The sequence below is a fragment of the Trichosurus vulpecula genome, chromosome 1 (genome assembly GCF_011100635.1).
Source record: "Trichosurus vulpecula isolate mTriVul1 chromosome 1, mTriVul1.pri, whole genome shotgun sequence".
Taxonomy (NCBI): domain Eukaryota; kingdom Metazoa; phylum Chordata; class Mammalia; order Diprotodontia; family Phalangeridae; genus Trichosurus; species Trichosurus vulpecula.
Genome location: NC_050573.1, coordinates 308,540,817 through 309,012,406, shown reverse-complemented (window position 1 = coordinate 309,012,406; position 471,590 = coordinate 308,540,817). Strand labels below are relative to the sequence as shown.

The 471,590-nt window shown below is 39.4% G+C and overlaps 1 protein-coding gene across 1 annotated transcript; it reads left to right on the top strand.

Moving 5' to 3' along the window:
- The first annotated feature begins 160,519 nt into the window (after positions 1-160,519).
- On the top strand, positions 160,520-451,656 carry PHLPP1 (PH domain and leucine rich repeat protein phosphatase 1). The gene is given in 19 exon segments (XM_036761120.1): positions 160,520-162,416; positions 304,501-304,697; positions 308,477-308,602; positions 346,864-347,030; positions 376,726-376,872; positions 377,515-377,745; positions 382,179-382,381; positions 385,496-385,556; positions 387,336-387,431; positions 393,905-394,060; positions 407,925-408,125; positions 412,192-412,354; positions 426,004-426,046; positions 426,049-426,084; positions 426,087-426,132; positions 437,824-437,928; positions 440,574-440,768; positions 443,755-443,983; positions 449,452-451,656. Coding segments are annotated over 19 exon segments (5,256 nt in total). The 5' UTR covers positions 160,520-160,708; the 3' UTR covers positions 450,598-451,656.
- Positions 451,657-471,590: the final 19,934 nt, after the last annotated feature.

Here is a 471,590-nt window from a genome sequence, read left to right as displayed (position 1 = left end):
AAGACTCCTAAGGCCGAAAAGTAAACCTTGCAGAGAAGGTTCCAACATGCTTTGGTAGAGAGAATTTTCTCACCTGCAAGTACCCTATTCCAAAGAAATGACAGGTTCAGGTCCAGGTCCAGTCTCTTATCTACCTCACAAAGTTATGATGATCAAATGAAATAATGTATATGAATTTTAGTGTAGTGCTATTTAAATATTAATTAAAAGAACCAAAAAGAAATCCAAAATGTTTTTCTGAATTTCTAAGGAAAATGTAATTTGCTAATATCTTTTTCAAAATCTAAACCCTCTAGGGGGACGGAAAGGAAATAAGCATTTATATGGCACCTACTTTGTGCCAGACACTGCTTGGTACTTCCCCCCACCCCCCCACCCCCCGCCCCTACCAGCAAATATCTAATTTGATCCTCACAGCAATCCTGTGAGGTGTGATGATTATCCCCATTTTAAGGTTTAGGAAATTGAGGCAAACATTCAAGTGATTTGCCTGGGGTCATCCAAATAGTAAGTATCTAGGCCAGATTTGAACTTAGGTCTTCCTGGCTTCAGGGCCAGCATTCTAGTCACAGTGCCACCGCCTTCTTCTAGAGTATAGCATAGGTAAATTTTGTCTGAATTTTCAAAAATTATTTTCATTCTTCTGTAAAGGTGTGGTACAATAGAAAGAGCAGAAGCTTGAATCAGAAGAGTTGGGTCCAAATCCTACTTCTAACAATACTTGTGTGACCTTTGGCAAGTGACTTAATTTCCCTGGGGCTCAGCTTTTTTGATTATAAAAATGAAAGGGTTGGACTAACTGCCCTCTGGAATCTCTTCCATCTCGAATTCTGTGATAGTATGAAATGTATGTGTTTTAAGAGTTCTCCCTATTCTGCACTTTTGAAAATAGGGGGGAAAAACCAGCTTGCTCTGGAAAGTAGGGAGGGTCACATCCAATTCTATTTATCAATGTTCTTTGATAAAGTAATTCCTCCATCTGCTATTGTTTTTTTGTAATCCCTAAAAACTGTCTAATATAGTCTTAGCTTACTCAAGGGTTTTTGTTTTGTTTTGTTTTGTTTGAGGGGAGAGGGGGTTAACTTCTAAGTGGCTATATGAATGTGAGCTATTATAGCTTCATAAGCTAATCTCACTATCCTGAATCCTTACTTTGTCTACCCAGGCCCTTTTCCTCAGACTCTGTCCATCTTTCCCCTTTCTGATTATGGGTTAGAATGCAGTGATGCCCTCTGGGAAGCAGGGACAGTGGGTGAGCAGTCACAGAAGCTCTTTATTTCTTTTCCAGTTCAGTCAGAGAAAATAAAAGACAATAGAAAATAGCTATAGAAAAAAAAAAAAGAAAGAAAGAAAGAAAGCATGTGTCCCAAGCCTTTAGGAAAGCAAAAAAACAATCTAAAGGAAATTTTTAACATTCTGCCTTTCCTTGTTCTCTGTTGGCATCTGTGTTTGTACAGAAACACGATACATCATTGCAGCCAGCACAGAGGATTATTTTTTGGAAACCATTTGCAAAATGATGTAGATCTGTATTTAGGTAATATGTGTTTTATAGGTCACATAATTTAGACCTGAAATGACCTTGGAAATTGTTTAGTCCAACCCCTTCATTTTATAAGTGAGAAATTTAGATCCCCAGATGGGCAGTGATGCCACGGTAACCCAGGCCTTTTGTAGCCATCCGAACTCGGCTTGAAGCTTCTGACTCCCAGTCCAGCCCTCTTCCCAGTATAGGCTACAGCCCCTTCTTCATTTTTGAGGAAGCTTCTGTCATCTAGCTCAATTTCCTGATTTTATAGATGAGGAAATCTAAGCTCAGATCTCTGAGGAGTGATTTGACTAAAGTAAATCCAAATTTTCTAACTACAAATTAAGTACTATACCATACTACTTCACAGTCACTCGATTGTGGAAATTCCTAAGACAGTTACCTCAGTTTTGTCTACCTTTTTGTTTCCTTCCTTGAATTCTGAGTATTTTTTGTCCATTTCTGTGCTAAAAGGCTATTTCAAAAAAGGGAGCTAAGGAAGAGGAAAGCACAAACTAGAAAGCTCATGAATTTTAGAACTAAGATCTAAGCAAGCTCTTGGCAAATGAATATAGCATCCGTCTCTCTGTGTTTCATCATTCTTTCCTGCAATTAAGATTTTTAACATACATCTACACAGTGGGTACTTTGCAGATCTTATTACTTGTTAGAATTTGTAAATCACACTTAGTCTTTTAATTTTTAGATTTTTTTAAAATTAGTAGAGACCAGAGTTTTATTCTCCTATATTGCTACTTCCCAGTTCCAATTATATGAGTCTAGGATTCCTGCAAGAGGCAGTTAGGTGGCTCAGGGGATAGAGCACTGGGCCTGGAGTCAGGAAGACCTGAGTTCAAATTTGACCTCAGAAACTTACTTTCTTTGTGACCCTGGGCAAGTCACCCTCTGTTTGCCTTAATCCACTAGAGAAGGAAATGGCAAATCTTTCTAGTGTCTTTGCCAAGAAAACCTCATAGCCAGTGTGGTCCACAGAGTCATGAAGAGTTGAACTTGACTGAACAATAACAAAGAGTGCCTACATTGGCCTGAAGGGGAAATTCTCTAAAAAATATTCCAAATCAAACTTTTTATATATATATTTATATATATGTAGACACTTATATATGCATATACTTGTGTGTGCATGTAAACACAATATACATACACACACACACACACACACACACACGATAATAGCTAACATTTATTTAGCACTTAGTATATGCCAGGCACCATGCTAAGCGCTTTAGCATTATTAAGTCATTTGCTCCTCACCATGGCCTTCAGAGGTAGATGTTATGATCATCCTCATTTTACAGTTGAGGAGCCCCAGGCAAACAACTAGTAAGTCTTTAGGGGAGAGGGGTTGTGGAAGAAAAGAACCTTGACATAATGAAGTAAAATGACTCAACTCCCTCTGGCATCTCTTCAAGGTAAGAGTCTCAACTAAGTCTAAGCTGTCATAAGAGGTCAACCTTTGAATTAATTGAGAGTGAAAGAAAAAGGTCTCTCCTTATCCAAAGGGAAGGGCTTCAACTGAGACTAATCACAGAAGAGAACTTTGGGGTCTGTGGTTAAAGGAAAGATCTGGATTAAATCCTAACTCATGGAAAGACAAACACACTTCCCTCCAGGGCTAAGGAAAGATCCTCAACTTGATGTGATCCTCAGAATAGGGAAGACCTAGAATTCAATTCCTGAGGCTTCAAGAACAAAAACATACAGACGAACAACAAAGGAATTTCTTAATGCTGAGGATAACCGAGACAAACCCAGAAGAGGAGGAAAAACTCAAACACCTCAAAAAGTGAAAACCTCAAAGGAAAAATCAGGTTACCCAAAAGAAAAATTAGAATTCTTCGAAGAAATGATGCAAGAGTTTGAAAAAGATGTTATGAAAGAAATGAGAACTGTGGAAGAGAGGCTTGGAAAAAAAGATCAACATTTAACAGAACAGGTATAAAATTTTACTCTAGTGACAAACTCTATAAAAATCAGAATGGACCAAATGGAATTTTTTTAAAAACAAGTTTTTATTATTGATGTCTTCTCATTATAATATCATCAGTCATCCCAAACATCCTTCTCCCTCCCAGAGAGCTATCCCATATAGTAGTATTTTTAGAGAGGAAAAGGAAATGAGCACAACTAGTTGATATATTGGAAAAATATATAGCATGTATAACATGCAACATATAACACGATTGGGCCTCCTGTCTCCATGAAGGGGTAGCTGGGGGGTGTCCTCTCATTATTTCTTTTTCCAGAGAGAAATGAACTTCAAGAGGCATTAAGAATTCTTAAAATAGGGTCAAAAGAAAGAGAAAATAGAAGAACATGCAAGATATCTCATATCAAAAACAAAAAACCGACTCACCTGTGTCAGGAGGCTTGCCTGGGTGTGCCCAGAGAGCCCAAAATAGAGGCACTCTTTCTCCATTATCACCTTTTAAATAGCCTCATGGCCAGAAAAGGATGCATCTTTAAAATTGGTGATACTGAATAGTTGGTCTTTTCCAGCTTCCACTCTTTTCTGAATGCTCCTTCCTGATAGGTCCAGAAGGTGAAGGTCACAGTTCAGTCACAGTGTGGGCACCATGAATTGAACCTATAAGTGGAGGAGAAATTCCTTCCACTGCTCTCCCAAGCTTCCCAGCCATCTCTGGTTCTGAGAAAGGGGCCTGAAGGTTTTTGTTTCTGTTCTGTTCTGTTTGTTCTGAGTTTCAGGGGCCAGATCATCCCCATCAGACAAGGAGTTTGAGCCACGGTGACCTTGAAGTGAGGATTCCACCCAGAGAAATCAAGATATCTGGGATTCAAACCCTAAGGACTCTTTGGACTTGAAACTGGGACTGTGCTCTGTAGGAACTGATTTCAGTTCTGAACCTAATCCATTTCCTTTTCCTTTCTCAACTGGTTTCTGGGGTGAAAGCAAAAAAGAAAAAAAGCAATAAGCAATTTAAATTATATTGTAATTGGATAATAGCCTATTTATAGTAACATACATTCTCCCAGGGAATTCTGCCTTTTAAATTGCCTGGCCAATGCCAGGAGGTTGCCCTTGGGCCATTCTCTCAAGTGAGGATCAAGGTGCTTATAACTCTCCCCTGCCCCAAATTCTAAATACGAATGTTAACTCAGATTCTATAGAGGAGAGCAAATCTACTCTCAATGCCTAACAGTTTTAAGGACAGAAAGGTCTTAATTATTAACATGGCTATGTATGAATGGGTACATTTCCTAGAAGGACCGAACTTGCAATTATAAAACTTAAGCAAAGATATCCTTATATACATCATTAGAAAGGTCATAGGAACCACAAACTAGACACAAAGAAATGAATCCGGGCAGTCATAGTTTAAGGTACGCTGTCCCCAAAAGAGCATAGGAAAATAGTACCAAGATACTTATAATGGCTATTGTCATCACTGCCCCAAATAGTATTGTACCTATGTCACTGCCCATAACAAATATATAATGTGTGTTTAGAATATCCCATTCACCTAGGAATTAAAATGTAAAGCACTTGATGGAAACGAAAGGTACACTGGGTCTGTATTTAAGAAATGTACTGGCTGGACTTTGGCAGCACTCCAGTTAGAGGTTAGCAGAGGAAGGACAAAAGTTATGTCATCAATTTTATTTAACCATAAATTAGAGATACTTTTGATGAAACACCAAGAACCTGAGACAGAACTTGGAACCAAAGCTTGGAATCCGAGTATCCTCTTCAGCAATAATGTTGGCTTCTGTACGTGAATGCAGAGAACACTCAGAAAAACCAAAGAAGGGGTCTCCTCTTGCTCACCCACAGACGGGGTTTTGCAATTCACAGGTGATCTTAAAATGTCTGGTTCCAAAAAAAAAAAAAAAAAAATGTCTGGTTCCATTACTGCTCAGGTCTGTGACCACAGCCCATTTGTTGTCAGGCTGAACTTCAGAATTCTACTTAAGCCTTTGCAAATGTTTCTAGCCATTGAGTTAGGATTCAAAGACTTATCCCACTCTGGATGTGGCTAAAAGTGACACCTAGGAGGCAAGAATCACGTTTCACTAGTACATTAAGCTACTACTGTGGTAGTTGGTATATATGGGTTGTTAAAGAGGACTAGCACCTCTGGTATGAGGGCTTGCCCAGACTTTTTCAGGGCTTCTCATTCACCTTTTGTTTCCATCTTTCACCAACTCTTGCCTGTGGCTCCAAGAAGCCACACCCTGGTAAACCATCTCAGCAGACAGGCTATACATCAGGTTGAGGGTAACCAAGTTAGGGAGGTGCCTACCCCAAGCACACGAAGACTTCTCCAGGCAGAATGGGGGGAGAACAATTTGTTCCAATGGCCATGAAGATGGCTGAAGCAGGTGCTGTGGAGCACTTAGAGCTTGGTCAGACGTGGAAGATACCAAGGTCATCTGCTGCATCCTAGGCCGTAATCACCAGTCATCCTAACTTGTCTTGCCACTGGACTTTGATGACTCTGGAAGAGAGTGAGACCGAGGACTTTGTGCAACTTTGCCTCACTTAAATCCAATTCATTTGTAAGTCAAGACATCACCTGTCCTCTTCAAAAACGAAGGACAAACAACTTTTAAGAGAAGGGTATTGCTAGCCAGTGGTTACAAATGTTGAATAAATACAAGTTTAGCTATTTTCCCACTCACATACTCTTAGTATCTGTCCTTAGTTTTAACCTCCAAAGTACCACATTGAACAATTTCAGGTAGATATAAACATAAATTTCCTAGACATTGGCACTGTCAAAGTAGAATGGGCTGCCTCATTAAGTAGTTATGTCTTCCATCATTAATGGTCTTCACATGGAGCATAGATGACCTGTTAAGGATGGTATAGAGAGAATTCTTGTTTAATTTGGACTATGGGATTGCTGAGGTTTCCTCCAAATCTGAGATTCTACTATTTATACCTACTTTAGAAAAATGTAGTAAGAGAAAAATAATCAGTTCAAACTTTTCTGGGTAGCCTCTTAAAAACTATATAGTCAATCTATATCATTCTTCCCTGCCTTCCTGCCTCTAAATTCTAAGAAGAATTAAATTGCTAATAACACATTTGCATAACTTTTAAAGTTTGCAAAACACTTTACATGTATGATCTCATTTGATAGGCAGTGTGGCATGGGGGATGGGGAGCCAACTTCAGAGTCAGGGCAATCTGGGGTTCAGATCACACATTTGACACATGCTGGCTTCATGACCTTGAGCGAGTCACTCAAGTTCATACTGTTCCAGGCAACTCTGTAAGACTTACAGTTACCCAAGACATGCAGATCTACTTTAACAGGAAATATTCTTAATAGGGGTTGCTTATGGTGACAAGAGCACAGATCTAGGACCCTCCCCAATTTCACTGGAGCTTCATGACGATTCTGTGAAGATAATTATCCTCATTTCACAGATGGAGAAACTGAGGTTCCAAGAGTTTAAGTAATTTACCCACAGTCACAGAGAAAGTGGAAGTCAAAGGCAGAGTTTGAAATTACTCTAATTCCAGCATGATCAGCTAAACTGTATTACCTTTCATGTTAGTGTATTGGACTTAGGAATGGCAAGTTCATTAGGTAGAGTTGATATGTGCATGTGTTTCTAAGCTATATATTCATAAATACTTTCATTGTAGCTTCTCATATCAGCCAAACATGTTTTACGTGTCTGCTATGTGGCAGGCCACTATGCTAGAGACTGGGGCTATAGACCAAAATGAAATTTGTCCCTGCCCTCAAGGAGTTTGCATTCAATTGGTGGAAGTGTCTTGTATGTATATGAGATATGAACATATGGTCTAGATATATTTTAAAAAATCTAAGGCAAAGGAGGAAGCAGGACATGATAGGATGTGGGAGGATCAGGAAAGGTCTCATGGAGATGGAACCACTTCAACTGAACCTTGAAGGAAACTAAGGATTCTAAGAAATAGTGAAGTGTGGAGAAAATGATCCTAGGCATGAGGGACAGCCTGAGCAAAGGCATGGAGATGGGAGATCCTCTGTCCTCTGTGAAAAATAACAAAAAGTTCAGTTTTGCCTGGAACAAAGTGCAGGTAGAGTAGGAATGAAAAATGAGGCTGGAAAGGTCAGTTGCAGTTGGGTTGTAAAGGGCTTTAAATGCCAAAATGAGGAGTTTATATTTGATACTGGACATTATAGACAGCCACTGGAGCTTATTGAGTAGGAGAGTAACATGATGAGACCTGTGCTTTAGGAATATCAGTCTAGTAGGTGAAATTTCTTTATTTAAATATAAGCTCCTTGAGAGCAGAGACTATTTTTGCCTTTCTTTGTATCCACAGCCTTTAAGGCACAGGGCTTAATAATTGTTTGTTGATTATTAAAAAACTGATACAGATATTAGCAAGTAGGCTACAACAGCATATTAGAAAGGTTATACTAGACTGAGTTTATACCAGGAATGCAACAACATAAGACTATAAATATAATAATACAAGCTAGTAGCATAAATAATTTTTTAAAATCTATGATGTCAATAGATGCTGAAAATGCTTTTGACAAAGTCCAATACTCATCTCTATTAAAAATCCCAGAAATTGCAGGAATCAAAGGACCTTTCCTTAATTAGTTCATAATATTTATCTAAATCTAAGAGTAAACATAAGTAATGGAGAAAAATTAGAGGCTTTTCCAATAAGATCAGGGGTAAAGCAAAGATGCCCATTCTCACCACTATTTAATATAGTGCTTTTAAAAGTCCCAGTTATAGCAATAGCTAAATAGTGTCAGTTATAGCAATAAAATAAGAAAAAAATTGAGGCAATAAGCATAGTCGAAGAAGAAATAAAATTACTGCTTTCATATATGATAGGATGATGGGCGTAGAATATTTTGGAGAGTCAACTAAAAACTAGCTTGAATAATTAACAACTTCAACAAAGTTGCAGCCTATATAATAAATCCACATAAATCATTATCGTTTCTATATAAAAACAACAAAACTCAGCAGGAAGAACTAGAAAGAGAAATCCTAATCAAAATAGCTATAGAAACTATAAAATACTTGTGAGAGTATCCACCAAGACTCACTCAGCAACTTTATCATTCTATCTATAAAAATATTTGCCAAAATAAAGACCTAAACAATTAGAGACACATTAATTGCTCATAGAAGGCTCAGGCCAATATCATAAAAATGACAATACTGCCTAAATTAATTTACTTATTTAGTGCTATGTCAATCAGCTACCAAAAATATTTTATAGTCATAAAAACAATGACAAAATTCATAAGGAAGAATTGTAGGTCAAGAATCTCAAAGGCAATAATGAAAAAAGTAGGAAAGAAGGGAATCTATATGCATCAGATCTCAAACTATGCTACAAAGCAGTGATCATTAAAATCATTTGGTATTGGTTTAAAAAGACAGGCTGGTCAATATAACTATTTAAGTTTTGTATTAACATACAGAATAAAAAAAGTAGCATAGTGTTTAATAAACCCAAAGACTCACTGTTTGACAAAAATTGCTAAGAAAACTGGACAGCAGTCTGACAAACATTAAGTTTAGACCAATATTCCATATCATATATCAAGATAAATTCCAGATGGATGTGACCTAGATATAAAAAGTCACATCATCAGCAAATTAGAGCAGCAAAGAAGCAATTACTTTTTGGATCAATGGACAGGAGAGGACTTTATAACTAAAAAAGAAATGATAGGATAAGACAAGTTCTGATATGTAAAATTTTGCAAGTATAATGCAGTAAAAATAGTAGAGAAACAGTTAATTGGGGGAAAAATCTTTACAATAAGTTTCTTTGGTAAAGGTCTCATATTCAAGAAATATAAGGAACTAATTCAACGTCCTCTGTGAAAAATAGTAAAAAAAAAAAAATCCAGTTTGGCTGAACCAAAGTGCAGGAAGGGTAGGAATGTATAATGAAGCTAGACTATAGGACTAAGAGCCATTTCTTAGTAGAGAAATGGTCAAAGGACATGAACAGACATTTTTCAAAGGAAGAAGTCCAAGCTATCAACAACCATAATAAGAGATACTCCAGATCACTAATAATTACAGAACTATAAATTAAAGCAACTTTGAGGTTCCACCTCACACCCATCAGACTGGCAAAGATGCCAAAAAAGGAAAATGTCAAATGTGGGCAGGCTGTGGGAAAACAAGTTACACTGGTGGACTGTTGGTGGAGTTGTGAATTGGTTCAGCCATTCTGGAAAACAATTTGGAACTATGCCCAGGAAGTTACTGAATGGTGTGTACCCTTTGACCCAGTTATACCAACGCTAGCCTTATAGCCCAAAGAAATCAAAGAAAAAGGAAAAGGGTTTATATATGTACAAAAATATTTATAGCAGCTCTTTTTCTGATAGCCAGAAATTGGCAGCTAAGGGGATGTGTTTGGAGAGTTGGAGAATGGCTAAACAAATGGTGGTATATGCATGGAATGGAATTTTTTTGTGCCAAAAGAAATGATTAAATTGACAATTTCAGAGAAGACTGGGCAGAATTTTTTGAACTAATGCAGAGCAAAGTGGGCAGAACTAGGAGTGCAATCTATGCAATGAAGACAACACTATAAAGAAGCAACTTCAAAAGACTTTAGAGCTCTGATAAATGTAATGATAAGCCATAAGTCCAAAAGAATAAAGATAAAACATGCACTCACTTGATAGAGAGGGGATGACCTTAAAATGCAGAAAGAGAAATACATGTTCAGACATGGATAATGTAGAAATTTGTTTTGTCAGATGATACAGGTAGGTATTGCATTAATTTTTCAGGGTTGTTTTTTTTTAATTGTTCAAATGTGGCAAGGTAGTAGGAGGGACAGATTAATTTTTAAAAACTTTTGCCAACTGAAACATAAAATTAAAAAATAAAGTAACAAAAGAATTTATAATGGAGTGGCAACCAATGAATTTGTCCCTTTTTGGAAAGAAATGAAAATTGGAGCAACTTAGTATAACCCAATATAGGAAGAAAAAATAAGGAAATTGTCTAGGGATGAGCAGGTAAGAAGCATGGATACCATATTTCTAAAACCTGTAAGTTTGAATACCCAATAGGGCACTACTACCTTCCACCAAACATTTGAGGTCTATTTTACAGATGAGGAAATTGAGATTCAGAGAAGTTAAGTCCTTTGCCTTCATGTCTGTTGGAACAAACTGTTCTCATCTGCTCATTCCACCAGGGGAAGTCTTCACATGCTTGGGGTAGACACTCCCCTAACTCACCAATGGGTTTGACCCTCAACCTGGTTTAGCCCATCTGCTGAAATGCATTACTAGAGTGTGGCTGCTGCGCATGATACAGCTTCTTGGAGCCACAGGTGAGAGTTATGTGGTTCAGGTGGACCCTAAAGGTGGAAAGCAGCCCTAAAAAGGGCTCGGCAATCCTCACACCAGAGGTACTAGTCTTCCATGAAACTACACACCCAAAATGAGAGATACACATAGAATAAAAATAAAGGACTAGAGTAGAATATATTATGATTGAGCTGAAGTTAAAAAAAAATAGGAGGGGTAGCAATCATGACCTCAGACAATGTCAAAACTAAAATAGATTTAGTTAAAAAAAATAAACAGTAAAACTAATTATAATAAAAGGTACCATAGATAATGAATATGTGCACCAAATGCTATAGCATCCAATTTTTAAAGGAAAAGCTAAATAAATCACAGGTGGGAACAGCAAAACTATAACAGTGGGGAATTTCAATCTTCCTCTCTCAGATTAGGTAAATCTAACCAAAAATATAAATAAGATGACAAAGAGATGAATAGCATTCTTAGATATGATAGATATCTGGAGAGAATTGAATGGGAAGAGAAAGGAATACACCTTTTTTCTCAGTGGCACCTTTAAAAAAATTGACTATATATTAGAGCATAAAGCTTTATAGTTAAGCGCAGAAAAGCAAAAATATCAAACACATCCTTTTAATGTCATAATGCAATAAAAATTATATTTAATAAGAGAGAGCAGAAACAGATTAAAAACTAATTGGAGACTAAACTAATCTTAAAGAATGAATGGGTCAAAGAACAAGTCATAGAGACAATAAATAATTTTATTAAAGGAGAATGACAATAATGAGACAGCATACCAAAATCTATGGGATGCAACAAAAGCAATAATCAAAGAAAAATTGGGACTGGGGCTCCCAACATCTCTTACCCAAGCATAACAGTTTCTGCTTTTCTTCCTAGCTCATTTAATGTGTGTGTGTATGTGTGTGTGTGTGTGTTTCATGAAGTCTGAGGAATGTTGTGCCTACAGAATATTCTGCTGAATACTACTTTGTATCTCCTATCAGACTTATAGATAGGAGAACTTATGAACAAACAAGAAATAAGGAGCATTGTGAGATGTAAAATAGATAATTTTGATTACATTAAGTTAAAAGGAGTTTGTACAAATAAAACCAATGTAGCCAAGATTAGAAAGAAAGCAGAAAATTGGGGGGAAATTTTTATAGATAGTTTCTCAGATAAAGGTCTCAAATTTTTGAAATATGACTCGTTCCCCAATTGATAGATAAATGGTCAAAGAATATGAGCAGGCAGTTTTTTTGATGAAGAAATCAAAGTTGTATACAGTGAGATGAAATGCTCTAAATCATTATTGATTAGAGACATGCAAATTAATTGAGATTTCCTCTTACACTTATTAGACTTGCTGAAATGATAGAAGGGGAAAATGACAAATGTTGGAGGGGATGTGGAAAAATTGGGACATTAACACACTGTTGGCAGAACTGATCCAACCATTTTGGAGAGCAATCCAAAATTATGCCCAGAGAGTTATAAAAGTACGTATACCCTTTGACCCAGCAATATCACTGTTAGGTCTATTTCCCAAGGGGATCAGGGCAAAAAGAAAAGAACCCATATGTCCTAGAATATTTATAACAGTTTTCTTTGTGGTGGTAAAGAACTGGAAATGGAGGAGATGCCTGTCATTTGGGGAATGGCTAAACAAGTCGTGGTACATGATTGGGGTGGAATACCACTATGCCAGAAGAAATGCTGAGTAGATGGATTTTAGAAAAATATGGAAAGACTTACACGAAATAACGAAGAGCGAAATGAGCAGAACCAAGAGAATCTTGGCAAGTCTTCTTAAACTTTTTCCACTCATGACCCCCTTTCACACTGTGGCAGTGTTTCTTGGTGTTGCGTGGCTTGAGGGCACGCACGGTACAAAGTGAACATGCTGTGTGTTCACAACTAAGGCTGCAGTGAAGTTGCATGGTGCAACATGGGCAAGTGCTGCCAGAAACACCTAGGATTCGTTACATGTTTAATTTTTAATTAATTTTTGGTTGTTGAATGTTCAGAAATGTTTTATTGTTAACAAATTTTTCACAACACAACCCACAGTTTAAGAAGCATTGGATACAGTAACAGCAATATTGTTCTAAGAATAACTGTGAATGACTAAGTTATTCTGAGCATTACACTCAGATCAGCTATAAAGGATCTATGAAGGAAGATGCTATCCACCTCCAGAGAAAGAACGGATAAACAGAAGTATGCGTAATACAGTTTTACATATATGTGTGTATTGGTATAGATACATATACAAGTAACAAAGTAGCAACAATGTAACTGGTAACAAAACCATAACAAATGTAACCAAAAAATGTAACAAAATGTAATTGTAACAAAAATGGTATATTTATAATGTTAAATATAACAAAATATTGTATAACAATGTAACAAAAGATTACCATGTAACAAAAATATATACAAATATATGTAATGTAACAAAATGTATATACTTAATTTTTAAAAATTGAACTGAAAAGGATGACCTCAATAAAAGAAGCATGAAATTGAGCTACACATTAGGGGTGAGGGATCCTGAGGTAAAAAAATGTGAATCACAAGAAAGAGGCAGAAGACAACGACTAGATTCTGTGGTGGGACTGGGGCTCAAACTCCAATTTTTATTATTACTTTTTTCCTCATCCCATCAATGTCCTCTCCTTGTTAGGAGAGAACTTAACTCTGAGAGAGAGTCAATACTCGAGAGGAATCAAGGCTTAGGATTCTATTGGGGGCCAGCCGAAGAGAGAGCAAGTCCAAGACTAGAGGGACTTGAGGGGAAAACCAGAATTGAAAATCAAAATCTCCCATTTCGGCTTTATTTTCCACTGATTTGTGATTGCCAGACAACCTGTGTGTCCCCTTGGTATCCTTGAGTTGTCAAGGGAACTCCAAGAACTTCAGGAAGAAAATTATTGTTGTTTGTCCTTCATCCTCAAAGAGGACCATGACATCAGGGAGGTGATGCCATGCCATGCAAGTGAATTGGATTTAAGTGAGAGAAGGCTGTGCCCAAGGATGAGCAGGTATGGATGGACTGTGACCTGCATCAAAAGAAAGGGAATGCCCAAATCTAGAATAAAGATCCATTAGAGAATTTGAGGGGTTTGGTCTCTAGATGGCAGTATACACTTAGTGCTATGTTTCACAGTATCTTACCCAAGCATAACAGTTTCTGCCTTTCTTCCTAGCTCATTTAATATGTGATGTGATGTGATGTGATGTGATGTGTGTGTGTGTGTGTGTGTGTGTGTGTGTTTTATGAAGTCTGAGGAATGTTGTGCCTACAGAATATTCTGCTGAATACTACTTTGTATCTCTCTTAGCACTGAGTCCTCTGCCGTGCACATAGTAGGTGCTTGAGAAATGATTATTCAATCAAACTGCTGAAGGAAATGCAATTCTAGATTAATGAAAGAATAGAGGCAGCCTGATGCAGAAGAGAGTGAGCTGACCTTAGAGTCAGGATGGCCTGGGTTCAGATCCTGGATTTCTAACTCTGGGTAAGTCACTTAAACTCTTCATTGCTTTTAAGCAGCTCTCTGAGACTATAAGATAGTTGCTGGTTCCTTTTTGTTAAGGAAATTCCCTTTACTAACAAAATCATAGACAAAAGGGAGAAAAAAGATGCCAGTGTAATGATAGAGGACTGGCCCTGGAAGGGTTAGGAATACTTGGGTTCAGGTCCTGACTCTGACACATACTGACTGTGACCAAGGGTGAGTCACTTAACCTCTTGGTGCCCACTGACAACTCTCTAAGACTTAAGTTATAGATTATATATTTTCTATGTATCAATGGGTTTCCTCCAATGAAATCACAAATCTAGATTTAAAAAAAAAGAGGGAGGGAGTCTCTAGGATAGAGAATAACATTGTATAAACAACGTCACCTTATAGAAAAAGCTCAATCTAGTCACCAGATGACCATTCCTCATAACGCTCATGGCTGCTAGGTGGGAAAATGGAGATACAGGAGTAAAATGACTCATCTGTCATTGCTGAATCCAGAATAAAGTTCATTCATCTTGTTACTTCAGCTTCCACCCTCCTGCTCCACAACATCTGTTCCCCTTGCCTATCATTGCTAATATAGATTGGATTTAAGGATTTAGTTATTGGATTTATCTGTTTATTGATCTTTATGCTTTGAAGTATTCACCTAAAAAATTTATGAAACTTATTATCAAACAATCAAACAAACAATGTTGATGAAGTGCCTGTGCTAGGCACTAAGGATACAAATATAAAGAATGAAACAATCTCTCCTTGCAAGGAGTTACATTCTAATGAAGACAACAGACATATAGACAGGTGACACATATAGGTCTATACCGAATAAAGAGAATGAATACAAAGTAGTCTAATACCGATTCATTGAGATGCAGAATTCCTATAGAAGGTGGTGCTTGAGCTGAGTCTGAACAGATGCCAACAGGTAGAGGTTAGGAAGGAGTGCATTCCTGGCGTGGAAAGAGACAGTCGGTGCAAAAACATGGAGATCCAGGTAGAGTCTAGTATAGGGAGAACAAAGAGAAGGCTAGTTTGGCTAGATAGCAGAATACCAAAGAGGGAATGATGTCCTTCCTAGTAGAGTGGCTAGAGGACCAGCTAAGAATTTAAGAGACCAAGGCTCAGGGGAATCTAGGTGGCACGGTGAATAGAGAGCTGGGTCTGGAGTCAGGAAGACTCCTGAGTTCAAATCTGACCTCAGACACTTACTAGCTGCGTGACCCTGGGCATATCACTTAATCCTGTTTGCCTCAGTTTCCTCATCCATAAAATGAACTGGAGAAGGAAATGGCAAATTGCTCCAGTATCTTTGCCAAGAAAACCCTAAATGGGGTCACAAAGAGTTGGACATGACTGAATAACAAACAAGACCTAGGCTCAAATCTTGATTCCTGCCCCTACTAACTGTATGACAAGGTTCCTGCCACTAAAGCTCTCAGTGTTCCCCTGGGAATTCTCTAAGATGATAAATTACAGAGTTGCTAATCTGCTTTGATGGAAGGAGTCTACTACATGGATGAAATCACAGGTCTAAACTAAAAATAAAAAATACGCAAAGCCTTGTTCTAGAGGCTGGGGATTTAAAAATAAATAGTCCTGTAGTGGTCCCTGCACTGTGGGAATTTTCAATCTCAATGAGGAGCAATTTTCTTTTTGAAGTGGCCTTTGTCTAATCCAAGCATCTGAAATTTGCCCTCCAAGCATCTTGGTTCGAATTGAAGGTCAGCTACCACCAAACTGTTTGATCTTGGTATGTCCCAATGTCTTTGGGCTCCAATTTTTTTTTCCTATATCCAACAAGAGAGTTGGACAAAATGAACTTGAATGTCTCTTTGAGCTCTAAGCCCAAGATTATTTCCCTTCAGAGTTAATTGTACATGTGTATATGCCATAACCCCCTTCTAGAGCATCTACTTCATGAGTCCATAACTTTGCATCTCTCCCAGAGCCCAGCAGCTAAAGAACACATAATAAATGCATATTAAATGAATGAAGTAAGCCACAACTCTTCTTTCTGTGCCCATCCCCTTCTTTGTGTCATCTAATCCTCCCATTTCTGACACTCGGTGCTCAGATGAACCATCCTTATCTTTTCCTTAGGAGGAAAATAGCTCTTGGAAAATAACATCATATGCCTCATTTATGCTACAGTATTAATTTTTAAATCAATGTACTACATTAATCTGAGGTACTTATATTTTGAGCTTTATCTCTAATTATAAAATAAAAGGCCTTGTTTTCCTCAAAGGAATTTCAAGCACCATCAGAAGTGAGAGAATATCCTTCTGGGAAGGGGAACCTTAGCCCTGTCCCTAAACTATGAATTTACTTGTATTTCAAATAAGTATAGATTAAGCCATTCACAGCCCTACCAATTCTGTTCAAGTGAAGCTGTTTGAAAAATAGTATGTCTACAGTAACAGCAATATCATTTTAAGAACAACTTTGAGTGACTAAGTCATTTTAACTACTATAAATACCCAAACTAACTACAAAGGACCTATGAAGGAAGACACTATCTATATCTAGAGAAAGAAATGACTAATAGAAGTATTTATAGAATGATTTTACATATATACATATATATATATATATATATATATATATATATACATGTCTGTGTGTATATTTGTCTAATAGTAGCTATCTCTAGGAAGGAGGGAAGAAAAAAAGAAAAAAGTTACATCATAACTTTATTATATATTTAAAAGGAACAGCAAGTTGTGTGTAATAAATTTTCAGTTTCATGTGCAATCATCTTTTTTTATTCTATTATGTTATGGAAATGCTTGTTTTATTTCATAAATTAAAAATAAAATTAATTTAATTTAAAAAAAAAGAAAAATAGTGTGTCTATACAGACATTCCTCATTCATCTGTGAAGTGAGTTAAAACAGCTTAAAGTTGTACAGAAAAATTCAATAATTTAGACATTACTTGTTTGGAATTTGAGATTATTTGGACAAGGAAATGCCTGAAATTTGTCTTTGCCTTATTTATGGGGACCATAACTAAAGATTTGCTACATGCATTGATGGCATAAATTAGATTTTAGGGGGATGTTTAAACTACTGCACAAAAAATTGTTTTAAAATACTTTTGAAGAATCCATTTAGATATAAATAAGTAATATTACCAATTATTCATAGAGTGAATTACTCTTCTTGTAACACTCAGAATCCTATAATTTTAGGAGCTGGAGGGGACTGTAAAGACCACCCAGTCCAATTATTTCTTTTTAGGGCAGGGGCTCTTAAACTTTTGGGATCATGGACACCATTGGCAGTCTGGTGAACCCTCTGGATCCCTCCTTAGAATCCCTTCTTCTAAAACTCACAAAAGAAAGATTACAAAAGAAACTGATTACTTTGAAACACAGTTATGAAGCTATTTTAAAAATAAGTTCGGGGCAGCTAGGTGGTGCAGTGAGTAGAGCACCGGCCCTGGAGTCAGGAGGACCTGAGTTCAAATGTGGCCTCAGACACTTGACACATGTACTAGCTGTGTGACCTTGGGCAAGTCACTTAACCCCAATTGCCCTGCCAAAAAAAAAAAAGAAAAAAAAATAAGTTCATAGATCCCCAGTTAAGAACCTCTGATTTAGATGCTAGGCAGTGGGGAAAGCACTGTATTTTAAGTAAAAAGGACCTAGGTTTATTTCCTTGTTCTTCCATTTCATATACATACATACATACATATATATGTGTGTGTGTGTGTGTGTGTATGTATATGTATATGTATATGACTTTGGGCAAGTCACTTCACCTCTGTGGGTCTCAGTTTCTCATCTCTTAAAATGAGATAGAACAGATGACCTCAGCCATCCCTTCCAGCTGTAAAGCTATTTTCCTGTAGTCCTAAATCAGGTTCAGAGCCAGGTGACATGACCTGTCAAATCATATGATCTTGTATTTTAGAGTTGGAACAAAAAATCAAGGCCCAGAGAGATTTACCCAAGGTAACACAGCTAGCCAGTATGAGAGCCAGGACTGAAACTAAAACCCTCTCACTTCCATTCTTCAACTATTTTTGCTTAAGCATGTATTTGAGAACACTAAAATTGCATTCAAAAAATATCCTATAATTCATACTTTTCACTAATCTAGTCCTTTCTCTCTTCTCCTTTTCCAGTTACTATGGATTAGACATTTACCACATTTTAGCAGAGTTGAATCACTTCTCTGGAGCTGATTATAAAATTAGTGATCCAGTAGTGCTGAACAGAGTGCTGAGGAGGCAGGGACAATGCTTGGCTTCTGTGAACATTTATTTCCAGAGGAGGAGAGGTTCTGAACCTTTAAGTTTTCCTCTAAAGTATGTTTTTTTTCCCTTTAATAGAACCTGGCAGTTAAATTTACCCTGGCAAAAGATGGTAGAGACTGCTGATTGCAATGCTTTTAGAAAAGGTATATATTTCATCTTGGCTATCCAATTGCTCTAAAATTCACAAGTTTAGGAAAGTGCCCCAGAATTAACAATGGCTTTGAAGAGAATACAAATGTAAAGCTTTTCAGAAAGCAGTGGATGTCCTCTCCTGTCAGTTTTTTTTTTCATTTATTTAATTTAATTTTATTTTTCTTTAAATGTAACGACAAATAAGTAACAAGCCTGGTGTGGTGGTCTTTAAAATAAGACTATTTCTTCCACTGAAGTCCTTCTACCTCCATTTACTTTCTTCCACTAAAATCCTACTCCAATGCTTCACTGGAAAAAGGAGATGATACTTGTTTTTTGAAAGTCATGCCAGCAGGGTTGTGGCACACACATGTAGTACCTGCTGCTGGAGAGACTGAGGCTGGCAGATTGCCTGAGCTTGGGAGTTCTGAGCTGCAGTAAAGATAAAGCTGATCAGGTGTCTGAATGAAGTCTGGCACCAATATGGTGTATGAACTCCAGGAAGTGTAGGGCAACCAGGATTGTCCACAATGGAAAATGTAGCAGGTTAAAATTTATGTGCCAACAGGCGGTAGGATTGGACCCTGAATAGCTGTTCTACTTCAAGCCTGGGCAATACAGGAAGAACCAGTCAAAAAAAAAAAGTAACTACATCCTATTATGTAGTTGCCATGGTAGTGAGAGAGACTGCAGAAGTGGAGCCAAGATGGTGTAAAGCACTCAGTTGAGCCCTCCTAACATTCCCCTTCAAACAACTTTAAAATGACTCTTCAAATTGAATGGCAGCTAGGTGGTACAGTGGGTAGAGTTACTGGGCCTGGATCAGGAAAACTTATCTTCTTGAGTTCAAATCACTTACTAGCTGTGTGATCCTGGGCAAGTCACTTAACCCTGTTGCCTCAGTTTCTTCATCTGTAAACTGAGCTGGAGAAGGAAATGGCAAACCACTCCAGTATCTTTGCCAAGAAAACATCAAATGGGGCCACGAAGAGTAGGACACAACTGAAACAACTAAACAACTCATATCAAATTCTGGAGCAGCAGAGTCAGCAAGAGGTCATTCTTCCAGCCCAAGACAACTTTAAGAGGTCAAAGATAGAGATCCGTGAAATGGGGGTGGAGACTGGCTGGAGCACATTTGGATGAAACAGCAATGGTGGGACTAGGTGTGGCAGCAACACAAGCAGAAGCAGCTTCAGGAGCTCTCAAAACAAAGAAGGCAAGAGGACCTGGCAACTGGTCAGAAAGAGACTACAGGGGATCCCTGTGCTAGCACTGGATGGAGGACCAGATGTTTGGTAACTCCATTGCCTAATGCCACTTCTGGGTCAGAGTTCAAGGGCAGAGAACTTCACTTGGGGTCTAGCAGAACTGGAAGCCCTGAAGAGGTAGTATTGTTTCCAGTTCCAAAGAATCAGGGTCCTAGGGAGAGGTATCACTAGCAATCCCAAGGGATCAGGGGCCCATCCTGGGTAAAGACCAGAGCACAGAGGAGAACAGTGACCACACCTCTCCCCAGGCCACACCACCTTGGAAGCACTGAAAACTTCCAGACTCCCAGAACTAGCTCAGAAAACAGCTGTCTGACAGAGACTCACTACCTGCTTTGCTTACTTTGCTGTTGAATTTTGAAGGTAATAAAGTACTGAAAGAAGATTTAGATTCAGATACTGGGAGAAACAGCCAAGTTAATCTCTTATGAAAGCCTTTTGTAAGAGAGCCCAAATGGTTACATTTCTAGAGCCTAGAAAATAACAAGGACCTTTTTCTTGCGAGACTTCCAAAAAGTCTTCCCTCCCTGAGGTGAATGTCGACCTTCTAAACACCACAGGATCTCCAGTTCCAGGGTTGAAGACAGTTCCAATAAAGCCAAAGGTGCTGTACTGTTGTACATAAGCAAGTTTTCTCTGGCTGCAAGCAAACCTCCCTCCACCTTTGCATGCTCCTGCCTGCTTCTGCAGTAGAGCAATTTATTACTATGATAAATGGCATGTGGCAAGTGCTAATTCTGCTATCAGGACATGGAGGTACTGAGGGACAGCCACTGACCAGCTGCTGCTCCCCATGTTGAAGGGAGAGAGGAAGGGGGAGTGCGTGGTCAGGAGCTACTCCAAAGGTCAGCCCATCCCCCCTGCAGAAAACAGGCTGAATGCAGACTAAATGGCTTAGAAGATGGTGGGGATGGGATAGAAACCAAGAGAAGGAGGAAAGAAAGAAGAGAAAGCAGAGAAAAAGAGAGAAGAGAAACAGGAGAAAGAGGAGGGAAGTGAGGCAGAAGAGACGAGAGGGGGACAAGGGAACAGAAGGAGGCAGAAGAGGGAAACTGAGGAAAGGAAATAAGGGGAAAGAGAAGGCTAAAAAAGAGAAAAGGGAGGGGAAATGGAAAGGAAATGAGAGGGAGATAGAGAAGGAGGAGGGAAAGGGAGAAACAGAGGAAGTGGGGCACACACGGAGAGCCAGAAAAGGAGGCAGAGGGAGCTCACTAATCCTGATGAATAGTAGTTTGCAAATGTGGCTCTTCTCTCCAGGCCATCTAGGCGAAGAATGAACAAGGGACTTGGATGCTCAGGAAATCAGGCCTCTGCTTTGTGTGAACTGAGGGATGAAACTTGAGGTTCAGAAACTGTAGCTAAATGAATTCTTGGAGGATTTCAGACTCCCCTCAATTCAAGTAGGATTATTTCTTTCTCTTTGGGCTGTGGGCACTTAAAAAAAAAATCCTGCCTTCCCACGGTCTTAAAGGGCTGGTCCAATTAAAACCAAATGTCATTAGACACTTTAGGTTTTCGAATGGCTTTCTAGTTCTTCCAAGAAGCTCTGACCCCCTGGAAAGGGGCAAAAAGGACTGAGGGTACAGAAGATAAACTTCACCCCCTCCACACTCTTGCCCAGGGCAGGCCTTCACTCCAACATTCATTAAACTGGGTTGCTTGGTATGTGTCTGTCTACCGATGCCCAGCAAGGCTTCCGAAATAAAAGCCAAGAGAATTTCATTTCTGACATTAGCGCAGGGGGTGGGTGTAGGGGGTGGCTTCATGGAGCTATTTCCACCTGCTCCCCCCTCAGCCCCGACTCCTGAGGCTTCCAAAGCTTCCCAGTGCCCAGCCTGGCAGCGCTCCTTTTGGCTGCTGCTGTCACACCGGTGGAGATATGTTGGCTCTTTTCCCATCCGGTCCTGGTCTGGGCCTTCGAGGGCGGGAAATAATTACCACAGGTGGAAACCAGGGGCAGCCAGAGCTCTTCCTTTGTTTCCCCTCTGCTCCCCAGGAAGGGACTGGGGGGAGGGAGAGACAGAAAATGAGTGGCAACAAGAATCCTTTGAATAATACTGAGTTGGGGGAAGGAGGAGAGGGAGGAGAAGAGGAGAGGGAAGAGAAGAGGGAGGGGCACAGGAGGAGGGGAAGGGGAAGGAGGGAGAAGTAAAGGAGAAAAGGGGAGAGAGGAGGGAGATAGAGGAGAGGGGAGGAGGAAGGGGGAGGAGACAGGGAGGGGACAAGGTTCGGCAGCTGCTTCACTGTGCACAACCCTGGATGAAAAAGAAGGCTCTTTTTAAAAAACATGTGTTATTTATCTTTCTTTTTTTTTTTAATGCATACTGTCAACTGACCTAAGTCCTTATTACAAGTCGTCTCTTTCCCTCCCATCCATCCCCATTTTTTTCCTGTGCAATTTGCAACAGCAACATTGGGTTGGGTTTTTTTAATTGCGAAATGACTGTCATCAAAATGAACTGGAATTATTCTAATGAATTGCTTCCATTTATAGAGCTGGATAAGGAGGCGAGGTTGGACTAAGCTCATAAGCTTGTTGATTGGTTGACAGAATTTGGTCAGTCTGAGCCAGGGATGGGTGGTATGTAGTGTGTAGCTTATTGTCGATTCCAGCAAACCTAGGTGGAAGTGAATTAGAAGGGAATAGAAACAGCTTTACTCTTAATTGCAGACAATGTTTGTGGAACCTATCACTGAATGGAATCATAGGATCGTAGATCTAGACCTGGAATCAAGCAAGCAAGTATTTATTAAGTGCCTGCTGTGGCCAAGCACTGTGTTAGGAGCTGGGGATAGATGGACCACCACCACCATCATCATCATCAAACATCATCAAACTGTTCCTGCCCTCAAGGAGCAGGAGAGAGAGAGAGAGAGAGAGAGAGAGAGAGAGAGAGAGAGAGAGAGAGAGAGAGGGAGAGAGAGAGAGAGAGACAGAGAGAGACAGAGACGGAGAGAGACAGAGACACAGAGACAGAGACACAGAGACAGACAGAGACAGAGAGACACAGAGACAGAGACCCAGAGAGAGAGAAAACACCAGGGAGACTGAACTGTTTGCCCAAGATCACACAGTTAAGTAAGCATCAGAAGCAGGATTTGAACACAGGCTCTCAGAGGCTGAAGCCTCTGCTTTACTGTGCTGTCTCTCATCTATTTTACTTTCCCAGGAAACTTCTCATTTAGTCCTTCTCCAATTTGTAAGAATTAGAATGAGAACATAGGGAGGGGATTTTTTTTTTTTGAAAGAGAGGAATGCCAAGGAGGGGATAGTAGAGGTGAAAGATGATGTCTTTTTCACGGGTAGAATTAAGTGACTGTCTCTACAGTATGCTTTTACCTGACAGTGGAAGAAATGGGAAGGCTTTCCACCCAATATATCACTTACCCTTCCCTTAAAATGTTTAAAACTCTACTTTTAGAGATTATTTCCTTTGGGTCTATAGAGGCTTTTCAGCTGCCAGAGGTCTTTATTAAAATGAAAATAACCATGAGTGGGATAAGGTCCTTCTCAGTCAGCACCTCAGTGATTTAGTTCTGTGGTCCCTAAGGTGGAGCTGCTTCCATGCCAGTGAGTGGTCCATGCCATCTATTGGGGTACAGGGAGAAAGTATTAGAACTTTGTTTCTAAATCAAAAATTAAACCTTATTCATATATTTAATACACAGATTGACCCTTAGTCTATATATCAGACTGACACTGTGTGGTTCATCCTTGGTTCTCAAAGAGAACCATGACATCAGGGAGATGATGACATGACTTGCATTGAATTGGATTTGAGTGAGGGAGGGCTGTGCAAAATTACCAGCCTTACTTTCTCCTCCAGAGCCATCTGGGTCCAATAACCAAATGTAGATCAGGACAAATAGAGATGGTCCAGGATGCAATGGGCGACCTTGGCCTTTTTAAGCTAATGTCTTTCTGGGTTCTCACTTTGAGTGAGGCAACACCCACTCAGTGAATAGGCCTGTTGAAGTGAGTCAAGGGATGGCCCCTTTAAAAAGAAAATCAAACTGGAAGGGGAAGACCCTCAGCTTTGCTGGCCAAAAGAGAAGTCATTACTATTTACATATCTACATTCACTCTCTGTGCCAAGAGAGCCCAAAAAGTAACCATTATGTGGTGCTTGGGTAGGGACCTATTGTCCAGTCAATGAGATCCAGAATGAATTGGGTTTAAGGCATGGTTTTTGAGAAAGAAATCTAACTCCAAGACAACTAGGTAGGTTTCAGCGATCAAAATTTACCTTCCTTTGGGCAGAACACCCTCAGGTAAGGGTATGATATCCCGTTTAGGAAGAGGAAAGGAGAGGGGAGGAGGAGGTGAGTTGCCCAACTAGAACTGGCCAGCTGGGTCCCCATTCATGCAGCTTGGACTACTCATAGGTTGTCATTTGTTCTTGAAGAGGACCTATATCTGGTCACTGGACCCAGATGGCTCTGGAGAAGAAAGTGAGGCTGGTGACTTTGCACAGCCCTCCCTCATTCAAATCCAATTTAATGCAAGTCATAGTGCGACATCTCCCTGATGTCATGGTCATACTGGCATAAGTACACAAGGAATCCTGAGGAAAGGACGGGAGCTCTGCTCTACAGCAAGGTTGACATTGGCATTTTCATTTGATAGTTGGTTTTCAGCATAGGCATTGTACTTTATGTGTCCATATGGAATGGATTTTTGGATTCTGTCATCTAGTTTTAACTTAACTTTCACAAAATACGAAAGTGGCTCAAAAAATTCCTGCAAAGAAACCACTGGATGAAAGTAATACTAAAAGATGAGAACACAAAGGGAAGAAAGTGACAAAGCAGGTACTTCTTTTATTATGATCTCTTTTTCTGTCACATTACAAGGTAAAAACATTGTCAATTTAATCATATCTGACAAGGTTAACCAATAAAATTTGAAGTTACCCAGAAAATTATTTTAAATATGGATTTTTATTAACTATCATTAGTAACAACTCTTGACTTAAATGGATATTGTTGGGATATTAGGTTATGTTAGTGTGAAGCCATCGCAATTTATAAGACATTTAAAAACCCTGTTTTTGTTCCCAAAGATAACATATGTCACTTATAAAACCTTACATACCTGCATACTTTTAAAACTTGGAAATAGAATTGTCTAACCTATTGGAAAATCTTTCAAATTAAGAGTTTGCCTAGGTTTTGGACTCATTTATTACAAATATAAAAATTATTTTAAAAACCCAACATCAGGTAAAAGAGAAATTTGCTAACTGAATTTCGACAAAACCTTCGTGTAACGCTGGATAAGATTCAAAAAAGTTAATATCGTGTTCTAGTAAACATAACCAATCTTTTCCAGCTATAATACCCATTTTAAAAAACCCAACAAGAATCAAAATAAACTGAACTTAAAACAAAACCTTCTAATTGATATATCATCCTATAAAACCAAGATGTCTATCTTGTATGTGTTTTGTTTTGTTTTGTTTGCATTTTATCAGGATCTTTTATTTAGCTAGAAATAGTAGAATTTCAGGGAGTGGCCAGTGAGATAGGACTGGGGGCTCCTGAAATCACTGAGTGTGGGAGGTTGCCAGCAGTACTTTATTTTTTTTCTGTTTAAATAGTATTTTATTTTTCTCCCAATTACATATCAAGAAAAATTTTCAGCATTCATTTTTACAAGATTTTGAGTTCCAAATTTTTCTCCCTCCCTTCCCTCCCCTCTTCTGAAAATGATAGGCAGTTTGATATAGTTTATACATGTGCTGTCATGTAAAACATATTTCCATATTCGTCACGGTTGTAGAAGAAGAAATAGATCGAAAGGAAATAAAACCATGAGAAAGAATAAAGTAAGTGAAAAAAATATACTTCCATCTGCATTCTGATTCCATCAGTTCTTTATCTGGATATGGATAGCACTTTCCTTCGCAAGTCCTTTGTACTTGATTTGGTTCATTGTGTTGCTAAGAAGAGCTAAGTCATTCATGGTTGATCATCACATGATGTTGCTGATACAGTAATGCACAATGTTTTTCTGGTTCTGCTCATTTCACTTTGCATCAATTTGTACAAATCTTTCCAGGTTTTTCTGAAATCTGTCTGTTCTTATATGTGTTTTAGAGTGTATGTAGTTGTTCAGTCACATTCGACTCTTTGTGACCTGGTGAACAATACTATCCATGGAGTTTTCTTGGCAAGGATACTGGAGTGATTTGCTATTTCTTTGTACAGTGGAAGAAAGCAAACAGAAGTTAAATGACTTACCCAGGATCATACAACTAGTAAGTGTGTGAGGCTAGATGTGAACTCAGGTCTTCCTGACTTCAGGCCTATCACTCTATCCACTGAGCATCTAGCTGCCTCATTTTTTGCCTCACTTATACATTTAAATGTATACCATGTATTATATATGCACATAAAATACAATATACATATAGTAGTACATTTATGCTATGTATACATTAACATGCATAAATTAGTGGAGTGCCTGCTCTAAAAATTTTTACTGATGGGATGGATAGCTAAAAGAAATTTGGAGGCTATTACTTTAGCTGAAAGATTTTAGGCTAGTTGAAGGCAAGGCCCTTCAGGATTCAAGAATAGGATCTAGGTTTTGGCTTGGGATGAGGAAAGGAAATACCAGGAGAGGGGATCCGAGACAAATGGGTATTTCTCATTTTAGTTTTGGGCAGCCTTCCCTTCAAGCATAAGATGAAATTTTTTTCCAGACCTCTAGGGAAAAAACAATTCATAACCCTCAATAAGATCTACGTTGAGAGAGTTTATCGGGAAACCTAACTTGCTGGAAAAGAAAGCTACAGATTGACTCCATATTGAGGGATTTATTACAATAAACCCAAGTTCTATTAAATCTCTGAAACTATACTGCTTAGGGGTAAGAAGGAAGGTCAAGGGAAAATGGTTTCCAGAAACAAATTCAGCCTCTTGTCTTTAGGAGCAGGTCCTGATAAATGCTCCAGTGTGGCATTCAAATTATCCCACTTCCTCCCATCTATGACTAGAAAAGATGAGGAACACACTCTTCTTAATCCCATGGGTAGGACTTCACCAGAGAGAATATATGTTCCAACCAGGTTCAGATACTTACTGTGTGATCTCAGGGGACACAAATCCTCTGGGAATCAGTTTCCTTCTCTTTAAAAATAAGAAAAGTATTAAGTGATCTCCAAGGTCCTTTCTAGTTAATCAGTCAGCAGCATTTATTAAGCCAAGAAGACATGGATTCAAGACATTGGCCTCCTGGCTGTTCTGCTAACCAGACACTCCATCCTTCCACTCCAGGCATTTTCTCTGGCTGTCCCTCACTCCTGGAATGCTCTCCCTCTTCATCTTCACCTACTGGCTTCCCTGGCTTCCTTCAAGCCCCAGCAAAAATCTTACCTTCTAGGTGAAGCCTTTCCCAATCCTTCTTTATTCTAGCACCTTTTCTCTAATGATTATCTCCAGTTTACCCTGTGTACAGCTTGTTTGTACATAGTTGTTTACACATGGTCTCTCCCATTAGATTTCAAGCTTCTCAAGGGCAAGGACTGTCTTGCTTCTCTTTGTATCCCTAGCACTTAGCACAGTGCCTGGCACATAGTAGGCACTTGATAAACACTTTTTTGACTAATGTACCAACTGTGTGACCAAGCACATTTATTCTCTCAGTGCTTTAGGCAACTCTCTAAAACGATAAATTATATGGAAGGTGCTGACCATTGGTGTGGAAGGTTTCATTGCTAGAGAATTCCTTAATAATAAAATAACAGGGCCAGTCCCTCTCCCTATCTACTATGCACTGGGGATACAGAAACAGTCACTACCTTAAACAAGCTTACATTTCATCAGGAAAGACAATATGTACATATTTTGTCATATGCAACATAGATCCAAGGGGATTTTGTGGGGAAGAGCACTAGGAATCAGAAGGAATCAGGACAGGCTTCATATGGAAGGTGGTGCTTGAGTTGAGTCTTGATTGGAGTTTCTAAGAGCCAGAGGTGAAGGAGATTTTATCCCAGGCATTGAGGTAGAGGGTAGGGAAAACAATGCAAAGGCATGATGATGGGAAATAAGAGCGCTATGTATGGGGGATAGTATGAAAACCAGATTGATTGTACCAGAGAGCATGTGAAAGGAAGTTGTATAGCAAGGCTGGAAAGGTAGCTTGGGGCCAGACTGTGAAGGGCTTTCAACACCAGAGAATTTTATGTTTGATCCAAGAATAAGGGTGGGGAACCTGCGGCCTCACGGCCACATTTGACCTCTAGGTCCTCAAGTGCAGCCCTTTGACTGACTCCAAACAAAGAGCCACACTTGAGACCTGGAGGGCTACATATAGCCTCGAGGCTGCAGGTTCCCCAACCCTGTTCTAGAGGTACTGGGGGGTCACTAAAGTTTACTGAGTAAATAAAATGACATGGTTAAACTTGCACTTAAGGAAAATGAGTTTGGCAGCTGGTAAAGAATTATGGATTAGAATTGGGAAGTGAGGCTGGGAGACCACTTAGAAGCTATCAGTCAATCAATGATAAATTACACTGCTGTTTAAGGTGCTAAGCACCGGAGGTACAATGACAAAAAAGAAAAAATACCTGATCTCAAGCAGGAGATACATATGCATTATGTACACATATAAGTATATATAGAATATATCATAAGATTTTACTAAGCACTTACTATGTGCCAGGCACTGTGCTAAGTGCTAGGGATACAAAAGCAAGCAAAAAATAGTCCTTATCCTCAAGGAGCTTACAATCTAATGGTAAAATTAACAGAAGGTAATTTAGGGAGAGAAGGCACTAGCAAATGGTTAATTCAGGAAAGGCTTCCCATATGTGTCACTTAAGCTCATTTGTGAAGGAAACCAGGGATTCCAAGAAACAGAGACAGAAAGGAAGAGCATGGGGGACAACCAACCAAAGCAGAAGTGTATGGGAACCTGAACAAGAGTGGTGGATGTATGAATGAAGACAAGGAGCTATATCTATCAAGGAGCTTTGTAGAATATAGAAACCATAAGATCTGGCAACCAACCACATGTGTGGAAAGAGTGAAATGGTAAGGATGTTACCAAGGTTTTAAACCTAGGTGACTTAAAGAATGGTCCTGTCCTCAATGCTAATAGGGAAATTTGGAAGAGGGTTAGGTTGGGGGCAAAAGATAATGAGTTTAGCTTTAGACATGTTGAATTTGAGGTGTCCACAGTTTTGAAATATTCAATTAGTAGCTAGTGATGCAGGACTATAGTACAGGAGGGAAGCTAAGGCTGATTTGGGAATCATCAACATAATGATACTGATTAAATTCATGGGAACTGAAGAAGTCAGCAAGTAGGTATATCATAGGTGCTTAATAAATACTAGTTGACTGACAATAAGGGAAAGTTTAAATAAATCATGCTACATTAATAATAAGGTATTTAAGACTGACAAGTAAAAGAAATTCAAAGAGGTCTGGAAAGATCTTTATGAAATCAGTAAGTCAATAAACATTTATTAAGCACCTACTGTGTTCCAGGCACTGATGGGGATACAAAGAAAGACAAAAGACAGTCCAGGAGCACACAGTCTAAAGGGGAGACAGCATGTGAACAAACAAATACACATGCTGTATACCGGATAAGTTGGAAATAATCAACACAGGGAAAGTACTAGAATGCTGTACACCCCAAGGACAACCTAATAAGAGGAAAATCAAATGAAAATGAGAGGACAAAGTGTCCTCAGAAACTCTTAGATGCAGGGACTGAAAAGTTGTTATAGGCCATACAGTAGATAGCACACTGGACCCGGAGTCAAGAAAACCCAAGTTCAAATAAGCTCTCAGATACTTACTAGCTGTTTGACTTTGCACAAATGGCTTAACTGATATCTGGCTCAGTTTCCTCATCTGTGAAATGGAGATAATAATAGCACTTATCTCCAGGTTGTTGTGAAGATAAAATGATTTTATATTTGTAAATCATTTTGCAAGCCTTGAAGTCCTACATGAATGCTTGTTGATTGAATAATGCATTATCACACTTTTTTTTTGGTGGTGTAGTTATTTGCAAATTGGTAATTTCCTCCACTAGATTGTAAACTCCATGAGGAAGGAGACTATTCTTCATCTTTGTATCTGCCGTAATGTCTAACATAATTCTTTACACATAGTAGGAACACAATGAACTCTGTTGAATTCAGTTGCATTTTGCTCCCTCTCTGTACTCGAACGCTGAAATACAAGCTCAGCATTTGTTTCTTTTGTGCTTATCAAAGGATATGAGGACCCTTTGCTAAAACCTGTGTTGGGAGGCCTCAGACTTCTAGCTGATCCGAAGATGGAGACTGTCCTTTCGAGTTGCTTTGTATGCCTCCAGAATACAGATGAAGTAGAGGAGTTTTCTGGTCAGGGTTGGATATGGCTGAATAGCCGAATTGATGACATGTATTCAAGCCACTCTCTAGTAGTTCAGGTGACCTACTTAGCTCGAAGGAAAAAGCCAGGAGCTGAAGCAACAGGATGTACCTTTATGAACAAACCTTGAATAAGGCTTGGGAGGACATGGAAATGTCACTGCATTGGCAGCAAATGCAGGTGTCCGGTGTCCAGTTTCTGCACATTTCCATTTTAATGGATTGTCTTTGTCTGAGTGCTTGAGTACCAGGGCAGCAGGCAAGGGGAGAATGCTGACTAACTGGTGAGGACAAGCTGAAGTTCACTCATTGAGTCTTGTCGAATTGAGTCTCATCTATAAATCAGCCATAACATGGAGTCAGTGCATCTTTTCCCCTTTTCAGTTCACCTCATCTCTACCTCCAGTCCCTGGCTGTGGAGGGTGGCTCCAGGGAGGGAAAATTCATGCACTCAAAAAAAAAAATCTAACCCCAGGGGAGATGGGATACTTTAAAGCCATATGACTTAAAGGGAAGAAAAACCACCACAAAGATTAGAATAATTGGGATCTTTTGGACTGGTAACTAGATAAAGACTTATCAAAACATGCTGAACTCCTAGTCTTATTAACACCATTCCCCATCACCTCATTTTAAGAAAAAAAAAATCTTATTAAAAAGTTTTACAGATGCCCTTATTTTTTAAAAATATTAATGGTCTATTAAAAGCTATTTTCAAATGCCAATACAATGAATTAAACTTGCATAGTAACTGCCTTTATGTAGCAGCCTCTTGGGGATACATGATGGAAGGGCATGTCCACATACACTCTCTCCCCCCAACAATCCTCTCAGAGGGTTGTCTTTATATATTGAGATTAGCAGGAAGGAAAGGGATGAGGGACAGAGACTTCTCTTTACCTTTATCTGTGGAGATATGGCTCAGCAGTGAATTAAGTGTCCTCACCGCAACTGGGAAGCAGACAAAGGATATTTTGACTGCTCTGAAGCAGGAGGGGAAGTCAGAGGTAGAAACCCCTCCATCATGCATCCCGGAGGGTGCTACGTTTATCTGGTCTCTTCCACCAACTAGATGGCTTCTTCATTTGTAAAAGACTCAGTTAAACTGAGTCTTGTGAGCAAGTGAAATGTTTTATGGCCCTTTGGAGACCTCTGATAAACCTTAGCAAGTATCCCTTGTAGAATTAGTAGAACTTAGAATCAACTCTCTGGTAGGTTAAGGAACTACTGATGTAGCTTATTGCTAGGATTTTTAACCATTTAAAAATCTGTTAAACTGAATTGGACTTGTGATAGAAAACTGTAAAGCATTTCATACCTTTGCTTTTACTATTTCTGAAAAAGGCACAGGATCTATTTTCTCCCCTTCTCATTAGACAAGTTATAGAAACTCCCCCAAGTAAGAGTAATAATATTTAGTCCCTAATATTCTCAATAAGGGATAATAGGAATACAGGAACATCAAATTAAAACTAGTTATCATAATATATCATGCTGGAGTTGGTTCACACATATTTCCTAAGCATCCTTTGGAAATTCATTTGCCAAATATTCGAAAAGCATTTGTTAAGTGCCAAATATATGCCAGGCACAGAGCTTGTCAATTGGGACACAAACACAAAAATAAACAGTCCTTGCCTTTAAGAAATTTACGCTCTGACAGAAAAGGAAAATGATAAATACTGAAGGGGATGTGGAAAAATAGGAACACTGAAGCATTGTTGGTGGAGTTGTGAACTAATCCAACCAATGTAGAGAACAATGGCCAGAGGATTATAAAACTATGCAAACCCTTTGACCCAGCAATACCAGTACTAGGTCTGTATCCCAGAAAGAGGGATGTTTGGGGTGTTCAGGGAGGACTAGCACCTCTGGTAGGAGGGCTTTTCAGGGCTGCTCATACACCTTTGGTATCTACCTCTCACTCAGCTCTCACCTGTGGCTCCAAGAAGTTGTAGCCTGTGCAGCAGCCACACCCTGGTAAACCATTTTGGCAGATGGGCTAAAACAGGGGTGGTGAACCTGCAGCCTCAAGGCCATCTGCTTTCTAGGTCTGTGGGTATGGCCTTTGGACTGAGTCCAAGTTTTACAGAACAAATCCATTTTAAGGGGATTTTTTTTTCTGTTAAGTTTGGATTCAGTCGAAGGGCCTCACTTGAGGATCTAGAGGGCCACATGTGGCCTCAAGACCAAATGTTCACCATCCCCAAGCTAAACTATATTGAGGGTAATGGACAGGCCTCAAATCTGATGGTGAGTTAGAGGGATGTCTACCCCAAGCATATGAAGACTTTCCCCAGCGAAAAAGATGAATGAGGACAATTTGTTCCAATGGCCATGAAAGTCAGACCAGAGCTTGGTCAGACATCAAAGATACCAAGGTCATCCACTGCAGCCCGTAGTCAAGTCAAGATATCACCCCATGATATCATTGGCCCTGTTTAACACAAAGATGAACAACAACAGCAACATTCCCAAAGAGATCAAAGGAAAAGGACCCATATGTACAAAAATATTTATAGCAGCTCTTTATGTGACAGCAAAGAACTGGAAATTGGGGAGATACCCACAACTTAGGAAACAGTTGATGGAATATAATTGTGATGGAATACTATTATGCTGTAAGAAATAAGAGGGGATGGGTTCAGAGAAACCTGGGAAGACATATATGAATGGATGCAAAGTGAAGTGAGCAGAACCAGGAGATCATTATACATAGTAACAATGATATTATGATTATCAGCTGTTAAATATTTAGCTACTCTGATCAATACAGTGACCTATGACAATTCCAAAGAACTCATGATGAAAAACCTATTCCAGAGAGAGAACTGATGAACTTTAAGTGCAGGTTGAAGCACATTTTTTCTCTTTATTTTTCTTGTTTCTTTTTTTGACATGACTAATATAAAAATATGTTTTGCATGACTTCACATATATAATGGATAATGAGTATTACTTGCTTTCTCAGTGGGCAAGGGAGGGCCTAGAGAGAGGCAGAGAATTTGGAATGGAAAATAAACAAATGAAAGTTTAAAAAAGAAGAAATTTACACTCTATGGGGGAAACAACAGGTACACATTTAAGTGTATTTGGTATTCGTAAAACTGGTCCTGCTTCTATTAACCTCATGTGCTAATTAAGTAATTGGATGTTTTGGGAATGACAAAGCAATTCCCTTACTGTTCACTGAGCAGGAAGAACTGATGACTGAGTGCATCTTTAGAAGGGAGTGCCCTCAGTTTTCTCTTCTTTCTCTTCTTGGCTGCAGATTATATTTGGTATATTCCATTCTATCCCTGGAGGAGTTGGAGTCTTCCTCCTTCTTCCCCACCAAGAAATGGCAAAATGACAATTGTTCCCACATGGCTACTACAGCAGGCACTTAGTTAAGCAAGCCAAGCCTAGAGCTTGTACCTTGGCTGCCATTTTAACTTTGTATTTCCTTTTCTAAGTGTAGATGACTGATCAGCAATCTTGAGACAGACACATTAATCTTGGAGATAACCTGAGTATCTTGGGTAGAGCTGACTGATGGCAGGGGAGTTAGTGTACTAGAGAGGGTATCACTGACAAAGGAAAGAGCCCAAGCCCTGGCCCGACTCACCTGAATACATGGAGATTAAAGGAGATAGTACAAAACCCAAACAAAATGTAAACATGCCTATTCAGCGGTCCAGCAAGCTATTTCATGTTCTGATGTTTAAGCTTCAATTTCTCTGAAGAGTATAATATTATTTTTCATTTGCTGTTTAAGTTTCTGTCTATGTATATTTGTGAGAGCCTTTTGTGTGAAATAAACACATATATGTTCCAGTGTAAATGTAAATCCAATGATTTACATTGTATGTATATGTGCTTTTCTATTCCTCCATTTTAGAGACACTGGAGATATGACATAAAACCTGAGCTTTTTGCTTTAAGAAATATTTTCCCCAGGACCCACATGTACAAAAATATTTATAGCAGCTCTTTCTGTGGTGGCCAAGAATTGGAAATTGAGAGGATGCCCATCAATGGGGGAATGGCTAAATTAGTTGTGATATATGAATGTAATGGAATACTATTGTGCTATAAGAAATGATGAGCAGGGGGACTTCAGAAAAACCTGTAAAGACATATGAACTGATGCTGAATGAAGTGAGCAGAACCAGAAGAACATTGTGCACAGTAACAGCTACATTATGCAATGACTAACTTTCATAGACTTAGCTCTTCTCAGCAATGCAATGACCTAAGACAACTCCAAAAGACTCATGGTGAAAAATGCTGTCCACATCCAGAGAAAGAACTTTGGAGCCTGAATGCAGATCGAAGCATACTATTTGCTCTCTCTCTTTCTTGTTGTTTTGTTTTGTTTCTTTTTTCTCATAGTTCCTCCCATTGATTCTAATTCTTCTTTACAACTTGACTAATATGAAAATGTGTTTAGTATGAATGTATATATAGAGCCTGTATCAGATTGCATGCTCATGTGCATGCATACTCAAAACTCAAAATCTTACGGAAGTGAATGTTGAAAAATAAAAATAAATTAATTTAAAAAAAAAAGTTTTTTCTCCTGAAGAGCTAGAGTGGGAATGAAATGAACCAAAAAATATGAGAAAAGTATGACCCTCATTTTTAGAGGTTAGGCTTCCCTGACTAGATCTAGAACAGAGGGGCACCTCTGTGGAGAGCAGGAGTCCCCCTGGGCCCAGCAGCAGGCTTAATTGTTAGATAATACAAAATATATACAAAGTAAGTGCAAAGTAGTTTCAGGAGTGAGGGTAGCCCTGGGGTACTAGCAGCTAAGGGGATTATAAATGGCCTCAATCTTTGAAAGAAGCTAGGGATTCAAAGAGGCAGAGGTGAAGATAAGAGGGCATTCCAGGTATGGGTGACAGCCTGGGCAAAGGGATCAAAGATGGAAATGAAACTAAGAATTTATTATATTTATTTTGGTAACAGCTAGATATTTCCTGAACACTTGCTTCTTCACTGGATGACTATCCTATTATTAATAATGTTCAAGAATTCTGAAATCTTCTTATTTGAATACTCCTTGAAATACTCCTTACTTCCAGGTTTTCTCTCTACACAGATCACTCAGTAACCTCTCTTCCTTTAAGTTTCATGCTATTCACCTCAACCACTCAATCAAAATCCTGGAAGCTGTTGAGTACAGACTTCCAGGTTACTCACCTTCCTTCCTCAATGAATTCTCTACTTGGCTTACCATTTTTCTCTCCCACCCAACTCCTGTCCTCATAATCAGGGACTTCAACACACATATTGACCCTCCTCCAACCTCCCTAAAAACTCAGTTTCTTAACCTATTCCCTTCCTATGACCTACTCCTTCAGCCCACTCAGTTACACATAAGGATGGTTATACCCTTGATCTTGCCATCACCCATAAATGCACTAACTCCAAATTGAAGAATTCTGAAATCTGCTTATCTGACCATCATCTATTGACTTTCCACCTCTCCCTCTGTCTCTCCTTACAAAACTCTACTCTTCATCCATACCATGACCTACAATCTTTTGGCCATTCAATTCTCTCCGAGGCCATCTCTCCTTCAATGGCCAATCTCTCCGCTTTTTCCCATCTTGACACATTGATGAACCAATTCAACTCTACACTTTCCTCTTCTTTTGAGTCTCTAGCCCCCTTAACATTTCATTAATTGTGCACTACTAAGCCTCAGCCTTGTATCACACCTACACACTCCTACCTTCCCCCCTTTACATGGCTGCTGAACAAAGGTGGAGAAAATCATAGCAACTGTCCTCAGCCTCAACTGAGCCCTCAATGCTTCTAGGCAATCAATCCTACTATACCTGCCTCATCAACTCATAGCCCACGCTCCAGAGCCTCTTCCAAACCTTTTTATCCTTCAAATCTCCCATGACTCCCTTTCTCCCACCCTATCAGCTAACAACCTAGCCTCATATTTTTTTTATTTTTATTTTTTTAAAATTTATTTAATATTTTTAGTTTTCAGCATTGATTTTCACAAGAGTTTGAATTACAAATTTTCTCCCCACTTCTACCCTCCCCCCCCCAACTCCAAGATGGCATATATTCTGATTGCCTCATTCCCCAGTCAGCCCTCCCTTCTGTCACCCCACTCCCCCCATCCCCTTTTCCCTTACTTTCTTGTAGGGTAAGATAGATTTCTATGCCCCATTGCCTGTATATCTTATTTCCTAGTTGCATGCAAAAAGTTTTTTTTTGAACATCTACTTTTAAAACTTTGAGTTCCAAATTCTCTCCCCTCTTCTCTCCTCACCCACCCTCCCTAAGAAGGCAAGCAATTCAACATAGGACACATACGTATCATTATGTAAAGCCCTTCCACAATACTCATGTTGTGAAAGACTAACTATATTTTCTCCTTCCTATCCTATCCCCCTTTGTTCAATTTTCTCTCTTGACCCTGTCTCTTTTTGAAAGTGTTTGCTTTCGATTACCTTCTCCTCCTATCTGCCCTCCCTTCTATCATTCCCCCTTTTTTATCTCCTTCCTCCTTTTTTCCTGTGGGGTAAGATACCCAATTGAGTGTGTATGTTATTCCCTACTCAGGTGAAATCTGATGAGAGCAAGATTCACTCATTCCCCCTCACCTGCCCCATCTTCCCTTCCAACAAACTGCTTTTTCTTGCCACTTTTATGTGAGATAATTTACCCCATTCTATCACTCCCTTTCTCCCTCTCTCAATATATTCCTCTCTCATCCCTTAATTTGATTTTATTTTTTTAGATATCATCCCTTCATATTCAACTCACCCTGTGCCCTCTGTCTACATATATATATATATAATATATATGAATATATATTATATATATAATATATATATGAATATATAATATATATATACATTCCCTTCAGTTACCCTAATACTGAGGTCTCATGAATTATACACATCATCTTTCTATGTAGGAATGTAAACAAAACAGTTCAACTTTAGTAAGTCCCTTATGATTTCTCTTTCTTGTTTACCTTTTCATGCTTCTCTTGATTCTTGTGTTTGAAAGTCAAATTTTCTATTCAGCTCTGGTCTTTTCACTGAGAAAGCTTGAAAGTCCTCTATTTTATTGAAAATCCATATTTTGCCTTGGAGCATGATACTCAGTTTTGCTGGGTAGGTGATTCTTGGTTTTAATCCTAGCTCCATTGACCTCCAGAATATCATATTCCAAGCCCTTTGATCCCTTAATGTAGAAGGTGCTAGATCATGTGTTATCCTGATTGTGTTTCCACAATACTCAAATTGTTTCTTTCTGTCTGCTTGCGGTATTTTCTCCTTGATCTGGGGACTCTGGAATTTGGCAACAATGTTCCTAGGAGTCTTCTTTTTGGGATCTATTTGAGGAGACTATCGATGGATTCTTTCAATTTCTATTTTGCCCTGTGGCTCTAGAATATCATGGCAGTTCTCCTTGATGATTTCTTGAAAGATGATATCTAGGCTCCTTTTTTGATCATGGCTTTCAAGTAGTCCAATAATTTTTAAATTATCTCTCCTGGATCTATTTTCCAGGTCAGTGGTTTTTCCAATGAGATATTTCACATTGTCTTCCATTTTTTCATTCCTTTGGTTCTGTTTTATAATATCTTGATTTCTCATAAAGTCACTAGCTTTCACTTGCTCCAATCTAATTTTTAAAGTAGTATTTTCTTCAGTGGTCTTTTGGACCTCCTTTTCCATTTGGCTAATTCTGCCTTTCAAGGAATTCTTCTCCTCATTGGTTTTTTGGAGCTCTTTTGCCATTTGAGTTAGTCTATTTTTTAAGGTGTTATTTTCTTCAGTATTTTTTTGGGTCTCCTTTAGCAAGTCATTGACTCATTTTTCATGTTTTTCCTGCATCATTCCCATTTCTCTTCCCAATTTTTCCTCTACTTCTCTAATTTGCTTTTCCAAATCCTTTTTAAGCTCTTCCATGGCCTGAGACCAGTTCATGTTTTTCTTGGAGGCTTTTGTTGTAGCCTCTTTGACTTTGTTGACTTCTTCTGGTTGTATGTTTTGGTCTTCTTTGTCACCAGAGAAAGATTCCAAAGTCTGAGTCTGAATCTGAGAGTGTTTTTGCTGCCTGTTCATTTTCCCAGCCAACTACTTGACCCTTGAGTTTTTCATCGGGGTATGACTGCTTGTAGAGTAGAGAGTACTTTGTTCCAAGCTTGAGGGGATGTGCTGTTGTTTTCAGAACTATTTCTATACAGCCAGCTCTGCCACACCAACACTCTTCCTCCCCCATGAACCGCCAACCCAGACTGGACTCAGATCTTCAGCAGGCTCTTCACTCCTGCTCTGATCCACCACTTAATTCCTCCCACCAGGTGGGCCTGGGGCCAGAAGCAACTGCAGCTGTAGTTCTGCAGCTGTACCACCTCCGCTGCCCCCGGGGTGGTGGCCAACCGTGAACTCCTTTCACTCTGTCCCAGCAGTTTTTTCCCCACTAACCTTCTCTGTTGTCTTTGGCATTTGTGGGTTAAGAAGTCTGGTCCAGGCGCAGCCCGTGCTGGACTCTGCTCCATTCCTCTCCCAGCTCTGTGTGATAGACCTTACCCAGCGACCATCCAGGCTGTCCTGGGCTGGAGCCCTGCTTCCCTCTGCTGTTTTGTGGGTTCTGCAGTTCTAGAATTTGTTCAGAGCCATTTTTACAGGTGTTCAGAGGGTCCTGGGGGAGAGCTTTAGGCACATCCCTGCTTTCTAGCCACCATCTTGGTTCTGCCCCACCCTGCCTCATATATTACAGAAAAAATTGAGGCTATTTGCCATGAGCTTCCTCTTCTCTCCACCTCTTAATCTCATATTACTTACATGTCTTCTGTTGCTATCTCCTTCTTCATCCCTGTCTCACATGATGAGGTGGCCATATTCCTTGGCAAGGTTAATCTCTCTACCAGCTAAATTGATCCCATTCCATCCCATCTTCTCCAACAGACTTCCCTGTCACTCCCACTTATTTTCAGTCTCCCCCTCTCTACTGGTTCATTTCCTACTGCCTACAACATGCTCATGTCTCCTCCGTCCTGAAAAAAACCCCTTCATTTGATCCTTAGATCCCCGCAATGAGCGTCAGCCTATATCTCTTCTGTCCTTTGTAGCTCAACTCCTCAAAAAATCCATCTACAATAGCTACCTCTCTCTCTCTCCTGTCCCTCATTTCTTAATGCATTACAAGCTGGCCTTCCACCTCATCATTCCACCAAAGCTGCTCTCTCCAAAACTGCCAGTGATCTCTTAATTGTCAAATCCAGTGGCCTTTTCTAAATCCTCATTCTCCTCCACCTGTCTGTAACCTTTGACACTGTTGATCATATTCTCCTTCTTGCTACTTTCTTGTCCCTAGGTTTTCAGAATACTACTCTCTCCTGGTTCTCCTCCTACTTACATTGCTTCCTTTGCAGGATCCTCATCCAGATTACTCCTTCTAACCATAATGTTACCTGTCCTGGGTCCTCTTCTTTTCTACTTCTATGTTACTTTACTTGGTGATCGCATCAGCACCTAAGGTTTTAATAGCCAATGTTTACAATTCTCAAATCTACATATCCTGCCCTAACCTCTCTGCTGACCTCCAGTCTCACATCTCCAACTGCCTTTTAGACATTTTGAACTGGATGTCCAGTAGATATCTTAAACCCAACATGTCCAAAATGGACCTCATCATCTTTCCCCTAACCCTTACACCCCTCCTACCTTCTCTATTACTGTAGAAGGCACAAGTCCCTCAGGCTCGAAACCTAGGAGTCATCCTGGACTCCTCCATCTCTCTCTCTACCCATATCCAAACTGTTGTCAAGGCCTATTGAATTCACCTTTGTAGCATCTTTCAGATATGCCTCCCTTTCTCCTCTGATACTGCTGGTGCAGGCTTTCATCCCTTCATACCTGGCCTGCTTGCGGATCCGCCTGCCTCAAGTTTCTTCCCATTCCAATTCATCCTCTATTTAGCCACCAAAGCAATTTTCCTAAAGTAAGTCTGACCATGTCACTCCCTACTTAATAAGCTCTAATATTCCCTATCACCCCCAGGATTCAATACAAAATGCTTCATTTGTCATTCAAAGCTCTTCATAACCCTGACCCCTCTTACCTTTCTAGTCTTCTTATACTTTACTACCTGACCAGGCATTTTTTTTCTAGTTGTCCCCTATGCCTAGAATGCTCTCCCTCCCCTTCTGTAGGGTCTACTACCTTCCCTGGCTTCCTTTAAGTCCCAACTAAAATCCCGCCTTTTGTATTACCCTTTTAACACTGGTGCATCCCCTCCATCAATTATTTCCTATTTATCCTGCATAGGGCTTGTTTCTATGTATTTGTTTGCTTGTTGTTTCCCTTGTTAGATAGCAAGCTCCTTGAGGGCAGGGACTGTCTTTTGTCTTTTTTTTGTGCCCCTAAGACTTAGCACTCGACTGACAAGTGTCAGGTGTTTAATAAATGTTTATTGACAAATTTAATAGATTATAATTTTAATGCACTGGGCTAATATTGGATTTATGCTAGAATAATATGAGTTTTTAAAATACTGCTGCACTCACTTTAAATTCAGTGCATCTGGGCTCTGACCCTTAGTAACTGTATGTCCATGGATAGTCACTTATCTGGTCTAAGCCTCTGTTTCCTCAGTTACCATTTGGACATAAGATTAGTACTATTTACCTCACAAGGTAGTGGGAAGAGTGCTTATAAGTCGTTAAGTACAAATAAGAATAATGATATTTCTAGAGAGCTTTAACTTTTGTAAAAATACTTTACAAATATCTCATTTTAACCTCACAACAACCCTGAGAAGTCGTGTTGTTGTTTGTCCTTCGTTTTTGAAGAGAACCAATGACACCACGGGGGGGATGTTTTGACTCCCAGGTGAATTAGATTTAAGTGAGGCAGAGTTGCACAAAATTGTCAGCTTTGTGCTCTCTTCCAGAGTCATCAAAATCCAGTGATGAGACAAAAGTCAAGATGACTGGCAATGGCCCAGGATACATTAGATCGTTTTGGCCTCTTCAATGCCTGACCAAGCTCTAAGTGCTCCACAGTGCCTGCTTCTGCCACCTTCATGGCCGTTGGAATAAATGGTTCTCATCTACCCCTTCTGCCAGGAGAAGTCTTCATCTGCTTGGGGCAGACACTCCCCTAATTCGCTGAGAGGTTTGAAGCCTATCAGTGACCTTCAGCCTGCCAAGACAGTTTTACTGGGGTGTGGCCACCCAGCAGATGAAGGCTGGGTGATTGGCTGAACGCCAAAGGTGGATGAGCAGCCCTGAAAAGGAGCTCAGCAAACCCTCCTACCAGAGGTGCTAGTCCTCCCTTAACACCTCATACACCCCCCCACCTCCCCACCTCCACCCTGAAAAATGGGTGCTATTATCACTCCCATTTCACAGTTAAGAGACTTGAGGCTGAAAGCAGTTAAATGATTTATCTAAGGTCATACAGCTAGTAAGCATTTGAGTCAGGATTTGTTCTCAATCCTTCCTGATTTCAAGCCAGCACTCTGCCCACTGTGTCACCTACTTCCTAGAGAAAATGCGAGTCGTCATGGCCATCATCATCATCAATTATTGTTATGCCGGTTTTTACTTTGCAAAACATTATCCTTAAGACAACCCTATGAGGTGGATCTGCTATTGGTACCCTCTAATTAGTATCCCCACTTTGTAGATGGAGAAACTGAGCTCTTGAGCGATTTGGCAGAGATCACAAGCCAGTTAGTAACAGATTCAGGACAAAAACTCAGTTCTCCAGAAGTCAAATCCAGTTCTAATCTTTAACTTTAAGTTAACTACTCTTTGCAGTTTTGGTAGGGTGTTTGTGTGTGTGTGTGTGTGTGTGTGTGTGTGTGTGTGTGTGTATGTTTATGTGTTTCTGTTTTAGATTTGGAAGTTTCGGGATTGAGGGGGCTTGGAGAGTTTAGGGAGAGGAAATCAGGCTTTGTAATAGCCTTAGAAGGTCAGCACAGTTGGCCCTTCTGTTTCCATCGCTATTTCTTCATTATCTTTGTTTAAAAATGAATCTTCCTCTCTCTGGTGCTCATTAAGCATCTTTATTTTAGAGGGACAGAAGGGGTAACTGTTTCTGCAGGCTTTTCTGTCCTTTGTTTCAAGCGCTTTGTCTCTCTCCTGTTCTCTTCCTCTAATCAAACTCTTATCCCTGCTTTCTTCTTCTTTGATAGAACTTTGTGACTAGAAGAGGGAACTTGTCTGTTGCTATTCTAAAGGCTTAGAAGTCACTTCATTCTTTTCCACTTCATGAAAAATGGATTTTCCTCTCTTGGTAATATAGTGTCTTCCTTTTATATTATGTGCATGACATAATGCTGTTTTGTTTGTTTAGGTGTTTGCATCATCTGTTTTGGAGAATAACTGCCCTATATATGAAAATATGAAACCATATTTTGACAGCTGGCAGCGTCTTTGATATTGGGAGATGTCATTTTGAAAGGAGAGGAAAATGGCAGCAGGATGGGAAAGGGGGGCAGCTGTTCTCCAGCACAGTAATTCCTGAACACAGCTGCGGTCTACTTAGGGCTGGATTTGGGGCTGGGAGAGTTTTTGTTTGTTTCTGCTTGGGCTTTTATAGAGTTCTCTGGGTTGGCTATGGTTAGTCTACTAGACTAACTGCTCTGGAATCAGAATAGGGTGTGAGATGAGGGAGGGAAGAGGGGAGAGAAAAAGAAAAGAAAGTGGATCCAAAGGAGGTGATAAATAAAAGGAATCAGAAGAGGAGGGGCTAAGAGGAAGAACACAAAAGGAAAACAATAGAAGGAGGGAGAGAAAAGGAGAGTATCAGAGGAGAAAGAGGAACAGAGTAGGATAGTGAAACTCAGGATAGGAACGAGGCAGGCAATGGGAGATAGAAAAAAAGAGTCTTTATCTGGAAGATGACAGGGTTGGACTAGATGAGGTTCCTTCCAGTTCTAAAGCTATGATCCCACTGTTAAACTGGCTGGCCTTGGGGAGGTTGCCCCTTTTCCTACCAAAGAGTCCCAGCTCTGGGATAATGTGCACTGGGACCAATCTTAGCGTAGCCTAACCCCCAAATGAGGGAAACAGGCTCTTTTTGTACCCTTTGGTTTATTTCGTCCCCACCCCAGAGTTCTCTAGGGAAAATCGCTAAAAATAAAACTTAGTTTTGGCTCATGTCTTTTCGTTGTTGTTGTTCAGTCATTTCAGTCGTGTCCTACTCTTTGTGACTCCATATGGGGTTTTCTTGGCAAAGATACAGGAGTGGTTTGTAATTTCCTTCTTCAGTTCATTTTACAGATGAGGAAACTCAGGCAAACAAGGGTAAGTGACTTACCCAGGGTCACAGAGCTAATAAGTATCTGAGGCCAGATTTGAACTTAGGTCTCCTTGATTCCAGCCCTAGCACTTGATCCACTGCACCATCTAAGCTGCCCTCTAGCTCACATCTAGGGTCTCCCTATTAGAGAGTAAATGTGTCCTTTTAAGAAAAGTACTCAATGTACAAAATACATCAGGTGTGAGACATTTATTTCTTCCACCACAAAATAAATGTTTGAAACACAAAAAACTCATAATTGTGTACTAAAAAATAATTAAAGTATAATACTATAACCCCCCACTCCTATTCCATTCTCCAAGGAGTTTGGTGCTTAAACCATTAAAATATGAAAGGTCTGATGGAACTGAACAAGTACATCACTTTCTTCTAGGATCTATAACTGTCAAATCAGTTCGCTCAAGGATCAGATACAACTGGCTCGTCCTTCTCTTGGTGGTCATCCTTCCCTCTGAGGAAGGAAAGAGATACATGGAGCATGTCTGGCTGCCAATCAGCACCCCAGAACTTCTTGAACTCACTGGGCAGCCATCAAGGCTGGAGCCCTAGATCTCAGTCACCTGTGCCCAAAAAAACAAAACTTGGAAGGAAGAGGAAACTAGGGATCCAAGATCTATACATATGCAAGCAAATATATACATTTACTGCTCCTGTGTGTTCAGCATTGCAACTTTGACTGGGGTGGGGGGGACGTCTTCTCCCCCATCCAAGTCATAAGGAGAAAGATGGGGAAGAAAGATGGCTAGGAGCAATTGTTTCATGCTTTTAGTGGTCAATCCTTCCTGCTCAATGATGAAACCTCTTTTGGAACAGCTTTCCCCACTCCCCAACCCCCACCACAGGGCCCAAGGGACCAACCAAGAGATTGCTTGGTCATCCCAAAGTGCAAGTCCTCAGGTGCTAAGTAGCACAGCTATCTCTGGAAAGGGCTTCAGCATTACTAAGGGACTTGAGGGTGGCTTACCCAAAGGAGCCACATGCATGCTTAGGCTCCTCCCTTCTAAGATCCTCTGATTCTTGAACCAGGGGAAGGGCCATGGAGTTTCATATTTGCTTGATACTTATTTTCTGAGGTCTGGGGAGTTTGGTTACTTCCCTCCCCACCGCCATAACCACGCCCCCCCACCTCAAACTTTCATGGACTCCTGTGCTGTGGAGCAATGGGGGGGGTGGGGGTGGAGAGGGGGAAGGGAAGGAGAGGGAACAGAGGGATGAGGGTTATAATTCCTGGTAATCTGCTCCATTGCTCGCTGTCTCTGTTCTGATCTGGGCTCACCTACAAAGCCATTAGGACTTCCTCTCTCAGCTGTTCAGTGGTGCTATCTCTGTAGTGTTTATATGGGGGTAGGTGGATGTCCTGTCAGAAAGAAGTAAGAAAAGAAGCTGAGAAGCTTGTAGGCGGTGGGGGTGGGAATGGTTTGCATGATTCTTCCTTTTTATCTGTGTCCTTTGGAAACTTCGGAAAGTAAGAGAATTAATATGACCATGGCAGTATGACAGAGTGGCATTGCTTCTCCCAAGAGGCCCTCTGGGATCTTTGACTGCTTTGGCTGGCAGCCCAGCCAGCTCTGAGACTTCACTCCATTCAAGCCTCGTGTTCCTCACCCCTGCTCTTCAGTTGGCACTTTCCAGCTCTGGTGGTCTTCATTTGTCCCGCAGACCTTCTGAATCCTCAAATTTTAGAATTGAAAGGGGGGACCCAGGAAAGTATCACTGATGAATGATTGTTGAATGAATGAATGAATCTAGTCCAACTCTCCTTACTTTACAGATGAAGAAATTAAAACCTAGAAAAGTTACATGACTTGCCCAAGATCACAACATTTTCAATTAATCAAAAGCATTTGTTAAGCACCTACTATGTGCCAGGTACTGTGCTAAGCACTGGGGATACAAAAAGAGGCAAAAGCCAGTCCCTGCCCTCAAGCAGCTTGTAATTTATTCATCTTATTAGAAGAGCCAGGATCAGAATCTCCATGTACTGTCTACAATCTTGGGCTCTTTCCACATTGACCATATCGATGACTACAGGAAATAGCATGCTTTACTAAAACTTAGATTGGCTGCCTTTTCTTTTTAAATACAGCAAGTTTTATCTTCATGTAAACTTATTAGGTGATAATACTTGGATTTTTCAGTGAACAAAAAAAAACAAAGCAAAGGCAAATATAAATATAAACAAAGGTAAAATTTATATCTCTACGCACTTACTTTGTACCTTTAGTGACAAATGCAGAAGAGAAATGGGGGCTAATGAGTTGTAATTCATTAAGTACCTTTCATCAAACATTGATTATCAAAATACCTGGCCTTGGCCACTGTGGACCATGGCCAATTGTTTTGACTCAACATGTCTATGAAAAGGAGTTTTGTTTTTCCTCCTTTCTCATTTTGGGAATGGAGGAAGAAAATGCTGATCTAAAAATAGGATAAAATTTAATTACAAAAACCACCTAAAAAACATTATTTTGGCTTATAAAAAATATTTTTAAGCTTGCAGAATAGTGCTAATGGGATAGTAAGAGATGTTAATTTTTTTCCTACAGAAAATAGATGTTTCACATTTCTTATTAAACTTATCCACCCAAAAACAGAGAACACATCCTGTCCATTGAAGCAGAATGTTGGACATTACATTCTCTGTGATTATTGTAGGCAACTAGATGGTGCAGTGGATAGAGGGCTGGGCCTGGAGTTAGGGAAGATCTGAGTTCAAATCTGCCTTCAGATATCTGCTAGCTCTATGACAAGTCACTTAACCTATGTCTGCCTCAGTTTCCTCAACTGTAAAATAGTACTGGCCTCCCAGAGTTGTTATAAGGATCAAATGAAACAACATTTGTAAAGTACTTAGCCCAATGGCTGGCACATAATAGATATTCTCTTTTTTCCCTTCAGAGCAGCATCAAAACAAGTCTCAAAATCAAGAGTCTAGGCCAGCAGCCATCCATCCTTACTGCTGTCAGCTTCTTGGATCTCCAAAGCTCACACCCATTATAGGCGCCAGAAAGGAAAAAAAAACTAACAACAGTAATATTTTTATATCTCTAGAGTCTAGGGAGACACTGTAAGTTCCCTAACCAGACAATAAGTCAAGGAAAAAGAGCAACCAAAGAGACAATGCTTCTTTCGTGAGGCTATCCCCAAATGCCTCCAAATGCTCCTCTCTTTTTTGAGCTTCATAACAACCCTGGGAGGTCGAGGTTATTATTATTATCCCCATTTTGCAGATGAGGAAACTGAGGCAAACAGAGGCTAAGTGACTTGCCCAGGGTCACACAGCCAGAAAATTTCTGAAGCTGGATTTAAACTCAAATCTTTCTGATTCCAGGCCCAGTATTCTACCCACTGTGCTACCTGGTCACTTAAACCGCTCAGAGCCTCCTCTTCCTTGTCTGTGAAGTGGTGATAACAATATTTGTCCTACCCACTCACAATGTCATTGTGAGGAAAGCGTTTTATAATATTTTGATCTGATTTGTTATTTTAGGTGATTAATCAATGTTTGGTAAATAGAGTCAAATGAAAAATCACATTTATATAGCATTTCTCTGTTTACAAAGTGCTTTCCTTATGTAAGGCGAAGGCACCACAAATCAGTTGATGCAGTCTTAGCATGAAGTTTAAATGTGTCAACAAGGTGTAACACCTAGTGATCCCTTTATAATGTGCGAATACTTTTTTTCTGATGGAATGAAAGGGTGCAATCTCATTGTACAAACTGAAAATTAGGCTTGCTTTTGCAGGCATTTAAATAGCTAAGTCCTAGGGACAGGCAGTCAATCCAAGGGAGTTCCAAGCCAAGAGTCAGAGAAGCCACAGGAGAAACTGGTGGAAAGAAGGTGTTTTTCTCTCCCCACCCCTGACACCCATCAGCCATGGCTATTTGAAGAAGAGCTATTCAACCAATAGAAGCTATGTCCCTGGAGGAATATAAAGATACACTCCAGATAAAGACAAGTAGAGAGAAGCAGTAACTTCAAAGAGGAAGCAGCTTCAAGGAATGGGACCTGTAGCAGTGGACAAGACAGCTGGCTATGTAGAGAGGAGCAGATTCCTGGAACCCAGATGGTCTATCAGCCCAGCAGTGTCGAGCTTCACAAGGACCCAAGGAAGAAAGAAAATACTTCCAGGACTTGGATTAGCAGGACTAGAAAGTTGCTTTTGCCACGTGTGTATATCCTACAACATGGTCCATACCACTATCATACTCTAAGTTTGAGCCCACTCTTCCCTTGGAGGTGATGTGTATTTGCAAGAGGGTATGCCTCAGGTTTATGGGAAGAATGCTTTGTAACTACTGCTTGTACTAGGCCATGTTAATAAACTGCCTTTGCTAAGAGGTAATTAAATCTATTGGCTGAATGTTAATGGTAAGTACATTGATGGGAGCCTCATGAGCTTTTGTGTGAGGAGTATTACTGCTCTGGGCAATTAGTGGGGATTCTTCAGAGGGTGCTACATACAATCTAGCTACAACTCAGTGCAAAATAAGCAATATAAACATGATTGTTTTCGTTTTACATATGAGGAAACTGAAGCCCAGAGCAGTTAAATGACTCTCCCGAGTTGTATAGAATCAAGAGGCAGAGCTGGGGCAGGGACTAGTACTCTTTCCATGAGGTTTCTCATGTGGAACTTCTTCAGCCTTTCCGTCTGGAAGCCTTTACTCTCAGAAACCTACCTGTCTCCTGCCCCTTCCATGCCCTCCAGCTCCCTTTAAATTGTCTCTGGTCTTTGCTACTTATCTTCGCTACTGTCATTGAAGAACCCTTTTCTTTGTCTTTTAGTCTGGTTTTTCCTTCAGCCCAAATGGAAACAGTGTATGGGGTACAGTCATCTGTGTGATGAATTAAAAATATAAATAGTAATTTTCAATATTGCTCTCATATGCAGCAATCTAGGAGCTGTAATTACTAAACATCTCCCTTAAACGCTGCCTAGCAATTAAATCCCCCTGAATACCTCATTGTCCTGCTGACAGCTAAAGACTAATGTTGGAATGTTAGCACCTCCCTGAATCTCACTACTGTCCTTTATTATACAGATGAGAGTAAAGTTAGCCCAGACCAGAGGAGATGAGCTGGCTTTGGCTGCTGTTCAGATGTCGTGCTTAAAACATTCATGTGGTGCTGTGTACCCAGAGGGGTCTCAATAAATATTGAGGACGAGTATAATGATGAATCACTTTCTCAATAATTAGGAAATAGTCACAGTGCACCAGTATTTGGCAAACCCCCAAAGGCAAGCATGCGAGTCTTTTGACAAATGTTCCCAGGCTGAGTTCTCTGTGCTCCATTGAGCTTATCACAGACTCCTTCCTTGAAGAGCCTCCTTCTCTTGGGGTCCTTCTGCTTGGACTCTCCAGGGGGTAGCTTTGTGGCAGAGGGAGTGAGGAGAGGGATCGCAGGACCTATCATCTGGAATACTGTAGACAAGATTGCAGAAGATTGTTACGCCATAGCTGAATTCATCTACTTAGGAGAATTTGGGTCATTCCTTCTTTTGGGGTGGGGAAGGTTGATGAAGAGATGTATGGATTGTGTGACCTACACAAAATCGCTTTCACTTTGAACAGGCACAAATGAAATTTTGCTAACTAATCATTTTCTACATCCAATGACATGAGTCGCCAATTCAAAGGAGGTGAAGATGTTTCTTTTCTTGCGAAATAAGCAACATCTGTCCCATTTATAGTATAACAAGACTGTCATAAAAGCGACCAATTTCAGTAGAGGACAAGGCGTGTCATCTCCCATATCTCCCTGACTCTGGTGCACACCTCACTGAGCTCTCCAAAGCCCAAGGCCATCTACACCTAGGAGTGTTAGACTCCTTTCTTCCTTTTATGTTCCTGATGCAGGTGACAGAAGGACTGCTGTGACTCCTTTTCATTCAATAAGCTTCCTGAATTTCTTGAATCATTTGCAAGGTAGGTGGATGAACCAATGAATCAATCACTAAACAAGTATTTCTGAAAAATCACAAACCTCAGAGGGACCTCAGAAGTCCTCTGGTCCAGCCTCTATTTGGATGAGAATCTTCTCTACAATTCTCTGGCAGGTGGCTTTGACAAGCTTCCTCTTGAAGACCTCCAATGATGGGGAGCTCATCACTCCCACAGGTGGTGCATTCTACTTTCCAATATCTCTAATTGTTCTTTTTTCTTTTCTTTACATGGAGCTACAATCTGCTTCTCTTCAATTTGCTTCTAACTCTGCTTTCTAGGGCTAATAATGACACGTCTCATTGCTTTTTCCTATTTCTCTATTTCTTCCCAATTTCACCACCATCTTCTAGTCACCCAGGTTTGCAATACCAGTGTCATCCTGAATTCTTCATTCTCTCTAACCCCATATATTCATTCAGTTGTCAAATCTTGTCATTTTTTTACCTCCATAACCTATCTCACATCCTTCTCTTTCTCTCTACTCACATAACCACCACTCTGCTTTAGGCCCTTATCACTTCTCACCTACACCATTTCAATAGCTTCTTAGTTCATCTTACTGCTTCGTAACAACCCTGGGAGGTAGGTGCTCCCCATTTTATTATCCCCATTTTATGGTTGAGGAAACCGAGGCAAACAGAGGCTAAGTGACTTGCCCAGGGTCACACAGCTAGGACATGTCTGTAGCTAGATTTGAACTCAGGTCTTCCTGACTCCAGGCCCAGTACTGTAACCCCTGAGCCAACTCGCTGTCCCATTACAACGGGGAATAATGTGTAATAAGACTAGAAAGATACACTGGGGCCAAGCGTGAAGAGCTTTGAATATCAAACATTAGAGCTTATATTTGATCCTAGAAGAAGTAGGGAGCTGTTGGAGTTTATTGAGTAAGTGAGTGACACAGTCAGATCTGCATTTTAGAAAAATTATTCTGGCATCTGTATAGAGGATGGATTAGAGTGGGAAGATACCATTAGAATCCCCAATTTCCTTTAAGACTCAATTCAAGTGAGCAGAACCAGGAAAACCATTGTACACAGTAACAACAGCATTGTGCAATGACTAACTTTTGTAGACTTAACTTTTCTCATCAATGCAAGGATCTAAGACAACTCCAAAAGACTAATGATGGAAAATGCTATCCAGCAGAGAAAGAACTACGGAGTCTGAATACAGATCGAAGCATACTTTTTTCTCTTTTTGCTGTGGTTGTTTTTTCTTTCTTTTAGTTTTTCCCTTTTGTTCTGATTCTTCTTTCACAACATGACTAATGTGGAAATATGCTTAATGTCATTGTACATGTGTAGCCTATATCAGATTGCATGCTGCCTTAGGGAGGGGAGAAGGGAGGGAGGAAGGAAAAAAAATTTGGAACTCAAAATCTTATAAAAGTGAATGTTGAGAACTGTTTTTACATGTAATTGGGAAAAATAAAATACCATTAAATGGGGGAAAAAAAGACTCAATTCAAGCACTACCTTCCACATGGCCCTTTCCTAATCCCTGCCCCCATGCTGCTAGTAACCCTCCCCCCATCCCATCAGCAATTGCCTCATATCAACTTTGTGTGTCTCTACATATGTCTGTGTGTCATGGTAATTAGGGTGGGACTTTTTTGTTTTCTCTTTTAGAATGCTAAGGTAATCAAGAACCTTTGATGAGTCTTGCCTTTCCAATGTAATGGCAAGCAAAGTGGACTTTTTGTTGTCTTTTGTTTCTTTGATCGAATCAAGAGTCTTTGACCTGCTTAAGAAAGAAGAAAGCCTAGTTCGCATAGGTTTCAATTGCGTGGTTGTGATGCCCTCTGACCCTGAGAAGGGTATATAAGATCTGAGGTTGGTGTTTTGTTTTGGGGCTCTCATTCACTGGAAGAGTGTCATGTGATTTGACCAGATGAGACTCTGGGTAGCCGTTGTTAAGAGCCCCCCGCCTTTGAAAACCCAGATATTGGTGCTTCTCTTTGTGGTAACTATGTGTATGATATCTTGATCAGACAAAGCCTGTCTGTTGATCTGTTTGTAGTTTCTGTTTGTATTTGCTCTGAAGTTCAGGTGCTGGCTTTCCCCCCTGAACTAAGTGAATGATATACTAAGATTGTTAACCCCTTAAAGTTTTTTTCCTTAGAAAAGCAGATCAAAGAACCTATGCTAGCAGCCCTCCTATGTGCTCTTGTTGTTGGTCTTATTATTGGTCTTTCATCTCCACAGCAGCTGTTAACAACATTGTTGTTACACCATGTTGGTCTCCTCCCACCCCTGCACCCAAATGTCAGCTCCCTGAGCATAGGGATTATTTTGCTTTTATCTTTGTGCCCCCAGCATCTAGCACAGTGCCTGGCATGTAGTATGTGCTTAATAAATACCTACTGATTGAGTCCCCATGATGGCCCTCCAAATACTTGAAGATAGTGTTACAGCACTCTTTCTGCTCTCACCCCAAGTCTTCCAAACACTCGTAGTTCTTTCAACTGATGTTTGGATAGCACTGCTCCAAGTTTCTCACCATGGTTACCCTTGCCAAGACCTGCCCCACTTTGTCAGCATCCTTGCTAAAATGTAGAGCTCAAAACTTCATTCAATACTTGAAATGATGAGAGCAGGATTCAGCTAAAGTATCATTTATTTCCCTCATCCTGACATTATGGTTCTATTAATATAACCTAAGATTAAATTGACTTTCTTGAACTCCATGTCATGGAGGCTGTTGGCTCATATTGAGGCTACAGGGCAATGAAACTCCCAGGTCTTTTTCACAAGAACTGTTCTCAAGTCAATATGCATTTATTAAGTACCTGTTGTGTGCTAAGCACTGGGGATACAAAGAAAGGTGAGTCATACCTCCTCCATATGGTAATTGTGCAGTTCATTTTATTTCAACCCAAGGGACTTTACATTTATTTCTATTTGATTTCATCTAAATAGATCTACTTCTCCATAATTCTACCCTGTTGAGGTATTTTTGAATTCCAAGTCATGTCCAGTATATTAGCTGTATCTCCTGGCTCTATGTCATCTGAAAGTTTGAAAAGAATGCCATCGGTGTCATTTATAAAAATGTTCTCAGAATTATAGACATACCTAGAGTTGGAAGAGACCACAGAAGCTATCTCATGCTACTCCTCCTCATTTTATACATGATGAAACTAAGGTCCAAAGAGGTGATGTCAAATCAAGTCAGTCAGTTGACTAGCATTTATTAAGGACCTACTATGTGCCTAAACACTAGGGACATAAAGAAAGGCAAAAAAAGAACTAACAACAGTCTCTGCTCTCAAGTAACTCGTAGTCTAATGGGGAAGATGACATGAAAACAACTACGTATAAATAAGATATATACAAGATAAATTGGAGATAATCCCAGAGGGAAAGCACTAAGATTAAGGAGGACTTAAAAAGGCTTCTTGCAGAAGGTAGGACTTCAGCTAAGACTTGAAGGAAGCCAGGAGATAGGGCTGAGGAGGGAGAAAGATCTAGACATGGAACACAGCCAGGGGAAATGCTCAGAGTCAGAAGATGGAGTATCCTGTACCTGCAAAGGTAGGATCTGGCCAGATTGTGAATGACTTTAAAAGCTAAATAGAGGATTTTATGTTTGATCTTGGAAGTAATTAGAGAGTCCACTGGAACTTATCAAATGGGGGTACAGGGCGCAGAATGACATAGTCAGGCCTGAGTTTTAGGAAGATCAATTGGACAGCTGAGTAGAGAGGATGGAATGGTGTGGAAAGGGCTTCAAGGCAGGAAGACTAACCAGCAGGACGTTACCATAGCCCTGGTGTGAGGCGATGCCTGCACCAAGGCGGTGCCAGTGTCAGAGGTGAGAAGGAGGAATGCATGAGAGATGTTGTGAAGAAAGAAACAACAAGACTTGGTAACTGACTGGGGAGGAGAGAGTGAGAATCAAGGATGGTATTTAAGTTAGGAGCTTGGTAACTGGAAATGGAATAGGTAAATTGGGAAGAGGGGACGGTGTGGAGGGAAAAATAATGAATTCGGCTTGGAATATGTTAAGTCTAAGATGCCTCCAAGATGTGCAGTTTGAGACATTCAATGCTTTTTCATTTGGAGATGCAAGACTGGAGGTCAGGAGAGAAATTAGAACTGGACAGATAGAACTAAGAATCATCTGTATAGAGGTGGTGATTGACTCTACAGAAACTGATGAGATCACCAAGTAAGGGTATAAAGGGAAAAGGTGGGGGGGAGCAGTGGGGGAGGCCCAAAACATCACCTTGGGGAGGACACTCATGGTCAGTGAGAATGAATCCAGCAAAGGAGACTGAGAAAGAGCAGTCAGACTGGCAAGAGGAGAACCAGGATGAGTGACAAATGTCCCAAAAACCTAGAGAAAAAAAAGCACATTAGAGAAAGTGATCAACAGGGTCAAAAAGCTTCAGAGGTCAGGAAGAGTGAGGATTAAGAGAAAAGCCAAGGTGATTATCAAAGGTGGGATGAGAACCTAGTTGTACTGACAGGAGAGCCAGTGATCTTTCCACTACACCATGTTGTCTTTTATACGGAGCTATTAAGTGATCCAGAGGTCATTTCATCAGAGGCCTCTCTACAGATTGGCATTGATCCATTAGGGATTACTATTTGGCCCCAGTATTTGCTTTGTACCTACTCTGAGATAGGTTCTATGAAGCATCAGTACCTCGAAACCTGACCAAGGACCAAAAAATTGAGCCAGTTTCAGTGTGACCCAGATTTTCTCCTTGCCAAGCTGCAAAAACAACACTCCTGTTGCCCAGCACATGGCTTCACTCCATGTGACCATGGGGAGATCAGACTGACTGATGGGGCTCATTGTTGGCCCAGAAACTTGATTTGTAAAAAGTCGTAGGAAGAAAAGAGGAATCTTAGCTAGGCAATAAAGCACTAAGAGCTGGGAAATAAGATCTATGAAAAAAATGTTAGACACTGAAGTTATTTATCTTATAGATGAGAAAGCTTCATTACAAAGGGTTCTATGGGGATGATGATGACCTCCTCTCCGCTGAGGACAGAACAAGAAGAAATGTGCTTAAACTATATCATAATGAATTTAGATAAAAGAAGGAAGAATTTCCTGGCATTAAGGTTGTTAAACATTGGATTGGGTTACTGGGCTAGGCTACGGAATCTCCTTCTCTAGAGGGCTTGCTTTATTATTTTTTAATAGGATAAATTGGTTGAGATAGAACTGTGGCTAGAGATGAGGGAAATGATCTCAATGTCCCTTTTAGCTCTGACTATAAACAATACATTTTTCCTTTATCCCTACAGCAAAATTGTGAGTGAATTTTCACTAGGTTATTAGCCTCAGGTTTATAATTAAAAAACAGAATTAGAGTAGCATTGTAGAGACATTAACAAGACCTTCCTCTAAAAAAGGAGAAAATCAAAGTCCTTGTTTGTTATACATGAAATCTCCCTCTGAGGATGAGAGTTTTTGTCTGAACATTCATCCCAGGGGGACAAGTGTCCAAAATAGAAAAAAAAATAGATCTATCTGATGACATCCTTTTGTCATTCTGACTTGTGTGGTTTGGTTGGAGGCAGACATCAAGGCAAAATCTTGCTGAAAAAGGAAGATCTTGAAGAGAAAGGGTAGTTCAGGAAGGAAGCATCTGAACAAATATAGATATGAATAGCAGTCAGAGAGAACAGGGCTCCACCCTTTATATAAATTGAATGAGGAGAGATCAAGCCAGGGCAGAGGAATCACACACAGAAGGAAGCCTGGCTCTGAGGCTGGGTCAGAGGAGACACAGCTGTTGGGAGGTGGAGACTGTGAGAACTCTCTAACATTTATCCCCATCTTGGAAGCTGTTGATGAGCTTCCTCCACAGTTGGAAAACAGGCCCTGGATTGAAATGTCTGATCTTTTAACTTCTATAAAGAAATTCCAAGGAAGCCCTTGATATTTTTTCTTGGTCCAGTGAACTTAACTAACATTGACAGAGAGTTCAAGGCAACCCCAGCAAGATTTGCAGAGAATACAAAAACCTCTCTTCTTTCATGGGAGAAATTTGTGGTTTCCCTGCAGAAAGGCTTGTCTAAGTTTTTAGTCTCTAGAGTGAGCAAAGGAAGAGTAGGGAGGGCCAGGGCCATCAAGTCACACTGGTACTGGAAGTTCTTATTATGTGAGAGGCTTAGAACCAAGCGGGTTTGACTTCTGTTCCTAATAAGTAGACTGTTTCTGTTTCTAAACATAAAATCCACCCTCTCTAGAACACTCATCACTCACAATTTCAGTCCTACTGACTTCAGTCTCTTCTCATCTACATCTCTAGCTTCCTTCTCTCCTTTGGTTTTTCCTTCAGTTCTTTTTTAGGACCTTTTCCTTTGGTCTTATGCTGGCCTCTACCCATTTTATTTCTTCTCCCCATTCGCACGTGTTTCATTTCTGTTCCCAATTTTTTCTTCTCACATTCTTTTTTCTCTTGCCAGAGGTGTTGCATCCACATCTGCTCCTACTCATCCAGGGCAAGGTGATTGTGGGAAAGGACTCCCCCACGATCCAGTGTGGCTTCAGTTATTTCAGCCTTGCCCTTTCTAAACAGAAGCCTGTTCCAGTTACAGTACAATGAATACATTGTGATCCTTCTGCATCAGGAAACTCAACATGTCATTAATTGCAATGTTTACTTTTTTTTCACTGTAAGATGGATGTGGAATAATTGATTACATCCCTGTGAACAGAAGGGACACATGCAGGAGAGAGTATTTAGGGGAGAAAAACAAACCATACAAGCACAAATTGGGGGATTTCTGGCAAAGTGCAAGTCTAGCAGAATGTTATCTAGGCCTCATTGAGTACAAGTTAGTGTGAATTCATAATGCAGCATGAGGCAATCTCCCCATTACAGGTCTGCCCTAGGCAGACCTTTATTAGAGTTTCAGGTCTGGCTCCATACTTAAAGAGTAATCAAAAGAACCTGACTTAGTTTCAGGGGCACAGATAAATTAAAGTTTTAAAGAGTAAAAACCAATGAGCAGAAATGAGAGACCTTGGAATTATTCAATCCAGAGAAGAAAAGGCTGAGTGATGATTTAGTTAAGAGCCTCTAAGTACTTGGATGAATGGTAATTCTTCCATCGCTCATTCATTCATTCAACAAGCATTTATTACGGACATAATCTGTGCCAAACATGGGACTATGCACCAGGAATATAAAGACAAAAATGAAAAGTCCCTAGCTTCAAGGAGACTACATTCCATGGGTGGGGAAATGGCATGAACAAAGATAAATAAATGCAAAATATATTCAAAGTGGTTTATTGGAGTAGAGGGTATGGGATCATAAAAGCCCTCATGTCAGAGGTGGCACATGAGCGGAGCCCTACAAGAAGCTAGGGATTCTGCAAAGCAGAGGTGAGTAGGGAGCGTATTTCAGGAATGGGAGATTGCCATGGCAAAGGCTTGCAAATGATCAGCGGAATGTCATGTGTGAGGGACAACAAAGAGGTTCAAATTAGCTAGAATGCTGTATATGTAACAGAAAGTAAACATGCAATTAAGCCTGGAAAAGCAGGCTGTGGTCAGATTAGGAAAGGCTTCACGTTTTAAAGAGAGGCATTTCTAATTGTTCTAAGCAAAGGGGAGCTACTGGGATTTTTAAAGCAATACACTGACACAATCAGACATACTGTAGAAATATCAATTGGGTAGCCATGTGGAGGATGGATTGGAAAGAGGAGTAACTAGAGATGGGGAGATTCATTAGGAGGCTATTGCTGTAGTCAAAGTGAGAGGTGATAAGGGCCTGAACCAGGGTGGCAGCTGTGTGAGTAGACTGAACTGGACAGATGCCAGAGTTGCTGTGGTGATAGAATCAATAAAGATTTAAAACTAATTGGGTAGAGTGCAGTCTGAAGTCAGTGGGGGCTTGACCCTGAGGGATCACCACAATCTGATTCTTCCTCATCTAGAAATGAGAAGGGACGACCCACCTAGCCAAGTGGTACAGGCAGTTTGATGATGATGAGAAGCAAAAGCCAATCGAAGAGGTCTAGCCTGTTGTTACAGTCTGGGATGCCAAGCACACCAACTTTGTGGAGTTCTGCAACTTCAAATTCATTTATTGACCTCCTTCTGGCCTCTATATCTGCATCTCTGTAGCTGTCAGTAACAATTTGGTCTACCCAGAGACCGTCTGCAACATCTTGGAGGTCTTAAATGAATATTTCCACAATATCTGTGAATTAAACCTCATCTTTAACTTCTGCAAGGTTTACACAGTGGTGGATGAGATGTTCCTGGCTGGGAAGAGCCAAGAGACAAGCCAGACGAAGGTGCTGAAACAGCTTTTGATGCTGTTGTCTCTAGAGTGAGTGGTCCTAGGCTGTGTCCAGCCCCAGACATCCTCTGTCAACCCCTTCCTCTCCTTCCTCGTCTCCCTCCAGTTCCCCAGAACACAGTCTGAGTTTGCCGTCTGAAATGGTGGGACCACATTCTGGCTGAGATCAGGAAGAGGGGAGTCCCTTGTGAGTGGCGCCGTACACCCTGGTAACCCTGCTGTCCTGGCAGTGATACTCTGAGCATGTGAGCTAGTCTGCCTATGTGTACATGCGGGTGAGTGGGTGCATGTACATATGCATATAGCTGGAGCTTCCAACAAAGTTGTGGGCCTAGTCTGGTAAAAACAAAAAACAAAACAAAACAAACTGTGGGATATGGGTGGTGAGGGAGAGAGAAGATTCGAAGATAACTCTAAAGTTGTGAACCTGAATGTCTGTTCTTTCATTATTTATTTTTAATGTTCATTTTTAGAAATTTCGAGTTCCAAATGTCCCCCTCCCTCCTATCTCTCCCCCATCCATTGAGAAGGCAAGCAATATGATATCAACTATACACGTTATCGTTGCTGTTTAGTTGTTTCAGTCATGTCTGACTCTTCGGCACCCCATTTGGGGCTTTCCTGGAAAAGATATTGGAGTGGTTTGCCATTTCCTTCTCTAGATTATTTTACAGATGAGGGCTTAAATGACTTGCTCAGGAGCACACAGCTAGTGTCTAAGGCTAGATTTGAACTCAGGAAGATGAGTTTTTCTGATTCTAGACCCCCCCATCTGGCTGCCCTAAATATACATATAAAGTCATGCAAAAGATATTTCTATGTTAGCAATGTTGCAAAAAAAAAAGTCAAGAAAAATAGAGGATGAAAACCTTCACTCAAGATTTCATTAAAAAAAAAGTTCATTAGTTCTCTCTCTGGAGGTGGATAGCATTTTTCATCATGGGTCCTTTCGAATTGTCTTGCTCAGAGTAGCTAAGTATTCCTCAGTTGATCATCATTGAAATATCACTGTGTGGTTACTGTGGGCAATGTTCTCCTGGTTCTGCTCACTTCACTTTACATCAGTTCATATAAGTTTTCTCAGGTTTTTCCGAAACCATCCTGCCCATCATTTCTTATAGCACAATGGTATTCCATCACAATTATATACCACAACTCCTTTAGCCATTCCCTAATTGATGGGCACCACCTCAATTTCCAAATTTTTGCTACCACAAAAAGAACTGCTATAAATATTTTTGTACAAATAGATACTTTGATTTGATACAAGGATTTCTTTGACCTCTTTGGGATACGAACCTAGTAGTGGTATTGCTGAGTCAAAGGGTATGCATAATTTGATAGCCCTTTGGGCAGAGTTCCAGATTGTTCTCCAGAATGGTTAGACAAGTGAACTTGAATCTCTGGGAGAATTATAAGTAATCTCAGCAGAAATATGGAAGTTAGGAAAAGGGAAAGTTTGGGGGGAAGATAATGATTTCTGTATTGAACATGCTAAGTTTGAAATGCTAAGGAGACATTTAGTTAGAAATGCCCAATAGGCAGTTGGTGATGCAAAAAAGAGACTGGGAATGGAGGTATATATAGATCTGGGAACCATCTGCATAGAGGTGATCACCGAACCCATGGAAGCTGATGGGACCTTTAAAAGACTTATAAAGCAGATCAACCACAATGAAGTATTTTGCCCACCTTTTGACCAAGAGGTAATAGACTCAAGGTGTCAAAAGAGGCATACATTTTTGGACATTAAGGAAGAAAAGAGTATTGGTAATATTGGAGAGAGTAGTTTCAGTGGCTGAAAAGGTCAGCTAACCGAATGCAAAGGGTGAGAAGTAGAAGAGAAGGGGAAGGCAACAAGATTTTTCTAGGGGTTTGGTTAATAGAGAGAGGACAATAGTTTGAATGGATTGTAGGATCAACTGAAGGCTTTTCAAGGTGGGAGAAAATGGGCATTTTTAGAGGTAGCCGGAAAGGAACCAGTGGAACTAGTTGTTCCACATGTCCCCTGAGTACAGAACAAGAGGAAATGGATCCGAGGTTATTCATAAAGAAGAATTTCCTGGCAATGAGTATTGTTAGACGGTGGAACAGCTACTGAGGGAGATTACACACTATCCCAAGAAGGCATTTACCATGTAGTGGGGAAGAGTGCTGGATTTGGGATCAAGGACTCTGGCTTCCAATCCTGACCTGCAATTTATTACCTGTATAACCTTAGGCAAGTCCTTTGAACTCTGGGCCTCACGTTTCTAATCTGTAAAATGAAGGGATTAGATTAGGTAATGTCTAACACTGTCCCTTAAAATTAATCCTACCACCTTAAAAAACTAAACAAAACAACTTTTATAATTTAGGTGAACCACTGTCTACAGGTAGGGGGATGGATTTGACGACTTCTCAAGGTATCAAGGTTCCTTCCTACTTGTAAGGATACACTGTGTTTTCAAGATTTTTTTTAGGAAAAAATGCATTCTGATATTTATTGATGATTTATAACTTTGTAAGTTTGCAACCTCAGCACTTGAAAAGCTAGTTATTTTCTCCTCCCTACGCATCACACCCTCTACTGCAAATGGTACCTGTCACCACCAGATAAGCAGTGATGCTTCAGTTATGGTCTTGTTATCAGAGTTATTTTACAGATGAAGAAACTGAATTTGGTCACTAGTTGAGTGTCTCTGGCTTCTGCTCTGCTATGATCTACATGCTGCAAACAACACAAGGCAGGTTTCTGCAGTGATGGCCCAGGGTGTCCTCTTGCTTGGAGGGATGCCGTTGTGGGGAGAGAGGGTCACAGAAATTTACACAGACCACAGGGACTATGCTGGCATGTTTATGAAGAGCCACTTTCTGCTTCTTTCACATATAATCATGTTCAGCTGATCCCAGCTGCTCTGAAATGCTACAGGTCAGGCTGGATCTGTAGGGCTTATCACTGATGATATCTTTTCTCAAGTTGTCTCTGGCTAATTATCCACCCTCAGGACATGAACAACACCTGATGTTTTACAGAAACTGCTCCTACATATAGCTCACTGCCTGATGCTTGTGGTACCAGAGATTGAGTGCTGCCTCTGTCTGTAATGGACGCTTGGACTCTGAGTAAGGCTTTCCCTGAATATGCTTAACTAAGAGGAAGATCATAAAACTTTCCTACTTAAACAATTTTTTTAAAAATAATTAACTTTTATTTAAAAGCATGTTAAGCATAAAAGATAGTTAAACTTATAAGGAAAATAAATTTACGAAGTAAACTTTGAAAAAAATAAACATCTGTGTATAATCGGGTACCTTTCTCTCTAACCTTAACTGTTATCAATGATTGCTTATTTAATTTGAATTTTGTCCAGGTATAACTGCAACACTTCCTTATCACACCTCCTGAACTTTTTATCTTGGCATCAGGACTCTGCGAGAGTGATTCTGAAACATAAGGCCAGGTTGGCATCAAACACTCCATAGGAGTGTATTCTTTACTTTAGCATGACACACAGTTTTCTTTCCTCTCTTTCTTTCCTTCCTTCCTTCCTTCTTTTCTCCCTCCCTCTTTTCCTCTGTCCTTTCTTCCTCTTTCTTTCTCTTTTTCCTGTCCCTTCTCTCCCTCTCTTCCTCCCTCCCTCCCTTCCTTCCTTCCTTCTTTTCCTTTCCTTCTTTTCCTTCTTTCTTTCTTTCCTTCTTTCTTTCTTTCTTTCTTTCTTTCTTTCTTTCTTTCTTTCTTTCTTTCTTTCTTTCTTTCTTTCTTTCTTTCTTTCTTTCTTTCTTTCTTCCTTCTTTCCTTCCTTCCTTCCTACCTTCCTCTCTCTCTCTCTCTCTCTCTCTCTCTTTCTTTCTCATCAACAGTAAGTCAGTCCCCTCCCAGGCAAACAGATGCAAATCAGTAAAATTCAGACCATAATTTTCTACTTAATGTTAAATGGCCATTGCCTAATAAAGACTTGGAAATCCTTGTTATTTACGCTTATTATTTATCATATGAAATTTGTGTTCTAGAACCAAGAGGCTGTGTTTATAAATTGAATCATGTGGAGAGAATTTATCTGTCTGAAATAATGAAAATGACCAAAACACCTCTTATGTACAAAGCAGTCATAAAATGTTAACTACATGTGGCTTTGTATATACTACCAGTATCTCTTAAAGGCTTTTAATTTTTGTATTAGAAATACATTAAAGTATATATGCACCTATATGTATAACTAGATTCTACTCTACTCTTATGGCTCTATTGGCTATTGGTGATTATAAATGTGGTTCCAGAGTCAAGTAACCATAAAAGATCAAAATAAAGGAGTGGTGTGACCTTACCCCCTGGCTTTCCTGCTCCTTGTTATTTTTGTCTGTCCACACAGGTGGTAAATTGTAGAGCCTGGGTTCGAACTTAGGTCCTCTGACTCCAAACCCAGCTGGTTTTTGATTAATTGAAACATCTTGACTATATTCACTCATTAATCATTTTTCTATAGCTCCAGGCCACACATTTGGTTTATATATAACTGCTTTCTGAAATAGACCACATTCTGAATAAAATAAAATAGAATTTAACAAGAATTTAGAACGGAGATATAAGTACTTCTACCACATTTTATGACTGCTTTGTACATAAGAGTGTTTTAGTTATTTTCATTATTTCAGACAGATAAATTCTCTCCACATGATTCAATTTATAAACATAGCCTCTTGGTTCTAGACCACAAATTTCTTATGATAAACAATAAGCGTAAATAACAAGGATTTCCAAGTCTTTATTAGGCAATGGCCATTTTACATTAAGTAGAAAATATTGGAGAGTGCACTGGACTGATTCTTAGAAGACTTGGATTCCAGTCCCTCCTTTGCTCCTAACTAGCTTATAGCAGATCAAGTAAACACACCTCTCTAAGCCTCAGTTCCCTCATCTGTAAAATGAGGGGATTCTACTAGATGACCTCAAGTTCACTTCCAACTCTAAAATTTTATGATTGCCATGATGAATATGCTGGATAATCGGTGGAGTCCCTTCTGCCTCTGAAATATTATGAGCCAGTTTTTTAAGCATACATAAATAAAATTTAAATTTTTGTTGTTATTCTGTTGTTTTCAGTTATATCCAACTCTTTATGACCCCATTTTTAGGTTTTCTCAGCAAAGATAATGGTGTAGTTTGCCATTTCCTTCTCCAGCTCATTTTACAGATGAGGAAATTGAGGCAAACTGGGTTAAATGACTTGCCTAGGGTCACACAGGTAGTAAGTGTCTGCCACCAGATTTGAACTCAGGAAGATAAGTCTTCCTGGCTCCAGGCCTGGCACTCTATCCATTGTACCATCTAGCTGCTATTTACATATCTATATACGTAGATATACACATACATACATATATATATATACATATATAACACATACACACATACGTATATGTGTATGTGTGTATACACACATATGTGTAAGTATACACACAGAGGCTTTTACAATGGAAGAATTCAGACAATCACTCCAGAGCTTTACTTTTTTTTTGGACTTCCAATAGTTTCATTTCTTTCTCTCTTTCTTGGATTCACCGTACTACCAAAGTTTATATTTTTTTTCTTATACCTAGAATAAAACTGGGACTGCATACTTCTGTGATTCATAAGTTCACAACTTCCATTGGGTTATTGGTTGACATAGAGGCTTTTCTGGCCTCTGCAGTGCTATGTCAATGGGCCTCTTTTTGATATCATTTTGGATTATATTTTACTCACTGGCAGTGAATTAATGTCTCATCCACATCTAATTTCACATTAACCTTTGATCTCAGCAATCTTCTCATCATCTGCTTCTCATTGTGGCCACTGGGTCTTTTCACACGCATCAAATAAAAAACAGTTCTGGATGACAGGTCCTTATCTTTTTCTTGTTTTTTCAATCAGCTTAATTTCTCTTCGTGGGACACATATCACATTTTAGGAGCCAATCTGATCCATCTGGAGGATCCGTATGGTCCAAGCTGACAGTGCTTCAGCATTATTGGGTATGTTTTTAGTATTTCATTGTTGTTTTTGTTTTTCATACAAATAGTTCCATTTGTTGGAAATTGAGTACCACCTACACCAAATCTGAACATATCTCTCCGCTACTGCTCAGATGCTATAATTATTATTTCTGAACCCAGTTCTTTGTCTCAAAGATCAGAGGAGTATAGAGAGGCATTGTTCACAGGAGCTGCTGGGGCAGGAGCTCACCTTGTGCATAGTTGGTCAACTCCTCACCTACCCCCAACCCCAAACCTACAGACTCATGCAAGTTTTGAGATTTACCTCTACAATTCCATAAATCAAACCATTATTGGGAGAGAAAGGACATTCTGTAAACAGTCACCTAAAGCAATAAAGTCTGGCATCTAAATAATTCACATTTATTGCTGTTGTTCAGTCATGTCCAACTCTTCATGACTCCATTTGGGGTTTTCTTGGCAAAGATACTGGAGTGGTTTGCCATTTCCTTCTCCAGCTCATTTTACAGATGAGGAAACTGAAACAAACAGGGTTAAGTGGCTTGCCCAGGGTCACACAGTAAATGTCTGAGGCTGGATTTGAACTCAGGAAGATGAGTCTTCCTAACTCTAGGCCAGGCACTCTAACCACTGTGCTACCTAGCTGCCACAAAAAATTCACCTTTGTATAGAACTGTAATTCAGCAGATCCACATGTTTTCATTAGGCACCTACCTCATGCAAGGTAATGTGTTAAATACTTAGGTAAGAGAATCATTATTGGAGCCAAGATGGCAGCTGGAAAGCAGGAACTTGCTTAAGCTCCCCCCCCAGGTCCCTCCAAACATCTATAAAAATGGCTCTGAACAAATTCTAGAGCTGCAGAACCCATGAAATAGCAAAGGGAAGCAGGGCTCCAGTCCAGGACAGCATAGATGATGGCTGGGAGGGGTCTATTGCACGGAGCTAGGAGCGGAGCAGAGCAGAGCCCAGCGTAGGCTGCGTCCAGACCAACCAGACCCGGAGCCGGCCAGAACAGGCCCTAGCGTGCTGAATCACTGAGTTGTGACGGTTACCAGACTTCTCAACCCACAAACGCCAAAGACAACAGAGAAGGTTAGTGGGAAAAGCTGCGCAAGTGGAAGGAGTTCACAGTTTGGCCACCACCCCAGGGGGGGGGGGGCCTGCAGAGGTGGTGCAGCTCTGAGGCTGCTTCCAGAGCTACAGCTGCAGTTGCTTCCAGCCCCAGGCCCACCTGGTGAGAGGAATTAAGCAGCAGATTAGAGCGGGAGTGCAGAGACTGCTTTGCCCTGCCTGGATCTGGGCCACAATCCTAGTTGGCAGTTCTTGGGTGAGAAGGAACACCAGTGTGGCAGAGCTTGCTGTGTCGAAGTAGCTCTGAAAATAGCAGCACAGCCCCTCAAGCCTGGGACAAAGTACTCTGTACTCTACAAGCAGTCATACCCCACTGAAAAATTCAAGGGTCAAGTAGTTGGCTGGGAACATGCACAGGCAGAGAAAATGCTCTCAGATTCAGACTCAGACTTTGGAATCTTTCTCTGGTGACAAAGAAGACTAAAACGTACAGCCAGAAGAAGTCAACAAAGTCAAAGAGCCTACATCACAAACCTCCAAGAAAAATATGAATTGGTCCCAGGCCATGGAAGAGCTCAAAAAAGGATTTGGAAAAGCAAGTAAGAGAAATAGAGGAAAAATTAGGAAGAGAAATGAGAGTGATGTGAGAAAACCATGAAAAACAAGTCAATGACTTGCTAAAGGAGACCCAAAAAGATACTGAAGAAAATAACCCCTTAAAAAATAGACTAACTCAAATGGCAAAAGAGCTCCAAAAAGCCAATGAGGAGAAGAATGCCTTGAAAGGCAGAATTAGCCAAATGGAAAAGGAGGTCGAAAAGACCACTGAAGAAAATACTACCTTAAAAATTAGATTGGAGGCCAAGATGGTGGCTGGAAAGCAGGGACTAGTGTGAGCTCCGTACGAGTCCCTCCAAAAACCTATAAAAAATGGCTCTGAACCAATTCTAGAATGGCAGAACCCACAAAACAGCAGAGGGAAGCAGAGCTCCAGCCCAGGACAGCCTGGATGGTCTCTGGGTGAGGTCTATCCCACATGGAGCTCAGAGCTGGGAGCTGGGAGCTGGGAGCTGGGAACGGAGTGGAGCAGAGCCCAGCCTGAACGGCGTGGACCATCCAGACCAGCAACCGGGCAGAGCATGCCCTAGCGCCCTAATTCAGTGAGCTGTGGCAGCTACGAGACTTCTCAACCCACAAACACCAAAGACTGCGGAGAAGGTTAGTGGGAAAAGCTGCGGGAGTGGAAGGAGTTGGCGGTTCGGCTTCCAGCCCCGGGGGCAGCGGAGGTGGGGCAGCTACAGCTGCTGCTGCTTCTGGCCCCAGGCCCACCTGGTGGGAGGAATTAAGTGGCGGATCAGAGCAGGGGTGCACAGCCTGCCGAAGATCTAAGCCCAGCCCGGGCTGGGGGTTCTTGGGGAAGGAGTAGTGCTGGTGTGACAGAGCTGGCACCTCCCCCCCAAACGGGGAACATAGAACTCGTTAGTCTACAAGCAGTCATACCCCACTGAAAAACTCAAGGGTCAAGTTAGTTGGTTGGGAATATGGCCAGGCAGCGAAAGCACACCCAGATTCAGTCTCAGACTTTGGATTCTTTCTTTGGTGACAAAGAAGACCAAAACATACAGCCTAAAGAAGACAACAAAGTCATAGAGCCTACAACAAAAGCCTCCAAGAAAAACATGAACTGGTCCCAGCCCATGGAAGAGCTCAAAAAGGATTTGGAAAAGCAAGTTAGAGAAGTAGAGGAAAAATTGGGAAGAGAAATGAGAAGGATGCGAGAAAACCATGAAAAACAAGTCAATGACTTGCTAAAGGAGACCCAAAAAAATACTGAAAAATACACTGAAAAAAACAACACCTTAAAAAATAGATTAACCCAAATGGCAAAAGAGCTCCAAAAAGCCAATGAGGAGAAGAATGCCTTGAAAGGCAGAATTAGCCAAATGGAAAAGGAGGTCCAAAAGACCACTGAAGAAAACACTACTTTAAAAATGAGATTGGAGCAAGTGGAAGCTAGTGACTTTATGAGAAATCAGGATATTATAAAACAGAACCAAAGGAATGAAAAAATGGAAGACAATGTGAAATATCTCCTTGGAAAAACCACTGACCTGGAAAATAGATCCAGGAGAGATAATTTAAAAATTATTGGACTACCTGAAAGCCATGATCAAAAAAAGAGCCTAGATACTATCTTTCAAGAAATTATCAAGGAGAACTGCCCTGATATTCTAGAGCCACAGGGCAAAATAGAAATTGAAAGAATCCATCGATCACCTCCTCAAATAGATCCCAAAAAGAAATCTCCTAGGAATATTGTCACCAAATTCCAGAGCTCCCAGATCAAGGAGAAAATACTTCAAGCAGCCAGAAAGAAACAATTTGAGTATTGTGGAAACCCAATCAGAATAACCCAAGATCTGGCAGCTTCTACATTAAGAGATCGAACGGCTTGGAATACAATATTCCGGAGGTCAATGGAGCTAGGGTTAAAACCTAGAATCACCTACCCAGCAAAACTGAGTATCATGCTCCAAGGCAAAATATGGATTTTCAATAAAATAGAGGACTTTCAAGCTTTCTCAGTGAAAAGACCAGAACTGAATAGAAAATTTGACTTTCAAACACAAGAATCAAGAGAAGCATGAAAAGGTAATCAAGAAACAGAAATTGCAAGGAACTTACTAAAGTTGAACTGTTTTGTTTACATTCCTACATGGAAAGATGACATGTATGATTCATGAGACCTCAGTATTAGGGTAGCTGAAGGGAATATGCGTATATATATGTTTATGTATATATATAAGTGAATGTGTATGTATGTATATATCTATGTGTATATGCATGTATGTGTATGTATATATATATGTGTGTATATATATATATTTATATATGTAAAAGAGAGAGAGCAGACACAGGGTGAGTTGAAGATGAAGGGAAGATATCTAAAAGAAATAAAAGGAAATTAAGGGATGAGAGAGCAACATACTGAGAGAGGGAGATAGGGAGAGATATAATGGGGTGGATTATCTCGAATAAAGGTGGCAAGAGGAAGCAGTTCTGTGGGAGGAGGGGAGAGGGCAGGTGAGGGGGGGATGAATGAACCTTGCTCTCATCAGATTTGGCCTGAGGAGAGAATACCATACATACTCAGTTGGGTATCTTACCCCACAGGAAAGAAGAGGGAGGAAGATAAAAAAAAAATAGAAGGGGGGGATGATGGAGGGGAGGGCAGATGGGGGTGGAGGTAATCAAAACAAACACTTTGGAAAGGGCACAGTGTCAAGGGAGAAAATTCAACAAAGCGGGATGGGTTGGGAAGGAGCAAAATGTAGTTAGTCTTACACAACATGAGTATTGTGGAAGGGTTATACATAATGATACACACGTGGTCTAGGTTGAATTGCTCGACTTCTTAGGGAGGGTGGGTGGTAAGGGAAGAGCGGAGAGAATTTGGAACTCAAAAACAGATGTTCAAAAACAAAACAAAAAAAAGTTCTTGCATGCAACCAAAAAATAAGATACACAGGCAATGGGGCCTAGAAATTTATCTTGCCCTACAAGAAAGGAAGGGAAAAGGGGATGAGAGGGGAGGGGGGTGATAGAGGGGAGGGCTGACTGGGGAACAGGGCAACCAGAATATATGCCATCTTGGAGTGGGGGGGAGGGTAGAAATGGGGAAAAAATTTGTAATTCAAACTGTTGTGAAAATCAATGCTGAAAACTAAATATGTTAAATAAATAAATTTAAAATTAAATTTTAAAAAAAATTAGATTGGAGCAAGTGGAAGCTAGTGACTTTATGAGAAAGCAAGATATTATAAAACAGAACCAAAGGAATGAAAAAATAGAAGACAATGTGAAATCATAAGGGACTTTAAAGTTGAACTGTTTTGTTTACATCCCTACATGGAAAGATGATATGTGTAATTCATGAGACATATATATTATATATAGACAGAGGGCACAGGGTGAGTTGAATATGAAGGGATGATATCTAAAAAAATGAAATCAAATTAAGGCATGAGAGAGGAAAATATTGAGAGAGGGAGAAAGGGAGAGATAGAATGGGGCAAATTATCTCACATAAAAGTAGCAAGAAAAAGCAGTTCATTGGAAGGGAAGAGGGGGCAGGTGAGGGGGAATGGGTGATTCTTGCTCTCATCAGATTTTACCTGAGGAGGGAATAATATACACACTCAATTGGGTATCTTACCCCACAGGAAAGAAGGAGGAAGGGGATAAAAAGGGGGGGGTGATGATAGAAGGGAGGGCAGATGGGGGAGGAGGTAATCAAAAGCAAATACTTTCAAAAAGGGACAGGGTCAAGGGAGAAAATTGAATAAAGGGGGACTGGATAGGAGGGAGCAAAATATAGTTAGTCTTTCACAACATGTGTATTGTGGAAGGGTTATACATAATGATACACATGTGGCCTATGTTGAATTGCTTGACTTCTTAAGGTGGGTGGGGAGGGAAGAGGGGAGAGAATTTGGAACTCAAAGTTTTAAAAGCAGATGTTCAAAAAAAAATTGTTTTTGCATGCAACTGGGAAATAAGATATACAGGCAATGGGGCATAGAAATCCATCTTGCCCTACAAGAAAGTAAGGGAAAGGGGATGGGAGGGGAGTGGGGTGACAGAAGGGAGGGCTGACTGGGGAACAGGGCAATCAGAATTTATGCTATCTTGGAGTGGGGGGAAGGGTAGAAATGGGGAGAAAATTTGTAATTCAAAATCTTGTGGAAACCAATGCTAAACACTTAGGTAAGGAGAGATAATTCATGTTGCTGTAGCTCTTCTCTTTACAGTAAACCTGTGAGCTAGGTACTCTACTAATTGTGTCTTGCAGGGGTCTGTCTTTGGACCTCTTATGTTCTCCCTCTATGCTGACTCACTTGGTGACTTCATCAGCTTCCATTGATTCAATTATCATCCCTATACTTAGAGAGATCTTCTTAGATCTCTTCAGCCCTAACCTCTCTCCTGACCTCCAGTCTTGTATCACCCATTGCCTCTTAGATGTCTTGAACTCATGTCTATAGACATCTCAAACACAATGTGTCCACAACAGAACTCATTATTCTTCCCCCCCACCCCGCCCCACCCCTTCCCCGCCAACCCTCTCCTCCTATTGTCATAGGTACCACCATGGTCCCAGTAAGTCACCCCCGCTCCAAACCTCAGTGCCATCCCTGATAAGGCCCCTAGTGGTAGGCCCTTATCACCTCACAGCTAGAGTATTACAATAGGAAGGAAGGAAACAGGAAACAAGCATTTATTAGGCACCCACTATATGCCAGGCACCGTTCTAACTGCTTTACACATATTCTCATCTGATTCTCACAACAACTCTACGAGGTAGGTGTTATTGTTATTTTTTTAAATTCTTATTCATTTTAAACTTAAATATGTACAGTTATTATCACCATTTTACTACTGAGGAAAGTGAGGCAGAGGTTAAACAACTTGCCTAGGGTCACACGGTAAGTATCTGAGGCTGAATTTGAATTCAGGTCTTCTGGACTCCAGGCTCCATCCACTGAGCCACCTCTCTACCCATAGGCAGTTCCAGGTAATGATAGCTTGCTGATTGGTCCCCTTACCTCAAGTCTCTCCCCACTCCATTCCATCCCCCACTCAGCTGTCAAAATGATTTTCCTACATCACAGTTCTGACTATGTTATCCCCATTCAATAAACTCGGTGGCTCTTTATGACCTCCAGGATCTTATATAAAATCTTCCATGTGACTTCTAAAGCTCTTTATAATCTTGCTCCTTCCTACCTTTCCAGTCTTCTCCCACTTTAGTCTCTTCCACATACTCTACATACTGATTCCTCACGTGTGATATTTCATCTCCAGACTCTGGACATTTTCATTGGCAGTGCTCCTTGCCTGGAACTCTCTCCCTCCTGGTCTCTGCCTCTGGGCTTCTCTGGCTCTTTCAGATCTCAGCTTAAATCCCATCTTCTTTAAGAAGCCTATACTGCTAGTGTCTTCCCTCTGAGATTTCCTCCCATTATACGCTATAGCTATAGAATGTTTTCTCCCCATAGTCTGCGGGCTCTTTGAGGCAGGAAATTCTTTTTTGTCTGTCTTTGTATCCCCAGAACTCGGGCACAGTGTCTGGCACAAAGTATGTATTTGGAAAGTGCTTGATGATCGTGAAGGATAACAACGTAGTATGTGTATCATTATCATTCCCATTTTGCAACTGAGGCTAGGAGAGGGCTACTAACTTGCCCATGATTGCAAAGGACAGAAACCGAAGGTGTTCTGCTGCCAGGTCATTCTGTCCAGAATACCACACTGACCTTTAAGGTTTCCAAAGCGCTTTCTTCTGAATGGACCATTGGTTTCCCCAAACCAGGACTTATGGTTCTAACAGGGTGATTTATACACACACACACACACACACACACACACACACACACACACATATAACTCTGAAATGGTTTGGGTTTTCACAGATTGTGAAGACTAAATGAAATGATATATTCAAAGGAAGTACTATATTGTTAAAAACAAATGGCTGAGCCTATTTACTGATGATTCTATAAAACAGAATGTGTTGTGTCAAGTTGGTATAGGACTATGAGTAAAATACTCAAATAATTTTTATGTGGATTTTTTTTAGACTATTGATATCATAAACAGCTGGGAAATTCACTTTTCTGTAGATAGTCCTTCTCTCCCATTCCCCAAGAACATCATATTATTTAAAGGGCTTAGACAGAAATCACTCTGCAAATCGTTTTGTTTTGTTTTTTAAACAGAAAAGAGGTTTCTTAGTTTCCCAAAATGGAACTCCCATAACAAATGCTCTGTCACTAAAGTCATGGAATTGAGGAATAAAACAAATGTGAAACACTGCTTTCTTGACAACTCTCGAATGTGGATTATACCTATGTTTAATCAGGTTTCTGTCCCTGGGTGCACCAGACTTCAAAAGTTTGGGTGTTTGCCTAATGGAGCTGTTGATTTGTTAAAGCAGAGCTCTGAACCTCAGGCCAAGAAGCTTTGTTATAAGGGAAACCCTGGTGGGTTCTCATTTTTTGAGGAGCCATCATTCATCCTGCAAAGCCCACCAAAGGATTAGTTATAAAAATGAAAATCAGCCTGTTGAAGTAGGCACTCAAAAGATTTTAATGGGTTTTCTCTCCTTCTAATGTAAGAGGTCAGTGCTGGGTAAAGCACAGAAAGGAATGAGGTCATGAACCCCTCTGCTCTAAATTCTCATTTATTCTAATGGTACCCATGTTGGAGAAAGAATTAATTGTCAAACTGTCAGAAGCAGACCTCAGGAAAGTTCCTGAAACCAGACAGATGGGAGGAGGCTTTGAGGCACATGTGGTCCTCCACCCTAGCAACAAAAAAATTGGAGGAAGAAAAAGCTTACATGGCTATTGGAGACACAGTGCCTATAATTTTCCTTTGTACTGAAACCCAGAAACTCAGCCTGTATCCATGATACCAGGAGCTAGGCATTAATACTCGCTCAGAGAAGGTTATAACTGCATGTCATTTAGACGAGGAAAGACCTAGAATGGTTCCTTTGAGAAACATATTGAGGCAGCTTAAAAATTGTCAGAGTGTTACAGGTGCATTAGTGTGTTTGGAGGGACTGATAGCAGGAGAAAGGATTAATTTTTTAATGTATCTTTTATGAAGATCTGTGGATTGTCATGGACCCTCTGAGTCAGGAAGGTCTGAGTTCAAATCCAGCCTCAGGCACTAGTTGTATGACCCTATGCAAGCCATTTAACCTCTGTCTGCCTCTGTTTCCTGAAGTGTAAAATGGGGATGATAAGAGCACCTGCCTCTTGTGCTGGTTGGGAGGATCAGATGAAATAATATTTGTAAAGCACCTAGCATAGTGCCTGGCACATAGTAGGTGTTTGATATATGTTTCTTCCCTTCCCTCTTTCTCTGTGGCAAACTTCTGAAAGGAGATGGACACGAGTCACCACCGTCTGGGGAAACATGGATGGGCTGTGATCTACGTTGTTGGAGGGAACATAGAAATTAAGGAGATCCATTTAGGTATCGGAGAGTTGTGATTGCAGCCATTTGGCAAGTCTCCCTACTCCCTGCCCTCACTCTCTTCTGACCTTCTCATTCTATACTATTCTTGTTTTCCCATAAATCCTCCTTAAAGGATATACCCTAAAAGCTGAAGGTCTTCCCATATGTATTTATTTAAAATGTCTATTTAACTAGGGGGGTTTCTGATCAGTCATGGGATAAGGGAAAAGATTGTTACATATATTGCCAGTGCTGGTCACTCTTTCTGCTATTTTTACTCAACTGTTCAACTGTTTTTCCTTTGTTACAAGGGAGGATTCAATCTTGATGAAGTTGCATAAAGAGAGAGGGGAGAGAAGTATTTCCAGAAATGTCTGTGATGCAAATCAATCAATAAGCATTTATTAAGTTCCTACTACATGCCAGGCATAGTGCTAAATAAAAGCCAAAGAAATCAGTAACGCTTACTTTAAAATTTTAAAAAATGTCTGAAACCTTTAGAGCTTCATAGAAAAATAGCACAGGTTTGGACCTCCAGTCACCAGATATCATCTTGAATATGTGGCATATAGAGGTGGGGAAATTCCCACATAGCAGAACCAGGTAAAAATTCAAAAGGTAACCTATCTTTTCTGTAATCTGTTAGAATGAGGGAATCCCATAATTCCATGGGCAGATTTTCTGGCTTAGTAAAGCTTTCCAAAGTCCATTTCCCTTCCTTTGGCAACTTTCAAAATGCCATGAGAAACTGGAATGAACAAAAGCTTGCGTTTTGGTTTGTCAATATGATAAAGTCCTCCCAGATAAAGGCAGCCATCTGCCTTTCATTTAGATTGAGAAGTGCTTTAAAAAAAAAGGCTCTGGAACATCTGAAGATGTGATCAGTCTGGAGGCATGAGCTCAGCCTGACCTAAAGATGCCCAAGATGCCCTTTTGAGATACGGCATGGAAGTAGCAGCAGTAACAGCAGCAGCAGCCTGGTCTGCATTTAACTTTGGCAATGACAGCTTAAAGTATAGCCAAAAAAAGAAAAGAAAAGAAGAAGAAAAAGGAGGTAGCAATTAGCATAATGTCCCTATATAGGGTTTGATTAATTCATTAATCAACAAATATTTATAGCTTTTAAGCTGAGTAAGGTTTTGTACTGGATGCTGTGAAATATACAAAGAGCAACCATAATAATAATTCATATTGATTTTCTACTTTCCAGCTTATAAAGTGCTTTTTCATTAGTTCAGGATTTCAAGTGTAGCTCAAACATGGTGTAGACCCTACTCTCACTTTGTAACCTAGCTCATCCATCCAAACTACACTCATGCTGGCAGGTCTGAGGTTCCTAGAGAAGAATTACTACCACTCTGTTACCACTGACTTCTCTCTTGGGATTTTAAGGGTAATCTTGTTGTGGGGGCATACAATACTACTACTCATAACTGTAGCTCCTGAGCCCCCACTGGGTGTGCCTTCCATTTATACAAAATTAGGCATTAACTCAAATATAAAATATTTACTAACAATAAAACAAAAATAGTACTCAAAATATTTACTTAATAAGAAGCAAAATAAGGAATAATCATAATATAATAGGCCACCCATAAACCTAGGTCACACACTCCTACCAATAACACAGTCTTTGGGAGAAAGTGGGCACATATAGAAATCGAGAAAGGAGGCACATGAGGAGGAAACCCATGTTCTTGGGGCGACTTACAACCCTGGACAGTGAACCTTGAAGTCTTCGTTCCCCTCAGGAACAATCTTCACCACATAAGGCTGTTTCTTTCCTAGCTTCTCTACTTCTGGTCCTTACTTGCTAGGAAAAATTGTTCCTTAGCTGATATCATGAAGTCATGACAAGTTCTTTTAGCTCACCAACATCCTTGACAGAGTGCTTAGAAAATGTTATACTAGTTTATATGTATATATGTATGTATACACACACACATATAGACTTTTCCTGCTTTGGGGATGGAGGAAGGCAGATGGCAGTGAGGTATAGAACTACTAGCAATGAGGAGAAGTTTGCAGAGAGACCAATTTAGGCTTGATGAGAGGAAAAACTTCCTAATGATCAAAACTATAGCAAAGTGGCATGGGGTACTTTGGGAGGGAAGGGATTTCCCCTTGCTGGCAGTTGTGAAGCATAAGCTTTATGAGCCCTTCTTGGTTATGTTATGGAAAGGTTCTTGTTCGGAATGGACTAGATAAACATACATACTCAACTGGGTATAGAAATCTATCTTACCCTACAGGAAAGTAGGTGGGGGAAGGGGATAAAAGAAGGGGAGGTGATAGAAGAGAGGGCAGGTTGGAGGAGCGGGTAGTCAGAAGCAAATCACTTTTGAAGCGGGGCAGGGTGAAAGGAGAGAGAAAATAAAATAAATGGGGGTTGGGAATAGGATGAAGGGAAATATAGTTAGTCTTTCAGAATAGACCAGATAGATACTGTTGTCCCTTCTAATTCTGATATTCTGTTATTTTGAGTTTTTAAAAGGGTAATACAGTAAGAATTATGTCTATAATAAAATAAGATGAAGCACTTAAAAAGTGCTTGAGGACAATATACAACGCTTTTAAGACACTGTCCTGGGAAAAAATTTCTAAAAAAGAAAGATCAAAGAGAGCACAAGACCACTGATGGGGCAGATGGGATAGAATATATAATTCTTACTTTGCTTCTGTTTTTGTTTTGTTTTGTTTTGTTTTTACCATGGAAAATTATCTTTGGACTGGAAAAAACATTACGAAAATAGTTTAAGAGGAAGCTGAAACCAAAGATAGTAAGATAGCATCTAGCTGCCATTTATGAGTTTAAGTCACCACACCTAGACAATCTACATCCTGAGATAGTGACAGAATTGGAAGGTAGGCTTGGTGAATCCCTGTTGGTGATCTTTGAATTGTAGAGGATGGAATCAGCATTGCAGAGCTGGGGGTGAGGGGTGGGGGGAAGGCAAATGTAGTCCCAATTTTCACAAAAGGGAAGAGAATGGAGATAACAAACTACAGGCCAAGGACCTTGATTTCAAGTTTTGGACAAATTCTAGAATATATTATTAAAAAGTAGTGTGGTATGTTTGATAGAGTGCTGGGCTTGGAGTCAGAGAATGGGATCAGACCCCACCTCTAAAATTTATTATCTGAGTTATTATTATATTATTGCCTATTATCTAGGCAAGTCACTTAATTTCATTATATCTTAATCTCTTTTGAATTTATGTATGAAATCATAGACAGTTGCATCTACGTTCCTGGAAGGAATGCCCTACAAATTATATTGACAAAATCACATACCTTTCAGGCATTCATATTATTAAAGGGATGATTTACAAATATTAGAAAGTGAAGCAACTATTATTAAGAGCTGGTGTGACTTTATCACAAAAAAGGCATGCTAAACTAACTTGATTTCCTTTTTATTTTTTAATTTAACAGGTTTACTAGACTGGATGATCATGGGAAATGCTGCAGACATAGTTTACCTAAGTTACCGCCAAGTGATGGCCCAGGACGCAGTGGATGACCTTGGCATCTCTGATGTCTGACCAAGTCTTGGCCATTGGAACAAATGTTTCTGATTCACCCATGTTTGGAGTAACCAAGATAGCCCCCTAACTCACCAATGGCTTTGAGGCCTGTTGTATACCCTCAACCTAGTTCAGCCTGTCTATAAAGACAGAAGCTGCTATAGATATGAGTTGGATTACATACCTATCTGGAAAATAGTCTATATAGAGACTATGAATGAGACCTACTAGTGAGGCTAGTGAAAAATAAGAGACCTGTGTTTTATGAGTGGAAAGAATAAGGACATTTTTACAGAGTAGGGACATGTACATTTATATGGTTTGGCTCCTGTCAGGGGAGGTAGGTTATGTAGCCCCGTACCCTTGAAGCTGACTGTAGGTAAAGCCTGCCTCTGCCCCTCTAATCATTAAAGAAAAGCTCATAGTACTAGCTAAAGAAGAACCCTAGCCAGAAGTTGGGAATTGGGTGGGAGTTGAGGACTGGGTAGAATGTTTTGTAGTAGAAAAAGTGCTAGATCTGGGGTCAAAGGACTTGGATTGGAGTCCTAGTTTTGTATCTTAGCCTCTCTGGGCCTCAGTTTCCTCATCATATAAAATGAGAGGGTTAGACTAGACGATCTTAAGGACCCCTTCGAGCTCTAAATCCCAGGATTATAATCCTTCAAGTAGCAGACAGACTCTCTTGATTCCTTTCACAGGGGAAAGGGGATGGTTTGGGTTGCAAAAGTCACCAGAGAAAGTTATAGAAACTGGATAGTTGCAAACTTTGTTCTCTAATTTGGGTGTTTTGATAATGGTGTAGGAAAACACAAAAAATGATATCCAAACAAACCCTCTAGATCTTGGGTAAGTTGCCTCATATTAATATCCTCATCAATTAAATAGTTATCAATCCTCAAGTCTGTGCTAGGCTCAGCACGGATGCTAAGATGTCTAAAATATGTCCCTGCTCTCCAGAAACTTCCATCCATGGGGAGATAAGACCTGTTATCTTTCCCCTCACTTTGTTTACAATTAGTTCTGCTGCCAAATTTCTTCAGAGTGTCTCTGCCTACCTAGGGAGCTGGTTTCGAACGCTGGGATGTTTTCATTTTTCTCCCCCGGGTCTGATGTAATTGTGTCTGGGGCTACCTCATCCAGTGAAAACTATATTTTCTCTTAGGTTCTACACAATAGTGTTGGTGTCCAATGGTTATTAATAATAATAAGATGCTAATGATGGGATGGTCAGGAATGATTGTTTTTCAAGACCTGATACTGGGGTTAGGGAAATGACAGTTGAACTGATACATCCTCCATGGCTCTCAGTACTATCCCCAACTACTAACCTAGACATAAATAATTCAAAGAAGCTAAATCCTAGAGATGATGAAATCATCTGAGAGTAAAATCCGAAGCAAGGTTAAAGGAACAGAGATTCCTTATTTGGCTGGGAGAAGGCCAAGAGGCAAGTTAACAGCCATTAATTACAAGAAGGGTCATTATATATTTATTTATTTGTATTTATTATCTTTATTTTTCATACGTTTATAGTGACAATGTACATAAGTACTTGTCTCTCCAGATAGAACTCAAACTCTTTGAGAACAAGGATTATTTCATATTTGGAGTTGTTTTCCTGGGTCCTAGCAAAGCTCCTGGTAATAGTAGGTCCTTAATAAATGCTTGTCCATTGATTGCAGGGTGACTAGAAGTTCTCCATCTTCTGTGAGAATGGGAGAAATCCAAAGCTAATGCCTAAGGACAAGCTAAATGTTGGAATGGGCTGCTTGGGAGTCTGAGGAATGGCATACTGATAACAGGTTTTTATTTGCCTCGGATCGATTGGATTGCGCTTTCATATAGTTTCTTCCCAAATCTACAAATATTCCATCAACTTCCACCCTCACCCAAATTTTATATTTTATGCCTAGGGCACCCAGAACTTATATGAACACTGCCTATCCCTTAGCATTCATTCAAGAACAAATTTCTTAAACTCTAATTATCAGCTACTAATATACCTACTGTGGTACTATATACCCTTTTGGTAAGGGTTTACTTTTTCTGCTTTTTTTGGTGGAAAGAGTGCTATATGGCATTTTCCCCCAATTAAACTGAATTTAAAACAATTTTATTTTGAGAGTTAGAATTGTAAAAATAAGATTAGGGAGCCCCAGGTCACTTTTGCAGGTGCTAAAAAAATATTTATTCAAAACAGAATAGAATAATATCAACAAAGAGAATCACACAGAGGTAAACGGACATTAGTTTGACTCTCCAACCCTCAGGTTGGAGGTTACCTTGGGATTGATTGCTCAGGGATAGAACTCTTTCCTCCCATAGCTCTCCCTCCTACCCGCCCTCCCCCTCCCCTTTCTTTTTCTCCTACTTCCTCACCAGGAGCATCTGAGGAAGAGATTTCTCACTCCCCACCCCTCCTTCCTGGCTCTAGAGGACACATCGTCCATCGCATCCTTTACACACAGAAGGGAAGAATCTGACTAGGCATTCCATTAGCTCACTGCTTAAATATTTGCTAGCCTAGGCCAAGTTTTCACAGACGCCTTACATTGTTAGTTTAGGCATAGTTCTCCCCGAAGGCAGGAAGATGTTAGTGCAATTAGGTGCTTAATAAGTTATTTAGGTGCTCTGGATGGCTCTGTAATCTCCATGGTGCCAAACACGGCCCCAGTGAGCCTTTACCAACCTCCTGATTCTATCCATTTCTCTCCCATGAGTTCTCCTTTCAGGATCCACCCAACATATTGGAGGCCTTTCTCAAGTTGTTTTTTTTTTTTTATCTTTAAAATTTTTAATATCTTGAGATTGAAAGAGCTTACTTTAGAGGAGTTTGAAGATTAAGTAATTCTCAGTTCTAATGATGCCTGAAAATAGCCACAAAAAGACAAAAAGACATTATACATATAATGTATAAACCTACAATGCATGTATTGTTGCCATTGGTGTCCATTCAGAGTCCTGATCTGCTGGTGACTTCTCTGTTAATCACTGCCACTTCTAGGGTACTCTAGGTTCTCTTGTTTTGTTGGACTTAGTGTCTTCTCTGTCTTTACTGACTTCCCAATAGGCTGAACTTCCTGTTCCTTCTTACCTGCTTTGTTCAATACCTCTTGATGGATAGCTCTAATAAAGTACTAACTGAATAAAGGGGTAATCTACCCTCATTAGAGCTCAAAGCTTCCTCCTCCTAAGAATCCTCTCATATCTATCTCACCTCTAAGGACATCTCATGCTCCATCAGGTCCAGAAAGCCTTTCCAAATTATCCCCTGAGACTCTTTCAGGGGGAGTCTGTGAGGTTAAGACTATATTCATAATATTAAGATGTTATTTGCCTATTAAAATATTCCCCTTTCCAACTACATACCTCTGTGAGGCTGGATTTTCTTCATACATTTCAATCAAAACAACATAGTACAAAAAATTGAATGCAGAAGCAAATAGGAGAATCCAGCTGTCTTCTAGCCTGACATTAAAAAGACTTGAAAAATCTCCTTTAAACTCTCTTCTAACATTTTTTTTTGTTTTGGAAAATAGTTGTTTTTCATGAAAGTAAGTTATTTATCTTAACTTGTAGTGGGTTTGTGATACTTAAATGAAATTTAAAATGTATTTTTAAAAATTTATCCATTTTAATTTCAAATACAGTAAATTTTGGTAGATATAAGCCACATAAATAAAAGCTCTTTGGGATTCTCAATCATTTTCAAGATTGTAAAGGGGTTCTAAGACCAAAAAGTTTGAGAACCACTGGTCTAATAAATGAGGATCTCACCCTTTCCTGACTGCCTATTAACCCCCATTGCCTATATTAGTAATTAATGGAATACAGGCTTTCTGAGAATGGGGATTTTTTCATTCTTTGTATTCACTTCACTAGTACCTGGCACATGGTAATAGCTTAATAAATGTTTGTTGATTGATTCCCAAACTTTTGATGTAAAAGAGAGACAGCTAGGTGGCACAGTGGAAAGAGAGCTGGGCCTAGAACAAGGTAGACCTGACTTCAAATGCAGCCTCAGACGCTTACTAGCTTTGTGACCCTGGGCAAGTCACCTAACTTCTGCTTGCCTCAGTTTCCTCATCTGCAAAATGGGATTAATAATAGAACTTATCTCCCTGAGTTGTTGTGAGGGTCAAATGAAATGATAATTGTAAAGCGCTTAGCACAGTACCTAGCACATAATAAAAGCTATAAAAATATTATCTAAAAAAAAGGTCATGGACCTCCATGTGATAGTACTTGACCTACTACTTAATGGCTGTTGATTGAGACTGTTTATGACGGCAAAAGGTTATGAATTCAGTGACCCATTTAAATGCATACTACCGTCCATGTACTATATGACATTAATTATTTAAAGAACCAGCAGGAGGTGTCTGGTTCATCGGTTCCTCTCTGAAGAACTGATGGAAGACAAGGACAAAAGTCCCACATGTGAGAAGGTGTAGATGTGATTTGCACAGGTGGAGGTCACCAAATCCACTGAAGAATTGAAGCTATCAGAAGTATCCAACCTGGGGCTCACTGGAATGTTTGACAAAATAAATAAAAGTTAAATTTAGCATAGATGATATTAATTTGTGGCTTTCTAAGTCAATACACAGCCTACAGGAATCCATTTCTATTTGAGTTTGATACCCCTGGATTAGATGACCTCCAAGGCAGGTAGGTGGCAACATAGTGCAAAGAGTGCTGAGCCTGGAGTCAGGAAGACTCACCTTCCTGAGCTCAAATCTGACCTCAGACACTTATTAGCTCTGTGACCCTGGGCAAATCACTTAACCCTGTTCACCTCAATTGCCTCATCTATAAAATGAGCTGGAGAAGGAAATGGCAAACCATTCCAGTATCTTTCCCAAGAAAACCCCAAATGAAGTCATGAAGAGTCAGACACCACTGAATATCAACAAGGTTCTGTACTTTTTATGAATCTATAATTTAGGCTAAGAAAAATTGAATAATAGAAATGGAAGAAGGAAAAGTTTTCCTCGAATCAACTCCATTTCCTTTCTGCTCAACAGAAATCAATAGATGGTATTCGCTTCCACTTTGTCTTTCTGCAGTGGGCAAGCAAAAAGTGTTATCTAATACAACATGAACTTCATTTTTAAAGGAGACTTTCCTGGATTGTTTTTTTTTTTTTTTTTTACTTAAAAAGCAGCACCAGCTTCCTTGATCCCTTGTGAGCAGTTAGCAAACTGGAAGAGGTGATCTTAGGAGGTGAATAAGGAATGGATTGACAGAGGCGACTAAATTGGTAGCCTTTCCCCAGCCTTTTTCTCCATTCATTTTGATGATTGATGTTTTTAGGAGTTGTCCTTCTCTCCACTGGAATCCCACACTAATACTCAGATTTATTATGTGGCCTAGACCAGTGTGTGACTTTTTATCTTCCCCTGAGAGAATAAATGATGATTGTAAGAGAACTACTCAACAGGGCATTGGTTTCTGTTGCAACACAAAAGACCATTGTATTTGATTTTATGTGCAACTTTGTGAGGGTCAGTTTAGTGTAGATACTTTCTTCCCCCTTCACCAAATATTAGCACCTGTGAGAGGAGGATGCCATCCCAGTCTCTAATACTTGCGCAATTCTTCTCCAGGCAGTCTTAGATGATTCCCAGCCTAGCCAAGTTGGTGAGCTGGTATTTGTGTGGCTGCAGCAGTAGGTATATTGAATCATTTTATACGGTGGAAATAAAAGATAGGCAAATTGAATAAATTACTAAATACAAGTAATTGGCATGGATTGGCTATTAGCTAGGAAGTGGACATTTAGAAGGCTATCCAGTCTTAAGCAGTTAACAACCCATTTGCCATAGGTGTTGATAAGGTAGGGTTTGCCCTCTTCATTTCTACTCTCCTTCCAAATAGTTGTATCCAAGAAGCTGTTCTCTCCACTTCCCTTCTTGCTCCCTCTGTTAGACCAGGTACAAGGATTGATTTGCATCCAGCACCTGAAGACATGTAAAATTTGTACAAAGATATCTTCTATGAAAATGATTTGTAATCTGTAGACTTACTACCTGGGAGATGTCTTATGATGTAAAATCCCCATCCTTTGGGCTGTGGGATTTGGTGGTGTTTTTTTTTCTGGGTTTTTTGTTTTGTTTTCTTCAAATAAACCTAATCTTTAAAGTTCCAAAAAAAAAAAAAAGCTTTAGAATCCTAAGGAAGATCTCTCGGGCTACTGTAGAAGAGGGGCTTGGCAAACACCAAAAGAATTGGTGTTTCAAAGATGACAGGGATCAATTCTTTCCTAGAGGAAAAGAAGGATCCTCCTTTTCTTTTCTTGCCCAAATGCTCATTTTATCTTATTTTTTTCTCCACCTAAGATAAGCTTTACACTTTGGAACTGTAATTAAACGATCCAGAATCTACATAGAAACTAAGTTTCGATTTTCAAATAAATGCTATGTTAATAGAAAATTCCATTCACAAAATGAAAGTAATTACTGTAGCGTAGCAAGTACAGTCTTTAATGCAACACTTCATTCCTATCAGTTCAACTCAACAAACACTTGGGAGGGATCTGCTAAGAGCTAGGCACTGCGCTAGACAGCGGAGTTCAAAGACAAAACTGAAACAATCTCCAGCCTCAAAGAGCTTACATTCTGCTGGTAGGATCTGGCTTGTATCCAAGAAGCAAATATACAGTAAATTCAAAGTCATTTCTAGGGGGAAAGGGTGCTAAGGAGGGGTAGGTGGGAAATGAGGGGAGGGAATCAAGAAAGACTTCCTGTAAGAGGCAGCACCTGTGTGCAGGTGAGGAAGATGTGTATTCTAAGCATAGTAGACCAATTGTGCACTTGTGCAAAGTCAGATTCCTGTATTGGAACCACTAGCAGACTAGCTTTTTGTAAGGTTAATGGGGAATAAGATCTTCCCTGCCCATCGATAGGCCTCATGTGGAGCCCTTTAAGGGAAGCCTGCTTGCCTGTAGGAAGGTTTACACACCTTTTGTTAATTTCTAATTAGGCACTGAGCCTAAAGACTATATATTCTGAGAGGTGAGCTTTTGCTTTGGGGGCTCTCTTATGAGAAAGATATTATGATTCCCTGGTCGAGACTCTGAGCGGCCATATGTTCAGACCTCCCCAGCTCCTCAGAGGTAAACGCTCTCTCTCGATTCAGTGGTGGGTGTAAAGCTTTGATTCAGGCAGTAGAGCCCTATCTGTTGGTCTTTATTTCTCTTTGTGTTTTTTATGTAATTAAAGAAGATCATTGACCTCTTTTAAGTTGCGTTCTTTAGTAAAGCAGATCTAAGAACCTGCACTAGCAGCCATCCTGGATATGCCAGTATGGTTGCTGTTACTTTTTTTGTTTACTTTTAAAATTAAATTTTATCTTATTTTCACAAAGATCCACCTTTTCTCTCTCCCTATCACTCCTCCCCATTGAAAAAGCAAGAAAAACAAGACCCCTGTTAAAGACATGTAGAATCAAGCAAAACAAATTCCTGAAAGGGTCACGTCCAAAAAAATACACCAGAATCTGCCCTCTGGTTCTTCAGCGGGAGGTAGGTAGCATTTTTCATCATGAGTCCTCTGGAACTGTGGTGGATTATTGAATTGGTCAGACCTCTTAAGTCTTCCAAAGTTGTTTGTCTTTACAATATTGTTATTATTATGTAAATTGTTTTCCTAGTTCTAGCAGGCCAAGATGACTGAAAGATAGAATGAATAAAAGGAAATAATATGAAATAGAACAAAGTTCGGTGGGATCTAAATTGAGAAGGGCTTTAAATGCCAGAAGAATGTGTATTTATCCAAGAGATGATAGGGAACTACTGAAGATTTTTGACAAGGAAGGTAACACGGTCTGCTCTGCATTTTAGGAATATCAGTTTGGCAGCTGTGTGGAGCATGGATTGAAGAAGAGAGACTAGAGTTAGGGAGACCAATTTAGGAAGCTATTATAATCGTCTAGGCGAGGGGTGCTATAGGAGAGAATAGGAGACTTGAATAAGAGATGTGGCTAATGACGATCACAGATAGAGACAGAAAAAGTCCCCTGAAGATGGGTTATGACCACTTGTGAGAGAGAGAAATGGTAGTGATGCACTCAAAGAAAAGCACCAATCCTTGGAGTCCAGGAGATTTGGCAACTGAATGGGTAAGGGCATTGTGAGTGAGGAGTTGGAGCTTAGGATGACTTCAAGGTTGTAAGCCTTGGATTTCGAACCTGAGTAACTGAAAGGATGGGTAGTGCCCTAACGTAAGTCAGAAAGTTTGAAGGATGACTGCATTTTGGGGGAAATGGAATGAGTTCTGGACAGATTGAGTCTGAGATGTAGATGGCAAATCCAGTGAAGCTGTCCAGCAGGCAGTGACTAATACAGCAACTGAGTTTAGGAGAGATTAGGGTTAGACTTAGAGATGTGGGAGTCACCAGCCTCATTATTATGGTTGAACAGATGGGAACTGGAGAGATCACTAGGGAAGAAAACCTGGGACAGAGTCTTGGAGGACCCTATCCTAAGAGGAGGATGATTCAGATCTGTCAATGGAGGCCAAGAGGTATCGGACAGGTAGAAGCAATTCACGAGAGATTACTGTGATAGTTAAAAGTGATTTAGATTCTTTCCTTGTGCATTAGCTGTTTTTAATGATTAGCAATCTTTCCAATTTGACAAAGCCTTCCTCCAGCCTGTCTCATTAGACCTAAGGCTAAGAAATCTGCTTAGTTTATTTTTCTCTCCAAAACTGCCTCCCCCTTTCATTTTATTCTCCTTCTTTCCTGGGACAAGTTCCACCCTCTCTGCTCCCTCTCCCTCTTCATTCAAGGTTCAAAAAGTGGACCCTGTATTTGGGTCTTTCCAAAAATTTTGCAGTATTTTCTCAAGTAATGCTGCCAAATTTCATTTTCGTGGACAGTCTGTTTTTATGGACTTTGATATGACCTAACTTTTAGAAAAATGGATCTTGATGCATAAAGTCAGTCCTAGCCAAAATTTTGCAGTAGCTGGGAGTGTGTACTCGAAGCCAGCCAGAGTCCCAGCTTCCTCTCTTTCTTCAAGTTCGCACTTCAACATCCACTGAAATGGCACTGAGTGTCACAAACTTCCCGATAACATGGATAATGTGGGTTCTTAACACGTAGTCTGTGAACTTGTTTTTTAAAAAATATTTTGATAATTGTAGTTCCGTATAATTGATTTCTTTGTAATCCTATTTATTTTGTGAATTTAAAAATATGATTCTGAAAAGGAGTCCATAGGCTTCACCAGACTGCTAAAGAGGAATATGACACAGAAAATGTTAAGAGCCCTAAAGGATAAGGTCAGGATCTAAAATTTGGTCATACTGAAGTACAAATAATGTTAACAGCTTAAAATGTCATATCTACCACGGAGATTTTAATTGAATGGAGATCAAAGCAGTCTTCAAATATTTGAAGAGCTGTCAAGTGGAAGAGGGATTAGGCCTGGTCTGTTTGGCCCCAGAGGGCAGAATCAAGAGCTCTGGGTGGAAGTTTCAGAGACAGAGACTGTCTAGAACCAGGAGAGAAGCTCAAACATGGAACAGGAGGCCTCAGGAGAGAAGGAGCCACCCTTCAAGTGAGGGATCTTGTATAAGGATTTTTTGGTCAGACACAGTTCGGACTATGTGTCCTCTGATGCTCCTTCCAGCTCTGCGATTCTGTGAAAGATTTAAACTATACTAAAATAAGCTAAAGTCCCTTTGCTAGAACTTCAGTCAATAGCCAGCAGAAGGGGATGATGGCTGTGGACAGAGAAGGGGGGAAGGCTATGAGGAAGGACCTCCCAGGACTCCTGAAGTCTTTTCACCTAAGCCAATGGTATTTATGGTGTTCCCCGCAAACCTAAATCTAAGACTTCAGTAACGACAAATGGAAACTTCATTTTCACTGTGATTACTGATAGGGTATCAGGACAAATGACAGGTTCTAGCATCTGGTTACCCTTATTTTTCAACAAAATCAGGAATAGTTGAGACAAAGCATCACCTAGCAGGGCCTTCCAAAGTTAATTCAACGGGGAAAAGCCATTATTTAGCAAGAAGAAGGCACTGATTACCTGCCATACCAGTGCCCCCTCTACCTCCCCAAAGTTCAGCTGGCTCCCACTGAGCTGAGACCCCTTAGTTTTCCCTAGATTGTAATTGGTAGCACAGTTTCTTGTGTACAGTCTTTTCTCCATGACTGTGGTGTAAGTGAACACTGCCTTTCTTAGTGGTTTTTAATCTTAAAACAATGCCTTGAATTTAAGCTCGCCAAGACAGGCTCCACAATTAATGTGTTACCTTTAAAATACCATCTGAAATTACATATTGTTGGATTTAGAAGTTTTTAAATGCCCTCTTTTAAATCTTTAAGACTGAAGGGATTCACCAGGTTTCTTCAGAATTTGGAAGCTTTCTTCAGCAAACTATAATGGGGAAATGTACAATTATGGTTCCTCATCAGGGCTCAGCACTTTTAGATGGACAATGTTCTAACTTGATGAGTTAATGGTCAATCAATGGTCTATGTGCAATTCTATCCTCCCCCCAACCCTTATTGGTGGCCTTATATCTGTTCCCTATGCAACATGTTCAAAACAAAATATTTTTTTCCCTAACCCACCCCTCTGCTGAACTTCCCTATTTCTGTCGAGGCTACAGCCATCCTTCTCACCCAGGTTCACAACCTCAGTGTCAGCCTTGACTCCTCACTACATTCACTCTGTATTTCCAAATACTTGCTTCATCTTGTTTCTATCGTTCTCACATCTGGTTCCTTTTCTGTACTCACATAGACAGTATTGTAGCAGCAGGCTCATCACTTTTGCCTGGACAGCCAAATATCCTTCTCACTGGTCTCCCTGCCTCCTCTCTTTCTGCTCTAATCTGTTCTTTACACAGATGCCAAACTGATGTTTCCAAAACTCAGGTCTGACCATGTTATTTTTCTACTAAATAAATTTCGGTGGCTCCCTATTACTTTCAGGATCAAATATAACATTCTCTCTTTGGCAGTTAAAGTCCTTTACAACCCGATTCTTCCATATGCGGACCTTTTCGTTGGCTATCTCCCAAGCCAAGAATTCACCCTCTCTTCACCTCTGCCACTTTTCCTTCAAGAGGCAATTGAAATTTTACATTCTGCGTGAAGCTTGTCCTGATTTCTCTCCTCCCGCCAACTGCTCATGCTTTCCTGTGCATATATGTGTACATGTTATACACACATATAAATGGTATCCCAAAAGTCTTAGTGCAATTTTAAGCTTAAATATATAGGGAGTCTGCTCTGCTTCATTCTCCCAGAGCTAGGCTGTTACATCTATCTCTCAGAGTTCTAGGGTACCCTGAGCAGTTTAAGGGGTTTCTGTTTGTCCGTAGTCAATAGTTCAAGTCACAGGCTGTGTTTCTCCAATCTCCCATTGTTAGGCTCCAGCAACAAATGCCCTAGTCCATTGAGCCAGCTAACATCAATTGACTTTTACAAAGGGATATTTATTTCAAAAATGGAGCAAAAACAAAGTGCAAACATTTCCCCTAATACTTCAGGAACATACCATCCCTTACACCACCTCAGTTTCTGGGGGAACACGTTAAAAACTTAAGTGAGTTCAGACATAGCATCAGTCCCACCAAGTCATGTCCAGATGCCTCAAGACTTCCAGATGAGTCCTAGTCTCAGCTTCAACTGGCCTTGGTTCAGAAGGTCACTGCTAAAGGTTGCTCCTTGCTCTTCAAGGCATCGATGCTGGGCTGGCTGCAAAATCCGGATTGGAATCTGACTCCCACATTCCTATGGCTTGCTCTCCTGAGTTTTCAAAACTCACAAGGTTGGAGGCTCCACTCCCTTCTTCTAGAGTGGAAAAGAGCAAACGCAGAGGCCAAAGACCAAGGCTCATTCCTCATGGCCACATGGTCTTAGTGGGGAGAAGGCTCCAAGACCCTATAGCATGGTTCCTCACCAGAGGTCTTTGGTGAAAGAGTCAAGCCACCAGAAGCAGAGCAGCTGGAAAGACTGAAGCAAAAAGACCTGGAGTAATTTGCTAATGCCTTTTGAGTTAAAGAGCCTCCCTTTCACCTCAAGTTTAGCCAGCTAGAACTGATTACAGAATATCATGCTGCACGATTTCTCCAAGGGACCTTTCTTACCATCGTCCTGAGTCTCCAGGAGGCAGACTGTCAGCCTCCACTTTGAGAGAGTCACCTAAGGCACTCTGAGCCTCACTAACCTCCCACTGCCTATAGGAATATTATCTCCCTTGGGGTAGTTGTAAGTTTCTTGAGGAGACAAACTGTTTTCCTTTTTGTTTTTCTATCTGTCACCACAGTTTCTGGCAAATGGTAGGCTCAAAATAAATGCTTTTTGATTGTTTGATTGACTGGTTGTTTCTCAATCTTGAAGTTTCTCCTCCAAAATCTCAGGTTCTTCATCTGAAAAATGAGAGAGTGGCACTAGATCAGAGGTTTCCAAACTTACTTGGTCTACCACCGTCTTTAAAAAAAAAATGCACTCAGTGCCCCCCAGAAAATCTACTTTAACCCTTTAACTTTTTTTATTTGCATCATTTTTTAAAAAATAAATTTTTTTAAATGACGCATCTTAAATTCAATAGTTTATTGTGAATTTGTGGGGTTTTTTCCTGCATTAAGTTTTGATGATGCAACATTGTATCATGTAACCATATAGTATTGTAAACAAGTCATTACACACACATATTCTTGCCTACGCATGCTGGACTTCCTGACGACATGGGACAGATTTGCCTGCCAACACTTGCTTGTTAAGACCCGTTGGCAGACTTAACCATCGATTGGTTATTGCTTGCATTTTGTGTGTTTATTTGGAAAATAATATAATCACTATGACTTTAAGTCTATTATACAACAGATGAAACATGCATGAAGGGTTTTTCAAAATTTTCTTCTCTTCTTTCCTTATGCTTCCACTACCCCCTTATTTTTATTCAATGCCCCCCCACTAATTGCACTGAGGCTACTACCACCCCCCCAGGATCATGCCAGTGCCTCCAAGGTAGGGGTATCACCCACTTTGGGAACCTCTGCTGACTAGATGATCTCTAAGATCTCTTCTAGCTCTAAACCTATGGTTCTATAACCTTATCACACTGCTCTGGTGCCTCATCATCAGGTATCGTAGTATTTAATGCAGGAATCATCTCATCTAACCCTCTCATTTTACAAGAAGGAAACTGAAGCACAGCAGAGTTGTAGCAGAGCTGGGGTTTGAACTTAATTCTTCTGACTCCAAATCTAGCTCTTGACATCTAGGCCAGTAGAACACAAGTTTTGGGAATGTCATAAGAAAGTAGAAAGACTTTGAGAACAGGCCCAGCAATGTCCTGAGGTTCTGTTGTAAGAGAACCAGCCTAGCTAATTTTATAGAGGTTCCTCAAAGAGATTGACTACCAGATTATGATGTTCTCTCTCTCTGTCTTTCTGTCTCTTTGTCTCTCTCTCTCTCTCTGTCTCTTTCTCTCTCTCCTTCCTTCCTTCCCCCCCACCAAGCTCCAACCCCCCAGCCATGATCTGTCTACCAGAACAAAGAGGACCCTTACACAGAGGAATAACACTGGTGATAAGAGCCCTTCACAAATGTAAGTCCTATGATTATTGATGGTCAAGGTTTTGTGACCTACTAATAAAGGCATACTCAAGAGACTAGAGAAAGACTTAAAAGATGTTATTAAAAATATATATCATAGCCAGTGTCTCTGATAAAGGGCTCACTTCTAAAATATATAGACAACTGAGTCAAATTTATAAGAATACCAGTCATTCCCCAATTGACAAATGGTCAAAGGATATGAATGGGAAGTTTTCAGAGGAAGAAATTAAATCTATCTATAGTCACATGAAAAAATGCTCTAAATCACTATTGATTAGAGAAATGCAAATGCAAACAACTCTGAGGTACCACAACACACCTATAAGATTGGTTAATGTGATAAAACAGGAAAATGATAAATGTTGGAGAAGATGTGGGAAAATTGGAACACTAACGCATTGTTGGTAGAGTTGTGAACTGATCCAACCATTCTTCAGAGCAATTTGGAACTATGCCCAAAGGGCTATAAAAATGTGCATACCCTTTGATCCAGCAATATCACCATTAGGTCCTGACCCTAAAGAGATCATAAAAAAGGGAAAAGGATTTACATGTACAAAAATATTTATAGCAGCTCTTTTCGTGGTGCCAAAGAATTGGAAACTGAAGAGATGCCCATCAATTGGGAAATGGATGAACAAGTTGTAGCATATGAATGTAATGGAATACTATTATTCCATAAGAAATGGTGAGCAGGCAGACTTCAAGAAAAACCTGGGAAGACTTATATGAACTGATACTGAGTGAAGTGAGCAGAACCAAAAGGACATTGTGTACAGTAACAGCAACATCATGGGATGACCAGCTTAGTTAGACTTACCTCTTCTGAGCAATGCAAGGATCTAAGACAATTCCAAAAGACTCATGATTGAAAATGCTATCCACATCCAGAGAAAGAACTATGGAGTCTGAATGCAGATCAAAGCATACTATTTTCTCTCTTTTTTTTTTCTTTCTCGTTCTGATTCTTCTTCATAACATGACTAATGTGGAAATATTTTTAATATGATTGTACATGTATCGCCTAAATCAGATGGCATGCTGTCTTGGGGAGGGGGAAGAGGAGAGAAAAGGGAAAAATTTAGAACACAAAATCTTATAAAAGTGAATGTTGAAAACTAAGTAAATAAGTTTTTTAAATGTATCTGTCACTGACTTTGTGACATAGTCTTCACTGTCCAGTCCTCTGCTGTATATTCTAAGACCTCAAACAGCTTATATATAGAAAACTCTCCCTAGAGAACCATGCAACACAAGGAAACACAAACATAGACATTGAGGGAAAGCTGCCTAGGTAACCAGACTCCCTAGAGCTACATGTATTACTGCTCCACAGAGGACCTGCCTGGCAGCCTTGCTTTCACAGCCCAATTACCCATTATAACAATCCAGGCAGAGGAAGGTTCGGGTTCTATCTGCTTGTATCTAATACTTCCAGTTCTCATTAGAGTGGGAGAGAGGTTGTTGCCTTCTCATACCATAGATCATTTGCCTGATGAAATCACAGCTCCCTAAAACATCGATCTATCATAGAATATTAGAGTTGGAAGACATATTTGAATTAATCTGATTCACCAAGTTCTGGAGATCTACTGTTTATTGAAAGAAATAATAATTTAAAAAACCTAGTAATACTTTAAATCCTTTTTGCCTGTTTTTTAATACCAGGCCTCCCTATCTTGCCAAGACTGGAAGTGTTAACAGCCACTCAGATCTCACTGCTGACTGTCAGGGAAACTCTGACCTCTATTTCTGACTTGGGCCAGTTTGCCCTTCCTTAGGTAGCCATGTGGTCCCCGTGTGTGGCCTCGCCACATTGGTGCTAGACTTAGCATGGACACCCAATGGGCTTAGCCCTTCTGCGGCTCAGAACTCCTAAATTCAACAAATCCATCCACCTCGGCCTCCCTGGTACTAGGGATCACAGGCCTGAGTCACCGTGCCTGGCCATAGAACCTTGAATCTTTTTTTTTTTTTTTTTTGGAAAGGGGAGGGTGGGGCAATTGGGGTTAAATGACTTGCACACAGCTAATAAGTGTATCAAGTGTCTGAGGCTGGATTTGAACTCAGGTCCTCCTGACTCCAGGGCCGGTGCTCTGCTCACTGTGCCACCTAGCTGCCCCCTCCTTGAATCTTAATAACATCTCTCTTACAGAGTTCCCAATGTGTCTGTGTAAGTTATAACTGCCCTTCTACACAGGGCCTCCCAATGGGATAGGTATAAAAGGCTTAGAACTGCAACGAACCTTAAAGGCCATCTAGCACAACCCTCTCATTTTACAAATGAATTTATCCTGTCTATATCTTGTTTTTACATAATCATTTGCATGTGGTTTCCCCAACTAGGCTATGAACTCCTTGAAAGCAGGTACTGTTTTTATCTTTCTTTGTATGCCTGGTGCTTAGCACAGAGCTCGGCACACAGTAGGTGCTTAATAAATGCACTTGGCTTAACACAGCTAATTGTCAGAAGTAGTATCTGAATCCAGGTCTTCCTCACACTAAGGCCAGCATTATATCAACTACACCAGAGACATACAAAGTACACATACTCATACAAAGTTAAATAACTGCTGCAAAGAAGGTAGGAGCAAAGTCTTCAGTTGACAAACATGTATTAAGTGCCTACTATATGCCGGGCATTATGCTAAATGCTGGGGATACAGAAAGACAAAAGACCCTACCCTCAAGGAGCTTACAATCTAACATGGGAGACAACATTCAAACAGATATATACAAAGCAAGCTTTATTCAAAATAAATGGGAAATATTTCACAGAGGAAGGCACTAGAATCAAGAGATGTTAGGAAAAACTTCAGGGAAAAGGTGGTATTTTAAATTGGGATTTAAAGAAAGCCAGGGAGGTCAGTAGTCTAAGTGAAAGAGGGAAAGCATTCTACACACAGGGAACAGCCAGAGAAAATGCCCAGAGCTGAGAGATGGAGTGTTTTGCTCATGGAACAGCCAGGAGGCCTGTGTCATTGGATTGAAGAGTATTTGTCAGGGAGTAAGATTTAAGAAGACTGGAAGGGTAGGAGAAGGCTAGGTTATGAAGAACTTTGAAAGGCAAACAGGATTTTGTGTAAGAGCCTGGAGGCAATAGGGAGCCACCGGAGATTATTGAATAGGGGAATGACAGGGCCAGACCTGTACTTTAAGAAGACCACTTTGGTGACTGAATGGAGGATAGATAGGAGTGGGGAGAGACCTGAGGCAGGCGGATCCACCAGCAGGCTACTGCAATAATCCAGGCTTGAGATGATGAGGGCTTGCACTAGAGTGGTGGCAGTGTCAGAAGAGAGAAGGCGGCATATTTGAGAGTTGTTACAAAGGTAAAATCGACGATCCTTGGGAACAGCTTGGTTATTGGGGCCAAGAGGTAGTGTGGAATCCAGGATAACTGCTGGGTTGTGATCCTGATGGACTGGGAGGATGGCATTGCTCTCTACAGTAAAAGGAAAGGTAGGAGGGGGAGAGGATTTAGGGAGAAAGATGATGAGCTTGGCTTTGGACACGTTTACTTTCAGATGTCTACTGGACAGCCAGTTCCAGATGTCTGAAAGGCAGCTGGAGAAGAGAAACTGAAGGTAAGCTGAGAGATTGGGGCAGCTTTGAAAGGTAGATTTGAGAATCATTAGCACAGAGATGCTAACTAAATCCACAGGAGCTGATGAGATCACCAAGTGAAGTAGCTTAGAGGAAGAAGAGAAAAGGGCCCAGGACAGAATCCTGAGGGACCCCTGAGGTTGGAAGGCTGGATAATCAATATACTGTTGTTCTTCTCCCCAACCCCACCACCCCTGAACTGCATTAAGTACCCAAATTGCAAATTAAAGTTAGAGATACATATTAAAGTACAGAGAAGGGAAATCCTATTACGTTGAGTGTTAAACTTCCCTGGCTCTCGACAGAAATTCCTAAAATCCGGTGGCCTTGACATTAGGGACTTTGATAGATGTGTTAATGCACTGTTCCCCAGACAGTGGCCTGCGTACTCTTAGTAGTGGCCAGATGAATATTTCTGTTGGCTTTATTGATCCAGTATTTTTTTTCCTTGGATGTCTCTTTCCTGACCCCTGTTGTACTTGGGCCAATTACAGGGGAAATATGGAGAGAAGAGTATCTAGAAAAAACAGCCTTCAGGATGGACAAAAAGCATATCATGGCTGGAAAATTGCCCAAGAATAGACTGCGTACTTTTTTGTAGGGACAAACAAATTGTGCATATGGCTCACATGATAAATGAGCAGATATGGATGTGACCATCTTCCCTATATCAGATGTCTGGATATGGCCTCCAGGAAAATCTTATGGAAGAACATTCATTTGATGACACATTTTACTTGTTTGCATCCAGCCCCCAGGCAGCATGTCATAAAAATTCAACGTAGAAGAAGAGAATGAGAAAAACAAGTAGTGAAGAGATGTCTGGCCTTCTGGATTTCCAGGTGTGTCAATTTTATGACATGACTCTAACGCTGCTTAAATGCATCTTGTCACGTTGCATTTCTCTGAATTGTGGCACTTGAAGGGGGTAGAGGTCAGACTGCATTTTTTGGTTTGTGGTGTCCTTGCCAAGCCTTACATGGGCTATCAGGAAGAGAAAACACCGCATTTTTGTTCTTCCAAAGCACATGTTAATGACCTTCGTGATGGTCTCATGGTTGAACAGTTAGCATTTGTCCCTCAGGTGTCCTATTGGATGTGGTTACTCTACCACCTATTTAGTCCCTTGTTTTAGTCTTTTGACCCAAAGAAGTGGGATTTAAGAAATAATATTAACTAGTATAATGCTGTCCCGCCTCACTTCTGCTTTATGGAATCCCTCTCTTCAAGTCTTGGGTCACCTTTTCAGATACTCTCAATTCTTAGTGTCCTCCTCCCCAAATTATCTTGTACTTAACTACTTGGTATTTATTTGAATTTATTCTCTTCATAGTTATTCTTTATATACTTCTATATGTCCTTACTTAGAGTACAAGCTCCTTGTGAGAAGGGATTTGTTCATTCTTTTTACTCATATCCCCAGAACTTAACATAATACCTGGCACATGGTGGATGATTAATAAATGCTTGTTGACAATTTCCATACTCACCCAAAAATGTATATCACTATACTGTGATAGCAAAGAACCAGAAACAAAGTAGGCACCCATCCATTTGGGCAATGGCTAAACAAAAGGTATTAATTTTTTTTAATGTATTAAAAATAAAAATAAATGTTTGTTGATTGATTGATTGATTGCAGAATTAGGGTCACCCAGAGCCCAAATAAATAAAAGTACTCATCATAAGTGTGCCAGCCCATGTGCTATGCATGCCTATGATAATAGATGTAATAACAATAACATCTGGCTCTTAACTGGTATTTTAAGATTTGCTGCACATATGTGACCCTCATGATTTTTTGAGGTTGGTACTAAATGCCATCTTTTGTGAGGAGACAGAAAACTCCAAAGTAAATATTAAAGTGCTAGCGTTGATGGAGGTATGGGGGAGAATGGACTATATTTTCTTCTAGCAATAGAGAAGGAGGGGGACAGAGATAGGTAGCCACCATCCCATAGTATTTACCAATGGTTCTCAAACAGACTTCTTATAAGCCTCTTAGTACAAGCTGATCCTCTTCCAGTCACTGTAAGTTTGTCCTCCTGTATTACCTTACAAAAAGACCAAAATGATGCCAAACATTTACACGAGTAAATATAAACAGATGCCTAAGTCCATGCAAATTAACTCAGACAACCTGGTTTCTTTCGGAACTGACTTCTGTTTGAGTAGCTTTGATGAGGCTGAGCCCCATGATCTTCTGTTCTAGCAGGAGAGGCCCATGACAGGTGGCTTTATGAGGGCCTTGTAGGGGTGTGTGTGTGTGTGTCTGTGTGTCTCTGTGTGTCTGTGTGTCTGTGTGTGTGTGTATGTCCAGAGCCAAGGCAAACAATTGAGTGTCAATGGAATTTTTATGAATCTTTCTATGACAGCGGTCCCAACTTACAAACTGGAGCCACTAGCTTTGTATGAGACGTGCCTACCTGCTAGAGAATGCCATCTTCTTGGTCTGTGGGATAAAAGCCATAGGGCCTGTATTTGTTTCCCGGAGAAACTCTGGTTCTCTTCTCTGTGTCTTCAAATGGAAAACTAGTGAAGTTCAGTTCTTTTATACCTGGCAAAATGTGTAACTCAAGCATGAGGCAAAACTAAAGTTAGTGTCTGGTTTTTTGTTTTCCAGTTTGTTTTTTAGTCACGTACAACTCTTTGTGATCCCATTGGGGGTTTTCTTGGCAAAGACACTGAAGAGGTTTGCCATTTCCTTCTCCCGCTCATTTTACAGATGAGGAAACTGAGACAAACAGGGTTAAGTGACTTGCCTAGGATCACACAGCTATTAAATGTCTGAGGCCAGATTTTAACTCAGGAAGATGAGTCTTCCTGACTCCAGGCCCAGCACTCTATTAATTGCACCACTTAGATGCCTAAATGTCTTGTTTTAGCACCATACAAATTGAAGTGTGGCATACTCATTTTGCTTCACATGGCAGAGATACATACATACATACATATGTATGTATGTATGTATATGTGTGTGTATGTGTGTGTGTGTGTAGATGTGTGTATTTGCCATTAAAATTATTTTATAAACCAAAATGGACACCTTAAAACTACTCTTTAGCCTATATATTAAATACAAAGCTAGCCCTATGTGGGAACAGAATAGATGAGAAATTGAGATGTATTTTGGTATAGGATAATAAGGTCATTGAGCTGGAGCTGAAAAAGACCTTAGAGATGATCTCCTGTCCAAAGTCCTCTTTAACGGATGAGGAAGCTGAGACCGGGAGAATTGAAGTGACTTCCCCAAGGTCATCCAGGTAATAAAGGCCAGAGCCAAGATTTTAACTCTGGCCCTGTGACTTCAAGTTGCCCCATCACCTGTTTAGTAGAGAGATTGCTATACTTCGAGTCAGAAAGCAGATGGATTAAAATTTGGTGCTCATATTTATTTGACCTTGGGAAAGTTGCTTGACCTCCCTCCTGGGCGTTGGTTTCTTCATCTAATGATGGAGATAATGAAATTCATACTAGCTACCTCCTAGGGTTGTTTTGAGGAAAGTGTTCTGTAAACCCTAACGTGCTCCTCAACAAGCTTACATTCTAATGAAGGAAATTGTGTACAAAAATATATATGAAATAAATACAAAGTCAGTGGGGGTGAGGCAGGCTAGAGAGGGCCACTAGAATAGCAGTCTGGGGCTGCAGCTGGAGTCAAAGTACCTACTACCTGTGTGACCTTGGACAAATCACTAACCTTCTCTGAGCCTCGGTTTCCATAACTGTAAAAAAGGACGTTTGAACTAGATGGTCTCTAAGGTTCCTTCCCTAAATTGACAAACTTATGAAACTAACAACTGAGGGAATCTAGTGAAGACCACTTTTAAGAAGTGAACACTTGAGCTTAAAGATAAATGGGGATCCTCAGGGGTGGAAAAACTTTTTTCTTTATACATGGGGGAGACCACTTGAGTAAAAAGCAATAGAGGCAGAGAAGGCAGAGGAAAATACAGCAGATCTCATGGATGAAAGCAGGAAAGAGATAAGAAATTTGGGAACAGGGTCACAAGACCAACATGGAGTTGATATCTAACAAAGGTTATCCAGACTTTAGCTATCCAGTCACCTGCCAGACCTATTTCTCTGCCAAAAGCTAAGCAGCTAATACTCTCTTGGCTTGCATTAATCAAAATATTATTCTTCGGAAGGTGGAAGAAACAACCAGAGGACCTGCTATTCTGGATCTGACTCTCACGCACAAAGACAAAGTGTTTGTTAAAGTAGAAATGATAGGAACCTTCAGAGCAAGTGACCACTCCTTCTTAGAATCTGTGATGAGGAAATGAAAGTTGGACATAGTCTGATTCATACCAGTATAATGGGAGACTGGCCAATTAAGGCTGGTGATCTACCTGGATGTTTGATGAAGCTGCTTTCAGGAGTGAAGGATAACATGGAATGGAAGGGTCCAGCTCTCCACTTTCAGAGCATGCTCAGTCTGCTCTTTTTAGTGGCAACCCATGTGGATGCTTGAAGGTCCTGCTTCCAGAAAAGCAGAATAGAGACCCTTGACCTTCACTTCAGTGGCACAAGCATAATTATTTTTTAACTGTTCCTTGTAAACTTGCTGTGCAATCATGAAAAGCCTTCTGATTGGCCCTTGAGCCAGAATTAAGTGGGCACACAAAAGGCCAAACCTATCACCCAAATAAAGCCATTTGCTCCCCAGCAGGGAACATGACCTACTGGTGAGAGAAGGGCCTTGGATGCTCCCCTGCAAAGTTTCAGGTACATGGCTGGCGGACTCATTATCTGCTGTTGCTTCTATCCCTATTGTATCTATTCTGTCCTGTTCATTAGTACAGGAGGATTGATGATGGGACAACCCTGTGAGCTTCAAAAAGTCAGAAGAGCCAGTGGTTTCGAGCAGCAAATGATCCGCAGGTTCCAGCCCAGTGATGAATTGATCCAAGAAGTTGAGTCCTGTAAGTCAGTCAACAAACATTTATTAAATGCTTACTATGTGCCATGCACTGTGCTAAGTGCTGGGGATACGAAGAAAGGCAAAAAAAACTAGTCCCTATCCTCAAGGATCTAATGGAGGTGACCACAGGCAAACAACTTTGTATATGTAAAAGACATGCAGGGAAGGCTCTGACAGGGGAGGGAAATCTCTGTCCATCGGTTAAGTCACATTTGGAAGTTAACTCGGTAGGGTGAATACTTTGTAGCAACAATAAGTTTGACTTTCCTAGCTCTGGGGAACACCAAACTGGTAGAAGAGAGCGGGTGCACAAGTCGGGGGCAAGTTTTTGTACTTCTGTTCCAGCTTTTCAATAAATATCTCTTTGGAAAAGTTAATTGATGTTACTTGGTTAATAGAAATTGGAGATCTAATCACTGGATGGATCAGTGATATAAGGGAAATATTAACTGGCACTGGCAACTGATACTGGAGGAAAACACGCCAGAATGGAAGGCTCAGGCTATTGGTAGAATTGCTGCTTTGTTGCTCAGTTATTTCAGTTGTGTCCAACTCTTCATAACCCCAAGTGGGGTTCTCTTGGCAAAGATACTGGAGTGGTTTGCTATTTCCTTCTCCAGCTCATTTTCTAGATGAGGCAAACAAGGTTAAGTGACTTGCTTAGGGTCACACAACTATTAAGTGTCTGAGGGCAGATTTGAACTCACGTCTTCTTGACTGCAGACTTGCTCTATTCGTGGAGCCACCTAGCTGCCCTATTGATAGTACTACATTGGATTGAAAATGTATATTCTAAAGGATTCTGAGTGGGAGGGGAACTGTAAAGTTGAGAGGGTAACAGCAATGGCGGTCCCCAGAGAAATAAGGAACTATGAAAAATTAACCTTCTAAATTACTAATGATCTCTTAGTTGCCTTTTTTCAATCCTCATTCTCCTTGATCTCCCCGTAGCCTTTGACATCATCGATCACCCTCTTCTCCTTGACAGTCTCTTCTCTCTAGGTTTTCAGGGATACCACTCTCTCCAGGTTCTCCTACCTATCAGATCACTCCCCTTCAGTGTCCTTAGCTGGATCCTCATCCGGGTCACTCCCTCTAACCATAGGTGTCCCACAGGGCTCTGTCCTGGGCCCTCTTCTCTTCTCCCTCTCTACTACTTCACTTGGTGATCTCAACAGCCCCCATGGATCTAATTACCATTTCTATGCCGACAACTCTTGACTCTACATATTCTGCCCTAACTTCTTTGTTGACTTCTAAACACATCTCCAACTGTCTTTCAGACATTTTGGACTGGATGTCTAGTAGACATGTTAAATTCATCATGTCCAAAAATCCCTCATTACATTTCCCCCTAAACCCTCCCCGCCTCCAACTTCCTTATCTCTGTTGAGTGCATCGCCATCCTTCCAGTCCCTCAGGATGACTGGACTCCTCACACTGTCACTGCCCCACCCCCATATTCAATCTGTGAATAAGACCTGTGGATTTCATCATTGCAATCTCTCTCAAATATGCCCCCTTCCTTCCTCTGATACTGCCACAATCCAGATATAGGCCTCCATCAACTCAGGCTTGGATTTTTGCAATAGCCTGGTGGTAGGTCTGCCGGCCTCAAGTCTCTCCCCACTTTGTTACATCCATTATTTAGCTGGCAAAGTGATGTTCTTAAGGTGCAGGTCCAACCACGGTTACCCCAATTAACTCCAGTGGCTCCTTACTGCCTCCAGGATCAGATAAAGAAAATCCTCTGTTTAGAATCCAAAGCTCTTCATAAACTAGTGCCTTCTCCTGCTCCCTTTGGTCTTCTTAAACTTTACTCCCTACCATGTGTACTCTTGGATTCAGTGACACTGACCTCCTTCCTGTTCCATGAATGAGACACTCTATCTCTCAGCTCCAGGCTTTGTCTCTGGCTGTTCCCCAAGCCTGGAATCCTCTCCCTTCTGATCTTTGCCCACTGGCTTCTCTGGCTTCCTTTAAATCCTAACTAAAATCCTACCTTCTACAGTTAGCATTTCCCAACCCCTCTCAATTGTAGGGCCTTTCATTTTTTTTATTTCCTATTTGTCCTATAATATCTTGCTTGTACATATTTGTATGCTTGTTGTCTTCCTCATTAGATTGTGAGCTCCTTGAAAGAAAGGATTGTCTTTTGCCTCTTTTTATATCGCTACCTCTTAGCCCCTGGGATCTTAATGAATATTTATTAACTGATTGACTCTTGTTATTCTTGGTGGAGCTGGGAATTGGTTTAGCCATTCTGGAAAGCAATTTGGAACCATATCCAAAAAGCTACTAGACTGTGCCTGCCCTTTGACTCAGCAAGACCATTATTAGGCCTATATACCCAAATGGTTCAGAGAAAGAAGAAAAGGACCCATACGTACAAAAATATTTACAAGCTTTCTTTTGGTGGTGGCAAAGAACTGGAAACTACAGGGATACTCATCAATTGAGGAAATGGCAAAAAAAAAAATTATGGCATAGGATAATGGAATACTAACGTGCCATAAAAATTATGAAATGGATATTTCAGAGAAACTTACATAGACTTATAACTGATGCAGAGTCAAGTGAGAAGAACCAGGAAAGTAATTTATTCAATGACAACAGCACTACAAAAGTGAACAACTTTGGAAGACTTAAGATATCTGATTAATACAATAACCAACCATGATGTCAGAAGACCATGATGAAGTGTGCCACTCACATCATGCAGAAGGGTGATGGACTTGAGGTGCAAACTGAGATATATTTTTGGATACAGCCAATGTGAGAATTTGTTTTGACTTGTCCATTCACATTTTACAAGGGTTTTGTTTTTCTTTTTTTTTCTTTTTTCCAATGGGGGAGGTAGAGGAGGGGAGGGAAAAAATAAACTTCTTGTTCACTGAAAAATTTTTAATAAAAAAAAAAAAGGTGAAGAATAGGCCTCGTTTCATAGCAAATGAACACAGATTGAATCCCTTGGGTGAGGAAAGAAGGTAAAACTATAATCTTGTCAGAGGAAAGTCATAGTTTTGACACAAGTAGTTCTAATGCAGGATGTGATAAAGGCCCAATGAGGGTAAATAGGGACATGAGAGCTCAGAGGAGGGAGACATAGGAGGATGGCAGCTGCAGTGAGGAAGGGAGGCCCTGGAAACAGAGGCTCTGAGGTCTTGGGGGCAGAGGTGTACTCTTTTAGGTGGCCCCAAGGCCTAAGTACCAAGGACAAGATTCCATGCTGGCCATGGCAGCAGGGGAGACTTCAGAGGTGGTGAGTACTAGCTCGTAATAAAGAATGGTTAACAACAGGGAGAGGTCTCCTGTCATACAATATACAAGCTATAAAGTGGAATGGTTGTAACTATGCCTGTACATACAAATTATCACTATGTTCAAGTTTATGACACTATTACCTTCTCCCTCCCACACACAATCAAATAAATGCCCCATCAAAAACATGGGAGTTTTAAGTTTATTGGCTCATCAATATAGACTTTTAAAAATGGAATATTTTGTAAGGGCAACACAAAGTCCCTCTATTAGGGAACTAAGAAGCTAATATTACTATTTCTGTCTATAAATGGAAAAAATAAAGAGAAGGAAGTAAGCTAGCTTATCAAAGACCTTTTTTTGCATAAGGGCAAAGGGGAAATTAGGCCCTAAGAGGAATGACTCCCAACAGACAATTTTGTCCTAGGTTTTTGCCCTTTTCTTGTGCTGTTAATATTCTGCATAATTATTGGATATTTGAAGACATTTTTGTTAGCAAAAAGAGCTTATATTTTGCACTAATGAAAGATGGCATTATAATGGCTTTTTTACTTTTTTAAAATTTATTTTTTCCAATTAACAAGCATTTATTTTCACTCCCTCCTACCTCACCCTTAACTAAATAACAGTAATGACAAAAGAAAATCAAATCTTCCTCACAAATATGTATAGTCAATCAAAGTAAATTCTGTTATTGGCCATGTCCAAAAATACATGTTGCCTTCTGCATTTTGAATCTATCATATCTCTGTCAGGAATTGTGTTTCATTATTGCATCGATCACAGTTCTAAGCAAATCTTTCAAAGTTGATTTTCTTTGCAATGTTGTTATCATTACATAAATTAATCTACTGGTTCTGCTCACTTCACTCTGCATCAGTTTACAGAGATCTTCCCAGTTTCTTTAGAAATTGTCATCATTTCTTATAGCATAATAATAGTCCAAGATGTTGCTTTTAAAACAGCCTTTCCAAAAGATTTTCAACTCAATATGGCACCATCTCCTCGATCCCATCTATATGAATTGAGAGTGTTTTTCTTTCTGTGAGCCACCCCCCTCCTTGTTGGATTCCCACAAATTGACTCAGACATAACTTTCTAGCTTTGTCTCATACTACTTCCTCTCACACACTTTACCCTCCCATCAAGCTTGATTGCTTGTGATCCTCTGAATGTGCCCCATGCTCTCCCACTTCCTGCTTTTGCTCATGCTGTTCCCTGAGCCTGGAATACACATGTTACCCCACATCTGGCCATCTACCTATATGCATTTCATTTATCTGTGTACATATATGTATCTCCTCCTACTCTAACAGAAACTTCTTGTGGGCAATTATTCTATTAGGAGGCAGCTAAGTAGGACAGTGGATCCAATACTGAACTTAGAGTCAGGAAGACCTGAATTCAAATCCAGCCTCAGATAGTTAATAGCTGTATAACTGAGGGCATCCCTTAAGCTCCATCAGCCTCAGCTGGGGATAATTAACAGCAGCTAACTTCCAGTGTTGTGGGAATAAAACAAGATAATACTTTTAAAGTGTTCTGGAAAACTTAACGTGCTATATAAATGCCAGCTATTATTATCTTATTTATTTTTGTAGCTCACCCCAGCTCTAGCGAGGTATATTACACATAGCAGGTACTTAATATACTTTTCTTGAATGAATGAATGAACGAATGAATGAATTAATGAATTTCTTATGTCCCTATGTGGAGAAGAAGAATAACATGAGACACTGCCCCTTTCACATTTGGACATTTTTATTTGTGGAAAAGGGCAGAGACACAGATAATTATGAGAGAATCTTTGAGAAAGCAGCCTTTAGAGAAAAAAGTACATGCTGTAGGCCCAGAGTAGGGCCCACTCACTGCCACATCCATGCTATAGTTAAAATCATTATGTGATATTTTCCATTGCTGGGGCTCTCCATGTTAAAAATGACAGTGCCCAAAGCATTATTTTTCAGGGTGTAAAAGAGAACAACACCCCCCCAGGTTTTTTTAAGCTATGGTTTAGTTAAACCAGCCTGTCTCAGAGCAACAAGCATCAAAGCTAGGTATGTTATTATTACCAGTTTGAGAGAGATAGACAGACAGACAGAGATAGAGAGACACGGAGAGACAAAGATAGGGACAAATCCATAGAGAGGCAGAAGTAGTAACAGTCAGAGACAGACATATACATATACATGCATACATATTTTATTCATATATATATATATATATATGTATGGAGAGAGAGAAGGGCGGAGGGAAGGAGGTAGAGGAGAGAAGAGAAAAGAGAAGAGAGAGGGAGGAAGGGAGGGAAGGAGAGGGGAGACAGGAGAAAGGAGAGAAGAGAGAGGGAGAGGGAGAAAGAGAGAGAGAGAGAGCGCATGTGGTAATCATGACTAGAGAAGGCAGGTACTTTACATTCTAGAAACTTCTTGGTGACTTAAGCAGGAGGAAAGTTGATGTAGACAGCACAATTTTTGAAAGTAAAGCATAATTTGGTCTGGGGATTACTTTGAAGTCTTGAAAGAGTCTCAGAGATTTACTTGAGCTCAAGAAGAACATCCAGGAGAATAATAGGAATCATCCAGCAACAAATGTTTCATTGATCCATCTGCTGCTGACAGCTGCCTTGGATTACTGAATAGGGGGCTTACTCATAGATCATAGTCAAGCTGGACCCCACCCCCTCACCCCCTGCTGCTGGCTCCAGATCCAGAGCTCCTTCCCCCAAGGTAAAACTCCACATAGAGTGAGGCAAGGAACTAGTCCACACTCTTGCGGTAATTGTAAGTCAGATCTCTAGTTGTCTACCTCATTTTCATTGCACTATCATTTATGTTAACAGTGACAGTTCAATTTGACTAATATTTATTAAGTGCAAAGCACCGTGAGAGATACTGAGGATAGAGAGACAAAACATGGAAACAGCTTCTGTCCTCAAAGAGCTTCCATTCTACTGAGGGTTGATGGGATGCCACTACTCTATGGGCAGGAAGATTCTGGAGGTGTGTTCAGAGCCCATAAAACTCCTACTTAGGACTAGGGTAGGAAGAGGAATGAAGACATGAGATAAAGTCTGTAAAGTGTTTCTCGAACCTAAAGCTCTAAATGAATGGTATTGTTATCACTACTACTGCTCTTATTTTAACATGAAAGATTTTTGCCTTCTATCAGGTACCAGGGGTGTCCAGTCCAGGGGAGGAGAGGGAGATAAGCCACCTTCACAGGCTCAGAACCTAGTCACAGGGAGAATGCTGCTGCTTTCTGACCTAGTCCTTTTCTCTCTATCATTAATTAGAGAATCCTCTCCCCCATCCCCAGTGATTTTAAAATAGGATTCTGAGGGGCAGGATCCCTTTCTTTTCCCTAGTTCATTTTTTGTCAGCTGCCATGGCACAGTGACTCAGTGAGACCTTTATGGTTCAGGGGATATAACCTTGACAATTTGAATGGAGGCTGATGAGCTCCAGAATTAATTTGCCAGTGAGGGGGAAATTATTTTAAAATCCTTTTAATTCTAGCCTTCTGCAGCCCAAATAAAAAGCAACATGTAGGATGAACAGGAGAGATGGAGGATTTAAAAGCGATTGGTGAAGACCCAACCCATTTACAAAGTTCCTTCTTTCTGTGCTTCTGATGGAGAAATGGTCATGTTTATAAGCCAAGGAGGCCACATCTGTAACACTGAGACTATGAATGCCTGATTAATTGAGACACTGGCAACAGGGAATGTTCTCTGGGAGAGCATAGTTGTTACTAGGCAGGACATTCACCTCAAAAGATTACCAATATACCTCAGCCATTCTACAGAATAAAAATTTATTCGACCACCAAATATTTATTAATATTTGCTAATAATATTAATATATTAACATTTAGGCAATACATTAACTCTGGGGACATAAAATAAAAAAAGAAACAGAATTTACTCTCAAGGAGCTAATATCTTTCAGTGTAGACAACAGGTACATATATAAGAACATGCAAATTATATATAATATAGATATGATACAAAAAAACATGCATAAGTACAAGATCATTGGGAGGGGGGAATGGCAATTACTAGGAAACACTTGCTATACATATACAAGGCACTGTGCTATGCCCCAGAGACACAAAGATAAAATTGAAATGGACCCCAGAACTGAAAGACTATGGACTGAACTTCTTCAGGTTAGAGTCCCAGGAAATTTGAATTTGAATTAGCAATAGAGAAATCTGGTGTAGTAGAAAGATGTCACAAGAAGGAAACACTGTCTTGTATTGGCTAGGGAGTTAGCCTGGGGTCAGGAGGCCCTGGATTCAAGCCCCACCTCCGATCTATTGGCTGGATGACTGGCTAAGTCACAGCCTCTCATTGCCCAGGGTAACTAAATCTATCAATTCCAAGAAAAGTATTGATCTGCATTGAAAGAGTCATTAGGATTCTCAACACCAAGGAAATCACATAAAGAAAGGATGGTAGGAAAGAAGGAGGGGAAGAAGGAAGGATGGGAAGAAGGAAAGAAAAAAGAGAGAAAGGGAGGAAGGGAATGGAGGGAGGAGAGAAAGTTGGAAGGAATTGAGGGAGGGAGGAAGGAAGGAAAGAAGGGAGGAAAGAAAGAGAAAGAAAGGAGGAAGGGAAGAAAAAAGGAAAGAAGAGAGGAAGGAAGGAAGAAAGGAAGGAAGGAAGGGAGGGAGGAAGGAAGGAAGGAAGGAAGGGACTGGATTATGAGTCAAGAGACTTGGATTCTAGTACCAGTTCTGCCAGTAATTAGTTCTGCAACCTTGGGTAAGCCATTTCCCCTCACTTCATCTATAAAATGAGGGAATCAAGGGTTCTTAGATTTCAGAGGATCTGTGAACTTGGATGGGAAAAAACAAAAATATTCATATATCTTTGCTTGAAAATGATTGGTTTCCTTTGTTATCCATGACACAAAAAAGGCAAAGAACCCCCAGACCAGGTGATCTCCAAGATATTTTCCAGCTCTAGCTTCTATGATGTTATGATTCTAAATCCTCTTTTGCTTTTAGAGTTCATCTGTTAAGGCCTATTGCACAGGATCATAGCTCTAGAGTTGGAGTGGACCACAGAGGCAATGAATGAATGAATGAATGAATGAATTGGATGGATGGATAGATGGATGGATGGATGGCTAGAGGGATGAAACATTTATTAAGCACTTTTTATGTGCTAAGCATTGTGCTAAATTCTGGGGATACAAATACAAAAAGCAAGACAGTCCCTGCTCTTGAGAACTTACATTTAATGGGGAAAAGACCACACATTGGGGAGTGGTAGCAAAGGAGGGACACTTTGGTCTGAATAGTCATAGTGATGGTGAGTGGGGCTGTGAAATATCCCATCCAAGAATAATGGTGGGGTTGACAAGTCCCCTCATTTTACAGATGGGGAAACTGAGGTCCAAGGAGATTAAATGAATTGTGCCTGAGGTCACATGCTTTTTTCAGCAAGAGAAAACAAGGCCAGATTCTTTCCTGATGTTTAGCAGTAGAAATGAGAATTGCCGGGGGGCGGAGCCAAGATGGTGGCTGGTAAGCAGGGAATAATGTGAGCTCCATACCGAGTCCCTCCAAAAACTTATAAAAAATGGCTCTGAACCAATTCTAGAACGGCAGAACCCACAAAACAGCAGAGGGAAGCAGGGCTCCAGCCCAGGACAGCCAGGATGGTCTCTGGGTGAGGTCTATCCCACACGGAGCTGGGAGCTGGGAGCTGGGAATGGAGTGGAGCGGAGCAGAGCCCAGCCTGAGCGGCGTGGACCAACAAGACCAGCAACCGGGCAGAGCATGCCCTAGCGCCCTAATTCAGTGAGCTGTGGCAGCTACGAGACTTCTCAACCCACAAACACCAAAGACTGCGGAGAAGGTTAGTGGGAAAAGCTGCGGGAGTGGAAGGAGATGGCGTTTCGGCTTCCAGCCCCGGGGGCAGCGGAGGTGGGGCAGCTATGGCTGTTGCTGCTTCTGGCCCCAGGCCCACCTGGTGGGAGGAATTAAGTGGCGGATCAGAGCAGGGGTGCACAGCCTGCCGAAGATCTAAGCCCAGTTCGGGTTGGGGGTTCTTGGGGAAGGAGCAGTGCTGGTGTGGCAGAGCTGGCACCTCCCCCCCAAACGTGGAACATAGAACTCTGTAGTCTACAAGCAGTCATACCCCACTGAAAAACTCAAAGGTCAAGTTAGTTGGCTGGGAATATGGCCAGGCAGCGAAAACGCACCGAGATTCAGTCTCAGACTTTGCATTCTTTCTTTGCTGACAAAGAAGACCAAAACATACAGACAGAAGAAATTAATAAAGTCAAAGAGCCTACAACAGAAACCTCCAAGAAAAACATGAACTGGTCCCAGGCCATGGAAGAGCTCAAAAAAGAGTTGGAAAAGCAAGTTAGAGAAATAGAGGAAAAATTGGGAAGAGAAATGAGAAAGATGCGAGAAAACCATGAAAAACAAGTCAATGACTTGCTAAAGGAGACCCAAAAAAATATTGAAAAATACACTGAAGAAAAGAACACCTTAAAAAACAGACTAACCCAAATGGCAAAAGAGCTCCAAAAAGCCAATGAGGAGAAGAATGCCTTGAAAGGCAGAATTACCCAAATGGAAAAGGAGGTCCAAAAGACCACTGAAGAAAATACTACTTTAAAAATTAGATTGGAGCAAGTGGAAGCTAGTGACTTTATGAGAAATCAAGATATTATAAAACAGAACCAAAGGAATGAAAAAATGGAAGACAATGTGAAATATCTCATTGGAAAAACCACTGACCTGGAAAATAGATCCAGGAGAGATAATTTAAACATTATTGGACTACCTGAAAGCCATGATCAAAAAAAGAGCCTAGATATCATCTTTCAAGAAATCATCAAGGAGAACTGCCCTGATATTCTAGAGCCACAGGGCAAAATAGAAATTGAAAGAATCCATCAATCGCCTCCTCAAATAGATCCCAAAAAGAAATCTCCCAGGAATATTGTCGCCAAATTCCAGAGCTCCCAGATCAAGGAGAAAATACTGCAAGCAGCCAGAAAGAAACAATTTGAGTATTGTGGAAACCCAATCAGAATAACCCAAGATCTGGCAGCCTCTACATTAAGAGATCGAACGGCTTGGAATACGATATTCCAGAGGTCAATGGAGCTAGGATTAAAACCAAGAATCACCTACCCAGCAAAACTGAGTATCATGCTCCAAGGCAAAATATGGATTTTCAATAAAATAGAGGACTTTCAAGCTTTCTCAGTGAAAAGACCAGAACTGAATAGAAAATTTGACTTTCAAACACAAGAATCAAGAGAAGCATGAAAAGGTAATCAAGAAAAAGAACAAGAAAAAGAAATTGCAAGGGACTTACTAAAGGTGAACTGTTTTGTTGAAAAAAAAAAAAAGAAACGAGAATTGCCAATACAACAGATATAGTTTCTTCTTTAGAAGAAGAATAAGAAAGATACTGTAAGAAACAAGGACTGAAAATGGATAACAGGAATGTTATAAACAGGAAATGTTAATAACTTGATTGTGGGTGGGCTTAAACAATATTCACTGTATTCAAATTATTTTTGGTTATAGCTTTTGAAAAAGCAATATGTGAATTCAACAGGAATCTTGATCTGGAAGAGTCTTACAGAGGTCATTCATCCTAACCTCTTGCTTCCAAGTAGGGTTAGGTCATCCTCAAGCAGATGGTCATTAAAAAAAATGCCCTAAATTCTTTTCATTTGATTTAAACCATCCCTAGACAATGGGCCCTGCAGTAGACAGCCCTGCTGAGACTAAAACAGCTAAACCAAAATGCTAAAATAAGCTCAAAGAAAAGGGCTGAAAGGGTTTTATTTGTGCAAAAGAGGCAGCGTTGCCTAGTAACCTTCATGCTGAACCACGTGGAGGCCCTTGAGTTTTGCCACGGTCTTGCTGGGTGGCCTTCAACAAGTCAGTCAACCTCTCTGAATTCTGATTGCCTTATCTGAGAGATGGGCTAATGTTTACTTGCTGAGCTCAGCCAAGCTGCTGGAAAGATTAGTTAATATTTATAAAGGGCTTTGAAGAGGTGGAAAGCTGATAAATGTGAAATGTTGATTCCTAGCTGACTTTATTCATTAAAGTTCATCTCAGCATTGAGGGTGTGTTTGCTAGATATGGTGAAGAGTTGGGCTTGAAGCACTTGGGGGATTAGGTGGAGCATAGAATTAATTTCTTGACATAAAAAAGCAAGGGAGGAGGAAACAAATAGACTAACTTTTACTTTTTTTCTGGTTAAAAAAAAAGTAAAGAAAATGGTGTCTGATCTTCCAAGGAGAGACTGAAAAAGAGGAACAAGGAAACGGCAGCAGGCAGAAGGAAATGCTGAATGCATCTCCATTTTTACAGGAACTGACAACAAAATCCCTTATTGACACAAAAAATCATCTTTAAGGTAATGATCTCAAAGCACAATGCTCAAAAGGTCTTCTCCACATTAAGATAGATGGGGTGAGTAAAGGAAAGAAATTCTGGAAAGGAAGACATTGGATTTGGAGGGAGGGGGAATGGGGCAGGGATTGAGTTGAACAGTCTAAAATGTAACGGTATGAATAGAAAAACATTAACAATGTCAAGAACTATGAGGAAACTTTGTGGAACTGGTAAAGGAACTATAGGAGAAATTTTGAACTGAGGAGGTCTTTTCTTTATTCTGATTTGCAGAAAACTTGACAGCAAAGTCAAAAAATGATCCCATTTCCCCCCATCCTATTGTTTAAGATATTAGAAAAAAGATTTGTAAAAAAAAAAATATATATATATATATATATATATATATATATATATATATATATATATATATATACATAAAACCTTGGATTTCCACAGAATCCTACTCTGATGCCTCATGGATTTGGAGTCAAGAAGACTTGAGTTAGAATCCTGACTCAGACATCTCCTAGCTGTGTGACCCTAGACAAGTCACTTTGCCATTCTCATGCTCAGTGTCCTCATTTGCGAAATGACCATTATAATAGCACCTTCATTGTAGGGTTATTGTGAGGCTCAAATAAGGCAATATATGTTTTTTATAACAAATGTTATCTGTCATCATCTGAAGGTGGAGGTGATGCTGGGTCCTTGAAGGTGGTGCCACTGGAATGTTAGGACCTTCAGTTTCTACCATGTTAGACGGCCTTAGAGTATGGTCCTGACAACAGACTGTGTCTGATCTCCAAGGACCAGCCTAACTTAAGTACTTGAGAGGTACATTAACATTAGGCTGGCCACTGTTGATTTTCCAGCACCTAGCACATAGTAGGTGCTTAATGAGACTAAGGATCACATAATTTTTAGACTGTCTATAAAAATTAGTTTACGCACAGTGAGTCCTCCATCTGGGCGCCTTTATAAACACTGGTCAGAATTTATACAATAACTAAACATCGTAAATCCAAACAACTTTGAAAGACTTAAGAACTCTGAACAATGAGCCTACCAATCACAATTCAGAGGATGATGAAACATGCTTCCCATCCCTTGACAGAGACGTGATGCACTCAGGGAACAGAAGAAGACATTTTTTGTATGTGACCCATGCAGGAGTTTGTCTTGTTTGACCATGCTTATTGGTTACAAAGGTTTTGTTTCTTTTTTTATTTGGGGGTGGGGAGGAGGTAGGAGAGAGGGAAATGGCTTTTAATCATTGGAAAAAGAACTAACAAAATGACACAAACAAAAAAAAAGTACTAATTAGTCAGCCTGACTCATTTTAGTCTGTCTTTGAGGAAAGTACTTATAAGTGGAAGGTGAAGGCAGATCTTCAGCTGTTTGGAAGGATTGCAATTAAAAGCAAAGAAGGACTTGAAGAGGTGAGGAATCAGTTCTCTTGGGGGTCTTCTGGTGGCAGGCAAGTTTTTATTTGGCTTTAGGACTGGGTCCTTTGATGGTAGAACTTTGGGATATATATTAATGAGTACTAACCAGTAAGATGGTCACTGTGAGGTGCTAAAAAGAAGGACAAGGGAACAAGCATTATTATATGTACATATCATATGTATATATGTATATAGTACATTATTATGTGCTGTAGACACTGTGCCAAGTGCTTTAAAAATATTATCTATCTCAGTGGTAGCTAGGTGGTAGTGGCATAGTGAGTAGAGGACCAGCCCTACAGTCAGGAGGACCTGAGTTCAAATCCGACCTCAGATACTGGACACATTTACTAGCTGTGTGACCTTGGGCAAGTCACTTAACTTACATTGCCTTGCCTTCCCCTTTCCAAAAATATAAGATAAGAATATTATCTCCTTTAATCCTCATAACAATTCTGGGAGATAGGTGCCATTATTATCCTCATTTTATAGATAAAGAAACTGAAGCAGACAAAATTAAGTAACTTGCCCAGGTCACATAGACGACAGAATACAAGTCTGAGGCTGGATCTGAACTCAGGTTTGCCTGATTCCAGGCCCACAGCACTATACACTGCATTACCTAGCTGCCTTGAAGAAGGTGACATACCTCCAATTTTGAACTGGGGCTTGCTTTGGCACCCCCATGTGCCATGACCTGTGGCCTGGATTGATGTAAAATCTTTTTTTTTTTTAAGATTTTTTTATTTTTAGTTTACAACACTCAGTTCCACAGGTTTTTGAGTTCCAAATTTTCTTCCCCTCCCTCCCCTCCTCCCTCCCCCCAAGGCAGCAAGGAATCAGATATATGTTCTACATATACCTTTGCATTAAACATATTTACACAATAGTCAAGTCGTAAAGAAGAACCATGATCAACGGAGTGAATCATGAGAAAGAAGAAACAAAGCCAAAAAAAAAAGATATACAAAAAAAAAAAAAGAGCAGATAGTTTCCTTCAATCTGCATTCAGACTCCACAGTTCTTTCTCTGGATGTAGATAGCTTTTTCCATCATGAGACCTTTGGGGCTGTCTTTGAACCTTGTATTGCTGAGAAGAGCCAAGTCTATCAAAGTTAGTCATCACAGAGTCAATATGTCTGTGGTTGTGTACAATGTTCTCCTGGTTCTGCTCCCCTCACTCACCATCATATCATGTAGGTCTTTCCAGGTTATTATGAAGTCTGTATCTTCCCCATTTCTTATAGCACAATAGTATTCCATTACATTCATATAGATATAAAATCTTTAAGAAGAAAACATGAACAATAAGTACCAAAATAATTGAGAAAATGGAAGTTAAGCTTTAAGGTTAGGAAAAAAACACATTGTAAAATCAGAAAAAGATGATTTTTCAAAAGCTCTGACATGAAGGAGTGTGGTTTCTGGCACTGGGATGATGGGATATAGGAATAATTAATAATGGGATATATTAATACTGGACCAAAAGTGGAGAAACAGTCTCAGTTTCTAGTGTGGTGTTCGTAAATAAAAACACAACAAAGCCCAAGCATTTTCAATCTTGTCCTTTTCTTCCCTTGTAATTACTGCAGGCTAAATGTAAGATGACTTTAAATAATAACAACCTACTTTTATCTGAATGACCTATGTGTTGTAATTAGACTTTGGGCCCTGGTATTTTCCCAGAACTGGTGGGAGACGATGTAGAACGGACTTGACCATAAATGAAGCAGTCCTCCTCTTCAGTTACTAGGGAAGTAACTGAGCTGGTCTCTACATAACAGTGACAGGGTTATTACTTCCCAGTTTGTTACTTAGAAGATGTGATATATTTAGTGCTGCAGGCAAAAATGGATTTGTTTGAATAACACTGGGTTTTACTTTAGCAGCATGAAATTGAGAAATCGCTACTAAACCTCATAATTTAAAGGCGAAGTTTCTTGGCTGGTTCATATTCCCTCATTCTTTAAATATGTGAAGAACAATATTCATGGAGAGGGTCTATACTATATCTGTGGGCTTTGGTTTAGAGTTCTTTCATGCTTATTCCCATGCTGGCAAAAAAGTTGCATTTGTTTTCTTCCATATTATACATCAATAGATCCTTGTTATTACCAATATGCATACTCCTTTCAAAAGCATAGAGATAATCTCAGCCATCATCTTCATATCCTGTGTGATTTTTTACTATCTTCATCTATAAATCATCTACATTGCATTTACCTTCAAGACTGAAAGACTTTCACCATGTCTCTCCTCTATCAGCAAAAAAAAAAAAAATTGAGTACCTGTGTATTTAATTATGAATAAATTACATGCATGTATTACTATACTAATAATTGTGTACATTCTAAATAGACATTTAAAAGGAGGAAAGACAAAATCATATTTTACTCTAGATGCAACAGTGATTCACAAGAGCCTATTAAGTATGAGCTCAATGTATACAGGTGACGGACCTTATTAGAGGAAAGCTTTTAAGATAGTTTTGCCTTTTAAAGTCAATTCTTTTTTTTCTTTTATAATTAACAACCAATAAGCACAGTGACTTTAAGTCAATTGTATATATACAAAGATGTGGTCTGTAGTAAAATACTGTTTATGGAAGTTGCTTTGTTTCATTCTCACATTTTAATCAAGGATACCTTTAATATTTGTGCAGATTATTCTTATGGTGATTTTATAGAATGAGAAAACAGGTACATGGGTTAATCATCTTTTTTTGGTAATTATATTATATTTTTAAAAATAATCAGTAAGTACTTTGACCTCTTTCAGATATTTTGAAAATAGATCTCTCAATGCATTTAAAAATTCTTACTTTTTAGTTTTTATTTTCCTTAACTAAGTTTTGGTTTTGCTAGTTTGGGAAGATATGCTCCTTCAAAGAGAATTTAGAAGTAAAATAGGATTAAGGTCGTTCTGTTCTTTCTATTATCCGTTAGTAGCATGCCATACAACCTAAGCAATGAATCTAGGCAGTGGTGATGCTGTGTATAGTCAGTCACCTGTTGAATAATTCCGATTCACGCTTACCCTATATTGCCTATGTGGAGTTCCAAGTGTAAGAAGGGGGAGAGGAGTTTCAGAGTTGAACTTATTCCTCTTCCTCCTCTCCCCCCCCCCCCGCCCCACCCCAGCTTTAGACGCATGCTTAAAGGAGCCGTTAGAGGAGGGCATGACGTAGACAGTCAGAGGTTTGCATCTGGCCAATGAAAAGCCTGGAGGCAGATTTGAGGTGAGGGTCAATAAAAGGACTGATGTTCATCTGAGTCCTTTGTACTTTCTCCTGTCCTCGGTTCAGTGGATGTACCCATTTATTCAGGAGGAATAAATGTAAACTATAATTAAAACGTTCCTGGCTTCCCAGTGAGTATTGTTTATTCTTAGACAATGTAAGTATGTTTCTAACACCAGTATAAACATTTTCTCTGCTCTGGGAAGTTATGACAAAATAATCCATTATTCTTCATTTTTTTTTAACGCTTTGAGCCCCCAGTCACAGACCACTAGTAAAACACTAGTTTTAACTCCCAAGCTCATGCTCTGTCTCTCTTTCTGTCTCTGTGTGTGTCTGTCTCTTTTTCTACCCAATCTCTCTCTCTCTCTCTCTCTCTCTCTCTCTCTCTCTCTCTCTCTCTCTCTCTCTCTCTCTCTCTCTCTCCCCCCTCTCTCTGCCTCCTCCCCCCCAACTCTTGGGATGTTCTACCTCTTCCTCTCAACTATATTCTCAGTTGGTATATACCCAGACTAGCAAATGCCTGTGGTTAATGCTTATTTTTTTTAAACAAAAGGTAAATATTTAAAACAAAAGATTAACTTTTAACTTTTGAGAATCAGACTTTTTCCATGCCTGTAGAAAAAGGCTTCAGCATCCCATGAGGGAGTCTATGGGGAAAAGGGAAACATAGAATCACTGCCTTGGAGTCTATAGTCTGGGGGGGTTTCAGTGACAGAACCACCTGTCCCAAAACAACTTATGTCTAATTGGTGCACTCAGCATGCAGCCGGGTGCTCAGACACCAGCTCACTACGATGGCTGTCTCTCCTGAAGCTTCTATTCTCTCAACTCCAGGCCACTTATTAGGGCCTCCCCTTAGTCCTGGTTGGCACTTTTTTGAAGTGACTCAAACTGACTGTTCCACTGTCTTTTAAGGGCCACTTGGACATGTGACCAATCATTTCTTGGTCAGTGGACAGAGTCCCTTTCTAATTCGGTCAAGGAACTTATTTGCATTTCAACAGGGATCATTATAACCAAATTTTCTGTGATTTTTAGATGGTAGGATGGGGGGATGGGTGGGAGAGGGGTGTGTGTGTGTGTGTGTGTTTGTGTGTGTGTGTGTTTGTGTGTGTGTGTGTGTTTGTGTGTGTGTGTGTTTGTGTGTGTGTGTGTGTGTGTGTGTGTGTGTGTGTGTGTGTGGTGAAAGTGGTCTGAAATCCTCTCCCTTTCAATTTCTTTGTTATGTTGCTCCAAACCGAGCTTTAATCCTTAGCATATTTCACAAGACTCCTTGCTTCCTGGGCTTTCTTTAGCCCTCCTGAGGCTATTATGACACTCTCTTGTACTCATACTTGGTTATGCCCTCCATTGTGAGATATTTCTCAATGTCATGTTTCTCCACATATGGCATTTAAAAAAAAATCCCACAAACCAAAAGACCTCTGAAAATAGCATTAGAGTTAAACCTACAGAAAGAAAGTAAACCACTCGAAACTTACAAAGGTGGATATAATCTTCTAAGGACAATCTGTGACTGGTATTCTGTTATCAATAAGGAACTTCCCTCCTGAATCTTAAATGTTTGCTCCCGTGTGAGCTCCTTGAGGGCAGAGACTCTCACTCTTGTCTCCGTACCATCACCCACGATTCTCCCAGGGTCTGATGTGTAATAAGCACTTAATACATGTTCTGTGATTGGTTGAGAATATGGTCAAGCCCAGCATTATTGCATTTTATCTTGCCCATCTTGTAGGAGCATTAGAAGAAATATCCTCTATTATGCAAATCTTACTAAAATGCCTTAAAGTTCCAAGGAAAAGGCAATAGATAAATGCAAACCAATAGTCATAATAATGATGATGGTGATCATGTGTGTGGTGTGGGTGGGAGGTGGGGAGACCATGTTGATATATTCATATAATATTTTGGATTCCTACTGTGCCACAATTAAAGAGTACAACAATCATATATTATACTAATTTGTTTTTCTCTTCAATGGTATTAGCACTTTCAACTTAGCAGACTGCTGTGTACTAATTTATCCTTACCATTTGTTTGCTTGTTGGCTGTTAACCCATTCCTCCCCCCACCTTCCACTATGTTGCTATTTTAATGATGTGCTGAAAGCTGATGGTACCAAGGTACACTTTTTCTTCTAAATATTAATACGTAATAAAATGTGATGATATCATAGCTCCTCAGAACCATATGACATTTCTTTTTTGTAAGGAATCCAAAATAAATTTAGTAGGTTTTTTTTAATGGGAGAGCCTTTCTTAAGATCATGAAGATACTTTATCATTAATTAATGATTTCTCACAATTTCTACAGAAAAGCGTGGTCTATCTCATTATATATGTAGTTAGAGTTGGCATTTCTGGTGCTCAACGATGAGTCATTTGCTATATGTATTACCAGCTCTCAAATGAGTGCTATTATAATTGCTTTTATCCCTACCTGGTGGCCTGAGAAAACCTCGTAACGTAAGCCATCACATTTGGAGAAAATAATCTCCAATGCCCACCTTCTCATAAAACATTCAGTCATGAAAGGGCACAGCTGGTACACATAAAAGGGACACTGCCAGAGTGTGTCAAATTGTCAATTAGTTGTTATTCTGTTAGTCAAAGAAGCAGAGAGTAGTAAGGTACCTGTCAACTTAGGTTTTTGCTCTTGGCTGTCATAGGAGGCATAGAATGTTAGAATGGGAAGGAACTTTGGAGTCCCATCTGGCACAGACTCCTCATTTTACAGATAAAGAGACTGAGGCTCAGAGAAATTAAATCACACAGCAAGTCTATGATAGAGCAAAGACTATTGTTTCTTTGTGCTTGCCTTGACCTGAACGCCACCACCTATGGATATCTTCTGTCGGAAATGTTGGCTTGCTGATTTTTTTGACCCTGTCTTCCAACTATGACACTGCCTTTTCTAACTCTTCTCCTGAACCTTCAACCATATTAAGTTCTTTTCTCTCAAAACCCACTCCAACCTGGTTTGTTCCTCCTCAAGTCTATTTCACTCTTGTTCCTCAAGAAAGCCCCCTTCTTCACACACATATACTCTATTCTCAACAAACTTCTTTAAATCTTAAAATTTTTGTTTCCCACATAACTTCCACCAGGCTTTAAGTGAAACCTGGCTTCCCTCCGAGAACAACAAACTATGTCTATGGGTGACCACTCTTCTAATTCTGCGCCCCATCCTGATGAGGTTTGGGGTTGAAGGGTGCTCGAGACCCCAAAATGCCAACATGCCGGGTCCTGCCTAATGAATTTGACTCAAGCCTTCTTAGCCAAGGAAAAACAAAGTTTATTAAAGATTCATCATATTGGGTAGACTCTTAAAGAGCCTGAGCATTTGTGACACTAATGCTGTTGAGGGTTGAGGAAGCTCAGGTCCAGGAACTCCAAGACTGGAGTTCCCAGACGGGGTCATTGAGAGGGAGTACCCCTCAAAGACCCAAGTACTGGAGAAGGTCAGGGCTGACTGGAATGAATTCATGATCTCAAACATTCTTTGAGTCAAGGTGGCAAAGATTTATTACACTTTACAGCGGGCAAGAGTTCTTAGGGAACCTGCAACCTTACAGGGATACAGGGAAAGTTTAAATACAAGATTGGGGGGTGAAATCTGTCAATTAGGTGTTTTGGGGTGGGATTGGGGAGTGGTTAAGGGGTGGTTAAAGGAATGTGCACTTTTTGTATCTACTGTGTAGGTATCTTACCCAGAGTTCACTGGGAAATAGCCCAAAGCAAGGCTACCTGGGGGTGTGGTTTTGCCTGTGAAACATCACTAAGTCAACCAAAAGTCAGGATTGGCTGGAGATATCCAGATTGCTTCCATCAAATGTCTTGTTAGACAAGATGAATGTAAGGGAGTATATGTCTAGGATACATATCAGGAAAGTCAGTAAGTAGTAAATATTGTTATGTCCCAGTGCACAGCCAATTAGCAATACATAGGGAGTTCAAAGTAATAAATTCCTCATGTGGAGCTGGCCACAGTATCAGGAAGAGAGATTGTGTTTTACTAAGGAATGCTGCCCTTGAGCTGGAGAGAATCTGCTAGGGCCAATGCTTTGAAGCTAGGGAGAGACGTGATTTTAGAACTGGGGTCCAGGCACAGGCACACAAACAGAGGCTAAGGAGAAATGTGATGTTAGAATCAGGGTCCAAGCATAAGCACCCCATCAATGCCAGCGGGCCAGATTAATCTGAGCTGAGCTAGATTGAATCTGAGCTCCTTCATGGAGGCAAGATGAGACTTATATTCAGAAAGATTGTGGGAGGGATCGAGGGGTGGTCAAGTAGTCTGGGGTGACTAGAGGTCAAGATTCTAGGAGTGAGATTAAGGGTAGGAATTAGCTGAAGGCTACATGGAGATGACAGACAATAGAAGGCTAGGGTAACAGATCAAGGATATAGATATTTTGATCTGGATCAAGGGTGGGAAACAGCCAGAAGTCAATCCAGAGGTAACGAGGCAATGGAAGGCTAGGCTAGGCTATTTGGGCATGAAAAGCCTGATCAAGTGGGAAGACCCAGGGTGGGGTTCAAGGGGGTTCCCACAGGGTCAGAGGTGGAACTGGCATTAATTTCAATCCCCAGACCACAGGTTCATTAATTCACATGTTAGGTATTTATGTTGCCCATGTAGGTATATCAGTAATTAAGGTGGGACTTTTTGCTGTTGTTCTCTTAAGTGCCTTTAATGATTCTGGCCTTTGTTTAAATGGGGCAGATAAAGTGGGATCTAGTCTTGGAATGTTTCTCAGCACTAAGAAAATCAGGAGTCATTGACTTGTATATGGTGGTACTAGGGGTTAACTTTCCCATACCCTGAATGGGATTTTTCACTGTTCTTTGAGTGCTTCTCAGCACTGAATATAATCAAGTGCCCCAGGGCCCGAGACAGGTACATAAGAACCAAGGTTGGTGTTTGACTTTTGGGGCTCTCACTCACTGGAAGAGTAGTGTGGGACTCTGGGCAAGCCATTGTGACTGCCCCCCAGCTTTGCTAACCCAGCTTTGCTAACTTTTTGGCTCTTCTCTGGTAACTGTGAATTGTGATTCGAGTCAGACAAGGTCTGTCTGTTGATGTTTTTCTCCCTGAACTAAATGAATGCTATATGCATGTTTAGTTAAACTGAGATTGTTAACCCCTTAAAATTACTTTCCTTAGTAGAGCAGATCAAAAGAACCTGTGTTAGTGGCCTTCTGTGTGCTGGTTGTTGTTGGTTTTACACAGCCACAGTAGCTGCTAGCCACATTGTTGCTACAGTAGGTTAGATGTTTGTCCACACAGTTCTGCCTAAGTTTGGTTCACAAGGAGCTATGACCAGAGGGAACAAGGGAGGTATTAGTTCCTGCCTGGAGGTGAATAGAAGATTGGGGCTGTGAGGCTGGCTCTCTCTTCTCTCCTCAGAGAAGGGATAACAGACTAAAATTACATCTCTCTGCTTCCCTAAATATTGCTAATCTAGGGGAAATTGCTTTTAGTTTCATGCTGCTTTTTCTGGTCACTATCCTTTAAATAGTGTAAGAAACAAGGGCAGGGAGAACAGTTTTGTTTCCACAGAGTTGAAGGTGTTCCTCTCGCCCTCCCTGCCCCAGCTTTAGCAGAATGTAAGTCAGGTGACTGATTGGAACTACTTCTAATCAGAGTGCTGATCTAGCAGAAACCAGGCCTCGAGTGGGTCAGGTGAAAAGTCAGAGGCTTGTACGCATCCTTAAACAAGCCATTTGAGGAGGGCAAGACTTCGGCAGTCAGGCGGTTGTATCTGGCCAATGGAGAGCCTGGTGGGAGATTCGAAGGGTGGGTCTTTAAAAGGATTCGAGTCCACCTGAGTCCTTTGTACTCTCCTGTACTCTGTTCAGGGGAGGTACCCATTTATTCAGACGAATAAATGTAAAATATAATTAAAGCACCCCCAACCTCTACCATTTGGGTGGCGTCCTTTCTCGTGAGAAAGAATAATAAATGCCTTTTGTGATTTCAAGTTTGGACTCCAGACTCTTTATTGTGCCATTGCACACACTAGGATAAAGTGTCCCCAAGCTATAGCTGAAGGATTGACTCCTTCCCACCAAATCCTAGTTGTGTAAGGACCATAACAACTATTGCATAGCTAATAAACATATTTATCCAAGCCTATAGCAAACAAAAATCAAAGAAGGGATGCCGATGAGACTATGGTTGGTTGGTTGTTGCTTTTGTTCTCAAGGAGGACCAAAATGACATCATTATGCTAGAGTCAAGTTTCAGTGTGGCTGATCAGACCAATAAGAGCTTGGAACGCTCTACCACAGGTTGGGCACAAATAGTCCATGTGAACATTTGGGGTGGATACTCTAAATTTGCACATCTTGTGTTTCCTTTGAGCTGTTTCAATTCTGCTCCACTCATAGAGCACAGCACCTTCTATGATGAGGGCATGCCATGCTGAATGGTCCTGTGCCAATGTTTTCCATGTCACACGATCAATTCCAAAGTTCTTGAGAGAGACCTTGAGAGTGTACCATACCATACAACATACAGAGTGAATGACTTCTCCTTTTGAGAATGAGATATCTCACCTCAACTGAGAAAGTGCCCAATCACAGCCAAAGGGGAAATTCCCCAAAGTCTCAAATGAGGCAGACTGGAATTAGGGGTCTGCCTGAGGTACTGACCTCTACATGTTAGGCTTCTTCCCGGAATCTTTATCTCCCTCCAGGTACCTTTTCCCAAACAGAGCCTGGAATCTCATGTGTCTTCTCTTTAAGACAAAAGCCAGGGGAGGAAAATCTCTCCCAACTTTAGACTACCTGGGCCCTCATGAAGGGATAGGGCACCGAGTAGGAAGTCTCTCCACCAATGAGGAGAACATTATGTAAATGCCAAGAATTATACACAGAATCTAGAAATTGTAAGGGACCTCAGAGGCCATCTAGTCCAACCCAGTTGGGATCAAGAATTCTCTCTCTAGAAAATACCCAAGAAGCAGTCAAGTCTTTGCTTGAATGACTTTATTAAAGAGGTCATACTGATTGACCTAGAGGGGATTTAAAGATCATGTAAGCTCCTTGAACATAGTGGGAATTTCAGTCTTTGAATTTTTACCCAGAATGCCTAGCATAAATCCTGTCAAAGAGTAAGCATTTAATAAACACTTGTTGATTAATTGATCCTGTAATTCAATTCCCTTGTTTTACATATGAGAAAAGTTAAAGTGTCTAGCCCAAAATCACAGAGCTAATTAGTAGTAGATCCAGACAGGACTTGCTTCCATACCATTATCCTTCAATAAACAATTCTTTTCTCTTTTGAAGCCCATGCAATCTATTCATACCACACTCTCCCCTTACTGACTCCTACAATTTACTTCCTTTAGCACCTGGCCCATGGTCTTCTTCTCCACTCCACTGCCCAATATCAACCTTCAATATTTTAATATTTATATTGATGACCTCACAAATGCACTGACCTCAGTTTCCTCAACTCCAATAACCTACCTTCTCTAACCCACTTCAACATATAGTGACATGTTATTTCCTTAAGCCTGATCATCTCATGGAACTGTACCACCTTCAAGATCCTGAACTTTGAAATTCTACCCTCTGGTCACAGTTTCTTGTCTTTCTCTCCCACTTCTTTACTCACTCTAAAATTACTCTTTAATCTCATGGTAACTTCTGGTCCCCTGGCCCCTCTACTTTTAAAAGAAATTCCATCTCCAATCAGTATTTATTATCTCCTATGTGTCATCACTATGCTAGGGCCTACTGGAAAAACAAAGGCAAAAAAAAAATCCCAGTCTCTGCCCTCAAGGACCTTACATGCTATTTGGGGAGAAAACTATTACATACATACATGTATGCATACATACATACATACACATGTATATAATGTATATGTAATATAATGCATATATGAACATACATATAAAAATAATTCATGCGATATACATAAATATGAGATGATTATAGGAGTAAACAATGTGTTATTTATTTAGTTTGACTGTACTTATTTCTCACAACAGAAGTCATTTTTTTTGCCATAAGAGAGTTGTGGGGGGAGTGGGGAGGTAGTGATAGAGATACAATAGAAGAATGAAAAAAGAGCATCAATGAAATAGTTTAAAAATACGCAGATGAAAGCAGAAGGAAATTCAGTAGGGGAGACAAACAAGCAGGGCCATTTAGGTATTTATGTCAAATTTAATATATGCTTTTTAAAAAAAAATCCAAGCTGTACATAATAGAAATTTACTATTTCATGTACCAAAAAAAGATGATTTTAATGGAATAGCATTAGCAGCTGGGGTGATCAGGAAAGGCTTCATATAGAAGGTGATCTGTGAAGAAAACCAACAATTCTAGGAGATCAAGGTGAGCAGAGACCGCATTCCAGGCTTGGGAGACAGACCATGCAAAGGTGGAGTGTTTTGTATGAGGAAGAGCAAGAAAGCCATTTTATGGGTACATGGTTTAGCTATAAAGACTGATACTAAAAGCAAACTAGGAGAGCAAGGAATAGTTTACCTGTCAGATCTGTGGAGAAGGGAAGAATTTATGACCAAACAAGAGATAGAGAACATTATGAAATGCAAAATGGATGATTTTGTTTACATATAACTTAAAACGTTTTTGCACAAAGCCAATGCAACCAAGATTAGAAGGGAAGCACAAAGCTGGGAAACAATTTTTTACAGCTGGTGTCTCTGATAAAGGCCTCATTTCTAAAATATATAGAAAATATATAGAGTTGAATTTATAAGAATACAAGTCATTCCCCAATTGATAAATGGTCAAAGCATATGAACAGGTAGTTTTCAGATGAAGAAATTAAAGTTATCTATAGTCATCTGAAAAAATGCTCTAAATTACTATTGATTAGAGAAACATAAATCAGAACCACTCTGAGGTACCATATCACATATATCAGATTGGCTAACATGACAAAACAGGAAAATGATAAATATTGGAGAAGATGTGGGAAAATTGGAACACTAGTGCATTGTTGGTAGAGTTATGAATTGATCCAACCATTCTGGAGAACAGTTGGGAACTATGCCCAAAGGGCTATAAAACTGTGCCTACCCTTTGACCCTGCAATAACACTTCTAGGTTTATATCCCAAAGAGATCATAAAAATGGGAAAAAAGATCTATATGTACAAAAATATTTATAGCAGCTCTTTATGTGGTGGCAAAGAATTGGAAATTGAAGGGATGTCCATCAATTGGGGAATGGCTGAACAATTTGTGGTATATGAATATGATGGGGTTTAGACTGTGGGAACCCCCTTGGACCCCAAAAGAATTTGGGTCCTGTTTGTTTGAGGGGGGGAATGATGAGGGTACAGTCTCTGGGAACCCCCTTGAACCTGATGGGATACAGTCTCCGGGAGCCCCCTTGGACTCTCCTTGAATCTTCTCACTAGGTCCGGCCCTCCCCTAAGCCCATAAGCCCTACATTATGATTAGGCCCAGATGTCTGCCTAGCCATGCCCTTTATTGTCCAGCTATTTCCCACCCTTGATTCTATCAATATCCATGCCTTCAGCTACTTCCCACCCTTAATCCCATTCTCTTGGTTCCTGGAGTCTGACCTCATCCCAGTCCCATCAAGCTCCTTCTTAGACCCCTCCTCAAGACCCTCCCTAAACCCCTCCTACCATTACCCCAGGACCACCCTAGATCCCTCCTACAATCTTTGTGTATATAAGTTTCATCTTGCCTCCATGAAGGTGCTCAAAGCACAAATTCAATCTAGCTCAGATTGAATCTGGCCTGCTTGTGAAAACAAGCCTCACAAATGGTGGGATTTCTTAAAACAACCCATTATGGTGAAAATTTAATAAACTTTGTCTTTTTCCTTGGCTGAGAAGGCTTGGGTTGAATTCTTTCGGCAGGACCCGGCGAGTTGGTATTTTGGGGTCTTGAGCACCCCTAGAAACCTATGGTTCCCTACCGTCATCATTTTTCTTTAACCTTATCAAATATAATGGAATACTATTGTGCTATAAGAAATGATGAGCAGGCAGACTTCAGAAAAACCTGGAAAGACTTTTGAGAACTGATGCTGAGTAAAATGAGCAGAACCAGGAGAAAACATTGTACACAGTACAGCCACATTGTGTGAATACTGACTTCAGTAGACTTAGCTCTTCTCAGTAATGCAAGGATCTAAGACAACTCCAAAAGACTCATGATGGAGAATGCTATCCATATCCAGAGAAAGTACTTTGAACTCTGAATACAGATGGATGCATACCATTTGCTCTCTTCTTTTGTTCTTTTTTTTGTTTCTTCTTTCTTGCGGTTCCTCCCACTAGTTCTAATTCTTCTTTACATCATGACTAATGTGAAAATATGTTTAATATGAATGTATAAATACAGCCTCTATCAGATTGCACACTGTCTTGGGGAGGGGGGGAGGTAAAGGAGGGAGAGAAAATTTAAAACTCAAAATCTTATGGAAGTGAATGTTGAAAACTAAAAATAAAGAAATTATTTTTAAAAACACATGGCAAAAAAAGAGTCCTATATGAATATAAAGTAAAATAAAAGTAAAATGAATTGAGTTTAGCTAAGAAAAAAAAATCCCTTTTGGCTCAACAGCCAAATGAAGGGGAGTAATGTATAAATGGCTAGAAAGGCCGGTTGGACCCAGGTGATGAAGGGCTTTACACGGAAGTATTAGGTAGCCACTGGAGTTTACTGAGCAATGTGGAATGTCATGGTCAAACCTATGCTTTAGGTGAATTATTTTGGCAGCTGCATGGAGGAGCCTGGAGACAAGAGAGCCTTGAAGCAAGGAGGCAATTGTAATAGTTTCCTATTCTAGCTTTAATGGCCTGCATATCTAGGCTTAATTCCATGGTCTGCCACTTTAGTATTTCACTGACCGCTGCCCTAGAATTCCTTGCTTGCCCTTTGGACTTCCCACTATTCCTGCTGATTCTCAATCTCAGATAACCCTAACCACCTGATTCCTCGTGTCCTGCTCCCAGGCTGCAAAGCATCGCTGTATCCTGTTGATGTTGTTTACCTTTTATGGTACATTCCCTTATAATTGAGAGAAATGTTTATTAATAACCAATGATTTGGGGAGATCCAGACTTGCCTCTTTTTCTATTTTCAAGACTTTAGTCTCTGAAGGTTCATTTAACCTTCTCCTCTTTCTGACCCCACCCAACTTTACAAGGAATCTCTGGTCCAGGGTGAATTCCATTCAGTCAAACTTGGGTGGAGACAGACCTTTTGTCTAAATTGCCCAAGGCTGGGGTATAGAGATAGTCTCTCTGTCTAAGAGTGACAGGGGTTGATTCCCACTCCAGGGAACACCTACTCTTCTAAGGGTATATAAACTGTGAGCCTGCTGCCATGATTGTTTTTTGGTCTGAGATAGATGGACAAATGACAATCCTTACAAATGACTGGCCTTATTAACAAAATGATTAAATTCCCCAGAAATCATGTTATCACACAAGTTATGGTACATTCCCTCAGCTGTGCTTTAGCAATGTTTCTACTTTACCCTTACTGATTCCGGCATGATTGTTCCCAACATTTGTCTTTCTTCTGAAACCCCCAACCACATCACCACCTCCTACTTAGGGCAACTGACTTAGCTTCCTCCTTTGCAGAGAAGATTGAGGGAACCTTACAGGGAATTCTTTCAACTCTGCTTACCCATTTCTCAAAACTTTTCAGTATCCATCACTTTTTCTCTACTCTCCTGTCTCAGGGGAAGAGGTGTTTATTCCCTGTCTCTTCTCTCTTTATCCCATTGATCCCCTTCTTACAAGGATTTGAACCAGCAGTCATCTTATCCAGGGGTGGGGAACCTGCAGCCTCGAGTCCACATGTGGCCTTCTAGGTCCTCAAGTGAGGCCCAAACTTAAGGATTTAGTCAAAGGGCCACACTTGATCTTATCTATTTCCTGCATTTCCAATCTCTCCCTTTTCAGTGGCTTGTTTTCATCTGCCTACAAACACACTGAGAGTACAACAATGTGTTTTCGTTTGTTTTGTTTTTTTTAAAGAGAGCTTTACCTGTGCTGCATCAGCTCTAGGACTCACTTTTCCAACTCACACTGGGCTAGGAGATTGGGTCCCCAGTTCAGGGTTCACTACTTCTCCTCTGAGGGTTCTAGGAGTAACCCTGACATCCAGGGTTGTTTTCTAGTATTATTGCTTTGGAGCTCCTATCCAGTGTGTTCCCTCTGATATAATTTACCCAGTTAACATCTCCCTGATATCAATTAACCAATTAACATTAATTAGCTTTTACAAAGGGATATTTGATTTTGCAGGGATAGCAATGGCTAAAGTGCAAATATCCTCCCAAACTGGGGTGAGGAGGAAAGGCTTCTGCATACGCACTTGGTCCCAGGGTAGAGTTTGCTACAAAGCTTTCTTTCTATCAAGTTCACTTCTGGTTGTGACATTGATGATGGGAAAGTCACTCCCTTGCTGGAATTACATGAATAGTGTCTCAGCTGCTATGTTCCTTCACTGCTAGTCTGAGTTGGCTCCTCATGGGACTCAGCTGCTGCTGCCACCAGTTCTATTTGCTGACAAAACCCCCATGATGGCTCCTTTTAATCTCACAAGGTCATAGCTTGGCATGTTCTTTCTCCAATACTCATTCACATAAAATCAAGAAAGAATAAACACAAGGAGTCAAAAAAAAATGAAAAGAGGTGCCATGTGTTCATGGCCATATTGAGGCTGAGTGGGGAGATAAGGCAGTGGAGGCAGCCCACTGTTACTACCTCTATCTTCACCTGGAGGTTCTCAGTATTTTTTGCCTCCTTGACACCACAGGGTGGAGGTAGGGGTGGGGTGGGAGGCAGAGCAGAAGAACCTTCCTTGGAATATTTTGCATGCGCACTCAGTTCCAGCTAAACAGCCAATTAAAAGGTTTTACCACCCAAGTTTTACCATCCAAAATGAAACAGTTGGGGATACCTGGGATCTGAAGTAGGGAAGGAAAGGGTCCCTCCATTACACATTTCTGGCAGCAGGCTCACCAAGCAGCTGGAATATATTGTACATACCTACATACCCTAAGAACTAGGTCCTCACCCTCCATTACATCCAGGCTCTTACCCTTATAATGTATTATTTTGTATAATAGTTATTTGTATATGTACCTTCCTAGCAGACTGTGAGCTCCAAGATGGAAGGGACCTAGCCAGCCAAACTTTCTATCTCCCCTAGTGCCCAGCACAGTACTTAATGAGTTGAATTAAAATTTTCTTCATTCAGGCTTTTCTTTCCCTATTTCCTGTACAATAAGCAATGGACCTGGTTAACTCTTGCCTGTCTGACTTTAATGGAGGTAGAAGCAAGGAGAGGGACGTATAATACAAAAACAGGCATACACCAAGTATTATTCATAGGTGCATTGTCATAGATGCTATAATATGTATTTCTTTGATGTGCTTTTTGTTGCTCTGGTAAAGCCTCCCTTTAATCTGTTGTTGTTGTTTTTTTTAACATAAAATATTATTCAAACTAACTCATCCAAATGCAAGAAAGTGCAACATAGGAAAGCATTAATTAAAGAAAAAGTCTCCTGTCTGTTTAAAGCAAATTTGTCTCCAAAGCAAGCTGCATAAATATTGATTTTTTTTCCCCCACGATATGCCCCAGGTACATTGACCCATACTTCAAAGGATCTGTGATTTCATCAGAATGGCTCTCTTGTGAGCTGGCTATGCAGACAGAGCTGGTTCCCCATTGTAAATGCTAGCAGTCGCCAGGAGCTGTCCATAGCTAAAGCTTCTTCAGAGCAAGGAGGACAGAGTTGGCAGCATATACTGGGGTTCAAAAGGAAATAGGTACACTCACTGCATTAATCAGTCAAATTGCATATGAACTCTGGACAAGTCCAAGCAGTTGGAACATCCCAAACTCTTTCCTGACTTCAGAGCATGTGTATCTGTTTGCCTCCTGAATCCCTACTGCTGCTCTATTGCCCACTTGGACTTTTGGACTCTGTATGATGTGCCATGCTTGCTAGCTACTCTAATAATCCTTTTCACTAAAACATGTGTCCCTCCTCACCGCCCACTCTATGGCTCTTCCTAAAGCAAGAAATTAACAATGAGAACTACCCTGTTCAAATTAGGCTGCCACTGAAGTCCCGCCATGGACAATCTTTATCCAGAGTTGGCCAGCCTGGCTAGGCCTATCCCTAGACCTACCAGAGAGTCAGGTCAGAGGACACAACAAAGCCATTGATACAATTTCAATTCCTTCATGTCTAAGTTGATAGACTTATGAATTACTGGGGACAAAATAGTTCAGGTGTCAGGAGTATATTCAGACTTTTTGAGCTTGGTAGGACTTGTCAGAGCTTATACTCCACTGGTATGGACTTTGAGAATCTAGAATCACCTCCATGCTTCCTTGAGGCCTCAAAGTAGGTGATTAGTAGAGGATATTTATATAAACATTGTATGTTTACTTAACAAATGTACAGTCATGAAATAAGCAGAAAGAATTTAGTATCATAGGCAGAACTGGAAAGCACTTCAAAAGTCATTTAGTTCAATTCCTCCATTGTGCAGATGAGGAAACTGAGGCCCAGAGAGGTTGATTCACATAAGGTCATCCAGGCAGAGTTAGAAAATTAATCTGTCTTCTGATTGCAAATACATACACTCTTTCCATTGAAGTATAGTGCCTTCCAATTCTTAAGCCTGATACTTTATTATACAGAACACAGAGAAATAGAAAGTATAAAATAAATGTTTAAAATGAATTGCACAATTCCTATTTAAATGTCTTTGAAATTACATTATAATGAGCCTTTCCTCAGACTAAGTTGATATATTGTAATGGTAATGTCTGCCACAGGGATATCTACATAGCCCCACTATTTATCATAGGATTGTGGCTGAACATTTGGATGAATTAGAACTACCTGGTGTACAGCTTATCCACTACATAGATGATATTATGATACAGGGAAAAAAATGTAAAAGAAGTGGAGAAGAACTTGACGCTTTTATTTGAACATATGAAAAGCAAAAGGTGGGAAACTAACCCTGCAAAGATTCAAGGGCCAATGTTGGGGTATACAATGGAATAAGGGGGCTGCAAAAGATTCTCCCACAAGTCCCACAAAAGATTCAGGATTTTCCTATCCCTACAAATAAGAAGGAGGCCCAAAAGTTTATAGTATTATTTGAATATTGGAGGCACCACATTCAGCATCTAGGACAGATTTTGAAACCCTTATATAAAGTTACCAGGAAAAAATATGAAATTGATTTGGGACTTGAGCAGAGTAAAGCTTTTGAAGAAGCCAAGTCTGCTATACAATTGGCCCTAGATTTATGGCCTATGCAAAATGGACCAGTGGAATTATAAGTGACTGTACAAGATGAATATGCAAACTGGAGTTTATGGCAAAAACAACAAAGCCAAAATGTACCCTTAGGATTTTAGTCTAGAAAACTCCCTTCATATGGAGTCCAATCTACTCCTTTGGAAAAGCAGTTGTTAGGTGCATATCAGGCTTTGGTAGAGACTGAACAACTAACTCTGGGATTAAGGTCTAGAATCCCAATTATGACCTGGGTAATGACTACCCCAGCTTCTCACAGAATTGGACATGCACAAGAGGCTAGCATAATTAAACGGAAATGGTATATTCAAAATAGATTGAAAACAGGCAAAAGTGGAGTTTCTGCTCTACATGAATTCATAGCTGTAACAACTATGTTGCCAGCAGCTATTGTGGGGGTGAAAGACCAACAGCAAGAGCACACAGGAGGGCTGCTAGCAAAGGTTCTTTGATCTGCTTTTCTAAGGAAAGCAGCTTTAAGGAGTTAACAATCTCACTTTAATTAAATATACATATGTGATTCACTTAGTTCAGGGGAAAAAGTCAGCACCCTGAACTTCAGAGAGTATACAAATAGAAATTACAAGCATACATTATATGAACAGAGCAAACACAAATAGAGATCAACAGACAGGCCTCTAGCTATCTGACCAGGGAATTACATAGTTACCAGAGAGAGAGAGGCACCAACATCTGGGTTTTCAAAGCCAAGGGGCTCCAATAGCTACTCAGAGTCTCATCTGGCCAAATCATCAACACTCTTCCAGTGAGTGTGCCCCCAAAACAAAATGCCAACCTCAAATCTTATATACATGTCTCAGGGACCTGGGGCACTTGATTACCTCAGTGCTAAGAAGCACTCAAACAAAAAAGAGCAAAAAATCCCATTTTGGTTGCCATTACATTTGAAAAGCAACACTCATCAAAGCTACCTGATTACCTCAGTGAGGAGAAGCACTCCAAAACAAAAGACAAAAGGGTCCCTCTTTACCTACCCAATTCAAACAAAGGTGAGGGTCATTAAAGGCACTTGGGTTGCCTTAGCATTCCAAAAGAGAAGACAGCAAAAAAAAAAAAAAGTCCTACCCTAATTACCATAACAATAGCAAACATACATACTGAGGGAAATGATACCCCCCCCACACCCCAACCTAAGCAACAGTTGGTACAGTCCTTGGTAAAATGGAATGAGTGAAATGATGGTTTAAGAGAACAAAAGAAACATGCATGGTTTACTGATGGGACAGCAAAATATTTGGGCCACAAATGACATTGGAAAGCGGTAGCCTATAACCCATGAACTAGGTAGACTTTGGAAAGTACTGGAACAGGTAGAAGTAGGCAATATGCTGAACTTATGGCAGTACCTCAAGCTATCAAAACAGAATAAGGAGGACAGTGTCATATATTCACTGATTTGTGTGCAGTAGCTAATGGGTTAGCTGCCTGGATGCCCATGTGGAAAAATCAAAATTGGGAAATTCATAGTAAACAGTCTGGGGCAAAGAATTATGGGAAGATATATGGGACATGTCTTTGGTTACTAATTTGTCAGTTTTTCATATAGATGCTCATGTGGCCCTCACCATGCCAGAATGTGAGTAGAATGCACATGCTGATTGACTAGCAAAGGTTGCTTCTCAACATATTGTCCCTACTCTGACACCAGCTGATGATCTGGTACTAGTAAAATGGGTCCATCAAACGGCCGGCCATTTAGGGGTCCAGGCCACACACCAGTGGGCACAAGATTGAGGTATTAGTATCTCTCATTCATTGTTAAAACAAGTAGCAGAGGAATGTTATATATGTCAAATGGAAAAGGAACTCTGTGCTGGGACAGAGTGAAAGGAGTTTGAGGTTCGGCCACGACCACAGGAACAGTGGAGGTAGTGCAGCTACAGAACTACAGCTGCAGTTGCTTCCAGCCCCAGGCCCACCTGGTGGGAGGAATTAAGTGGCAGATCAGAGCAAGAGTGCAGAGCCTGCTTAGATCTGAGTCTGGTCCAGGTCGGCAGTTCTTGGGGGAGGAGTAGTGCTGGTGTGGCAGAGCTTGCTGTGCAGCTCTGAAAACAACAGCACAGTCCCTCAAGCTTGGGACAAAGTACTCTATACTCTACAAGCAGTCACACCCCGACGAAAAACTCAAGGGTCAAGTAAGTTGGCTGGGAACATGGCCAGACAGCGAAAACAGACTTGGATTCAGACTCAGACTTTGGAATATTTCTTTGGTGACAAAGAAGACCAAAACATACAACCAGAAGAAGTCAACAAAGTCAAAGAGCCTACATCACAAGCTTCCAAGAAAAACATGAACTGGTCTCAGGCCATGGATGAGCTCCAAAAGAATTTGGAAAAGCAAGTTAGAGAAGTAGAGGAAAAATTGGGAAGAGAAATGAGAGTGATGCAGGAAAAACATGAAAAACAAGTTAATGACTGGCTAAAGGAGACCCAAAAAAATACTGAAGAAAATGACACCTTAAAAAATAGACTAATTCAAATGGCAAAAGAGCTCCAAAAAGCCGATGAGGAGAAGAATGCCTTGAAAGGCAGAATTAGCCAAATGGAAAAGGAGGTCCAAAAGACCACTGAAGAAAATACTACCTTAAAAATTAGATTGTAGCAAGTGGAAACTAGCAACTTTAGGAGAAATCAAGATAGTATAAAACAGAACCAAAGGAATGAAAAAATGGAAGACAATGTCAAATATCTCATTGGAAAAACCACTGACCTGGAAAATAGATCCAGGAGAGATAATTTAAAAATTATTGGACTACCTGAAAGCCATGATCAAAAAAGGAGCCTAGATATCATCTTTCAAGAAATTATCAAGGAGAACTGCCCTGATATTCTAGAGCCACAGGGCAAAATAGAAATTGAAAGAATCCACTGAATGTTTCCTGACAAAGATCCCCAAAAGAAAACTCCTAGGAATATTGTTGCCAAATTCCAGAGCCCTCAGATCAAGGAGAAAATATTGCAAGCAGCCAGAAAAAAACAACTTGAGTATTGTGGAAACACAATCAGGACAATACAAGATCTAGCACCTTCTACATTAAGGGATCAAAGGGCTTGGAATATGATATTCTGGAGGTCAATGGAGCTAGGATTAAAACCAAGAATCACCTACCCAGTAAAACTGAGTATCATGCTCCAAGGCAAAATATGGATTTTCAATAAAATAGAGGACTTTCAAGCTTTCTCAGTGAAAAGACCAGAGCTGAATAGAAAATTTGACTTTCAAACACAAGAATCAAGAGAAACATGAAAAGGTAAACAAGGAAGAGAAATCATAAGGGACTTACTAAAGTTGAACTGTTTTGTTTACATTCCTACATGGAAAGATGATGTGTATAATTCATGAGACATCAGTATTAGAATAGCTGAAGGCAATATACATATATAGAGAGACAGAGGACACAGGGCAAGTTGAATATGAAGGGATATCTAAAAAAATAAATTAAGGGATGAGAGAGGAATATATCGAGAGAGGGAGAAAGGGAGAGATAGAATGGGGTGAATTATCTCACATAAAACTGGCAAGAAAAAGCAGTTCTGTAGGAAGGGAAGAGGGGGCAGGTGAGGTGGAATGAGTGAATCTTGCTCTCATTGGAATTGACCTGAGGAGGGAATAACATACACACTCAATTGGGTATCTTACCCCACAGGAAAGAAGGGGAAAGGGGATAATAAAGGGGGGGGGTGATAGAAGGGAGGGCAGATAGGGGGAGGAGGTAATCAAAAGCACTTTTGAAAAGGGACAGGGTCAAGGGAGAAAATTGAATAAAGGCAGATAGGATAGGAAGGAGCAAATATAGCTAGTCTTTCACAACATGAGTATTGTGGAAGTGTTTTACATAATGATACGCATGTGGCCTATGTGGAATTGTTTGCCTTCTTAGGGAGGGTGGGTGAGGAGGGAAGAGGGGAGAGCATTTGGAACTCAGAGTTTTAAAAACAGATGTTTAAAAAAAAGTTTTTGCATGCAACTAGGAAATAAGATATATAGGCAGTGGGGCATAGAAATCTATCTTGCCCTACAAGAAAATAAGGGAGAAAGGGATGGGGTGAGTAGGGTGACAGATGGGAGGGCTGACTGGGGAATGGGGCAACCAAAATATGTGCCATCTGGGAGTGGGTGGGGAGGGTAGAAATGGGGAGAAAATTTGTAATTCAAACTCTTGTGAAAATCAATGCTGAAAACTAAAAATATTAAATAAAAAAATAAATAAATAAATAATCCAAAAAAGAATACAAAATACTTTATATCTTTCTGGAGACCTTTTTGTATAAATTTGCTTCATTATAGGTTACTTTGCTTCCTAGGAACTGTATTCCCCCTAGTATTTCTCTCTTTCTGAGGTGAAATTCAGTTTGACATACCAGGTGAATGGCCTTTGTCTTTTCACCTTTAGATTTCTTTCTGGGAATGATTTATTGCCTAGCTTACCATAAGTAAATTAATGCTACAATTCACAAAATGACACCCTGGAGGTTAAAGTTTTATTGCACCTCTGAAGGCATTTCACTCTGAGCCCTGGACACCTCCCAGTCTGGTCATCACTCTTATAGTTTAGAATTTACTGCTGGCCCTAGGCAAAACCACCTCCTCTTTTCTTTTATTCTCTTTCCTCCTTCCTCACAGACCTCTAGGGCCTTCAGACTGAGAATGTCACCTGTCACTCAAATTTGATAAAACAGTCCACAGTAAAATTTGAATAAAACATGATAGAAATATAACAGATTAATGTACTGGGTCTCTCAAGAGTATTTCTATTTTAAAGAGTGCAGTATGGAAAGTGTTTAAACACACTGAATGACTTTCAAATCATAGTAGACTCTCGGGCAATGTGTGGCAGGTTTTGAGGAAAGTTTTTTTGATGGTGCTTCTCAGAGGTCTTTATAAACAGCCAGAGTTCATGCCAAAGCCTGGACTTAAATATGTTAACACCTTTAATAAGACTTCCTCAGGTCTAATTTTTGGAGCTTTGAGATCCTATTATCGACCTTTCCTTATTGTGATTTCATCATTTGGTTAATTTTAAACATTTTACTTTATTTTATATTTGGATTTTAAACTGAGATGGAAGAGGTCAAGGAGGATAGGACATAGAGAAAACTCTTTAAATGGATATTATTTGACGATAAATATAGAATCATTTTTGTAAGGCAACATCACGCTAATGACTAATGACTACGAATGAATTAAAAGGCATTTATGAAACACTTGTCATGTTCCAGGGACTATGCTAAATGTTCAGGATACAAATACGAAACGCATGAAGGTCTCTCATTTTAAAGAAGTTACATCCTAATAGGGGGAGTGGTGGCCAGGGAAGGTTTCCAGGAAGTCATAGGGAGGGACAAATGGAATCACAGAGCAAGCAGTCAATTGACCTATCCTTTCCAGGAATGGTGGGGTTGATTTGATCCTTGTTCCTGGAGCTAGATGTGGAAAGCAGAAAGTGGTAGAAAGACCACATTGATGTCGTATGAAAACACCTAGGGAATATCAGTGTGTTGGGTCTGGCTGAGGGTTCAGGCCAGAAATGGTAAAGCCCCACCAATCAGAAGGCCAGGGTCTTGAGCTCCCCTCTCCCCCACCTTTCACCTTTCTGTGGAGGTAGAGGTTGAAGGAAGACAGCATCCTACTGCCTTCCAGAAATTCCTATGCCCAAGAGAACAAAAAGGAAAACCTAAGAGGGCCTACTGTGGCTCCCTGCTAGAAACAGAGTACAATAGAATTCTTAAATTGAGGAACAGAAAATCTTTGAAGAAAAAGAGACTGGGAAACCAAAGGCTATGGGTGTCACTTTATTCTTTTGCTAAAGGAACATCTCCCTTCTTTTTCATCTTGGTCTCTATTAAAGACCTAGGCAGGGATGGGAAATCTGAGGCCTTGAGGCCATATGTGGCTCTCTAGGTTCTCAAGTGTGGCCCTTTGACTGAATCCAAACTTCACAGAACAAATCTCCTTAATAAAAGGCAGTTTGGATTCAGTCAAAAGGCCATACTTGAGGACCTAGAGGGCCACATGTGCCCTCGAGGCCTCAGGTTCCCTACCTCTGATCCTAGCGTATCAGTCCCCTTACTGAAGAACTAGTGGAATTGTCACATAGGACTACAGATTTATAGGTAAAGGGGACAGCAGAAGTTATGGAGTTCAACCTTCCAATTTTAGAGATGAAGAAACAAACCCAGAGAGGTTGTGATTTGCCTAAATCATTTGGGTAGTAAGTGATAATTTGAACCAATGATCATCTAATTCCAACTCCTGGGCCTTCTCACCTTCTGTAAAGTAAAAGTTATATTTAAGAATTATGGTGTCTGCTCTATTTTTCCCTAGTGAAATCTGAAATCCTGCCATGTGCTTCAATTTGGGAAAGACATACTTAGCCTATGAATAATAATTAATCAAGGCATTAATAAATATTAATGTTTTAATACTTTGAATGAATGAATGTCAAATGAGTTTGTTGCTATAAAATCAAATACAGTAACATTTAAAAACCAAAAATGAACAAGGTTTTTTGGTTTAAAGAAATTAAATTTTCTTCTCTATATTTGAGGTTTACAGAGCTAAATGTTCTAAAAATAGGGCTTTCCTCTTCTCATCAAAGTATTTGGTTGAATTCACTGTTGTACAATTTGCTATGGCTTGGTCTAAGATGGAATTCTGTTGGCTTATAGAAAGATGAATATTGAGCTAACTAAAGAGAAGAGAATATTATGATTTAATTTCTCTTAAGAAATATCTATGGCTAAATTGAGAAATATTAATGTACAGAGAAAACTTCTATGTGTATTGTTTTATGTCCTCAAACATGATAATTGCAATGACATTTACACTAGACTTCATGACACAATATATAAATATAGACTAGAATTAAATGGGTTGGTGGAATGGGGGTGAGATAGGATAATAAGAAAGTTTTAATTAACCCTAAAACAAAACTATTTTACCTTAAAGAAAACCCTATCACAGCACCTAGCATGATATACTATTTAGAATCCTGAAGTATGAGTGAGCTATAATAAGTAGGCAATAATAATCTAAAGAATAAGTCTGAGCAGGTTGCTTCTCCTTTCTAGAAGCTTCTGTGGCTCCCTATTGCCCCAAGGGAAACTCTTCAGCTTGGTTTTTAAAGCCCTTGCCAATCTTACTCTAGCCTACCTTTCTAAGATCATTCCACATTGCTTTTTGTTATACACTCTATATTCTAGACAAATTGGCCTACTAGCTATTCCTCAAACTTGGTATTCTATCTTCTGCCTCTATATCTTTTCACAAGCTCTCCGTGCCTAACTCTCTCTTCACTTTTATCTCTTAGGATCAAGCTTTCTCTGCTTGTAAAAAAAAAGTTTTTTGATGTCTTTTATATTTATATCAATCATTTCTGGGTATGGGTATATGGGGGCATACCTTTTTCTGCTCCCCCTAAAATTACTCAGTGACAAAAATAACTAAACAAAAACACCCAATGAAGTGAAAACATCTGATAATGTATGCAAAATTCTGTCCTACCTTTTTGATCTGAAGAGGGAAGTAGATTTCATTCTCTGTTCTCCCGGTCCTTCACTGGTTTTTCAGTTATTCAGAATTTATTGTAATTATTGTATATATTGTTCTTTTGGTTCTGTTTACTTTGCTCTATATTTGTTCATATGAGTCTTCCAAGTTTCTCTGAATTCCTTACATTTTTCATTCAATTCTTACTGAACAAAAAATTCCACTAAATCAATATACCCCAAAATTTCAGCCATTCTCCAATTGATAGACACCCAGAGTCCCTAGCTTTCTTTAAGACTCAACTTATATGACCCCCAACAAGATCCCTTTTCTGATCCATTTAATCCTCTCTCCCTCCTTAAATTATCATGTATATACAGATCTTTTTACCTGTGGCTCCCCAACAGTAGATTGGAAGCTCCTTGAGGATTTCTGGTTTTTTTGGTTGTATTCTCACCATTTAGCACGACGAGTTGCATAGGGTAGGAGTATAATTAATGTTTATTGGATTGAATTGAATGTTCCTTCTATCATTCTTAAAATATGGATTTGTAATGGGATAACATTTAGCTGTTCACCTGCTAGGTTTCTACTTGACAGTCATTACCAAGCTTTCTTTCAGAACCCTGATTCTCAGAAGTATTGCAGTGCATTGCATTTCAACAAAAATAACCTTGGCAACGGTTTCAGCCATCAGAAACTACTAGTTTGGTTGACTTTAGAGAAAAACACTTACGTACTCTAGAAGGAGGAGTGCAACTAATCAGGCTGTCAGGGTGTGTTCTACTTTATTTCCAAATCAAGACTAAATTCATGGCTGAGAATTTTCTAAATTTCAGCTGAATTCTCAGATCTTTTAAAGTAATAATGAATCTTTGCCTCTGTGGCTTCTGGGAAGTAAAAGTAAAAAAAAGAGAGAGAAAGAAGTTCATGATATGTTTACAAAAGAACCTAGACTTTCTGGAATGGTTGCATCTGTTTAGAGGCTATGGAAGTATATAGAGCAATCTATGAGAGAAGGAAAGAAAAAGAGACAGAAGTTTGTGAGGCGATTAAGGAACATTTGCTTCCAATTATGCTTTCACCACTGAAACCAGGCCCTGAATTTGACTCAGCACAAATGAAAAAATGAAATCTTTCATAAGAGTTGCTTTCATCTTAAGATGTGATTTAATATAACATTTGGTATTTTGAATGTAGCCTTTAACATACCAGCAAGGAGAAGCAGCTTAATTTTGTTTGTTTTCATTTGCTTCCATTTTGTTTGGGGTATCAATAATACCACAGCCCATGACAGGCAGCTGATCTCTAAGAGAGACTGCAGCCAAATAGAAAATTCAAGCCAAGCTGTGAACTTTAGTCCTCAGATTTATAAATCGCTCATCTCTGACACAGACAATGCCATCCCTTGTGTTGACATCTTAAGGAAAAAAACTGGGACAAATTTTTATGTGGGGATGGTAATGACAATACACTCTAAGATTCACTTTCTTATTAATGAAGGATTTGTGCTATTGCACCATGAAAGACAACTGTGTGTTTACTGAAAACAGTGCCATATTCATTGTGTGGTGCCCTGGAAAAGTACAAGACCATTCCAAAACCCCAATTATGGGGGAGGGGGGTCTGGATTGGAGGCTATTTGGAGAGTATGAACTCTTCTGCCTACTAGTATTCCCTGTCTGCAGTGATTTCATTGCCAAATTCAGTTGCTTTCTTAGTCCTGGTCCTTTTGACCTTTTTGCAGCTATGACACTGTTGGCCACCCCCCTCTTCAAACCTGCTCCTCCCTTAGCTTCTAGGATAATGTATTATCCTCTAATGCTATGAACCCAATTTTCCTGTGTCCTTTTTGGTGGCTCTTCCTCCTCCTGCCCATTAAATCTGGGATGTTACCTAAGGCTGTATCCTCAGCCCTCTGTGCTTTGCCCTTTATGCTCTGTTCCTCATATCTTCCATGGCTTAATGTGAACGAATCTCAGGTCTGGTCTTAGCCTCTTTCCAGAGTTATACTTCTACATTCCCAACTACCTGTTGGTTATTTCCACTTAGATGTCCTGCTGGCACCTTGGATCTAACATGTCTTAAATTGAATTTGTCATCTGTTTCATGAAGCAGCTTCTTTATCTCACTCCCCTATTTCTATTCTTATTTAAAAGTAAAATAGTATTGTTATATTTTATTTTTATATTATCTATGTTTTCCAGTGGATTTCCTCCCCTCCCTTCACCTCAGGAGCAATCCTTTCTAACAAAGAAAAAAACAGTTTAGTAAAACTAACCAACATATTGAAAAAGTCTGATATTATATGTAGTATTCCAGATCTATCGTACCCCATCTCTGCAAAGAAGCAAAGGAAGAGGCCTAGCTTGGTCATAATTTCACAGAATTTAGTTTCAATATTTTTAATTGTCTTTTCCATCTATGTTGCAGTAGCACAGTACCTGGAACATAGTAAATACTTAATAAATGCTTTATCTGTTCATCCATCAGTAATGATTGTATATATTATCTTCCTAGTTCTTCTTACTTTATATGGAAAAAATGTGTGTCTTCCCATGTATTTCTGTATTCATCATATTCATGTTTTCCTATAGCACAGTAATATTCCATTATACTTATGTATCCTACATGTTGTTTAGCCATTCCTCAACTAACCATCTGCTTTGTTTCTAGTTTTTAATTCTTTGCTACCACAAAAGGTGCAGTAATAAATATTATAAGGAACATGGGGGCTTTCTTTTCGTCACTGAGTTCCTTGGGGTGTATGCCTAGCAGTAGTATCTCTGGATCAAAGAATATGAACATTTTAGTCACTTTCTTAGCATAATTCCATATTACTTCCCAGAATGATTGGACCAAGTCACAACTCCATTAATAAGGTATTAGTTGCTGTCTTTCCATAATCCTTCCAACATTTACTATTCCCATCTTTTGTCAACTTAGTTTGCTGGATTTGAGTTGAAATCTCAGTTGTTTTAATTTTTATTTGCATTATTACTGATTTGGAAAACATTTTCATACATTTCTTAATAGTTTGCAGTTCTTTTGAGAACCATTTGTTCATATCCTTTGACTACTTACTTATCTAGTGGGGCATAGCTTTTGTTCTTATGTATATTTCTACCACTTTTCCAGTCACTGAGGTCTAAAGCTAGGCAGACATTTTGCACTGCTTTCTATCCCATAATCCTAACAAATTATCAGTTGCTAAGTCTTGTCAATTCTCCATTAACAGTTTCTCTCAGGTCCATTCCTTCTTTTCATTTTTGCGGTCACCATCTTGGTCTGGACCCTTTTGCTTGTGTACTTGTCCCCGGTATGTTCTTTCTCTATCTGTTCTGCAAATCCCATCACCAGATTCATCGTCTTGAATGAGCTTGGCCCTCTCCCGCTCAGAACTCCACAAAAATCACTACTACTTCATCTTTGACTCTCTGCTGGGCATCTCCATCTCAAACTCAACATGCCAAAGGTAAACTCATCATTTCCCCCTCCCCCTATGAACCCAAATCACCTGCTGTTCCTCATGTCTCTTTTTCTCCCCCTATTCTTTTATACCTTCCTTTCCTACCACCCTCCCAAACACTCAAGTTCAAAATCTTTGACTCTTCTCACTCCTTCACCAGTCCATATCTAATTGGTTGCTGAGCTCCATGGATTCAACCTGGCCCAAATCTCCCCATTTGTCCCTTACTTTTCACTGTCAATGCCACTATGCAATTCAGTCCCTTATTTCTCTTTCCTGGAGTATTGTAATAGACTCTCAATGAATCCCTTTGCCTCTAGGCCTTTCTTTTTCAACCTCTTCCTTCTCTCACAATGCTGACAAAGAAATCTTCCTAATGCATTGGTCTGATCATATTGTCAAGTTACGGTATTGGCATTCAAGGCCCTCAACAATCTGGCTACAACTTACCTTTCCAACTTTATTTCATTCTTTTTCCCTTTTCATAATCTATGTTCCAGCCAAACTGGGTTACTTACTGTCCCCTGATCTCATCCAACTATCAAATACTTCTGCTCAGGCTATCCCATATATCTGCAATAGGCATGTGGTGTTCCACCTACTGAAATTCTTTTCTTCCTTCAAGACTCAGTCCAAGTGTCAAGCTTCTTAGTAGAAAGTAAGCAACATGAAGGTAGAGACCATTTTTCTCTTTTGACTTTGTATTATTCCCAGTGCTTAGTACTTAATATATACTTGCATCAATCCCTCCAGATAGAAGTGATCCCTTCTTCTCTCTGACCTCTCCTAGATAATTATCACATTCTAACTACCTTATCCTTCAATTAGACTGTAAGCTAATTGAAGGTAGAGACTATGTTTTTGTTCATTTTTGTATTTCTAATGTCAAGCGCAGGGTCTTGCATATAGTAGGTACCTAATAAATATTTAGTGAATTGAATGAATTCATTCATGAAAGCATTTATTTCGCACTTACTATATGTCAGAGACTGAATTAAGCGCTGGAGATAGAGATACAAAAAGTGAGATAGTCCCTGACACCAAGGAGCTTACATTCTACTTGGGGAATAATGGCCAGGGAAGGAAGTTTTTTGGTTTGGTGGGTTACAAAGATGATAAGTTGATCTACAGAATAGTCCGTTTTCATGACCTTTCCAGAAACAATGGCAGAACCAGGGCTGGATCCTAGGTTTCCAGATTTCTTTACTGGCATTCAATAAATATTTACTAAATGAACAAATGAATGAACGAATTTAATAGAAGGAAATAATTGATGAAAAGCATATTGACTTGAAAGTCAGATAATTTCAGTCTTAGGTAACCAGCTGGCCCAGTAGCTAGAGCGCAGGAGCTGGGATCAGGAAGACCTGAATTCAAATCCAGCTCCAGACACTTATTAGCTGCATAATCCTGGGCTGTTGACAACCTCTATCTGCCTCAGTTTCCTCATCTTTAAGAAAGAGATAAGGATAGAACCTATCTCCCAGGGTCGGGGCATTGTGAGGATAAAATGAAATAAGATTTGTAAAGCACTTTGCAAACTTTCAGCACCATATACATGCTGGCTATTCTTATTATTATTTTCTTAATTGTACCATTGGCTAACTGTGTGCCTTTGTACTCGTGCCTGGAATGTTGCATAGCATAGGTTGTCTATGTTTCTTTGATCATCTATAAATTGAGATGACGATACCTACCTCTATGTATGTCACTGGATGTTAGAAGATTAAGTCAAATAGCTTTGGATTTTTTGAAAGAAAGGCACCATAAAAATACGAGGAATTATTATTAGTGAGTCTAATTCTCTGATTTATGGTAGAGATCTGGCTTGTATAAATAAGTAAAACTCTGAGGTTTTCCTCAGAAGTTGACATACATTGTGAGGTTTGCTTTGGATCTAAGAGAAGAAGGTGGGACAGGGCTGAAGAAGAGCAGGAAGATAATTCCACTTCCTCTGCCTCCCTGAGCCACATATATAACGCTGCAAAGGTAGATGTGTTCAGTCCTAGGGCATAGGCTGGAATAGGTGGAATACAAAATTGAGGCCAGCATATCCTGGTAGTCTCTCTTGCTGCTTTCCTATCTTCTCTTCAGTGGCTTTTCTACATTGTCCACATTGCTAACAGCTGAAAATTATCCTTTAAATCAGAAATGATCAAAGATTTTGGAAAGAGGATAGAGAGAGACTTTGGTCTCCTCTACTGGATATCCTGTTTCTACAGAATATTTCTGTATTCTGTTGGAGGTGGAGAAAGGAAATCAGGCAGATCATTATGAATGTTCTCTTGCGATCCAGTAGGCTTTTCCTATATCCGATTGGAGTAAACTCACTCAGCCATTCGATTTCCTTGCCTGGTTTGTCTTTTGGCCTTTTGAGTGCCAAAGATGAGTAAGACGATTATAGATAATGGTACAAGATGTTAATGATAGGGAACCAGAGGCAGTGTGGTGAAGCTGAAATGCACTGGATTTGGAGTCAAAAGTATATGGATTCAGATCTTTGATTTGCTCCTTCCATTGGCTAGTCACCCCTCCACCTCTTACCCTTATACTGGGCAAATCATTATGAATACTCTGTGCAATAAGGGACAAGTCAGCTGTCAATGGTTTCTTCATTTATAAAATGAGAGAGATGAACTACCATATTTCCCCATGTATAAGATGCACCCTTTTGCAAAAAATTTGGGGTCTAAAACTGGGTGCGTCTTTTAAGATGGTTGTAGTTCTTTTACTCGCATTTCCCGCTTTTTCGCTCTTGTTTTTGCACTCATCGTTGTAGATTTTTTTTACTTGCATTTCCTGCTTTTTCGCACTTGTTGTCTTTGTGCTCATTGTTTCACATTTGTTACCAGTATATCAGGTTATGTTTCGCCACATTCTGCCCAGAAATGGTTCAGAAAAGATTTTCGTACAGTGCTGAATTCAAGTTAAAAGTGATCCAGTTTGCAAAAGTGAACGGAAATCGTGCTGCTGAATGTAAGTTTGGTCCTCATCCAACTGAGAAAACAATCCGAGATGGGCTATGGGAAGAAGAAACCCTACTTATGGCAAAAGAAGGCCATGAGATTCAAGTCAGCCAAATGGCCTGAATTAGAGAGGGAATTGAAGATATGGATTGAAGAGCAAAGGGCAATTGGAATTCCTGTGTCCACAAAGATGGTTCATCATGAGGCAAGAAGAATTGCTGAGGAAAAAGAATTACTGATTTCAAAGGAGGACACAATTGGTACTTCAGGTTCATGAAAAGGAATGGACTAAGCATGGGTACACTCACTCAAGATGCCTGTAAGCTATGAGCAGATGAATTAAAGTTCAATAACTTTATGTGATACGTTTTTTTTTCAAATTTCAGGCCCCAAAATTAGGAAGTGTCTTATACATGGGGAAATATGTTATGTAATCTCTCAAGTGAACCTGTGTGGATGATGATTCTACTACTTACTGTTTGTGTGAATGTGAACAAGTCGTGTTGTGGTTGTGGCTTGTCCTTTGTTCTCTAAGAGGACCATGACATTAGGAGGATGTTGACTTGCAACTGAATTGGATTTTAGTGAGGGAGGACTGTGCAAAGTCACCAGCCTCACTTTCTGCTCCAAAGCCATCTGGATCCAGTGGTCAGATATAGATCAGAACTGGAGATGGCCCTGGATGAAGTGGGAGACCTTGGCTTTTTTAAGAGAAGGACTTTCAGAGTTTTCACTTTGATTGAGCGAACCCCCATTCAGTGATTAGGCCTGTTTAAGAAGTGAGTCAAGGGATGGCTCTTTCAATTAAAAAAAAAATCAAACTGGGAGGGGAAGACCTTCAGGGTTGCTGGTTGAAAGAAAAAACAATTCCTATTGGCATTTGCTATGAGCCATCTGGGCACCCAAAATAACCATTAAGTGGTGCTTTGGCAGGGACCATATTGTTGGCCAACCAATGAGAGCCAGAGTGAATGGTCTGTAAAAAAGAAATCTAGCCAGTAAACACCAAGATAACTTGGGTCTGTTTCCTCATCTGTAAAATGAAGTGTGGGGACTGATGACATTCCAGTTCTAAATCCTATGAACTCCATGTTGACTTAAAGACAATTAACAATTTATTTTACAGAGTGTGGGATAGTGCAAAAGTGAGTCGATTTTTAGACATTGCTATGTGTATAAACACTAAGTAGTAAGGTGTATAACTTATTCATATGAAAAGAACATGACTTAGAGGAAAGGTAAATGAAATTTCTTTCCTTATTTCATTACTTACTCATTTGGAGTTTATAAGGCCTGTCCACCTTCCTCTTCTTTGATTCTTTACATTTGAATAATGGGTACATTCAAATTCAAATAAAACAAGCATTCACTAGGCACTTACTATGTTCAATAAGGAACTTTAGTATGAATGAATGAAAAAAACATTAAGTAAGGCACTGTTTTTGATGTGTACCCAATGAAAACTGTGAGATCAAAAAGTAAGTTAAAAATGAGCTAGCCACCGCCCTCAAGAAACTTACATTCTAATCAGGGAAGAAAACACACGTAAGGGAGTGGTAGTTGGAGTGTTTTAGTCAGTGGAATCACAAGGATGGTAAGCAGAACTATAGGGCAATTAGTCAATTAACACTCATTTTCCTTTCTAGAAGCAATGTTCCTATTTATTTGGTTACTACGTCCAGAGAAAGAGGTAGAAGAGAGGAGTGAGTTTTTGTGGGTCAGCAAAGCAGATGGTAAAATGACTAGGTATAGGACTGGATGGATATGATATCAAGAATAGTATAGGGGCAGCTAGGTGGCACAGTGAGTAGAGTACCAGCCCTGGAGTCAGGAGGACCTGAGTTCAAATCTGCCCTCAGACACTTGACACACTTGTTAGCTGTGTGATCTTGGGCAAGTCACTTAACCCCAATTGTCCTGCCCTTCCCCCCCAAAAAAAACCAAAAATATAAAAATGATTCATTTGTGGCTAACCCATACATCTCTATCTTTTTCCTAAGAATAACATGAGACGCTGTCAAATTCTTTGCTAAAGTTCTAGCTAAAGCACAGCATTCATTTGAACGATTTATTGTTCAGTTGTGTTCTACTCTTCATGACCCCATTTGGGCCACACACTTGACACACTTACTAGCTGTGTGACCTTGGGCAAGTCACTTAACCCCAATTGCCCTGCCTTTGCCCCTGCTAAAAAAAAAAGAAAGGGGGGCAGAGAAGGATGTTTAGAGGGTAGGGATCCTTGGAGGGGGGTAGGCAAGCAATAGGAGGGCAGGGTAGTCAGTCAAGTAAAGTAGAGGAATCAAGAGGCATAGGAAACAAGAGATATGCACAAATATAAAAACAAAGATTAGGAGTAGAGTATGTTTGGGAAAGTATATGTCTATATGTGTATGTATATATTTATAGCTATAGAGAAACATATCTAAACTTCATTATAGCCTTCAGGGGTGGGGTGGGGGGAGCAGGGAAAAAAAGAACAAAGTGAAAAAGTGCACAGCAAAGAACAAAAGAAAACTCACAAGGAAGCAAAGAAAAGATGGGCAATTCTCAAAACAACATGTATTATTTATTATATAGGCTTTCTTGAAATGAAAATCTATTGTTATATATTTTGAATCCTCTCTTACGTTCTGCTATGCACATGAAATTCTTTTTTTTCTTTCTTTGTATTTAAGTTTCAATATGTAAGTTTATGATATGTTTTGTTTCTTTTTTCTATTCTGTATTTGTGTTCTGGCCCTTGAGTCTAAAATTAAATTAAATTAAAAAAAAAGAACTGTTTAGGGGCTCCCTAGATTTAAATAGTTCAGGAAGTTTTTAGTTAGTCCTCAATCAAAACAATTTGTTCCAAAGTTGAGTTGACTAACTTTCCCAGGGACTAAAGCATGAATTTTGGAGTCCCTATGATGCAGATGGTGTTAGACCAAGTAGGAGGAAGTGGGAATGGTAGCAAGAAAAATAGTTATATGACCCAGGGAGATGACTGCATATTTGGATGATCTGGGGGTCTATCCAGTAAATAAGGGATAAGTAAGCTTGCACACTGTCAGTCCTCAAGCAAGACAGTTAGACAAGGCAGGTAAGTGCTAGATATGACATGGCCCATACAGAATTTTTCAAAGAATGAGATGGTTTGAAAATATGTCACAATCCTTAGGGAAATTAAAGTTTTACGCAAGTACAAAATATAGTGATTGTGTCTATTAAATGTTGTCTTAATATGATCTGTTTCTTATTCATTGTTGAAAATGATTATTATCTATTATTTGATCACTTGGGTGTCACAGGTCAATTAGGAGAATCCCATGATTATGCTAGTCCAAGATAGATTATTTTAGCCAAAGTTTAAACATATTTTAGTATAGTAATTCAAAATACATTGCACAATAAAGGGATCCTGGTAAAGCATATTTTAAGAGAATTCAAAGGTGTGTTACAAGTGATCTTTATTTTCCCTTTGTTTGTTTTTCTTGGCCATATAATGCCTACTAACACTATGGTTGTTATTTTACCTGATTAGCTAATCTGGTTAGCTAAGTATTGTCCAGAATACAGAATTATGCACATTTGCTATGTTTATTAAGTGATTAATCATATTTCACTTTGTTCATGGTAGAGAGTCCAACCTGGTAGAAATAGAATGGATTAGAAAATGATCTCTTTTCAAGCACAACATTTTATGATTTAATTTGTAATTTGGATATAAAATTATTATGATGTAGCTCAGGAGTGTCAAACTCAAATAGAAATAGACCCTTGCAGGGAGCATACTGACTTAGAAACCCACAAATTAACATTATTTACCTTGTATTGTACTTTTGGCTGTTAAACATTTCCCAACTACATTTTAATCTGGCTCTGGCTGCACTTGGGAAGTTCTGAAGCCACTGAAGGGTGTACTTGACACCTGTGATGTAGCTTACTATTCATGGAAAAGCTCTATAGATTCATTCAATTTTCTTCACTTTTATTTCTTCTCTTCACTGGGTATAATGTGTCAGTTGTAAATACTTTGTTTTTTTAGTGTGTTAATACATAAAACAAGCCTGTTGATCTTTTCTCCTATTAAAACAAAAATCTGTTCATTGACAATAGATTATTTTTTTAAAACGGAACTTAACAAGATTCCAGATACCTTTAAAAGTGCCACAAATATTAAAAACTAATCTCTAACCTGAATGCAATTCTTTCCCATCCAGTGATTCTGCATGTGTGTGTGTGTCTTTCTTTACAAGTTAACTGGGATTTTTTTCTCCCAGTACTTTGGTTTCATTGTTAACCATAAATCAACATCTACTAATAGTATTTAGACTTACATGGAGCAGGGAAACTATAAATATGAACTTTCCCACACTACCATCCATCAGTGTTCTTTGTCTACCTCTGGTCCATCATGAATTGATTCAACAGCGAGGTTTTTATACTTCCAAGCATCAGAGACAGAGTTGATCTTGATTCCAGTGAGGCCATGTTAATTTTTAAATGCCAACCTTCAGAACAGAGGAAAGGTATAATTAGATAATAATTGCATATTCTGTGCAATGTTTGGGGCAATAAACATCTCCTAGTGCCAGGTTAGGAGATTATCCAACTGATTTCACAACAAAGGCCACATAATGTGTTCTATTCCACCCTAGTGGAAAAGTTTATTTTTTTTCTATAAAAAGGATTATGTGATTCCCGAAAGGCCGAATTGAATTTCAAACCTGGAGTTTGATTTTAATTAAAGAATTGTACATCCATGTTTTATAGATCCAACAGGAACAGTGTAGCTTGGTTGGCAGGTAGGTATTACCTAAGTAATTGGGTCAACACAATCTGGAGTGAAATATAATAATGCTGTACCTGTGGAGCCTGTATGTAGCTCAATTTATATCATGATCCACCCTCCTAGGTGCCACTCAAGTAAAGTGGATATTGTCTCTGGTGTCAGGAATGAAACCTTTTCCACTCATTGACACCTATTGAGAATATATTTTATAGATTACTAAACCCATCAGTAAAAAAAAAAAAGAAAGAAAGAAAGGACCTCATATTCTGCCCAGTTTAAAATCTGGCTTGCCTATGCTTAGTTTGGGGTTGCAAGATGAAAAATGAAGAACAAGAAGGGGTGGCAGAACCATCTAGAATCTTAAAACAATGATGTTATTTGGTAACAAGTACCAAAAAGACTTGCTCTATTGAAAATTCACTTGAAGACCTCTAGTAAAGGGGAGCCTAGGACTTCTCAAAGTAGTTCATTCTATTTATTAATAGTAATTCATGATGTTTATAAAGGACTTTGAGGATTACAAAGCACCTTTACATGCATTATCTCATTTAAATCTTGCAACAAATCTGTAAGGTAGGTGCTACCAGTATTATTAGTCTCGTTTCACAATCAAGGAATCTGAAGCTTAAATGACTTGAAAAGCTGGTATCAAAAAAAAAAATGGTATCAAGGGGCCGGCTTCAAATCCAGATCTTTCTGACCTGATCTTTCTACAGCATTCTATGCACACTATCTAATGCCTTGTTAAGAAGTTGCCTGTACTTTTTGTATTTGTGTATGGACTTCCAAGACTACGAGTATTATTTTCTGGATCTTTCTTGTATTTTTGCCTCCTGTGAATAACTGCTATTCTTCCTATGTTGTAGCTCCAACTTCCCGGAGTGTCTAGCTTGATAGAGTCATACAGGAAATTTTCTCCTTCCTATCATTTTAGCTTCAACCTCTCTTGTTCAGATTTTTTTGAAAGATGTCAAATAACTATATTTTTTAAAATTGGTTCTTGTTAAGTATATTCAATCCCTGGCCAAGAGTCTATCATTCTTATATTTTTAACTATGGTCCAAAGATCCAAATTCCATTCTCAGACATGATCTTTACCAGCTGTTTATTTCCAAAATCTACCTTTCCCTTCTGAAGCCCTCGTCTTTAGATGGCACCTATGACATGAGCACAATCTCTGCCCCTAAGACTTTGGGTCTCTTGCCCCCAAATTTATAATTCCTAGGAATACTTTCTAAGGATGTTTTGGCAGCACCATTAATTCCCATGTGAATCCCTAGAAATGCTTGGTGGTCTTCAGATTTGACAAGATTTGGGAGAATCTGTGTCATGCAGGAGACATGACCCCAGAAAGACAGCAGATCTTGATGTCGGGTTAACAAATAGGTGGCTTGGGATAAGGGAACCACTGACCCCCATGACTCAGCTCTTGTCATTTTCACCTTTATTGGGTATCTTCCCTTCTGAGGTTGCCTGCAGGTCCACATTCTCATGCTTTGAAGCGCAAGAAACTGCTTTCTCCTCAGAAGTTTCAGCTCGCCTTGTCTGTGGGAGAGTCTTATGCTTATTACTTAGTCTCAAGTATTCAGAGGTGCTTTTTTCCTTTCTTTGTGTTACATTCTTCAATTCTATGACTCCCTGATGCATGCAGGTTCTTTTTCTCTTTCTTTTCTTTCCCCTTTCCCCTCCAACTACTTCCTCCATCCTTTCAAGGAGCACTTCATTCTCTATGTTCAACTGGAGAATAGAGAGCCTTTGTTCAGTAAAATTTCACTTACTTAGCAATAGCTAAAGAGCAAGCATCCTGAAGTCTTCGTAGGTCCAAGCAGAATTACTATAACAGCATTCATCTCTTTTGGAGAGCAGGCCTGGAGCTGGGTCCCTTCCAATGCCCCATATGCCCTGGGTCACTTCTGGTGCCACATGTGCTGTCCCTGGAGCTGGGTTCCTTCCAGGGACACATTTGCCCTGGTTTGAGCTGTCCCTGGAGGGTACACAGGGCACATGTGGCACCAGAAGGGGCCTAGCTCCATAATACCCTATAGAAGGGATAATCCTTGTTACATTCCTCATGTTCTTCATAGTTGCTAGAAGTGAGAACTTCAACTCTTAGGCCTCTGTTATTCCTACTGGTAGCTACCACGGTTAACTCTTGTAACTATTGTTCATTCTTGTTCCTCTCACTGAGAGATTAGGGAGGATTTCTGTTTCCCTTCCAAACCGGAAAGTCTGCCAACTTTCAGAGTTATGTGTATTTTGCTTTTGGCCAGATTCTTGTCTATGCTTAAGTCCTGCATGTCTTCGACATAGGGTAACCTTTAAATCTCTGTTGCAGAAAAGATCTGTGGAGCATGTAGGGGAATTTGAATACCACTATTCCTTTTCTATTATCAAATAGCATCATCAAAACACTCAAACATGGGTGGTCTTCTACACTAGATTTTTACTAACACCACATTCCCATTATAGAAACTTGGTAAGATCACAGATTAAACAATTAAGTTATCTTCCTTCTGTTCAGTAATAGCTTTATTATTAGATTTATATCCATATGGTAAGAGACGGTTTAAAATCCTTAAATTCAAGAGAGGCAAAGATCAGTATTTTCAATCAGCAGCTTACAAAAAAAATGAAGTGGGAGAGAACCAGGCTCAGTCAATTTTTGGACTGAAGGTCAGCTCCTGGTCAAGGGCTACCTTTACTTAGATAAAATTTCAGGATTCAGAACCACTGGGAGAATGTTCAGGACACAGATTCCAGGGATTGTTGTTACCCCCTGTGATGGATTTCTAGGGATGTGACACATGAAGTTGCCAGCTGGCTATGGCTGCCTGCCTGGCTTCATTAAATCAAAGGTAGCCTTTTAGTCTGTGAAATACTTATGGGGAAGAGAGTTATTTTTTCAGTCTCTGTTTAGGATAGAAATGGCTGAAGATGAAGGTGGAAGGGCTCTGGCTAGATATGAATTTTGGCTAAAAGAAGTATTTGGGCACCAGAACAGGTTATGGGTGTGTCCTTTGCTCAAGAGATGCATTTCTAAAAAGTTTTATGTAAACCCAATGTTTTTTAAAAAGTTAAATCATATTCTGAATGGTATTGTGCTAGACATTATCTAACGAATCCTATGATGAATCCTTTTGTTTAAGAACATAATAATACTTTGATTTGTTTTGCAAATCTATATTTTTATTTATTTTTGAATAAAGCAAGGAAAATCTTACTGAGGAAAGTATTGTGATGATTTTTACAGATTTTATAAATCAGACTGATTTTCCTACTTTTGAGAGAACTTAGACTTTCCTACTTCAAGGCAGAGACTTCATGATTTTTTAACACTGACTTTTATGATATTTGAGCATTTCTTGCCTACAAATTCTTCTGCTCTATTTAATCCATGTGAATCAGGATGTGGGGAATAATAAGAAGATCCAGAATTAAGAAAAAACCAACTTATTCACTAAAAAATCTGAAGAGTCAAGTAAAATCTAAAATAGCACATTAAAAAGTGGTTTAAAAATTATACTTATTAGGAATCTATCCTGTTGACCTGCATAAATTATGTTTTATTGGTGTGTGGGAATAGGGGAGAGGAAGCAAAATCTTTAAAGAGGAAGGTAGGCCTAGTCCTGTCTGCGAGGTGCGCATTTTTAAATTTTTTCATCATTCAGAGCTCAGTGAATTAGAGCAGCAATTTGTTAAATGGGCCTCATAGCCAAAATTACTGAATAATAGTAATTAATTTAGGTTGCTACCCATTAGTAACTCTAGCCATGTGTTTTAATAATCCGACTAGCAACTCCTGTGGGGGTGTAAGATCCCCCCACAGCCAGCACCCAGGAGGCTGCTGGCACGCCGGGAAAGCGCAGGTTCTTTCTATCTGCTTAAACAAGGAAAGCACGGTGAAGGGGTTGACCAGCTTACTTTAATCCAGCATTCAGTTAGCATACAGACAACATTCATTTAGTTCAGGGGAAAAACGCCAGCATTCAGTTAGCATTCAGTTAGTTCAGGGGAGCATACAGACAAGCATCAAGAGACACACCAAATACAGATTCATTCACTTACTTCAGGGGAAAAAGCCAGCACCTTGAGGTTCAGAACATTCATTTAGTTCAGGGGAAATGAACCAGCACCCCAAACTTCAAAACAAAATACAAACAAATTACAAATATCAACAGACAGACCCAATACAATTCATAGTTACCAACATCTGGGCTCAGCCCGGGAGCTCAGAACAAGGGCTGGCCCAGAGTCACGCTTGCCACTGCTCCCGCGCCAACTAGAAAAGGAAAGAGAAATCTTCAAGCCATCTTCTCCCCTCTTATGGAGTTTTTGACATCATCAAGCGCCGCCTGATTGGTTCTTGAGCTGGCCCCTTCCCCTAGGTTAACACTCAATAGGGCGTGGCTCTGGAGTCAACACCTCCCCTCAGCCAGCCCCATGACTCATCATACAGGAAGTTCTCTGCTCACAGGCATGGGTCTCTGGGCTTCCTGCCCCAGAAGAGGAGCACCGGGCCCAGCACCCAATGAGATAAACTGAGCCACCCAAAGAAAACAAAAACCATTCTGGTCACACCATGTAAACATTTTCAAATATAATTAAATCCTCAGGTGATAAAAGTACTAACTAAATGGCCAGGATGATCCTCAGATAATCAACAAATAATCTGATACCAACTAAGCAGTCCAAAATTTTCTGGCTCATAACGACCTAGAAGAGTTTATGCTCTATCAGCATAGCCTCTCACAGCCCAGGATCTTCTCTGTGCCATGACAAGGAAATGGAACAGCACTTTAGTTGAGGATCAATTCATATCTCCATTATAATTCAAGTGGCCTAATTGAGGGGGGAAAAATTCCAAAGATAGTTGCTTTAATCTTAAGTCTAAGGATATAAGCATGATAATTCCAATGTACAATACCTGAAGTCACTGATAAATCTTGCCAATTTAAGTAAATTGTGATGACAAACTGTGAAAAACTATGCAATTTCTATTCACAGATTTTGCTAATAGTGTGAAATGTTTTAACAAGTTGGCTTAAGGGTTTGCAATTGTTATAGGTGACACATTTTTTTTTAAGGATTACTTCGTCTGTTCCTTCACACTTGACCTTTCACAAAGTGTCTAGTCAGAAATTTTGCTTTCGGTTGTAAGACCATGACATTTCTAATGTAGCATATGTGACTTCACTTGCTCTTTTACAAACAACATTGGAGTTTTGTCCCAATCTTTCTGTTAAGGAGAAAAGTTTATGCATATCCCACGAGTAGCTGAAAAATATTTGGCAAAATTAAAAAAAAAACCCAGAATGTTTCAATAGATCATTACCCTTGTAATTTATATTTTTAAAAAAGAAGTATGGCACACATTAAACTTTGATTATCTTCCTTGGAATTTAATATTTCACTTGACAAGCTTCTATATTGTTTTGAAAAGAATTTCAAAGGGAAATTTTCAAGGTGAATTGATGTCCTTTTTTCTTTCAAATTTGATTCCTTTTATTCTTTAAAGTGGTTTGTTGATGCCTTTTGTTTTTTTATACAACAAAGTCACAGAATTACTGAGAAAGCAACTGAGTTTGACAGTGTATGCAAAACTTCATAACTTCAACATTTCTCCTCTAAGAGAAGGGAGGTGGGTCTCAGCTTTGGTTTCTGGAGCCAAGACTGGTCATTACATTAAATTTAAATTCTGACATTTTTTAGTGTTGTTTTCATTTACTTTATTGTAATTACTGTGCAAGAGAGGCAGCTTGGCATAGCAGACAGCTATATGAGCTAGACAGAATACTGGTCTTGGAGTCAGGAAGACCTAAATTCAAGTCTGATGCATATTACCTGGTGACCATGGGTAAATAATATGTCAGTTGTCCAGTAAACTCTTCAAGTATATGAGTTATAGAGGAAAGATTGCTTTGCCTTGTTGGAGGGATCGTCTTCACTGTGAAAGAAGTGCCTGCACAGATTGGATGGACACGTGCAAATTTGGACCTAAACGTTAATGAAACAACAAAAAAAAATTTGCATACTGTTCTTCTATCTTTGCTTTCTCCTCTTGGCCTAAGTTCACACAAGTCTTCCTACATTTCTCTGAATTCAGCCTATTTATAATTTCATTCAATCCATATGTTTCATTATAGTATATTGTTCAGCTATTCCCCAGTGGCTAGGCATCACTTTGTTTCTATTTTTTTGCTTCTGTGAAAAATTTTGTTATATATTCTTTTTATACATAGACCTTCTTGCATTATATATTTAATAGTGGGAATCATTAGGTCAAAGAATATGAATAGTTTGGTAACTTTCTGTTCTTTGCATTTAATTCACTAATACAGTCAAACATTTTTATTGTGAATCCCTACTTTGTGAAAGATGCTTTATTTATCCAGGGCATGATATGGTATAGACCTAATGTCATTCTAAAACCTAATTATTTGTTGCTCTATTTAACTAGCCTTTTCTTTCTAAGAATGCTTCAAATGCCTCTTTTTTAATTGAACATCCGTCTTTTTTCATTATCAGGTTCAGATTTGCAGGAGTTTTCACCTTGAATTACATCTTAAGTTCCTTTGCTCTTTGGAATATATTATTTCATTACTTTCTGCAGTTTCTGATGGATGTAAAATAGTCTTGAAAATTTGAATTTTCTTTTCTTTATAATTGAAAATCTTTTTTCCTGCTGCCTTACAGAATTTTTTGTTTCAATAGAACTGTTAAACTTAACCACTATGTGTCTTGAAATTTGCAACATAAGGTTTGTTTTCTGGAAGTGGCCTATGTATTACTTTGATTGGCTCTTAGTTTTCTGCGTTCAAAAGTTCTGGACCATTTCCTTGTATTATTTCTTGCATTATGAAACTCAGTTTTGTTTGACTTGGGTTTTTCTGAGATAACTTGTCTCTATGCAACCTATTGCTTGTATGGGGACCATATTTTCTTTTAGTATTATTGCTTTTTGCTTTTCTCCTTCCAGGTTATCCTTTACTTCTGTGTATTTTCATTCCTAATGAAAAATCCTTTTTTTTTTTTTTTTGCTGAGAATTGCCACTATGGATTCAAGTTTTTCTACTCTGCCAATTATTTCTATTTTAGAGGCCATAAATTCTGCTTTTAGAATTCTTATTTCTCTTTTAAACAATTCAGGAATAATCTCCTGTAATTTTGTGTTCTCTTGGGAATCCACAGAGTCTTCTGCCTCATCAAGTATTTTTCTTTTCATCATTTTCCTTTTTCTTGTAATATTGATTGAGAGATGTATGGACTGATTAAGCTGGTCTGGAGGCCATATTCCTTCTGTTATTAATAGATTCCCTGTTTATTTGCTTATGCCATTTTTTCTCCTTGTCTTTTTTTCTTGTGATTTTTATGGTTTTCCCTCCCCCCCCCTTTTGATCACTTTCTGACTCCTTCACTTTCGATGGCAGTTTGATGGGGGGGGGGGGGGGGGGCGGGGCTGGAGCTCAAAACCATTTTAGCTTCCTCTCACACTAGGTAATTCACATTTCACCAGCCTCAGTTTCTGCCTCATGTGATTTTCAGGGGCACAGAACCTGCTCCAGCTGGATGCTAGGTCTGTTTACTCTGGTTTAGTAGAATACTACACATATACCCCATTCCCTCTTTTCTTCAGTTCTCTTACCGAGTACAGCTGCCACACAGAATGTTGCCATGATTCTGTCCCAGCCAGAGTACGCTTCTGCCTTTTGGTTGTGCAAGGCACCGGAAGGGGGAAAAGAGAGAGCAAGTAATGCTTAGTTCTACATGCCCATAGGTTGGCTTATGCAGACTTGTCAGAGCATGGTGGGTAATAGGAGAAGAAATGGTGAGGATGAATAGGTTAGGAATTAGAAAGAGAATTAGTCCGGTGTACTGTTAGTTCATCTGATTTTTGTATCATTAGAATTCTTCGTATTGTAGACCTTGGAGACAAGTAAAGTTGCTTTATCTCTTGTGTCTAATTCCTATTTTGGGGAAGTTTGAGAGGTTGTAAGGATCAGAGAAACGTGTAACCTTCTAATTTGTTTAACTATGACTATTAACAATATTCCAGTTGATCAATGGTTAAGTCCATTCGGAAATAAGTTGAGACTGTTTTGGAACTTTTAAACAGTATTGCTAAATATTAGCAATATTAAATATTAGCTCACCTTCTAGCATTTCAAGTGAATTTGTTATTGAAATTTCTATATTTTCTTTCCTTTTATCCTCCACCGAGAACAAAAGCAGTTCCCATATACAAGGACTAAGATTTTCCCTTGTTTGCCCACAAATAGTATTATCTAAGCTCACAACAGTGAACAAAGAAAAACTCCACAGGCATTAGGAACCCCGTGAGCAATGGAGCAATGTGATCTTTCCTTGAAAGAAATGTTTTGAGTATAAGTACCTTCAGAAGATAAAAGACTTGAGAGGATAAAATTAAAAACAAAAACAAAAACAAACTTCTGACAGGAATGCATAAAGATAGGAACTAGAGGCAGAGTAAATACAGTTCTATAATTTTGTATAGTGATCTCAAATAAATTGTTGAGTATTCTAGAAGCCAGTAGTGATACAAAGCTGTAGTTTATGATTAAAAATAAAGTTCCAAACTAGCAGGTTGATCCTTAAATGGAACTCTAGACATCAGAAATATAAGGTTTATATGAGAAATTTCTTGCCTTCGTGCAAATCAAGGAAGATTGTGAAGTGTGCTGAGTGACTAATATAAAGAGGAAAGGTCATGACTGAAATTTAACATGGATCATAGAGCCTTTTCTAAAGTATTCCAGTAGATCTGGGATTTTATCAGAATGAGCATTGCCTCCAGCCATGCAGATTGTAACCCATGCATGCCTGCTTATCCTGTGTGATTCTTTTCTATCTCCTCCATTAAGTTCTGGAGGCACCCACTTGGGGTGCTGGAGGTCTTCCTCAATTTCTCTTCACCCTATTGCTAGTATTCTAGAGGAGCATATGGTTGGCTCCCTGTTATGCCGAGGTCTCACCACATGACTGATTCATCTTTATTAATTAAAAATTTCCTCGATAACATCCTTGACTTCTTTGAAGTTCCTTTCTTTGTTATGTTTGTCACCTGCTTATGTGTATGCTCTCCATTGCCTTCTGTGTGATGCTCATTTTTAATTCTTTGGAGACAATGGTAGTTCCATGACTTGCAACCATAGAACAATATTGGTAGAGCACTGGAGAAATTTAAAACACCGTATTAAAGTATCTAAGCAGTTTGTTTCTGGTTGGTTGCAGTTCTTCCTTTATGGCTCTTAGGTAAGATTTCTCTTCAGCACTCCTGCCCCTTTCATAAGAATCCTTCAGGGCCAAGTTTTTCCTTTCTGAGCCTCAATGTTTTCATCCGTTAAAAAAAGGCAGTAGGTCTAAGTCATCAGTTCTCAAACTTTTTGGTCTCAGAACCCCTTTAGAGTTTTATTAAAAATTATTGGTGTCATTTGTTCAATTGTGTCTGACTCTTCAGGACTCCATTTGGGGTTTCCTTGGCAAAGATACTGAAATGGTTTCCCATTTCTTTCTCCAACTCATTTTATAGGTGAGCAACCGAGGCAAGGGTGAGGTGACTTGCCCAGGGTCACACAGCTAGTAAGTGTTTGAGGCCAGATTTTAATTCAGGAAGATGAGTCTTCCTGACTTCAGGCCAGGCACTCTACCCATTACACTGGGGAGCTGCCCGCCAAATGATTGAGGACCCCTCCCAAAAAAGCTTTTATGTGGTTTTGTCAGTATCTATTGATGTTTACTGTATTAGAAATGAAAATATTATTATTATGTTATTGTTATTATGTTATTATTATGAAAATATTATTATGGAAAGTTTTGGCCCTTGTGGACCCCCTGAAAGGGTCCCTGGGACTCCCAGAGTTCTCCAGGCTATACTTTGAGAACTTCTGGTCTAGGTGTAGTCTACGTGATCTTTAATATATCCTCCAGTTCTAAATAATATTATTCTAGCCCAGAGAAAGGCATTTGATAATCAACACTCTCACTTTAAACAGGGTTTCTTGGGCAGTCAGACACTTCCTCTGGTCATAGAAAAGCAAATCACAGACTGAGAGCTAGAAGGGATCTTCTAAATTATCTACGTGGGTTCGTCAGCTCCTCCTATCCTGTGGTTGGGGGCTGTTGAATTTATTGTCTGCATTCCTAGGATCTTGCACAGGGCCTGGGACAGAGTAGGTGCTTAATAATAACTCTGATTGATTTAATATATCTAGCCCAACTCCTTCATTTTTTGTTGTTTGGTTTCTCTGTATTTGTGACCGGATGGACTCCACTGTACATGGCGTTTTTCTTGGCAAGGATACTGGAGTGGTTTGCCCTTTCCTCTTCCGGTGGATTAAGGCAGACAGAGATTAAATGACTTGCCCAGGGTCACCCAGCTGGTCAGTGTCTGAAGCTGGATTTGAACTCAGGGCTTCCTGACTCCAGGCCCAGCGCTTTATCTACTGAACCTCCTTTCCTTGTACAGATAAGGAAACTGAGGGATACTTGCTGAACCTCCACAGAGGTGACCCGCCCAAGGTCACGGGTATTACAGCCAATTCAAACCCAGGTCAGCCTCCAGCGCACAAAGATGCCGATTCTCTGCAGAAAGTGCACGTACCCCATCCAAAGGTGAAGGACACACATGCCCCAAGGAGGATGGGTCTGTTGCAATTAAGTGGTTGTGGGGAAGGAGAAGAGTGAGAAGGGCCCACACACCCAAGGAGGCATTCTGGAAAGATCTCTTAGACTAAGTGTCCTCGATGGTCATTAGGCAGCGGGAAGGAACCACAGGGGCAGTTAACTAACAGACCCAACAAATGCCCCTCCCAGCCCCCTGGCCAACAGTAGAGGGCACAATTCCCATTCCACACAGCCCAGCTCCAGGGAGGACTGGTGCGAAAGGACCGCCGGGATTCGTAGTCTTTCGTTTCCACTTGCGCTTGGCTTTCTATTCACTTAGAACTACATTTCCCAAGATGCTGCGCGTAGCTTCGGGTTCTCAATTTCCTACCCTCCATCCTCCTCCTCCTTTTCCCACCTGGCGGCCTCCTCAGTAGCTGCGGCGGAGAGAAACCTCCCAGGAAACAGCCCCTGTACGCACGCGTCACGTTTGTTTACTCTGAAGCCCCACCTCCCTCCATGGTCTCTCTCGGACCCTCCCCGTGCTCCGCCCCATCTCGCCGTGGAATGCCGTCATGCCAACGATGCATATTCATGACCCGGCACGGAGCTCCCCTCCCCTCGCTCCCTCCTGCCTTCCACCCAGCCCTGACCACAGCTTGATTAATATTCAATGAGCACTTCTTCTGGACTGCTGGTTCGCCCGGGGAGGTGGGGGGAGGGGGCGTGGCTAGCGGCCTGGGTGCCCGAGTCCGGGGCGGGGAGGAGGAGGAGGAGGAGAAGAAGGAGGAGGAGGAGGAGGAGGCGGAGGCGGTGGCGGTGGCGGTAAGGCGGGTGCGCGGGATGGAACCCCGAGACACCGACGGAATGCTCCGAATTGCCACATAATCCCCTGGAACGGCAGCCCCGAACGCCATTGGCTTTTCCTTCCCGGTTCCTCCTCCTCCTCCTCTGCCGCCGCCGCCCTCTCCCACCTTCGCTTCACCTCCTCCCGCTCCCTTCTCCTCGCTCCGGAGCTGGGGGGGGAGACGCACAGCTCCACTGCAATGGAGCCCGCCGCCGCGGCCACGGTGCAGCGACTCCCAGAGACCAGCGGGGAGGACCGGGCTCCGGCTCCGGCGGCCGCGGCAGCTTTGGCGGCGGCTGCGGCGGGGGGCGGCGGCCGGAGCCCAGAGAGCCCCCTGCCCTCGGGGACCCCCAACATGCAGTACCTCCCGGGCGGCGGGGCCGGGGAGGAGGCCCCCGCCGGGCCGCTGCCGGGCAAAGCCGGGGGCACCGTGCGGAGGAGGAGGAGAGGGGCGCCCCTGCTCGCGGCCAACGGGGCTCCCCCGGCCCCCGGGGCGGGCAGCGGCGCTAACTCCCTGCTGCTCCGGAGGGGGAGGCTGAAGAGGAATCTGTCGGCCGCCGCCACCTCCTCCTCTTCCTCGTCCTCCTCTTCTTCCTCGGCCGCCGCCTCCCACTCCTCCAGCGCTGCCAGCCTGGCCGCCTCTTGCTCGGCCTCGGCGTCGCTGTGCACCCGGAGCCTGGACAGGAAGACACTGCTGCTGAAGCATCGACAGATGATGCAGCTGCAGCCGTCCGACCGGGACTGGGTGAGGCACCAGCTGCAGCGGGGCTGCGTGCACGTCTTCGACCGCCACATGGCCTCGACTTACCTGCGCCCGGTGCTCTGCACGCTGGACACCACGGCGGGCGAGGTGGCGGCCCGCCTGCTGCAGCTGGGGCACAAAGGCGGCGGAGGCGGCGTGGTGATGAAGGTTCTGGGCAGGGGGCCCCCGCAGCCGGCCCAGCCCCAGCCCCACTGGGTGGGACCTGCTGCGGACGCCCCGACGGCCCGCCACGGGGGCGTCCCCTCCGGCACTGGCGGGGGACAGGTGGCCCGGGGCCGCGGGCTCGGATTGACAGGTCCGGACGATGAGCCCGGGGAGCAGCAGCTGAGGAAGAACGGGCTGGGGGAGCCCGCCGAACCCGCCGTCGTGGGGAAGCCGCGCACGCCCCCGGGGGATCTGCCGCTTCGGAGCGACGGGGCCGGGAGATTTGTGGGGTGCCTGACCCACGGCAGCCCAGCGCCTTCGGACTTCAGCCCCGGGGATCTGTATGCGGGGGTCCCGGGCTCCCTACTGGGTGACCTGCGGCCGGTGGACGGCGTGGTGGGAGGCCCGGCCTCGGACACTGAGAGTTTCAGCCTGAGCCCCAGCGCCGAGAGCGTGTCCGACCGGCTGGATCCCTACAGCAGCGGCGGCGGCTCCTCCTCTTCGGAGGAGCTGGAGACCGATTCCACCCCTGCTCCTGCCCCTTCCCCGGCGCCGACCGAGGGGTCAGGCCTCGCCCATCACCCTGGCGGCTCAGCCCCGTCTCGCGCGGGCGGGCCGGTGGCAGAGAAGCCCGGAGATTTCCCGCCACTCCATCCTTCTTCACTTGCTGCCCCAGCACAGTCACCACCGAAAACCCCAAAGGGGGTGGACAGCCGGGGTGGGGTCGCCCAGGACGGGCCTCTGGAGAAGGCGCCCGCAGGAGGAGTTGGTGTCCCCACTCCATTGCCACCTGGGCACGGAGGAACCGCGGACAAGACCGCCCCGATGCCAACCCTGTACGTGCAGTTTCATGGAGAGACGACCCGTCGGCTGGAGGCACACGAGAAGCCACTGCAGATTCAAAATGACTACCTCTTCCAACTGGGATTTAGGGAGCTATGGAGGGTGCAGGAGGAGGGCATGGATTCGGAGATCGGGTGCCTCATCCGCTTCTATGCAGGTAAGAAAAGGACTCTGCTCCATGAAGTCAACTACCCCAGGACGCCATCCTCATGGTATTAGATGTGAACCTGTTTTTCTGGAGAAAAAAATGTTTTCACCCCCCTATTAAGTGTATCATCTTATCTAGGTTGTAAATGTAGCACCTCCTGTATGTTTTCATCCATTGCTTCTTCAAAACTGTTTAATCTTAAAATGAACAGTTTCTTAATCTTTAAGGTTTTAGTCAAGGTACTGAGGGGTGGTGGTGGGGGGGTGGTGGTGGTGGGGGGGGGTGGTGGTGGTGGCTGCGGCGGCAGCTTAATCACAGAAGTAAGGTGTGCTACCTTGGATAACCATACAAGATGCAACAGTATATTTAAGGTTTAGGTTGCTCACCCTAGACACCCCTTCCTTCCTACTTTGTGGAAATGAGACAGTTTTTGATTTCAAGAAAGTCTGTCATGCATGATTTTCATTTTATAGAAAATAATAACCAAAACATATGGGAGCTCACTTTTGCTCTACTCATCCATGCCCATGACAACCCTAAGAAACCTCAGTACACTTATTCTGCTCCTGACATTTGATTTGGTTTTCCTGATCACCTTTTGTTGACACATTCTTCCATGTTTTTGCTCACTTTCTTCCTTGTACTATAGTTTCAGGTTTGATCCTGCTGTTAGTCCAGCTGTCTCTTCCTGTTTCTTGTTTTGTTGCTTCCTTAGTGGTTTTAGTCCTGAGAACTGACCACTGAAATTCACCACTGTGACTTAGCATTGATGCTGGTCATTCTTAGTAGCCAGGTCATATTTGAATCACAAGAACGTATGGATAGCATGCTCACCTGGTTCTCTTTTCAGATTTGATCTGAAGCCCCTTCTCTCTTCTGCAGTCCCAAGTGGACTGGTGTTGCTTTTTCAGCTAAGAGAGCTTGGGGAGATGCTGACTTTTGGAACGGATGAACACAGCATTCTAGTGGACATTTTTGTGGCTTATATATAAACCATCTGCATCCTTACTTTTCTTTAGTCTGTGGGATTTTTTTTTTTAATGAGAAGTTATATTATAGCATGTCCTAGCTAAAGCATAAGAGATTTCCTACTAACTTTCCAGTACTTTGCCAGGAACAGAATAACAAATGTATATGCTTAGCCCAAATGTATGACGTGTAGTTCCACAAATCCCAGCTAGCCTCTTATTCTTATATTGTTAAATATTAAAAATTGCAAGAATTTTTATGTCCTCAGTTGTTTTTTGTTGGCACTTAGTTCTGATCAGTTGACAAAAAGTTTATTCCTATACATGGAGATGAAACTGGCCAAACTATAGAGATGTTCCTCCACTGAGTTTCATTCAAGTTTTTCTAAAATTGTTCATTATTTCTCTTAGATTAGAAAAATACAGCTAATGTCTTAATTGAATGAAATCCCTTTCAAAAGTTTAATAAATGTAATAAAGTAAAATGTTCAGCTTTTGAAATTCTTTACAGGTGAGGAACTGGGTGATTTTTTTTCTTGACCCAGGTAACAGTTCCATATCATTTTCCTGTCTTTCACAGAATTTGTAAAATATTATTACTTTATCAAAGCATTAAACATTACTATTGGAGCAAAAACATGTCTAATATTCCTCTAGAGTGTAGGTCAGTCTCATGATCAAAATAAATGTAATGAGCAAATGTCTCTAAATTGAAAGGGATATTTTGTATTTGTAATTTTACCAGTGTCCCATTTAGCACCACAAAGCACTGCTTTGTCAAAATATTGTAAAGGTTTCACATTGCTTTTTCCTCATTGAAAATATGAATACTAATTAATACTGTTAAACACTGATATCACTGCCCTACATCAAAGCATAAATTTGGAGCCAGTTGTTAAGGGTCAGATAAAGAAGTTGTCAGATTTTTCATAAATCTTTTGTTCCATGTTCCATTTTCCCCTCTTAAGTCAGAATTACTTTGGACCAAAAAATTTATTAAGTGAATACGCTAGGAGTGCTATATAACACTTGTTACTGATAACAATTTAATGAGATTGGTCTAAGGTGCTGAAAAATAAAAAGATTTTGCCAAAATGTGATCTCACAGTGACCCTCAGCCCCATGTATTGGAAAGTCTTAAAGTGGTCTAACATAGCACATAGTAGGGCAGTCACTGTTCTATATTACAATCATTCTTTCCTGCAAAGATATAAATAGGCCAATTTCAGTGTTTGTTCTGAATGACTTCCTTTGCAAAGAGAATGAGAGAATTCAGCTGTTGTTGCTAAAATATTCTCCATAGTTTCATTTTATACTTCATTCTTAAATAACAGTGTTATCTTTCTGTTTATATAGTTGGTATTAAAGAAAGACTCAAGAACCCGCAACCAGTAAGAAAAAATTCTATATTTAAATGCAGCTTAATTTTAAAAAAAATTTAATTTTTAATATTTATTACCTGAGAATTTTCTTTTTCTTGGGATAACCTAATTAAGTTATTTTTCTATGTTACTTTACATAAACTAGAGTATTCTTCAAAATCAGGGATAGGTGATTTTAGGATCTCAACTTAAATATTTATTGGGGGGATAAAATTAATTTCTTAAGTAGATTTGAAGCTCATGTATCTAATTATGGTACTGTTCATGAAAACTTATTTTGAAAAAAGTTCTACCTGTTTAAGCTGCTATTCTCTAAGCTGATTTAAAAGATAGCAGTCTTTTAATGTGACACTTTCTTCATCTGAAGTTGCTGCATGTAAAAAGCTCTTGAGGTATTATCTGGTCATTGTAGAAGATGCTTTAAAATTTGGTTACATTTTAAAATCATGTTAAAATTTGGCTGAAAGAGAATTGTCATATGTAATATAAAATTCCATGGATGTGAATTGATTGGCATAACTTATGGAATCATAAATATCAGTGATTAGAAAGCTGTAGCAAATAGAACCAAGAGCCTCTTGAAGAAATAGTGGAGCAGTGTTAAGCCATATGTTTTCTTTTTCGGAATAGAGCTCCTTTCCACTGCATTTTCAAAGCCAAATTCTAGCTATTTCAGTTCAAGTTTTAACAAGGAGAAAAGGTGTTGACAACCCATCCATTGTGTGTAATGAATATTCGAAGCAGGCATTTTGATGTGTGACTCATTGGGATTGCTCTGAAGCGAACATCTTTACCTCTCCTGTTTCCTCTCTTCACCTTTCTGGAAATTATAAAATCTTGCACCAGATATATGAAAACCTAGAAGGTGTTTTTCATCATTAAGCTGTAATATTGACTGTCAGGTTCTTATTACTGTAATTACAGTACTATTGGATAACACAGCATGAACATGTGATACCAGTGTGTGGTTGAGAACAGTCTTTTAATTTTAAGAACAAAGGGTTTGAATCCATCTTTGCTAAAGTGCATTCTGTTTTTTCCTTTACCACCATGGTTTCATATCTGTAAAAATGATGGCATCGGAGTTTGTTGTCTTTACATGAGAAGTCCTAGAGATATGTTCACATGTGTTACCTCATTTATTCTTACAAAAACCCTGTGAAGTGGGGAGGAACAGGTATCATCCTTTTTTAGAAATGGAGAAACTCATGCTTAGAGAGATTTGACTGTCTTGCCTGAGGTTATGTGTCCATAGCCGGGCTCAGAATAGAACACAGGTGTTCCAACTTACAGTCAAATCTTCTGTTTTACTAAACTATGACCAATTTTATGCTTTTCTAACATTTAAATTATTCACTTAAGTTAAAAATGTTCAGAAAATCTGCTATTTTTGCTTGTAACATAGTGAAATTATCTTAGTCACAAATGGTATTTCTCTTGCACATGTGTTCATCTTTACAATGCAACTTTTTAACGTGTAAAAATAATTATTCAAGGAAACAAATAAATAGACATTACAGATGCTGAATGAACATTTAGTTATAGTCACCCCGACATTTTAGGTAGTGTGAAAAATTTTAGCTTTTCCATCTCTCGTTAAAGTAGACCTGCATTTTGTAAACTTTCTTGTTTAACTCTGCCAAGCTAAAGCCTTCCTGTACTTGACCCTCCCATGGTAGTGACCTTGGGTTCTCAAAGGCAATGCTAGTACAAGCTCTAGGAGGTCCTGCAAAGTTGGAAAAGGTTTCAGTGTGGGCTTAGTGACAGCCTTCATTGTCTCCCAGCCAGCTAAGCTAAGCCCAGAGAGGTTCATCACCATGTTGACCTGAGGGTGATGAATTTTGGGGCCACCACAGCTCATGAAAATCTTGTACTAAAGTTGCAGTGGGGTTTTGATCTGCTTCAGTGGAGAGAATATTCACACTGATCATATTCTTGAGGTATTAAAGCTTGTGTTGATAAGAATTAACATACTTCTTTTTAGGCAATGTTTGTGTGGATCTGAGTGAAGATTCAGCCATTAGCATTAGATAGTGGCAGCTATTCAACTGCAGTTAGAGACAGAGAGCTTATTTATGATAAGGTACTAAATATCTACAATGAAAACCCAGTGTTATGTAAAAATTATGGGAGGGGGAAAGGCTTATCCAGATAGGGTATTTAGATGTCTCTACTAACTAGAAGTTGTCAGCCTTGTAGTCCTTCTTTGTCAATGTGGTGAAATGATGGAATGTTAGAGCTAAAGGGAACTTCAAGATCGTCTAATTCAGTTCTCCTAGTTTTATAGATGAGGAGAATGAGATCCAGAAAGAGATGATGGGATTTGTCCAAGGTCAGAGTTATTGGCTGAGCTGGGTCCTGAATCTTGTTCTAATTCCTAGTCTAGGGCTGTTCCCACAAAACCACCCAGTTGTTAGAAATCTGTTAAGCTACTGAATGATGATTTCTGTGTGATTCTTCCCCTACAGTGTTTGTGTCACTGAGGCAGTGATGTTTTTTTAAACAGGCATTTCCCCAGTGACAGGAGATTCTGAGATGCCACCTGCCATTAGTATCTTTGTTTCACATGATCATTAGTTTTTCCTGGGTGAGAGAAACTAGATGGATTTTTTGAGTGAGTACCCTTCTTAAGAGGGTGGGCAAAACTTTCTTAGAATAGGTGATTTTTTCTTTCAGAGGCATCTCTTGCTCTAGCTTTGAAATGAATTAATAGGACATCTATCAAATGAAGCATCTTAAATGAATGATTTTGCCATGTTCCAGGGTTGGACATTCTAGCAAGAGAGGAGAAAGAGCTTAATTGTCCTGTGAAATCCGAGGGATCCTGAAGTCACTCAATAGAAAAACACCTTATTTAAAGAGGCCTGGCATTTCAAGAGGGAGAAAGAGATGACATCAAAATATCAAAAGCAGCCTGAGAATCCTCGGGAAGAGAAGGTTTTTTTTTCAAAGGGAATTCCCCCCCCCCCTTACTACTAATATCCCCTGTAATGAAGGGTTTTTAATCTGAAGTATCTGGATTAACATTGTAGAGCATCTTTGGCTTCATACTCGGTTTTTGTGCTTTAGAAAACCAAAAGTGAGCCTAGTCTGAAGGAGCAAGTAATAGAGCTTCTGGTCTGTAAAAGTTTAAAGGGGTATACTCTTCCTCAGTTTTTGCATTTTTTGCAGTCTAAAGATGTTTTTGCTGTTTGTGTTTGTATCTAGTTTTCGTGGTCCAGCTACAGTAAAATCAGGTATTTAAAACAATTCAAGGAACTGGTAAGACCAGCCTTGATTTGACCTGTCTCAGCATTGTTGTTTGGAAAGCATTTTCTAAACTATACTTGCAGATTTTAGAACTGGAAGGGACCTCAGAGGTCATTTGTCTAATCCCCTTTATTTGATAGATGAGGGACCAAGTGCAGAGAATTTGTGCATATTAGCTAAACTAAAGTCACTTAGGGCATTGGCAGGTAACAGGGCCAGAAATCAAACCTATGCTGTCTCCAAACCCAGAACCCTTTTCCACTGTTTCATAAGGGATTTGAAGTGTATAATTTTAGATGTGAAATAGGAAGACATGTTTTGGGATATAAATTGATATTGATTGATCTGTGTCTGTTTGCATTAATTAAAATGATTGTAGATTATTTATTGCATACAGAAATGATAAAGTTCTCCATTTTATTTTTAATTCAATTCTAAAGATAATAGTCATTGAACAAACACTTATTAAGCCTTTACTGTATACTGTATCATGCTGAAGATGGGTAGAAAAAGTTTAAATCAGACATGCACAACTTCTGAACTTCTTTGGGCCACAGATAGGTTAGACTAGAGACAGAGTGATGATATTTGGTTGCCTTGGGTCACATGACAAACAGGAGAGAGTGTTCAGTGGCAACTCTACATTTTTCACGGCCACCCGAAGTCTGGCCTGGTTTAAATAATAGGATGTCTGCTCTTGTGGAATATAAGACATATATCTCATGCTGCCATTTGTGGAAAGGCTTGTACCACAGTGGTAAGGCTGATACTTGACTTGAACCCATAGTTAATCTTGCCTTGTAATGATGAGTTAAGTTAGGTGCAAAGGAAAATGCTATGTGGTATGTAGGAACAGCTAGGTAGCACACTGGATAAAGCACTGGGTCTTCAGTCTAGAAGATTCCTTGAGTTCAAATCTGGCCTCAGATACTTCCTAGCTGTGTGACCTTGGGCAAGTCACTTAACCCTGTTTGCCTCAGTTTCCTTATCTGTAAAATGAGCTGGAGAAGAAATTGGCAAACCATTCCAGTATCTCTGCCAAGATAACTCCAGTTGAGGTCATAAAGAGTCCAATGGGTCTGAAAAATGACTCAACAAAAAATGTGATATATAGGGGAGGGATAAGTAGAAAGTCTTTGCAGATGAAAGAGAGTGGGGAAGATTTCATGGAAGAGTGGTATTTCAGTTTGGTTTTAAAAGATAGGTTGGAATTCAGTAACTGAAGGTGGAGTGGAGGTAATATATTCTGGGAATGTGGGAAGTATGTAGGTAGGAGAAAGTCAGGTGTATTCCTCAGGGACAGAGAGTAGTCCAGTTTGTCCAGAAAGGTAGAGTGTGGTGCCAGATTGTAGAGAGCCTTGAATGCCAGGCCTCTGATTCTCATATAGCAGGGATTAAGGGATCCTCCTCCTTCTCCTCCCCACTTGTAACAGGATTACATAGGCCAATTAACTTTACTTGTAAATCACCCTTAGGCTACCACTTGACTTGGTCTCATATTTAATCTTTTCCTGATATCTAGAGTAATCTAGGGGTATGTTTGCATAGGTTTTCATTAATTAATAAGATATTGACATTTCTCAATCAGCTAAACTCAGAGTGTCCCCATCAGATCATCAGATCTTATTTGTTTGATGAACTAAACTGCCTTTCCTAATAGTAGTTAACTCATATCTAGGTATATTAATTTCCTTAATATTATTGAATATGTAATTTGTTAACAATAAAGTCAACAATACAACAAAGATATGAATAATTATTTACAATTGTTAAATTGTGAGAAAGATCACAGCTAGAGAGAGAGCCATGTCGTACTACACTGTAACTGGAGATGACTTATTTCTGAAAATATAGTCTCACCATTTAGTTCACTCTAGATATCAAAGTCTCTTCATAGTAATTCTCTTCACCCTTTTTCAAGATAAAGGTTAAAAGAGGTCCCATCAAAAAGGAGCCTTTTCTTTCCTCTTCCTTTCTTCAGTTTCTCTCTGGCCATGGCAGAAAAATAAGCAATGTCTTCAGTCTCTGTTAAGTTTTTACTCTGGACAGTTTCCAGACTCCTCATAAAATTCTCTTTGTAATGTTTCTTCATTAAATAAATTAAAACAGTTCTAACAATGCAGATGCTCTTCTTCACCCTCTTTCTTTCTTTCTTCATAGTTTCTCTCAAAGCATCTCTACTCACTCTCCTCAGTTTTCTAAAAAATTGCCAGCACCAGCTGCCAAATCTTAAACATTCCATTTGGCTGTTAAAGCTGCAGTAATAGTGAAAACATCCTCTGTAAAAGTGACTTTTGAAACATATTACACTCAGAGCTGCCTCTGTGATAGTGCAAGTATGACATTTTGTAGGTTAAAAAAATGAGGCTTGTGGTCTTTAAGGGATAGGCACCAGAAACCAGTTATTTAAAATGGAAGAGCTGAGATTTGAGTTCAGTCTTTTGACTCTGACTGCTGCTCTTTTCCCATTAAACAAAGGTGTCTCATAATAGATCTTTGGAACCCAGAGATTCCAAACAGGAAAATAATAAAAGATGCTTTATTTTTAGCTTACATAAGAATTTATATTTGTGAATACTGTGGCTTTTTAAAAAATCCTAAGAATTTTTGACATGTTCTTTGGAAACTGAATTTGTTCATAACAAAATGGGCTCATTTCCTATTGGGCAAGTCACTTCTCTTCCCTGGGCCTCAGTTTACCCATCCATAAGATGTGAGGGTTAGACAGTGCTTTTTGAAGTCCCTTCCATTTCACGATTCATGATCCTGTGATCCCATTCAGCCTGTTGAAAAGGCAAAATTGCTTGTGGGAAAGTTTGTATTGCAGTGTCCTAGTAGTTCTTGAGATACCTAGTTATCATAGGCGTATGGACTTAGAGCTGGAATGTGCCTTAGGGATCATCTCTCTTAACCTCCTCTTTTTACAGAGGAGGAAACTGAGGCCCAGAGAGATTAAGTGAATTGTTCAGGGTTACACAAGTGGCAGAGCCAGGTTTCAAATCCGCCTCCAAATCCTGTATTTGTTCACAGCATCATGCTAAATTCTTTCAAAAAATCATTAAAAACACCTGTCACAAAGTACTTTTTAAAAAATGTGTCAGTGCTAGTGAAATAGACCATAGTCTTAGATTTAGAGTAGAATGTCAGATTTTCTTTTAACTCATACCTTCTTTCTATATTTTCTTATACCTCATACCTTTTTACAAAAAATTGAATAGCCAATTATTTTAATGATATATAAGTGTAAAATCTACTCAAGTCCTTGTGAATTGATGATTGTAATCCTTGGAACACAAGATCTGGCAAGTTCTATCAAACTGGAGTCTGTCCCTGGTCAATGAATGTTTTTTTGAGGACCAACCCAGATAAATTCAGAGAGATCCATTGCCAGGGTGATGAATTTAATTAGAAATATCAAATTTGGGTGAGGTAATTAAAATACTGTCTTTTTTATTGTGAATTCAATGATTATCACCAATCACAAATATCTCAAGACACAAAGAAAAGAGAATCATATAAGAAATTGTGAACTTTTACCGTGCACAATGTTTTATTTTTATTTTTAAAAGCATACATATGTATAAACACACACATCCATACTTAACCAGGTAGTGACAAATGACTCAATTTTTGTGGGTGAGATAATTGGGAATTGGTAAATTTCATTCAAAATCTCCTTCACTGAATCACCTAAGCTTTTCCCTCTTGTAGGAAGAGATTTGTTCTGTTCTTGCTGCTTCTATCTTTAGTGAATCTTGTTCCTGATTCAGCTGCATCCAGTGGAGATTGACTTTAATTCATATGTCTACTTCGATTCCTAACATGTTAGAACATTGGGGTTATATTCCCAAGTTCCTGATATTTTCTGAAGACCCAAATAGAGTAAAGTATGAATTGTACTCGTTAAGAACTTTCACTGTAATATACCAATGTCTGCTCCTTCTTTAATTTACAGTTTAGGACACTGGAATCCAGAGAGGGGAAGTGGCTTACCATACTGAGGTCATATAGTGCTAGTCAAGTAGCTATGCTGGTTCTTGTTAAGAAGTTCTGTATATAGAAATTTGTTTTTCTCATTCAAGTATATGATTGGAGATGTATTTCTAGAGACATTTCTTTTGAAACTGCGTTTCTATTTCTATTGAGAGTTTTTCTTTTGAGGTGTGGTGTATTTGTCTGATCCAGTTCTGACTCCTTTTTGGTATTTCATAAGGGGAGGAAAGTGTGTTTTCTACTGTATTCGGCTATGTAGTTATACGCTTGTACTTGTTGTTTAGAATGCTTAGAGACAGACCAGTTTCTTGGAGGGAAGGAGCAATTTGATGACCCAACTTAGAGATATGATTTCTCGCCATCATTTGTACACTCGTCTCTCTCCACATGGCTAAAGCAAGAAAATTGAAATGCTTAGGAAGAGAGACTGCTGATACCATGTTACAAGTCTAGACCCTGTGGCTAAAAGAGCCAAATCACCTGAGTTGTCCTTCAGGCGAGTGGGACAAGACATGGACATTCTCCCATACTCCTTAGGCATCATAGGACTGCTGACAAAGTAGGTGGTATCTAGACTGGATTAGATTGGATTTCCAATCTGGTACTCATTCCAATAAATCATGCCTCTGTGTATTGGCTTAGAATTCTTGCTGTTTTCACTATGTTAAATTAAAGGATTGTAAACAAATTGATGAACCTACTTAAAATGTTGGGTCTGTTCCTTTCAGATCAAATGTTGGGTGTTTCTCTGTTCCTTTCAGATCAAGACAGTTCAGTTTCTTCTGCATTGCATCCCTTTGACAGATTGTATGAGGCTTATAAGGTTCTAATGGAACAGATGGACATTTTAACTGCACAGAGGGAAATTAGATTTCATTAATGATACTCTCACCCAATGGGGGATTTGAATTTTAGCAGTGAGAGGAGGGGCAATGTTAGAAAATCAGAATGGTGTATAGTTGGTGTTTTGAAATGTAAATTATATTTGATTAGAAAGAAAATGAGATAGCTTACAGTAGTGTTACTATTTTTTTAGGTAAGAAACCTAAGATGAAAAAGTTTACTTTTAGCTATCTAAGTTTTAAAGCAAATTCAGTATGTGTGTATACACATACATACACGCACACATTTACATATATACATACATAAGTATTACATATATATTTGAGCTTGCATTAAGACAACAGGAGTATTCTCAAAGCAGCACATTTTATAACATTTAAGTCATTCAGTTGGATTTACACAGTTGTACCTTTTATAGTGATTAATAAAAATTAAAACAACTCAGCATGTTTTTGTTAGTGCTTCCTTTCTGTACCAAATTTCAGAACTCTTCTCCATGAAAACTGCCAGCACCTCAAATTCCTTTTCTCTGAACAGAAAGAAGAAAGAGGAAAAAAAGAACCCTATTGCTTTTTACTACAGATAGTCATGTATGAGTATAAATAGATATGTTGGGAGTGAGACATTTCCTTTTACCTTGGGTTGAATTTCAAATTAATCTTTTACCTTAAGCTGGATAGTATTTGTAGTGTAGAAGTAACTTATCTAATCAATTAATTCCCCAGAGCTTACCATTCCTTTTCCATAGGATAAAAGAAACTTTAAGAACACAAAAATGGAAAGGGAATAAAATCTCATTGCATATGGTATATAGACTAAGAACTACAGATGCAGAAACACAGAGGAAAACTATTCCTTCATGGGAGTGTCGTTTTAGTGATATGACTGTGATGCAGCTGACATTCAGGCTTATGTAAAAATTAGGTCTCCTGGAGGAAAAGAAATAGTTCTATGTTCAATGGATTGGGTCCCTGTCACTCCTTCCTTCTTGCCACCTTTCTCTTCCTTCCTTTTCTTGAAAGGTTGAGAGTAGTGGTTATATTTGTGAGGCATGGGGACAATTTAATTTCTTTAAAAAGAGCCCAATTATAAACTTATGTTGTAAATCTCCCTTGAGACTTATTAGGGGCAAAATTTCTGACTTTTAATGACCAAATCCTAATTAATCTCCTATGATATGACTAAGGGAAGGGAGGGAGAGGGAGTTCTCTGTCAAATGTGCCATACCCAAGGACCCCTCCCTGTCCTGCACCTCTCTCCACTCCACCTTTATAAGATGCTTGATTTGACTGCCAAACATACAGTCTTTGTGATGGACAAAGCTACTTAGAGTACATGGTGCTGGAGAAGGAACTACTCCTAACCCTATTGGAATCCCTTCTGCTTTAGGAAGCTGGCAGTGCTAGTGGGAGCTACTTGAGCCCATGGTGTCGTGGAGAGGAAGGAAGCAGGATGCTAAGTCAGCTCTATACCTTCCCTAATAGAAGGTGGTATATTAAGGGACCTGGGGCTATTTAATTGGTGACACATGGCCTCTTGATCCCTGTGTTGCTTCTCAAGTTCCCTGGTCATCTCCTTGCCACTACTGCTGTCTGGGGAGCAGCAGATGGCAATTATTTTGTGTGTGTGTGCTTTTAGGAATGTCATTTTCTCAGGAACTGTATACCACCTCTCAGATGTCATAAGCTTGCTTGGGTTCTATTATCTCTACAGATGACTCTTAAATCAACACCTGAAGCCATTATTTCTATCTTGAACTCCAGACTTATATCTCTACCTCTACAAAGGTGCTCTATAGATAATCATCTCATGTTCAAAACAGAACTTATATCCCCCTGTAAACTTACTGTTGCTGGTACCACCATCCCTCCAGGCATATAGGTTTGCAATTTTGATATTATGCCTCACTCTCACTTTACTTACATGTGCATTAATTGCCAGTCTCATCTGCTCTATCTCTACAATATTTCTGATGTCTTTCTCCTTCCCTAAACTTTCAAGACACTACCCTAGTACAAACGCACATCACCTTTTGCCTGGTCTGTAGCAGTTGCTTCCCAATTGGTCTCCCTGTTTGTAGTCTCTTTCCTCTCCAATGCATCCGTCCACAGAGCTTCCAAAATGGTCTTCCTAAACTGCAGGTCTGACCATGGTACTCCACTATTCAAGCATCTCTAGTGGCTCCCTATTATCTTTATTATAAAATAGAAACTCTTCTTTTTGGCACTTAGTGCCTTTCATAGTGTGGTTTCATCCTTTCTTTCCAGACTCACTTCATATTGTTTCACTTTGCACATGCATTATTCTAGAAGAATGGAAAAAAAGGGCCACTTACAATTCCTTGTATGTGATATTCCGTATTCCACTTTTCTTCTTTATATAATCTGACATCTTTCTGCCCCTCTCCTTCCCTGCCTCAAGTTATTAGTGCTCCCCCTACACCATATATGCTTTGTATGTACCTGTTTGTACATATGTTGAATCACTCCCTTAGAATCTAAGCTCCTCGAGCTCTGGGATGATTTAATTTTTGTCTTTTTATCTTGAGAGCTCTTAGTGCAGTGCTTTGTACATAGTGGGTATTTAATAAATGCTTTTTGAAGTGACCATTATTAATTCCCTTCTCTGACCACAACCTCCTTTATCCCTCCTACTCTTTCACTAGGAACGAAACTGCTCTTTGGCCTCATCTAGACTCGTCTCTGTTCATTAGTCTCCTTCTTGCTTCTCTTGGGTCTCTACCCAGCATGGAACTACCCGTGTTCAGCTTGCATTCTCGACCTTGTGCTTTCCCATGCCGTGACAGTGGGGTGCTGGAATGTGGTTGGGGAAGGTCATAAAACTTTGATGACTCTATCTCTAAAAATTCACACTTTCCAATTTGAAAATTGGGCTGTTTCTTGCAGCTTAGCAATCCTTTCCTTCATCTCTTACTTATTTGCTTTTTCTTTTCCATTGTGTCTGTTCCAAACATTTTATATACATAATCCCCCAACCCTCCTTCTTCCCTCTTCACCCTTAAGAAATGACCTTGTCACCTTTAATTATGAGTTTGCACATGAATTCCCTCAAATATTTTTTTTTTCTGCGCTAATGGTTTTTTCCTTTGTCAGAGGAAGAAATATTTTCTCCTCCTTTCTAACTCTGCTGCTTCAGTGTCCCCTCCTCATCCTTCTGGGATCTTTTCCTGGCAGTCATACCTCCCATCTCTTGTATCATTAATTTTTTCTACTTTACTGTTGCTTTTCATTCTGCTTGCAGACTTGCTCAGTTCTCCTATAGGTAAACAAATGAATAAAACCTTTTCCCATCCTTGCCTTTTTTTTTAAAAAATATTCTCTTTCTCCTTTTATCAGTGAATCTCCCCAAAGGCCATTCTACATTTTTTTGTCTTGACTTATTTGTCTTCTTTTACATTAAGGGTAGGCTATTGTATCATGATGCTTAGTCCTCCTCTTCTTCTCTGTGAGCTCCTTTAATATTTTACTTCCCTTTTGTGATCCATTATGGCTATTCATCTTCCTTTCCCTTTCTTTTTTTTTTCTTTTTTGGCTTGTATAAAGTGCTGGTGATGGTACCACCTTAAATACAATGAACAACCATGACCTTATTTCCACTTTATGGATGATGAATTTAGGCCAAAAGGAAGAGGTCCTAGTGACTTGCTTGAGGTCATGTGATTTGGAAGTGGTTGAATTTGAATTCATCCCAGGTCCTCTGACTCCCAACCCAGCATCCTTTGCATTACTTCCTTGTTGGCAGTTCTACTCTAATAAACTGAGAAGTGTAATCCTAATGCAGGAGAAAAAGGGTAAGATGTTGAGCTTCAATTCAACAAACAATAAGCACATTGCAAAGCACATTTATTGAAGGATAATGTGAGATACGAAAGCCAGAAAGAGGAGTTGGCAGCCAAATAGAATGACTGTAGCTTTTTCTGAGTAGGCTTTTTTGATAAAATAACTTCTTAAATGACCACAAGGTAGGTGCACATTGGGCTAGTTCTGGGTTTAGAAACTTGCAGAGTTTTAAATCTCTTTGTTTCTGGGGTAGATCCTTAGATTTTATACAGTGACTCTATAGTGACTCTACAGTGAGCAGTATACCTAGAAACATGTATACTAGAGCTAGATAATCAATCCCACTTTGCATTGTTATCTTAACAGTCTTTTTTTTTTTCGGGGGGGGGGCAGGACAGTTGGGGTTAAGTGATTTGCCCAAGGTCACTCAGCTAGTAAGTGTGTCAAGTGTCTGAGGCCGGATTTGAACTCAGGTTCTCCTGACTCCAGGGCCGATGCCCTACTCATTGTACCACCTAGCTGCCCCTATCTTGACAGTCTTTTGAAGTCCTTCCCTTCCTTGAGCCCCATTTTATGTCTCCCCCTTGTTGAAATTTTCCAGCGCTCCCAATGTTACTCAAGTTTTTCTTCTCAAGTTTCTCATGCTCCTTGTTTTGGACCTCTCCTGTGTATACTGTAAGCGGCTCTCTTATTATATTTATTTGTGTATTTTTTCTTATTCCCTTTGATAGTTCCAAAAGTCTGGATTCTTATAGGTGTCTGGGATCCATCGAGTGTGGTAGGATGCCTTTGCTTTGGTCACAGGGCACCCCTCCACCTCCTTTCCTCTCCTTTACCTTTGTGGTGACACTTCCATGCCCCTACTTCCTATCTAGTTCATTTGGCTCTCCCCTGGCCATTTACTGAGAGCCTCCTTGCTTATATAATCTGAGATGAGAAACCAACTGCATGCTTCTGAATAAGAACCTCCTTTTCTCTCTAACACTCATGCTCTAGGATTGCCTCAGTTTACTACCCAGGCATCTAGAATCTATTTGGAGAGGGGACATAGATGGATGCAGCAGCTTCTCTGAAGAACCAGTACTGATCCCATTCCTCCCTCCCCCAATCCCTGTTCTTTTTCCTCTTGTCATGGAAGACCAGCCTAACTGGGGTCCAAGCCTTGTTGTCCCCTTTTTTCATTGCTCCAGGTTTACCATGCTTCTCCCATAGGTATTTGATGTCCCTCTGTCTCCCCTTCCCCTCATCCCCAAAACATAACACAAACAACCAAATACCCAGCCTGTACTAAAAAGACTTGTTGTATACATCAGTCTTTTGTGAAATCCCCTCTTAAGTCCTGTAACTATTGTGATGAACTGGGATATCCCCCCTCCCAGAATGTAAGCTTATTGAGGCAAGACACTATGTCTTGTTTCATCTTTGTATCGGCAGAACCTACCTGGCACACAGTGAAGTGCATATAGTAGGTATTTAATAAATTACTGTCAAATTCATTATCTTATTGTATTGATGCGATCACTTCTTACATAGATGGAAATGATAACCCACAACCGGAATTAAATCCTTTGACTTCATGAAACTAACATAGTTAAATTAATTTTATGCTTTGAGAAATAAAATGCACAAGTAAGGACTATTCTGCATTAAACTTATGGTTATAAAAGAGGTTTTAAAAGTTTTTTCCTCCTCTTCTATAGTACTGATAAGAGAATAAGCATGGTGGACTTGGAATTAGGACATCTCCATTTGAATTCCACCTCTGATCAAAAGTTTGGGTCAAATCATTTAAGCCTCAGATTTCTCTTCTGTAAAGTGGGTAAAATAAGACACGTGCAGTATTGGATTGAGTTAGGAGAAATAGAATCTTGCTTCACTTTTATCTCATGCATGTGACCCGGGCCCAGTCAGTTCACTGCTATGGGCCACAATCATCTCATCTCCAAAATGAGAGAGCCGGATTATAGATGACTTGAAGGGTCCCTTCCAACCTTTCTAAATCTGTGATCCCGTGTCTTCTGATCCTGCAAGATTTGTGTTCATGACTTCTATAAAACTTCCAGGGTATATTCACCTGATGTTGAGTTAAAATTCCTCTGGTTCTTTTATCAGGCTGGGAATTCTGGGAAGGGGGAAGGGAAGGAGAAGAAAGTGCACTAATCAACCTGACAGGTTGTCTTATGCATTTCCTTCATGATATTTGACTATTTCATATTCTAATATAGAGAAACAAAAAGATTAAAAAAAAACTTATTTGGATATTGCAAGTAACATTCCCACCCCACCCCCAACTCCAGATGGTGTGTCCAAGTTAAATTTTATTATTATATTTCAGAGACTTGCAGTAGGATGAAACTGCTACAACATGATCGTCTCCTGCTGCTTCCTGACTGTTCAAGAGTAGCTGAGTAATCTATCAGAAATAAATAATAAAAATGAGGCTTTATTTCTAGAATGAGAAGATCTGGTCTGTAACAAGGTTCTAGTACCAGTTTTATATGAGATCATTTGGAAGGAAAAACAACACCCTCGCCATTTTGGTCTGTATGCTACCATCTGTTCTTGTATTTAAATCTGCACAGATGTTAATGGAACTTACCAGGGTGTATGAAAGAGATACGATTCACCATGATTTGACACTGGTGCCAAATGAAAATGGCAAGCTGTGGTTGAGGGAGTGTCATTACACAGAATAATTCATTATGGGTTACTGGGTACAAGTTCATTGTGGATAAAGTGTTTGGTATTAAATGGTTCCAGTTAAATTTTTGAATGAAACATTTTTAAATGCACTAACAATCCACTGGAGAGAGCACAGGATTTGAAGTCAGGAAAGGTGGATTCAAATCCAGGCAAGAAGACACTTACTGACCTTGGGACAGCTGGCTCTGTGACTGCTCTGAACTCCACAGTTGCCTTATTTGCAAAATGGAGATAACTCTTGGGTTGCTATTTAAATAAGAAGGGGCAGCTGTTGCTATTATTATTATAATTATACTTTAAGGATCTGTTACAAAAGTGTAGGTACTCCAGCCATTAATACGAATCCATATTTCTTCTATAACTTAGATGATGACCTTACAGAGTTGCCATGACCAAAAAATTCAAAACCCTCTGGCCAATCTGGAGATGAGCCTCTCACAGTTTAGCTAGGGTAGGCCCTAGACAGGATGAGCCAGTTTTGAGAGTTCTTTCCAGTGTGTAGGACCTGGCAAAGCCTGTGCACAGCCTTTGAGAACCCAAGGTTACCCTCTGGGCCTCACCGTGTTGAAGCACCAGAGGAGGACCTAATGGAGAAGTAATCTATAGACATTTACTTAAACAACATTTTTGCTCATGTCTGAACTGTTTGTTCAAATGATACAGGCATTTCAGCATCTGTCATGGATTTTTAAAAAGTTAGTTTTGGTGGGAATTGTTTAAAAACAAGGAACATCTTTAAAGAAAATCAGGTGGTAGATCTAAGAGAAATTGCCTCCTTTCTGATCCTTCCAGATTTTTTTTTTTAATCTACATAGGAATTTGTTGGGACAACTCACATTTATTTTCTATAGGCAGTTGGTTGTGTTCTTTTAGCTTAATATTGTGAGGAGTAATTGGAATAGAAGTGGCACCGGTAAATGTAGACGGAACAACTCCATATGAAAGTTGAGTTATTTTACTGTCTTCCAGGTATTTATTTGGATTCTCTCAACACTATAATGTGAAGGGCAGGTAACTTAAAATTTCTGAGCCTCAGTTTCTTTATTTATAAAATGAGGGGATTAGACTATCTGACTTCTGACATTTCTTCTAGCTCTAAAGTTATTTGATTAATGGTTGGAGATTCTAATTATATGCATATATGCATAGAAAAAATTCTATCAGGAGAAAATCAAACTATAAGTAAAAAAATTAGAACTTCTTTTATGCAGATATAAAAAATGCTTAATGTTGTAGTTTTTTCTTACTTGCCCATTATGAAATGCTTTGCTATGATGGCAGAAGGCTATGTGAAAGATGATATTTATATAGTACTAATGAAATCAACTCAAGTTTTTTATTTTACTACTTGCCCATTATAAAATGCTTTGCTATAATAGCAGAGACCTATGTGAATGATGATATTTATATAGTACTAATGAAATCATAAGTCAAGTACTTATCCCTATCCCTAATATAGTTGAGAGAATGCTAAAAGGAAAATTCTTATTTGCATTTTATAATTAATTTTAAGGAAATGCCCTCCATGGAGTTTTATGATTATTATTGAGACTGTTTTATATTCAGATTTAAGCATGACTACAATATAACAACTTCATACTCATGTCTAACACAAGTGGAAATGCCATTAACAATTATCATTCAAGCTTAATTTCCTGCCATTTTTTTTGTTTTTCACTATCATTAGCACCTATGTTTCTACCATGAAAGATTTTTACAGAGACCTAGATGAACTCATTACAGCAGTATCAACATCTGACAAGCTGATTGTCATGGGGAATTTCAACACTAATATTGGCAGCAAGGGAGAACATTCATTACCTTTCATAGAATTGAAAAAGCTGTATCAGTTGACTTCTTGCTCCATAATTAAGTCATCCAGTTGCTACTGCCTTTACTCTCTTTGTCCCGTGAAACAAGAGAGAGAAAAATTATAGATACAATTAAGATGTGGGAAACATCTCATTGATTCATATGTAGAGCCATTGAATAGGGACCAGAAATCCTTAAAACCAACATTCAGCTTGATGTCAGCATTATAAAAGCATACATGTACAAAAACATTACTTTGTGATTAGTACTGTGTCCTAGATGAATGGTGAGCCTTTGGGGTCATGTCCCAGCTTGGACCAGAGTATTCAAAATTACCACTGACTTCTGCTACCTGAGCAGCAGATTAAGGAAAAATATATTTATATGTAAAGAAGTAAGAACTAAGTCAAAAATGTAGTTTATAGCTTATCCTTTGGTAAACTTGGCATATGGTATGTGGAATATTCATAAGGGACACTTGACTCTACACACCTCTAATACTTTTTTTATTTTTGTTCTGGACCTATGATTGTGTCTGTGTGGGAACTCATGAGGAAACTCAGTCTACAGATTGGCAACAGTTCCGCAGTGTACATAGTCTTAGATAGTTGCCTGGGTATTCAGACCTTAAGAGACTTGTCCAAGGTCACAGAATGGGGTTGCACAGTGTTAGCAGTAGGACTAATAGTTTAGAGATTACTGACATTGAAATATTTCAAGCATGTATAGATAACCCTTTTAATGATGCAGACCTTCCTGTATATTAGTTGGTGGTTTAATGAGCTGCTGGGGACAAAAAAAATCATTTGCTTCATTACCAGTTTTTGTGATGAGCCAGTGTGAACTTATCTAGGCTGGTCTTTGGACTATGTGTTTGTTCTTGGGCCTAGGTATACTTTAATTCTTTCCAGCTTTGAAGGACTTGCTTGAGCCTGCATATCAAGGTCTATGCTGGTGCAATCCCAGGGTCATTGCCACGTCATGATGAAGCATTGGAGTAGGATTTTAATGGTATTTATTTATTATAATAATGTTTGATAAATAACTATTGCATGAATTGAGTGGTGCCAAAATATTCTGCACTTGAGCTTAGCATTTGTAGAGAGTATTCATGTAGACCCTCCTCCCATCTAACTCAGGTCCCCTTTATAGTATCCCTGAAAAAGTGGCCTACCAAGCAGTCAATCAGTGAGTGGTTATTAATTACTTATTTTGTCAGTTACTATGCTAAGTACTAGAGATACAAAGGCAAAAACAGTTTCTGCCGATGAAGAGTTTATACTCTAATGAAGAAGACAACGTGTAAATACTTGGGTACATACAAGATGCAGAATGGAAGGAATATTACTTTGGAGGAGAAGACTTTGGCAGCTGGAGGGGGGGATAGCTCCTGCAGACGGTAGCACTTGAGGTGAGAGAGGAGGAACCCAGGGTCTTTAAGACTAAGCATTCTTGGGTGGGGGACAGGTAGGACAGAGGGATTGAGATTGGAAATGGAGCATCCTGTGTGAGGAACTGCTAGTAGTGGTCCAATATGCCTGAGTATGTGGAGGAGAAGAGAGTATAGGAAGATTGCAAAGAGAGGAAGGGTTCAGATTGTAGAGAGCTTTAAAGGTAAGGACTTCATAGTTAATCCTGGAGGCAGAAGGGAGCCATTGGAATTTATGGAATGGAGGAGTAGGGTAACATGGTCCTATGTTTTAGGAAGATCATTTTAGTAACAGAGTGGAAGATGAATTGGAGTGGGGAAGAGATTTGATAAAAGAAACCAATTAGAAAAATATTGCAGTAGTCTGTGTGTGAGGTTGAGAGCTTTCATCAGGGTGGTGGCTGTGTGAATGGAGAGAAGGGGTCATGTGAATGAATGACAAGGTTTGGTAACTAGTTGGTTGCATGAGAGTGAGAAGGTAGATTACACTGAGGTTGTGAATTTGAGTAAAGAGAGGATGGTGATGTCTTCAGCAGTAATAGGGGAATTCAGAAGAGGATGAAGTTTTGGGGAAAAATTAATGAATTTGAGTTTGAGATGCCTATGGGACTTCTAGATTGAAATAAATAATGGGAAGTTTGATGCAGGACTGCATAAGTCCTTTAAGGGACTAGAGCACAACTTACAGGCCTGCATAAAGGTAATTGAATCCATGGGAGCTGAAGAGATCACCAGGTGAATATACAGTAGAGAGAAGAGGGCCCAGGACAGAGCCTTGGAGAGTATTCACGGTTGATGGATGTGACATGGATGAAAACCTAGCAGAAGATAGGTAAGGAGAGAACCAGGAGAGAGCAATGTCACAAAAATCCAGAGAGGAGAGTGTGTATCTTTTAGGAGAAGGCAATCAATATGTCTAATGTTGTGGAGAGGTCAAGAAGGATGAGGACTGAGAAAAGGTCATCCAGTTTGGTAAATGAGAGACCATTGATAGATAACCTTGGAAAGGGCGGCTTCAGTTGAATGATGAGGTCTGGCTTCTGTTTGAATACTTTTAGCAACGTGAAACAAAATATTCTAGGTTTTGGACATCTCAAATTGTATTTTCTTATGTTGAGCCATAACTTCCTGCAATTGGTCCTAGTTCTATTCCCTTGGAGCCACACAAAATGTGTAATCCTTGCTCTAGGTATTTGAGGACTGCTAGAATGTCCCTTTCCCCTAAGTTTTTTTTTCCCCCTCCAGGCTAAAAATCATCAGTTTCCAGACCCTTCATCATTTTCTCACCACCCTTTTTTGTATATTTCCTTTTTGTCTTAACGGGTGAAACTCGGCCAATGTTGAGTACCATAGGTTATTATTTTCTCTTGGTTTGAGCTCCATATTCCTGTTAATGTAGCCTATAAAAATTAATTTTTGTTAATAAATATCATATTTGACTTATTGAGCTTGTAGTCAGCTAAAATCCTTAGGCTGATTTCATGTAACTGTTACTGTCAAGCCTAGTCTCACCCATTCCACATTTGTACAATTTACTTTTGAATTCAAATGCATGATTTTGTTTGGTCTTGGTAGGGGTGATGTGGGGTAATGGAGAGAACATTGAACTGGGGTATCAGGAGACCTGAGTTCTGGCCCTAGTGCTGCCTCTAAGTATGAAGGACCTTGTTCACACTAGTTTTCTGTGGTCTCAGTTTCCTCACCATCCTACAAAATAAGGCAGTTGGACTAGATATCTGTAAGATGCTTTCCAGTTCTATGATCCTATGACTTTTTATGTTCCATATTTCTTACTGATTCCAGCCTGTTGAAGTTGTATAGAATTTTCATTCTGCTGGCCTTTTTTATTGGTTCTCATTTCCAGCTTTGTACCAGCTGACAGTATCATTAATACAATGATATCTTGAGCAGTTTTGCCAAATGCCTTGCTGAAATAAAGATTCACTTTAAAAATAATATCAAATTAAAAGTTCCCTCCATCCCCAAAAGATTTTCCTCAGAACAACCTAGTGAGATGCAGTGTAAATTCTGTCTTCATTTTCCATGTGAAGAAATGGAAGCCTGGAGAGGTAAATGACTTGCCCCAGGTCATAGGAGGTCGACTCTCTATTCTCTACAGAAGCTGTCTTGTTTGGTTCCTTCATTGCTGCCTCTTGTTTAGTGCCTCAAAATGAGAGGTTATTCAAATGCTCCACACTGCTGTTTATCTAAAGTGTTCCTTGGGGTTACCAGTGTCTTGGCCTTTATCAGAAAAGGAAATGAGGTTAGTTTGGTACAACTTTTTCTTAGTGAATCCAAGCTGGTCCTTAGGTATCTTCAGTGGAATTATAAGTTGAGAGTCTTCAAGCATATCAGGCAAAAGAATCCTTTATCACCTTGAATGTGACGTTCAAAAAGGTACTTTCAGAAGTACCTTTGCCTCTTGTCAATTACTTAAGCATATCAACACAGAGTGTGGCATCTTGAAATGACTGGATAGTCAAATGATTATATGTACAAAATACTACAGATCATAAAGTATTCTATAAATATAAACTGCTACTGTTATTAGTAGTGGTAATACTAATCATGCCAGGTTTGACCATTACTAGCTATGTGATCATGGATGGACAAATTATTTAAATTTCTAGGTCTCCATTTCCTTGTTTGTCTACTGGGAGTAATAAAACTTACATTACCTACTTCACAGGGTTATTGTAGGAAAAGCCCTTTGAAAACCTTAGCAGTACTGTTTCAACGTGAGTTGTTAATAATCGTGATGAATGTGGTAGGGCATTGGAAAGGGATGATAGTTCTAGTATGGAACTGGTTCCTAATCTCAGGGAGCTAACCAGTTTCTTGTTACTGTGGAGCATGTAATAGTTGAATTAATAACCCAGCTAAGCATAGTGCTGCAACATCATTACGCTGCCCCACCTGAATCTATGTATTACCCAAGCTAGGTTCTCTTCAGTGAGAAGCATCTTTGGGCCCTCATTTAGGGCTACTTTGAGTCAGGTAAAAGAGGGTGGAGATGTTGAGTTAGTGCTGGGTGGACTTTGGGTGGAACCAGACTGTCAACTTGGATTTAGCAGTTGATTTATTGGGAAGATTAAATTTGATAACCTTTAAAAAATACAAAACTGTTTGGCTGGCCGGGGCTTTCATTTAGTCCAGATTGGTTGTGGGATTTAACAGAGATTTTGTTTTTGTGTATACAAAATATAATTTGATTATATTGATTATATTTGAAATATATTTGAATATATTTGATTGATTGATGCTTTTACTTGCAATGATAAGAGCTGCCCCTTAGGGGCATGCCTCTCTTCCTGGGTTGTGAAACTAAATTGTGGTGTAAGTGCATTAATAAAGAAAACATGATACATTTATAAATTAAAATTAAAAACAAACTCAATTGGGTAAAGCGAATCAGTCATGGTTTTCATTACTGAACCATCATCAGATTAGGAAAATTAATAATTTGATTTCATTAGCTCAGCAAACTTGTATTAATTATCCACTGTGTGCTCTACTTGTGCTGGGTGCTGATAGTTAAAATTGTAGTTTCTGAAGCAAAAAACAAAAACAGAGCACTTTTAAGTTCTTATTGAGTTTTGATGTAATTTAGGAATTCTTTATCTTTTTTTTGTGTGTGCCATGGCCACTTTTAGCAGCCTGATGAAGCCTGTGGACTCCTTATTAAATTTGTGAAAAACAACCATCACTGCCACCCAAGCTCATGGAGCTTAACAACCCCTGAAAAAATTACTCTGATTTTGTTGGCATACATTTAATTGATTTAAATCCTGAATGCCTATTTTATTTGTTTAAATTTAGGTTATAAAAGTGTACTTGTGAATAAGATGAACTGATAACGTATAGGCCCCTTCCCTTCTAATGGCTACCTGTCCATATTAAAAATAATAAATTGTGACGCTCTAGAGTGAAGTGTACACAGGACCTTGTAAATTATTCAGGATGGAGTTTGGTGGTATGACACAAATAGTGTATGAACTTTTGAGAAATTTCCCAGTTGTGCTGCTGGTGGTTATTTACACAAACATCACCCTTCACAATGGGACCACCACTATACATAGGCTAGTGATCTGTTATGTAGAAAATACTTTCTAATATGTTAATATTTTATTTATAGTTTTCTAAGTAGAAATATGGCATCTTTTAAGCTTGGAACCAAATTGAACAAATAGCCCCTCTTAACCAGAATTGCTTTGAGAGAATTTAGAATATTTTATTGAATCTATGAAGTGCATGGCACACGAGAAGTTCTTAATAGATAGATGTTGATTTGACTTGAGAAACTGAGAACTAGAAAGGCCTTCTCAGGTCATGTATTCCAACTCTGAACAGTAGGGAAATTATTTTGTCATAAGAACCTGGACAAAGGTTCATCTGATCCCTTTTCTAGAAGACCTTTGATGATGTGGAAGCCACTACCTCCCAAGGCAGTCCCTTCCACATTAGGACAGTTTTAATTGTGGTGAAGTTTTCCCTTAAATTGAGCCGAAATCTGCACTTGTAATTTTCACCCACTGGTCCTAGTTCTGTGCTGTAGGGCCAAGAACATCAAGTTGAATACGTGTTTCACATTGTAGTCCTTCAGATACTTGAAGAGATCTTTCTTTAGTTGTCAGATGGCCACAGGAGCCAATGGATAGAAAATGGCAGCTAAGCAGACTTAGGTTTATTATGAGGAAAAACCTAACAAGTAGAGTGGACTGCCCCTCCTGAAAGGAGTGACTTCCTCCTTAGCGGTGAACTTAAAGACTTTGATAGGGATGTTGAAGGAAGGGATTACTGTTCAGGAATGGCTTATGTTAGATAGACTCTGAAGTCCCTTACAAATTGGAGATTCTGTAGTTTTGAATCCCCTAACTATTTATTCTAGAGATCCTCTCTGTGGACTTGCTTCATCTTGGGGGTGGTTCCTAAAATGTGTAGAAACTGAACACAATTGAAATAGCGTTGAGATTACTTGCACTTGGTGTCAGTGGCACAATTTCATATATGCAAGGTGTGAGACACTTTTGCCCAAACAAATGTATATAAGGATATTTGACCATAAAGGTTTTTACAGCCCTAAAATATGTCTTCTGTATTTCATATGATCTCAGAGTTGCCAAGGATTCCTTTCCAAAGAAGGGAAGAAAATCACTTTAGTTTTGGGGAAATCGCCCATGTCTTCGTATATAACAAAGTGTAACTTTGACAGCTAAACTTCATTTAGAAAAAAAAAACGAACCTTATAAAGACATCAAAAAATCTCAATGTTTATTTAAAAATTCTTTTGGACTGACTTTTTGGGGGTAGAAAGAAAACTAATGAATTTCAAAAAGCAGGTTTCATTTTACTGTAGGCCTAGGAAAACCCAGGAATCACCAAAAATTGGTTTTCTAATATTATTGAACTTCAAAGACTACTCGGAAGTGTCAATAAAACTTAGATATAAATCTGAAATGACTTTTTAGCATCATGTTGAACAGAGAAATATACCAATGTTTCTCTTAATTCAAGCTTTACTGTAATGAAGTCATGAATCCAAAGTTAAGACAGATAATGTATACTATGTGATTATTTCTGTGGGAGTGGTGGTACCATTGTAGCTTTTTTCCTCCTCCACAGATAAAAGATCATCTATACGCGTTGAATGTGAAAAAATAACAAAAAATCCAAATCTGTGAAAAGTCCGACTAATACATTGGGAATGATAATATTCTGACTTTTTCTTGTTCTTCCATTAGAATAGGGCAGCTGAGTAGTATGGTGGATAGAGCTTTGGACTTGGGGTCTGGAGTGCCTGAAGTCAAATCCTGTCTTAGATATTAACTCACAACTCAGGAAAACTCAACCTTTCTCAGCCTCAATTTCTTCATCTGTTTTATGGGATATTAAAATAATAACTTCTACTTCCTTTTTCCCTTCCCTTTTGAGGAACAAATGAGCTAAAATATGTAAAGTGTTTTGTAAACCTTAGATCATAATATAAATGTTAACTATTAGAATTCATGTTAGTAAAATGTTCATTAGGTAGATGATGATACATTATTCTCTGAATTCCCTGCCCCCCTTCTCAGCTATTCTCTCTTCCCATTTGCTTTCAAACTTCTAGAAAGAACCATTTGCACTTGCTGCCTTTACCAACTTGCCACCATTCCTCAATCTCTTTTACTCTGGCTTCTGTCCTAAGCCCCGAGGGCCTGTCGTCAGCACCCCCCCCCCCCCAATTGCTCTCTCCTAGGTTTCCATTGATATTTTATCTGCTAAATCCAATGACTTAGTTCTAAGTCCTCACCCTTCTTAACCTCTCTGCAAGGTTTTATGCTGTTGACTATTTCCAATTTTGAATGTTCTTGCGTCCCTTGGCTTTCATGACTCTCCTGATTGTCTCAAGAGTTTGACTGCTTCTTCTCAGGCTCTTCCCTCTTTAAAGTGGGTGCCCCTCAGGACTCTGTAGTAGGCCTTTCCTCTTTTCTCACTACATTTTCTCTCAGATTTCAGTCTCATTCGTGGTTCAGTTTCATTTCTAGGCAGAGAACTTATAGTCAACCCCTAATCTTTTTTCTGAACTTCAGTTATGGATCACTGCCTGCCTGCTGGGTATCCCATAGGCATCACACTTGATATGTTGAAAACAGAATTTCATTCTCTCCCACTCTAAATCTCCTCTTTCTAATTTCCCTGTTTCTGTTGAGGATGCTGCCACCATTTTAGTTATCCTGGTTCTTCACCTCCTAATTATCTTTGACTCTTCTTTCTTATTCACACTCATGTCTCAGGGCTTATCAATTAAATATCTCACCCAGTCCTTTTCTTTTACCAGCTTCTCCGATGATTTAGGTCAGGGCCGTCCAACCTTAGGTTTTTATTGAAACAATAGATGATATATTTTGATTTGCCATTTTAGTGAGAGCTCAGCTTCATTTACTAAAGCATTTATGTAAATTTCTATGCTTGTAGGCGGGCCACATAAATCAACAGCCCTGATTTAGGTCATCACCTCTCACCTGGACTTCTAGAATAAACTCCTAATTGGTGGCTCTCCTTCCTATTTCTTCCTTCTCTAATCTATCCTGCACACGGTGGCCAAAAATCATCTGAGTTTCAGAGATTGTGAGTTGCCGGATGTTGTAAGGCTAGTAAGCAGTGGAATGTAGGACTCGGTACCCTTGATTCTTAGTGCAGGCTGCTTTCCGTTATCCTTCTGATAGTCTGTTTTCTTTGTTCTTCTTTCTTCAGGCCATTTTATTACTCCTGACCACATCTTCCAAAGGGCAAATGAGTAAAAGATGACAAAACAATTCAGCTGTTTATAGCATTGATTTTCAGTTTTGTACAATATTACTAATCACTATGCCTTGAGTAATGGGTCCTTTATCTGTACCACTTAGATTCAAGAGATAGTGCCATAGTGAGTAAAATACAGAACTTGGAGACAGAAAACTGGGTTCAAATACTTTCTGTGATATTTATTAGCTATATGTCTTGGGAAAGTCACTTCTTAACCTTTTAGAGCTAATGGCTCCTCTCAGACTTATCCATTAAATTATATGTCGTTGAGGTCTGTCTTAGAGGAAATCACTGATTCTTGATGTATTGATGTAGGTAGAGTAAAAAGAATGTGTATGCCAATCATTCTTCTCTTTTCAGTTATCTGATTCAAATTGTATCCCAGAGTATGGATGATTTTATTTCCTGACACATGATATTTGCTGAGAGAATGCAAACTAATTGTAATATTATCCCAAGTGAGGTTAAGAAAAGTTCTTTTGGGGGAGTGGGAAATAATTTAGCACAAAGTTACTTTGAATGATTTTTGGAATCTGCCTCTGATCTCCTTCCTTAGCATGAGTAATTTTAGAATTGACTTTAATAATAATGTTTTACTGTATTATATAACTCTGGAAATAATTTCAGTACTTCTAAATACAAGACATTTAGACTTTAAAGCAGGGGAACGTAAATATACATTGGACATTGCCTCTTTTTCATTTATGATTATATCATTCAACTAAGTTTTCCTAGTGACCCTGGATAATCGGGAATTAGCTGAGTTTACCTTGAGCCTTGTTCCTCATTATTAGGGAATTGCAGAGAGTGTTATAAAGGGGTCTGGCCTGCCCCAAACTGATCATGGGGTCAAGGTGATTTAGGAAGTGTGACAGATGTGAATTGGTGTGGTTCTAAAACCTGACACCTAGGTATTGACAGGAATAATAAAAAGGGTGTCAGGTTTTATGGTTTAATAATCTTATCAGTATTATGATGATATATTACCAAGGTAAAATTGTAAACATAGAAGAACCCTTGATATTTGTATAAGACTGAAACCCTTCCTGTTTGATCTGATAACCTTTAATGACAAGTGTGGGTGTACTCATGCTCCTTATAGGCTTTGACTCCATGGGATAGATTTAATTAGGTAAGAATGGATTGACAGGAAAGGTAAATAAACAGTATGTTGTGGTCATGCTTCACATGTTACTTGGAAAAGCCAAACATGGAGGAGTTCAAACCACAGATAAATTGGGTTTTCATGGAAGAAGTCTGTGCTCAATTTGCATGTTGCTACTGTGAAGTGAAACAATTTAAAATAAGGGATTTCAGTTTTATAAGGTCTTTCAGTGGATGGTGTTAAATTGTTTACTTTTCTAAAGTAGAAGTAATATGTGTGTATTGAAATTGAGTACTAGGGGAAGTGCGTAAAAAGTTAAAATACAAATGACTGAAGGTTTTGATCAATTAATGAAAAAGCATTTATTAAGTATGGTTTACCATGTGCCAGGTGCACTTTACTAAGCCTGGATAATCCTTGCCCTCTAGGAGCTTGTCTTCCAATAAAGGAATAGAACACCTATACAAAAATATTAACTAGGGAAAAATTTTTTGGTGTGGGAAGTCATAAGAATGGTGAATGGAGTCACAGATCAGTCATATTGACATATCTTTTCCAGGAATGGTGATGTTGATACAGTTTCTGTGCCCCAAGCCAAAGGTAGAAAGAAGCAAAGTTGTTGAGGGGAGGGAGGGAAGGGGAAGTTTGTGTGCATGTTGGCGTGTCAGGAAGAAGGCTGGCGTTTATTGTAGTGGGTTTAGGGGTGCCTAGATATGGTGAATTCTCAACAATTAAGATGACAGGACCCCAGGGCAGAAGCTGGAGTGCCCAGAAAGAGGTGGAGGGTGGAGCGCTCATCATGACAGACTTTTTATTAATAATAATGCATCCTGTTTATTCATCCACTTAAGTTAAAATGTTTTGGTAGTCAATTAAATCTCTTGATTGGGTTTTGTAATATCCTAAATATAATCTAAGTTTTCTTTTCATGAGAGAAAAATCTATTTAAATACTGGTTTCAGAAGAAAGGGTTCTTATGATTACTATTTAACCTTTTAGTGTATGTATTTTTAGAAAATTAGTAGATGCAAATGTTAAAAGTTAATGCATTTTCTATGGAAAAGTTAAAAGGAAAACTCTTAGGGAAAATAGATGTCTCTTGGAAAATGGAAAGCTATGGTTTAAATTAAGGATTTGAAACTGAAATACTGTATCACAGCTTTATATGAAATGTCAGAGATAAGGTATTAAATCAGAATGTGTCCAGCTGCTAGAAGGATTTCTTTCTGAATCTGCAAGTGCTAGACTAATTCATGTTTAATGGGCTGAAAAAGAATTATTTAATTTTAAAAAATAGTAAAACATGTGAAACCTTTCTTTTGTCTTCAGTGGTGGCTATTCTTTTAAATTTTGATTTATGTATCATAGCTTTCTTCTATCCCACTCTTCATTATTTATCGATTGGAAATGGTAAAACAAAACAAAATATGGTTAAGATATTGAAGCCCAATATAGGTGAACACTTAGCTGCTTTAAAAGAATCCATTTCACCAGTCCTGACTGAATTATATTGTAGAATCCTAAAAGAACTTTGACAGATCAGGTCTCTGAACTCCTGTTAGTGATCTATGAGAAATGCTGGGTTTTCAGCTGCTGAAAAACTAGAGAAGGGGAAATATCCCGATTTTTAAAAAGGATAGAATAAGTGGTTTCTGAAAAGTACCTCACCCCCCAACTTGACATTGATCCATAGAAAAATTGTAGAACAGGATATTAAATGGATCATTTGTGAGTACTTAGAGAGGGAAAATGGTAGTCACCAGGAACCAGTGTGGATAGGTTCATTGAAAACAAGTTATACCAGATTACCCTTATTTCCTTTTAAAAATAAGCTTACTAGCTAGATTGGTATGTCAGGAGGTTTTAGTGTAGGTATGTGTATCTTCAAAAAGTAGCCTTGGACTAGAGACCAAGTTGGTATTCGGGAGTCCTAGGATCTGGCCTCTCCTTTTTCTTCTCACTCACTGCCTTGCTGTGTGCCACTGGGGATGTCCCTTAACACCTCTTAGTCTCCATTGCCTTATCAGGAAAATTAGGGGGTTGGAACCAGTCAGTATACATTTATTGAACACCTACAATGGGCATCAGGCACTGTGCTAATAAGCACTTGGGCTACAAAGAAAGGCAAAAAAGAGTCTGTTTTCAAGGAGCTTACAGTCTATGTATAGTACAAACAAGTTATAATAATACTGAATACATTGGGAATAGTGGAGGGAAGGCACTAGGATTTTGGGAAAGGCTTCTTGTGGAAGAGATTTTAGCTGGAGATTGCAGGAAGCCAAGAGGCAGGGATGGGGAGGCAAAGAATTCCAGGCATGGGGAAAATTGGATTGAAAATGAACATGTCATATAAAATGCCTGGAGTAGTTGGGAGACGGAGTTTGGCTAAATGATGTCTAAGGACCATTCTAGCTCTAGTACTCTGAGTTTATGTAGTTTTCCAGTTTCATCATTTCACAGAGTTCCTTATGATAATCTCAGCTTTGTATTCTCATGATGTCCTTGTTGGGTTATGTTGGAATTCCTATGGGTTGGACTAGATGGTGTCTGAGGTCCCTTCCAGCTCTGAGGTTCTATGGTTCTGGGATTCCGTGGAGTTGGAGAACTATAGTTTATACAATTTTTGCAACTGCGTAGGGTGGTAACTTATAGTTGATAGGATTGTACTTAAAGGATGTTTAGTGAACAGACTTTGAGTAATGAATTTCTCCTGAGGGGAAGTCTCTAATGGCATACTATGGGGCCTTGTCAGCTGTTGGTCCTGTATTGTTCAACATTTTTATCTGTTACTTGGATAAAGAAATAAATGGAATGCTTTTGAAATTTTTGAATGACCTTAAGCTGGGAGGGATTCTTAGTTTAGATAGCATCTACAGAGCATCTTAAGGCCTGAAGTATATTGACAGAACTTAAAAATGTTAGCACAGGGAGTCCTGGGATGTGTTAGAATAGTCTAGAAATTAATTATTTTTTATGAAGAAAAATTGCCTCATGTAATATTCTTGATACATAATTTAATATTATTTTACAAGTAAAGATAACCAGCATTGCTTTTTTTTATCAGAATAAATTCATTTTTCACATGGAACCTTCAGCATTTTGGAAATACTGTATTTGATGACAGAATCAGGGTCTACAAAAAAACCTAATGAGCTGATACTGAGGTGAAGTTTAATAAAGATGAGTATGTGAAATCTTTTATTTAAATTGTTGATTTTTAAAACTCCAACTAACTCTAATGAGGGAGACTAAATTCAAGCAAAAAAGACCTGGGAGTTTAAATTGCCCAAAAGCCCGCTGTGAAACAGTAATATGACAAGTGTGCTGAAAAAGCTAACATGTTTTATTTTGACCAGACGTTTGATTTCCTGGTTGAGGAAGATGCTCAGTTTAGGTCTACAGCTTCTTGACAATTTATAGTCTTAGTTGCTTGGGGTTCTTCAAGATTAAGTGACTTGCCTATCATACAGTGGCAGAATTTGAACCCAGGTCTTCCTCCTGTGTGGCTACTACCCCAGATTGCCCCTTGTGATCTTAGGCTTCATGAATAGAATTACTGTATAGTATCAGAACAGGGGCAATTATTGCATTGTCCTCTGTTAATTTAAAATGATGAGATTTAATTTGTGTAGCTTAAGAGGAAAGAGGCAGTGGGAGTGATGTTCCAGTCGAGAAGATTTCTCCTTAACATACAGAAGGACTTCCTAACATCTAAGCTTTTCTAAAACAGAAGTCGAATTACCAAGTGTGGGCTTCCCCACGGTTACACACGGTTAGATGGTGAGCCTGGGGACTCCTTATCAGGAATTTTGTCAAGGGGATTTGTATCAGGAGGGAAATTGTTGTAGATGATTTTTAAGGGTCCTTACAGCTGTTAAGATCGGATGATTTCTGCTGTCCTCATTAGAGTGAATATAATTTGAATAGAGCGTTAAGTGGTGAGTAATTTAGTTTGTACACTTAATTTTTGCTATTCTCTGATTTAAAAAAAAAACCTTAAGGATCTCAAACTCCTTTTTTCTTTGCAAACTTCAGCCTGTAATTGTTATTGGAAGGAAAATACTGTATTTCACTTAGAATTACTTTGAAGGAAGTATTCGCATCTTAGTTTTCCTCAGGTACCTTTGTGGGTGTAGTGCTGTTTTTTGTATTTGATAGTGTTGATTAACAACAGAGATATAGAGCAAACTGAGTAGCGTAACTGTACTTTAAAATATTTCATAAGAATGACACACGAGAGGCAGTGTGGAAGAGTGGATACAGACTTAACCTTAAAATCTGGACAACCTGGGTTCAAGTCCTGGCCCTGACCTACATTGACTATATGGCTGTAGGCAAATCTCTTAACTCTGTTGGTACTTTAGGCAGCTGTCAAAAATTGTAATTTGCAGAGACGGTACCAGACTGCATTGATAAAGGGACTTTCCTCTGTGAAATCATGCATCTACCTGGCTTCTATTCCCTCTGAATAACTCATTCTTTACTAGGTGATAGGGAAGTTAATTTTACACCTGTCAGGAACTTAAATATCTATTGCTCAATATAGTGGAGAACCAGTAAGTAAGCAAAAAAAAGTGTTCTGAGTGGCCCACATAGATGTCGCAAAACATGTACTTTCTGGTAGAGGCCTTTTCTTTTCCTAAGAGCCTGTTTTCTTACTTTATTCTCCATTCCAACACACTAGTTAACTGGCTTCTAAGCCTGCAGGTGAGAAATTGAGAGTTGTGTTGACAGCCACCACAAGTGACATCTGGCAGCTTAACCCCAATATAGAGAGATATAAAAGGTATTCAAAGTGGACGGAAGAATTTTTAAAAGCATTCCCAAACAGGGCCATGTAACATAGGCACAAAACAGCTGCATATCTCCTTGAGCCCTGGGGACAGAAATTGATGTTCAGGAGATAAGAGTACTCCACATCCTATAGAGTGCCTTACAACTTTGAGCCATCTGAGATCTCCAAAGAATCTATGACTTTCGCAGGTAAGCCCTGGCTTCTTGAAACTGGTAGATAGCGGTTGAGTGATTTCTCCAAGGTTATTTATACACTAGTTTAGGTCAGAGGTGGAATTTGAATCGAGGTCTCTAAGCCTAGCACCTTATCTACTAGGCCAGCCTGACTTTAACAGTTGGTTTTGATACTCTATGAGAAGACAGGGAAGTCTGTAATATATTTTATTTTTTTAATTAATTTTTTTCAATTAATAAAGTATTTTTACTCCCTACCATTCCTCCCCTCCCCCCTCTCCCGGAAGAAAAACAACTCTAGTATTAATTAAAACAAATTTTCATATTGGTCATGTCCAAAAATGTATTTGAGTTTGTTGTCTTTTTTTGTCAGGAAGTGGGTAATATGCTTCATTATTATCCCTGGAATTGTGGTTAGTAATTACATTAATCAGATTAAGTCTTTCAGAGCTATTTGTTATAACAGGAATTGGGGTTTATGTTTAAGGTGCTTCCCTAGTTCTGCTGAGTGTGGGTTCTGTACAGAATTGTTTAAATTTAAAAAAAGGTTTTTGTGCTTAAAAGGGATAGCTTCTCAGTTGCTTATAAAACATCTAAAATAACCCTTTGCACATTTTTATAGTTTTACTTTATCTTCAGCATAGGTGTCATTTCTCCTTCCCCTCCCCCTTCTCATTTTATCCTCAGAATATACCTTTGCTATACTGAGAGGCAGGTCTTCTTATCCCTGTTTTGCATATTAAAGGAAAACTGAAATGGAGCTTTCTAAATCTTAAGATACTTTCTGGCTGTCCCTAGATTTAGCATTGGAGTCCTGTCATTTGCATTTATTGGCGTTTCCTCTCATTGTTAAATCACCATATAGTTATCTTTGGACTTGGCCCTGTAATACTCTATTGCTGGGTCTTTAAGAGTAGACAAGGAGTAAAAACAATTTTTACCAAGTACAGAGAGCCCTGCTTACTTTGATGGAGTTCACATTCTTTATCTTTTTTTTTTTTCTAGTGTACTCAAAAGTGAAACTATGGGGATCACTTTTCATTCCACTCTTCTAGCTTAGGACTGTGTCCACATATGCCTTCTTTCCTTATTTGAGGGTGAGAATTGAGAGTGACTAAAAATGAATGGAAAAAAGTTGATGATAAAGAGAAAGGAAGAGCACTAAATTTGAAGTTACTTAGACTTTGTGCTTGATTACTCCTCAGGTGCTTCTACTATTTATCTGAGTACTTTGTATTAAAATAATATTTTCTATTAAAAATGGGGAGGTTGAATCTGGATGACCTTTAAAGTCCTTTCCAGCTCCAGTGTTATGGTATTCTGTGGTATACCATGGAATATTGTGTAATTTGATGTTGGATTTGAATAACTCAGAAACTGGTAGGACAAAGCAGATCTTGTAGCACAACACAAAGAGAACCCTCTTTGCTACCTTTGCATAGATCTGGTTGTGGTCAGTACGTCTTTTTTTGAGCTTTTATTTTGAAAGAGTGAGTAGCATAAATTGTCTTGCTGGCTTTGGGCTTGCGCATTAAGAGTTTGTGGGTGTGACACTGAGTTTACATACAGAGGTCATAGAAAGACTCTGACTCCTGTCTCATACTAGTCTCCCCCCTCCCCCCCTTTATAAATTGATGCACTGTTTACTTTGTGTGGGAACATATATTTGAGTAGTAGAATTTGTAATCACCTCAAAGAGCTTAGAATTCCCGTGAAAGAACGAACTTCTCTTCTGCTTGAAAAGGGTGACTTTAGGGGGAGTTATACCTAGTTTATTTCTAACGTGTTTGTTCAATTGTAATAACACTATCAACTCGAAGAGAAGAAATGGGGAGCATGTCTGGGAGAATTATCTGGCCTTGCTAGTTTAGCCCAGCTACTTGGAAAAGGCTTTCATTTGTATTCTGCCTAATTATACTATAAAATAAAAGACTGAATCTATTAAATAGCCAGGCCCTTTGTGGAGCTCCTGAATTCCTTTAATTTACTGACTGCATAGAAGCTTTATTCAGAGCATTCATAGGCCTGTACTATCTTTCCTGACTAGTTGCCAGGTCCTATTCATGCTGTTCTCACTGCAGGAAGTTCTCACATTCATTTGAGGGTTGGGGGTGGGAGAGGGAAGTAGAAAGAGATGGAGAGGAAAGCAGAGAACTGTGTGGGTCTTTTTTTTCCTCCCTACCCCATCTCATGTGCTCCTCCTTTAAAAAAAAAACCCAACAAACCATGCTACAGAGAAAAAAATCTCAAGTGATTCCATGGAATGATAGCACCTGGTAAATAAGGGAAAGTTACATGTCCCTGGCATCTGTTTACAAATGATTAAGACTCTGGCAGGCTCACTCTTCTTTTTCCTTAACCTTTCCCCCTCCCCCCCAACATTGGCCAAGTATTTAATTCAGACTTCAGGTCAGATGAGGGTAAGGAGGAGTGGAAGAGGGAAAGGACCTGGGACATGGGACAATGTGTGTGAAAAGGGCTAATGAGCCCCAAGAAAAAAATTTCCCTTGAAAATGGATATACTTTAAAGAACTTTTATAAAAGCAGTTTTGAATCACTCCCCTTTTAAAAACAAACAAAAACCTTGTTTTACCAGAGAAGTTTGGAGGGAATCTATAATTATATAAATGAGATCAATTGAGTATTCCAAAACAACCTGAAAAATGGAAAAAAGGTTAGTTGAATTTTTTTTCTTGTTGACAAAACTTACGATGAGTTCTTACTTTAGATGTAATTTTGTGATAATTTATACCAAATAGCTTTTTATACACTAATATTATTTATTAATATTACGATTTGTTATTCAAGTTGATGATTGTATTAGGTGCTTAATTCATCAGGAGAAAATAATATAAATGAGACTCTTAAGGTGCAGTAGTTTTAATTTCAAAAGTGACTTGTTTCCCTAGCTTGTATTTTCTTAACTTGGTTAATGTTGGTATTTTTACCCAAGGCAAGTCTGGCCACTAGGTTTTATCTGTTTAGAAGACTGAGTTGAGGAATGGGGAGATAAGGGATGTGGCTGGGGTTAGATGCTAATCTCTGAGCAAGTCTCATGGCAGCATCTCTTAGAATCTTGTGTGCATAGAGAGCCTGTTTTCCCGAGTTTCTTGGTTTGTGGGCTGTTTTTTTTTTTTTTAAAGCTTTCATTGCCAGGTGCCTAGTTTTTGTTCAGAACCTCTCAATCAATAAACATGCGTTAAGCCCTACTTTGTGTTAGGGTCTGGGCATACACATATAAAAGTAATAGCACTTGCCCTCAAAGATCTTACCTTCTATAGGGGAGGAGGGATAGAGGTGATAATAGATACAGCACTTAACTCCTGGGAGAATCAGGCTGCCCAGTGCTGGACTTGGAGTTAGGGAAATTTGAATTGGGATCTGATTTCTGATTTTAGCAGTGTGGCTCTGGGCAGGCAATTGGCTTAACTTCTCAGTGACTCCAGGCAAATCTCAGACTGTAAATTGACTGTAAATTAACTGTAAATTGCTGACTGGCATTGGTGGAGGGAGTTCTTCACCAGAAGTTTCCTATACAGGTTAAAATAGCCATAATAATTATTAGGAAAGGTTTACAGCATGGTACAATAGAAGAGTCAGAGGACCTGCTTCAAAACCTATCTCTTATACTTTATGTCATTTAAATATGACCTGTCTCTCTGGGCAGTCTGTAAAATGAGGGGGCTGGACTAAATGTCCTTTGAAATTTCTTCCCAGCTTATAGTCTATGCTCCTATGAAGGAAATATTACTTGATCTGGGCCTGCAGGGATCTGGGATTTCCAAGAGGCAGAACTGAGAAGGGTGTGCATTCCAGGCATAGGAGATAACCTTTGTGAAGTTAAATTAGTCAATGAATAAACATGTATTAAATGCCCACTATATGCCAGGTACTGTGCTAAGTGCTGGGGATACAAAAAAGAAGTAAAGGACAGTCCCCGCCCTCAAGGAGCTTACACTCTGTACTATAGACAACATAGAAACAATTATAAACTAAGCAGTTGTGGAGGCAGGAGAGAGAATTTCATGTAGGGGGAATAATGAGAAGACAAATTTGGCTGGATTGTAGAATATGTGAAGCAGAATCATATGTAATCAGCCTGAAGAGATAAGCTGGAGCCAGAACATGAGGGCTCTAAGTGCCAGATGGTTTCTTGAGCTGGAGAAGTGACAGGTGTGGTCAGACCTGCACTTTAGGAGTATTAATTTGTCATGTGTAGAGAAGACGGAGTGGAGCTAGGGAGAGCACTTGGGATGCCAGTACACTGCTCTAGGCAAGAGATGGTCAGGTCTCTGCTGGGATTGGTGTGTTGTGAGTAGAAGAGAAGGGATGGGAGAGATTCTGAGAAGGTGGTATCATGTTGTAATTGATTATTGACTCCAACTCCATTTATTCCTTCAAACCTTGTGTAATCATCTGGAAGACACTGGGATGAAAAGAGGGAACCAAGTGAAGGAGAAAGAATTAAATTGAAGGGAAGAGTTAGGGTAAGTGCATTTAGACTATGGAAACATGATTGTATGGCAAGCACACAGACGGGGGAATCATCAAGAAATTCTGGGAATGTGGAGCTGCTGACTGGTTGCAGAGGAAATGAAGTAATGAAATGGAAAGAGAAAGAAGGGAGAACATCGAGGGAAGACTTCCATTGAAGGAAGTAGGGCAGTTTTATGGTGAGAAACAGAAAACCTAGTACCTTTGCAACACCATTTATTCATTCAGCAAACATTTTTTGCGTTGTGCACAGTGAGTGGCTAAGTATTTGTTGAATTAGAAAAAGTTGTTGATGTAATTGGGGAAATTGGCTTCATTAGTCTAGGGATATGGTAGCAATCATGCTGCTTGTTACAAGTGACTTGAATTATGTTCTAACAATTAGATATACTGGGTGAGCTGTGTGGTTATTAAAAACCACAGGAAAACATCAAGTGATATTTCTATTTATTTCCCAGTGTTTCCACTATGCAGTCAAAGAGGGGACCGTATTTGTGACATATTTGCTTTCTTGCGTCATAGTTGTGTCTGTTTGTTTTACTATTCTCTAGATTGTCTAACCAGTAATTTTTGCTCTTTTTTCCTCTAAATGTACTTACCCATGACCTTTTTTTTTTAATGGATATGATATAGCTGAAGTCCCTACCATGACTCATCTGTGGAGAGGTCAGGTAGCCCACAAATGAAGTGGAATGGAATCCCAGACTTAGAGCCGGGCCCTTCAGGAGTTGACTGGTTCTATTTCAGCTCCTGCCGCCCATTTTACAGAGGAACAACTCCTCTTAAGGGATGTTTTTGCATTCTTTTCAGGGAAGCTCTTTGTCATGTTTTACTGACTTGATTTTAATTAATTTTACTAGAAGAAAATGTTACATGTGAGAGAGGTTTGTGCCCAGTCTTTATGCTTTCTTGCTCTAAAAATATATGCAAATATTTATAAGGGGTTACAGCGTAGAGGAGATGAACAAGATGAGAGAATTTGGATATTTGAACCAAGACAAGATAAGTGGAGATGGAGGAAAGAGAAAGGACCAGAAAAAATATTTAAAATACAACGATGACACTTACTAGCTGTGTTACTTTTGGGCAAGTCACTTAACCCCGATTGCCTTGGCAAATACACACACACACACACACACACGCGCGCGCGCACTCACACACACATGAAAAATGGTGACCCATGTAATATAAACCATTGGGTGTCAAAGATGTACTTCAGGAGTAGTGGCCTACTGGAATTATTTGGTTTCCCATTGGTTCTTTTTGTGGGTTATTATTAGTTTATCTTGTTTAATAATTTAGCCACAGGATGTTTAGGGACATTTGATTAGGGAAGCAGCGTCACGGTAATTGAGTGATTTTAATATTGGTCTCTTCAGGTTAAAAAAACAATTTCAGAGGGCCAACGCTGCATTGGTTCCCCATTTTCTTCTCTCTCTCTGATACTCCAGTTTTATAAGCAATAATTATAGTAGTTCATTTATATTTGCTACCAGCAGTAATTTGAGTTCAGGCTCAAAATAAGTCCATTTAAAAGCCGTAGGATTTAGAAGTAGAAGGGACATAAAATCATTTAATCTGGCCTGCTTATTTTACAGATAGTGCGACTCAGACCCAGAGGTGGAATGACTGGTTCTGTGATCATATAGGTAGTAATTATGAAGGCTGAGACTTGAACCCATGGTCTTCTTGACCCCTAAATCCAGCATTCATCCCACTATAATGTACTATAATCAACCCTTTGATTAAGATAGTATAACAAATGATCATTCATTCAGCATATATTTATTGAGAACAAACTATATTCAAGCATTCTGCTAGGCTTTGGAGCTGTTTCTCTCCCCCTCCACCCCGCTCCCCCCCCCCCCCATTTATTAATGGTTCTAACATGCATGAGTCTAATACATCAGTTAGAAAGTAGTCATAGATTTAGACCTGGAAGGGACCTTAGAGGTTCCATTTAGTCTAGTCCCTTCAAAGTCCAAAGGGGTCAGGTTACATCATCAGAGCCAACATAGTAAGAACAGAGGCAGGATCTGAGCTCAGACTTTGACTCCATATCCAACCATCTTTCTGTATACCGCTAGGCACACTTTGCCCTTCCACTTGAAGATGTCATCATTTATTGTTGACCATCTATCTCAGAAATAATTAGCTTATTGATGAAAAAGCTAGAAATATTTCCTTCGTTTTCCTCTTTTTCTCTTCCTCTCCCCCTCCCTTTTCCTTTCTCTCTCCCTTTCCCTTTCTCTCTCCCTGTCCTTGTTCCTGTCCCTACCCCTCATAGGAATGTATAGAACATGCTACACTACAAGGTTGCGTTGCTTATTTTTTTGAGCCATCACCTATTCTTAATTTGTAATGGCTTGTATGGTCTAAAAAAAAGATTGTTAGAGTCATGTAAATTGCCTTTTATAACCTGTCTTAAAAAAAAAAGATTGCAGCTGTTCTTTGGGACATGCTTTACCGGCTTACCTACCCCAGTGTGGGGAGAATGTACCACTTGTGCTTGGTGCTAGTACCAGTACATTCTCATTTGGTCCTGAGTTCCTCCTTCAGCTGCTGATACTCAGCTGTAGAATTTCATTCATGCCCCAATGAAACAGGCATTCAGTATCACCTGTCCTGTCACTCAAGGATGCACTAGTGTGGGGACCAGGTGTTGGTATGCTTGGCATAGGAGAATTTGTTTAGAAGTCCAAGTGCCAAGTACACTATTTGACAGGTTTGGAGTGTTGAAGTAGAACATGAATGTACATTTATTTCCTTTCTGGTGTTTGGGCTGGGATCCAGGAGACTTGTGTTCTAGTCACAGCTCTCCTAATAACTATTTTTAAAAATGTACAGTATATCTAATATGATAAGCAATATCTTAATTTCTATTTAACATTTTTTAAATGGCGAAATGAAATTATGGCACTTGCTTGAGCTGGGGAGCGTTAGAATAGAACCTTTCGTAGTAGATGGTCATAGACTTCAGGTAGTGACTGGACTCATTTAACTCTAAAGTCTTCCAGTGCTGAGATTCTGAGATCCCAATTAGATGTCTAAAAAAGCCAGTTTAATCCTTGAACTAAAACATTTCAACGAAGATTTGAGTGACTGGAGATCATAAAATTGAATCTTAAAGTACTTAATATGGTCTTAGCTTTGTGTTTTTTATTGGCTTTTTCTGTCATCATTTTTGAAAATATTCAAATTTTAATGGCAGAAATCTTTTCTCTGTCTCTCTGGAGATTATAAATGTAGGAAGTAAATCCTGTTTCTTTGACTTGTGTTCAGTCAGAGCCTTCCAGTTCCCCAATTCTGTATTTGCCTTACCATGTCAGTCCATCAGTTTGATTCCTTTATTTGTTGGCTCTCTTCTGTCTCCTACCTTCAGACCCCAACAGCCCTGGACACACACATAGTAGGGATTCTTGCACAAGCATAGCTAAATAATTGGCAAGTATCATTGATTCTACCTCTGTAACATCTCTCATGGTCATGTCTTTCCCCTGACATAGCTACTGACCTAGATGGACTCTTGGATCCCAGTCTCTCCCCCTCCAATTAATCCTCTTTCTACATAGCTGTCAGAATAATTTTCTTAAAGTACTGGTTGGACCACATCACTTTTTTGGTCAGGGATTTTTAGTTATCTCTCTGTTGTCTGTGGAATTCAGTACAAACTCCTCTAGAGCTGGAAGGGACCCACTAGTTCAATGCCTTCATTTTACAGATGAAGAAACTGATGCCTAACAAAGTTAAATTGTTAAATTTTTAAAGTTAAATTACTTGCTCAAGTTCACATAGGTTTAGTGTCAGAGATCTGATTTAAAGCTTTAAGTATAAAAGTATAAACTCAATCTTAAGATCATAGGTTTAACACTGAAAGAGACTTCAAAGCCTTTTAGTGTAATCTCATTTTACAATTTGAGGAAACCAAGACACAGGGATTTTTAAGTGACTTATCCAAGGTCACGTTGCTTCTGATCTGAACCCAAGTCTTCTGTGTTTTTCCTACTCCATTACTAGAATCTGTCGCTTTTCCTCAAGTCTCATCTCATGTGCCAACTCCTTCATGAAACCTTTCCTGATCTTCCTGGTTGCCCTTCCTCACGTTACTTTGTATTCATTACATTGAGTAGAATGTAAGCCTCTTGAAGCCAGAAGCCAGGAGCTGTTTTTCATATTTCTTTTTTTCCCCCAGACTCCTAGCATAGTACCTTGCACATAATAGGCACTTAATAAATGCTTTGTAGTTGAATTGTTCAGTAAACATACAGTTAATTTGAAGTTAGCTTTTTGTTCTTCCATGCTGCTGGTTCATGGAATAATTAAGCTTTTTTTTTTTCCTTTCAGTACTTCCAAAGAGTAGTGATTTCATTTGTGTTTGTTCCCCTTCATCGTTATAGGATCATAGATCTATATATCTGTAACAGGCTTCAGAGGCCAAGTGCTCCAAACCCCTCATTTTACAGATCAGTGCAGATTGTAACATCTTCCTGTTTCTTCTGTGTATAGTCTTCAGAAAAAACTCCCTCTTCCCCCACAGTGTGTCATCTGGTGGCTACCCTTCTGGTGATGAGCCCCTCCAAACTTAGCTAGGCTGGTTGTGGCCCCATGCCCAAAGCCTTTAGCCTGATAGGGTAGGACCTGCCATAGTTTTCCTTCTGTTGGCATAGCCTTTGAGAAATCAGGGTCATTTACCTCCCAGCTGCTATAAGGCATCAGCATCCTCAAATGTGATTTCTCCTCCTTGTTAACTCTATCCTTCCCATTTGCCCATAGTTAAAAATCTTTCCTATTCTCAGACTTTTAAAAAAAATGTTTTGCTAGGAGCCCAAAAAAAAATGCTTCTTAGCATTGCATTTGCTTATTTACCATTTGTACTAATTGTTCCATTTGTGCTTATTAAAGATCCCAGTTAGTGTGTGTGTGTGTGTGTGTGTGTGTGTGTGTGTGTGTGTGTTTAATGAGATCACTGGTATTTTACTTAATATACTTGTACTAGAGATTTTCATCCCTTGTTTTCCACCTTTGAGTTGGTGGATATCAGTATGACTTAGCTTCTTATGATGTAAGCTTAGACACTGAATACACATTAACTTAGAGCTTTAAACAGTTGCAACTTCCCACCTTTTAAGAAGTGTTAGGTTTTTCTTAGAGAGTTCAGTAAGAAAGCCCAGATGGCTATTATTATGAGAAGAGATCTTAACTCTATTGAAGTCCATTAAATTCTTCATTAAAAATACCGCCTCCTTCCTAAGACTTAAGGCACAAATGACTGATGTGTCATATTTTAGCATATTTTAAGAATGATTCCTCCCTAAAAACTAAATGGCCATCACCAAACTAAAAATGAAAACAAAAAACCCGCCTCACTTGGATGCAAACTGGACCTGGTCATTAGCATCTCTAAAATAGTTCTTTTAGTAAAATAGGGGTTAGAATATAATTTTTTCCTCTATTTCTGTTTCTATCTTTCTTTCTCTGTATGTCTCCATATCTCTGTCTTTCCTCTATGTTTTTCCTCCCTTCCTCCTCTTTAACTCTCTCCTCTATTTAACATATTTACTTAATTGTGCTGCTGCAGAAATTTGTTGTCTTGTGACTGGGCTTTGGTGATTCTTTTTGGGAACTGTGTTCTTGTCTAGGTAGGTGAGGTGGGGAGAAGCCTGTTTGGATTTCTCCCCTCATCTTCAGGACTAGTAATATGTTTTCTCTACTACTCTATGCATGTTGTTTCTCCTATTAGAATGTACATTTCTTAAGGACCTGGACTAGTTTTCCTTTTTCTTTGTGTCCTTAGGTTTTTTTTTTTACTTTTTTCTTTTTTTTTAGCACAGTGCTAGGAGTGTAGTGCACATTTTTTTTTTAGCACAGTGCCAGGAGTGCACATAGTAGGAGTGTAATAGAGGATTGATTGGTTCAATATGTAGTGGCCAGGCTACCAGCTATCCCAGTATGGGGTCCAGAAATCCTTGTCTCTTATGGCGCTGAGAGACAAATCTTTCCAGTGCCTGTGAAGTGGGAGGTGACAGTGGAAATACCTCCTTAGGCTAGAGACATCTTGCCGCTTTGTTGTAGTCTCCCCACAGCCACTTTTGTGTGTATTTACATTCTTTTTCCTACCCTAAGCCTTCTGCTTTAGTAGGTTTTTGCTCATCTGGACCCATGGAGCCAACCTTAAAAGTTCCCAGCTGGGAGAGAGCACCTCAATAGCTCTGTCTCTGCCTTGAAATGCCTGGGCTGTACAGAACACTCCCTGTGTGTCCTCTCAGTCATCTCTCTTGCTGTTTGTTCTTTTACCCACTTTCACTCCTCCATTCATCCTTTTCTTCAGACCTATTATTTTTATGTTCTAAACCCTTTTATCTCCACAATCCTGGATACTTTTGAACTCTCTGGTTTGGAAGTATGTCCATTCATTCATTCAGCAAACACTAGTTAAACACCTACTGTTGTGTGTGAACTAAGAGTTTGTGGGACTTTTTTGTTTTACCCATTTGGAGCTTTGAAGAAAGGATTTGCTCACCACGTTTTATCTGTGTGGAAAGTCACGAATTCTGGAAACACAAAAATAAAGCTATAGAGGCTACTGTGCGAGTATTTCATGCCCTGGAATCTTGACTCTCAAGTCAGCAAACATTCATTGATTGCCTACTACGTGCAAGTCTTCTGTGGTTTTTTGGAGAATTACTGATTCTTTAGTCTGTGAACTTACTTAAGCTCTCTGGTGATTTTATTTCACTTTTTAAAATGCATTTACCAAAGTTAATCATAGACCTGATTTATAGTAGTTAACTCCTTAGTCTCTATTTTAAGTCGAAACACATTTACTAAGAATATCCTTTTTTCTTGAGTTTTTTTCTTGTTTTTAATTGATATGTAACATATTTGGAGGAAGGATGAGTGGAACAGTAAATAAAACACATAATGAATTTAGGATCATATCCATGTTCAATTTTTAAAAGAAGTAAATTGGAAGATTGACATCTTTTCTCTTAACTGGGCATAGAAAGATGACAGAATTTTAGCAGAGCAATTGATAATTATGCACTATCTGAGGAAGAGATTATAGCATCGCCGCTGACCAAATACTATACAATGAATTGTATAAAAGGACACTTGCGGAAGAGGTGAAATTTCTTGTTCCTAAGCTCATATGTAGATTTCCCTACGTTTGTTGGTTTTGGATGCTGTTTTGTAGGTAACCACTTGTACGTTTTCTGGCTCTGCCTAATAGCTAGACTATGCTTTGGGTAAATCACTTAACCTCTTTTGAGTCTTAGTTTTTTCACCTGTAAGATAAGGATAATAATAGTGCCTGCCCTGCTTACTGAATGGGCTGCTTTGAGGCTCAAAGGAGACTGGCAATTTAACAAATGTCCGTTAGACATTGCTGAGTGCTAATGGTATAGGGACAAAATAAGATGCAGACTCTGACTTCATGGAGCTTATAATTTAATGGGGGGAAAGGTACAACATGTACATAAGGATACAAGGTAGAGTATGTGTAAAAAAAAAAGTCCAAATACTCTTTATTATTTATTATTATTATTGTCATCATTTTGAAAGGTTCTCACTATTGGTTTGTATTAAAATGAACCTTCTTGATTTCTTCATTACCTTAGTGAATGATCCCTCCCTTTTCAAATTTCTTATGCACTGTTTTTAGACATTGCCTGAATATTTATTGTGTTATAACTTGTAGTTATTTGTGTTTGTCAGCTCTTTATGACTTCTATTTCCCTAGACTAAGAACCTAAAGTATATTCGCAGTCAGATAGATGTTCACACATTTTATTCACAAATACAAAGACTCATGTAAGCTCTTCTCAGCAGAATTTAAGCTCTTTGAAGACAAGAAATTGTTTTTTTTTTTCTTCCTACTCCCAGCACCAAGCATAGTGCCTTGCACATAGTATGCTCCTAATAAATGCTTTTTGAATTCAGGGGGAGAATTTATTTAGTTATTCTGAGCATGAGCCTATTTGCATTCTCACTTTATAAGCTATTTGAGGCCCAGTATATGCAAAAGAACACTGACCTTAGAGTAAAAGATCTGGGTGCAAGTCTTGCCTTCCCAAGCTTGCTGGTTGTGTAATCTTACCCAACTTTATTTTCCCCATCTATTGGATGGTTATAATAATGCTTGTAGTTTCTCTATCACAAGTTTGCTTTGAGTTTAAAAACCCTGTTAACCTCAGAATGCTACATAAATGAATTGTTACAGTTTTTTAAAATCTTTCAAACATATAAAAAGTTTAATTTCTTCTGCATGGTTGAATTTAATAATATCAGAATGCCTCACTTTCTCTAATCCATGCTTTGTAGGCTAGATTCAGGAAGTAATCAGGAATGACTAATTTGGTGCATTATCACCTGTTGGTTAACCCACATTGTGGTATGTTGGGTTTAGAGAATAGTTTTATTTCCTCTTTCCTTATATGTGTGCCCTTTGATATTTATTGCTGTGCTTTTTATGATTTAACACATTGTGTAGAGCGAAATATACATTTTTGGGGGTGTGGGGAGGGTCAATAGAAATAAAGATTTACTTTTTTTATTTGTTTCTGAAACTAGAATAAGACGTACATATATTTAAAATAAAAGTTAGCAGTTTTCAGAGTAGTTTTAGGCCTTAGAAATACTTTTATTCATGTAAATTAAAGTTATTTTTTCTCTATGAATTGGTTTTTCTCTGTAGGAGCAAAATGGAGCCCCAAATATCTAGGGTCAAGCTGCAAAATAAGCACATTTTCAGTTTTCCTCTTGCAATTTTTAAGACTCATCATTTATACATGTATGTCCTTTCTTGTTGGGGTGGGTAACCTGTCGGTAATATATTTTGAAAATAAAATAATCTCTTTTAATTTTAAAATACTGAAAGGGTTTTCTTTTGATCTTCTTCCCCCTTTTCTCTCTTAGCTTGCTTGTTTTGTGGTATTTTCATTTTGATGAATCTGAATTAGAAAATACTTTGATACTGTGATGGATCTGTGATCTTAACAATGTCAGTATAACCTCCCAACATGCAGATCCCAAGTTATCCAAGCCTTCTTCACCCATGGCCTCCTGAGATTCCTCCACAGAGGGTCCATGTACAGGTAGGGTGCTGCCTTCCAGATCACTTGATGTTTGCATAGTTGCCAGTGGATCATGTGGACAGTTATCCTTTTTTCTTGCTGTGTGACTGGCACATCTCCTTTTGGGGTGCCAAAAGGGATAAGTCTAATCCTCTTCTGTTAGTCCCTCAGATACTTGAGGATAACATCATTCTCCACCTTCCTAAATCTAAGTAATCTTTTTTCCAGACTAAATATCTTGTGTGTGTGTGTGTGTGTGCGCGCGTGCATGCGTGCATGCACACAGGTGCATGAGTTCATGGGTAGATAGGTGTGGGTGTTTATATATAGATTTAGTTGTTTAATGTTAGTGGAAGTCATGAACTTTTGGTCTGCTTAGTTCAACCAGATTTGAACTTTTGTCTTTGAAAGGAAGCATGGTATAGTGGATAGGGACCTGGCCATAAATTCAAGATGACCTAGCTTTCAAGCCTTGCCTTTCATAATTGTGGTTGTGTGACTCTGGGCAAGTCACTCACTCTTTCAGTGCCCATGGCAATTAAGTTGGTAATTTGCAGAGTAGGTACAGATCTATATTGGTAAAGGGAGTTCCCCCCCCTCAGAGTACCCCATTCCAGTGAAATCATAGTTCCAGTAAAAATATTTGAATTTTTAAAAGGAAATGATTCTCTGCTAATTGGAAAAAACATAATCAAGAAATGAAGAACATTTTTTAGCAAGAAAGAAAATCTTGGAATCAAGTTGAGCCTTAAAGAGCAAAGAAGAATTTTTTGAAATTCTCATAGAATAAAGGTTCGTATGTATTTTCTATAATTTGGAACCTTGAATTATCAGAAATAATGTCAGTACAAATGTTTGTAGCCTTAGAAAGTAGTAGAAGAAAAGTTCCCTGTATTCCATTCTCATTTATAATGAGGCTCTTTCAGTCTTAAAACCTGATTTGAAGATTCTTAGGGTATACTTGACATGCCCGCTAAAGAAGAGCCAATAGCTTTGGTGTAGGGGGAAAAATCATAATGTTATTTGCCTAGTTACATTTGTGGGGGTAGGATTCTTTTTTTCCGAGTGTTTTTCCTCCTTCCGTGAGATATGTGATTTCATCCTTCTCAACAATTTCCAGAGCATATTGTCTAACCATACTTTGTGTAATTAAAAAAAAAAAAGGTATGTTTATGTATGTATCCTATTAGACTGCAAGCTCCTTGAGGGAAATAACTGTCTTTTAAACAGTTTTAACGCAAAATTCTTTAAACATAAAGAATCTTTGTTTCTCCTGAGTTTAAAGCATAGTGCCATGTACATACTCCTTGAATATTTCAAGGATATGTAATTTAATCCATGTGAATAGTCACTCCACTAGTATTAGGATTTTAGATTTTTTTTATAACTTAATAGATAGATACTTCTGCCCCTCTAGGACCTTCTTGCTATTGCTAAGTTTTTGCCTAGAACCTCTATTTAAGGAAATGCTCAGAAGAGCCAAGCTCAGTTTTTTCATGGGTGGGCCCCTTCTTTCTCTCCCTTTCTCTTTTCAGTTGCTTTTCATGTGTTGCTTCTCCTATTAGAATATAAGCTTCTTGAGAATAGAATGTAGAAACATGCCTTTTCTGTTGCTTATTGTTTGTATTCTTAGAGCTTAGTATAGTACATAGCACATAAGAGCTCAATCAATGCTTTCTCTCTCTCTCTCCATCTATTTATCAAGAGATGTTATAACCTCTTCCCCACCCCCTACCCCTCAAAATTACCCTTTGGTCAACCTGGTGATAAGCTTCCATGAATTTAGCTAGGTTGTTCCTTGGAATACACAGTCAATCACCAGGCTCATACTTGAAGCATTTCCAGCTTGACAATGAACCTGCCAGAGCTTCTGTTGTGTTGATATAGCCTTCTAGAGTTCGGGGTCAGAGCTTTACATGTGGGCAGGTGCTCAAGCTTTTTGCCTGAGGTATATTAAATTCAGTGGCTATTTTCCACTCTCCACTATATAGAGTTTTGAATAGAGTACATGGTTGAACAGATGGAAACTAACCTGTTAACCTTTAAAGGAACACAACAAATGAATCTAGACATAAGTTTAAAAAAAACTATAATCTATATTTTTTCTTTCCCTAGTAATGATGAAGAAAAGCTGCTAAGTATAATCTGTGTCTGTCCTTTCTAGAATATGGACATTGCTTAATATTTGGCACATCAATCCATCAGAAAAATGGGATAGTTTAACAACTTTTTTTGTATTTTGTAGTTTTAATAGCACCTTAAAATATTGTGGTAATTTTTCCCATTTTTCCTCATCTATAAAATGGGAATAATAATACTTTTCTGTTTACTTCTCTGGGCTGCTATAATTTAGCAGACAAGTTACTATATAAAAATTGCTTTGTAAATGACTTCTAATACTAAATTTCAGCAATTATTTTTGTTAAAAGAAAATTACTTGTGAATGCTATTAGATTATGATATTGGAGCTGAAGGGGACCTCAGAGATCGTCTAGTTCAAGTGCTCTCATTTTATACTTGAGTAAATTGAGGCTCAGAGGGGTTAAGGGAATTGTCCAAGCTCATAAAAAGCAAGTTAAATGGTAGAGCTGGGACAGTATCACAGAATTTTTAAAAATCGATTTCTCCTGGCTCCTAGCCCAGTGCATTTTCCATTGATGCTTTACTGTCTTTGTTCCCCCCTTACTCCCCCCCCCCCTCCCCCCCGCCAAATAAAGGGCCAAGTGTTTATTTTTAGGGAATATTTCTGGCCTATGAATATTCATGGATTTTACCTATATTATAAGTATGCACACTTTGAAATCTCACTCTTTCTTGTTGTTTGTCCTTCATAGAGTTAGAATGAGACACTTTGCAGTCTGAGGTTTGATGTAGTCCCTGGTAGAATTAGTTGCCAAAAGAAAATGTCAATCCAGTATATTTCTATAACTTGATATTCAAGGTTTATCCTTATTTAGCACTACTTTTTTGTTGTATTATGATTGGTCCTTATAGTTCTTTGGAAAAAAAATTAGAAAATAGCTTTGCTTTGGCAGCAGGATCTATTTTTGTGAAATAAGATGTCTTAACACATGTACAGCTAGGTCTTGATTCAATTTGGTATTCAATTTCACACTTTTTGAAGTTGTGATTATTTGTAAATATGGTAATTGGTTCCATCTCAATGTGAATATGCAATGAAAAAAATTAAAAATATTTTTTTGTTTATTAATATAATATAACAGCAAAAGATAATAAAAATATATTTCTCATTTAAGTTTATTACTAGTGGTTATAGAAGACAAAATTTTAAAAAATTACTGACTATTGTACCCGAAGATAAACCTACACTGACAGTTTGATGAAAATGTCATTATTATGATTTAGAATATTTTAGCAGTGTACGTTGAAACTGTTTTTATCTCTCTTTAAATCTTAACACATTTGCTGGTAAGTGCAGAGAACTTCATTCACATTTCCTTGCATTTGCACGCTCACATTCTCCCACTGTGAACCAAGCGTATTTGATTGACCTAGAGCATCATCTAAAATAAGTAATGCTTTAAACAAGATTTTTTCCCCTTGCATTATTTTTTAACAGTTTAAAAAACTGTCTTCAGAAACAGCCTTTCTTATTTGACCTCCAAAGAACTGGAAGAGACTGATGGGTGTAGTCTCTTAGAGCACAAGGATTTTGAGACTGACAAACAAGCTTTAGTTTTAATTTAAAATTCCCTTTTCTGTTACCTGCCAATAAAAGTGTTTGGTGATCCTTAGACATTTTAAATCCAAGTTGAGTTTTTTTCTTCTCTCTTAGAAATGTGCATTCTTTGTGGCATCCTTTTCTAGAATAAGCTAGTTTATTCACTTAAAAACTTGTTGATTGGTTTCTGCTTTCTTCGATTATTTTCTTTAAAATGTCAGGACATGTAGCTGCTGTGTTCTCATCTGCAGGGATCACTTCTACTTTTAACATTATGCAATCGTGCTTGATTTTCAAAGCAATTGAACCAACAAACACTTGTAAGTGAAAGTTTCTTAATCACAACTTCATTTCCATTTTCTTTTATCTTCTTTTATCATCTTGAAGCTTTTGTCCGCATTGCTAGTCTGCTAAGAGGAAAGCATTTTTGTTTTCTGTCTTTAGTTGGCCGAGTTAAGAGATACTGTTTCTATAGTTGTAATGCTTCTGTTTCTTGTGGTTGTTTGCAAACCACAGGCAGTTTTGCCTTTTTCTTTTAATAAGCCTGCGTGTTTAATAATATACCATGCTGGAGATTCAGGCATTCTGATATCTTGTCCTATTTTAGACTACATCACGATGACCATGTTCATTCTGCTTAGTTACATCAGAGTTTTGTTCTAATGAAATAACAAACCTCTTTTTCTTATCTTTTTTTTTTTGCATTAACCATGTTTTTATTTGCAATTTTTTCCCTTCTGTCTGTTTTATTAGGGCCACATCTTTTGGTAACACAATAGACAGTTGTACATCACATTCCTGTTCCCATGTTGACGATAGGCAAGAGCAGACTGATGGCATAGTGGCATCCATAGTGGCATAAAGTTAAAACCCTCAACTAGCTCACAGGTATCACATTAATTGAATTTTGGCTTGTGTTAAATAGGACCTGTTGTCAATTTATAATTTACACTGAATCTAATTTCACGTTATTTCTGCTTGCCTTAATTGAGGCCTAGCTGTATTATTATTTTGGTTTTAGTGCTTTTGTACTAGACCTGTAATTTAATTTGTTACAGATAACTCCCAGTGTGAAAACTTCTACTAGTGCCAGCTGCTCTACAAAGTTTAGAAAGTTACCTGGGACCTCCAGTGGCTGGCATAGGGGTCACACAGCCACTATTTCTCAAGCCTGTCAGAGGCAGGGCTTGAAGCTAGGTCTTCCTACCTCTGAGGCTGCTCCTACGTGCACTAGGCCAGGCTGTCTCTTCTACTACTTTGTAATGAGAACCAGACCAAGGTATTACCAGCCTATCAATATGTCCAACTGCCCATCACATTCTGACTTCCATAAGCATCTTTGATTCCCTTAAACCTTTGCTTACTTTGAGTTTAGTACCTGGATATTTGTGGACACTTCATGACTACCTGGGGAAGTGGCTGTCCTTGGATCGTTTTAACCTTTCATTTCTTGCTCTACTTTTCCTGTATTGTTTTAATAATCAGATGGGAGAGTGCTTGTTTGTGTTCATGATTTTTTTCTGTTAAATGCTGTAATACATTATAGTTTAATAGCCTCTAATTAATTCTTTCAAAACTCTGGAGGAGAAAAATTGCACTGAAACAAGTGGTAAATCATTGGACTCTTTGGCTTATAAGGCAGTACAGCAATTTTTTGGAACTTGAGTTGTTCTAGATAGCTGCTAGTCAGTATGCTTCATGAGGGTAAGCGCCAAGCTGTTATTAAAACTTTGTATCTTCCTCAGTGTGTGGCACAGTGCTCAGCATACAGTAGGTACTTAATAATTGTTAATGAATTGACTTGATAGCTGAGTTTTCCAGAAAGTATAGGATTTGTACATGTAAGCACCAAAACTTTTTTTAAAAAAATCATTTGGGATGAAAACCTTTTATTAAAATCGATTACACACTTCTCTGTAGTTCTAAACAGAACATAATGAAGTTAATGTTTTTTTCTTGATGACTCAATCATCATTATGAATAGTAGTTTTTGTACTGTGTTCTAATAATACAGTGAAGTCCTCAGGGCCCTATAAGTGGTATATGGGGCTGTGTGGGCCTGTATTTACCAACCATCCAAAAATGGCTGTGCTTTTGAATTCTTGTCTCTTTTTTTCTTTCTGTCTCTCTGTTGATAGAAGATGCCAGTTCCCTCTCTTATCAGTATGTCTTAACTACATAGCATCTCTACATTTCCTCTTCTAATTTACTTCTCACTTGCAGTTGAATTAGAAAACCAAGTAGCCTAAAATCCAAGAGGTTTTTTGTCTAAAGAGTTATGTATAAAATGAGGGCTTGCTAGACTCTCCTATGAATAAAATTCGTGCACTTTAACATTAATTCCTGCAACAACCCCTCACCACCCCTCCTCCTGCCTCCCCAGCCTTAACTTTCTCATTATTGGCCTATGTGTTTTGGAGATTAAAGATGCTGCATTAATATGTTGTGATAGGCGAAAGAAGCTTAAATAATTTTCTTTTTTTCTTTTCGTCCATTGGAGAATTTTATTTGTATCTATGTTTTACACCCTTAGAAAAGGAATCCCAGGATTTTCCTCCTGTGTGTTTTTGTCTTGCTTCTTCATGGTCCATGATGCCAGCTGAGATTGTAAGCACAATAAACCCAAACTGATGGGATGGTAGCAGACTATTCTGCCACTTTCCCAGATCTTTCAGTTGAACATCAAATCTGGGGCTGGTTACACCACACTTGTTTAATCTGTCCGTGAGGTTCACAACAATTTTTCTTGCTCTGTGATCATCAGTGGTCTCAAATTTGCCAATATAACCATGCTTCATCATCACAGTTAAGAACCAGACAGTTACTTTAGAGCACGTCCTAATGAGAGAACCTGGTGTTTTCCTGGCTTTTCTGCATTGTTGATGCTTTTGAGAGCATCTGCCAGGACATTCATGCGCACCATGGTGGCAGTGCTGCAAGATGGCGGAAGGACAGGATGGGTGAGCTCGGAGAGATATGGGAGCTTAAATCATTTTCAATACTATCTGCTTACCTCTAGAAAAAAAAGAAATTGAAGGGGATGGCTAAAGAAACTCCAGGGTTAAAGAGGCAACGGAGAATGAAAGGAACACAATCTGTCACTATGCCAGGAAAGCCTTCTTGAGGGGGTGCCTTTTAGTTCTCTGTTCTGTATCCTTTTTTTCTCTTCTTCATTTCAGGTTCTCCCATTCTTTCTTCTTTCCTTTTTTTTTTTTCATTTCCCCTCTCTTTTTCCCCCCCTTCTTCACCTATTTTCTAGTGCTGTTCAGAGACATTTCATAGCCTGGCCTCATGGAATCCAGGGATTAGGAAAAAAAAACCTGCTGATTTTAGATAGTGGAAAAAGTTAGGAGATCTTAATTTTAGTCCCAGGTCCATTGAATCAATCAGTCAGTGAAACACACTTATAAAGTGTGTGAATCTCTGAACTGAGGCCAGAGATTCAGAGAGGTTAAAGTTGGTTAACATAAGAAAAACATTAATAAAAAGGATAATGTAAAAGAGAGTAAGTGTTTGCTGATTGATACAGACTATCGATGTTATAGTCCATAGCTGTCCCTACTTCAGAAAATTCTATTGGAATGGGAAGGACATTCTCAACCCAGGATGCGGAACCTGCGACCTTGAGGCCACATGTGACCCTGAGTCGGTCAAAGGGCTGCACTTGAGGACCTAGAGGGCCATGTGTGGCCTCGAGGCTGCAGGTTTCCCACCCCTGGTCTAGACATTGGGATAGGCTGGGGTACTGATGTGGAAATCTACAAAGGTATATTTCGGGAAATAGTGAAAACAGTAGACTATTTGCTATCTCACTTTGGGTAAGTACCATCATTTCTCCATGCCTGTTTGAAATTTTTGAGCCTAATTGTGTGAATAAAATAAAGGAAAATTTGGAAAGTAAATGATATTTATCCATAGCTGTTGTGGTGGCCAGGAAAGGTGGTAATTATCATGGGTGGGGTACTACCCATGTAGCCACTTTATTTATCCATCTGTTAAATTGACCACCAGAGAGTGAACCCTAACAGGAGTCAGAGTAGATTGAACTGCTACAGTCCAGCCTTCTTCGTCTACTTATTTGCTGTTTTGTACATGTAATGCTTACTACCTCTTGCAGTCTGGTTCAAGATTCATCTCAAGCGCCACCTTCTACACAAAGCCATGCTTGATTCTCTCAGTTTTAGTGTCTTCCTACCTGAAACTGTCTTGTATTCTTTTTTTAAAAAAATTTTTCTATTTACTTAAGTTATGGGATAATAGGTCCAGAGCTAGAAGGGACCTCAGAGGCCATCTGATTCATTCCCCCATTTAACATTTGAGAAACTGAGGCCCAGGAAAATTGAGTGATCTGCCCAAGGTCACATAGGTAGTAAACATCAGGGGTAGGATTTGAACTGAGGTCCTCTGAGCTCTTTCTGCTATATTATATTGTTTCTCTTATCATCCTGTGTACTTCTATTCACATGTTGTCTGTCTGCTAGAATATGATCTCCTTGGGGGTAAGGACTTTGCACTTTTGTCTTTGTGTTTTCAGCATTTAGTGCAGTGCCTAGCCCATGTAAGTATTTAGTAAATGCTTATTGCTTAATTTCTTGGTAACTGCTAATGAGGTACAACTATCTCACTATGTAGCTCATTGAACTATGGTAAGAGGACTAAGGATAAACCATGGCAAAAAGAAAGAATAGTCCATGGCGTAACTTCAAGATTAAATACTGTTTTGTGGTTATCCCCAGTCACAGAATGTGAGCCTGAAGACATTACGTCAGCACAAGAAAATCAGCTTGCTTCAAGTAGGAAAAAGTTCAAATGGAAATTAATAATTTTTAGGAATTCAACAACAATAAAAAAGAGTTCTCTTAAAACCTTGGAGAAACGTAACTTTACTGGGCCCTCCCTCAGACCAATTCACTTTACTAATGGAGTGGGGTGAGGGGGGAGGAGTATTTTTGCCTTTGGTTATGGGAGCCAAAGCAGTAAGTATATTTTAAAGCTGAGAAATAAATTCCTTCTGTGTGGTTTTAGAAAGGACTAAAAACATGAGTGAGATGGTGAAATTAGGGAAAGGAAGAGCATGATTACCATACTGGCATTCAGTGGCACTTCATCCCTTTCCCCACATGTGCAAAGGCTCAGTCCATACATGGCAAAATCTTATTCACTTTTGAGGAGATTTAACCCAAATGATTCTGTGGTTTGGAGAATGACTCACCTGTGGCACCAGGAGCATAATCTTAAGTAGTGACTCATGAAAGTTACCACCCGCAAAGAGCTTTCAGTGCTAGGAACTGGGCTGCGTGTCCCTGGAAAAACAGTAAATCTTATCGCACTTATTACTAAATCTGTAAGTAGGTAATAGTTGTTTGGTGTGGGAAAAGGAATATACTGCATTGTGCTATAGATAATTGACTTTATTTTTATTCTATTTAATGCATCTTAGCAATTAGTTCTGTAAGGGGGGGGCAGATATTTAAATTTGGCCTCTATCTGTATTGTGGATCAAAATAACAGATGCTAAGATACAGTATTTAGTCATCAGAGCTTCCCCAGACTCCATATAGAAAGAGATTAGAATGAATCTCATTCTGTGCCAGGACTCTTTAGAGGGATAAGGAGTTATCAGAACTATAAATTTTGTCATATTCAGAAAATTATTGACACCAAGTATCCTGGCCTAATAGTTGCCAGCTCTCATAAGTTCTACCTGCACAGCATCTCCTTTCTCCATAGCCTTTTCTCCACTCTTACTTTTGTTGTTGTGTCCAATTCTTTGTGACCCCATTTGGGGTTTCTTGACATAAACACTGGAGTGGTTTATAGTTTCTTTCTCTAGTTTATTTTACAGGTGAAGAAACTAAGGCAAACAGGGTTAAATGGCTTGCCTAGGTTCACACAGACAGGTGTCTGAAGTCAGATTTGAACTCAGGAGATGAATCTTCTTGACTCCAGGCCTGGCACTCACTCCACCTACTGTACCACCTGGTCACCCTTTAAGGAGCTTGCTATATGCTTAGAGGAGAAAGTGAGCCTGGTGACTATGTATAGCCCTCCCTCACTCAAATTAAAAGTCAACTGCAAGTCATGTCATCATTTTCCTGATGTCAGGGTCCTCTTCGAATACAAAGGACAAACACAACCTGTTTGGAGTCCAAACTGCCTGAATGGGGATCCATGGTGAAATGGTCTGATTGGGCTTGTACTCACCTATTAAGACAGTTTGTTCTGGGGTGAGGGAAGGGGAGCTCCAAAGCTCAGTGATATGACTTATCCAGAGGTTGGGGAGCATTTTTTCTTGTGGTTAGGTCTGGAGGTAACATTCCAGTTTGGGAGAACCAGCCAGGCAAAGGGTGAGAGTTGAATACCTGGCTAGGATGGAAAGCATAGCCTTTGATGCATAATACTTTACTTTTATGCAGTATTTCATAGGTTGTAAACTCATTTCACATACATTTCACATTTCTTGAGGATCCAAAATCATCAGTAAAACTTTAAACTATATTCACGGTGTTCTCAGGTTTAGCACTTAAAAAAAGTTTTCATCCCATATAGTTAAAATAGAATATAATTTCGGTGCTTTACCCTTAGACTTTCTGGAAAACTTGTCTATACACACAGAGTTACTATTTAGAGGTGCTAGATAAAGGAGGTTTTATTGTATGGTAATTACTGACATGCAAGTAAAGTGTGTATGGAAGTTATGGAAGTGGGTCTAGATGTTGTTAAATTCCAATTTTATTAGATTCTTTAAGATGTAGATTTTAACTAGAACTTTCATCATTATAGACCTTTAGAGCTAGAAGGGACCTAGCCCAACCTCTGATTTTACATAAGGAAGAAACTGAACCCCAAAGAGGTTAAGTGTATGGTTAAGAATCGCCTAGCTAATCTTTGGCACACTTCGGACAAGAATTCAGGAAGATCTTCTAATTTTTAGGTCAGTCTTTGTTCTTATTTTACCAGCTCACCTTTTGATAAGCCTTCCTATGTAATAAATTATCTTCTTCATGCATGGGCTTTAACCTTTTTTTTTTTTTTAGGAAGAATTCAGCTTCCCTCCATGATGGTAACAAATTTCACACGTGTGTGTGTGTGTGTGTGTGCGTGCGCGCGTTCATTCGTGTTTGTTCTAAGGGTCTCTCTTATTCTTTCTACTATGTGCTTTGAGCCATTTAATTTTTTCAGGGACTCACTGAAAAATAACTTGAAACAGCTGGCTTTCTGTAACAGGAAAGAGCAGAGTACAGAGGCTACTTGAAAAATGAGTTATTTATTTCTTGAAATGAAGGGAATGAGCTAGGGGAATTAATGATGCTATACTGAGAAGCAGATGACCAAATAGCAGTAATAGTGTGGTCTACTACAAGGATCACAGGGGTTTCAATCAGAAGACCTTGGTTTAAGCCCCAGATCCCACACCTGCTAGTTAGTTGTGCAACCACTAAGCATTCTAGTAAGGCTGTTCCCTTATCAACAAAATGGGATCACCTTAACATGTATCCACTTCATTTTCTGAAGTGCAGAAGGGCGCACTTTCCAAATGTTGCAGTGCTATGTAAATGTAAATCACTATTAATAAGATACTGTGTTTCTTATTATAATTATTCTAGAAAGTGATAAGATGCATTTCATCTTTGCAAGTGAATTTCTATTTCCCAGAGAAGTAGAAGTAGCTTTGGAAGCTTCTTAAATTATGAGGTAGTCGTTGAGATATTATGTCTCTCCTATCCATTCCTGTAAGACATTTTTATGACATGTTCTAAGGCTTGGTGACTAATTTGGGAATGAGAGTGGAAGGAAAGGGAAGAGTCTGTCTCCATGGTTTTGAGTCTGGGAGACTGGGATCCTCTACCCACAGAATTGTATTGCTGGGAACAGTTTAACTGCCAGTGGATTGACCTTACTCTAGGAAGTCTTTGTTTGGGGTGCTTCATGTGGCTGATAAATGAAACTGCTGAAACTTTTTGAGGAGTTGGATGTCCCAATTGTGGAGTTTTATAGTCAGAAATGAGGCCATTATCAGTTTTTTTTCTAGTCTTTTAGTTTGTTTGGAGCTATTAACTCATTGATGCTCTATGCAGGTCACTTCCTGATTTCAGATAGGCTGACTTGGCTTCATTTTTTTTCTTTGTCCATCAGTTCTTTGTTTTACAGCATGCTGCCAAGGTAGCAGGATTCAGTGACGGATAGCATTGTATTATCATTCAAAAATGTTGGCTAGGCCTAAAGATTCTTTGTCCTGGTTGATAGTATGAGCTCTCTTTAGGCTTACAGCCTAAAATACTTAGATCCGTGATTCTGTGCTGAGTAGGTAAATGCATTTTCCGTATCTTTTAGACATCTTCATCTTAAGTTAGTCAAACTTGAGGATATTTGCTATAACTTAAAGAGATATTTGCTATAACTTAAAGAGGTAAGATATTTGTAAAACAATCTTTTGAGATTTCTATCTTCTTGGTGGCAAACATTATGCTTTTTGCTTATTCTACTCAGGAAACCGAAGCATAGAAATATGAAGTAAGTATGTCCAGAAGGTACGATGTCATGTTGGAGAATAGGAACTTGGTCTCTGAATTTCTTTACTTAGAACTCTTTTCTGTGAGGTGTATCATGCCATCCAGAATAGTCTTTCAAATGTCTCTTCAATTCAGTAAATATTTAACTCCTATCTATGCTAGAGCTCCAGGGATGCAAAGAACAAATAGCATTGTCCTTGTCCTCAGGGAGCTTACACTATTAAGGGGGCTATCAGGTGTATGTACAGCAAGGCAAAATGTGACAGGTAAAGAAGAGGTCCAGACAGAGTACTGTGAGAAATCTTAAGAGGGAGACACCATTTCCAGGTTGGGAGATCAGAGAAGAATTCTTGCAAGAGGTGGCTTTAAGAGTTAAGACATGAAAGGAAAGAAGGTTATAAATAATACAGAGTTCAGGAGAGAAAGGGCTGTCTCTACTTCAGGCAAGGGGGTAGAGGACAGACAGTTGTGAACAAGACTCATCCTGCTCTGCCTGTGAGGGATAGTGAATAGCAAGGTCTATCTAGAATGCAATGTATAGGTAGGGGATTAACAGGAATAAAGCTGGAATTTAGGTTGGAGCCAGATTATAGAGGGTCTTGAATGCTAGGGTAGGGAGCTTGTGCTGTATTTGGTAGACAATGGTAAACCATTGGAGGTTTTTGAGTAGAGGAATACATAAGCCTATCTGTGCATTAGGGAGAATGTTTTGGCAGTGGTGTGAAGAAGTCTCATCTCCAGTCCACGTTCCAACCAGCTGTCAAATTAATTTTCCTAAAGTTTAAGTCACTCTGCCTTATTCAGTAAACTCTAGTGGCTCCCTGTTGCCTCCAGAATCGAATATAAAATCTTCTGGCCTTTACCACTTGGCTTCTGTATTTCTTTACTCCCTTCTGTTTATTCTGTGATCCAGTACTACTGACCTCCTTGCACTTCTGTGCATGGGACTCTATCTCCCGACTGTGGACATTTTCATTGGTTGTCTCCCTCTCTCCTCATTTCCATCTCTTGCCTCTCCTGGCTCCTCTCAAGTCTCAGCTAAAGTTCCATCATCAGCAGAAATTCTTTCCTAGTCCTCCTTAATCTTAGTGCCTTCCTCTGAGCTTCTCTCCAATTTATCCTCTTTGTACAGAGTTGTTTGTGTGTTGTCTTGGCCATCAAATAGTGAGCTTCTTGAGAGGTTGGACTGTTTTTTGCCTTTCTCTGTACCTCCAGCACTTAGCATGGTTCCTAGCATGCAGTAGATCAGGATTCAGGGAGAATTCTGAAAGCTGGAGGTTCTCAGGAGAGGTGTTACATCAGAAGTGATCCATGAGCTGAGCCTTGAAGGTGCTAGAAGTTCCAAGAGGCTAAGGTGAGTAGAGAGGAGAGCCTTCCAGGCACAGAGGCAGCCTGGGCAAAGGCACAGGGGCAAGGGACAGTGTTCAGCCCCAACATTTTGTGAGACTGTCCGTCTAATTTTGAACAGCTTGACTTATGAGAATGTATTAAACTGTTATATAGTTGAAAATGTCCATTGTGTAGCTTCCACCCATTGTAAGCTCCTTGCAGAAGAGTTTCTGTTATGATTTTTGTCTTTTAATGCTCAATACCCAGCATGGCCTTGCTCATAACAGCCATATAATGTGTTAAGTTGAATTGAATTTACTAAGATCACCAAGGAAGAGTGAAATAAGAGAGCCAAAACCAGTTCCTTAGGGTATGCCTTCCTTCAGCGAAGAAGATAGAGAAGGGTCAGTCGGCTCAAGGGAAGAATGTGCAGTAGCATTGACCCTAAGGATTAAAAGGTATCATGAAGGAGAGAATAGTTGCCTGCACATGTAGTAGGAACAGAGCTAGTGGTAAACGAAGCTCCTCACCAATGTGGATGGAATTCCCAGGAATGAAAAATTCTCAGAAGAATCTTTCCCAATGACAGTTGTGTGCTATGACTCTGTCCTGTCATTACTCCTGAGCTTCAGGCCTCAGTCCTTGAAGGATATCAGACAGTGTTACTCCGTCTGGACACCACAGTACAAAAATGAAGGAATGCCATTGCAGCAAGAAGGATATGTTAAGGTTCGAATGAGTTTGGGGGTTAGAAGTGGAGGTGGTGTCATGATCTCAAGGGTTGTGTGATCAAATAGTTGGATGTGGGAAGATGAGTCACAACCCACTGTTTCCGCAGGAGGCAGGGTTGTCTTGAGCACAATCGTACCTCCCTCCCATTCATTGCCTTTCATACTTCCCTGTTCAATCTTTTTATAATACTGGCCTTCCATGGCTGTGCCAAGTTCCCAATCTCTCCCCTTCTCCACAGGGCATTACATTAGTCATTTAGTCTGCAAGCATTTTATTAAGTTCTTATTATGTACCAGGTACTATGCTAAGCCCTGGCAATTGTGTAGGCAAAAGCTAGAGTTGTGGGGAAGGGATGGGCAGCCACGATGCCCCTGAATGGGGAGGCTAGATCCTTAAGGGAGTAAGAGGCTGATCTTAACCTTCCATTTTCCTTTTAGGATTGAGTTGAAAAGGATAAGCATGTATAGATGGCTTACAATCTCTATTGTAGTTCTTATTACATTATGTTTCCTTCCATGCCCACCTTACTACCAAAGAGGGTACCACTGTTCTTTTAGTTACCCAGTTTCAAAATCTTGTTCTTTTGTACTCTAACATTTCTCACATTTGTCTCCCTGCTACTTACGCAATTACCCCTCTATTCAAGGCCATCATCACTCCTCATCTGTACTATTGCCATGGCTTCCTAATTGTCCTCCTTGCCTCAGCTCTCTCCCTGTTCTAGTGTAAAGCACAGGTATGACATTGTCACTCCCATATTCCAATGGCTTGCTGTTGACTGTAGGATCAAATATTATTTCATCTTTAACTCAGCATTTAAAATTTTTATTTGCTTAATAAGGAATGTGCTCATTAGTATAGTAGTATATGTATGTAATTTGTAAATTAATGTACTTACATAATATACTTAATTTATACATTAATATAACATCAATTAATATACATCTTTTGGGGGTGTAAAATTTTTTTTACCTGTGGGGTGGGCCATCAAAAAAATTTGGAAACCGTTATGTAGTCTGGGTAGAGAGCTGACAGACTTAGGTTCAGGTGTCTCCTTTTAATACAAACTAGCTTGGGACCCTGATCTATTATCAAAGCCCATCCAGGAAACTCTTTAAAACTATGTTACAGGTAAATAGTGTTGGGCATTAATGGAGGAAGTTTCTACACTAGAAATGTCTTACATGATGAAATCAAAGGTCTAGAATAAAACATGTTTCATTTTATATTCTGAGGGTCAGCTTGGCATACTGGTTAGAATGCAGGACTGGAAATCAGGGAGACCTGAGTTCAAATCCTGTCTTTAAAACTTAGCTCATCTATCTTGGGTGCATTATTTAAGCTTGCTAGGCTTCAGGCAGAAGTCTTAAGATGGTAACTTATAGCTGGATTCAGATAAAATCACAGTTCTTTGATTTATTGAAATCTGTAATTTCATTGGTATCTCTGACTTTGAAATAGGATCATTTGGAAAGCCAGTTGTACCTGTGTAGAGGAAGAGCAGACATGTTGTGATTCAGTTTGCAGTTTTCTCTTTCCCATATTGTAAGGTGTGCAAATTCCACCAGGTGCCATTGGCCTGGAGTTTTGCTTGCGGCTTGGTTTGAGTCGTAGCAAGATTCCTAAGCAGTGAGGTTGTACATTTCAGAAATGTAGAAGCATGCATCCAATACAGATTTGTTCTTTGCAGGACTTTGTATGGAAGTAATATCAAGTTTCAAAAAAATCTGTAAAAAACACTTTATTATTGGTATTCTGGATGATATGTTGCAGGATGATATGCAGGATCAACTGGGAGATAGTATAATTGGCCTGAAGAGTATCAGGGTATTGGTATTATCTATTGGTGTTTACATCCTGATGGTACTCTTAGTGCCAGCTCAAATGGCAATTCTTACTATGGTTGCTTAAATGATGATGTGTTGATAATGCATTTTAAATCAAACCTTCTGACCTGTGTAGTCCCATGGGATTAGTGTTCAGTGTGTGTAAGCACATCATCAATTCAGAAAAATTTTTAGCTACTAAGGACAAGTGAATTGTAGGCAAGTGGATTTTTTACATCTTTAACAAATATGTTGTGTCTCTATATTGTCTATATAGTTACGCATACAGATAATGACACAACAGATTAAAAAACATGCATTCACTAAGCATATGCTAATTCATAGGCTTGTCTGTTAAAGACTGAAAATAATTGATTCACCTTTTCATTGCATAGCAGAGAACTTAATTATGGTAGAAAACAGACATTGCCTCTTGAGACTGGTGCTTGAGTGGCTGTATGAAATCCTGGCCTTTATCCAGCTAATGGTGCTATGACTCCTAATACTGCTGAAGCCTTAAAATTTGGTGTTTAGCATAATTTTTTGTGTGTGTCTGCATTTTTACATTAAGCCTATAGGTTTCTCTGTTTTTTAGACTTTTTTTGAAATTACTGTACTTATGCAGATACTATTAAATTACATGTGATATTTTCAAATAATTGAGATAATGAGCAGTTGTTTTTGCACATGTTGGAATGCTAGTTAGTTGAAAATAGGTTATTAAGTGTTTCCTTTTTTGTGATTATTGCTGCATTTATCTAATAATCAGATATGCTTAATTTATTTGCATATGGATGCTTACACATAATTTCACTTATGTTTTTAGGATACCTCTGGTTAAAATACACAGTCTATGATGTAATCACATCTTTTAAAAACAAGGTACTTTAAATTGCTCTCAATAAAAAATTGATTTTGGCCTTTTCTTAAGGCACAGTTCAGAGCACTTCCCTCCCTTCCTCAAAAGGCTTCAGTGGCTCCCAATTGTTTCTAGAACAAAATATAAACACATTAGACTGGTTTTTTTTTAGGTCCTTCGTGAAGTGATTTCTTCCTTTCCAACCTTATTTCATACCATTCTTCACAAATTCTTGCTTCTATCTAAAGTATACTTCTGGCTTTTCCCAGAGCTCAATATTTTATCTTCCACCTCAGTGCACTCAGTCAAGCTGCTTTCCGTTCCTACTTGGTAGAAGCATACCAGTGTTCTTTTGATTTTTCAAAAAGAAGAAGTGGGGTATTCCCTAACCAGAGGCTGCTGAGCTTCATGCAAATAATCTAGGAAAATTCTAAAATAGATTATTAATTGAATGATTCATGTACAGTTATAGGAACGGAAATGTTGACTATTATAAGTCAGAATGGATTCCTTAAGAATAAATTGTGCTAGACTAAATTACTTTATTGCTTTGGTGAGGCAAGTAGACCGGTATATACCAGAAGGTTACAGACATAATATTCTTGAACTTTATCACAGTAGTTGACAGATTTCTATTCTTTTTGTTTTTAATTTTTTTAAAATTTATTTAATATATTTAGTTTTCAGCATTGATTTTCACAAAAGTTTGAATTACAAATTTTTTCCCCATTTCTACCCTCCCCCTACTCCAAGATGGTGTATATTCTGGTTACCCCGTTCCCCAGTCAGCCCTCCCATCTGTCACCCCACTCCCCTCCCATCCCCCTTTCCCTTCTTCTCTAGTAGCAAGATAAATTTCTATGCCCCATTGCCTGTGTATCTTATTTCCTAGTTGCATGCAAAAACTTTTTTTTATTGTTTTTTCTGAACATCTGTTTTTAAAACTTTGAGTTCCAAATTCTCTCCCCTCTTCCCTCGCCACCCACCCTCCCTAAGAAGGCAAGCAATTCAACATAGGCCACATGCGTATCATTATGTAAAACCCTTCCACAATACTCATGTTGTGAAAGATTAACTATGTTTTGCTCCTTCCTATCCTGTCCCCCTTTATTGAATTTTCTCCCTTGACCCTGTCCCTTTTCAAAAGTGTTTGCTTTTGATTACCTCCTCCCCCTGTCTGCCCTCCCTTCTATCATCCCCCCTTTTTTATCTTCTTCCTCCTTCTTTCCTGTGGGGTAGGATACCCAATTGAGTGTGTATGGTATTCCCTCCTCAGGTCAAATCCAATGAGAGCAAGATTTACTCATTCCCCCTCACCTGCCCCCTCTTCCCTTCCTACAGAACTACTTTTTCTTGCCACTTTTATGCGAGATAATTTACCCCATTCTATCTCTCCCTTTCTCCCTCTCTCAATATATTCCTCTCTTATCCCTTAAATTGATTTTATTTTTTAGATATCATCCCTTCATATTCAACTCACCCTGTGCCCTTTGTGTGTGTATATATATATATATATATACACATATAGATATATATCTACATACATACATACATAGACACACACATATGTATGTATGTATGTATATATATATATATATGCATATTCCTTTCAGCTACTATGATATTGAGGTCTCATGAATCATACACATCATCTTTCTACGTAGGAATGTAAACAAAACAGTTCGACTTTAGTAAGTCCCTTATGATTTCTCTTTCTTGTTTACCTTTTCATGCTTCTCTTGATTCTTGTGTTTGAAAGTCAAATTTTCTATTCAGCTCTGGTCTTTTCACTGAGAAAGCTTGGAAGTCCTCTATTTTATTGAAAGTCCATATTTTGCCTTGGAGCATGATACTCAGTTTTGCTGGTAGGTGATTCTTGGTTTTAATCCTAGCTCCATTGACCTCCGGAATATCATATTCCAAGCCCTTCAGTCCCTTAATATGGAAGCTGCCAGATCCTGTGTTATCCTGATTGTTTTTCCACAATGCTCGAATTGTTTCTTTCTGGCTGCTTGCAATATTTTCTCCTTGACCTGGGAGCTCTTGAATTTGGCGATAATGTTCCTAGGAGTTTTCTTTTTGGGATCTATTTGGGGAGGCGATCTGTGGATTCTTTCAATTTCTATTTTACCCTCTGGCTCTAGAATATCAGGGCAGTTCTCCTTGATAATTTCTTGAAAGATGATATCTAGGTTCTTTTTTTGATCATGGCTTTCAGGTAGTCCAATAATTTTTAAATTATCTCTCCTGGATCTATTTTCTAGGTCAGTCATTTTTCCAATGAGGTATTTTACATTGTCTTCCATTTTTTCATTCCTTTGGTTCTGTTTTATAATATCTTGATTTCTCCTAAAGTCACTAGCTTCCACTTGCTCCAATCTAATTTTGAATTCAGTGGTCTTTTGGACCTCCTTTTCCATTTGGCTAATTCTGCCTTTCAAGGCATTCTTCTCCTCATTGGCTTTTTGGAGCTCTTTTGCCATTTGAGTTAGTCTATGTTTTAAAGTGTTGTTTTCTTCAATATTTATTTTGGTATTTTTTTGGGTCTCCTTTAGCAAGTCATTGACTTGTTTTTCATGGTTTTCTTGCATCCTTCTCATTTCTCTTCCCAATTTTTCCTCTACATCTCTAACTTGCTTTTCCAACTTCTTTTTGAGCTTTTCCATAGCCTGAGACCAGTTCATATTTTTCTTGGAGGCTTTTGGTGTAGGCTCTTTGACTTTGTTGACTTCTTCAGGCCGTATGTTTTGGTCTTCTTTGTTACCAAAGAAAGATTCCAAAGTCTGAGACTGAATCTGGGTGCGTTTTCGCTGCCTGGCCATGTTCCCAGCCAACTTACTTGACCCTTGAGTTTTTCATCAGGGTATGACTGCTTGCAGAGCAAAGAGTACTTTGTTCCAAGCTTGAGGGGATGTGCCATTAACTTCAGAGCTATTTCCATATAGCCAGCTCTGCCACCCTAGCACTCCTCCTTCCTCAAGAGACACCAACCCAGACCTGATGCAAATCTTCAACAGGCTCTTCACTCCTGCTCTGATCCACCACTTAATTCCTCCCACCAGGTGGGCCTGGGGCTGGAAGTGACTACAGCTGTAGTTCGGTAGCTGCATCTCCCCTGCTGCCCCTGGGGCGGTGGCCGAACTGCGAACTCTGTCCCTAGCAGCTTTTCCCACTAACCTTCTCTGTTGTCTTTGGTGTTTGTGGGTTGAGAAGTCTGGTAACTGCCACAGTTCACTGATTCAGGGTGCTAGGGCCTGTTCTGCCCGGCTCCTGGTCTGGCTGGTCCTGTTGCCTCCCATGCTGAGCTCCACTCCCCTCCACTCCGTGCGTGATAGACCTCATCCAGCAACTATCCAGGCCGTCCTGGGCTGGATCCCTGCTTCCCTTTGCTATTTTGTGAGTTCTGCAGTTCTAGAATTTGTTCAGAGCCATTTTTTATAGGTTTTTGGAGGGACGTGGTGGGGAGCTCATGCAAGTCCCTACTTTCCAGCTGCCATCTTCTATAGTTTTCTATTCTTCCTTGTGGTTTAAGGTAGAGAGATGTAAATGGGATGATAATATTTAGATCTTTTCAGAACTGATTGATTGACCAAACCCAAAGAATATTAATTATTAGATGATGAACCTACAGGGATAGGGCGGCTGGGTGGTGCAGTGGATAGAGTGCTAGGCCTGGAGTTGAGGAAGACCTGAGTTCAAATCCAGGCTCAGACACTTACTAGCTGTGTGACTTTGGCCAAGTCACTTAACCCTGTTTCCCCGTTTCCTCGTCAGTAAAATGAGCTGGAGAATGGAATGGTAAACCACTCCACTTTGCTAAGAAAACCCCAAATAGAGTCATTAAGAGTTGAACACAACTGAAAATGAACAAACAATAACAAATGAACCTACACAGAGGTGTCTAGTGGCATGCTATAAGTCTTAGTCCTCTTCTTCTGTTCTATTAAGTATGTTCATTGATAACTTGGATGAAGACATAGATGACATGGATGCATATCAAGTCCAAGGATGATACAGGGTGAGAGGGAAAGCTTGTATCTTTGATACAAGTTGGAATCTCAACAACCTGGATGTAACAAGGTGAAATTTAAGAGATACATTTTAAGTCCTATTTTTAAGTTTTACAGTCATTTGCGCAATTATAGGATAGGAGAGATATAGACAGCAGCATTCTTGTAAAAACAACCTGGGGGTTCAGTCTGAGTAAAGGTTGTGATGTGTCATTGAAGAGGGTAAGGGATCTTATATTAACAGAAGGAGGGAAGGAAGTGATAATCTTGCTTCATTCTGAATGCCACATTTAAGGAAGGACAGTGACAACTTGGAGCATGGCTGGAGGAGCGTGACTAAGATGTAGAGGAAAAATAAAATCATAAGGATTAGTTGAAGGAACTGGAGTTGTCTTCCCTAAAGGGAAGACTTAAGGGAGAGATGATATTTGATGAGCTGTCATGTGTAAAAGGGTTGAGACTTAAGTCTGTTTAGTTCCAGAGTACTCTAGAGATAGAATCAGTGGATGACATTGTGAGGGAGGCAGCTTTTGGCTCAGTAAAAGAAATACCTTCCTAACAATTAGAGCCACACCCCAGTGGCCCAAGGTTGTTGTAGGTTCCCAGTTATTGGAAGTATCTTGACAGAGACTGGATGACCTCTTATTTGTCAGGGGAGTTATGTAGGGAATTCACAATACATGCTTAGTGTATGAAATGATCTCTTAGGTCTCTCACAGCTTGGAAGTTCCAAAATTCCCATAGAACAACAAAATCGTAAGGAATGCCAGAGGTTGTCTAGTCCAACTTGTGACCATCCAGGCATTGCTTAAAGATCTCCAATGAAGGGAAACCCACTGCTTCCCTCATTAGTAATAACAAGGATAATAATGATAACAGTAATAGCTAGGCGTTTATCTAATTGGAACAGTTTTTGAAGTGCTTTGCATGTTATCTCATTTGATCCAACAGCCCTGGGAGGCGTTACTATTTTATCCCAATTTTATAGATAAGGAAATGGAGGCACAGAGAGACTAACTGATTTGCCCATGGTTATATAGCTAGTAAGTATCTTATTACGAGTAAGTGCTAGCAAGTAATAGTTGCTAGTAAGTACTAGTACTGCCTTAGACTAAGGCAATATTTTCATTTAAGTCTTCCTGACTCCCAAGTCCGGCAGTCTATGCACTGTTGATAAGTATTCTGTTTCCCTTTTTAGCTCAGGAAGCACAAGGATGGAGTTATGGTTTTCTTTGAGAGGGAGTGTAAAGAATCCACCAAACATACCAAAAAAACAGACTGATAGTATGCACACCACTTAAAATGCTAACAGCTCAGTAGCAGGAATGGAAAACAAACCATTAAGGGAATGAATGTGGTGCTAACAACTAAAAAGAAGAACATTTAGTATTAGTGGGACTTGGTACCACAGCAAGTTTACTTGAGCTTTTTCACTTGGGGATTTGAAAGGGAATACTTAATAGAATGCAGATGAGCTGTAGTCTACATTTTAAGTACATCTCTAGCTCAATAATTCTGTCCCCAGAAGTACATGTCAATACGTTTTCATGTTTTACAATTGTATTTGTCTGTGATGATCTAATGTAAATATTGTCATGCCATAGTTTTAACATTTTCTTCTTTAAATGTATTGTTTTAAAATGGGTGTGATTTTTGTTTTGGGGTCAGTATTTTCTCTTTTATAACGACAATTCTGACTTCATAATTAGACAATTAGAAAAATGACATCACTTATAAAAATCTCATGTGTATTAACTATTCTATAGCCTATTTTCTGAAAAAGGGCCCATAAATCTTACGTATCTTCCAAGCCTATTCAAGTATCTCAACTGTAAGTCATGGGTGGTTGAAATAAATATCCACAGGAAACTGCTTTTTCCATTATTTCAGTGTTGTGTTATAATATGCCTATTAACTTGACCACAGGTCATGCATGCTTGGTGCCCATGGCAAGGTGGGGTGTAGAATGTATTTATTTTGTTTTCTGCTTGTTGTTGAGACCATACATCTCTCCATTGCGGTTCTGAAGCTGTTGTAATGTTGTGTATTTACCCATATTTACGATTTGTGAGACTGTTTGGAAACAGAAGGGTGCTCGACTTTGTTACATGTTTTAGAAAACAATTTGTTTTACATTTCCTTTCCAATTTACCAGCACTCATCTGGCCCAGTTGGGGTCTTTCAACAAATCTACTTCAGGCTGGCAGTTTTACTAGCTATAATGATCTTGTCTCCTAATCACATTTTGTGTGAATTTCTGGTCTTGTGTTATATACCATGAGTTTCAGGGACAAGTGAGTTAAGCATTGTGTATGGAGAAAGTAGCAGATTCAAAGCCCTCAGGTCATCAAAATTTGCTGATGTGATTGCATATATGTTGTGTGTCCAGTAGTGAAATAAATAATAAACGTTCCAGCTGAGTTTCCTAGACCAACATGTATATTTGAATACTGATAACATAAACTAGCAATAGAATTAGTATTATGAATGAATGAAAATCATTTATTAAAAACTTACTGTGCCAAACACTATTGAGTATTAGGGATACAAATAGAAAAAGAAGACAGAACCTGCCCTTCAGGAGCTCACGTTGTAATTTGAGATGACAGCACCATGGAGCAGAGTTCAGCTGCTCTAGTGGGTGGAGAAGCCTGGGACTCTAGGTTGTATGTGGGTTTCAGTACTGTAGGAATGATCCATCACCATTGGGAAGGGGGAAGGAGGCTTAAGTGTCATAGTGAAGAGTGTATTCTGGGTTCCCTTTGGCAGAGATGAAGACAGGGGCTTGATGTGAGGCTAAGAGGGGAAAAGGGGGAGGAATTGGCAGAAAAGTAGGGGTGGGCTCTGGGACAGGAAAGAGAGAAGATGATCCCTCTTTGAGATAGCTTTGGCTTGGTGCCACCACAGGGTCTCTGGCAGAATGTGGAGGGAGAGAGAAGTGGAGTCCTATTTGATACCAGCTCTGGCAAACAACAAAATTTCTGTTTTGGAGTGAGTGAAACACAAAAAAACAAAAACTTGCGATCACAGATCTAGAGTTTGAAGGGACCTCAGAGACCATCACGTCCACCTCCTTCGTTTTGCAGATGAGGAAACTGTCCTGTGCTACCTCCTGCCTCTGCCTTGTTTAGTTTTGCTGCTGAAACCCAAGTTTTAGTACAGGCATGCTTCATCTAACATTGTTAATTGGTTATGGGAGTTTGGGGGTGGGGTGAGGGGAGTTAGTTTCATGGGAACCATGTGTATGCTACATGCAGTTTCCCAGCATTTTGGTGAGGCTTAGTTATATAAAATGCATTAAATGACTTTATTGTGAAACTGTCATTTGGTTGGAGCAAATGTGGTGAATGCCTGTAAATTATACGTGGGTACATTAGAAATGGATATTTCTGATATTCAGAACCTCATGGTAAAAAAAGAAGAAGAAATAGTGGAGGAAGTCAGATCATTTTATAATAAAGAGATATGTTTTTATCTCCTTTTTCCAGAGGCCCATGTTTTGACATTCCTTGGTTTTTGGATAGAAATGTATTTATTGGCCTTTTTGTCATCCCTGGCCTTGGTCATGATAGATTTATTACAGCTGCTATAATAAGTATGTAGATTGGATGGAGAGTTAATTTTGTAGGTATGATATTTCTTTGGGTGTACAGCTTCAGATCTGACACTGAGGGCGAAATTCAGCACCCGTTCTTGTTTAACAGGGCTAAAACTAGAAAAAATTAGAGCATTTCTGTTGGGAATGTAAGATGAAGGTGATGGGAGGCATCTTTTCCCTAGACCTAAAGTTAGGATATTCGGATTTTCACACTACTGTTCACAGGGATACTAGATAAATACTGTATTTGTAACCTGGATCACAACAAGCAATGATTGTGAAATACCCCTGAAGTGAATATGTTCTCAGTTCTTTGATTAGAATCAGTATAGAGGGGACACTGGAAGCCTTCAAGCAAACCTTTTCTATGCTCTTCCTTTCTTCTCTTTGATGAATTTTATTTTTAGGACTGCCACCTGCCAGATTTATGAAACACAGTTCTAAATAACTGGTATTTTTCAAGATTTTCTTTTGGAGAAGTTGAGATATGTAGAAATAGCCATGAAAATTAGAAATTAAATAATATTCTTGTCCGATAATATTTCAGGATGGCCTGTGTTTCTGCTGCAAACCTAGGTCGTCCAAGGTGTCACTCTCTGGGCTTCAGTTTTTTATCAGTATAATGAGGGAAATTTTGACTGCATGATCTTTAGGGTCTTCTCTAGCTCTAAATCCTGCAATCCTGGGTGACCAAGAACATAAGAAGGGTGACTGCTTAGAGCTTCAATCTAATGACTCTGTCAGCAAATCATGATATAAATAGCTGGGCTGAGGTTTTATTAGCCAGCAGAATTCCAACATGTGGATCTGAATGTCTAATGAAAAGAAGACTCTGGGGGAAATTTGGCTCATCTTCTTTTCCCTTTCTTTTTCCTGGGGGTGGGGGTGAGGGTGGGGGAGATGGATAGATAGACAATGAACAAGTCTCTTCTTAGAAGAAAAGAACAGGGCCAGAATTCCTCTGTTCTGAGTTCCATTCCTGAAAACAAGTCTTGAAACTATGAGACTTAGTCTTAGCCCCCTCTATATTCTCACCACCATAGATGACAGTGTATAGGCAGTGACTTACCTGTGTTAACAGATCTGGTGGCTCCATTCATACTGTGACTGTCCCTGAGAAGAAATAAGTTTCCTATTATAATATCACTGCCATTGAAGTAGTCTTTTTTCCTTGCCTCCTTGGGTTGGTGGCCTTGTATTTTTTTTTTTAAATCACAATGTTGACTTTAGCAGCTGTCCTTGATTGATGTGGTTTGTGGTAATCTTTATATAGTACCCATTACCAGGGAGTTCAAAGTTTAATATAGTTATGATCTTACTAGTACCTAACCGTGTTTCTCTCGAAATAGGTATTGGGCAGGTCTTGTATGTCTGTTTAATAGGTAAGGAAGTTGAGAGAACTCAGTGGATTAAGCCAAAGATGTGAAACATTACTAGTTTAGGACATAACCTTGGGCAATCGTTATGAGGAGAGACAGCATCATCTATCTGCATTGGATAGTTTAAATGTATTCTTTGGAATGAGCCAAGGGAGTGAAATTCAGTTACCTCCTAATATCCATTCTACAGTATGTTGACTTTTTGGATACTATGAATTTTAGTCTCCATGATATGTATGGTGAGCCTTCAGCACTTCAATATTAATGATTTTTATTTTTTCCTTTTTCTTTCTTTTTTTGGGTGGTGCACAAAGTAGGAATTCCATGGAGTTTTCTGGACTGATGGGATTTCAGGCATTTTTTCACTTCTGAGATGGAGGATAGAAGTAGGTATTTCATAGGAATGCAAGTAATAGTACTATAGGAATCAAACCTGACAAACTATTTTAAATTCTGTTGGGCAGCTTAAGTTGGAACAGGGGCTATTAAATTAGTCAGCAAGATAGATTTTTCTGTATAAACATAACTTTATAATGACATGAAGAAATTAGTACTAATAAACACTAATTTGATTTGCTAGATGATTTGCAAAATGGTGTGCAGCTTGCTTACCCCTAAAGCATCATCATGCCCGCATTTTGCAGTCTGTGTAGCACTGTCTTAATTGAAGACTTTCAGAGTGGATTGGAACTGAATATGAATCTGCTTTGTCTGACACGTAAATGAGCAAAGAGATTATAGGGATCCATTTTTGTATTCAGTAATTTGTGGCTTTTTTTTTTGACATAGTTGCCATAATTCAGGAATTGAAATATGGTCTGCTAAGGGCAAAATGAGTCATGCATGAAGTCAGAAAAGATATATTTATGGAAATAGATTAATGTGATTTTACAATATATATATATATATATATATATGAAGAGAGAATAATATCTGGGAAAATCTTAGCTTGAGGGCAAATGAAACATGGTTCCAAAATTATGTTGTTATGAAACATGGAAAACCAGATAATTGGTATGTTTTCTTATTTGACTCTCAATTTTAAAGGGTTCTAATTGATGTATTGTTTACATTGTTCACTAAATACAGTGTTTGGATGATAGGGAGGGAGTAGAGGATGCATGTGATAACAGCCCAGAGATGTTCAGCACATTCTCCCAGAAAACAATTATAGTGCAGCATTCTGCCAATGATGATGTAACAAACAATTGGTAGACAAAGAGGCTTTTAAGATGTTTTATATCCATCCTCAAAAGATTCTAGCGGAGGTCTTGAGAAAAATCAGAGTAGATATAAAGACTCCCACTGGGCTTCCCTCCCTTGTTTCATTGAATGTTAACATTTCTAAACATATGATTTCTTTGTGTAATTCAGAAAGTCTAAAGAAAAGAGTGGATACTGATTATAGGAGGAGTGGGTTGGTTGGGTTTCTGGCACGAAAGTAGTAGTGTATAATGATGACAGCTGGCTTTTGTGTTACACTTTAAAGTGCTTTATTCATCCTCCCCTCTTTCTGACTTCCTGTTTATAAGGAGAGCACTTAGATCCCTCAGTTCACCCAGGTTTCAGTCATCCATGACTCCTCACTTTCAGTTCACCTCATATCCAATTAGTTGCCAAGTGTTATTCATATTTCTCTCATCTGTTCCCTTCTCTCCATTCATACCCTATCCACTCTATTGTAGGCCATTATGATCTTATCCAGATATTGCAATAACCTCCTAAAAAGCACAGACATCTTTTTTTTAACATCTATGTTGTACAAAGTAACCCTCTACCCTCTTTCTAGAAATCCATCCCTTATAACAAAGTTTAAAAAAAGAAGGGGAAAACACTTGAACAAAACTAAACAACATGTTGAAAAGGTCTGATATTATATTCAGTGTTTAAAACCTATAGTCTTCCCCCCCACCCCCAAAGTAAGTGGAGGGGATGCCTTTTCTTTGTTTGCCTTGGGGCCAAGCTTAGCCCTAATTTTGCAGCATCCAGTTTCCATTATGTTGTTGTTCTTTCCATTTTCACTGATAAAGTCATTGTATCTATTTTCCTGGTTCTGCTTATTTCACTTGGCATCAGTTCATCCGTATTCTTCATATTCATTATTTTTTAAAGCACAGAAATATTCCATCATATTCAGGTGCCATAGTTTTATAGCTATTCCGCAGTCAGTGAGCCTTCCTTCCTTCCTTCCTTCCTTCCTTCCTTCCTTCCTTCCTTCCTTCCTTCCTTCCTTCCTTCCTTTCTCTCTTTCTCTTCTGTTAAAAAATATTTTGGGGGATATGAGGCAGTAGTAACCTCTTTATTGGTCTCCCTAACTTCAGTTTCTCCCCACACCAATCCACCCTCCATAGGAACAGATATTCCTAAAGCACAGAGCTGACCATGCCACTCCCTTCTCAAGAAACTCTGGCATCTACCTGTTACCTGTAGGATAAAATACGAACTACTATTTGACTTTCAATTAAGCAGTCAGTCAAACGTTTATCAAATGGATGAATTAAAAAATGGAGCCTTTATCAGTTGCTTTTTTGTGCTAAATATTGGAGATACACACAGAAAAGCTCTCTGGGAGCTTACCTTCTAACAGGGAGACAATACATACAGAAGGTTTTACCTGCAAGTCAGTTAGAAGAGTCAAGTCTGTTGGAAGAGTCCCATGGTCCAGCCTTAGAGGGCAGTGGCAAAGCAGATATTAATGCTTCTTAAATGTTACTAATGTGACTAATAACTAATGTTACTGTTTCCAGGGCTCTTATGTTCAGAGTCCTTGCCATCCCGTCTGAGTGGGAGATGGTGGTACTTCCCCAGATAATGGCTATGAGGGGCTTGGAAGCAAGAAGAGTAGCCTAGAGGGGTACTGCCACTCCCAGGGCTACTGTGTTTCTGTCTCTTAGTGGTAGTTGGTTAGCAGTTCTTGCTGGTGGTGATGAGGAAGGTGGGCCCCCTGTGGGGGCTGGGCTGGAAGTAGATCTGGGTGGTATTGCTATTCCCCAGGCTACTGTGTGCTAGGCATTGGCCATTCAAAGACAAAAGTGAAACAATTGCTGCTTTCAAGGAAATTACATTGCAATGGTGGTAGTGGTTCGTGGGAGTGAGGGGAGTTTGGGAGGTGGAGGAAAGATTTGATATAGAAGGTGTACATAAGCTGGTTCTTGAATGAAGTAGGGGATTCTGTGGGATCCAGGGAGGGGTTGGACTGTCGGGACCAAAAGATTCCAGATGGAGTATCCTGTGGGAAGAACAACAAGAAGGCTGGTCAGGCCAGACTGTAGAATGAAAGAAAGGGATACTTTCTAATGGGGCTGGAAAAGTAGGTGGTGGCTATTTTGTGAAGGACTTTAAATGCCAAACAGGAGTTCATATTTTATCCTAGAGGAAATAGGGAGCCACTGGTTCCAGCTTACTTTTCCAGTGTCATTGACTATTACTGTCCTTCATTTGGTCTGCCTTTCAGCCAGACTAGCCCACTTGCCATTTATATATAATAGCGCCCCTCCCTACCAAACTACATTGTACTGTATTTAATTACTTTGTATTATTTGTATTCTCTGTGGCAATCTTTTAAAAATGACATTTCCATTGATAAAACTATATCTATTTCTGATGTTGAACCATTTATTTTGGTGGGAGAGCTTTCTATTCTGGATCTTAAATAATGTGGCCACTGAGGAGACAGGGGATATAGCCCTTTGAGAGGCAAGGGCTTGATCGCATCTTTGTAAGATTGTTCCCTTTCTGTGATAGTCATGGAAGCCAGGCAGAAAGTAGGACTGGTGATTTGTGGAAGGTAATACAAGTATAATCTCCTTGTTTAGAAACATGAGTGAGCAAACAATAAGTTGAAAACAAAGAAAGGAAAATTTATGGAGGTTTTGTAAATGACCTCTTCAGTGCTGATTATAGTAATGGGTATATCAGATGTGCAGATGAATAATCAATCACCAAGGCTGTAGTTATGTAAGCCTTCATGTTATCTATAGTCAAGAGATGTCTTGGGTTTACCTTTTAGTATGTAATGGGGGAGAAAAAGAAGCAGCAGTACCATCTATTCAAACTTGTAGGTATGAAAAACATGATTTAAAAGTCCATTTTCAGTATAATAACTAATATCTATAGCACATTAGTTTTATAAGGCACTCTCTACACAATCCTGTGAGTGTAGGCCTCTTTTACCAGTGATAAAACATTACCAGTGAGTTTTAGTTTTAAGTGACTTGCCCAGGATCAAGCAGCCAGTAAGTGTTGTAGGCAGGATTTGAATCCAGGTTTTCTGAGTACAAGTTCAGTGCTCTTTATACTATACCACATTGCCTTCTATTGCTGTGGAAATTGTTCCCAGGCTATTTGCTAGGCCTGCAGGGATGGGGAATCTATGGCCAAAAGGCTACATGTGGCCTTCTAGGTCCTTGAGTGCAGTCTTTTGACTGCTGAGTCCAAGTTTCACAGAACAAATCTTTTTATTAAGGGGATTTGTTATGTGAAGTTTGGATTCAGTCAAAGGGCTGCATTTGAGGACCTAGACAGTCACATGTGGCTCGAGGCTGCAGGTTCCCCATTCCTGTTAGGGTGTAGGGATTTTTTCCCCCTGGAGTTTGCTGTGTCTGTTTTCTGGACTATTAATCATCTTTCTAGATTTTTATCCTCTTGCTGTGAGTATTAGATCAGATCAAGCTCCTACAGCTGATATCCAGCTTTAATGACCAGAATGATGAGAGTACGTTTTAAAGATAAACATCCACCAGGTTTTTCTTCAGAGTAGATACCATGTTTTATAAGGTAATTGATTTTTAAAAAACACACATTATTGGTCCTTGCTGTGCCAGTGACTGGCTATTAACAGATAATTTGCTTGCTCACTTCCTCAGTTTCCTTATCATCTATAAAATGAAGGATTTAGACATGAGTATCTTTAAGGTCTCTTCCAGCGATGATATTCTGTGATTCTGTTTTCCCTTTCCTAAATAAGTTTCTTGTCAAACTCTTCTCTTTTTGTCATGTCCTTTCTGGTAATTGTTAAATGATAGAAGCAGCCAGGTGGTACTGGAGCTGGAGTCAGGTAGAGTGGAATTGAAATTTAGCCTCAGGTGGTTATTAACGATGTGATCTTGGACAAGTCACTTAACCTCTGTCTGTCTCTGTTTCCTTATCTATCTAATAATAGTACCTCCCTCCCCATATTGTTGCAAGGATTGAATGAGGTAATATTTGCAAAGCGCTTCATAAATGCTACTAATTATTGTCATTGCTGTAATTATTGTCATAAGCTGTCTTTACTGATGATGTAGATCCTCATCTTTTAAATCATGAGTTACATCCTTAAATTCTGTCAGTGTCAGCTTTATGAAACGGTAATGAGGCTTGTTATTTTTCAAGAGGAGTATAGGTATATATTGAATGTTTTTATTTTGTTAAAGGTCAAATGTAGTCTGCCTTTGTGTTCTGTGCAGGCCTCTATTGCTATAGGAGCCAGGAACCTTAACCTGAAAAGACAGGAGGAAGGTGATATATCACTGTGAAATCGAGCAGAAGCTGTGACTCACACCAAGAAGGGTTTCGAAGAACGGACTGAGAATTTTTCCTCCCTTCTGTCCCCTCCCTTCAGCTGATTTAAAACATGATTGTCAGTGCTAAGCTTGTTCAGTTTCCATTTGCTGAAAAGAATCTTGACAGTTATATGGCACATTTATAAAAGCAATCATAAACTCAATTTAAGTGCCAGCCATATTCACCTAAATGTGGTTCAGTACCAGGCATTATACAAGGAAAATTAAATTTGCATTTATCAAATATTTATTAAATGCTTACTGTGAACAATGGACTATGTAAGGTGCTGGGAGAAATACAAATATAGCTATGACCCATGGCATGCTGGAGCTGGCTTATATTGACCTGGGCTCAATGAGACCATTGTTAAATTTTTAGTGTGAGTATTTATACTATAGAAATCAGCAAATGCTACAAATCAGGGTTTGACTTATTATTCTGTTGATTGTCTAGCCTTAAAAAAAATGATGGAGAAAATGTTAATAATACAGATTAAGCTTAAAAATATGTCCTGTGTACTTTTTCCCCCCTGGAGAATTAGGTTGTTAAACATTTACAAGCACACCCTATGTCAGACTCAAGTATGATAAAAAGGAAAGATTTCTGAATCAGGAGATGGAGAACGTGGGTTTGAATCCTTTTTCCAGGAGATGGATCAAGTAGGCCTGTGTCACTGGATCATAGAAGATTTTATATTTGATCCTGGAGGGAACCACTGTAGTTGAAGTAAGGAAGGTAGACTTGTGCTTTTAGGAAGGTCACATTAGCAGGGAAGTGGATGATGAACTGGAATGGGGAAGAGACTAGAGTGGTGGAGACCAACCAGAAAGCTATGGCAGTAGTCTAGGTGTGAGATGATGACTTAGACCGGGGGAGTAGCTTTGTAAGTGGAGAGAAGAGATATATATGAGAGAATATTATGAATATAAGAACAACAGGACTTGGCAATAGATTTGATATGTAGAGTGAAGAGTCAAGTATGACAGTGACTGTGGGGTTCTCCCAGGTCAGGCTCCTCTTCTCTCATCCTTCAATAATGTTTCATTTGGTGATCTCATCAGTTCCAATGTTGAAATTATCTCTATGCAGATGACTCTCAGATGTACTTGTCCAGCCCTAACGTCTCTCCAACTGCCTTTTCGATATCTTAAACTGGATGTCCCATACACATCTTAAACAATCCCAAACCGAAGTCATTATTAACCCTCCGCTGGTCCTAACTATTCTGTTCCCATTGAGGGTACCATCATCCTCCTGGTCATCCAGGCTGACAACCTAGTTGTCATCCTCAATTTCTTACTCTTCTCTCCCCTGTCATTTTTACTTTTGTAACATCTCTTGTATATGCCTTCTCTTCTCTGACACTGTTACCACTCTGGTTCAGGCCCCTATCAACTCATGTCTGGCTATTGCTATGGCCTGCTTGCTGGTTGCTGTTCCTGAAACACAGGCCTGACTATGTTATCCCTTTAATTCAGTAAGCTCCAGTGACTTGCTGTTACTTTCAGGATTAAATATAAAATCCTGTTTGACTTTTAAGCCCTTCACGACCTGGCCCCTTCCTACCTATCCAGTCTTCTTACACTCCCCTCCACACACTCTGTGATCCAGTTACACTGCCCTCGTTGTAGTTCCTTCCACATGGACAACACTCCATTTCCCATCTCTAAGTGTTTTTGCTGGTAGTGACCCATGCCTACAACTCTCTCTCTCTGCCTCCTGGCTTCCTTCAAGTCCCAGCTGAAGTCCCACCTTCTGCAAGAAGCCCTTCCCAGTCCTCCTTAATCTTAGTGCCTTTCCTCTAGGACTGCCATCAATTTATATTGTTTATATCTTGTTCATACCTGGATTTTTGCATGTTGCTGCTCTTTGAGAGCAGGGCCTGTTTTTTTCCTTTCTCTTTATCCCTGAGGACTGGCACATAATATAGATGCTTAGTGAATGCTAGTTGACCTATTGACTAAAGTTATGAGCCTGGTCGAGGTGGATGATGTTAGTGGCTTCAATATCAATAGGGAAGTTGGGAAGAGGGGAAGGTTTGGGGAAAAAAATCATGAATTTTGTTTTAGACTTGTTGAATTTGAGATGCCTATGAGATATCATTTGAGGTATTCAAAAGGAAGCTGGTGAAGTGAGGTTAGAACTCAAGAGAGAGATTAGGCTGGATATATAGATCTTGGAATCATTTGCATAGAGATGATAACTGAATATGAGATAGTATCATAGGAGAAGAGAAGGCCTGAGATAGACACTTAAGGCATACTCACAGATAATGAGTTCAAACTGGCTAGAAATTCAAGAAAGGAGACTGAGAAAGAGTGGGAGGAGAACCAGGAGAAAATAGTGTCATAAAAACCTAGAGAGTGAATGTCCAGGAGAAGTGGATAATCAACATTGTCCAAGGTTATAGAGAGGTCAAGAAGAATGAGTATTGAGAAAAGGCCACTAGATTTGGCAATTATGATTTCATCGGTGACTTTGAGGAAAGCAGTTTAAGTCGAATAATGGGGTCAAAAGCCAGATTCCATAGAGTTTAGAATCAAACCAGAAGAGAGAAATTGGAGACAATGAGTGGCTGCAGAAGATGAGAGGGATGGGATCAAGGATACCTTGGCAAGGAAGAAGGAAAAGGAGTTCTAATCAAATGGCTTCGGTTTTTTCAATGAATTATGTATGAGGTGAGGTCCTCCGCTGAATGGGTGGCATGGGAGGCTTGGGGGAAGATATGTCTTTAAGTATTTTAAGGGCTGTTATATAGATGTATTCTGTGCCATTCTGTAGTGCAGAATCAGAACCAATAAGGTGAAAGTTTCAATGTTTCAGATTTTTTCATATTTATTCCCATTTTATGATTGAGGGAACTGAGGCAAACATTAGTTAAGCAAATTGCCCAGGGTCACATAGTTGTTAGGTATTTGAGATGGAACATGTGTTCCCTATTAGAATGCAAGCTCCTTAAGGGCTGTGATTGTTTTTGCCTTTTTTTGTCCCCTCATTGCTTAGTGCGTAGCACTGTGCTTGGCACATGGTCTTGTAAGTGCTTAATACATATGTATTGACTGACTTATTAAAGGCATTGTGGAAATTGAGTGACTTGCAACTTGTTAGATATAGTGAGGAAGATGTAGTGGTTGTTATTTGGTCAGATTTGCATGTAAAGATGAAAAATTATTAAGGGATCATGGTAGAGGAATTGCCTGCAGTGTTAGAGAGAAAGCAAGGCCACTCATTCTTTGCCCTGGCCCTGTCAGACAAAGAAGTTGGCACCAAGAATTGTCATTTATTGTTTTGGGGAAGTTGAGGTTTTAATTAAAGTGAAGAGGTGGACAGTAGAGTGTCACATCCCTACCTCCATCCCCCACCTCCCATCCATGGCCTTTTCTCTTTTCTTTTTCCTTTTTTAAAATAGTATTTTATTTCTTCCTAGCTACATGTAAAATCAGTTTTCAGCATTCACTTAAAAATTTTTTCAGTTTCAAATTCTCTCCATTCTTCCCTCCCCTCTTCCTGAGGTAGTAAGCAATTTTATAAAGATTATGCATGTGCAGTATGCTAAACATTCCCATATTAGTCTTGTTGTAAAAGAAGACATAGACTAAAAAAAAAAACACAGAAAAAGAATAAAGCAAAAAATAGTATACTTTGATCTGCATTCTGACTCCAATTCTTTCTCTGGATGTGGATAGCATTTCTTCATCACAAATCCTTTGTAACTGTCTTAGATCATTGTATTGCTGAGAATAACTAATTCATTCACAGTTGATCATTGTACATTATTGCTGTTGCTGTATACACTGTTCTCCTGGTTCTGCTCACTTCACTTTGCATTGGTTCATGTTAAGTTTTTACACTTTTTCTGAAATCATCCTGCTAGTCATTTCTTATAGCCCAATAGTGTTCCATTACAATCACATACCACAGCTTGTTCAGCTGTTCCCCAATTGATGGGCACCTGCTCGATTTCTAGTTCTTTGCCACCGCAAAAAGAGCAGCTATAATAATATTTTTTTTTACAAGTAGGTCCTTTTCTCTCTCTCTCTCTCTCTCTCTCTCTCTTTTTTAAATCTTTTCTGGGATTCACAACTAGTGGTGGCTGGGTCAAAGGGTATACACAGTTTGGTTGCCCTTTGGGCATAGTTCCAAATTGCTCTTTAGAATGGTTAGATCAGTTCATAACTCCACCAGTAGTGCATTAGTGTCCCAATTTCCCCACATTTCCTCTTCATCTGAAAACTGCCTGTTTATATCCTTTGATTCTTTATCAATTGGAGCATGACTTGTATTCTTATAAATTTGACTCAATTCTCTGTATATTTGAGAAATGAGGCCTTAATCAGAGACACTTGCTGTAAAATTTTCCCTCCGACTTTCTGCTTTCCTTCTAATCTTGCTTGCATTGGTTTTGTTTGTGCAAATCCTTTTTAATTTAACATAATCAAAATTATCCATTTTACATTTTGTAATGCTTTCCTTCTCTGTAGATCTGACAGGTAAACTACTCCTTGCTCTCCTTTTGTTTATGATATCACCCTTTATGTCTAAATCATATACCTGTTTTGACTTTATCTTGGTATATGGTTTAAGATATTGGTCTATACCTAGTTTCTGCCACAGTTTTCCAGGTTTTCGTCAGATAGTGAGTTCTTGTCCCAAAAGCTTGGGTTTTTCAAACATTAGACTATTATGGTCATTTACTGCTGTGTATTGTGTATCTCATCTATTCTACTGATTTACCACACTATTTCTTAGCCAGTACTAGATAGTTTTGACGATTACCTCTTTATATTACAGTTGGAGGTATGATATTGCTAGGCCACTTTGATAGTAGAATGCTTAAGAAAACGCATGAGTTATGTAGAGGAGTTTATTGAGAATATAGACATATAGAGGAAGGGTTCCCAAGTTCACAAAGGACTTGGCTGATAGAAATAGCAGAATCAGAAGTAGACACATAGAAAGACTGGAGGATAATAGAGCTAGAGATCAATTGAGAACTGGAAGGGAAAGATTGCAAATTGTGTACTGTTGTATGCAGAATATAGGTAGGAAATCTGCCTTCTTCATTGTACTTGAAAGTTTTTCAAGATATATAATTAGATTTTCTTTTGAGTTGGGTCCCTTTGAGCTCCAGTTCTTATTATGTTGAATTATGAAATCTGGCACTGTCTGTCAGAAAAGAATTAAATAGAAATAAATTGGACCAATGGTACTGTTAAGAATATCAAGTAACTGGGAAGAATAGCTTCTCAGGAAAGAAGGATGGTAGTTTATGAATTGATTTCCCCCAAAAAGTAATTAAAAGAAAAATAAGGACATTTATAGCATCAGATTATTTGAGCCCATCTTGCTTACAAATCGGGTCAATTTAAATGTGTTTTGTGTTTATGTACATTTAAGAGATGTTACAAGTTATTAGTGCAGTAAATCTTATTTGTTAAGGCAACTGGAGCCCATTCAGAAAGAACAATTGACTTTCTTAAATTTTCCTCCCTCCCCTCCCCTCCTCTCCCCTCTTTCCTACCTGGGTATTCATCCACTGTCCTCATCTTGGAAAACATCAGGCCTGCTTACTAAGTCAAACAGAGAACGACATTTCTCCTTGTGTCTTGTTGTTTCATCTTAACAATGAACAAATATTTTCTGAAAAGGGAACCTTTCTGCCTAAGGAGTCTGCCTTATTTTGCCCACTGCCTTTGAACAACGCTTGTGGCTCATCAGACCCAAGCTTTTAAAAACCCTTCCAGTATTGTTACTACAAACATCTCATTTACTTTTACATCCTCCCACCTGTCCCAGTAACATCTTAATAAAGATAATTTATTGAGACATAATCCCCACATGCTTGAGATTATGGTCTCATGATTGTGGGCAGAGAGCCTGTTATGTTTCTATCTTCGGAAACCTTCTTTGAATGGGTTTTTTCATCATCTTACTGGCATAGGAGGTTGAAGGTGTTGTGAGGAAGGGATGGATTGTAGTATGACATGCTTCTTCTTTCTTACACAGCTGGAATAGTGAGAAAACAGGAAGCCAAGGTAGTAAAGAAGGATACTGGGTGAAGGGGAAGATAAAGCAGGTTTGTTGTTAGGGGCAACTAAAGCTAGGAAAAAAAACCAGATCCTAAGCAGGATTATGCTAATAAGTTATATAAAATGAAATCAGCTCCTCCTGCTTTAACTATTGGATCCATGCCCTTTGGCAAAGTGTGAAGGCTCCCCCCTCCCCCTTTTGCATGCTATTTATAGCACAGCACCATTTTCTGTGATGCAAGTGTGACTTCAGAAATAGATGAGCCTTGTAATAGCTTTAGCTAGGGGCCATTCTAGCCCAGTCTGGCAATATTTCTACCATGAATCTTATTTTTTTAAAAAAAATCATTGTCCCTTATCTCTTTTAAAAACACTGATTTTTGTGTTGGAAAAAAGGCTACATAAAATCCTTGTGGTTTGTGAAGCACCTAAAATAGTACTAGACAGATCTGTGATTTGAAAAGAGAACTCTTGGAGCATCTGCCATTTGGGTAATTGGAGATAACACCTTGAGAGCCTGTGTGCCTCAATTTTTGAGTTAGACTGAACTGTCATTAATATATGTGTGGATTATTGGACAAATGAAAGATTCTAGTTCACTTTCTTGCCACCATCTTTTCTTTCCCCTACTCTGGTCTTTGTGCTTAGAGAGTACAAATTAGTGTTAATTTTACTTTAATCAGCAGGTACTTAGGAAGGTAAATTTGTTTTAATTGTATACAAAAAAAAATCAAATGATATATTTCCAGTGAATTTTGGTTTTTCTATTTTGGATGATGTGTTTTTATGTTAAATGTTGGGTGAATGAGTACCAGTATTAATGTTCCTTTCTCACCTTGAGGTTAGCAAAGAAGCAGAGGGAGAAAAGCCCAAACAGTCTTAACATGTAGCTGAGGTGGTTTGTTGAAATTCTGTCACCAGAGATAATACCGATGCTGTGGTAGGGAAGCCCATAAAGCTAAATTAAGAACAACCATATTAAGGCCCTGTGGAATGGCCATAAATCAGACAGGGCAAGCGCAGCTGAGAAGCTTCCTGGACTCCTGAATTTGTGGAAGAGAGATATCCTAACTTCATGTACTTTGATGAAAACTGAAGTGCATGTGTTTTTGTTGTGACATCCCCCACCACCACCCATATCCATGCAAAGGTTGTTTTTTTCTTGATTTTTCCTGGGAACAATTCAACATTGGACTTAATCTTTTCAAATACACACTGATGGCATCACTGTGCAGGACAAATTCAAAGTCTGATATTGGTACAAATACATATATATGTATATATGTGTGTGTGTATATATACACACACGTGGAAATATATACACACACACACACACACACACACACGGAATGGATTTGGTTGCATTGCCATGGTGCCTTCATTTCATATACACCTCATATATTAGCTGTGTCAGCATGGGCAATCACTTAACTTCTCATCTGTAAAATTATGGGATTGTTATGAGGACCAAATGAGATAAAATACATAAAGCTTTCAAAGCCCATGTGAGCTGTTATTGTTATTGTTATAGTTGTTGTTAATTATTTTAAATAACCTTACTAGGATCTTCAGCAAAATTGTAAATTAAGTAAAATTTATCTTCAGTGTCATTTCCTCTGCTTTCTCATTACCCTTGGAAGCTCCTTGTACCCACATTTTGCCATCTGCTTTTACAGGGTGGCCTGATAGCTACCCCCCCACCCCAATTCCTTGCCCTCTTCCTCTTCTTCCAGCTTTATTCAAGTCCCCATATTCTTGATTGTTGCTAATATTAGCTCTAATCTGGTAGACAAGGTAAAGAAATGTAGGCTAGAGAATAGAATAGGTAGGCCAATTTGCAACTGGTTGAGGGACCAGTCCCAGAGAGTATTGGTCAAAGAATCACTGTTAGTATGGAGGGTGGGCAGCAGTACTAAGATTTCAGATCTGTGTAAGGAAAGGCTTTCTACCTTCTTAGGATTGTATAAATTTTTCATTCGGTTCTTTCCAGCTATAGCGAGTTCCCCATAAAAGAATTTGTATTTGCAGAGTTAGGATGACCTCTTGAGAGGGATACTTATTTTAGATCGATGTGGAAAGAACCTTCCATCAGATAGATGACCTTTAAGGCCTTTCATATAACCTCCAATTGGTTCTGTGTTTTTAAAGAAGTTCAGTAGAATAGAACAGGAAGAGTGCCTGAGAGAGAGTGGGCCTTGTTGGCTATGGCCTCTTTAGCCAGGAGAGATGTGGTTTTGCATCACACCTCTGACACATATTAGCAATGACTTGAGTTCATGTCATAAGAGGATCTGTTGAAGGACCTGGGAAAGAGAAGCCTTGCTGGGCAGGGGTGGTTAATATAGAAAGGACAGCCATCTTTCAATGATCAAAGGGCTGTCTGGTGGAAGAAGATTGAAACCTGTTTTAACCTTGACCCCCAGGGGAATTAGGTGTAATGGAATTGCAGAGCACCAAATTTATGCTTGACTTAAGGAAAAGCTTCCTAACAATGAGAGCTATTAAAAATAGAACTGGCTGCCTCTAGACCAGGGTTGTTTGTTTTTAAAAATATTTTATTTTTTCCAGTTACATGTAATAGCAATTTTTAACATTTGTTGGGGAGGGGGCGGTGTAGAGCCAAGATGGCAGAGTAAAAGCAGGGACTTGCTTGAGCTCTCCCCTAAACCCCTCCAAATACCTGTGAAAATGACTCTAAACAAATTCTAGAGCAGCAGAATCCACAAAATGATAAGAGTGAAACAAATTTCCAGCCCAAGACAACCTGGAAGGTCAACAGGAAAGGTCTGTTGCACCAGTCTGAGAGAAGAACGCAGTCTATTGTGGGCTGTGCCAACACAGAAGGGGCACTAGCAAACCTGGAGCAGGCCTCAGGGCACTGATCACTGGCAGGTGTGGTGGTTTCCAGATTTCTCAACTCATAAACACCAAAGACAACTTAGAAGGTCAGTAGGAAAGGTCTGGTGGACCTGGGTGAGAGAGGAGCCCAACAGTGGCAGCAGAAGTGGCTGCTTCTGGAGCTCTGGGCCCACAGATGATGAGGGACTTGAGCAGCTGATCAGAGGGGGGTTGCAGGGATCTTTTTGCTGGAACTGAGGCAGGATTCTGGGGCCAGGAGGAGTGCTGGTGTGGTAGAGCTTGAGGTGGCAGTGGAGAGGGAATCCTCATAATTCCAAGGAGGAAAAGAGTGCTTGTGGTCCCTCACAGACCAGCAGAGGAGTAAACTCTTCTCCTTTGATCATACAACTTTAGAAGAACTGAAAATTTACAGGCCTTTAGAAATATCTCTAAAAACAGCTGCACAAAATCCCTGAAGCTTCGGATAGTATACCCTCTACACTGGAAGCAGAATCCTACCTTAACAAAGAGCTAAAAAGTCAAGTAATTGGCTGGGAAAATGAGCAAACAGTGGAAAAAAATCAGACAATAGAATCTTACTTTGGTGACAAGGAAGATCAAAACATAAACCAGAAGAAGACAACAAAGTCAAAATTCCTACGTCCAAAGCCTCCAAGAAAAATTTGAATTGGTTGCAGGCTCAAAAAGGATTTTGAAAATCAAGTAAGAGAAGCAGAGGAAAAATTGGGAAGAGAAATGAGAGTGATGCAAGAAAATCATGAAAAACGAGTCAACAGCTTGCTAAAGGAGACCCCAAAAATGCCGAAGAAAATAACACCTTAAAAATTGACTAACCGAACTGGCAAAAGAGCTCCAAAAGCAGAATTGGCCAAATGGAAAAGGACATCCAAAAACTCACTGAAGAAAATAATTCCTTAAAAATTAGAATGAAACAAATGGAAGCTGATGACTTTATGAGAAATCAAGAAATTATAAAACAAAGCCAAAAGAATGAAAAAAAAATAGAAGACAATGTGAAATATCTCATTGGAAAAACCACTGACCTGGAAAATAGGTCCAGGAGAGATAATTTAAAAATTATTGGATTACCTGAAAGCCATGATCAAAAAAAGAGACTTGACATCATCTTTCAAGAGATTGTCGAGGAAAACTACCCTGATATTCTAAAATCAAAGGGTAAAATAGAAATTGAAAGAATTCACCAATCATCTCCTGAAAGAGATCCCAAAAGGAAAACTTCTAGGAATATTGCAGCCAAATTCCAGAGTTCCCAGGTCAAGGAGAAAATATTACAAGCAGCCAGAAAGAAATAATTCAAATATTGTGAAAATGGGCTTGGAATATTATATTTTGGAGGTCAAAAGAGCTAGGATTAAAACCAAGAATCACCTACATAGCAAAACTGAGTGTAATTCTTCAGGGGAAAAAAATGGGCACTCAATGAAATAGAAGACTTTCAAGCTTTCTTGATGAAGAAACCAGAGCTGAGTAGAAAATTTGACTTTCAAATACAAGACTTAAGAAAAGCATGAAAAAGTAAATAGGAAAGAGAAATCATAAAGGACTTATTAGAGTTGAACTGTTAAAGGGATGATAGCTAAAAAATAAAATTGAGGAGAGAGAGAGTAATGTACTGGGAGAAGGAGAAAGAGGTAGAATGGGGTGAATTATCTCATAAAAGAGGCAAGAAAAAGCTTCTACAATGGAGGGGAAAGCAGGGGGAGAGTGAGAGGGAATGAGTGAAACTTATTCTCATCAGATGTGGCTTAAGGAGTAAATAACATACACACTCAGGTTTGAAAATCTATCTTATTCTACAGGGAAGTAGGAGGGAAGAGGATAAGAGGCGGGGGATGATAGAAGGGAGTGCAAATGGAGAAAGAGGGTAATCAGAAGCAAATACTTTTGAGGTGGGACAGGGTCAAAGGAGAGAATAGAATAAATGGGGGTGGGATAGGATGGAGGGAAATATAGTTTAGTCTTTCACAACATGACTATTATGGAAGTGTTTTGCATGACTACACATGTATAACCTATACAGAATTGCTTGTCTTCTCAATAAGGGTGAGTAGGGAGGGAGGAGAACTCAGAGTTTTAAAAACTAATGTTAAATGTTGTTTTTTTTTTTTTTGAACTTCTAAGTGTATTGATTTATTCAGCAATGCATACCAATTGTATTACACATTGGGACCAGGCCTCTTCATTGGACCCCAAATACAGGGGAAGACAGATTTTTTTAAAAATTTATTTATTTAATTTATTTAATATATTTAATTTTCAGCATTAATTTTCACAAGAGTTTGAATTACAAATTTTCTCCCCATTTCAACCCTCCCCCCCACTCCGAGATGGCATATATTCCAAGTCCGCCCTCCCTTCTGTCACCCCACTCCCCTCCCATCCCCTTTTCCCTTCTTTTCTTGTAGGTCAAGATAAATTTCTACACCCCATTGCCTGTGTATCTTATTTCCTAGTTGCATGAAAAAAACTTTTTTTTTTTTTGTTTTTGAACATCTGTTTTTAAAACTTTGAGTTCCAAATTCTCTTCCCTCTTCCCTCCCCACCCACCCTCCCTATGAAGGCAAGCAATTCAATATAGGCCACATGGGTATCATTATGTAAAACCCTTCCACAATACTCACGTTGTGAAAGACTAACTATATTTTACTCCTTCCTATCCTATCCCCCTTTATTGAATTTTCTCCCTTGACCCTGTCCCTTTTCGAAAATGTTTGTTTTTGATTACCTCCCCCATCTGCCCTCCCTTCTATCATCCCCCCTTTTTTATCTTCTTCCTTCTTTCCTGTGGGTAAGACACCCAATTGAGTGTGTATGGTATTCCCTCCTCAGGTCAGATCTGATGAGAGCAAGATTCACTCATTCCCCCTCACCTGCCCCCCTCTTCCCTTCCAACAGAACTGCTTTTTCTGGCCACTTTTATTTGAGATAATTTACCTCATTCTATCTCTCCCTTTCTCCCTCTCTCAATATATTCCTCTCTCATCCCTTAATTTGATTTTTTTTTAGATATGATCCCTTCATATTCAACTCACCTCTATCTATATATATACACACATATACACACACACACACACACACACACACATATGCATATTCCCTTCAGCTACCCTAATACTGAGGTCTCATGAATCATACACATCATCTTTCCATATAGGAAGGTAAACAAAATAGTTCAACTTTAGTAAGTCCCTTGTGATTTCTCTTTCTTGTTTATCTTTTCATGCTTCTCTTGATTCTTGTGTTTGAAAGTCATATATTCTATTCAGCTCTGGTCTTTTCACTGAGAAGGCTTGGAAGTCCTCTATTTTATTGAAAGTCCATATTTTGCCTTGGAGCATGATACTCAGTTTTGCTAGGTAGGTGATTCTTGGTTTTAATCTTAGCTCCATTGACCTCTGGAATATCGTATTCCAAGCCCTTTGATCCCTCAATGTAGAAGCTGCTAGATCTTGGGTTATTCTGATTGGGTTTCCACAATACTCAAATTGTTTCTTTCTGGCTGCTTGCAGTATCTTCACCTTGATCTGGGTGCTCTGGAGTTTGGTGACAATATTCCTAGGAGTTTTCTTTTTGGGATCTTTGTCAGGAAACGATCTGTGGATTCTTTCAATTTCTATTTTGCCCTGTGGCTCTAGAATGTCAGGGCAGTTCTCTTTGATAATTTCTTGAAAGATGATATCTAGGCTCCTTTTTTGATCATGGCTTTCAGGTAGTCCAATAATTTTTAAATTATCTCTCCTGGATCTATTTTCCAGGTCAGTCATTTTTCCAATGAGATATTTCACATTGTCTTCCACATTTTCATTCCTGTGGTTCTGTTTTATAATATCTTGATTTCTCATAAAGTCACTACCTTCCACTTGCTTCAATCTAATTTTTAATGTAGTATTTTCTTTAGTGGTCTTTTGGACCTCCTTTTCCATTTGGCTAATTCTGCCTTTCAAGGCATTCTTCTCATTGGCTTTTTGGAGCTCTTTTGCCATTTGAGTTAGTCTATTCTTTAAGGCATTATTTTCTTCAGTATTTTTTTGGTTCTCCTTTAGCAAGTCATTGACTTGTTTTTCATGGTTTTCTCGCATCATTCTCATTTCTCGTCCCAATTTTTCGTCTACTTCTCTAACTTGCTTTTCCAACTCCTTTTTGAGCTCTTCCATGGCCTGGGACCAGTTCATGTTTTTCTTGGAGGCTTTTGATGTACGCTCTTTGACTTTGTTGACTTCTTCTGGCTGTATGTTTCGGTCTTCTTTGTCACCAAAGAAAGATTCCAAAGTCTGAGACTGAATCTGAGTGCGTTTTTGCTGCCTGGTCATGTTCCCAGCCAACTTACTTGACTCTTGAGTTTTTCGTCAGGGTGTGACTGCTTGTCACCCTTGAGGGGCAGTGCTGTTGTTTTCAGAGCTATTTCTATACAGCCAGCTCTGCCACACCAGCATTCCTCCTCCCCGAAGAACCAACAACCTGAATCTGACTCAGATCTTAAGCAGGCTCTGCACTCCTGCTCTGGTCCTCCACTTAATTCCTTGGCTGAACCGGGAACTCCTTTCACTCTGTCTCCCGCAGCTTTTCCCACTAACCTTCTCTGTTGTCTTTGGTGTTTGTGGGTTGAGAAGTATTGTAACTGCCACAGCTCACTGATTCAGGGTGCTAGGGCCTGTTCCGCCCAGCTCCTCCCACCGTCCATGCTGGGCTCCACTCCTCTCCACTCCCAGCTCCGTGTTCGATAGACCTTACCCAGTGACCATCCAAGCTGTCCTGGGCTGGAGCCCTGCTTCCCTCTGCTATTTTGTGGGTTCTGCAGTTCTAGAATTTGTTCAGAGCCATTTTTTATTGGTTTTTGGAGGGACCTGGAAGGGAGCTCATGCAAGTCCCTGCTTTCCAGCTTCCATCTTGGCTCCGCTCCTTAAATATTGTTTCTACATGCAACTGGGAAATAAGATATGCAGGCAATGTGGTATAGAAATCTATCTTGCCCTACAGGAAAACAGAAGAGAGGGGGATAAGAAAAGGGTGGGGTGATGGGAGGGCAGAATGCACGCCATCTTGGGTGGGGGGATGAGAGAGATGGGGAGAAAATTTGGAACTCAAAATCTTGTGGAACTGGATGTTAAAAACTAAAAATTAGTAAAAAAAAAATAAACTCAAGAAAAAAAAAACATTTCTTTTTAAAAATTTTGAGTTCCATATTCCCTCCCTCTCCCCTCACCCATTCTTAAGAAGGCAAGCAGTTTGATATAGGTTATACACGTGCAGTCATACAAAACATTTCCATATTAGTCATGTTGTGGAGGAAAATAGATACCCCCCCAAAATAAACAAATAAACAAGAAAAATAAAGTAAATAAAAAGTGTGCTTCAATCTGCATTCAGACTTCATCAGTTATTTCTCCGAAGGTACATAAGTATTTTTCATTATAAGTCCTTCAGAATTCTGTTGGTTTGTTATTTTGCTGAGAATAGCTAAGTCATTTACCATTGATCATCGTACAATATTGCTGTTACTGTGTACAATGTTTTCTTGGTTCTGCTCACTTTACTTTGCGTCATTTTATCTAAGTTTTTACAGGTTTTTCTGAAAGCATCCTACTCTTATAGCCCAATAGTATTCCATTACAAAATCACTATCCATTCCCTCAATTTCCAATTCTTTGCCACCACAAAAAGCACTGCTATAAATATTTTTGTCTTTATAGGTCCTTTTCCTTTTTTAAGAAATCTCTTTGGGGGTCCAGACCTAGTAGTGATATTGCTGGATCAAAGGGTATGCACAGTTTTATAGCCCTTTGAGCTTAGTTTGAAATTGCTTTCCAGAATGGTTCGATCAGTTCACAACCCCAAAAACAGTGCTTTAGTTAGACACAAAAAACTGTTGCCTCTTTGATAGTCTGGTGATGGGCTGGCCAATTTGTTTGAATGCAAAAGGTACACTTACCAAAAAGAGTATTTTATGGCGAACTCACACTCAGAAGAAGCAATACAAGGATACTCTCAAGGTCTGTCTTAAGAACTTTGGAATTGATTGTGAGACATGGGAGACATTGGCACAGGATCATTCAGCATGGCATTCCCTCATCATAGAAGGCGCTGTGCTCTGTGAGCAAAGCAGAATTGAAACAACTCAAAGGAAACGCAGGATGAGCAAGTTCCACCCTAAATATTCACATGGACTATTTGTGTCCGACCTGTGGTCGAGCTTCCTGAGCTCTTATTGGCCTGGTCAGCCACAATCAGACACAGTGAATCTTGACTCAAGAATAGTGATGCCATTTTGGTCCTCTTCAAGAATGAAGGACAACAACCATCGACCCCTACTCAAAATAATATTCTTAAATGTACAAAATAAAATACATAAGATCACAAAGGAAACCAACTATATGGAAATACAGATATAATATTATTTCCCATCAAGTTGTATATAATAGATTTGCAGTTTAGTTCAGAATAAAATTAATAAAAAAAATTTAAAAGTACACAGACCCAACTGAAATCTATCTGTTGCTCCAGGGTAAGAACCCCAGCTTTAGATGTAGTGTTCTCTCTTCTGGAAATCTCCAAGCAAAAGGTGACTGATGTCTTCTCAGGTATGCTATGAGCGGTTGGGGTATGGAGGGAGATTCTGGTTGAGGTGCCCTTTGGCCTGGGTAGCCTCTGCGGTCCCTTGCAACTCTGAGATGTGTGACCGACTGCTGGTTGGCAGCAGTAGAGAGCTGCAGGAGGAATAACACCTTCCCATAGCTTTGGAGTGCTGACAGAATCTCCCAGCACACAGAACAAGTAGGCAAAGACTCTGGGCCACGATCTCAGACCTCCTTTCCTAATTTGTGAAGTAATATTAGGAAAACAGAGTATGATACCTTCAAGAAAATAGAGCTTACTTATTCATTTATTTAATCTACTCATTTATTAATATTTGTTTATTTAGTTTTTAATGGTTGAACATCTTATTAAGGCAAGAACTAAACTTTTGTGCCTAACATTCACTTCAAAGTTTGAACCTACTCTTTATAGGGGTCTATCTCTTCAATGCTATTTATTTGTAAATATACCAGATATGAATGATGATGAGTGAGCTGAGTAATGCTATTCAGGTTGTTGAATGGGAGGAGTCAGGGAAATTAACCTTTCCTTCCTTACCATTCCTCTAGAACTGACCAAGGCAAGAGGTGATTGCTGTTGCCTTGCTAATTCATGATTGCTTTACATTTTTTTTTCCTGGAGTGAAGAACTTATAAAAAGAACTAAAGCTTTTTTGTCCTGAATCTGATAATTTTAGGTGTTTCTAGTTAAGCATATGCATTTAGTCTTGGTTTTCATAAAAACAAGACTTTTCTAATCAGTGTCACCAAGGCTTTTTTTAATAGTATAAAACAACAGCTGCCTAGAAGTGATGTATTTCCAATGAATTTCACAGGAACAGAAAACTAAACTGAAGAAGGAGGAGTGGTCAGGATTGGTGAAGTTTCACTCTAATGTTTTTTGGTTGATATAAAAAAGTTATGTTTTGGTCTATATGTGAAATTGGAAAGTTTCCTGTCTTTTCAACCTCTGAAGCTTGGGGGCATTTGAGAAAAGTGTGAGGAGTAAGTAAATGTTCTCTTAGGCTCAGAATGTTACCGCTCATTTAACCTTTAATATATCTACCTTCCCCTTCCCCTGTGTTAGGGATAAAACTGTAACTTGTGATCCTGTCCTCCTCTCAGCTTAGAGTACTTTGTGCTCCTCTTAAGCATTTATAGCCTCAATTGTGTTCTTTCTGTCAGCCCATCCATCCATCCGTCTGTCTCCTATCTAGACGATAAATTTTTCCTGCAGAAGAGGCCTGGTCTTATTTTTGTGTTCCTCAGCACCTAGAACCATGCTTTGCATATAATAGGTGTTTAATGATTGAATGGATCAGTGGTATAATTCAAATGCTACTGTAAAATAACTTATTTAAACCCAGTGTTCAGTTTGTGACACTATTTCATAAGTAGTTTTGCAGTCGAGTCCTATGCTTTTCTGATAAATCATCCTCATAACCCTTATTAGAGTGGCTCCAAGGTTTAGTGGATAATGTGTGTGACTTGATGTCAGAGAATTGGAGTCTGCTCTGAAATTTACCTTACCTCTAGGACTTAAGGTTTCTTCTTTGTAAATTTTGTAAAAGCTAATAGCTATATCCTGGACCTCACAGGGTTGTTATTAGGAAAGCCAAGGTAGCATGCAAATGTGAGTTAATAATTGCCAGTTTTTATATGATGGTAATACTAGGTGTTGAAGTCTACTGCTGTTTCTCTACCATATGCCTTCTTTCTTCTTCAGCCTTCTGAAATCTGAACAAGATGTGGACTGTGTTCTGGGAGACTTTTGAAAATAGTAGCAACAATAACAAAATGACATAAAAGAACAATTAGTCATTGTTAAGAATTTTAAAATATTTTCTCTCCTATTAAGAGTTAAGTTTTAATTTAATTGGTTAGACAATGAGGTAATTCCATGTTTATTTCAGACTACTCCTTTCCCCCAGTCACTTTTTGGCCCCAGGATCCTTAAGTCATTTGCCTCCCTTGGGCTAAGATTCTTTATCTTGAAAATGTGGTGAAGTTGGGGCCATAATATTACAAAGGTCCCTTCCAACTCTGAATCCTGTGAATTTTTTAAGTCTTCTATGGGGAAGCTAGGTTGAGCAGTAATTAAAGCACTGGGCCTGGAGTCAAGAAGACCTGAATTCAAATTCCACCTTAGACACTAACTAGCTGTGTGACCCTAGGCAAGTTACTTCACTGCTGCCTGCCTCAGTTTCCTCAAGTGTAAAATGAAGGTAATAATAACTCCTACCTCCCAGGGTTGTTGTGAGGATTCAATGTGATAATATTTGCAAGGTGCTTAGCACAGTGCCTGGCACATAGTAGGTGCTTAATAAATGTTTGTTTCCTTCCTTCCTATGTAGATATTTATAATATAAATCCCTATTTATCAGCTTTGTAGTTATATGGCTGAAATGCATCATTTACAAATAAGAACCTAATTTGAAATTTAGCCAATGCGGCTGAAGTAGCAAGTACTTTCGTAGGACAAGTCTTGTAACAAGTTGTTGGTTCCAGAAGATATACTAGGGAAGTTATGCAAATTGCTTGGATCTTAAGTTTAAAAAGTACAATATGAAAACAAACTGCCAATGAATTGTGATACAGGTGAATTCTTTTGTGAGGCTGATTCAGAAATATAACTTATAAATGCCTCGAAAGGTATTTAAAAGTGTAACCCTTATATACTAAGTGAGTAGTGAAAGTTGTTGCTTTCTGGTACAGTGAGTAGAACACCGGCCCTGGAGTCAGGAGGACCTGAGTTCAAATTCAGCCTCAGACACTTGACATACTTACTAGCTGTGTGACCTTGGGCAAGTCACTTAACCACAATTGCCCTGCCTTCCACTCCAAAAAAAAAAAAAGTTGTTGCTTTCTAACCTGTAGTTAATTATTTCATTGAGCCTCAGCTCCCCCTCACTTTACCAGTTTGTTGTTAAGAAAGGACTTTAAACAATTGAGGGCTATATGAATGTGAATTGTTGTTAGAAGTTCACCCTGATATAGGAGAAAATACTGAATATGGAATCAAAGTCCTGGGTTCAAATCCCTGTTTTAACTTGTGCAAGTCATTTAACTTTTCTGATTACACTTTCCTTATATTTAAAATTACGGGCTAGATGGTGCAGTGGATAGAACACTGAGTCTTCGAGTTCAAATCTGGCCTCAGACACTTACTAGCTGTGTGATTCTGGGCAAATCACTTACCTCTGTTTGCCAGAATCTCCTCCTCTGTAAAGTGAGTTGGAAAAGGAAATAGCAAATCGCTCTTGTATCTCTGCCAAGGAAACCCCAAATGAGGTCACAAAGAGTTGGACAAGCCGGAAATGACTTGACTAGATCAGGGGCTCTGAAGCCTTTTTTGTATTATGGACTTCTTCGGTCGTCTGAACCTATAAATTACTTCTCAAAATTACATTTTAAAGTTGATAAACTATAACACATAAGAAAGGAAATATATTCTACTGAAACAGTTATTAAAACATTTTTTTAAAAAGTTCACAGACCCCAAGTTAAGATCCCCTCATCTATATGATCTCCTAAAGTCCGATCTCCACTGATTCTAAGTCTGGAATCCTATCATTGTTATTAATGTAATGGGAAGAATATTATTAATGGACCTGGAATCAGGAGGATACTTGGATTTGAATCTCTGTCTCTGTTGCTTATAGGATCAAATGTCATAATAAATATGAAATGCTTTGTAAACTTTAAAACAGCTTTCTTTTCTCCATACCCTAGTTTGACATTATTAGTGAATACAGAAAACCTGTCAATCTAGAATTATTATTTTTCATTTGTCTGCCCTTCTTCAAAGTATACATAGGTAACCAGATTGTGAAACCAGCTTTTTCCTTCCAAGGATAAATTTTACTCACTGTAAACAAGTAGCTATTTGTAAGGCTGATGTAGGCCTCCTGTAAAATATTTCAGATAAAGTAGATTTCTTTTCCATATGCAGTCTTAACTCCTATTTATAGCCTTCATATCCTTGCCAAAATTCAGTAGTCTTCTTATTAATTAGAACCAATTCCTGAGGTTTGTGCTAAAGACTTTGAACCTGGATAGGAGGGACAATCTTTTTTCTTCTTTTAAATCTTACCACTACATGTTTGTTCTGGATAGTGTTAAGTATTAACTTTGCTTACAGTATCTTATGTGATAAATTGGGCAGCTTAAAAGTGATCTGTGTGTTAATCTGGAGGGTTCCTTTGCAGTTTTAAATACTGACAACTAAAAAGGAAACAATCCTTTTTTTAGAGCAAGGGATTTTTAAGACTCAAAACTCTACCCTTGTTATTTGAATGTTCATTGATGGAAGGTGCTTATGGCAGGTCTGGTGTTTGTTGTACCCAGGAAGGATTAGTTTTTAATTAGTACAAATACTTTCACTAGTACAACCTACATTAAAGATTAAGGAGATAGGTTTAGAAGGAAAAAAAATGCTTTCATTGAGGTAACAGAGTAGAGAACGGGAAAAGAAGAAAACACAGACCTTGTACTGTACAATCATTCTTGGCAAGGTAATGAGGTTATTGACCTTTAAGGTTTTTTGATCTAGATTTGTTATCCACGAAGTTCAAACTATTTTGTAGTTTATTTTTGAAGGTTGCTTTAACCTGGTTTGGGAAGAAACTACTGGCCATTTCTATTTGAATGTTCCATGGGAGTCTGAAACTTAATATGATTAACGAACTGAATCTTCTCTTTTCCCTCCCTCAGTGCTACAGCCCTATCACCAACTGCCACAAACAAAACAAAAACAAACCCAATAAATTAAAGTTGAATCTTTGGATCCTAGTTTGAGGAGTGGAAAGACACCTAGGGATTATTTAGGCTAACACTTTCATTTTATAGGGTAGGAAACAGAAGCCTACATAAAATGAGCCTTAATTCTCTGAGTTCCCTTAAGGCACTTTTAGGAAACAAAGCTATCTCTTACAAAAGATAAGATTGAACAACATTAGGATCATAGATTTTGAGAGACCCTCTCTACCTTATACCACATAGTGTGCCATATGTTTCCATATACATTCTATATGGCCTCTGTGGGCCATCTAGTTAGCACCCCTCATTTTACAACGAAGAATTGAGGCCTAAAACAATTAAGTGACTTGCCTAAGGTCACACAGTAAGTGGCACCATAGTGATTTCCTTGGAGATCATAATAATGCCTGCCCACTCCAGCTTCCATTCTGCCCTTCTCCTGGTTCTGAGTCTTGGAGTTATTATTTACTCTACTTTGTCTATGTGAGTGGTCCAAAGTATACCCCGTTCTCCCTGTTTCCTCTGTGGCCATCATACTCCTGGCCCTGCTGAACTCAGGGTTGGTATGGCTGTCATTTCCCCCTTCATCCTTTCTGCCCACATCTTTGCACCCTTGCTGCTCTGAGCTGTTCTCCACAGTTACTAGAATCCAATACAGTAAACATTTATTAAGTGCCTACCGTGTTCCAGGCACTGTGCTAATCAATGGGGATACAATTAATAAAAAGAGCAACAGCCTCTACCCTCAAGGAACGTACAGTCTAAAGGACTAGAAGACGTTATTATAGCTTTCTCATTTACTCCAAATGGCTCCCTTTTTGTAGTTTATGTGAAATCTCAACTTTTATCCTCAAAGTCCTGTCAAATGACCTCCCCGTTTCACCAATCTTATTATCCTCTTGTTTAGAAGCATAGTTCAGAATAGTCCACTTAACCTCTAAGGTCTCTTCTAGAAGTTCTGATTCATTCATTTTACTTATAAGGAAACTGAGAAAATCTTAGTTTGTACAAAGCAGGTTAGATCTCATGATGATGAACTTCAGAAAGCATCCCAGATTTTTTTGTTGTCTTGAAATTTTTACGGGTACATTGTTAGACATGACAGTCCCATTGTGTAAGAGAGAGAGATTAAATGGAGCTGTTGTCCAGCCTTTCCATTTTCTATCCCTTTGCCTTGGCTCTCTGCCCTCCATGCCTGGGATGTCCCCCTTCCTCTTCCTTGGAGACTCAACTTATGGACTACCTTTTGAAGGAGTCCAACTCATACAGTTCCTTCAGCTACCTTCCCCTTTGAGGCTACCTTCTACTTACTTCCTATGTGCCTAGCTATTTACATGTTAATTCCCCCATTTAGGAGGACTTAAAAAATTTCCTTAGCACTTAGCACCACTCCTGGCACATAGTAAATACTTGTTGACTGTAGAATACTCCATAGTGAAAGGAAGGTCTTTGAACTTTGCAGGGAAAGGGAACTGTTAAAAATACTTTCAGTTCTCACCCCTCTTTTCCTGAGAGAACTCAAGGCTTGTGAGATTGGGTGGAGTGAGTGTGTGTTTGTGTGTGCTGGTTAGGGTCTCTTGACTATTTGAAAAAAAGAGGAGAGCTTATGGCCATTAGGAGCCAAAGGGCAGTGAAAAATTATTCTCTTTTTTCTTCTTAGATTCATAGGTAGAATGACAAGGTCAAGATAGAATGCTTCTGTGTGGTTGTTCCCTAAAGAAAAGGTTTTGTCACTCAGTCAACAAAGACATGTAACAGTGTGACAATGGTAGTGTTCCCCCCGGAAATGGAACTAAATTCTAGAAGACCCTTCATCTTAACGGTATTTTTGGTAATATGGTATTACTCATAGTAATTTGCACTTGTTTAGGAAAGGTATTGCCCTGTTGTTTCACCATTTAGATTATTAGCTTCTTGAGAGCAGAATACAAAGCTTCTGTTTCTTTTGAATCATTTTTCCATTCTTTCCCCCCAGGTTCTCTCCCCTAGACAGACAGCTGTTGAGCCCATGTTGTTGATTGACTGAGATAGGATTCAGTTTTTCATTGAATTCTATAGTTGACTTGGATCTTGGTCCCCTTTTTTCAAACTAACAGGAAAACATGGTAGAAGAAGATTAACAGGGCAGAGCCAAGATGGCGGCTGGAAAGCAGGGACTTGCGTGAGCCCCCTGCCAGGTCCCTCCAAAAACCTATAAAAAATGGCTCTGAACAAATTCTAGAACTGCAGAACCCACAAAATAGCAGAGGGAAGCAGGGATCCAGCCCAGGACACCCTGGATGGTCACTGAATGAGGTCTATTGCACACTGAGTGGAGGGGAGCGGAGCCCAGCGCTGGCGGCTTCAGGACCAACCAGACCAGGAGCCGGGCGGAACAAGCCCTAGCGCCCTCAACCAGTGAGCTGTGGCAGTTACCAGACTTCTCAGCCCACAAACACCAAAGACAACAGAGAAGGTTAGTGGGAAAAGCTGCAGGGGACAGAGTGAAAAGAGTTTGCAGTTCAGCCACCACCCCGGGGGTGGGGGGGGTTGGGGGGAAAGGTTGGGGGGGGAGCGGGAGGAGGTGCAGCTACAGAACTAGAGCTGCAGTTGCTTCCGGCCCCAGGCCCACCTGGTGGGAGGAATTAAGTGGCGGATCAGAGCAGGAGTGCACAGCCTGCTGAAGATTTGAATCAGGTCTGGGTTGGCAGTTCTTGAGGAAGGAGGAGTGCTGGTGTGGCAGAGCTGGCTGTATAGAAATAGCTCTGAAGTTAACGGCATATCCTCTCAAATTTGGAACAAAGTACTCTTTGCTCTACAAGCAGTCATACCCTGCTGAAAAACTCAAGAGTCAAGTAAGTTGGCTGGGAATATGGCCAGGCAGCAAAAATGCACTCAGATTCAGTCTCAGACTTTGGAATCTTTCTTTGGTGACAAAGAAGACCGAAACATACAGCCAGAAGAAGTCAACAAAGTCAAGGAGCCTACATCAAAAGCCTCCAAGAAAAACATGAACTGGTCTCAGGCCATGGAAGAGCTCAAAAAGGATTTGGAAAAGCAAGTTAGAGAAGTAGAGGAAAAATTGGGACGAGAAATGAGAATGATGTGAGAAAACCATGAAAAACAAGTCAATGACTTGCTAAAGGAGAACCAAAAAAATACCGAAAAAAATATTGAAGAAAACAACACCTTAAAAAATAGACTAACTCAAATGACAAAAGAGCTCCAAAAAGCCAATGAGGAGAAGAATGCCTTGAAAGGCAGAATTAGCCAAATGGAAAAGGAGGTCCAAAAGACCACTAAAGAAAATACTACATTAAAAATTAGATTGAAGCAAGTGGAAGGTAGTGACTTTATGAGAAATCAAGATATTATAAAACAGAACCAAAGGAATGAAAAAGTGGAAGACAATGTGAAATATCTCATTGGAAAAATGACTGACCTGGAAAATAGATCCAGGAGAGATAATTTAAAAATTATTGGACTACCTGAAAGCCATGATCATAAAAAGAGCCTAGATATCATCTTTCAAGAAATTATCAAAGAGAACTGTCCTGATATTCTAGAGCCACAGGGCAAAATAGAAATTGAAAGAATCTATTGATTGCCTCCTCAAATAGATCCCAAAAAGAAATCTCCTAGGAATATTGTCGCCAAATTCCAGAGCTCCTAGGTCAAGGAGAAAATACTGCAGGCAGCCAGAAAGAAACAATTTGAGTATTGTGGAAACACAATCAGGATAACACAGGATCTAGCAGCTTCCATATTAAGGGACTGAAGGGCTTTGAATATGATATTCTGGAGGTCAATGGAGCCAGGATTAAAACCAAGAATCACCTACCCAGCAAAACTGAGTATCATGCTCCAAGGCAAAATATGGATTTTCAATAAAATAGAGGACTTTCAAGCTTTCTCAGTGAAAAGACCAGAACTGAATAGAAAATTTGACTTTCAAACACAAGAATCAAGAGAAGCATGAAAAGGTAAACAGGAAAGAGAAATCATGAGGGACTTACTAAAGTTGAACTGTTTTGTTTACATTCCTATATGGAAAGATGAAGTGTATGATTCATGAGACCTCAATATCATAGTAGCTGAAAGGAATATGCATATATGTATATATATGTGTGTATGTATATATATACACACATGTGTATCAATGTATGTATATATGTAGGTGTGTATATATACATATATGTGTCTATATGTACATATATATACACAGAGGGCACAGGGTGGGTTGAATATGAAGGGATGATATCTAAAAAAATAAAATCAAATTAAAGGATAAGGTATAAGAGAGGAATATATTGAGAAGGAGAAAGGGAGAGATAGAATGGGGTAAATTATCTCGCATAAAAGTGGCAAGAAAAAGTGGTTCTGTAGGAAGGGAAGAGGGGGCAGGTGAGGGGGAATGAGTGAATCTTGCTGTTATCGGATTTGACCTGAGGAGGGAATACCATATACACTCAACTGGGTATCTTACCCCACAGGAAAGAAGGAGGAAGAAGATAAAAAAGGGGGGACAATAGAAGGGAGGGCAGATGGGGAGGAGGTAATCAAAAGCAAACACTTTTGAAAAGGGACAGGGTCGGGGAGAAAATTCAATAAAGGGGGATAGGTTAGGAAGGAGCAAAACATAGTTAATCTTTTACAACATGAGTATTGTGGAAGGGATTTACATAATGATATGCATGTGGCCTATGTTGAATTGCTTGCCTTCTTAGGGGGAGGGTGGGTGGGGAGGGAAGAGGGGAGAGAATTTGGAACTCAAAGTTTTAAAAACACGTTCAAAAACAAACAAAAAAAAGTTTTTTCATGCAACTAGGAAATAAGATACAAAGGCAGTGGGGCGTAGAAATTTATCTTGCCCTACAAGAGAAGAAGGGAAAGAGGGATGGGAGGGGAGTGGGGTGACAGAAGGGAGGGCTGACCGGGGAACGGGCCAACCAGAATATACGCCATCTTGGAGTGGGCGGAAGGGTAGAAAGGGAGAGAAAATTGGTAATTCAAACTCTTGTGAAAATCCATGCTGAAAACTAAATATATTAAATAAATTACATTTAAAAAAATAAAAATAAAAAAAGAGAAAGTAAAAAAAAAATAGAAGAGGATTAACAAATAACCAACACCTTTGCCCTTAATCTTGCTCTCCCACAATTGATGGTTTCGGTGTCATTTTGAGCAGATTCTGCTTTTTTTTTTAAAAAAAAAAAAACAAATTACTGAGTCTTAGCTAAATGCCCTGCAGTGCTTTTACCTGTGTTCCCCCACCCCCTTCATTATTATTGTTCTGAGGATTAAAGTAGATACCACCAGGTGCTCAGAGTAGTCATGCACCAAGATAATTGCTGTTGTATTTTACTAATGCAGACTTTTAGATATTAAATGATATGATTTTCAGTCTGTTGGTGGGGTGAATCCACGACAAAGCTGTTTCTCAAGATATGAGCAATCCTCGAATGTAATCGTTATCATTTAATGGATCATAATTCATAAATCCTGAGGAAGATATTAAGATTACATCACTTTGTCCTTGAATTGCCTTAACCTCTCATTCAGTGACACATTCTGTCTGAGCCAGTGGTTCAGAATCCAGGACCCTCAATTTGGTAGAGAGTCATTCTAGCTACAGCCAAATGTCTGCCAGTCTGAGTCTTGAATAAAGAACTTGAGAACCTTTCTATTTTAGTAGTTTTTCTGGGAGGGTGATGGGATGCGGTGAGAGAGAAACAGAAACTGTCAGCTATTACTATGTAGACTGGTGGAGTACATCAAGTATCATTCTAACATTGTCACTAAAAACCAGAGGCCTTAACTCCAGTAGTTTGAATCTGGAATCTTTCTGCTTGCTCCCCTTTTACCTGTTTAATCAGTTTTCATTATCTATATTATTTGAAAAAAGGAAATATTTTTAATATATAGATAATAGAAAAACCTCATTTTAGCAATTGATTTGAATTCCCTGTCCTCTAATGCAAAACATTTTAGCTGAACTATTAGGAGAATTGAGTGATTTCCTTTCCCTGACTGTAATACTCTGGAGACACTAACCAAGCAGTGGAAAAAGGCCATAAGGAAAGAGAAGGATAATCCACAAATTGAATAATTGGGGGCAAGGGCAAAGGGGAATGCTGTTGCATAAAATAGAAATGTTAGAACAACTCACGACTCTTTTATTTCATATTTTTTGTTTGGTCTAAAGAAAGGTGATTTCATTATCATCAACAAACATTTATGGACTTCCTGTAAATAAGACATTATGCTATGGTTAACATTGGGTATACTAAGAAGTGTAAGATATAGTCTTTTATTTCTTGAATTTATAAAATACTTCATTGGGAGCTCCAGAGGTTTGTTATGGGAGTTAATGTATTTCCTAGTGCAGAAAGAGTGGATTTGACCTCTGAATCCCTACTGGGGATCTCTGTTTCAGAACAACTATACTATTTTTCATCTGAGAGTGCCCCAAGAACTTTATTTAGTTAGCAATTATCAAACAACACCTAGTTTTTGATCTATATTATGCTGGATACTTTGGAAATACAAAGAAGATGTAAGGCCCTTACCCTGTCCTCATTATGTAGCACATCTTTTCAAAACTTAAAATGGACTTTATTATTTAGAAACTTATGTCTAAGAAAATATAATCTGTCATTTTAGTAACAGGGAACATAGAAATCTACTTTATTTCAGGTTTCCAATTTGACTCTTGTACTGATTATTAGCCTTGCAGAGAGTAGGGGGGGGAATTATTTTGGTTGGAATTAGGGAATTTATTTACTTCTGTAGTAACGTGACCTTAACTGTAGGCTTCTTGGGTTTGGTTTTGCCAGGAAACAAGTTAATAGCTTCAGATGGACTAGGTCTAGAGAACTTCCGTGTTCAGATACCCCAAGTGTTTTCTAAGTAATTATGCCGCTTGTGGGTTATCCATGTCTGTTGCTTTCTTCTGCTATCAGTACTTGGTCATCTCATTGCTCAGTAGCACCTGTATTAGAAAACAGTAAATGGTATTCAGAGTAAGGGAAAAACACATAAACTTAGTTGATTTTTCAAAACCAATGAAAATTTTGATTGGGGAAGAAATTGAAACTATTTACCATTGTGATTTGGGAATTATCCAAAGTTTTCAATTAGCCTTTCAGACCCTGTTAGAATAGCCTAAAATGAGCTGAAACAACTACTTTACATGTAGATGTGTTGTGGTAATTTAAACTGCACCATTTTGAGTAACAGTTAAAAAAATCATCAAGCAAATAATTAGATCCAATTAGTCTAATGGCACAAGCTAAGAGAGTAAAATAGTGACATAATAAAAGTCCCCTTGGAAACTAGGTGGCTCAGTGGATCAAGCATGGGGACAGGAGGACCTGAGTTTGGGTTCTGCCTAGGACACTTGTGTGACCTTGGGCAAATCGTTTAACCTCTCCCAGCCTTACTTTTCTCATCTGTAAAATGGGGATAATAACAGCACCTACCTTATTGAGTTATTGTGAGGTTCAAATGAGTTAACACTTTGTAAAACTTAAAAACACTATTGTTATTATTATCATTAGTAGTAGTAGTGGTAGTAGTAGTATTTCTATAGCACTTTAAGGTTTACAAAGTGCTTTACATATGCAGTCTGAAATGTGATTGGTAGATATGTATGAAAGTCTAAAATTACATCCATGAAACTTATACTCCATCATCTTCTAGTAAGTGCTCATAGGTTCATTCACTTTCATAAAGTGAAATGCCTAGTAAAGGCAGACCTGACTCAAATGTATTAATGGCCCATACATAGAAACAGCTGCTGCCTCCCCATTGTCTGGTAGTCTCCCAGGAGAATAATGTCCTTTCTTCCCATCATTCTCTTTTTTTGAACTCCTCTACTTCAGAAACCCTCCTTTCCCCTTGTTGTAGTATGCCTGGAACCCTGTTCTCAATGCTAGATCCACAAAATGAGGAACTCCTCTTTTTGTCTAATACATGTTTTCTCTAGGTTTCATGGTGGAAACTGCACCATCACCTTTCTCTTTCCCACCTTCAAGGTCATATGGATCTAGAGTTATTTGGACCTTCAGATTCAAGGCTCAGGGAGGTTTTAGTGCTAACGTTTTGAGTTGAGAAGGGTTCAAGGGGTTTCAGAGGAATTCATTATTTAGGGCTACTTTTAGTACCATTTCTGCATTAGGGTTAAATAGACAGTTGTAGTCTAGCTTGGAAACCTAACCATAGTTACAACATATTTTTCCTATGGGAAAATAGTTTCTAAGTTACCAGTGACCCATTTTCAACCAAATTTTTCTAGCAGTTGAAAAAAACAAAACCAAACTTTGTTTATCCTACATCACCTAGTGTAATACCTTGCACATAATAAGCATTGAATAGATATTTGTTAAAATGAATTGAATTGAACTTTTGAAACACAACCTGTGATGACTACAGATTGACCATATAACAAAACTGTATTGAACCAAAAATGTGTGGGAAAATGGTGGGTAGTTGAGTTTTTAAAACCAGTTAAGAGGAAAATCAGGAACTATTAAAGATTAAATGATAATGATCAATTTAGTTTGTATATTTTTTTCTAGTTTCAGTATAATGTGTTTTAATTCCTTCAAAGTTGATAAACCACCAGTAACACTTTTTCTGTGAGCTGTTTTGGGGAAAATGAGGGTTTACTGTGGCAAAATAGGCAACATCTTGATTAAACTGGGCTCCAAGAAGCATGGTGGCTTTAATGATTTTTGGTTGGTGGTATGTTCAAATTTTGTGGTGTGTATGTGCCTTGTGAAATTTTTAGGCCTTATGGATAATGCATTTTCTCATATTCCTGGCCAAGATTGTATTTCAGGTGATTGAAAAATAGATAAGCTTTCTAGACTTTTCTATGTGATGTGAAGTGAAGATTTGTTCCTTAAGAACTTTTATGGTAATGTTTGATTCCTTCCCCCACCCCCCCCAGCCCCAGAAGATTTATAGATTTATGGACCGGATCCTTCTATTCCTTAAGGTAAGAGCTGATCCTATTGTCCCTTTTGCGGTCCAGACACTAACATTATAATAGCAAAAATCTATTCAGCATCTACTGTCAGAGACATTGTGGGGGTAGTGGGAAGAACCTTGGCCTTAAAGTTAAAAGATCTTGGCTCCAGTCCCCAGTTGTAATGCTTACCTGGCTGTGCCATCTTGGGTAAATCACTTAATGTATCTGAAAGTGTTTCCTCATCTGTAAAACTAGGATAAGAATATTTTACTTTACTGTCAGGAAAGTGTTTTGTAAACCATGAAGTGCTTTATGAATGTGAATCACTATTTTATTGTTGTATTTTTTTTTTGTGAACCACTATTATGAAGAGAGTACTAGATTAGCTATTGAAGGGCTCAATGTTACTAAGATAAAATGTAGTTTCTGCTTACAATTTATAATGTAATGTGTGTGTATGTATATAAAATGCAGAATGAACAATGATATGAAGTAAGTGAATAATAATTATTTTTAAAATTATTTTGAGAGACCTGAGACAGGAGAAAATTACTTTGAGAGAGATCTGAGACAGGAGAGTTCCCTGGAAGAATGGAGCAGGATGATTTCATTGTGCAGGGAACTTTTAAGTTGGTCTCTGAAAGACGGTTAGAATTCCAGTAAGTTGAGGCTGGCTGGGAGGCCGTCCCATTCATGAGAAATGGCACAAGCTTTTAGTATTTCTGTTTGTCTGGGGCTTTAGAAAGGGTGGGAGTGGAGGTGTGCCAATAAGTCTGGAAAGGATCTATTGGGATCCCAGTACTGTCATCTAACACATTGGCTATCTTTTCGCTTTAGGATCATTTGCAAATTTGATAAATATACTGTCTCTATACTCATCCAAGTTTTGATAAAATGCCTAACTGCTCCAACCAGATGCTGTAATAACACCTCCAACTCAATATATCCAAACTTGAATTTGCCAACTTTCCCTTGCCTCTAAAACCTCCTCCTGGAATCATGGAATGCTAGAGCTGGGAGGGCCCTTGGTAGTCATTTAATGGAGCTCCTCATTTTAGAGATAAAGAAATGGAGTCTCAGAGAAGGGAAACAACTCACACAGCTAAGTGAATAGGGGAAACAGTATTTGAGTCAGGGCTTCTCACAGCATCATATGATACCGTCCTGTACTCCTGACTTTTTTATTGCTGTCACTGGCACCACCATTCCTTTCCTTTAAACCTTGTCCATGCCTTCCCATCCTCCATGCCCCCTAGTTCTGATTCTCATTACAGCCTATCTGGGCTATGGGAAAAGTAGTCTTTTAAATACCCCTTGTCTCCCACTCTGACTCCCTCCCTCCCACCCTTCCAATCCATACTACATATAACCAGCTTGTAAAAGTCTTTTCTAGATTGACATGCCTTTGTGTTAACTCTACACAGGTCATGCTATTGATTGAAATAGATTTAATCTGTAATTTGAAATCCGAAGATGTTAGAAATTAATTGCAAAGCATATTCATTATGTTCTTCCTGTTCACCTCTGTTATGGTTAATTTAAGAAACTTATATATTTTGTTTATAACGTTACCAAGTCAAGTTTTGAGGGTTTTTTTGGGATCAAGTGAATGAATAAAAGGAAGTAGGGATCACTTTGGGCCATGCATGAGATAATTAATAAAAGTTATGCCAATTTCATTCCTTTTTTGACATGATTACTTAAACTGACAGACTTGGGAAGTATTAGAAATCTAATAATGCTGAATTTCATCAAAATATTTGGCAAAGACTTAGAAAACATTTGTGGATATGTTAGATATAGGTTAGATAGCAGTACAGTTAATTATGATTGGAACTAACTGAATGATAAGATCTAAACATGAGAATATGCAACACCTTGTTATAGTGATTAGCTTGTTTCAAGCATAGGAGAAAATGAAGTCTTGGTTATTACCTACTCCAGCTTTTTGGAGCTTATTAATTTCTGAGATCAGTCCCCAGTTAGGAAAATTCTCAACACCTCTACCAAGGTTAGGTTCTCTGACATTTAAATCTACCGCTAGTAAACACCCCCTAGCCTCTTGGTTGTTGAGGCAAAATTCAGTTTCCTGGAAACATTTAGTTAGTAAAACTGAAGACCAGATTATCTCTGGAGGGACAAGTTTCAGGAGGGGAAGTTGAGGAACACTGACCTTCTCTTGGGACTTCCCTCAGCCTGGGTTTTCCTTTTATGGTCTGGCTCCAGCCTCCCTTTCCAGGATTATTTCACATTATTGCCATTTATGAGAGCTATGTTTTAGCCAAACTCACCTTTCTAACTCCTGAATTTGGCGTTTGATATCTCCTATGTCTAGAAAATAGTCTAGAATCTATAGATGAAAGGAATTTAGAGGCTGCCTTATCCTCGCCCCTCATTTTACAGATGAGTAGTCTGAGGCTGACCATGGTGAGGTGAGCCCATAATGATAGGTGGGATTTGTACCTGGGTCTTTGAGGATAGGGACTATTTTTCTTTCTCTTTGTGCCCCCAGCCCGGAGCATAGTGCTAGGAGACTTTTAAATGCTTTATTTGATTGTAAAGAGAGCTTGGGGCCAATTCTAGGAGTTCCTCAGTGTCAGGCTAAGGAGTTTGAACTTTATTCAAGTAGTGGTGGTGGGGGGGCACAAAAGTATGGGGGATTCTTTGCCTTTTGGAAAGTTATGGGTGATACTTGGCTTGAAGTTTGGTACAAAAGATTTGGTTTCTTTCTAGCTCCCTGCCCTTCTGCCACACCTGCTACCTTTTCTCTTCTCCCATTTTAAGTAGTTATCCACTTCTAGTGGATTGACTTAGCTCCTGTTCTGGCACAAAATACTGCTTGGCCTTTTAAATCTCAGTCCAGGCGTATTGAAAGTGTTTGTGGGTTATTATTCACTTCCCTTTCTGGTAGTAAAAGTGCTATTCATTTGGTGGGAGAAATAGCTTTGTAATTGAAGGGGAGGTCATTGTGTGGGTGTGAGGGGAAAGTTGCTGGGGTTTTTATTCTGAGTATACATAATTTGGCTGAGATAATGAAGATTAGAAGAACCTTCTTTCTGAAAGCTTCTGCAAGCCCTATAAGGTTTTAGAACAGAATTGTTGCCTCCCCCTTCCCCCCTTATAAGCCCACTTACCCCAAAGATACAGAGTTGAGGGGAATGTAAATAAGTATAATCTGTTTGGGTTGATCTTAAAGTTGTGTAATCTGCCTAGCACAGTGGGCAAATTTAAAAGTTTACTCTCAAAAAAAAAAAATTAAAAAAAATTAAAAAAAAAAGTTTACTCTCTAGCTTAATCACCTTTTGATAAGGAGTTCTTCTTGGGTTGTATCGATATTAATTCAGATCAAATAGCAGGAGTTATCCTTCCTGCTTTCATCTGGAAGTAATTAGCAGCCATTCTCTAGAACCTATAGACTCTAGTTTGGTCCTTTGTTCGATTTGGTGAGAAGCTGATCTGAAAGTGCCTCTGGGTAGTGAAAAGAACTTGGAGACTCACAGAACAAAGGCTCAGTTTTGTATCTCACTTTTTAAAAGATTCTTGAACATCCTGAGAAGAAATCCTCTGCCTCTTTGTGAACTTATTTCTCACATTAAAACTAGGAGAATGCCTGCCAGCTAGCCACCTTTTGCAGGTTTGAGGAGATTGTTGAGGAAATTAATTAGTGCTGTCTTGGCTCCTTGGAACCCCTCTTAAAGGGGGGTGGGGCAGTGCGGTAGTTGGCTACTTCATAATTTCCCCAGTTTTGTTCAAGGCCTGTCTGAAAGTGTCCCCTCCTAAAAGGATATCCTGATCTTCACTGTTGCAAATGTCTTCCCTCCTTGTATCTCACTGCTCTCCCCCTAATTACTTTGTATCTACTCTGTATATAGTTCGTATTTACTTTAACAAAGTTAAGTAATTTTGGTTCTCCCCCAATAGAGGGTACGTTTTGAATAAATCTTTTTTTTTTCTTTTGTAAACTCCTTCCATTTTTTAGTTTCATTTAACCAGAAACTTTACCTCGTGATATTTGTGTAAGTTGGGAAGTGGGAATTGGACCAGCTTAAATATAAAATTGCTGAGTGCGTGTAGGGGGCATTGAGACAGGACAGGGGTGGGGATGGGACTTTACCGGGGATTAGTTCCCAGCTGCTCACTTGCTGCCAGTATGCTGAAGAAGCATATTTTACTTCACAAATTTGATTTGAAGCTAAGGAAACACATCAAGCAGAAGCAGCTTTTAACATGAAAGCGGCCCTTATTTTATGTAATCCAGGGGTAAGAGTCTTTATAAACACATCTGACATTTTTTTACCCAAAGCAACTGGCTGCAACCAGAGATGATAAAATTCATTTCCCTTTTTGGAATAATTCTTAAAAGTTGATAGCATATTTTAGCTCTGTGCTGTAGTTTCAATTAGTGATGACTGAAGTTAACGGATTTTAGAGCTTCCTTTGTATAATTTTTAGCAGTTCAAGACCTATACAAGCTCTTTAGCCACATTTGCTAGCATGTCACCTTTAGAAAGAAACAAACGCAAACACATACAACCCATTTTCCTTCATTTTTAAACTGGCCACTTGCTAAAGGCCCTTGTAGATCTGTCTCACTGAGCGGTATAAACTACAGGAGAAGGGGATGAGTTTTGTAGTGGAAGGACCTGGGTTTTGAATTTTGACTCTGGGCAAATCATTTCACCTCTGTAGGCCTCAGTTTCCTTATTTATAATATAAAAAGTTGATCTAGATGACCTGAAAGGTCCCTTACAGCTCTTAATTTGTGCTACTATGATATTGCTTATTAGGGGAAGAGTATCTGTTGAAAATGAAATTCAGTCATTGGAATTCTTTTAGTTCAAATGTGACATCTTCAGTCCTTAGATTTTCCTCATTACCTTCTTTCTCAGGCTTATTAGACATTAGCTGTCTGTCCCATTTATGATCATCTGAAAAGCAACTTTAAAAAAAAAGTCACAGTCTATCTCTTAATGCAGGCCTTCTTATTATTTGGTTTCTTGTTCAGAGTCCTCTCTTGCTCTGAATCTGCCTTGGGGGTGGTCTTTCCCTGTTAGTTTTTCATCCCCTCTCTTCCATCTCTGAACCTTATGCCTCCTTATGTATTTTCGATCTCTGCCTTTCCACAATTTTCTTTTCATCTTATCTACAAGCATGCTAAGGTCTCCCCAGTCCTAAAAAAAGCTTACCTGTTATCCCTCTATTCTGTCTAACTCCCTTCTCATATCTCTTTCTCTACTAAACTTTCCCCCCAAAATGTCTGAATTTTCATTGAATGAATTTGTTGAATGTGTACACTGAATACTTCCACAGAACATCTATTCCTTATTTAACCTTGAAATCTGACTTTTACCCTTGACACTCTACTGAAATTCCTTTCTTACAGGTTATATTTGACCCCCTAATAAAATACGAAGGTCTTTAATTCAATCCTCATTATCTCTGATGATTGTAGCATTCAACACACTTAACCTCCCCTTATGAATATTCTCTCTTCCTTTGACTTCTGATACATCACTGTCTTCTGATTTTCCTTCCTCCTCTGAGTGACCCATCTCTGTCTGCTTGAGTTGCTCTTTGTTCTTTTCCTAGCCCCCTTTGGGTAGCAGTTTCCTAATGTTTTCTTTGACTTCTTATAGTCTGATATGATACCACTTTGGCCAGTCAGAAGCCCAGGAAGCAGATGGCTTCCAATCACTCCCAAATTAAACTTCTCTTCCATGTGTTTCTAATTATGTATAAGACATCTCTACCTGGTTGTCCCACAAATTCCACCAACTCAGCATGTCCCAAATCAAGCTTATTTTTCCTACTCCTGCTATCAACATTTTGCCCCAGTACCAATAGCAGCAGTGTATACCAAGTCTTTCATGCTTAAAACCTTGTTGTCTTATCTTCCGCTATTCCCTACTCCTTGTCTTTTCTGTCCATTCAGTTTAAAACTTCTGACTTCCCAGAACTCTGGACTTGTACTGTGTTTTTGTACTTCTTGTGTATTGCTTTACACTGTAGGGGTGCGTGTGAGTGAGAGAGGGAGAGGGAGAGGGGGAGGGAGAGAGAGAGAGAGAGAAAGAGAGAGAATATGAGCACCCTCTGCCAGGTTATAATAAGCAGCTCTATTTATCTAAACTCTGTACTTCAGAGTACCCATGAAATAACTGTCAGGTTTATTTTGTTGTCTTACCCCTCCCACTCCCTGACCCTAAATTACAAACTGGTTTTTCTTCTACCTGCCCATCCTATTTTCCTTCTTTTCTTTCTTTTACTTTTACTTTTCCAGGTAGCCCAAGGCAAACATATAGAAAGTGCATTTATATGTGCTGAATATATAAAATGTACACTCACACCCTTCTGAGATCATTAATGGGTTCTCTGTAATTGTTAGAGGAACAGAAAGTGGTTAGTTCGTGAGTCATAGGGAGGAGTGTCTGAAACAGTTGGTACATGAAATTTAAGTAGGTTTATTAGAAAGAGGAGTAGTGACCCAGTATTTCCTAATCGCATTCTTTTAAAGCCCCCTCTGACACCAGTCTCTGTTCCTTCTAAGATGGATTTCTTAGGTGAATTGCTTCTGATGGAAGAGTTTCCAATGGACAGACTGAAAAGAAAGGGAAGTAAGCCCTCAGAGTCAAACCTGGATTCAAATCCCAGCTCTTATTTTTCGTAGCTGTATGGCTGTGGGTACACTTCACCTTTCTAAGCCTGAGTTTCTGCATCTATAAAATGGGGGTGATACTTATACTGTCTGCCTCCCTGGGTTGTGAGGAAGAGACTTTATAAATCTTAAAGTAGTATTTAAATGTGAGCAGCTTCTGCTACTTCTACTACTCCTTCTGCTACTGCTATTCCCATTGCTACTCCTGAGGCATTCTAAACCCTGCAGCCATGTTATCAAGTACACAAATAATGCTTAAAGGGCATAGTAGTGCGGCCCATTTGTCCTGTATATAGGCTTTTGAGTATATTTGTTTGCCATCCTCTCCATTAGATTGTGAACTCCTTAAGGGCAAACAGAGACTGCCTTTTGAGTCTTTTTTCTATTTCTGGGCTTAGCTTAGTGCTTGGCACTTTGTAGCCCCTTAATAAATGTTTGTAGATTGATTGGCATTGATAAGTGGTTTTTATGCCTTCTGGGGAATCTGTGGCCTGCTTTTCATCCGATTTGTAAATCATCTTATTTCAACCACCCAGACCCTTTTTTTTTTGGTGTGTTGGTGGTTTCTTGAGATTTAGACTAAAATATTCTCTCTTGAAGGATAAGCAAAGCAAATTCTTACCCTGAGGGTAAGAATACTTGGAGGTGGGGGTGGGGAAATTCAGAGATAGTGATATTTTATAGGTAAGTAGTTTTTACTTGGCTTCATTTTGAATTATGATTTTTAACCGCAGCTTAACACTTGACTTGAAAGTTGAGGTTTCATAGTTATTTAAATGGAAACTTCACTTCCAGATTCTGGTATAAGATTATACTCTTTAACCCTCAAAGTCCTAAGTACAGTTCTGTTCCCTCTCTCTAAAATTGTTTAGGATCATATGAACTAAATGGACAGTCTGTTATCTATAGGAGCTGAGATAAATCTGTTTGTGGGGGAGGTGCTAAGAGAAACAAATGTCATTCAGTTAACATTTAATTCTCAACATGCAGTTGAAATTAGCCAATTTTGTCCACCCAAAAGATGTTATTAACTCTTAGGCTTTTTGCTTAGGAGATAATCTTAAAATCTTCAAAAAAATAATTTTCAGAACTAGTATAGTTCATCTTAAATCTCCAGGTTTCATGGAAAGCAAGAAAAGAAGATTAGATGTCCCCTGAGTTTTGTAAAGATAAAGGCTTTAGGACAGAATTGCACAACTTGGCAGTAGGTAAGGGCCAAAATTAAAATAGGCTCAACTTCTTCAGGCTGCAGATAGGTTTTTAGCCACCCACTTTCGAAGTAAAGGTAACTGGAGACAGATTGAAATTGGTTGGTTGCTGCTGGTCAGGTGACAGAGAGTGGGCAGAGGCAGGCAGGCCAGCCACCTGAAATCCTTTGGTGGGCCACTTTATGTTGTGAAGGCCTGTTTTAGGAGATCTTGCAGACCAAGAATAAATAACTTTTCTCACTGTACATGGTTTGCTTGCCAGTTATGTGGGTTGGAAAACTCATATATACTTGTTGTTACAATACTGGAGGTGGTGGTGTACATTCACTTCCTTTGTGCTGATGGAACCTTTGATGATCCTAATCAGTTCTGTCCTTTGTTTACCAGGCACATCTCTTTATTCACTTGAGTATTTAGAATGCCAGTTCCCCTCTTTCCCCAGTAAGACCTAATCCCCAATAAGATATTATACTTGTCTGTGTTTACAAAGTCTATGGTACCCTGCTACCCCAATAGACTACAAACCCTTTAAAGGCAGGGCCTATGTGAATTTTTTATCTTTATATCTTCAGCACCTAAAATAGTATTTTGTTTCATAAATGTTTGTAGAGTTAATGAATGAATCTAAAACTGAGTACTTGCACCATTCTCCAATGAGCAACAACCTGGTGTAAAGAGATATCCCAGTCATGGGAAGTAATCAGTCTCTCTTCAGCACACCATATAATAATAATAATAGTAATAATAATGATAGCTAACATCTCTGTAGTGCTTACTAAGTGTCAGGCACTGTGCTAATTCCAAGGTGATCCGTATTCAAAAAGTGGACTTGGAGGACAAAATCTTGCAACGTAGAAGGCTCTATACTATGTGTGCACAAACTTGCATGCTGTAAATTTGAGTCATAGAGGGAATTATCATGGATACCTTTGAAACTTGCCATTTTGATCCACTTGTGTGAATAGGAAAGGAAAAATGTTTTCCTAAAGTTTCACACAATTGGTAAATTAAATTTTATGGTGCCTAGTGCATATCTAACTCTTCCTGGTCACAAATAAATATATTGGTACTAGTTCTGTTTTGATATTTCTTAATTTAGCATGAGCAGCACTCATTTATTAAAGTTTATACTTTGGCATCCTGGAACTCTTCTCTGTTTATAGTCTATAGCTTTTACATAATCAGTTTGCTTTCGCAAAAAATAAAAAGCTTGTCATTTTACATATTCCTTATGATGAAAAAAAGCCTCACACCAGCCCTGAATTTCACAGGTTGGAAGTACCCGCTGCCTCTGTGACCTCTGCCTCTAGTTGAATGGCTCCTCCCAGGACCTCCATTTTAAGGAGGTGTCCATGCCAGCCGTATTAAATTCTCTTTCTCCCATCTCTTTCTACTTGTATTTGTAGTCTTTGAATTTGGGGATATTTATGCAGAAATGCCAGCATCCTTCTTTTTGAGACTTGGTTGACTTCCCTCCAGGAGGCACTTTTTTTTTTTGGGTGAAATTGTCATATTCAGCTTAGGCTCAACACAAACCTGAGCCCCCCACAGTCCTTCCTCAGGGTTAAATGTTAAACCTGGGTTTATCTAAGTATTTCATTGAGCCTACTATGCTGTAGCTAAAATTTGTGAGAAGTAGCCCTGCTGTATAGGCTGAGTTCAAGGATAGGTCACCCTCAGGTGCACCTTACATATTCAGTAAGCCTCATCTCTTCTAAGGTCACAGGTGTAGAGCTAAAAGAGCCCTCTGAAGCCACTTAGTCCAATCTATTTATTTTATAGGGGAGTAAACTGAGGCCCAGAGCAGTAAATGGACTTGTCCTTGGTGAGCCAGTGACTAAGTGTCAGAGATCTCCCTCAACACGCAGGTGTCATAACACACTTACTGTCTTGTTTCTATGTGCCTATCTAGGCCCCATTATATATGGTTGGCAACTCATCACAGCTAATGTCCTTTTTTCTAATTGGCTACATGGTGTTCTTCTTGTTCCTTAAGGCTAGATCTGTTATCATAAATACCATTGGAGACTTCCACTTAATGTCCAGGGTTGGTACACACCCAATAGTGGAACAGTTTGAACTCTTTTGTTGAGTTATGTAAGTAGTAGTTAACCTAGAGATGTCCTCAGCTATCTGCCATTGGGCTCTATGTGATGCCCCAGCATCCAGAATTTTATTCTCACTTCTGTCAGTAGCAAAACCCAATATTTCAAATACTTTTCCAATCCTGGAGGCCACATATAAATTTAACTAGTGATTTTTTGCATCAGGATGTTTTATTGGAAAATACTTTTAAAGATGAGTTGGATTTCCTCCACCTTTGAAGAATCAGGTATAATTGCCACAATTATGGAATAATTTATTTTGGCTATACAGCATTGGGATGTTCAAATCAGCTTTTATACATGCATAGTATGATTAAATAAAAATTCTACTAGAATTACACAGACCAAGTTCTTTTACAACAGATATTGTTATAATGAAACTCTCTGACCAAAACAAAAATGTCAAGACTCCTGTTAATGGGCTACTTATTTTAGGTGGTTTGGGATATAGCTAAATTAATTTATAGCAGAAAAATTTTGGTAGTCCTCTGTAGTCTATTCTAAAGTAATTTAGCTTATATCAATATACTTGAAATATGTTCATTGTCTTAATCTTCATCCTTAGAGGTAAAGTTTTTGTTATAATAATGGAACTGGTTATATGACATAGAATATTTTTTTCCCTACCATTTTCCTTTCATCATTGAAATTCCATGTTATCTCCAGTAATTTTTCCATTTATGGCTGTTATATTTCATCTGGTACCCTGGGGGTGGCTTTGAAAGAATATGCATATGTAGACTCATTCTGATACACGAAGCATTACATGCTATGTTGACATCACAATGCTTTGTACTTAAAGGAACTTAATATATGATAATTGAATGAATTATATTTGACTTTCACTAATAGTTGGCTAGTGGTTTTTTGATGTGAAATCTATCATTGTCAAGTACCAATAGCTAAAATCAGATGCCATTTCAAAACAATAACTGATTTCCCTTCAAGATCGAAAAGTCTGATGTTTTTCCCAGGGTGGTTTCAATTGTGGGAGTAAATGGCTGAGACCTCCCTGTAGAGTATATGACTTAGAAGGTGTACAGATTCAGGAAATGATGTTTTGGGACAAGTGTGACTTAGAAGTAGAGGTAGGGAGAAGGAATATATTGAAGGAAATTAAACAGGGACTTTATTGACAGTCCCATCTACATAGCGCCCAGTTATTGATTTAAACTAAAAAAAAATTGAAGTTCTGGGCAATTCTGAAATGATGAAATGCCCTTAAGTTGTGGTAGATGAGGACAGTTCTGTTACAATGATGATGATAATAGTAATGAAAATTAATTCTAATACTAAATTCGTTAGTATTTGCAGAGCACTTTAAGGTTTGAAAAGCTTTACATATATTACCTCATTTGTCCCCACAACAACTCTGTGAGGTAAATACTCTTGTGCCCGTTTTACAGATTAGGAAATTAAGATGAGAGAAGGTGTCATTGCTGGGGATCACATAGCTGGCAAATGTCTGAGGCAGGATTCAAACTCAGGTTTTCCTGGCTTGAAGTCCAACACTATCTACTGTATCACCTAGCTGCCTACAACAGATCTTATATGTAAGTGGCCAGTTATTATGGTTGGAGTATTCAGGACCTGGTAGCTTAAGAAGATACATTGTTAACACTGAGAGAGTCACTGTTATGTTTTTCCATAGACTTAGGTGCTTCTACTAGAGTTTATTAGCATATTAGGGTGGGGGGAAGGAATAAGTATTTGTGTAGTGCCTCCTGTGTGCCGGGTATGGTGCTAAGTGCTTTTTACAGATATTATCGCATGTGATCCTCCAACAACCCTGAGAGGTATTACTCCCTTTTTACAATTGAGGAAACTGAGGCAGATAGAGCTTAAGCCACTTGCCTAGTGACAGGTAGTAAAGGTCTGAAGCCAGTTTTGAACTCAGATCTTCCTAACCCCAGGCCTAGTCCACTGTCCCTTGGGCCACCTGCTGCCTTATATAAGGACAGGCACCATACCTTTTCTCTACCCTCATGCTTATTACTGCCCTGCTCTGTAAAGGTAGGTGTTTAGTAAATGTTGAGTGAATGTAAAAAGATACTTTGTTTCTTGTCAAGCTGTAAAACATGGGGCATTTGTCTCTGTGAGAAACTAGTATTAAAATTCATCCAAAAACACAGAACCAGCTGTAAATCTAATTGTCTCCTTTGTTACTCCCTAGTGTTACTGGATCTCTTTGTGATTTCCCTGGAATCCTCCTTCACTCCCACTTAAATGAGACTCCCCCTCCCTGCTCGCCTCAAAGCTGTAGCTCTTACTTCTCTCTCAAAATAGTCTTTGTGCGATGTGTAGACGAGGTAATGCCCAGCATTTTTCTGACCTGCTGACTTTGAAAAAGATTTCTCTATGAATCTCGTCAAATGGGGTATTCCCAACCTCTTTATGTGCCCATTCAATCATGTCCTCTTTTACGTGTATGATTATTATTTTTTTTTGTGAACCAGTGCTGCTTGATGTTTCTCAAGATTGAGGAACATCTTCATTGTTATGAATAATAAGAGGAAAAAAAAAACCAAAATGAAACAACCCGAAGTTTCCTTTGCAAGTATACAGTGTCCTCCCTAACTTGAAAGAATCGCAGGGAGGTCAATCAGAATGTGAGACCCATCATAGAACATTATTTTTATGTATGTGTAACAATTTGAGTGAGTGCTAATAAAACGTTATCAAATAGGGGTTTTGAAGTAGTTTAATAACTGTTTATTTCTTTTATGATTAATACACTACATATATGTTAATACACTAGGGTGTTCCTAAAATCTGTACACATAGACAAAAATGAATATTTTCAAGAAATGAAATGAATGAAATTTTAAACAACATTTTATTTAATTGGAATATTAACAAATAGCATCTCCAATATGATTTCCATCATTTGTGATGCAAAGGTTGATACATTGTGCAGGATTCACATGAACTTGATGCAATAACTCCACATTGCCATCAATTTTAGCACATTCACTCTTTATGCATTCAATCAAGTGTATTGTATCTCTGATTTTCATTGAGTACACCTTCTCCTTAAGCATGCTCCAGAAAAAGAAGTCAAGGGGGCTAAGGTCTGTTAATATTCCAATTAAATTTAATTTCTTGAAGATATACATTTTTACCTATGTGTCCAGACTTTAGGGACACCCTGTATATGCAAGAGGATACTGTTGCAGTAATGCTTGAATATAGTTTGTTCTCTTAAGAAGGTAAAATCTTACTTGGTTTTCTAAGGCAAATTACTAGACTATTCTTTGTAGTTCAAAGGTAAGCTCCAGCTAAGCTTCAATGGAATTTTGAATTTTGATTTTAGTGGAACATAAACTAATAATGTTTTATTACTATATTTTTGTTTCATAGAATTCCATATGTTATAAAAAATTTTTAGCTAAGATCCTTGCTTTATCTTTTTTTTTTTTGCTTGCTTTATCTTTGATAGACTTGTTATTATAGAGTTGGAGGGGATGGCCAAATTTTAATTTTTTTTCCCTTCTTCTTTAGATACATTTGATCTGTCAGAGGAAATCTCTTTCATATTAAGGCAGCAATGTCATATGAAAATTAGTTTTATAATTGGCTTTGTATTCACTAGAAGAAAAATTTATTGCTTTGATACCATTAAAACTTTTTAAAAGTTTATAAACAACCACATTATGATGATGTAGATAGATAAAGTATTTGTTAATTACTTGCTAAGCCAGCAATGTGGCTAAGCCCCATAGATACAAATATAAGGAATCAAGACAGTCCCTTCCGTCAAAGAGCTTACATTCAGATAGAAAAGACTGTGTGGTGGGGGTGGGAGAGGTATTCTTCCTACCTATCTGACCCCTCCTTCTCAGTCTTCTTTGCTTGATGTCTCTGGTCCTACCTGCTAACCATGAGTATCTTCTCTCCCCCAAGTCTCTGTCTTGGGCCTTCTCTTCACCCTCTGTAATCTTTCCCTTGATGGTCTCACCAGCAACCTTGGATTCAGTTCTCTGTGCAGAAGGGACCCAAATCTGTTTGTCCAGCCCTAACGTCTTCTCTGACCTACAGTCTCCAAATGCCTGTTTTGCATCTTGACCTGAATGTCTTATACTTTGTACTTTAAAACTGTCTAAAACTAAACTCATTATCTTCCCCCCCAAACCCTCTCTCTCTTTTTTATTTACTAATTACTGTCAAGGATACCACGAGTCACACAGCCTTGCACCCAAGGTGTCTCCTTGACTCCTCTCTCTGTCTTTTTCTCTCTCTCTTATCCCTGTGTATCCAATCATTTACCAAGTCCTATCATTTCTACCTTCATAACATCTTTTGTACTTTGCCCCTTCTCTTCTTCTACATTGCAGGCCCCTCAATCATCTCACACCTAGACTATTACGTTAACTTTCTGATTGGTCTCCCTGCTGCTAGTCTGTCACCACTACAGACCAAGTTGATCTTTCTAAAGTGCAAGTCTAGCTTTGTCACCCCCAGTCAGTAAATTCCAGTATCTCCCTGTTGCCTCCAGAATCAAATATAAAATCTTCTGTTTGGCTCTACAGTCCTTTATTACCTGGTTCCTTCCTGTCTTTCCAGTCTTCTTACCCCTTTATCCCCTCCAGAGTATGATTTGCCACCAGTGGCTGACCTCCTTGCTATTTCTTCCATAAGACACTCCATCTCCTGACTCTGAGCATTTTCATTGGGTGCCTCCCCTTCCTAGAACTTCTGCCCTCTTCATCTCTGCCTCCTGGCATCCCCGGATTCTTTCAAGTTTTACCTAAAGTCTCAGCGATGCCAGAAGCTTTTCCTGGTCCTCCTTAATTCCTTCCTTATGACATTATCTCCATTTTATCCTGTTTGTATATGATTATTCTCATGTTGTCTCCCCCATTAGACCATGAGCTCCTTGAGAACAGGGACGTTAGAAGAAATTTTTCTCAGTCAGTTGCATGAAAGCCCAGGTCATTCTGGTATGGAAAGAACATCTTGGTTTAGACAGGATTACGCACATGTCAGTGGGCCAGGTCCCAATGAAACCTCACCGTGGGCTTTTCCATTTAAAACAGCTACATGATATGCTGAGTCTGCAGATTTATTTTAGTGAAGTCATGCAAAACTGGACAGTGCTTCCTAGATTTCTAGTATTAAATAAAGCCACAAGCAAATTTGAAACTGATTTCATTTGGAGATCTCTGCCCTTTCCCCATTATTTCTTCACTGTAATATAAATAGGCAAAAACTTCTAGTATTAGTATGCTTATTGGAATTTCAGGAAAACTTGATTCCTTTTATTGTTAATAGTCTGGAAAATTGGTCCTTTCTGTTATACTCATCATCCATCAATGTTACCGAGGTTTTCCTTACAATTAGGCATTCTTCCCCTCCCAGCTTTCATGGGAATACACACATTTGTTTATATATTTATGTACATGTATGTGTAGGTATATGTTGGTACACACATACCTGGAAGGGACTTCTAGGATCATCTGGTCCAATGCCCTCATTTTTTAAGGCTCAACATCACTCACACAAATAATAAAGATCAGAAGTGGGATTTAAACGCAGGTCCTCTGACTCTGGAACCAGTGGTCTCCAACATAACATAGTGGGAAGAGTATTATATTTGGATCAAAAAATCCAGGTTCAAATCATAGCTCTACTTACCTATGTGACCTTTGATTGGTCACTTAACTTTTCTGGGCCTTAGTTCATTTGTAAAGTGGAGAGCTGGACTCAAATGCTTTGGTAAATGTGTCCCATAGTCTGTTCATTGTGGTCAAATTTATATATTATTTATGTTGACACTTCAGTTTTCAACTTAGAGGCTTATTTATGTTGTCTTTATTAGTAATTGTAATGTATCAGAATGATTCTTCCACGTCTCCTTTGCTGGAGATGATAGGATTTCAAAGATATGTCTGGAGGGAAGCTTTTAAATGATTGGAAAAGTTCGTGAATGCTATCTCTTTGGAAAAATGGTAATCAAGAAGATACCAGCAACTAGCAATTCATATGATTTTATAATTTCCAAACTTTTTACAAGAATTATGTGGAAAACTTGGGGATACCCTAAATAAAAATATGAGAAGAAAGGCAATAGGCAGGCTTTTACAAATTAGTTCCCAAACTAGACCACACTTTCATAATCATATAACTGGGGAGTACAGATCATCCATGTCAGTTGTTGGTTGATTTTGAAAAAGCATTTGACTCAGGAGAACAAAATAGTTTTAAAGGCATTTATTACCTTGCTTATTTCCCATTCCTATGTGAAAATCACACGGGATTTTCTGACAGGACCTCAGAGGTAACTTTATTCAGTATAGTTTGCTGTCTATCAGATAAGGCATAAAGCCAAGAGATACCTTCACCTAAGGTGTTTAAAAGGATAAGGGGAGGATGTCCTTTACAGAATCCTAATAGAATAAAGATTTCATTGGCAGTAAATCATGGAATATCATGATCTCAGAAGAATCAAAATTGCAGTTGGCCTAAAGGGCAGTGGAAAGACATGTTACGGACAATAATTTGTCATGAGAACTGATAAGATGATCATAGGAGTTAAACCTTAAAGGGACCTTAGGGAGACTAACCTCCTCATTTTATAGGTCAGGAAGCTAATGCCAAGAAAAGGTGTGACTTGTATTTGTAGTAAGTAGCAGTAACTAGGATTAGGTAGGTACTCTGATTCCTAATCTTGTACTCCTTCCATTGCATCATACTACCTTCTTCAAGCCATCTGACTGTTCTGTCTCCTTTCACAAGGTATAACACAATAATGCATAAAGCAGATGAGCAAGCCTGGTTCTGGTATCCTCAGGTGTTTGTAGAACCAGAAAAAGACCTGGAAAATCTTGGAGTGACCTCAGTTAGCATCAGATGAGAAGGCATGGAGGGAGGATCTACAGACCAATGCCATCAAACCCATCAGAAAACTGCTTAGGGTGCTACGCCACTCACTTCCCTTACCTCTTACATGAAACGTTTCTGGCTTGTTTGTTTTTAATTTATACAAAGAAACTGACCATTGAATAAAGTCCAGTCTTCCTAATATGTGTCATTTAGGACTTTTGGGTAGATTTAACCCTAACATAACTTTCCGGTAACCGCTTCTCTTTTGGCCAGCAGCTCTGAGCGTCTTCCCCTCCCAGTTTGATTTCTTTTTACTTTTTTTGGTTAAAGGGGCCATCACTTGACTTGCTTCTTAAAGAGGCCTATTCACTGAATGGGCATTACCTCTCTCAAAGTGAGAACCTGAAAAGGCCTTAGCCTGAAAGTGCCAGAGTCTCCCATTGCATCCTGGGCCATCTCCAGTCATCCTGGTGAATATCAGGTCCCTGGATTCAGATGGCTCTGGAGGAGAAAGTGAGGCTGGTGACCTTGTACAGCCCTCCCTCACTCAAATCAAAGTGAGCTGCAAGGCATGTCATTTTCTTGATGTCATGGTCCTCTTTGAAAGTGAAGGACAAACACAACAACCTTTCCAGATTTATTCTACACTTTGCATATTGTGTTTGGTTAAGTTATACTACCTACTAGTCTTTCAGTTTTGTCCCCCATATCTTTGCTTATGTTATTTCTTTTGTTTAGATTGTATTTCTCCACCCCCCTCCCCCAAGTCCCTGTTGAAATCCTGTACATTTTTAAAGTCCTAGCTTGAATGCCACCTCCATTGATTTCTGTACTGGAAATGATCCCCCTTCTCATATCTCTTACAGCATTTTGTATCTCTTCACATTTATGTAGTTTGTATTATACATGATTGTGTAAATGCTGATTTCACCTTCTATTATGTAAGCATCTTAATGGTAGAATCTAGACTCTTATATTCCCTGTGGTGCTTAACACAGTGTCTTACACATATTAAGCCACTATGCTAAGGACAAGGGTGAGGTGGCCCTGGTATGTGTTGCTCTTCTAACAAAAGTTACCACTGGTTTGCAGATAGATGCTAGGGTTTAGAACTAGAAGAGGCTTTATTCATCTAGTCCAACCCAGTTATTTTACAGGTGAGGAAACTGGTGAGGCTTAGGGAGGTTAAATGACTCAGGCATCAGACCACACTGTAACCAAGCTGGAATTTTAAAGAAACTAGAGCCTTTGACTCTAAATCCGGTGTTCTGGATGCCAACCCCACAAAAATGGGTAAGTTCCACCAATACCCTCTGCTGCTTCCAGTGGGAGGCATATCTTGGAGCTCTTAGTCTACAAAAACGTAAGACTGGAAGTGAGAATGGTAGGATACTGTGCTGGGGCACCCAGTTTGGGGAATGTTGCTAAATGCCTCCCTCCTTCACCCCTGTTTTCTGCTTTGAGAGGTTTTCTCATGGTCTGCCAGCAGTTTTTCTCAGTCCTTAGGCAAAATTTTACTTTAATTTTTGTAGCAGTCATGATTTTGTAATTTCTAAACTGGGTGTTAGTTGCTGGGTTTTCTTTTACTATTTGACATGTTACTTCTCAAAGTAACTGCTTACTTTTGATAAAGAGGGTTTTCTCATTTGTTGTGCTACTGAAATCAAAACTTCCTTTTAGTCCTGAAGGATTGAGAAGTATGATCTCATGCTATGTACTCGTGTAATACAATGCATTGTTTAGTGATTTGAGTGAAAATACAAAGCTGACTTTTATCTGATTGAGGGTGTTTGTCTTGTGAATAGCTTAGGTCAGAGAACACTTCTGTGCCAGTCATTGAATAGTAAGTAACAGCTGAAAATGAACAGATTTTAAGTTAGCATCTTTCTCTTTAATGTAAGACCCACTAGAATGTCTGAAATTTACCCTGCGTGTTCACCTATCTAACCTGGGGCTGGGTTGTGACAGGAGGAAGCCAGGTTATGCTCCTGTTTGTCTGATGTGGGTTTGGTTTTGTTTGTTTCTGTTTTTGCATTTTTATCTTGAGACTTTAGCAAATAGTTTCAGAAATGTTACCTTCCTTTCTAACCTCCCTTTACCTCCACATCACCCCTTAAATTATAAAGTGGAAGATGAGAGTGATAAATACAAAGGTTGAGTTTGTTTGCCTTGGAGTGCTGGGGGTTTATGAGAAGGGGAAACATAATCATTTAGCTTAGAACCAGTTATTGTGAGCATCTTTTCTAATATAAAGTGCTTTTTTTTTTTTAAAGAAAGTGAAGTTTTTACCAATCATAGTGGTTTCATCTTTCCTTAAATTTTAAAAGATATCTTATTTACAAGTTTGTTAAAAGTTTAGTTTGAGTAACATCTAATTTATGTAGGTATTAAGGCTCTGCAGATGTAGAGGTCTGAGAAATGAATCCAAGATTGTAATCAACCAATCATATCTAGGGGTATTCTCTTTCCTGCTTCTGAGTACAGAAGCTGAGAGTATCAATTAGAAATCGTAGATTCATAGTGCTAGGGCATGAAGAGACTGCAGAAGACAGCTTGTCTAACCTCCTCATTTTATAGATAAAGAAACTGAGTCCCAGACAGGCTAATAATGCCTTGCCCAAGGTCCCCTAAGGTAGTAAGTATTACAGGCAGGATTTCATTGCAAGTTCTAGGATGGTTTGATGTTATGCCCTTGTTAATTGCTTTAGTTCTGTGTTCTAGGATGAAACATTCCTCCCCATAGGTAAGTGTTGGAAGAATGGGTCAAAGCTACCTAGACAGAAATTTAGTTCAATGTAAGGAAAAACTTTAAAACAAATGAGAGTCATCCCAAAATGGAACACTTTAGATACCTTCTGGGTTCCTCCTCTTCACTGGAAGTCTTGTTGTGAGGTTCTACAGTCACTTTCTGACCATGTTAGAAGAAAGAATACTTCTTCAGGTGGGTATGGATTAGCTCAGGTGACCTTGAAGTCCCTTCTGAGTCAGATTTTCTTAAATAAGAACTGCCTTCATTAAGAGAAATCATAAAGGTCTCTTGAGTTTAAGTTAGATAGCTTTCTTTTCTTCTTGGAGAAATTATTTTACAAGGTGTTTGGGGGTGTCTGAAAAAAATATGTGTGTATACACACATGTGTAAATATATGTACACATTTCACATGCACAAAGAAAGAAACAGTTGCAATTTGGAAGATTACCTTAGGTTCATTCAGTGGAACACCTAACATGGTAACAGTAACAAAATTTATGTGGGTATGTTAAAATGTGTATGCTTTCATTAATTCATAAAGATATGAACCACAAGAAAAAAATCAAAATAATATACAGCATTTTGTAGCTGATACTGTGTAACCATTGTTACTCAGAATAGTACATGCGTAATTGAATTTTCAGGCTAAGCAGAGAAAACCATTTTCGTTTCATCCCTTGTTTTTAAATTTTTTAAAAATGTTAGTCCAGTTTTGGTAAGTACAGAGTAGTGAACAGGATCAGTTTTTTTTTTCAAGTTCTGAGTATCAGTGAAGTAGATTTAAGAGTGGGAGACAGGTACACATTGAATCTGATCCGAGATCACACAAGCGGAGCAAGGATCCCATGAGGTTTATCAGGAAAGTTTTGTATTCCTTCTGCTGCACCAAGGTGATTTTTCCCACTGTCTTTTAAGGCAGTGGCATTATGCGCTATATATTAACAGCCAGTATGTTTTGGTTCAGAAATCAACAACAGTAGATGTTTATACCCTGCTTTAGAATTTGCACAGCATTTGTTGACATGTATTGTTTCATTGACCCTCCCAACAGACCTGTGAAATGGGCACTCGAAGCTATTATTGTCCCATTTTATGGATGGGGAAATTGATACTCAGTAACAGAACATGGTCACACAGATTGTGGGTACCAGAGTTTAAATTTGAATCCATCTCTCCCTGACTCTCAGTCCAGCACTCTATTTCCTAGGTCTGGCTGCCAAAGTCTCTTAAGCTTTCTGAACCTCAGTTTCTTTATCCACAAAATAAGGCTTTTAATTGTCTGAGTCCCTTCCAGCTTTTATAAGTACCAGTGTGAAAGAAGTTTCCTTCCTGGTGGTGGGTATAGGTTGATTTTAATGGACAAGTCTGGTGTTGTGTGTATTCTTGTGGCTTTTCCAAAGATGATGTGAGATGGCCTAGAATTCTTGTGGAAACATATTCAGGAATGTGCCTCTTGAGGAAGATTGTGGAATCCTTCCCCAGAGAGCTCTTTGGGAAGAATAGTTTAGTTGTAGCCTTCTTTCCCTGAAGGTAGTAGTTCCGTTTCAACACTGAGGAGACAGGTATAATGGAATTCAGAACATTGACTACAGTCAGAGGATGTGAATTCAGATCCCACCTCTGATACTTATTTACCTGTGTGACCTTCAAGGAAGTTCCTTGGCCTGTTTCAGCCACAGTTTCCTGATCTCTAGAATGAGGGAGTTGGACTATGTGGCTTCTGTGGTCCCTGCTAGCTCTACATCTATGATCTTATGAAACATTTCTTAAGAGCCTACCACGTCTTGCCCTTGTTATCACCTAGGCAGGCTGCTAGGTGGCTCAGTGGATAGAGCTCTGGACCTGGAGTCACGAAGACCCGAAACCAAATTTGGCCTCAGAAGCTTGGTAATCGTGTGATTCTAGGCAAGTCATTTCACCTCTACCTGCGTTAGTTTTCTCATCTGTAAAATGGGGATAATAATGATAGCATCTACCTCTTAGGGTTATTATGAGACTTCAAGTGAGATAATATTTGTGAAGAATTCTGCAAACCTTAGAGTGCTACATAAATACTGTCTGTTATTGTTGTTATTACTATCAGTGTCATCATCGCTGTCATTATCATTATTTTGCTTAGTTCCTTATATCTAGGCCTGTAGTACAGTCACCTCCTGGGGGGATGTTGTAATAGCCAGTTGGACTGTCTGTGAATTACGAAACAGAAGAGAGAGGGAAAAGCTTGTTTTTGGATCAAATCTGTAGGAGCAATATCTTTTTAAAAATGTGTGTGTGGACATTGAAAAGCCAAAACATTACATAAGTACGAAGTATCTTGGCTGAATCTGTCTTGTGGTTTGAACTGACTGTGTTGGCCCCTCATACCTCATACATAGGGAATTGTAGTACAGTCCATTCTTCTTTATTTGCCTTTAGAAGGAATATTTGGTGGGGATAATTGAAAAAATAACTGGTTTGCAAATGTGTTTTGGTGTTTACATTTGAATATGGGTGGACTTGATTTGGATATTCACTGTTCTCCCAACAAAAATGCTGAAGTTGCACAGTGAAAACCTGACTTGGAAGAACCTAGGAAGCTGTGCAGCTTCCCTTTCCTTCCCCTCCTCCAGCTTAGCTCTTTCTTGCAAACTACTCCAGGCTGTGTCACTTCTTACTAAAGCTCAAGGATGATGCCCTGGTATTAGTGTGAGGGTTCTTCTTCCTGGGAAATGGTACAGCTTAAGAAGAAACCAGAATTGTTTGGGAGTTAGTCGTAAATAAGACTTAATTGCTCACTGTCATTGGACATTTGATTTAATCTAATTGGGCTCAGATTCTTTTAAGAATTGTTATTTTCTGTTAGTTGAAAAGCAACTAGTCTTAAATCTCTCAGTGATTCCCATCAGAATGACTGTCTAATAGTTGAGTCTAATAATCAATTTCAACAGATTTCTCTTGGATGCCAGTTTAACTGTTGTGGCCATTAGATCTTGTTACTGAATTGGCTCTGATGCGAGTATTGCCTCCTGCATTGGTAACTAAGGTAGGACTTTCTTACTGTTTTAGAATGATAAATTAATTAAGTTTCTTTGATTGAGTCTAACTAGGTGCTAAACCCCAGGCCCAAACCCCTGATTACTAAGTGCTAAGCCAATGTGGGTATGAAGCCCCCAGGGCCCTAAGGGAAGTTGCTAAGACCAGAGCCAGTAGTACGCACCTAAGTTCTGTTCGCTCAGATGATGTCCAAAGACTGTATATAAAAAGAGAGAACAGAGCTATTTGCTTGGGGCTCTCACTCTTGGAGGAGTATTGATGTGGAGACTCTGGGCAGTTGTAGTTAAGAGCCCTCCAGCTTGTGAACCCAGATGTTGATGCCTTCTTGGTAACTATGAATTGTATTTGGTCTGTTTATAATGTATCTTTGTAATTTGTTTGTATTTGCTCTGAAGTTCAGGGTGCTGGCTTTTTCTCTTGAACTAAGTGAATGATATTTGTATGTTGGATTGAAATAAGATTGTTAACCCCCTGACGTTACTTTCCTTAGTAAAGCAGATCAAAAGAACCTGTGCTGGCAGCATCCTTGTTATTGGGCTTGTGTTGGTCTTTCACCCCCACAGCAGCTGCTAGCTGAACTGTTGCAACACCTCCTGAAATTGCAAATAACTTTAACAGACTCTTTCTACCTTTGGGTTCTATCTTTGACCAGAAGGATATAAAGATTTATATTTTGGAGTTTTATTTATTTAAGTTGGAGAGAATTTATCAGCTGTGGGAGAGGCTTGATTATTTTCTTTCCTAGTCATTTTCATTTCCAGGGAAATGGCATGTTCCTCAGTTAACCTTTTATATAATGAGCAAAATATTTTGACATTCCTGGAATTAAATGAAGACATTCTGACTCAACTTTTTGGTTCCATCATACATGCATGCTTTCCTACTTTAGCTATAGTTTTAGAATTTGCTCTTTTCATGTCCTGTGTGCAGTTTCTTTTTTTTTGTTCGTGACCCTTTTGGGGACAGAATGATATAAATTATCGAAAAGTGAATTATAAAATATTTTTAGTGAAATGCCATTTTATTTCCAGTTACCAATGCAGATCCTACAGCATTACCAACCAGACCCCAGGCCATTCTCCCATCTCTCTCAAGGTATTCAGTACCTAGCTCATAGGCTTCTTCTCCATCTGAATTCCTGCCTTTACAACAGAGGACTTAATAAATTTTATGCCTTTTCAAACACTGGCATCTTCCAATTCCTTGGTGTTCTGGGCTCCTATGGGCTACTCCTCCCTTCTACCTCAGGTACATACAGGGTTGGTCTCTGTAGATCTCATCGTTACCTATTAGTGTTCCATTTCCACATTTAAAAACCTCAGATTTCTTTTATCAGGCTGTAACCAGTATTCTCCTAAACCATTGCCTCTGCTCTACTTTATTCTCTTCCTTTCCCAACCTCTACCCTAGATAGTTAACCAGTTCAACTGTACGCTCTCCCCTGCCTTGCTCTTGGTCCCTTGTCTTGTTGATGCTCATGTCTGGCCACACTTTCACACTGGTTTCTTTCACTGTATACAGTCAGTAATAATGTAACATGACGTAAGTTCCTAAAAATCATCGTGCTATGGAAATCACTCAATAAAAAACAGGACTTAAGGGAAAATGAGGTTAGAGGCATAACACTCAGTGACATATTTAAAAAAGAAAAGAACCTGATAAAAACTGCAACATAATTTTATACATGTTAAATGATTAAGATGTACATTAATACTACAATAAATAGTAGTGGTGTCCACAACCTTGGGCTGATGCTGGTCTTCTGCCTTGGTGCCCACAGAGCCTAGGGCCTTGGCAATGGGGAACGATCCTGGTGGTAGTAGGGTGGATCAGCCTTCCTTATCCCACAGCTCCAGATGACACTTTACCTTGAAAAAGTCCTGAAGTGTGTTTGTGGAAGTAGGTGTTGGAAGGGTTGCAGCTTGTGAGTTATTGAGAAGTGGTGTAGTTTTCTCTGTTTTCTTCATGTTTCTTATGGACTAAATTGCATATAAACACAAAATTTATGTTATGCTTAAATTGTTCCCTAATATACCAATCACACTGGAACAAATTTGTGTTTTCAAAACAAGCCTTATAGCAGAACTGACTGTACTTTCTCTGCTCCTGTTCTACTCCATGGAGCTCTAAAAATCTCTAGAACAGATCTAACTGGGTCCACTGCAAATGTTATCTAATCTCTGTTGAGCCTTCACTTCAGCAGGATAATCCTTTTACTCCTCCCTAATTATCAGTCTCCTCACTACATCTGTTACTAACCTTTTCCTGTCTATCAACCCTCCCACACCATACTTTCCTTTCTAGAGCAAATCTGAGAACCTTGCCTCTTTTTCCCTTCCTTACATCTCAGGACTCTTTGAGTTCATCCCACATTTTCTCCTTTTCTTTTATCTCCAAGGTCAACTCCACTACTTTTAACTGTGATCCTCTCATCTTCTCTAGCAGATTGCTCCCTCCATCATTCCCTCCATTTAATCTTTAGTCTTCCCCTTTCTACTGCCTCCTTCTGTACTGTCCGAAGACATGCCTGTGACCCTCTATACTTAAAAAAAAATCCTTCTCCAGACTCTGCCCTCCAGTCCAGCTTATACTGTACTTATCTGCACATTGTCTGTGAGCCATTTGAGAGCAGGGACTGTTTTTCGCCTTTCTTTGTATGCATCCCCGATGCTTGGCACAGATCCTGGCGCATAGTAAATGCTGTTATAAATGATTGTTGCCTGGACTTAACTAAAGCCACCATTGTGTATTTGTCTTCACTTTTACAACTAAACTCCTAGAAAAAGCTGACTGTACTAATTGTCTCCATTTCTTCTGCTCTCACATCTCAACCCTTTACAATTTGGTTTCCAACCTCATAAATTTTAATTGATTATCTTTTGTTTTTACATCAGCTACATTTCTCATTTTATCTCTCCGTCTTCCCCCTCCCAGAAAGAAATGTCTTACAACAAGGTAATTTAAAAAAAGGGGAGGGGGCACTTCTGCAAACTGCCATTTTGAAAAAAGGTCTGACATTATATGCAGTGTTCCATACCAGTAGTTCCACACCTTTGCAAAGAAATGGGGTCTCTCTGAATTCTCCTTCATCTCCTTTGCTGGTTCATCATCATATCATGTTTCCTAAGTATGAGCATATGCTAAGGGCTCCGTCCTGGATTCCCTTCTTTTCTACACTTTCATTTGTTCGCCTCAGCTCCCATTTGTTTAGTTATATTTATGCAGGTAATCTCAAAATCTGTATATCCGGGCCCAGTCTCTTTTGAATTTTAGTTACACATTTCAACTGCCTATGGGATGTTTCAACCTAAATATAATCAAGTCTAAAACAGTTTATTAACTTTATCCCTAAATCTACCTACCTTCAGAAGTACTTAAGCTCTACCAAAGACACCTCAGTCCTTTCGGGCATCTCAATTTGCAGCCTTGATATTGTCTTTCACTCTTTGTTGTTCAGTTGTTTCATTTGTGTCTGACTCTTCATGACCCCATTTGGGGTTTTCTTGGCAAAGATACTCGAGTGGTTTGCCATTTCCTTCTCCAGCTCATTTTACAGATGAGGAAACAGAAGCAAACAGGGTAAAGTGACTTGCCCAGGGTCACATAGCTAGCAAGTGTCTGAGGACAGATTTGAACTCAAGAGGTCTTCCTGACTCCAGGCCTCACACTGTATCCACTGCACCTAGCTGCCATCATACATGATACCATCTTCATTTCTGTGCCTTTCCACTAGTGGTTCTCCATGCCTGTGATACACATTTCTCTCTTTCCCTCTACTTCTTAGAACTTTGTTTCCTTCAAAACTCAGCCCAAAGGTCACTTATTCATGAAGCTTTCCCGATTCAGCTACTATGCCTGCCTCCTCCCCATAGTTACCTTGTATGCGTTGTGTATATGTGTCTGTCTCTCTATGTGTTGTTTTCTCCAATCAAATTTAAGCTTCTTGAAGACACTTTCCTTTTTGTCTCTGTATCCTTAGCTCTTAGCACAGAGTCTGTAGTCAGTAGGTGCTTAATAAGTGCTTCTTGACTTATTGTGCTTCTTTAGCAGCACAATACTGAAAATGAAGTAAGCTCAAAGAGACAGTGCTTTTCAGTAGATGACACTTTTTAATAGCAGTTAACAGTAAGGGACAGAGAAAACTATACTGCACCAACCCGAGCGTGCCTTTTACTGAGTAGGTACTTAATAAACATTTGTTGAATGAATAAAAAGACAATTACAAAAGCTGAGCTCTGTGGAGTCTTAGGACACACCTCAGTGTCCGTTAAGGGTATCACTGTGTTATGGAATAGTACAATAATGTAGGTAATGATCACTCTGAGTCACAAAGGAAAGCTTATATGATCGTCTTTATACTCTTTTTACCTAGCTAGGGAAATGTATTGTAAGAGTTTAGAGAGATTTCTGGAAAATGTGGCTGAAATTTTTTTTAGCAGTCTTGCACTTAAAGGCGTAAATTTTAGTTGTCGGGTAACTTGACTTATGTAGACCTCTTCTTAAGCCAATACTGAATATATCAGGTACTCGGTTATAGAGAAGCATCTGGGAATAAACCTAAGAAACATATTACAGATCCAAACATACTCATATTAGTATAGAACAGTATGGATTGAGCTTTGACTTCCTGATACTAAATGGATGAAATTGTAAGATCATTATAAATGCCAGATAAATTTTATTTTATTATTGGTGCGAAATGTGAATTGTCAGCATAATTTCTGCTGAAAGCAACAAGGTGAGCATGGTTAATTGATATCTAGAGAACACTTAACCATAGAATTTCAGAATAGGAAGGGGCTTGAGAAGTCATCTAGTCCAATATCCTCACTTGACAAATGAGGAAATCAGACCCAAAGTGGGGCAGTGACTTGCTCCAGGTACATGTGGCAGGGCCTAAAACTTCTAACTTTGAGACTTTCTGTATTGTAATTCAGGTGCCTCATTTTGATCAATAGCCTCATTTTCTTAATTCAGGCCAACTTTTCTCAGAGATATTAAGTAGTAAGTTTGCTCTTCTTTCTCTTTCTGATTCACTTCTGCTTTTCTCCTTGTGTTCATGCCGTTGCCCTCTCTTTCTCCTTTCTTCCCAGTCTGGGCAGCAGCCCTTGCATAATGAAGCCTTTGTGGAGAGTCCTTATGATCTCTCCATTTCACAGGGTTTTCTGTACTTTATTCCGTGTTAGCTGTTAAGTTATTGTTTATTGACTTGTTATTGATTTCACGTGTTGCCCTTATTTCCTCAGTTCCATTGTAAGAACTTTATTCATAGGATTGATAATTAGGTAGAACCTGAGAAATCACTTAGTCCACCCTCCTCGCTGTGTCTTGAAACTATTAAGTGCTTATTAAATGTTGAAATGACCATTAATTAATAACTCCTGAATTGAATTCAAGCCCAGTTATTTGCCCAAAGTCACACAGTAGCGTCAGACCACATCTTACACTTTTTTATTCCCAGGAGTACTGAGCACAGTAAAGCTACAAAGGTATCTAAGACATTATTACTGATGTGTGTGGGGTTTTTTCATTTGTTTGGTTTTGCTAGTTAAGATACTGTAAGGATAATAGAATGGGAAAATCTTCCCCACCCTTTAATAGGCCTCATGTGGAGCTCCTGTGGAAGCTTGATTAGGAGAGGCTTGTTTGTAGGAAGGTTCACACCTTTTGCTAATTTCTAATTAGGCACTGGGTCACTGAGGGTAGTGATGCCCTCTGGCTCTGAGAAGTGTATATATACTCTGAGGTTAGCATTTTGCTTTGGGGGCTCACTCTTTGGAAGAATGTTCTTATATTTGTCCAGATGAGACTCTGGGTAGCCTTTAAGGAGGACCCGGGCTTTGAAAACCCATGTATTGGTGCTTCGCTTTCTGATAACTATGTATTGTTTTGGTCAAATTGTTGGATCTGTCTGTTGATCTGTGCTAATTTCTCATACAGTTAGAAGCCCTGTCTTTTGATCTGTGCTATTTTCTCAGTTTGTATATTCTCTGCTTGTCTCTATGTTCAGGGTGCTGACCTTTCCCCTGAACTAAGTGGATGATATATATGTTTAATTAAAATAAGATTGTTGACCCCTTAAACAGCTGTCTTTCCTAGTAAAGCAGATCTAAGAACCTGTGCTAGCAGCCATCTTGGGTATGCCCATGTGGTTGCTGTTACAGATGTTAAGATGAAGCAAAATGTCCTTAGGCCAATACAGGCTGTTAGAGAAAGGTATGATTCAGTTGGGCAGAGGTATAATTCAATATAAGAAGTACTTATTGAATGTTTACTGCTGAGCCCCTCCATAGGTAAGGGGAAAAGGAAGAATAAAAAGAAGGGAAAGGAGAGAGAATAAATAGAAGAACAGATAAAGGAACAAATATAAATTGGGTCAAGTTTTACTTAGATGCCTTCAAACTTCCTTTGTCTTGACCTGAGGTTGTTGCTTTAAAGACACAATAAAATGGGCTGTAGGGAGCTTTGGCCCCTTGATCTTAAGTCTTCTGGGTAGGGCTTTGTTATTGGTTTGTTTGTTTGTTTTAAATTAGACCTGAGGCTTCTTTGGAGTAAGGAACTCTATGTGGTAACTCCCTCTACCAAAGCAGACTCTAGGATTTACAACCTTTGAAAGCTCTGAGAAATAAAGGGATTTATTTGCCTAGGCTAACCCAGCCAGGATGAATTAGAGGCTAGACTTTTTGAATTCCAGACTTCTCACTCTAAAGCAAGCTTTCTTTCTACCAAACCACACTGTCTTTAAATTAAAAGATAAAGGAATTTACTTTTAAACTGTGATTTTCTGTTCACTTTTAGTATGAATATTGAGAATGAAGGAAAAATGTGCCCTTTTCAGCCTGTTGCATTCTTTAATTCTCTCAAGTTTTCTTTCATTCTGTCTCCTTGGATTGAAAGGATTGGTGTGTTTGTATATGTGTTTAGGAGTGTGGGGGTATGTATGTGTATATGTTGGGCATCTCAAAAGTCTTAGTGAGTTTTAATCAATTTAAGTGCTGATTGAGATACCTTGTGTAATGCATGCATACACATATAAATACATTCACACATAAATCTGAGGGATAGCCTCTTTCCTATGGCCTAGGCCCCAGTGGAGAGCTGGCTTTGTTTTGCCTTTTAGTCACTCATCTCTAGTTCTTTCCTTAGGTTAATGAGTAGGAATTCAGATATCCAGCCACCTTCTTTTTTCCTATATACTCTTCTCTTTTTAAAAAAATTCTAATAATCACATTTTTTGAGATGATGATTTTTGTACGCTTGGTCCAACTAGCAGATTCTCGCTATAGAGGAAGAGAAAATAGATATCCTCAGTTCCTGAAAGGTAGGGAAACTACCTAGTAGACCATGTTTCTAAAAACTTTTCCTCAGAATTTTTCAGGCAGAACCCAAACCAAAGACCATTGCCTTTAAAAGTTCACAGCCACAAAAAAAGTTCTACCACTATTTAAAAGGAAACTTGAAATCTTTTTCTTTTCCTTTTTAGGGAATGAATCTCTATAACCCTTTTTACCAATTAACCCTAGTGGGAGGTTTTGAGGTCTGGCTGCACAAGGTACAGAGAGCTGGGCTTGACATTTGAGTATGTTGGTTGCTGTGTAAAAATTGATTGCCACAGCTTTCTGAGAGCACCTTCATCACTTCAGTTTGGCCATCCCTGAACAGGTTGTGACAGGATCAAGTTCTCTACCCACCGCCTGCCAATTGAGTTTCAGTGTAATGTGTTTTTATTTCCCTATGCTGAGGTCATATCTCAGTCTCTGCTCCACCTAAGTTTTTGCTCTGCCATCTGTCTCCTCTGGGATCGTGTAAGAAATGCTACCAACCTGGAGGGTTTGGAATATCCTTTCTGAAATGAAAGTTATCATAATAGCCCCAGCTTTAATCTGGCAGGCATGGAATACGTTGATGCCAATGTTTTTTAAAGCATAGGACAATTAGAACTGCCTCTTTGAACCAAGGGTTCCAAGACCTGGCAAGAAAGGAAAAGAAAATAAAGATGCTTATGTAATAGAATAAGGAAGTCTGACTTGGAGGAGGATGTACCTGGGTGAATGCCCAGGCATGCATACATACATTGCCTACCCTCCCACCCCTATCCCCCGGGGACCAGTTGTTTCAAAGCTCAATGTTGGGCACCAAGTCCAACCTCAGTCACTAAAGGAGGGACAGCAAGAAGAATGCAAGGCAGGACTGAAAGTGGTGATTTGGGTTTGGATTCTCAGGAATTAAACTGTGAGACAGACTCAGACTTATAAGCTAGCCTTGGAACTGCTCTACACCCTATGGAGGCCTTAAGATTGGGTAAGATGTCCTTCTGTAAAGCCACCAGATCCCAGGTGTTGCCTTGAGTTAATGAGCAATCCATTTTGAAGACCAAGTCAGTTATCTGTGGTCATGGAAATATTTGAATAAACTCAAGACTGACTTATCTACCCTTCTCCCTACTATCTACTTACTTTTTCTTTGGACTTTTCCTTTTTAGTAAAATCATAACAGTGATGATAATAATAGTCATAGCTAGCTTTTATGTAGAATGTTTACTTTGTGCCAAACACTGTGCTAAGCACTTCACAATTATTATCTCATTTGATCCTGAAAATAACCCTGGAAGGTAGGTGCCATTATCTCCATTTTATATATGAGAAATTGAGGCAAGCAGATTGATTTATCCAGGGTCACACAGCTAGTAAGTGTCCGAGACTGGATTTGAACTCAAGTCTTCCGGACTCTAGGCCTGGTGCTCTCTACACTGTACCTCACAGAGTATACTGGGCAAAGCCCTGGACTAACCATCCCAGGAAATCAGGGTTCTAGCACCCAGGCTGGCACTCACTAGTTAGAAGATTGTGAACAAGTCACTTTATCCCATCTGTGTTGTTTTCCTCATCTATAAAGTTTTCTCTGAGCTTCAAAATGTTATGCTTCTGATTTCTCTCCAATCTCAGCCTCTACCACATAAATGGGAGCTCTTAGATTTTGAATTTAAGCTCCCCTCCTCTCTGTAAATGCCTTCTTGGGAACGAGGAAAGAGGAAAGCTATGGTTTGACCTCAACACTGCTGTTATAGGAGCACTCAGAAGTGATGTCTGCTGTCTCTCCTCAGTCACTTAAATGCTGGAATACCTGAATTTTCAAGATATAGTTCTACATGGCATGGTGGAGTGGGTGCTGAATTGAGAGTCTGGAAGATCTGGGTTCAGATTCTGCCTCGGGCACTTGCCAGCTATGATTCTGCACAAATCTCTGGCCCTTGGTGTTCTACCTGTAAAATGAGGATGTTGGACTGACTGGCCTCTGAGGTCCCACCAGGGTCTACACCTATGATCCAGTAAGAGTGCTGAACTTAATCAGGAGAGTTGGATTCAAATTCTATTTCCAGTATTTCCTAGCTGTGTTACCGTGCTGTGGGTCAGTTTGCTCATCTGGTATCATGCTTTTTTTGTATATCCCCCTCACTGGATTGTTGTAAGGAAATTGCTTAATGAGCCTTAAAAGCACTATATGGATAATAGTAACACTATCTGTCATTTACATAGTGCTTTAATGTTTGCGAGGCACTTTATGTTTGTTATCTTGTTTGGTCTAAGTTATGAATAAAGTACTTTGATCTGATGACTGTCAGGTCAAGGAGGAATTTAAAAATCAGATCTGAATACCTGAAAGAGCTGTGACTGATGTTTGATACTCTTTGACTCTGCTGCCCACCTATATGACACGAAGCTCTCTGGGCTTTAATTTCCTCACACATAAAATGAATGGGCTGGATTAGATTTTCTCCTAAGGTCCCTTCCAGCTCCAAGCCTTTGCCTTGCCATGAGGCCAGATGCTGTTCTGGGACAGAAGAGCAGCAAGGGGAATGTCAGAGCTGCCAATGTTGCTGTCTGCTGTTGTTCAGTCCTGTCTGACTCTTCATGACCGCATTTGCGGTTTTCTTGGTAAAGTACTAGAGTGGTTTGTCATTTCCTTCTCTAGCTCCTTTTACAGAAGAGGAAATTGAGGCAAACAGAGTTGAGTGACTTGCCCAGGGTCATATAGGTAGTGTCTGAGGGCAGATTTGAACTAAGGAAGATGAGCCTTCCTGACTCCAGGCCTAGCACTACCCACTGTCCCACCTAGCTGCCCTTGCTGTTTGTTTAAGCACTGTCAAAATGTGGGTGTTCAGAACATGAAGCTATTTGGGGGGTTTTTCTGTATGAGATATTTTTTGGGGAAGGCTATGGTCCTTCAGTGACATAGGCTGTAGTCACTTGTAAAAACATTGGACAAGTTTTAGTGTTGCTTGATGTGACAAGAAGTATATGTTAATTGGTTATATATTAGCATTAATTAATATTTTATTCCATTCAATGTCATAACCTGAAAGAATGAATGAATGAATGACTCCAAATTCACTCTTAGTTTTGGCTTGAGTCTAGAGTTTTTCTGGCCCCTTTAAATTTATTTCTCTACATGACATCAGTGCTCCTGGTAGTATATAGTCGTGCCTAGAACTGAGGAAGTACTCCTTCATTTGTTGATACAACTTGCCTATTGTGTCATATAAATTATGGCAGCCCTTCTGTTCCAGTCATGAGACTTGCCTAAATGGAGTTATGCCGAATTAATTTCCATGTTTGTGTGTGTGTGTCTGTGTGTGTGTGTGTGTGTGTCTGTGTGTGTGTGTGTGTGTACATGTAAAAGGAAAGCCTGGAATAGCAGTGTTACCAACCATGTTGTAGTAGTAACTGCTGCTGCTCTAAGGTTTCTAGAGCAGTTTACACATATTAATTCGTTTGATTCTCAAAACCCTGTGCATGAATATGGGCTGTTTATAATGATGCAATAATGTTGGCTTTTAGACAGTTTCCTTTTATGGTAGTAGTGGATCTATCTACAAGACTTATATTCTGGGGAAAAATCAGGTGCTGATGTCATTGACACTGGCCAGTTACAAATAAATGCCTGATGTTGAATGTTATTCTCATTCTTATGGTTGGAATTTTATCTCCCAGTTTTAAGTATGATGGGAACATAAATTATGGATTTTAGGACAGAAGGGTCATCAGAGGTCATTTATTATAACACCTACATTTTACAAGTGAAAAAAACAGAGGTTCAGAAAGGTTAAGTAATTTGCCCAGGGTTAGATAGTAAATTATAGATCCAAGATTTGAACCCTGAGCCTTTTAACTTTCCAGTGAACCATACTTCCTCCCAGGATTTGTTACCTTTTATTCTTACCTTTAGTTGTTGATTCAAATTTTTAAAGGCATTTCTTTCTTAACTTAGTTTTGGCTTGGAGGGGTATAAAAGGAAAAAACATTCAACAAAAGAGAAAATAAAATCTAATTTTTTCCCCCTCAGAGGTTTAAGAGGTTTTTCTCCTTACCTGAAGTAAAAATATAATTGGCAGAATGTCCATGTAAAGCAACCATCAGGGCCTTTATGTGAACAGTGTGACTCCAGTCTTGTTCAAATTCTTTTTTTTTTTTTTTTTTTGGAGGGGGAAAGGCAGGGCAATTGGGGTTAAGTAATTTCCCCAACGTCACACAGTGTGTCAAGTGTCTGAGTCTGAATTTGAACTCAGGTCCTCCTGATTCCGGAGCTGGTGCTGTATTCAATTGCACCACCTAGATGCCCCTCAAATTCTTTCAGTCATAGAATGCCTTGGTTTCTCCGCTGTTCTTTTTAAATCGCCAGGTAAATAGTCTGCTATGCTGAAGAATTAAAAAAAGATATAATCTTTTAGGCTAAGGTATTTCCTTTTGTTTCAGGAAAGCCCCATAGCACTGGTAGCTCTGAACGGATTCAGCTCTCAGGAATGTACAATGTGCGAAAAGGGAAAATGCAGTTACCAGTGAACCGATGGACCAGACGCCAAGTTATTCTGTGTGGAACATGCCTCATTGTATCATCTGTGAAAGACAGCTTGACTGGAAAGATGCACGTCCTCCCACTGATTGGTGGAAAAGTAAGTTATATTTTTTAAAAATTCATAAAATATAGTATACAAAGATTGTGCTTCTGAACCATGTTCAAAAGAGTACCTAAATTGAGTTGATTGTTAAGCAGTGGTGATGAATTTGTGTTAACCCATCCACATCTTCTCCCTTGATCCCTTTTGTGACCAGTAGCATACCATTACAGGATTGCTTGGCCAGCTCACAGGAGAATTATTTGGCTGCTTTGGTATGGTACTTTAGACAAATGAAATAAAGCTAAAAAAAAAAAAAGATTTGAACTCAGGTCTTGCTGATTTCAGGGCCAGTACTCTGTCCACTGTGCCACCTAGCTTGCCTACACCTCTGCAAGGTCTGTTGTATAAGCCCCTTCTCTCCTCTGATAGTGCCAACATTCTAGTGCAGGACTTATTTGCCTCATGCCTCTTTAGTCTGCTGGTGAGTCTCAAGGCTCTCCCCGATCCAGTCTGTGCTCCTCCCAGTTGTTAAATTGATCTTAATAAAATGCAAGTTTGACATGTTATCCCCTGTTCAGTAAACTCCAATGACTCCCTGTTACCTCCAGGATCAAATATAAAATCCTTTGCTTGACTTTTACAGTCCTTCATAACTTGGTTGTTTCCTACCTTGCCAGTCTTCTCTTCTCATACCTTACCCCACTCCAGGGTGTGCCCTGCCACCACTAACACTGTCCTCCTGCCGCTCCTCCAAGAAGACACACTCTTGGGTACTTTCACTTGCTGTCCTCCATCTCCTTCTTCATCTCTGCCTCCTGGCTTCTCTGGCTTCCTTAAAGTCTCAGCTGAAGTCTCCTTTTCTGTAACAAGCCTTTCCCAGTCCTTAATCTTAGTGTTGTCCCTCTGAGATGATTGCCTACTTATCCTGGACGTCTCTTGTTTGCACACAGTAAGTACTAAATAAGTGCTTAATTAATAGTTGGCCATCTGACTACTCCCATGGCCACCAACCCACATCAACTCTCACCTCTGTTATTATCTACCATAGCTTCCTGAATGATCTTCTTATTCTCTTCTTGACCATCTGTTCTCTATAGTGCCGTCAAAGTAATCTTTCTCAGGCACAGGGGCTAACTATATTATTCCTATGTTCAAAAGCATTCTGTGGCTCCTTTTAGGATAAAATACCTCCTCAGCCTGACATTCTCCAATGAATGAAATGCAGCTCACCTGTATGAACTGTATTCTCCTTCAAGACCTACTTCTCCCTAAACCTTTCCTAGCACCTTCTGTTGTTATTGTTCCTTTCCTCCTCACATTGCCTGGTAATTCCTTATCTCTGTACATATTCTATTCTCCCTGTAGAAAATAAACTCCTTAAAGGCAGGGACTCTTTTATTTCTGTCCATGTATTCCCAGCCTAGGCCCTTAAAAATCTAGATTAATTAAATATCAATTTATTTTTATGTTTAAATGATGTGAGATTTAAAGTAATTTGACTGTGTGCTGATGGGCAGGTTAAGAGGTTAAAATGAATTGTTTATAATGGAGTGGTAAAGGCATTGAGCAAGAGATTTCATTTGGCGCTTTCTCTTTGTTTTATGTGTGCAGGGGAAGTTGGGAAGAAGGAAAATAAGGAAACGAAATGTTACTAAAAGTAATCGTTTCTCACTTGGCAAATATCTGATCCCTAGACACTTTGATTTAGGAGGAATAGGATGCGCAGAGGTTCTTTTGCCTCTTTTCTACAGCAAGAGCACATTTTTTAAAAAGTCATTCTTCCTCATTTTACACTCTTTAAAATATTCCTTCCTTATATGACAGCTTCACATAATTGGGATTAATTATTTTCAGGGAGTTGTTATGTGTAAAATGCATTTTTTTAAAACCCTGGTTGTTGGAGATCCTGATCCTAATCAAGTTCACACTTAGCTCTAAAAGCAGGAGATTTGTTTTTCGTAGACCAGTTTAGAGCTGTTTGTATCCTTACTCTTGAAACCATGTCCCCCCCCACCCCCCCCATGACCCCACTTTCCATTCTCCCCATCATGCCTCAATTTACAATCATGTATCTAAATGAGTGGTACTAATCTAAGAATCAGGTCACTTGTTCTTTAGATAGATTTTTGTGAACCTATTTACCAATATTAGTAGAAACACAGCTTCCTAATAAAAATATAAATTCTGTGTTTGACATCCTCCCAGGTTAAAAAAAAAGGCAATTTTTCTCTTCTCCATAAAGTTAGATGCCAGCATAGACCATGATTAGGGTTTGCATTGACTACATTGGAGAGATGTAAGCGCTCAGTCTTGGTTTATGCTAGAGTTTACTGTTGTGTGGTCTTTCGTAATTGAATGAACTGGGAGTTAATAACTTCTTTTTTTTTTTTCTCAAGCATTCCTTGTAAGAACTGTTCTAGGTAAGCTTTGGAAGTGATTAAATCTTAGTCTTTTAAAAGTCAGTTATCTGAGTTGGGTGGGGGGCACACTTCACTTTTTGCAGTGTAGTTTTTCAAAAGTCATTTTCCATTTCCCTTTTACCTCTACTTTGGACTGAAGCCTAAAATGAGAGGATATAACTCTGCCACCCCCATATAAAAAAGAGGGCCCCCCCCCCCAACCCCACCAAAACGTGATTTGGAATAGCTTACTCTTCTGTGAAGCCATTTGTGTTCAGTAGGAGGTAATATTGTGAGTTTGTCATTCTCCCTGGTCAGATGTGTATCACCTGTCTACCTTGACCACTGAAAGGTACTTGGTGAGTTTTCTTTTTAGGTAAACTATTGACAATAAGTGTTTCTTAAGGTGATAAACATTTTTCCTTAGAGCGTTCTCAGTTTCTCCCCTAAGACATAAATAGGTATTTGCCTCTTTGAAACATTTCTTACTTTTTTCTTTTTATATTTTCTTCTTTTCCTAACAAGTACCTTCATGGAAACCCAACTCTTTACTATATTTTTTATATTCTAGATGACATAGTTGTTCTAAGTTCATGATTTTGTTTTTCAGTCCTGTTCAACTCTTTGTGACTCCATTTGGGATTTTCTTGGCAAAGATACCTGAGTAATTTGCCGTTTTCTTCTTCAGCTCATTTTATAGATAAGGACACAGAGGCAAACAGGATTAAGTGACTTGCCCACGGTCACACAGCTCTTAAGTGTCTGAGGCCAGATTTAAACTCAGGTCTTCTTGACTTCAGGGCTGGCTCTCTATCCATTGCATCACCTAGCTGCCCTTTGTAGAAATTTAGAATGGCCTTAAGTTTATTTCTACCATCTATTTAATTTATTTCAAGTGATTGGAGGCTTCTTGGTATGTATACAATTATAAAAAATAGTATTACTCAGTGTAGCACTAAAAATAAACCCTCTAAGAGGAAGTGAGAATCCCAATACCTAGTGTGTGGAGGGGGAGGACATGGGAAGGCAGTGTTCCATGCAGAAAAAAGGGGAAGAACATTTTACCAGAGATAGGGAAACTCCATGGAAAATAACCTGCCTCCTTCAAATGCTAATCTTTTTGCAAACCTGAGTAGTTTACACGGATAGGAAAAATGGAAATCTCTTAAGGAACTTTCATTCAATTTAGCAAACATTATTTGTAAATTATTTTTTGTTGTTTTATAAGATGGATCACCGGTTGCTTCATTCCACTTGTGCGTACTCATACTGTGAGACTCTTGTTCCTGTCCTTCCAAAATCCTCCACGGAGAGGGTCCTTCCAAAGTGCTAGGTGCCATCCTTTACGTCTCTTGACTTGTTAGGTTCCTTGTTGAGTATAGGTTCTGTCTGTGGGTCATACTTTATTCCATGTCTACCTTTTTTCCCCTCTAGGTTGAAGAAGTAAAGAAGCACCAGCACTGTTTAGCCTTCAGTTCCTCTGGACCTCAAAGCCAGACCTATTACATATGTTTTGATACTTTTACTGAATACTTAAGGTGGCTTCGACAAGTATCCAAGGTAAGCAATCACTCTTTCTCGCCCCCCAGAGTTCTGTTCAGCCTCCAGAGTGATTAGCTATAACCCTTCTCTTGAATCACCTTCCCAGTCCAATATTAGAGCACACACATGGATTTGTTTAAATACTGCCAGTGGTTAGCAGTTCTGAAGTTTTTTCTAAGCTAAATGTTGGCTGTAGCCTAAGTTTGTTGTTTGTATCTTATGCTTGCCAGGTTTGTGATTAAGAGCTTACTCTTCCAAGTACCTAATGGATGGGTTGGCATCACTCTCCTCATGTTATAGATAAGTAAGGATAATGAGACTGAGAAGACTCAAGTGGTTGTCCCTAGTTAAGACTGAGCCAGAATAGCTAGATTCAAAACCCCTCCCTAAAATCTCTAACTCTGGCTGACTTCCTATAAACTAAACTATTGGAGTGATTTTAAATGGAGTCTGATAGTTTCCTTTTCTTCCTTCTCACCTTAATCCTCTACCTTACAAATAATGTACCTTTCCAGTTCTCATCCCTTTTCATGCCACTGATCAGATGAAATAGCCATTCATAGTCAGGATGAAATCATATCCTTTTGAATTCATATTTTATATATTTTAAAAAAAATATTTATTGTATGGTTTTTGGGTTGTTTTTTTTTTACTCCACAACAATCCTAAAACGAATCCAGATGTTTCAGATATTTTGTGTGTAAGGCTGTTTTTTTTTTAAATCTAAATAATACTCTGATTGAACTTTTGGGGTCTCTCTCTTAATTTTCATGCCTAATATTTATAAATACAATGATAAAAACTCATGGGGTCAGAGAGTAAGCATCGCAATAGCACCTTTGGGATGCTTATGAACTTATAATCTCTTTTAATTTTCTGCTCTCTTGGTGACTCTGGCATTCTGAATGATATGGTTACTTGTTATTTAGGTAGATGGAAAAACAAGAAATTGGGTAGACAGTAATGATTATAAACAAATTGTTTTGAAACACCATGCGAAGTTGCATTTTTTTTTTCTCAAGAGGCTGTACTTCCCTTCCCATGCAGACTGTGTAGTTGTTTTTTTCTCTTTTATTTTTGTGATTTCATTCAGTGTTGCCGGATGAGTCTGTGGTCCTTAAGTTACAGATAAGTTGCTGATCTGCATCATCTGAGAGCTTCCACACTGGAAGTTTCCCATATGGATCCACCTATGGAAAACTAAACATGGACTAAATACCCATCATCATACTGCTTATGACTTAGAATCCTTTTCTCTTTTTCCTGGAGGGAACAATAGCTAGCATTTATCCAGCACTTTAGGGTGTGCAAAGTGATTTACGTAAGTTATTTCATTTAATCCTCATGTTAGACCCATGAAGTAAATGCTATTATTATCCTTAATTTACAGACGAGGAAACTGAGATTGAGAAAAATCAAGTGATATGTCAAGGTCATATAGTTAGTAAGTATCTGAGATGAGATGTAGACTTACATCTTCTTGACTGCAAAGCCAGCACTCTATCCTAGCTGCTCCAATGCTAAATGCACCTTAGCTTGGTAGTGCTTAGTAAATCTGTCTACTTGGCAAAGGAAGTTTTGGTGGTGGTTGTTTTTTTAAAGTCTATAAGACAGTAACTCACCGTGAGACAAATGGGAAAAAACAACCAAACATAACTTTCAGAGTTACACATACAGTTGATGACAGATGAAATAGGTCCATCTATCAAGCTGTTCTACAGATTCATCTTGTAGTGGGAAATGTAAAAAACAAAACAAAAACCTATGGTTGTATTAGCAATCTGCTACTATTAAATTTCACTGGTAGAGTGAACTCAGGTGTAATAAAATAAGGTATTACTACTCTGGCATTTTATGCTGCATAAAAATTTCTGATTATAGAGTACCACATTTTATGCAGAGATATTTTAATATATTTTAGACACTCAATATGATGAATAATGATTATTGAGTATTCAGTTGATAGTCTACCTAAGCTAAGGGATCACTTGAAGCTATGTTGTTCTTTTCTAGGAGAGAATCTTATTTATACTATGACTGAAACAGTAATTTTTTTTAAAGAGAATGAAAAATACAAAGTTCAAATGTTTATTGTACAGTGTGGTCCCGCTTAGGAAATATGTGCATGATTGGCAGGTGTGAGCTCAGGCAGAAAAGGGGCCTCACTGTATGGTATAAATTTAGGAATTTTGTCACCCTAAATTATCTGGTCAAGCTTTTTTTTTTTTAAATAATACTACAAATGAATTCTCTCTGCCACTATCACTTTTTAAACTGATTAAAAGGTGGATGTAAGTGGCAGTGCCAAGCCAGCAAAAGGAGAACTTTTACATTTGCACTGTAAACAACATATGGAAAGAGGCAGCTTCTACCTTCAAAGAGAAATCATCTCACAAGAGAAGAGGCAAGGTGCACAGATGTGCAAACACATACCATTTCATAGCCTTTTAAACAAGGCATGAGAATTTTGGCGGGATGGAGTGGGGACCACAGACTCAGACCACCTGCCCCATTTCATCCTGTTTGGACACGATGGAGGTGATATGCTAGCCATCAGCCATAATTTGGGCACAGCATTGATTATTAAACTTTTATTCAATTTATCAAAACTATAGAGAAGTCCAGGTTTTAGTTCTCAGACCTTGTGCCTTTAAGTAAAACTTGAATAAAGGAAATCAAGGGAAGCAGATATGGTTATGACCATCTAGAAAGAAGTAACTCTGGAATTAAATTCTTTTCTCTTGATTTTTTTAAACTATCATTAGAAAACATTTATTAAGTGTCTAATTGTTCAAATTACAATAGCTCAGTGACCTATACATAGATCTGAACAGAAAACCACTGTGTGCAAACATTTTATTGAAGAGAAGAATAAGGAGGTGATGTTAGTAATTACATCTGATAGGCTAATTTAGCAAATGACATATTTGTAGCCCACTTTTCTGCTCCCCTCCTCTAGTCTGAAGATTTGACCCAGATCTTAAATCCACATTTCCAGTATTCTCCTTTTTTATTTTCACATTCAGCAAACAGAGAGATTGGTTCATTTTCGACTTTCCTAACTAAGCCTTTAGAAACTTGGCTTTCACCTGATAGTAGTAACCAAAGCTTCCTTCCTAGATGATAACATGGGCGGAGATTTCTTCCTCAAAGTCGAGGGGCAAGGGAAATAGGTGAATAACTATGGCTTCTATGCTAAGGTGTCTTTCTCTTCTCCTCTGTTAGCAAAACCCTCCAACTTTTTGGGAGTCTTTATGATTAATAAAGGAGGAAGCGAGTCACAGGATTCAAGGAGTTTAAATCCTAATGTATATGCCTGTATGTTTGTCCCAGAACGAAAGAGGGGACAAAAACTAGAGAAACATCCTGTTTGAAGAGTGATCAGGATTGAAAAATGCCCTTTTTTCTTTCAGGAGACTTCCCACATAGGGAATAATCTCTTGAGGATCTGTTATTTGTACACTAAGTTAGGAGATCCGGTACAGTGTAGCAGGGGAAGTTTAGTTAGGGCCCATGTAGGTCATTTGGGGTAACTGAGGGTGGGTAGGAGGTATATATTTTTGAATTTAAGGAGCCTTCTACGCCCAACTTCCCTACCCACTATAAACTGCATTTCCTTATATTCAAAAGTATTTTAAAGTTGTAGTAAAATATAGCCAAGTTCATGTTACCGAGGAAACGGTTTCTTCTTTCCTTTTCCTTTCTCAATAAGAAGAAAAGAAGCATTCACAAAATGGATTGCCCCAACACCAGAATGTTTGAGTAACAAAGCATTTTGTTGATACAGTGCAGAAGGAAACAAAAAACCAGAGTGTGGAATACTGAACTGAATTGCTGATTTTTCAAGGACCAAGCAGGCTTAATCCAGGATGACAAAAAGAAGAACCAAGCCCAAATAAGTGATGTTTTTAAAAAATTCAACTTATGTGACTGAGAGGAAGTTTTTTGTTTGTTTCTGTTTATCCTCCTAAGTTTTAGTTGCAAGTAGAGTACTATTTTCCTTCCAAGTATTGCATTTGATTCATTACTATGAAGGACTACTGGTACATGAGGATCCAAGCACTAAGACAAACTCTCGTTTATTTACCCTTTTGGAAATTACTTTGTATCACTGAACATTGCCTGCCAAAATATTACAAAGCACCTTCTGAATATTTTCACTCTTTTGTGGGTTAGATGTGAATGCTGGTGACACACACACATCCTTAACGTCAGTGTACTGCATGTTTTAAAAATCAGTTAATAAATTCACATGGTAATCAATCTGAAAATGAACAAATACATTTATGGGTTTTATGTTGTATTCTCTGTTATATTTCTGCCATGTGGAACTGTGAACAAATTACTTTACTTTGCTGGACCTTGGGGCCAGTAAGTCATCTGCAAACTGTTATAAAAATACTTACCCTATCTAATTCAAAAATTGCCATGAGGGTCAGTTGAGACAGTGGGTAGGAAGGTGTTTTGAAAAATATTGAGAGCTGTAAAAATGTATAGGGACAGAATTATGGACTTGAAGTCAGAAAGACTTGAGTTTGAATTATACCTCAACTATTTACTAGCTTCTTACCCTCAGTTTCCTCACCTTCATAACGTGGATAATAATAACATCTGCCTCACAAATTAATTTTATCAAAAGATATAATATGGGAAGTGCTTTGCAAACTTCAAAGTGATATGTAATGGTTAGCAATTATTAAATATATTATTAAATTACTGACAATACATACATATACACACGTACACACATATACATGCATATATGGACAATATACGTACTATGTAACATATATTACATATGTATATGCATATATGTACATCTATAATGTAATATTGGCACAAAAATTTACAAGGAGTTTTATAGTATATATGCAGATATGTGTATGCAGTTTAGGATTATGCAAATAAAATGATTAAAATGTTTATACCAATGACCAAGAGAGAGTCCATGACCAGATATGTAACCTAAGAGATCCTTTTTTTTTTTTTTATAAAAAAGTCTCCATAGATACCAAAAATATTCATAGTAGCACTTTTTGTGGTAACAAAGAAATGGAAACAAAGTAGATGCTCATTGATTGGGAAATGCCTAAACTAGCTGTGGTACATGAATGTAATGGACTATTTCTTTGCTGTTAGAAATGATGAATGTGATGCATACACAGAGAAGCAAAGAAAGACTTACATGAACTGATGAAAGGTAAAGTAATCAGCATGATGAATTTATACATATTCTGAATCTGTGTTGCTCCTAGCTGCCCTGTTTCTACATTTGGCAAAGAGGAAAAGATGCTTGCTGGTCAAACTGGTTTCTAGGCTATTTTGATCTCTTCGTTATAGTTAAACTTCTGTGGGAAACAGTAATAATTGGTGTTGAGGTCTATTCTGCCACTTGATCGTTTGGTGTCATCAGTTTGTTTAAATAAGTTGTTGTAGTTGCTTGCCCTGTCTTTTTTTTTTTCTTATTCCTTCTTCTGTTCATGTATTAACTTTTAGCTTTGCTTTGAACACGTTAGTGGTCTTACTCTGTGTAGACAGCCAGTTTGAGAATGACCCTCACAACAATAGGAAATCATTTCAGGTGTGGGGATTTATAGTTCTTGAACAATAGTTTTAAACATATTTTTGCCCATCTTTGTATTGAAGCAATGGAGTATTCAAATATGTGATGATTTAATCAGGAGTGATGTGTTGACTTTTTCTTACCCCTTTCTCTGGAACAGATATTGTTCATAAATTGTACAGTTTATTTTCACCTTGGGCATTTTGTAAATGTTTGTCATGAGCACTGTGATATGAGATGATCAAATGTTCCGTGATGTTTCTTGTTGCCTTTGATCATGCAATTATAATTCATCACTAAGTAGCCAGCTTACAGGTGAAATATAATTTTTTCCTTTGCCCCGGAGGCACCAGTAGTTTTAACTAAAAAGATCCTGATCTCGATGTCACACTTATTGTTCTTAGTGTATTATTAGTTCTGTGTCTTTCCTTGTTCTTTGACTAAGTATGACCTTTCTCAGCTAGGCTCTGTACCACAGGTGACTAATAAGTTATCATTGTAATATGTCCTGTTATTGTATCCATTCCCCCAGTTCCCAATTAATGCACCTTAATTACTTTTTTTGATTCTTGACTCGTTAACTTTTCCAATAACGTTCAAATAAATTAGAGCCTTTTATGTTTTAGTAGCCCATTTTATCATAGGCATAAAGATGATTTTTTTCCCCTCATAAATCTCTGTTCCTCAATTCATTTGTGAAACTCAGAGGGTTGGACTAGACCGAAGACCCTTCGAGTTCAAAAAAAGGAGAGATGATTCTTTGATTGAGTATCAAGCATTTTTTAAGGATTTGACAGATCCAAATAGATAAAGGGAAGCTAAAAGTTAACAGATAGTAGGGAACAGCAGAATCGTCACAAATGAAAAGATTCTGGTAGCTAAGATGAATGACATTATAAAAATTGACTTTATGGTTGTTTAGCTCAATGACCTACTTTTTCAAATGTGTACATTTTAGACATGTTGTTTTAGCCTTGAAGAGACTGTTTTTCAAAGTCTGTCATTTGCATATCCCACCTCCCCCATACTCTGCTAAAATCTTTAATTTAGAAATATTAGTCAGCATTGGGACACAAGATTGCCTCATTTTAAAGCATGTGACTTTCAGTTTAGCTAAGATTAAAGATGGGTTAAGATTGCTGGTGTGGTGGGAAAGGGGGATGTATTTCTGTTTTTGTGGAAAATTCATATAACTGTAGCCCCCTTTTTTATAAGTCCTCAATTTAGATAAAAAAGATTAAACAGTTGCTTTAGGATTCTCACTCCTATAGTTTTTAGCTATCTAGATGGGTTCAAATCTTGCCTCTGATGCTTACTATCACTGTGACCTCTTCCACTTCTAGGTTTATGATCATATGGTAGAGTATTCCTATGTCAGTCAACCAGAAAGCATTCATTAAGTGTCTCCTGGGTGCCAGGCACTAGAAACAAACAAAAGTGAAGGTGTCCCTGGTGCAGTATGAATGTACCAAGCTATACTAGAATGGTCGTGAATAATAGCGAAGGGCATACCAGTTTTTGTTCTATTAATCTTACTCCAGATATAAATGAAAAAAATTAACTGTTGAAATTTGATGAGTAAATTCAGCATGTTTCTCATAATTCAGTCTCTTAGCTTTGAGCTGTTGAATGGCTTGAAAGGGATTAGAGCAGTATATTCAAGTGGGTACCTGATAACAGTACCTTGTACATAGTAGACACTTAGTAAATTCTGGCTGAAATGAATTAAGTTCACTTATGATGGCACCCAAACCTTCTGAGTGGAATGTGAAAAGGGTACAGTTCAGCTCCTTCTAAGAATTTAGAACCTGTTTTGCTAATTGAATTGATAGAGCATGTTGCAAAGGAGCCCAGGTTCATGGTTTATTTCTTATACAGGCCAGTTAACATCTCTTTCCTTTCATTGCAGTGATTCCAACCAAGTATTATTCTGAGCCACTGACTTGGAAATGCTTTCACTCTAGTGAATTTTTTTGTTGCTTTGATATTTGTTGTGATGGATTTGTCCTAGATTTATATAGTGCAGAAAGGATGAGGGCATTTCATGTTGAATTAACAATGAAGTGAATCTGGGCTGGATACTTTTTGAAGACAAGGACAGTTATAGAGTAATTTGAAGTTGAACTTTTGCCCTTGGACAGAGAGTATAGATTGCATCTATTTCATATCAGTCAGTCAACAAACATGTACTAAGCACCTGTGTGCTGTGTTCCAGGCACTATCCTAAGTGTTGAGGCTATAAATACAAATAAAAACAAAGACAGTTCTTGCTCTTAAGGAGCTTGCACTCTAATGATTTCAGATAAGGGTTTGTACTAGTTTGACTTTGTGTTTAATTAGATACAATGTCGTAGACTTAAAATTTTCAGCCTTTAGACTTGGGTCTTTTGCTACAGCTTGAGGGAATCTTTTAAAAATGACTATTAATCATCTTTGGAAAATATTTTTTCCTTTTAATTGCTTAGCAGTTAGTCACCCTAAGCAAGTCATTGCTTGGTAGTTTTTGTCATCCTGGATTGTCATGTTTTTTAAGGATTAGTTGATTATGACACAGATTTTACATAAAACAAGTCATAATGATGAGAGGTTATTTTATAAAATATTCTGGGCTACGTTCTGCTAAGGGGTCCAAAGCTTTTCGTAGACAATCTTTTTTTTTTTTTTAAATTATAGCCATTTCACAGGGACCACTAGATCATGGATGTGTACCAGGCAGAGTAGGGAAGAGAGCTCAGTGTGGGTCAGATAGGGATTACTCTGCTGTCATAGACTAAATATCCTTAGCCAAAAGAAATCCTTGTGTCAGTTCAGCACTGTAGAAATGAGAATAGTTTGGAAAATTTTGTGTATGCACATTGAGTAATTATATTCGAAATTTTAAGTAGTTTATTTTCAGCAACTTCAGAAAACAGCTGTCATATCCTGGGAAGGAAATGTAGTCAGTCTATACTGTGAGAGTGTAGTATTTATTTGAACAGTGCTGTAAAGACTAGAAAATACTGAAGTTGGATGGACGATGGATGTTAATATTATTTCTTTGCCTGCCAAGTTCTATTTAAACATGCTGCCAGATGTTAGCATTTACCTTTGCATTTTAGTAGAATATTTACTTGTTAAGTATGAAGTAAACTAGATTATAAGGTCATAGAGAGCCAGAAGCAGGACCTTGGGGGTCATCTGGTCTTAGACTCTCATTTTGTAGATGAAAAACTGAGGCCCAGTCCTATAAGTAATAGTTTGGGGGGAGGGGAGGACAATCCAGGATGACCAAACTACTAAGCAATTCAGAGGCAAACAATTTTTCAAAGTATGATTAACAGTCATTTTAAATAATGGGGCGGGAGGGGGGAGGGAGAAGCAGCTAAGTGGCACAGTCAGGAATTTAGGAATTGAAGTCAGGAAGATCTGAGTTTAAATCAAGCCTCAGATACTTACCAGCAGTGTGACCCTGGGCAAGTCACTTAATCTCATTTTCCTCAGTTTCTTCACCTGTAAAATGAGCTGGAAAAGGAAATGGCAAACCACTCCAATGTCTTTGCCAAGAAGACCTCAAATGGGATCTCAAAGAGTTGGGCATGACTGAAATGACTGAAGAACAAAATATGTAATAGGTGGCAGACCTGGGATTGGAACCCAGTCGTCTGACTCCAGATCTAATGCTCTTTCTGATGCACTGTGCTGTCTGTTTAGATAACTTATTAAAGTATTCTTACAGATAAGTTTCAGCTACTGCCAAAGTGTGATTAATAAGGTTATTGGCTCCCGTGTTACCACAGTGAGAATGCTATTCTTGGAACCAGGAAGAAAGGGTTAAAATCCGAACTCTGACCTTTACTATCTGTGTGACTCTGGGCACGTCCCTTCACCTCTTAATGCTTCAGTTACCAGTTCTAAGTCATACATGAATTGCCTTCTGCTTTTGGTGGAGGGAGTTCCCAAATTAAAGAAACTGCAGCTCCTTTGTGTGCTTGAATAATGAGGATATTAATAGTGAAGGTTCCAAAAATAGTATTATAAAATTCATGCAGTAGATGTAAGGCCACCGAACTTTAAAATCCTCTCTTGAATGTAGACTGTCATTTAAATATTTTGGCTTACTCTACATTTTGAGCCTAATCTTAAGAGCTAAAACCATTCAGAATATTTTTACATTAGAAATATCCTACCTAATTTCCTCAACATAATCACTCCAGGCTATCCCTGTTTGTTTTCATTCACCTCTTTCCTGATATTTCTACTCCTTTTTTTGTTTTTTGGTTTTTTTTTTTCGTTTTTTTGTCACAGTGAATGGTTTTACTAAACTCTCAGTGAAAGTATTCCTGAGGTAGTTTTTACTTTAATCCCAATTTCATTTGCTTCAATTTTCAAATTCTGGGTGTATGTAAAAACATTAAGATGAACATAAAAGTTTTGGTCTTGATATATGCTATTCAGCCTATGTGTATTAAGCCCCTACTCATGTAGGGCACTTTTCTAGAAGGATCAAATAACTTTTTCCTGCTCTTGAAAAGGTTATCGTTTAGTGAGAATATAAAAACATATGGAAAAATAACTGATAGAAGTTGAAATTTGACAAGTAGGAGAGATCAGAAAAGGAATGATTTGAGATATTGCCTCAAGAGCAGGGGCTGTTCCATCTTTTGTTTTTTTTTCTTTATATCTCTAGAAGTTAACACAGTGCCTAGAACATACTGTAGAAGGTCCTTAAAAATGCTGTTCAATTTGCCTCAGTTTCCTCATATGTAAAATGAGTTGGGGAAGGAAATGGCAAACCACTCCAATATCTTTGCCAAGAAAACCCCAAATGGGGTCATGAAGAGATCAGACATGACTGAAAAACAACTGAACAACACACAAATATAAACAAATGGGAGAGAGCAGGATGAGGTAGAAGGGGAGCCAATTTGGTTGGAATGTAGCGTGTGTGAAGGAATGTAGTAGAAAATAAATTTTGAGGGGTTGGGTTGGTGGGAGAGAGGGAACAGAAAGGTTCGAATCAGAGTGTAAAGGCCTTAGTTGCCAGGATAAGGACTTTTTTTTTATTATCACATATTCAGTGGAGAGCCAAATAGACTGCTACCCTCTGAGTAAAAGAGAATTGTCTTAATGTGAAGTGTTTTGGAGAAGGAATTCCACATACACTATTAGGGCCCGGCTTACATTGGACTGGCCATGAAAGGTGACAAGGTATCTAAGAGAAGAGGGCCGGTGTCAGTAACCTGTAGCTTCTATTCCTTTTTTCTCTTCCCTGCAGCCCTATACACCAGGGGGTTGCTTCAATGAAGGGAATCAGGAGGAAGATCCTGTCCTCCTCCCTTGTCACCTACATAGCTCAAAATTCATTAAAGCTGCCTCCTCAGCCTTGTCTTGATGAAGTCCTTCCTTTGTCAGAGCTGCTTACACAAGCTACCAATGCTCAGAGCTAAAGGAATCCTTCCTGCCAGGGCTTATTACCAGGAGATGGAGCTGTGTTTCTGGCATCCAGAGTAAAAACTTCCTGGTAGAAACATGCTTATATCTCATAGTGAGATCTGTTTGTAATTAGTTTCTCTGCCAGTGATTAGGAAATAATTTAATTCAGCAAATGTTTGAGTGCTTAGTAAGTATAAGGTGTTAGGTTCAATGAGGGATGCAAAGAGGACTATGACAATTATTAACAAGTAAGCTCTAATAGTTTAAAACTGCAATAAGATTTTGGGGATCCTCTGTATATGTATAATAAGATAGTAAGCTAGCATTTATGAAGCCCTTGCTGTTTGGCAGGCACTGTGCTAAGCTTTGGAGCTACAAAGAAAAGGGAAAGTAGCCTGAGGGTGGCAGAAGGAGAGTGATCACCCAGAGCTACTTGGCCTTTGCCATCAAGCAGTCTCTCTTTATGAGATGGGTCTTATAACAAAATTCAGAATTTTGTGTCTTGGGCTATATCACTTTGACAATGTTCTTTGGGGGGGGGGGGAGTTCTAATGAACTTAATAAGCATGAGTATTTCAATATACAAAGAAAGATAGAAGAAGAGGATTTTATATCGAACTAAGAACTTCCCTTATGCAGTTGTTTTGTCAGTAAAAACTGTTTATTAAGTTTTACCATAAAAGTAACAAAACTGCCCTGCTTTTCTGTGTCCCCTTCTCAACGGCAAGATTGGTTTTCAAAGGCACCACTGCCTTGGCCTTTCTACTTCACCTTCATCAGGGACTTCCTATTTTAAACGGAAGAGTTAATGTCTTCAAGTTGTAGTGATATGGTGATTTCAGGTACCAGGACTAAGGCAAAGGGGAAATTTCCACTCTCAGTTGCTGTATCTTGTTTTCTGTGTCTCTGCAACTTTACTAAATAGGAAATGTTGGCCTTCAGTAGTAGTACATACTGATTCTATGGCCAGTTTATATTATACTCATTTTTATTAGTGGGCAGGAGCCTTTTCCTACTAAATTTTTACAAGTAATGAGACAACTGGCATTTTCCTAGTTGAAATGATTTTTTAAAAACCAAAAAAAAAAAAAATAAACCCCACTATCTTAGAATTTAGATCAGATTTCCGTTTTTCTACTAGCTACTTTAGACTGGTTGTATTTTTATTCTCTATTATTTTTCTTTTTAAGCATGTATTTTTTTTCAGTTGACAGGCATTTATTTTTTTTTCCTCACTTCTATTCTTCTACTCCCACTGGGGAAAGAGAAAAGTTAAATTCTTATAATAAATATGCATAGTTAAGCAAAACAAATTCCTATATTCTCCCATGTCCAAAAATGTATCTCATTCTGCACACTTAGTACATCACCTCTCTGCCGAGAAGCGGATAGCATCCATCATCATTAATCTTCTTACCAGTCATGGCTGGTTATTGCGTTGAACTGAGTTTTTAAATCCTGCAGAGTTGGGTTTTTTTTTTTTTTTTACATATTGTTTGTGACTGAAAGAAAAATGAGATAAAAATACCTAAAAAGTCAAGGAAGCAAATGATCTAAAGACTATTTTATCTACATAATCAGATTCCTGTTGTTGCTATTACTACTATAAGCTGTCATTTGAGAAGCAGCACAGCTTAGTGGGAAGAGAGGGGCTGGTCTCAGTGCCAGGGAAACCTGAGTTCAAGTTTGGCTTCTGATACAGTTTGGTTTTGAGTCGCTAGGCGAGTCTCTTAAGTCTCTAAGTTGTGGGGAGGCACCTAATCTACACTGATAGGAATTTTTTACACTTTCGAAATCATAGTTCCTCATACTAATGAAATCACAGCTCCAATTTCTGTTGCTTTACTGCCTCATGTTAAAGTTTCTATAGAATGGAAATGGATGGGTTCATCTTAATTTCTGTGGGCCAAAAATAGCCCTTAGAATTTAGTGGCCATTTGAAGTGCCCTTATACCAAAACTTCAGGTAATTTGCCCTGCTCTCCTACAACTCCCTACAAAAGTAAGACTCCCTATCCTACAGCCACAATTGAGAAATAAATCCCAAAAGTTCTCTAGAAGATAGAGGTGAAATATGGCTTTACATTGCTTGAGATGAACAATCGTAACACTTCTTCTACAAAGGCTATGGAAAACTGTTATTGTCTCCTTATAAAAGCCTATTAACTAGAAGGGGAAGTTGCAGGGTTCCTTCTTTGAGGTGCTTCTCCCAGGGCTGTCAGGGAGAGTTTGTGTGAGTTTCATTTTGATCTGTGAGATTCTATGAAATAAATTATGGGGAAGACAGAAAGAAAGTGAGGAGAAACTTCTGACCCCTTTTAACTTATTTTGTGAAGAAACACTAGACATGATTTTATCAGGAGTGAATGGTAGAGCAAACTGGTTCAGAGTATTGACTTGAGGGAAACTGAAGAGACTTTTTTGTTGTCATAGTTGGAGAGAAGCTAGAGAGGACAGGAAGGGGTTGGAAAGACCTTTTTTCCTGACAGGACTGTCTTAACTTTCATGTTGCAAAGAAGATGAAGATAATTCTTGTGAAAGAGACTTGATTTGTTAATCTGAATGAACTTAATTGTGTGGTACAGCTATTCTCAGAAATGATGGGAACCCAAGCCCTCTGTTGTTACAATGAGGGTCTGATGTGACTTGGCTTTTATCGTTGCCAGTAAAATATTGTAAAGAGTTATCTCTGTTTCATTATTGGTATCATTGTTAATGCACTGAGTGTTCAATAACTATAATATTTATTTAATCTTAGGAGGTTGAGGGTAACTATTATTGGCAAAGGAGTTTTCCCTATTAAGTAATATTTAATGATCTGAGATGAGAGCTCTGTGCTTAGTTGATTGATATGTGAAATTTTACTGATTAATGGGGAAACGTGAAAACATAGCCTAGATTACCCAAGAGCTAAGGATGGTGAGATTAAATAAGAAAACAAGTCAGGGCTGAAGGGTGACCTGTAAGTGAGTTTGGTGACTCGTATAAACCTTGTTAAATGTGAGGAGGGATTCTTTCAAACTTGCTAGATGGTATTAAAGGAATCTGCTATTTGTTATAGTAAGTGGCAGTATTTATATATTGATACAACAATCGATTCCCTCCTAACACACAGTCAGCATTTATTATTTTTCTACTGTATACCAAGCATTGGAGATAAATAAGATAAATAATCTGTGCCCTAAAGAAGTCCACAGTCTACTGGGGGAGATAGCATGCAAACAAACAAGATCTATACTGAGAACTTTTTTTATTACCTTATCAAAAACTAAAAATTTTAAACAGGCGGAATTTTCTCAACTGAAGTTTTCAACTTATAAAATGAGTTTTGTTAGAATAACTTCTGTCTGCTCATTGAATGGACTTGAATCCTTACTTAGAGTCAAATGAATTTTCTCTTGTGATTTATTGAAATTGCCGGTGATGCATAATTGCCAGCCAAATCCATACAAATCATCTGTGCTGCAAAACTGGAATTAACCAGCATTCCATCAGATAATAATACTTCATGCAATGGCACTTCTACAGTATTCTGATGATTGGTGTTTATCTTGATGGTTCACCGAGAGGCACAACAGAATCCTGAAGTGCCTTCTGAATCATCAAAAATTAAATCAGATTCATTATATTTTAGAGTGTTTTATTATATCCTAATTCTTTGAATTTTTATAATTTTGTGTATAGCATTGTAGTTTATATTAACTGAATTAATTGAGCAAAATGCAAAATAATAAACATTTTCCACTCTTATAAAATTAACCCCTAATAATGAATAGATAGTATGGGTTCTGTAGTATATTAATTTAGTGTTCAAAATGTTTTCCCTTTTTTGTTTAATATATAGTCCTGAAATTTCATTTCCTAGCTAAATGTCTCTACCAGTTTTAAAAGGCAACCCCTAAACATTATATTCTGTAGACCTTGGTTTCCTTGAGCCATAAACACTATCTGAGCCCTACTTTCCAAGTGCCTCATAGGACCAGAAGTCATAGAAATAATGATATGCATGGATCATCCCTGTTGCTATTTGTAAGATTCGTACCACTAGATTTAATCATCTTTACATATTTTCATTCAAGTCTGACTGACCGTGTCTGCCAGACTTGGGATTTAGTTAGATGTCTGTGTATTTGGTAGCTTAAAAGGAAACAGCTGGTTCTTAGCAGTTCAGTAAGTAGTTATGCTATTTGATGTAATAAATAGAAAAATAGAAGGTTGTTCTGTAGTTTGCCCTTTTATTGTACTCTTCTTAGCTATGTTTAATCATAGAAAAATTTTCCTTCTTCTTTGTCAAGGAAATCTCACCTTATTGAGAAAGCTTTTTTGATGGATCATCAGGAACATGCTCTGGGGTTCACATACCAAAGGATTTGTTTACATAGGTTGTGCCAGTAAGGAAATGGAGAAGGAACTCAGGGTCCGGATTTGGTCTCCACCCGTGCTCAGCTTTACTCCTTTTTGTTTGGGAGGAACAATATGTGTATGTGAGAGGGAGGGGGGAGGGGAGAGGAGGGTAGGAAAGAGAAGAAATTGGGAGAGGGAAAAGAAGAGATAGGGAAAGGGGGAGAGAGAGAAGGAGGTAAGGAGAGTAAGAATTGTTAGAATGATTTGTAAATGAATTTTGATAGTTTAGTGTGGTCTTCTCCTGTGAGTCTCCGTGGCTTATAACTCTAAAGGAAAACAGTATCTTTCAATGTCACACTTCACATTTGGGAGCTTCATTAGACCATTTACCTTTAGACCATAGACGCCTTCCTCGTCTCCCCCGCCTCCCCTCCCCCAGCCCAGCCCAGCCCAGTTAGGTACCAAACAGTTGTCTCGACTTTCAGGTAAAAGTGAGAAAAATGTCTTAGTGTTATTGTTAATCCAAGGATACTTGGATCCAAGTCTGTGGTTTGTTTTTTTTTTTTTTAAGCAGTAAGGTTTTAAAAAGAAATTTGCCATTTGTGTGGCTGCTTATTCTTTTAAAATTGAATGGAGAGGGGATTCTGGGTGCTCTGCCTACTCCTCATTTACACAGGTTTTTGAGAGTAACAGGGGTCAATGTGACTACTGGGAAGCATGATAACATATTCCAAAGAGTCCAGGATTTGGAGTAAGAAGAACTGAGTTCAAATCCCAACCATGTCACTTAATCAGTTAAAAGTAAAAAATAACTACATGTGGACTAGATGACCTCTAAGGGCCATTCTTGGCCTGAATCTATGATCCTTACTATTCTAACAGTAAACTTCCTATGCTCTTTTCCTTCCCACAGCCCTTTTCAAATGCCAGTGACTCTTAGTTCTCTTTCTTGGATCTAAACTATAAATGACAAGTCCACCATCCTATATATAGAATTTGGATTTTTTTTTCTGAATACATTGGCCATATAGTAACATATATCAGATAGATTCCACATTTATAGTCTTACAAAATTGTTTATGCATTTTATTTCTAATGACTTGGTATTTTGATTCTCAAAAGAATTTATGATCATTTGTAAATTTGGAGATTTCTACTTTCCTAAACAGAAAGATGATTAGATTCATAGGAACCTGGGTTCACACTCTCTGTTATTAATTGTGTAACCTTGGGGAAGTCACTTAATGAATGTTGCTTTCTCTATTAAAAGGAGCCTGGCATACCCACTTAAATAATTCTTGTTCCATTGAGTCACTGTGAATATACGTAGTTAGAATTTGAATAAAGCCTGCATGTATCTCTTCCCAGTAAAATGATTAGTAACTGATGGATGAGTCATCATAAAAAGTGATGGGTCAAATTTAGGATATTTCTTATGACTTTAGCATTTTAGAAAAACAAAACACTAGAAGATCCAATGTTATTATTTAAGTGGGTTGCTTTTATAGTGCTTTCTTGGCCCCAGATAAAAAGTAAAGAAGGATTATTTTAAAATTTACATGGGAGATTTATTGGGATAATCTTCTATCTCCACCAACCTGTACTATTTTACTGGTGAAACCTCCGTAGCCAGGGTCATAATTCCTCAGATTTTTCAAGGACGGTTAGCAAAGCTAATCACTTTTAATGTCTCTTTAAAACCTCTTAACTTTCCACGGGCCCAGGCCATTTGTGCTTCCTCAGATAATTTAGGGAAACCTACTTAAGTGGTTTTTGATGTTTTTAACTTATTTTAGGAAAATAGAGTCAAGAGAAAAATTCACACATTTCCTTTTCAAAAATTAGTTTGGGGAGAGAGGAAACATGTAAGTAACTGTAACAGGCAGTTAAAAGTACCCAAGGGCATTGAGGGCCAGTTGCCATTGCTTCTTATTAGCTCTTTTGTGACCTTCTACTTAGTTTTCAATCTTTGATTTTTTTTCTTTTTTTAAAACAAGCTTTTCCCAAAGGTGGCAGAGCTTATTAAGAAAATTCTCTTTTCCTTTGCATTGTGTATGTTGGGAATGGGGGGAGTCAGGGATTAGGGTTAGTGCCAGTGGAACACGAGTCCTGGCAGGCCTTACCAGGCTGGGAAAGGCTCTGAGTATGGGCTTGGCCCATGCTGTCATCTGAGGCTTGTCTTTGCTAAGTTTAGAGAGACTCATCGTCAGACTAGCAGCTGATGAAACTGGGGGGCCACAGCAGCTTTCGAAGCATGAGATGGTTGGGCCATAGGTTAGTAGTGGGAGTACTGATTCTGGGGAAATCTGATCTTTTGAATTATTGAAGAAGTCATGTACGTAATAAGGAATAAATACAGGGGCATTTAGGGTGGGGAGAAGGGGAAAAAATGAATGTTGATCTTAGCCTTTCCTTCCTCATGAAGAATAGTTTTTAGTAAATGGCCCATCATGAATAACATGAGTGACTCAAACTGCAGTTTTACTGCAGAGGCAGACGCAAAATACATGTTGACAGCTTTAAAGCATAGTGGGATAGGATAGGGGTAAGACAGATGTATTGGTTCAAAAATAGAGCCTAGCAGACTGGAGTGGAATAGCCATCTATTCACATAACAACCTTGTGTATAGGCAAAGAAACTACTCACAATAGTATCAAGCTGAGTTGTAGGATAGAAAGTTCACTAAAGCCTGACTAATAAAAGAGGTTTGGGGTTGTGGTTGTTTTTAAATTCACACTTAGCTACATTGTTTCTTTTTTTTTTTTAATTTATTTATTTAACATATTTAGTTTTCAGCATTGATTTTAACAAGAGTTTGAATTACAAATTTTCTCCCCATTTCTACCCCCCCACCCCCGCCCACTCCAACATGACATATATTCTGGTTGCCCTGTTCCCCATTCAGCCCTCCCTTCTGTCACCCCACTCCCCTCCCATCCCCTTTTCCCTTCCTTTCTTGTAGGGCAAGATAAATTTCTACACCCCATTGCCTGTGTATCTTATTTTTTAGTTGCATGCAAAAACTTTTTTTTTTTGTTTTTGAACATCTGTTTTTAAAACTTTGAGTTCCAAATTCTCTCCCCTCTTCTCTTCCCACCCACCCTCCCTAAGAAGTCAAGCAATTCGACATAGGCCACATGTGTATCATTATGTATAACCCTTCCACAATACTCATGTTGTGAAAGACTAACTATATTTTGCTCCTTCCCAACCCATCCCCCTTTACTGAATTTTCTCCCTTGACCCTGTCCCCTTTCCAAAGTGTTTGTTTTTGATTACCTCCACCCCCATCTGCCCTCTCCTCCATCACCCCCCCCCCTTTTTTTTCCTTCTTCCCTCTTCTTTCCTGTGGGGTAAGATACCCAATTGAGTATGTATGGTATTCCCTCCTCAGGCCAAATTTGATGAGAGCAAGATTCACTCATTCCCCCCTCACCTGCCCTCTCCCCTTCTCCCCCAGAACTGCTTCCTCTTGCCACCTTTATGCGAGATAATCCACCCCATTCTATCTCTTCCTATCTCCCTCTCTCAATATATTCCTCTCTCATTCCTTAATTTGATTTTATTTCTTTTAGATATCTTCCCTTCATCTTCAACTCACCCTGTGTCTGCTCTCTCTCTCTCTCTCTCTCTCTCTCTCTCTCTCTCTCTCTCTCTCTCTCTATATATATATATATATATATATATATATATATATATATACACACACACACATATACACACACACACAGATATATACATACATACACATTCACTTATATATATATATATGCATATTCCTTTCAGCTACTATGATATTGTGGTCTCATGAATCATACACATCATCTTTCTATGTAGGAATGTAAACAAAACAGTTCAACTTTAGTAAGTCCCTTATGATTTCTCTTTCTTGTTTACCTTTTCATGCTTCTCTTGATTCTTGTGTTTGAAAGTCTAATTTTCTATTCAGCTCTGGTCTTTTCACTGAGAAAGCTTGAAAGTCCTCTATTTTATTGAAAGTCCATATTTTAACTTGGAGCATGATACTCAATTTTGCTGGCTAGGTGATTCTCGATTTTAATCCTAGCTCCATTGACCTCCGGAATATCGTATTCCAAGCCCTTCGATCTCTTAATGCAGCAGCTGCCAGATCTTGGGTTATTCTAATTGGTTTTCCACAATACTCAAATTGTTTCTTTCTGGCTGCTTGCAGTATTTTCTCCTTGATCTGGGAGCTCTGGAATTTGGCGACAATATTCCTAGGAGATTTCTTTTTGGGATCTATTTGAGGAGGCGATTGATGGATTCTTTCAATTTCTATTTTGCCCTGTGGCTCTAGAATATCAGGGCAGTTCTCCTTGATAATTTCTTGAAAGATGGTATCTAGGCTCTTTTTTTGATCATGGCTTTCAGGTAGTCCAATAATTTTTAAATGATCTCTCCTGGATCTATTTTCCAGGTCAGTGGTTTTTCCAATGAGATATTTCACATTGTCTTCCATTTTTTCATTCCTTTGGTTCTGTTTTATAATATCTTGATTTCTCATAAAGTCACTAGCTTCCACTTGCTCCAATCTAATTTTTAAGGTAGTATTTTCTTCAGTGGTCTTTTGGACCTCCTTTTCCATTTGGCTAATTCTGCCTTTCAAGGCATTCTTCTCCTCATTGGCTTTTTGGAGCTCTTTTGTCATTTGAGTTAGTCTATTTTTTAAGGTGCTGTTTTCTTCAGTGTATTTTTCAGTATTTTTTTGGGTCTCCTTTAGCAAGTCATTGACTTGTTTTTCATGGTTTTCTCGCATCCTTCTCATTTCTCTTCCCAATTTTTCCTCTACTTCTTGAACTTGCTTTTCCAAATCCTTTTTGAGCTCTTCCATGGCCTGGGACCAGTTCATGTTTTTCTTGGAGGCTTTTGGTGTAGGCTCTTTGACTTTGTTAACTTCTTCTGTCTGTATGTTTTGGTCTTCTTTGTCACCAAAGAAAGAATCCAAAGTCTGAGACTGAATCTGGGTACGTTTTTGCTGCCTGGCCATATTCCCAGCCAACTAACTTGACCCTTGAGTTTTTCAGTGGGGTATGACTGCTTGTAGACTACAGAGTTCTATGTTCCACGTTTGGGGGGGGATGCGCCAGCTCTGCCACACCAGCACTCCTCCTTCCCCAAGAAACCCCAACCCGGACTGAGCTTAGGTCTTCAGCAGGCTGTGCACTCCTGCTCTGATCCGCCACTTAATTCCTCCCACCAGGTGGGCCTGGGGCCAGAAGCAACAGCAGCTGTAGCTGCCCCATATCGGGTGCCCCGGGGGTGGTGGCCGAACCTCAAACTCCTTCCACTCCCGCAGCTTTTCCCACTAACCTTCTCTGTTGTCTTTGGTGTTTGTGGGTTGAGAAGTCTGGCAACTGCTGCAGCTCACTGATTCAGGGTGCTAGGGCCCACTTCGCCCGGCTCCTGGTCTGGTTGGTCCGAGCCGCTCATGCTGGGCTCTGCTCTGCTCCGCTCCCAGCTCCCAGCTCCGTGTGGGATAGACCTGACCCAGAGACCATCCAGGCTGTCCTAGGCTGGAGCCCTGCTTCCCTCTGCTGTTTTGTGGGTTCTGCAGTTCTAGAATTGGTTCAGAGCCATTTTTTATAGGTTTTTGGAGGGACTCGGTGGGGAGCTCATGCTAGTCCCTGCTTTCCAGCCGCCATCTTGGCTCCATCCCCCAGCTACATTGTTTCTTATTGCACTGAAAATGTCTTGGGTGTGAAATTATTTTTATTTAGATGAATATTTACCAATTTCACTTTTTAAAAGATTATATAAAAATATTTGGTTAGTATTTTTTTTTTCCATTTCACTACCTTTCCAGCATTGTTATGCATTATTCCTCTCCATGTGTTCTATGGTCTAGCCAATCTGACCTTGCTATTCCTCCTATGTGATGCTCCATCTTAAATCTTTATGTCTTTGTACTTTCTATCCCATATGCCTCTAACAAACTCTTTCCTTATTTAGCTTCTTGGAATCTTTGGTTTCCTTCAAGAAATTAGAGGTGGAACTCAGATCAAGTGCCACTACCTTCTCCATGAGACCAGTGCTGGTGGTCCTTAGCTGCTAGTACTGCTCACTCCTCCATTTGCCTTGTATCTGTTTTGTATCTTTCAATATCTGTATCAATATTGATATCAATAGATATTGATAGATATGTGCATGTTGTCTCCTTCTGTTAGAATGTGTGCCTCATCAGAGAAGGGACTGTTTTGTCTTTGTATCTGTACCTAGTGCCTAGCACATTGTCCTGCACTTAGTAGGCACTTAGTAAATGCCCGTTGATTGACTGATCGATGGATGGAAGCAGATGAGTTAGTGTGAATTTCCTGTTTGAAAAATGTACAGTTTCATAAATGGAGAATCTTACCTGATTTTCTGACCTCTTAAATTAGCCTGTGTTTTTCTTTAAGGTTAACACTAATTTTCAAAAGCCACAAATGCCTTGAATTAAAACACTCCTTTTCTAACAAGAGCTCAGATCTGTTGATGGGCCATTTCAAGATGATATGTAACATGAACTGTTGAATCTGATTGATTGAACTTTATACGTTTTTGTGCAAGAAGACAAAAGGTGAACTCTGTTCTACATGGTCTCTTTCCTTTCTTTGCATATTTGTACTGCCAATATCTTTGCACCATTGTCAGTATTTCTTACGAGTATTGTATGATCTGTCACTGTTCCCATGGTTCTTTTAGAGGGCCAAATGTAGTATCCTGTCTTTGAAATATGAATGAAACTCCTTATGCTAACCTCATGTTCATGCAGTCATCCCCACACTTCTCTTATAAAATAAGAAGCTAAATCAAAGATAAACAACACCAAGAAGGAAAACCATATATCCTTTTACATTGTCTGATATGAAAAATCGTATTGGTTATTTTGTAAGTGGAAGGGGATGTGTAAATGAAAAAGCATTTATTATGTATTCATTATGTGCAAAGCACTGTGCAAAACATTGCAATAAAAATAGAAAAGGAAGACAGTCCCTGCTCTCAAGGAGGTAACATTGTCAATGGTAGAGACAGTACATGCAGGAAGCTTCAGCGTAAGCCGCATGGAAAGGGGCCCAGTGGTCCTTAGGGTGCAGTGGCAAAGCAGATGATAATTTGTCTTTTTTAATGTCATTTCCATTGATAAAACTCCATCGGTTTCTGATGTTGAGCCATTTGTCAATGCCAAGGACTTTGGTGGTTACAACTTTATTTTCCAGGTCTTCGGTAGCTATGACTGCAGTAACTAGAGGTCACGAGAGACAGACATGGACCTCAAATCCTGTATTTTGGAAACAAAGCCTTAGCCATTGGACTCTTAAATTTTCTTGACAATTTGGCAATAAAAATCCACACGTTCGTAGCATAATTTGTTCAGTTTTTTGGCTTCCTTTACTTTGGTAAAGACATGATCCAAGAAATTCCAAGACATTTGTTACTTTAGTAGTTTGATGCCAAGTCATGATAAGCTATTGTTCTTGGGATTGTAACAATTCCAAAACTTATCTCATTCTCTTTGCCAGTGGTAGAGTGATGCTTTGCATAGAAGGAAATGAGCACCTGAACCATATATCCTCCAAAAAGAGATTGTTATTTACCATTTTTAGAAAGACTCTTATTTCTCTACCCTCAACCACGTTCCTATTGAAGTAAGCTTACTTGCGAGATAAAATTAGGGAAAGGGAAGGAAGCTCTGCAGACATATTTTATTTTGAAATTAAATGAATAAAAGCTGATTGGGCAGTTAAGTCAGATTCTATTTAGTATAATCTACAATTTTCCAATTTTATCTTAATTTAGTTTAATTTTTTGCTGAGGGACATTCTCTGATTCACTTGTTTGCTCAATATTAATCTGGTTGAAAAGTATCACCTCTTAGGTAATTTATATTGGCATGTTTAAGATGGTGTTCCAACAATCCGGCTAGCAGCTGTTGTGGGGGTGAAAGAGCAACACAACCCCAACAACAAGCACGCCACCAGCATGCTGCAAAAGCACAGGTTCTTTTGATCCTCTTAACTAAGGAAAACAAGGTGAAGGGGTTGACGAGCTTACTTTAATTCATCATACAAATATCATTCACTCAGTTCAGGGGAAAAGATCAGCACCCTGAACTTCAGAACAAAATACAAATAAATTAGAAACATCAACAGACAGACCCAATACAATTCATAGTTACCAACATCTAGGTTCAGCCCAGGAGCTCATGCAAGGGGCTGGCCCAGAGTCACTCGAGCCACCACTGCTGTGGGTAAGAGCTCCAAAGAAGAGAAAGCCAACCCCTGGTTTTTTATCTTTTTCAGAGTCAGGGGTGAATCACACATGCGACTCACCCACATGACCTAGAATCATCACAAAGAGGAGACTTAAACCCACGTGGTCTAAGAGCCTCTGATGTCCCAAACCTACCACTCAAACTTATATGTAAACTAGGCCCTCCCCTGAGTTAGCCCCACCTGGGGCCCCACCTTAGTTACCAATCCACAGCCACATAGGTTTTACACCTAATAGGGGTTGGGCCTGGGGCTTAGCACCTAGTAAGGCTCAATGAAATACACTGAATTGCTCAAAGGAAACAAAAGCCAGCTAAGTGCTAAGAGCGCATTTTGCTTACCAACACAGATGGTCGCTTTAGGTCATTCTGTATGGGACAGAAATGGCATGGAGAGGACTTGGTAGTTGGTTTCCCTCTTTTACTTTCTCTGAAATATTTTTGTGATTTTTTTTTTTTTTTTGCTCTATTAAATTGATTTTTTGAGGGCAGGGAGAGTTGCCTGTGTGTGAATTGCCTCTTAACCCATTCACTCCAGAATGATTTCAAAACCTTCCTCACTAGCTGAATTGGTTGAATTCTTTCCTATGATATCTTTTCTTCCTTTGGCAAGTGAACTCCTTTCCATATTTGCAGCATCATATGATTTATTTGGGAAACTGAAATACATTTGGTTATACAAAGTATAATCACTCAACATTTGGTACATATTTTTTGTTTTAATTTTTAAAGCTTTATTGTTGCCTTTATTGTTATACTATAGTTATTATCATATAAGTACCACCCCCACTGAGCCCTTCCATATAATGATGAAAAACATTTAAAGAAAGCCAGCCATCATTGACCGTGTCTGATAAGATGTCCACATCTATTGTCCCCTACTTGTCTATTGAGAGAAGGAAGCTATGTTTCCTTCTCCGTTCTCTGGGACTGCCTTTTATTGTTGTTATTTACATTACTGTAGTCATCATGTATATCGTTCTCTTGGTTCTGATTTGTTTGCTTTTCATCTGTTCTTCCTGTGTCTCTCAGAATTCCTCATTCATTGTTTCTGACACTGTAGTAATACTTTATTGCATTCATATACCATAATTAGTCTGGTCATTCCCTAGTCAGTGTGAATTCATTTTTTTTTTAATTTGTTTTTTGGTGACCTCAAAGAGTGCTGTTGTGAATCTTTTGATATATAGGTAACTAAATATTCTGGCACAGGTAGAGTGCTGGACTTGAAGACAGGAAGTCCTGAATTTGAATCTTGCCTCAGATGCTTTCTAGCTGTGTGATGCTTGGCAAATTTCTTAACCTCTCAAAGTCTTAATCTCTCCTGTAACATGGGAATAAATAATAATACTACATCCTGCAGAGGGTAGTTGAGACATTATCTCATGAGATCATATTTGTAAAGTACTTTTCAAACCTTAAAATGCTACCTAAGTGCCATGTCTTTTTATTAAATCTGGTCCTTTTTTTGATCATTGACCTCTTCAATCCACCCTTTCTTACTGAGCATCTACTCTTTTAGGGTAGAATACAAGGAAAGTATGTGAGACCAACAGAAAGAGTGAGTATTTCTTTGACTGCAGAATGCTTTACAATCAGTAGTTTAGGGGCTTCCAGAGTTCCATTTGAAACCTGGAAGATTTGAAAAGATTGGTATAATGTGCCTATGCCTTCTTCATTTTTCTCCTTGGACCCCTATAGTGCCTTTAAATTTGCTTAGAGTCTCACCTGGTAAGATCATATCTAACCAGATGGATAAGCTGCATGAAGCAGGCACTGTGAAGCCCATGCTGTCATCCATTCATGCCCCCAGCAGGTTATACCCTTCCCTGGAATCTATATCTGGTCAGCAGATGGTTGCCCATGCCCCCTCAAGGTTGAGTGACCTCCTGTTATTGTCTTGTCTTGGTTACAGGGACTGTGGATTAATCTCTTCTCTGGGCTGATGTGTTTTTCCCTCTTTTAATTTTGACATGAAATCCCACCCCCTTACACTCCTGACCCTCCCACCCTAACAAACTGAAATGCTCATACCAGGTCCTAACTTTACTATTTCATGATATAAAGGAGTAGGCAGCTAGCTGTCTGTGTCCATATCACCTGAATTCTTCTTTCCTCCGGTTGTCTCCTTGCTTCCAGCCTGGGTTTTCCACATACTAACTCTTTGTATCTATAATTTCCTCAAGTCTGGAAACCTTACATAGCTCCGCAAGTTATTACCTAAGGGAATCACTCACCCACACTGGAGATGTTCCTTTTGTAGTTGCATTCCCTGCATGCCCAGGCTGATTTGGGTGGAAGCATCAGGATCTTTCTGTTTGGACACAGGCACAGGCCTGGGCAGAAAAGGAGTAAGTGGTAGCTGCTGTGGTCACCTTGGCGGCTTGCCGTCTCACCACCATCATCAACTGTTTTTCTTAGAATATTATTGGCAAGTTTGCTGGTGGCTCAGAGTCTCCACAGCTCCCACACAATTTCTTCTCATTTGTTTCCTACTTGTTAATATGTGTTCCATCCACTTATTATTAGGTAGTACATGTGGTGGCCCAGAATGAGGAGAGGTCTAAGATTTAAGCCCTTTTCAGTTACTCAAACTTGTTATTGAGTGGAGAACTTACTTCTTTTCCTTGGTTCCTTTGGGTATAGATGTACTAGTAGTATCACTGGGTTAGGGATGTGCACAGTTTTAATAGCTTTTCAGATATAATTCTAGATTCCTTCCAGAATGATGTCCTGGTTCACTGCTCCACCAACAGTGCATTCATGTACCTATTTTCCCACAGCCTTGTAGGATTTTTCGCTTTCTTCTTCTTCTTTTTTTTTTTTTTGGTTATGTTTGCCAGTTTCAATGGGTGTGGAGTCTGGTTATTTCAATTTGTATTTGCCTAATTATTAGCAATTAGAATTTCTTTTTCATATGGCTATTGATAGCTTGGATTTCTTCCTCTAAAAATTGCCTGTTCATATCCTTTGACCATTATCATTTTGGGGGATAGTTCTTACTCTTACACATTTGAATTAGTGCCTTATATTTCCTTGAAACAAGAATTTTATCAGAGAAACTTGCTGCAAATCCCTTCCTCCAAGTTTCTTGCTTTTCTTCTATTTTAGCTGCATTGGTTTTGCTTATGCAAAAGCTTTTAAATTTTCTGTAACCCAAATTGTACACTTTACCTTCTGTGATCCCCTCTGTCTTTTCTTTGGTAATAAATTCTTCCCCTACCTATATCCATAGATCTGAAATGTTATTTCTAATTTGCTACTCTAACTCATTTAAGATATCATCCTTTATGTCTGAGTCATGTACCCATTTGCAGTTTATTTTGACATATGGTGTGAGATGCTCTATACCTAGTTTCTTCTAGAATATTCTGTATTTCTGTATATTACCACTAGTTTGTGTTGAATAGTAAATTGTTGCCTCTAATGCTCATATATTTGGGTTTATCAAACACTGGAGTTCTTCATTTGCTTTTGTATGTAGTGTACTTAATTTGTTCCACTGATCAATCTTTATTTCTTAATTAGTGTTAAATTAGTTTGAGATTTGATGCTAGCCTCCTTTCTACTTGTTTCATCAATGCCCTTGAGATTCTTGACTAGATGGATTTCAGATTGAATTTCTCCTGATGAATTGTGTTATTATTTTCTCTAGCTCAGATTCTGTTGAAATTTTAATTGATGTGGTACTGAATAAGTAAATTAATTTAGGTAGCATTGTCATCTTTTTATTATCTTGGCTTGGTCTACCCATGAGCAGTTAGTGTTTCTCCAATTATTTAGATCTGTCTGCATTTGTGTAAAGAATGTCTTTTAGTTGTGTTTCTAAAGTTCCTGTGTGTGTCTCGGCAGGTAGACTCCCAAATATTTTATACTTTCCATTGTTATTTTAAATGACATTTATCTTTTATCTCTTCCTGCTGGGTTTTGTTGGTAATATTCAGAAATGCTGATAATTTATGTGGGTTTATTTTATATCTTGAAATTTCATTGATGTTAATTGTTTCAGTTGCTTTTTTAGCCAACTCTCTAGGGTTCTCTAAATAAACTATCATATCATCTGCAAAAAGTGATAATTTTGTTTCTTTTTTGCCTGTGCTTATTTTATCAATTTCTTTTTCTTGCCCTATTGCTGTAGCTATCATTTCTAGCATTCTTTTGAACAGTGAAAGTGATAATATTAAGCTTTTTCTCCATCTATTGTTATGATAATTTTTGTTCCCATTAATATGATTAGTTATATTTATGGTTTTCCTAATATTGGACCAGCCCTCCATTTCTGGCATAAACCTATCCTAGTTATATTGTATCATATTTGTGATATGTTGATATAGTTTTCTTGCTAATACTTTAAAAATTTTTTTTGCATCAGTGTTCATTAGTGCTATTGATATAGTTTTCTTTATGTGTTTTGACCTGAATTCACTGGTTTAGCTAGCAAGACCATATTGGTGTCATAGAAAGAAATTGGCAGAGCCCCTTTTCCTATTTTTTCAAACAATTTATGTCATATTAAAACTTATTGTGCTTTAAATGCTTAATAGAATTTGCTTGTTAATCATCTGATCCTGAGATCTTTTTCTTTAGGAATTCATTTTTGGTTTGTTCAGTTTCTCCTTCAAAGATTTGATTGCTTAGGTCCTTTGTTTCTTGTATTAATCTTGGCATTCTGTGTTTTTTTTTTCTTTTTTTTTGGTAAACATTCATCCATTTCATTTAGATTGTTGGTTTTATTGGCATACAGTTGATCCAGGGTTATTCTTATCCATCCAATAAATCAACAAATACTTATTAAGCACCTACTATGTGCTGAACACTGGGTGCTAAGGTGTTAGGGATACAAATACAATGAGTGAACCCTCCAGACAAAGAGCTTGCATTCTAACAGGTGAGATAACAAAGATTTTATATATACATACACATATACATGTATGTATATATGTACAGAATAAATATAAAGAGAACGAATAGAATTAATTAAAAAGTCAAATGTAGGGTTGGTTGAGAAGGAAGGAGATCACTGAAAGTTGAGGGGTCAGGTGCAGACTGAGACAAGGCATGTATAGTATCCCTGGCCTTCTTGTGAAGGGCCAGCAAGAAGTGCTTCTTCTTATTTGTCACATGGGGGAGTACAGGTTAAATTCACCATCAGACATAGACTCGAAGGGGAAAAAAAGTAACAAGAGGGTAGCATGCACCCAGTGCAGAAAGGAATAAGGACAATCCTGCCCATTTCCCCTAGTGTTAAGAGGTAAAAGGATTAGGGTTGATTGTCTATATGTATAAAATTTTCAGTATTTTTTTGGGTCTCCTTTAGCAAGTTATTGACTTTTTTTTTAAAGGTTTTGCATCATTCTCATTTCTCTTCCCAATTTTTTCCTCCACTTCTCTAACTTGCTTTTCCAAATCCTTTTTGAGCTCTTCCATGGCCTGGGACCAGTTCATGTTTTTCTTGGAGGCTTTTGGTGTAGGCTCTTTGACTTTGTTAACTTCTTCTGTCTGTATGTTTTGGTCTTCTTTGTCACCAAAGAAAGAATCCAAAGTCTGAGACTGAATCTGGGTACGTTTTTGCTGCCTGGCCATATTCCCAGCCAACTAACTTGACCCTTGAGTTTTTCAGTGGGGTATGACTGCTTGTAGACTAAAGAGTTCTATGTTCCACGTTTGGGGGGGGATGCGCCAGCTCTGCCACACCAGCACTCCTCCTTCCCCAAGAACCCTCAACCCAGACTGGACTTAGCTCTTCAGCAGGCTGTGCACTCCTGCTCTGATCCGCCACTTAATTCCTCCCACCAGGTGGGCCTGGGGCTGGAAACAACTGCAGCTGAACTTCTGTAGCTGCCCCACCTCCGCTGCCCCGGAGGGCGGTGGCCGAACCTCAAACTCCTTCCACTCCCGCAGCTTTTCCCACTAACCTTCTCTGTTGTCTTTGGTGTTTGTGGGTTGAGAAGTCTGGTAACTGCCGCAGCTCACTGATTCAGGGTGCTAGGGCACACTCTGCTTGGCTCCTGGTCTGGTTGGTCTGAGCTGCTCACGCTGGGCTCTGCTCCGCTCCCAGCTCCGTGTGGGATAGACCTCACCCAGAGACCATCCAGGCTGTCCTGGGCTGGAGCCCTGCTTCCCTCTGCTGTTTTGTGGGTTCTGCAGTTCTAGAATTGGTTCAGAGCCATTTTTTATAGGTTTTTGGAGGGACTTGGTGGGGAGCTCATGCTAGTCCCTGCTTTCCAGCCTCTATTTTGGCTCCCCCAACATTCTTATTTTACAAATGAGAAAACTGAGACCCAGAGATATCCAGTGATTTGCTCACAGCCATCCAGCTAATGAATGCCATAGCTAGGATACAACTTTTTGTTCCAAGCTCTTTCTATTCTATCACATGAGCTCTTAGACTGATTCACAGTATTCTAAGGACAGACAGTTCCAGCAATAAGATGCCTCATTCTTGGGTTGGTTTTGTTTTTTTCCCATTCCCCTCCCCCTCTTTCTTGATGATGAGCAGTTACAGCTTCAGAACATTTTGTTGTTGAGTCACTTTCAGTTGTGTCCAACTCTTTACGAACGCATTTGGGATTTTCTTGGCAAAGATACTAAAGTGGTTTTCCACTTCCTTCTCGATTTAATTTTACAAAGGAGGAAACTAAGGCAAATAAAGTTAAGTGGTTTGCCCAGGGTCACACAGCTAGTGTTTGAGGCTAGATTTGAACTCAGGAAGATGAGTCTTCCTGACTCCAGGCCTGGCACTCTGTTCACTGTGCTAGGTCATGGGGCTTTTGAATCCCAGGCTTTGGAGAGTTTGACCTTTACAGAATAGAACTTCAGAACATTAGGTCTGTTAGAAACAATTTTCAGAGTGGTGGAGCCAAGATGGTAGCTGGAAAGCAGGGACTTGTGTGAGTTCCCTGCCAGGTCCCTCCAAAAACCTATAAAAAATGGCTCTGAACCAATTCTAGAACTGCAGAACCCACAAAATAGCAGAGGGAAGCAGGGCTCCAGCCCAGGACAGCCTGGATGGTCGCTGGATGAGTCTATCTCGCACGGAGTGGAGGGGTGTGGAGCTCAGCGTGGGTGGCGGCAGGACCAACCAGACCAGGAGCCAGGCAAAACAAGCCCTAGCGCCCTGAATCAATGAGCTGTGGCAGTTACCAGACTTCTTAACCCACAAACACCAAAAACAATGGAGAAGGTTAGTGGGAAAAGCTGCGGTGACAGGGGGAAGGAGTTCGTGGTTCAGCCACCACCCTGGGGACAGAGGAGGTGGTGCAGCTACAGAACTAGAGCTGCAGTTGCGTCTGGCCCCAGGCCTACCTGGTGGGAGGAATTAAGTGGCGGATCAGAGCAGGAGTACAGAGCCTGCTGAAGATTTGAATCAGGTCCTGGTTGGCGGTTCTTGGGAAAGGAGGAGTGCTGGTGTGGCAGAGCTGGCTGTATGGAAATAGTTGCGAAATTGTCACATCCCCTCAAGCTTGGAACAAAGTACTCTTTACTCTACAGGCAGTCATACCCCTACAAAAAACTCAAGGGTCAAGTAAGTTGGCTGGGAACATGGCCAGGCAGCGAAAATGCACCCAGATTCAGTCTCAGACTTTGGAATCTTTCTTTGGTGACAAAGAAGACCAAAACATACAGACAGAAGAAGTTAACAAAGTCAAGGAGCCTACATCAGAAGCCTCCAAGAAAAACATGAACTGGTCTCAGGCCATGGAAGAACTCAAAAAGGATTTGGAAAAGCAAGTTAGAGAAGTAGAGGAAAAATGGGGACGAGAAATGAGAGTGATGCGAGAAAACCATGAAAAACAAGTCAATGACTTGCTAAAGGAGACCCAAAAAAATACTGAAAAAAATATTGAAGAAAACAACACCTTAAAAAATAGACTAACTCAAATGGCAAAAGAGCTCCAAAAAGCCAATGAGGAGAAGAATGCCTTGAAAGGCAGAATTAACCAAATGGAAAAGGAGGTCTAAAAGACCACTCAAGAAAATACTACCTTCAAAATTAGATTGGAGCAAGTGGAAGCTAGTGACTTTATGAGAAATCAAGATATTATAAAACAGAACCACAGGAATGAAAAAGTGGAAGACAATGTGAAATATCTCATTGGAAAAATGACTGACCTGGAAAATAGATCCAGGAGAGGTAATTTAAAAATTATTGGACTACCTGAAAGTCATGATAAAAAAAAAATGCCTAGATATCATCTTTCAAGAAATTATCAAGGAGAACTGCCGTGATATTCTAGAGCCAGAGGGTAAAATAGAAATTAAAGAATCCACAGATTGCCTCCTCAAAAAGATCCCCAAAAGAAAACTCCTAGGAATATTGTTGCCAAATTCCAGAGCTCCCATGTCAAGGAGAAAATACTACAAGCAGCTAGAAAGAAACAATTCGAGCATTGTGGAAACATAATCAGGATAACACAGGATCTAGCAGCTTCCATATTAAGGGACTGAAGGGCTTGGAATATGATATTCTGGAGGTCAATGGAGCTAGGATTAAAACCAAGAATCACCTACCCAGCAAAACTGAGTATCATGCTCCAAGGCAAAATATGGATTTTCAATAAAATAGAGGACTTTCAAGCTTTCTCAGTGAAAAGACCAGAGCTGAATAGAAGATTTGACTTTCAAACACAAGAATCAAGAGAAGCATGAAAAGGTAAACAAGAAAGAGAAATCATAAGGGACTCTACTAAAGTTGAATTGTTTTGTTTACATTCCTACATGTAAAGAGGATGTATATGATTCATGAGACCTCAATATCATAGTAGCTGAAAGGAATATGCATATATATATGTGTATATGTGTATATTTATACGTATATATACACACACATATGTGTGTGTTGATGTATGTATATATGTAGGTAGATATACATATATATATATATATATATATGTAGACAGAGGGCACAGGGGAATATGAAGGGATGATATCTAAAAAAATAAAATTAAGGGATAAGAGAGGAATATATTGAGAGAGGGAGAAAGGGAGAGATAGAATGGAGTAAATTATCTGGCATAAAAGTGGCAAGAAAAAGTGGTTCTGTAGTAAGGGAACAGGGGGCAGGTGAGGAAGAATGAATAAATCTTGCTCTCATCAGATTTGACCTGAAGAGGGAATACCATACACACTCAATTGGGTATCTTACCCCACAGGAAAGAAGGAGGAAGAAGATAAAAAAAGGGGGGACAATAGAAGGGAGGGCAGACAGGAGGAGGAGGTAATCAAAAACAAACACTTTCAAAAAGGGACAGGGTCAAGGGTGAAAACTCAATAAAGGGGGATAGGTTAGGAAGGAGCAAAACATATTTAATCTTTCATAGCATGAGTACTGTGGAAGGGTTTTACATAATGATACGTATGTAGCCTATGTTAAATTGCTTGCCTTCTTAGGGAGGGTGGGTGGGGAGGGAAGGGGGATTGAATTTGGAACTCAAAGTTTTAAAAACAAACATTCAAAAACAAAAAAAAAAGGTTTTGCATGCAACTAGGAAATAAGATACACAGGCAATGGGGGTATAGAAATTTGTCTTGCTCTACAAGAGAAGAAGGGAAGGGGGGATGGGAGGCGAGTGGGGTGACAGAAGGGAGGGCTGACTGGGGAATGGGGCAACCAGAATATATGCCATCTTGGAGTGGGTGGGAGGGTAGAAGTGGGGAGAAAATTCATAATTCAAACTTTTGTGAAAATCAATGCTGAAAAGTACATATATTAAGTAAATTAAATTAAAAAAAACTAAAAAAAATTAAAAAAGAGAAACAGTTTTCAACTGCATACTGCCTTCATCACGGGCATTATGCCAGTGGTTTTTTTTAACCCTGCCTTGGATTGGTCATTGGCTGAGCGTTCCTGTTGAAACCCAGGCTGCATGTGGCCCATGGCCTACAGACTTAGAGTGACAAGGATGGCAACTGGAAGCTATTGCCAGTCACAAGTATTTGCTGTTAAGTGGTACTTCCATAGGAAGGGGAGTGAAGTGAAAACCTGAGAGAAATGAGAGGAAGTATTCCATTTACTCCCCTTTCTTCTCATGAAACTGGGGAGAGATATGTTTTGTGTTTATTACAGCAAAACGTACTAAAAAGAATGCTGGCCTCGAAGGCCAAGATCTGAGTCCCTGTTCTATGAATTGTTAGCCCTGTGATGTGGGAAGGCCACCTATCTTTTCTGAGCTTCTATTTTCTCACATGTGAAATGAGAATAATAACATTTATGCAAACCACTTAACAGAATCGTTGTCAAAGATAACAAGTAAACTGCTTTGGAATCATAAAATTCTGTGTTGTAAATGCAAGATTGTGATGGTTAGTTCACATGGAAAAATGTGAACCAATGCTCCAGTTCAGAAGGATCTTTCTGAACACAGTGTGTTTTTTAAATGGCTGGACATTAACATTTTTACACTACTTTAGACATAAAAAAAATTGGTGTGTTTTACAGCTGTTTTCACACTTATCTTGTAAGCTTAATATTCTGGCTAATCTCGATTATTTTGATTTGAGGGCCAGCTAGGTGGTGCAGTGAGTAGAGCACCGGCCCTGGAGTCAGGAAGGAGGACCTGAGTTCAAATTTGGCCTCAGACACTTAATACATGTACTAGTTGTGTGACCTTGGGCAAGTCACTTAACTCCAATTGCCCTGCCAAAAAACAAAAACAAAACAATTATTTTGATGTGAGTGCATCATCTCTGTTTGTAGTCCTAAGTCCATTTAAAAAATATCCATGATGAAGACCAAGGGAATAAGAAGATAAATCAATTCAACAAGCATTTATTAAGTGCTAACTATGTGTCAGGCACTATGCTAAGCTCTGGGGATGCAAATAAAGACAAAAATAGTCTCTGCTCTCAAAGAGCTCCCACTTCAATTAGGGAACAGATAAACAACTATATACAGACAGGATACATACAAGATAAATTGGAGATAATCCGAGACAAGAAGGACATTAAGAGAGGCAATTCTAAAATGCAAACTGAAGACCTATTCCATAGTTATCTAAGATAAATTCTATTAGATTCTAAGAGCTTTTATCAGATTGTATCTATAGCACATAGTACCCATATACTATAGGTATATAATTAACATTTGAATCTCAGCCCTGCCACTTACTATTTGTACAACCTTAGGTAAGTCACTTAACTTCACTGGGCCTCAGTTTTCTCAATTGTAAAATGAGGTATCTAGACTTGATGACCTCTATAGATCCTTCCAACTCCAAATATATCAAATATATGAGCCTATGACTGTGAGACTGTTTGTTGAATTGAGTGAACCCTACTAGGAGTCACCCATTCCAATGACCACTTAATCTATATAAATATATATATATATATACATACACACACACACACACACACACACACACACACACACACACACACGTATGTACTTCAGGTAGCATATAGTCTAATTCTTACTTGAACTCAGCATTATACAAGTGGTTATTAAGCCTTTGTTTGAATGTCCCTAGCGAGGTATCTTCAGTGCTTCCATGGCAGGCCTTTTCAATTTTGGATAGATCTAATTGTTAGGAAGTCTTCCTTTCTATCAGGCTTAAATCTGACTCTTGGCATCCCTAATAATTGTTCCTTTTTCTGCCACCTGGGGCCAGTCAGAACAAGTTTAATTCCACTTATACATCTAGCCCTTGTCTTGAAGACAACTGACAAATCTTTTTATCTTTAGGCTAAACACCTTAATTTTCTTTGACCTGTTCTCACATTATAAGCATCATCCCTATTCATGGTCCATTTGTGATATTCATCATCTGTATGCTCACTAATGTCTTTCCTTAAGTGTGTAACCTTGAATTGCTGCCTTCTTGCTTTGTAACTTGAATATAATTTATACTTGATTGTATCATGTGTGTGTAAATAAGGGGATGCGCTTGCTCATGTTGTTTCTCTCCCTTTTCCTCTCACCTCCTACCCCCCCCCCCATGTATGTATATATAGATCTCTTGCTATAAAAATTTCCTACCCCAACTCCCAGGTTCTTACTTTCCTTGTAGTCTTGGCTGCAGTGGTTTTGTTTGTGCAACCCCTTGTTTATTTGATGTAGTCAAAATCAATCATTTTTACTTCCCCTAATGCTCTCTATCTTTTGTTTGATCACAAATGCTTCCCTTATCCATAAATCTGAAAAGTAAAATATTCCATGCTCTCTGACTAGCTTATGATGTCACCCTTTATGTCCAAATCACATACCCATTTTGACCTTGTTCTAGTATATGGTGTGAGATGTTGGTCTATACCTAGTTTCTGCCAAACTACTTTCCATTTTCCAACAATTTCTGTCAAATAGTGAGTTCTGGTCCCAAAAGCTTGGATCTTTGGGTTTATCAAATACTAGATTACTGTGGTTATTCACTACTCTGTATTGTATACCTAATCTACTCCACTGGTCCATCACTCTATTTTTAGCCAGTACCAGATTGTTTTGATGATTACCATTTTTTAATAAATCTGGTACTGCTAAGCCATCTTCCTTCACATTTTTTTCACTAATTTCCTTGATATTCATGACCTTTTGTTCTTCTAGTTGAATTTTTAAAATTTTTTTTCTAGCTCTATTAAACAATTTCTTGGTAATTCGATCTGTGTGGTACTGAATAAGGAAATTAATTTTGGTTGAATTGCCATTTTTATTGTATTAGTTCAGTCTACCCATGAGCAATTAATATTTCTCCACTTGTTTAGATCTGACTTTATTTGTGTGAAGTGTTTTTGTAATAGTGATCCTATAGTTCCTGGGTTTGTCTTGGCAGATAGACTCCCAAGTATTTTATGTTGTGTGTAGTTATTTTAGAGGGAATTTATCTTTCTGTCTCTTCCTGCTAGGCTTTGTTGGTAATATATAGAAATGCTGATGATTTATGTGTGTTTGTTTTATATCTGGCAACTTTGCTGAAGTTAATTATTTCAACTAATTTTTTAGTTGATTCTCTGTGATTCTCTAAGTATACCATCATATCTGCAAAGAGTGATTCAGGTTTTGTTTCTTCATTGCCTATTCTAATTCCTTTAATTTATTTTTTCTTATTGCTATAGCTAGCATTTCTAGAATGATATTGAATAATAGTGATGATAATGGATATCCTTGCTTTACCCTGATTTTACTGGGAAGGCTTCTAGTTTATCCCCATCACAGATAATGCTTGCTGATGGTTTTAAATTGTTGTTGTTTTTGTTCAGTTGTTTTAGTTGTGTTTGACTCTTCATGACCCTATTTGAGTTTTTCTTGGCAAAAGTACTAGAGTGCTTTGTCATTTCCTTTTCTAGATAATTTTACAGATGAGGAACTGAGGCAAACAGGGTTGAGTGACTTGCGTGGGGTTGTATAGCTGGTAACTATCTGAGACCTGATTTGAACTCAGGAATATGAGTCTTCCCGACTTCAGGCCCAGCATTCTATTTACTGTACCACCTAGCTGCCTCTTATGGTTTCAGATAGATACTACTTATCATTTTAAGGAAATCTCCATTTATTCCTGTTTTTTTCTGGTGGTTTTAATAGGAATGAGTGCCATAGTTTGGCAAAAGCCTTTTCCACATCTATTGAGACAATCATATGATTTTGTGGGTTTTGTTATTGATATGGTCAATTATGGTGATAGTTTTTCCTAACATTGAAGCAGCCCCACATTCCTGGAATGAATCCCCTCTGGTCATAATTTATGATCTTTGTGATATATGACTGTAATCTCCTTGTTACTATTTTATTTAATTTTTTTGTATCAGTATTCATTAGGGAAATTGGTCTATAGTTTTCTCTGTTTTTATTCTTCCTAGTTTACATATCAACATCATATTTGTATTGTAAAATGAATTTGGTAGGACTTTACCTCCTTTTCCAAATAATTTGTATAGTACTGGAAAATTTTTCTTTTTTTTATTTTTGGGATTATTTCACTATTTTCTTTCCTTGTCTATTTATCTGGGTGATTCATATTTTTATAAATATTCATCCATTTCACTTAAATTGTCAGATTTGTTGGCATAAAATTGGGTGAAATAACTCCTAATTATTTCTTTAATTTCATCTTCATTGTGGCAAATTCACCCTTTTCATTTTTGATACTGGTAATTTGTTTTTCTTTTTCTTTTTTTTTTTAGTTTTAAATCAGATTAGCCGGTTGTTTATCTATTTTATTGTGGGTTTTCCCCCCCATAAAACCAGGTCCTAGTCTTATTTATTAGTTCAATGATTTTCTTACTTTCAGTTGTATTAATCTCTCCTTTGATTTTCAGAATTTCCAATTTGCTTTTTAATTTGGTCTTTTTCTAGGTGTTTTTTTAGGTGCATGCCCAATTCATTGATCTGCTCTTTCTTTAATTTAGTGAATTTAGAGATATATATTTTTCCCTTAGTACTACTTTCACTGCATCCCATAAACTTTGGTTTGTCGTCTCCTTTTCGTCATTCTTTTTAATGAAATTATTTGTTTCTATGGTTTTTTTCTTTGACCAACTCATTCTTTAGAATTACATTACTTAGTTTCCAATTAATTTTTACTCTGTGTTTCTATAGTCCATTATTGAATATAATTTTATTGCATTATGGTGTAAAAAAGCTGCATTTAACATTTCTGTTTTTCTGCATTTGGTCATGAAGTTTTTATGCTCTAATACATGATCAATTTTTGTGCAGTGATAGTTTCACAGTAGTAATATTGAATTGCATTTTTTTTCTAGGTTGCCTCGCAGCGTATCAGCTCAGTGGACCTTTCATGCTGTAGCTTAGAACATCTGCCTGCCAATCTCTTCTACAGCCAAGACCTCACTCATCTCAATTTAAAGCAAAACTTCCTAAGGCAAAACCCCAGCTCCCCACCTAGCAGAGGACTTGGTGAACTCAAAAGGTGAGGGTACAAAAACGTTTTGGTTGGTGATGTTTTAAACTGACTTTTGTGCTTGTCACATATACAGGGTAAACCAGAGTCTTAGAGCAGCTTCTCTACCTCTCCCTCCTTCATTCTTTCTCTTCTCTCTAGTTGGATGAGGGGCAGAGCAAGGGTCAAGAGTGTTCACATTTCTCTGTTTTCAGTTCATGTAGCATAGTTCCCCCATATTTGCTTCACCTAGAATTTTTAACTGCTTCTATTTGGTGAAAATAACAATTTATGACTTTCATTCTTGATTGGTGTATGATAAAAAGAACAGTTCTCTCCGTCCTCTATTCTTAACTCACCCCAAAAATGCATGTGTTAAATAAAAGCTGATGACTTGGTGTGACATCTTTGAATTGTAGACGCTTGTTCAGATTAAATCGTCTTAATTCTATAAAACACAGAAGATCAGTTTCTCTGTGAAACCACATTTCCTCAGAAACACCGATTCAGGACTTAAATCTATCAGCACAATATCATATGAGTTATAAGTGTGTATTTCAAGAGTCAGATGTTTAAGAACTGTGATCTCAGCCTGACCCTGGAGAGAGAACAGGCGTGGGACTTCATACCCTGTGTTGATTTGAAAACATAGGATCACATTGCATTTAGAGCTTGAAGAGACCTTAGGAACCAGAAATTCAACCTCTCCATTTTACAGAGGAGAAGACTGAGGCCCAATGAAGTTGTTTTCCCCAAAGTCAGGTGGTATTGTTTAGAGAGACCATTGGTTCAAATTATGTTTCCATTACTTAGCATAAAGACAGTTTTTTCTTTATTAGGAAAATAATCATTGCCGAGTCTGTGATGTATCTATCACAGTGGTCTACCATATTTATTGAATGACAGTAATTATCGCAATATATAATTCAACATTTGGAGCCATTGTTTTTCCTTTTTTGATGTGTTTGGGTTTTTTGGGGGGTGGGGATGTTGTCAAATCTTGATATTTAGTCATCATGATTATGTATGTGATTTGCATCCCTCCTGCCCTTAAACATTTCTCCTTCTACATTATTTTATCTGGTGCTTAAAATATCCTAGCATTACTGAAGAAGGGGGTACATACATATATTACTTTTTTGTATGCATGTTATAGAATGTTAGGACTGAACGGATGCTTAACCCATTAATACACTCAACAGAGTTAGCGTAAGAGTCTGTGATTGATATAGAGCACTGCTTCTGTAGTTAGGCAAGCATTTATCAACACTTACTCTGCACCAGGCACTGTGCTAAGTACCAGGGATGCAAAGAATGACACAATCATGATCTCTTTCCTCAAGGAGCTCACATTCTAATGGGAGAAACAAAAATGCAAAAAATTGTACATAAAAGATTTAGAAAGTTTAAATGGAAGGTGCTCTTCAAGAGAATGTCCGTGGGCAGAATAGAGGAGAGAACTGGGAAAAGGTCTCTTGCAGAATGTAGGATTTGAGCTGAATCTTTAAGGAAGCCAAAAATTTTAAGATAACATATAACTGAAATATATGCACGTTGTTTGCGTATATGTATGTATGTGTGTGTTTACACACACACACACACACACACACACACACACAAACACATATAAAATTTACCAAGTGCCTACTGTGCACAGATCATTTTGCTTTGTGCACAGTAGGCAAAGTTTCTATAAAATGTATTACCTTTCCCCACTGGGCTGGCTAGTGCATATGATGCCTATGTGTAAGTAACTAAAATACTCAATAATACATTATGAGTAAATAAAAACACATTCACAAATTGCCATGAGGGAAAGATGAATACTGATGGTTTCAGAGTAGGGGGTGTAGTAACAGCAGAAAAAGTTTCATAAAGGAGGGAGTCCTTGACTTGGGCCAGGGGTAGGAATTCAGCAGGTAGTGTTGGTGGGGCGCAGGAACAACGTGAGCAGAGACATGGAAGCAGGAAATAAGCACTGTATGCAGGGGGCATCAAGTAGCCAATTTGTCTAGAGGACATGGGAGGGAGTGATGCAAAATAAAGCTTTAGGGAGAGGGTCTTGCTAGGTCATATGGGGCTTTGAATCCCAGGCTTGGAGAGTTTGGTGTTTATAGCATAGGCACTCAGGAGCCACTGTAACAAGTTTAAGTGGAGGAGTAACATGACCAGTCAGTACTTAAAGAAGATTAGTCAGGCAGCAATGCAAAGGATGGATTTCTTTTTCTATTTTGGGAAGGGGCGAGGAGGGGGACATGATGATGTGTAGGAAGAGAAAAAGAATGAAAGAGCAGGGAGGATTTGAGGGCTTGTGCTTGAAGGTTGCAGTAGGAATAATTAGTAATTACTCCCATTTATATAGCACTGTGAGGTGTACCAAATGGTTTCTTCATCACAACCCTATGGTTGCGTGTGATAGGTAGTTTAAGTATTATTCTGCTTCTGTTTCTCTGTCTCTGTCATCTTCTCTATTTGTTTTTTTCTGTCTGTCTTTCTTAAGATGAGGGAAACTGAGGCTCAGAGAGGTTTAATAAATAAGCCCAGAGTTACACAACTAGTACCTTTCAGAGGCTTCTGGTTCTTCTGATTTTAAGACAAATTCTCTAGTAACTAATTGTTTATTTTTGCTTGCCTCCTGTATTCCATAGGTGACACCTAACTTTCGAATATGGAAAGCAGTGTAGTTTTTGTTCCATTCACAGAAATAATGAAGTCAGAAAGAGGAGGAGATTTAGGAAGAAAGATAAGCTCAATTTTGGACGCATTGAATATGAGTTGTTGGTGGGACATCCAGACGCAAGGATTGTTGGACACTTGGAGTGGTGGTGGTGGTGTTTAAGTGTGTGTCATTCCACAGGCATCTGTCTTAGGTGCAAAGTGTGCAGTTATTAAAGTGTTTTAGGATTCACTCTTCCAAAGATTCAGTATGTGTTTTAGAGGGAATTTCGGGGAGGAACTATTCCAGACCTAAATTTGACCTTCTAGGGTAGGATCTTTATGCCTTAACTACCCCTTCCAAGCATGGTCCCCACAGGCCCTACAGTCTCTTAGTAATAGAATCACATAATCCTAGACCCTAGAGCTGAAGGGAACCTCAAAATAATCATCTGGGCCATTCCCAGACTTTTGCGCGGTGAGACCTTATTACTTTCCCCCTTTTACAGAGGGATGCCAGCCAGCATCTCTAAGCATCCACCCTATTTCAAGGATTTGAAAGATCAGTCAAGTGTCACAGTTGGCAGTAGTGACATAAATCTCACTGATTAGTTATTTGTCCCTGATGCCGGGGCATCAGGCTTCTCTACAGAGCCACGAAGAAGTGTCTTGTAAGCAAAGGCCATATGCTAATGCCTCTCAATGGCCACAGACAGGTGTACAGAGCCTCTAGGTTCTGTTCTGCATTGCAGAGGCTTGGTTGACAAGAAATACTCTGTTCCACAAAGTGATTATTTGAGTAGAACATGCAAGGTAGTAAATACAGTAGACTTAGGCTGTGAATTATTTTAGAATTTAGGAGACTGGCTATACTATGTCTGCCAGGATCTTTGTGGGAGTGGGTGGTGCAGCAGTCTTACTTGTGTGTTGTTGGTTCTCTGACCACCAAATGCCAGTTTTTAAAACTCCATGATCAAAAGTCATTGAAGTTAGTTTTCATGTTAGTTACCTCAGATGAAGGACTCTTGGTCATTTAATTACCCTTATTCTAATGGCTATTCATTTTCTCTCCTCTGTAATCTGGACCAGCTCAGGGGCAGGGCTTGCTCTAGAAGTGGCTAAGACTCTCAAGAGTTGCAGACTGAGGTGTTTCTTAGTTCTCCTCTATGAGCTTGGGACGAGATGACTGGTGACAGGTCCAGGGAAGGTCGTGGGAGGGAACCTTACCTGTAGTGAAAGGATCAGGCAGCCCAGAATCTGAGAGGGCCAATGATAAAGGACTGGTCTATATGATATGGTAAAGTCATTAAACAGCTAGTTATCTGCAGGATGCAAAGACATACTTAAAATGAGGTCGAAAGGTTGAAAATGAAAGCAATGATAGTAAAAGCTGACATTTCCTTTGCATTCTTAAGGTTTGCAAAGCACCTTATATGCATGATTATCTTATTTACTTCAGCCTGGAGGCTTGGGTCTTGTAGGTTTGCCACCTTCCTGGGCTACCAGAACCAGTTTACAGGACAATAGGATTTAGAGCTGGAACTGGACCTCAAAGACTATCTACTCCAGCCTCCTCCCCTTACACATGAGGACATTGGGCAGACAAAATTATATGATGGGACACAGTTATTTTGAAAAAAAGCTAGGATTTAAATCCAGCTACTTAAGTAGATTATAGAGCCCCAGCTTGCTGGCATTAAGGCACTACTCTACCGTTGGCTACCACTGGCCTATCCCAGTTTCTAAACTTTGGCCTTTCATTTTTTGATGGAGCCCCCAGGCCATGGGACCTTTTTGACCACTGATCAGGCTTGGCCCCCTGGGTTCAGAAATCTGCCACACTTAATACCTTATTCCCTTTCCTGCTGCATGTGCCACTGCCACTGTATCTTGGTGTCTGCTTCTCCTTTTCTTCTCTGACCCCATCTGAGTCTGTTTGTGTTTAAAAAAGGATATTTATATATGAGAGAAGGTGATATCAGTTCAAAAAATATACCAGGATAAGGCAATTAGAAGTGTGTATAGAAGATTTCTCCTTAGCCTACCTAGGTATCTTCCAACCTGTTACTATAACCTATCTTTTTTAAAGCATTCTGGCCAAATTCATGTCCCACACAGAAGAAGACCCCTTGTGATATTATGGACATAATATTCTTTCAGATGTAGGTTCAAAGACCAAATGGAGTACTGTCAAAGACCACAATTTGATAGGGACAGAAAATTAATTGTGCTTCAGTTAATCTTAATTCTTGCAGCAAAGAGCAAGAGAGAATGGGCGTCATTTTGCTTTTAGGGAATGCTAGATCTGATTAGGAGCAACATAGTCTCACTTGTCTTGTAATAGCCAGTTTACCTGAAATCCATTTATACTGGTGTAGAGGCTATTTGCTTTAATTTACTGGATAACCTTACCATAGATAGGCATAGTGCTTCATGATTGACTACTACTTCATGGCAAATGTTTCTGGTAGATTTCTTCTACTTCTTTTTTTGGGGGGAGGGGTCAGGGAGCAGGGGGAACATATGTTTTTTAAACTGTGGTACACATGAGCAGGTTATGCTTTATGAGAGATATTAAAGAGCCTTGAATTTGTTATGTTTACCATGGAAAACTTTCACATTTCGTGCTGCATTGTAGGATTTTTTTCTTCTGTTGCTCTGTGTGTGGAGGTGGAAGTAGGCTGGGGAACGTTGGTACATAAGGGAAGGGTGACTATTTTGTAAGGCATCCCTCCTTTGAGTAAGCTGGTTTATAGCCCAATCGAGTTATTCACCACCCACCAGTAAAGACTTTTTTTTTCTTTTTCTAATGAACCAAGATAGGCATTTCTTGGCAAGTGTTCATATTAACACTGTTTACAAGCCTGTATTTTTCCTATTTTTCTTCATACTAGTAATTAAAATTAAGGTACTTATTGAAGAGTGTGACATACTTTTAAAAAGCATTAATGCAACCTTTTATATTTAAATATAGTGGTGGTGTTTATTCCCTCTATCTGCAGCTGCTTAATTCCTTTCCCATTTTCATGTGTATTAAGTCATATAGGTAAAATATCTAGGGTATATCAACAAAGGAAAATCCTTATTAAAGAGCTTACACCTAAGACCAAAGAGCAACTTTGCCTCTTGTTGATTTCTTCGTTTTCACTTGAGCATCAGATATACATGAGAGGCATACTCAAGGAGCAGTTGTCATCCTCCTGTATATTCACCCTGATGAACCAGGTAGGGAGATCTGGAATTTCTTGTTAGCCATGTATGTCAGCCACTGCAAATTATCACAGTTGAAAACTTTGGGTCAGTAAGTTCTAAGATGTTTTGGGATCTTTTTTTTTTTTAAACCTTACAAAGATTTCCTATTTTTCACAAACATTTAAATTGGTATTTGCACCAGCCTTCTAAATCTGGAAAGGTGGCATGCTGATTTATCCATGGGTCAGCAGTTTAAGAAGGAAAATATTGTTCTTGGAGTCACAATTATTTGTTTTTCCTTTATTGGCAAAGGAACTATTCAAGCTCTAGTTTTCAAAACACAGAAGCAAAGATTAGATTAATTTTTTTTTGTGGTTGTAAGGGTTTCTTTTCTGAAATTGAATTTGTGTGCAACTAATGACCTTAATGCTTTACTTACTTTTGCTTAGTTTGGAGGTAACAGCCCCTTTAGGTTAAATCCAGCTTCGCTCTCTTAATTTCTGTATGACTTCAGGCAAGTGACTTAATGTCTCTGAGTATCAGCTTCCTGGTTTGTAAAAGGAAGGAGTTTGGACTAAATGACTTCTAAGGCTTCTTCCAACTCTAAATTTATGACATTATTCCCTGAGTATATCTCATTTAATTGATACAGACTATTCTAGTACTAACTTTAATATTTTCAGTGAATAATAATTCCTTGGCAGGGGAACAGGGGAGGTGTGTGAAGGTAATCAGGGTTAAGTGACTTGCCCGGGGCCACACAAGTAGTACCTGTCTGAGGATGGATTTGAATTCAGATACTCCTGACTTCAGGGCCTGTGCTCTCTCTACTGTACCACCCAGCTGTCACTAATCTTTCCTTTTTCAAAATGAAAACTACTTTAATAATTGAAATTTTAAAACACATAATGCAGGAATAAAAAAAAACCCTCAAAAATAAAGCTCCTTTTCTCTTTCTATAGTTTTTTAATTCAGGAACAGAGCTTCGATAAACATTTCTGATAATTTTCTTAATCTCTAACCAATCCCTATCTTTTTTGGTGATAAACATTCTTAGTAAAAAGTTGATTTGTTCTTAAGCATTTCAGGGGGAGTCCAAAATAATGAAGGCAGACAAGATTGATTTTATATTTTAAATGGGCTTGGCTTTTTTCTGTTTTAAATCCAATAAACATTACCCTTCTCATCAGTCACTATTTTAAATTTGTGTTTTAATATTAGATCTATAACACTATACACCTCTCTGCACAAAACTAAATCAATGTTAAATTACATCTTACCAGATACTCTGATTAGTTTCTTTTCATTATTGTTTCTTTGAACTTGTTACTTATTGATGATGATTCAGTGTCAGGATGTTTCTGGGTTTTGCTGTGAGTTAGAGCTGAGAGTTCTGATATTGATATGCTTACTTGAAGTCTTGAAAAGGCGTATCTGAAGTCAAATTCAAAAACCCAATCAGAATATCCCAAGGACATCTTCAGCAAAAATGCTTTTTCCAGGTATTTAGCCTATGATATATGATGTAGCCTTTTCTGTCTTGGAGAGTATTATTATTTTGGAATATTTAAATTCACAAGTAGTTTGTCCCACCATTGTGGAAAGAAAATTTTTTTAATTTACTGAGGGGCTTACTTCAAAAGGAAATGGTGATAGACTTCACAAAAATGGTGTTAAAAACATCAACAAAAAACCAAAAATAACTCTATAGTTATAGCTCTAGATGTTGGGAATCAAACAGATTATGAATAGTAATTTTTTTTCTTATATAGCAGTAACAATAATAAAAACTAGCAAATACTTTCTTCCTTCGTTTGACAGTAACTTTTCTATTGAATTACTCTGATTTCCTAAAGCAAATGAATCCACTTTAAAGCCCCTGGTCTGGGTAGGTTAGCTGGCAGAAGTATCAAGGGAGATCAGCAGGAACTCTCTGGGAGACTCACAGAATACTTGTGGCTTTATCTTCCGGGTGAGTGCTAACACTGTCAGCAGAACTCAAATGTGTTTCAAGTTATTTGTTGAAATCCTACTTGTTTATGGATCTGTGGATGTGATTTATACTATGCTTGATTCTGAATCAGTCCAGAGTAACGACAGACATACTCCTACGCCAGATGGGTGTCAGATTTTCATAATGTTTCCCTTTGGGTGTTAATTTTTTTCATTCCTTCACACATTCACACCACAGTGTGCAATGGCCTTTTTAAAAAAATAGTCTATTTATACTAACATTGTTGAATGTACTACCAGTATTCAAGAAGCATGGTGTAAGAGAAAGACTAGGCTTGGAATGATACAACCTTTGCTTATGTCCCAGCTCTGAATTTACCAGCTGTGTGAAGTTGGGCAGCTAAATTGGATAGAGCTCTGTCCTTGGAGTTAAGAATACTGGAGCACAAATCCTGCTTCAGTTATTTACCAACTGTGGGACCCTCAGCAAGTTGTTTAATCTCTCTTATCCCGTAAAATGGGAATAATACTAGCACCAGCCTCTTTGGGTTGTGAGGCTCAAATGAGGTGATGGTTGTATAATACTTTGAAAACGTTAAATAAATAAATATGTGTGTGTGTGTGTGTGTGTACACACATATATACATATCCATATACATATACATGTTATTATTGCTTTACTTACTTAAGTTGACGTTTGCCTCATTCCATAAAATTTGTATCTTTCTGTGTTTGCTCAAGTGAAGTCCAAAATAGTAATCATATACTGCCTGCCTGCTTTAAGAATCAAAGATTATATAAAACCCCATTAACATCAAATTACTATATACGAAAGAGCTGTTGCTGTTATATACATAGTAGCAATAACTGTTTACACCTACATAGTGCTTTAAAGTTTACAAAGCACTTGACCTAAAGTATCTTTTTTGAGCCTCATTCGCTGAGTTCGAATCCTGCCTTATATACCTGGGCAGGTCCCGTAACTGCTTATCTGCCTCAATTTCCTCATGTATAAAATACAAATAATAATAGCCCCTATCTCCCAGGGTTGTTAGGATCAAATGAGATATAGTATATTCAGAACTCTTGGCAAATCTTAAGTTGTGGTATAAATGTTAGCTATTTTTATTATATGACAGAACCTCAGGCTTACAGAGTTTATGTCTAGCCACTGTAAAGATGAAAAGAGGGATTTTAATCTAAGTATTTCTTACTCCCAGTCTGGTGCTCTAGTGACTCACCCACATTTTCGAAGCCCTTTATGCATGTTAGATGAAAGCAAAGTAGGTGCCAAGAAAGGAGAAGGTGGATGAGATCAAGGAAAAAGGAATTTAGGTGTCAGCTGTTTTGGTTAAAGGTAAAATGAAGGGACCCAGTGTAGAGTGAAATAATCCAAAAAAACCATATATTATTTGAAAGAAGTCATACCTTACACAATTGAGACAGGAAGTCCCTGGAAATAGACATATTTTATTTATATGAAAGTCTAGAAAATGTTAAGAGGAAATGTAACTGATAGAATTTTATCCAGGAAAACAACTTTGAAGAAGAGGTACTGTGATCTGTTTTGCCCCAGAACCCGAAGGGGCCATGAGACTTTTCCGTCTGATTTGCTGTTGAAACCTTCCATCTGTGTTGTGTCGGTTCCCCCTGCCCCCTCCCCTCCACTCCCCTTGGAATCTGAGCATCTTTAGAGCTGAGCCTTGTTTTTCGGTTCTGCTTGTATCCCCAGTGCTTTGTACCTAATAAGTGCTAAATTGATGCTTTAGTCATTCATTTATTCATACATTCAAATGTTGCAGTCGGGGCTGGTAGAGACCGAGTATAGTTTATTGACCCAGATTAGATGACGATGCATTAGCACTGGAAAGGTCCTTAGGAATCACCTGCCCCCGTGGAACGACAAAAGGAAAAGTAGCGCTGGAGCCAAAAGATTTTCGCTTAAATCCTTCCTCTGATGCTTACTACTTGCATAATTTTAGACAAAACAGTAATAATACTAACAATAAAAAATAGCTTTCGCTTTAATGTTTGCAGCTTTTTTTTTTACCTCATTTGATTTCACAATAGTCCTGTGACGTAGGCGCTATCATTATCCTACTTTTACATATGAGGGAACTGAGGTTGAGGAAATGTTAAGTGCCTTGCCCAGATTCACACAACTAGCAGATATTCCAGGCAGGATTTGAGCATTCTGTTCACTCTATCGCCTTGGGCCAGTCTCCCCCTGGACCTGATTTTCTGTATCTCCAAAATAAGGGCTGCTGGAACTAGAGTAAGGTTTCCGACTCCAGAACTATGATCCTGTAATCATGTAATCACTATGTAATCCTGTTTCATTTGACCCCTGGAGGAACTCAAGTCAATTGACTTGCCCAAGGTCGTAAAGATTTTAGGAAGTAGAGCCATGATTAGAATGAAGCTTCTTTCAGTCCACCCAGTGCTCCTTCTGCCTTAACACCCTAGTGAAACGTGGAAGAAATTCACCTAGTCAAATGTTTTTAGCATTTCAGAGTATATATGCAATGTGTTTTTTTTTTTCTTATGTTTTTTGGATACTAGAAGGCCCTTTCAACTACATCTAGCTTTTCTGTAGCTGTTTTTAGCCTCTTGGGAAGATTTCTGTTTTCTCTTTCTCTTCTGCACCCACTCTAGTGACTGATAGGTAGCCAGTCAGGTTGCTCCAGATTCTGATTTTGACAGTACTTTTTTTTGGACAATAGTCTTTTTTTTTCTTTTTGGTAATTTTGGGCAAAATTGAAGATTTCTAAGGAGCCTTCTGATTCTTATGATTAAGTCTGTTGTTTTAAAATTATAAGCATTGAAGAGCTCCCAAGATAGAGCTCTTTCTAAGAGATTGCCAGTGTTTTTGACACAGCTCCCAAAGAAAGTAATGACACTGGCATTGGAGGGAACAAGCTTATCTGTTCTCAGACTTAGTACTTGTGGAGATTTAGTGATGAGAATGTGGAAAACAGACCTCTACTGCCAGTATTTGACAGTGGTGACTAAAGTGAGACACACCAATTCCTCCTTGGTGGGGTCTCTGCAGGATCATGCTTCTAGGCAGTTTTTAGGGAAAATTGGCTTTTGGAACTTTAAGTATTTAAGCTTCCATCAGTTTCCAGGAATGTGTTGTGTATGTAGGAGCAGGGATGGGAGGAGGGAATGAGAGCATTATTTGGCATGTGTTACAGCTGAATTCATGGGACAGCTCTCTGATCATCCTCTCCTCAGAATCCTTCATCAACTCCCCATTGCCTACCAAACAAAGTTCAGACTCCCTGACCTCTTGGGCAGAATTCCTTTCCGCAAACATTTGTTATTCACGTCCTGAGTGCAAGGCCCTGTGCTTATTGCCAAAGATGCAAAGTCAAAAACAAAGCAGTCTTTGCCCTCAAGGAGTTTATACTATTGGGATCCTGTGTGTATACAAGTAAATTTAAACTATGCAAAGTAATTCCTAGAGGAGGAAAGGCTAAAAACTGCTCTTGGGTAACACTGGGGGCAGCTAGGTGGCGCCATAGTGCATAGAGTGCTGGGCCTAGAGTCAGGAAGAGTCATCTTCCTGAGTTCAAATCCAGTCTCAGACACTTGCTAGCTGTGTGATCTGGGGCAAGTCACTTAACCCTGTTTGTCTCAGTTTCTTCATCTGTGAAATGAGCTGAAGAGGATCTTTGCTAAGAAAACCCCAAGTGGGGTCACAAAGAGTCAGACATGACTGAAAAATGACTCAACAACAACAAAAAAGTGTAACATGTAGGACACAAGCCGTACTTTGAAGGAAGTTAAGGATTTTATTAGGCTGAGGTGAGGAAGGAGAACATTTCCGACACTGGAGACTTTGTCCTGTTTGAGGAATAGTTTGTAGATGAGGAATAATAAATACTTTAAAAGAGTGAAAAGAAAGGTGGGAAACAGATTGTGGAGGGCTTCAGATGTTATCCTGAGGATTTTGCATTTTATTCTAGAAGCAGTGGAGAGGCAGTGAAGGGTTTTGAGTAGGTCATGACCGATCTGTATTTTAGGAATATCATTTTGACAGTTGTGTGGAAGATGGACTAGAGAGAAATGGGGAGGTACTTATAATTAGAAGGCAATCAGAATAGGCGATGAGGGCTTAAACTACAATGGAGGTAGTGTGGTTAGGATGAATAAGATGGATATGGTTGTTGAGGAAGAGTGGAGAGTCAAAGATGACTTTGCAGTTGAGAACCTGGGTGACTAGAAGGATGGTGGGATGGCAGCAACAGGAATGGCAAATTTTGGAGAATGGATCAACTTTGGGTGGGGTGGTGGTGGAGAGAATAAAATGAAGCCTGTTCTAGACATGTTGAGTTTGAGTTCTGTCCTGACTGTTCCTTATCTGCCAATATGTCTTCTCGCTCTGTACTCCCAAATATTTACCCTATGCTCCAGATAAACTGAACTACTGTACTTAATACTTCTTGAGCATGGGCTCACTTCCAGCTTTGTGCCTTGGTTCATTATGCTTTCTCCATCTCCAATGCCACTCTCCATCTCTACATGTCAAATTTATACTCATCCTCTACAGCTCAGTTCAGATACAATCCTTCCTGATCTCTCTGTTCATACTTCCCTCCCCTAAATAGATGTTTTCTCTCCAGTCAATCAACAAGCATTTAGTAAAAGCCTTCCGTGTGCCAGCATGTGCTAAGTGCTGGGGATAAAAAGAAAGACAGAAAGAAACCCTCAAAACAAAACAGTTCCTGCCCTCAAGGCTCTCACAGTCTAATGGATCTAAATTTTGCATTTTTTAGGAAACTTCTCTGATTCCAACTTCTGTCTTGCTTGTTTCTGAACTTGACTGGCTCTTCTACTAGATGTAGGCCCTTGAAGACAGGATCCTCCTTATTAGATTGTAAGCTTCTGCCTTTCTGTGTATCCAGCATTTAGCACCAGACCTGCAGTCATAGTAGATGCTCAAGAAATGTGTATTGACTTACTCTTCAGCATAGTGCCGTGCATACAGTAAATGCTTAATAAATGAATAAGTCAGATGGAGAATAGTAAGCATGTCTTCTACCAATGCTGGTAAAGCGTTTAGTTGTTGGCTTCTTTTTCTAGTCTATCAGAAGTGCTTCATATGCACCTAGGACAGTATTTGAAGGCGGGGAATAGATAGGGGAGGATGACAGGCTGCTGAGTAGGAATTATAAGTCGCTTAGAGATATTATTTTTTTTAATAGTGTAAACGAGGTGACTTGTTTGTTCTGGTGGGTTTTTTTCTCTATTGTGTTTCATTTTCCTTTAGTAATATGTTCCACTTGCTATGGATATCATTTAGTTCCCAAATATTGTAGGGCTTAGTAGGTATTCAGAGGATTGTTCACATCATGCACGTCCTTGTAAGGACACACTAGGATTCTTTCCAAGTTTAGTGTAGTGATTTAAAAAAAAAATCTTTGATTCGATCATTTAAATGTACTTTCTCTTCCTCCTCCTTTCTCACTGTTCCCCTTCCCACAACCTATGGGAAAGGGTATACTCATTTAATCTTCCAACACTAATGTTGGAACAGAAGTGTTCTTTTTACATATATGGTTTTCATCCCAGGACTTTGGGGATTAGGCAACCTCTTCTTAACTGAGCCTAAATTGGCTGATTGTGGGCAGATCCTGTTCAGGAGAAAATGAATAAATTCAGTCATTTACAAAACAAAGACAGAACCATATGCCAGTCTTGTAGAAGGGATTTAACTATAGCATGGTTGAAATGCCTCATATTTGGCTTTTTAATCATTATGCTGCTAGCTTGCAATTTAGAAAAATAGCTTGTGAAAGAGAGGTAAGATTGTTGCTCATTCTGAACACTTAAAGCCAAATGAGCCCCTGTCATCTTCCTTAAAAGGAAAAGAATTTATTCAGAGAAAGAGAGAGAGAGAGAGAGAGAGAGAGAGAGAGAGAGAGAGAGAGTGTGTGTGTGTGTGTGTGTGTGTGTGTGTGTGTGTGTGAGACTTCTGAATCCAACCATGAGTGTGGACCAGTGGTAGTCCAAAGATGGCTTTTTCTTATTACTTACAATTCATTACTTTCTTTCAGCTTGTCACATGATGCACTTACTTGATTTTTATATTCTCTGAAAAGAGACTAAAATAACTTAAAAATAAGTCTCCTTAAAATTTAGTTGAATGAGAATAATTTATTAAATGGCAGTATAATATTCTATCAATTGATGACATTAATGCATTCTTTTGTACTTTCAAATTCTGCTTTTGAAAAAACAGTATCTGGTTTATGGCTTTTGTGTCATCCTCTAATTTTTTTTTCCTCAAATTTGAGGCAATTAAAAGAGAAAGTTTCAACCACTGATTTTGAGACAGTGCTATAAAATTCAATTTGAATTTTACCAAGTGAAATATACATATATTTGCCTTTTATTTTCAAGTCACTTGAAGTGATGTGCTTATCTTTCTTGGTTACACCCAAGTGTATTTGTGGTGGTTAGGGTTAAGGTGGGGTTGCTTTTGTTTGTTTTGGCCCAAGTCAGGGAAACTGACCTTGTGATGCTAGGTGAATGGTGTGGTGCATTGAAGTGCCATCCTAGGCACTTGCATCCAAGGCAAGGCAACTATGAATGAGTGTGCCAGTGAGAATGACAGTGCCAGGCCTTCCCACAGAATGGCATTTCAAATGGCAAAAAATAAGATGAAATACAAAACAGCATATTGAGAAAACTGAGAATGACTGGATAAATGATCGTTAGTAGTAATTTAGAAGTTCCCGATTAGAACTAAATTTTGAGGTAGGTGGAATTTGGTGGGGTGTGGAGAGGAAGATGACCAGGAACAGTGTGGGAACGGACAGAAGGCTGATTTAGTCACTGTGCTGTGGAGGGTAGGCAGGCACTAACAGGGTTGAAGTAGGCGCTGCCTCTCCGTTTCAAAGGCCATCATGGGAGCTCCATGAGGCGCTGAGTAGTGTGCTGTCATTATTTCTTTCTCTCTTCTCCTAGTTCCTGCCCTTGTGTATTTCTTTCCACCAGGTATAAGGTACACTGTTTCTGTATGTAATCCTTATAATGAATAAAAGTTGCTTGAAAGCAAATCTAGCTTTTGGTCAAAATATTAGTATCTTATAAAAAGGATTGTATTGTAACTCATACATTTGGGCCTCAGAACTTTGGCATCATGTGAGTAATGGGTTTCGTATTTTATAATCAAGGCGGGATCTTACTGATACTCCCTTCCTAATGTCATTCTTTAGGAAAGAAAAGCAGAAAGGAATGTCAGTCAGAAAGGTAAATCTAGTTATTGAAGCATCCTGCTCTCACCCCACTGGGAGGTTTGTACCAACTTTGGACAAAGTTTCCTTGCTGTTGTTTCATTTCCTCTTTGTGCTTAGTTTTTACAGATTTTCTTGGAAAAAGAGAAAAAGCAAGCAAAAATTACGTTTGGTTTTATTTTTATCCCACTTTTGACTTAATAACTGTTTACCGAATTGAACTGACTTTGATTGCTTCAAAAGAATATATATTGATCCTTTTTTCTCCCCTTCTTCTTCATTGTATAAAATGCTTTCAACATCAGAGTCAGTGAGTCAACATCGGAGACCACTGAGAATTTGGCACTGTTCCAGGGTGACATACTCTAAACCATTAGGGATTCTGCTGTTAATAATTAATGGAAAACAAGACCTGAGCTAGGCTTACAGTCTCTCTTCTGTGAGCAGGTGCCCACCACCCTTCATTACTTAATACAGATGCCTGGGTCTATTATTAGTATTTACTCCTACAGGAGAAAAACACACTAAACATTGACATTTTTTAAAAAAGGAAATGACTTTCACCCAGGGAATCCTTGTTTAATTAGCCCTCTGTGGTAAGTAATAGCTCAAAAAAGTAATATTGATTTTTTTTTTCTGTTAAGCATATCAGGTGAAACAAGTCCAACTTTCTCTGCCTGGTTATGTGTAACATTTATTTTAATCATGGTTAAAAGAAATTTAAAAATTAAATATCCTTTTACCATGCCCCCATTTCCCCTGAGTTTGAGACTTCTTATCTATAATATCCATATCTTTAGTTCCTAGAAAGAAAAGTATCAAAAGGCTTTGCCCAGATATAGGCAAGGCTCGTGATATCATATCACTAATTGAGAGTATTCATTGAGTAGTGGCCACTGCCCAGACTTTAAAATAACTAGCTATATAAGTATATAATATTTATGTTTAATCTCAAATAGGACTTATATTTATAATCCAATTTGCTCTTACTCAGAACATAATTATTAAAGCTCCTCATCATATGCAAACGTTATATAGACAAGTCAGCGATAATCTAGTGATATGGAAAAAGGAAAAAAAATGAGGAATTGTTACCTTTCACAACTTTTAAAACCAGCATAGTAGGGAAGGAGATTTGAACATATATGTTTATTAGGAGTACTTGCCATGTGTTCATTATTTGTTTGTAAATTTACCTCTCTCTTTTTCACTCCAAGTATGAACACTCTGTGATATCATTCTTTTTCTTGGAGTCTGAATCTAACATATCTTGGGATTAGACCAAATTGTTCTTGACTTTCTTCTTTTTTATTGCTATGGAACATTAGTTCTCTTCTTCCAGCCTTTGTATAGTAACTATAGATGACAAGTTAGGGGGCCTGACTCTAGGTCTCTTTACATTTTGTGAATAACAGTGTAGCAATTAGGCAGTACATCTGTTTTCCCTCACTCTTGCTACAAAGCCCAACTCCTTTGCTGCTGATAATAGTTTCTCGCTGATGTCTCTTATACCTTTTCTACACTGGAACAGAGTCTCAAGCCTGTGTCCAATAAACCAAATTGAAACATTTTTTGTAGAGTTTTAACTTATCTCTTGGTTAAATAAATCTCATGTTTTCTGAGCAAAATTTATTAAAATTTTAATGTGTAGATTTGATATACCCAACAACCTTCCTGACAACTTTTCCTTCAATTTTTGAAAATTTCATCCATAGAGCTAAATATTTAGGCATGTTGGTAACTTGGCTCTTGTACCTAGAAATATGGTGAAGGAAAAGGGAGAAAAATCTTTTTCAGCCAGAACTTGTAGCTAAAGAATATTCATATTGGTGTATGCTGCCATCTAGACAAAAAAAAGGAAGTGATATGTTATCAAGGCAAAACAAATTAATGCTATATTCCCTCTATGGCAATTTGAAGGTCTTTGTTAGTTCTCATTTGCTGCTAATTAGAGGTTACTGGGAATGAGGAGGAAAAAGGTAGGAAAATTAATAACGTTAGCAGATGCATGGTCAGATAAGGTCCTTAAATGCTTTTCCCATTAGGTATGTTCTAACTACTAGATATTTCATAACTTTATGATGTTGTTATACCAAGTGACCTTAATCTATCAAGGTTCCTATTTGGGGAATGAAATGAAGCTTCTGGTTTCCCTTTCCCAGATAATTATTTTAATCAAAAATTTATCATAGATTTTCCTCATGTGGTTCTAGAGAACTAAAGAGATTGTTTTCAACAGTGGTAGTTGATAGCACTTTTGAGCTGGATTACAGATATACTGGACTGGATTTTACGTTTTCTCCAGCTATAATTGTTTGCTCTAGAAAGTATGTTAACTCTTTTAGGCTCCTAGATAACTTTGGTGCAAAGAGTGTAATGATATTATTGACTTGAACTTTTAATAAGTATCCCATTGCAGGAAATTCACTCCTATTCTTTACATTCATAGACTATGGTGAAGATTAATGACGGATCAGTTTTCCCTTCCATACTGCACTCCTGTGTAGGCTCTTCTCTGAGCACTGTGACTACTGTGTCCAGAGTTGGTCATGGTTCCAAGCTTGAACTTTCCGCAGGCTGCATTGATAATCTGAAATTTGTCTCTAAAATCAAGTTTCTCGCCTTCTCTGGGGATTTAATATTCAGACCTGCGCAATGGATGATGGGAGAATGTAATAGACAGAGATCACATTCACAGGAAATGTATTTGGGAGTCCTCTACAAAGGGGAATTTGGAACAATTGGACATTGTGGCTGACAGAGGAATAGCTTTGCTGGTGCGTGAATCAGCATTCACCACAAGGTACCAATAAGAGCCACTTGGTTAGTGCCTGTTCTCCCTAACGTCAGCTCCATGTATTCTTATCCTAATTCTCATTCTTACAAATGAGTCTCAGGTCCCAAAACAAGGCTACATTTTCCCCTCAGGGACCCAGGGAGGGAATTCTCTAATGCTTGAACTCCTACCAGTGTGCTTCCCCCTCCAAGATTATCGCTTGAGAATCATTTAGTCAGCCAACTTAAGTAGCTTTTAGAAAGAAATTTACTGAAGATGGTATATAATATCCCCCCAAAAGTCTGTAGCTTGCTCTTTCACAAAAATGTGCAAAGTCCAGAGGAAATTAGGCTCAAGCCTAGACCTAGAGAATACACATAACCAAAGGATAACTCACAGTTCCTCCTGCCTGGGAATCCTTTTTTAAAAACCTTTCATGTGATGTTGCGAAAAAGTTCCCCTTGGGAGGGCAGAGCCAAGATGGCAGCTGGAAAGCAGGGATTTGCTTAAGCTCTCCCCCACGACCCTCCAAATACCTATAAAAATGGCTCTGAACAAATTCTAGAGCTGCAAAACCCATGAAATAGCAGAGGGAAGCAGGAAGCAGAGCTCCTGTCCAGTACAGCCTGGATGATGGCTGGGAGGGGTCTATCGCATGGAGCTGGGAGCAGAGTGGAGCAGAGCCCAACATGGGCTGAGCCAGGACCAACGAGACCAGGAACTGGGCAGAACAGGCGTAGCACCCTGAATCATTGAGCTATGGCACTTACCAGACTTCTCAACCCACAAACAGCAAAGACAACAGAGAAGGTTGGTGGGAAACACTGCGGTGACGGAGGAAAGGAGTTCACGGTTCGGCTACCACCCCGGGAGTGGCAGAGGTGGTGCAGCTCTGAGGCTGCTTCCAGAGTTACAGCTGGAATTAAGCGGCGGATTAGAGCAGGAGTGCAAAGCCTACTTTGTCCTGCCTGGATCTGGGCCACAGTCTGGGTTGGTAGTTCTTGGGGGAGAAGGAGTGCTAGTGTAGCAGAACTTGCTGTGTAGAAAAAGCTCTGAAAACAGCAGCACGGCCCCTCAAGCCTGGGACAAAGTAATCTCTACTCTACAAGCAGTCATACCCTGACAGAAAGCTCAAGGGTCAAGTAGTTGGCTGGGAATATGAACAGGCAGTGAAAATGCTCTCAGATTCAGACTCAGACTTTGGAATCTTTTTGGTGACAAAGAAGACCAAAACATACAGCCAGAAGAAGTCAACAAAGTCAAAGAGACTACATCAAAAGCCTCCAAGAAAAATGTGAATTGGTCTCAGGCCATGGAAGAGCTCAAAAAGGATTTGGAAAAGCAAGTAAGAGAAGTAGAGGAAAAATTGGGAAGAGAAATGGGAGTGATGTGAGAAAACCATGACACAAATCAATGACTTGCTAAAGGAGACCCAAAAAAAATACTGAAGAAAATAACACCTTAAAGAATAGACTAACTCAAATCGCAAAAAAGCTCCAAAAAGCCAATGAGGAGAAGAATGCCTTGAAAAGCAGAATTAGCCAAATGGAAAAGGAGGTCCAAAAGACCACTGAAGAAAATACTACCTTAGAAATTAGATTGGAGCAAGTGGAAGCTAGTGACTTTATGAGAAATCAAGATATTATAAAACAGAACCAAAGGAATGAAAAAATGGAAGACAATGTAAAATATCTCATTGGAAAAACCACTGACCTGGAGAATAGATCCAGGAGAGATAATTTTAAAATTATTGGACTACCTGAAAGCCATGATCAAAAAAAGAGCCTAGATATCATCTTTCAAGAAATTATCAAGGAGAACTGCCCTGATATTCTAGAGCCATTGGGTAAAATAGAAATTGAAAGAATCCACAGATCACCTCCTGAAAAAGATCCCCAAAAGAAATCTCCTAGGAATATTGTCACCAAATTCCAGAGCTCCCAGATCAAGGAGAAAATTTTGCAAGCAACCAGAAAGAAACAATTTGAGTATTGTGGAAACACAATCAGAATAACACAAGATCTAGCAGCTTCTACATTAAGGAATTGGAGGGCTTGGAATATGATATTTTGGAGGTCAGTGGAGCTAGAATTAAAATCAAGAATCACCTACCCAGCAAAACTAAGTATAATGCTCCAAGGCAAAATATGGATTTTCAATAAAATAGAGGACTTTCAGGTTTTCTCAATGAAAAGACCAGAGCTGAATAGAAAATTTGACTTTCAAACACAAGAATCGAGAAGCATGAAAAGGTAAACAAGAAGGAGAAATCATAAAGGACTTACTAAAGTGGAACTGTTTTGTTTGACTTTCAAACGCAAGAATCAAGAGAAGCATGAAAAGGTAAACAAGAAAGAGAATTCATAAGGGACTTACTTAAGTTGAACTGTTTTGTTTACATTCCTACATGGAAAGATGATGCGTGTAATTCATGAGACCTCGGTATTAGGGTGGCTGAAGGGAATATACATATACATATACATATATATATATATATATATGTATATACACACACATATACATACATGTATATATATAGACAGAGGGCACAGGGTGAGTTGAATATGAAGGGATGATATCTAAAAAAATAAAATCAAATTAAGGGATAAGAGAGGGAGAAAGGGAGAGATAGAATGGGGTAAATTATCTCAAATAAAAGTGGCAAGAAAAAGCAGTTTGTTGGAAGGGAAGAGGAGGCAGGTGAGGGGGAATGAGTGGACCTTGCTCTCATTGGATTTCACCTGAGGAGGGAATAACATGCACACTCAATTGGGTATCTTACCCCACAGGAAAGAAGGAGGAAGGGGACAAAAAAGGGGGGATGATAGAAGGGAGGGCAGATAGGGGGAGGAGGTAGTCAAAAGCAAACACTTTTGAAAAGGGACACAGAAAATTGAATAAAGGGGGACAGCATGGGAGGGAGCAAAATATAGTTAGCCTTTCACAACATGAGTATTGTGGAAGAGTTTTGCATCGTGATACACATGTGGCCTATGTTGAATTGCTTGCCTTCTTAGGGAGGGTGGGTGGGGAGGGAAGAGGGGAGAGAATTTGGAACTCAAAGTTTTAAAAGCAGATGTTCAAAAAAAAAGTTGTTTTAGCATGGAACTGGGAAATAAGATATACAGGCAATGAGGTATAGAAGTCCTATCTTACCCTACAAGAAAGTAAGGGAAAAGGGGATGGGGGGAGTGGGGTGACAGAAGGGAGGGCTGACAGGGGAATGGGACAATCAGAATGTATGCCATCTTGGAGTTGGGGGGAGAGTAGAAATGGGGAGAAAATTTGTAATTCAAAATCTTGTGGAAATCAATGCTGAAAACTAAAAATACTAAATAAATAATTTTTTAAAAAGCAGAAAGAGTTCCCTTTGAATGTCGTGAATTGTCCTCTGCTTACAATGCAGGCACTGCCTCCAGCTGATCCAGTGATCCTTTGAGGACAGATGGAAAGTCCAAAATTTTCTGCAACCTTCAAAGCTTATAAAGTCCCCTCCTTCTGCCAAAGGCGTTGGGCCTTGGGGGAAGGAATCCTGGTCAAGGTTAAAACTAAGGATTTCTCTCCCCTCGCTGGTGGGAGTCTCCTCCCCCTCCCCCCAACTGCATCTGTCCTAGAAAGCCCCACACCAACCTTTTAAATGAGTTTGATTCTCTTGGCAGTTTATAGGTGACTCCCTAAGCTATGGTCAGCTTCCCTCAGCCTATACAAACATCATTCTTATGAATCACCAGTGCAGTTCCATTGATTAAGTCTAAAACCTAAGATTGACTGAGCATCTAAGTAGACTGGTGGCCCAGTGGACCTGCAGTCTGACCTGAGTTCAGTTGTGGCCTCCAGTGCTTATCAACTGTGTGACCCTGGGCAAATGACTTATCTTCTCCCACCCTGTTTTTTCATCTGTAAAATGGGGATAATAGTAACACTTTTCAGGGTTGTTGGGAAGATAACCTGACATCATGATTGTAAAGCTCTTTGCAAGCATAAAATTGCTTCATACATGGTCGCTATAATTGCTATTATCTTATCATTTCAAATGAGATTTGATAACTTGGTTGAGCAAAATATCAGCTATGTTTGAAAAGCAGAGTCATTGAGAGAAATGTGAGTTATGTTTCTGTAGCTAATTGACTAATAGATGGCTTTGACTCTGAAGTGGAAGTGCACACCCCAAAAAACCTAGACTTGTGGTTTCCAGTTAACTATGGGAAGAGGTGGCAGTGGTGGATTTACTGCAGGGAGTTCACAAAAACATGGAAATCTATAAGTAAGCAAACATACACCTGTAGAATGAGCATAGCATATTGTTTATTCATACAAATATCACTCTTTTCCAAAGGTATATAGATGCTCTTATGATTAATAAATACAAACTAATTTCAAAAGGGTTAAGAAAATTCCTAAAAGCTTTTTGTCATTTTTTTGCTTTCTTGGTCAATATAAGGAGTTTTTGTTTTTGTACTAACACATGGTTTAGGGCATTCATAGAGCACCATATTTGAAAGTAGAAGATGTGAGTTGAAATTCCAGCTCTGCTGTGTAGTAGCTTTGTGACTTTGTACAAGTCACTCATTGCCTCTCTCGTGTTCAGTTTTCTTCCCTATCAGGTGAGGGAGTTGGACGAGATGACTTCTAAATTCCTTCCTGCCTAAAATCTTTGATTCTGTGGTCAACTTTGTTACTGTATTTTACTGCAACCTCTCAAGTAAAAATATTTTCACCTATTTGGGGATTTTTAGATTTTCACTAGCTTATTCCACACCAGGGTTACCTCACCTAACATTGTTCATTGGTTCTGGGATAACAGAATGTTAAGTGAAGGAATATTATAAGGACTGTTAGTTCCACAAGAGTAATACTCTGAATGGGTGGTCAGCCAGCCCTGCATTGATTCTGTGGGCTTTTGAGACAGGACGAGGGGCTTTTTTTCTTTTTTTGTCATGTGTTAAAGATGCTGTTGCCAAATGATGTTGATCTAGGCCATCTTATGCAACGTATAATGGACATAAACAAGCATCTGAAGAGTGGATAAATAAAATATAGCAACTTTGGGTAAGAAATGGTAAAAATAAAGTTGTTTAAAATTTGTACTTGCTCCAGTGAAAGATTTATTTCACACCTAGCCCTATTTATTTTAGGTCCTGGACCTAGCTATAATAATTTGCCTGTTCTGTTGAACTGGTATATCTAAAAAGCTTTGTGATATGTTATGAAGACTGAATAATTCCGGGTCCTGTGTTGGATAATATTCATAGTATGCTTTTTCCCTTCTTCAGCATTCTTTCAAAATGAGGGAAAAGGGGGAAGGAAGGCCATCCTCTCAAGTATTTCATCTCCTCTCTTTCTCTCAACTGAAACATCACTTCTAAGTACCTGTTTATACTTCCACACTATTTTCCCCTCCCTACCCTGCCCCCTTTTTAAAAGACAGAAATGAATTACCTCTCCACTATGCATGTAAGTTAAGGTGAGCATAAGCAGGGAAACTGATTTTGTAGGGACTTCTCTATTTACCTGAAAGGAACAGTTGTTTTTGAAAGAACTTTTGTTGTCTTCTGAATCTGTCTCCCAGTGCCGGGGCTGTGTGTGTGTGTGTGTGTGTGTGTGTGTGTGTGTGTGTGTGTGTGTGTTTATTCAAGGAAACCTGGAACTCTGGGAAAGCTGTGGCTTACACTTTCCAAAGCAGTTCAGAATTTTGATGTTGGTGTATGCATTCTGATCTAGATTCTGGGTCATTGGAAACAATCCATGCTTTGTTTGCTAAACACATCTCTGCTGAACATTGTGTTCTCCTCTAGGAGAAAGGGTTGGGAATTTAAGATAGTAGCACATTAAAGCTAGCCCAGTACCAATCAGACCAGTAAACTGGCAATGAATTAGTACCAGCAGGAGTGGTGCCATTCTTTCTGTATTCAGAAATTGTGACCAGTTTAAGGTTTTAAAAAAAAGTGAAGCATAAATAAGACTAATTGGGGTAACCTCTGCTGAGGGACTCCTTGCTCTCATCTATTTAAATTTGACACACATCCTCTCACTTAAGTCAATTTTCTAGTCTGTCGTTTTGAGTAGTTCTCAGAGGTGATATGATCCCTGTAAATCTGGTCAAGTAGATTAATTTGCCGGAGAGTTTTGTCATCAATCCACCTATGTCTTCTCAGGTTGCATTTCTCATTCCTGAGAAGGATGCTGACTTGTTAAGTGGTAGCTTTCAAAATGTGATTAAACAGTTTGAAGGTTTTTATGAAAACTGAGGCTGAGTTGTTAGCATGTAAAGAGAATTCTGAAAGAGGAATCTTACCTACCCCATCTGTGCCATTTTGGAAGATTTGCACTTCTTCTTTGCCATCACCTCTACTGGCTTTGCCTCATGTTGTCTCTGAAGATGTTCAAGGGTGCTGAGAGAAAGAACCTTGATTTCATTCATTCATTATAGTCAGTTTTTGAACAAAGACCTTTTTATTCTTTCCTTTCTGAAGAGCTTTAAAGTCTATGGAAAATCCTGTCTTGAAGTGCCTAGTGGATATTTTTGTTTTCTCTTTAGTTTTCCGACTTTATATTCCATTTCATGGCATATTGAATAGAACAGCAGTTCACCCAATTCACAAATAAATCTGCAGATGGTGGCACACATCTGTAATCCCTGGTCCTGGGGAGACTGCAATTGGTAGATCATTTGTTGGGGGGGGAGGGGATTTAGAGTTGCAGTAGGGTTAAAACTGACTGAGTGTCCACACTAAGTCTTCGTTAGTATGTTGAACTCTAGAGAGTGGGGAGGGGCCCCCAACCTGCCCAAGTAGGCACAAACTGACTCATTTTGGAAAAATGGAGCAGGTCAAACTGCCTTGCTGATCAGCAGTGAGGTCAAGCCAATGAGCAGCTGCTACATTTTGAGCCTGTCCAAGACAGGAGATCCAGATTTGGAAAAAAAAATCCGAAGAGTAATATGTCACTGTTTGAAATGCCATTTTGCAGTGTTAAACCCTCCAAGAGAGTCACAGAATCTCAAAGTGGGAAGTGACCTTAGAGACTACCTGCTGTAAACCTTGTCTATACAGGACTTCCCTCTAAAGCAGAGTTTCTTAATGGGGCCCATGGATAGACTTCAGGGGGTCCATGACCTTGAATGGGAAAAAAATTGCATCTTTATTTTCACAAACCTATAATTGGACTTCAGCAAATTTCCTTCAGATATTTGAAAACATTATTGTGAGAAGGGGGTCATCACCAGACCACCAGAAGGGTCCCATGGCACAAATAAGGTGAAGAACTCTGCTGTATAGTATCCCCAACAAGTAAGTGGTTATGCAGCCATCTCTCGACAACCTCTAGTAAAGAGGAAAACTGATACAGAAAAAAAAATACATAGGTGATCTGATGTGGAAAAAAAGATAAACTAGGGGGTAATATAATGTAGACAGCATACATGTACACGAATAATATAAACAATAATACAGTAATAATAGTTGACATTTATAAAGCATGACAAAGAGCTTTCCTTCTAACAGCCTGTGAGGTGGGCGAGGCAAGTATCAGAAAAAGCAGCTGCCCCTCTGAGACATCAGATGACAGTGATTTGCCTAGAGTCCCTTGGTTAAAAAGTGCTAAAGCTGGGGTTTGAACCCAGATCTTCTGACCACCACATCCACTATTCTTTCCACTTTACCACAGCACTTCTGCTTCTACTTTACAGTAAGTAAATCTTGATTAAGAGCCTACTGTGTGCTAAGTGCTGAGAATCCCCCCCAAAAAGGGCAGAAGACTGTCTCTGCTCTTGAAGGGGAGACAACATGCATATAACCGTGTACAAACAAGCCATATACTGGATAAATTGGAAATAATCAGCAGAAGGAAGGCACTAGATACAGAAGGACCAAGAAGGGCTTCCTGCAGAAGCCGGTGTTTTAGCTGGGACTTGAAGAAAGCCGAGATGAACGGATATCCAACAATTGTAATTAATAACTGACGTTTATATGGTATTTCTTAATGTGCTGTGTTGAGCCCTTTACAGTTATTGTCTCATCTTATCCTCACAACGACCCGGGGGGGTAGTTTCTGTTGCTATTACCATTTTACAGATGAGGAGATGGAGGCAAGTGGCAGTTAAATGGCTCGCCCAGGGTCATGTGGCTAGTAAGTGTCTGAGGCTGGGTTTGAACTTGCACCTTCCTGACACTAGGCCTGATCCTCTATCTGCTGTACCACCTCACTGTGCTTTTTCAGGCATGGGAAACAGCTACTGGAAATGCCCAGAACTGGGAGATAGAGCGTCTTGTTGGAATAATACCAAGGAGGGTCTGTCACAGGGCCGATGGTGACTCAGGGGTAACAGCGTAAGAAGACTAGGAAGGTAGTAGAGGGCAGGCTAAGAAGGGGGCACCTTCTCTGAAGGCCAAGCTGAGCATTTTATATTGGATCCTGGGAGTGATAGGGGAGTTCATGGGGGGATGAGGGGGGACGGTGATGCTGGCAGCTGAGTGGACATGGACCGGCATGAGGTGAGTTTTGTGGCGCTGTACTTCACTGCTGCAAAGGACATTAATAGGAGTGTTATCGAAGGCTGTTAAACAATGAATTTTGTAAAAAGTTAGCTTCATTATGTGACCTTTAGGAGGCTGTGCTGTTACCCTTTGCTCTACACTTCAAAGAAAGAGGCAAATGATGAGGAATAAAATTGAGACCAGAAATTTATTCAAGGAAGCAAATTCCCTCTCCCTTAACCCATGTATCCAACCAATTGTCACTCCTACATCCCTAATATCTCTCATATCTTTCCCCTTCTTCGCATTTATACATTTATACAACCTCTACTCTAGCTCAGGCTCTCAATTTATTGTGTTTAGTTGTTCTTCAGTCATGTCCGACTCTGTGACTCCATTTAAGGTTTCCTTGATAGAGATGCTAGAGTGGCTTACCATTTCCTTTTTCAGCTCGTTTTACAGATGAGGAAACTGAGGCAAACAGGGTTAAGTGACTTGCCCAAGCTCACACAACTAGAACGTGTCAGAGGCTGGATTTGAACTCAGGTCATCCTGACTCCAGGCCCAGCCCCTATCCACAGAACCACCTAGCTGCCCTCTAGGCTTTCTCTTAGATTATTGCAATGGCCTCTTAATTAATCTCCCTACCCCCATTATCTTCCCTCTCCAGTATCTCCTCTAACTGTCTAACAAATATTCTTCAAGTAGAGATTTGATCTTGATACTTCCCTCCTCCCTCCATTCAAAAATCATCCATGGCTCCCTGTTTCCTCCAGGGACAATACAAAATTCTCAATCACCATGGTATTTAAAGCTGTCTGCGGTATGACTTCCTTCTACCTTCCCATTGTTATTTTCTATTCCTCCCAAATACACACATTCTTTACTCTAGTCAGACTGGTCCACTGGCTGGTCCTCACAAACATCCACGGTCTCTCTTCTCTCCTTTTTGGAAACAAGTGGTCCCTTGTGCACTCCTTCTCAGCCACTTTGTTATGTATGCCCCCACAAAGCGCAGCTCTGGTGCTGCCTAATGAATGCTAGTCGTTCCTGAGCTCCACCCCTCCCCCTCCTTATTAGCTGTCTCCACTCTCGTTATATTTTTATATGTTTACTTCCTTGTATATGTGTTGTGTCATCACAATACAGTGTAAACTCCCTGAGGGCAGGGGCTGTTTCATCTTTGTCTCCCCAATGTGTAGCACAGTACATAGTAGGTGCTGGATAAACGTTTGTTGAATTGAATATCCTATGCTTCATTATAGGTTTAGTTCATTGTGCTGTATCATCTATATCTATAGTACAGTAATTGAGATTCATAACGTCTCCGAGTTATCAAGGAAAGATAAACTTATTTTTTCTATGCTTTTTACTGCTACAAGGAAACACATAATAGTTTGCAGAAAGATTTCTATTTTAAAAATGTTTTTAAAAAACCCACAAAACATTTTGCTCCTTTCTTGGCTCTTCAGTTTTCTGGGAAATTGTCATCTAGGAATTTTGTTTCCTGAATCACACTATAGGACGTCTGTTCTACTGTATGTCTTTGCTAACTGGGTCTTTGGTTTGGGTACTTCCTCCACCAAAGCGAATCACAGTCCTTCCACAACCTGAGTGATTCTTGTCATAATAGTGATAAAAATAATAGCTCACATTTATATGTCATTTTGAGTTTTACAAAACACTTTCTTCTTAATCCAGTGAGATGGTAGAATTTTCTAGGAATCCTTCATAGGAGATCCATTTAATGTGCTTAAGGTTTTCCTCTAGTTCTTTTAAGTGTCTGGGATGGGGAAAGAAGAAGGATGGTGGTGTTGCATCTCGTTGCATGTTGTCTGTCCTTTGCTGCAGTGGGTAGAGTGCTATGCCTGGAGTTGGAAAGACCTGGGTTAATGTGGCCTCAGACACTTACTAACTATATAACCCTAGACAGGTCAGTTTTCACATCTGTAAAATGGGGATGATAATAGTGCCTACCTCTCAGGGTTCTTGTGAGGACGGAGTGAGATAATAATTGTAAAATGCTGTACCTGGCAATAGTAGATGCTATATAAAACTCAGTTGTTGTCATTGTTATTATTAACTGTTCCCTGAATGACCGGTTCACCTCTTTTTGAGGTCATAAGTTGATATCCTAGAGCAGGGGTTGGCAAACTGTAGCCCTTGGACCAATTCCAGTCCGCTAGCCTGTTTTTGTATTTTTTTAGTTTTAAAACCATTCTTCACTCATGGGAGGAATTTGGCCTGCAGGCTATAGTTTGCCAACTCTGTCCTAGAACATGAGGATATCTACTGGGTCTAGCTGATTCCTTTGAACCTTGAGCCTAGCTATGCTCACTAGTATGACTGATTAATCTGAATTCACTCCATTGAGACCCACCTGTGGAAGCTGCATGTGATACTTAAGAATCTCCCTTCTTACCTTTGGTCAACTTTTACATTTTGCCTCTTGAAACCTTCTTTTGGCCCATCTGTTACGTTAGCTGTCCAGCTATGGGCAATAGAGGGGAACAGTGCAGGGGGAAGATACAAACATACAGGAAATGTTGACACGGTCCTGAATACATTGTGTTTTAATGTCATTTAAATTTGTCACAGATATTTCATTAAACTTTTGAGATATTGAGATAAGTAGCACAAACAGTTTTGAGTTAATTTGTGTGAGCTTTCTGCTTTTACACATATTTTCTCACTTCATTGTCATTATAACATTGCATTTGGAAAGGGATGGATTTTATTATTCCCATTTTTGACATGGGAAAAGAGGAGCACAAAAGTTTGTCCTGCACATAGGCAGAGACATCTAAGTGGCACAGTGGACAGTGCTGGAGCTGGAATCAGGAAGACCTAATTTCACATCTGGCCTCAGGCACTTACTTGCTATGTGGCCCTGGGCAAGTCCTTTAACACCTCTTTGCCTCATCTGTAAAATAGGGAATAACAATAATAATATCTAACTCTTGGGTTGTTGTGAGAATATGACGAGACAATGTTTGTAAAGTGCTCTCAAGCCCTATTTGTAACCACTGTTATTATCATTAGTTGGGTCCCTGACTTTGTCCTTTCTCCTGCTTGTTAATACCTCCCCATTGTCTTTTATGAGCTTACTAATTACTGAATCACTGGGACAAAATTGAAAGACTTAGTTGCTCAAAGGTATATCTTTGTTTCAGTTTCTGTGGAGATTGCTGCATTCTGAGAAATACACTGGACTGGAAATCAGGCAGGGGACCTGGACTAGTCCTGGCTCTGCCCCTGTGTGACTTTGTGCAAATCACTTAATCTCCCTGGGTATTAATTCTTCACCTTTAAAATGAAGGATTTGAAATACCAGAGTGAGCACTAAAGGCCCTTTCCTGTTCTAGAAGTCTATGACTGAATCTGTGACCTTTTTTTTTTTTCTCTCCTTTTTAAAAATTTGGTTACTGTAGGTTTACCAAGTTGAAGAGCCTTAATCTTTCCAATAACCATCTCGGAGATTTCCCTCTGGCAGTATGCAATATCCCAACCTTGACTGAGCTGAATGTGTCCTGCAATGCCCTCAGAACTGTTCCAGCAGCAGCAGGAGATATGCACAAGTATGTTCGCAAAGCCCCATCATGGTGTACAACCCATGACCTTTCTGCACAGGTTTCACAATGCCTAATGTTAAGTCATTTTCTTGTCTGTGTTGGTCACTTAAGTATTGACATTCACCCTCAGTTAAGCAGTTGGAAACTTTGTGGACAAAGTAAAGAACTCACTTGTTAGTTTTCTTAAATTTCGGTATCTGAAAAATAAAATACAGGATTTTTGTTGTTTTGGTGAAGCTGAAAAATCTGTAGAGTAGGTAGCTTTAAGTATGGATGAAAGAGGCAAAGTTCCCTGTGTTAAATTAGAAAGATTTGGAAATGGTCTCAAAATAATAAGGGGATGTGATGGCTGTTTTGGCTTCTTGCCACAGTTAGCAAATATTGTCCTCAGTTATGTTTACCCAAGTCAGGAAAACTATTCATCTTTTCGGTTTTGTTTTGATCTTTACAGATGTTCAGGAGGCTTATCTATGACCATACCCTCTCTTGTGCCTCACTCCCTCATACTCCACCCGTTTGTACTTCCCTGGGCAAAGTAGAATTCATTTTGCCAGTTGTGTGAGGTACTACGTGTGCTGAAGTTCTGTGCTCATAAAAAAGAAATGCATTTTCAAAAATCTGTTGTGTTTTCTCTCTCTTTTTGAATAGCTTACAGACGTTCTTGCTGGATGGTAACTATCTTCAGTCCCTTCCTGCTGAGTTGGAGAATATGCAGCAGCTCAGTTACCTAGGACTCTCCTTCAATGAATTCACAGACATTCCAAAGGTTTTGGAGAAACTGACTGCTGTAGATAAACTTTGTATGTCTGGAAATTGTATGGAGACCCTCAACCTGCAGACTTTAAGGAGAATGCCACACATTAAGCATGTGGATTTAAGGTAACCAGTTAATAGAGGCATGTGCCTCCAAATGAAAAAAGCTAGCAATTTGGGTACTTTCTAATTGAATTGTTTTTTTGTACTTTAGGGTAGATTGTTCTCCTAAAGCTATAACTGAGCTTATTAGGGAAGCTTCCACAACCTTATGCAGTGACAGCTGCTGTAAACAAAGCAGGCTAATTGTAGCTAAGGACCACTAGCTGTTTGTGCACTTAGTATATAGTACACATGTGTTAGAAATGGCTATGCCATTCAGAAAATCCTTTTTAAACAATTCTTGCCTCCCTTGACCTCTTTGTATTACTCACTCTGCTGACTGTGCCCTTTTGCTTGAAACATGTCTCTTGGAGTCTTGTGAGTCTATACTCTCTCCTTCTGTTTCTTAGATAGAGCAGTGGACCTCGAGTGAAGAAGAGCTGAGTTCAGATGCAGCCTCAGACACTTCCTAGCTGTGTGACCCAGGTCACCTGACTCTGTCTCAATTTCCTCATCTATAAAATGGGACTACAACTATATTAATGACAATAATAGCATCTACTTCCCAGGGTTGTTGTGAGAATCGAATGAGATATTTTCTGTAAAGCACTTAGCATAGTTCTTGGCATGTACTAGGCACTTGATAATTGCTCGTTTCCTTCCTTCCTTAAGCTATACTCATTCATTCGTTGTCTCTTGCAGTCACTGTTGTCACCCATAAAGACTGTCCTTGACCTTCCCCTCTTGCTTATTTGTGCTTTCAAATTCAGTTATTCCATACACTATCATAATTTTGACTCTTAACTTTTTGCAAATGACTTTTAGCTCTGTGCAAATTTTTGTCTCCAGCCCTGACTGCTCTCTAAGCTTCAGTACTGCATTTCGAACTACCTGCTATATATCTACACAATAAATGCCTAACTGGCATCTCAAATGACGTATCCAAAAAGAAACTCATCATCTGGCTATCTCTTGTGATTTTTATGTCTTTTAATGGCTTCACCTGTCTCCTGGAGGAAGTAGCTGCATGGATAGAGGCCTGAACTTGGAGTCAGGAAGACTAGAATTCAAATCATGCCTCATTTACTAGCTATTTGACCCTGGTCAAGTCAGCGAACTTCTGCCTTGGTTTCCTCATCGCCCACTGTTGTTACAAGAATAAAATGAGTTAATGTTTGTACAGTGCTTTGCAAATCTTAAAGTGTTGTATGAATATTAGCTACTGCAATGATGTCAATGACCATGATATCTCCTGTCTAGATACAACGCCTTGTAGTTGTAGTTTCCTTTTGTTTCTTTGCTTCTCATATCCAGTCTTATTATCACATTTTCTCAGTTTTCTCTTCCAGATGTTTCTCCGATTCTATCCTTTTTACTTCCACTGCCACCAGTAGGAGACAATCTAGTTCACTGGACAGGTGAAGGAACTTAGGCCTAAGACAAATGAAATGATTTTCCTGGGTCACATAGGTAGAACTCAGCAGAGATCACTTTATTTCTCTGCCTCTTTTGACTCTCAGCTCAGAGGGTCTTTAACTTTCTTGCTTCATGGTACCTTTTAGTATCTCAGTAGTTTTGTCATGGTGCTCCCAAACCAAAAGAAACAATTTCTTGTTAAGTACAGACAACTTAATAAGTATTTATGTCCTAACAACTTAGTTACATCTAAAAAGTAATTGAAAGAAAAATAATATTTTTATTTCATTCTTATATTACTTACCAATTACTTACTAGTGGGATGTGTGTCTGTGGGGTGCCAAACAACTTCTCAAATTTTGGAATCAGCTTGAACACTGCCAACTTCATTTCCCGTTTCACATCAGTTTTGTGTGTTACTTGCTTTTCATCACAGCAACCACAGAAAATCTAGTTCTGCAACGATATAGTGTTCAGAAAGGAGAAAGAAGTTACTGGCATAGCCAAAAGTACAAGTAACCAAAAAAAAAATCTCACACATTAGAAAATGTCATAGAAATAAATATAGCACAGTTTCATATTGAAACTATGAACTACCCAAAGGTAGGAGTTCTTTGGGCAGTGTCTGACTGATATTGAGTATCCCTTTTTTCCCTCAAAAATTTAAAATTTTTTTTGTTATACTCTTGTCAATTTGTTGTGTGCGTGGTTTGGAAACCGAGGTCTTAATTGCATCCTAGAGGACTATGTTTTAGTAAGCAGTTCATTATATAATTCCTTTTTGAATCATGTTAGGAGAAGCATCACCAATTTAAATGATAACTTTCCTATCATTAAAGATTATGAGTCTTCCTTTTTCATCTCATTAGACCTATTATTCCTTTCGTGATTTGCAATTAATAAGACTGTTTTGTGTACGTTTTCAGTGAAGTACTTTAGCATGGACTTAGAGGGAGACCCAGAAGGGGCTTTAGACATCTAGTTCAATCCTCTCACTTTTTATAGATGAGGAAACTGAGGCCCTTTGAGGCGGAGTTATTTGTCTAAGGTTACAGAGCTTTTACGTGTCAGAGAGAGCTCAAGGTTTGGTCTCCTGATTTCAGGTCCAGTGTTTCAATTCTGCTACCTCCTATGAATGATTCTTTACTGATCAAATACCAGTTGGGGGAAGAGTATTTCTAAAATCTGGCAACATTTTGTGTCTAAAGTGAAGTCTGTTTTCTTGCCTGTATATAAATTTTAGCAGCATAGGGAATCTTTGGGAATAATCCAAGTGCCCAACTTGGAATTGGATTTTTATTTTACATCTTGTAGGTGGAATAAAAAGAGAGAAGAGGAAGGATACCTTTGGGCCACTTACTGAATGATCCTTCTTGTTGTCCTTTGTGCTTTCCTGTACTTGATTCCAAGCAGACATGCTTTTTCCTCCTCTCCTTTTCATCTGTTGGCTTAATGGTATATCTCTTGATGAGGGTGGCATGACACATTCCACCTTCTCCATTCATCATTAAAACTCACTGAAGAGGAAAGCTCTCTTATCTTGGTGGTTGGAAGTGAGAAGATAAATCTTCAGATGTTTGCTGAAGGCCAGCCTTAATACTTAATGTTCTTCCTCTCAAGTGGCCATTACGTGATTTCTGGTGAGTTCCTGCCATTCCAAGAGAGAAGTTGCTTTGCGGGGAAGATCTTGGCATTTTGTTGCTTCGGTCATATCAAATAAAATTTTTCTTAGAGGAAGGTATCATATAACACAATAGGAATTGGGAATTTTCAACTCATCTTTGTAACAATATATCCCTTTGTTATATTGGTCAGTATTCTCAATTTTCCTTTGTATCTTAGTGGCCAAATTCCTCTGGCATCTCTTCTCCAGGAACCTCTGCCAGAGAGCTACCTGATTCTCCTGTTATAGATTCTGCTAGTTTGGACCTGGGTTCTAGTCCGACCTCTGGCACCTACTGACAGTGTGACCCTGGGCATGTTTTTGTAGCCTCTCAGTGCATCGGGCAACTCTACCACTATAAGTGGTAGAGCAGATTCTGATCTGCATTGATAGTGGGTATTTCCTAACTGGAGTTCCTTCTGCCAATGAAATCACAGATTGAATACAAAGAAAAATAGATACTCTAAGACTTTTTTTTTCCTGTGAACTCTATTCCATACTTGGTTTGTTGTTCTTTATCCTATCACCTCTAGTCACTGGCCCTTTGTGTTCCAGATTTCTATTCATTCTGAACTTTCTCATTCCCAGCAAGTCTGAGGGACAGCAATACCATCCGTAACTCATTCCCAGCCTTGAGCCAACTGAGAAACTGTGTGGCTTACCATTTTTCCCTTTGCTTAGTCTTCGGACTGTGCTGTATCTGTAAGCTTTATCAGTTTCTCTTGGGTTCCGTCAGAAGCAGGAGGGTGTAGTGAAAAGAGATTGGGAGTCTGAAGATATGGATTCAAATCCTGGCTCCAGTACTTACTACATGTGCAAGTTTGGGCAAATCATTTAACCACTCTGGGCCTCTGTTTTTTCATCTGTAAAATAAGAGAATTGGAATAGATGTCCACTAAGGTCCCACTCTAAATCTTATGATGCTTGAGATACTGCCTCTCTGCTCCCCTATTTATTTTCTTTCAGATTTGAATATTTATTGTTGTTGTAATGAGCATTCCAGGAAGTGAGGGTTTTTCTTTTCCTTTAAATTGTATGATGTCAGTGGTTTTCCTTTGGCTGAAATAAATTAAATCTGTGATATGATCCTTTTAAAATAATTTCAGATGGAGTCCACATGCTAATCTTCCCCCCAGTCATAATTCTCTCCATTGTACTTAAGAATGTACTGTCAAAGTTAAAGCCCTTGTGAGTTACAAGATAGAAACAGTCAGAAAAGCTAACCATTTAGACCAATTCTAGAGAATAGAGAAATTATGACCAGAGCTGCACAGTAAGCCTTGAGTATCTGGCGCCACCAAAGTGGGAATGGGTTTATATTTATAATGTGGAAGTTAAATACCATCTTTATTTGAATCTTCTTCCTTCTCCCTCTAAGACTGAATGTAATTAGGAAGCTGATGGTGCAGGAGGTGGACTTCCTTCCACATGTGACTCAACTAGACTTACGAGATAATAAACTCGGTGATCTGGATGCTACGGTTTTCAACAATCTTGAAGTTCTGCACTGTGAAAGGAACCAGTTGGTGACGCTCAACGTTTGCGGCTATTTGCTAAAAGCACTCTATGCCTCTTCAAATGGTAAGTGAAGCAGGTAGTGCCAATATCCTTCCTTCTGCTGCCTGCTGTTCCTCCAACCAGCACTATCTCTGCCCTTCTCCCTCTGCTGTCATGGAAATACAAATATTAAATGAAGCTAAGACACAGGGCACAAAGGAGGGTTACATCCTGATTTGGTGGGAAGAGTAGAGGAAGGAAAGGTGTAGTTCTTCTATTGTTCCTTGTGTTATTTTGTTGTAATTATTGAGCTGAGTAATCTATTCTGACTAGGCCGTTCTACCTAGAGGTGTGTGTGTGGCGGGGTGGGGGGCGGGGGGACAGACACGGTTCTAGCCTTTTTCTAGAGTTGTTTGGTAACTGAATATGTGAGTATGTCTCTGAGGACCAGAACAGAAATATACAGCAACAAATTAATTACATAGGAGAAGCATCATGGTTTAGTGGAGAGAACGCTGGATTTGGAGTCAGAGGAACCGGATTCAAGTCTCAGCTCTGTCATTAAAGCTGTTGCAACCTTGTGCAAATCATTTAACATCTCTGGGCCTCAGTTTCCTTATCTACAAAGTGGACGGTACAAGCATTTATTATGTCCAGCTCACAGGGGTGGTGTGAAGAAAGTGTTTTGCAAATGATAAAATGTTAGATAAATGCACTCTTAGTGTTACTACTATTAAGTAACTAGAAAGGGAGGTTAGTTAATCTGTCTGAGTTAAGACAGTATTGATACAGGAGATCGTCTAGTCCAGGGGTTCTTAACCTAATTTTATAGAGGAAGAAACTGATTCTTAAGGCAGGTGAACCGATTTACTCAGCATCATACAGGTAGTAAGCATTGTTTAGTACAAAAGCCAACAAGACCTTCATAAAGAAGAGAAAGTATGTAATGGAATATGTGGGGAAATGAAACCATTCTTGAAACCCATTCAAGAGGGTTTAGTAATAACTATACGAGGTAACATTTATATAGCGCTTTAATAAAAGTTTGCAAAGGACTTTACATATATCATTTCACTTCACCTTCACAACAACCTGGTTTCCAATACATTTAATAAATATTTCTTGCTTATAATTTGAAAATAGTGGTGAATCTAATAAAGATCACAAAGATAAAGTTGATTGCTAAAGTGAGGATTTCAGGCCCTCTCTCAGTTAAAAGAAACTTAAAGTCACTTCAACAGATTCTTTAAAAATTACCTGTTTTTTGCTTAGTACTTTTTAGGGTACTGAGGTAATATTTGCTAGGCTTCAGCCCTCAAGGAGCTTACAGTCTTGTTGGGGATATAAGACACAAAACTATTACTGAAGAGTATAAGACAAAATATAATCACATCCTTAATTGGATTATATGTACCATGCAGATTTGGAAAAGGGCAAAATCAGTATGGACTGAATAGTGGAGTAGTTAGGCTCTGGTTAGAGAAGAAGGAGGGGTTCACTCCAGTCAGTCAACATTTATTTAGCACCTACTCCTTCATCTGAATGGGAGCAAAATCACAGAGGTAGGAATGAGCCTGATGTGGTCAGGGGACTGTGATAAGATGATAAAGTGAAAAGTTAAGGTTGGGGAACAGAAAAATTACAGTTGGGGGGTCAGATTTTAAGCCTGAGTGACTGGGAAAATGGCTGTATTGTTGACAGAAATGGGGAATTTTGGAATGCAGAATTGTGGGAGAAGAGATGTAGGCAGGGTCAGATTTTAGAGGGTTTTGAATGCCGGAGCAAGGAGCTTAAACTCAGTATAGCAAACACTAAGGAACGATTGTAAGCTCTTAAGCGGGAGTAGTATAATAAGAGCAGTATTGTAGTACTATTATTCTGGCCACATTATTTAGAGTGACTTGAACAGTGCAGTTATCTAAAATAAGAGAGCCCGGAGTCAAGGAGCTAGTTAATGGAGTCATCTAGGCATTCACAAAGGTTGTGTCAGGGGACGTGGGAAGGGGCAACAATGAAGGATATTTTTTGAAAAAATCATTAGCAGTCCAGTTCTGTAAATATTGTATACTGCATATATGCAGGGGCCTGTGCCTACAGAGACGAAAGAAAACAGTCCCAGCCTCAACAGAACTTTTTATTTAATGAAGGGGTAAGACAGCAATAAAAGGTTAAGTGTTATATGCGCCATGAGAAGTTTGAGGAGGGAGCAGCTGCTCTCTGATGGAAGGTCACGAAGGAGGTAATCCATGAGTTGGACCTTGGAGATGAAGAGAGATTTCGACTAGTGGAGACAGGAAAGGGGAGAGTTCATTCCCAGTGTCAGGAACAGGGAAAATGAAGACATGGAGGTTGGACTCTCAGGACTCAGATCTGTCTGTGATCCCATCAATATGGGAGTTCCCTTCAGTCATGTAACTCACAACCCGTTCATGCCTAAGATGGATGCAAAGGTTAAGACCGTAAGCCTGAGTGACTGGGAAAATGGCTGTATTGTTGACAGCAATGGGGAATTTTGGAGTGCAGAATTCTGGGAGAAGAGATGTCTCTGTTGAATAGAAGGGAATAAAACATCCTGGTTGAAATGTTCAGCAGCCTCTTGAATAAGAATCAAGCTTAGTGAGACAGTGGGGGCCATAGATGCAGAATTTGACCCAGAAGAGATAGTTGAAATTGTGAGAGTGGGTGAGTTTCTTAGAGGAGCCAGTGAAAGCACTGAAGAAGAGATAGGAGAGGAACAGGGACAAGAGAATCACAGTATCATAGATCCCAAATGAGCAGATGGTCATCAGCCTCACGTGTCTTAGGGAGGTTGAACATAAGGACAGTTGAGAATAGGCATTGGATTTGGCTAGAGGGATGGTCATTGGTGATTGAGAGTAGTTTTAGTACAGTTGTAGAAGCAGAAATCTAGATTCTGGAGGGTTTTAGGGAGGAAATTCCAAATATCCAAGATGTATAGGATTCTGTTAAGAGAAGAGGAATGGAGAGCTAAAATCTAGATACATGAGTGGGGGAAAAGTGATAAAACCACTTGTGTAGTCCTTCAAATAAATCATGATTGCATGCAAAAGATTCCCTTTTTTGTAGTGTCAGAGGTAAACTACGAACTCGAGGGGGACAAAAGATCCTAATGATACTTCATTGGCAGATTTTTATAGTTTTATAGTTTTTTCATGTCTTGTCTTTTTTCCCCCTTAGAACTTGTGCAACTTGATGTTTACCCAGTTCCGAACCATCTGACCTTCATGGATGTTTCTAGGTAAGGAGTCAATGTCCTAGAATTGGAATGCTTTGAGGTAAAATTGTTTGAAAATTCTTTAAACAATTCCAGCTGAATTCATGTATAAACAGTCTCTTGAATGTAAAGCATGTATATGAAACCTCAATGTTATTTCATCAGTTTTTACTATTTAGGCTCTAAAAGAGTGCCTGAACAATCTACCCATTAAAATGTTCCAATGATACTGGCATAAGTATCTCAAGAAGAATGTGTCACAGACCAGATGTGAGTACTTTGTACTCAGTAGTGATATAGCCTGACTAATAAGATGACACATAGAAAAAAAATCTTGATACTAGGTCTGATTGTGTCAGATCAGTTAGCTGAGCATCGTTTGACTGGACCTCAGACAATGGAGAGGCATTACAGTGTGAGGAAGAGCAATGAACTCGGAAGCTTAAGGAAGCCTCTGTTCTGCCAGTAACTATCACTTTGCAAGATATTTTGGACCTCAATTTTTTTTCATCTTTGTAAAAAGAGAATTGGACTATATGATTTCTGTGTTATACTCTAAATATCTAAACTGTGCCCTAAGTGTTTTCTTTACGTGAATTGGTGTGTGTGTGTGTATGTGTGTGTGTGTGTGTGTGTGTAATTTTACTTATATTGAATAATGTTCCCCTACCTGAGTCTGTATTTCTGTTCATCTTTTGTAACATTTTTATTCTGTCTCTTGTCAAAAGATCCCGGCTCCTAAAATTAAGATTTGGATTATATATTTTGACCAATTCCCTGGTCCCATTTGTAAATAGCAAAGTTGAATGAATCTCACAGAATCATGTCTGAACTGTGGTATTTATGTCCAACATTCTCCATGTGAAAGGAATGTTATGACAAAGTTGACCCTAAATAATAGAGGTATATGTGATTCTACTATAAATATGCGTGTACTTAAATATAGTTTGAATATAACATAAATATATAAATGCTATAAGTATAATCATAGTTTTTACTTAAATATAGGTAACACTTAAAAGTATAAAATTTAGCTTACCAAAATGAGTTCTAGAATTTGGGGCATCTAGAAGGGAACACACATATGAGGAGAGGGGTCCAGGATGTATAGACTGTCTAAATATGTTTAACTTGATACAGTTAAGTTTATGTTTGCATTCAAAATACAATAAAATAATTCACCTAATTTTTCTATATGTTCATAAACTGGCAAAAGGTAATTCCAAATGAGCAGGTCCAAAGGTGTATTAAACAGTATCAGCAATGATCTGAAATATACATAACGTCTCATGCTGATTGTTTTAAAGGAGAGTATTCAGTTATAGGAGTTCTGGCATTTTTGTTTTTAAAATACTGCATCGCCATACTTTGTAATCATCTATCACATATGTGACATCTTGAACATATTTTGCCTTTGATTGTGAACAAGCAATTGTGGGCAATTTTAGCGCTCCAGTCAGTTCTGGTCCTGTAGGAATTTAGCGACTGCCCCAAATTGCAACATCCTCCTCCTCCTCCTCCTCATCCTCCTCATCATCATCATTGTTTGCAAGGTAGTTGGGATTAAGTGACCTGCGCAGGGTCACACAGCTAGTAAGTGTCAAATGTCATCATTATTATTTTTAAAAATTATGTGAAAGTTTTATTCTCTATTTCTTCCTGATTATATACTTCACATATTGTGATCTGAAGGACAGAGCCTTGGGCTTAAAAGAAGAGATTGTCTTTGGCATCTCTTTGATCCTAAGACCAAAACTTAGGCTGAATCCTTACTTTAAAAAACAAATGTGCCTTGATTTGTAGGAACCACCTAGAGAGCGTACCTGAGTGGATATGTGAGAGCCGCAAGCTAGAAGTGTTGGACATCGGTCACAACCGGATCCGTGAGCTTCCTGCTCGGTAAGTACTGCAGACCAAAGGACCAAACTTGAAACTAGAAGTCACTCAGAACTGCTGAGTTAGTGTGTACCTTGTTCCTGTGACAGAAAAGCTTGTTTTCATCTTTTGTTTGGTGTCTTTTACCTCATGTGGTGTCATTGGGCTATAAACTTGGCCTGGCCTTTTCTTCTTTACTTTCATGCAGTGAAAAACAGAATGTGGCTTTGAATTTCAGCCAGACATTTTAAAGCAGTGCAGGGTTGGTACGTAGTGGAAATTTTTTATTTCGTTTCATAAGCTAAAAGGAATGTTCAAAGACGTGTCAAGCCACCTGATGGGGCCACCTATAGGATCTTGATCCTTTTGGAATGTACCATTTGTACAAATTGACTGTAACAGATGACTGCCTTGCCTGTTACTTCAATATAGTTCTTAAAAAGAAATTTTCATAGATTTTTGGCTTGTTAAACCTGACACCAACAAGCAGAGTTTTGTTATTTCCAGTATGAAATATGGGCTAAGAGATCTTTCCTTTTCCTCTTTCTCTTCTTTTTTCTCTCTTGTTCTCCCCAATTTTCTTTTGTTTCCTAATCTTTAATGAAGTGACATGATAGATTTATAAAAAGACCATGTGAACTCCAGTGTCCACAGCCCCCCTCTCTCCACGCCCTGCAGACATCAGACATATCCTTTAGTTTTGACTTGTCAAAATTTGCAACAAAATGTTTTAGGGATGCTGAGCTATGTAATTAATGATTCAAAGTATCTTCAGTCCCTTTCTACTCTTGTCTACTAGTTATTAAGCCTAAGGAAATGCATGGTACCATGATTGTTTATTTAATGATATAGAGTCAAATTCTTCCTTGAAAACACCAGTGAGGGAATGTATGGATCTGTTTTTCACAGGAGCTTTTATTTTAGGAAATTATCCTTAAATGTTGGGATTATTGATGGTGAATAAAACCACACTTTCTGTTAAAAGAGTTAGGTAGTTGTGGAATAGGTATGTTTAGTTGACCTTACCAAGAGCCAGAGATTAATTTCAACCAAGTACTAATAAAGCCAAGGTCACTTTTGCAGTCCCTACAATAATCAAATTCCTTCTGTATAGTCTGTTGTATCAGTTGCACTCCTAACTAAATATGGCTCTCTTACAAATGTATATAGCCTTTATTACTATAGGGAATAAGAATGTGTGGAGCACTGAGTACTAGAATAATTCTTTAAGCACATGCTGTATTGACATTGGTTTTAGTAGCCTCTTAATATGTAATAGTATCAGGGGAGCACAGGGATATTAAACACAGTTTACTAAGTACGAAAAAGGACATTTAAGAGAGCCTCAGGATTAGAAGGGACTCCAGAAGCCATTCAGTACAAACCTGTACTTGAACAAAAATTCTCTCTACAAAATATGGGCAAACGGTCAGCCAGCCTGTGCTTGATGACCACCAGTGAGGGAGAACTCAGGCCCTTCCAGGGCCATGCATTCTGCTTTTGGATAGCTCTGGGTATTAGAAGCCTGAATCTGCCTTTTTGCAGCTTTCATCTATCCCTCCCTGGGCAGAGCTGTCTGATACTCACTAGCTTCCCCATCTCCAGTCATACCCACCATTTCCTCCTATGCCCTGGATGGAGTGCATCTAGCCGAGTGACTTGAATTCACCAAGGACATTTACCCTTTACCATCTTCCTAGTTTGGAGCATCAGCCGCCGAGGATCTAGTTTGGGTCTGTCCTTTCCAGACAAAGCCTTTGCTCGCTGGCAGAGAAAACAAGCAAATGAGGATTGAGCAATTCTTTCTTCTTTCTGTCGTCCTTATGCCTTCTTGGTACTCTTATCATTTTACAAAATCTTTTTTCTTGTTCCTGGTGTTCCTTGCCAGCTTCGCTTCATTCAGTTCATCAGAACTCCAACATAAGTCTTGTGGAATGGTGCCGTGCTTTTGGATTCTTCCTCCATTGTCTGCTCTCAAGTCCATCATCTTCACATATGTTTTCAAATTTAAGTTGATTGATGAACTCCCTCTTGGGCTCTTTAGAGAAATTCCCATTTTCCTCCTCATCAGATTTTTTTTCTTAAATTTATGTTTTTAGAATTTCATTCTTGAATTTCCTGCCTACCCCCGGCCAATGGCCTGTGTAGAACTTCAGTCCATAAAATCTCATTTATCCTCTCTCTTTACCTTTGAAATCTGTTCTCCTCAAATCTAGGGTTTCTGTCAGTCTTCCCCTGGCTTCTCTTCCTTTTTTTGTCATGAATTCTAACATGGATTGTCCACTTTTCTTCCAGGTTCTTATTTTAGCTTATTCTTATTCCTTGTGGCTGAGAATCAGATCTAGAATGGCAATCGTTTCCCCTACCTTTTAAAAGCTCATTATCATTAAAACAAGTCATGGAATGGTTATAGGGCCTTCTTTGGTTAAAAAGTGAGCTCCGGCAGAGTTCCAGATGATTCAAGTCCCTCGGCATGATAATGTGATGTCTACATGCCAGGCTTGGGATGGCTTTCCCCAATTATTTACTCATCTAATCTATTCCTTTTCAATAAGGTACAGTATACCTTTTTAGAACCATAGGCCCGTCATGGGTCTCATCCCACCAGTTGTCAGTGATATGGGAAAATATCCTCCTCTGAACTAGGATGTCTAATTCATCTTGCTCATTACTCATACATTATGCCTTTGTGTGTAGATATCCAAAGTAGTGGGTTTTGTTGCTGCCTCTTTCCTTTGCATTTTGAGAGTTTCCGGTTTTCTCTACTGCTGTTCTTTTTCCTACATTGTGACTTCTGGTTGTTGCAGGGGTTCTTAACCTTTATTAGTTGCATGGACCCCCATAGCTGTCTGGTAAAGCCTAATTCTACTATGTTTTTTTGCCTACAATCATAACTGAAGGAAATGCTAAATTTCAGTTAGAGGTTAGTAAAAATTAAGATGTGTTTTTTTCCCCATCCTTGTATGTTTGAGTGAATTTTCTCCTCTTTTCTCTTTTTTTAGTATTAAACACTTTTGATTAGTTTTGCAAGACTCCAGGCAAAGTATACTCCATCTGGCCAGAAGCGTGTCATTCCTATATTTTAAGCTGGAGTCCAGTAATCTAAATCCCAGGCTTCCACACCATATTTTTAAAGAACAGTTCTCTTCCCAAATCTGCCTTTTTCTCTTTTCAAGCTCTTGCTTCTACAGGCCAGCATTCCTGTGTGCCTCTTAGAACTTTCTCTTCTTTGTTCTCACATTGAAGCTTTTTCCCTTTTTTTAAAAACAACACTTCATTCTGCCAGATAACCTGAAAAGTGGAGCAACATTCTTCCAGCCTCTTTGCCTTCTCTTCTAGGATGAAGACCAGAATGTATTTAAGTCATAGATAACCAGTGCTGCCCACTAGGAAGGCTGTTGCAGAATTCTTCCTGTTCTCCATACCTGTTGGAAATGAGATTCTCAGCCCTTTTTCCCCCCTTCTTGCTTAGATAACTCTGCTGGAGAGCTTGCTAGTATCTGACCTATAGAATTTCCTCAAATAGAGTTATTTTAAACATCTGATCTTCTCTCTCCCCTCATCCCATACTAAGAAGTTTTCATTAACAAGCTGATAAAAGTCCACACTTAGTTTAAGTACATAGAACCTGTTACATCTTTAATTGCAATATATTCTCCTAGGTGTCACCTTTATGATATCTAAGATTGAGTCATGGAATTTATTATCCATATTCTAGTTCTCAGAGGCAGATGATGGATAGAGTACTAGGTTCAAATCCAGCCTTAGACACTTATTTAGACATTTAGTAGCTGTGTGACCCTGGGCAAGTGATTTAACTGCTGTCTGCCTCAGTTTCTTCAGCTGTAAAATGAAGATAATAATAGCACTTACTTTCCAGAATTGTTGTGAGGATCAAATGAGATATTTGTAATTTTAGCACAGTACCTGGCACATAGTACAGGAGTAATGCTTGTTGTCTCCCTTTCTATGTTAAAGACACAAAAACAAAGGAAAATATAACTGACCTTTAATCAGAATTTTTCCCAAATATGCTTAATTTTAAATTTATATTAATGGAAACTTTTAGATTATTATAGCAATAATAATGATAACTAACACATATAGTATCTATAGAGGCAGCTATGTGGCTAAGCGCATAGAGCCCTGGGCCCTGAGTCAGGAAGATCTGAGTTCAGATGCTCACTAGCTGTGTACCCCTGGACAAGTCACTTAACCTTTGTTTGCCTTAATCTGCTGAAGAAGGAAATGGCAAACCTCTTTAGTATCTTTGTCAAGCAAACCTTATATGGGGTCACAAAAAATAGGACATGAATGAGTAACAAATGTGTCTATGCTATGGGCCAGGCTTTGTGCTAAGCGCTTTGCAAACATTATCTCATTCTATCCTTACAACAACCCTGTGGGGTAGGTGCTAAGAAACCCAAGCTTAGAAGAGCAGCAAATTAAATGAGGTAAAGTCTCAGTGTTGAAATTCGGTGTGAGAGGGGATAAGCAGGAGCAAGGGAGAGAATTTACTTAAAATTTAATGAATGTAATAGCAAAAAAAAAAATATATATATATATATATATATATATATATATATAAAGGTCCAAGCATAAAAAAAAAAAATTTAATGAATGTTACATCTTTTTACATGCAATGGGGAAATGATGAAATAAATATTTTTTTAAAATTTAGTGTAAACATTTTAGTTTTATTGGAAACCAGTGTTAGAATGGGTTACATCTTCTGCCTGATTAAATGTACCTCCTTGGGGTGGAAATCAGGTGATAGATGAAGAATATATATATATGTGTACATGTAAATATGTATGTACACATGTCTATCTATTTCTCTCTGTCTTTTTATAATATTGACAAAAGTTATGTGTTCCTAGTCCAAAGTGAACTAGATTAGCTAATACTAACTTAATTCACTCTTCTATAGAATCTTTCTCAGTCTGTAGCTTTAAGTATGTATGGACATCATCCGATTTTATTGGTTACAACAGCGATATAAGCCACGTATCACTAAAATGTGGTTTTATATCTTCTCATGCAACAGTTTTCCTTCATTTTACCTCTAATCATCAGTAGAAAAAAAGCATGCCCAAGCTTGCAAATAGCTTTTCAAATATCAAGATAGAAAAGCAGATTAGATGAATTTCATTCCCAACACAAGAGTCTTTTATATTCATTCTAGAATTAAACAAAACCAAAATAGGAATCTTGCACATGCACTCTCACTTCCCCTGTCCCCTACCCCAAAAAAAGAAAAAAATCCAAACACGTATAGGTTGGACTACAAAGGCCAAAGAAAAAAAATTACGAATCTACAAGTGAAGAAAGAGCGGTATAGCTTTTTTCTGTATGTATTTAAAAAAAAAAATAACTTTCAAGGGGCAGGTAGGTGGCACAGTGGATAGAGGATTGGCCCTGGAGTCAGGAAGACCTGAGTTCAAATTCAGGCTCAGACAGTAGGTCCATGACCCTGAGCAAGTCACTTAACCCCAGTTTCCTCCCCTTCTCCCCAAAAACAGACTTTCTTGGGTTAATTAATAGCTAGTCAAAAATATTTGTGCTGTATTTCTGTGCTAAGCACTAAAGTAGGTGCAATAGAATAGTATGATTGATTCTTCAGAGATTAATTAGGTAGCTACTATGTGCAAAGCATGACGTGAGAGACTGAGGACGTAGACAAAAAACTAAACAATTCCTTTCCTTAAGGAGCTTCCATTCTATTAGAAGGATACAACAGATAATTATAAGGGAGACAGAATTCTTACTATGAAGAATTAAGATTAACATTTTTTATTTCCTTCTTACACACAACATCCTTTCGAGCCGCTCTTCCATTGTGTGATCATTCAGCTTCTTTTTTCTTCTTTCTTTCCCATTTTTTTCTCTTCTTTCTTTTCTTTAGAGGAAAATCGATGTGTTCACCATTGAGTGTGCCACATTTATATGTAGAAAAGGAATTCTTAAGAGTTGTTGGGTCGTTTTTCAGTCTTGTCCAACTCTCCATGATCCCATTGGAGTTTTTCTTGGCAAAGACTGGAATAGTTTGCCATTTCCTTCTCCAGCTCATTTTACAGATGAGGAAACTGAGGCACATAGGGTTAAGTGACTTGCCCAGGGTCACACAGTTAGGGTGTGTCTGTGGTCACATTTGAACTCAGGAGGGGTTTTCCCTACTCCAGGCCCAGCGCTCTGTGCACCACGGCGCCATCTAGCTGCCATAGAGTAAGTTACTGCTATCTTGTCTGTTTTGAGTAAAACTTATCATAAATATCTGAGAGTTCACCGTCTTTTATTTCTTTAAAGTTACTTAGGTTATTTTTTTAAAGGAAAGGTAAAGTTCGAGACAGAGATAAACTCCTAGACTTTCAGTCTCTCAGATCATGTTGATCCGCGTAGCTTTGGGAGGTGGGGGACGGGGCAGGTTTTGGCTGTGTTTAATTTTTTAATTGCTTCTCAAACCCTCGCTTCCTAATTGCTTCTGTTGTGCTTTGCAGCTTGTTTTATAATAGTAGTCTTCGCAAACTGCTGGTAGGGCATAACCAGCTAACCAGGCTACCAGAGAGACTGGAGAGAACCCAGGTGGAGGTCCTGGATGTTCAGCACAACCAGCTTGTCGAGCTACCGCCCAATCTCCTGATGAAGGCTGACAGGTAAGGGAGCAACAGAAGCAGTGGTATACTATTGTTTACATTAAGACTTTTGTGTGCATGGGGGCCTGGTAGAGGGAGTGGTTTGGAGACCACAACTAACATTCTGTCTTTTGTGTGGTCTTTGGGCACACTAGATGGTCTTCAGGATGGGAACCAAATACAGTTGCCTGGAGTTTTGCTTTTTCAGGAGCTTATCACCTCATTTGGCTTGTGTGAACCTTCTGATTTGTCTTTCAGTTTTATATGTGTTTGTGGACAGATGCCGTGAATGTGCTCTCTTTCTTAAAACCGGCGATATTTTCTCCTGCTTCTTACCCATCAAGGGCCTACATTTACTAATTTTGCTCCTTTCCCCAAAATACAGCACAAACATGGTTTTTCTAGAAATAGGCCGCATTACCTGTGTGTGTTTAACAGAAAACTCTCGAACGACATCTAGAGAACAGTGTTAAACTGTGTGTATAGGTACTCATGGGGATGCGGTATAAACCAGAGATTCTAAATGTGCTTTTGTGTTGGAGTGAAAGCTTGTAGTGCCTGGCAGGACACTTCAGTCTTAGCTTTGTTATGGTGTGACTCTTCTTGAAGTGATGCATTTGTAACTTTTGGTGATGGATGTAGATTGATTTGGAGGAGTGCCTGAGTTTTTTGCCCATTTCTGTTTTCAAGCATTTGCTTCAATTTACGTGTTATCTTCCTTCGGGGAAAAAAAAAAGTGTCCATTTACAGAGAATTTAAAGCATTTCTGACTCTTTTTATTTAAATATTGGTAGGCTTTTATGAGTTATTGCTTTATGTGGAACCTTTCTATCTGGAATAATACAGAGCAGACTTGGAATTTCCAAGCTATCCTTGCCCCAGAGTGGATGGAATTTGGCAGACATCTATTACCCATCATCTGTATGTGTAATGTATTGTGCTGGGGTAGACATTAGAGAGCTTACAGTCTAGTTGGGGGGATAGACATGGCCACAGAAAGTTGTCATACAAGTTATAATATAGATATAAAGGAGAGGTCCAAGCAGAGTAGTATCAGGGATATAAAAGGGAGACTTCACGTAGAGCTGGGGAGGTCAGGGGAAGTTTAATGGAGGAACTGGTATGTGGAGTGGGCCCTAAAGGAAAGGAAGGGTTGAAATGCACAGATAACTCCAGCATTCAAACGATGGCATGAAGCAAAAGCATGTGGACAAAAGAATGAGAAAACCTCAGGAAATGGTGAACAATAAGGATTTGTTAGAACAAAGAGTGACAGCAGGGTAAGGAAAGGCTGATCAAAGGCATGTTAAAGAGGATCTCACATGCCAGGCTAAGGACTTTATACATTTTTCCATAGGTAGTGGGGAGCCATTAAAGGTTTCTGAGCATAGAGGTGTTGTAATCTCCATGCAGCAGTGTGAAGGATACATTGGAGAAACTAAGAGCAGTGCCACCAACAGAATAGGCAACAGGTGATAAGGACCTGAATTAAGATGGTTGCAGTGGGAATAGAGAGGAGAGGCAATGAGAGTTTTGGATGAATTGATTCTTCCCTCCCCTTCACTGCCCAGACCTAAAGAAGACTCAGAGGTTTTAAGCCTCGGTGCCTGGGAAACCTAATGGCAACCTTAATTGGTCACATTCTCCTCGCTCTCCGCCGCGTCATACTAAATTGTACAAATGGTTGGTGGCCTGAAAGTCAATTTGCTACCCACCCTCAGCTCTCATACCAAAAGCTATCAATGGCCTCATGTTCCCCCAAAAGTGAAGCTTAGGGTGCTTATTACTTTGGCCCTTAAGACCTTCTCCACTCTGGTGCCATCCCACATCACTCCCTGTCACATGTCTTACGCTCCAACCAGAGAATGAGCTACTGCCATTTCTTTAACATGACCCTCACTTACTACCTCCATACCTTTATCCATGCCATTCACTATGCCTGGGATGCTCTTGAACTACCTCATTACACCATTCCCATGTGCACGTACACACCCATACATATGTAAACACATGCACACACATGCACAAACGTACACACATATACCCACGCGCACAACATGTATATGTATGTACACTATCTCAGTTAAAATCCTAGGCATCTTTTGAGGCTAAACTGAGGTGAGGGCTCAGTGCCCAAGGATTTCCATCTCCCCAGCCTTGGTGGAGGGCATCTTTCCATCTGCTTGCCCTGAACAGAACAGTTGCTTGCTCAGCATCCAGTCTTTATTGAATTCAGGCGTAGCAATAGGCAAATCCCCCCGAAGATGCCAGAGTTTCTGCAGCTTTTACATCAGGAATTAAAAAGCAGTCCCTTGAGTCATCCTCTTGATGGAACTGCAGATTTAAAACTGTGATGGTTTCCAAAGGGCGTGTGCCATTCTCATAGATGCCACGGTCCTCTTCAAAAAGGAAGGACAGACACAGCAACGACAACAACAAGCCAGGCATCGAGGTTTACATTGGGCTTTTTTATTTACCTCTCAACTTTTCCTGCTGTAGCAAGTCTGAGTATGATCTTCATCATCTTAATTGCTTGATTTTCTAAAGTGTTAAAAGTGTCAGGTGGCATCCGTTGAATACTTTTGCTCTGCCTCGAAAGCAGAAGGGCATTTGGCTTGTCCAGTAGCCAGCTACTTCTGTCTTCTTGACTTTTAGCAATAATGCCCTCCTAAAAGGTGGATCAGATGTTTAAAGTATTCACGCTGCTTTTATGGTAGGTCATTTGGCTTATGATTTTGCTGCCTTTATTTAGCTTTGAATGTTGTTTTATTTTAACTTGCATTTCAGTAATGCTCAAACTATAGAGACAGATGCATGAAGTGTGATGGGCCATATGTTGCTGAGGATTTGGCTGTGAGTTTGTATCTTTTGATAAGGATAGGATTTAGTTCTATTGGATGAACTAGAAAATAGTCCAATCTGGATCATATTGGCATGGATCCCTCTCTTCCCATCTCCCATTCACTTGATGGTGAGGATTTTCTTGGCTGAATGTAAGACCAGGGGGACTTTCAGTTAATCAGTTCACTTTTTACCAGCAGATGCTTCTGGGAAAGTAGATAATTCCTAAGGGTCACTAGAGTGTGTCAGACGCTGCCAGGGGCACTGCCGACCTTCTGCTCCACACCTGCATTCTGGGAAGTGACTGGCCTCCTGTCCACTCTGCATCTTAACTTTCATTTGATGGCTGAGTCCTTTCTTCTGGTGAAGTCAATTCAATTTACTAGGATGGATTGACTGATCAAACAAAAATGAACAATTTGAAGGGGGTGGGGGAGGTGGAGGGAATGGGAGAGAGCTGTAGATAGAAATATAGATTCATAGCTATATTGTTTCCCCATAAATGCCTTTAAATCCTGTCTTTGTGTTGAGGGGATTAAAAATAGACTTTAATCTTTCTTACAGATAAAATTAATATATGCTAACCCATCTAGATATATGTAGTTATATATTTAGATTCTATATAGTTAATCTGCATATTTATAATCTGTAGCTAGTGTAATCTAGGTCTTTATAATATATATCTTTATATAATAGGTTTATGCATCTCTATGTAGGTATATAGATATGATAGTCTATTTTTAATCCCCTCCTCACAAAGATAGGATTAATATATTTGACATTTCTTGGGGAAATAACATTCAGTATAGATATCTGTATATCTATATAGATATGCAGATACATGAGTATTTTTATCCCTTTAACACAAGGACAGAATTTAAAGATATATAGATATGTGGAAATGGGATGTGGTTATATAGATATATAAAAATCTGTTTTTCTCCCATCACTGCAAGGATGGGATATAAAGGCATTTCTGGGAAATTATGTATGTAAAAATGCAGCAGGGCTGCTGTGTGTAGGATTTTAGTTAGGGCATATATAAAGATGCAGGAGGGAGGGAGCCCTTTGTCTGGTATGAGTCCCTTCCTTGTTTACATATGTTTACCTTTTTCAGTGCATTGAGATAATTTATAACCACTGTTGACTAGCTTGGTGCTGATCGGAGAGGAAGCCAGTCAGTGACAGAAGATACAAGCACTTGAGAAAATGAGCCTAATTCCTTTCTTCCTCCAGACCTCTCATTCAACATAAGAAGCATGTCTTGAGTAGCAGTTTGGGGGTAAAGGGTGTGCTACTGTTGTAGGAACACTACGGAATCCTTAGATGCCACTTAGCTTGTCTTTTGTCATTCTGTAAGTAATTACCGAAGAGAGGCCAGACTTGCTGCTGCAGCCAGGCTATCCCTAAGTTGGACAGTGCCTCCAAAGCTCCATTGTGATTATGGCCCTGGAATGAAGACCATTCTTGGTTTTGTGTTTAAGTATCCTTTGGGTGCTAGCCATCCTCAGACCATAAGTGTCAATGACTTATGCTAGAACAATGATTTAACGTCTTGGAGAATGGGAACATTTAGTTCATTACCAGTTGACACACACTCGTTAAGAGCCTCCTATGTTCCAGGAGCTGTGCTAGGCCCTGGGGAGAAAAAGACAAGAATGCAATCAATCCTCCCCCTCGAGGAGCTTATAGTCTAGCTGGAGGAGGCATGCAGCATCTAGATATGGGGAAATACACAAAATAGAAATGAAGGTATGAAAAGGCATTCACCAAAGGCTTACTTTATGCAAAGGACTGTTGCTGAGCACTAGAGAAACAAAGTGATTTTGGGGGAAAGGCTCTCCTAGCTGGAGAGATCAGGAATGGCTTCCTGTACAAGATGGCACTGTGGTTGATCTTTAAAGGAAACTAGAGATTCTGAGGGTTGTAGGTGGGGGGAGAATATATTTCAGCCATGGGGAGCAGTGAAAGCAAAGATACCCAGGTGGAAAACAAGGTGTTAGTTATAAGGAACAAGAAGAGAGCCAGTCTGGCTAGACTGTGGTGAGGAAGGAAGGGTGTCATAGCAGACAAGTAGATTGAGGCCCCTTGAAAAGCCAAATAAAGGAGTTTTTTGTATTTTATCCTGGAGATGAGAGGGACCCACTGGAGCTTGTTGAGTAAGGGATGACATGGTTAGACTTGAGCTTTAGATTCATACCTTTGGCAAATTTGTGAAGATAACATTTTCCTAGCAATTAGAACTGTCCAAAAGAGGATTGTCTTTCTTAAGAAGTAGTGAGTTCCTTCTCACTTTGAGGAAAGACTCAACATACACTTGTCATTATGTCATAGATGAGATAGTTGTTGAGGTATAGATCAGACTTAGTCCTTTAAATCCTCTTGATGCTGAAATTTTCTTAATCTGTTCATTTGAAAGCTGCTGTTCAAGATCAAAAACTTTTAGATATCAGAGCAAATAATCATAGGCTTGCCCACTCGGGCACTTTGGCAAAGGCAAATTGAATTACTTCTTTTGAGAGAAAATGGATTTGAAGATTTCTGAGCCCTGTGTCCTGGCCAATAATTTGGTTCTTCTACTTGGAGAAAATTCATAGAAGCATACCTCTAGAAGGACAGGATTTTAGAGCCAGAAAGAATCTTAGAGAATATCTATTCTAAGGGTTCTTAACATCTTTTGTATCATGCATTCCCTGGGTAAGCTGATAAAGCCTAGAGACCCCTTCTCAAGCATTTTAAATGATTAAATAAAACACATAGGATTACAAAGGTGATCAATTACATAGAAATATATTTATCAAAATTGTTTTAAAAACCAAGTTCACAGATCTCAATTTAAGAAACCTTGACCACCAAACCACTTGCTTTGCATATGAACAAATTGGAGACCCTCTTACATTTTGACTTTGTAGCATGAAAGACATCATCAAGGACATACATGACTGGAGAGGGAAGTGGGCCCTCAGGGACTGACAATGTGCATCCCAGGAGAGTCTGCTTGTTGTTCTAGTATCCATAAAATATTGAAGGAAACAAGCACGTTGGCTAAATTCTCTAAGGAGGATTACAGAAATACATTACAATGTGAACCTATTGAGGGCTTTTGTTTCCCTAGCGCTTACTTAGCATCATACCTGGCACATAGTAGGTTCTTTAAGTAGGTTTTTGTTGACTTTGGATGCAAGGAGGAAAAAAAAAATCAGATGATATCATAATTATAGCTAACATTTATGTACCAATTTAAGGTTTATAAAGCACTTTATATGTTACCTTTTGAGCCTCACGACCACCTTATGAGGTAGGTGCTAATAATATCTCCATCTTACAGGTGAGGAAACTGAGTGAGAGAGACTAAGTGACTTAATCCAGGGTGTGACAGCTATTTAGTAAATACATGTAGCAGGATTCAAACTCAGCTGTTCTTGACCCCCAGCACTATCCACTGTGCCACCACCTAACTGCCCCCATGAGAATGAAAAGACATGAAGATTTTCCATCTGTATCAAGGAAATAAGTTGTGGATTCATTGAAATAATAGGGGGATAGACTAAAGCAGTTAACTCAAGCTATGATCTAGAGCTAAAATAAATTAGGTTGCCATAAATGAAATGTTTCTATTATAATTAAACATACATCTCCAGGACTACAGTAGTACTGCTGCAGCTGCCGATATATTTATCCATAATAGGCCACCTTTCTGTTTCATAGATTCTATTTCATAGAATCATAAAATCTCAGAATTAGAGGGTAACTCAGAGGTCATCAAGTCTGAGCCACACCTGGACATGCCTTGTTCAAATCCCCTTCAAGTGGTGATCCAGCTGCTGCTTAAACCTCCAATAGTGGAGAGCTTACAACCTCCGAGGCAGCCTAGGGCACTTTGGGGCAGCTCTGATTATTAGGAATATTCTCCTGTAACTGAAATCTGCACCTCTGTGACTTAGGATAATAGATTTGCAGATGGAATGGACCTTGGAGGTAATCTAGTCCAGTTCCCCCGTTTTACAGATGAGGAAACTCAAACTCAGAGAAAATCAAAATGACTCTTCCCTAGCGTCACAGGGAGTTATTATCCAAGCTGGGAATCCAGCTCAGCTCCTCTGACTCCAAAGTTGGCACTCTTTCCACTGCACCTCGATGTACCTCTAAGATAAAACATGAACTTAGCCTGGTCGTTTAAGGCCTTCTACATCTGCCTCTAACCTATACTGCTCGCCTTATTTCACATTAATACTCTGTGCACACTAGGTTCTAGCTGGCCTACTGATTTTGAAATCTCTCTCCTCCTTCCCCCTCCCCTCTTATCTCTCCTCTCTTATCTTTCTCCTTAAAAATCCTACCATAATCTCCTTCCAGAGTTCAGCTCAGGTGCCTTCTCTATTCTCCACTACACCCCCAGCAGAAAGCACCCTTACCTTCCTCACATTTCCCAGCAAAGTGCTACAAGCAGTGCCTCCCCGCCCCCTCTCCCGTTAATTTCATCCCCTAAGAGAATTCGAGCTCCTTCAGGGCACAGCTTGTCGTGTCCCCAATGCTTAGCACAGTGCCGCACACAGAGGAAGTGCTTAATTCTTTTTTTTTTTTTGCTAATGTACAAGCTTTGCTGATTTACTATCTCTAAGATTTAGATTTTTAAGCTACATTTTATATTGCCTTACCCCCATAAGATAGAGGTGATATGAAAATAGTAGTCCATTGGAGCCAAAATACAGGTTTAGTCTTTTTTTTTTTGAGTCATGTCTGACACTTTGTGACCCCTTTTGGGGTTTTTTGGGCAAAAATACTGGAATGGTTTGCCATTTCCTTCTCCAGCTCCTTTTACAGATGAGGAAACTGAGGCAAACAGGGTTAAATAATTTGCCCAGGGTCACACAGCTAGCAAGTGTCTGAGGCCAGATTTCAACTCAGGAAGAGAATTCTTCCTGACTCCGGGCCCAGGGCTCTATCCACTTTGCCACCTAGCTGACCCCTATTAGCACCATTATTGAAACAGCAAGACATTGAAATCGAAGACATTCCCATCTATATAGAATGTTTGATAACCCTTGATGTTTATAGGCAAATTTGGTAAAATGTTAAGCCAATTTCTGTTGTTTCACATCCTACCCACTGTTGGTGATAGAAAAAGTAGTGAATGCTATAAAGTCAGGAAAGTAAAGGACAAGATTTAGCCCTGAGATTTTAAAATGAGCAAGAGTGGTAAACTACTTAAGGAAAATCTCGATGAGCCAGAACAGATGAACAGAATGTGCCAAAGAAGAAGACTATAGCAACTCAGAAAGCAGGAAATGGATTTGTCTCATTGCTGTTGTTGCTGGCTATTTTCCAAATGCTTCAGGGCAGGAACTCTCTGTGTGTATGTGTGTGTGTGTCTGTGTGTGTGCTGAGTGTAACAAATGTCACACTTTTTGCTAAGCAGATTTTTTTGGAGGTGAGTACCATGCATTTATGAAGTGTTTATATGTGGTACACACTGGTCTTAATAAATAGATGTAAGTAATATACCACCTGACCTGAGGTGTTAAGAGGACTGTAAAACTGTCCTTCAGAAAAGATACAAATACATATAATAATGGGGAAAAAAGAAACATTACACAGGGCTTTGTGCTGGTAAGAATCCATTGCTATGAATTTCAGAATTACTGGTGATCTTTGGTAGGCCCTCAGTAAATATTTTATGATGATGATGTAAAGCTTGTGAAACCACAGCATTAAACTTGACTTGATTAAGCATTTTTCCTCTCTTATAACCTTGTGGGCCACTGCTGAATCTTGATTAATTGTTGTGAGATTCTGTGTCTATGCCGTAGATAGATACCCTGGTTTTTCAAAGTTAGTCACCCTGTCATTTTGTCCTTTTACGAGCACTGGTGTACTGGAATGTGGCTGCTTCTTCCTTTTGGATTAGTTTACAAGTTGGTTTTAAGGCTTTATATCTAATTTTAGCAAAAATCGGGTAGGCTGATGTGATTGGGATACAACTCTTAGCACATGAAGCAGTTTTAAAATACTGTTTCCAGTAGCCATTGTGAGGGAGGAGCGAGGGTGATAGATATTCCTTCATAATGAGTTGAGTCCAAAATACACCTCAAAGAAGGGTAAAGGACTTCTTTGGGGGGACTTGGGGAAAAAGGAAGCCTGCATGAAATAGGGGTTTAGATGAAGTTTAACAGAGCGATACTTGGTTTTTCATCAGGAGGAAAGAGTTGAAAATAAAAAGGACTTGTTCTTTCCAGCAAACTAGTTATATGATAATATGATACCTAGATCATTAAATCTGCTTAGTTTGTCTACTGCCAAAAGATGTGGGGAGGAGGGCATTTTGTGCTTCCAAGGGGATGGAGGATATTGGAGTTTTTAAAAACACTGTAATCACTGCTCTCTTTCAGGTCAGTGGTGTGCTCCTTTGACTGTTAAGGAGCAGTGATTAAGGCAGGCTTATTCATTTCAAATGGAGTCCTCTCGAATTGGCTGACCAAAAGCTAGCTAACCTAGTTTCACTTCCTGGAGAGGGCTCCCCCTCCCCTCCATTTTTCATAAAGAGAATACAGTTACATAATTGTAGTGGGCAAGTATCAACATGAGGGGACTGTGAATCTTTTTCAAAATAAGTTTGCTTTTTTCATCTAGGAGCTGTGAAGTATCTGTAAATTCTTTTAGTCATCTGCTTGGGAGGTACTTTTTTGTCAGTGTTGAATTTTTTTCCAAATATCCTTCAGTTTATCTTTATCTTTTTTTCCTCTCTTTTTAAAACTTGAAGAAAGGAAATAAACATTTAATAAGCACCTCCTATATGTCAGCTGAAAAATACTTTACAGATATTATTATCTTAATGGCTTCTCACAACCCCATTTTTACAGTTGAGGAAGCTGAGGCAAACAGGTTAAGTGACTCATCCGGGGTCACACAGCGAATGAGTGTCTGAGGCTGGATTTGAACTCAGGTCATCATGTTGCCAGAGCCAGTGCTCCACCCACCCAGCTGCCTAAAATAACCCTCTTTCCGTATGACTGAATCTATCCTAATCATTTATCCTAAAGCAGTTGTCTTATGGATTCCTCTTCCACCCAAGGAGTCTAGTCCTATGATGTTTTAGAGTGCTTCAAATTTAGGAGAAAAACAAAGGTTTTTTTATTTGGTTCTTGGTTGTTCTTGAGTCTTGGTTTTTAGTTGGTGTGGTTTGTATAAGCCCGATAGTCAGTAGCATGGGAGCTTAAAGAGAGTCGTGTGACCAGTCTTCAGGAAGAGAGGGATGTTGGGATTAATTTCATTCCTCTTTTCTGCCACAGCACACTCTATTAATTTCCCATGGTTTTTTAGGGTCTGTGTAGCCTTTTCAAGCTTTCTTATGTTATCTGAATAAATGTTTCACTAGTAGAATTATTCTTTTTTGGGAGGGCTACTGTTTCCCTAAATGTGGTTATGATATAGTGAAAAGAGTACTAGATTTGGAGTCAGAGGGCTCAAATTCAAATCTTACCTCTCCACGTTTTACTCCCTTCTCTTTATATGGCCTCAGACATCATTTTCTCTTGCTGGACCTCAGGTCCCTTCTGATGGGTTGGAATGGATTTCTGTGGTCCCTTCTCATTCTGAATCCTATAGTGCTATAAGTTATGTGAGAATAGTTAAATCAGTGGGTTATTGCCTTGTGATCCCCTAATTTGAAGCTTTCCGTTTCCCTAGCAATATAAAGATGGCATGAACAAACACACTTTTACCTTTCGTCTGCAGTCATCATAGACGTCCCTCACTCTGCCTTCTCAAAAGAGACTCTGCTCCCTCCTTCCATGTAAGACGTAGTCGAGGAGTTCAGGCTCTTTGAAGACATCAGCCAAAAAGGTCAAAGTTAGTTTTGGAAGAGAGGAGAGACCCAGGTTCAAGAATCTAGACAGAGGATCCGTGTGTTTCTAATCCTTGTAAAAAGAATATTTCCCATTCCCGCAAACCAGCAATGTGAGGTCAGAAGTGAAGCCTAAAGAAAATAGGCTCCTGCCCCGTCCTGCCCTTTTCTTGGAATGCTTTGGTACTTGACTGTTTCAAACTTGTGGACAGCGGGGACTTTCTGAGGAGATTCCAGTAGATCCTGGGTTTTCTTCCCTTCTTTTCTTAGACTCTTATGAGCATCAGAAGAATGGCTCTCTACTACTTTATACCCTCTATCTTTTCAATGACCCTGTCGCTCTTAGGATCCCAGATACTTTGATTTTTAACTTTATGTAAGTAGCCATATATTCTGATCCACAATATAGACTTTAACTTTACTTTGGAACTGGGATCCTGAAAAGGAATCCTGGGCAAAATTTGAAAATTTCACATCCCGTTGTTTCAAAATTGTACTCTTCTGTGTCTTAGCGTCCACTGGAGGCTTTGAGCCTTTACCATGAACTTATCATAAAATAAATATTTATGTGCCATGAAGAGTGGAATTAAAAAATAGCTTTCGTCGTGTATTCCCAATGTGTGTTTTGCCTGAGGCTGCTGCCTGTTTTCTCTGATTCTGTCCTTACCTCTCTCTGCTTTTAAGTGTCCCCCTTTTTCATTAGTTGACCAAAGAAGTATTAGAATAACTTTAAATTTGATCTTTTTTTTCAATCTATCAGGAAACAAAATGGCAGCCAACAAATTTTCAAATTGATGTGTCTTCTCTAAATATTAAACTATTTCAGTGAAAATATGCATAGAGGCTTCTGATTGTAGTAAGTGAATAGCAGAATTGTTATATCCCTTATCATCTTGTTGTAGGATAATCTAATACCTACTCTTTATTATCACCAAAAAGAATGCTTTATTCAAAAGAAGCAGTTATTTCTCATTCATAACTCAGAACTTCAGTTCCAGTCTTTGGAAGGTTAAATGGAAGGATGGATAGGTGAAATGGTCTCTTATACTGAGTAACTTTTAATTTAAACATTCAACTTAAATTAAGATTTATTCCAGCAAATAGCTTCTATAGCAAGTTATAGTAGAACCTCAAGTAACTGGAATGTTTCGTAAATGGAACTTAATCATTTTCACTAATAGTTGAGGAAATACAACATAGAAAATAATAATAATAATAATCTTTTTTATTTTTTTATTTTTTTTTTATTTTTAGTTTACAACACATGGTTCTACATAATTTTTGAGTTCCAGATTTTCTCTCCTCCCTCCCCCCTCCCTCCCCAAGACGGCACGGAATCTCATGTAACTACCATGTATAACTTCACATTAAATTAATTTATACACTAGTCAAGTTGTGGAGAAGAATTATGACCAATGGAATGAATCATGAGAAAGAAGAAACAGAACCAAAAAAAAAAAAATAACCCAAAAACAAAAACAAAAGAGAAGAAAAAAAGGCAAGCATGAAGAGTGCCTCAATCTGCATCCAAACTTCATAGTTCTTTCTCTGGATGTAGATAGCGTTCTCCATCGTGAGTCCTTTGGAGTTGTCCTTAATAATAGTAATCTTTAATGGCAACTTCCTTAAAAACTCATAAGATGGGTTGTTTTTGCATGGAGATGGATCTTTCAAGCTAAAAAGTAATTTTATTGTCTGTCTTTCCCTAATCCTCCTTTCAGAATAGAACATTAATTGAGAATACTTAGTTGAAAATATGGAAAAGATAGGAGTTTCTAAATGTTTGTACTTGTAAACTTAAGTTAGTATTTTTACCAGATTCTTGCAACATTGAAATGTATACATTTATATATTTTTAAAAGCATTATATATACCTGATAGTCAGGCAAATGACAACATTTACAACCATAGGCAGATGTTAGAATTTAGTTCAGCATGCTTTTTTAGAAATAAGTATGTGGCTGTGCTCCCTTGATACCAGCAGGGAGTGAGGAGTGGAGTGCAGAGGGAGGCTACTTGCTACAATTTGGCTTTAAACTGTTCTTTTGGAATGGAAATTTAATTCATACAGGTTTAATGCCCAATAGCTATCAGAAAAAAAACATGAAATCTTTTTAATGCGTGGTACTTTGCTACTAAACCTTTAATAGTACCCCACTGCCTTTCAAATAAAGCTTGATTTTTTTTGTCTTAATATTCATATTAATATTATAATCCAGCACCACCCACCTCTCCAGCCTTGTCTCAAATTTTCCCATATAGAAAAATCATGTGAAGGTCTTTAAACTCACTCCACACTCTCTTGCATCCCTGCTTTTGCCTGTGCATGTAATGAAATGCTCCTCTCCCTTTGCCTCTCCAAGTCTCTAAAAGATAAAATGCTATCAATACTATTGATATAGCTCAAACAGCAACCAGTTCCACCAAGCTATTCCTATACCTGAACTCCCTTCTCAGAGCACTTGGTTTTATTGCTCTCTTGTGTCCTTCACCGTCTACTTTATACTATATTGATTTGCTTGTATGTGAGTGTTTCAGCTTCCTTAGGAGATTATAAGATCCTTTTGGGCAAGGACAGGGTCCTTTGTCTTTTTCCAGCTGGCACAATGCCTTGTAAATGGGAGGTCCCCAATCAATGAGGAGGAGCAACAAGAACAGTAATTCACCTTTAACACAGTGTTTTTTGGTTTGCAGAAAACTTTACTCTTAAGAAACCTGTGACGTAGCAAACATAAATATTAGTATCTTGGTTTTGCAGGTATAGAAACTGACATTCAAGTAAGATGAATGACTTGCTCGGGGTCACATAGCTGATATCAGAATGGAACTCAGGGCCACAGATGAATGAATCACCTTCGTGACTGTAGTTAACCCAGGAAAATATTTTTTTAAAGTGACTTAAAAAGTTTTTTCTTTGGTTAGAAATCTTCAGAGAGCCATTTTAAAATGCATACAGTATAGCTTCAATTCTTCTTGTCAGTATTACCGTCTTCCCCATTTGGGACTTTTTCTCTTGAGAAAATGATGGTTACTTGAAGGTTTGGATTATCTGAGTGTTAGACCAAAAAATGTTGACAGTGAGAAGAGACTGTAGAAATCATATAGTTTAGCCCCTCCCTTTGCTAGAATGAGATTAAATAACCTGGAGAGGTGATGTGTATTGCTGATTAACACAGAAATTTCTATATTCTGATTTTGCAGCTTGAGGTTCCTAAATGCGTCTGCCAACAAGCTGGAAACCATTCCTCCAGCCACGCTTTCAGAAGAGACAAGCAGTATCTTGCAGGAGCTGTACTTGACCAACAACCACCTCACTGACAAATGTGTGCCCTTGTTAATAGGACACCCTCACTTGAAGATTCTACATATGGCCTATAATCGGCTTCAGAGTTTTCCAGCAAGGTAGGAGAAGTCCTTTAAATTTCACCTTTAATTATACTTTTAAAAATATAGTCAATCCTGCAGAGTAGAAATTAGAGAAATCAAAGATGTATGAGCAAAAAGACAAAAACCCCAACTATGTTTCTGTCCTCTAATGGTTAAGTTCGATTAGCACCTTTGCTAATATAGTGACTTTATGCAAGTCATGTGATAATGCTCCTCCTCTAAGAGGGTTGATCGAAGCATAATTAGATCTCAACACTAACATACTGAAGTTTTGAGGAGGGAGTTCTCATGCCAGAATTTCTCCACATTGCTGAAAACACATCTTGAACTTCCTCCCCAAAAAACAACCAACCAACCAACCAATAACAGATCTGTTTATCTGATCACATTCTGCTTTTGTTTATTTTTATTAGCTGAATCCATTAACATCCTTCTTACTATTATTCCACTTTGAGAATGAGACTATAAATCAGGGACATAAAGACTATCATATAGCTGCTACTTTATTCACAAAGGCATAGTATGGTGTCTAATTCATTCATAGAAATGACCTTATTTGTCACAATTCAAATAATTTGTGATTGCTACCAGAACTACAGCTTTTATATTTATGACTCTCTTGTATTTAAATGCAGCAGTCCTGTATGAATGGTTTTACTCTGGTCTTCTTATTTTGATATACTCATTAAACAAGTTTGGACCTTGCACACACCACATATCAAATAAATATCCTTTGGGTCTTAACATATTGTACTGTATTAATTGCAGCATTTAAATTATGCCAAAATTAAAATTGTTCCTGGGCTTCTGTGTTCTACTGCTATTGAAGATACTCTATCAATTTTAAGCTTGAGTTACATGTTATATCATTTTTCATGGTATTGCCAACCATTAAAGTATTGGTGCCCATGACACTTTTTTTTCCACAATTTCCTTACTGTAGCAACAATCTTGCTAGCAGCTGCTGTGGCTGTGTAAAACCAACAACAACCAGCACACAGAGGGCCGCCAACACAGGTTCTTTTGATCCGCTTTACTAAGGAAAGTAACTTAAAGGGGTTAACAGTCTTACTTTAATCCAACATACAAATATCATTCACTTAGCTCAGGAGGAAAAGCCAGCACCCTGAACTTCAGAGCAAATACAAACAAATTACAAACATACACAATATAAACAGACCAAATCACAATTTATGGTTACCGAGAAAGCATCAACATCTGAGTTCACAAGCCAGGGGGCTCTTAAAGCGGCTGCCCAGAGTCCCATGCCACTCTCCCAGTGACTGAGAGCCCCAAGGGAAGACCCCAATCTCTTGAGTTTATATATTCTGTAAAGGGCATCACAACATGCTACCAACCTACCTGACCTAAAAGTGTCACAAACATGCATCTTAAACATAGCTTAGGCTTTCCCTTGAGGCAAGGAGGTCATCAAAGACTCCTGATTTAATCAAAGAAACAAAGGCCAGACTCTTCAAGGGCACTTGATTAAATAAGTGCTAAAAGAGAAAACAGTAAAAGAAAGTCCCACCTTAATTACTAATATACTTACTCATCTAATAGAAGTACTATGTTAAGCTAAAATCATAAGATCATACATTCATGGGATAAGAGACATGAAAGGATCATGGCATCATCCAGTCCATCCTTCTGCCTTCACACTAGTGAATTTCTAAGCCATTCAGGACAAATGCACATCTGGTCTCTGGTGAAGATCTCCAGTATTAGAGGCTTAACCCACTCAGTAGCCTCATTTCTTCAGGAATCTGCAGTTTCATCATTCATTCTCCTTCTAGCGGTTCTGATTGCAGCACTTCTACAACTTGGACTTCACAGGTTGGTCTTGCTGAAAAAAGTTATGACCTGGTGGCCATTCTCTGGTGATGAACTTATTCTGAACTTACCTAGGCTGGTCCTCAGATGGCAAATCCTGTTGGATCCATACCCAGAGTCTTTCTAGCTTGTTTAGGTCCTGCACAAACTAACCTAGAGTCACAATTGACCACAGATAAGCCTAGAGAAGTGTTGCTTTAACATGTTATTCGTATTAGAATTACCCTAACTGAAGGAATTCTTCCTTGAGTCCCAACTGGGATTTCTTATGCTTTAAGCCCACTTTCACTTGTTTTGTCTTCCCTCAAAGGTGAAAAATACCTGGGGTATCATCTTTCATATTAAGAAAAAAAAACTTTTATAAACTATTTGTCTAAAAACATTTCTACTTAATATACTTTTAAATCTTTGGTCAAATAGCCTAATTCTTTAGCTTTTCTTCTCACTGGACCTATATTCTATGACCTTTATAATTTTTGTTATTCTTTCTGAATCCCTTAATATGTATGTTTATATACTCTACTAAGGGTTTTATAATACAGAGTGTAGTAGGATTTCCGAGCCCTTACATCAAGCATATATTCTCTTTAATATATCCTAGTATCAGGATGGCTTCATTCACTTAAGAGGATCTGGATTATCTTGGTACAATCTGTGTCCCTATGCAGTTAGTAATGTGAATTTCCTTAGGAGAAATGTTAGGTGACCAGTGACATATTAGCTTCCAGAAATAGTTAAATAACTTTATATTTGGAGTGGAAGGGAGAAAGATATGGTGGTAGCAAGAAGACAATTAGAAATTTTTCTGCTCTTTTAATTACTTAGTACATTGTAAGAAATCAAATAAATGTGAATAAGCAAAAGCTTTAAATTAATTAACATAAATAACTGTAATTATTGGGGAACTTGGAATGGGGAATACAGAGCTGGCTTTGAAGTTAGGAAGGCCTGAATTCAGGTCCTTCCACTGACACATATTGACTGTGTGACTCAGGGAAAGTCACTTAACCTCCTTGTACTCTGGGCAATTCTTTAAGACCACAAGTTGCAGAGAAGGTGCCGACTTACATTAGCAGAGGGAGTTTTCTTCCTTCTCCCCACATTATTGGGAAATGTAGAGGGAGTGAGGGAAAAAGTGGGAGAACAGTGTTAGGGGAAGATGAGTTTCTTCACTTGGGGTTTTCAGGAGTGAATGTCAAGTGGACCCTACTTTGGAGCTACCTGCAACAGTACAAAATATTGGTAGATAGGATGGAATAATGTCTGAATAAAAAAAGATTAAGATATTAAGAATAACTTCTCAGTTATCCAAGCTAGAGACCTGGAACATGATCAGTTTTTGTGTAAAAGTATCAGCTGTCTCTTGAAGCCTTTCATCCAAAGACTGCCCTGCACAAGCCATGAGGCAGAGGTACTAACCATACAGGCTCCCCAGATGCTCCATATCCCACCTCCAACCCTTACTACCGTTTGCACTTAACCTCACTTAACCTCTCTCTGTGCCTCAGTTCCCTCATCTGTAAAATGAAGGAGTTAGATTTAATAACTTCTAAGGTCTTCCAGCTCTAAAGATGATCTCTGATCTGTGTTCCAATCTGTCTTGGAGAAATCCATTTCACAAGAGGCTTTGAAGAGCAAGAAAGCCTTTAATGACATATTTGTAAAGTATTTTGCACAGAATCAGGCATGTATTAGGCACTATATAAAATGCTTACTCCCTTCCCTCCCCTTTAAGCGTATTCCCCCATTTCTTCTCTTCCTTGAGATGGCTGAGAAATCACACTTTGAGCTGGAGTCTTTCAGATAATCGAGATGAGCTAATGTTGGTTTGATCCACTGCTGAGGGGTTTTCCTGGAAGTCAAAGTTCAGCACTGAAGCAAATAAATGTGCTTGCTACCTTGAGAGATATTTCTAGTCTGACCTTTAATAAATACATGCTAAAAGCACTTTGCAAATGTTAAAGCACCATATAAATGCTAGTTATTATTATCAAACATAACTATATAAAATATAAATACAAATATATATTTTTAAAAATATTAGCAATGGCAAGGGAAAACTATAGAGGAAAACTTCAGTTTTATTATTTTGTAATCCTTTGCATTATAAAATAGCCTTTAAAAAGTTAATAAATTAGTCCAGTTCTTTTTTTATTCTCAATAGTAATGTTATTTTTTCAGACAAATTGAATTATAATTGTTATACGATCTCTCCCTTACCCCATCCCCATGATTTTCACCTTTATAGTAAAATGGCCAAACTGGAGGAGCTGGAGGAAATTGATATCAGTGGGAACAAATTGAAAGCCATTCCAACCACTATCATGAATTGTAGGCGGATGCATACTGTGATTGCTCACTCTAACTGTATTGAAGTCTTCCCTGAAGTCATGCAGCTAACAGAAATCAAGGTATGTTTTCTGGTCCCTTAAATGATAGATTTCAGGTAATGAAAAATGAATTTGTTTCTTCATCCATTTGTATATTTGAAATTTTGCTTCTCTGATTTACTTTGAATGAAGAATGCCTGTATCCATTGGTCTCTGTGGTTGTAGGTAATATAGAAAGAACACTGGATTAAAAGTTGGGAGAACCAGTTTAAATTCTGGCTCTTCTGTTAACTAGCTTTATGATGTTGGGGAAATTATATAACCAGATGTCTTAATTTCTCTGTTTGCAAACTGGGATTATAGATGACTTCTATGGGAATGCAATGCCTGGCACATAGGAAGCTCTTAATGAAGGCTTGTTAAAGTGAATGTAATTAGCTACTTTTAGGGTTGTTATAAAAATCAAGTATGGTGGTAGAAGACAGGAAAGTGCTTTAAAAAAGCCAGAAGTATAAACCATTCTAAGGGAGATCCTCAGTCACAGAACGACAGAGAGCACAAATAGAGGAGAAGCAGTAAACACTTAGAGAGCTGGTTTTGATTCCCAAGTTCATGTGACCTTAGGAAAATGCCTCACCTCTCAGGGCTTTGTTTTTCTTCTTTGTCTTTAAAATAAGACACTTGTCCTAGATGATAATCTCCATGTCCCTGCCAGCTATGAAATCTACTCTTATTCCCTTTTTAACTTATCTATATTAAAATTCCTACTTCAGAAGCTTCTGCTACATCTGAACCTCAAAATAATAGGGTTACCTTATTTGTCCAGTAGCAGCAAAAACTTTTTAATCACCTAGCATGTATAGGATCCTGTGCAGAGGATTCGTGGAGGATTTTTAGACTTTCAAAGTTCTTTCCCATCTGTACTTATATCTTTAGAACAACCTTGTAAGTTTTGTAGGGCAAGTATTGTGATCATTCCTCTCTTCTAGAAGAGGAGAGTGAGGCACTGACAGATTCAGCGACTTCACCTGAGATCTTTTCCTGGCAAAGGAATGAAACTCTATTTCATAGAATCATAGGACTTAGAGCTGATAGAGACCTCTAAGGACATCTAGTTGGACTCCCTCCCACCCCCATTCCATTTTACTGATGGAGAAACTGAGACCCAGAGGAATTGTCACTGGTTCAAGGAAATAAGAGAGAGAGCTGTGATTCAAACACGGATCCCTTAAATCCAAATCCATTTCTTTCCGAAACTTTTATATTTTTCTGGAAGTGATTTAATTTCATTTTATTTAATTTTAAAATATATATTGTTTTTACATCTCCATTATTTCCAGGTATATCCTTCTCCCCTTCCTAGCCAGTGAGCTATCCTTATAACAAAGATTTAAATAAGAAAGATGGGGAAAAGCCAGATAGACACAGTCAGCATATCAGTCCCATCAGATAGCATATGCAGTTATCTTCCCCAATAGTCCCCCAACCTCTGCAAAGAGGGAAGGGAGTTTCAATTTCTCAACACTTCTCTAGACTGGCAGTGACTTTTTAAAGCCTATTTATTATCTGTTTCAAGAATATCCCCATTCAATTATGTAATATTTGTTCCACAATGTGTGATTTCTTACGAGGGAGATTTTCCCCGTAAAAGGATCTATAGGTAGAGCTTAGTAACACTGACTTTTAAAATATATATCATTACTGCATTTGTATAAAGTTTCTTATGAAACTTTAAAAATTCACTTTCAGCAGCTACAAAGTAACCACCCAATTACAAGCCTTTGACAGGAACAACTGTGCTTGGCTGATACTTGGCAAAGCCCAGGAAACTGAGGCTTGCAACAAATGGTTTTCCCTCTCTGACACAGGAAGGAGGCTGACAACTAAGCTTTCCAGGGGTTCTCCAGCTGTCCATCATTCCACCTAGTTGTTGAACTCTGTATCTTAGAGTGATTGTTACACTGGTATTTATGGGCTGCCTAAGGGGACACCAAACACAGAAAAGAAAAGGAAGTTTTGAGATTAACCTGTTTTTGGACAATGTTACCTTGGCTGACCTTTAACATCATAGCTACAGTTGCTTTTTGTTTATATTTAATAAATAAAGGCTATTTATTTTTTAAAAAAAAGTACTTAGAAAAATACTTCCAGTAAACATTTATAGTTTTTCTGGACATGACTGTATCTGGAAAAACTTGAAGCCTGGCTGTTTGTGAATGAGGGTCCCCTTGCTTTCCCCTATGTACACATCTCTCCCCAGCCTCTTGTTCTCACTGTATCCCCTGGCTTTTCCATTGTGTGCTTTCTGTTTTTCCTAAGTTCATTTTAAATCATACTTCCGATGGCCGTAGATGCAGAGCTGGAAGAAACCTAAAAAGTCATCTAGTCCCAGCTCTTTGCTTTGTAGATGATAAAGTGACTAATTGAATTGAGGGCTTTAAAAAAAAGAAAAGGTTTAAATTGGTATTGTAATAACTGTTCTTTTAACCTGAAGGTGCTTTCAAAGTAACATGTACAAGCACGTTTATTTAGACCATCCAAAGAGAAATTATTTGCAGAAAGTAGTTCCTGAGTTTCAGGGCGTTCCTTGTCAAGTAGTAAATATGCTGTGAAACATTGCATTGTAAACTGTGCTCTAAAAGCCTGTTTTTTTGTTTGTTTTGTAAGAAAAATTGATCCTAAGTTGAGATATAACAACCTTGATTAAATTATTGCTGTTAGAAACCCCAGATTTCGGTCAGGTAACTCCTTCAGGAAGTGTTGGAAAATATGGTGCAACAGTCATGCAGGATGATAGTAAACAAGATTTAATTTGGCCATTTCAATTACAGAAGGTTAGATGAGGTTATGAAAATGTTTAGATAAACAAGGATGTAATGCCATTTTTAGTATCTCTCTAAACCATTCTTAGCCATCAAGATGAAGAAAAAAGGTGAATTTTTTATAGCTTTGTTATTAGCAAGACTCTAAAAGCTATGACTGGGAAAAGGAAAGAGAATAAGCATTTATTAAGTGCCTTGTTGTTCAGTTGTGTCTGACTCTTCTGATCCCATTTGGGGTTTTCTCTTTGCTAAGATACTGGAGTGGTGTGTCATTTGCTTCTCCATTTTATTTTACAGATGAGGAAACTGAGGCAAACAGGGTTAAGTGACTTGCCCAAGGTCACATAGCTAGGAAGTATCTGAGGGCACATTTGAACTCAGGTCTTCCTAACTCCAGACCCAGCATTTCTATCTCTCTATCCACTGCACCACCTACCTGCCATTATGGTATAAGGAAAGGTCCCCTAACTCAAATCTCCATACTCGATGTGATCTTTATTTTTAAAAAGACAAACATGAAAAACCAGCCCCATATTCATATGACCCTAAACAACAACTTATCCACCTCCTTTCAAATGAGCAAAATGCAGCCTAACGATTTTAATACATCCAGTGACTGATCCCCCTAAAAGTGATGACCAAGCATGAATTTATTGATTATGATTAAGGGCAAGGTAGTAGAAACTGTCATTGGCAGAAAATGAAAATAAAAAAGGAACATGCTTTCAAAACTTTCCAAATGAACTGTAATCTTGAGGTCAGTGGAACCTTTGGGTTCCTTAGCCCAGTCTAGCTCACCTCTTCTCAAATTGCCGTGGCAATTCATCCCTTACTTCCTCCCTCCATTGGCCCTCGAAGACCAGCACAGCCATAGTCCTCAGAATAGAGTTGGCTCACCTCTCTGCCCAGGTCCTTCTGGAAAGTCCTGAATGCAAGGGCACTCCCTGCATCACAATTAGACCTCAGTCAGTTACGCTAGGAAAGGGAGAACTGGCCTCGGTATAAACTTGTGCTGAAGAGTTGTCCTGATGTTGGTTTTGTTCGGGAATTGCACTTAGCAGATGAGTAGCCATGGATAACAGAACTGCGCCAAGGTCTATGCTTTAAAAAAAGAAATAGTCACCAATGGCCACCTGGCAGCTGTGCCTTTTGAACTGCTGCTTTTCCAGCAGCATTCAGTACCAAGATCCCGATTACTGCTGCCAGAATACTAACATGTCCTAGTCCTGCTTGGGTTGTAAATGTAGTTTAAGCAACTGAAAGAAATGTGTGGCATATGTAGTGGACAGACTCCCCTAGTTAAATTTAAAGAGCACATTAGTAACTTCTCTTTCAAAATAGTGTCTCTGGCTTTATTACTTAATTACAGGATTCCGTAGTACTACTTAAAATGTTCAAGCTCCTCCCAAGAAATCCCAGTTCTGATTCTTCTGTTATTCTAAGCTACTCCCTTGTTCTCTGTAAGAGAGCAGACTCGTCTTGGGGAGCGGGGAGGGCCCGAGTTCAGAATCTGGGGGTGGAGCCAGGGAAGAGAGGATAGAGTTCTCTACTCAGCCTGCCCTTCCCTCTTGGGAACAGTGGCTGGAGGAAGCTGAAGGTCATTTAGAACTGAGCACCTTTTGTTTTTCTCTGCTGTAGGATGAAACAGGAGCTCGCAGTCATAAACACACAGACAAAAGACATGGAAAAATGGGCTGGTTGGGAAAAGGTGCTAATTCATGGGAAATAGGGTGATGGAGGGGGTTGGGGAAGTTTCCCTGATGAGGGCTATAGAGCAGTCAAGGTGTCAGTTTCACCAAAGACTTAGCTCAGTCAGTAACAATAACAACACACCAACTTCACATTTCTTAAACTCTTGAAGGTCATAATGCGCCTGTGAGGTTGTTACCCTGATTTGCAGATGAGAAACTGAGGGCTCTGAAGAGTTGAATACCTGGCCACATTTGCCTAACTAGTAACTGCCTGAGGTTGGATTAATATCGAGATCCATAGACTCTTAAGTCCAGCTCTGCTGGACATCTGCTTCCCACTTCCTTTGTAAAGTTAATTCATTTCAATATAGCTTATACAGGTATTTACCTCTCAGGTGCTTGCCGTGTGTGAGGCATTTTGCAACAGGAATGAAAAATGAGGGCTCTGACCTTAAGGAACTTAGTCTGATGAGGTACTTAATTTAGTGGGGAATCATAACACCTTTACAAATCAATCTTATGCTGGACAATGTGATAGGGACAAATGAGAGACACAGAGTGTTTGAGCTGTGCCTTAAAGGAAAAAAGTTCCAGAGACAGATGTACAGATAGTCATTTCCACTGAAGATGCTGTTCCAAATGAATTGAATGCCACAGACATTAATCTCCTAAGATGTGCAAAGCGCTGTGGTTGGTCAGTGCTGGTAATGCAGATGAAGTGAAGCAGTCCTAACCTCCAAATCTATGTTCTACCTGAAGGATTATAAAAATCTCCTTGTCACCCAAATCCTTATAGGAGGAAATTGGAGAATAACTAATAGTCAAGTTTATTTGAATTTATAGTGTGCAAAATGAAATAGAAATATACCCCCAGCTTGTAACAAGGGGTTAGAATATTGAACTTAGAGCCAGAAAGACTTGGATTTAAGTATCACTTCTGATGCTTACTAATTAATTCTGTCACTATAGTCAAGTCACTCTCAACATATCTGTAATTAAAAAGGACAGTAATACCTGTGAGAAGGCACGTGGCATATTGAATAGAGAGCTATCCTCATAGTCAGGAAGAACTGGGCATAAGCCCTGCCTCGGGCACATACTTGCTCTATGACCTTGGTCCAAGCAAATAACCTTAATTCCCCTGGAAACTTCCTAAGACTAGAAGTTGATGGACGGTTGCCAGTTTGCACTGAAGGGAGAGAGCATTTTCCCCACTGGGTAGCTAATGAAATCATAGATCTTAGACAAATTTAATAGGTGAAGTAACTGCCTTACAAGGCTGTTGGGAGGCTCCAATGAGATAATGCAAACATTTTGCCAAATGGAAAGCACTAACTCTGTGTCAGAGGCAGTGTGATGTAGTAGCTAGAATGCTGGCCTCCAAGGACCCAGGAAGGCCAGCCTCCAGTCCCACCTCTGACACCTGCTAATTGTGGAACCCTGAGCAGATCGTTGAACTTGTCGGTACTCAGGCAGTTCTCTAAATTGTACAGTGCACTTGCTAGTCTGCATTGGTGGTGGGAAAGAGTTTCCTCACCAGGCATTCCTTACCTCTGTGAAAGTTTAGGTCCAGTCCAAAAAAGAAAATTACTTGCAGAAGAAGCAGGATGCAGTGGGGAAGTAGCTTGGCTCTGGCTAATCTGTAGCCACTGTTCTCCCTGCCTCTTCATAGGAAGACTTTAAAAGCAAAGATCTTGAGCTGCATTCTTGTCTCCCCAATCTAATCTGTGATTAAAATGATTGTTTAAAAGTCTTACGGATTTCCTGCATGTCATGTGCTAAATGTGATTAAAAATAGTTGTGGTAGATGGCACTAATTGATTCAACATACTTGAAGTTATGGACCTACAAACTCAGTATGTATGTTTTGTAAAATAGGACCTTTTTGAACTAAAATTCCTAAATTACAAGGGAGTTCAGGTAAGTAAATCTCATCCTGAGAAATTATGTCCATAACTCAGTTTATAAAGTAGATGTGTTGTAGAAAGATGGCATGTGAATAGAGTTTTTAAAAAGCAAGTCATTTTTAGCTTACTGGGTGAGCTCACTATCTGAAAGAATCCTAAAGTTGGTCCTTTTATAGTGAGAAATCCTGTTAATCAGCAGCTTCCATTTGATTACACAATAGCAAAAAATTTTTGCTCCCGTTGTCTTTAATTGGAGCATGACTTTAAAGTCTAGTTGAAGAGAACAAGGTAAAGGAAATGTAAATGTGGTTTTATAAACAAGCAAATGTCTTCATCATAACGTTCTTTATGTTCAGGCAGATTAAGATTAATTTGTATTTTTAATAATTATACAGGAGTATTAACAGAAATAGTACTTGACCCTTTTTGCCTTGTGAATGAATGACTCATTGCCATCTCAATATGAGTCAACAGTGTGATATGACAGAAAAGCTAATATTGTGTTAAGCATCATTGAAAGAGACATGGTTCCAGCCAAGGGAGATGACAGTCCCGCTGTAACTAGTAAGACCATATTTGAATCACTGTGTTCGGTTCTGAGCACCCCATGTTAGGTTGTGCTAAAGTGTGTCCCAAGAAGGGGGAGCCAGAGTAGAGTGGTGAAGGGCCTCAGGCTCATGCCACATGAGGATTAGTTGAAGCAATTGGTGACATTTAGCCTGGAGAAGAGAAGACTTGGGGGGAATGTTGATAATTGTTGTTGTCATTTGTGTCTGACCCTTTGTGACCCCATTTTTGAGTTTTCTTGGCAAAGATAACTGAAGTGGTTTGCCTTTTTCTTCTCTAGCTCATTTTACAGTTGAGGAAACTGAGGCAAACAGGGTTAAGGGACTAGCCCAGAATCACAAACCCTGTCATACAGCTAGTTGAGTGTCTGAGACTGGATTTGAATTCATGAAGATGAGTCTTCCTGATTCCAAGCCCAGTGCTCTATCCACTGCGCCACCCAGCTGCCCAATGTAATAATTACCTGCATATATTTGAGGACTGTCATGTGCAACAGGGAGGGGGTTTGATCTTTTCTACTTGTCTGTAGAAGGCAGAACTAATAAACAAAAGGTAGAAATTACAGAGAGATAAATACAGAGTTTATGGAAGGAAAGACTTTGTAACAGAGCTGTCTAAAATTGGAATGAGTTTCATAAAGAGGTGATGGCTTCCCCTCTGCAGGACTCTTCTAAACAAAGGTGGAAAGGTCACCTGTCAGCTACCTTGACTTCTTGGCCTGTGCGCGTGTGTGTGTATATGTGTGTACCGACATACATGTATATATACGGACGCCCAGATATATACACACGTGTGCATCCTCCTTCAAACACTTACCTCCCAGTGTATCACTTGCTCATTTCCCATGAGCAATTCCTCCACCCCTTTTCAGCTACTCACAGAGATAGTCATGTTCTCCATTTGCCATCACCACAATGTTCTACTTCCATGGTATGAACTTGGAAATTACCTTATCTGATCACAGTCTGTCATCATTCCTCCTCTCCTCCTGCCTTTCTACCATAAATCCTGTTCTTTGTCCATCCTTTACCTTCTCAGTTCTTGCCCAGGCCTCACTCCTGTCCTGGCTATATGCTCGTCCCTTCCGGTCTTGACCTCCTAGGAACTAGTGTGTGCGCTGCTCTGTCCTCGGTCTTGCCCTGCCAAGCCTCAGCTCAGCACTCCTACTATCTGCTGGCCTTTCCTTCTATTCCTGTGCTGCTGAATAAAGCTGAAGAAAATCACAAGCTAGGCTGACCACACCCTCCACTTCTCCCTCTCACCCCCATCCAGTCTGTTGCTGAGGCCTATTGGTTTATTTTATCTTTGAAACGTTTCAGGAGTGGACTGTTGCCGAAGCCTGCTAGTCCTGGCTCCCTGCATCGATTCTTCGACTCCATTCCATCCTTCCCTCTGCTCTCGAGTTAATCTCCTAAGTATAGGGTCTGACCATGTCGCCCCAACCCCCCATACTCAAATCAGCTTCCATTTGGCTTTTAAAGCTCTTATTAGCTTGCAACTGCCCCCTCCCCCTATCTTTCCAGCCTAGAATTCTCTCCTTCCTCATCTCTGCCTTCTTGCTTCCTTCTTCAGGAAGCCTTTCCCATTCCCCCTTAATTCTAGTGCCTTCCCTCTGTTGATTATTTCACACTCGTCCAGTTTTTCGTTTAATTTGTACACGGCTGATTTTATGTTGTTTCTCCTATTAGACTGTGAGCTCCTTGAGAGGAGGGACTGTCTTGTGCCTTTCTTTGTATCTCCAGCACCTAGCATAGTGCCAGGCACATGTAGACACTTAATATTTATTAACTGACTGATTGACCTCCTTAGTCTGACTCCAAAGCCACACAGATCACATCACTCTCTTCACCACTGCACTTAAGTCTCTTCTCACATTCCTCCCCCTCTAAAAAAATGTAGCTCTAAGCTGCCCTCCCTAGGAGGCAAAGAGAAAGCTAGGTCATGCATTGGATAGAGAGAGTGCTGAGCCTCGGAGTCAGGAAGACTTGAGTTCAAATTCAGCCTTACACTTTTTAGCTTCATGACCCTGGACAAGTCACAACCTCTGCCTCAGTTTCCTCAGTTGTAAAATGGGAATAGTAGTAGCACCTAACTTTCAAATGAGATATTTGTAAAGCTCTTCGCACGGTTTCTCGCGTGCAGTAACATGATACAAATGCTTATTATATTATTAGCCAGAGGATCTGAGTTTAAGTCTCGAGTCAGCTGCTTACTAAGTCTATGACACGGGCCAAATCACTTTTTCTCTCTGGCCCCAGTTTCCTTTCCTATAAAATTAGTTAGATTAGATCAACATTTTGAGGTCCATTCTGACACTTAATCTGTGACCCTATGACCTGTCTTTCCAGTTCTACTTTATGTTCCTACCCTCCATGCATTCTGTGCTTCCATTCACATTGGACTGTTCCCTGTTCCCAGAGCTTGTATTCATGCTGACCAACCCCTGCGCTTGGAACGTGTGCCTTTCTCATTTCTGCCTTTCAGATTTCCCCTAGATGCCCTTCCTTTTCTATGTTGACTATTTACTTGTTACCTTTTGCTAAAAGCAAGGTTTCCTTGGAGGGAAAAAAATCCTATGGGGACTTGTTTCTTCTAAATTCAAAGTAAAAATTAACAACCTTTAGCCCAAAGAGGAAAAAAATTTATTCTGTCTGAATCACAGCTTGGTTGTGGAGAATGAGGAGTGCCCCTAACAGTGGAAGGAAAAAAATGCAGTGAGAAGGTAAATTAGGGATGACAGTTAATGCCATACATGAGCCACTGTGACGTGGATAACCATGTATAAACCAAAGGGAGAATTAAGGAGGTTTAAAAATTTCAGATGATATTTCCAGCGTGATTAAGCCCTAGGCAGATACATAGAACCCTAAAGAGTAGGCAACCTGCTGTGACAGTTTTGGAGTGAGAGTGGTGTGTGTTGGGGGGGATGGGAGTGAGTGTGTGTAGAAGAAACTATCCTATAGACAAAAGATTAGTAACACTAGAAAAACATATTAGAACAAAGTGAATGTGGCAGCTTGTATGGTGAGGTTTTAAGTGATACATTCTACACAGCCGTTACTTTGAAATATTCTGCTCTCGTGCATTGGTAGCTCAAGTTCATGTTCATTAATACAGTGCCATTATCTAAACATGTGAAGTGTTAGCAGGGGTGAGTTTTGATCTGAACCGAGAATCATTTCACAACCACGAATAATCTTACTTTGTGGGGGTTGGGTTATTTTGTTTTGGCATTCATGCCAGAAGTTTTGTTTTATAGAAAGTTAATTATTGGCAGAAGATCCCAGGGTGGGGTTGCAGCTTGTTATTGGGCAGGGCTGGGGGGGAGGGAAGACAGGTTTTCTTTGCTAGCCAAGATTCATCCAATTCAGCATTAGAGACTTCCTAAACCATGTTTCTTTTTTAAACTGTTTCTATTTAAAGACATCTCAATACAATGAAGCAGTGTTATGCAATGGAAAGAAGGCTGGGTCAGAAGTAGAAAACCAGAGTGTGATTCTCAGTGCGGCCATTTACTAGTTGTGTGACCTGGGTTAAGTCATTCCAGCTCTCCGGCCTCGGTTTCCTCATTAAGGGATGGGCTAGATGACCTCTGTGATTCCAAGCAGCTCTAAATCTAGGATCTTATAGTTCTAAGTATCATAGACAGAAATAATAACAGGGTACTTATCTTGCTGAAAGTAGTCTCTGGAAACTGTCACTATCAGTCACAGGTAGTTATTTACTGAGCCCATATGTGCCAGTACTGTTGGACACAGGGAAAAAAATCTACCACTAACAAACTGGGTGACTTTAGGCAAGTCCCTTAACCTATCCAGTGCTCAGTTTTCTTCATTTGTGAAATGAGAGTTTAGCTCCAAAACTGATTCTGAGTGCAGAACAGTGCCTCTGTCTTTGATCAGGTAGCTTTGAGCCCCTATATCCAGAGAGGTGCCTGAGTCTCTGTGTAATTTGCTAATGGAATGAACAGAGTTCCCTTGAAAATGTACAAAAGTGGTAGGAATAATAAGAATTCACATCAGTCTAGGACTTTATACGTTGCAAAGTACTGTTTTCAGGAGTTCTATGATAGATGGTGCCAAGAATATCATCCTGATTTTTGCCAATGAAGAAACTAAGAAGCAGAAGGGCCTTACCTGGAGTAAATGTTTGAACTGATTTTAAGTACAACCCTTGGCTGCCTACCAGCTAAATTTTGTGTTTACTGAAATGGCTTCATTCCCAGAAAAGGTATTTTCATAACTTTCCCAGAACAACCTTTGAGCTTCTCGGAGGGTTTTTTCTTAATGTTAATTGATTTTCTTTTAATGCCAGAGGGAGGATTTTTAGGGTTTTTCTCCTCTGTAGATGCGTATGTGTGTGTGCACATGCACGCGCGCGCGCGCACACACACACACAACACTTCATTGTCAGTACTTTCAACTATTTCATTTTAATATCTTTTATCACTTTACTCCTGTGGCCTCCAAATTATTTCTGATGACCATTTGTTACAACCAAGCTAACCAAAATCATCTGTGCTTTCTTGGTCATTATAATTTCACCAGTTGCAAGAAAGATTATTTAAACCCTCATCTTTTGAACCTTATTTCCTTCATCTGTGGGGAAAAAAATTAGAGACAAGTACTGAAGGATGATGCTCAAGGCAGAGGTGGCACCTCAAAAAGAACTCTCTAGTTGGGCCTATAGAACCAGATTAAAATGTAATTGGGAAATGTTTAACAAACATAAAAATACAACACAGATATGTTAATTTGTGATTTTCTAAGCCAATCTGTGGCCTATAGAGATCTGTTTCTATTTGAGTTTGACATCATGGTCCTATAGTATTATGTTGTAGAACCAAATGAGAAGGTATATAAAGGGCTTTGCAACCTTGAAGCAACCATCTTTTAGGGAGTTGTCCACAATACCACTAGTAACTAGCAAAAGTCAGTACCAAATTCTAACACAGGTCTTTCTAACACCATGTCCAAGATATTTCCCATGATAACATGTTATCTCCATTAGGGGAGATAGCTACACACCACAAACAACTTAATTATATAAAGCACAGTAGTGTCATAGGAAAGGTCCAAACAAAAAATCTATGAAAGTATAGAAGAGTAATTATTTGCACTTGAGGAGCTTAAGGAAGGCTCCTCAGAGGAGATGACATCTGAAATTGGGCCTGTTGTAGTTGTGGTTCCTTATCTGGTGCAATGGATCACTCATAACAACCCCTTTAATAAAACATCCAACAACCTTCAAGAATAATGCAGGCCAGGAAAGTGAAGCAAGTAAAAACTACTGGAAGATTGCTGGGATCCCAGGAACTCTCTACCAGTGTTCAAAACTCCCTCTATTCCCCTTGCCGGAGGGATTCACAGCTAGTTCTCAACCTGGGTACAAAGTTACTCAACTGTCTCAGATCTGCAATGTGTCTTGGATCACAATAATGGTTAGTGTTTTAGGACCATGGAGTTAACTAAAGACTCCTAGTTTTATCCTGGCCCAAGCAGACCTTGAATGACAGGAGAAGGGCTTTCTAGGTATGTGGAATCTGGTGAACAAAAGCATAGGAGTTTATTTTGTAAATAGTAAATGACCAATTTGCTAGAGGATAAGTAGTGAGTGATAAGGCTGAGAAGGGGAATGGGGATGGGGAGGGGGAGGGGGGAGCAGAGCATGGAAAGTCTCGAATGCCAAACTGAGAAATTTACATATTTTTTAAAGCAGTCATCCACCATCACTGTCTTTGGGGCATAAAGGATTATTGATCTTTTATGAATATATCATTGTAATAAAGTGGAAGATATAGTACCCAAAAGTGTTGATTTTCACTTTTGTCCACATTTCCTGTCTGTAATTATATAAGCCTTTTAAAAGGGAATTTTAAAGAAAAGGGTTGTCCATAGCTTTAACTTGCTCTAGATTTCTTAGTAATTTTACATTATTCAGAAACTAATTTTCTCTTAAACCCTTCTTCATTACTACTAACTAAGATGTTCCCCAAGGCCAACCTCATAGAGATAGAGAATGGTGTCTGCTTATTGGGTATCTTTTCAGTTTGGTTTATTTTAGCCTACTTTACATCCTTACTTTCTCTGTCCACCTAGCTGATTTTCCCATTGATGTGATACATTCATACCCTATTCAATATGAGTTCATGTTTCAGTCAGATTTAGTGTCACCCATTAATGGCATGTCCAGATAATGAGTTTATCTCTGTATTCACTGAGCCAGTGATTTAATGTAGCTTTTTGGGAAGCTTGCCTTCTCATTTTATAAATGGTAGTTCCCTCATTTTGAAAGTTTCTTTTAAAGTACAAGTCTTGTATAAGTTGCATTTTGATAGTTTCTTATTTGTACTCACAACCTCTGTGATCAAAAACAGGCTGCAGAGAGTGTGTGGGCAGTAGAGCATCCCTGTCTTCAGAATATTTCTGTTGATATTTAATGAAAGTCAACAACAACCAAAAAATAAGGAATGAAGTGTGTGCAAACATTGTGATTCTGTGATCTGAGGAAAAAGTCCAAAAAAGCATTTACATTGTATTTATTTAATTGCAATTAATTTAAAGGGTGATTTATGTATTTACGGCAGAGCAGTAACAAATTGTCTGATCTTTCCAGATTCAGCCTCTTTTAGTATTGAATGGTCCTACCCTGACCTAATTAGCCAGAAAAGGGTAGGACCTTGTGCCAGAGCTGACCATTTCAAATTCTCCCCCTTTCTTGACTGTTTTCTCTTGTTCCTTCAGTGTGTGGACCTGAGCTGTAATGAGCTAAGTGAAGTCACGTTACCTGAAACCTGCCTTCAAAGCTACAAGAACTAGACCTGACTGAAACCCTCGGCTCGCCCTGGATCACAAAACCCTGGAGCTATTAAAGTAAGTGTAGTTTTCCTGAAACACGTTAATTACAGAATTATCCACAAGGCTATGGGATGTTTAGAGCCCAATAAAAACTACTGGGCTAGACCCCAAGACAGACTATCATCATTGCTCTGTGCCTAAGATTCACTGAGAGCATTTTCAAGAGCAAATTAGAAATCTAGTGGATCTGAAAGATGGCACTTCACAGTGGAAAAGTGGCTATACATATGCAGCCGTCATCGTATGGGCAAGCAGCACTTCCACTCAAGAATGAGCCTAAGATAATTTTTACCACTATCCATTACATAGTAAAACTAAAAGAAATAAAACTACTTTATCTGGTAACCATTTGGCTGCAAATGCCACGCATATCTTTTGGGACAGGAACTGGACCAGTGAATTCTTGAGTATGGGGAACTCACAGGTGAGGAAACTCCCACCAGTACAAGTTGGCACTCTCTCTGCAACTCATATCTTAGAGAGCCCAGAGCTTCCAGGCTTGGGAGCCCAACTATGCTATATGCCTTGCTGCCTTCTGTATCTGTGCCATTAATGTGCTTTAGTTTGGGAAAGACTTGCAAGGTGATATTCTTTCATTTTACTTCTAGTTGAATTATTTTGATTATTCTTAGTGCCAGTTTGGATTCATTTTCTCATAGAGTGAAGAAGACGTTATCTTTGGTACATGTCCAAAGTCTGTTGGCTTATTAAAGAGGAAAGAACACTGACCCTAGGAGTGAGGAGAAATAGGTTCTTTCTCCTACTAATTACTTCTCTAAACTTAAGGAAATCACTTAACTTCTGAGCCTCAGTTTTCTCATCTATAAAATGAGGAAGTTGGATTACACCAGTATTTTTCAAACTGTCTTCCACAGTCCCCTGGGATTCCATGAAGTAGTCTAAGGGATTCTGGGGAGGGAAAAAAAAATTTATAATGTCTGAAAAGAATACACAGTAAGATCCTTCAGCTTGACTTAAAAAGAACAACATTCATTTATATTCTTAATACTTAAAAAGAAAATCTACTCTACATTTTTATATCAATGGCCATTTATGAATAATTGTAAAATCAGAAAAAAATACTAAAAATAAGAGATAAGTATGAACAATCAAGTCTCTGATAAAGCAAACATCCATGGGGATAAAGATTGTGACTGAACTTGTGATTTCATTGGTATGGGAAATTCCCTCTCCCAGGATAGATAGATGCCTGGAGGGCTGCAGAGTTAAATGGCTTGGGGCGGGGGGGGGGGGGGGGTGGGGGGGGGGTGGGGGGGGTCCTCACACAACCAGTATTAGTCCTATGCAGGACTCTACCCAGGTAATCCTGACTTCAAGGTCATCTTGCCATCCACTATGCATGTTTCTCTCTATTCAGGTTTACTTTTGTGGTCCTGAGGTACTCTGTGTAATTTATTACAAAAATAAATTAGTTCTATCATTCTCGTAGAATTACATAGGCATTTGTAGATTGAACACTTAATTTAAAAAAAAAAAACCCAAAATTTTTAAAGTGAAAACACAAAGAATGACAATTCCCATCTTGCTAGGGAGGGGAAAATTGAATTTGTTGTGAAACATCTTATAAAGTGTTGTATTTTATATTATTTCCATTTGTAGTCACTCATCATCATAAATAGCCACATTCTTCTCACTAAGTAAGAAGTAATAATTGGAATAAAGTTGATCTCAAATGTAAATTTAAAATGACCCTTGAATTTTTTTTACTACCATTAGTTCCATTTAAAAAAATGATTGAGATCTTATTACAGAGGTTTTTGCTAAAGTGTTTTTTTTTTTACCTGAAAGACTCCAAATTTCAAAACACTCGAAGAACATCTAACCAGCCAATGTCTTTGATTCATCAGAATCAAAGCCTACTTTACATTTAAATTTGTTTTTGCTTTTTGTACAGACAGCTAATTTGAGGGTACTATGTAACATTTCAGACTTCAGACCATCTCTGTTCTATAGCAATAATGTTGAGATATTTTTTCAGTCACCCAGAATTTACTCTAAAGTTGTTTGGAGTCTTTGCAAATTAACTTTTTGTTAAACACCATTAATTTAATATAATTGATAAAAAAAATTCTGTTTAAAATTGAATCACTTGCATTTTGCCACCAATTCTACAGGATTTCCTCCATCAAAATGGTGGTTTGTTAAAAGTTGATAAGTTAAAAGTATGTTCATATTATAATCAAGACTTAATTGAAAGAGCTTTCCCAAATTCACCTTAACTGTAGTAACATTCCTATGAAGTAGGGAAAGGCAGGTATAATGCCTGTCATCAAAATAGGGAAATTAAAGGCCAGCGAGAGTATGACTTTCCTCTTTAAACATTTGTTTTCACTAATGTCCTATTGATGCTTATTTTTACATTGATGTCATTTCCCAGTAATCTTCCTTCCCAAAAGAACACTCTTCTTTAACAAAAATACAGTTGAGCCAAATAAGCTGTCACACTGATTATGTATGACATCCTGGTTCTCCCTGAAGAGATGGGGTTGTCTCCCTAATCAGTTATCTGGAGTCCGGATAGGACAACACTTTGAGCTGAGTTTGGAAATTTTCAGTGTTTTCCTTTGCACTATTGTGTGTTCCTTAGGTATATTGTTCCCTGAGTTCAGCTTACTTCACTTTGCATTATTTCAAACCAATCTTCCCAAATCTCTGTGAATTCTTCATGTTTATCATTTATCACAGTACAGGGTGTGCCTGAAGTCTGGATACATAGGAAAAATGCATATATTGAAATATTTGGAATATTAACAGACCTTAGCCCCCTTGACTTCTTTTTCTGGGGTATGCTAAAGGAGAAGGTGTACTCAATGAAAATCATAGATGCAACATACTTAATTAAACGCATAAAGAGTGAATGTGCTAAAATTGACAGCAATGTGGAGTTATTGCGTTGAGTTCACGTGCATCTTGGAAAGCGCATCAACATTTGTATCACAAATGATGGAAATCATATTGAAGTTGTTATTTGTTAATATTCCAATTAAAATGTTATTGAAGATTTCATTGATTTCATTTCTTGAAAATATGCATTTTGGGGGCAGCTAGGTGGTGCAGTGAGTAGAGCACCTGCCCTGGAGTCGGGAGGACCTGAGTTCAAATGCGGCCTCAGACACTTGACACATTTATTAGCTGTGTGACCTTGAGCGAGTCACTTAACCCCAATTGCCCTGCCCCCCAAAAAAAAAACAACTAAAAAAGAAAATATGCGTTTTTGCCTATGTGTCCAGACTTTAGGAACACCCTGTACAATAGTGTTCCATTACAGTCATAGACTGTAGTTTGAGCAGTCATTTCCCCAAGATTTTGACTTTACAAGGTTGTACATGATGATCCAGGAATAGGATCTTTTCTATTAGCTCTATGAAAACCTTACTCGATCCTTCTATTCTCGCTATCATCCTATATCTCTTCTACCCTTTGTGGTCAAATTCCTCAAAAAGGCCATCTGCCATACGTGCTTCCATTTTCCTCTCACCATTTTCTTAACCTGTCACCATCCAGCTTACAGTCTTGTTGTTCCATTGAAATTGCTCTCTCCAAAGTTACCAATGAGCTCTTAATTGCCAAATCCAGTGGCCTTTTCTCTGTCTTCATTCTCCTTGACCTCTCTGTGACACTCTTGATCACCTTCTCTCTTCTCTCTTGGTTTTCAGGACATTGTTCTCTCTTGGGTCTCCGCCTTGCTATCTGAGCACTCTTCAGTCTCCTTTGCCAGATCCTTATCCAGATTATGCCCCCTTTAACCATAGGTGTCCTTCAGGGTTCTGCCCTGAGGCCTCTTCTCTTCTCCCTCTATCATACTTAACTTGGTGATCTCATCAATTCCTATGGATTTAATAGCCATCTCTGTGCTGATTCTCAAATCTCCCTTTCCTGCCCCATCTTCTCTGCCGACCTCCACCCTCTCACCTCCAGCTGCCTTTCAGATATCTCAAACTGGATGACCAGTACACATCTGAAACTAAGCATGTCCAAAACAGAGCTCATTGCCTTTTTCCTAAACTCCCCCCACCCTTTTTCCTTCCTTCTCCATCCTGTAGAGGGAACACTATCTTCCCAGTCCCTCCAGCATGCAGTCTAAGAGCTGCCATCACTATCTTTCACTCCTGCCCCCCAGGCCAAGCTGTTGTCAGAGCCTGTCAATTTAACTTCTACTACATTTCTTAACTACACCCCCTTCTCTTCTCTGCAGTCACTCTAATATAGGTCCTCATCATCTCACAACTGGACTGTTTCATAGCTGGTGGGTCTGCCTGCTGTAAGTCTCTCCCCATTCTATTCCAACTTCCATGCAGCCACTAAAGTGATTTTCCTAAAGCTCAGGTCCACCCATGTCACTCTCCCACTCAATAAACTGCAGTGACTTCCTATTGCTTCAAGGATCAAATACAAAATCTTCTGTTTGACCTTCAAAGCCCTTTATAACCTAGCCCACTCCTACCTTTCCAGTCTTCTTACATCTTGCTATCCACCACATTCTCTTCAATCCCATGAAACTGGCCTCCTGGCTATTCCATGAACAAGACTTTCCATCTCTTGGCTCCAGGCATTTTCTCTGGCTGTCCCTCATGTCTGAAATATTTTCCCTCTTCCTCTCTGACTACCCGACCCCCCTGGCTTCCTTTAAGTCCCAACTAAAATTCCATCTTTTACAGTAAGACTTTCCTAACCTCTCTTAATTCTAGTGCCTTCCCTCTATTAATTCCTACTCATCCTGTATTTAGCTTACTTTGTATATATATGTTTTTTGCATTTTCTCTCCCCTATTAGATTGTAACTCCTTGAAGCCTGGGACTACCTTTTGCCTTTTTTTTTAAATACCTAGCTCTAAGCACGGTGCCTGGCATATAGTAGGTGCTTAATAAATGCATATCAATTTATCAGTTGGCTCCTAAGATATTTAAATTTATTTATTTTCCTTTCCTATCTGCTTCCTCTTTCCTACCTACCAATCTCAACCCATTTTCTCTCTCTTCCCTTTTCTCTGTTTGGTGTCCTCTTTTTTCTTTTCTGTTTGTGCCATAGGCATGTCAACTGCATTACTTGCTCTATCATCACTGATGGACATAGTGGATTTGATTTAGATCACTAGTGAGGAATCTCTAACTTCCCCTTAATTTAATATGTATTTTTCACATTCCTGGAAGTTGTTCCACTTTTAAATGTCTGTACCATGTTGTAAACTCAATCATTTAGACCTTTATTGCTTCAGAATAATTTTCAGTTACATCAAAATTATAATATGTTTTAATTTTAGAAGCTAGAGAAAGCACATTAAAATGAAATCACTAAACAGGTGAAATCTCATTAGTTCAACAAATTAATCCCAAATATGTGGCAGATATTTCTATCACACTTTTTTAGGTTGGCAGCTGCCACTATAACTCCAGATATTTAAGTTGTTTTGTTTAAAACAAAATGCTTACCATTCTGGGTTTTTAACCAATTGTTATTAGTAATCTTACTCTATTAAATGCAAAGCCTCCTTTTGAGAAGTGCTTTCAAGATTCAAAGTCACACTTTGCTTAACAAGATTCTCATAGAATTTAATCCTGACTCCCTTTGGATAAAGTGATTTAGACCTCTAGTGTGGCTTGTTTTAACTTACACATACAACTTTACTAAAATGGTTATGTGAATACATTCCCTCATATACTATACATTAAGAAATCAAATCAAAGTATTTTGTAATATTAATCTTTAATGTCTACAAACATTTGGGTTTTTGCCAAAATTGTTTTCCACAAAAATAACAATTTATTTAAAAACCATTTTAAAAGTAATTTTTATTCACCCTGCTGATCGCACAAGACTTAACTTTGCTGACCCACACACACCTTAGCCATTGCTGCCTCCCAGAGTGTGGACGGAGAAATACAATAACATGTAATCAAGGCAGTTTACAAGACATTTTTCTTTTTTAAGGAGAGTCTTGATTGCCCTCTTCTGTAGCTCAGTAACACACTTTTAAGTGTCTTCTCTGTGCGGGACACTGGGCTAGGTGCTACAGGGATTAACTAAGAAAGCTTTGTGCTCATGGTGCTTCCAGTCTAGTCATAGACCAGTCTACCAGTCACCCTAGACTAAAACATTCCATGAGAAGTCCTATGGGAGAGGTACAGCATTAGTATCTGTACACTTTGTTTGCATAGCACCTTTTGGTGTTTTACAAATATATAAAATAGATAAAAACAAATAGATAAAAAAATAGATATAAGTACAGACAGTTCGCAGACCATTTTCATGTTCTCTCTTCTGATCCTCACAAGGCTTTGAGGTTTCTGATTACCTTTTCACAGGGAACTGAGACTCGAGGCAGCTGAGTAAATTAGTAAGGTCATACAGCTGGTAACTGCCCAAAGCAGAGTCCAGACCCAGGTATTCTGGATAAGTAGGATGTGAACTCCTTAGGGAGAACATGAAGTTGTTGAGGCTAGAGATGCATTTTGTCCTCATATTCCCCATATCTAGCGTGGTGCCTCTTATGTAGTCGGGGCTTAGCAGATGTTTGTTAAATCAGTATGAAATTCAATACCCTTTTATTATACATGCTCCTTTTAGAAAATTATTTTGACAATTTAAAAAAAATTTCAGTTGCAAATTCTCTCTCTCACTGCAGCCCCTTTATACATGCTTCTCAAATAATGATAATAAAAAAACAGCTAACTAACATATAATCTTTAAAGGTTGCAAAGCACTTTACATGTGTTACCTCTTTTGATCCTTACAATAATGTTGGGAAGTTGGTGCTATTATCCCCACTTTAGAAATGAAACAACTGAAGTTGGGAAAAGTTAAATGACTTGCTTAAGGTAACGTGGCTATTCAGTGTTAGAGGCATGATCCAAACTTCTGTCTTTCTGACTCTGAGTCTGGCATTCTATCCACTGTACCACCTGGCTACAGATAAAAGGCTATGAAGGACCAGATGAAGGAGAAATCACATTAATTGGGTGGTGGGGATCAGGGAAGATTTTTTTTAGAGAATATTGTATTTGAGCTGGTTTTGAAGTATGCATAGGATTTTAGCAGGAACATACCAGGGGTGAGCGACACAACTGCACTCCAGGCAGAGGGAAGAGAATAAGAAGAAAGTAGAAGTCAAAAACCTTCCGTGATGGGGGAGGCAGGAAGCACTGGCATGTTAAGGGAGTAGAGTCAGCACTTACTCCACAAGCGGGACAGCAAGTAGTTTGCCTCGGCTTTATATCAGAGGGGTGTGGATATAGAACAAAAGCAAAATAATGAAAGGCTCCAAAGCTGGGGTAGGGCTAAATTATGGAAGGGCTTGAATGCCAGTTTGAGGAGTCTGAACTTAATTCCATAGCTTTTAGAGCAAGAGAATGACATGATTGAAGCTGTGTTTTAGATCTATTGATTGACCAGGTGTTTATGTGTAGGATGAATTAGAGGAGGCAGAGACTACAGGCTAGAACATTAATTTGGAGGCTAGTTGTCCATTTGAGAAGTAGTGGAAATCTAGACCTGAGCGGTAGCAGTAGAAATAGAAAGGAATTATAATGAAATTATAAATAACTTCACCCTCACTAAGTCAAAGTAAGCTTTTCTTGGGATCCTGAATTTAAAATTAATTAGGCTAATTATCTCTCATTCTCTTAAAGTCAGAACAAAGTGTAGTATATTATAGGAAGCACAAGATTTGGAGTTAGAAGGCTTACTCAAACAAGTCACTTAATCTCTCTGGGCCACAGATTTCCCATCTATGAAATGAGGGAGTAGACTAGATGATCTCTGGAACATTCTTTTTAAACTCTAAATCTTATAATGCTAAGGATTCCATTATTTGTACTCAGTTGCCCTGTGTTCTTCCCACCCCAAACATATCCCATCTGAATTTTCTATCCTGATCTTTACTAGATTTAAATTCAAATGGTCTCATTCAACAGTTGAATGATACGTGTTCAGCTCAGATTGGTAGGAATTGAGGGTACTTACCAGGCCTTATAGGCACCTCATTTACTTCTTGACAGATACTTCTACTAAGAGAACTTTGGGGAACTATAGCACCTAATTCTTCATCAGCGAAGGCTTTACGAAACAGTTCCTCATTCATTCTTTATAAGTAATGTCAGCCCAGTAAAGGATAATCATGATTGAGGAGATTTCACGATTACTTGTTTAAGTTTCTAAACAACAAGCGACAACATTTAGGGTTCATTGGGAAAACGAGCCAGGAGAAATGAGATAATCTCTCAATTGAGATTTATCAGCTAGAGAGACAATGTTACAATTCCAGCTTCATCAGTCCAAAACATGAGATAAGAGCATAGCTCCAAGTGGCCCCTGTACACATCCCACCTCCCCGCCACCCCCCCACAAAAAAAACATAGGGGAAATCTGGACTAGCAATGCCTTATGAAAAGGCCTTAGACTCTAGGCAGCATTAGAGTAGTTGTTTCAGTCAACAACTCTGATGTGCAAATACTTGTATAAGTAATGTGAGGAAGAAATAATCCACACGCTGTAGCTCGCCATGGGAACAGTCTCTGTCCTGAGGCCCCATAGATAGACTCAAAGCAAGTTTCACATAACTTTGCTCTGTCAGGCAGATTCTTCCAAGGTTTTATTATGGTCGTATCCTCCTGTCATTAAAAGTGAATCACATTCCAGATTTTAAATATTAGCTGCACAGCATTCAAGGTCGTAACAGCAGCAGTTCGTGTTTATAGTTTCTGAAGCACTTCCCTCACAACAACCCTATTAAGGAAACAGTAAAATTATAATTGTCCCTATTTTGCAGATGAGGTTAAGTCACTTTGCTAACTGTTATGAAGCTAGTAAATGGTAGAGCTGGGACTCAAATGTTGAACTTCTATCTCTCAAGTCCAGTACCTTGTGTTTGTTTATTGCTTGACTGTGTTTACCCTTCTCTCTAAGGAAGCCACATTTAACCTCTTTAGAGGTAAATAACTTCAGTTGTTTGCTCTGGCATTTTGTGGTGAGCTGTGGGCCTGGTCATTTTTTAACCGTAAAATTGTTTGTGCATTGAGTCCTCAAAAATCATTTGCTACAATCATATTCTCTTTGGGATGAACTCACTCTCTGTGTTTGCATGACTTGAAAAGTTGTTGCAGAGTACAGAAGTGCCATTAGCAAAGACCGATTTAAAAAAACCAACTAGATATGTTTTAAATCCATAATAAGAAGTGAACCCTATATCTTAGGAAGCTTCAAGCATCTGACTAGAATATAAATGTAATGTGAATATCTAGTATAGGTGTTACTTAGGGCATTGGGGCATTGGAGATTTGGTTTGCTTATTTTTATATGCTTATGCAGAGAGGGAAAGGGAGGGAAGGAGGGAGGAAGGAAGGAAGGAAGGAAGGAAAAGAAAATGAATGAATTTTCTTCTCTGCTAGCTGGGTCCTGGTTTGAAGATCTTAGTTAAAGGTGTCATCAAATGGACTCCCAAACGCATTTAGGTTCCAGAGAAGTCATCCACATATGATAGGAAAAAGACAAGGAAAAACAGCTTCGCTAGAAAGGGACAGTTGGGTTTACAAGCATTCTCAGTAGAAGAGATTGTTAAGAATTTTTAATGGTTTTTTTTTCTTCTTTTGTTATTGGACCAGTGAAAGACATTGGTTTCTTTGAAGTTTCTGCATCGTATGAAGGACATAATACTTTTTTGAAAAGGAACAGGCTGTTACCAAAGAAGGCAGCAAAAAAAAAAAAAAAAAGAACCTTCATAGGATCTTAAGGTTTTTGGCTTTAAGAAGTACATTTCTGTCAGTCTGCACTTCAGAAGCTTGAAAGGTTACACGAGAAATAGTGTTTAAAACAAAAAAATGAAGGCAGACCAGGTTTGTTGGTAGAAACTGCTATCATTCTCTTTTTACCACCTGGAGGAAGAGTTTTAACAACAGGATTGGAAACTTGGGGTCAGAAGCAAACCTTCCACATAAGCCTTGCTGTGAATAGAAATATTAATTTAAGGATTTCTGGGAATTTCCTTTGGCAGTATCTATGATTTGTGTATTCTGCAATCCTTTACACTGCAGAGCAAAAGTATATATACTGTATAAGCTGTCATTGGAATAAAGCTTTAAGAGAAAAATCCAAAGAAATTGACAACAGAAGTAGATGTTCACAATGAATAAATCTGTTGTGTATGAACATTTGTTATGTCAGCATAGATGCAAGTCAGATATCAATTTACTCCTTAGTTGAGCTGTTCTTGCGTCACATGAGGTTTGAAGTTAGTTAACCAGCACTAAGAAATAACTTAAATTTTTAGAGTGTCCTTCTTTCCTACTAGAGGTTGTGGCAGAAGTGAGTGTGTCTTAGAGAAACAACCTAGAGAAATGGTTCTGATCAACATTGATAGGCTCTTCCTCACATATCAATTCCCCATAGCAGTGAAATGATCCCTGCCTGTATCTCTGCCTTCAAGGAGCTTATGTTGTAATAGGGCAGGAATCTGTTGGTCTCTGTCATAACCAGGGAAGGGTGTTTTGCTTTGAAAAGTCACCAAGACAGAGAGTAGAGCCATAAGATGATATCTCATAGACACTTTCCTGAAGCAATGATAGCATAGCTTTGGTTACTGTTCCCAGTGCAAAAGAAGACTGTGTCTGTGGCTTCCTGGAAGATTCAGGTGATCTGGGGCAGCTCAATGTGGACAGCTCTCCCAGGACAGCACAACCCACAGAGGTCTGGTTGGAAAGGTCAGCAGCTTCAGGGTGGCAGAGCTGGTAGATAAGATCAAGCCTTTCTTGAGGCTACCTTCAGTCATTCCATTTGGGAATTTTTTCTAATGTAATGCTTCTATATTAGAGTAGTTTGTTTTTTGAACAATCATGGCTTGTCACAGTTGAAGTGGGGCAGGTGATAAAAATTCTCATAACTTATTTGTAATTATTTAATCATCTGGAATCCTTAGAATGGAAAGCTGAAAATCCATCAGTGACAAACAGGGAAATACTTGGAGCACCAAAAATTTATTTATCTATCAGGACAGAGGGAAAATTGGTTAAATCTCTCACAGCTGTAACTTAAATACCTTAAAGTTTTCATAATTTCGTCAGTATGGTAGTCCTTCCACAAAAGCAGCCCCTTTATACCTTATCAGATGATGGCCTTCATGAGTTTCTGTGATCAAAAAAAAAGTCATTAAGTGGTAGTAATGAGGCTTCCTACTGGTCCTCATATGAAAGTCTCCTTGTTCCCCTGTGGGCCCATACTCAAAGCTTTTCCAGTATGGTAGGGCTTGCCCTACATATCCTTCAAGAATCCAGGGGTCAGCTCTCCCCATGGTGAGGCATCAGAAAAGATCACATAAATGCTACCTAGTAATTTTGCTTTGTCGCTCACTGTGTGGACCAGTTTTATGAATGATTCTTACCTGTATCTCAGCCTTCTGTCAAGGCTGGGGAGGATCCATTTAACTTGCGTTATATAACAGCTGAGTAGTTCAATTAATAGTTTGATATTGCCAGAAACAAGTTTTATAGGTTTGGTGTCTATACCCTCTTATTTATATAGTCATAAACAACAAGGTATTTGTTGCTAGTAAAGATTCTTTTGCATACCCTAAGCATAATAATAAATGAAAGAAATTTTAAGATTCCAAAAGCCTTGGGAGTTTGAGCTAATAAAAGTGGAGGCTAATGCTTGTCGCTTGGCATTTTAGTGATTTCTTTTCCCCTTTTCCCATCACAGTAATATCCGATGTTTTAAAATTGACCAGCCTTCCGCCGGTGATGCCTCAGGAGCTCCAGCTGTATGGAGCCACGGCTACACAGAAGCCTCGGGTGTAAAGAATAAGTAAGTGGATGACTTTGGAACAACAGGTGACTCCTTCTCACAGTCCAAGTGAGAAAGAAGAAGAACCCAGTCTTTGCTTTTTCCATACAAAATTTAGTGGAGGACATTTTTCTCCACCGAGTGAGATGGTGCCATGACTTATATTTGAACACTAAGCTAACCCTTCACTGCTGGATGGCTCGTACTCTTTCTTTGTTAGAGAGGTTGCTAGGAGATGGTATAACTGACACGTTATATATCTCTATAAGATGCCAATGTTTAGAGAAGGCCCAAGTGTTGAAATGCCTCTCTGCTGCTTTGAAAAGTCCCTTTATCTTTCTCTACAAGCACATAGACCACTAAAGGAGGAGTGACCTTGATGTTCATAGTCATTATCCCTTAAATTATTGACCAGTTGATAGTTTTGTTGGGGCTGTTTTGTTGTTTTTACTTCCCATCTAAAGTGGCCACTGGCAATACTCAACACCTGTTTCCCCACACTGTCTTGTGTTGCCAGTGGGTCCCTTGCCCATCTTAATTTCTGACTTTTTTTTCTTTTTTTACCAGTTTTCCCTTTCTTTTGGGTCAGCGTGCTGGTTTTCTTTAGACTATCAGAAATAATCCCTGTGATCTCATTTTTGTTGTTTTGGTAATTTCTGACCTCTGATGTTTTAGGGGAGTGTGGAATTAAAGAATCTTATCAATTAGTAGATTTGTCATAACATACAAAAGGAAGTTTTAAAGCCCTCAAGAAGGTAAGAATCACTTCCCTACCCTCCAGCTAGTAGATTAAACAGAGGCTCTTTGAATCATTCCCATCACGCCAACTGCTTTCCCTTGGTACAGTGAGCAGAAGCAACTCAAGCTGTGAAACACTGATCCTTCTCTTTCTCTCCCTGAGGGTTCCATGTGATGGTGTCATATCCTCAGTAGCTAAAAACTGTCCCCATCTTACCCACTGTTTTGTTTTCCATCTTGTTGACAATGGAGGCATGCGGGTGGGGGGGGGGGAACCTGGGGAAGTTTACCCACCTTCCCTCTGAAGTGTAAATATTGCATAATTTCTTTGTGCTTTGCATTTAATTTCATTGTAACAAGTAAGAGTAATTAGCATACTCATTAAACAGGCTTCTACTTTTAGTTCTTTTGAAAAGAGTTGTCATTTGTTTGGTTAAAAAACCCTAACTTGATTATAATCATTCAAACAAGCATTTCAGTGCCCACTATATGAGTGAGCATATGTGAAAAAGATCACCTGCACTTAGGGTACTGTCCAAAATGAAAGACTGTAGAAATAAAATATATTGTCATATACTCCCCCATATTGATTAGGGCAGAAGAGCTTGGTTTAGGTAGGGATTTTTCTTATGTGTACACCATACCTACCTAATTATTCCTTGCTGACTACTTTTCCCTCCTTTTTTGAATAGTAATTATACTTTGCTTATGGAGGCTTCTCACTTACTTTGTCCTTGAGACCAGATAGAAAAGGTAGAGCTCACTTCTTACCACTGATTTTGAGGAAGGAAGGGACCTTCCCTGGGCTGAAGGTGCAGAGCTGTCTTCTAATGTGTTTCTGACTCTTTGGAGGAATCCTAAGGAATAGTGGAGACTGTATACCTATTGGATTCTTTTTCATTTAGCATGGTCTTCTTAAGGCAAAGGCATTTTTTTTTTTTTGCAGCAAGCCTGAAATTCCAAAAGAAAGAAATTCTGTTTGTGAACATTGTCAACCAATCAGTTAGCAATTGCTTGAAAAGTATTTCTGCAGAATATACTGTCTCACTTAAAGTAGTTTTCACTCCAAAAAAAAAAAATGAAACATTAAATGAAGAAAGACACTTTAGGAGCTTAAGATACTGCTGCGTAACTTTGGATGAATTACTGCTTTTCAGATAAATAAAAGTGTACCATTAGAAGCATTGAAGATACAAATAATCCCTGTTTTCAGAGAGCTTGTGTTGGAAAAGGAGGAAGAAACACATAAAGAAGGTCTCAGCTATATGTAGATTACAGTGGTTGTTAGGGTACTTCACAGAGATTAATTAAGATGAACTAATTAGTAATTAAAATTAAGGAAAGGCATATATGCACAAAGATGAATGAAAGTTGCTAATGGTAGGGGCAGAATGGGACCCCATATACTTGCACCTACTTCTCATACCATCCTCCTTTCTGGTTTCCATTTTAAGAGTAGAAATATCAGGAGAAAAAGGGGGAGATAATGTCTGTAAATTAAAGGATAAAGTATTCTGATTACCCCTCCCCAGTAGGACATTAGTTGTGACATAAAGTAAAGTGGTTCAAACTAGTTAGATACTTGTTCTAAATCTGATTTAAGTCATTAAGTTTATCTCCTGAGTGGAATCTCAGTGAATGAGGCAACAAATAACTGCATAATCTCTAATGTCATCTGAACTGCCATAGTTTTCATAGAAAGCTTGTGCGCCAGGGCCTGTTAGATGCAGGCCTAGCTGTAGGCATCCCATTCCTGACAGAAGCAGTGGAAAGGAAGCTTAACCATGCTTTGACTCTTAAAACTGGCATCTGATGCTGGAGAGGGAGGAGAGAAGAAGAAAAAGGGGAATGAGTATGGAGAAAGAAAAGTGAGCAAAGTTAACCTCAGTTTTTGGTCCCCCTCTTACCCCTTTTTCTCACTTTGTTAGGTTGTGTGTTGCAGCCCTGTCAGCAAATAATTTCTGTGACAACCGAGAGGCTCTATATGGAGTCTTTGATGGAGACCGCAATGTAGAAGTTCCATATCTTCTGCAGTGCACCATGAGTGACATTCTGGCAGAGGAACTACAGAAAACAAAAAATGAAGAGGAGTATATGGTCAACACTTTCATCGTCATGCAAAGGTGAATCTCAGAGCAACTTGAGCCATCCGTGGTAGCCATAACCCAACCAATCATTCATCAACAAGTATTTATTCAACATTAACTGTGTGCCAGGCAATTTGTGAAGGGGTTCAAAGACAGAAGTGAAGCAGTCACTGCCCTCAAAGAGCTTATGTTCTAATGGTATTTCTTTGGAATGTCTTCTGCCTTTGTGTTTGTCTAGGAAAAAAAATGTCATGTATATGCATGTACTTTGAGGTACACATTATTATTAGGGTGTGTGCTGGTTATCAGAGCTCTAAGGACCTCATGTGAGCTATCTAAGCACCAGGGTCCCTCCTGTACCTTTAAGAGGTCCAGCTCAGTTTCAGGCTTATCACCCTTTCAGAACACTCATGTAGCTAAGTGAATGCCCTCAGGGCCTTAAGTCCACCCGAAAATGAACCCTGGGCATCTGTGATCCCCAGCCCTGCTATAGCATGGACATGAAGCTGCAGAAATGATAGGGACTTCTTGGAGCTCCCCTAGACCTTCCTGAGTTGGGATCTGTATTTAAAGATTATAATTCCATTCTGTATTGTCCACATTTATGAAACTCTATCCACTATTGAGGGATGATGCTACTTGTGCTTTTGTGTTTTCAGAGTTGAAATAGTAATATTTTATGCCAAAGAGTTGTATTTCTTCCAGACCAGTTCCATTTTCGTTAACAGGAGGAAATAGTACTCCTAATGGCCTTTTGGATCATTCTCAAAAGCACAATGTATTTGGCCCTATTCTGACTCTCTAATTAAACCACCTGGTAGGGGTGGGAGGAACAAACCCTAGTCACTTCTTCCCAGCACCTTGTCAAGGGAAGCTGTGTACCAGAGGTTCTGAATCTTTTCTGTGTCATGAGACCCTTTAGCAGTCTGGAAGCCTATGGTTCCCTACTCAGAATGTTTTACACACACACACACACACACACACACACACACCATAAAGAAGCAGGTGAGGATTGAGGATTCTTACCAACTACCTCTAGATCCAGAAGCATCTTCTTATGAGACCTGCTATTGCAAACAGGACACAGGGTCATTACAGTGGGAAAAGTGACTTCTCCAGTCTGAGTACAAGGGATCTGTCATTCAAATGATTGCTCATTCCTTTGTCACTTTGATGACCTGGTGGGTTGTGAAAGGATTGTATCTGAGTCTATAAATTCTGTACTGTAAATATTTGCAAGATGGGGCCAGGAAAAAAGGAGAAGTACTTATGTTAAAAACGTCATGGAAACAATGAAGCTCTTCTCAGTCCTCTTTCCTGTCCCCTAACCCTCCCCCTGAATCCCCAACCCTACCCCAGGAACTTGGTGCCAGATTTTAATCAGGGGAGGAAGGTACATCCTGAGTTGCTCATAGTTGGAATCAGATTCCGTGGTGACCAATTTGTAGGGGCTTTTGAAAGACCTCTGTGGAACTAAGATGGTGGGATGTGCTATTCCCCTGCCCCCTGCACCTTCCAGGCTCTTGTTGGACAGCCTCCTATTGACCATTGGCCACTGGGTGTGAAGCACAACTACTAAGATACACACCTACCATTTTCTTTTTGCCCCAGTGGTTACCTCTGAACACAAAAGTGAGGTTATCCTGTAAGTGACTATAAATCGTGTAATCTCTAAAAAGAAATTTACAGAGAAAGCTCCATTATTCCTGGGGAGGGAGGCTTTTCTCTAATTAAATTTTCTTTTGAGGGATACTAAGGCAAAGGGGAGGTGGGAGATTACAAGTAGTGGCCCCACTCCCACCAGAGGTTCTTTGTTCCCGAGGTTTGCTGTCCTACTGCTTTTCACTAATGTCATCCCTTCACTTAATGTGATGAGAAGGAAAATCTTCATTTCCTTGAAGGGAAGGCTAGGGCCTCCCTTACTCTGGCAGGGCCTGTGAGCCTCATCTGGAGAGTAGTAGCCACAGACGATTAAGAGCTCCGGGACCTGAATTCCAGACTTCTTTCCTCTCCCATCTGCCCCTCATTTTTCTCATTTGTTAATGGAGTATGCCACGTGATAGGGTTTGAAACCTTGAGAAGAACTGCAGATTCTTTAGTCACAGGATCCTAGTGCATAACTGACTTTGAGAGGCTTGGTTTTCATTCCTAACTCTTCCACAAATTAACCCAAGGCTAGTGACTTAATCTTACAGTCTCCATTTGTGAACTGATGGTGTTTCTGTTACCTTCCTGTTGCCCATAAAGGGATAATATGAGCATAAATGATATGAGAGATAACTTAGCTAATAGTGCTTGATCTGGTCCTGAGGTGTTTATGAGAAATTGCTGATGCAGCTGGTGTCCCATTGGGTCTGTGGATTAGTGGTCACAAATAAAAGGTTAAATCAGACATCCTAGAATAGACAATGCCAGCCTACAAAAGCTCCATTATACATGGCAAGCAAGAAAGTGGATTGTCCAGGAACTTCAAGGCAAATACCAACTCATCTCTCATTTTCTCTCTCTCTCTCTCTCTCTCTCTCTCTCTAAAAGACAGAAAAGAATCTGGATTTTTAAGTGTACACATATTTATATACAGGCCGTCCTCTTTAGTAGTTGACCCTTTGGGTTCCTAATCTTAGGCCCAGAGAATGGGAGCCAAAAGAACAAGTTGGTTGTTGTCTTGAGAATGTGGTACCTGAGGAGTATGTGTGATTTGTGTAGCCAACTGTATGTACAAGTATAGGAGCTCTTTTATTCCAGTTGGTTCCCATGGCTTTTAATGGTAAAGTGACTCTTCCCACCAGTCGTGTTGAGATTCCTTTTTGTGTAAGTAGGTGTGTAGTGTGTCAAATTCCACACTAGCTTTCTTCCTCTGGGAAGTTTTGTCATGTTTTGATGAAAAGAGACTGAATTGAATTCTAGTGAATTGCAGGGCTGTTCTTGCTTTCTACCCCCTGTGCCTGACTTTGTAGCCCTTCCAGTGAAAAGAACAAAACTAATGCATGATGCTCTGTGTTTCATTCCCCTCAAATTCTAGGAAACTTGGAACTGCTGGGCAAAAACTTGGGGGCTCTGCTGTCTTGTGTCATATAAAACATGATCCTATGGACCCAGGAGGATATTTCACCCTGACCTCTGCTAATGTGGGGAAGTGCCAAACAGTTCTGTGCCGGAATGGGAAACCTCTGCCTCTGTCGAAATCTTACATCATGAGCTGTGAAGAGGAGTTGAAGAGAATCAAGCAGCACAAAGCCATTATCACTGAGGTGAGGACTCAGCTCCCCTCGGCCACCCTATACTTCCGAAAGGATAGAAAATTGTCTCCTCTCATTGTGTCTGGTAGAGCAGAATATAAGAGTTCCATGAGGTGGTGCCCCATTGGTAGCAAGGAAGGTTTCCCCTTAATTTGTACCCTTAAGAGAAACTGGGGCAGGAAAGAGGGAGGTGTGTGATACCAGAGGATAGGATGCCTTCAAGGAGTTAGTGGGCACTCAAAACTTTGTTTGCAACTTTTTTATTTTAACTTACAATACTTTTTACAAAGCTACCCTGTCTTAGGGTAGAACATGACAGTTTGTGTATGTGTGTTATATAAATCCTTTTATAAAATCATGATATTCTCTGTATTATCTCTATTTGGAGATACTTCTTGAAGTCAAAGTTTATAAATTAAGATGAAAATCTACCATCAGTAGATCACACAAAAACAAATAGCTAAAATCATTAGCTGAAGAAGAAGGCAGACCACCTGATTATAAAAGTAAAAGCCATTCCCCAGGTGATAAGTGGTCAAAGTTTAAGAAGCCAAAGTCTACCGAAGAATTCAGAGCTATCAGTAGTCACATGAAAAAATCCTCTAAATCACTAGTGATTAGAGAAATGCAAATTAAAACAATTCTGAGATACCACCTCATGCCTATCAGATTGGCTAACATGACAGAAAAGGAAAATTGCCCATGCTGGAGAGGATGTAAAAAAATTGGACCGCTAATGCAGTGTTTGTGGAGTTCTGAATCAGTTCAGCTAGTCCAGAGAAAAATGTTGAACTATGTCCAAAAGGCTCTACTAGCTCTGTATCCCAGAGAGATCAAAGAAAAGGGAAAAGCATCTATATGTATAAAAATATTTATAGTGATTTTGTGATGGCAAAAAATTGGAAATCAAGGGAATGCCCATCGGTTGAGGAATGGTTGAACAAGTTGTAGGTGACTGTGATGGAATGCTATTGTGCTATAAGAAATGACAAGCAGGATGGTTTCAGAAAAACTTGGGAAGATTTATATGAACTCACACAAAGTTAAATGAGCAAAGCAAGAGAACTTGTACACAGTAACAGCAATATCGTAAGGATAACAAACTGTGAAAGACTTAGCTACTCCAGTCATGACAGTGATCCTAGACAGTTCCAAAGGTCCCATGATGAAAAATGCTCTCCGCCTCTAGAGAACACTGCTGAACTCTGAATGCACTACTAAAGCATACTTTTTTTAATTTTATTTTTCTCCTTTTTTGGGTCTGTGCTTTATTTTGCAGCATGGCTATTAAAGATATATATATATATATATTTCGAATGAATTTATATCAACTTGGTTGGGGTGGGAGGGAGGAAGAGAATTTAGAACTCGTATTTAAAAAATGAATGTTTAAAAAATCTACATGTAATTCCGAAATATTTAATAAAATAAACTACAGTGAAAATTTTTTTTTAGAAAAGACTGCCATGAAAATAAAATCGAAATGAAAATTAGTACATTTATGCACCAATGTGAGTTGCTGAGGATGAAACAGTAGAGAAATTCCATGATGAAATTAAGTCAGCATATACTCTGACACTTGGTGACTGCAATGAAAAGGAAAGAAATGATGAGGATGGGAAGAATTATAGAAGAAAGGAGAGAGGAATTCATATGACCCAGAAGAAAAAAAAGGAGACCAAAGAGTTGTAGATTACACAGAAGTCTTATATAATGAATGCCTTCAAAAAAAGAAAAAAAATTAGTAGGTACTAGAAATGGAAAGCACCAAATAACAGCACAAAGAATTAAATAGATTACATTTTTAACAGATGGGAAAAGACTTATTACAGATGTGGGAGTTATCTTTGAGTCAGCTGTCTGCGGTAGAAGCTAAGATCAGAATTTGTAATAAACAGAAAGGAAGAATAGTCATGAGAAAAGGATATGGTATACAGTTAAAAATATTTAACCATGAATTATTTAATCAAATGATTGCCAATGAAAATGGGAAATGGACAACAGAAATAATATTAACACCAAGTGTAATAATTTCCTCCACAAGTTAAGCCATTTTAAATTAATTGCTACATCAAGGAGGCCTAGAGCCCAAAAGGCCTCCAAACATTTGACTTACTTGCCACATGGAGAAATGTGGCTGCCAATGGCAATACCAGTTTATGATATGAACTGTCTGTAAAATCCCACAAAAAAAATAGACGATTATGAGCTGTTAAGGGGAGGACCTAACACCAATATCTTGTTAATTTAGATTCAGTTTTGGGATGAAGCTAGGTGGTACAGTGGATAGAGTATCAGGCCTGGATTCAGAAAGACCCAAGTTCAAATGTGGCCTGACACTTAGTAGCTATGTGACCCTGGGCAAGTTTGCCTTAGTTCCTCATTTGTAAAATAAGCTGGAGAAGGAAATGGCAAACCACTCCTTTGTCTGCCAAGAAAACTCTAAATGAGATCATGAAGAGTCAACCACAACTGAAAAATCACTGAACTACAACTACACGGTAATCGTAAGTGATTAAATGGTTAACAAAATGAGGTTTACTCTGCCCTAACAGAGCAAGGATTTCCAACAGGAACACAGTGAGACTTCAGCTTTAGTGGAGGAAGCCTCCCTATCTGTCCAGAAGGGCAAGATAACTCAGGCACCCACCAAGTCTGAGAGGCCTAGACTCCATGTAGGAGGGACTTTAAATGTTTTTAAGTATCAGAAATCTGTGTCAGGGGAAGCAAGAGGCCAGTCAGCTCCTAGGGACAGCTTTGTTTCTTCTTATGGAGAAATGTTGGTAGATGTAAGTCTCATCACATTAGCGCTATCACCTCATAAAGTAGGGAAAGTAAAATCAGTGTAAATGCCCAAGGGCATTCAAGGTGAAAACAGAAAAAGGACTACAAACAAGGAAAATCGAAAAGATTTGCAAAAATTATTACAGCAAACTTTTCTCCATCAGGCATAGTGGAGCCACCACACCTGGGCCCTAACCTCACAGTCCCTGAAGTGCATACACAAGAAATAGTAATGGCATTAAAGGGAATAAAAGTGGAGAAAGTAGCTGAATTGAATCAAATGCACATAGAGGAGGTCTTTGGTGGAGGTGATACAGTTGTGAAGGCATTGTAGGACTGGTTGACAAAGTGCTTAAAGGAAAGGAAGATACCAAAGGAAAATATCTGAGACGTTTTTTATACCAGGAAAAGTGACCAAGAAAACATCAGTAACTACTGACCTCTATGCCTACTCTCTCATCTATACATCTACATTTATGAGAACACCTTTGATAGAGGGCATCAGTAGCGAGCAAGTAGGCTTTTGCAAACAATATTCAACACCAGATTATCGTGCAATTGACTAAAAACTGTGAAGAATATAAGATCCCATTCTGCTTATCATTTGATAATTAAGAAAAAAAAACATTCAGCTTGGTACAACAACAAGGTGTCTCCCATTCATATATCAAGATCATTGAGAATTCCTTGGAAGATTTCACAGCAGGGTCCTCTTATAATAAACTTCAGGAGAGACGTAAAACAAAAAGAGAGAAAGAGAAATGCTTACCAAAAGTATTCACCAGTGCAATAAAAGAGATCCAGGATAAGAAGGGACATCCCTGAGGGTAGCAAAATTCCCCAAGTGATCCTGTTTTCAGATGGCAATATGTTTACATCAAGCCCCAAGACATCACAGCCTCCTCGAAGAAATCCATAATCACTCACAGAAGCTTGACCTGTTTATTTCCACTGGCAAGACAAAATGGATGAAGAATTTCTATGTTGCCCACATTTCAACACGCATCTGAATCTTTTCAGTACAAACATTTTACCAGTGTTGCTGTGTGTCCTCAAGACTTGGAACACTGCAGGAAGAACTCAAGATAAGCCTCCCAAAGAGGGAAATGGAAAGGCTAATGGTAGGTGTGAGCAGGCTGCAGTGAGGAACTCCAAAGAAGAACAGTAGTATGGGGCAGCATCAAGAAATCGTATGACAGGAAGGCTGGTGGCAGGATGCTCCACAGGTACCTTTTCAATGTCAGGAGCAATTCCAGCTAAAATCCCCTGTTTTACTTTAAGCCTTTCCCAACCCTTTTTAATTCCAGGACCTTCCCACTGTTAATTATTTCCTATTTATTCTGTATGTAGCTTGCTTTGTTTCTATGTTTATATTATTTGCTTTTAGTAGCTCCTATTAGACTGTAAGCTCCTTGAGGGAAGGGGCTGTCTTTTGCCTTTTTGTATCCCCATCACTTAACCCTCTGCCTGATACATAGTAGGCACTTGATAAATTTTTATTGATTGATGACTGAAATTGAGAAGGACAACCAGCACATTGGGTAGACCAATTGGGGTGACTCATGAGAGGCCATAGACAAGAGTTGCTCTGGATAGGTTTTGATCTTCCATATTGGAACAAGCTCCTGAACCGATGACATGACAGATCTAGTTTAGTATTTGATTTTGAGTAAGGAAGAAGTTGGTGCTGGGAAAGAGGCTGATCCTTCTGGTGGAGAAGTTTCTTCAATGAGATGCTGAGTCTACCTTCCTCCTTCAACTACCGCTACTACATTACCAGAGGGTATTTAGCCTTTCTGGATGCAGCAGATTAAGGAGTATTAAAGTTAGTATGGTGCCAGATCTAAAAATTAAAGTGTTTAAAAGCCGGGCTTACCTGTTACATGTGGAAGCTGAGGGATTCAGTGCGTAAGAGTCTGGAGGGACTAGAAGTCCCTCTACAGACAAAAAAACAAGCAAAACTGGGATACAATTATAGTTGCAAAAAGAAGCATTTTAGCAAAGACTTTGGCTAGGCAGAATGTAGTCATTTCAATATATGAATGTACAGATATGTCTCCCCCTCAGAAAGTGTGTCATTGGTGTTCATAAAGTTAACTGTATCTATCTATCCCTCCATCTGCCTTTACATCCTGTTAGTCTTACCCTTGAAGAACTTCCTTAAAGATGTAAGTAACTTCTAGGCATGTAAAACTACTTCATTTGCTACAGCCCAGCTGATGGGAATATAAATTTGCATTCTCTGTTTTCACATTTGTAAGCCATAGGTTTGGAGGGAAGAAGAGTGGATTGCTTTTGAGGGAATTTTCTTTCTCTTGTAGAATCCTGTAGGGTTGCATTGGAAGTTAATGATCCTACAAGACATCCATCCTCTTCCAGTGTACATGCTTACATGCATTAGCTTCAGTCTCTTTTGTCTTGGCATTCCTCAGTCCTTATATATTCAGGGCAATTCTTTTCCGCAAAGTGATGTCAGCAAAGAAGACTACCGAAAGCTCTTCCCTCTCTTTCCTTGCTACCCTGGTATTCTGGGGTTTATGATGAAAGCAAGGAGATAGCAAATACCTTTGCCTTCCCAGGTCAGATCTGCAGTCCCTTCCCTGTGGATGGGGTGATGCTGAAAGAAGTCAGCATCGATGACTGCTGTACACGTTGACACGAAGTTGACTTCTCACTGTCTTGTCTCTCCCCTGCAGGATGGAAAAGTGAATGGAGTAACTGAATCCACAAGGATTTTGGGCTACACCTTTCTCCACCCAAGTGTCGTTCCCCGTCCCCATGTGCAGTCAGTGACACTGACACCGCAGGATGAGTTCTTCATCTTGGGCAGCAAGGGGCTGTGGGATAGCCTGTCCATCGAGGAGGCAGTCGAGGCTGTGCGGAACGTGCCTGATGCCTTAGCTGCAGCCAAGAAGTTGTGCACCCTGGCCCAGAGTTACGGCTGCAACGACAGCATCAGTGCTGTGGTGGTGCAGCTCAACGTCACTGAGGACAGCTTCTGCTGCTGCGAGCTTGGTGGCGGCGGGGTCCCCCCTCCAAGCCCAGGTATCTTTCCTCCCTCAGTCAATGTGGTGATCAAAGACCGGCCCTCCGATGGGCTGGGGGTGCCCTCCTCCAGCAGCGGCATGGCCTCCGAGATCAGCAGTGAGATCTCCACCTCAGAGATGAGCAGCGAGGTGGGATCCACAGCCTCGGATGAGCCCCCACCAGGAGCGCTGAGCGAGAGCAGCCCCGCCTATCCCAGCGAGCAGCGCTGCATGCTTCATCCTGTCTGCCTGTCCAGCTCCTTCCAGCGCCAACTCTCCAGCGCCACGTTCTCCAGTGCCTTCTCTGACAATGGCCTCGACAGTGATGATGAAGAGCCCATTGAGGGTGTCTTCACCAACGGCAGCAGGGTGGAGGTGGAGGTGGACATTCACTGTGGCCAAGCCAAGGAGAAAGAGAAGCAGCAGCAGCAGCTGCTTCAAGTGCCGGCTGAGGCTAGCGATGAGGGCATAGTTATCAGTGCCAACGAGGATGAGGTAGGTCTGCCCAGGAAGACCGACTTCTCTGCCACGGGGACCATAGGGCGCAGGAGGGGCAACGGCTCCGTGGCACCCCAGGAGAGGAGCCACAACATGATAGAGGTAGCTGCCGATGCACCTCTCCGAAAAACAGGGGGCTACTTTGCGGCTCCGGCTCAACCCGATCCTGATGATCAGTTTATAATCCCACCCGAGCTAGAAGAGGAAGTCAAAGAAATCATGAAACACCACCAGGAGCAGCAGCAGCAGCAGCAGCAGCAGCAGCAGAGGCAGTATCAGATGGACCAGCTGCCAGACTATTATGATACACCACTATGACCCAGTGCAAGTACTGTTTAAAAAAATAATAATAAACTAACCAGAAAAGACTGAGTCGCAAGAGTCTCCCAGGCTCACGTTAAACCAGGGGTTTTACTCCACTTTCTCCTCCCTTCCACTCTCCCAAACTCCGTCATCTGCCTTTGCAGCTAATCTGTAGGTTCTGTCCTCTGTTTGTTATTTTTAATAATCACCACCTTCCTTCTAGCGATGCTTTACCAATATGATTTTAACTGGGTAACCCTTCCCCTTCCCCTTTCCCCCTCCCCTAACATATCAGAAGTGTAAAGACAAAGAACAAAAGGTTTAATATATTGCAAAGAAACAGATAATGATGATGTAATATTTTTAAAAATGGCTTTTTTTGTTGTTGTCGTTTGTTTGTTTGGAAAACAGGGCAGGTTGCCAGTACTCAATGATTCAGTAATATTGTAATACTGTATTTCTTTGGGGGGGGTGGGGGGGAAGGCTTTTTTTTTTTTTTGGTCTTGAAAATGATAGACATTTGTAGAATATGGAGACTAACTCCTAGGAGTTGCTTTACTCTGTCAGGTGACTGAAGTCACTGAGATTCACTAATTTTCTCTGAGAGAACAGTTGATTGGGAAATTATTACTGTAAATAGCTCAGTGTTGTATAGTGATGCTTAAAATGTTTTGTAGTCTCAGCATAAGGACACAGCCTGAATAACTGACTTTGTGTTCTCCTCCCACCTCCCCCCCAACCCCACCTTATTTATACCTGGCCCTCCAAGGACTTTGGTTCACGCTCATTTTGTGGTGAGCCTAAGTGGCCAGACGAGTTATCTACAAATAAGGTGGTTCTTAGACCACTGAATAACAACCTATGTCCAGTGGGCCTCTTGATTTTTCCTGTTCTCCTCTTCCTTCCCTCAAATACATACTTTTCCAGACATTTTTTATTTGTGTTCCTTATTGCTGCCACAACCAGCATGATTGTATAGAGCTCATTTAGATCATTTACATACCAAGAGTTATATTAAAGCAGAATGCACAAATGAACATGTCATAATTTTTGTTATAATAAATATAAAATTTACAAGTAATGTGCCCATCTGCTTTTGTCTGAGCAGTCAGAAATATCTTAAAAACTATACCATCCACTCTGGGCTTGGAGGATTGGGGTGTTTTGGAGGTATTTGTGGTTCGTCAGATGGCTTCTGTGTTGGTGAATATTAATCCTTTGTGATTTTTTTAAATTGATCATTTTTGAAAAGGGAAGCCAAATTTTCCCTAATTCTCTTGTTAGTTCACGTGGCTGATCTTGTAGCCTTGTCTGAGTAGGAATGGGGGAGAGAGTGGAAGCTACAGCAGTTTTCCCTGTCCTGCAAACTCATAGGATCATATGAACATTTTATCATGCTATTTTCCACTTACGGTGTAGAAATCAGGAGCTGCCTTACTCATTACCCAGCATGGAGGGGAGATATTGTTAGGAACCGTTATAGACCAGGAAGAATCTCATGCAGCTTCAGAATCCCAACTGAATTGTCCACCTCATTTGTACAATTGTGTTTCTCTTTCAAACCTCCCTTCCCCCCCCCCTCCCTGTTTTGGACCCACTGTGTTGAAAAGGATATCACTAGTCTTCCATATACAGAAAGACAGACACCCCTCTGCCCCAGATACTCTGACTTGTTGCCCAGAATAGTGTCTTTACGTCATAGCTATTATGGGAAGGCAGTCTGTGAGCACTTGAGCTTTGTGTCCTCCATTCAAGTAACCTAACTGAGTTGATTGCCTGGAAAGTCTTGAGTAAGGTGTTCATACTTCATCTGAGAGATAGAGGCAGAGACATAGGGACACCTGTACATGCCACTCCCCTTGGCAACCACAAAGACTGGAGAAAGGGTTCTGCTCAGCCCAGCTCTGGTAAGAGCAAGTTCCATAAGGAAAATAGAGGAGAGCCATGGGGGTCTGGGGATCCTTTGGCGCTGTCTGCTTTCCACAGCAAGCACTTCCTCAGAGAAGAGAAGGAGCCACCTCTGCCACTAATCAGCTGTGACCTTAGGCCAGTCACATAGCTTCCCCGGACCTTAATTTTCTCATCTATAAAATGACACAGTTAGATGAGCTCAGGTCTCTTCCTAACTCTAACATTCTATGATCCCGGAGTGTCTGAGCTGGGACTATCCACATCAAAGCCTTCTCTTCCTCACTGCAGTCTAGCCCAGGTACACAGGTCCAGATAAGGTAAGTGAGACTCAAGCTTTTCATTCTGCTTCAGAGCTCTGGATTCACTTGGTATATCTAGATTGATTCCAAGGTCAACCTCATAGGGCTCCCTATGAGAGGTATAAAAAACCAGAATGGCTTCCAGCATTCCTGCAACACTTCACCTCAATCTAAGCACCTAGAGTAGTGCCACTTACTGTGGGGTGGAGGATGCAAGTATCTTTGCCGTTATGGGTTCCAGGGCATAGGACAGTGCCTGGCACATGATAGGTGCTTACTAAAGGTTTATTGCTTGATCTGACAGGATGCCAAAGTGTACATCTTGATCCTATCTCAGTCTACTCTAAAGGACACCAGAATTAGGCTGAGTGTGAGGATCACAGAATGAGAATGTTTCCACCCCATGAGCATGTGCAGTGTTGGACTACAAGGTCGTGGTAGTGTGGCAGAAGCAGGACACTTTGGTCTTTGGTGATGATCTCTGTGGCCTGAAGCAACCTCTCTGGAGGCAGTTTGTTCCCTTTCCCACCCCCTATAATTGGCTTGAGAAGAGCAAATGTGACTTCTCTTGACATTTCTGTTATGTTCCATAGAGAAGCTTGCTAGGAGCTATCTAGTCATTTCATACCTAGGTTCATAATAAAATCTATTCAATAAATATTTAGTGCCTACAACATGCAAAGCACCGTTGTAGATGCTAGGGATACAAAGTTAAAATAACAGCCCCCGCTTTCGAGGACTTACATTTCAGTTTTCAAGCAGAGGAGAGATGACCACACAGGTACGGAGTGTCTAGAGCCAAAGGAGAGGGTGAGCCCAGAGCCCTCGGGCCCTTGTGAGGAAGAGAAGAAAACGCTTTCACCTGGGGGCATCAGGGAAGACTTCAGGGAGGCAATGGCGTGGGACCCGAACCTTCAAAGGAGAGGATTCCAACCGACAGATGAGAATGAGGTAAGTTCTAGTCATGGGAGAGGGCCGAACAGGTACGCTGAATTTGGACCTGTAAAGTCAGATTTGAGGAATATCTGATCCAGGTTGGCTGGAACATAGAGTGCATGTGCATGTTGTAAAATAACTATGGAAAGTAATCTGCTAGAGGCAATAGCCAATGAGTTTTGGAGGGGATGATAGAATCAGATGGGTGCCTTTAGGAAATTAATTTGGTTTCTGGCTAGAATGGATTATAGAAACAAGAAGGAAGGAGACTAGTTGGGAGGTTATTGTCGTAGCCCAGGAGAGAGGTGATGAAGGCATGCCAGTGGAGGTAGAAATGGAAGTTTTTGTAGAGGTGGTATCAACAGTGGCTATTGATTATAGAATGTGATGGAAAAAGAGTCGAGATGATTCAGAGGTTTCCAGTACAGGTGACTAAGAAGATGGTGCCATCCCCAGAAATAGGGAATGTGTGGGGTTCACTTTCAGACATGTTGGGCTTGAGATACAGGACACGCACAGGTCTCTGTGTGGCTGCACAGTTCCATGAGAGGATGGGACTAGATAAGTACACATGGGAGGAGATGAGATCACCGGGTAAGTTTGCATAGCAAAGAGAACCTAGGAACAGAGCCTTGATTCCTAGCAGATGGAAAGAGGAGCAGTAGAGAAAAATGTCATTAAACCCAAGGGGTGAGATTAGTCACCAGGGTGGGATACTAGAGAAAGGTCAGGCAGGGTGGAGATTCAGAGAAGGCCAGGGGAATTTATCCATTAAAATATTGAAAACCCTTGACAGCAGTTTCAGTAGAGTGGTATGTTTGGAACGTAGATTATAAATGGCTAAGAAATGCACACGTGGTGAGGAAGTGGAAACGGGGAGATAGAATGATCTTTTCAGGGAGTTAGCAATGACAGGAGATGTAGGGAGGGTAGCTCAAAGGAGTAGAGGGGTCCAAGGGAGTGTTCTAGGGGAGCAAGATGATAGCGTTTGAGAAATAGAGTGAGAGTGTGCAAGACCCTAAAGGAGAAGGCAGCAGGGAATGAGATCAAGGGCGCAAATGGTGAGGTTAGCCTTAGCAAGAAAATCCATATCATCTGAAACTGGAGCAAAAGAGGTTTTGAGGAGTGGAAAATGGAGCTGCTTGAGGTTGTAACAGATGGTTTCAGTCTTAGTAAAGTAAGAGATCAGGTCATCATCAGAGCCAAGGGGCAGGGAATGAAGTCGGAGACTTGAAGGTTTCAAATGGATGCTTTGGGGAGTAATAAAGAAATAGGATAGATAATTTTCTTACGGTGGTGAGGGCCCAGTTGAGATTAGACAACCATTTTGTAATCCTGTATGCATAGTTCTGTGACTTTCTTTAGCAACTCAGAAGACTGATAATGGTAGTAACAGAGTGGTGGGTTAGGGTTGAATGGTAGGCCAAGGTGGCAAGGGAGTGCCGAATGTAGGACAGGGCCTTGAACTGATTAACTGAAGAGAGTTCTTCAAGACTGAAGAGAGGACAGAGGTGATGGTCTGAAATTTCCTTGAGGGAGTAAAATTTCGACAGACAAAAATGCAAGTTTAGGAGGAGAGAAGCAATCACTGAAGTAGAGCAGAAAACAGTGGTCAGGGACAATGGATTTTAGGATTCAAGATCTTCCTCCGGGAGAAGAGTTTCTGATTGATGAAGAAGTCTAAGGAAAGTCCATCCCTGTGGGTGCAGACTATCATCATGGAAGGTGAAGCTGACTAGCGAGGAAGTTTCATTTAGGTCATCACTAAAAATACCAAGATCGACAAGGAAAAAGGCAAATGTTGGAGGTGGAGAATGAAACAACTAGGCACTAAAGAGAATATAGTGGGCAGCTTCTGGCTTCGAAGGAAAGTGGTGGTAGCCGAGGGAAACTTTCAAAATGGAGCAGGGAGTGAGGGGTGCATAAAAGAAACACCAGCCAACATTGGGGAGGGTTATAGGGGGTGAGGTGCCTTTGGGAGAAAGCCAGGAGTGGTGAAGGAAGAGACTGAGGATGAAGGGGGATTTCACAATGGAGTGGGAGCTACAGAAGGCTTAATGCAAAAGGAGAATAGGGACAGGGCAGGTGGAGGGCTGGAGAAGGATGAGAATGAGTGCAGAGAGACAAGGACTAAAAGAGGCTTTTGTCTCCCCAGGGTTGGATCAGGAATTTCAGGAGCAGGAGGTAGATATTTACCAGTCATAAAGAAAGATGTGGGGAGAGAGGAAGAAGGAGGTACCATGGAGGAAGAGGTTTGTAGACTGAATCAGCCCCCAATTTCTAACTAGACCTCTGATAGGAAGGAGTGCAGCCCTTGGCTTGCAGAAATGAAGGTTTAAGGCTGCCCAGTGTCCTAGGGGTAGAGAGTACCTACAATTCACAAGGTGCTGTGCTAGCTCCTGGGTTGAAAAGGGGGGAGGGGCAGGAAGAGACTTGCAACATAGTTAGGGGGACAATTTATGCAAGGTGGCACATACGAAGAGGTAACTGAGTAATACAAGGTAGTCATAAACAGTGCCACATTCTAGAGCAGGACTCTCTGATTTGTTGTGAGCTGTTCCTTTTGTCCCCTCTAAGGTCTTTAGGCGTGTGTGTGTTTTGGGGCCGGAGGATGCTGGAATGGATGGTCCATCACCTTCCTTTCTGCGACAAGACTTCTGCTCCTAAATCTGCCCCCAACCCTTCTGGTTCAAACCCAGTATCTCCCAAAGCCCAGCCTCCACCTCCAAAGCTTGCAGGCTGGCTAGTTGTTTTGAGTGAGAACCTCAGGACTGGTCTCAAAGCCACACAGGACATTTCTTTTCCTGGGTTGCAGGTGTCCTCTGGATTGCTTTTGTCACAGCACCACCTACTGGTGAGGCTGGACGTTGGGCTGAACTGGATTGGGAAGCTTTCTCAACCCTTAATTCCATCCAAGAAGCAGAAAGTTGACTGTTTCTTGCCTGTCTACTAAGGACATCTTGGAGGCTATGTTCTATAGCATTTGTTGTTCATGGAGCTTTTGCTAAGGCCTCTGCTTCTGAAAGTGTTTCGTGATTGATGAAGCCCCTGTGAAGGCCAGTATCATCAAACCGATGAAAAAAAAACAAGTTCTGAGTGTCAGGAGAAACATAGTCATGGAGCTGGTAGTGAATCATTTCCCTGATTTTCCCCATTTTAGCAATAATAGGGCGCTGGATTTGGACCCAGAAGTCCCAGCTATAAATTCCCGTTCCTTCTACCTTACAGCTGTGTGACTGGAGCAAACTACTACTCAGTGCCTCAGCCCCTTCAGCTATAAAGTAAAAGTCCATCTTGATGCTCACTCTCTGTCTGTCTGTCTCTCTGACTGTCTGTCTGTGTCTCTCTGTCTCTCTGTCACTCTCTCTCAAATCCTCTCATCTAAAGCTTCTCGCTTCTCCAAGCTTAGACTTACACTTTTAAACACTGACTTGTAACCAGTCTCTGATATTCTGGCTGTCCCAGAAAGATATGCCTTCAGCTACCTCCTCAAACATAAGATAGAAGCTCAATGTAGTCATTATGCCTGTTGGCTTCTCAGAGGAAGAAGGATTCCTACTGGAAAAAATGTCAAATCTCACGTAGATTACCATGGAAGGTACCTTTGACATCCACCTGTGTGGCATCCAAAGACTGAGAATACCTATATAAGTGGGAATCGAAGAATGGCCACGATGGAAAACCTAAGCACAATGTAGAGAAAATAGTTTTCTCCTCTGTAAAATGAGTTGGACTAAATCAATGATGTCTAACTCAAATAGAAACTAGGCCACCAAACCACAGATAAGAATCCCTGCAGGCCACATTTTGACTTAGAAAACCACATATTAACATGATCTGCGCTATGTTGTATTTTCACTTATTTTGTTAAATATTTTCCAATTGCATATTAATCTGGATTGAGGGTTGACACCTCTGATGGCCTAAGATAGGTGGCCTCTTAGGTCTCTTCCACATCTAGATCTATGATATATGATATTCTTCATAAATCTTACTGTTGTTCATCGCTGGAAGGGGTGAGGTTATAGACTGGTTCAGTCCCACGTGGAATTGGAAAACCTGGATTTCAATCCTAGTTCTTCTATTTACTAGTGATGTCACCTTGGACAAGTCACTTGTCGTATCATAAGATGTTAGAAGGGAACCGAGAGAATGCCTCCCATCAACGCCCCTCATTTTTATAGGTAAGGAAAATGGGGCCAAGATAAACATAGTGATCAAGGTCACAGAGATGGCCCAGGCAGAGCTAGAACTCAGCTCCAGCACTTGGATTCCATTGAATTTGGAGGAGAAATGTTTTCATTTGTGTGCGACAAGAAGCACAGTGTAGTTACAGGAGCCTTGGGCTTGAAACAGAAAAGATCTGAGTTTGAATCCCTCTGGGCTTCACTTTTCTTATCTGCAAAATTAGGAAATTGGGCAAGATGATCTGTGAGGTCATAATATAATACAAAAATAAATTATAAATATAAATAAATAAAAACAGCCTATGATCCCATAATCATGAAGTGGAATCTCCTTGATTTTGTTTTTCCTCCAGGTTGTAGGATCCTCTTCATTATTGGATTTATTTCCTCTTCCTCCACCTGGAAGGTTATACAAGTTACACCAAACTGCTCTCTTCTTACCAACATCAGGACGCAGCATGGTGTGGTGAAAAGAGCCCTAAGTTTAAGGTCAGAAAACCTAGGTCCAAATCTCAGCTTTGCTATCTACTATCCGTGTGATTTAGCCAAGTTATTTTGCCTTTTTTTTTTTTTTTTTTGAGGCAGTCAGGGTTAAGTGACTTGTCTGAGGTCACACAGCTAGTAAGTATCTCAGGACAGATCTGAACTCAGGTCCTCCTGACTCCAGGGCTGATGCTCTATCTACTTCACCACCCAGCTGCTCCTTTATTTAGCCTTTCTAGGACTTGGTTTCCTCATCTGTGAAACTAGGAGTCAGGGATAAATGATCCCCTCCTGCGTCTCCTCTGGCTCCGTTTTCTATGATTCTATGGCTAGATGTTTGGAAACTAGCCCTAAGATGAGGCTTTGCCTAAGAGTTGTTACCCAAATCACGATTAAGCAAGGTGTTGACTGAGCACACTGGCCATCCCTATGAGCTAATGCTAATGGGAAGAAGTCTGGACTACTCATAAGCCAGGAAACATGGAGGCTGATCTCTTGCGTGCTTTGGGATATAGGGCAAGTTAGTTACTCTGTCCCTGTTTCCTCATCTGTAAAATGGTGGCATTATTATCCGTCCTGGTGCCTTCATAGAGTTTTGAGGTACTGAGATAATAGATTTACAATACTCTTTGAAGAGCAGGAAGCCCCATACAAATATGGCGGGGGTAGGAGGGGTGGAAGTAATGCTCCTCCTTCCCTGCAGCTGAGTTTGGAATAGTTAGGTTGGGTGCATTTTTACAACTGCCTTGACTTTTCTGAATTCTGGGAGTGAGTACCGTTAGCTAGAAGAATGCCTTTTCCTATGGCCTGAGTTTGAGTAACCCATAAAGATGAAGTAGCTTTTCCTAGACTTTTCTTCATTAGCTATTTCACTTTATCCCTTAACAGAAATATGGTATTTTATCAATTCTGTTCAGTAGAAAGACAATTGGGTTTTGTTTTTTTTTACCCTTTTCTTCCCTCTCTGGATTCAACATTGCTTGGTACTTTTTTGGGGGGGGGGTTGTGGAAAGGGGTGGGAGGAGTGAGGAAGGATTAAATTTTTAAATTTTTTTAAAATTACATTTAAAAAAGCCATTTCTAGAGTCTTTTTCCATTTCTTCCTGCACATTCCAATAATTATCATTTAATTTTATCTAACTCATTTTCTTCTAATTACTATTATATTCATTGAAGGAAAACTGAATTAGCAACTAACAGGTGATTTTCCCCAAACCTTTGCATTTCCAGATGTTCATGTCTGCCCTGAGCTCATTTGTTAGGGCATTTGTTTCTCTGACTTACTGGGAACCCTGTTACCAAATTATCATTTTGGAGTTCTTAAAACCTTTTCTGTTTACTGAGAATTGCTGGGTAAGCCAGGAAGAAATCATTCATACAAAGAAATTTCTTTTATTTACTTCATAATTTATAATATTGTAAAAAAAAATCAAATATTCCTCCTCCTAGCCTTTCAGTATGTTAAAAATAACTAATTTAAATGTGTGACTCATCCCTAAGCACCCAATGCATACCATAAGCATAATGAAATGTACCTCCCCCACTAAAAGCTTCAAGCCTAGAGCAGGTAGCCCCAGTGTTCTACACTAGGTTTCTCCTATGGGACACGTTCAGATGTATGAAGTAGCTGTGTTTTATGTATGCTTTGCATTTAATTTAGATTATTCTCAGGCTGTTTTTAAATTAAAATTTTACTTCCCATGGGTAATAATGCCTGTAGTTTTCTTTTAATTTCTTCTATTATTGACAACTGAGCAAAAGTAATAGGGGTAAGTGGGCTGGAGAAAAGAGGTGGTAGCCAAGATTTACAAAAGCATGGAAGGACCACTGGTGGCCTGGAAAGTACTAGATTAGCCTGCAGGGGTCTGAGGTCTGGGCAAGTTAACTCAGATCCCTGGAACTCTGTGAAGTAGTGAAGGCAAATCATACTATCCCTAATTTTACAGATGAGGATACTGAGGCACAAGGCAAATAACTTGCCCTGGGTCACTAAATTAGCCCACATGGGACCAACAGAGACATCTAGGATTTAGTTCGTTTCCTCCATCCCAGCAGGATCCAAAGATAGGCATTTCTACTAACCTAAGTTTATTACACTCAAGAATTAGCTCCCTTTTCCAGAGCTGAACAAGCATTCTTCCCGTCCGTAAATCTAAACCGGTAGTCATCAAACTTCCATTAAAAACAAACCAACAAACAACCCTGCTGAAGGAGGGGCAACTTGGCATGGTGAATTAGAGCCAGCCTTAGAGAAGGTCCTGGGTTCAAGTCCCAGTTAAGAGGTCCTTGAGGCACTTAACCTCTCAATGCTCTCAGGCGACATTGTAAGAAGGGAATAAGCATTTCTACAGCGACTGCTGCATGCCAGACACTGTACTAGGCACATTTGTGCTAATCCAAAAATATTACCTCATTTGATCCCACAAGAACCCTTGGAAAATAGGTGTTATTAATATCCCCCATTTTACAGTTGAGGAGACTGAGGCAAACAGAGGTGAAGTGATTTACCCAGGTCACACAACAGATAAATATCTGAGGCTGAATTTGAACTCAGGTCTTCCTGACTCCGGCCCCATGGTACCACCTAGCTGCCTCTATGTAAGACTGAATTGGAGAGCAGGCACAGATCTGAAAAAGGCAGTGTGGTTTTTTTTTTTTTTTTATTGGGAGTCTAATGAAATCAGAGTTCTGGTTAAAAAAACAGAAAACCCTGAAAGATAAGTCCACAAGTTTTATATCTATTGTCTGTCTCTTACCACACACACACACACACACACACACACACACACACACACGCAGCTTTAGGTCATTTGCAGATGCTGCTACCACAAAACAGCTTTGTTGGAAATCTGTAGTTCAGGTCTCAACAACTCACTTGGACCCTGTCCATGACCCTCCAAGCCTTCCTTCCTAAATGGCTCATGTCAGTGCCAGGGTATGTTTCCAAACATAAGTCTTGGGAACATGCTGTGACCTTCCAGCCAGCTGGTTTCTCAGGCCAAGATGGCTCTGATAAGAGATCTCCAGATGCCCTGTTCCAAATGTATGAGGCCAAATCCTCTTCAGGGAAGCCAGTCTTGGTCCAACCCTTGAAAAATAAAATCCCCTTTCCTCCCTCCCCCTCCCCCACCCATTAGGATTACATTTAACAAACACTTACCGAGCATGATACAGTGGAAAGAGCACTAAGTATGGTGATAGAGGCTCTGGAGTCAGAATTCTTATAGGAGGCTGTCTTTGCTGGCAAGACATATGGGTTGTACTTTTCCCTTTGACCACCGGAAGTAATCATGGGACATGTGAGGGGAAAAGAAGAAAGCCCTCTGTTGTGAAATGGTAGAGTCCATGCTTCCCCCAAAGTATTTCTTCTTTTGTTCCTCCCTCTCTCCCTCCCTCCTTTCCTTCCTTCCTGCCTTCCTTCCTTCCTCCCTCCTTCCCTCCCTTCTTTCCTCCCTTCTTTCCTTCCTTTCTTCTTTGCTTTGGGTACTCTCTCCAGTGGGGCAGAGTACAAGCCATCTACACTTTCCTAATCTTTGCATTTCATCTCCATGTCCTTCTACAAATACTCTGAAGGAGTTTCATCCAATATGCTAGAAGCCTTTCTCTAGACCTCTTGATGTCACATGGATACCAAAGAGCATATAGACGGTACGTCTATCATGCCTCTCTCTCCAACTGCTCTCTTCTACCTCTCATCCAGCATCTTTTCTGCTGCTTCTCATGCACAATTACTTTTTGGTAGTAATGCAGTCTGTGTTTACAATATATCCCTCTCCATTGGGTGTTCTACAATGTCACATCTTCAGAGATCTGGTATTTCATGACTCTCAACTATACAGCATCACCATAAGAATATGGATTTAGGCAAAAAAAAAAAAAGGACTTTCATTTCAGGAAGAAGTTTGACATCATGAAAAGCATTGCCCAATTTTTCCCATGCAATTCCTCCCACCCTCTCCTATTCAATTCTGAGCCTGGTTCATTGTCCATCTTCAGCATTTGTCCTAGATATGCAAATATAAATATAGCTATAGATACGGATGTAGACAGAGGTAGCTAGGTGGCTCAGTGGATAGAGTGCTGGGCCTAGAGTTAAGAAGCCCTGAGTTCAAATCCAACCTCTGACACGTACTAGCTGTGTAACCCTGGGTAAGTCACTTAACCTCTGTTTGCCTTAATCCACTGGAAAAGGAAATGGCAAACCCTCCAGTATCTTTGCCAAGAAAACCCTATGGACAGTATTGGTGTGCTACGGGTGACAGGGTCACAAAGAGTTAGACACAACAAAATGGCTGAACAACAACGGCGATAGATAGACAGTGTCCCAAAAATCTCAATAGTTTTAAGCTATTAAAGCTCAAAGATATGCAGATATAGATATCTAATGAACTGACTTAATAGTGGCCTAATAGGCTTTCCATCCAGCTTCGTATCATGGTCTAGATCAGTGGTTCTCAAAGTGGAGCTCCCTGAGGGGTTCCTGGGACCCTTTCAGGAGGGTCAGGAGATCAAAACTATTTTCATAACAGTGCTAAGATTTTAATTTCCAGTGTGATAAACATAGATATATAAACATAGACAGACAAAAATAAAAGCTCTTCGGCCGTACTAGATCTCAAATTGTGATAGGTCAGTGGAATAGATTAGGTACACATTACATTAAAGACCACAGTAATCTAGTATGTGATAAACCCAAAGATCCAAGTTTTTGGAACAAAAAACTCATTATTTGTGAAAGCTGCTGGGAAACCTGGAAAACAGTATGGCAGAAACTAAGTATAGACTGATATCTCACACTGTATACCAAGGTAAGGTCAAAATGGGTACACGATTGGCACATAAAAGGTGATACCATAAGCAAATTAGGAGTGCATGGAATAGTTTATTTGTCAGATCTATGGATAAGGGAAGAATTTAAAACCAAAGAAAATATACAGACTATTACAAAATGCAGACTAGATAATTTTGATTGTATAAAATGGAAACATTTTTGCACAAACAAAATCAACACAATCAAAATTAAAAGGAAAGCAGAAAACTAGGGGAATTTTTTTTTTTTGCAACAAGTAACTCTGCTAATGACTTCATTTCTCAAATATATAGAGGACTGAGTCAAATTTGTAAAAATAGAGGTCATTCCCCCATGGTCAAAGGATGATATGAACAGGCAGTTTTGAGACAAAGAAACCACAACTATCTATGGGCATATGAAGAAGTGCTCTAAATCACTATTGACTAGAGAGGTACAAATTAAAACATCTCTGAGATACCACCTCACACCTATCAGATTGGCTAGTAAGACAAAAAAGGAAAAACAATAAATGTTGGAAGAGATGTGGAAAAACTGGGACAGTGATGTACTTTCAGTAGAGTTGAAAACTGATCCAACCATTCTGGAGAGCAATTTGGAACTATGCCCAAAAGGTATAAAACTGAGCATACCTTTTGATCCAGCAATATCCCTGCTAGGTCTATATCCCAAAGGTATAAAAAAAAATTAGGGAAAAGGACCTATTTGTACAAAAATATAGCAGGTCTTTTTGTGGTGTCTAAAAATTGGAAATTGAGAGGATGACATCATCAATTGAGGAATGGCTAAACAAGCTGTGGTATCTGATTGTGATGGAATATTATTGTACTGTAAGAACTGATAGGCAGGATTTCAGAAAAACCTACAAAGACTCACATGAACTGATACAAGTGAAGCGAAGCAGAACCAGGAGAACACTGTACGTAATAACAGCAACATTGTACAATATTAGAACTGTGAATGACTTAACTCTTCTCAGCAATACAACTATTCTCAGCAATACAATAATCAAAGACAATTCCAAAGGACTAATGATAAAGCATACTATCTGCCTCCAGAGAAAGAACTGATACTATCTGAATACAGACTGAAGCATGCTATTTTTCACTTTCTTTCATCCTTTTTTTAATTCTAGTCTTCCTGTACAAAATGACTAATATGGAAATATTTTACATGAATTCACATGTATTGCTTACTCTCTCAGGGAGGGAGGAGGGGAGGAAGGGATGGATAGATTTTTGGAACTTAAAACTATTTTAAAAATTGTTTTAACATGTAAATGGGGAAAAATAAAATATTATATTTAAAAAAGATCTTTGAAAGGATCCTCAGTTAAGAGTATAACGGGGTCCTGCAGTTTGCAAACTGCAGTAGTACAGAGGTGTCGAACACTCACCAACCAGTAACTGGCAACACTCCCCAGTGCAGTCGCACCAGATTAAAATGTAATTGGGACATAGTCAACAAAAATAAATATACAATAACATTTCTTTTCTAAGCCAAAATGTGGCCTGTAGGAATCCCTTTGTGTGGATTAGTGGCCCCGGTTTCTATTTGAGTTTGACAACATGGTGTAGTAGATGAGAGGCATTCTTCATCTACTTCTTTGCAGTCTATCAGCCTTTGGCCTTCTTTCACTTCTCAAACCTGTCATTTATTCCAAGATATTTTTTTTTCATTGTTCTCCTGATCTATATGTCTTCTTAGACCCTTTCTAGCTCTATGTCTTTGACTCTGATCTTCTGATGCCTATGAGGTCACTAAGTATTAGAGTATATATTAATTTAATTTGGAGAGTCTTCTTTGGAATTTCTCTGCCTCTTCTTATTCTGTAATAGCTGCTGGTACAGAAGCTATAATGAATCCTCATTATGGTCTTTTTTTTTAATTTCTGCTTATCAGAGTACTGCATAGCACATGCAAACTAAAACTCTCTTGAAATTATGCTTTGTGCGGGTTGCCTTTGAATATGTGGTGAAACCAGTTCTGCTGACTTCTTCATTTGCCTTCCCCCCCCAAAAAAAAACCTGTGTTTGATATTGATATTGCTTGATATTAAATAAGTATAATAATCCCTCTTAGAAGAATTAATCTCTTAGAGGACTGTGCTGGTTTAGAGGCAGCATTATATAGTGGAAATAACCCACTAGGCTATTGTGCCTAGGTACTGGAAGGCCTGAGTTTGAGTTCCAGCCTCACTACTTCCTAGCTTGTTACCTTAGGTAAACCACCTCTATGGGCCTCAGTTTCCTCATCAGCAAAGTAGAACTAATCATATTATTATTGCTTATCTTGTATGTTTTTGTATGTTTTTATACCATAAATTCTATACGAATGTGAGCCATTATTATTATTAGGATTTTAATTTGGCTAATGACCAATATGGGGGGGGGGGTGGAGAAATTGATAAGCAGTATGAGAAAGCATTTCATGCCCTTCTCAGGTTCTTTCCTTTGACGGGCATACAGTCTTCAAAGCTCTCTTTGCTTTTTCAGGCTTGTTGTTTGAACTTTATATAGCATTGGCAGCATGTGGGTGTACAGATAAATACAGCTTTCTCTAAGTCTGGAAAGCCTCTTATTCAAGAATGTATCCTCCTCATTTAGCCTCAACTGGGGTTCCTTGTGTGTGTTTATGAACCAATCATGAAATGATTATTTTGGAGGCAGACATATTAGCTTGTAATTCCTTTAAAATTGCATTTACCAAAGAAAAAAATGGAAAGCTTAGTCTAGATAATCAGATAATTCCTGCACTGAACAAATGAGCATAATTTTCAGTCCAAGGCATGCGTTCTGGGAGCTAGCTGGCGTATCCTCATTCTTAGTTGAGCCAAAGGCAAAATGGAGCAGACACATGTGATGCAGGATTTCCCCAGCAAGGAAGAGATTTCTTAGCAAGTGAAAGATGGACTTTATTTATGGGGAACATTGGATCCTTCCAAGAATGCCAATCTCCAGCCATACAATATTGTAAATAGTGCTGGAACAGAAGGACACCTAGGGAAGGGAAATAGACATTCTTCCCCAGTGGCTTCCCTGGGGGTCAGTGGACAGGTACCAGACACTTGTGCTCTAGAAATTTCTCCTTAGAGCCTTGAGGCAGTGTTGAAATGCCCTGCACAGACCCTCGAGGCTCCCCTGGGTCTTATACTCATTCTCAAACAATCCAAATCGCCTAAAGGCACATACTTCCTAAAATAAATCCTATTTCATAAATCTGCCTAAAATAAGGCACAGCCTTTCTTTCCTCCTTAAATCCCTGGTTAATGTTGCTGCAATAATCAGCGAGTATATATTGAGCAGCCCCTATGTGCCACGCACTGTGCTTGGTGCTGGAGACACAAAGACAGAAGGTAAGTCATCCATGCCCTCAGGGGGCTCACATTCAATTGTAGAAAAGGGCATGTACATAAGTGAATGGATAGCACTGCCCCCCAACTCTGATGAGCAGGTAGGTCCCCCCAAGGGGGTCTAGTCCAGGTTCCAGGTAATCCTCGGATCTTCATTTCTAAAACTACAGCTGATAAGCTTCCCCAAGTGTGTTTACTTACCTTTCATCATCTTCCAATACACCCAATTTGTTGTTGTTCAGTCATGTCTGACTCTTCACCACCCCATTTTGGGGTTTTCTTGGCAAAGATACTGGAGTGGTCTGCCATTTCCTTCTCCAGCTCATTTTACAGATGAGGAAACTGAGGCAAACAGGGGTAAGTGACTTGCCCAGGGTCACACAGCTAGTTAGTGTCTGAAGCTGATTCTCAGGAAGATTCCTGACTCTAAACCTGACATTCTATCCACTGTGACACCTAGCTGCCTCGATACACTCAATTAGCTCAAAGCAAAAGCATTTACTAGAATTGTATCATAAAAACAGTAGCTACTAAACATTCTACCCATAACCCTTCACTGCAGCCTCTCATGTACGGTATCAGTGGGAAGATACATATATAGGGAATACAGAGGAACACTTAGCACAGTGCCTGGTATATAGTAGGTGCTTAATAAATGTTTATTGATTAACTGTTCTTGTCCATAGCTCAAATCCCAATGGCTGGGGCTAACTCTCCCTCAACTGTAAAGCTCTTCTAGCCAAGTGCCTTGACTTACTGGGCCTTCGCCTAGCTTGGTACAATGTCTCTTACTTGGTAAGTAGGCAAAATACCTCTGAAAAATACCATGGTGGGGGTAGAGTTCAGATAGTCCATCAACAAGCATCTACCAAGTACCTTTTATGTGCCAGGCACTATGTTAACCACTGAGGATACCAAGTGTGAGAGATGGGTAAAAGTTAGGGAAAATTAGGTTTCCACAGAAGACTCAATTAAGTTCCACAGAATAATTAGTGAAGTGTCAGCTTGAACAAAGAAGGAGTAAAAATTAACCAGGATGAGGGTCCCCAGCCAATGGGAATAGAGTTTGTGGTTTTGCATAAACCGCAATTTCAGGATGTTAGGAAAACTGGTCTAAACTGGCCAGATAATGGTCAGGGTTGAAGAGAAAACTGGATCAAATGGCTACCACTCATGCTTAATTGGCTAATTGAATGTTACCTTACACACCCACAGGGAGGAGTTTTTTGAACATGGGGCATATGTTGAAGAGGGGGGAACATACCAAGGAGTTTCATGTTGGGGGCATATAGGGAAGATTGTAACCCAGAAGGGAGCGGACCAATCCATTCTGTCAGTCTAACAGAATAAAGTTGGTCTCACTGCTGTACTCCCCACTCCCTCTTCCTAAAGAAGGGTGGAATCCACTCCTGGCCAGGAACGTTTACCAATTCCTTTGAATTCCTCACTAATAATAAATTGCCCTTGATACCTGAATTTCAGTGTCAAGAGTGTTCCTAACAAAAGGAAGGCAGAAGCCCCTGCTTTCAAGGAGTTCTAATCTAATCTAATAGGGGAGAAAACATGCAAATAACTATGTATAAAGATATATATATATATATATCGGATAAATTCTAGATAATCAACAGAGGAAATGCACTAGAATTAGGGGGAAAGCTTCTTGTAGGAGGTGAGATTTTAGCTGGGACTTAAAGTAAGCCGTGGAAGCCAGGAAGTGGAGATGAGGAGGGAGGGAGAACATTGCAGGCATGGGGGACAGTCAGTGACAATGCCTCTCCAGGAGGTGGAGACTCTCGTGCAAGGAACTACAGGGCAGCCAGGGACCATGTGGCAGGGATGTGGGGTTCCTAAGAGGTATAACTGGAAAAGTAAAGGGGGGGGCCAGGTTAGGAAGGGCTTTGAATGGAAATAGAGGAATTTATATTTGATCTTGAAGGCAAGAGGGTGCCACTAGAGTTGAATGAGGGTTGGGAGGGGTGACATGGTCAGACCTGTACTTTAGGAAGATTGTTTGGACAGCTGAGTAGAAGATGAACTAGAGCAGCGGTGGAGAACCTGCAGCCTCAAGGCCACATGTGGCCTTCTAGGTCCCTGGGTGTGGTCTTTTGACTGGATCCAGACTTTACAGAGCAAATCCTTTTCATTAAGGGGATTTGTTCTGTGAAGTTTGGATTCAGTCAAAGGGCTACACTTGAGGACCTAGAGGGCTGGCCACATGTAGCCTTGAGGCCACAGCTGCCCTACCCCACTAGAAGCTCATTGCAATAGTCCAGGCAGGAAGTGATGAGACCATGTGCCAAGTGATGACAGCATCAAAAGGGAGAAGGGGGCATATGCAAGAGATGTTACAGAGCTAAAATCAATGTGACTTGGCAACATATTGGATGGGGCAGGTAGGAGAGAGTGAGGAATTAAAGGTAACACCTAGCTTTCAGGGCTGAGGGGCTGGAAGGGGTGCCCTTAAAAACTAATATGGAATTTAGGAAGAGGAAGGGCTTGAAGGAAAAGATTAGTTCCATTTTTCAAATATTGAACTTAAGATCTTTATGGGATATCCAGTTTGAGGTATCCAAAAAACAGATGGAGGTAGAAGCCTGGAGGTCAGCAGAAAGGTTTGGGCTGGATAAATAGATTTGAGAATCATCAGTGTAGAGATGATTATTTATTCTACAGGAGCTGATAAGGTCACCAAGTGAAATAGTATAGAGGGAGAAGACAAGGCCCAGGACAGAGCCCTGAGGGACAGCCGTGGTTAGGAGGCATAATGTAGATGAAAATCCAGCAAAGGAGACTAAGAAGGAATAGTCAGACAGATAGGAGGAGACCCAGGATAGAGCAGAGAGACAAAAAATGGGGAGAAAAAGGTAACCAGGAAAAGAGGGTGATTGATAGTGGCTAAGGGTGCAGAGAGGTCAAGGAGATGAAGATTGAGAAAAGGCATTGGATTTGGCCATTAAGAAATCATTAGTAACTTTGGAGGAGGAAGTTTTGGTGGAATAATGTGGTTAGAAGGCAGTGTGTAGAGTTAAGAGAGAGTGAAAGGAGAGGCTGTGGAGGCATTAACTGGATGGAGAGTTCTGTCTCCTTTTCACCCAGAGTGTCAAGGAGCAATTCCATCTCAAAGGCTGGGTTCTTCTTCCATATTGGGTTAGCCAGTGTTTTGGTCCATTAATGGCTAATTCTATAGATTCTGACCAAAGATCTCCATACAGGATCACAAAGCAGTGTGATGTAGTGGGTTGGGCTCTGGACTTGGAGTTTGGAAGACTTGGGTTCAAATCCAATCCCAGACACTTACTGGCTGGTAAGCCTCTTGGAGAAAGTCACTTAACCTGTCTGAGCCTCAGTTTCCTCATCTGTAAAATGAGGAGGTTGGACTCAATGACTTCTGAGTTCCCTCCTACCTGTAAATCTATGATCTTATGAAAGTATTAAGTTCTCTTCACTTCCTTCAAGATCTTAAAACCTTGTTCCTGTTCGCTGTTCCTTACCTTCTGTAATTTCATCAACTCAACTGGAGGGAGATGAATTGATCAGGGGTCTTCTTGTCCCCTCCGCAAGTACAAGTCTATATACGGAATACAATTCAGTTCGACAAACACTATATTCTTATGTTGCAGGTGCTGGAGATATAAAGACAAGAATGAAAAAAAATCCCTGCTCTTAGGAAGCTTGTATTTTAGGGGGAAAGGCAACAATTCAGCCCACCTGCTTTGTAGCCCACAGTTGATGCTTCTCTGATTATAGTGGCAATGAACTGGGAGTGACAAGACCTGGCTTTGACACTTGGTGTTGCCATTAAATAGTCGCATAATGTGAAAGTTGTGTGTCCTCCTGGAACTTCAGTTTCTTCCAATGAGGGTGGTAGAACGAAATAATCTTTAAGGATCCCTCAATTATTGATCTTATAATTCTAATAGGATAATTTTCCAACACAATACTTCAATCAAGAGGCATCAGAAGTGGGTTAATTTCCCACAGACCTTGAGGGTTGGAGCCCTGTTTAAAATCTATGCTTTGTATTTAACTATTTGACTAAACCTCTAAAACAGGTAAAGCTAACCATGTTTCACCCGAAAGTGACTTCTGCCTTAACGGATGGAGTTGGTGCTTTATGAAGATAATTACTCCTTGGCAAAAAGCAAGATGCCAACACCTAATCTACAAAGTGAGAGGAACATGTCCTTAATTTACCAATCAGGTCCTTCCTTGTTGGTGATGGAAGGGTGGCTTTTCGGCTCCAGTAAAGTACATTGTAAATTCTTATGGTTCACTGAGGAGAGAAAATGGGAAGACTTTTAATCACTACATGTGTGGGAACAGGGATGGCAGAGGGGAAATTAATGTAGCATGTTTGAGAAATGTCTCTAGTTTATTACAACAGAAGTAGAGATCTGTCAACTACGTGGGCACTTTATGGGTAGGGTGCTGATTTATTTTTTTTTTGGTTAATAAAAGAAGTCAGTAGAACCATGCTGTATGTTTTTACAGCAGACCATAAATTGCTTTGTTCAGATAATAATGCTCCTTTTTATCACCAACTTCGTAGGAATAAAATTTCTGAGGTTTCTTAACTTACCCTTTCATCATATGTATTGCAGGGTTGGCTGAAGAGGTGGTACCTTTGGACCTTCAGAAGACATATGGGAGCCATTTGAAAACCTTTCATTCTTACCACCCAGTTAAGATGATGGTTTATTTAGATCTTTAGAGCACAAGTTAAATGACAATTAAGGGAAAATAGTCACCTTGTTTCAAGATCTTATTGCATCCTTAATTTTATTTATTTGTCTAACTAGCTATCCAGCTCAGAGAAATTCCAGAACTTTAAGCAGGAATGGACACTTGAAAACCTTTGTTCGGTGCCTCCATAGTGAAAATTAATCTGGTGTTGAGGGAAAATTCTCCATGATCTCTACTGGGAAGAAACAGGCAGAACAAACTTTCTAAAAGACCTGGAAAAAGAGACAAGTCCTCTTTGAGCTTTGGAATTCACGACTGTGTTGAAGCAGCAGAAGTGGGATGGTAGA